This window comes from Nyctereutes procyonoides, unplaced genomic scaffold, assembly GCF_905146905.1.
Source record: "Nyctereutes procyonoides isolate TBG_1078 unplaced genomic scaffold, NYPRO_anot_genome, whole genome shotgun sequence".
NCBI lineage: Eukaryota > Metazoa > Chordata > Mammalia > Carnivora > Canidae > Nyctereutes > Nyctereutes procyonoides.
Window position 1 is genome coordinate 10,000,001 of NW_026575034.1, and position 534,118 is coordinate 10,534,118.

At 45.5% G+C, this 534,118-nt stretch overlaps 9 protein-coding genes, 1 non-coding gene and 1 pseudogene across 18 annotated transcripts in view; 7 read left to right on the top strand and 4 right to left on the bottom strand.

The window, feature by feature from the left end:
* HPS5 (HPS5 biogenesis of lysosomal organelles complex 2 subunit 2) overlaps window positions 1-33,481 on the top strand; it is a 44,338-nt gene extending 10,857 nt beyond the window's left edge. For 2 of the 3 annotated variants that reach the window (XM_055317913.1, XM_055317914.1), the window contains 21 exons: window positions 1,804-1,914; window positions 2,083-2,147; window positions 2,822-3,014; window positions 4,567-4,700; window positions 9,330-9,542; window positions 9,832-9,903; window positions 13,764-13,852; window positions 16,287-16,465; window positions 16,922-17,080; window positions 17,878-18,064; window positions 18,749-18,872; window positions 20,044-20,193; window positions 21,639-21,716; window positions 22,202-22,779; window positions 24,203-24,323; window positions 24,512-24,667; window positions 25,656-25,775; window positions 26,529-26,642; window positions 28,027-28,133; window positions 31,233-31,503; window positions 32,681-33,481. In XM_055317913.1, the coding sequence (XP_055173888.1) occupies window positions 1,804-1,914; window positions 2,083-2,147; window positions 2,822-3,014; window positions 4,567-4,700; window positions 9,330-9,542; window positions 9,832-9,903; window positions 13,764-13,852; window positions 16,287-16,465; window positions 16,922-17,080; window positions 17,878-18,064; window positions 18,749-18,872; window positions 20,044-20,193; window positions 21,639-21,716; window positions 22,202-22,779; window positions 24,203-24,323; window positions 24,512-24,667; window positions 25,656-25,775; window positions 26,529-26,642; window positions 28,027-28,133; window positions 31,233-31,503; window positions 32,681-32,741 (3,282 nt within the window). In that variant the 3' untranslated portion in view covers window positions 32,742-33,481. Of the gene's footprint in view, window positions 1-1,803; window positions 1,915-2,082; window positions 2,148-2,821; window positions 3,015-4,566; window positions 4,701-9,329; window positions 9,543-9,831; window positions 9,904-13,763; window positions 13,853-16,286; window positions 16,466-16,921; window positions 17,081-17,877; window positions 18,065-18,748; window positions 18,873-20,043; window positions 20,194-21,638; window positions 21,717-22,201; window positions 22,780-24,202; window positions 24,324-24,511; window positions 24,668-25,655; window positions 25,776-26,528; window positions 26,643-28,026; window positions 28,134-31,171; window positions 31,504-32,680 lie in introns of those variants that run through there. The other variant, XM_055317915.1, reaches the window with a different exon arrangement.
* Window positions 33,482-53,587: 20,106 nt separating this feature from the next.
* LOC129505119 (serum amyloid A protein-like) lies at window positions 53,588-57,916 on the bottom strand (annotated as a pseudogene).
* Window positions 57,917-68,882: 10,966 nt separating this feature from the next.
* Window positions 68,883-72,175, bottom strand: LOC129505120 (serum amyloid A protein). 4 transcript variants are annotated; one of them, XM_055318067.1, is made up of 4 exons: window positions 72,039-72,160; window positions 71,512-71,603; window positions 69,567-69,705; window positions 68,883-69,190 (listed from the first exon to the last, which is right to left on the bottom strand). In XM_055318067.1, exons 2-4 carry the CDS (start codon window positions 71,597-71,599, stop codon window positions 69,028-69,030), a joined length of 390 nt encoding a protein of 129 aa, XP_055174042.1. In that variant the 5' UTR covers window positions 71,600-71,603; window positions 72,039-72,160; the 3' UTR covers window positions 68,883-69,027. The 4 variants fall into 4 exon arrangements, with proteins under 4 accessions (XP_055174042.1, XP_055174043.1, XP_055174044.1 ...); XM_055318068.1 differs by having other exon boundaries at window positions 71,512-71,600; window positions 72,039-72,090; XM_055318069.1 differs by having other exon boundaries at window positions 71,957-72,073.
* A 12,753-nt stretch (window positions 72,176-84,928) lies between these two features.
* On the top strand, window positions 84,929-88,207 carry LOC129505122 (serum amyloid A protein). Of its 4 annotated transcripts, none has more exons than XM_055318072.1 (4): window positions 84,929-85,058; window positions 85,494-85,585; window positions 87,387-87,525; window positions 87,900-88,207. In XM_055318072.1, exons 2-4 carry the CDS (start codon window positions 85,498-85,500, stop codon window positions 88,060-88,062), a joined length of 390 nt encoding a protein of 129 aa, XP_055174047.1. In that variant the 5' UTR covers window positions 84,929-85,058; window positions 85,494-85,497; the 3' UTR covers window positions 88,063-88,207. The 4 variants fall into 4 exon arrangements, with proteins under 4 accessions (XP_055174047.1, XP_055174049.1, XP_055174050.1 ...); XM_055318074.1 differs by having other exon boundaries at window positions 85,001-85,058; window positions 85,497-85,585; XM_055318075.1 differs by having other exon boundaries at window positions 85,020-85,140.
* A 10,945-nt stretch (window positions 88,208-99,152) lies between these two features.
* On the top strand, window positions 99,153-103,480 carry LOC129505121 (serum amyloid A protein-like). Its single transcript, XM_055318071.1, has 4 exons — window positions 99,153-99,221; window positions 99,836-99,940; window positions 102,740-102,878; window positions 103,165-103,480. The coding sequence occupies exons 2-4, from the start codon at window positions 99,850-99,852 to the stop codon at window positions 103,325-103,327; spliced, it is 393 nt and encodes a 130-aa protein (XP_055174046.1). The 5' UTR covers window positions 99,153-99,221; window positions 99,836-99,849; the 3' UTR covers window positions 103,328-103,480.
* A 3,353-nt stretch (window positions 103,481-106,833) lies between these two features.
* Window positions 106,834-133,680, top strand: SAAL1 (serum amyloid A like 1). The gene is made up of 12 exons (XM_055317935.1): window positions 106,834-107,042; window positions 109,279-109,392; window positions 114,650-114,733; window positions 118,478-118,557; window positions 120,193-120,252; window positions 120,389-120,504; window positions 120,849-121,029; window positions 122,407-122,489; window positions 122,582-122,770; window positions 127,146-127,339; window positions 129,465-129,557; window positions 130,214-133,680. Exons 1-12 carry the CDS (start codon window positions 106,902-106,904, stop codon window positions 130,304-130,306), a joined length of 1,428 nt encoding a protein of 475 aa, XP_055173910.1. The 5' UTR covers window positions 106,834-106,901; the 3' UTR covers window positions 130,307-133,680.
* A 32,192-nt stretch (window positions 133,681-165,872) lies between these two features.
* On the top strand, window positions 165,873-184,896 carry TPH1 (tryptophan hydroxylase 1). Its single transcript, XM_055318020.1, has 10 exons — window positions 165,873-165,989; window positions 170,790-170,973; window positions 172,874-172,974; window positions 175,934-176,001; window positions 176,145-176,341; window positions 179,075-179,210; window positions 179,979-180,105; window positions 181,758-181,853; window positions 182,886-183,019; window positions 184,722-184,896. Exons 1-10 carry the CDS (start codon window positions 165,873-165,875, stop codon window positions 184,894-184,896), a joined length of 1,335 nt encoding a protein of 444 aa, XP_055173995.1.
* A 6,873-nt stretch (window positions 184,897-191,769) lies between these two features.
* On the top strand, window positions 191,770-410,351 carry SERGEF (secretion regulating guanine nucleotide exchange factor). The gene is given in 12 exon segments (XM_055317851.1): window positions 191,770-191,863; window positions 195,501-195,636; window positions 197,357-197,512; window positions 199,248-199,342; window positions 204,124-204,184; window positions 208,507-208,620; window positions 211,210-211,272; window positions 214,896-215,054; window positions 241,054-241,220; window positions 329,089-329,125; window positions 409,996-410,246; window positions 410,249-410,351. Coding segments are annotated over 12 exon segments (1,392 nt in total). The 5' UTR covers window positions 191,770-191,803; the 3' UTR covers window positions 410,342-410,351.
* Window positions 356,924-357,030, top strand: LOC129505167 (U6 spliceosomal RNA). The gene has a single exon (XR_008663476.1). It is a non-coding gene; the product is annotated as a U6 spliceosomal RNA (small nuclear RNA).
* A 5,702-nt stretch (window positions 410,352-416,053) lies between the features above and the next one.
* Window positions 416,054-458,258, bottom strand: KCNC1 (potassium voltage-gated channel subfamily C member 1). The gene is made up of 4 exons (XM_055317496.1): window positions 457,412-458,258; window positions 426,284-427,217; window positions 418,613-418,801; window positions 416,054-416,587 (listed from the first exon to the last, which is right to left on the bottom strand). Exons 1-4 carry the CDS (start codon window positions 457,979-457,981, stop codon window positions 416,523-416,525), a joined length of 1,758 nt encoding a protein of 585 aa, XP_055173471.1. The 5' UTR covers window positions 457,982-458,258; the 3' UTR covers window positions 416,054-416,522.
* Window positions 458,259-471,676: 13,418 nt separating this feature from the next.
* On the bottom strand, window positions 471,677-474,256 carry MYOD1 (myogenic differentiation 1). Its single transcript, XM_055317912.1, has 3 exons — window positions 473,434-474,256; window positions 472,876-472,954; window positions 471,677-472,621 (listed from the first exon to the last, which is right to left on the bottom strand). Exons 1-3 carry the CDS (start codon window positions 474,061-474,063, stop codon window positions 472,371-472,373), a joined length of 960 nt encoding a protein of 319 aa, XP_055173887.1. The 5' UTR covers window positions 474,064-474,256; the 3' UTR covers window positions 471,677-472,370.
* Between the last annotated feature and the right edge of the window lie 59,862 nt (window positions 474,257-534,118).

Genomic DNA, 534,118 nt, shown 5'->3' on the forward strand with positions numbered 1-534,118 from the left:
TTTGTTTGTTGGGAGTTTTGGGATTACTGATTCAGTTTCATTGCTGGTAATTGGCCTGTTCAAATTTTCTATTTCCTCCTTTAGTTTGGGAAGTTAGGCATCTCTAGGAACTTAGCCATTTCTTTTAAGTTGTCCAGTTTATTGCCATATAGGTTTTCATAATACTCTGTTATAATTGTGTTTATGTGGTGTTGGTTATTCTCTTTCATTAGTGATTTTGTTTATTTGGGTCTTCTCTCTCTCGGGGTGTTTTTTTTGTTGTTGTTGTTTTGTTTTGTTTTTGGGTTTCTTTTTTATTAAGTGAATCTGGCTGCAAGTTTATCAATTGTTTTGATCTTTTCAGAGAACCAGCTCCTGGTTTCATTGATATGTTGTATTGTTTTTTTTTAGTTTCTTTATCATTTTTTTTCTGCTCTAATCTTTATTTCCTTTTTGCTTGGTTGGGTTTTATCCTTCTTTCTCTAGCTTTTTTAGATATAAGGTTAGGTTGTTTGAGATTTTTCTTGCTTCTTGAGTTAGGCCAGTATTGCTATAAACTACCCTCTTGGAACTAGTTTTGCTGCATCCCAAGGATTTTGAGCCGTTGTTTTAGTTTTCATTTGTTTCCATGTAATTTATTTTTTCTTTGATTTCTTGGTTGATCCATTGTTTAGTAGCATGTTATTTAATCTCGTATTTGTGCTCTTCCAAATTTTTTCTTGTGGTTGATTTCTAGTTTCATAGCATTGCAGTCAGAAAAGGTGTATGGTATGACTTTGATTTTGTTTTGATTTGTTCAGACTTGTTTTGTGGACTCATTTGTGATCTATTCTGGAGACTGTTCCATGTGCACTTGAAGAGTGTATTCTGCTGTTAAGGCTGGAATGTTCTCAATATGGCTGTTAAGTTCATCTGGTGCAGTGTGTCATTCAAAGCTACTGTTTTCTGGTTTATTTTCTGATTAGATGATTTGTCCATTGATGTAAATGGGGTGTTCAAGTCCCCTACTATTATTATATTATTATCCATTGTTCCCCAAAGGCTTTCTTTTTTTCAGACTCTGCCTTTTACCTAATAAGGTAAACCTTTCTAAGAAAGCCTAGTAGCCTTATCCTTATTAGCTAGATTTTAGTTACATAGCTCCCTCTAGCTTCCAAGAGAAACTGGGTAAATGAATATTTAGGTTTTCCAGCTTCTGTGGTAGAAAGCAAGATTCAGAGGGTTGGGAGGGTCTGTTCATCAGCCAAGCAGCAAATTTTGCTGCAGGGTATTATTGGGCACAGCAAGACCACTGTTTTTTTCTGTCGGATAAAGAAAGAAATCAGCAAGCTGAGAGTTGAGGGAGAGATAACAGCACAGTGACGTGCATCTGCGTCCTCTACAGTCCTACTTGTTCTAAAAAGCTATAGGTGGTTTGTATGTTAATTATAATTATGTAGACTAAAAATGATTCAAGGGAGTAAATGGTTAAAGCAGTTGCTTTATCCCCTGGAGACTTATTTGATCTTTTGTCTTTGTGGTAAGCATTGGAATGACCTAGCCAATTTTGCAAAAGATGAATGGTCTAATTACTGGATTTTGCTAAGGGAAAATGACTCATTTGTACAATTGAGCCTATTCAGTCATTTTGAGATTCAATTAAACGTTCAGAACCAAATGTTTCATTATACTAGGATGAGAGGATGAGTGCGATTATGTGGTATCCTACAGGGCAAGGAGTGGGGTGGGGGAGGAACCTGCAACACAGATCCTAAGTATTTATTTCCAGTAGTTAATTTGGTTATGTGACTATGATCTCACGCTTGTCTGTTTACATGTTTTTAGTGCACCAGCATAGCTGTATCTCGAAAATGGTTGGCTTTGGGCAGTTCAGGAGGAGGACTCAATCTCATTCAGAAGGAAGGCTGGAAGCACAGGCTTTTTCTTTCACATAGGGTAAGATTAAGGGTAGTCCTGTCATAAGCTATTTGGAATATCTTTCATAAATTTGAATTTCCCCATTATGAATAATCATTTGGAGTAAAAGAAGAATGTAAATCTTGAGATAAAAAGTAAAAAATTAGCATTTTTCAGAAGCCCAATATTTTTCCTTTTGTGTTCTAGGAAGGTGCAATTTCTCAGGTTGCATGTTGTTTACATGATGATGATTATGTTGCTGTAGCTACCAGGTGAGAAACTGCTTTAAAATTATCTTATGTTTTCTAAATATATTTTATTTTATTTTTTTGAGAGAGTAAGTGCTCATGCCAGCAGTGGGGAGGGGCAGAAAGAGAGGAAGAGAAAGAATCCTAAGCAGGCTTTCTACTGAATGTGGGGTCTGATGCCATGCAGGACTCCATCTCATGACCCTGAGATCATGATCCGAGAAAAAATCAAGAATCAGACACTTAACTGATTGAGCCACCCAGGTGCCCCCCCTAAATACATTTTAAATTGATAGATGTAGTTGTGTGTTTGTTAGAGTAGCCAGCCATCCTGGTTTGCCTTTGACTGTCCCAATTTTAGCCCTGAAAGTCCTGTGTCCTAGGGAAATCTCTCAGTTCCCAGCAAACTGGGACAGATAGTTGTTCACGGTCACCCTATGGTTTATGGAAAATGTTTGGTGTAAGGCAACAACATTTCAGTGACCTTAAAAGAGAAAGATAACATAATGTAGAACATCTAAATTCTCATACTAGATTGGTGGACTTAAAGCAAGGAAGTTAGTACCTTGACTTTCTACTTTCTCTTTTTTGAAGAATAGGAATTATGTATATTTAATAAAATTGATACTGTGAAACAAAGAAATTGCACCGTTTTCACCATTGCCAAAAATCTGCTTCCGTGACTCATTTTCTTGCAGTCAAGGTCTTGTAGTTGTTTGGGAATTAAATCAGGAGCGTCGTGGGAAACCAGAACGAATTTATGTGTCTTCAGAGCACAAAGGCCGAAAAGTTACAGCTCTCTGTTGGGATACAGCTATTCTTAGAGTTTTTGTAGGTGATCATATGGGGAAAGTTTCTGCCATCAGACTTAATACTTCTAAACAAACAAAGGTAAGAGCTAGTCCAGTTCTTTATGTATTTAAGTGAGATATACGATATTGTCTTACAGAATCTCAATTGAAGGACACAATTTTACGTACTATATTTCTCGGGAGACTGATCTAGAGCCTGACTATTAATTTTGAGGAGACTTGTTTGTATGTAGTCCATATAGTAAGTAGCCTGGTTTAGCTTGATACTGTTGCAGGGTTGCTTTTGTGACATTGTCTATTTGTACATTGTCTGTTACAGTATTCTGTAATTCACCTGTATGAGTCACTTAAATTAAGCATTAATATTAGGCTATTAATAAAGATAAGATGCCTTGGGGCACCCAAGTGGCTTAGTCAGATATGTGTCTGTCTTTGACTCAGGTCATGATAGCAGGGTCCTGGGATTCAGTCCTGCATCCAGCTTCCTGCTCAGTGGAGAGCCTGCTTCTCCCCCTCTGCTCCCCCTTCTTGTTTGTGCGTGCACACACTCTCTCTCTGTCAAATAATAAATAAAATCTTAAAAAAAAAAAGATGCCTTTTTCCTTTTTTTATTTTTTTTGAGAGAGTGAGTGAGTGGGGGCAAGGACAGAGGGAATAAATCTTTCAAAGACTTCTCACTGAGCATAGAGCCTGATACAGGGCTTGGTCCCAGGACCCATGAGATCATGACCTGAGCTGAAACTAAGAGTTGGATGCTTAATCAACTGAACCACCCAGGCATCCTGATAAGATGCCTCTTTGTTAGTTGTGTGAACAAAATGGGAAACATACAAATAGTATCAGTTGTCCAGGCTCCTATTCTCCTGGTTCCTGCTTAGAAGAAACTTATGAGATTAGGTATATTATTTCTCAGAATGAATGTAACTTACTGTAAGTTGAACCTTAAAGATACCTCCTGGATTGTGCTTAGCTGTATAGTCCCAGGCTTCCTCCTAAGTTGGAGTAAAAGGGTTAAGTTTCACATTACCCTAACAGAATGTTCCAGGCTCTCATTAAAGAGGGCAGACCAACTTCTTACTGTCCCTCTTCTCCAAAATTGTTATAGTGGGGAGCTTGGTTTATTCCATATAGGATCTTCACAGGAAAGAAGAAATCTAACTACCATTGGCTAAATTATTTTATTTTAATTAACACACATTCTTTTGATTTGATCATGGTGACCCACATCAAAGTTACCACTTGATTTCTAACATATTTTTCATCCCAAATACAGTTGGAACCTTACAGGTGGTATAGCCCTAATTTGTGTTTTTCCAAAGGGAGAAGTTCTGTCTTCCGTGTGAAAAAAATTCTCTTTCACATGTCCCAAAACTTGCTTCATCTTTGTCATTCCAGCCTTTAAGATTAGATAACCAGAAACAGAGCCTTAAGAATTGTCTTTTGCAGTTATGTAACAAAGTATTTCACAACTTTTAAATGAGTGAAGCTTTGATATCCTAATAGGCAAATTAAATTTTGGCCCATTTAAAATTTTTATTTTGCTATCTAAGGTTATTTTCACTGAAAGGGTCAAGAGAAGATTACACATCTGTGTAATGGTGATTTTTCTTTCCTTGTCATGTCTCTTTTAGGCAGCTGCTGCCTTTGTGATGTTTCCTGTTCAGACAATAACCATAGTTGACTCCTGTGTTGTGCAGTTGGATTATTTGGATGGAAAACTACTTATATCTTCACTTACTCGATCCTTCTTGTGTGACACTGAGAGGTATATTGACCAACCATGAGTCATAGGTTATGCAGAATTCTCGAACTCTCAGAGACTTAGAAGTCATATAGCCCAAACCCCTCAGTTTATTTATTTTTATTTTTTATTTTTTTTTTTATTATTATTTTTTAAGATTTTATTTATTTATTCATAGAGACACACAGAGAGAGAGGCAGAGACACAGGCAGAGGGAGAAGCAGGCTCCATGCAGGAAGTCCGATGTGGGACTCGATCCAGGGTCTCCAGGATCACGCCCTGGGCTGCAGGCGGCGCTAAACCGCTGTACCACCGGGGCTGCCCCCAAACCCCTCAGTTTAGTAATACAGATGTTAATGAGGACCCAGCTATGTGCAAGCTGATGTTAAAGAATAGGAAAGATAGGAGACTGAGCAGTCCTGTGAGTGACTAAGACAGATGTTCAGTTACTCCATGAAGGGTGGTCACAGTGCCATGAGGGAAGGCTGGACAAAGGCCTGTTTCAATATGAGGAATCAGGAAGTCTTCCTTGATTGAATTTGTTGTTGTTTAGATTTGTTGTGTGTTTAATAGAATTTTACTAATGGGTAAAATTAGGTGAAGAATAATTATGAATTTTATGAAGCTGACAGGTATTTTACCGAAATCTCAAGGGTGGAGCCAAAGTTTCAGTGAATGGCGTATTACAGGTAACTATGAAACACTAGAACATAATAGGAAACAACTTGGTATGAATATTGTGTATCACTATACTGAAGTTACTCAGTTATTCTCACTGCAGGGAAATTTTCACAGGTTATTCTTTTTGTTCCCACTGTCATATTCTTCAGGACCAGCCACTCTTTTAAATATTTATGAAAGGGCAGCCCAGGTGGCTCAGCGGTTTGGCGCCGCCTTCAGCCCAGGGCCTGATCCTGGAAACCTGGGATCGAGTCCCATGTCTGGCTCCCTGCATGGAGCCTGCTTCTCCCTCTGCCTGTGTCTCTGCCTTTCTCGCCCCTCTCTCTCTTTCTCTCTCTCTCTCTCTCTCTCTCTCTCCCTCTGTCTCTGTCTCATGAATAAATAATTAAAATATTTAAAAAAAATAAATATGAAAGAGAATTTTGAACACACATAAAAGAAAATTGTCTATTGAACTCCAATGAACCCACCAGGCAGCTTAAATAATTTTGATGATGATTTTTGGTAGGCTAAATTTGAACTAAGAGGGGAAGGAAGGGATATTTTAGCAGGAAGGAGCAGCCTCTTGGGGGAAAAGTGAGGAAAAAGTAGGCATATTTAAAAACTTGCCAGTCTGACTTAAGTAGGCGAGTTGGGGAAGATCAAGTTGCTAAATTGGCACCACAGTGAGAGTGACAGCCTTAAATGTCACATTAATTATTTTTTTTTTAAATTTTTATTTTATTTTATTTATTTATGATAGTCACAGAGAGAGAGAGAGAGGCAGAGACATAGGCAGAGGGAGAAGCAGGCTCCATGCACCGGGAGCCCGACGTGGGATTCGATCCTGGGTCTCCAGGATCGCGCCGTGGGCCAAAGGCAGGCGCTAAACCACTGCGCCACCCAGGGATCCCAATGTCACATTAATTAAGTGGGTTCTCAGGTCGTTTTAAGAAGGTATACATATAGTATATCAAGGTTTGAAAATTGATTTCCTTAAAACTATCCAGGCTTGGAAAGTCTTTACGTACTTCCAGAGGTTCACACATCTCAATTAGAAAGTTTCTATTCTAGAAAGCAGGAGATTGTTTATTATAAAAGGTTTGGAGGAATGTGAGTCAGGGATGGTAGAAGGAAGTTTGGGGAGAAGGTATACTTTGTATTTATTTTCTTGGACTAGAAAGATACATGGAAAAGAGACCAGTTATAGTAGGATGGCAGGTGCCTGATAGCAGAGAACCTAGCCGGACAGCAGAGAGGCAAGGCTTTGAGATGCAAGTGGCCAGTTTATATGGAATTAGTGGGAAGGAGGATATACTTGGTTCTGACTTATTTCAGATCAGCGATGAAATTAGACTTGGAGAACTGGAGATCATCTAGTGTTACTCTTTCATTCTTGCAGATCAGAAAGCCTAAGCATCCTGAGTGATAGAGCATGCCTGACATTGCACAGCTCGGGAGAGACAGGCAAGACTAGAACCTTTCTGTCTTGATTCTCTGCCCTTGCTCTTACCTTGCAGTTCCCCAAAACACCTTTTGACGTTGAATCTTTGGCCATTAATTCCACACTTGAGATTTTGGTAACATTTTTATTAGCCTCACCAAGTTCCTAAGTATTCTTCACCTGTAGATTTTCACGTTTACCAATGGGCCCAATTTAGAAAGACATATGATAGACTTTTTGAAATAAAGAGCTAAAATAAGTAGAGGTTTATTTATTCTTTCGTGCAATGGAGTTGCTAATCATTTTCCTGGTTCACAGGGATGTGGCTAGAGTTGGTTATGAGAATAACATAGATTCTGCTGCTAAAATAACAACTTACAGAAATGCCCACTTTCTGTTTTTTTTTTCCTTTTTTAAAATTTAAATTCAATTTGCCAACATATAGGATAACACTCATCCCGTCAAGTGCCCTCCTTAGTGCCTGTCACCTAGTCATCCCATCCCCCCACCCTCCACCCCTTCCACAAACCTTTGTTTTCCAGAGTTAGGAGTCTCATGGTTTGTCGTCCTTTCTAATTTTTCCCCACTCAGTTCCCCTCCTTTCCCTTATAGTCCCTTTTACTATTATATTCTGCATATGAGTGAAACCATATGATGATTGTCCTTCTCCGATTGACTTATTTCATTCCGCATAATACCCTCCAGTTCCATCAAAGTCCAAGTACCCACTTTCTGTTAACTAGAATTCAGTTTGGAGGGATATGGATAGTACAATAATTTTAAAAATTCATTTATGTTTAAAATAATTTTGTTGGTTTCAACCTATATTCCCTCCCAACAAGCAGCAATTTTTTTTTTAAAGTAGGCTACATGCCTAGCATGGAGCCCAGTGAGGGACTTAAACTCACAACCTGGAGATCCAGACCTGAGCTGAGATCAAGAGTCCAATGCTTAACCGGCTGAGCCACCTAGGCACCCCAGCATTTTTTTTTTTTAAACGGGGCTTTTAGTATTTCCTTCTCCTGCCAGCCACTGACTACTTTGTCTCAGTATTGTTGATGAGCAAGGTGGGTCCCAGGAAGGAACAGAGGAAATAGAAACAAAGAACTAGGGTCTAGTGAGGAGAACATGGACTAATGGAGCCTGACAATATGATTTCAAAATCTGGCTCAGATACTCTTTAGGCCTTGGTAAATGTTGATTTCCCCATCCAGAGTGTAGAGACAGTTTTAAGGATTAACTAAGATAACATATATGAAATACTTAGCTTTGTGCCTGTAATATATTGTTTGAAAATGTAGTAAGCAAGGTTAATGAGCATAGGAGTAAGAATGAGTTGCCTGTGTGTGTTCACACGGCAAACATTCATTGCACTCATCTGAAACCTTAGCACTATGGTAAGTACCATAGAGGATATAAAGTAAGCAAGAAATATGTTTTATCTCCCAATAAGGAACATAAGTAATAAATCCATAACTTCTTAGATTGCTCTGTATACATTTCAAAGCACTTTCACATCCATGTTCTCATGGTACGCAGAGTTCTTATAGTTAGTTACATTTTACTTATCAAACAACTAAGTACAGGGATAATATTTATTGAATTATATCTAAGGTCACCTTGTAAATTCACACTGGACGGCATATTTAATCATTCTCTTTTAATCAAAGAGTTAGAGTACATGGAAGCACTACAGAGTAGTTAGGACTTTCTGTAGGCCAGATGCTGGGCTCTACATTGGGAATTCAACTAAAGTAGAATAAGAAATTACCTTTGTCCTAAATAAAGTCATATTCTATTGTTGAAATAGACACAATTGCCATATATAATGAGGTAAGTGCCCTGGGAAGCATGTAATTCAGCTTATGGGCATCAAGGAGTCTCTCAGAGGAAGAATGATTAAGTGAAGCCATGAAGAAAGAGGGAAGCAGTTTTTAGGAAGGAACATCCTCACATTATCACCTTTCATGTTCCCAGTCAGTATACTAGGCTCTTTTGTCTATTTAGCTCCTGTAGTCATAAGGAAACAGAATGTTCAAAGTTGCAGAGTTTCAGAAGGACTTGGCATTCTGAGACAGAGTGAAGAGTTTGCTGGGTGTTTGTAGAAGGGGAGTGCCTGGAAGACAGGGTTGGAGAGGTAGCTTAGTAGCTGCTATGGAGTGTCCAAAGAACCTTTTACAAGGTGATTTGGAATGGGTTTTTAAAATAACTTTACAGTAAGATTTAAGGATTATGTAATGATTTGCTAGCGCTCATTTTATAGATTTGAAAGGGGCCTTCATATTAATTGTGAGCCCCTCATTCTGTGGATGATAAACTAAGTACTAATGTGAAGTGATCTGCTTCCTGTTACAGAAATTGTTAATGGCAAATCAAAGCTAGAACCCTATTTTGGCCTTTCCAAGCTACTGTTTTTTCCAGTATACTGCTAATGTGAATAGAGAGAGGACGTTTTGGGTGCAGTTGTTATGGCCATGCTGATTTGTAGTGCCATTGTTTTTGACTTTCTTATAAGTAAACATGCTTTCTTTGCCTTTTTTGGGGATTAGAGAAAAATTTTGGAGAATTGGAAGCAAGGAAAGATATGGAGAATACGGAGCTTGTTTCTTCCCTGGAAGATGTTCTGCAGGCCAGCAACCCCTAATATATTGTGCTCGCCCTGGCTCCAGGATGTGGGAAGTGAACTTTGATGGGGAAGTTATAAGTACACATCAGTTTAAGAAACTCCTCTCATCACCACCTCTCCCTGTGATTACTCTAAGGTAAAGATTTGTATGGCTGGTAAGGACTATTTGAGGATTTTACCTGCAGGAGTTGGGTTGAAATCTCTGATATTTCAGATGTGTTAAAAATTTTATAATGCTTTCTAAGAATGAAGTTGAATTTATATTAAAGATTTAGAGAAAACAAGTCTTTAACCAGTTATCTTTGAGATGATTAAAATAGATCGAATAAAGGCAGACAAGTTAAATGCAGCAGAACTTTTCCTACATAGGGAGCAGCATACTTTTATGCTGTGATTCAATCATTAATAGACTCTTTACTTCCTAGATCAGACCCTCAGTATGACCATACCGTTGGATCCTCCCAGTCTTTGTCTTTCCCCAGACTCTTGTATTTTAGGTAAGTTTCTCCTTTTGATCTTTCAAAAAACACAACACTTTTTCTCTTTGCTTCTTATTCATAGGTGGTTAGCTTTTTAAAAGTTTTTTTGTACTAAACTGTTTTTGGAAAATTAGAAAATGCCTATGTTTCTTTTTTTTTTTTTAATTTTTATTTATTTATGATAGTCACAGAGAGAGGGAGAGAGGCAGAGACACAGGCAGAGGGAGAAGCAGGCTCCATGCACCGGGAGCCCGACGTGGGATTCGATCCCGGGTCTCCAGGATCGCGCCCTGGGCCAAAGGCAGGCGCTAAACCGCTGCACCACCCAGGGATCCCCAGAAAATGCCTATGTTTCTAAGAGAAATAAAAAAGATCATAGAAATATGCTGCTGTTTTTAGTTTTCAAATTGACTTTACTCAGTCTGTAATAATTAGAGCTAAGAATTGTCGGTACTCTTTTTTTCATAATCTCTCCTACCTGTTGGGAGGTTAGAATGAAAGCAAGTCTCAGACTGAAGTCAACTGCACATAGGGATGTTTCTTAGCAGGTAGGCACAAACCTAATTGTAGAACTTGTTCTTGTAAGCATGGTAAACTTTCAATTCTGTGTTCTTTAGGTGCTCTGTCAGGTACCTTGCATGAAAGCTTTGCTTGAGACACATTCAGAAATATTCTAATTTCTTTTGTTAAGGTTTTATTTATCTGAATAGGGGTTGGGGAGAGAGCTTAGAGGGAGACTGAGAGGGAGAAGCAGATTCCCTGCTGAGCAGAGAGGATGTGGGGCTCCATTCCAGGACACTGAGATCATGACCCAAGCCGAAGGCAGATGCATAACTGACTGAGCCACCTAGGTGCCCCATGTTCATCCATATTCTGACATGAGGGTTCAGCTAGCCATCCAGTTAGATCAGGTGCAGAAGTCCACTGTTAAGTGATAGCACAGAGTGCCACTAAAGGCTGGGTTTGTCAGTTCTTAGAACTTGTTCTGCCAGTGTGGGAGTCCAGTATACAATTTCCAGCCAATCTGGCTCTTGAACTCATTTCATCAGTGGATATTATTTGTAATATCCCTTAGGTGATGCACAAGATCTATACTGCAGATTCAGAGAATGTTATTTGGAGGTCATTTTAGGATAGTGTGATTGGGCCTTCATCATCTGCTCTTAGAAAGTGATAAAAAAAAAAAACCCAAACTCAAAATGTTAACTAATTGCCCCCCCTCCGTGTGTGTGTGTGTGTATGTGTGTGTATCGCACTGCCTACACTGATGAATTTAAAATTAAATTGTAGACAATTTAACATTTTCATAAATTCATAATTCAGCCTGAAAATTAGAGAAAAGTTGATATTTGTTCATAGTTAGATAAACCGTATTAAAAACTCTTCCTTTATTATAATTTATAATTATGTATTCATACAACATTTATGCTTGTCTTACTCTTAGTAAGTTCTGTAAGGACTTTGTGTCTGTTTTGTTCATTATATTATTCTCAGTGCTTGGCATAGTGTCTGGCACATGATAGACACTTGCTGACTGTGGTGTGATTTGTGAGGAAACCCTTTACCCAAGGGTATGTTTTCTAATGGAAAACCATGGTCCATTTGGTCCTCCTGGTAGAGTTGTTCCTTAGTTAAGCTATTTAGAGCTCCTGTTACAGTTTCTGCCATCACATAAAAAGCCCCTGATGATCTGGCCCTGCCTACTCTTCAGCTTAAGTAATAATTAATGTCAGTTTGAAGCCTGTGCTGACTCCTCCAGCAGGCTTAGATTAGACACTTATTCCCAGGCACTCTTGTCACACCTTGCTTGTTCCTCTGTCACCGCCCCTATTTCACTGTACTATGAATGTCCATCTCAGCACCAGATTGTAAACTCCTTTGCTCTGGGCTTGGTGTTAGTCACAGAGAAGGCTCTCAAGTAACAGCTCAATTAAAGAATTCAATGAAGATTAAAAAAAAAAAATGAGCAGGAGGGCTTTTTGTTTCTTTACTTTTTTCCTCCACCTATACACTTGTGTCCTATGGTAACCTTTACTGTTACACCCACAAATCCCAAAGGAAGCAGTATATACTTTGTTTTCTCTTGGGTAAACAGTACCACTTTCTCTTTCTTGACCTTTAAAGCTATTCTCTTTAGGTTGTGTCCTAGTCTGTTTATTATCAATGAAAGGACAAGGGGAGGGATACATAAGGTACAGAGTATCAGCTCTTAGGTAGGCCCCTCCTAAGATTTCCTATGGAATCTTTCCAAGCTGAGTATCAAATTTAGTGTCAAAATCATGATTGTGGGTGTGCCTGGGTGGCTCAGTTGGTTAAGGGTCTGCCTTTAGCTCAGGTCATGATCTCAGGTGGTGTAAATAAAAACGGTATATATTAGGAAAAGGCCTCTGTTTTCTAATTTATTTATTTATTTGAGAGACATATTGGAGAAGAGGGGTAGACGGAGAGAGAGAGACAATCTCAAGCAGATTCCCTTCTGACCATGGAGCCCAACACTGGGCTTGATCCCCTGACCCTGAGATCATGACCTGAGCCGAAATCAAGAGTCAGATGCCTTACCAACTGAGCCACTCAAGCACCCTAATGTCCTTGTTCTTAAGATTATAATCTGTTGGAGAGATGTGATATTTCTACAAAGCTTAACAATAATAAAAAATAAGGGTTGCCACAGTGCAATACATGACTAAGTGCCATATGAACAGGGTTGACAGGAAGTAAGGTGAGTGCAGGAGAAAGAGTGGTTGCCAAGGGCTCTCAGAGGATTCCAGAGAGAAGTAGCACTTTTGTGATCCTTGGGAGGTGGCTAGAGTGAGAGCATTATAAACGGGATGCCCTGACTGAAGGGAAGAACCAGATTACTCATTGGTACGTGAGAAATAGTAGCAGCCTTAAGAGAGTAAATGAATAAGTATAAAGAAAGGAGTATGGAAAGAGATGAGCAGAGATAGAGAGTACCAGAGGACTGGCAAAGGTGGACCAGGGAAGTGCAGTGTACCAGACTCTGGGGAGGTAAGATTCAGGAAGGAAGGAACAATCAGCAGGGTTGGCCCCTGCTTGAGGATTAAGAAGAAAGGAAATAAGGAAGGGTTACTTGGTTTGGCATTTAGGAAATCTATGATGATGAAAATGCAGCTATGTGGAATAGTCGGGATTCTGGATAATGGTGAGTGAGTCAGTGTAAATAAGAGAAGAAAGAGGTGTAGAGGAAAAGGTATAGAGGTCAGGTTTAGAGAAAAACTCCAGGTTTGGGAGCCAGACTGTCCTTGGGCATATTATTTCATCTTTTTGACTTTCAGGTTTTTTTTTGTTTGTTTGTTTTTTGTTTTTATAAAATAGGGTAAAGCACATATATCTTGAGGAGTAACCACAAGGTTAGATGATATAGGTAGAGCCTTTGATAAAGTTCCTGGCAGATAGTTGACCAGGGGTTTTCAGCCTTTTATTGCCTGCACACAACTAAGGGCATCAAAATATTACCATCCCTAAAAGTGGCTCACTAGAGCATTGATTTGTGCTGAGTGTGTAGTCTGTTTTGAATGTGCCCTTTGCATACTAGTAATAGGAAATTTAGGTGCTTTAATAAATGTTAGGTAAAATGCCAGCCTTTTCTTTTTCTAGAAGATTCTTAGTGTATCTAAATTTTTCTCAACTTGGCATCATATTGTGCTATTTTTTAAGGGGCTCTTGTTACAGACATAAAAGAGGTGTTAGGACTTGATTAACTGGATCACTGTTATGTTTGTAGTTTCAATTTACTTTAATAGCTGATGTGAGGGTCTCACTGCAGGGAATTACAGTCAATAAACTTGGGTACAGGAATAAACTTCTGTACTCAAACAAACTAGAATTCTCTTAATTTCTTCCCTTTTCTTTTATAGTGAGCACTGTGTGCTGACTTGGACAGAAGGAGGAATTTATATTTTCATTCCTCAGAATGTTCAAGTTCTTCTCTGGAGTGAGGTCAAAGGTAATTATATTTTTCTTCCATATGTGTAATGTTTAACCTCATGCTTGTAAAAGATTTAATTATCGTAGGAGAATTCTTTTGCAGCGTGAAAAGTAGAAAAATAGACTGAAGTGACTTTCTTTTAAAGATTAACATCATAGATGTTTCCCACTCTAAGGTATTTCCCTAGCATACACTTGTAAATTTGTGTTCAGTTATTCAATTTTTCATGGATAATTTTATTTATTTTTTAAGTCAGCTCCATGCATGGAGCCCAACATGGGGCTTGAATTCAGAACCCTGAGATCAAGACCTGGGCTGAAGAGTCAGCTGCTTAAGCAAGCCTCCCAGGAGCCCTTTCATGAATAATTTTAAATATAATTTTCATTTATCCTTAAGTATTAGAAACCACTGCTAAGGATCAAATGGGTTATATTTTTTCCTTCTATTTAACATGAATCTTTACCCCCTTTGGAAGTCTTGTGTAGCTTCTGTTTGTGTCCTAATAGTTTGAGGTTCAAAAAGTCTTTGGGGAACAGCATTTTATGTGGCTGACGCAGAGAAAATCAATCTCTCTCTTTAGTTTAAACCAGAAATGTCATTGCTACTCAGGGTGTGTATCTTATCTTTCTGCGTCATTTTCTACTTTGTAGAGGTATAAAAAAGAGGAACCATTGCCTACTGATCTGATTGATACTGATTTCTTGTGGATTAAGTTGCTAAGGTTCTCCCTTGAAAAGGAATGTTTTTAAAAAAATTGACATATACACTGTATGAGTTCAGGTATATGAAGTACTGATTTGATACAGTTATACAATTAACCCTTCAACAGTGGGACTTAGGGGCACAGACCCCCGGGCAGTCGAAAACTGGCATGTAACTTTTGACTCCTGCAGAGCTTAACTACTGCTACTACTAGCCTGCTGTTGACCCGAAGCCTTGCTTGATAAACAGTTAACATACTTTGTATGTTATATGTAATATTTGCTGTATTCTTACAATAAAGTGAGCTAGAGAAGAGAAAACATTAAGAAAATCATAAAGAGAAGATACATTTACTATACTGTATTAATGGAAAAAATTTCACGTATCCATACCCATGCAGTTCAAACCCATATTGTTCAAGGATCAGCTATATATTTGCAATATGATTACTGTCTTTTGTGATGAGAACATTTAAGATCTAGACTCTTAGCAACTCTGCAGTACGTGATACAGAATTGTTAACTGTAATCACAAGGCTGTGCATTAGGTCCCTGGAACTTGGGATGGCTGGGTGGCTTGGCGGTTAAGTGTCTGCCTTTGGCCCAGGGCATGATACTATAGTCCCAGGATTGAGTCCCGCATCGGGCTCCCTCCATGGAGCCTGCTTCTCGCTCTGCCTGTGTCTCTACCTCTTTCTCTGTCTCTCATGAATAAATAAATAAAATCTTAAAAAAAAAAAAAGATCCCTAGAACTTAATTTGTCTTCTAACTGCAAGTTTGCGCTCCTTAACCAGCATTCTTCATCGCTCCAGTCCCTGGTTACCATACTTATTTGGCTTTTTTAGATTCCACCTATAAATGAGATCAAAAACTAGTTTAAGTTCTTTCATGATCTTCTGCCAAGATAAGTATTTTCTCATGAATTGTTTGTCAATTTATATATGATATTAAAATCCGCATTGACATCAGTTTGTAACTCTCAGAAATGTTGTAGTCTGGTTTCTAATGTAGAGTGCTCTCTTAAATCCTCAATTTCTTTTCACAGAAAGTATCATTTATTTTATATAGTTTTTAATTCCAATATAATTAACATAGTGTAATGCAGTTTCAGGTGTACAATATAGTGATTTGACAATTCTGTACATCACCCAGTGCTCACTATGACAGACAAGTGCCCTCCTTTTTTTTTTTTTTTCCCAAAGGTTTTGTTTGTTTATTCATGAGAGAGAGAGGAGAGAGAGAGGCAGAGACACAGGCAGAGGGAGAAGCAGGCTCCATGCAGGGAACCCGATGTGGGACTCAATCCCGGGACTCTAGGATTAGGCCCTGGGCCGAAGGCGGCGCTAAACTGCTGAGCCACCCAGGCTGCCTGACAAGAACCCTCCTTAATGTGCATCACTGGATTCCCCCATTCCCCCACCAACCTCCCCACTCTGGTGACCATCAGTTTGTTCTCTGTCAAGAGTCTGTTTTGGTTTGTCTCTTTTTCCTTTGCCCTTTTGTTTAGAAAGTAGCATTGTAAACATAGCATTTTAGATAAGAGAGATGTGTTTCTCTGTTTATTTTTGATCTTATAAGAAGTGTCTAAAATATTTCTTCACTGAATTGCAAGTATTCTAATAGAGATGAAATTTAGGCAAACCAAACTCCATATAAAAAGTGAATTTATTAAAATAATTTCAGTCTTTGCCAACATGGAAATGGAATATTTGGTTAACCTTCTGTGTGTTCACCCCTGTGGGTTTTGTAGATATTCAGGATGTGGCCGTCTACAAGAATGAGCTGTTCTGTTTGCACCTAAATGGGAAAGTCTCACATCTTTCTCTATTGTCTGTGGAACGCTGTGTGGAGCGCCTGCTGAGGAGAGGCCTGTGGAACCTGGCTGCTCGCACTTGCTGTCTTTTCCAAAATTCTATTATTGCCAGCAGAGTGAGTCAGAGACTTACACGTTCATCTGGGTTGTTAAAACCACCCTAGCTTGCAGGAGTGTGCTAGAAAGTTGCTTGTCTTTATTAGACCTGTCTGTAGGACCTACAGATAAAGCAGCAATAAATCACTAAAGGAGGTATGGCAGACAATCTAGGGGTGGGTGTGGGTAGAGGGTAAGAAAAAGGGTATACTTCCCATTTTAAAAAAATTACATTCTCAGAAACCTCCTTGAATTTCAGGCCCTGTTTTAAGAGGGATGATTGTATGTACAATAACTCAATTTTTAATTCCTAAGATAATTCTCATTAAGTCTTTCACTAGCTTGTTAAATCTTTTTAAAGCACTTTTGAGATTTTATGTTCTCTGTTCTATCTCTTTCAGTATATTGACCACTGAATTTAGATTTAGTTATAAATAGTAAGCTATCTATTTGATTTCTGCTTATCCTTTCATTAGGGAAGAAAATCTTTGACTGCAGATAAATTGGAGAATCTGAAGTCTCAACTGGACCTCACAACCTATAGTGATCTAATTTCTCAACTGGAAGAATTAATTTTAAAATTTGAACCTTTAGATTCAGCTTGCAGCAGTCGGAGAAGCTCCATTTCATCACATGTAGGTATTTTTACTATCTATCTATCTATCTATCTATCTATCTATCTATCTATCTATCTATCTATCTATTTAAAGGTTTTATTTATATATTCATGAGAGAGAGAAAGAGGCAGGCAGAGACAAAGGCAGAGGGAGAAGCATGCTCCATGCAGAGAGCCCGATGTGGGACTCCAGGATCAAGCCCTGGGCTGAAGGCGGCGCTAAACCGCTGAGCCACCTGGGCTTCCCCAGTATTTTTACTTTTTAAAGGGTTTATCTGCACAGTAAAGTTTTTCTTCCTTTGAAAAGAAATACCCCTTAAGATCCCAAAACTTATCTTCCTTTCCATATAGTAGATTTAGGGGAAAGGGGGCGGAGTTGTCAAGAGGAGGCTTTATTTCAGTTGTTGGGCAGCCCTTAGGAAGCCTCTGTTTACGTGTGTCTTGGAGCTACATTTTATTTTATCATTATTTATTATATTGTTTCCAGACATAACTCATATAGCCTCTAGCACAAGTTGAGTTGCTCCTAATATGTGATTTCAGATGCTTCATACTCATTGGAGTCTTAGTGTAGCTCAAGATTGCTTCCTTACTACCCCAGTCTCATAGCCAGAATTCACGGAGGCAAGCTAGAGAAAGATGGTAGCGTTCTGTCATCCATACGAGAAAGTGATCCAGCTGCCAGGGACCTACATCTTGCTCACCAGCTTGTTCTATTAAGCTATAATTGTGGTTATTGACTTGCACTTATTCATACTGGTTTTTCTCAAAAAAAAGTTTCACTTTGATTTTTTTGGGGATTCTTTTTATTTGTAGGAAAGTTTCAGCATCTTGGACTCTGGTATATATCGTATCATTAGTAGTAGGAGAGGCAGTCAGTCGGATGAGGACTCTTGTTCCCTTCACAGCCAAACTCTCTCAGAAGACGAGAGACTCAAAGAATTTGCCTCACATCCAGAAGAGGACCAGCCAGATCCGTGCTGGGGCTCACGCGGAAATGAAGGTGATGGCAGTGTGCTTTGTTGGCTGCTGATAGGAAGCAGTTATTTTCTGTGACTTCTATTTGCCAGGGTTAACTTGTGCATCTAATTTTCTACATGGTGTTAATAATTTTTATCTTGTTGATAGACTTTCCACTCAGACCTGTAGATCTGCTTGCCCCTGGGAGAGTGGGTTTATGTTCAGTCGTGTTTTTCCCCCTCTTGCTTAGGCTAACATCGATACAGTCCCTAATTTTGGTCATGCATCATTGTGCTGGAAAAGTTAAGAAAGGAAGTCATTAACCAAAGGAGTAGAACAATTTTATCTTGACTAACCAAATTATTTTCCATCAGGAATGAAAAATTACCACAGTTTTGGGGGCCATTGCCTTCACTTTTCGATGTTCGAGTATTCCTGTGACTGAACTATTGAGAAGAAATTAATAGAGACTCTAAACTTCCTTTTTGACTTATGGGGATTCAGGGTTAGTAGGACAATGAAGGTACCTGCCTAAGTGTTTTATATGTGGACCATCCCGTGCATCTTGTAAACCTGTGTTCTGCTCATTTGTATCTGGGTCAGTTGTGATTTTGGTATGGAACCCTTCATTTCCTTTGGTTTATTCATTTCAGAATTTTTCTAAAGATTAAAAAAAAAAACCTCCTGTGTGATTAAATTTTCTTTTTCCCCTGATTCCATTCATCAGACAGTGTTTCTCATGCTCCCGTGACATTTGAGACAGATAAGAATGAAACATTTCTCCCCTTCGGCATTCCACTATCATTTCGTTCTCCGTCTCCTCTTGTGTCTCTTCAGGCTGTCAAGGAAAGGTAAACTAATCTGTCTTGCCACTGAAACCTGTTTCTGGTTTCACTTCAGTTGTCACATTAGGTACTTTTGCACTGAGAATGGAAAGACATTTATTTATATACTTTTAAAAAGATTGTATTTATTTATTTGAGAGAGGGAGTGCATTCGAGAGAAAGCATGATCCAGGGAGGTGGAGGTGGGCAAGGGAGAGGCAGGAGACTTCCCCACTGAGCAGGGATCCTGATGTGGGGCTTGGTCCCAGGACTCCAGGATCATGACCTGAGCTGGGGTGCCCTGTAGAAAGACATTTTAAATGAGAAAAAATGAAAGCCTCTTGGTTATTTCTATAAAATGTGTTATCTGAGGCTATTAGCTTCTAATTTCTGTATTGGGCAGTTTAGCTTCCTTGAGTACTTGGATATTCAAGTTGTTAAAATGTGTCCTCCACTTCAGACAGAGCAAAGTTTGAAAAATCTGTTTTTTTCTTCATCTCTGATAGAAATAGTTCCTATATATCATTAGTCATTTCTTGATACTTTGTCAGTTTGGGCTCAGAATTGGAGACTCTTAGGAAGTCTTTCTAACTACTCTGTGAGCTTAGAATTAGCATTTAAGGTTGAGAGCAGACTTTGTAAAGCTACTTAACTGCTTATCTGAGTCTTACTGTATACAGTTTTCTGTTTTGGGTTTTTTTTTTATTTTAATTCCAGTATAGTTAATATACAGTGTTATTAGTTTCAGGTGTACAGTGAATTGTGAATAGTGATTCAATTACTGGGTACAGTTTTGTTTATAAAGGAGGCTATATTGTGACTAGTTAGCCATTGAGTGTCATGAAGAAATTCTGTTATTTCTCTGGCCAGGCTGAGGCAGGTGATCTTATGGCCTCCTTTGCCTAAGTTGACAGAAACATTACAGACATAGCTGGAGTTAAAGATTTTTTCTTTAGCATTGAATCCAATGAAGTGAATCTTTATTATATTGTAAATTTTACATGGGCCTTATAGGAAATACGTAGTTGATTAGGGAAGTTGCTATAAGCATAATCTTTTTTTTTTTTTTTTTTTTTATTAAGTCCAAATTACCTTACTAGGAGTACAGGAACATAGAGAATGCAGATACAGAATTTTCCGTTCTTGGGAGTAATGAGGGTTTTTTTTTCATATTACTTTTTTGCTATTTGACTTCTAGTGTTTCTAGCTTTGTACGTAAAACTACTGAGAAGATTGGCACCCTTCATACTAGCCCTGATCTGAAAATAAAACCAGAACCCAGGGGTGATGATCATTTATGTGAAGAGGATATGAGTCCAGTCACCTGCCCAAAGGAAGAAGACACTGAGTAAGCTCTTGCATATAAATCTGGGTAAATTCTAGAGGACTCAGCTGTCATTTTGGAGAAAGCCATAGACAGTGCTATTAGGGAAGGCACATGTATGACCCTGTTCATTGTAGATTGTGTAGTTCACTAAAAAATGTGAATGCCATAAAGGTCAGTGTTGGAAAATGACATCCATCCATGGCGAGTCTTTTGAGAGAGAGTTTTAAGTTAGCTCCTGTTTCATTTTTGCTCTCCCTTCCCTCCAAATTTTTCAAACTTCTGGGTTGTTAGAGAAGAGTATTAGATTAAGAGTAGGATGATCAACAATTAAGGCCTTGTCCTTGCTGTGCTTCTGACTAGCATGTGACCTTGGCTAAGTTACTAATGCTCTCTGGCCTGTCAGATGAGAGCATTGGCATTGATGTCTTGGCACGTACTTTCTCAGAGGATCTGAGCATTGGAAGCACACAGGTTCAGCACTCACCCAGGAACTGAGAGCCCCATAGGCTCAGGGAACGTGGACAGTCAGAGGAAATAGGATAGGTCTGTGAATCCATGTACTTAACAGGGAAAAAAGCACAGGATTGCCGTGGCATTGAAAGCCACCTCAGTCTGACCTCAGCCCATCTTTCCAGCCTCACTTCCATCCACATCCTTCCAAGCACTTGAAATTCCAGTCCTGGCAGAGTACTGGGTGGATACACCTCACTCTGTTTCTTTCACCTGCATTCCTCCCACCCCCACCCTTCAACCCCCTCCCCTGCACCATTTTTCCTAACACACATACTGCCTCCAGGGGAAGGTATCCCTTGATTGCCTCATCAGAATAATTATTCCTTTTACTGTGCTTTCGTAGCACAGTTGTGTTGCTCTTTAGCATTTATTTTATTCTCATTTATGTAATAGTTATTTGCATACTTTTCTTTCTCACTTGAGTTTATTCATCTTTTTTTTTTTAAGATTTTATTTATTTGGGATCCCTGGGTGGCGCAGCGGTTTGGCGCCTGCCTTTGGCCCAGGGCGCGATCCTGGAGACCCGGGATCGAATCCCACGTCGGGCTCCCAGTGCATGGAGCCTGCTTCTCCCTCTGCCTGTGTCTCTGCCTCTCTCTCCCTCTCTCTCTGTGTGACTGTCATAAATAAATAAAAAAAAAAAAAAAGATTTTATTTATTTATTCATGACAGACAGACAGAGAGACAGAGACACAAGCAGGCTCCATGCAGGGAGCCCGATGTGGAACTCGATCCCAGGTCTCCAGGATCACACCCTGGGCCGAAGGCGGCGCTAAACCGCTGGGCCACCAGGGCTGCCCGAGTTTATTCATCTTAAAGCCATGGACCATTTTTCTATATTCCTCAGTTTGTGTCATGTAGTATTAAGTACAATACTTGCCACTTAGTGAGCACTTAGAAACATTTGTCCAAGGAAGCTCTAATCCCCTCCAACTCTTGTCACATTTTTCTAGGGACAAAAAAGAAGTAATTAGTCAACCTCCAGAAGAAGACAAGTTCCAAGAGCTCAAAGTAGCGACAGCAGAAGCAATGTGAGTATTTATTTTTTAAGATTTTATTTATTCATTTGAGGGAGAGAGAGAGCATGAGCAAGGGGATGGGGTTGGCAGAGGGAAAAGTAGGCTCCTGAGCAGGGAGCCTGATGGGGCTCGATCCCAGGACTCTGGGATCATGACCTGAGCCAAAGGCAAACATTTAACTGAGCCACCCAGGTGCCCCGAGGACGGACGAGAGAGTTTTATAGTGAATGGGAATGACTTCAAGGTCGTCAGTAGTGGTCCTCAGTGTGGGGCAGAGGTAGTCTCATTGGTAATTGAAATTCAACAATTAGTATTCAAGTTAACACTCTCTGTATTTTCATCTTGCTGAGATCATTGTCAAAGAGTTGAAAAGTTAACATTTCAGATCAGTCTTTTATTCAGTAGGTTTGTTTAGCATGAAATAATTTGTTTTTTTAAAAAAAACAAAACAAAAAAACACATGGATCCTAAATTTCACATTGGTCTGTCTTGTATAGGACCAAGCTACAAGATCCACTGGTCTTGTTTGAACCTGAGTCTCTGAGAATGGTCTTACAGGAGTGGCTTCCACAGTTAGAAAAAACATTTGCTGTGAAGGACTTTTTAGGCGTTTCAGATACTGGCCACTCATCTACGACATCAAACCAGGATGTGCTGTTGTTTGAAGAGTCAAAAGAGGGAATATTAGATGAAGATAACAAAAATGAAAAAAGAGACTCTTTAGGCAATGAAGAAATTGTTGCTCCAACAGCATGTGAATCTACAGAGTGTGTGAAGGAGCCCTCGGATGACCTTTTCCAAGTATGTGCTCCGTGCAGCATAGCTGACGGTCTTCAGAAGGACCTGGCTGAATTGACAACGTTGTGTTTGGAATTGAATGTATTGAATTTTGAGACCAAAACCACAAGCGGACACGCGGACCATTCTTTCCAACAGCACTCTCCTGAAATTCTGGCTTGTCAGTTCATAAAGAAGTACTTCTTCCTCCTGGACTTGAAAAGAGCAAAGGAGAGTGTCAAGCTTAGTTACACTAACAGTCCTGGTGTTTGGGACACTTTTATTGAAGGATTGAAAGGTAATAATCAGATTGCATTGTCACATAGAAATTAGTATAGAGCACAATAGCATCTTAGTATTTTCACATTTTAAAAAAAAGAAGGCTGGTTGCCTTCTCTGAATTTGTTCAATTACTTACTGCCTGACACAAATAGGAAATAATGAAAGTGGGAAACAATGATCTTAAAAAACCATATATCAGGGCACCTGGGTAGCTCAGTTGGTTAAGTATCTGCCTTCAGCTCAGATCATGATTCCAGAACTCCATGTCCAGTTCCATGCTCAGCAGGGAATCTGCTTCTGCCTCTTCCTCTGCTCCTCCCGTTTCTCTCTCTCCCTCTCTCTCTCTCTCAAATAAAATCTTAAAAAAAAAAACCCATATATCAGAAATTGAAGGTTGGGTTTTTAGAAATGATCTGAACAGATGCTACCCTTCTGCTAATGATGTGATTAAGGAAAACAGCTTTGGGGATCGTTCCTTAGGATTTGTCCTCAGAGCCCTTTGAAAACTACTTCAAAAAACTACTCCATTTTAGTGGTGCCTGACTGGCTCAGTCAGTGGAGCATATGATTCTTGGCCTCTGGGTGGTAAGTTTGAGCCCCACATCGGGTGTAGAGACTAAAACTAAAATATTTTAAAAATACTCACTTTAGATTCATATATGTGTGTGTGTGTGTGCAGAGATATCTTTTTAAACTACAAGTAGTTTTTTTTTTTAAACTACAAGTAGTTTTATTATTTTTTTTTATTTTTTAATTTATTTATGATAGTCACAGAGAGAGAGAGAGAGAGAGAGAGAGAGAGAGAGAGGCAGAGACACAGGCAGAGGGAGAAGCAGGCTCCATGCACTGGGAGCCCGATGTGGGATTCGATCCCGGGTCTCCAGGATCGCGCACTGGGCCAAAGGCAGGCGCCAAACCGCTGCGCCACCCAGGGATCCCCCGGCCGCATTTTTAATTACAAGTAGTTTTAACTAGATCATCACACACTTGACCTGGCTATAACAGATGTTCGTTAAAAATAGGTTAAAATTTAAGTTAATGTAATTTATTTTGTTCAAAAACATGGAGTAGAGGCACTGGCTCTAGGAAAAATGAGAAATTTGATATTGGTCGTAGATTGATTTATTCTGTTGATTTAGTATATAACAGATACGTGCTAATATGTTATACTTTTTTGAGGGTGATAGTGGATTATATCTTGGTTGTGTGTTCTTTTCTCATTTAAAAATTACAGTGTATTTTGTCTCCCAATTTGATTTTAAGGTCTTTAAAAGTAGGGATTGTGTCTTACTCTTTTTTTTTTTATCTGTCTTTCAGTATTTAAACATTGTGCCATGCACGCAGTAGATTCATGGCTAATGATTGTTGAATGAATGTGTTCATGAACTGAATATTTACAGCTATGAGATGAAAGGAAAAGGGTGTGCTTTATCTTTCAGAATTGGCAAGTTCCAATCCTACATATATAGAGATGGAACAAGGAGACCTCCCAACAAGACTAAAGTTATTAAATGACTCAGTTCCCTTTGACAATCCTTTGTTGATTGCTTATGCTGCCCGGTAAGTTGTCATATATGTTGTTTATATGAATAAAGCATATTTTTAAAATTTTTGTCTTAATCTCTAAAATTTTACTCAGTTGCATGGTGGGCAGTCTCTGTTGTTTTTATTTCTAATAAGTGCTTAGTGTAACCAAGTTACATCATGTCACTGAAGTGAAGACTAACTTCTTTTGTTTTTAAATGCAGATTGTATGAGAGATTTGGAGAATCTGCCCTTCGGTCCTTAATCGGATTTTACCCATCTGTTTTGCCTTCGGATGTCATGCAACTTTGTCATCATCATCCTGCTCAGTTTTTGGCCTATTTAGACAGTCTGGTGAAATCGAGGCCTGAAGAACAACGGTGAGAAGGCGAGAATATTTGCAGACTCCCTTTGCCTTGATAGGGCATTGTTTCCTTTGTGGAAGGCGCTGTAACATTTTTACTGCCAACTGCCACAATGCTGAGGCCCCTACTATGGAAGAGGACGCCTCCAGCCACTACCCTCTGTCACAGTCCGCAGCACACACTGTAAATGTGTGCATACCACACTTGTCTTCCCTACCATCCCCCTCATCCCCCAGGGATTCTCAGATGATCAGTGTACATTTAACCCCTGCTTCAGGTCTTAACGCTAAGACAGATAAGCTTCCTTGTTGTCTGTGCTGCTCAGTAGGTTTATTGTCAACCTCTTTACTGATAATATTCCAGCTTTCGGAGGAATCTCATCTTTTTGTGGATCTCAGTTCCAGCTTTTTGTCCCTTTTTTAGGCTGAGGCCTCATTTCCTATTTTTGCATTGCTGTTAGTTGTTGAAGCTAGCAACATCCATCCCCCACCCCTCCCACCCTGATCACCTTTTTTCCTCTGATTGATTTACATTTGCCATGCTGGTTTTTATTTCTCTCTCTCTCTCTCTCTCTCTCTCTTTTTTCTTTTTAGGCCTTTAGGCATTTACCTTATTATCTTGAGCTCACCTGTTCATTTAAAAGGCTGTAAGATTTTTTTTTTTTTAAGATTTTATTTATTTATTCATGAGAGACACACAGAGAGAGGCAGAGACATAGGCAGAGGGAGAAGCAGGCTCCATGCAGGGAGCCCGATGTGGGACTCAATCCTGGGACTCCGGGATCACACCCTGAGCTGAAGGCAGATGCTCAACTGCTGAGCCGCTCAGGCATTCCGGCTGTCAGATTTTCACCAGCATTTCTAGACATTTCATAGCAGAGCGTTTTCAAGTTATTTCACCTACTATTTTGATCCCCTGGTAACATTTTTTTTCACTTTCCCAGATTTTATGTCTCCTTTCTCGGCATGAAGATTGGTGACTTTTATCCCCACCTTTCTTTTAGGCCCTCCTTTCTTGAGTCTCTTCTGCAACCAGAGTCTTTAAGGTTGGATTGGCTGCTTTTGGCCGTGTCCCACGATGCTCCCCCAAGCACCAGCACAATGGACGATGAAGGAAACCCCAGGTACAGAAGCCCACATTCTAAGCTCTACAGTTCTTTTGGAATGGAATGCCTTTATTCACATGTAGCATTCTTGGCTTACTTGAGGAATAGTGATGGAAGAGACTGGCTCAAATCATGGTAGTAATGAGACTTAGTGGGTCTGAACATGTTTTGAGTTACGGATCTTATATAAGAATCTGATGATCCTTCTCAGGAAAAACGCACATCCCTGCACAATTTTGCACATGATTTCAGGTTAAACTGATCCCCCTGAACCTCTTTCATGGATCCACATTAAGAGTCCTTGATACAATCTATATTAGAGGGAGAAAATTGTATATTTTCTCCCTGGAAATTTCTAGACATGGCTTGGGACTAAAAAAATTTATTAAAAAATACACACTGATATGTGTTCTGTATTAGAAATGTTCCTTATGCTTCCCTCTAGGAGAGCTTTTTAAAAGCCCCCCCACGTGTCTATTTTATATGCCTATACAAAAGGTCTAGAAGGACATACAGTGGCAGTCTGTGAGTGATGGATTATAGACTTTTCTTTGCTTTTGATGACCTAAAATGTGTAATTTTTAAAAATAGGTATTTGTATAGGAAACATAGCTATTTTTAATTTTTCAAAAGCAAGTAGAAATGTTTGAAAACTACAATAATAATGGAACAAATAAAATTAAACTGTATTCTTATCTATCAGATGATTTGAAAAAACAGGTTGTAGAACGTATTTCCTATTCAATTTATTTAGAGCTTTTCATTTTGCAGGCCTCATTCACACTTGTCTTCATGGGGCTACAGTCAGCTGATGCTTCATCTCATTAAACTACCTGCAGATTTTACAACCAAAGAGAAAATGACTGACATCTGTAGGTCTCATGGGTAAGTAAGAATTTTTTAGGAGCTGAAGTTAAGATTAGAATCATCTTATTTATTAACAGCTTTGTAGTGAAGGCCCTGAATTGGTATGATTTTCATTTGGAAATTCTCTTTACTAGGGAAAAGTATCTTTTGTTTTAAGTGATAGTAAAGTAAACATCTTTTTCCATTTAAACTTTGTGAATGTTTTTACATTGTGTAGAAGAGATTGGCCCTTGCTAATTCCTCTCTCCCCCTGGTCCTTAGTAGCTAGCCCCAGTTCTCAGGCACTTAGATGGTATTTAATTAAGCTCCAGACCATGTGATAGGAGTTACAGTTGATACAGGATTCCTGAGAAGGGAGAGATCAGAATGTGCTCAAGAGAAGTGCTGGTGAAGGACTTCAGAAGGAGGTGGGACTTTGGAGGTAAAGTCCTGAAGGCTGGGCAGGATTTGTATTGATAAAGGAGCCCAAGAGGAAGGCAGGGCAGGTGAGCAAACCAGCAATAGCAGGAGCATGAGAAACTGACATTGCTTTTTATCCATACCACATAGTAGTTATTTATTGTTTGGCAATGTTATTTTAGGGCTCTACCTGGATTATAATCTTTTGGAGGTAGGGACCTGTGTCTTCCCTTTTCCTCATAATGCCTTAATTCACAGTGGTAGGTTCTTGATACGAATTTATTCATTAATAATAAGGGATGAGACTAGCCAGGTATGGTGGGTGATGAGATCATGTAGGACATTGGTGGCTTGTCAGAAGAATTTAGTTATCAGTAGAGACCTTTTAGAGTTTTTGGTACAAAACGACATAAAAATGGAGCTTTTTGGAGATCATTTTCTGGTGTCATATATGAGAAGGATTGGAGGTAGGAGTGCCAGCTAGGAAGCTGTTTTAGTAATTCAGATATGATTGAATTGGTGATTAGTAGGGCAGCAGAAGGAGCACATCCAAGGGACATTCTGAAGGAAAATGCAATGGGACTTATAGACAATGGGTATAGCAAATGAAGGAGGGGGTAGAGTCAGGGAAAACTAGTTTGCATATTTGGGGAAGAAACCTGAAAGTTTATAAAATATATTAGCTTACATGTTTCATAATTGGTGCTTATCCTCAAATGTTAGTATTTATCTCCAGCTTTTATTCTTTTTTCTTAAACACTTTAGATCAGGGCTAATATAACTGTGATAATGGAAATAGTCTTCTACATTGTCCAATATGGTAGCCACTGGCCACTTGTAGCCATTGAGAACTGGAAATATGGTTTGGTCAGCTGAAGAACTGACTTTTTATTTAATTTAAATTTAAGTAGCCATGTGTGGCTAACATTTACTCTATTGGACAGTACAGCTCCAGATAAATTTGCGGTTTTGATTCCTTTCTTTAACTTTGATCTCTTTAAAGTTTCTGGCCTGGATATCTTAGTCTTTGTTTGGAGTTAGAGAGAAGAAGAGAGGCCTTTACCAACATTGTGTGCTTGAACGATATGAGCCTGATGGAAGGGGACAATGGTATGTAAATCCCAATTGGTTACTCTTGGTTGTAGTATTTTAGAAGTCACTGCAGACATTTCAATAAAGAAATTTAGTGAATATTTTAATGATCCTGTATGTAATTCTAGCTAGCTGTCAAATCTGTGGAGGTTTGGGAGCTTTTTGGGATTTTTTTTTTAATCTATGCCACTTAGTATATATATGAAATCATAATTAGGAATAAACTACAGACAACTTTTCTATCAATGAGTGCGTACTATATGGTATGTTAGGCATCATATACTAGGTGCTTTTTCACTTGCTGTTTAAATGAGATGACAAGCTGTTGGAACTGTTACTGTTATTTCTATTTTACCAAAGTTTTAAAGAGGAAGAACAGTTTCCCCAAAGCCATGCAACTGGTGGAAGAAGTGTTCAGAGCCAGGTCTCACTATCTCTAAAGTTTGAGCTCAGATTGTTTTTATTTATTTTTATTTTTATAGATTTTATTTCTTTATTCATGAGACACACACACACACACACACAGAGGCAGAGACACAGGCAGAGGGAGAAGCAGGCTCCATGGAGGGAGCCTGATGTGGGAATCGATCCTGGAACTCCAGGATCAAGCCCTGGGCCAAAGGCAGGCACTAAGCCGCTGAGCCACCCGGGGATCCCTGAGCTCAGATTCTTTTCTCGGCACCATGCTGCCTTTTACGCAGGCAAAAGTTAAGATATCATTAAAATGAATTTAAAATGGACTGGCAGCGGGATCCCTGGGTGGCGCAGCGGTTTAGCGCCTGGCACCTGCCTTTGGCCCAGGGCGTGATCCTGGAGACCCGGGATTGAATCCCACATCGGGCTCCCAGTGCGTGGAGCCTGCTTCTCCCTCTTCCTGTGTCTCTGCCTCTCTCTCTCTCTCTCTCTCTCTCTCTCTCTCTGTGACTATCATAAAATTAAAAAATAAATAAATAAATAAAAAATAAAATGGAGTGCAGCTTTTCCTAAGCCTTCACAGATATTTAGATACTTAATTTTTTTTTTCTTTTTTAATTTTCATCCAGCACAGATAAAATGACAATTAGAAGGCCAGAACTTTGACACACTGATATCTGAGATCTGAGAGCCCATCTTGAATGTTTTGTAGTGCTACTTCATTCATCTCAATGCAAAGATGCCAACCTTGTGACATCAGCAACCTTCATTCAGTAGTGTGACTTACAGGCCAGTTCAGCCCTGTTGGTGTAGGAGAGGGAAAGTTAGAACAGAGCAAAGAAGCCAGTTGACTGGCAAGTATTAGTTTCGGATGTCCCAATTTACTGAGGTCATTTTTGTTTCAGAAATGAAGAAGAGGCCCAGTGGTTCTGTAGGACTAGAACTGTACAGTTCTGAAAAATAACCAGAATAATTAAGATATACATGGTATATATTTTTAAACTCATAATGTTTATTATAGATTAATACTGAGGATTCAGGAAACATAAAGAAAATAAATATCACTTAAAATCTTTTCTGCCTAGGGATCCCCGGGTGGCTCAGCAGTTTAGCACCTGCCTTTGGCCCAGGGTGTGATCCTGGAGTTCCAGGATCAATTCCCGCATCAGGCTGTCTTCCTTGAGCCTGCTTCTCCCTCTGCCTGTGCCTCTGCCTCTGTCTCTCTGTGTCTCTCATGACTGAATAAATAAAATCTTAAAAAGAAAAAATCTTTTCTGCCTAGATAAAAGGACTGAATATTTTGTCTAAAGCTTTTATTTATTTATTTGTGAGACAGAAGCAGAGCATGAGTGGGGAGGAGGAGGCAGAGGGAGGAGGAGAAATAAAGCCCCTGCTGAGCAAGGAGGGCACAGGCTAGGACCCTGAGATCATGACCTGAGCTGAAGGCAGACACTTCACCAACTGAGCCCTCCAGGTGTTCCTGAATATTTTGTTAAAGTAATAATAGCAGCTGTTCTTACCCTTGGTGAATTAAATGGGGGTCTTTTCTTGATAATTCTCTTTCTCCATAACTCATATTAATCATTCTTCAAGGCATGTTGGTTTTACTGCCAGAAGTAGAACTCGTATCTGTCTACTTTTGCTTCATCACCAGCTCTCTGGTCCTAGCTACTTGCCTAGATGGCTGCAGTAACCTCAGAGTTAGTCTTCTGGTTTCTATTCTCTCCCACCTTTATTTATTTATTTATTTTAATTTTTATTTATTTATTTATGATAGTCACACACACAGGGGGGGGGGGGCAGAGACACAGGCAGGGGGAGAAGCAGGTTCCATGCACCGTGAGCCTGATGTGGGATTCGATCCCAGGTCTCCAGGATCGCGCCCCGGGCCAAAGGCAGGCGCTAAACCGCTGCGCCACCCAGGGATCCCCTCTCTCCCACCTTTAATCCATTTTCCTTATAGCAGCCAGAAGGGTTTTATAAAAATTGGATGATTGTGGCTCTTCTCTCTGAAGCCTATATGGAACTCAGAATAAAATCCAGGCCTTTGTGCACTGTAGGCCTTTCTTTGAGTTCCTTGAATTCAAGTTCTGTGCTGTGTCAAGTTACCCTCTTTGTGTCCTTTGTCAGATATGCAGGCTCATTCACCCTCTGTTCCTGATGCCCTGAGACCTCAAGCTGCCCTGTGTGAGCCACAGGCACATGCTCTCTAAGTTTGCTTGGTCTTTCAGCTCTCTGCTTACCTGTCCCATCCTCATGGAGCTCTTCTCAGATCCTCCCCTAAACCTGCCATTCTCTGTGATGGTTCCCTGCACTTATCCCAGTTTATAAGTACAGATTTATTTCTGTGTTTACTTAAGTTCTGCCTCCTTTACTAGACTGTGAACTCCGCAAGAGTGTAGGGGTCATGTCCATTGGTCCCTCGCTGCACCTGTGTGCCTAGCCCAGACCATACCTGGGAAATTCCTGAGTAAGCAAGTGAATAAAGAATTACAGAACTAATTTTGTGACTTCTCTTAATGAATTATTTATTCAACAAATGTTCAGAAAACAACTTCATGGTAGGATGATGTGATTATGTTCTTATGTTTTGATATTAAATGTTTTCACAAGTGGTTTTGACTATCTACTACTGTATGCAGGCAGAGCGCTACGAGCCATGAGAGCCAACAGTTGTGTGTTTCTGTGTGCGTGTGTGTTAAGGTTGGGTCCCAGAGACTGTGGAGGAATGGAAGCTTCTCCTGCATCTTGTACAGAACAAGAACACGAAGCCCGCACCCCAGAAGTCACCAAGTGGGAACTTCAGTGATGGGCCTTCCCCCATCAACGTGGAGAATGTGGCCCTCCTATTAGCTAAGGCCATGGGCCCAGATCAGGCCTGGTCACTGCTGCAGGAATGTGGTTTGACCCTGGAGTTGTCAGAGAGGTTTACCAGAACCTGTGATATCCTAAGGATTGCTGAGAAGAGACAGAGGTAATACTTGTTACACCATTGTCCTGCCATCTGCACAGGCTCAGTAAGAGATTAACAATAACTGTAATAATAAAATAGAACAATCATAATAGCATACTGTGATAAAGGTTATGTGAATGTGGTCTTTCCTCTCTCTTTCTGTCTCTCAAAATATTTTATTGTATCATACTCACCCTTCTTGTGATGATGTGGATGATAAAATGCCTATGTGATGAGATAAACTGAGGTGAATGACATAGGCATTGTGACGTGGTGTTAGGCTATCATTCTCATATGTCAGAAGATCATTTCTTTCTGGACCACAGTTGACCGTGGGTATCTGAAACCATAGTAAGTGGAACTGTGGATAAGAGGGGACTACTGTATTATAAGTATTTTATATAAATGGAATCATATGGTGTTTGTCTTTTTGTGACTGGCTTATTTTCAACATAATGTTCATAAGGTTCATTCTGTACATGTGTCAGACTTCCCTTCCTTTGTAGGGCTGAATAATACTCCATTGTGTGGATATACCACATTTCGTTTATCCTTTCATCTGTCTGTGGATACTTGGGATGCGTCCACCTCATGGCAATTATGAGTAATGCTGCTGTGAACACGAATGTATAGATTTGAGTCCCTACCCCAGAAGTGGAATTGCTAGATCATATGGAATTCTATCTTTAATTTTTTGAGGAACTGCCATACTGTTTTCTGTAGGGGTTACACCATTTTACATTCCTACCAGTAGTGTACAAGGGTTCCATTTTCTACATATTCTCACCAACACTAGTTATTTTCTTTTTGGTAGTAACCATCCTAATGACAAGTCATCATGGTTTTTATTTGCATTTCCCTAATGATAAAGGATCATTGAATATCTTTTCATATGCTTGTTGGCTGATTGTGTATTATCTTTGGAGACCTATCAAGTCTTTTTGCCTATCTTTTTGTCATGTTTTTGTTGGATGAATTTTTTTATATATTCTAGATATTAACCCTTTATCAGATATATGATTTGCAAGTATCTTTTCCTACAGGACAGGATGCCTTTTCACTCTTATGATTGTCTTTTGATGCACAGAATCAGTCAGCTTTTTGAATCCTTTAATTCTTTGTGGGTTTTTAAATGTTCTTTTGCAAAGAAATAACAATGAAAACTAAATGCACTTGTTTCTTTTCTTTGGGATTTCAGAGCCTTGATACAAAGCATGCTGGAAAAATGTGATCGGTTTCTCTGGTCTCAGCAGGCCTAGTGGAAGAAGATTCAGCAAATGTCGCAACATTTTGAGAAAAACAGAATCATCCTCCTGAACCTCCCGAGTGCATTTGTTGTTGAAGGAAAGGTACCACCTGAAAATCCTGCCACCTGACTGGGAGTACTTTTGTCAGTATCTATAACTTCTGCATTTGTGGCTGTGGCTGTGACCTCTGTTTCTCAACCAAGGTTGAATTTTGAAAAGGACTCAGTCCTTTTTTGCTGAAATGAAGTGCTCTGGAATCAGAATGTGAAAGTTCACAGCTCTGCAGTCCTTATTCTGAACTACAGTATTATTTTCTCCTTGCTTAAGGGATTGGGGGAATTATTTTCCTATTGTGACTCTCATGGAGGGAACAGAAGTTTCTCACCCTGGTTGCAGGAAGGCAGATAAGGTAATTGACAGAAGTTGAATTCTTTATATCTTCTCTGGAATAGTTGAGAAAATTATTGAAAGAAAACCTGATGGAATGGAATTAACACATCAAATAAGTGAAACATTGAAGATTCAAGTTAGATATTTACGTGAAATGACCCCATATTTAAAATTGAGCTAACTTAAAATCTATTTTTTCCCAGTATTTGACATTTTCTAATCTGAACTTATATACAGATGACTAATTTATTACTGGAAATGTTTTATCTCTAATCTTTCCTAAACAGTGGTCCAAAGGAATCATGCACTTTTGAAAATTATTTTTTAAAAGCCATAATAAAGGAAAGCTAAGTACTCACAAACTGCAGTAGACACCTGTGTCATTTAAGCCATGGACCCAAATGCCTTTGTCAGGCCCCTGTACACTTGCATAGCATGTTACATTAATAATACATTTAAATCTGTTAAGTTTTTATTTAAGTGGAATACAGACATGAGGTTTATTGTAGCAATTTGTAGGAAAACACGGGATAAACTCAATATGGAGTAAGAAAAGTGTTGGATACATTGAATGATTTACTTCTTCCTTTCATTCAGAACATAGCCAGGAAGCTATAGACAGAAATTGCTGTCATATTTCCACACAGGTATTCAGATTTGATATAATCAGATGGGTTGAAAAATTGTCAGATGTCAGAGAGAGGAGGCTTCACAAAACTTATTAGAGTTTTGTGAAAAACCTAAAAATTCTGGTCAACAGTAGGGGTGGTAGTGGTGGGAGGTGTGTGTGTGGTGTTTCCCCTCTGACCCCAGTTGGGTGTCCTACAATTTAACCCAATTCTGACACTGTTGGCATGTCAGATCCCATAGGTAAACGGCTCAGTCCCTAAAAGATTGCCCTCCACTTTATACACTAATTGTAAGGCCAGGTTTTTACTTCTATTTTTAACCAACTTCCTGTAAATCAGAGGTCCTCATGAACCCCTCCTTGTGTTTGATGGTTTGATTAATTGCTAGAGCAGCTCTGAGAAACTATTTGTAAGATTGCCAGTTTTTTATTTAAGGATACAGTTCAGGAACAGCCAGATAGAAGAGATGTGTAGGGCAAGATTTGGGGAAAAATGTTAGGAACTTCCATGCCCTACTCCATCTCTCCCTTCTCCAAATCCACGTGTTCACCAATCCAGAAGCGCTCTGAATCAAGTTCTTCGAGGTTGGTTATGCCTCCATTACAGATTGGTTAAATCACTGGTCATGGGCAGTTGAACTCAGTGTCCAGTCCCTCTCTTTCCTGAGGTCAGGGATAGGATATAGAGGGTGATACTGAAAGTTCTAACCCTCTAAATCACATGATTGGCTCTACTAGCAACCAGTCCTCATCCTTAAGTGCTATCCAAATGTTACCTCATTAGTACTATAGGACACTTCTGTGGCAGTCATCACTTAGGAAATTCCAAAGGTTTTAGGAGATCTGCCAGAATTAGGCAGAAGACCAAATATATATTCTTACTGTAAATCATCATATCATACCTTCCCACTAGCAGCAGCTGGATTTTGGTTGTTTTGTATTATGTCGAGTATGAGTCTATACTAAGGTAAAGAGCAAGACCCCTCCCTTCACTGTCCATCAACTTTCTCATTACATAATGACTGTCCAAAAGAGGGCCCAGAAGAAATCTGAGGAGGAGATAGCCTGAACTGGCAATCATTTGTGCAATCATTTCCTGACAGATTGTTCTAGGGTGTATTACAGCAATCCTCATTTGCCAAGAGGGCACAGAGAAATTTCTAGCATTAAAAAAATAAGTATCACATCATCTGAATTTATTTTCTAAAGTAAACCAGCCAACAACAAAAATCCCCTTTGGTTAAACGTTTAGGTTTCAATAGTCTAGTTGGATATTAGGCAGTGTTTTCAAATACAACTTGTATTTTTCACTTGCCTAAAAATTCTAGACAGTGATTCATAGTTGCCTCACTTTTAACAGGGCCACAGAGTAGCATAGTGGCTAAGAGCTTGGGTTTTGAGGCAGGCTGTCTAGCTGTGCATGTTTTTCTGTCTCTTTCTAAATGACCTTGGGGCAGTTATTTTGTTTCTCTAAGTTTCAGTTTTCTCATCTGCGAAATGGGGACAGCAGTAGCGCTTACTCAGGATGGTTTGAGAATTAACTGAGGTCATGAATGTGAAGCACCCTGCCTGGCACAGAGAGTCAAGTCAGAGCCATCTCTTAGTGACACAAGAGACTAATGTGCAGGGCAGTAGTACTTGGGGCAGCACACAGGTAATACATGTTGGCTGTTGTTTTAAAGATTTGGAATATCTTTTTGTCCAGTAGTGATCAGACCCAGGTCAGCTGGTTTCTATGAATCCCAGAGAACGGGAAAATCAAAGTCGAAGTTAAGAATGTCCTTACATGGGATCCCTGGGTGGCGCAGCGGTTTAGCGCCTGCCTTTGGCCCAGGGCGTGATCCTGGAGACCCGGGATTGAATCCCACGTCGGGCTCCCGGTGCATGGAGCCTGCTTCTCCCTCTGCCTGTGTCTCTGCCTCTCTCTCTCTCTCTCTCTCTCTCTCTCTCTCTCTCTGACTATCATAAATAAATAAAAATTTTAAAAAAATGTCCTTACATGTGTTAAATTTGTCCCTGTCCTGCCCAAGGCTGAGAACCTTGTGGTCATCCTTGCCTCCCCCTTTTCAGCCCTCAGGTGCAGTCATGAGGGAGATCCTCTCAACTGTGTGTTGGTGGTGGTTTTCCGTGGTCATTTTCTTCCCAGTTTCTGTTGCCGCCACCCATGTTCTCATTCCTTCTTGTCTGCCTGAACAGTCGGAGCAATCTTAGTGTCCTTCCTTTCTTCACTTCTAAACTCTGTCTTCCCTATTGCCCCTACTCAGTCTCAGCTCATTAAAACATAGGCACCTGGGCATCACCCAAGTAGGTGACTCACAAAGCTGCTACACACATAAATCACCACAGGAGCTTGTGAAAAATACTGATGTCAGGGATCCTGCCCCAGGCTTGGGATCTATAGACCTCGAGTCTAATTTAATCCTCAGCTGGCCTCCTACCGCTGCATTGTTCCTAGATTTAGATAAGAGTTATCCGGGATTATAGATAACCCCTTATCCTTGGTCTCATGGAAAGTAATGAGAGATCCACTGGCAGAGTTCTTGTCCTCTTGAGGCATAGTCTTTTTTTTTTTTTTAAAGATTTTATTTATTTATTCATGAGAGACAGAGAGAGAGAGAAGCAGAGACACAGGCAGAGGGAAAAGCAGGCTCCATGCTGGGAGCCTGACGTGGGACTCGATCCCAGGTCTCCAGGATCACACCCCGGGCTGCAGGTGGCGCTAAACTGCTGCGCCACCAGGGCTTGAGGCACAGTCTTAATCATGCCTCTTCCCAATCACAAACTTTCAGTGGCTCCCCTCTGCTTTCTGAACAAAGCCCAAATCCTTGAGCTTGTCCTTGAAGGCCCTCTATGACTTGTTTCCAAAATCAGCTTCTCAGTTCCACAGTTTGTCTCTCATCCTGGGTTCTCTCTGTTTCTTGGATAACACTCTCCATCCACATGGACCTCTGGTTGTGCCCCTGCTTAATTAACGGATGTGTCCATTGCCCAAGTCCCCATTTGCTGAGACCCACCAGGATTCAGTGCCTTCAGGTTCTCTTTCTTTTTTTTTAAGATTTTATTTATTTGAGAGAAAGCATATGAGAGAGAGAGGGAAAGCACAAACAGGAGGGGCAGAGGGAGAAGCAGGCTGACATTGGGCTCAGTTGTAGGATCTCAGGATCATGACCCAAGCTGAAGTCAGACACTTAACCTACTGAACCACCCAGGCGCCTCTATGCCTTTAGGTTCTACATGTCAAGTTTGGTTGTTTTAAATTATGATAAAATACAGATAACATAAACTCCACTGTGTTAACCATTTTGTGGCAGAACAAGGGGCTGAATCTCGTGTCAAGAAACAGTAATGTTAGAGTGGGGTCAGAGTTTTTCCTACCCCTTCATTTATTTATTTTTTAAAGATTTTATTTATTTATTCATGAGAGACACAGAGAGGCAGAGGGAGAAGGAGGCTCCCTGTAGGGAGCCTGATGTGGGACTCAATCCCCCCACCCAGAATCACACCCTGAGCTAAAGGCACACCCTCAACTACAGAGCCATCCATGCATCCTCCTGCCTCTTCATTTAGAAGAAAACTGCATACTGCTAAACTCCCTAAGTAAACTATCAGAGTTGCAACACAGTGCTGGAGTCTGGAGTTTCCAAGTCTAATGAATCAAATACAAACCACAGAAGCAACCCAGAAAAAATGCTATTTGGTAACTTTCCAGAAGGCTCACAAAAATACTAACTGGCACCACTGTGTCCTAAATACAGAGGATGTTGTCCCAGGTTGTGGTTTTCCCATCTTGCCCAAGTAAAACATTTTTCCAGATGGGCAACTCTGAATCAATGTGAATATTCAAGATGCTGTTTCTTGAATGATGAGGGCACTATTTAGACCTGTTATTGGCAGGTAAAATCTGGCTTTAGTGACCTAGTGTTTTTAATCTCTGGTGTAGCTTTTCCTAGTAAACTGCCCACCTTCATAGCGTGAGGCCTGTGTAGTCCTGCAGGGGCCTGGGCTTGCGTGAATGCCCTGCTTCCACCATCTTGGAATTTTTAATAATTTCTGAACAAGGGTCTCCACATTTTTATTGTGCATTGGGATGCACACGATAAGTAACTGGCTCTGGCTGTCACTATAGATCTGAGGTACAGCCTGAGATTTTACATTTCCAGCAGGATCCCAGGTAATACTTCCTGGGATCACCCTTTGGGTGGCAAGCCTCAGTCTGAAGTCTAGTAGAGCAGCAAATTGGCAGGAATCTGAAAGACCGAATGGAGCCAAGGCCCCTGGCACCTGGATCACTTGCCACATTGAGGGAAGCATAAAGTGTTGTATTCAATCTTAAGCTTCTGTACTTTTGTTATAACAACTTAGCCCTACCCTAATTAATTGAAGTAGAGCCAGTCTCTTAGCTTATCCTGTTCTCAGTTTATTTAGGCTTAAGTAGTTGTGGGGGAAAGAGCCTTCTGTGAAGTGTGCCCAGAAACTTGCCTCCAGGTGTGTCAAACACAAACTCAGGCTCTCTAGTTCGCCTCCTCCAAGGCTAGTGGGTGCCCATGGGGACAGCCTTTATGATCTCGGGGGCTGGAGAGGAGAAGCAACCGAGGCACTGTTGCCCAGGCTCACCCGAGCTCAGTTTTGATGTCTGGAGTCAAGCCCTTGCCAACAGAAACTTGCTTCTCATTGCCCTTGAAACTTATCCCCACTAGGCACCTGGTGGCTTGTGTTTTCCTTGGATCCCCTAACCATAATGGTCATCATATCCCCCTCATTCTACCCCAACTTCTGACAAACTACTTTTGTTGTAAGAAAACAAAAGCATGTTATCTTAAGTAAAACACGATGGGTTGTGCAGCAGATATAGTCTTGTTGCTAAGAATGTCCCTACCAAGCCCTGTAGCCTTCCCTTGCTCTCAAAGAGCACTGTGCTCCAGACCATGTCCGCCCCCCGGGTGACATCTGTGTGGCATCACTAGGTTCATGGCCGGATCATTTCACAAGTCCATTAGTGTACATTTCTCTGTTCTTCCCAGTTGCCCCTTCCTCTTTCCTCCTCTTGGTTAACCAGTGCCTTTGCCTCTTCCCTCTTTTACCCTCAACCTGAGACCCAGTTGGTGCCTTCATTCCTGACTAAGCCTACTATCCATGCCTTGGGGATGCCTGTACTTTTCCATGAGCTTTAGAAGAGCACAAGGTTGTGGTAGTCAGGTCTGGCTCATGCAGTACTTCAGATCCTCGGGCCCCCTTCTCTTCCTGCAGCCACTGCCACAGTGATTCCATATGGGTCTTGATCCATCTCATGCAAGTGCAGCTGGGCAGCACTTTGCTTTAGGTCTGTTCCGTACACCTTCTATGTCCTATACTACGGAAACCCATAGGGTACTCCAGTGTGCACAACCATGCGATGCAGGAACGTTACATTGTAGGGGTCGCACCTGCTCAGTGGGGATGGCAGCTACTTGATAGGGGCTTTTCTTTTTTGATTCCTGGTGGATAGTGCTCAGGCATCTTTTATTACATTGCTCAGAATGTCCCAGGGTGATTGAGCTCAGCTATAAGGCTCTTACTGCGGCCTGTCCTATAATATATCCTTCTGTCGGACATGCTCTTTCCTTGGTCTCCTCCCCTGTCTCTCACTCTTGCTTCCTGGGGTTATTTCCAAGTAAAGTAGTGGAGAACTTAGGCTAAGAACTATGAGGAGATGGTGGGGATGAGGAGGGCAGGAGGTGGGAGGATTCTTCTATTTGAGGCTTTATCACCTAGACTTAATCTGTTATTCAAGTCTAGGGTCCATTAGGTAAGAAAGAGTGGATAGTCTCTCCCCTGACCATACCTGCTTCCTTATCCCTCCTCCTCTGATGTCCTCAGATCCCCACAGCTAAGCCCCTTGGCCTACCTCCCTACCTACAGAGGTAGCTCAGCTCATAGCTTGGTGTAAAAAAATACTGAAGGATCTTCAATCTCTAATCTCCAGGCAGCCCTCCAACTATAACCGGGGTACAAGGGGGAATGGCACATGCACACGTATCCACTAGTGAGAGACCCAAAGGGCCCAGGGCCCATTCAGATGGTGCCCCAAATGCCAAGTGGAGTCCAAGCTGTGATCAGTCTGGGGCTTTCTATGTACCCTTGCTGCTAACCAGCCCACAGGACTGGCTGGATCTTGCCTAGACCAAAAACATTTCCATTTCTTCCCTAAAACAATTCTATGCTTTTTTCTCACTGGCCTATTAACTCTAAGTCCCCATCAGAGAACTGGGGAATCTTATTATTTATTAATCCTGCCCAAGGAAGTAGTGGTGCAGGTTAAGGGAGGGATCTCAAGCCAGGGGTGTTCAAATCCTGGCTCTGCCACTCTTTGTATCTGTGATCTTGAGCAAGTTACTCCATTTCTCTGCCCCTGGGTGTCCTCATTTGAAAATCCACACCAGGGGCGGGGCAAGATCCCGGAGGAGTAGGGTCCCCAAGTCTACTGTCCCCACCAACTTACCTAGGTAACTTTCAAGTCATCCTGAAAACCTACGAATTCGGCCTGAGATTTAAAGAGAACAGCTAGAACGCTACAAAGAGGAGTTTGCGCTTCCATCAAGGTAGGAAGATGGAAAAAAGTAAGTAAAAAAGCTTCCAGTGGGGGAGGGGCCCCACGAGGAGCCGGGCTAAGCGGGGCGGCAGGAGCCTCTAGGACAGGAGAGCCCAGGCCCGGAGAAGCGGGAGCTTTACTAATATTCCTGGTCGGAAAGGTGCACGCAGGGAGCTCGGGCAGGATCCCAGGAGGGGCAGTGGAGCCCCCAGGTTCCCGGAGTCACTAACAGAGGAACTACACCCCGGGAGAGAGCACGCCACACCCCGCGGGCTGAGCGCAGTAAAGGGCCGGAGCGCAACCGGCAGGGCCCGGGGAGCAGCTCGGGAGGCGGCTCAGGTGGCGGCTCTGTGCAGAGGGGGCTGTGAGGCCCCGGAGCCCAGGGCACTGGGGGACACAGCCCAGCATCCTGCGCTGCCCCCAGGACAGGCGGAGGCAGGGAGGGCCCAGGACAGCGAGGACGCTCCTGCCCCCGGGCAGCCCCGAGCTGTGCAGGTCAGTGCCCTCCACCCCCGGAGCATCCAGGCCCCTGCGGACTGAGAGCTATGGTGGTTACTGCGGGAGCTGACTCTAGGGCTGGAGGGCTGGCCACAGCTGCTGTTGTTCCTCATGGTGTCACCTTGCGCCTGGGATGGAGCGGGGCTCCCAGGGAGCAGGGGCCTCACAGGATAAACGGCTCCTACTGAACCGTGCACCTGGCGGGGCTGGGCAGCTCCCCCAGTGCACACACCTGAAAATCAGCCCAGCAGGCCCCTTCCCCAGAAGACCAGCTGGAAGGACAGGGGAAGAGCAAGTTCTGGACTGAGCAGTGCTGGAAAGCTCCAGGGGAAGTTGAGGGACTTACAGTATATACAACCAGAGGATACCCCCGCCTTGGTTTTTTGTTTTGTTTTTTCCCTTTTTTCTCTTTTTTTCTTCCTTTTTCCAGTATAACTTGTTTTTAGCCACTCTGCACTGAGCAAAATGACTAGAAAGAACTCACCACAAAAGAATCAGAAACAGTACTCTCTCCCACAGAGTTACAGAATTTGGATTACAATTTGATGTCAGAAAGCCAATTCAGAAGCGTAATTATAAAGCTACTGGTGGCTCTGGAAAAAAAGCATAAAGGATTCAAGAGACTTCATGACTACAGAATTTATGTTGCGTGTGCTGCAGCAACACGATCAGGGTCCTGAGGATAAGGGGATGAGGAAAATAAAAGTAAAGAGATGGGGACAGGAGGGACACAGTGGATGATGTCCAAGCAGTGCCAGCTTTATTCAAGGTTTTACAACATTTTATAGCATGAGCAAAACAAAGCCAAGAAAGTGTTTATTTTTAGCAGGTTTGTGAAACTCTCCAAAGTTCCCTTTTCTCAGCATGCAAGACAGACTCATGGGTGCCAGAAGACCTTGGTAAATAGATAAGCTTGTTGCTCCAGATGTGCATACTTCAAAGGAATATTAGGTATGGTAAACAGACCAGCAAGGACAGACAGACCCTTATTTACATTTATGACCAGGTCAGAATAAGTTTTATCTATTGTATTATGTGGGTGATCACGTACAAGTGAGCCCTGAGAACCATTGCTCAAGCCCTTTCTCAAGTGTCTACCAACTATTCACCCTTTAGGCTCTCGAGCCTTTTGAGTGAATGAGGGATGCAAGTCCGGGCCTGGTTTGGTTCAGTTACTCCAGCTAGTTCGTGGTCGCCCACAAATTTAGATCTAAGCAGGCCGAAATTAAAAATCAATTAAATGAGATGCAATCCAAACTGGAGGTCCTAACGACGAGGGTTAATGAGATAGAAGAAAGAGTGAGTGACGTAGAAGACAAGTTGATGGCAAGGAAGGAAGCTGAGGAAAAAAAAAAAGACCATGAGGAAAGGTTAAGGGAAATAAATGACGGCCTCAGAAGGAAAAATTAACGTTTAATTGGGCTTCCAGAGGGCGCTGAAAGGGACAGAGGACCAGAAAGTGTATTTGAACAAATCATTGCTGAGAACTTCCCTAACTTGGGGAGGGAAACAGGCATTCAGATCCAGGAGATAGAGAGGTCCTCCCCTAAAAATCAATAAAAACCATTCAACACCTCGATATTTAATAGTGAAACTTGCAAATTCCAAAGATAAAGAGAAAATCCTTAAAGCAGCAAGAGACAAGAGATCCCTAGCTTATATGGGGAGAAATATTAGATTAACAGCAGACCTCTCCACAGAGACCTGGCAGGCCAGAAAGGGCTGGCAGGATATATTCAGGGTCCTAAATGAGAAGAACATGCAGCCAAGAATATTCTATCCAGCAAGGCACTCATTCAGAATAGAAGGAAAGATAAAAAGCATCCAAGATAGGCAGAAACTGAAAGAATATGTGACCACCAAACCAGCTCTGCAAGAAATATTAAGGGGGACTCTGTAAAAGAGGAAGGCCAAAGAAACAATCCACAAAAACAGGGACTGAATAGGTATTATGATGATGACACTAAATTCATATCTTTCAATAGTAACTCTGAACATGAATGGGCTTAATGATCCCATCAAAAGATGCAGGGTTTCAAACTGGATAAAAAAGCAAGACCCATCTATTTGCTGTCTAAAAGAGACTCATTTTAGACCTAAGGACACCTACAGCCTGAAAATAAAAGGTTGGAGAACCGTTTACCATTCAAATGGTCCTCAAAAGAAAGCAGGGGCAGCAATCCTCATATCAGATAAATTAAAGTTTATCCCAAAGACTGTAGTAAGAGATGAAGAGGGACACTATATCATACTTAAAGGATCTATCCAACAAGAGGACCTAATAATCATGAATATTTATGCCCCTAATATGGGAGCTGCCAAGTATATCAATCAATTAATAACCAAAGTTAAGACATACTTAGATGATAATACACTTATACTGGGAGACTTCAACACGGTGCTTTCTGTAAATGACAGATATTCTAAGCACAACATCTCCAAAGAAACAAGGGCTTTAAATGGATACACTGGGCCACATGGATTTCACAGATATTTACAGAACTTTACTTCTAAATACAACTGAATACACATTGATCTCAAGTGCACATTTCTTGAAAAGTGAACTTTCTCCAGAGTAGATCACATCCTGGGTCACAAATCAGGTCTTAACCAAATCCCAAAGATTGGGATTGTCCCCTACATATTTTCAGACCATAATGCTTTGAAATTAAAACTAAATCACAAGAAGAAATTTGGAAGAAATTCAAACACGTGGAGGTTAAAGACCATCCTGCTAAAAGATGAATGGGTCAACCAGGAAATTAGAGAAGAATTAAAAAGATTCACGGAAACTAATGAGAATGAAGATGGAGCCATTCAAAATCTCTGGGATACAGCAAAAGCAGTCCTGAGGGGGAAATACATTGCAAAACAAGCATCCCTCAAAAGCTGGAAAAAACTCAAATACACAAGCTAACCTTGCACCTAAAGGAACTGGAGAAAGAACAGCAAATAAAACCTACACCCAGCAGAAGAAGAGAGTTAATAAAGATTCGAGCAGAACTCAATGAAATAGAGACCAGAAGAACTGTGGAACAGATCAACAAAACCAGGAGTTGGTTCTTTGAAAAAATTAATCAGATAGATAAACCATTAGCCAGCCTTATTAAAAACAAAAGAGAAAAGACTCAAAATTTATAATATCATGAATGAAAAAGGAGAGATCACCACCAGTACCAAGGAAATACAAACGATTTTTAAAAATATATTATGAGCAGCTATACACCAATAAATTAGGCAATCTAGAAGAAATGGACACATTTCAGGAAAACCACAAATTACCAAAACTGGAACAGGAAGAAATAAGAAAACCTGAACAGGCCGATAACCAGGGAGAAAATTGAAGCAGTCATCAAAAACCTCCCAAGACACAGAAGTCCAGGGCCAGATGGCTTCCCAGGGGAATTCTATCAAACATTTAAAGAAGAAACCATACCTATTCTACTAAAGCTGTTTGGAAAGATAGAAAGAGATGGAGTACTTCCAAACTCATTCTATGAGGCCAGCATCACCTTAATTCCAAAACCAGACAAAGACCCCACCAAAAAGAATTATAGACCAATATCCCTGATGAATACAGATGCAAAAATTCTCAACAAGATACTAGCCAATAGGCTCCAACAGTACATTAAGAAGATTATTCACCATGACCAAGTGGGATTTATCCCCAGGATGCAAGGCTGGTTCAACACTCATAAAGCAATCAATGTGATCATATCAACAAGAGAAAAAACAAGAACTGTATGATCCTCTCAATAGATACAGAGAAAGTATTTGACAAAGTACAGCATCCATTCCTGATCAAAATTCTTCAGAGTGTAGGGATAGAGGGAACATTCCTCAGCATCTTAAAAGCCATCTACAAAAAGCCCACAGCAAATATCATTCTCAGTGGGGAAACACTGGGAGCCTTTCTCCTAAGATCAGGAACACGACAGAGATGTCCACTCTCACCACTGCTATTCAACATAGTACTAGGAGTAATAGCCTCAGCAATCAGGCAACAAAAAGAAATAAAAGGCATTCAAATTGGCAAAGAAGAAGTCAAACTCTCCCTCTTCGCAAACCATAGCTGGGGCATCACAATGCCAGATTTCAGGTTGTACTACAAAGCTGTGATCAACAAGACAGTGTCATGGCACAAAAACAGACACATAGATCAATGGAACAGAATAGAGAATCCAGAAATGGGTCCTCAGTTATATGGTCAACTAATATTCGACAAAGCAGAAATGACTATCCACTGGAAAAAAGAAAATCTCAATAAATGGTGCTGGGAAAATTGGACAGCCGCGTGCAGAAGAATGAAACTAAACCATTCTCTTGCACCATACACAAAGATAAACTCAAAATGGATGATCTATTTTTTTTTCGGATGAACGATCTAAATGTGAGACAAGAATCCATCAAAATCCTAGAGGAGAACACAGGCAACACCTTTTTGAAATTGGCCACAGCAAACTTACATCTATGAAGGGGAGAGAAACAAAAGCAAAAATGAATTATTGGGATTTAATGAAGATAAAAGGCTTCTGCACAGCAAAAGAAACAGTCAACAAAACTAAAAAACAACCTACAGAATGGGAGAAGATATTTGCAAATGACACATCAGATAAAAGGCTAGTATCCAAGATCTAAAAAGAACTTATTAAACTCAACAGCAAAGAAACAAACAATCCAACCATGAAATGGGCAGAAGACATGAATAGAAATCTCACAGAGGAAGACATGGCCAGCAAGCACATGAGAAAATGCTCTGTATCACTTGCCATCAGGGAAATACAAATCAAAACCACAATGAGACACCACCTCACACCAGTGAGAATGGGGAAAATTAACAAGGCAGGAAACCACAAATGTTGGAGAGGATGTGGAGAAAGGGGAACCCTCCTGCATTGTTGGTGGGAATGTGAACTGGTGCAGCCACTCTGGAAAACTGTGTGGAGGTTCCTCAAAGAGTTAAAAATAGACCTGCCCTATGACCCAGCAATTGCACTGCTGGGGATTTACCCCAAAGATACAGATGCAATGAAACGCCGGGACACCTGCACCCCGATGTTTATAGCAGCAATGTCCACAATAGCCAAACTGTGGAAGGAGCCTCGGTGTCCATCAAAAGATGAATGGATAAAGAAGATGTGGTCTATGTATACAATGGAATATTCCTCAGCCATTAGAAACGACAAATACCCACCATTTGGTTCGACGTGGATGGAACTGGAAGGTATTATGCTGAGTGAAGTAAGTCAATTGGAGGACAAACATTATATGGTCTCATTCATTTGGGGAATATAAAAAATAGTGAAAGGGATTAAAGGGGAAAGGAGAGAAAATGAGTGGGAAATATCAGTGATGGAGACAGAACATGAGAGACTCCTAACTCTGGAAACAAACAAGGGGTAGTGGAAGGGAGGTGGGCGGGGGGATGGGGTGACTGGGTGATGGGCACTGAGGAGGCATTTGACAAGATGAGCACTGGGTGATATGCTATATGATGGTAAATTGAACTCCAATAAAAAAAATAATTAAAATATGGGCAGCCCGGGTGGCTCAGTGGTTTAGCATCACCTGCAGCCCAGGGCCTGATCCTAGAGACCTGGGATTGAGTCCCACATCAGGCTCCCTACATGGAGCCTGCTTCTCCCTCTGCCTGTGTCTCTGCCTCTCTCTCTGTCTTTCTGTGTGTGTCTCATGAATAAATAAATAAAACCTTTAAAAAATAATTTTTTAAAAGATGGAAAAAATTCCACACCATAGAGTTGTGGCTTGCTGGCATGAGAATGAGCTCAATAAATATTCATTCTGACTAGTATTAGTATTCAAATATTCTTCTGGTCAATCCCAGTAATACTGGTTTTCATTTTTTAACCTAAGTGTAGATAATATTTCACACTAAACAAGCAAAAGTTTTGCTTTTCTTTTCATAAGGAGATGTTAATATTTTTTAAGATATTCCCTATGCATAAGATAAACAACAGTTTCTTTTGTTGTCTTATCAAGATAATACTAAACAATTTTTTAAAAAACTTTGTGATGGAACATGGATATTGTCTGAAATGACTGCATAGTACTCCATTTCGTGTGTGTTACACATTATTTGATGAGTGCTCTTTCCTCCCTCTCAATTATTTACATTTTTTTCTCATACAGTTTTTTAGTTGAGATATGAATCACATACCATTTAATTCACCCTAAGTGTTCAGTTCAACAGTTTCTAGTATATTCATAGGGTGGTTCAGTCTTCATCTCCATGCAATTCCAGAACATTTTCATCATCCCCAGAAACTTCATACTCTTTAGCAGTCACTCTCTATTCCCCCTCCTTCCAGGTCATGGCAAACACTAATATGTCTGTCTCTGGATTTGTTAGTTCTGGACATTTCATACAAATAAAATCATATAAGATACAGCCTTTTGTGCTTAGTTTTTATTTTTATTTATTTTTATTTTTAAAAGATTTTATTTATTTATTCATGAGAAACACAGAGAGAGAGGCAGAGGCATAGGCAGAAGGAGAAGCAGGCTCCATGCAGGGAGCCCGATGTGGGACTCGATCCCAGGACTCCAGGATCACGACCTGAGCCAAAGGCAGATGCTCAACCGCTGAGCCACCAGGAGTCCCTGTGCCTGGTTTTTATTAAACCTAATGTTTTTTTAAGGTTCATCCGTGTTATAGCATGCATTAGTACTTTATTCTTATTGTGGCCAAATATTGCATTGTATGAACATACCTCAATTTTATTTAAGCACTCATTAATTGATACTTGAGTTGCTTCCACTCCTTGGGTATTTTGAATAATGCCGCTACAAATACCAATATACAAATTTTTATGTGACTATATACTTTCATCTTTTGGGAGTATAAACCTAGGAGTGGAATTGCCAGCTCATATAATAACTATGTATAACTTTTTTAGGAACTGCTACTGTTTCCCAAAGTGGCTGCACCATTTTACATTCCTGCTAACAATGTATAAGGGTTCTAGTTTCTCCACCATCTTGCCAACATCTTTTCAGTTATCTCAATCCTAGTGGGTGTAAGTAGTATCTTATATAGTTTTGACTTGCATTTTGCTAATGAATAATGATGCTGAACTTTGTTTCCGTGTGCTTATTGGCCATTTCTATGTCTTTGGAGAAATGTCTGTTTAGATCTTTTCAGCAACATGGATTTCCACTCACCAAGACCAACCAAGATGTCTACAACTATCACTGAGTGCCTACTCTATCAAGAGCAGGGACCAACACTGAGCCCCTGCTACTGCACCATTGCCTGGGGTGGTCAGTCAACTCTCTAGTGACAGCTTGATACTTTGGACCACTTGCATCATGGAAGGGGCAATGCTTTTCCTAAATGGAATAGACATATTGAATATAGATTTGTCTCCCCTGCATGCAATGCTTCTGCCAAAATCTGTGGATTTACAGAATGCCTTGTCCACCATCATGGTATTTATTTCACACAGTATTACTTCTGATTAAGGAAATCACTTTGCAACAAATAAAACATGGCAGTAGGGCTATGCTCATGGAATTCACTGGCTTAACCATGCTCCTTATTATCTTGAAGTAGCCAGCTGGGTGGAATGGTGGAATAACCTTTTGAAGACTCAGATAGCAACACCTTGCAGGGATAGGACAGTGCCCCCCCTCCGCCCTGCTCCCCCCACAGATATGGTAGGTGCTGTATTATTTTTTTAAAGATTTATTTATTTATTTATTTATTTATTTATGATAGACAGAGAGAGAGAGACACAGGAGGAGGGAGAAGCAGGCTCCATGCCCAGAGCCCGACGCGGGACTCGATCCCGGGACTCCAGGAATGCACCCCAGGCCAAAGGCAGGCGCCAAACCACTGAGCCACCCAGGGATCCCCATGGTAGGTGCTTTAAGTCAGTGTCCAGTATATGGTACTGTTTCTCCATAGCCACAATTCATGAGTCCAGGAATGAAGGCAAAGAAGTGTCAGTGGCTTCTCTCACTATTACCCTACTGATCCACTAGCAAATTTTTTTGTTTTCCATCCTTGTGACTTGAAGTTCTGGTAGTCTAAAAGACTTAGATCCAGAGAGAGGAACCACTCAAGAGAGAAGACTACACCTCTGGACAACAGCTTGAGCCCATGCCTGTGGAGTTCAGCCTGCTTGTGATCTGCTTGGTTGCATGGAAAACAGGTCTTCCCTATAGACCTTGGATCTACTTAGCCAGCCCCCACCATTGCATAAGCCAATTCCTTTTGAGAAATCGAAATCTAAATCTATCTTTATGATTCTGTTCCTCTAAAACGACTTACAGTACCAAATTCTGAATCAATCAGAGTTCAACCAGAGAAGCGGAACCAGTAGGATATGTATGTATCTATTAATGGCCCTATTGTAAGGAACTGGCTTACACAGTTGTCAGGGCTGCCTAAGCAGTCAGGACAGGCAGTCAGGATGGTAAGATCCAGGGGGAAGGAGAGCAATTGTAGTAGGCCCAATGACTATTTGGAGACCAGGTCAAGGAAGGTTTAAGCCTTTTTCTAAAGGCCTTCCAACTGATGAAGCCAGTTCCACGTAGGATAATCACTCATTTGATTAATTCACAGATAATTTATTATGGACATTAATCACGGCTGCAAAAAAACCTCTCACAGCACTGTGTAAATTAGGTGTTTGAATAACTGAAGGATGATGTGTGTATACAACAAAGTGGCTCCATCTCCCCATCACCCTTTAAGAAATATCTCTATGGCCCATCCAGCTGGCCTCACTTGAGAGAACTGTGAGGGCTGTAGTTCAGCCTAGCCATGTTGACACATCCAAAGGCCATAACTGGGAGTCATAATTTTCATTTCTCATGAGAAAGCTTGCAAAGCATTGCTAGAGAGAATTATTTTTTCTATTATAAAGTGAGATTATGTCAGTTTAGATGGTACTTTAGTATAGACTTTGGTATAGATTTGGAGATTCATCTTTAAGTGAAACATTACTAGGTTATGCAGACCAAAACCTATATCAAATATCAGATACCCTCCACAAGTCCCAAACACTGCTCCCAGGTCTGTCATCCTCTGCAGAATACTTTTCTTCCTGCTTCATTCACTCAGTAAATGTTTACTGAGCATCTACTATGTGCCAGGAGCTCTGGTAGCTACTCTAGATAACAAGGATGGCATACAACAAGATAGAAGTGCTCTTTGCCCTTTGTTGATGGGTCCTGGGGACAATAATGTACAACAGTAGCAGGTACAAGTGAATTCCCTCAGGTCCCTTGGCCTCCCTCTCAAATGATTTGCGTCTCCTGACTGCATTCTCTTTACCTTCCTTCCTTTCTCAGGAGTAACTCCTTGCTCCTTTTCAGGTTAACCCATCAACTGAGAGCTTGACCTCATTCCTACCTTCTTACTAATTAGCTAAACAGTAAATTATTTCACTCATTCGTTCATTCAGTAAGTGTTGAGGTTCTATTATGTACCAGGTACTTTGCTTGGTGCCAGATATTTAAAGTTAAATAAGACAGGAATTGTTACAACAGAAGATGGAAGATGGACTAAGAAAACAAGCAAAACAAAGAAAAACAATAACAGAAAAATGAAAGGCAAGAAATGAAAAAAAATCCTATATATATATTTTTTGAAAGATTTTATTTATTCATGATAGTCACAGAGAGAGAGAGAGAGGCAGACACATAGGCAGAGGGAGAAGCAGGCTCCATGCAGGAAGCCTGACGCGGGACTCGATCCTGGGTCCCCAGGATCGCGCCCTGGACCAAAGGCAGGCGCCAAACCGCTGCGCCACCTAGGGATCCTAATCATCCTATATATTAATAATAGGTAGAAAAGAACAGCCACAGTAGGTGACTCAGAGTAGTCAGAGAAGGCCTCTCTGAAGAGACATTTCACAGGAGAGGCACAGGATGAGCAGAGGGCAGCCACGTGAGGAGCAGATGGATCGAGTGTTCTAGGCAAAGGCAAACAACATCATGTGCAAACACACTGTGGTGAATTAAAGCTTGACTTTTTGGTGGGACCGAGGGAACACTAGTGTGGTTTGGAGAGCAGTGCTCCGAGAGGGTGGGACCAGAGGGTAGTGTGATAGGATGAAAGCAATTGAGAGCATTGTTCAAGAAGGTGGGAGAAGGCAGGTGTGTTGAAGGTTGCTCAGAGGCCTACTGGTACAAGGAGGAATATGTCACTTGTTGGGGGCAACACAGAGGTCCTTGGTGGACAACAGTTGCTCTGCTGGAGTGCTGTGGACAGGACAGGCTGGAGTGGATTCAAGTGTGAGTCGGAAGGAAGGAATCAGTGTAGACGGGAGGCTCTTTCAACAGGTTGGACTGGTAGGAGGAAGAGGATAAGGTGCAAGAGTAAAGAGTGAGATGGACTGAGTCCAGGTTTCAGTGGTAATTTATCGGGGAAGCCGTTGGTGAGTGCCTGGGCCATACAAGGCGTAGCGCATCTGATGATGTGCCAGATGTGGTGCCCATCTCCCGATCATAAGTGCTCTCCTGGCCGTTTAAACCTAGCACTAGAGATCTGGGAAGGAGAGAGAGGTCCCACTGCTGAAGCTCTTGGCCTTGTACAGTACACCCAGGTTCTGGAGGCAGACACAGCAGCCTGCAGTCCTGGCTCTGCACCTGTTACGTGTGCTACCCCGGACGAGGTCCTAATTGCATACATACCTCTAAACCTGGGTTTCTCCAGCTGAGAACTGCAGAGAGCTTATGTCAAGTAAGGTGCGTACAATATATAGAGCACAGTTTGGCATTTGCAAACAGAGCAAATGGCAGCTACTTTATTTAATTGGTATTCACCAGCCTCCCACACCCTAATGGAGCTGGGGTTGCCACCAATGTGCTTCAGCAGAGGCTCTTACTAAATTATGTCGTGTCTGTGTACGTATCTGGCTTCCTCTCTAGAACATTAGACATTGTCAAAAGAAAAGTTACATAGAAAATAGAATGAAAGTGTTTTATGAGGTGTAGACTACTTTTTGGATATAAGTTATATTAGAGGCTTGGAATCTAACTGGGGAACTAACACGTTAAGGGAACAGAGGGGATGGGGTAAAGGTGAGCCAACAGGCGTGAATGAAGCTCTGTGAGAGCCCCCAAACTCTGCCCTGCAATGCAGTGCGTGGGCTGCTGGGAAGATTCCTTGAGGAAGGAGAATTTTTATCTGGATCCGAGTTCAAGGACGGTAGGAATAAAGATGAAAGAAACTAATGTGAGAGCCAGCCCTCAGGTAGGACCAAAAAGAACTGGTTAAAAATGTCATGAGAGACAGGGGTTGGCGTTAGGGAGGCCAAGACATCAGTTGCCAGAACCCCTGGGATTAGCCTTCCCAAAGCCTAATGGAAAGAGGCCACTGAGGGGCAAGACACAGAGGCAGAGAAGGGGACAAGACACAAATGACGGGACAGTGAAGAGCTGGAGACACAGACAGGTCTGGGAGTACAACAAAACACCTGGAGAGGCCTCAGCATGACAAAGGTAAGAAGCGGAGAGACATGTGAGACGTCTCATCTGTGGTGCTGTGGATGTCAAAGGGGAGAGCCCATGTAGAACCCCTGGCAGACTGGAGACCCCGTTACTGGTCAGGGGCCTCAGGAGACAGAAACCAACCAGTAATTTAAAGAGGGGGGGTTTAACATAAAGAATTACTATAGGGGCACCTGGGTGGCTCAGTTGATTAGGCATCTGCCTTTGACTCAGGTCATGATCCCAGGATCCTGGGATTGAGCCCCACATTGGGTTTCCTGCTCAGTGGGGAGTCTGCTTCTCCCTCTGTCCCTGCCCTTCCTCATGTTCTGTCTCTCAGATAAATAGTTAAATATATATAATGTTATATATATATATAGCAGAAGATTGGCTATGAAGGGATAAAAAATGAAGGATAAATCCAGGAAAGGGCCCCCACAAGGTTGATCTTAAGGTCTTGGAAGAAAGTATGTGGCCGTGGTCCTTTGCTTGGCAGGAATTTTGCTGGGTGCCACGACTGAAAATTGATGAGCAAGAAAACCCCAAAGAGTGACAACAAAATCTCGCAGATGTAGATGATACCACTATGCTAACATTTTTTTTACATTTCTTTTTTTTTAAAGATGTATTTATTTATTTACTCATGAGAGAGAGAGAGAGAGGCAGAGACACAGGCAGAGGGAGAAGCAGGCTCCATGCAGGGAGCCCAACATGGGACTCGATCCCGGGACACCAGGATCGCGTCCTGGGCTGAAGGCAGGCGCTAAACCGCTGCGCCACCCAGGGATCCTCTATGCTAACATTTCTGACATGTTATGGTCCTGGTAGCTTTTGTGTAAGGCAGTGAAATCAGGAGGAACAAAACTCTCTTGGACACATTCTTAGATGGCAAGGACCGAAACTGGTTGTAATTTGACTTGAAGGCCCTGCTCAGGAGCCCACAGAACATCAAGGTGGCCCTTGATCCCACAGTCCTGGCCTCCCTCTGCTGTGTCCCCTGTCCTCAGGGACAGAGACCACTGAGGAGCAAAGCTAAGGAACTACACGCTGAGGACAGAGACGGTGACAGGACACAACTGACACAGTGAGAGTTCTGGACACCAAGGAGCCAGAAATAGCACCAGTGTAAGCAGAGGGGCCTGGACAGAGGGGCAGGTCTGATCCGGGAAGGGTGGGTACAGGGTGTCTGTCCCGGTGCACTGAGACGGTCCCCCCTACACCAGGGCCCAGGCTCAGCCTCACGCGGGTGTCCATCCATCCCCCCCTGGGGAACCAACCAGCAGGACATACACCCAAGAAGAACACGCTTTTCAACAGTCCATCTCTTAAGCATTTATTAGACACCTCTTAGGTGCCCTCCCCAGCCTGCGTGGCCCGAGATCTCAACAAGTGGGTGTCCCTGCCCTCAGGGCAGAGCCAAGAGGAAGCTCAGTATTTGCTAGGCAGGCCAGCAGGTCGGAAGTGGTTGGGATCTTTGCCACTCCGGCCCCATTTGTTGGCAGCCTGGTCAGCCTTCGAGTCCTCCGCTCCGTGGCTGCTGTTCCCAAACTTAAAAAGGTCTGTGATTCTCTGAGAATTCTCTCTGGCATCGCTGGGATGGAGGGGGACAGGCAAGAGATGGTTAGGGCCTGATGAACGAAGCCCATGGCCCCCACCAATCTCTCCTCTCTCTAAGGGCTGGCTGACAGGAGCCAGGGCAGGAGGGGCTGAATCACCCTGCACCTGACCCTGCACCGGGCACAGCCCACCCCAGCCAGGCTGGTCCCCGGGGCCCCCAGGAGGAAGGCAGGGAATCCCCAGGCCTTGCTGTGGCCCTGGGAGCCACTCCAACCCCACACTGGGCCCAGAGGAGGAGGTGGGCAGGACCAGGAGGAGCCAGTCTCTCCCGCAAACTTCTCTAGGGCTTGGCCTGTCCTCTGACAGCCTCTCCCAGCTCACCATCCCTGCATCCCCAGGGGCCCAGGTCACCTGATCACTTTAGCAGCCCAGGCGCCCCCAGGGCCCCTTCATGCAGCGTCATAGTTCCCCCGGGCATGGAAGTATTTGTCTGAATTTTTGTAGTTGGCTTCTCTCATGTCAGAGTAGGCTCTCCACATGTCTCTAGTCCCTGGAAAGGAAAGAAACTGAAAGTGATTATCTCTTGGAAAATAGAGAAAAAGTTTTCCTCCCACTGATACTAGATTTCAGTCTTTGACAAAACGCTTGGAGATGATCTTGGCTGGGAGAAATATTCCCTAACTCTTCATTCCGATTCCTCCAGAATCGCACTGGATACATATTTTATGATCTTTGATTCCATCCTGTAGATACCTGGCTTTTGGATCTGTGTGATGTCTGTGAACAAGGGTGGGATGGTCCCTAAGGGATGCTTCCTTGTACAATGAACCTCTACCTGGAAAGACTAGGTAACCCCCTGCTGGGACGTGAGGACAAAGCCCAGGGTAAGGGTGGCTGTGCCCCAGGGAGCTCCCAGCCTAGTCAAAGGGAGAAATTCATCCCTGTGGGCAGCATGGCATGAAGACAACTCAGTCCTACCTACTTCTGAAGGTCCGGGATGTATTTTGTCTCCAGGCAACTGTCAGAATTCATTCATAGAATTGAAAAAGTGAGCTCCCCAAAACAGCTTCACAGAAATCGGGTCACGAGAAGCATAAAAAGGGCAACTGACCCGCCAGCTCTAAAGCTCAGTGTCCTCCCCATAAATGGAAGAGTATTGCCTTCCCCACAGTGGTTATGCAATGAAATGCGAAAATACACATATAACTTCTAGAAGATTGTAGGTGCTCAATAAGTTATCACCTCACTAGGTCTTAGGAAGGCTGGGACAAAACTAGCAGCGGGACTAGGCTAAGAGGAAGGCCAGAGAGTTATGGACTGAAGGAGCCTCAGTAGACTACTCAGTAACCACATGAAGACTTCTAGAAAGTAGCTGACTAGGCAAAAGAGAAAAACCTCGGTCGAGTGGTCGTCATAGTTTGCATAATATCGGCCACGCCCCTATCTTCATTTCATGTATTTCTCATTCCCAGTGCTCAGAAAGATCACTTGGTTGAGCAGCACAACCTTCTGACTATACTGATTCCCTCCGAGTTACGGATTCAATAGATGCCTGGGGCCGCTTGCTTTAGAAGTGCTTCCAAATGCCCGACATATCTGTCACTCGGGGAGCAAGACTGCAGGTAGTAGTACCCAATCTTGAGTGGGGAAAACACCCACTGGGTGCTTGCTAAAGGCCAGATTTCAGGCTCAGCCTCGGAAATTGTGATTCCGCAGAGGGGGTGTGTGTGTACCAGGCATCTGCATTTCACAAAGCACCCCAAGCCCCAGGTGATTCTCATGCAAGTGGCCTTAGAACGAAACTTTGAGAAACCTTGATCTAAAGATGAAAAAAAAAATTGTAGCTGTGCCTGTGAGTATTTAGAAAGGATTGACAGCAAAGTCTTAAAGCAATAGCCACTGGCCATCACAGAAAATTCAAAATAAATGATTTAGTGAAATAAGCAAATTTGGCCTCTTGACCCTGCCTAATAAGGGGTATATCTCTTCTCTCCGGCCCAGCCAGGACTCAGGCCAGAAGAGCCATCATCATGTAATTCCTTGTGCCTTCGACTGGGGGAGAGAGCTCTCAGAGTTGCCTTCTGCCTGCAACACAGCCTGACTATCTGGCATTTGGGCAGATGAGCAAGAGGATTTTGTGTTCACAGGCCCCTCACTCTCCCATGTGCTCTCTGGTCTGGGAGGCAGGGTAGTCCTGTCACAGGAAGCTCTGGGAGCGCCAGCACTGGGGTAAATCCTGCTCTGTGTGGAGACTTTGTTAGGACTCTTCATCTCTTTCTGCTTCAGGTCCTCTAATAAGGGATGATGGTGCCTACATCCCAGGATTAAAGATTAAAACCTGAGGATGAAAACGACTTCATCCATACATGTAAAGCTCTCAGAACAGCACCTAGGACGGCCAAGCTCAGTTACTCTTGGATGTAATTACTAGGTGCACAAGTTGGATGCACCCACTTCAGGCTGCCTGAGACCCAGCCATGAGCTGTCCCTGCCTTCCCACCAGGCGGCACTAGAGTCCACTCGGAATAGGGAGCAGGCACCAGGGACCCCAGATCTTTTTCTGCTCCTGCTGCAAGTGGAGGACAAACCCTGTATGACCTCAGGCAAGGGGATCCCCATGGAAGAGGGCGATGCTGGCCAGAAAAGCCAGGGGTGGTGGGATAGGACAGATGAGGTGTCAGGGGAAAAAGCACAAGGAGGAAGTAAGGCCTGGAGATCTGATACACAGTATAATGGACACCAAACAATGTATTATTATAACTATGAAGCTTGCTATACTCTAGAACTTAATTATTTCTTTTGTAAAAAAAAAAAAAAGATTTTATTTATTTATTTGACAGAGAGAGAGAGAGCACAAGCAGAGGGAGCAGTAGGCCGAGGGAGAGAGAGAAGCAGGGCCCCAATGAGCAGAGAGCTCAACATGGGCTGGATTCCAGGACCCTGAAGACATGACCCAAGCCCTAGACAGGCACTTAATCAACTGAGACCTGCAGGTGCCACAAACTTAATTATTTCAAATACTATAAAAAAAAGGATAATTATATAATATAGTAGAGGTGCTAATTATAGCTACAAAGGCAATCAAATATATAAATGCATCAAATTAATGTGACATATACCTTAATTATATATAACGTTATATGTCACTTGTATTGCAATAATAATAAATAAAAATGGCCGAGGAAACTGCTGACTTGCATACCATGCTTTGTGCTTCCCACTCTAGGCCCCTGCCCTGTGTGGATGTGGCCCCCGCTCAGGTGAACTCCGAAGGAGGCCAAGTGCGGTCTCCCCATGACCCCCATGCTTTGGTCCTTACCTTGACCCGCTTCCTTTAGGAATGTCAACCATCTCTGGCTGCTGACGCCCAGGACCAGGGAGCACAATAGGATGCCCACGAGAAGCTTCATCCTGCTGCAGAGTCCTGGGGACACACAAAGAGGAGATGAGTTTTGTTTTCGTTTGGTTTGGTTTTTTCATGGGGGAATGTGACCTTCATGTCTACACACACACACACACACACACACACACACACATACGTGTACCTATACACCCGTGTACATGCATCCGTGTGGGGGGGTATATGGAGAAGGAAGTGGACAGCGTGTATTAGGGTTAGCAGGTGATACATAGCTACGCAGACAGAATTCCAGGGGGTCCACGTCTCCATTTCCACTTGCCTCCCGGGAATCCCAGGATGAGAGCCTGCACGGCACTTCCAACACACACCACTTTCAATCCTGCCCTATGAGCCCTCACACCCACTGACAGGAAGCTTCCGAGGAGGCCTCTGGGCATTTGACAAGAGCGAAACGATGCCCACACACTTGCAGGTGCTTCTTGTACCCACCCCCGAAGGCCCACAGGGGACGATCACGACTAAAGCCCAGTCCCAGAAAGTATTCACATCTGCTGAATCCTCATTGTCAGGATCATGGATTCAGGAAAGGAGCAGAGAGCTGGGACCCAGCACAGGAACGCTGTGGGGAAAGAGAACCTGCCAGGAAGAACCGCTTGGAAGGTTCTGGACCTCACCTTTGGCTGTCCCTCCCCGCGGAGGCTCCTGGTGAGGCTGAGCTGCCCTGGCCTCCGGCCTGCGACGTGTGCCAGCACATATATACAGACGCTCTGCTAGGGGGACGAATGGGAAGACAGGACGAGGGAAAACACTGGGCTGGGGGAAATTCCCCGAGGCCAGAGGCAGCTGCAGATCATCAGGCTTTTTCCTCGAAGCCTCTCATTTCCCAGGTTGTGCAATCTGGCAGATTCCGGGAGTGTGGCAAACGTGGGGTTTCCAGCCTCTTTCCACTCTCACTGCTGCTCAGGAAAGGTTTTCTTCCCCACACAACTGCTGTGAAGGGGGATCAATAAGAGAAAAGAGACCCGAGTGCCTAAGGTCTGAGAGCGCACAGGGCAACTGCAGGGCGCGAAGCCTGGGGCTGGGCCCGGGGAGCGGGAGGGAGACAGGAAAGCCTCAGGACCAGGACAATATGCTTCCAGCAGCCAGCGGGGGGCCTGGACACTGGGAAGGTCCTCCAGACGCCCGAGCATCACGACCGGCCACTGTGGGGCGCCTCTGTAGGCCCGATGAGGACTGGGCCGCCCAGGGACACCGACCTGGGGCTAGATACTGGCTCCCATGTCACACAGAAATGACATCCTAAAAACCATCACGAAAGAGCACTGGCTGGGAGCTGAGCAGAATAGAAGATTCAGGAGGGAGCCGAGAAAGCGGGATGCAGCGCAAGAACAGAGGGAGCGGCTGCTTGGCCCGAAGAGCAGGACCGCGCTGTCCCGTGGGAGGTTAGTCAGGGTGTGTGGGGAAGGCCCTGCGTGCAGGGCTCCGGGGGCCGGGAGGCCCGGTGGGCGCCCCGACCCCTTCCTGCCCATTCAAGTGAAAGGAACGTGCCGAGCTCATCAGATTTCCTCAGGGAGAGAGGACGGTGCAGGTGTGATGTGGCGGCGATCATGGGGCGTCCAGAGGACAGACCTGGTCCTTCTCACAGTGAGGCCCTGGGCCACAGGCCGCAGGCAGTAGGGCAGGGAAGGCCCGGCCCAGGGGTGCTGGCTCAGGGGTGCTGCCTGGAGCGCCCCTGGCAGACGAGGAACACCAGCGGCTTGGCAGACACAAGACAAGTGCCTGCAGGGCTGATGCCAGCAAATCCTGGAGACTGGGCAGCCCAGAGGCTGGAAGATGCTCCGTAGTGGCCAGGTCGGAGGTGGGATTCATGCTCCACCAGTAACCCAGAGAAGAAGCAGGAGGCCCACTTCTGACTTGTTACAAGACTAGAAGGGATCCGAGCAGGACACTACAAAGGGGAGGCTGACCCAGGACAAGCAAATCAGGCGAGGATTACAGGAGCGTGAGGGAATCATTGGCTGAGATGGGCGCCTGCCAGGGCGGGAGTGATGCCACTTCCGGGGCTGGGTCTCATCTTAATTCCTGTAGGTATGATGAGCCGAAGCTGTAGGCAGACAACTGTCAAAGGATCTCTCTGCCCTGTGGGCCTGAGCCAAGGCAATGCTAAGCTACATTGGGATATTCCCCGCACAAATCATTCCTTGGGAAAGGGGGGTCCCTAGGTCCACTGAGTCCACGACCCTGAGCTGCTTTGGCTCCCGGGGTCGTAGAAGTAGACATGTGGGGAGACGGGCAGTTGTCAACCCTCCACAGCCACTGATGACAGGGAGCTTGGGGGCTGCTTCCCGGAGGAGGTCATTGGATGCTCACATAGGCTCCCCAGGGCAGAAATTCTGGGTCAGTGACCCCATCCTGTGACAATTCTTTTGCTCCTTTGTGGCCCTTCTATGCTGGAATGCTCCCTCCCCCACTTTCACACAGCATTCAAGTCTTTCCTTTCTTTGATAGACACATTGCAGAGACAGTGAGTGCAATTTCTAGACACCAAGAGTCGCTCCTCACAGGGACGTGAACAAGCACCGCGTAGTCTCATCCTTTGTCACATCGCGTATTCAAACTTCTTGGAAGGGACACTCAGATCTCTGCAGGGCCCTGCTTAGAACAATAGATATTAGGGACTGGCAGCTAATTCCCTGGTGTCTAATGCAGAAGGAAGATGCTGGCATGGTGGCATCAGAATGTCCAGGCCTTAGAGAGATCTCCCAGGTCTCCCCGGAATCGCTGTGTCCAGGTTTGCAGAGACAGTGCCCATAGGACGTCTTGTGTCAGCTTCATCAGTAGTGGCAACCCCTTCACTCTCAGAGTGACCTGGTTTACAAAATAAGGTAGATGCCCCCCCACCCCGTGACCAGGCTGTTAAGGGGCCTCAGAGACCCCATCTGCTCTGTTGCAATTAATGTGAGTGGATGAGAAGGGGATCAAGGCTTGAAGAATCAGAAAGCCAAAGTTAAAAAATAAGTTCCACAGGACACCGTGACCCAGGAAGGCGTGGGAGGCCTGGATCCCAGGGTCAGAGGGACAACAGAGAGCATGATGAGCATTTTCATGAATTTAAAATGAGAAGAATAACCACACTTACCTGCAAGGTTCACACGGATAAGAAATAAAAATTTGATCATTCTGAGGATGAAATATGTCCCATATTTCTTGGTCTTTCACAGTGGTGGCCTCCCAAACCCTTAGAATTGCCTAAGTGTTGACAGATACAGAGGGGTCTTTAGTGATGTTCGTGAGGTGACTTGGGACCTCACGAAGGATGGGGGCTGATTGCCAGGAGGCCCAACCATATGATTGGAGGCACTTTGTTCCGTCCTCTTACTAGAGGGACGGTTCAGGGACAGGAGCATTGAATCAATCCCCCATGCCCCAGGATTTAAGTAATCCCATATGCAACGAAGCCTCCATAAAACCCCAGAAGGCCTCGGTTCAGAGTGCTTCCAGGGTGTAAGCATATGGAGACTTGGGAGAGTGGTGACCTGCGAGGACATGGGGCCTGTGGCCTTTCCCATTCTTTGCCCTCCGGATCTCCTCATCTGGCTCTTCCTCTGTATCCTCTTCTATAGCCTTCATTACACTGGTAAATAGAAGTAAGTGTTTCCTCGAGTCCTGGGAGCTTCTAGCACATTATTCCAACCCAAGGGGGAGGTGGCTGGATCCTTCAGCCTGTCTGGGGTCTGTCAGAAGCACACAGAGCAGGGGGGTTCAGGATTGACATCTGCCTGGCTGAGGTGAAGGGGAAAGATCGTGTCCTAGGACTGACTCCTTAACAGGAGGGTTCTGTGCTCTCTCTGGGTAGAGAGTGTCAGAACTGAGTGGAATTCTAGCACACCCAGTTGGTGTCTGAGAACTGCTTGGTGATGCATGTGGGGGATCCCCGCAGACCCTGACACTGGGTCTGAGACCTAAAAGACTGCCTCATAGGGCTGTGGTCGGGGTGGGTCCATAAGGCTGAAAGGGGGCTTGGGTAGGTCTGAGCACCTCCGAGCTCTTCATACACTGAACCTTTCTGCGCTGCCAAGACAGTTCATAATACTTTATACGTAGCAGAAGACAGAAGATTCATTAATAGATTATTACGCAGCCACACATTATTAACGCTTTAAGAAGTCAGACGACCAAGCAGAGTTAGATTTTGAAAGATCCTGCTTTGACTACTCAGGACATAGCAACATTCTTTCAAGTCTGGGTGTCTCTGAAGATCTCTTTGTTAGAAACAGCTGTGCCCAGGACAGTGTTTGTGATGCACAAGACAAGGCGGAGTCCCTGCAGCTGTGCAAGGGAAGAGGGAACATTCTCTCGGCCCTGGAACTCCACAGGTAGCACCGGGAGAAACTAAAGGCTGGAGGAGCTCAAAACTTGCCACAAGGAGAAGAGAGGGCAAAGCGGGTTCAGGAACACATGCAATATTGACTGAGTCATGTTTCCATCTAAAGGCCCCCGGGTAGTTAGAGTAAAAGAAAACTTTACCTGCATTTCCCTCTGTACGACTTCCTTTTATTCTTCACATTCTTCTTTCCAATATGAAATACTTGCTTAGCATCCACGTGTGAACAACTGTGGGCATCCTTTGAGGCTACATTCATGTACTCTCTAGAGCATTGCCGGTTATAAAACTAAACACTATATCCTGCATCATAAAAATACCTTTAAAAAACTTAAATCGAGAATAGCTTAACAGAAAGAGTTTATCAGTGTGATAGACAAAATAATGGCCCCCACAAAAGATGTTCAGGTCTTGCCCTTTCTTTTTCAACTTTCATCTAGTATGCATTGATGGGCACTAATTCTTTTAAAATTGTATTAACTGGGCAGCCCAGATGGTGCAGGGGTTTAGCGCTCTCTTCAGCCCAGGGTGTGATGCTGGAGACCCGGGATCGAGTCCCACATCGGGTTTCCTGCATGGAGCCTGCTTCTCCCTCTGCCTGTGTCTCTGCCTCTCTCTCTGTGTCTCTCATGAATTATTAAATAAAATCTTTAAAAAAATTTTATTAACTTATTTTAAGTAATTTCTATACCCGAGGGGCTCAAACCCTCCACCCCAAGATCAAGAGTCCCATGCCCTATGATCTGAGCCAGCCAGGAGCCCCTGAGGAACACGAATTCTTAACTTTGTTGTACTTTCTTCCTCAATATCAAACTGTCGTTTTGAGTGATCATCGTCTCATTCATTCCCCTCATGGTCATTTGCGGAACCTATTTGAGGTATTTGCTCCGAGTTCAGAGGATATGCTTTAAGGCTTAGCTGTCTTTGCAAACATCGAGGGACTCGTACTTTCACTTTTCTCTCAAGCTGCAGCATTTTCCGTAGCCACCACTTGCGTGAAGAGAAGTTTTGTTTTGCTTCCTTTTTTTCCTTTTGTCCTGAGGAATCGTTGAAAGTCTCAGCTTAGACACATGGTGTATCTGGTCGTCTCCACCCTGTGAAGGTGGACGGTCCTGGGGGGCCAGGCCAGCTCACAGGAGCTCAGGACAACCAACTGTTAAGTCACTGGTCATACGAGTTGAGCCAAAGCGGGACGCTTTACACCATAGAAACTGATGACGCTGTGAGTCACGGATTTTTTTTTTTTTTTTTTTTTTTTTTTTTACTTTTGGCTTCTGGGGAGGCAGTTGTTAAACATCTCCCAGCACGTGGTGGGCGCCACCTTCCTCACACCCACCCTTCAATTCACCCAGGGAGATTCAAAGAAAATAGCGCCTTCGAACAACTGAAGGAAGCGTTAGATTCTCGGGCCGCTGTAGATGATATGGCTGCGTGTATTCCCAAGGAACCAAACACACGTGGCAGGGCTGGGCGGGTGCACAAAGCATCCAGCATGAGAGAACACGTGTACTCAGCCCCTTTGTGCTTCCTGAGCCAGGAGCTCCACCTCCGTGATGTCCCGTCCGGAGCAGCAGCTCCCCGATTCCAGGGCAAGGCAACCTGCTAGGCAGGCGGTGCTTTCTGCTCTGGTGGCTCCTCACTCTGCCCCTAGTCCCACACTAGTACTATCAAACCTACAAAAAAAAATCCTTTCAAAGATCAGATCTGCCATGTTTCTCCTTTCAGCTGACTGCTGGTGGTTCCCAGGTAAGGGGACACCCGCATTCCCCACATGCACCCCCAATGACCTCTGGAAGAAGCCACCAGAGGCAGCAATGAACAGCACTAACTACAGCACAACACAGCACAACACAAAGCAAAACAGCATAATCATCTGACCTTTCAATGACTGTAGCATTTCTCAGCATAAAAGCTCTTCAGAAGGATTGTTCTGAGCTGGTTAGGCCCAGTTCACAGAGGCAGACTAACTCTCCGTGTGGACCCAAAAGGTTAACCTAAGTTCCCCTTTTCTGGCTCACGTTTGGGCTTAATACAGAGCTCCTGTTCTCAGATTCAACTTAATCAACTCACGGTGACACACCATGTGTTAATTTAGATTAAACAATGCCACAAAGGTACTTCTGTAAGTAGGATATTTTTTTGTTGCAAGGAGACATAGTCATCTTTAGGAAGCCAAATAAATATTAGATACGGTGAAATGGTTGATAAAATCTCTCCTCCCCAGATTCTCCTCTGAGGCCAGATGTTCTTCAGGAGCCTGATAGAATCTTAGGGACAGTTAAATATGTGTTATAGAAGCTGTTGTAGAACACAGAAAATGAACTTGTACAGCCATTTGAAGAAGCTAGAATAATCTTGATTCCAAAACCAGACTTGGGTAGTACAAGGACATAAAACAACAGTCCATTTTGTTTTCAAAGGCACAAACATTCAAAATGGAATAGAGTGTAAACAATCTAATCGGAGTTTAAGAATGCCTCACCATTGCCTGTGGTTCACTCTTGGAATGCACAAGGAGGTCAACATTATGATATTGATCAGTATGAAAAAGACCATAACATTCTGTCAATCGATAGCCTAAAAAAGTTAAATAGTATCTCAGTTGATAAAAAAAAAACCATTTGAGAAAGCTCAAGATATATTTATGGTTTAAAAAAATTCCTTTATGAAACTGAACATCAAAGGTAACTCTCTTACATGTATCAGACTAGGTGACAGTAAACATATAATTTAATGGAAAACTTCTAATCCATTTTCTGAGGATCTAGAATGAGCGAAGACTACCAACTATCACCACTGTTTTCTATCGTAGGTCTGGCAGCCATGGAGCATACCTTGGAAAATAAAAAGAAAGAAGAAATATTAAAATTGGAAAGGTGGAGATTAAACTGTCATTATTACCAGATATTAAAACCATTAACTCCTAGAAGCCATAAATCAAAAAACTACTAAACTTGATAAGAGAATTTAATAAGATAACCCAACAGTTGATCCAGAAACCAACCACATTTCTCCATAACAGAAATAGCCAAATAGAAAATATGATTAAAAATAGGAAACCATTCCTGGTAACAACATATCTACAAAATACCTAGGGATGAAATGAATGCGGAATCACACTGGAGAAGATTTCAAACCTCTAATAAACACGTCATACGATGATGTGATTTAATTGGAGAGGAGCTGCAGGCTCTCAGATGGGATGATTTCATTTTGTAAAGATGCTAATTCAGGATCCCTGGGTGGCTCAGCGGTTTAGCGCCTGCCTTTGGCCCAGGGCGTGATCCTGGAGTCCCGAGATTGAATCCCACATGGAGCTCCCTGCATGGAGCCTGCTTCTCCTTCTGCCTGTGTCTCTACCTCTCTCTCTCTCTATGTCTCTCATGAATAAATAAATAAAATCTTAAAAAAATTAAGATGTTAATTCTATCCCAAATTAATGGACAAATGTAATGCCTTTCAAAGCAAAATTCCAGGTGAACTTTTGAGGAATCGAAGAAAATTACTCTGAAATGTATATTGAGAAGTAAAGATCATACATAGAAAAATCAATCTTCATAAATAAGAGTGTGAAGAGGTTGCACCTGGGTTGCTCAGTGGTTGAGGGTCTGCCTTTGGCTCAGGTCGTGATCCCAGAGTCCTGGGATCTAGTGCCGCATTGGGTTCCCCACAGGGAGCCTGCTTCTCCCTCTTCCTATGTCTCTGGCTCTCTCTGTGTCTCTCATAAATAAATAAATAAAATTAATTAATTAGTTAGTTAATTAAATAAAAAAAGGAGAATGCACAGAGTTGGCACGTGTCTTACTCAGACAGTAACACACAGAGCCAATGCGGTAGTAGAAACAAAGTAGTAGTATTGGCAAACAAAGGACACATTGACCAACAGGAGAGAAGAGAGTCAGAGTAGGGCCACATGTAAAGGGCAGTAATATGTGATGCAGGAGACACCTCAAATCATGGAGGAAGAGAGAGTTTCGAAGGAACTGGTCACCCTACAGAGAAAAATGAAACAGGATCCTTGCTCCATACATATACAAATATCAACACTAGAATATTAAATACAAAGGTAAAACGATAAAGTTAATAGAAAATATTTTCACAAACTAAACTTGTGGGGCGCCTGGGTGGCTCAGTGAGTTAAGCATGTGACTCTTGGTTTCAGCTCAGGTAGTGACCTCAGGGTCATGAGATTGAGTCCTGGGTTGGGCTCAGGGCTCAGGGTTCATTGTGGATCCACTTGTCCCTCTCTCTCCCCTGCTGCCCCTTCCTCAGCTCATGCTTGCATTCTCTCTCTCTCTCTCTCTCTCTCTCTCTCAAATCAATAAATAAAATCTTTTTTAAAAAGTTTTTTTCACCATATAATTTATTTATTTGAGATAAGCATGAGCAGGGTGAGGGGTAGAGGGCAATATATAAACTCTTCAACAAATAAATAAATAAATCTGTGGGGGCACCTGGGTGGCTCAGTTGGTTAAGTAAGCATCCGACTCTTGAATTCCCCTCCAGTCATGAGCTCGGGGTCTTGAGATCCAGCCGTGCTTCAGGCTCTGCACTCAGCTGGGAGTCTATCTGGGATTCTCTCCTTCTTCCTTGTCTCCTCTCCCGGACTCTTTCTGTCTCAGTGTCTCTCTATAATAAATAAGTAAATCTTTTAAAATATAAACTTGTGATGTGGACGGGGAGGAAATTCTTATAATTTCAAAGCACAAACCAAAACGCGAAATAGTGAACTTGAATACGTCAAAAATAAGAATTAATTTTTAGAGAGAAACTGGCAAATGACAGCGCCTAAACATGTCGAGCGATTAATTCTTCCGATGAATCTTGAGAAAGGGACAGCACTGCAAATAGAAAAATGGGCGAGGAGCTCAAAAACCTAGTGTGCAGGCAACTGCCACGGACCAAGAAGCTCACAAACAGATGCGCTCAGCGTTCGTCCTGGGGAAAAGGCAAATACAACACCAAGCAGTCGGGTCACGTGTATTAGAACAGAAAAAAAATGACATTGGCTTAAACCTTGTATGTCAGGAGAGCACGTGCTGGGGTGCTGTGCGACTGTCACTCTGCAGTGTGGCCCGACCTCTGGGCTCCAGCTCCTTGGCCACCAGCAGGCACTTTCCCAGCTCCGCCTCCCACCTGCAGCATCTGCATCCCACATGCACCAACCGTGTCCCACCTGTGGCATCCGCGTCCCACATGCACCAACCGTGTCGCACCTGCGGCATCCGTGTCCCACCTGCAGCATCCCGCTACCCACCAGGCAAATCATTGTGGTGTCACCGACACAGAGTCACGTCTAAATATTAAATAAAATGGGGCGGCGGCGCTCTCATGGGACGAACAGACGATCTCTGAAGTCCCCCTTGTTGTTCTGGTTTCAAAGAACTCCTTGGTCAGAGCAGCTTCTGAGAACGCGGTGCCCGGTGCGCTTCGTGTTCCTGCAGCTGCGGGGAAGAGGAACACCCTTCCTTTGGTACTGAGCAAACTTCTTTCACGGGGGTCAGTGGGGCCTGTCTTTTTCAAGGCCAAGTTCTGGGATAATGTCGGTTCGGCCTGAAAGATAACCAGGCCTAGGAGAAAATTGAATCCTATGGGAAAGGAAAGGTCAGAATAGGATTGGGACAGACGGACTACGGCGCGTGATCAGCACCATCCTTTATCTCGTAGCTTCCATCCTGTATGTTCACTGGGACCCTGACTCCTTTACCAATTAGTATCGCATGATCTTTATTAATGTGGGCGCACTATTGATGTGTGTGGATGTATTTGCACATTTAGTGCAGTTGGGTGGGGTGTGATGAGAGAGAAAGGCACACACGTGTGAATTATATGCTGAACAGACATCTGCTGCTCTTGCTCATCTCAACCCTAGCCTCCCAAGCAGGCGTGAGGTTGGCTTTCTCACCTTTGACAAGCAGCACCCAGGACAAGGCCTAGCAGACAGTGGAGCTTAACGAGCCTAGGTTGAAAGAACAAGTTAGAGAAGAAAAGTTGAAAAACATTTAATAAGTATATGGGCAGCCCGGGTGGCTGAGCGGTTTAGCGCCGCCTTCGGCCCAGGGCGTGATCCTGGAGACCCGGATCCAGTCCCACACCAGGCTCCCTGCGTGGAGCCTGCTTCTCCCTCTGCCTGTGTCTCTGCCTCTCTCTCTGTGTCTCTCATGAATAAATAATCTTTTTATAAAAACCATTTAATAAGTATAAAGAGAAAAAGAAAAAAGCAGGGCTAGCTTCCTCATCCTGGGTTGGGGGAGAGGCAAGAAGCACCTCCTGGAACCTTCATGTTTGCCTTCTGGTCTATTTCCCGAGCGTATGTACTTACCTGAATACATAAACCAAGATAGGGATATGATACTCAGATTTTCCAGGCTGCTTTTTCCCTGAACAACTTAGCAGAGCATTTGTCCTCGAGTCTCCTCTCACCTGCCACAGAGTCAGGGGCCAAGCTGAAATTCACATCTGGCCGCCTGGGATTGAGCATTTGGACTCTTGGCCACATGCTGTGCGGCTGCCACCTGAACAGTGGCCCAGGATAGTCCATCACCCACTAAATGTACAGTGTAATTTAATTCCATTGTGGTAAACATGCACAGCTAACTAATGGCTCCCCCGGAGATGCGACCTGCCCGGGACCACTGATCTCCTCGGTGCCATCGGCCGCTCTGTTCCCAGGGCCTCCCTCAGTTCCTGCCACATACTGGGGCTCATTCACGAGGGGGTGAATCCGGGAAAGGACGGATGAAGGAGTTTTGTAAGCATCTGTACCCACCAGGGGACAGCTGGGCTTTGAAAAGGCTCTTTGTTAGACTGTTGGACATTCCGAAGGGGAGGCCTACAGGGGATTAAGGGAAGATTCCAGTGAAGGGTGGCTCCCTTCCTGCTCAGGTCCCTGGGCAAGCAAGACCCTATGGGCAGCCTGGAGTTCTTGTCACTTTGCCCAGCTCTTTCAGCAAAGGGGCGAGTGAGTCATGATGGGAGCTTTGCAAAATGTTTTACACAGCATGGTTTCACAGCACTCCGTAAATCACGGATTGTGTGTAGAGCACACACATTCTTCCCAGAACAGACCTGAGACTGCTTTCCCATAGTTAGAGACTTCAGAAAACGACTTGGGAATCAGGGGTTGGTGAAAGGGCTCCCTTTGCCCCTGGGGCAGGTCTGATCGGGGAGGGGTGCTTACAGGGCGTCTGTCCGGGTGCACTGAGACGGTCCCCCCTACACCTGGGCCCAGGTTCAGCCTCACACGGGTGTCCATCCATCCCTCCAGGGGAACTAACCAGCAGGACATAAACCCAAGAAGAACACGCTTTTCAACAGTCCATCTCTTTAGCATTTATTAGACACCGCTTAGGTGCCCTCCCCAGCCTGCGTGGCCTGAGATCTCAACGAGTGGGTGTCCCTGCCCTCAGGGGGCTCACAGCCCGGCTCCCCAGGGCAGAGCCAAGAGGAAGCTCAGTACTTGTCAGGCAGGCCAGCAGGTCGGAAGTGGTTGGGGTCTTTGCCACTCCGGCCCCATTCGTTGGCAGCCTGGTCAGCCTTCGAGTCCTCCGCTCCGTGGCCGCTGTCTCCAAACTTAAGAAGGTCTGTGATTCTCTGAGAATTCTCTCTGGCATCGCTGGGATGGAGGAGGACAGGCAAGAGATGATTAGGGCCTGATGAACGAAGCCCACGGCCCCCACCAATCTCTCCTCTCTCCAAGGGCTGGCTGACAGGAGCCAGGGCAGGAGGGGCTGAATCACCCTGCACCTGACCCTGCACCGGGCACAGCCCACCCCAGCCAGGCTGGTCCCCGGGCCCCCAGGAGGAGGGCAGGGAATCCCCGCGTCCCCCGGCCTTGCTGTGGCCCTGGAAGCCAATCCAACCCCACACTAGGCCCAGAGGAGCTGGTGGGCAGGACCAGTCACTCTCCCGCAAACTTCTCTAGGGCTTGGCCTGTCCTCTGACAGCCTCTCCCAGCTCACCATCCCTGCATCCCCAGGGGCCCAGGTCACCTGATCACTTTAGCAGCCCAGGCGCCCCCAGGGCCCCTCTGTGCAGCTTCATAGTTCCCCCGGGCATGGAAGTATTTGTCTGAATTTTTGTAGTTGGCTTCTCTCATGTCAGAGTAGGCTCTCCACATGTCCCAAGCCCCTGGAGACAAAAGCACATGGCAAAAAGGATATCACGTGGATAGAAAGCCAGAGGCTCGCCGTGGGGAAGACTCAAGGAACAACAATCTACCACTGACTCTAGATTTCTGCCCGTGGTCCCAGCACCCTTGGGGACCCTAGGCCCAGGAGGACAAGTCTCCCCCCTTGTTGGTTTCTCCACGTATCTCTACTGAGGTCATGCATGGGGGCACAGCTGTGTTGCTCCTGTGTGTCTGGCTCTGTGCTACCTATGGGCTCATCCACTAGGGCCCCATGGGAGCTGCTCAGTGGGAGAAGGGAGGTGTTCTAGAACAGGATTTCTCTCTTCAGCATCATTGACACTTGGGGCCAGATTTTTCTTTGCTGCTCAGTCCTGTCTTGACTCTATAGGTTGTGTAGCAGCATCTCTGACCTCTACCCACTACATGTGGGCAACCTAATCCCCGAGAGTCACCCACCAGAAATGCTTCCAGACATTGCCAAAAGTCTCAGGACACAAAATTGCCCTTGGTCAGGAAGCACTGCTGTAGAATGAAGCTAAGATGGTAAAATCCAAGGGCCCTTGGGTAAGTGAGGAGGTGACAGGGAAGGCAGATTCTGAGAAAGGCCCAGGCTTACTGCACTTCTGCCCCAAGTCCCAGGAAACCTATTCTTGCAGAGTGAATGCCCGCGACTGTGACCCGAGTCCCTCTGAGGGTTAGGGGCAGAAATGGCATCCTGGCAACTTTCTGTATAGACTGTACCCATGATGTGGCAGCTGGAGGTAGCAAGCCCTAGGGCCGCGGCCCATCTGCCATCCTTGTCTGTACTTCTGATCACCTGGGAGCTCCTGAGAGGCGTGCGCCCAGGTCTCAGCCCGGGCCAATTTCCTGAGCTTCTCTGGGCGTGGATCTCAGGCACCAGTCCAACATGTAGCTGAGACTGAGACCCACTCAACTTTAGGAAGGGGTACTCAGACACATCTACCTGGCAAGAACTCTGACCTCACGCACAGCTGGGTTCAAACCTCCTCTCTGCCACTGCTGACTTCCAGGTAGTCCCTGGGCAAGGGACTTGGCTCCTCTAAGCCTCAGCTTCCTCCCCTCCAAGTAGGGGAAGAGGCCTGCCTCACTGAGGTGTTCTGAAGTCCTAGTAGGAGAACACCTGTCCCAGGTTGACCAGTAGGGTCCCTGTTTGCCTAGAACCCTCCCCGTTAGTGCTGACAGTGTCACAGGAAAGGCCTCAGACCCGGGCCACCCAGCAGAGTTGGTCACCCTGAATTGCATGAAGGTAATGAATTCCTAGTGTAGGCTTGATATATATTATTAGCTCCCTCGGTTTTGGGGTCATGTTTAGGGCTAGGAAAGGGTGGGAAACAGACCTCCCAGGGACACTGTCACTGACAAAAGGAAGCATTAGAGAGAGCTAAGCTGAAGGTGTCTCTTAATCATCCAATCAGGAGGTGGAAAGGAGGGAGGGAGGGAGGGAGGGAGGGAGGGAGGGAGGGAGAGAGGGAAAGGAGAAGAAAGGATGGACAGCTTTCACCATACTTTGTGCATTTTGTCTGCAGAAGATGTTATGCCATTTCCAGACTCACACTGTGTCTTCTCTTCAAACTTACACTTCAGCTGGGAATGATCATTGCTCTTTCTCTAGTAACAGATGGACTCCCATTTTGTGCTTTCCAATCTGTTTGATGAGGGGCTCCCTAACACCGGGCCCATCCTACCACATAGGGCAACACACCCAAGACAGTGTCTCCCACCCTTGAAAGTGCTCAGGGCAAGTCCTAGTGGCCCTTGGATGCCCCCCAGTCCAGTGGCCTTACCTTGAGCAGCCTCGCCAACAAATGAATACCATTGGCTGCTGACACCCAGGACCAAGGAACAGAAAAGGAGGCCCGGGAAAAGCTTCATGGTGCTGAAATGAAGAAGAGGGTTAGGGGGGCAAGGACAGGACCCGCACCCTCCTTTGGGATTTGCATGTCACAGATGCCCTGATGCTCATTCCCTCTGTTCTCAGTAGACTCTCGGGGGCCAGGTAGGAATCGTGGCTGTAGGTCCTCACTCGGAGCCACAGCCCTCAGTGCTGAGCCCATCAGGCAAGAGGTCCCCAAGGTGGCATTGATGGAGGCAGAGGGCAGCTGGGACCAAAGTGTCCCAGCCTAGGGCAGCCTTCAATCAACCCAGAACCTTACAATCAACCAAAGTCCTCCATGTGCCACTGCATCAGCAGGGCCCTCGTACAGGACAAACACACAACAGAGTAATTACTTTTCAAGGAATCCCCAGTCCTGCGGGGAAAGAGAAAAGAGCCTGTTTTCTCAGCCAATCACTGCTTGCAGCAGCCCCTCACCTGAGTTCCCAGTGGAGCGAGCTGCTGGTCACAGGTGCCTGCTGGGCACAGGTGACCCGTATTTATGCCGAGCCGTCCAGCTGGGCCCTGGGGAGAGAGGAAAGGCCAGGCCTGGTGCCTGGAAATGTCTCCCCAGGTCGTGGCCCCTGCAGCCTACAAGGGAGGACTTCCTGGACACCCGGGGTGTTCTGGATCCCAGGGCCAATTCCCGGTTGTGCAACTCCGAGGAAACAAGGTTCGCGGCTTCTCCCTGGCAGCCTGGACTTGGGGGCAGGGAAGGTTCTGCCATCAGGGCTGGGGGGGCGTGGGGAGGAGGGTGCACAGCCCCTGCTGGTGGCCCCCCGCTGCTGGGAGGTGCATGACTGAGAGGATGGCTCCTCATCCAGGACCTCGCTCCCCTGGCCACCTCCTCCGGATGGTCCCTGCAGGGCCAGGCGGCTGATGGGCCAGGACTGACCTGGAGTTCGTGCCTAATGCTCTTGAGCTTCCAAAAGGACAGGTTTGCCCAGCCCATGTCTCGGGGGCCCCGGGATGTCCGTGTACCTGTGTGGGTGTGCGTGCTCGGCTTCCAGCTGGGAGGCACAGAAAGCCCTGCTCAGAGGGCAGAGCCCAGGAGGATGTGTATTACCTCAGTATGGGGTGGGGGGTTGTGGGGTTCCCAGGCTGGGAGCGCCTACCTGGAGGGATTCCTCCTCCCTTACAACCCTGGAGCTCTTTCCGTGGCAATGAGAGTGTTGTTGAATGATTTTGTAGCCCAGCTGGGGAAGTGCTTCCATCCTGGGGAAGATGGGGGGGATCTCCTTGTATCTTCCTACCCTGGAGGGTCACTGTCTGCTCCCTGTCATTATGACCCAGAAGTTCCAGGACTGTCACCCAGCTCTGCGGGGGCCGGTGAGGGTTTGAGGGGGGTGAGGGAGGTTTCAGTGTCCTTAGGGGTGAGGCCAGGATAGAAACAGAGGCTGTTGCACATTTTAGCTGTCACATGTTCATGTTTTCCTCCCCAGTCCATCTTACCACCTTTAGGGCTCGGCATATTACAACAACCTGAGAAGGCTCAAAAAGAACAGGGCCCAGAAGGTGGAGGCAAAGAAGGGCCTGGGACGGCCTGGGTGGCTCAGTGGTTGAGCGTCTGCCTTCGGCTCAGGGTGTGATCCCGGGGTCCCGAGATCGAGTCCTGCATTGGGTTCCCCGCGGGGAGCCTGCTTCTCCCTCTGCTTCTCTCATGAATAAAGAAATAAAATAATGGCGCAGCCCCGGTGGTGCAGTGGTTGAGCGCCGCCTGCAGCCCAGGATGTAATCCTGGAGACCCTGGATTGAGTCCCACGTTGGGCTCTCTTCATGGAGCCTGATTCTCTCTCTCTCTCTCTCTCTCTCTCTCTCTCTCTCTCTCTCTCTCTCTGTGTGTGTGTGTCTCTATGAATAAATGAATAAGATTTAAAAAAAAGAAATAAAATATTTAAAATAAAATATAATAAAATAAATGTAATAAAATAAAATAGGAGTATGATCCGGGTGGGTTTAACCTTAAAAAAAAAAAAGAAAGAAAAGCAAAGCCTAATAATGGACACCAATAAAAGATTAATTTATTAAAAAAAAAAAAGAAAAGCCTAATGGTTTGCAAGCATTGAATGAGTGGCTCCATCCTGCTGGGTGGTGTTGCCAGCCCGCTGCCCTGGAGGCCACCCCCACCCTCCACTCTCTCCAGATACCACATTCCCCAATATCAAACCCACTGAGCGTCATACATGTTAGAATTTGGGCTACACACATACTCAACGTACTTTCTAGACAGGATGAATGACTTGCCCCAGGGAGAATGAGCTCACAGGGAGAAGTTACCAGATACTCAAGCAGCATAGCTGTTTTTATAAAAGAAAGACAACCAAATGAAAATATAACACTAGATCTCCCAGAAGTCATGGATTAGAGAGATGCAAAGAAAACTCATGAAATACTTAATAAATATCATCAAAATGTGAAGTAGGAACTATCAATTTTGAAGAAGAATCAAATGGAAAGACTGTAAATATAATATTAAATTAAACCTTAGTAAGAGGATAAATAATGGATCAACGCAACCAAATAGTAAAGTAGTTGGCTGGCAGAGCAGCTCCAGGAACTTTTCTAGGAAGCAACAGAAAAAGAGATGGAGATTATTAGGATTTTTAAAAAGATGTAGAATAGCAATAGAATTGTCAGTATAAGGCCCCAGGAAGAGAAAAATGAACAGAAAGGTAGAAGTCGTAGAAAACTTCATGACCCAGAAAGAAAAGAATATATGATAATAAATTTGGTAACCTAGATAAAATAAACATATTCCTGAGAAAATATAAATTCCAAAATGAGAAGAAATAGAGAAATTACATAAAACAATATATATTAATAATGGAAATGATGAAGACTGGTCCCTTCAAATTCCCAAAATGGAGTTTAGTTTTACAGATGCATTTTACCAAGTGTAGACACCTGCTGACCCTAAGTCTGCTCACCCCGCTTCACCATTCTTTCCCTCAGAAACCAGAGAAAAGGGGATCCCTGGGTGGCGCAGCGGCTTAGCGCCTGCCTTTGGCCCAGGGCGCGATCCTGGAGACCCGGGATCGAGTCCCACGTCGGGCTCCCGGTGCATGGAGCCTGCTTCTCCCTCTGCCTGTGTCTCTGCCTCTCTCTCTCTGTGTGTGACTATCATAAATAAATTAAAATTAAGAAAAAAAAAGAAACCAGAAAAAAGGCTCTCTCCGCATTTTAGCATCTCACTCCCTCTGTTGTCTGGCTGTCCCTGGGTGCTTCATCGGGTGCCTGTGGCATGGGGTGCCGCCTTCTTTTGGGATCTGTGAGTAAAAAATCATCTTATTGATGACAGTCATCTCCTGATCTGTTGGTCTTGCCATACCTGAATAATAATAAAACTTATATTTTTAAAACAGAGATCTTCTTGCTACAAGTATTTCATGCAGAAAAGAGATCCCAGACTGCTGAAAATGGAAACAAAACAAAACAACAAAAACAAAAGCCCACACACATCATCCATGGGAAATAAATCATCTTGAGTCAGCCAGGCAGAGAATACTAGTTGAGAGGTAGCACAAGGTGTTGACCCTAATGCATTAAATTAAGGAAAGCCAGGATTTGGAGATGGGAGGGGGTGGGGGTGAAGGTCTGAGGAAACATGAGGTATTTCCTTGCGTGAGCCTGGAGCTCTTGAATCAGGTTGAGGGCTTCAGAAAAGTGGGGGACACTGACCTGGACAGTATGCCCATCCACCAGGTCTGACCAGAAGATATACTATTGGAATTACAGAAAGATATAATGTGTCAAGAGGAATGTGAGTCTCCACTTAGGCAGAATCAGCTTTAATTAAAGCTGGAAGGCAAATCACTTGGGCCTGAAAATTTTTTTTAAAAGATTTTATTTATTTATTCATGAGAGACACAGAGCAAGAGAGAGAGGGGCAGAGACACAGGCAGAAGGAGAAGCAGGCTCCATGCAGGGAGCCGGACATGGGACTCGATCCCAGGCCTCCAGGACCACAACCTGGGCTGAAGGTAGCGCTAAACCACTGAGCCACCCGGGCTGCCCTGTGAGAATTGTTTTTGTTTGTTGAACCACTTTGGTGTTAATCATGTCTGTCTGACGATAAGAGAAGCCAGGGAGTTCCAGAATGTTTAGGAAACACAGACCTAAACAAGCATTCCTTATTTTGCTAACTAAGCAAGATTGAGACAGGCTCTCCCGTAAACCTGAAAAATTGACTTTGCTCAATCATAAGCAGTAAGTTTTCCCAGTTGGATGTTCCTGCCAATGGATGTAAAAGAAAAAGGAGTCTCTTTTGACATAACATTTTATTGTCCCTATCGCTCCTATAAGATTGAAAAACATGCTTAATGACCTAGATATTGAATACCCTCCCTGACAGAGGTTTAATGATGATTCATAGGAGTGCTTATTATTAACACTTGAAATTTATTTTTTTAAGTTTTAATTTAAATTCCATTAGAGTTGACATACAATTTAATATCAGTTTCAGGTGTTCAACAGAGTGATTTAACACTTCCATACATCGCCCGGCACTCATCACAAGTGCCCTCCTTAATCCTCATCAGTCAGAGAAAGACAAATACTATATGATTTCACTCATATGTGGAACTTAAGAAACAAGCGAAGGTAGTCACTTGAAATTCAAACAAAACTTATGAAAACTTACTAAGACTTAAAAAACTCCTCTTCTCCAAGTAATTTCTTAGGTTCACCAACACTATATGATTCCATAAGAGACTTTGGGTTTTGAGTTGTCTCTGATTCACTACTCCCTTTTGCAAATGTTCAAAAGGAAAGGAAATAAAATATTTTCAAGCACAATGCAGCGCCTTTTTGGATGTTGACAACACCAATTCCAGACCCTGACTTACTGCTGCTGACCATAGGCTGCTGACTGAATCCCACCATGTCATACTGTGTGTCCTTTACCTTTAGCCATTCCACCAGGCAGAGGCCAAGAAGCTTCAGAGGATCAATTAGCCCCCGACAGCCTCCGGGGAAGAGACACTTACCTAATTATAGACAGACTTGATTCAGGGTTTCCTGGTGCCTAAAGAATGTAAATTGAAAACTCCAAGCTGTGAGGAAAGTGTTCCCTTTTTAGGAGGAGGTGTGGGCTTTGTAAGAAGGGATGCACACCCAACAGAATGAGGAGTCCTTAACCTTAATTAAATGGTTAGTCCTTTTACATTCCTGATGATTAGCTTGTTAAATAGAAGCAACGAAAGGAAAGTCATTTCTCTTGTCTTCCCAGTTGCAGTAATGGGTAGCCTGGTGAATAAGTAGTAAAGGGAGAGGTGATCTTTTGACAGCTGAGCCATTTATGAATTTATTAATTTTAAGGAGGACATGATGGGAATGAGTAATGATGTTAGTACTTAGGGACTGTTGTTCTTTGGGGGAAACAAAAATCTTCGGAGGATTAGTGACACTTTCTCTTTTCTTTCAGTATACTTTCTGCACTTAATCTTTCCCCTTTATTTCTTGGAATCTTATTGATTTTACAATCAGATAACTATAAACCTTCTCTCTATATATGATCATCTTTTTTCCCAGTCACATGACTCATTTTCACCAAGGCATACCCTGGATCTGGTTATTTCTTGCTCCCACTCATAATCCCCAATGCGTGCCCAATAGCTACTTTAGTGATGGTTGCATAGAAGGCATTTAATGAATAGTTGATAAATGAATGAATGAGCACGACATTATAGGGAATTTTGAAAACCCAGAATAACACAAACAGAACCCACTACCCAGAAACATGGATCACTGTTTGATGTGCAACCTCTCATGCTGTGTTTCACTGTAGGAAAATGCCTTTGAACATTTGAAAAATGGGATCATATTCGATTGCACTCTTTTTCCCTTAAGACATTATCTTTGCTTCTCCAGGTCATCAAATGCTATATCACAATATGAGTATATGCTAGAAACCATATTAGCTCTGAAACCATGCTAGGTCTGTCTAGGGCTTGGCTCTTGACTTCCATGCCATAGTTCTTCCAAGTCCAGGTTGCTGGATTTTAGGATCTGTGATGGGAATTCAGTGTCACAATCTATCCTGGAAAGGTATTCTAGTATTTCGTAATGGGACATTCTGTTAAAAATAAGCATAGAATAATGGAATGTGGCAAAGTCCAGATTTCTACTACGAGAAGCTGAGATTGCTGTGCCTGATGGCATTCTCCCAAACCAAATCATCCAACCTGGAATTACCAGAAACCTCTTTTCATATTTTTAAGGGGTGTACAATTCCCCAGAAAATAATACTTGCTAAGTTATGGAGGCAAGAAGCTAGAGTAGAAAGAACATTGACAAAGGCATTGTGTGGTTCTGGTCCTTGAGTGATCCGTTTATATTCTCTATAGCTTCTCCATCAGAAAGGGGTTTGGAGGTAGATTGTTTCTATGAGAGTAAAGAGAGTCATTCCTAGGAGATGTGGTGTATGTATTTAAAAGAATCAATTGGCTATGACTCTATAAAGGATGAATTCATAGGTAAACAAAGCACTCCTGGCCTGGGGAGAAAACTTGGATCCCATCTTCAGTAATCAGAGATCTCAAAAAGTAGAAAGACCTGGCCTTGCAAGACCCTTGCCTCCAAGTCTGAATGCTGTGTGGAGGTCTGAATAACTAATTTCTATTTAAGATTTTTTTTTTAAGATTCATGTATTTATTTGAGAGAGAAAGAGAGCACAAGTCAGGGGAGGAGTAGAGAGGGAGTGAGAGGGTGAAGGGAAAGATTCTCAAGCAAACTCCACACTGAGCATGGAACCAGACACGGGGCTTGATCTCACTCATGAAGCTGAGATCATGACCCGAGCTGAAAGCAAGAGTTGGACACTTAACTAACTAAGCCACTCAGATGCCCCAAGATTTTTCATTTTTAAAGTAATCTCTACACCCAACATGGGCTCAAACTTACAACTCTGAGATCAAGATTCATGTGCTCTACCTACTGAGCCAGCCAGGCGCCCCGAGGAACTAATTGCTTATTTACAAATTTTTCATATTAAATATGTATTAGGAGTATATCTTATCTATTCTCATTAACGATTCTTTCCCCTACCCTTCTCCTTTGTCCCTTCATTCTCTCTAGAATTCATGTCGATAGTACACCTCAGCATCTTTGGGAGGAGATCTGAAAAGCATACCCATTGTTTCTCTCTATAGTCCATTTGGACTTTGGAGGGGTAGTTCTATTGGCTCAAAAGCATCAGCCTTCTACAGTACAGCGTCTCACACTCAGCCCCAAGGCAGTAACCCCAGCACTGCTTCCTTTACCCTTGTTCTCATGTCCCTGCTTTTGCTTGACCTAAAGTAATTTCTTTATGAGTCAGTCTCAACCCTCTCTATACTCTGTCTGCCCATTCACTATTACCATCCATTGAGTCCCAGGTGAGAAGGCTCCATGTTGAGTATTGCCCTTTATCTTTGCTTATTTCCTTACCCTGTTATAAAAACCTGCCTTTCCCACATTGGTTCCACTTTATTGTTATCTTTTCCCATGGGGTAGACCTCTTGCAATTCCTGAACAATAGAATGGGTGAGAGGGGTCTCTATCCTCTTTGCTTCCCACCACCATCTCCACATTCTTTCCCTCTGTTACAGTAAGCAGTTCGTTAAGTTTAACAGGAAACCCAGAGGCCAGCAAAAGGGGATTCATGGCCTACTATAAGGGGGAAAGTTCAAGACACGTTCCTGGTAGCACTCCAAAACTAAAATGATAAGAAGCTGGATCAAACCAGACAGGCTCAAGACCAAAAAGGCTGAAGACCCTCACCAAGTAAGGGAGAAAAGGTGAGAAACTCTGGTACCCCAAGATCCTGTCCCCATGGATAATAAATATTCCACCCCCTGGTTAACAACTGTTAAGAAAAGAGAGACCCAAACCCCAGGGTGTGTAGCTTTCCCTGAGCTCACCGGCTCTCACGTCTTGAGAGTATACTCTGGCTTTAATAAACTCTCCTTCTTGCACCACTCAACTGTTGTGTCTAGTCTGTTTTTGAATTCTTTCTTGTGACAGGACCAAGAGCCTCTGGCAACATCCCAGAACACACTGAGCAGAAGCCTTGGGGTCTCTCAAGTCCACTCAGCAACACCTCCCAATGCTCTTTGGAGTGCCTTCTCCTAAGTCCCCATTGAAGTCTTTATTACCTATCCTCCAGCTTTGCAATGTTATCTGCACAAGTGATTTCCAAAACGTGGAGGTTGTCAAACATAGGCATTCCTGAAGTCCAGTCCAAACTTGCTGAATCAGAACCTTCAAGATTCTGGCTCAGGAATTGGCATTCATAAAGTGGCCACCAGATACTCCTGATAGAGACAATCTAATTAGTCCTGTTTGGGGACAAAGCATCTCTCAATTATATTTGTTGGTACAGCTCCCCACTCCTCTCCCACCTTCATGGAAGATTTCCACTTGTCACTCCCAGCCTTCCTTCTGACTTCTTTGTTGCCAACACTTGGTGACATTAATAATATTGCTGAACCTTCCAGCATCCTGAAATCCCAGGTCTTGCTCTTCTTAGAGCCCTGATATACAAATATCTGGGCAAAGAATATTCCAGATGAAAGGCATAATTATCTAAGCCCCCTCGGATGAGATGTGCTTCGGAGTTTAAATAAGGAGGAGGCTAGTGTGGCTGCAGCAAAATGAATGAGAGGAGAGAAGCAGGAAATGAAGTGTAAAGACAGATTTTCATAAGCTGTTGAAAGAGCTTTGCCTTCAGCATGGGTAAAACTTAGATCCTCTGGAGGATTTTGAGCAGAAAGTGACATCGCTTGTCTTGTGTTTAACAATCTGGTGGGTATGTTGAGAAGAGACTAGATGGGGGCAAGTGTGGAAAACATGGAAGGAAGCCAATTAGGGATTCCTTACAATAATCCAAATGATGGTGCATAATAACAGGATGGAAATGGTAGAGGGGGTGTTGTTTGGTTTCTGAATATATTCTTTGACAATAAGTTCAACCATTCCAAGTAGGCTGGGATATTACTGAGTATAAACAATGTCCATGTTCATCTCTCTAAATGACACACCATTCTTTCAAAGCTTTTCCATTCTTCTTAACTTTCAAGCTCCACCATCACACTACCTCTACCCATCCATGCAGATTACTTCTCCTCCTTCATTCATTCATTGATATAGTCAGTCAATAAAAATTACTGAGAGCCTGTTATAGGTGGGATGCTCTACTAGGTGTAATTGATCTAGCAGATTATCAATAAACCAGACAAGATTCCTGTCCCTGAGGTTTGTGCACTGCGGGGCCAAACTCAGAAATGCAAATAGGTAGAGACTGATGAATCCTGGAGCAGGTAAAGGACAAGTGTTTCTGGTTTCCTTCAGCTATCCTTTACCACAAAATATATCTTCTCCATCCTCTTCCTTTTCTTCTTTATCAGAGAAAGACCCACTCCTACTACACTCTGGGTAACTCCACCCTCAGGGAGCCTGTGGGCCCTTGGACCTTGGAGTATATTTATGCCCTCACTCATTCTCTCCTTGTTAATTCCCTCCCTATACCCTATTACCCTCCCTCATCTTTAAATGAATCCTCCTTTGACCTTCACATGTGTTAACCCATTTGATAATTCAACAAGTATTTACTGAGTGGTGAGATCCGATTCCCCACTTTCTTCAAGCCTGTGCTTTGGCACCTGAATGTAGTCAGGGAAAGCCATGGTGATTAGTCTCCCTTTAAATTCATGATCATTATCCTCGAGCTTCCTTGCAATCCTACTACTACACTTCCTAAGTTTATTCACTTTGCCCTTCTCCTAGATGATCATATTTCACTTCTCTCCTAGAACTTCCACCATGCCTCCTCTTCCACCCTCCTCTCAGATGATGACTCTTCTATTTCTCTGAAAAATAGAAGCAATCTGAAATGAAATTCCATGGGCTCTGACCACCAAATGCACTGATGTACCTGCATTTATTCCCAGAAACTCTGCTGTCTCTCCTCTTACTAGGGGGGACCGCTCCTGTTACCGGGTGGTGACATGGTTTAAATCATGCAGACAATAGTGACACATGCTGCTAGTGAGTGACCAAGATATAAACATTAATATCCACTAAAAAATGTAACTGAAAACAGTCTCGTATTATCAGGACTTGGGTGATAGAAAGAAAAGACAACACAGACGGCCATTTTACCTGGGTGTGTTTCAGTAATAGCATCATCTATGGCTTTAGAACATTGTTCACAGCTGTCTGTATGCAGAATTTCCAGTGCCAAGTAGAAAAGATTGTCATCCAGCTCCCTGAATTTCAACACAGACAAATCTTAGATGCATAATTTTTCATTTATTCTGACACCAAAGTTCCTGTATATTTTATTATGCAAAAATTATTCACATTCATTTTTTTAAGTAGGCTTCATGCCCAACCTGGAGCCCAATTCAGGGCTTGAACTCAGAGCCCTGAGAGCAAGACCTGAGCTGAGATCAAGAGTTGGACAGATGCTTAACTGACTGAGCCTCCTACTTGCCCTTGCATTCATTAAACTTTTTCTTTTTTAAAGATTTATTTATTTATTTTAGAGAGAGAGAGCACAAGAGAGTGCAAGTTGGGGAAGGGGCTGAAGGAGAGAATCTTGAAGCAGAGTCCCTGCTGAGCATGCAGTCCAATGCGGGCCTCAGACCCACGACCCATGAGCCTAAACCAAGAGCTGGAAGTTTAACTGACTGAGCCACCCAGCAACCCCGTGCACTCATTATCTTTAATACTTCTTTATTTCTAAAGATTTGTAGCACATATTCATTGCATAAAGAAAACAGAATTTGTGTCCAACTCCTAGAGTATTATTATATATTGCAGACAAAACATGCACAAATGGACTCATTGATTATTAGTTGAGTAGTTGGCATCTTAATTGTTTTATATTGTATAGATATCCTTCATAGATTGTAAAATAGGTATTTGAATAGTTCTCATTATATTTGTGAACATCGGCTAAAAAGGGATTATTATTATTTTCTCTTGGAAAACAATTTAAAATAATTGGCATTCAAAAATTTGCTGCCTCTAACCCCCACACAAAACAATTGCTACAGTATATTTAGAGTCTAGGAAACCGAAGCTTGGCTTCAAGTATCTTAAACCATCAAGGCTGCTTCTGGAGCTCCTGACAGGGCTGTTTTGCCTTACTCCATCCTGACCTGGTCCTGACCCTACCATTACCAGTAAGACAAGTGCTGTGGACACAGTGCTGACCATGTGCCCCTGAGACAATGCGTCCTTCCCAAACTAGCCCAACTGTCTATCAAAACCGTGGCATGCACCAGCCCCACAAGGGGACACAGTACATGAAAGGCAAGGATCCTCTGTATGCCACAGAGAATGATGTTTTGACCTGAAGCACGGTGGCCGTGGAGGAGGGCAGGTGAGGCAGATTTTCCTGAAAAAGAGTAAATTAACCAAGATGATGCTGAGGTTTAGATGCACTGAGCACAACTGTAGATAAAAAGTAATTTTAAAAAAATAGCTACCCAACAGGTTGTCAGGAATGGGTTAGAATTAGATAAGGCAGGATGTCCCTATGTTATATACTTACAGATGGATCGACAAGGTACACACGTGAGATTAGAGACACTTCCACACACAGACCAGTGCTGGCATGCTGTGAGTCCTCACAGAGGAAATAAAGTATGTGATAAACACTGTATATACAAAGGTGACAAAACAGACGTAGTTTCTATTGGTAACTTGGATTTAAATTGGCCTTTGGGAAAAAAAAATTTAAATAGTCTTCTAAAGCAAATGGTTCAGGGTTGGTATGTCCTGTGCTCTGAACCTTTAAAAAAAAGAAGCCAACTTGGTGGCCTGGACTCATGATTTGTCACCCTGGTAATGACAATGTAACAGGTGTAATGGACATCCTCTGTTCCCAAATGATTCCCGAACATATAAGATATCTTCGTAAAGTTGAAAGAAAACTTAGCATGTTGCTCTTCTCCCATATGCTAGATTTCATATTCAAACTAACAGTTTGAGAATTTGAGATTCTGTATTTCATTTATATTAGCAACACCAACAAGACAACAGTTAGCTAACGAGGCAGGGTACAGGGAGTCAAAAAGAATAAATAGTACTTGCTGTCTTGCCCAAAAAATCAGGCAAAGGGAAGGAGTAATAATGAGCTATATTCTGCTTCAGGCCGAGAATCAGCCTTTCTCTTTAATCAGCGTCTAGACAGCCTGAAACAATGTCAACAGTCTATGCTGAACTAGTCTCCAGAATTCTCTTTTAATGTATGTATGTATGTATTTAAGAGAAGAGAGAGAAATGAGAGAGCATGAGCAGGGGAAGGGACACAGGGGAAGGACAAGCAGGCAACCTGCTGAGTAGGGAGCCCGACATGGGCTTGATCCTAGGCCTCTGAGATCATGACTTGAGCTGAAGTCAGATGCTTAACTGACTGAGCCACCCAACACCCCCAGAAGTGTCCTTCTAGAATGTTTCCAGTTAGCACGAGGTACAAAGGATATTTTCTATGGAGAGTGGAGTCTGTTCATATCTTCACAGGCCTCACCTTACTGGACAGACCCTGGTGATACTTCTGATTCATAGTGAGAGAAACACAGGCAGTGACCTTCTATACACTCAGGAAATGCAGCAAAGAACTTTCCCCCAACAGTCTCCTGATGGGAGCCTGCCACTTCTCCAATTCGACTGCTTTCTCCCAGACTGCATGTCCTATTAGAGGTTTCTTAGAGTTTACAATTTATTTCCCTGCACCAAACACTCTCATTGCCAGGGAGACAGCTCCAGGGTTGTAAGGGAGGAGGAATCCCTCCAGGTAGGCGCTCCCAGCCTGGGAACCCCACAACCCCCCACCCCATACTGAGATAATACACATCCTCCTGGGCTCTGCCCTCTGAGCAGGGCTTTCTGTGCCTCCCAGCTGGAAGCCGAGCACGCACACCCACACAGGTGCACGGACATCCCGGGGCCCCCAAGACATGGGCTGGGCGAGCCTGTCCTTTTGGAAGCTCAAGAGCATTAGGCACGAATTCCTGGTCAGTCCTGGCCCATCAGCCGCCTGGCCCTGCAGGGACCATCCGGAGGAGGTGGCCAGGGGAGCGAGGTCCTGGATGAGGAGCCATCCTCTCAGTCATGCACCTCCCAGCAGCGGGGGGCCACCAGCAGGGGCTGTGCACCCTCCTCCCCACGCCCCCCCAGCCCTGATGGCAGAACCTCCCCCGCCCCCAAGTCCGGGCTGCCAGGGAGAAGCCGCGAACCTTGTTTCCTCGGAGTTGCACAACCGGGAATTGGCCCTGGGATCCAGAACACCCCGGGTGTCCAGGAAGTCCTCCCTTGTAGGCTGCAGGGGCCACGACCTGGGGAGACATTTCCAGGCACCAGGCCTGGCCTTTCCTCTCTCCCCAGGGCCCAGCTGGACGGCTCGGCATAAATACGGGTCACCTGTGCCCAGCAGGCACCTGTGACCAGCAGCTCGCTCCACTGGGAACTCAGGTGAGGGGCTGCTGCAAGCAGTGATTGGCTGAGAAAACAGGCTCTTTTCTCTTTCCCCGCAGGACTGGGGATTCCTTGAAAAGTAATTACTCTGTTGTGTGTTTGTCCTGTACGAGGGCCCTGCTGATGCAGTGGCACACGGAGGACTTTGGTTGATTGTAAGGTTCTGGGTTGATTGAAGGCTGCCCTAGGCTGGGACACTTTGGTCCCAGCTGCCCTCTGCCTCCATCAATGCCACCTTGGGGACCTCTTGCCTGAGGGGCTCAGCACTGAGGGCTGTGGCTCCGAGTGAGGACCTACAGCCACGATTCCTACCTGGCCCCCGAGAGTCTACTGAGAACAGAGGGAATGAGCACCAGGCCATCTGTGACATGCAAATCCCAAAGGAGGGTGCGGGTCCTGTCCTTGCCCCCCTAACCCTCTTCTTCATTTCAGCACCATGAAGCTTTTCCCGGGCCTCCTTTTCTGTTCCTTGGTCCTGGGTGTCAGCAGCCAATGGTATTCATTTGTTGGCGAGGCTGCTCAAGGTAAGGCCGCTGGACTGGGGGGCATCCAAGGGCCACTAGGACTTGCCCTGAGCACTTTCAAGGGTGGGAGACACTGTCTTGGGTGTGTTGCCCTATGTGGTAGGATGGGCCCGGTGTTAGGGAGCCCCTCATCAAACAGATTGGAAAGCACAAAATGGGAGTCCATCTGTTACTAGAGAAAGAGCAATGATCATTCCCAGCTGAAGTGTAAGTTTGAAGAGAAGACACAGTGTGAGTCTGGAAATGGCATAACATCTTCTGCAGACAAAATGCACAAAGTATGGTGAAAGCTGTCCATCCTTTCTTCTCCTTTCCCTCTCTCCCTCCCTCCCTCCCTCCCTCCCTCCCTCCCTCCTTTCCACCTCCTGATTGGATGATTAAGAGACACCTTCAGCTTAGCTCTCTCTGATGCTTCCTTTTGTCAGTGACAGTGTCCCTGGGAGGTCTGTTTCCCACCCTTTCCTAGCCCTAAACATGACCCCAAAACCGAGGGAGCTAATAATATATATCAAGCCTACACTAGGAATTCATTACCTTCATGCAATTCAGGGTGACCAACTCTGCTGGGTGGCCTGAGTCTGAGGCCTTTCCTGTGACACTGTCAGCACTAACGGGGAGGGTTCTAGGCAAACAGGGACCCTACTGGTCAACCTGGGACAGGTGTTCTCCTACTAGGACTTCAGAACACCTCAGTGAGGCAGGCCTCTTCCCCTACTTGGAGGGGAGGAAGCTGAGGCTTAGAGGAGCCAAGTCCCTTGCCCAGGGACTACCTGGCAGTCAGCAGTGGCAGAGAGGAGGTTTGAACCCAGCTGTGCGTGAGGTCAGAGTTCTTGCCAGGTAGAAGTGTCTGAGTACCCCTTCCTAAAGTTGAGTGGGTCTCAGTCTCAGCTACATGTTGGACTGGTGCCTGAGATCCACGCCCAGAGAAGCTCAGGGAATTGGCCGGGCTGAGACCTGGGCGCACGCCTCTCAGGAGCTCCCAGGTGATCAGAAGTACAGACAAGGATGGCAGATGGGCCGCGGCCCTAGGGCTTGCTACCTCCAGCTGCCACATCATGGGTACAGTCTATACAGAAAGTTGCCAGGATGCCATTTCTGCCCCTAACCCTCAGAGGGACTCGGGTCACAGTCGCGGGCATTCACTCTGCAAGAATAGGTTTCCTGGGACTTGGGGCAGAAGTGCAGTAAGCCTGGGCCTTTCTCAGCATCTGCCTTCCCTGTCACCTCCTCACTTACCCAAGGGCCCTTGGATTTTACCATCTTAGCTTCATTCTACAGCAGTGCTTCCTGACCAAGGGCAATTTTGTGTCCTGAGACTTTTGGCAATGTCTGGAAGCATTTCTGGTGGGTGACTCTCGGGGATTAGGTTGCCCACATGTAGTGGGTAGAGGTCAGAGATGCTGCTACACAACCTATAGAGTCAAGACAGGACTGAGCAGCAAAGAAAAATCTGGCCCCAAGTGTCAATGATGCTGAAGAGAGAAATCCTGTTCTAGAACACCTCCCTTCTCCCACTGAGCAGCTCCCATGGGGCCCTAGTGGATGAGCCCATAGGTAGCACAGAGCCAGACACACAGGAGCAACACAGCTGTGCCCCCATGCATGACCTCAGTAGAGATACGTGGAGAAACCAACAAGGGGGGAGACTTGTCCTCCTGGGCCTAGGGTCCCCAAGGGTGCTGGGACCACGGGCAGAAATCTAGAGTCAGTGGTAGATTGTTGTTCCTTGAGTCTTCCCCACGGCGAGCCTCTGGCTTTCTATCCACGTGATATCCTTTTTGCCATGTGCTTTTGTCTCCAGGGGCTTGGGACATGTGGAGAGCCTACTCTGACATGAGAGAAGCCAACTACAAAAATTCAGACAAATACTTCCATGCCCGGGGGAACTATGAAGCTGCACAGAGGGGCCCTGGGGGCGCCTGGGCTGCTAAAGTGATCAGGTGACCTGGGCCCCTGGGGATGCAGGGATGGTGAGCTGGGAGAGGCTGTCAGAGGACAGGCCAAGCCCTAGAGAAGTTTGCGGGAGTGACTGGTCCTGCCCACCAGCTCCTCTGGGCCTAGTGTGGGGTTGGATTGGCTTCCAGGGCCACAGCAAGGCCGGGGGACCTGGGGATTCCCTGCCCTCCTCCTGGGGGCCCGGGGACCAGCCTGGCTGGGGTGGGCTGTGCCCGGTGCAGGGTCAGGTGCAGGGTGATTCAGCCCCTCCTGCCCTGGCTCCTGTCAGCCAGCCCTTGGAGAGAGGAGAGATTGGTGGGGGCCGTGGGCTTCGTTCATCAGGCCCTAATCATCTCTTGCCTGTCCTCCTCCATCCCAGCGATGCCAGAGAGAATTCTCAGAGAATCACAGACCTTCTTAAGTTTGGAGACAGCGGCCACGGAGCGGAGGACTCGAAGGCTGACCAGGCTGCCAACGAATGGGGCCGGAGTGGCAAAGATCCCAACCACTTCCGACCTGCTGGCCTGCCTGACAAGTACTGAGCTTCCTCTTGGCTCTGCCCTGGGGAGCCGGGCTGTGAGCCCCCTGAGGGCAGGGACACCCACTCGTTGAGATCTCAGGCCACGCAGGCTGGGGAGGGCACCTAAGCGGTGTCTAATAAATGCTAAAGAGATGGACTGTTGAAAAGCGTGTTCTTCTTGAGTTTATGTCCTGCTGGTTAGTTCCCCTGGAGGGATGGATGGACACCCGTGTGAGGCTGAACCTGGGCCCAGGTGTAGGGGGGACCGTCTCAGTGCACCCGGACAGACGCCCTGTAAGCACCCCTCCCCGATCAGACCTGCCCCAGGGGCAAAGGGAGCCCTTTCACCAACCCCTGATTCCCAAGTCGTTTTCTGAAGTCTCTAACTATGGGAAAGCAGTCTCAGGTCTGTTCTGGGAAGAATGTGTGTGCTCTACACACAATCCGTGATTTACGGAGTGCTGTGAAACCATGCTGTGTAAAACATTTTGCAAAGCTCCCATCATGACTCACTCGCCCCTTTGCTGAAAGAGCTGGGCAAAGTGACAAGAACTCCAGGCTGCCCATAGGGTCTTGCTTGCCCAGGGACCTGAGCAGGAAGGGAGCCACCCTTCACTGGAATCTTCCCTTAATCCCCTGTAGGCCTCCCCTTCGGAATGTCCAAACAGTCTAACAAAGAGCCTTTTCAAAGCCCAGCTGTCCCCTGGTGGGTACAGATGCTTACAAAACTCCTTCATCCGTCCTTTCCCGGATTCACCCCCTCGTGAATGAGCCCCAGTATGTGGCAGGAACTGAGGGAGGCCCTGGGAACAGAGCGGCCGATGGCACCGAGGAGATCAGTGGTCCCGGGCAGGTCGCATCTCCGGGGGAGCCATTAGTTAGCTGTGCATGTTTACCACAATGGAATTAAATTACACTGTACATTTAGTGGGTGATGGACTATCCTGGGCCACTGTTCAGGTGGCAGCCGCACAGCATGTGGCCAAGAGTCCAAATGCTCAATCCCAGGCGGCCAGATGTGAATTTCAGCTTGGCCCCTGACTCTGTGGCAGGTGAGAGGAGACTCGAGGACAAATGCTCTGCTAAGTTGTTCAGGGAAAAAGCAGCCTGGAAAATCTGAGTATCATATCCCTATCTTGGTTTATGTATTCAGGTAAGTACATACGCTCGGGAAATAGACCAGAAGGCAAACATGAAGGTTCCAGGAGGTGCTTCTTGCCTCTCCCCCAACCCAGGATGAGGAAGCTAGCCCTGCTTTTTTCTTTTTCTCTTTATACTTATTAAATGGTTTTTATAAAAAGATTATTTATTCATGAGAGACACACAGAGAGAGGCAGAGACACAGGCAGAGGGAGAAGCAGGCTCCACGCAGGGAGCCTGGTGTGGGACTGGATCCGGGTCTCCAGGATCACGCCCTGGGCCGAAGGCGGCGCTAAACCGCTCAGCCACCCGGGCTGCCCATATACTTATTAAATGTTTTTCAACTTTTCTTCTCTAACTTGTTCTTTCAACCTAGGCTCGTTAAGCTCCACTGTCTGCTAGGCCTTGTCCTGGGTGCTGCTTGTCAAAGGTGAGAAAGCCAACCTCACGCCTGCTTGGGAGGCTAGGGTTGAGATGAGCAAGAGCAGCAGATGTCTGTTCAGCATATAATTCACACGTGTGTGCCTTTCTCTCTCATCACACCCCACCCAACTGCACTAAATGTGCAAATACATCCACACACATCAATAGTGCGCCCACATTAATAAAGATCATGCGATACTAATTGGTAAAGGAGTCAGGGTCCCAGTGAACATACAGGATGGAAGCTACGAGATAAAGGATGGTGCTGATCACGCGCCGTAGTCCGTCTGTCCCAATCCTATTCTGACCTTTCCTTTCCCATAGGATTCAATTTTCTCCTAGGCCTGGTTATCTTTCAGGCCGAACCGACATTATCCCAGAACTTGGCCTTGAAAAAGACAGGCCCCACTGACCCCCGTGAAAGAAGTTTGCTCAGTACCAAAGGAAGGGTGTTCCTCTTCCCCGCAGCTGCAGGAACACGAAGCGCACCGGGCACCGCGTTCTCAGAAGCTGCTCTGACCAAGGAGTTCTTTGAAACCAGAACAACAAGGGGGACTTCAGAGATCGTCTGTTCGTCCCATGAGAGCGCCGCCGCCCCATTTTATTTAATATTTAGACGTGACTCTGTGTCGGTGACACCACAATGATTTGCCTGGTGGGTAGCGGGATGCTGCAGGTGGGACACGGATGCCGCAGGTGCGACACGGTTGGTGCATGTGGGACGCGGATGCCACAGGTGGGACACGGTTGGTGCATGTGGGATGCAGATGCTGCAGGTGGGAGGCGGAGCTGGGAAAGTGCCTGCTGGTGGCCAAGGAGCTGGAGCCCAGAGGTCGGGCCACACTGCAGAGTGACAGTCGCACAGCACCCCAGCACGTGCTCTCCTGACATACAAGGTTTAAGCCAATGTCATTTTTTTTCTGTTCTAATACACGTGACCCGACTGCTTGGTGTTGTATTTGCCTTTTCCGCAGGACGAACGCTGAGCGCATCTGTTTGTGAGCTTCTTGGTCAGTGGCAGTTGCCTGCACACTAGGTTTTTGAGCTCCTCGCCCATTTTTCTATTTGCAGTGCTGTCCCTTTCTCAAGATTCATCGGAAGAATTAATCGCTCGACATGTTTAGGCGCTGTCATTTGCCAGTTTCTCTCTAAAAATTAATTCTTATTTTTGACGTATTCAAGTTCACTATTTCGCGTTTTGGTTTGTGCTTTGAAATTATAAGAATTTCCTCCCCGTCCACATCACAAGTTTATATTTTAAAAGATTTACTTATTTATTATAGAGAGACACTGAGACAGAAAGAGTCCGGGAGAGGAGACAAGGAAGAAGGAGAGAATCCCAGATAGACTCCCAGCTGAGTGCAGAGCCTGAAGCACGGCTGGATCTCAAGACCCCGAGCTCATGACTGGAGGGGAATTCAAGAGTCGGATGCTTACTTAACCAACTGAGCCACCCAGGAGCCCCCACAGATTTATTTATTTATTTGTTGAAGAGTTTATATATTGCCCTCTACCCCTCACCCTGCTCATGCTTATCTCAAATAAATAAATTATATGGTGAAAAAAACTTTTTAAAAAAGATTTTATTTATTGATTTGAGAGAGAGAGAGAGAGAGAGAGAGAATGCAAGCATGAGCTGAGGAAGGGGCAGCAGGGGAGAGAGAGGGACAAGTGGATCCACAATGAACCCTGAGCCCTGAGCCCAACCCAGGACTCAATCTCATGACCCTGAGGTCACTACCTGAGCTGAAACCAAGAGTCACATGCTTAACTCACTGAGCCACCCAGGCGCCCCACAAGTTTAGTTTGTGAAAATATTTTCTATTAACTTTATCGTTTTACCTTTGTATTTAATATTCTAGTGTTGATATTTGTATATGTATGGAGCAAGGATCCTGTTTCATTTTTCTCTGTAGGGTGACCAGTTCCTTCGAAACTCTCTCTTCCTCCATGATTTGAGGTGTCTCCTGCATCACATATTACTGTCCTTTACATGTGGCCCTACTCTGACTCTCTTCTCTCCTGTTGGTCAATGTGTCCTTTGTTTGCCAATACTACTACTTTGTTTCTACTACCGCATTGGCTCTGTGTGTTACTGTCTGAGTAAGACACGTGCCAACTCTGTGCATTCTCCTTTTTTTATTTAATTAACTAACTAATTAATTAATTTTATTCATTTATTTATGAGAGACACAGAGAGAGCCAGAGACATAGGAAGAGGGAGAAGCAGGCTCCCTGTGGGGAACCCAATGCGGCACTAGATCCCAGGACTCTGGGATCACGACCTGAGCCAAAGGCAGACCCTCAACCACTGAGCAACCCAGGTGCAACCTCTTCACACTCTTATTTATGAAGATTGATTTTTCTATGTATGATCTTTACTTCTCAATATACATTTCAGAGTAATTTTCTTCGATTCCTCAAAAGTTCACCTGGAATTTTGCTTTGAAAGGCATTACATTTGTCCATTAATTTGGGATAGAATTAACATCTTAATTTTTTTAAGATTTTATTTATTTATTCATGAGAGACATAGAGAGAGAGAGAGGTAGAGACACAGGCAGAAGGAGAAGCAGGCTCCATGCAGGGAGCTCCATGTGGGACTCAATCTCAGGACTCCAGGATCACGCCCTGGGCCAAAGGCAGGCGCTAAACCGCTGAGCCACCCAGGGATCCTGAATTAGCATCTTTACAAAATGAAATCATCCCATCTGAGAGCCTGCAGCTCCTCTCCAATTAAATCACATCATCGTATGACGTGTTTATTAGAGGTTTGAAATCTTCTCCAGTGTGATTCCGCATTCATTTCATCCCTAGGTATTTTGTAGATATGTTGTTACCAGGAATGGTTTCCTATTTTTAATCATATTTTCTATTTGGCTATTTCTGTTATGGAGAAATGTGGTTGGTTTCTGGATCAACTGTTGGGTTATCTTATTAAATTCTCTTATCAAGTTTAGTAGTTTTTTGATTTATGGCTTCTAGGAGTTAATGGTTTTAATATCTGGTAATAATGACAGTTTAATCTCCACCTTTCCAATTTTAATATTTCTTCTTTCTTTTTATTTTCCAAGGTATGCTCCATGGCTGCCAGACCTACGATAGAAAACAGTGGTGATAGTTGGTAGTCTTCGCTCATTCTAGATCCTCAGAAAATGGATTAGAAGTTTTCCATTAAATTATATGTTTACTGTCACCTAGTCTGATACATGTAAGAGAGTTACCTTTGATGTTCAGTTTCATAAAGGAATTTTTTTAAACCATAAATATATCTTGAGCTTTCTCAAATGTTTTTTTTTTATCAACTGAGATACTATTTAACTTTTTTAGGCTATCGATTGACAGAATGTTATGGTCTTTTTCATACTGATCAATATCATAATGTTGACCTCCTTGTGCATTCCAAGAGTGAACCACAGGCAATGGTGAGGCATTCTTAAACTCCGATTAGATTGTTTACACTCTATTCCATTTTGAATGTTTGTGCCTTTGAAAACAAAATGGACTGTTGTTTTATGTCCTTGTACTACCCAAGTCTGGTTTTGGAATCAAGATTATTCTAGCTTCTTCAAATGGCTGTACAAGTTCATTTTCTGTGTTCTACAACAGCTTCTATAACACATATTTAACTGTCCCTAAGATTCTATCAGGCTCCTGAAGAACATCTGGCCTCAGAGGAGAATCTGGGGAGGAGAGATTTTATCAACCATTTCACCGTATCTAATATTTATTTGGCTTCCTAAAGATGACTATGTCTCCTTGCAACAAAAAAATATCCTATTTACAGAAGTACCTTGGTGGCATTGTTTAATCTAAATTAACACATGGTGTGTCACCGTGAGTTGATTAAGTTGAATCTGAGAACAGGAGCTCTGTATTAAGCCCAAACGTGAGCCAGAAAAGGGGAACTTAGGTTAACCTTTTGGGTCCACACGGAGAGTTAGTCTGCCTCTGTGAACTGGGCCTAACCAGCTCAGAACAATCCTTCTGAAGAGCTTTTATGCTGAGAAATGCTACAGTCATTGAAAGGTCAGATGATTATGCTGTTTTGCTTTGTGTTGTGCTGTGTTGTGCTGTAGTTAGTGCTGTTCATTGCTGCCTCTGGTGGCTTCTTCCAGAGGTCATTGGGGGTGCATGTGGGGAATGCGGGTGTCCCCTTACCTGGGAACCACCAGCAGTCAGCTGAAAGGAGAAACATGGCAGATCTGATCTTTGAAAGGATTTTTTTTTTGTAGGTTTGATAGTACTAGTGTGGGACTAGGGGCAGAGTGAGGAGCCACCAGAGCAGAAAGCACCGCCTGCCTAGCAGGTTGCCTTGCCCTGGAATCGGGGAGCTGCTGCTCCGGACGGGACATCACGGAGGTGGAGCTCCTGGCTCAGGAAGCACAAAGGGGCTGAGTACACGTGTTCTCTCATGCTGGATGCTTTGTGCACCCGCCCAGCCCTGCCACGTGTGTTTGGTTCCTTGGGAATACACGCAGCCATATCATCTACAGCGGCCCGAGAATCTAACGCTTCCTTCAGTTGTTCGAAGGCGCTATTTTCTTTGAATCTCCCTGGGTGAATTGAAGGGTGGGTGTGAGGAAGGTGGCGCCCACCACGTGCTGGGAGATGTTTAACAACTGCCTCCCCAGAAGCCAAAAGTAAAAAAAAAAAAAAAAAAAAAAAAAATCCGTGACTCACAGCGTCATCAGTTTCTATGGTGTAAAGCGTCCCGCTTTGGCTCAACTCGTATGACCAGTGACTTAACAGTTGGTTGTCCTGAGCTCCTGTGAGCTGGCCTGGCCCCCCCAGGACCGTCCACCTTCACAGGGTGGAGACGACCAGATACACCATGTGTCTAAGCTGAGACTTTCAACGATTCCTCAGGACAAAAGGAAAAAAAGGAAGCAAAACAAAACTTCTCTTCACGCAAGTGGTGGCTACGGAAAATGCTGCAGCTTGAGAGAAAAGTGAAAGTACGAGTCCCTCGATGTTTTCAAAGACAGCTAAGCCTTAAAGCATATCCTCTGAACTCGGAGCAAATACCTCAAATAGGTTCCGCAAATGACCATGAGGGGAATGAATGAGACGATGATCACTCAAAACGACAGTTTGATATTGAGGAAGAAAGTACAACAAAGTTAAGAATTCGTGTTCCTCAGGGGCTCCTGGCTGGCTCAGATCATAGGGCATGGGACTCTTGATCTTGGGGTGGAGGGTTTGAGCCCCTCGGGTATAGAAATTACTTAAAATAAGTTAATAAAATTTTTTTAAAGATTTTATTTAATAATTCATGAGAGACACAGAGAGAGAGGCAGAGACACAGGCAGAGGGAGAAGCAGGCTCCATGCAGGAAACCCGATGTGGGACTCGATCCCGGGTCTCCAGCATCACACCCTGGGCTGAAGAGAGCGCTAAACCCCTGCACCATCTGGGCTGCCCAGTTAATACAATTTTAAAAGAATTAGTGCCCATCAATGCATACTAGATGAAAGTTGAAAAAGAAAGGGCAAGACCTGAACATCTTTTGTGGGGGCCATTATTTTGTCTATCACACTGATAAACTCTTTCTGTTAAGCTATTCTCGATTTAAGTTTTTTAAAAGGTATTTTTATGATGCAGGATATAGTGTTTAGTTTTATAACCGGCAATGCTCTAGAGAGTACATGAATGTAGCCTCAAAGGATGCCCACAGTTGTTCACACGTGGATGCTAAGCAAGTATTTCATATTGGAAAGAAGAATGTGAAGAATAAAAGGAAGTCGTACAGAGGGAAATGCAGGTAAAGTTTTCTTTTACTCTAACTACCCGGGGGCCTTTAGATGGAAACATGACTCAGTCAATATTGCATGTGTTCCTGAACCCGCTTTGCCCTCTCTTCTCCTTGTGGCAAGTTTTGAGCTCCTCCAGCCTTTAGTTTCTCCCGGTGCTACCTGTGGAGTTCCAGGGCCGAGAGAATGTTCCCTCTTCCCTTGCACAGCTGCAGGGACTCTGCCTTGTCTTGTGCATCACAAACACTGTCCTGGGCACAGCTGTTTCTAACAAAGAGATCTTCAGAGACACCCAGACTTGAAAGAATGTTGCTATGTCCTGAGTGGTCAAAGCAGGATCTTTCAAAATCTAACTCTGCTTGGTCGTCTGACTTCTTAAAGCGTTAATAATGTGTGGCTGCGTAATAACCTATTAATGAATCTTCTGTCTTCTGCTACGTATAAAGTATTATGAACTGTCTTGGCAGCGCAGAAAGGTTCAGTGTATGAAGAGCTCGGAGGTGCTCAGACCTACCCAAGCCCCCTTTCAGCCTTAATGGACCCACCCCGACCACAGCCCTATGAGGCAGTCTTTTAGGTCTCAGACCCAGTGTCAGGGTCTGCGGGGATCTCCCACATGCATCACCAAGCAGTTCTCAGACACCAACTGGGTGTGCTAGAATTCCACTAAGTTCTGACACTCTCTACCCAGAGAGAGCACAGAACCCTCCTGTTAAGGAGTCAGTCCTAGGACACGATCTTTCCCCTTCACCTCAGCCAGGCAGATGTCAGTCCTAAACCCCCACTGCTCTGTGTGCTTCTGACAGACCCCAGACAGGCTGAAGGATCCAGCCACCTCCCCCTTGGGTTGGAATAATGTGCTAGAAGCTCCCAGGACTCGAGGAAACACTTACTTCTATTTACCAGTGTAATGAAGGCTATAGAAGAGGATACAGAGGAAGAGCCAGATGAGGTGATCCGGAGGACAAAGAATGGGAAAGGCCATAGGCCCCATGTCCTCGCAGGTCACCACTCTCCCAAGTCTCCATATGCTTACACCCTGGAAGCACTCTGAACCGAGGCCTTCTGGGGTTTTATGGAGGCTTCGTTGCATAAGGGATTACTTAAATCCTGGGGCATGGGGGATTGATTCAATGCTCCTGTCCCTGAACCGTCCCTCTAGTAAGAGGACGGAACAAAGTGCCTCCAATCATATGGTTGGGCCTCCTGGCAATCAGCCCCCATCCTTCGTGAGGTCCCAAGTCACCTCACAAACATCACTAAAGACCCCTCTGTATCTGTCAACACTTAGGCAATTCTAAGGGTTTGGGAGGCCACCACTGTGAAAGACCAAGAAATATGGGACATATTTCATCCTCAGAATGATCAAATTTTTATTTCTTATCCGTTGAACCTTGCAGGTAAGTGTGGTTATTCTTCTCATTTTAAATTCATGAAAATGCTCATCATGCTCTCTGTTGTCCCTCTGACCCTGGGATCCAGGCCTCCCACGCCTTCCTGGGTCACGGTGTCCTGTGGAACTTATTTTTTAACTTTGGCTTTCTGATTCTTCAAGCCTTGATCCCCTTCTCATCCACTCACATTAATTGCAACAGAGCAGATGGGGTCTCTGAGGCCCCTTAACAGCCTGGTCACGGGGTGGGGGGGCATCTACCTTATTTTGTAAACCAGGTCACTCTGAGAGTGAAGGGGTTGCCACTACTGATGAAGCTGACACAAGACGTCCTATGGGCATTGTCTCTGCAAACCTGGACACAGCGATTCCGGGGAGACCTGGGAGATCTCTCTAAGGCCTGGACATTCTGATGCCACCATGCCAGCATCTTCCTTCTGCATTAGACACCAGGGAATTAGCTGCCAGTCCCTAATATCTATTGTTCTAAGCAGGGCCCTGCAGAGATCTGAGTGTCCCTTCCAAGAAGTTTGAATACGCGATGTGACAAAGGATGAGACTACGCGGTGCTTGTTCACGTCCCTGTGAGGAGCGACTCTTGGTGTCTAGAAATTGCACTCACTGTCTCTGCAATGTCTCTATCAAAGAAAGGAAAGACTTGAATGCTGTGTGAAAGTGGGGGAGGGAGCATTCCAGCATAGAAGGGCCACAAAGGAGCAAAAGAATTGTCACAGGATGGGGTCACTGACCCAGAATTTCTGCCCTGGGGAGCCTATGTGAGCATCCAATGACCTCCTCCGGGAAGCAGCCCCCAAGCTCCCTGTCATCAGTGGCTGTGGAGGGTTGACAACTGCCCGTCTCCCCACATGTCTACTTCTACGACCCCGGGAGCCAAAGCAGCTCAGGGTCGTGGACTCAGTGGACCTAGGGACCCCCCTTTCCCAAGGAATGATTTGTGCGGGGAATATCCCAATGTAGCTTAGCATTGCCTTGGCTCAGGCCCACAGGGCAGAGAGATCCTTTGACAGTTGTCTGCCTACAGCTTCGGCTCATCATACCTACAGGAATTAAGATGAGACCCAGCCCCAGAAGTGGCATCACTCCCGCCCTGGCAGGCGCCCATCTCAGCCAATGATTCCCTCACGCTCCTGTAATCCTCGCCTGATTTGCTTGTCCTGGGTCAGCCTCCCCTTTGTAGTGTCCTGCTCGGATCCCTTCTAGTCTTGTAACAAGTCAGAAGTGGGCCTCCTGCTTCTTCTCTGGGTTACTGGTGGAGCATGAATCCCACCTCCGACCTGGCCACTACGGAGCATCTTCCAGCCTCTGGGCTGCCCAGTCTCCAGGATTTGCTGGCATCAGCCCTGCAGGCACTTGTCTTGTGTCTGCCAAGCCGCTGGTGTTCCTCGTCTGCCAGGGGCGCTCCAGGCAGCACCCCTGAGCCAGCACCCCTGGGCCGGGCCTTCCCTGCCCTACTGCCTGCGGCCTGTGGCCCAGGGCCTCACTGTGAGAAGGACCAGGTCTGTCCTCTGGACGCCCCATGATCGCCGCCACATCACACCTGCACCGTCCTCTCTCCCTGAGGAAATCTGATGAGCTCGGCACGTTCCTTTCACTTGAATGGGCAGGAAGGGGTCGGGGCGCCCACCGGGCCTCCCGGCCCCCGGAGCCCTGCACGCAGGGCCTTCCCCACACACCCTGACTAACCTCCCACGGGACAGCGCGGTCCTGCTCTTCGGGCCAAGCAGCCGCTCCCTCTGTTCTTGCGCTGCATCCCGCTTTCTCGGCTCCCTCCTGAATCTTCTATTCTGCTCAGCTCCCAGCCAGTGCTCTTTCGTGATGGTTTTTAGGATGTCATTTCTGTGTGACATGGGAGCCAGTATCTAGCCCCAGGTCGGTGTCCCTGGGCGGCCCAGTCCTCATCGGGCCTACAGAGGCGCCCCACAGTGGCCGGTCGTGATGCTCGGGCGTCTGGAGGACCTTCCCAGTGTCCAGGCCCCCCGCTGGCTGCTGGAAGCATATTGTCCTGGTCCTGAGGCTTTCCTGTCTCCCTCCCGCTCCCCGGGCCCAGCCCCAGGCTTCGCGCCCTGCAGTTGCCCTGTGCGCTCTCAGACCTTAGGCACTCGGGTCTCTTTTCTCTTATTGATCCCCCTTCACAGCAGTTGTGTGGGGAAGAAAACCTTTCCTGAGCAGCAGTGAGAGTGGAAAGAGGCTGGAAACCCCACGTTTGCCACACTCCCGGAATCTGCCAGATTGCACAACCTGGGAAATGAGAGGCTTCGAGGAAAAAGCCTGATGATCTGCAGCTGCCTCTGGCCTCGGGGAATTTCCCCCAGCCCAGTGTTTTCCCTCGTCCTGTCTTCCCATTCGTCCCCCTAGCAGAGCGTCTGTATATATGTGCTGGCACACGTCGCAGGCCGGAGGCCAGGGCAGCTCAGCCTCACCAGGAGCCTCCGCGGGGAGGGACAGCCAAAGGTGAGGTCCAGAACCTTCCAAGCGGTTCTTCCTGGCAGGTTCTCTTTCCCCACAGCGTTCCTGTGCTGGGTCCCAGCTCTCTGCTCCTTTCCTGAATCCATGATCCTGACAATGAGGATTCAGCAGATGTGAATACTTTCTGGGACTGGGCTTTAGTCGTGATCGTCCCCTGTGGGCCTTCGGGGGTGGGTACAAGAAGCACCTGCAAGTGTGTGGGCATCGTTTCGCTCTTGTCAAATGCCCAGAGGCCTCCTCGGAAGCTTCCTGTCAGTGGGTGTGAGGGCTCATAGGGCAGGATTGAAAGTGGTGTGTGTTGGAAGTGCCGTGCAGGCTCTCATCCTGGGATTCCCGGGAGGCAAGTGGAAATGGAGACGTGGACCCCCTGGAATTCTGTCTGCGTAGCTATGTATCACCTGCTCACCCTGCTAATACACGCTGTCCACTTCCTTCTCCATATACCCCCCCACACGGATGCATGTACACGGGTGTATAGGTACACGTATGTGTGTGTGTGTGTGTGTGTGTGTGTGTGTGTAGACATGAAGGTCACATTCCCCCATGAAAAAACCAAACCAAACGAAAACAAAACTCGTCTCCTCTTTGTGTGTCCCCAGGACTCTGCAGCAGGATGAAGCTTCTCGTGGGCATCCTATTGTGCTCCCTGGTCCTGGGCGTCAGCAGCCAGAGATGGTTGACATTCCTAAAGGAAGCGGGTCAAGGTAAGGACCAAAGCATGGGGGTCATGGGGAGACCGCACTTGGCCTCCTTCGGAGTTCACCTGAGCGGGGGCCACATCCACACAGGGCTGGGGCCTAGAGTGGGAAGCACAAAGCATGGTATGCAAGTCAGCAGTTTCCTCGGCCATTTTTATTTATTATTATTGCAATACAAGTGACATATAACGTTATATATAATTAAGGTATATGTCACATTAATTTGATGCATTTATATATTTGATTGCCTTTGTAGCTATAATTAGCACCTCTACTATATTATATAATTATCCTTTTTTTATAGTATTTGAAATAATTAAGTTTGTGGCACCTGCAGGTCTCAGTTGATTAAGTGCCTGTCTTGGGCTCAGGTCATGACTTCAGGGTCCTGGAATCTTGCCCCATGTTGAGCTCTCTGCTCATTGGGGCCCTGCTTCTCTCTTTCCCTCTGCCTGCTGCTCCCTCTGCTTGTGCTCTCTCTCTCTCTGTCAAATAAATAAATAAATCCTTTTTTTTTTTTTTTACAAAAGAAATAATTAAGTTCTAGAGTATAGCAAGCTTCATAGTTATAATAATACATTGTTTGGTGTCCATTATACTGTGTATCAGATCTCCAGGCCTTACTTCCTCCTTGTGCTTTTTCCCCTGACACCTCATCTGTCCTATCCCACCACCCCTGGCTTTTCTGGCCAGCATCGCCCTCTTCCCTGGGGATCCCCTTGCCTGAGGTCATACAGGGTTTGTCCTCCACTTGCAGCAGGAGCAGAAAAAGATCTGGGGTCCCTGGTGCCTGCTCCCTATTCCGAGTGGACTCTAGTGCCGCCTGGTGGGAAGGCAGGGACAGCTCATGGCTGGGTCTCAGGCAGCCTGAAGTGGGTGCATCCAACTTGTGCACCTAGTAATTACATCCAAGAGTAACTGAGCTTGGCCGTCCTAGGTGCTGTTCTGAGAGCTTTACATGTATGGATGAAGTCGTTTTCATCCTCAGGTTTTAATCTTTAATCCTGGGATGTAGGCACCATCATCCCTTATTAGAGGACCTGAAGCAGAAAGAGATGAAGAGTCCTAACAAAGTCCCCACACAGAGCAGGATTTACCCCAGTGCTGGCGCTCCCAGAGCTTCCTGTGACAGGACTACCCTGCCTCCCAGACCAGAGAGCACATGGGAGAGTGAGGGGCCTGTGAACACATAATCCTCTTGCTCATTTGCCCAAATGCCAGATAGTCAGGCTGTGTTGCAGGCAGAAGGCAACTCTGAGAGCTCTCTCCCCCAGTCGAAGGCACAAGGAATTACATGATGATGGCTCTTCTGGCCTGGGTCCTGGCTGGGCCGGAGAGAAGAGATATACCCCTTATTAGGCAGGGTCAAGAGGCCAAATTTGCTTATTTCACTAAATCATTTCTTTTGAGTTTTCTGTGATGGCCAGTGGCTATTGCTTTAAGACTTTGCTGTCAATCCTTTCTAAATTCTCACAGGCACAGCTACAATTTTTTTTTTTTCATCTTAGGTCAAGGTTTCTCAAAGGGTCATTCTAGGGCCACTTGCCCCTATGAGAATCACCTGGGGCTTGGGGTGCTTTGTGAAATGCAGATGCCTGGTCCACACACACCCCCTCTGCTGAATCACAGTTTCCGAGGCTGAGCCTGAAATCTGGCCTTTAGCAAGCACCCAGTGGGTGTTTTCCCACTCAAGATTGGGTACTACTACCTGCAGTCTTGCTCCCCGAGTGACAGATATGTCGGGCATTTGGAAGCACTTCTAAAGCAAGCGGCCCCAGGCATCTATTGAATCCGTAACTCGGAGGGAATCAGTATAGTCAGAAGGTTGTGCTGCTCAACCAAGTGATCTTTCTGAGCACTGGGAATGAGAAATACATGAAATGAAGATAGGGGCGTGGCCGATATTACGCAAACTATGACGACCACTCGACCGAGGTTTTTCTCTTTTGCCTAGTCCAGCTACTTTCTAGAAGTCTTCATGTGGTTACTGAGTAGTCTACTGAGGCTCCTTCAGTCCATAACTCTCTGGCCTTCCTCTTAGCCTAGTCCCGCTGCTGGTTTTGTCCCAGCCTTCCTAAGGCCTAGTGAGGTGATAACGTATTGAGCACCTACAATCTTCTAGAAGTTATATGTGTATTTTCGCATTTCATTGCATAACCACTGTGGGGAAGGCGATACTCTTCCATTTATGGGGAGGACACTGAGCTTTAGAGCTGGCGGGTCAGTTGCCCTTTTTATGCATCTGGTGACTCGATTTCTGTGAAGCCGTTTTGGGGAGCTCACTTTTTCAATTCTATGAATGATTGAATTCTGACAGTTACCTGGAGGCCAAATACACCCCGGACCTTCAGAAGTAGGTAGGACTGAGTTGTCTTCATGCTGCCCACAGGGATGAATTTCTCCCCTTGACTAGGCTGGGAGCCCCCTGGGGCAGCAGCCGCCCTCACCCTCTTGCTTTGTCCTCATGCCCCAGCGGGGAGGGGGGGGGTCCCTTGTCTTTCCAGGTAGAGGTTCATTGTACAAGGAAGCATCCCTTAGAGACCATCCCACCCTTGTTCACACACATCACACAGAGCCAAAAGCCAAGTATCTACAGTACTTAGGATGGAATCAAAGAGAATAAAACATGTATCCAGTGCGATTCTTGTAACATTAACTCAGGGGAGTGAAGAGTTAAGGAATATTTCTCCCAGCCAAGATCATCTCCAAGGGTTTTGTCAAAAACTGAAATCTTAGATTCAGTGGGAGGAAAACCTTTTCTCTATTTTCCAAGAGATAATCACCTTTAGTTTCCTTCCTTTCTAGGGACTAGAGACATGTGGAGAGCCTACTCTGACATGAGAGAAGCCAACTACAAAAATTCAGACAAATACTTCCATGCCAGGGGGAACTATGATGCCGCACAGAGGGGCCCTGGGGGCGCCTGGGCTGCTAAAGTGATCAGGTAACTGGACCCTTTGGGATGCAGGGATGGGTGAGCTGAGCATGTGTGTTGTGGACAGCTAGGAAGACCAAGGAGTGATACCCACCTTCCCCCTATGGGCCTGGGTTACCAAGCACAAGGAAATTTGCCAGGCTGAGTTGGCCTGTGCCCAGAAATGAGCAGTGTTTTAGTCCCTCTAAACTTGGCTTATTTTAGTCATTAATTTGTTAGAAAGAGGAGAGATAGGAAAGATGGAGGTGTTGCTCATCAGTCCCTGATTAAACCCATTTGCCTTTCTCTATTCCAGTGACGCCAGAGAGAAATCTCAGAGAATCACAGATCTTTTTAAGTTTGGAGACAGTGGCCATGGAATAGAGGACTCGAAGGCTGACCAGGCTGCCAACGAATGGGGCCGGAGTGGCAAAGACCCCAACCACTTCCGACCTGCTGGCCTGCCTGACAAGTACTGAGCTTCATTTCAGTTCTGTCCTCAGGAGCCAGTCTATGAGCCCCCTAAAGGCAAGAACACTTGTTGAGTTAGAGTTGCTGAATTCTGTATTCTTTCTACTCAATAGTTTAGAAGGAGCACATAAAAATGTTTAATAAATGCTTGCAAAATTCGATCTGTCGTTGTCATCTGGAAACACCAAATAACAATCCTCCTAAGTACCATTGCTACCATGGATGTGGTCAATTTACCTTATTTTTTTTTCAGAGGAGATAAATTCTAATAAAGAATAATACTAATTTGGGGTGAAAGTATATGTTCATAATAGGGACCATACTATATAGACTATATTTGGACCATACATGTCAGTCTCTGAGACCAAGATGGATTTTACCCTAGTTCTCAACAGGATAGCACTGCAGCCATATGCATCTCCAACTCCAGGTTTTGGATCTATCTTGGGGTACTTTTGGTTGACCTGGTAATTGCAGGGCATCTGGTGGGTGGAGCAGAGTTACATACAGCTTACTTTTATGAGACAGTGCTACAACCAAAGAGCCATCCTAAATCTTGCTTCACTTTTGCATTGTCCCTTCACACATGCATTTAGGTAGAATCAGATTTACTGTGAATCTGATGAAGCTTGAGCATCAAGGGTTCCCCACTTATATGGGATCATTCCAAGATCCTCGGAGTGGCTCTGGGATGGGATTCACATGGGCAATTCCTTTTGTAAAATCTGTAGAAGTAAACTATTGTAACTAAAGCAGTTAGTGCCTCTGTTCATGCCAACATCCCACCATCATTTTTCTGCTTGTGTTGAATGGTACTGTAGTGGGCACAGGCATTTTGGGGCATCTGACTAAGAAGAAGTTGAATTGGCAACATAATTGGTTTGCACTTAGTGGGACGTACTTGCATAGTTTTCAGTCATTTCTGAGTAAAATTATTTATCACTACCCTGGAGTAGGAATGGCCTCTACGTATGCTCCATCATCTACTGTGGTTACTCCTGGTGCAGGAGCAGAGGTCATATGACAAAATGAACATGTCCTGCACAGCCCTGCACAGAATACGTGGGTGGTTGGGAAGAGACAACTTTGAAATGTATAGTCAAGCATGAGTCTATGGAGAATTATAAGATCATAAATGGAAGATTTTTATTTTGATGGGATCCCAGTTAAAATGGAAGTTCTCCTCCTGAGAGAGGTTTTCCAAATTTCACAGTGCTCAAATTATATAAAATATTACCAGTAACAAATTGTGAAGCTAAAAGAAACTTTCAAATATTTTTTTTAATCAAGCAACCATGCTCAGAGTAAAGACAGAATTATTTTTTAATTTTTCATTATAGGAAATGACCTTATAAGGTCATTGTCATATGAAGAGAAGATTAACGTGAACTCAGTAAAAATATATTAAAAATTAAAATTATATTAAAACAGGATTTTTAGGGCAGTGAAAGTACTCTGCATAAAGCAATAATGGTAGATATATGTCGTTATAAATTTGCCCAAAGCCATAGAATGTGCAACACCACGAGTGAAACCTAATGCAAACTCTGGGTGAATAATGATGCACCAATGTAGGTTCGATAATTGTATCAAATATTCCACTTTGGTGTGGAATGCTAATAATGGATGTGGCTATGCATAGGGGCAGGTATAAGTTATATGGGAAATTTCTATACCTTCTGCTCAATATTGCTGTGAACCTAGAACTGATCTAAAAATAAATTCTATTAAAAGTAATATAAAGGGTTGAAGTGTGTCATGCTGTTTATTAATAATATTTTTTTATATATTTTGTGATGTCTTACATATTTTTGGCTATTTCAAAATTGATAATTTTTTCCCATTCTAAGTAAATATCTCCTATTGTTGCTAATTTAATATTTGTAATTTTGTGTTGTCTTTCCTAAAGGGAGGTGCCCAAATTGCATAATTCAGGCCTCAGAAAACCTGAGTCTGACCCTACACATACAGTGAAAAAAATCTTCCTAATTATTTGAGCCTGGAACTCTACTGTATTTCACATAGTAAAATATATATTTTACATAGTAACAGAATATTTTTTTGCCCAGTTTTAATAAAAGCTAACATTTCCTCAAAATGCAATTGCTTGGTAAATTGGAACTTTGTTTTGGTAGAAATTTTCACATGCTCCATTTATGATTTTGAGAAGCACAGCCCCCTGATGGAATCACACTGCTATTACTCTTCTGTGTAACTGTTGGGGTCACACTGACTTGATGTACATGTGCTAACAGAGACCTCTATTATGTCTTCTAGTGTTGAAAATATTAAAATACATATTATTTTATTTTATATTAGTTTTATTTCTTCTTTCTGTTAGGGAACCCCATCGATATTTTTGGAATTCAGGTTGAGGTTGATAGTAGCATCTATAAATCTCTTTCATCCAAGTAAAAGTAGGTGTGATCAAGTATCCCCTGCGGGGTGGGGGGCGCACCGGGCTGAGTACCACGCAACTCATAGAAGCAGGAGCTGAAAATACGGGGAGTTGTCATACTGACGTTCTTCCTGGTGACCTATGCCTGTCCAAGGGTTCCATCCACACCTGGGGTCTCAGAGGGAGGCGCATTGAGGTCAAAGAGGCCAAAGGTGCCTGGAGGTCCGGGCTCCGACAGCCTGGACAGCCACCTCTGCACCCGACTTGCTGTTCCTGCTCATCAGGAGGAGATGGACTATCTGGTCCAGTGGGGAATATAAAAAATAGTGAAAGCACCAAAAAAAAAAAAAATGGTGAAAGGGAATAAAGGGGAAAGGAGAAAAAATGAGTGGGAAGTGTCAGAAAGGGAGACAGAACATGAGAGACTCCTAATTCTGGGAAACGAACTAGGGGTGGTGGAAAGGGAGGTGGGCAGGGGGTGGGGGTGACTGGGTGATGGGCACTGAGGGGGGCACTTGATGGGATGAGCACTGGGTGTTATGCTCTATGTTGGCAAATTGAACTCCAATAAAAAATGTAAAAAAAAGAAAAAAGTTATAAATGTCTTTTGTTCAGTTAAAAAATAAAAAATAAATAAAAAATTAAAAAAAGGACAAAGGAGTCAACTTAAAGGAGCTCCTATTGTTCACCTGAAGATAGTTGAACCTGAGAAGAAAGGATGAGAGGAAAAGTGATAATTGGGGTTCATTGAAGTAAATTAAGGCTGTTGAATGCTGTGAGACTTTTCAATACATAAAGATAAAAGTTTTTTTTATTATTTTTTTTATAAAGGTAAAAGTCAATATAAAGTGCACAGATGGCTTGTAATAGAAAATAATGTTCTGAAAATGGATTTTAATAAAAAGGGAATTGTTTAAAAAAAAAAAAAAGGAGAGAGAGAGGGACAAATGGCAATTCTGGAGCCGGCTGGGCGTGCTCGGGTCCCAGGAAGGGCGGGGGAGGGAGGGGGGGTCAAGGCCTCTGCGCAGCCGAGCTGCGAGCCGCGAGCACCGCGGGGCTCCGGGCGGCAGGGGGCGCTGTGGCGGGAGCCGCGCGGGGCGCGCGGGGCCCTCTGGCGCCAGGAGGCCAATCGCCTCCTCCCGCCGCTTCCGGCGCGGCTCCTCCGGGCGGGCGGAGGCCGAGGCATGGACCGCAACCCTTCGCCGCCGCCGCCGCGTAGCGAGGAGGACGCGGACGCGGACGAGGACGTGGCCGGGGGGGACTGCATAGGGAGCACCGTCTACAGCAGGCACTGGCTCTTCGGCGTCCTCAGCGGGCTCATCCAGGTGCGGACGGTGGCGCCTCGCGGGGGCCGCCCCCACCCCTCCCCCTCCCCCTCCAGTCCCCCTCCCCCTCCCCCTCCAGTCCCCCTCCCCCCCCACTCCTACCCCATCCCGCCCCCCCCCGCCCAGTCCCCCCGCCCCCGCCCAGTCCCTCCTCCCCCGTCCCGCCCCCCCGCCCAGTCCCTCCTCCCCCGCCCAGTCCCCCCTCCCCCCTCCACTCCTACCCCGCGCCCTCCACCCCCCGCCCAGTCCCCCCTCCCCCCCTCCACTCCTCCCCGTCCGTCCCCCCGCCCGCCCCCTCCCCCCTCCACTCCTCCCCCGTCCCCCCTTCCCCCTTGCTCAGTCCCCCTCCCCCCTCCACTCCTCCCCCGTCCCGCCCCCCCGCCCAGTCCCCCCTCCCCCCTCCACTCCTTCCCCGCGCCCTCCAGCCCCCCGCCCCTCCCCCTGCTCAGTCCCCCTCCCCCCTCCCCTCCTCCATCCCCGCCCCCCGCCCCGCCCCTTCTCGGCCGGCGCTCAAGTGCCGGGGGACCCCACCAGCTCCCGGCAGCCCTCCACGCCCAGGGCAGTGCGGCGGCCAGGACGCGGGAGTGCTGACGGTTGACACCGTTTACTTCTGCACGTTCCCCGGAGCGTCTGGGCGCGTAAATACGTGGCTCGGCGTTTTGCTCCTTTCCCTCTGTGTCGCCTCTGAAGCTCGGGACCTAACTCATCTGGTGGACTCTTGTCGCAGCAGAATGAATGGGGCGCCCGGGTGGCGCAGCAGGTTGGCGCCGCCTTCGACCCAGGGCGTGACCCAGGGCGTGACCCGGAGACCTGGGATCGAGTCCCGCGTCGGGCTCCTGCATGGGGCCTGCTTCTCCCTCTGCCTCTCTCTCTCTCTCTCTCTCTCTCTCTGTTCTCATGAATAAATAAATTTTAAAAAAGAATGAATGGGGTGATTCTGGAGTCCTTGCAGCTCTGATGCGGAAAGCGTGGCTTCATCCCCTCACGCTCCGAGCCTCGATTTCTGTCTCCGTTTCTATAAAGTGCGACAAAAACACCTTGTGTACGGGGGTATTGTGCAGGTCATCGTAGGTAGGTAGAGTGTGCTTACCGTGGCGCTTGGCTGATGAAGTTCTCAATAAATGTGAACCTTCTTCACCTGCGTTTCGGGGACTTTTTTTTTTTTTTTTTTTAGATTTTATTTATTCATGAGAGACACAGAGAGAGAAGCAGCCGAAGGTGGGACTCGATCCCAGGACTCCAGGATCACTCCCTGGGCCGAAGGCAGGCGCTAAACCCGCAGAGCCACCCCGGGATTCCATTGGGAACTTAACCTACTTTCAGTCCGTTCTCTCCAGCGCATCTACTGCATGGCTGCAGGAATAATCAGCTCTAAGCAAACCAAAAAAAAAAAAAAAAAAAATCAGGCCGTCCATGGAAACTCATTTTGGTTCTCTTTGCCTTCGGGAGAAAAGCGCATATTTCTTAGCTTGGGATCCAGGGCTCCTTGCAACCTTCCCAGCCTCATCTGCTCATGACACACTAAGCTACTCACCATCCCCCAAACATCGCTAGGCCCCTTTCTGAACTCTTGCACTTTCTCAGGTACATTCTTCTGCCCTTCTTCCCATGACAAACTCCTATTCTCCCTCAAAAATTCAGCTTGAAGATCCCGTCCCTAGGAGAAGTTTGCCCACCTTCCCCAGGCATAGGTCACTGGTCCATCGTTTTTGCTTTCACAGCTCTGTCCACAATTCATTTGAATCACTTAGTTTTCCTGTTGTTAAAATTAGTTTACATGTGTTTTCCCCTCTAGATCCTAAACTGCTTGAAACTAAGGGTTATATTTATTCATCTCTATATTTCAAGCCCGGTGCCTAGTAACAGTATTTATTCCATGAGTGTTTTTTTTTTTTAATTTTATTTATTCATGAGAGACAGAGAGAGAGGCAGAGACACAGGCAGAGGGAGAAGCAGGCTCCATGCAGGGAACCTGACATGGGACTCATCCAGGGTCTCCAGGATCAGGCCCTGGGCTGAAGGCGGCGCTAAGCCACTGAGCCACCCAGGATCCCTACTTCATGAATGTTGTATGAATAGATCTACCCAGGGTTAATAATTTTTTAAAACAAGGTTTCTGCAAGAGAAGATACTTTGAGGACAGTGTCTTTGTGACTTATGAATGATTATGGGATGATATTACGTGATGAATGTTATGCGCCGCTTTTATCATCACTTTTTTTCCTTTCTGTTGAAGATTGTTAGCCCTGAAAACACAAAATCCAGCTCAGATGATGAGGAGCAGCAGATGGAGCTCGATGAAGAAATGGAGAATGAAATTTGCAGAGTATGGGATATGTCCATGGATGAGGTATGGGGTTGGAAATGAAACTGAGTAGACTGTTGGGTAAGAAGGTGGTAAATGGATTTTTCTTTTTAAGTTTCAGTCCTTAAGTCTCTGGGGGAAAGACTTCAGTGTCTGTAATCACTCATATGGGTCTAGGAGTGAGCTGTAAATGCTGAGCTTTTGTTTCTGAGGCTGGGGGATCTGACCTGTCATTAGAGTTGGGCTAAATACATAGTTCTTATGAACCCAAGAATACTTGTAGCCCAGGAAGGTTCTGATACTTATCTGCTTAAAGAGAATGCTGACCTTGTGTTTGAGAGCAGGTTAAGAGTTAGGAGACTGCTGAGGTACCATGATCAAACTAGAAGGGGACAGGAAGGAACCATGTGTATAGAACTGCAAAATAATATTTTAATGTTTGTATTGTACTCTGTAGCTCAACAGCATTTTCATGTTTATATTCCATTTGCTTTTCATAATAACTCTGTGATACAGGTAATTATTTATTTATTTATTTATTTATTTATTTATTTAGTAATACCCTTATTTTACAGATATGAAAAGAGATTGGCATACATAATCTCTCACCTAATTACTTGAACTTCTGCAGTGACTTCCTGGTTAAAAATCTTTGTTTTAGTCTTTCCTTTCTCTTCTGTCCTCCACGTTGCCATGAAAGTTCTCATTTTCCTGAAACACAGATTTAATTGTGTTCTGTCTTAAAAATTGTCCATGGCTGGGGATGCCTGGGTGGCTCAGTGGTTGAGCACCTGCCTCCGGCGCAGGACATGATCCTGGAGTCCCGGGATCGAGTCCCACATCGGGCTTCCCTTTTTTTTTTTTTTTTTAAATCTTTTTTTAAAATTTTTTTAATTTATTTACGATAGTCACAGAGAGACAGAGAGAGAGAGGCAGAGACACAGGCAGATGGAGAAGCAGGCTCCATGCACCGGAAGCCCGACGTGGGATTCGATCCCGGGTCTCCAGGATCGCGCCCTGGGCCAAAGGCAGGCGCTAAACCGCTGCGCCACCCAAGGATCCCCACATCGGGCTTCCTGCATGGAGCCTGCTTCTCCCTCTCCCTCTGCCTGTGTCCCTGCCCCCCCCACCCCTCTCTCTCTCTCTCTATCTCTCATGAATAAATAAATAAAATCTTAAAAAAAAATTGTCCATAGCTGTTCACCGGCATCAGTTATTTTCTGATACAGCTTTATTGATGTATAATTGGCACCAAAATCCTGTGTATTCTTGAGGTATAATTGATGTACAGAAACTGCATGTATTTAAAGTGCACAGTTTGAAAAATTTTGTGTGTGCATACCCACACATGAAGCCATCATTGTAATAAAGAAGACATCTCTCTCACCCTTAGAAGTTTCTGTATGCTTCTTTGTGATCCTTTCCTCTTACCCCCCTGCTTCCAGCCTCTTGAGGAACCATTGTCCTGTCACTTCGTCGTAGTTTGCATTTTCTAGTTTTATCTAAATGAGGGCCTATTCTTTTTTTGGAGGGGTCCAGCTCTTTCAGCATCATTGTTTTAAGATTCATGCATGCTGTGTCTGTCAGTGATTTTTTTTTTTATTGCTGAGTGATAATTCATTTTGTGATTTATTCATTTATTCTTCTGTTGGGTATTTGAGTTGTTCATGGTTTATTACAGTTAATGCTGAATTTTTGGGTCTAACTATGTAAGACATGTTTTCCTTTCTCTCAGGTGATACCTAGAATAGTATGGGTCATATGATAGGTGTATGCTTAACTTTTTAAGAAACAGTCCAAATTGTGTTTCTTACAGGTTGTGTAAAAAATTGTGTACTTTCCAAAGTGGTTTTTACATTTTACATTACCATAAGCAGTGTATGAGGTACAGTTCCAGTTTCTCCTCATTCTCACCAACACTTGGTGTGGTCAGCCTTTTAATTTTAGTCATTCTAAGAAGTGCGTAGTGATTCTCATTGTAATTTGGGTTTCCCTAATTACTAACAATGTTGACCATATATTTTTTTAATGTGCTTATTTGCAAACTGCATATCTTCTTTTGGTGCCTGTTTGAGTCTTTTGCCCACTTTTTAATTGTGTTGTTTTCTTAGTTTTTTTTCTAAGTTTTATAATTTTAGATTTTACTGGTAGGTCTGTGATCCACTTTGAGTTAATTTTTGTGTGTGATGCAACGTATGAGTTGAAGTTCACTTTTTCTGCATATGTTCAAGCTTATTTTTTAAAAGGCTGGCTTTCTCCACTGAATTGCCTTTGTACCTTTGTCAAAAATCAGTTACCTATCTGTATGTGTGAGTTCGTTTCTGGGCTCTGTTCTATTGATCTGTTCATCCATCTTTACGACTGTTTTAATTACTGTACATTTATAATCTTGAAATCAGGTAGTATTAATCTAATAGCTTTATTGTTTCTCAGAGTTGTTTTGGTTGTCCTAGATCTTTTGTATTTCCATATTAATTTTAGAATCAATTTGTTACTTTCTTGACTGGGTTGGAGTTGTGTTTATAGATCATTTAGGGGAAGAATTGATAAATTGAACAAGGTATATCTTTCCATTTATTTAGATCCTCTCTAATTTCTTTCAGCAAAGTTTTGTAGTTTTTAGTGTATAGGTACTTCACATCTTTTGTTAGATTTATTCCGAAGTATTTCATATTTTTGTAGGCTATTGTAAATGGTGTTTTAAAAAAACTTTTGTATGTTCATTGCTAGTATATAGAAATACAGTCGATTTTGTTTAACTTCCATCCTGTAGCTGTATTCCATTAGTGAAGAAAAAGTTTTACTACTTTCTCAATTTGAATTGCTTTTATTTCTTTGTCTTGCACATTTGTCCTGGCTAGAACTTCCAGTATGATGTTGATTAGAAAAGTGGTAAGAGGGGCATCCTCTTGTTCTTAACTGAAGGCCAGAACATTTCGTCTTCTGCCATTAATATCATGAAGCTGCAGATTAGGAAAGTCTTGTCTCTCTCTAGTATTCCTAGAGTCTGTATCAGGAATGGATTTTTTATTTTGTCATGCTTTTGCTAAGTCAGTTGAGATGATCATGTGGTTTTCTTTTTATTTTGTTAATATGATGAACTAAGTTGATTGGTTTTCAAGGTGCTAAAATCTTATTAAAAATTTTATCTAATTTCATGAAAGATTCTCATTTTCTTGTCATTGTCTGGTTTTGGTACCAGGATATGCTGTCCTCATGGACTGGGAACTTTTCCCTCTTGACTTTTCAGGAAGAGTTTGTGCAGAATTACTTTCTTAAGTATTTGGTGGAATTCAGCAGTGAAGCCATCAGAACTTGGAGCTTTCTTTATGGGAAGATTAATTGCTTTTTGCTCATTTACTTTTAGTTTTGTATATTTATTACTTTAAGAAATAACAGTTTTATTGAGATATAACTCCCTACCATAAAATTCACCATTTAGTGGTTTTTAGTATATTGTGCAAAATATTACAAATTCAATTCCTTTAATAGGAACAAGGCTTACCTTTGGTAGTTTATGTTCTTCAGGGAATTTATCCATTGTATTCTAAGTTGTCAAGTTTATTGGTATAAACTTGTTCATAATGTCCTTTATCTGTAGAATCTATAGTGATAGCACCTCTCTCATTCCTGGTGTTAGTAATTTGTATCTTCTTTTTACCCTCATCATTCTGGCTAGGAGTTTAATTTATTGATCTTTATAAAGAACCAAAGGCTGGCCACATCGTGGCTTCTAGCACGTTATCTTGTCTATCTTCTCTGTAGCACTTAGTTCAGTTGTGTATGTGTTGATTGTGCATTTTTCTAGATTAAAAATTCCATGAGACTGGGTCCTTATCTAGCTTGTTCACTAATGTGTCCACCAGAGCCTCAAACAGTGCCTGTTACTTGGGTTTTGCAGTTAATACTTTAATGAATGAATGCATGAATGAATGAATGAGTAGCTGAGAGGTAGCATGGTGTGTTGGTTAAGAGCATGGCCTTGAGTCAAGCTCATCTGAGTTCTGTTCTCCTGGCTTTGTTCTACTGATTGTATAATCTTGGGCAGGTTGCTTAGCCTTTTAAAACCTCTTGTTTATTAGTGGAGTGGGGCCAGTAGTAATAACCTTCATAGGGATGTTTTGAGAATTAAATGAGATAGTATGCAAACCACTTCACTGTTTGTTACTTACTACTTACTCAGTAAATGTTAATTACCATTATTATTATTATTGGTGTTGATAGTGTTAAGACTTCCTAACCCTGTACTACTCTAGGAATTATTAACTATCATTTAAGTAAATCAGTCTCTCCATACCCTAAGAGTTGCCCACGTGACAAACGGCACTCTGAACAGTTAAAGTGGAGAGCATCTGTTGCTGTGACTTTCAGTTTGGAGTATATCTTTGAAAATACTGTATTCTCTGACTGTGCTCTCTTAGTAATTACAGGATGTGTCTTCTAGTCAACAGTCATGCAGATTACCTTGGTTTCAGCTGCTAGGAAGGATTACTGCCTCTCTTGAGGTGCCTCCAGGGCCCTTTGAAGAGCATTTCCACTTAAGCCATGTAGCCTCTGGTTTTAAGTTAAGCTATTGCAAATATACACTTCAAGTTTGTTAAAAATTAGAGGCGATAGACCGTCAAAAACTTAGTTTTATTAAATATTGTACAGCACAGATCTCCACAGTGAACTGATTTTGTCTTGGAGCATGTGAGATTAGGTCACATGACCACTGCAGGTTCACTCACCTATGTGGTGCATCCCTATCGGTGCTGTGGCCTGAGCAAACTCTAGGAAGGACATATGAAGCTGTCGTGTTACACTGTGATCAGAATTAGTTTCTGTTGAGAATTTTGAAAGCACAAGTTCTGATTTGGGGCATAACCCAGTAGGTGTTTTAATTTCCCCCATTGTGTTTAAACTCTTAGAAGATAGGAATTATGAGTTTTACGCTTTTTCCTTACGCCAGTGTTTGGCAGGATACCTGGCAACCAGCAGGTGTGTTTGAATGAGTTAACATTCCTGGTGGCTAGAAAGATCATAAGGTAAATGCATTCAAGGCAGAAAAAAAAAAAAAACAGTCTCCTGGAATATCACAGTTTAAATTTGTTTATGAATTTGTTCCATTGCCTTGGGATCAGATAGCATAAAGACTCTAACATTACTTTCGTGTAATGATACAATACCTGACCTAATGGCTTTTTTTTCTTGAGCCTGATAGGAGGTATATATAGAATTTTTTTTTTTTATGGTTGTCTGAACTATGGGGTTTAAAGAGGACTATTCAGCATCCAAATTAATAGTCATTTTTTATTTTCAGGATGTGGCTTTATTTCTCCAAGAATTTAATGCGCCTGACATATTTATGGGAGTATTGGCCAAATCCAAATGTCCTCGATTAAGAGTAAGTATGTGCATTTTTACAGCTGCCTCTTTGGAGCAGTACCAGCAGATGGTGCTAGATAGTCTTTCATTTTTCTCACTTTAATTTTCTTGCTGGCCACAAATCAGTCCGTAGACTTTTATTGAATATTGCTGGGCACTAGATGAGGTGCTGTTTACAATTATTAGGGTCATAGGATTTTAGATTTGGGTTGGACCAGGGAGATCAATACTTTCATTTAACAGCAATGGGAAACAGGCATAACCAAAGTTATGTTCCTAATATGTGGCAGAACAGGAAATATTGCCCACACCTCCCATTTCTGTTGATTGCTTTTTTTTATTCATAAAATCCTCCACTGCTTAAAAACCTTCATTCTAAACTCAGCCCAACATTCAGCACTTTCCATAATCTGAATCTAATTCATCTTTTCAGCATAAAATCTGCCGTGCAGATGGTCCTTCTAATTTAGCAAGGCCTGTTTCCTCCTTGTCTCAGTAGCTTACCGTGATTATCACCATCTCCATGCCTCCCTTCCTAGCTCCATCCCTCTCAGGATTCATATTTGTTAGCCTAGGTGCTACTTTTCCTCTAAGCCTTCCCAAACAAGTAAGCTCTCAGTGGTCATTGCTGATAGTAAAAGAATTATCTGCGCTTCTCATTTAGTCTTTATGTTGTGTGTGCAGTGGATTGTGTTTTTGTGTCATTTAGGTTGCCATGTGCTATGAGTATCATGGGTGATCAGTAAATATTAAGTAATTATACTTAATAACTGAAGTTATTATACTAACTAACTGAATTATACTGAATAACTGTTTACTAAGTATGGCTATTTGGTTTTACCACTCCATGAGATAGGAATTTATCTTCACTTTATAAATAAATGAGCTAAGTCTCCAGTTAATTTGTCAAGGGTCATAAACTGGGAAAGAATGGAGCTGGGATTTGAGCCTAGCTGGCCTGACTTCAGTATAACCACTGAACTGTATCACCTCTCTTCCTCTGAAATTATGAAGTGGAGAATTATCTAGCATATTTTTACAAATTGAATGCTGAATTCAAATTTTTTTAGGACCAGTGTTCTATCTAAAATGGGGCTTGATGAACTGATGGACTACTTTTTCCTTCAGTTATTACATTGGTATAAAAATTTGACCGTTAATATAATTTTCTCCTGGATTTTTCTAACTTGAATACATTGACTCATGATTAGTTCTTAAAGAAAATAAGTTTATGTCAGTAATGGCACCTTTCAGGAATTAGTCATATCATTATATATGTCTGTGAGCCACAGCGTGTCTGTAACAGTGATCCTCTGCCTTGGGCACGTGTTAGAATGGAGCACGGGCTCTCAAACCTCAGCAGGTCCCAGAACCACTGATTTCTGGGTCCACCCCCAAGTTTCTGATCCATTAAGTTTGTGGTAGGATCGAGGCTATCTAACAAGTTCCCTGGTGATGTGTGTGTTCTGAACCAGAGCCCACATTTTGAGAAGTTTTGCCCTTGGGACCTTTGAAAAATCTTGAGTTAGGCCCTACCGAGATCAGGTGAAACAATCTCCGAATGTGAGACTCCACACGACCTTTAAAGTTCCCTCAGCTGATTGCGGCTAGCAGCCAAGATGAGAAACATGGTCTTTGTTTGGAAGTTCAGTCATTCTCCCTTTTTTTTTTTTAAAGATTTATTTATTTATTTATGATAGACATAGACAGAGAGGCAGAGACACAGGAGGAGGGAGAAGCAGGCTCCATGGCGGGAGCCCGACGCGGGACTCGATCCCGGGACTCCAGGATCGTGCCCTGGGCCAAAGGCAGGCGCTAACCGCTGAGCCACCCAGGGATCCCCAGTCATTCTCCCTTTAATCTGTAAGGAAATGTCTGTGTGTCTCTGCTGCTTCTGTTCTCCTTGAATCTTTTCCCAGCATTTGACAGCCCTTGTTTCATTGAAACTTTCCCTTCCTGTAGCTTCGATGCCACCTCACTCTCCCGGTCTCTGGCTTCTTCACTCACTTCTCTTGTCACTTTTATTGGCTTTTTTCTTTCTTCCTACACACTGAGTGTGGATTCTTTCTAAGGTGCAGACCCAGATCCCTTGTCCTCTTTAAATTCATTTCTATAGTGAGCTCATCCGCTATTTACACCTTTTAAGTTGGGAGTCTATGCCTGTGGGATCAGAGCTGCGCCCTTCCTTCTGATAGCTGGTGGCACATCTTCCTTCTGATATCTGGTGACACATGCATTCTCTACCTGCATGCTGCATTTTCCAGTCCACAGTGCTGTATGTCCAGACACAGTGATGAACACTCCTTTCTGGTCATAAAAATTATTTGCTGTGGCGGCACCTGGGTGGCTCAGTTGGTTAAGCATCTGTCTTTGGCTCAGGTTATGATCCTGGGGTCCTGGGATCGAGCCCTGCATTAGGCTCTCTGCTCAGCGGGGAATTTGCTTCTCCCTCTCCCTCTGCCTGCCACTCCCTGCTTGTGCTCTCTCTCTCTTTCTCTGTGAAGTAAATAAAACCTTTAAAAGAAAAAAAGAATTACATGCTGTATTTGGTAAGCAGTAGCCTCCCAGGCCCTATACTGGAGATTCTGATTCAGTAGCTCTGAGATGGGACCCAGAAAAATGTATTTTTAACCCCTTCTCTGCCTAAGTGATTCTTACGTTCCAGCGAGTTTGGAATAACTGAGCTCCTTGTGTCCTTTCCTGCACTTTCTTTTCCAATTTTCCTGTCAGGGGGACCATAGCTCCAACTGGAGAAATGAAGAAACTTGAAACCGAGGAATCAGGTTCAACTGCCTTCTCCCTTTGCCTCCCATCAGATGATTTTGCTTTCCCCTGAGTCCTTCTCAACTTCATCCCTTTCCATGCCTGCCATCACCACTGTCATCTTCGCACACCTTTATTCCTGAGATGTGGTATGGCATAGCTGTTAAATGCTCAGGCTCTGGAGCTCTTCTGTTGCATAGTCAGAGATCCTGGCAGGTTGCTTAATTGCTCTGTGCTTTAGTCCCCTCTCATCTGAAAAATGGGGATGACAACAGTACCTGCCTTATAAGTTATTATATGAATAATAATACATGGAAAGTGCGTGGAATAGTGCCTGGGCCTAGTACATACTAAGTAAAAATCGGCTCTTATTACTGAGGTTATTAACTTCCTGTAACATGTTTCACTATCGTGCACTATGCATTTTGCTGCTGACGTAATCTTCCTAAAATAATATTGCAGTATCCTGTTGTCCCCTTTCTTGAGGATCTTTGTAGATCCACATAACCACCTAGATTAAATTTAATCTCTTCAGCATGGCATTCATGTCCCTTAATCCTGATCCTTTTTATCTGCTGTTTTTATCTCATGCTATTCTCCAGGTGTGTGCAACAGCCAGGCTGCTTTCTTTAGGTTCAGTGTATTAGCCATGTGCATTATTCCCTTCCCATCTTTGCTGATGCTTTCCACTTGTCCAGATGTCTCTCTTCTTGTTTACATGTCTGAATCCTACTAACCATTTAACACAGTTCATCTGTAAGATTTCTCCTTCCATAACCCGTGCCTGTCTTTGATATTTCTTTTGTGTCTTTCATCCCTTGTCAAATGCTGTAAACTTGTCAAGATTAGGATGCAGGGAGTATACTTCTGTATGCTACCTCGTCTTCTCTTCTGCCTCCATACTTGACTCGGTGAAAGTTTTTTTCAGGTTGTTATTTTTGTTTGTGTCTTTTATCTTTGAGACATTGTGACCTATGACCTGTGACATTTGATTTGGCAGGAAATCTGTGTGGGAATTTTAGGTAATATGGCCTGTTTCCAGGAGATATGTGTGTCCATCAGCAATGATAATAATCTTGGGTAAGTTTTACTATATAAGAATTATGTTTTTACAAAATAAATAAATATTTCATATCTCTAAAGAAATCTGAATACATAGGTAATACAGAAACATTTTATGAAATATAGTACTTCCTTTTTCCTGTTTTATAGTCTTCAGGAACTTAATTATATATTGATGGTAGCTGGGGGCTTTCACAGGTTTTATGGGCATCATTGAGGATTTAGGCCTGTTTCTTTATTGGTAGCAAAGGATGAATCATCAGCAGGTGGTAAGCCTAGTAAGGTAAGATCAAAGGGGGGTCAAAAGCTTGGCAATGGGGCACCTGACCAGAATCCCAAATAATTTAGGCTCAGCGAATCCCAAGACTCAGAGAGCTAGAATCTGGAAAAACTAGTCTTAGTGACCAGGGTTTCCCTGAGAACTCTTGACTAAGATCTCAGGATAGAGCTTGTTGACAAATTAGAAGATACAGATTGCCTCAGTGATTCAAAGACTTTCATATTTTCGCTTGGACGCTAGTTCTTTTTACATGTGGGAAAGTTTTAGGCAGAGGGTTTTTTGGTGGAAGACCTACTGATTACTTTAAGAGATCTGAGAACACCCTGGAATTATATGCTAAGTTTCAGCAACCTGTTCATTTTCTAGTTCATGACTGTTAGTCAGAATTTCAGAGAAATTTATGCCCTCAGTAGATTAAGAAAAGTGTTCTGGGTGATTATTGTCAGCTAGGGTTGTGAGGGTTTATCACAGGATTTAAGTACCTGGGTCTCTAAAATAGAGATGATTACCTCTTCTAGGTGTGAAGTGACTTTGAGATCCTAGTTCAAGATGTTTTCAGTAATTCGACAGTCATTCATGCAATAAATGACCTAGGATTATATTTTGTCTCTAGTGGTTCCTATAAAAAATCTAAGAATGAGTCATATTAAAATTAACATGGAGCAATTCACATTGGTGATGGGATATAAGTTTGTTCAGCCATTTTAGAGCAGTTGGGCATTATTTTGTTAAGTTGGAAGATAGGCAATGCAAATGCTGTGATCAAGTGATCCCACTCATCTGTATGGTAAGATATACAGTGCACACATGTTTCAGCCAAAAAGTGTTACAGGACATTGCTTGAAATGGCCCCAGTTAGAATCAACTCACATATCTATCAGTAAGTAGTAGGCTGGAAAAATAAATTGTTTTATATTCATATGGTGGAATGTTCTGCAGCAGTGAATCAAAGAATAATCACCATGGGAAAACGTGGGTAGACCTTAAAAGCCATGGTGTTGAGCAAAAGAACTAAGACTCAAAAGAATACATACAGTATAATTTTTTCACATAAAATTCAAAGCCAAAATATATGGAATAATTATAGAGTGAAACAAGGATATAATTGCTGGAAAAGTCCAGGTAGTAGTCATTTCTAGGTGGTAAAGAGAATTGTGATTTGGAAGGGACAAAGAAAAGCTATGGAGATGTAGCATTCTTCTGTTTTTTGTAAATACATGTTTATTTGATAATTATTCATTAAGTATTAATTTCTTGTATATATACTATATTTACAATGAAAATGTTGAAAAAAATTAAATGAAAATACTGCTTAGACATTTGAAGTGAGAGAAGTGATGTATATTGAATTAACTTCTTTATTTGTCTGTAAGACAGGTATTATTGCACTGTTTGTATGATTCAGACCCTCCCACTCTTCTGGAAACAAGCCGGTATGCTTTCTTCTTTCAATGGATTCTGTATACTCACTTATACAGGAATCTGGGAGAATAAAGTTAATTCTTTATGGCATTTCCTTCTGTTTTTCAAACCTAGATACTTAGCTCATATTTATCTTCTATCTTCTAGGTTGTTGCTTACTTGTCTTTCTCAGACAGAAGTGGCCAGTGTCTGGGTTGAAAGAATCCGGGAATATCCAGCTATTTATGATAGCATTTGTTTCATTATGTCAAGTTCAACAAATGGTAAGTCACAATGTAATCTAGGAAAAATTTTTGGTTATATTTAATATTTAGGAAACCATGTAACTATTTCTGGAGGTAGCTTTAAAAAAAGCATTAAGTCTAAGGTAAAGTATTTCTATTCAAGATATAAAATTTCTTCTTAAGCTGCGAGGATACTGATAAATCCTCATTTAAAAATCAAGGAAGACAAGCAAATTTAAACAAAGGAGATGAATAAATTGCCCTCTGAATTAGTAAAGTTTTGGCAAGATTTGGCTTTTTTGGAATAGCTTTAGGAATTTTCATTAGTCTTACTGCTTTTAAAATTTTGTTTCTCATTTCAATATTTGTTTTATTATCTGCAGTTGATTTACTGGTCAAGGTAGGGGAAGTTGTGGACAAGCTTTTTGATTTGGATGAGAAGCTAATGTTAGAATGGATTAGAAATGGGGCTGTTCAGCCTCAGGACCCACCCCAGGAAGACTCAGAAGAGCAGCCGGCGTTTAGGATTGTGCCCTGTGTACTTGAAGCTGCCAAACAAATACGGTAAGTGAGCTCTTTTGTGAGATTATTCTTGGAAAATCCAATTGCGGGGATCCCTGGGTGGCGCAGTGGTTTAGCGCCTGCCTTTGGCCCAGAGCGCGATCCTGGAGACCAGGGATCGAGTCCCACGCCAGGCTCCTGGTGCATGGAGCCTGCTTCTCCCTCTGCCTATGTCTCTGCCTCTTTCTCTCTCTCTCTGTGTGTGACTATCATAAATAAATTAAAAAAAAAATCCAATTGCTAGACATATCCTTAGATACAAGTTTCGGGTTCTTTTCAACAGGATGAATAATGTTCTGTCAATCTTTGTCAGGTTGGATTCACTATTAATATTTGTGGTGACAGTGTATTTGCTCCTTTAAAAAATCATAATAGTTATAAAGTACTTATAATATTACTTAGCTATAGGCTATTTTTTAGCATATTATGGTTACAGTCTTAAAATTTTCTGCAGTTTTGTGTGATTTAAGTCAAATAGAAAAGAACTTGTTTTTTATCTTCCATTTTTCAGTTAATGTCAGACATCATTTGTTTTCTTTTATCTCCGAGCCTTTGCATAACATGTTTCTTTTACCTTGAATACTTCTGCAGGTCTATTCGTAAACATCATTTTTCTTAAGATACCTTTCCTGACTCTCCAAGCTTAATTAAGTCTGTTTGCCATGTGGTCCTCTAGCACCTGGGACTTCTCTTAGTATTACAGATTCATATCACTTTACCATAACTGTTCTTTAGTTCTCTTCTTTTCTTTAGACAATAAACTCCATGAAGATAGAAACAGTGTTTTACACCTGTTTCCCAGCCGCTAACATAGTGCCTGAAAATAGTAGGTACTTAGTATTTGCTGAACCATCTTTTTTATTGTTCGCTTTTTTTTTCTTAATCATTTGAAGAACTAAGATTGTGAATTTCTAGGAATCCAAGCTGTTGATCACAAAAATCAGTATTCTCAGCTAGGGAGGTTGGGGAGTCCTGAAGTCGTGAGAACATTGTTACTGTCGATGCTTGCGGCAATGGGGCTTCCACTCACTATATAAATGTTTTAGTCATTTTTCATTCTGATTATTCAACTATGCCAGAATGATGAAGTATCACCTAGAAGGTTTCTGTATTGTTGCTTTTGTGGAACAGGGCGAAAAAATTTTTTTACTTCTTTCTTGTGTGTGGATTATATTTCATAATTTTTTTTGTTATTGTTTTACTGTTTTCCCCATTAAAATGTAAGCTCTGGTGAGCACCAAGACTTTATCCTGTTCCCTGTTTTACCCTCAGTACCTGAGAGGAGTGACTAGTACAGAGTGGTAAGTATTTGTTGAATAAATGAATGATTTTGCAGTCTCATAGAGTTGTTGATTCAGTGCTTTTGCTTTTTGTATTTAGTTCTGAAAATCCAGAAGGGCTCGATGTTTACATGCATATCTTACAGCTGCTTACCACAGTGGATGATGGAATTCAAGCAATTGGTAAGATGTTTTATAGGAAAGCACCGGAGTTACTCATTGAGTTGTTTTCTGTTTTTATATTACCATTTTCTTTATCATTTTTATTTATTAAGTACAGTGTCCTGATACTGGAAAAGACACTTGGAATTTACTTTTTGACCTGGTCTGCCATGAATTTTGCCAGTCTGATGATCCACCCATCATACTTCAAGAACAGAAAACAGTGCTAGCCTCTGTTTATTCAGTGTTGTCTTCCATCTATGCATCACAGGCTGAACAGGAGTATCTAAAGATAGAAGAAGGCAAGTACCATTTTAGTTCACTGAAGTAAATTCTATTCTCGTCTGTCAGATTTTAAAGCCCAGGCTTGTGATTATTGTTCATGTGGTGGTTGGTTTCTTTCTTTCTTAGTGCTTTTATTCCTCTGATTACAAAAATACTATATGCTCAATACAAAAAATTTGTAAAATTTAATCCCACTATCCAGACCAGAAATAATTACTATATACTGCTTTTTAGGCAAATTTTTTCATTTAGAAATATAATGGGAATATTTTGCTATGTAAACAAATGGCGTTTCCCAGAGTGATGTGTTTTTTTTTTCGTTTGTTTTTTGTTTTTTGTTTTTTTATGACTACAGTTAAATCCAGGATCCATTTAGAATTTATTCAGGTGTTACATGTGAGGCATAGTTTCAGCTTTTTTCCCAGATGGCTACTCAGTTGTCTTAGCATCATTTAGTGAATAAACCAGCTTGTCCACACTGATTTGAAATTTTATCATTTGCTATGTTCTGAGTTTCCCTATATATTTTATTCCCTTCTATATTGCTGTATTCATGTATGGGTAACCATGGTTTTAAAATATTTTAGTGTCGAGTAAGGCTAGTCTGCTTTCATCCTAATATTTCAGAATCTTTTTGACTATTATTGTTTAATATTGAATTTGATTAACAAGTTACAAAAACTAGAATCTTCCTGATATTTTTATTGAGATCACATTAAATTTATAGTATCCAAGAACAGGTTACACTTTTCCATTTGTTCAAGTTTTATTTTATGTCTTCAGGAATGTTTTATGATTTTCTTCATATAAATCTTGCCTATTTCTTATTAGGCTTATTCCTAGTTATTTTATCTTTGGGGTTGCTATTGTCTATGACATCTTTTCTTTCCATTAATTGTTGCTGTTGGAATCTAAGAACACAACTGATTTCTGTATATTAATTTTGCATCCATGAATTCTCTTGCTATATTTAATAGTTGTTTCAGTCATAACCTTGAGCTTTATCTTATACAGCTTTGGATTTAAGTTAGATATGTTTTATCTGTTTTATCTTTTTTCTGCCTCTGATTTCTTTCTCTTATTTAATGGGTTGCCTTGTACCTCAGGTGTTAAATGCTAATGATAATAGAAAACATACTTACCTTATTCCTAATTTTATTGGAAATGATTCTAGCATTTCACCATTAGTCATGATATTGTTATTTACATTTTACCATATAAGGAAAAATTCATTTATTTCTACTTTATTAAGAGCTTTTAATAAAAAGTGCATGTTGAGGAGCACCGTTACTGGGTGTTATTCTGTATGGTGGCAAATTGAACACCAATAAAAAATAAATTTATTATTTAAAAAAAGATATATTTACATTTAAATAAACCAGTATATGGCTTGTGTATGTAGTTCTAACATTTAGGAAGGTGCGTATTTTTGGTCTAATGGTTACCTTTATAATTATGACTGCTATAAAAATAGAATCATAAATTATAACTTAAAAATCATTAAAATCTAAAAAAATAAAAAATAAAAATCATTAAAATCTAATAACTTTATATGTTCTCATTCATTTGGGGAATATAAATAATAGTGAAAGGGAATATAAGGGAAGGGAGAAGAAATGTGTGGGAATTATCAGAAAGGGAGACAGAACATAAAGACTCCTAACTCTGGGAAATGAACTAGGGGTGGTGGAAGGGGAGAAGGGTGGGGGGTGGGGGTGAATGGGTGACGGGCACTGAGGGGGGCACTTGACGGGATGAGCACTGGGTGTTATTCTGTATGTTGGTAAATTGAACACCAATAAAAAATAAATTTATTATAAAAAAATCTAATAACTTAAAAGCTATATCTTAATTTTAATAATTCCTTATCAATTTTTCCTCATACTTTCAAATTACAAATTCAAGTCTCAGGGATGGCATTCCTGAATTATATTTTAAAATATCATTTTAAGTTTTTTCTTCGAGAGCAGTAATTTTGTGTAGGACCTCCTTTCCTGTCTTCCATAATTCTTTTTTCTTCATTTAAAAAAGAAACAAACCAAACCCTCTTTATTGTTCCTTCATTTTGCTCTTTTCTTTCTGACCACCATGTCCCTTTCTGTGTGTTGAACAGTGTCCACCCTCCTTTGTGCTGCTGCTAGTTTTGCCTTCATTTCGGTGGTGGCTTGAAGTTTTCTTTTAGTTTCTTCCTTGAGTTTTGCCAGCTCAGGTTTCCTCTCCTGTTGTCATTCATTTCTCAGTCTGAGCTCTTCTGTATCTGCTTTGTACTTGATTACATGTTGTTTTAAAAATCATGGCTCAATATTAATATGTGTAAGCTTCATGTTAGCTTCTTTTAGTGAGTATTCTTCATCTTTTTTTTTTCCCCCTTGTTTTTTCTTTCTTTTCTTTGTTTTTTTAAGTGTCTTTGTGTTGCTCCTATGCTGGTTTCCTTTTGCTTACTCACCTTTGAATGACTTGAGTTTTTCCTGGACTAGCCGTTTGCAGGAAGTTCACATAGGAGAGCGGCTAAAGCTGTCTTCTAGGCTCCTAGGAGTTGGGTCTGTGAGTCTTCCAGCTCTTTTTCCAGGTGAGATATGGCTGTGGTGAAGTCTTGCCTTTCCCCTTGCCATTTGCTTCCTGCAAATGTGGCTTGTCTATGGATTTAGTCATTTACCCCCTCTTAGTCTGTTTCTTAGAATCCCCAGGGGAGCTCCAGCTGCTATCTTGCACGTTCCATTCCTGCTCTTGCAAACAAGGGATCCTGGATTTGCACCTCAGAGTATGTGCTTTACCTTAAAGAAATGGACTTTCCTGGCTCTTTCTGAGACGTACAGCCTCGGGCATCCTTTCATCACTTGCTCCTGCACCTTCTGCTTGATTGACACTATTTCCACTTACCTTGTGTTTGAGGTTTCTGCTATCTCCTAATTTGATCTATGCTGGCATTTATTTTTTGTTGCTTATGTTCTTTTTTTGTGGTGATTTCTGAAAGGAGAAGGGGAGGAAATGCTGACTTTGAGCCCTAATGCTCTTTTTAACCTCTTCGTATATATGCTTTTTCTGTTGAAAATCATTAGTTTTTATTTGCAATACTCGGAACACATCTTTCTTGATGTTATGAGTCTGGGTGTTTTTTAGCCCCACCACCACTCCCAACCCTCAACTCCCTGGGGGGAGAAAGTGTGAAGATGCTCTTTGAACTCTAAGCCTCTAAATAACCCTCACCCACTCATCCTGCCCTAAGCCTTGAATAAGGGCTTTGCAGAGTTAGGGCTAGGGGTGAGAAAGAGAAAGACGGTATAGTGTAGATTGATGTGATCTACTGGAACAAAATGGAGTAAAGAACTGAGTGTTAGAGTCGAGAGTTAGTGACAACACAAGGGAGAGAGTAGAAATAAATCCAAGGGGAATATAGTAAAACAGCCCTACAGGCTGAGTGCTTTGAAGAGGTGACATTGAGTTGAGAAATAAGAGATATGATTTCCCTAGTTTTTTGGTTTCCTTAATTAAAAAAAAAATGTCATTTTTCACATACAATAAATACCTAAATCTGGAAGTGAAGTTAGATTATCTAGATGATAGATTAAATCTGGATTCAATGCTACAGAAAATCCTGCTTCCTGAATTTGTAATTGTGATGCAGAAATGGTAGGGTTAGAATCAGTGGTTGAATCAAAGTGAGATACCTTTTAACATGATCATGCTATAGCATACATTTGAGTCTGAGCTTTATTTTTACCTTTTCTGTTCAGTTCTTTAAATAGGCCCATTAAAATGACTATTCAGTTTTTTAAGAAATCATACTGTTTCTGAAATTTAACTTAAATATGTAAAAGCTTTGTTTAAGATGTTGATGATAAAGTTTAAAATTGAAAATCTTTCTCACTATGGCCTCCAAGGTGCTGCATGATAGGACTTTTGCCCAGCTGTCTAAAAACTTGACTTGTGTCCCCTTCTTTCCCCCTTGCTTCACTTGGCTTGAGCCACAGTGGCTTTTTTGTTTCTCAGTCCATTTCCTCTCTGGGATTTTTGCACTTATTGTTCTCCTGCCTAAAACATTTTCCTGGACTCTTTGCCTTGAGGCTTCTCCTTTAGTACTGTCCTCACCTCAGAGAGCTTTCCCTGCCATCTGCTTTATTGTATTCCCCTTTAATTTCCTTCATAGGTAGAATTCACTGAAGGCTGAGATTATCTGCTTTAGTCATTAGTTTGAGAGTATGAAAATATAAGCATCTTGCAGGCTGAGTTCTCAATGATCTTGTTTGCCATCATATCTCTGATGCCTAACGTTAACTAGCAACTAGTAAGCTGTTTAGCACTTTTGAATGAATGAATGAATCAGTCAACAAAAGGAGGAATGGTCAAATTTAACTGGCTAATCCTGTGCTTTTCAATATGTTTGTACATTAGATCTTCCTCTAATTGACAGCCTGATTCGTGTCTTACAAAACATGGAACATTGTCAGAAGAAACCAGAGAACTCAGCCGACTCTAACACGGAAGAAATGAAAAAGTCTGACTTGACCCAAGATGATTTCCACTTGAAAATCTTAAAGGATATTTCATGTGAATTTCTTTCTAATATTTTTCAGGTTTTAACAAAGGTAGGAAAGAAGTATTGATGGTTTCTTCAGCAAAAGAAAGTATGGATTGCTTAATGCTCCAAGTGTTATTATCACTGTATTTTTTTAATATAAAAAATGCCTAGTATAACGAGGCACCTAGATGGCTCAGTTGGTTAAGTATCTGCCTCCGGTTTAGGTCATGATCCTGGGGTCCTGGGATCGAGTCCTGCATTGGGCTCCCTGCTCATCGAGAAGTCTGCTCCTCCCTTTGCCATTCTGGCTTGTGCTCTCTCTTTCTCTCTCTCTTAAATAAAATCTTTAAAATAAATAATAAAAAAATATTACATACATTTGGGAAAATAGAGAAAGAAAAAAGTTATAACTGTAACTTTATAATCGTAACTCAGCAACTGATAGGGTTTGGTATGTTTTTATATATGTTTTTTGCACACTTATAGTCCAGTATATAGAACTTCATAGACTGTTCTTTTCACTAAACATTATGTTATGAGCCCTTTTTCAGACTCTAAATTTACTGAAAGACCTTTCACTGTGACCAGTTTAATACCCAATTTGTCAAAAAAAAAAAAAAAAAAACAACCACCACCAGTTTTCATAATTTACTACAAACATGTTTTGGGAAATATTCTTCCTGAATATGCTCAAGATTATTCGCATATTCTTCCTTTGAGCATACTTTCTACCCATTTCATATAACTATGAAGAATATATTCATATTCATTGCATTTTTTTTTAAAGAAGGATATTTCTTAAAAGATGTTTCTGTTTTTCTGGTAATTTGGTGTTTTTGGTCAAGTATTCTGTTTTTCTAGATTTGGGTCAGTTACTTGAGTACAGATTTTCGGAAGTTAGATGACTGAACTTGGCACTATACAAGTAAAGATGGCTGAGGCCTAATGGCTGCATATTGCCTCAATTGTTTACGTGAAAATGTTGGCTTTACAGGATCCTTATTATCAGGTATTATAATTTTTATGTCAAGTAAAGTTCAGTAGGTGAGAAATTATGCCTTATTTTCATTTGCATTTTTTATTAAGTTGAATATCTTCCCATATATATGTGTGTGTGTGTGTGTGTGTGTGTGTATAGAATATATATACATAAAATACATGATAAAATATATACATATATATTTTAAATATTTTATTTATTAGAGAGAATGCACGTGATCAAGCGAACATGAGCGGGGGGGGTGGGGGGGAAGGGAGGGGGAAAGAGAGAGGGAGAAGCAGGCTCCCCGCTGAGCAGGGATTCCCTACACAGGGCTCAGTCCCAGGACCCTGGGATCATGACCTGAGTTGAAGGCAGATGTTTCATATATGGGCACTCCTCCATATATTTGTATATTATTTAAGTTTCTTACTTTATACATTTATCTATTTTGATTATTTACCTGAACTCTTGGGGCAATAATAATATCTTTTGCATATTCATTGCAAGTGTTTTTCCTGTTGTTTGCTGTCACCTTTGTGTGTCCTTTTTGTTTTTGAAGGGATGTTTATTTTTAAGTGACAGGAATATTGAAGGAATATTGAGAATAAACCAAGGATATGTCATGAAAATTCTTATGTGCCATATCTAATGGAATATGGATTTAGTCTTAAGGATTGAGGAGCTACCAAAGGCTTTTGTTTTAAGGATCAAGTGAAATGATCTCTTTTGAAAGATTACTCTAAAAGCAAGAGAGAGGATTAGAGAGAGTTGAGACTGGAGGCCTGCAGACCAACCAATGGGCTCTTGTGGGTGGTAATCTTCAGGAGTAATCTGAAAAATAATGAGACCCAAACCGTGGAAGGGTGGATGGAAAGAAGAGATGGGATAAGGGAGATTCAGTAGAGTAGAATTAAACTCTTAGGGGGAAGGGTCAGCAGCAACAGAAGAGGAGGAAAAAAATCTTGGCTGTATTTCAGGTTACTGCTTTGTGCAGCTGGATGGGTGGCTGGTGGTCCCTTCCCTATAATAAGGACTACAGTGGAACAGAGTTTGGGTTACATAAAGAGGAATGATGCTGGGCTCAGTTTGGGACATTTGAAATGCTCATAGGATCAGTAGGGAATTACTGATATAAATCTACTGATTTATATTTATTGATCAGATAAGACTTTAGAAATCTTCCTTTTTTAACACTAAATCTTTGTTTTAGGAGACTGTGGCTCGGGGACTAAAGGAAGGCCAGTTAAGCAAACAGAAATGTTCCTGTGCATTTCAAAACCTTCTTCCTTTTTATAGTCCAGTGGTGAGTATGAGTAAATGTATAGGTGGCTGAGTTGTAGAGAATTACTATATGTTTTTATGTAAGTACTTATTATCTCCTACCATTGTCAAAAAAGATTGTGTATACAATTCACATGATTTAGTGCCATTGTCAGATGATTGTTGGGTAATTCATGGGACTAGCCTAGTGATTCTAATTTTAAGAGGAAGGATCAGTACTGAATTCATTGGACCTCTTACCGTTATAAAGTAAATAGCATGTATATTAAGCAAAGATAAGATTCTTGGGTAGGAATGAAATTATGTTTTAGGGCTCTTGAAATTGTATCACATTTGCTACCATTAGAGGCAATTTGAAAGTAGGAACCTTTTTAGGAAAATGAAGTTTGGAATATGGTAGTGAGAGGAGCCTACAGGACCCTAAAGTAATGGAACCTAAAGGAAAAACAATGGAAGTATAAATAGTTCAAGAGTAAAACTAAATGAGAAGGGCTAGTTACTTCTTTGATGTTTTGAAGGACCTGGGAATGACTATTACTGTCATCTGGGGATCTGTCAACATTTCTTTTCCTTTGGACTGTTTAGAAACCACAGATAGAACATTTTTATCAACAATTGGTATCTTAAACCACCATTTCTTCTACTTATATTTATTTGGCTCTTTTGTTTGACTCACAGATAGAAGATTTTCTCAAAATTCTACATGAAGTTGATAAGACTCTTGCTGATGACCTGGAAGAAAGCTTCCCACATTTGAAGGTTCAGACTTAAAACCTGAATTGGAGTTTCTTCTGCCCAATAAATGAACTTTGTTTCTTCACTGGCAGTTGAAATTGACCAATACCTAAAGCTTATTGGACCCTGATTGTATGGTATTACACCCATGCCCTTCTCCCTGTCTTATCTCACTTTCATTCGGCTTTGGAACCTGGAGTTTTGCCTGCTGTCAAATTCACCCACCTCCACACACAATTTTTTTCATATAGTTTTGTGTTATTTGTCCTCTTTAGGTAAAGAAAACAGAAATACAAGGTTATCATTGATGTTCTTTTTTAGATTGAAGCGTTGGTAAGGATTTTCTTCATACCTCTTGATTTGATTTTTATATGAGAATTTTGTATTTGTCTCCACTGCAAGTACATTCAGCTGTGCTAACAGAAAACCCTACTCTAAGAGCCTAATCTGATAGCTTTTATGTATCTAATGCAATAAGAAATCCAGAGGTGGGCAGTCTAGCCCTGATTTGTTGACTCAGGGATCCCGATTCCTTTTACTTCTCCATGTGGTCTGCATGTAGACTTTTGTGTTCATATTTACTGTCTTGTGGTTAAGGGGGCTGTAACATCTCTGGACCTTCCATCCACATTCAGGGAGGAAAAAGGAGAAAGAGGCAAGGGGGCCTTGTCCTAGCAAGTCTTTACCTTCATATTTGTAAAAGACAGCCCTCCTCACCCAGAACCATGTTGATGGCCATCCCTAATTGCAGCTATTTGAAATCACCCCCCCCCCTTTTTTTTTCCTTCTAGGGTCAATAGGTGAGAAAGGCACGAAGAGAAGGGAGTTATGAAAGGCTTTTTGATAGGCAATCTGTGATATATGCAAACACATCTTATCTTAGCCTTTTGTGATTATTGTGTCGATCAGATGCCAGATTGTTAGTAACAACTCAGAAATAGTTTTTAGTTTAGCTTTGTTACAGTTCAATTTTTTTCAATGTTGTAAATATGAAGATAGAAATATAACATTTTCATGAAGGCACATTAGCAGAATTCTCTATTTTCAGCATAATTCCAGTGGTTGAATTTCAGGAAATGAATTGCTTGAGGGAATTCAGATTTTTTAAAAATTAAGATTGAGGGAGTTTAAGAGCTTCTGATTCTGTACCAACTGTGCTATACACGATTTCCCTCACATTGTTTTATTATTTATGGTGCTTCTGAATGAAGTCTATTCAGAGATTCAACCAGGCATTCTTTAGGGAAGCATTCAGCTTCCATTATTTAGTTACTGAAAGAGTTTTTAATAGGTTGTAAGAAAACATCAGTTATGAATAACAAACCCAGCTTTTTACCAGTCTTCAGGTCATTTTCTGGGTTATTTATGCTGATGTGACTACTATAGTTTTGTAGGATGAGTTGAGCTTAGGATCCTCACTCTATCTTCCCAGCCTCCTCCTTTGCTTACAAAAAGCAAAGCCAGGTTTTAAAACCCCTCTTCTGGTATAGCCTGTTCACAGTTTATTTTAGAATCTTTATGGCCTTAAAGTATTGGTCTTGTCTCACATTTTGTATTTTTTCCTTAAGTGAATTTTGCTGATAAAACACAGGATGTAGCATTATTGAGAGGAGGTGTACAATTTCTAGGTTGGAGATAGTTTTATTATTGAAGATGTCCCTACTGAAAAGAACTGAACTATAAAATTAAAATCTTACTTTTAGCTCTAACTGGGTAGATTTACTCTGTATGTTCTTAATGTCTTCCATGCTGACCTTATTCTAGGCTGAATGAGACCATATTTCATGTGAGGTCTCAAAGGCACTGATGAAATCACTCCTGCCTGTGTAAGTGAACTAATGTGAGTTTGCTCCTTGGTGAGTTACAGGTAGAGACTACACCAGGTGGAGCTGTCACACAAAGTAATTTTCTTTGCAGCAAATGAGGAAACCATGGGGAATAGTTTCCAAAGCTGTGATCCCCAAGCAGGGGTGAGGGAAGTTGTTTTTTTAGCATTTGAGATGAATATTCAGAAGGAGACCTTTATCATTGCAAGTAGAGGCGGGTATAAGGTCACACATGCATTCTTAGAAAATATGCCTATATATGTATCGTGTGTTATGTTATAAAGTTTGTGCTCCTTCTTGAGCAGAGTTCTTAACATGATAAGGCAGAGGTAACTGTTGGACACTTTAATGGCCGTCTACACAAGCATTGGCTTGGTGGTTGAGCCCAAACTGGTTAAGGCTGTCTGGAGCTCAGTTCTCCTCCTGTTGTTAGTTTCTAAGAGATAAAATTAATACATAGTTCCTGTAGGGTGAGCTCAGTGGATCTGCCAGTAACACCTGCTAGCCAGTACTAAGAATTCCATTTTATCTCTTGAAATTTAGGATGAAGGATACAAATAACCCTGGAGTAATACTCCCAGGTTATTAGCCGTGTTTACTTCAGTGTACATATGCACTTCACATTTTGTTTTAGAAAGAGCACATTTTAAAAGGGAAGCACAAGGCCCCTGGGTGTCTGATGGAAAGAGTGCCACGAAGTGAGTAAGTTGCTGAGGTAGAAAAAGGATATACTTGGGAAGGCTAGGGATGTTCAGGTTTTTCCCATTTCCCATTTCTGCCTGGAACCTGCTCTGTTACTTTTACTGATTGCTATTGTAACATTATGAGGTACTGTATATTTTGGTATGTTTGAAAACTTCCTAAATTTATAAATTACAAGTTTTTTAAAGAAACAAAACATGAGCAATGTTTGATCTTTTTTAATGCTATATAGTGTGAGGAATTCACCCCCCAAATTTAGGGCTTGCATTAATGATGGTGATATTTTGAAATGCTGCTTTTTCCAGAAGCCTAAATATGAAATTTGGAATTATATGTATAAATGAAATTGAAACTTTTCCTATACTTTATTGCAGAGGAGGGGAGAATGTACAAAATGAACTTGGGTCAACATTTATTAAATGTGTTGTTTTATTTCTAATCAAATTTGAGTTTGATTTTTGAAGTATCTAAACCACTTAAGATAGAACACGTAAGACATGTTCTCTTTCTATCCCTCCCCCTCCTTTAAAGATATTTTATCCCTTACAGTTCATAGGATGCAGCTAATTTTCTTGACTGATCCAACTTTCTAGATAAAAGACTTTTTCCACTCTGTCCTTAACACTTCCCATTGCTTTGGCTTTGGATTAGTTATCCTGGATAATTGAAATGTAAGTGTAGAAATGTAAGTTTAAAAGCCAGCTCTCAGCATATATTCTTTTGGTGATGAAACACATGCAGAAACCAACTATATTAAGACATTAAAAAACAACCTCTGTTTGGGATTCAGAAAATCTTAAATACATTTTGTGTTGATTACCATTTTCTGTTCTGTAGGACTGGGCTATAGGTGCTATGTCTGAAGTAACTGTGAATTTGAGTAAATTGAAGAAAAGGAATATTGGGGTTATAGATTAATTTGCCTATTTTAACTAGTATTTTAAAAAAATCAATAGCCTCTCTCTTTTTTTTTTTTTTTTTTTTTAAAAGAAATAGGCCCAAGGGCACCTGAGTAGCTCAGTTGGTTAAGTGTTCACCGCTTGATGAGGTCATGATCTCTGAGTCATGGGATTGAGCCTCACATGAGACTCCATGCTCAGCGGAGAGTCTGCTTGAGATTTTCTCTCTCTCCCCCTGGGAGGAGTTTCGCACATACTTTCTCTCTGTAAAATAAGTAAATCTTTAAGAAAAATAAAAGAAATAGATCCATATTAATTTAGGAGTGAACTGTATATTCGACTTGAGCTTATATTCTTTTACCACTTTCCAACTCCATTCTTTCTGCTATTAGCAGAGGTTTTAAGAAAGAAATAGAGAACTACCCATCTTGAATTAGATCAGACTAATAGTTTTCTTTTTATTGCTGGTATGAGATTTAATCTAAGAACTGTAATTAAAAGTCATTTATGGAGAAATGATGTCTTGGATCTGCTTCAAAATAGGCTAGTGCAAGGGAAAGAAAGTGGGCTAAGGAAGTGAATGAAATAAGATTGATCATGAATTGGAGTTGCTGAAGCTGGATGATGATTACATGGGGGAATTGCTATACTATTCTATTTTTCTCTATAGTTGAAGCTTACTATTTTTAAGTGTGGGTTTTTAAGAATGAGTTTATTTGGGAATAGCAGAGACTTGGAGTTTGGGACATGCAAGCTACATCAAGGTGATAGGTAAGTCCTGCAACCAAAGGAGAGGAAAAGAAGGCTGTTTTATGGAAAAGAAGGAGGAAGTTGGGAGGGGTTGTTTTGTTTTATTTTGTTTTGTTTAAAGATTTTATGTATTTATTCATTAGAGACATAGAGAGAGAGAGAGGCAGAGACACAGGCAAAGGAAGAAGCAGGCTCCATGCAGGGAGCCCGACGTGGGACTCGATCCTGGGTGTCCAGGATCACACCCTGGGCTGAAGGCAGCACTAAACCACTGAGCCACCCGGCTGCCCAGAGGGGTTGTTTTGAATGAGAATCCATGGAGAAAAGCAGGAATTTGGGGGTAATGATGGTTTTTCATTGGCTGACTTATCATTGATTTTTTTTTAATTTTTATTTATTTATGATAGTCACACACACACAGAGAGAGAGAGAGAGAGAGGCAGAGACACAGGCAGAGGGAGAAGCAGGCTCCATGCACCGGGAGCCCGATGTGGGATTCGATCCCGGGTCTCCAGGATCGCGCCCTGGGCCAAAGGCAGGCGCTAAACCGCTGCGCCACCCAGGGATCCCTTATCATTGATTTCTTGTAGAAGATTCAGTATGCACTTTTTTTCCTGTTGGGACCTGTAATAATCATTCTTTCCAACTGATGATTCTTCTGTAGGGATCTGTAATTGATGCTGTGATGAGGTTCCTTCTGGCCTCCCATTCCACTTTAGTGAGGTTTCCCTTTATTAATTTTCACAAAAGCAAGTAAACCACAGTTGCAAGCATGAATTTAATTATGAATGATGCTTGGTCCTTTTTTGTCTAATACTCAAACTATTGTATTACCACTGAATACTATTGAATTCAACACAGTTGAAACCAACACGAATACTTAATAAGATTACCATCATTATATAACCAATTATGTAAAAATTATTATGTTTACTTAATGGTTTTAGCTGACTCAACAAGGAGACTTGTCATAAGGTTCACGACTACTAACCAGATAGGAACTGATGTCGTGTTTTAACAGCACAGTGGGGTATGTTTACTAATACAAGTATTGTTGGTCTTTAATGGTATATTTTGTGGGTAGAGGAGACTAGGGGAGAGAAACACGATCATAGAATTTTAGAGATGAACAGATTGTTAGAGATCAATGTCGAGTGCCAAGTCATTGAGTTTGTTAAGCCTACAATAACCTGGGACAATGTAGTCCTAAAGGCCAGGCCAGATCTAAAGCAGCGACCAAAGGAAATTAGGTAAGACTGGAAGTAGGAAAACACCTTGTGGTGGATGCTTCTAGCTTTTCACTCACTCTGGTATTTCCTCATCAGCCTCACTTCCTTGTATCTCTGTATAGAATGCAAAGTTTCCATTACTAAAATATTATGATACACCTTAGGTTAATATGCATAAAGTTAAATTTGCTTAAATCCATTTTTGTGCACCCAGGAAACATCCGTAACATAAAAGCTAAAGAGCCTTCATGGGTTTCTACTTAGTTTGCAAAGACAGAGTTTGAGGTATTAGGCTACTCTTTATACCATGATTATCATGCTCATGTGACTTCCCTTTTTTTAACAGCTGTATTTTCCCTGGAGGTCCATGCCTGCAAGACAATAATTTAGAAGCAGCATGGAGTAGACCATTCTTATTTTCCATGTCACAGGGCCCTTGGCAAGGAACAAACTTCTGGAAAGGGCCATGCCACACTGAAACCAGACTTAGAAGAGAAAGGATCTGTACTTCAGGCAGTGTGGATCACTGACCAGCCTGTGGATTGGCTACTTTGGGCTAAGTGTGTACCCCTAATACAATGAGCTAAAGTTGAAATTAAAATGAACATGAGTGCACCATATCACATTCCCACCAACAGTGCATGAGGGTTCCCTTTTCTCCGCATCCTCTCCAACATTTGTGGTTTCCTGCCTTGTTAATTTTCCCCATTCTCACTGGTGTGAGGTGGTATCTCATTGTGGTTTTGATTTGTATTTCCCTGATGGCAAGTGAGGCAGAGCATTTTCTCATGTGCATGTTGGCCATGTCTATGTCTTCCTCTGTGAGATTTATGTTCATGTCTTTTGCCCATTTCATGATTGGATTGTTTGTTTCTTTGCTGTTGAGTTTAATTGGTTCTTTATAGATCTTTGATACTAGCCCTTTATCTGATACGTCATTTGCAAATATCTTCTCCCGTTCTGTAGGTTGTCTTTTAGTTTTGTTGACTGTATCCTTTGCTGTGTAAAAGCTTCTTATCTTGATGAAGTCCCAATAGTTCATTTTTGCTTTTGTTTCTTTTGCCTTCGTGGATGTATCTTGCAAGAAGTTACTGTGGCTGAGTTCAAAAAGGGTGTTGCCTGTGTTCTCTAGGATTTTGATGGAATCTTGTCTCACATTTGATCTTTCATCCACTTTGAGTTTATCTTTGTGTATGGTGAAAGAGAGTGGTCTAGTTTCATTCTTCTGCATGTGAATGTCCAATTTTCCCAGCGCCATTTATTGAAGAGACTGTCTTTCTTCCAGTGGATCGTCTTTCCTCCTTTATCGAATATTAGTTGACCATAAAGTTGAGGGTCCACTTCTGGATTCTCTATTCTGTTCCATTGATCTATGTGTCTGTTTTTGTGCCAGTACCACACTGTCTTGATGACCACAGCTTTGTAGTACAACCTGAAATCTGGTATTGTGATGCCTGCAGCTATGGTTTTCTTTCACTGTTGGTGGGAATGTAAAATGGTGCAGTCACTCTGGAAAACTGTGTGGAGGTTCCTCAAAGAGTTAAAAATAGACCTGCCCTACGACCCAGCAATTGCACTGCTGGGGATTTACCCCAAAGATACAGATGCAATGAAATGCCGGGACACCTGCATCCCGATGTTTCTAGCAGCAATGTCCACAATAACCAAACTGTGGAAGGAGCCTCGGTGTCCATCGAAAGATGAATGGATAAAGATGTGGTCTATGTATACAATGGAATATTACTCAGCCATTAGAAATGATAAATACCCACCATTTGCTTCGACGTGGATGGAACTGGAGGGTATTATGCTGAGTGAAATAAGTCAATTGGAGAAGGACAAACATTATATGGTCTCATTCATTTGGGGAATATAAATAATAGTGAAAGGGAATAGAGGGGAAGGGAGAAGAAATGGGTAAGAAATATCAGAAAGGGAGACAGAACATGGAAGACTTCTAACGCTGGGAAACGAACTAGGGGTGGTGGAAGGGGGGGAGGGCGGGGGGTGGGGGTGACTGGGTGGTGGGCACTGAGGGGGGCACTTGACAGGATGAGCACTGGGTGTTATTTTGTTTGTTGGCAAATTGAACACCAATAAAAAATAAATTTATTATTAAAAAGAAAATTCACAAAACAAAAATAAAATAAAATAAAATGAACATGAGGATGCCTGGGTGGCTCAGTGATTGAGCGTCTGCCTTTGGCTCAGGATGTGATCTTGGGGTCCTGGAATCGAGTCCCACATTGGGCTCCACAGGGAGCCTGCTTCTCCCTCTGCCTATGTCTCTGCCTCTCTCTCTCTGTGTGTGTCTCATGAATAAATAAATAAACTCTTTAAAAAATAAAATGAATGTGATACAACATTTGTCTAAAGATGCAGAATGGTATAGTAGACACCACATATCTGGGAGAAATGACTACTATAATTGAGAGTTAACTGTGTGCAGGCACTCTGTGAAGATCTTCGCATATGCTATTGAATTCTGCAATAATCTTATAAGGTAGTTGTTACCATTTTACAGATGGAGAAATGAAGATTTAGAGTGGTTAGGTAATTTTGCCAAAATTACATAGACAGTAGGTAGCTGACCCAGGGTTTGAATCCAGGCCTGCCTAACCCTAGAGCATGTCCTTTTAACTACTATATTATACTGGAATCTTCTCGGTAGACCTGGACCAGATAATGAAGGGTCTTACATACATAGGTGGAATAAACACCTGGGATAGCAGCCTATCTGTGTCCCCTTCTCTGAGAATTGTCCCTGAACTACCTGCATTCTTTCTCTGATTACAGCATATGGATTCCTGATCCAAGCTGGGCCAATCACACTGGTTCAGGAGCATTGGACTGTAAAGATCATGTAACTTGAAAGACTGAACATGCTCTTTGAGGGCAGCCAGTTAATACTTGTTGTCTACTATGAATCAGGCATTGTTTGAGACATTAGACAGCAGTGAGCAAAACAAGAATCTGCATATTAGAAATATTACACTGAACAAAGATAAAAATTTTGCCAGAGTTTGCATTCTAGGGTCCTTTGTAAGAGGTACAGGGGAAGGTCCTGGAGGGTCTGATAGAAGAAGTCATGCACCTTGTAGCAGATTCCATCGTTGTTCTCTATTCTTCCCCTCTGTGTACCCATTTTCAATCCATGGCTTCTCAGTGGATAGAGTTTACTTCCCTGTTCTTGACTTTGAGCTTGGCCAAGTCACTTTGCTTTGGCCAATAGAATAGTAATGGAACTGATGTAAGCAGAGTACTTCAATGTACCATTCTTTGTATGTATATCTCATTTTCTTCATCTGTTGTCAGTGGACATTTAGGTTTGACCCATGTCTTGGCTTTGTGAATGATGCTGCCTTGATGTTGGAGTGCAGGTCTCTCTTTGAGATCTTGATTTCAATTCCTTTGGATATATACTCAAATAAGATTGCTGGGTCAATGGTAGTTTTATTATTTTTTTAAAGATTTATTTTAGAGAGAGTTCAGGGGGGAGGGGCAGAGGGAGAGAGAGAATCTCTCAGACTCCGCGCTGAGCATGGAGCCCCTGATGCAGGGCGGAATCTCACAATCATGAAATCACAACCTCAGCCAAAACCAAGACTCAGACATTTACCTAGGCACCCCTATTTTTTTTTTGGAGGAACTTAATTATTTCCCTAGTGGCTGCAGCAGTTTACTTTGACGGTAACAGTATGCAGGTGTTCCCCTTTCTACACATCTTCACCAGAACTTGCAGATTATCTTGGTTTGTATTAATAATAGCCATCCTATAACTGCTATGAACTGATATCTCATTATCATTTTGGTTTGCATTTCCCTTATGAGGAGTGAGGTTGAGCATCTTTTCATATACCTGTTGGCTGTCTGTATGTCTTTGGAAAAGTGCTCAGTTCCGTGCCTAAATTTTTATTCAAGTTATTTGGATCTTTTGCTAATGAGTTGAAGACATTCCCCTGCATATTTGGATATTAATTCTTTGGATGTATTTTCTTACATTCTATAGGTTGCCTTTCCATTTTGTTAGTTTCCTTTGTTTTGCAGAAGCTTTTAGTTTGATGTAGTTCCACTTACAAAGTTTTGCTCCTGTTGCCTATGTTCTTGGTATCTTTTCAAGAAGTGATTGCTAAGACCAATGTCAAGAGCCTTTTCCCCTATTTTCTTCATAGGGTTTTACCATTTCAGGTCTTACATTTACATTTTTATCCATTTTGAGCTAATTTTTTTTTCATTTTGAGCTAATTTTTATGTATGATGTAAGATAAAGGACCAATTTCCCTCCTTTTTGTGGAGTGAACCCACAAGACCATTTACTGAAGAGACTGTCCTTCCCCATGGTGTATTCTTGGCACCACTGTTAAAGATCAGTTGACTCTGTATGTGTGGGTTCATTTCTGGGTGATCTATTCAGTTCCATTGGTCTATGTGTCTGTTTCAAAACAATCCCATCTATGATAGCATCAAAAAAATAAAACATTTAAGAATAAGCTTAAGGGGATGAAAGACTTGTACACTGAAAACTGAAACACACAAAAAATTGGGCAGACACAAATAAGTGGAAAGACATCCCATGCTCATGTATTGGGAGAATTAACATTGTTAAAATGTTCATACTACCCAAAGTAACCTATAGATTCAATGCAATCCCTATTAAAATCCTAGTGGCATTTTCCCCCCACAGAAAGAAAAGAAATCCTAAAATTCAGGTGGAACCGTGAAAGACTCCAAATAGCCAAAGCAATTTGAGCTAAAGGAGTAAAGCTGGAAATACCACATTTTATGATTTTGAAATATAAAGCTTTTTAGGATTTCATGAATGAGATCTGAAAAGTCTTAAGAATCTGAAAATTCTACGACTACATTCATTTTTCACTAGAGATAAGTGAAGATATACCATACTTGATACTTCATTGCAGATATGATTTGTACTAGAACATCAAGAGCTCTTTAGCTACATAGCCTACTATATAGGTTTTGTTGCCTCTAAATACCTTTTGTAATGAAATGGTTTTGAATTTACCTTGGAAATACCAGCTTCCTGTGTTCTACTGCAAAAGCATATATTTGTAAAAACTTTTCTGCTCACTAGGACACCTTGTTAATTACATATTGAGCTTGTATCAATATTGGGGTTGTTGACGTGCAGGCTATTTAGGAGTTGAAGGCTTACCCAGACCATCTGCCAAACCCTGCCCATTGGAAATGCTTTTTTCCCGGTTACTGTAATGAAATCACTAAAATCATTTCCTGTTCCTGGTCCTTGTTCAGATCTTCTATCTTTTGTCAATAAGAGGATATTAAAATACTCCGGAAAGTCCACACATCCTTTTCATCCTGGTCTACAATGTAGCACATGGCTTTGTGTTTTAGTGCTGGAAATAATATATAATGATGTCAAGCCTATTGTAATAAAAAAAAAAGGCTGCTTATTAAACTCTTTCTCCAGCTGGTTTTCCTTTGACATCATGGAATCTGTTTATAATGACTTTTGACTTTTATGGGCTTTCCCCTTTACTATTCAGGGTTTATATGATTACATGCGAAATTGAAATGTTTAGGGAACAGTCCCTTCATAGGACTGACTTTCCTGCTCAGTCAGGCCTATTGTGCATGCAGATTGTAACAATGGGACAGCGGGAAGGGAGGACAAAGAGACTTTCTTTATTCTCCTGGAGGAGTTTGACTTCCTGAAGCATGGGCTTGCTTCAAGGAAGAAGTGTACATTGAAATGGTGGGTAGGTGGGTAGGCAAATGCATATTTATTATAGCCCTCAATTCAAGAAAGTGCATGTACGTGGTTTTGTTACAAGTCACTGAGTCAACACAGTAGGATCATACAGTTTTATTTTGAGTGGTCTCTGATGACCCCATACCATTTGAGGAATTTGGCATCTCTGTAAATTCACCCTTCTTTTCAGACTGTATTTGGAAGGGTGATGGCATTTGTAAATCCATGAATGTGCTTTCTTCAAAGTGTGACTGGTGTTGGACTTTTCCTTCTTGTACCCAGGAGCAAGCATTTTCTTGGCCAATCAGCAAGTACTTCTGGAAGAAACAAATCCTTTAACTGCCCCATTACTGAGAAGTCTGTACTCTGTCACCACAGGAAAAAAAAAAAATCTGATGTTGTAGACCCTGGAACAAAGTCCCTAATTTGAATTCCCTAATTTTTTTAATGTTTTAATGTTTGTTTTAGGTTTGGACGAACCAGGTAATGCCCTATTTGTCCTAATCAGTTCTAGAAGTGACTTCAGTTTTTAAGATTTTCGTAGTCCATATTTAAAGTGATTTGGAGACTTGTTGCTCCAGATGCACCCTTTGCTTGTTGCCCACAGCAAGTGGTATCTGAATGGTTTTCAAAGATCCAGATTTTACATTTTCAGATGAACCTTGAGTAATCTGAAAATCATAGAAGATTTTATTTTTCTTTCATTCTGTTTGGACATGTTTTAAAGTGGGTTTGCTGTCTCTTTAGAGCACTTGCATGAAAACACAATTTTTCACAACAATTTGTGAAGGCCTCAAGGATTATTTTATGTTTTAGGAAGTTGTATACTGAACTCTTGTGGCCCCAAAGGAAACCAGGAGGATCATGCTGCAGAAGCCCTTTGGAGGAACGTGCCAATTGCTCCGTAACCATGATTTGGCTCTCCTTTGATGGAGAGATTAATAGTTTCCATAATCATATCATCCTGGTTGCTCTGTGCCCAGTTTCCTCAGACTTGAAAGAAATGGAAATTAATTGAAAAGGAAAGAAATGTACCTCTTGTCTCCCCTCCAAAGCCTCTCATCTGGAGAAAGGATGAGAAAGAGATTCAAGAGTCTGTTGCCCGTGGAAGCCAAGATGTTTATTCTCTTTTGCAGTTCTGGAGGTAAAGATCCAGGAGAAAGCAGCTGGACAGCAGGCATGAAAATTAGGGCACAGCTGTGCGTATATAATTCCAAACGGAAGAAAAATATTTGGTAGTGGACCCAGTATATACTTGGAAAGTCGTCCTATGAAGCTGTGAGCACCTGCTGCTGGAAGTAAGTGCTGAAGAAGCAGAAAAGGGATTTTGTAGCTCATGTGATTGTCATCAGACAAAATGGTCTGCTTCTATTTACAGAGAAGGTGCTACGAACTTACTTGTCATGTCCTGGAGTTTGAGAAATATTTTCTTTGGTTAAAATCTATTCTTTTCTGGCTCTGAAATTTGAGCTCAATTCTTTCTTGCCCCCACCATCATTCTGACCAGTTCTCTCACCTTGTATGCTAGTGCTGATTTCTGTAATGTTGCTCTTGAGCCTCAGAGGATTTCAGTGGGCAGAGGATTTGGTTGCCCATGGGAGAGCTGGGATATTAATAAACCATTGATCTCTTGTCATATCTTCAATCAGAGATGAACTTCCAACAGGTGATCACTAAGTGTTTTGTTGAAGTTTATTGAACCAGTGAAAGAGAAACTGAATTGTACACAAACACTTCTCACTCATTCACGCCACAGTATGTTGTGATTTGTTGAACTTGACATGTGTTAAGCACTGATTGGTTTGTGGGACTAAGAAGGTGACAATTCAGAATAGGAACTAATTAATAGGTGTTCATTCCATCAGTCTCTGAAAGTCAAGGACCGTGTCACTTCCCTTGAAGTGATGAACTCTTGTTACCAGACAGAGAGCAAGTTCCAAATTCAAGTTCAGCCACTCAAAAATCATTACTCAAGAGACAATGATGGCGGGAAAGGAAAGATTGCTTTATTCAGGAAGCCGGCAACTTGGGAAGGTGGTAGATGAAGGTCTCAAAGCTCATCTTCCCCATCCAGGGGACGGCAGAGGGTCTTAAAGGGGAAGGCATGGGAAATGGGAAAGGGGCTATGTGCAGGAGAACCAGGTGCCCAGGCGGTTGCTTGTATGTCATTGTGACCCTGAGCAGACTTACTGGCAGCAGCAGCAGCAGCTGTTTTTGAATGTAGTCAGGCTTTATCTTCTGGGAAAGTTTGGTCCTTTACTCCTCAAGGCCAGTGATCTGCACATATCAAGGAAAGTAGGTCAGTTCTGCTACAGATCAAGAGACATGTTAGCATTCAAGGAGTGCATAAGCTTGAAGCAAGTTAGCCCCTTAAGATGGATTGGGGTGCTGTTACACTTTCATTCCTGGAAGTTATCTGTGGAGATTTAGGACTTTTAATTCTTATATAAATACAAAAGGTAGATTGGTCCTTTTCTGGGTGGATGTCTCCCTGCAGTTTCTATGCAGACCCGACAGCAAGTACCCTTCCAGCACTGGCCACCTTCAATGACAGTTAAGGACAGAAGATAAATGCCCTCATTCCTCTTTGGGACCTTACAAGGATATCCCCTCTTAGGCTGCTCCCATTCCAGCCTAAGAGTTGGCCATATCCCACCTGCAGAGAGAAGCTCTGAGTTTTAGCTTTTCCATGCTGCCTGAATTCCCCATGCAGTGTCAGTGCTCAATTGAGAGCTAGCAGACATACCAACAGGCCTGCCATACCAAGGCGTGATGATGCCACAGCAGAGGCTGGAGAGGAGAGGTAAAGGGTTGGGGGCTGGTCCAGGAGGCTAGAGCAATGATGTGTATATAAGAGACTCCAGGGTTTGGTACAGTTCGGAGCTAAAATGAAGCCCCATCACCTAGGGACCATTGTGGAGCCTGACCCAAACTAGAAGAGAAAATCTTGAGTTTATATTAGCTGTAGGACACAGTCTCAAACAATGGTGAAGTAGCCAGCACTCTAGAAGCTGAGGTCAGAATTGGAAAGAACACAATCCTTTTCACATGTACTATGAAGTCTCATAGTTAAACTCCTCTGGATACCATCTTAGGAGGAAGCTCTTTAAGACACTAATTTTTTTTTTAAAGACTGGACAATTCTTGAAGGGCCTATCAATTTCAATTGTTGAACCAGAGTAAATTTAAACTGAATTGGTTCTTTGGTTTATTAATTTCCCTACTACTAACAGATGGAGGCTCCAGAGCAATATCAGACTTGTTATGAACAAAATGAAGCTGTACTTTTTCACATCTGGATAACAGTATGAGTTGAACCTTGAGACCCTATTACGTGGGGAAAAGAAGCAAAGGGGATGGTAGTTACCAAAGTTTTAACAGATAAATGAGACTCTTTACAGACTTCTTTTGGTATTTCTACATCTGTTTCTGACAACATTCTATATTCCTCTATGTAGATTTATTTCCATGAAAACTATTTTTTCATTACATTTTAGGAGGCTGGAGGTTTGCTGACTGACTTTGTATTTAGAATCCTCAGGGACCACCTAATATATATGTCATGAAGCATCTTTATCTTGGAGTAAACTCAGAATATCCTTTATAAGCTGGCACAACTAAAGGAAAAAAGAAATTGGAGAATTCCAAATCTAGTTTACAACCAATCTCCAATGTAAAACAGGAGAGACTGCCTAACTCATTTCATTCCTATATTCAAACAGCATCAACTGATTCCCAGATACATGTCAGACACAGTGCCAAGGGCTGGGAATCCAGGGCTTGGAACATAGCAGTTGTTCCACAAATGTTAGTTGCCTAAGTGAATGAAAACTATTTCTATCCAGAGACAGAATTACCTGAAACTAATAATAAAGCTTAACCTTGGGATCCCTGGGTGGCGCAGCGGTTTGGCGCCTGCCTTTGGCCCAGGGCACGATCCTGGAGACCCGGGATCGAGTCCCACATCGGGCTCCCGGTGCATGGAGCCTGCTTCTCCCTCTGCCTGTGTCTCTGCCTCTCTCTCTCTCTGTGTGTGACTATCATAAATAAATAAAAATTAAAAAAAAATAAATAAAGCTTAACCTTTAAACAGTGGTTCCCAAAGTTTAATGCCCATAGGAATCACCTAAGGGTCTTTAAAAAATGTTGATACCTGCCCTTCTGATACGTTCTAATTTAATTGGTACGGGGTGCAAACTGGGCATCAGGATTTTTAAACCTCCCCAAGTGGTTCTAACGTACAACAAAGTTTGAGAAGTACGTGAAGGCCCTCTAACTTGCTCAAGTCCCTTCCATAGCCCCTTGGAGGTGCCTAACAATTTCAGCTGTGAAATTTGGTATTTTTCTTGAACAGGTCTCCCAAATGGAATAAGGTTCAGGTGGCACAAAACCTGGATCCGACCTTTTGTATCCTTGAGGAAGTCTTAGTCTAGTCAGCAGGTTACTTAGCCATCATGAGCTTTTCAGAGGTATGACTTGGCAGAAAGATGCAGATTAACAGTGCTCCTATGGCTATCACCACATAAAAGCTAAACTATTATAAGCAACACATGTTACTTTTTGTAGGTTTGTCCCTCTTGTGTTTTGGTCCATGGCCTTGGCAGTGGATAGTTGCAGTACTTTTGAAAGAACTCTACTTTGGAGTAGAATTGGTTGCTACCAGTGTCAGGGTTGCCTGGGTTTTGGGGTTTTGTATTATGATTGGATTTCATGGTTAGCATGAGGTTTATAGCATTACTAGCACCAGTCCTTTGCAAGAGACACACTGGTTCTTTTCTGTGTGTCTGGAGTTCTGTACCTCACCATCTTCCTGTCTTTCCTATGGGGAGTTGCCTGGTGACGCTTATGAGGCTGATTCAAAACTCTACAAAATTTACTCAGTGATTTTATTACAGAGACAAACAATAACCTCTTCTGCTGTATATGTGGGCTAGTTGGCAAACAAAATGGTCACATGTGGAATTTCTGCTTCTTTGCCTTGGGCCAGGTGAACATCCAGGAGTGTGTGTCCCTGACTCTCAATGGGATGAGCATGCACACAGCCTGAAGAGGAAAGAATGAAGCAGCTCACTGTGCAGGAGCGTTTTGAAGTGTCTGTGAACTTGCTAAGTGGCCGTGTGAGCTGATTTACTCATATCATCTACAACGTACAGTCTACTCCTGGGTTCTTTGAGGCTTCCTTTTCTGGGCCCCTTAGGTGTATCAATGCCTACTTAGCAGGTCATATCCATGTTGTTTACACATCTGAGTATCAGTGGTTTTGCTACCTTCCAAGGAAAAAGTTACATAATACATAAGCCAGAGTCCTCAGTGATGACTAGAGGCAGATTAAAGGCATGGCTGCTTCTCTTTGTAAGGAAAGACTGGGGCTTTTAAAAATTAATTTCTGTCACAATGTGGAACCTATAAAGTCTTCTGTTATCTGACACCTAAGAAAAGGTGCCTCCAACTAACCCCAGGAGTAGCATTCCTTTTTTCTCCATATGGTGGTTTTTTTTTTCTTGATTCTTCCAGATGGTCACATGTAGATTCTTTGAGAATCTTCCTGATTGTTGTAAAAACTTGGCCACACTACCATGAGCTCAGTTAGAAATACAAAGGAGGAAGGGGTTAATCAAGTTTTCTCATTTTCCCTGGTGTAGACTCAGTGACACCCTTTCGTAAAAGCTTCAGAGATCATTAATTAGACCAATGTGACTGGCTTTGCTTTCTTTGGCCCCAACAAATGCTGTTTGACTTGTAGGAGAAATGACTAGTTGCATTGAATGAGAGGGGTGATAATGCCTCTTTGAACAGTACAAAGCAAACATCAAGATAGCAGACATTGGGGGAACCAAGTGTGCCTGGACAGCAGGGCCCATTTCTCTACGCACAGTTGTTTTCAAATGCTGTAAGATAGTCTCCTTCCTCCTTGAACATCTGAACAACAAGCACTGCCTAAGTATTTGGAATGCTCTGTATTTCCATAGTTAATGGTGTTTTCTCGCAGTTTGCTTTATTAATGTGAGGAGGAGTGCTGCATTCACCATGTCTTTTATGAAGGTCCTACCTTCTGGACTTGGAATGCCCTGACTCTTCTGGATAGCATTTGGTGCTTCATAATTATCTGTTAATAACAGACAAGGGAGGCTTCTTGTGACTTAGAATCCAAAGTCAGAGAAGGCTAAAAACGTGAAGAAACTAAAAAAAAATCATTTGGGCTCTGTAGTCCATTGCTTGAAATTTTATGGTACATTGAAGTGAAAATTACCTGGGCTAAGTGAGACCTTGGACTCTGGTCCCCCCTGTCACTCAGTGTGACTTTAGGTAAGCTATAATACATAGCAAATAGAAGGCTTTGTCATGACCAGTACTGACTGGGCTGTTTTGCTCAGTGTGTTTGAAATGACCACAGGCCAACATTTCTTGTAGTAATATGATGAGACAAAGTTGTTCAAACAAAAAGTAGTGTTTCCAATTGTAATTTTTAAAAGTGTAATTGAAAATTGAAGTAGATTTGGAATGAAACTTGCATAAAGCTGTGTGTAAACAGCTTTGAGTTGGACACAGCTCTTCCCGTAAAGCCATTCGGGTGTTATCAGAGATGAGTGCTCTCTGAAGGTGTCATGTTGTGAAGATTACTGTGCTTTTTGGAGGAAGATTTAGTAGATTTGGATCTTGAGGACTCAAAAGAGATTATGTCCTGGCCTGATCTGTCTCCTTCATCCCTTTGCCTCATTAGATTACTTTGCATTTGAACATGGGTGGAGTCCCATATGGTCTGTAACATCTGAGGTCTTATAGAAACAGTCTCTGATTCAGACTCAGACACATACATGGGGCTTTGACCTTTCTGATTAAGGATTACAGTGAGCATTTTGTTTTATCATCACATTTTTCATTTCTCTCACATTTGTATTCATTCATTCATTATTTCTCCACAAACATATATTGAATAATTACTTATTGAGTACCTTCTCTGTAACAGGCTCCTGTGTTGGTTGGATACCCGGCTCTAGGGATGAGCGCAGTCCTTGCTCTTGAGGAGTTTATGGTAAAGGAGAGAAACAAGGAAACAAATAATTATAATCCATGGACAAGAGTAATCTCAGGAAGCACCCCCTCCTCCCCTGCCCTGTGATTTTGGTTTCTGGAGGATGGTTGAAGTTTGTTTCAGAGATCCCCTTTAATTAAATGACAAAATCTAAACTAAACACATATGGGAGTTCAACCAAGTTTCATCTTAGAAGTGGTAGCATGGTGAGTAAAACAGCCCAGAGGGGACAGACCAGCTAGTTTCAGGTTCTTTTTATGCTATTTACAAGCTGTATAACTTTGGACAAGTCACTGAACTTTTTTTTTTTAGAACAAATGTATGGAAATTTTATTGACAGATTAAAGAGCATGGGTTTTATTTTATTTTTAAAAATTTTCCCCACTTATAAAAATTTTATTTAAATGCAATTGACATATAATGTATTATAGGTTCCGGAGGTAGAGGCCAGTGATTCAGTCTTACATAACTCCCAGTGCTCATTACATCACGTGTCTTCCTTAATGCCTATCACCCAGTTACTCCATTCCCCACCCACACCCCTCCAGCAACCCTCAGTTTCCTATGGTTAAGAGTCTTTTATGGTTGTCTCCCTCTCTGATTTCATCTTATTTTATTTGTCACTGAACTGTTCTGAGGCTCCATTACTTTAAGGACCAAAGTAAACAATATCAATAAAAGTACTTTGTGAAATGGGAAGCATTATATAAATTTAAGAATTTTTTAGGGAAAAAAAGCAGTTTGTCACATGCACACACACACACACACACTGAAGAATAAAAAGCACAACTTTTACTTCGGGCCTACTTTTTTTTTTTTACCCGAAAAAACATTCTTTTTTACTCTGAAAGGATTTTTTAATCATACACATAAGCCACATTGTGATATCCAAATAGTTTTTCCTTTTACCTGTCTCCAGTCACAAGACAATTAGAAAGTATGCATTTTATGGCACTAGGGTGGCTTAGTCTGCCTTCAGCTCAGGTCATGATCTCAGTGTCCTGGGATCGAGTACTGCTTCAGGCTCCCTGCTCAGTGGTGAGTCTGCTTCTCTTTCTCTCTCTCTCTCTCTTAAATAAATAAAATCTTAAAAAAGAAAAAGAAATTATGCATTTTAGATCTTCAATTTCTTTAAAGCATGGTATTAAAATCCTTATAGATGAGCCTCAGAACAACTTTGCAGAGAATGATTTTCTCTGAGGGGTGCATACTGTTTGTACTTTAGTCTTACTGCATAAAAAAGAAAAGTTCTCCATACATTTTATACAGTATACACCCACATTTAATATATTCCTCAACAACTCAACACTAAAAAGTCAACATGTCCTTTGCCATCTTAGAAGTGTAACATCTTCGAATTGCAACTTTTAAAAGATAATTGTGCAGATCGTGAATGCTAGTGTGACTTTGCAAACTTTGATGAGGCATTCATATAACGATTTGGGGTTAAAACATATTAAAATAAATTTTCTTGTCTGTGGTGATATTCTTCTGTATTGGAGAGCCACAGAAAAGGGAAAAGTAAGGAAACTTGGCAATTAGTGAGTGCTTCTATGCTAGGACCAAATCTAGGGAATTTACATACATAATCATATATGAAACAAAAGCACCTGGCTAAGTTACAATTTTTTATTTTTCATAAGAATAAAAATTAAATATATGTAGGGTTAAACATTTTACATCAATTGTGGTGTGCACTAACTTAAAATAGGATGGAGGAAAACAGGAGTTGCCCACAAGTAGGTTAACTATTATGTCCAGAAACATCACTTTAAAACAAAACTGTACATTAGCACAATATTAAAATTACACCTTTCAACTTTAACCTCTCCTGAACTGCCATGCATATAGCATAGTTGTAGGGGTGAAGATATTTATGGGATGAAAATAAAACGATGCCACAGGCTGATCTCAACTGCTTGCCAAACACCTCCCCAGAATGATCCTCATACAACTCAGAATCACAATCAGCATGTTCATGCTGAGTTAATCTTCCTCTTAAAAATTTTTTGTTCTTATTTTCACCCCTTAATTAATAGATTTCTGTCCATTAAGATGCTTAATTTAAAATTTAGGACCATCCTTTAAAATTTCCCTACCCAAATCTCCAATAAAATCTGGTTGGCACATTTTATATATTCTCTACTCCCTGTCTTATGCATTATTCTGTGTAACCCACCATCATCCTGGACATCTGCTTTCCTGGAAACCTTTCCTTTAGGTGTCATTACTTTTCTCCAGGATTATTAAGATGGCCCAGCTTGACAGCATTTTGCCTCTCTACCAGAGTTCATTCTTCATTTGCCAGCTAATTTGCCCAAACCTTAGATTGATCACAGCCTTTTTTTCCCTTAAAACCTACTGTTTACAGAGAGAAATTTATCCAGTTGACCAAAGATTTTTAAGGCTAGCACAGTACACCTCTTGCCATTCTAGCTACTTACATAATCTGAATACAACAATCCTATGAGGGAAATAATGTCTCTGTTTTCTGAACGAAGAAAGGTTCAGAGAGGTTACAAAATTTGTCTGGTCACGCAGTAAATGGATGAGTTGAAATCTGAATTGAAATATGACTATACAACCTATTTTCTTACCTAAAAATGCTTTTCCTATATTACATGAACATTGAACTGCCATCATACAAAATGCTGTATAAGCTTTGTTATTTTCCCAAGGAGACACACGAAGGGACAAAGATAGCAGTTTTCCAGAACTGGAACACTTTTGGTCATACGAGTATTCTGAAGGTATAAATATCCATGCAATCTTTTGGAAAAAAATTTTCAAGGATTTACTTCAAGAAAATAAAAAATTAATTCACAGGATAGAAGAAACTAACTTATGGGTCAGAACCCTTTCACTTCATAAAAAGGGAATCATTGCTTCAGGTGTGGCTGGTTCCAGATATTCAGACAATATCATTAGGTCCTGCTTCTTCTTTATCTTTCAGTAGCACTCTTCTCCATGTTGGTATCACTCTCAATAACTCTGGATGACTTTCATTAGTTGTCATCCTTCAAGGTTAAAGATAAAAGAATCTCTCTTCTTCTAAATTGTGAACAAGTTCTTGGGCCTGGTTCTCATTGGTCCAAATTAAGTCATGCGGGGGATCCCTGGGTGGCTCAGTGGTTTGGTGCCTGCCTTCCGCCCAGGGTGAAATCCTGGAGTCTCAGGATCCAGTCCCACATCGGGTTCCCTGCATGGAGCCTGCTTCTCCCTCTGCCTGTGTCTCTGCCTCTCTCTCTCTCTCTCTCTCTGTTTCTCATGAATAAATAAATAAAATCTTAAAAAATTAAATCATCTGACCACCATTGACTGCCCGCCTCCCTTAATCTGGCTAAACGCTAGCAATTCTCTGACAGACCAGTGTAGAGTCATGTGACTATTCTAAGAGTGGGCGAGCAGAGATAGAATGAAGTACAAGCAAAGCAAGTGGACTGAGAGTGAGAGTCCAGAGGGAGTCCTGAGAGGAAATAGGTTCTGTTAACAGAGGAAGAGGAAATGGATCCACAACGTCAGAAAGAATACTATTCTCTACAAGCAATGAACTAATAAACCAGGAAAATTGTTAGTTGAGATCAAATAATCGATGGTAATGTGGCATTTGATGCAATCATTAAACGTTAATGTACTAATAACAATTTGCAAATAAAATTCCAGGTGATTTCAATATATTTGAGGCGCAATAGAGATTTGTTGAACGAATGAGCGAGGTATTATGTTAGGAAGTTTGAGATAGAGTGGGCAGGGGAGAAAAGAAACAAGGACATTCTAAATTCCTTGTCTTGTTAAGGAGAGAGATTATAGATAATGATTAATCTTGGTATTGACAGGATCATATGCATTGTTTATTAAGCATTCAAGGAAATTACTACTGAAAAAGGAAAAAATGTGGAATTTCTAAACCACTAGATTACAAAAGGGAAAGGTGCAAAGAAAATTTGGTCAATCTAGCAAAAATCCGGTTGCAAAAGGAAAAAAAAATAATTCATGTTAAGACTAAATGTACCCATGATTCAAATCTGTTAAATCTCATTGTTAAAGGGTAAAGATTTTTCTGTTGAGACAAAATCAATTTTATGTTGTTTAAAGGAGACAAAGGGGACAACACACAATAAAGAAAATGACAAAGGAAAACTAGGTTAAGTGATAAAATAGAAGGCAGGAATAGAAAACTAAGAGTAGAATTCAAAGCAAAAGAATTTAAAGAGACACTTGGGTTATCTTCTAAGTGACACAACGAATATAATAGCATGCCTCTCTCAAAGGCTTGTTATGAGGATTCCAGTCCTTTGAAGCAGACGTGCCATTATATTTTCACTTTACAGAAAGAGAAACCAAGGCATGAACGAGTTAAGTAACTTGCCCGAGGTCACCCAGCTAAGTAAATGGCAGAAGCATTTGGCCTCACAGCCCATGGCTTAACTCCTATGCTCTAAATGCTCACCTTTATAGATTCTTTGCACCTTACAGTAAAAAATACTTGGTCTCTTAATATTTGGTTCTCATCTTCTTCCTAGGCTTATAGGAAGACTAGACTTGGCAGCTGTCTTGCAGTAAGGAGGGGCATTGTGATTCGCCTTAGCCAATGAAAGAAGCATTTAAGAGCTAATGTGCCACCTCACCATTCTCTTTCGTCTCTGGTGACAGTCATAGATTGAGATGGTCGAGGCACAAGATGGAAGTCACCTGAATCCCTGAGTAACCGTCCACCTAGAGAAGCACATGGAGGGGAGCTGCCCTGCAGCGGCTCCCAGTGGGTGTTGGACTTAGAGTAAGAGAGAAAGAACCCTTTATTGTGTCAGCATGATGCTCTCTACCCTGTTTATTACATATCCCCAAATGAAGAATTCATATTCTTTTCAAATTTAATGGAATATGCACTGCAATGAGCTACAAAGAACATTCTCATTAATTTCCCTAAGTAGAAACCAGACAGGCACATTCTCTGACTCTGGTGCTCTAGTGTAATAAAGGGGGGAAAAATTAAGGTAGAAACTAAAAGAATGGAACCACGTGGAAACCTTTAAATAATGGATAATTTTCTAGGAAAATGTTCAATACTAAAATTACCTCAGGAAGAAGCAGAAAGCCTTAAAAGGCTAATAATATTCACATTGGAAAAGTAGCAAAAGAACTACTCTTGTTTCTATCTCAAGACAACAGAAAATGGTGGGAAATTTCTGAATTATTCTGCAGAGTTAACAAAACCCTGTTAAGCAAACTGGATAAGAACAGTCATACAAAAGAAAGCTACAGGCCAGTTTTTCTATTCATGTGGATGTAAAAACTCTAGACAAAATGCCAGCAAATAAAATTTAGCGCTGTATTAAAAGATATATAATAATTATACACATTTTTTAAAAAAAACCCATCATGACCAAAGCGAGTTTATCTTACAAATATAAACACTCATCTTACAAATATTTAATGTTAGGAAATCTTTTAATAGATTAATAGATTTAAAAAAAGAGCTATGTGATCATTTCAGTAAATGCCAATAATTCATTTGATAAAATTTAATGTGTATTTCTGAGAAAAACCCCTGTACAGTCTGAAATAAAACTTAACATACCTATAGTAAATATGATTCTTAATTAAAACATTAGAAACATTGCCATTAAAGTCTGGAACAAAACAGGATACTATCACTAAACATTGTTTTCATAGCCCTACCTGATACAGTAGGATGAAAAACAGATATAAGGTATAAATATTAAAAAGAAAAGAAAGGATAAAAAATGCTATTATTTTACACAACTTGTTTGTCGTTAATCATTTTCTCGTCAAATAAAACTCAGAAACAGAAAACTGCATGAAATTAATGTGCACCTTATTGAATTATTAAAAAGCAATACTCCTATATCCTTCACCTAACTCAAGAAATAGAACTTTGCTAATCAACTAGAAGCCCGTCCATATGCCCGCTCTCAGTTGTAACTCCTGCTTTCCCCCAAATCAAACCACCATGCTGACTTTTATGATGATCACTTATTTGAAAAGCGCTATTATTTTTCTTTCAGTTGCCTTTTCAAATGATACGATTGTGTGCCTGTGAAGTCAAGAGACTCACCTGACTGACCTGTTAGAACTAATGAGATCAGTAGGATGGACTTTGCTGAGAGTTGTTCATGAGAGTTGTTCTCCCGCTTTCTAAATCAATCCATTTCCTCTCCCTTACTGGATCATTCTTTTCTTTAGTATTTCCTATTCTGGTAGGATCTTACCTCTGCTCATGTAAACTGGATTCCCTCTGTCCCACATCACTGATGATTAAATTGCTCTTATCAGGGATCCCAATGACTTCCCTGTTGCTGAATCCATGTTATATTTCTGCCCTCAACTTGAAACACTTAAAACACTTTCTCCTCTTGGCTTCTAGATACCATGTTCACCTGAGTTTTCTCCCTTCCTGGTGTCCAGCCCTTCAGCCTCCTTTTCCTCTGTTTCCTAGACTATGGATGTTGGCATGCCCCAGGGCCCAGTACTGAGCCTCTTTCTTGTCTCTTGATACATTTTCTCTGTAGGAAATTTCTCCTGGCCCTGTGATTTTATGTACTATCTTTATGTATGATCATTATACCAGTGACTTCCAAATTTATATCTCTGCTCATGATCTCTTTCTGAACTTTGGATTCCCATTGCTTAATGCCTACTTGACATTTTTGTTCGGATTGCTAGGAGGCATATCAAACCTAGCAAGTCGAAATCAAGACTTAATTTTCTCCACCTTACCAAACCTGCTCCCCTGCCACCCATCTGCATCTCAGTAAGTGCAACCACAATCTACCCAATTGCCATGTAAAGAGCCTATAAACCATCCTTGAAACTCAGTTTCCATTACCAGTCCCCCTACTCCTACCATCAGCTGATCCTATTGACTTCACCTCGGAAGAACATCCTCAGGTTGTAGGTTCTTCATTCTTTTCATCTGCACTATACCCGTATCCAGCATCATATCTCAGCTGGGCCCCTTTAGTAGCCTTTCAGCTAATCTCCCTGCTTCTACTCTTAATTTCTTGTGCCCCACACGCACAACTGATCTCTCCCTGTCCACCATAGAACTGGGAGGAGGGCAAACAGGGTAACTGGGGGGCCGTCCAGCATAAAAGGTTGATTTGACTTTATAAAAACAGTTGTAACATATAAGACATCTGAAATGAAGTTAAAGGCAAATGAAAGGCTTAGGAGATGGCGATGCATATAATAGTTACTATCCATGATATCTAGAGAGCTCCTACTTATCAATAAGAAAAAAATAGCCCATGAAAGAATGAGCAGTGATAGGAAATTCACAAGTGAGCAAATGTCTGAAAAGATGCTCAGCTCCACTAATAATTAGAAAAAATGCTAATTAAAAACTAGATACTTGTCTTTGCTACTCAGATTGTCAAAATTAAGATTAATACCATCCATCCACTGTTGGTGGGATGAGGATGTTTTATATTCTTGGAATAGGGATGTAAGTTGGTATAATTTTTTGGAAGGCAGTCTGGTAGTATTGCACAAATGGAATATGTTCTACGAAAATGCTAGACTGCATATATGCACATGTATTTGAACATAGCTTCTTATCATTCAGTTGTCATGAATTGAACAAATGCACTGAGAGACTACTACAAGCCAGGCACTGGCATAGCCAACAGAGATTTAACAATAAAACCAACAGAAACAAAAAAATTTTTCCTTGTGGGAGATAGAAGTAAATGAAGTCACACAAACAGTAATAACTGTTGTTATAAGTGCTCTAGAGTAAAAGGGCAGGGTGTGAGAAAGGGGCAAATGGGGAGCCTAATTTAGACTGGGGGACAGTTTACTTCAGGGAAAGAATTGACCCTTAAGTGGAAACCTGGGTAAAGGGTGGGAGAAGTTAATCAGGTGAAGAGACAAGGCTGTGGGTATGAGCGTGGAGATCTTCAGGGTAAGCATATGAGGACCTGAAATGGGAAGGGGCTTTGCAGAGTGAAAAGGCAGCGGATGGAATGCAGTGAAGGAAGGGAGAGTGATAGGGTAATAAGCCAGAGAGGTGCCTAAGGGCCAGATTGGAGGCCTTTGGAGATGATGAAAAAGACTTTAAGGTTCTTCCTATGGCTTTTGGCCGGTGGATGCCGCTAGTAAGTCCTGTTAAAGTCTCCTCTCCTACCACTGTCATGTCTATGTCAGAATCTCCCAAAGAGCCTGAAAAGCTGCAGAAGTTCTCCATCAGAGGTTTGAGGTTTGAAACAACAAAGGAGAGACTGAGGGGCCATTCTGAACAATGGGGGAACGCTTGCAGACTGTGTGAATATGAGAGATCCAAGCACCAAGTGCTTCAGAGGCTTTGGGTTTGTCACCTATGCCACTGTGGAGGAGGTGGAATCAGCTTTGAATGCAAGGCCACACAAGGTGGATGGAAGAGTTGTGGAACCAAAGAGGGCTGTCTTAAGATTCTCATAGACCTGTTGGCCACTTAACCGTGAAAAAGATTTTTGTTGGTGGCATTACAGAAGACACTGAAGAACATCATCTGAGGGATTATTTTGAACAGTATGGGAAAAATTGAAGTGATTGAGATCGTGACTGACCAAGGCAGGGACAGAAAGAGAGGCTTTACTGTTGTAACATTTGATGACCATGGCTCTATAGACAAGACTGTCATTCAAAACTACCATACTGTGAATGGCCACAACTGTGAAGTAAGGAGAGCCCTACCTAAGCAAGAGATGGCTAGTCCTTCATCCAGTCAAAGAGGTCAAAGTAGTTCTGGAAACTTTGGTGGTGGTCATGGAGATGGTTTTGGTGGGAATGACAACTTTGATAGAGGAAACTTCGGTGGGTGAGGTGGCTTTGGTGGCAGTTGAGGTGGTAGTGGATATGGAGGCAGTGGAGATGGCTGTAACAGATTTGGTAATGATGGAAGCAACTTTGGAGGTAGCAGAAACTGTAATGATTTTGGCAATTAAAACAGTCAGCCTTCAAATTTTAGACCCATGAAAGGAGGAGATTTTGGAGGCAGAAGCACTGGCCTCTATAGTGGTGGAGGCCAATACTTTACCAAACCACAAAACCAAGGTGGCTATGGTGGTTCCAGCAGCAGCAGTAGCTATGACAGTGGCAGGAGATTTTAATTACTGCCAGGAAACAAAGCTTAACAGGAGAAGAGAGCCAGAAAAGTGGCAGGGAAGCTATGGATTACAACAGATTTATGAACTCAGCCAAGCACAGAGATGAGCTGCTACAAAGAAGACATGTTTCAGACAATACTCATGTGTTTGGGCATAAAACTCAAGGACTGTATTTGTGACTAACTGAATAGCAGGTTATTTTAGCTTCTATTTAGCTTCTGTTCTGGAAAGTATAAAGCATTCCAACAAAATATTTTAATGTAGATTTTTCTTGTACCCATGCTGTTGATTGCTAAATGTAATAGTCTGGTCATGACACTGAATAAATGTGTCTTTTAAAAAAATAATAAATAAACTTCATCCTATGAATAATGGGGAGCCATTTTATGGTTATGGTCAGTATAGTAACATGATTGTCGTTTGCATTTGTAAAATGTGGCAAAAATTATTGTGTAGACTCAACAATAGTTTTTGGCATATTTTAATAATGAGAATGGAGGAAGAAAAGGGAAAACCAGTGAGGATATAATTGCAGTATTTCAGAGACAAGATGGTGGTGGATTGGACTGGCATAGTGGCAGAGGAGATGGAGAGGAGTGGATGAGTTCAAGTATATAGTAGAGGTAGAAGAGACCAAATTTGTTCATTTGTGGGATGAAGGAGATGAAAAAGAAGCATATGCAGGAAGGAAGGAGACTTGAGGCAGACAGGGAAATGATTTATCTTTTTTATTGAGGTGAAATTCACATAACATAAAATTAATCACTTTAAACTGAACAATTCAGTGCATTTGGTACATTGACAATGTTGTACAACCACTACCTCTAACTAGTCCAAAACATTTCCATCATCCCAAAATAAAACCTGTACCCATTAAACAGTTGCTTCTTGTCTCCCCTTCTTGCCCTTGCAGCCACCACACTGTGTTCTGTTTCTATGGATTTGCCTATTCTGGATATTTCCTATAAATGGAATCATACAATATGTGACCTTTTGTGCCTTACTTTTTTTTTCAGGTAACATAACGTTTTCCAGGTTCATTCAGGTTTAGCATGGATTAGTACTTCACTGTTTTTTATGGCTGAATATTTTTTGCTATATTATTTATATATATATATAGTTTATCAGGATCCCTGGGTGGTGCAGCAGTTTAGTGCCTGCCTTTGGCCCAGGGCGCGATCCTGGAGACCCGGAATCGAATCCCACGTCAGGCTCCCGGTGCATGGAGCCTGCTTCTCCCTCTGTCTGTGTCTCTACCTCTCTCTCTGTGTGTGTGACTATCATAAATAAATAAATAAAAATTAAAAAAAATCTGTATATATAGTTTATCCATTTATCCACCGGCAGACATTTGGATGGACTTTTGTTTTTACCTTTCAGCTATGATGATTAATGGTGCTATGAACATTTGTGTTTAGGGATTTGTTTAGAGTCTGTTTTCAGTTCTTTTGGGTGTATACCTAAATGTGGAATTATCAGGTCATATGTTAATTTTTGTTTAGCTTTTTAAGTAATCACCAAACTGCTTTTCACGATGACCGAATCATTTTATACTCCCACCAGAAGTGTGCAACTGTTCAAATCTCCCCACGTCCTCACCAACACTTGTTACTTTCTAAGGTCTTTTGGATATGCTAAAATGCCAATGTGTTATGGAAGTGGAAATATAAAATGAGCTATTGGATATAAAGGTCTGGAGTTCAGAAGGAATGCTTGGTCTTGGAATATATATTTTGGAATTGTTAGCATACCAAGGGCATTTAAAAACATGAGAGAGGATGACATGGACAAGGAAAAGGGTATATAGATGGAGTGAAGAGGGCCTAGATCCTTGCTTAGAAGGACCTTGGGTATCTGGAGGGAAGATGAGGAGGAGCTGGCAAAGATCAAGGAGGACCAATTCAAAGATACCACCAAGGCAGCTTAGCAAATGAGAAACAGGAAGTTAGGATGTGTCCCCTCTCAAATATGTTCTGCTGAAGATCCAGGGAGTGCAATGAAGTTTTCTTCATTACCATCCATGGAACCAGTACTTTTAATATCTGAAAAGGCAGATCTTAGGATCAGAAGACTCCTTGTCAAAGATTTTTCACAGATCTAGAAGATAGTACAAACAAAAGGAGAAAGACTATTTCCCATCTGGGCACCACTCGAAGCTTCTAATTTTGGTAATGAGGTGTCCATGTCTTAATCTTTGTAACCTATGAATTTATATGTTTTCCTTTCCTGGCAAATGGGACTTTGCAGATGTGATTAAATTAAGGATTTTGAGATGGAAAGATTATCCTGGATTATCTGGGTCGACGGAAAGTAATTACAAATGTCCTTACAAGAGATAGAGGGAGGAAGGCAGGTCAGAGACAGATTCAAAGATGTTACATTGCTTGTTTTGAAGATAGATGAAGGATTGAGACAAGGGAACTTTTTTTGAGGCGATGGAAATGTCTACATTTTGATTGGTGGTTACACAACTGTACATGTTTGTCAAAACACACAGAACCATACATCTCGAAAGGGTGACTTTTACTGTATGTAAATTATATATCAATAAACTTAAATTTTAAGAGAATTGAAGAAAAATATTTTACACTATAATTCATTACATCTGTAGTCCTTTGGACTACAAAGTATCTAATGGACTAAGCACTCAACCAAAAAATAACCTAGCCCAATTTGGGGGCTCCTGTGTCATGTCGTTCACATATTTTTTTCTGCTAATATAGCATGCTCATCTGCTTGCAGCTTTAAAATTCCTTTAATTGGAAGCGCATTGAGCGCTTCTCTTCTAAAAAGTTAAACAGTTGTTCTTCCTCAAGAAACAAGGGAAGGCACCAAAAGAATGGTGAAGTGGGGATGGGCTATCTATCAAATAGCCCCAAAGCACAGAAATATGTGGGAGGTTGGGGAGGAGCGGGGTGCGGGAATTTCTGCTTTGGAGCCAACCGGGAGAAGCAGAGGAGCCTAGAGAAGGTCATTATGTCAACAGATGTCAACTGAGTTTGGAGGGAATTTCCAACCCTGGATTGTTTAATATTAGACTTACGTAGTTAAGGCTGGCCTGGCATTAGCTTAATTAAAACACGAGTCAGATTACAGCTAAAAGGCGAGGCGCAGGCTGGCGGGGACCGTCAGCACCAAAGCCGAGGTCAGCGCCCGGGCCACGCTCCCGCCCGGCCCTTCTCATTGGCCCCTGCCCGGCCGCCTCGGGCGCCCATTGGTCCGCTCCGACTCCCGCGTCCTATAAAGAGGCGGGCAGCGCAGGTCGGCAGGTGGCTCCTTGCCGCCGGGACCAGGGACCAGGGACCACCGCCGCTGATTTGCGGGTGCTGGGCCAGCGTGGGGAGGGGGCAGGCTCACTCTCCCACGAAGTAACCACCCGTGGAGATCTGGATCTGGGGAGTCCCAGCTGTACCCCTGCGAGGACTCTTCTTTCCTCCTACCCTCTTTGGGAAGAAAAGACACAATCTTTGAGGGCCTGCTGTGTAAGGACAGACTCTCTACACATCATCTGATTTCACCTTCACGACAGCCCCTGTAAGGTGGGTATTTCTTGCATTTTTACATTTCCCGGGAAGTTCTGAGTTGAACTCAAGTCTGTGTGACTCCTCTGTGTTAGCAAACTATAAATGCATTCTTCTTCCTTTCCTTCCTCTTGACCAAATAGCAACATCTCTTCTTTCTTTTTCCCATTAAGGGGACCGTCCCTTGGAGATCTCCAAAGAAAAGGGCATTTCAGATGCAAAGCCTCTTAGCATCACACCTACCTTTATCACCTGCACCCTAACCCAGTGCAGGGTTGCAATTGACATATAGTGATAGTAGTTCAGATCCAACCTTGCTACCGACATTTGGTTTTCAGTGTTTAAAATTAATTCCCCATCCCCATTGATGTTCTAGTCTAGTTGGCTTGGGGGAAAAGCTGAAGATGAATTTTCTAATCTATCCAGTAAAAGTTTATGCCCATCAATTAATTCTCAAAGAAGGGTGGAATTCATTTATTTGTTTTATTTTAATTTTTTTTAAGATCTTATTTTTTTTTACTCATGAGAGACACACACACAGAGAGGCAGAGACACAGGCAGAGGAAGAAGCAGGCTCCCTGCAAGGAGCCCAGGGTGGGACTCGATCCCGAATCCTAGAACCATGCCCTGGGCCAAAGGCAGACACTCAACTGCTGAGCCACCCAGGCACCCCATTTATTGTTTTAAAAGTAGATGTGAGCACAGCTTAAAGTAACTAGAGGTGTTTCTGCAAAGCCATAACCTGTGGTTTATGAATTTCAACACTAGAGTTCATATTAGCTTATCTTCAGGTGGGATGTGTCTTCTCTTTTCATTTTCCTCACCAGTGCCTTTATTTCCTAGGAAAATGTTGTTCATGGGCACTGTTTTCTTTTCTATTTCATCTCCACTTTCATTCTCATTCCTTTCTCCCTGTCAGAAAAGAAAAACAAGATTCTATGGAAGATTCTCTCCATCCACACCAGTCCTTCTCATGGCTTTTAGTTCTGTCTTCAAACAGCATCTGTGCTTTCAAAATATTTCAATTTGATAGTGCTTTGGGCTTCTTAGATTAGATAAATTTAAATTATATTTGTTATTGACTAAACTTATGGGAGAGAAGAGTCAATGTAAACACCCTGACCTCTACTCTTTGTGTATAGTAAATATTTAATTAACGTATCCTTCACCCTTCTGTGCCCTAGCCCACTGATGAGATGTTGGTGGCAAAACTAGACCCATTCCAGAACCAGGGAAAGAGGAGAGAATTATGAAACCCAAAAGGGTGGAGTGAAACCAGTCATGACTGTTACTACCTTTTTACAATGGCTCCTAGAGGAGCTTAAGGGCCAATTTTGAAATGTGAAAGGAAATCTTTATATAGTTTTATATGAAGAGTTGCATTCTAAACTCTGAGAGATTGTTGAAGGATGAACTGTCAGGAGATCTGAAAATCTGTCAGTTTTCCCACTGACTGGCAAAAATCACCTTTCTTTACTGTTCTCTGATCTTTGTTCCCTGTTGTTGAAATTTGCTTTCATTATGAAACATGGTGGTGGGCTAAGAAGTAGCTTAGATTTGCAGAATCCCTTTTCTTCAGCACAGTATAGTGACAATATACAGGAAAATGGGGACTTAGTAAATATAGGTTGACTAGAGTCTTCATTTGTTTACAAATGAATTTCTAAATTATTCACTTGAGATTTGGAACTTAATATATTTTAGGGGTTTCATAGTAAATAAACTAATGAAACTGAAAATCACTTTAAGACGAAAGAATACTTACATTTCATGCCATAAAACAATCTTTACCATCTTGCAAAATGCTTAACAACCAGGGCAAGAAAAGTTCTTAGCCAGAGGATTTTAGAATGTCAATTTTATTACATTTAACATTTTATCTTTTTTTGAAGACAGGGAAATTTGGGATGCCTTTCCCATTTTTAGAGCTAGTATTTATTGAAGACTTCGTGTAGGTCAGCAACTGTTCTAATGGTTTTATACTTTATATATATATATATATATATATATATATTTAATCCTCCTTACAACCATGAGATTGGTGTCAGTTAGCCTCCCTCCAATTTTGCAAATAAGGACATTTACGCACATAAAACTTGTCTAGATGGGTTTGTAGATGAATTTGTTATAGCAATTTGCCATATGATTTTATACTTCTTATTGTTTGCATCTGCACTCTATAGGACAAAATCACCCATACTCTGTGTGGAAAAAAAGTCTATGGCCTTTTAATGATAGTTAGATACATTTCTCCAAAGGTTTCACATTTTAAAATATATTTTGAGAATGCATCCCTGAATTTTTAGCCCGAGAGCTACCAGTTCTGAATTTCCTGCATATACTTTGTTTACCAAAGGATCAGTTTCTTTTAGCTGAAAGTCTCTTTTAGAATCTCTTGTTTCTCATCCATAAATCCTTCCTGATCAGACTTATGGATGGGCCGGAAGCCATCTCCATTTATCTTTATTTTTTTTAAAGATTTATTTATTTATTCATGATAGAGAGAGGCAGAAACACAGTAGGAGGGAGAAGCAGGCTCCATGCCAGGAGCCGGATGCGGGACTCGATCCTGGGACTCCAGGATCATGCCCTGGGCCAAAGGCCGGTGCCAAACCACTGAGCCACCCAGGGATCCCTCCATTTATCTTTAGGATATTTGTTACAGGGTGGAAAATGGTGGTTGGGGGGGATGGTATGCTTCTCAGATATCATAGCTGGGATCTCAGCTTATTGGAAAGTCTGTTTCTCCCTCTTCCTCTCCCTCATACATAAGTCTGTGAATCCATTGGAGGCAAATTGTCTTGTTTTTAAATCTTTACTGCCTTAACGCTGTATTACTTTATTCACATGAATGTGCTTGGGTTGAAATTTCATTTATTTTACCATTATTGAAGTCAGGTCACAGAAAAATCCGGATTATTATTAAGCTTACTCAGTCTTTTGGTTTTATAGTATTTGGCATAAAGATTGTTTTAGCTACAGAGAATTAATTGACACGATTAAAAACATTTAAGCAGTTTTGATTTTAAACTCAGTGAATCAATAAGTATTGGTTAAACTTTGAATTATAGCTCTGTCTTTTCTTGATGCCCTAAATAGCTTAGTTTCTTCTGTGGTGGAAAACATCAGAATACTAAGTCAAACTAGTGTGTTTTAAAATGTGTGAGAGGGGCACCTGGGTGGCTCAGCTGGTTAAGCATCAGACTCTTGATTTCAACTTAAGTCATGATCTCAGGGTTGTGGGATTGAGCCCCTTATTGGGCTCCATGCTGGGCGTGGAGGCTGCTTAAGATTCTCTCTTGCCCTCTCTTAAACAAACAAACAAACAAACAAACAAAAAAAAACCAAAAGTGTGTGAGATAGTTTTGGATGTTGTGAGTTCCAGTGAATCGTTTCGGTAACTTTGTTATATTAGAAAGGTTAAGTAACATACCCAAGGTCATATACTAATAAACATCAGACCAATAAACAGATATGTCTGACTTCACATTCCAAATATTTCCATACACTGTTTAGTAATATAAATAGGTGCTTGAGAAGATGCCAAGGTAGATGTCTAGTTCATCTTCTGAGAAGACAGCTTTCAACTAAATGCCAGGAATTTTATTCTACCTGTGGTGTTTCTGCACATAACCAAATACTCACTGAAACAGAACTATAACTACACCAGTGACCATTGCTATGAATGGGAGGTTTATGGTTGGCAATCTTGAACACTGAGGGGAATGGACTTAGGGAGGCCTGGGAAGGCTTCTGTGAGTCAGTGAAGTTTGAGTTGTGGGGGATTGGACCCAGTTTATCTGGCTTAAAGCCCAGAGCAGCATATTATTCCTGTTCTGGGTGGTACTGCTTCAGGCTTGGAGCAGTTAGTGCAAGCAGATGAAAGACAGTGGAATTGGTTATATCAACTTAAGTTGTTAAGGATTAATTCCACTGGAACTCCAACATGAAACTAGGCAATTAGGAAAATTAATAATGAAAAGAAAACCAGTAAGAATAAATCCTCAAAATGCTGTTTTCATTTTTAAATCCAGATCTTATTTCTCAAGCGTATTTTCTCTGTTGAAAGTTATATCCCACTTTCATCCCTCACAATATCCTTACCTCCCCCAACACGCACACACCAGAGTTGGATCCATAATCATATAACTCTTGTAGGATAATGTTTAAAAGGCTTATTGGCCTTCCAGAGTCCACTGCCTGGAGGATTCCAAGTCAGAGAAGAAAGAAGATACTTATATGGAGCCAGAATTCTAGTGGCTAGCCATTATCCTTGTGGTCCCCATGTGTCCAGTGCTGCCCAGGCTCTTGAATTTATGAAAGGAATAGAAGGTCTTGTTCTGAAGCAGTTTGATGCCTTGTTGAAAGACAAGACATGCATGAATAAAACATTCAAGACCCAGTATAATAAAGTGATGAAAGTGTAGGGGGAAAGTAAGCTTTTATAGGTGAAGAGTGCTCAGTTCAGGCCACAGTAGGAAGACTGCAAGAAGCCAGTGGGCATGACTCACACCTTGCAGGAATTGAATTAGGAAAAAAAAAAAGGAAACCAGTAACATGCATTGTATGCCTATTATAGTCTAGGGTTGATAGGCAATGTTTTATCTTATGTTGATCTCATTACAGTCTTGCAAAGCATATCTACAAATCCACATCTCACAGGTGAGGAAATTAGAACTCAGAGAGTGTTATCAAATATTGTCTTAGGTTTCAAACATTATCAAATATAGTCTATATTGCACAACTTCTTTTTTAGACCTCTCTATTTTCATACTTTGTTTTAGAGAACGACACCAAATTCATCATGATTGAAGACAATAAGGAAAACAAAGATAATTCCTTAGAAAGAGGAAGAGCGACTCTCATTTTTTCCTTGAAGAATGAAATTGGTGGACTTATAAAAGCACTAAAAATCTTCCAGGTAAGCAGTCTGCATATTTTCGCATAATACTCTTCTAAAATGAGTCTCTAAAATGATATTTAAAATGTGAATTTTTGTAAATTCTTCAGAGATGCGTGGCAGAAATTTCTTAAGCACTTTAGTTTCTAAAATATTGCTTGATTCTAACAAATGGACAAGAGATACAAGCCATTTACAGAAGAGAAGATACAAATAGCTAATAAAGAAATAGGGAAAGAAAGATTCACTTCGTGGATTTCAGAAAAGCCAATTTTAATTAAATAGAATATTAAATATTTAATATTATTTAATGACATTAATGATATATTTAATCATATTTTTAAGATATCAAAATAATAAAGATTCTACAATTATACTGTTCCCTACCGTCAAAGCTTCAGTGCATTTGGGACTTAAATACACCTTTGGTGTGAGGATAAATTGGTATAATAGGGAAGGAAGCAATATGTATTAGTAGCCTTAAAATGTTCACATATTTTGACCCAGTAATTCCATTTCCATAAATCCATCTTTTAACTTTTTTTCTTGAGAGAGCGGTGCACGCATGCTGAGTGTGTGTGTGTGGGAGAGGTAGAGGGAGAGGGAGAGAGAGAATCTCAAGCAGGCTCCCCACCTAGTGTGGAACCCATTGGTGGGGGGCGGGAGGTAGGATGGGAGGAAGGTAGGGGAAGCCTCAATCTCATGACTCTGAGACCATGACCTGAGTTGAAATTAAGAAATCAGACACTGACTGGATGGAGCCACCCAGGCACCCCTTCATAGCTCCTCATTTTTTTTTTTTTTGAGGCTTTCCAATTTATTTATTTTTTTTTTATAAATTAATTTTTATTGGTGTTCAATTTACCAACATACAGAATAACACCCAGTGCTCATCCCGTCAAGTGTCCCCCTCCGTGCCCGTCACCCATTCACCCCCACCCCCCGCCCTCCTCCCCTTCCACCACCCCTAGTTCATTTCCCAGAGTTAGAAGTCTTTATGTTCTGTGTCCCTTTCTGATATCTCCCACTCATTTCTTCTCCCTTCCCTTATATTCCCCTTCACTATTATTCATATTCCCCAAATATAGCTCCTCATTTTTAAGTCTAATTTATTTTGTTAACCTTAGGACAAAGGGTTGAGTTAATCATACACATCAAATTATGTGTAAGCTTATCATCATCAATTCATACAGCCTCCTCCTGTTTTATTTCATTATTCTATTCAATCTCCATTTCTCTCTTCTGATAGACAGCTGCTCTGATATGTTTGATCTGTACATGGAATTATTTTTATGTGTACTTTAGAATATGTAGAGTTTTTGTGTGTGCATGTATTAGCAAATTATGTAATTTTTATTGTAGGATATCCTTTTTATTTTATTTTATTTTTATTATTATTTTTTACTCAGCACTATGTTTTTAAGATCTACCCATACAGCTCTGTATCCATCTTGTTTTACTTACCCTCAGCCTTCAGGAGGCAACTATTTCCAACTCTTTTAACTATATATTCTAGAATTTACTTCCATGTTTTTTTGTTTGTTTGTTTTGAAGATTTAAAGTAATGTCTACACTGAAGGTGGGGCTCAAACTGACAGCCTCGAGATCAAGAGTCCCATGCTTTCATTTACCAACTGAGCCAGTCAGGTGCCCCTACTTCTATGTTTACAAACAATATGCTTTTTGTGCTATTTCATGATTTTTTGGCTTATGGATATTAGCTATTACCTAATGATTTCCTATAATGGAAGTAAAGACTTAGCTTTTTTGACACAGCTCCCTTTCCAGTGGCCCTCTCAACTTCCCTTCCTCCCATCTTCCCAATGTAGTTAGGTCCTAGATTTTGGCTATGCCAGTCTTTAGTGTGTTCATTCTTCAGATTATATATATCTTACTCAAAGAAGATCCATGTGATCCATTATTCTGACTTCCTTTTTGGTAAATAGGATTACAATTTAGGGTTTAAAAGCATGGGCTATAGAGTAGGACAGCTTGAGTTTGAATTCCAGCTCTGATACCTTTTAGCTATGTGTCTTTGGGCAAACTGCTTAACTTCTCCGTGGCTGTTTCTGTAATTGAAATACATGATAGGAAATGTCTCACTTATTACTTCTACTTTGTGTAAATTTTCCCGGATCTTCTTGACTTTTTCTTCCAGATGGAATTTTAAATTATTTAGTTACATTTCCTCACCAAATTCCATCAAGATTTTGATTTTGATAGTATTCAACTTAGAGTAGTTGAGGAAAAATTGACATTTTACATCTTTGTCTCCAAAAATGTAATTTAGCTTTATATTTATTCAAGTCATCATTCAGAAAACATTTATGAATGCATTCTTATTGTAAATATTAACAAGAAATAGATTAAACTCTACTTTTAAAAAGTTTTAATTTTAATTCAAATATAGTTAATGCACAGTGTGATATGAGTTTCAGGTACAATATACTGATTCAACACTTTCATACATCACTCAGTGCTCATCACAACAAACACACTCCTAATCCCCTTCATGTATTTCACTCATCCCCCTGGCCCACTTTCCCTCTGTAGTTAAGAGTGTGTTTCTTGGTTTGTTTCTTTTTTTCCCCTTTGATTGCTTGTTTTATTTCTCAAATTCCACATGAGTGAGATCATATGGTATTTATCTTCCTCTGACTTATTTTGCTTAGCATTATACTCTCTAGTTCTATCCATGTCAGTGCAAATGGCAGGATTTCATTATTTTTCTATGGCTGAATAATATTCTATTATAGGTAAATACCACATTTTCTCTATCCATTCATCTATAAATGGAAACTTGGGCTACTTCCATAGTTTGGCTGTTATAAACAATGCTGCAGCAAGCATAAGGGTGTATGTAACCCTCTGAATTAGTGTTTTTATATCTTTTGTGTAAATACCTAGTAGTGCAATTGCTGGATTTTAGGGTAGTTCAATTTTTAACTTTTTGAGCAACCTCCATGCTGTTTTTCAGGGTGGCTGCACCAGTTTGCATTTTCACCAACAATGCAAGGTTTCTTTTTCCCTCCACATCCTCTCCAACACTTGTTGTTTCTTGTGTTTTTGATATTAGCCATTCTGATAACTGTCAGGTGATATCTCATTGTGGTTTTGATTTGCATTTCTCTGATGATGAGGGATGTTAAATATCTTTTCATATGTGTGTTGGCCATCTGGATGTCTTCTTTGGAGAAACGTCTGTTCATGTCTTCTGCCTATTTTAAAATTTGAATTATTTTATTTTTGGGGTGTTGAGTTCTATCAATTCTTTATATATTTTGGATACTTACTCTGTATCAGATATGTCATTTGCAAATATCTTCTTCCATTCAGTAGGTTGCCTTTTAGTTTTTTGGTTGTTTCCTTTGCTTTGCAGAAGAAGCTCTTTATTTTGATGTAGTCCCAATAGTTTATTTTTGCTTTTATTTCCCTTGCCTCAGGAGATGTAGCTAGAAAAATATATCAGAAACTCTCTTTTATTTCTGATCAACTCTAGTATATTTTGTAACTGGCTTTCTACTATTGATTCCATGATAAAATCTATGTTCCAGGATAAATCCTGCCTATTCCAATTTCCCAACATTTTAAATACTCTTTTTTTCCTGTTGGTTCATGTTCCTCATAATTCTTACTTATCTTTACCTTTGCATTTACAGCTCTGTCTGTTTGGAATCCTCCTCCTTCCCTTCTATCTGCCTACTCCAACTATTCTTTAAGACTCATCTCAGTTCCTGTCTGCTGCATGGAAATGTCTACTTTCTCTAGCCCATAATGCTTTTTCCCAGAATATCTACTACACCTAAATACTTACTACTTGTATTTTCTCTTAGCCTGACATGTGTTAGCCAACTAGATTATAAGCTCCTTGTATGTCTTGCTTTTCATTTGTATGCTTCACAGCTCTTACCTGGCTACATAGGTATTCACCAAGTTAATTCAAATTGAACTTGTTAGTGTTGAAAATCAGCTATTCTAACCTTATTTTTTTAGATATTGGGTAATTTGTTCTTATGTTTCATTATTATGCCACTGGTGCTGGTCCTCAGCTATCCAAATTGGTAAGAGAAGATATCCTCCTCCCACAGGTTTGCACATATGGCACCCAGCTTGGGCTGGCATGGGAAGAGAGCAGAAGAAGCAATCTGCTTCAGCTGGTTACTAAGTTTGTAGCTTAAGAGATTTGAGGTATTAAATACTCTGTTCAAGCTGTTCATCTAATTTTATTAAATGCATATTCGCAAAGGAAGCTTTCCTTTCTAAAGGGCTGACATTAATATCACTTTTTAAAAAAGACGTTATTTATTTATTCATGGGAGACACACAGAGAGAGAGGCAGACACATAGGCAGAGGGAGAAGCAGGCTCCCTGTGGGGAGCCGGATGTGGGACCCGATCCCAGGACCCCAGGATCATGACCCGAGCCAAAGGCAGACGCTCAACCACTGAGCCACCCAGGTGCTCCTAATATCACTTTTTGAAAACACTTTTATTTATAAGAATTTTTGAAAGGTTCTTTTTATCTAGGAAATTTGGTATATTGATTTGAGGCCGTTCATTTCTGGCAATTTGAGAGACTTCTAGTGGGTGTCATTTTATTAGTTTCTGGAGGGTGTGATAAATTTTTCAAAGTTTTTTGAGCAGTACTTAATATTTATGGGGAATTATTTTGCTGTTGATAGCATTAAAAACAGCCTTCTTCTATTTTGACTATCACCACAAGCATAGAATTGATTTTTTAGTGGTAATGAAAGGAATGAGCTCAGAGACTATTACCTTTTCTGAAGTTTTCCTATGTATTTTTACTCTCTGCTTTACACAGGAGAAGCATGTGAACCTATTACATATTGAGTCCCGAAAATCAAAGAGAAGAAGCTCAGAATTTGAGATTTTTGTTGACTGTGATATCAACAGAGAACAATTGAATGATATTTTTCATCTCTTGAAGTCCCACACTAACGTTCTCTCTGTGAATCCACCAGATAATTTTACTGCGAAGGAAGATGGTAAGTTTGAAAAGTGAAAATCCCACTCAGAAGATTAAGTACATAATGTATGTCCAATATTATATTTATCTTGAAGGCACAGAAATAAAAATAAAACACTGTCTCTTCAAATTGGTTACAGCCTGATAGTGAAGGGAGCACAAAATGTAATTCCTCAAAATACTATAGAACAATTATAAAGTAACATTTTATCAAGTGTGAGAGAAGTGAAAGGGAAACCTTGGATCTAAGAATTCAGAATAGTTAGAAATTACGTTTTCTCAGTTTCCAAATCATCAAGCATTTCTTAATTTCACAAACCTTCAATTTACAATCCCTGCGTACTTAAAAATTACCACAAGGCTTAGCATCTGGCAGATATTAAATGAATATTCAAATTTGTGGAGAATATTGACAGTTGCTGACAACTATGATGTAAATACACTCTTTACACAGTCCTCCCTGTCCCCACTCCCACTAAAAGCAAGTGAAAAGCAACAAAGCCTCCTAAGGTTTCAGATGGGTAAGATCTTCTGTTGTGAAAAAAATCCTTGTCATTTACTTGGCACAAAAGATAAAAGGGTAATTCAACCACATTTTACATATGGTATGGAACATGCACAATATTGGGGTGTAATCAGGGCTGGTACACATCTGTTATGTATTTGTGTGGCTGTGTAAGTTATTAAAATACTAATATGCTTCCATTTCTGAGTGGCAGATAGCTGCTTCCCCGAGTCCCTTGAGTGTCCCACCATGCCTGAAGCCCATTTGCTCCAGATGCTACTCTAGGAGTCCCAGGCCCACCACAATCAAAGGGTTAATATCTGGTGGAGCAGGAGCTTAGGATGCTGCTTGTATCTATTTTGAGTGATTGGTGCCTCTGTGGTATTTGTGGTTAAATCTCTTGACTATCACTTTTGGATATGTTAAAAAGAATATGAGAGCTAGAACAAGAAGGATTGAATTCTAGTCCTCTCTCTTCCAGTAGAGATGAATTGCCTTGGATAAATTACTTTACCTCTCTGAGCTTTGGTTACCCCATCTATAAAATGAAGAGTTTTTTAGGGGCTAAATGGTTCAGTTGATATTTAGGGAACACCAACTTGTGTCAGTTATTTCTACTAAGAAACAGAGATACAAATACATACATACATACATATATGTGTGTGTGTGTGTGTATATATATATATATATATATATATATATATATATATATAGTCCCTCCCTTAGAGTCCTTTCCATTCTTTCCTGTAACACAGATATAAACTGATATGTTTTAGAGAATCAGAAACACAGTGTCATAGGATCCCAGAGGACAGAGAATTAGCTCTACCTGCAGGGTCAGGGAAGGTCTTGTAGGAGGAGAAGGATATTCTCAGGAAAATTAGAAGGATGGGGTGGAGCAGGAAGTGGGAGTAGGATATAGGTATTCCAGGCAGGAGAACAACATGTGCAAAACCCCGGAGTTACAGGAGGGCTGCATGTCTGAGAGGAGGTGAGAGATCAAATTGGCAAAGACAAAATGATTTCTAAGATCATTTGCATCAACAAAAAGAAATGTTGAAAGTCCTTATTATAGTTGCACCTTGGTGTGCAAAGTTGTATACCTTACTCTGTTTTTTTAAAAGATAGTTAAATATGTAGCTTACAAATTTTTTGTACTTAAAATCTATTCCTGAAGTATAGCATTTCTCCAATACTAAGAAAATCAAGGCTCAAAAATTTTTTGAACCCAAAAATTTTGAATGAAATTTACTTATTAGAAATAGAGCAATTTATTTGTATAAATTTTGCCTCAAAGTACAAGCTAAAATTAAAAATTTCATCCAAATGTATTTATGAATTTCTTAATTTCTTTTTCCTTATTACCTTCCTTTAAGATCATCTCTTCAACTGTTAGTGGTTTTGTATTTTGCAGGTATGGAAACTGTTCCTTGGTTTCCAATGAAGATTTCTGACCTGGACCATTGTGCCAACAGAGTTCTGATGTATGGATCTGAACTGGATGCAGATCATCCTGTAAATATTTTTAATAAATCTTTTCATGAAAATTATTTAAAGCAAACTAAAAATTAAGACAAATTATTTTCTTTTTTGGAGAATGCACTTATTCTAGACTAAACAGGATCTTGTTTTAATCTGGATTTCAGGAAGTCTCCATAGTCCTGGGGAATCCAGACTAACTGCCTGAAGCGCAGCTAACTTCACTGACTCTGAAACACCTGTCCTATGTCTGTCATTCCTATTAATAAGAGCTATTCCAAGAATTATGCTAAAATAAAGACAATATCTGCAGCAATTTTTGTTAAAGTGGGTATAGATTATTAGAAAGGAGGGTAAGGATAAGAAGGAGAAACACTTACTACCCACGCTATCCAGCATGACTAGTTTATTAGGTAGTTGAAATAGGATGTTGGATCCTTGGAAAATTATATGGGACACAGTACAGGCATGAGTTGGAGAATCAGTAAACCCAGAGCATTAAGGTTGCTTGTGGAGTCTTAGGGTCCTGGGAGGGTGGAGAAAAAGAGTGCAATTTTGGAGTCATATGCACCGGGACTTTGATCTGCCACTTAGTAGCTCTGTTCATTGCCTGTGTATCTTAAACAGCCCTCAGCTGATGCATCCACATTTTTCTATAATATCTTAGTGAGCAATTTATTAATTCCAATTGCACTTGCTCTCATGGCATTTGCAGTCTAGTTGGAAAGATAAAGCACACATCTGTAAATAAACATGAGATTAAATTGTGAAAAGTGCTAAGTAGCATGAGCAAATTGCTTTGAGAGGCACACAAGAAGGCAAACACTTCTAGTTGAAGAGATCAGAGGAAGGCAACATTTTAACTAGGCCTGAAAGGAGTTTGGCAGGAAAGAGATGGTGAGGAAGGATAGTTCATTGCAACATGAGCAAAGGTTCAAAGGCAAGAAAATCTGGAGCATGGTTATGGAGAGGTAACTAAATAACTATTTCTGCTCTACTACCAAGTGCTACTGATTTTTACCTCCTAAATATTGCTTAAATTTGTTCTTTATTTATTCCTATTACCACACCTTTAATTCACCCCCCAGCCTCCAGTTTAACACCTCCAACCCATCCTCTTCATAGTCCCTAGAAGGATCTAAAACCTCAGTATGGTCATTATCCCTTTTCTGCCTAAAGCTCACCAATGATACCTAGGTACCTATCTAAGAAAATTGAAAACATATATTCATGTAAAAACTTCTATACAGATGTTCATAGCAGCTTTATTCATAATAACAAAAAGTGGACACAACCTAGACATCCATCCATTGATTAATAGATAAAGTGTGATATGTCGATAAAATGGAATATTATGATCAAAAAAAATGTGAAATATTGATACGTGCATTCTACAACGTGGATGAACCTTGAAAACTGATTGTAAGAGAAGCTGGTTACCAAAGGCCATGTGTGTTATATGATTCCTTTTATACAAAATATCCAGAATACACGAATTCATAGAAACAGAAAGTAGATTAGTGGTTATTGGGGGCCGGAGATGAAGGGAAATGGGGAGAATCCATGAATGAGTATGGTGTTTCTTTTGGGGAGAAACATTTTCTGAAATTATAGTGGAGGTCATTGCATAAGCCCATGAGTGTACTAAAAATCACTACACTGTACGCTTAAAAATTTTAGGGTGTGTGGATTATAGCTCAATAAAGCATTTTAAAAATCATCAATGGCTTCCCATTACCCAAAAACTGAAGTCCAAGCTATTTCAGACCTTTATTAGCAGACCTCAAGCCAATTTGCCCCATGCTCCTTGTTCTCTCCAAGCTCCAGCTCACATTTCCTTAGGTACAGCATGCTCTTTCTTCACCGTCATCAGTACTGTCCTTTCTGTCCTTTCCCACCCAGCTATCCCCACTCCTTTTCTGAGACTTAGCTTGGGAGTCATCATTGGGAAACCTTCCCTGACTCCCCCCCAACTGCCCTCTTTCACATACTGTGGATTAAGAGTTTCATTTTTGAGTTCCAGTGGCATCTTGGCATATCTCTAATAAGGCAGTTGTCATACTGTTCCATAATAATTGGTTGATGTAAACTCCCTGGAGACTCAGATTGTGCTTTGTTCATATTTGTTTCTCTGGATTTTAGCACAAGGCCAGGTACATGGTAGGGGTTTGTAAATCCGTGTTAGAGAGATGAGTCTCATTTTCTCTTTTCAAGTGTCTTCCCTTTCTTTCCTCTATAGCATTATTGGCTGTTTTCTCCTGGGCTTTGCTTTTTGAAGTCTATTTTATCTATTTAAAAAATTTTTTTTCTAAGTGTAAATTATTTTCTTTTTATTATCATTGTTTGCTTTTATAAATAGGAATATGTTTACAGTTTGTGATAAAATCTAAGGCTAGATTTAGTTGTCATGATTTCATGTTTTATTAATTACTATTTTATTGTTAATTACTATTACAGAGAATATAGCTGAAGATATACTCAAATGATTAAAAAAATCACTTGGAAAAGAATTGTGCATTTAAGTAGGCTTTTCTTTCTTATTCCTTAAATCATTTTACTTTTGTACCCACTATGGGACTTTTGTATCTAGAGTATCTTTATCTCAGTAGCCACAATAGTATAAAGCTTTCATATAACATTGACTTTAAAAATGATCATGAGGGATGCCTGGGTGGCTCAGTGGTTGAGCGTCTGCCTTTGGCTAAAGTCATGATTCCGGGATCCTGGGATGGAGTCCTGCACCGGGCTCCCCACAGGGAGCTTGCTTCTCTCCCTACCTATGTCTCTGCCTCCCTCTGTGTCTCTTACGAATAAATAAATAGAATCTTTAAAAAAAAAAAGATCATGAATTTCTAGACAGTACTTGCTTAAAATAGCAATGATGTAGCCCTAAAGGGGTTATATCATAGCTCGAGTAATAATGAACTGTTCCCTAAATATCATTTGTCAAGTATTTTTTAGTATGAATATTTAAAAACTTTTCTTTAATTATCAGGGCTTCAAAGACAATGTCTACCGTAAAAGACGAAAGTATTTTGCAGACTTGGCTATGAACTATAAACAGTAAGTATATTATAAAAATAACTTATTCAGCTTTGAAATAATAGAATAAAAGAATAGAGCAAATCATGTCATTTAGTAAATAAAAGGTAAGTGCTGCTGTTTATTGAATGCTAATTTAAAATAACTTCTCTTTGTCTCATTAGTGGAGACCCCATTCCCAAGGTTGAATTCACTGAAGAGGAGATTAAGACCTGGGGAACTGTGTTCCAAGAGCTCAACAAACTTTACCCAACCCATGCCTGCAGAGAGTATCTCAAAAACTTACCTTTGCTTTCTAAATATTGTGGATACCGGGAAGATAACATCCCACAATTGGAAGATGTCTCAAACTTTTTAAAAGGTAATGCACGAGTTAATCTTTTGTTAAGGGGAATGTTAACTCTGTAATCATGATAGAACTTTTAATGAAGGAATAAAGTTCAAGTGTAGGGGAGGTCAGAATTTTCCTTACTCTGTTCTGGAGTATTGGAACATTCTTTTGAAATCTAGTATTGGGCATTCCTTGGAAGAGGGGCAGTCATGATCTGGAGCAAGTGCATAGGAAAATGAGCAGGATTATAAGGGGCTTGGAAAATGTATTATATAAATAAAATTTGAAAGACTCTTAGGGTGTTTAACCTGGAGATTTAGGGGACATTATAGCTTTATTTAAATACTAGATGATCATCTTGTGGAATAGAAGCAATACTATGTGACCCTAAGTAAATGATAACTGGATAGAAACTATAAGCTTTTAGCTCAAAATGGAGAAGATCTTGCTAAAAAAAAAAAAAGCCATTTGAAGATGGAACAGGTTCATGGGATGGTTATTTCTGCATTCCTGGAGGTTTTCGTGCAAAAGCTCTACACCCACTTGTCGGGGATGTGGTAGAGGAGATTCAAGCTCTTTGGGGGAAGATTGGAATAAATGGTCTCTGAAGCTCCTTTTCACAGTAAGACTCTGTAATTTTCTCAAGGAAGAATGTGCTAGTAGAAGCATCAACAAAGAGTAAGGACAGTGTTTTTCCTTTTCATTCCTCAGGCTTATTTGGTTCAGGCTTCCTTATTTATATTCCTTATATTCCTTCTAGCTAGTATAGGAAGTAAAATGAGGAGTGATCTCCAGGGTTTATAATATGTAAGAAAAATAAATATCCCCTTTGATCTCAGCAGACTAGAACCTTAGGAACAAATAGAAGTTATGTTTCTCACTCAAAGGGAGTTTAGTTTATTTCCATCATGATCTGGAATTCCTCTCTTTGAATTTCTTATACAGACCATCATAAAAATCTACATGTCTATTCAACTCTATAATTATTAGTCAGTCATTATGCACAAAACTAATAAAAAACTAAGCAGGAAAAGGCACTATAGCTTTATAAGGGAAGAACTCATATAAATGGTTCCTATAAAAACTAGATTTGAAAAAGTGATTAAGGATGATAGAGAACCAATGCACATGACCTCACGCACGGGTCTTACAAAGATGGGCAAGCATATGCTACAGAAGTCATCAAATTAAATTTGCTTGAGATTTGGAGGAAATATTTTGTTGTGGATACAAAGCTGAAAGCTGTTCACTTGGGGGTCTGGAGCGTGAGCTGGCTGCAGAACATGTTGGTAAATGTGTTTCAAGGGAAATTGTCAAAGAGGGAAATCAAATCTGAATGACAGTTCAAACAAACACCAGTGGGAAGGAGCTCCCTGCACTGTCAAATACAGTGGCTCCTAGACACATGTGGTTGTTTAAAAAATTCACATTATCGGATCCCTGGTAGCACAGTGGTTTGGTGCTTGCTTTTGGTCCGGGGCGCGATCCTGGAGACCCGGGATCGAATCCCACGTCGGGCTCCCTGCATGGAGCCTGCTTCTCCCTCTGCCTGTGTCTTTGCCTCTCTGTGTCTCTCTGTGTGACTATAATGAATAAATAAATAAAATCTTTAAAAAAATTTCACTTTATGCTGAGTGAAATAAGTCAATCAGAGAAGGACAATCATCATATGGTTTCACTGATATGGGGAATATAAGAAATAGTGAAAGGGATTTTAAGGGAAAGGAGGGAAACTGAGTGAGAAAAATTAGAGACAAACCTTGAAACACTCCTAGCTCTGGGAAAACAAAGGGTTGCAGAAGGGGAGGTTGGTGGGGGGATGGGGTGACTAGGGTGATTGGGTGATGGGTACTAGGGAGGGCACTTGATGGGATGAGCACTAGGTGTTATGCTCTATGTTGGCAAATTGAATTTAAATAAAAAAAGAAAAAATTCACATTAATGTAAACCAAAATGTTAGTTTTCTAGCCACACTAGCCACATTTCAAGTGCTTAATGGCCACATGTGGTTAGTGGCTACCCCATTGTAGCCTAGAGAGAACATTTCCATTGTTGTGGAGAGTTCTGTTGGACGATGAAGTCTAATCTATCAAAGCAGGAGAATCCAAGTACAAAAGCAACTGAGCGGAATTGGAAGAACAGAGGGCGAGGGTTTAAAATGAACAGCAAGAGTGGAGCTTAGAGAGGCCCCCTGAGCTGCTGCTGCCCTGCCGGGACGCCTCTTTTACAGAGTGCATGTAGTCTTAGCTGTTGGGGGATAGAAGAGCATCATCCGATTTAGATAGAATAAACTTTGCAAGAGGTAGTACTGGCTTAAAGTGGCATAAATTAGGAAGTGGTTCTGATCTATATTAATAGACCTTGTTAGTTTTTTTTTTTTAAAGGAAGTAAGGTTGCCTAGGAGATATTCTAAACAGTTTGGGGAGACAGCAAGGTATAATATAAGGAGAATTTTATCATCTACTGTGTAATTTTGGGCACATTATTGAGTCTCTGAGCCTCAGTTTTACAGTTGTCACAATGAGAAGAATGAACTAGCTCAAATTGTATACATGAAAGGAGATGGGATATGTAAGGTCTAACTCAATGCCTGACCTATGGTAAGTGCTTAATAATGATTACTTCCCCTTTGTATACACATGATAAATTTAGTTTCCATGTTCTCCCTCAAACTGTTACTGGGACCCACTGGTGGTATTAAAATGTTGCAGTAAATGGTCTGTTTGGGTGAAGATTTTCTTCATTTTCTTCTTTGGTTTGCAGAGCGCACAGGTTTTTCCATCCGTCCCGTGGCTGGTTACTTATCACCAAGAGATTTCTTATCAGGTTTGGCCTTCCGAGTTTTTCACTGCACACAGTACGTGAGACACAGTTCAGACCCTCTCTATACCCCAGAGCCGTGAGTATTTCTGCTTTAGCATTCATTCATTAAATAGTTATTTGTCATAATGGTACTTCCTTCAGGCGTTTTGTGTGAAGATTAAATGAATGAACATGTGTAAAGCAATTAGAACAGTGCCTGGCACATAATACATGCTCCATGCTCTAGATATATTAGCCATTATCATTACTATTATTATTATTTTCTACTTCTTTTTTTATCATTACTATTATCAATTGACAACCTGTTACCTATTAGGTACCAGGTGCTATTCTAAGCATGAGGAGTATAAAAAAATCAGACAAAAATTTCTGCCTTCATAGAATTTTTATTCTAATGGGGGATAGAGATAATAAACAAACAAGTATATATATATGTATATATATTAAGTATTTATATACACATATATACATACACACATACATATATGTAAAGCAGAGAAAGGGGAAAGAGGTGTATGTGAGAAGTGTTTCTGTTTTGAAAAGAGTGATCAGACAAGGAGTCACTGGGAAAGTGACATTTGAGCAGAGACCTGATTTGGTGGGGGTGTGGGCACCTCCTCAAGGACATGTCTATGGATATCTTATGTGTATATGTTTGTGAGTGGCCTTGGTTTTGAACCAAAATAGTTTCTTTACTAAATTTCTAGTGTCTTTTGTGGTCCATTTCCAGAGTAATACCACCTGAATAAAAGTGCAATCAGATTTTGGTTTGATTGAATTGTTGATCATGTATTTTTATGTGACATAAGCATCACAGGGTGACAAATTTGTACCTCTTTTTCAGAGATACTTGCCATGAACTCTTAGGTCATGTCCCCCTTTTGGCTGAACCTAGTTTTGCTCAATTCTCTCAAGAAATTGGCCTGGCTTCCCTTGGAGCTTCAGAGGAGGCTGTTCAAAAACTGGCAACGGTACAGATCAGAAAATAGCTGTATAGATTAGTAATTCTGACGGGGGGCGGGGGAGATGTGAGTGTCAGTTTAAAAGTGCATATTCAAGACGATTGTTAGAAAATTTGTCTTTGCTCATATTATCTTAATTTAAATAATTTCAGTAGGATTAAATGAGGGCGTAAAATTTTAAAGTTCATCAAAAGGAGACATGGGCTTTAAGAAAAGGTTCAATAATGTTAATTGTTTGTAGATCTTTTTCCAGCAAAAACAATAGGTTCTTTGAAAACGATGCTAGAAATGTTTTTGAGCACTAGATACAAGACATCGTGCTGGAAATACAAAGATGAGTAAGGCCTGGTTCCTGCCTTCAAGGAATTTGTACACAACTTGAGGAAGCAGTCATGTTAAAATGGGGTGAACTCTACAGAGAAGTTCAGGCAGAGTGTTCAGGGAGGGTAGAGAACTGCTTGGGGAAGTTCCATGAAAGAACATCTGGCCTAGCCCAGAGAAGATGCGTCATGTTTTCATCTGCCAGAAAGGCAGCAACATCTCAGGATGAGGGCACAGAAGGAGAGACAAGGAGGTGCTTGTTGTATCTGGGGAAATGACAAAAAACAAAGTGTGTTAGGGTGGGGGAGGTAGTATGAAAAAGGCTAGATGATTAGAACAGTGCTTCTCAAATTATGATTTGGGGACCCCCTGGTGTTTCTGGAACCCTTGTACAGGGTCCTTGAGTGAAAGATCCACTCAGAGTGCAAAGTGGATTTCAATATAAGAGCTAAAGTTCATTGATATGGTTTCAGATCCCACATTGTAGCTGAACTTTAAGAAATTTTTTTTAATTTTTTTAGTTTTTATTTATTTATGATAGTCACAGAGAGAGAAAGAGAGAGAGGCAGAGACATAGGCAGAGGGAGAAGCAGGCTCCATGCACCAGGAGCCCGACGTGGGATTCGATCCCGGGTCTCCAGGATCGCCCCCTGGGCCAAAGGCAGGCGCCAAACCGCTGCGCCACCCAGGGATCCCTGAACTTTAAGAAATTGCCACTTACTGAGTTTTGATGTAGGGTCAAAAAAGAATATCCACAATTACCTGAAAAGGCTATCGCAACACATAGCCTTCTTCCAACTACTTAATCTGTGTGAGGCTGAATTTCTTCATATACTTTAACCAAAACAACATATTGCAATAGATTAAATATAGAAGCAGATACGAGAATCCATCTTGTTTTTCCAGCCAGACATTTGGGAACAACGTAAATCAATGCTTCTTTCCTGACCCTTTTTTGATTTGTATAATATAGTTACTTTGCATTAAATTGTGCTACCATAGCATAAATGGTTTTATGGTAACATAATTAGTAAACATATAAATGTTTTCACTTTTGACTTTTACTGTAGTAAATATAGTGGGGTGTAACCCATATCAACAAAAGGTCCTTCGGGTCCTGAGTAATTTTTAAAAGTATATTTTAAGAGTATATAGGAGTCTTGGGAATAGCAGTTTGAGAAGTGCTAGTTTAGAAGAGGCCAGATTGCAGAAATACTTGGGAACTGGTCTGGGGATCTTGAACTTTATGCCAGGGCACTGTAGGTCAGTGACTCAGAGTTGCACTTTGTTTTAAATTGAGTTATTCAAGATGTGAAAGTAACATTAATGTCCTTTTGCAGTGCTACTTTTTTACTGTGGAGTTTGGTCTCTGTAAGCAAGATGGGCAGCTGCGAGTCTTTGGTGCTGGATTACTTTCTTCTATCAGTGAACTTAAAGTAAGAACCATAAATCTCTCTACGTAGCCATGTTCACTTAATATAATTGATACAACCTGCAAGAATTTTTGTATTTGAACAAGTGCATGCTGTGAGAAATGCTTGGGGAGCAGTAAACATTACTCAAGACAATTTTCTCTATTTCTCAGTTTTATAGAGCTACCCTAATTTTTTTTTTTACTGTGGAATTAATTACTTTTACTGTGGAATTTACTTAATTTTTTTCTTCTTTTTTTAGTATAGTTGACACACTATAGACTATTATTTATTTATTTATTTATTTATTTATTTATTTATTTATTTATTTCTTAGAGAGCACCAGCATGGGGAGGGATAGAGGGAGAGGGAGAGAACGAGAATCCCCAAGCAGACTCCCTGCTGAGTGTGGAGCCTGATTCAGGGCTTGACCCCAGGAGCCCAAGATCAGCCGTTTAACTGACTGGAGCACTGAGGTGCCCCAATATACATATCTTTGAAACAAAAAGTATTTTAAAACTTTTGCCTACAAAATCTTGCTGTTCCCTCACCACTTTTAGTGTGCTAGCAAAAACTTCTCCTAAATTCCATGGACTTCTTTGAGAATTATTATTTATCCAATTAAGGAATGAACTTATGTTTGTTGAGTAACAGATGCATGTGAAATACTGTCCATGATACTTCTTGCTTTTAGGAGTCTAAAACTCCTGATGGAGTACCTGATGGTGGGTACAAGTCATGTACAGGAATAGCTAGTGCAGGCTAGGGAGTAGCCATCATACTGCAGGAATATACATAAATAAAGATTGTTTGGTACCTCTTATATGGAAAGTGTGTTAGAACAAAGCCATGAAGATGAATCTTAGTGAATAGCAAGCCATTTGTCTTGCTGGTATATTGTAGGTTAAATAATGCTGTAGGAAATATGTTTGGAATTATAGGTTGGGGCCATTGCATTAATACATTCAGTGGTGTGCTGATTCTGGTGGTTGTGTTTGGGATGCAATCCATGAAATTAGATGGTATTCTTTGATTCACTGACTCTTTGTCTTCTAGCATTCACTTTCTGGACATGCCAAAGTAAAGCCCTTTGATCCTAAGATTACCTGCAAACAGGAGTGTCTCATCACAACTTTTCAGGATGTCTACTTTGTATCTGAAAGCTTTGAAGATGCAAAGGAGAAGATGAGGTAAAGCATATCTTTCTCATGACTTAACTTTCCTCTGCAAAACATAGGTGCAGTAATGGTAACAAATCACAGAAGTAAGCAGCTGGATAATTAGAAGCCTATGAGGTACCTTCTGCCTATAACGTATCTCCCTTTCACAACAAATATTTAGAGTATGTTGTTTATGGTCATGTTTGGTGATTGCATATATGAATCAGATACATTGAGAAACTGGTTTCTTCCCATCAGAGTTTATAATCTATTAGGAAAAATAAGCTATATGCAAATTACTATATAATAGCATAGAAAGCCTTAGAGAGATACAGATGCAACTTTGTTCTCCATTTTATTTGGGAGCAATTTATTCCAGATGGGGGAACAGGGAAAACTTAATGGCATCTGAGAAAGCACTTCAAGGATAAATAGGATTTAGATATGTTAAGTTTTAGGTTAAGGGACAGCATAAAAAAGGTAAGGGAGGTGGACAACTTTGAGTGTAATGCAATAGAGCTCTGCTTTAACTATTTTTAAAAAATATTTTATCTACTTATTTAGAGAGCACATGCAAATGTGGGGAGGGGCAAAGGGAGAGGAAGAGAGAATCTCAGGCAAACTCCACACTGAGCATGGAGCTTGATCTCACCACCCTGAGATGAGCCAATATCAAGAGTCAAGTGCTCAACCAACTGAGCTACCATGTGCCCTGCTATGCTTTAACTATTAATCAGCTAAGTGTGGTGTTAAGAAAGGAGGACATTGGAGACAAAAACTACTCAGGAGATTTTTGTAATACTTCAGGTGAAAAGAAGAGCCTGGGCCAAGACAGAAGTAGTAAAGGAAAGGACTATAGAAGCAGAATCAACAAAACATTTGATGGAAGAGGTCTGAGGTCACATTGTGAGATCATTGTGGGATAGATGGAGGTTTAAGACATACATGCTCCTTGTCTTCCAGGGATTTTCTGTTACTTGGGGAGTTAGGCAAGGCACAGAACCAAATAATAATACCAGCAGGGTTTCCTCTGGCTCAGATGACCCCTTTGTGCAGACTTGAAGAAGAGGCTCCCTTCTGGGTAGACCAGGTGGATTGCAAGCTGCTTTTCAGTCCTTTCTCAGGTATAGTTGTCCTCAGCTGTGTTTCTAGGGGGTCCTGAACACACCTGTTCTCTAAATGGGAGTTTCAAATGTTGACTTGATAAAGAGGGCAGGGCTTGGATGCATGAATAAAGGATAGAAGTTAGGTCATTTGAGAGAAGGCTGGAGAATGACATTCTAAACGGAAAGAATGTCTATGTGCATAAGGCAGGACTGTTCTGGTCTGTTTCTGGGCATGTGTGCACAGGTGTATAGGTGTATAGGTGTATTTATGTAAATCACGGCTGAGGGGTCTGTCATTAGGTGGTCAAGTGCTGCCATTGTCTACTGATAAAGCTACTGTAGTTGGTCTCCTTACTGTAGCCAATTAAAGTCATCCACAGGATCTTTCCCTAGCAAAGCAAGGGGTGGGAGTAATGCATCTAGGACAATTTTAGGTATCCCGCCTGTGTAGGATTCCAGGGGATCTCTGCACATGCTGCATAGGGAAGTAGGTCAGATTGGTTGTGTGAACAGCTAATAAGGATTTGTCTTTCTTCTAGTGTATGAAATAAGTTTGCTGTTGCTCGCTCAGTTTTCATCCTCTGCCTCCTAGAAATTGGTTGCCTCTTATTTGTTTTCTTAAATAGAGAATTTACCAAAACAATTAAGCGTCCGTTTGGAGTGAAGTATAATCCATATACACGGAGTATTCAGATCTTGAAAGACACCAAGAGCATAACCAGCGCCATGAGTGAGCTGCAGCATGATCTTGATGTTGTCAGTGATGCTCTTGCGAAGGTCAGCAGACAGCCAAGCATTTGATCCTGAGTGACCGTCAGTTCAGAGGCCTGTGGGCCAGCTCCTGCTTTTCTTGAAAACCTGGTTGTGGAGGGACAGCAGCCAAACAATATTCTCTGCTCCCATTCTTTAATTAGTTCTTTGGAAATTTGTACTTGGATACTCTATGCCACTATCGATTATCTTTTTGGTAACATCTTTAGTGAAATATGATTTATATATTGTACAATTCACCAACCACTCATTTTTTTACAGAGAAGTTTTTCCTGACCCCATGGATAGATCTAATACCAACTTGATTCTCTTTTCCCTAATCCTTCTTGAATAAAATGACCTTTACAATCACTTAAAATTCCTTGATGGGTATTATGGAGCTGACCCATATTGTTATCTAAGATCCTTTTATTTCTAAAGTATCTTACTTATCATTGGATTCGTTTCAAGTTTGATCACATTCACAGCCCTAAATTTAATAGAGGACCAGCTGTCTCCACTGCTAGCGTGGGTGGAAATATAGAAGCCTTTGCACATGAAGCATACCTTGTAAAGAGTGAGCAGTCTAGTTTCAAGTGTGGTATCTTATAGGGAAATACAAGTAGCCAAATCTGGAAAGGTTGATTGGGGGTACGATCAAGAGCAGGCTAAGGATTTGGTACTTTATTTGGTAGGCATTAGGGAGCCCCTTCCCAAGTGACCATCCTCCTTGAGTGAGACCTTTTCTTTTCTAAGCATTGCATGATGCTGGTTTTATTTTAGATTATCTGTTCTACTCATAGGGCCAAGGGGGAACTTGGGGGACCACACACAGGGTAATGTAATGGGATTTGTCCTCGGGTTAGCCGGAGATGGTATTGTCAAATGGAGAGTTCAGACTGAGACAGATGAGAGAAGCCAAAGTTAAAGTTGGAAAAGCAAACTGAGCACTTCATTTCCAAGGTATAGGTGAGGTCATAAACAGGGAGGCAAAGTATAAGGGTAGAGGATGGGGAAACAGGTGAGGAAATGGGCTGTAAGAAAGGTTGAGAAGACCATTTTAGGTCTGACATTAATAATACAAGAGCTGCAAGGACTGGTTTTTATGTGCTGTTGGCTCTGTAGTACAGTGAATGGGCCTGATAAGAGCAGGTGAAGCTGGATTCCTGAATACATGCTGAGTCTGTTGGATTTACTTCTTTCCTCCTATCCTCTCTCCAGTTTCTGGCTTTGCTCCTCGGTCCTCTTCTCTTTCTGCCACATCTTCATGGGAAATGTCATCCACATCCATGACTTCAATTCTTTTTTTTTTTTTTTAAGATTTATTTATTTATTTATTTTAGAAAATGGGGCGAAATGGAGGAGGGGCAAAGGGAGAGAGGGTTCTAAACAGACAACACGCTGAGTGTGGAGCCTGACTCAGGACTTGATCTCGCACCCCTGAGTTCAGGACCTGAGCCAACACTGAGTTGGACTTGGTCCAATTGACTCTACCACCCAGGTATCCCCATGACTTCAATTCTTATTTTATATGACTCCCATATTTGCAGTTCTAACCTTGACATCTTTCTTGAACTTTTGCATCTTAAGTTCAGCTGCCTGCTGGATATTTTCCATCTAGATGTCTCATAAATCAGGTCCAATGTTGTACAACTTCTTGTGGTACCATTCACATAGAATGAAATGGGTTTGTAAAACATGAGAGACCTGCCAAGTATCTCAAACACAATAGATTAAAAACAACAACAACAACCCACAAACAAAACCCTCAGAATCACCTGAATATTACACACCATCAGCTTCTTCTCCCAGTGATGTCATTTCTGTTAATGAGATAGGAAGGGTCATTTTTTTCAGCCAGTTTTTCATTCTTAATCAGCTACTTAAAGAACTGTGTCTTCACTTTTTTTCACATTAATAGTCAAATTGGATACCATTTAACACATTTTATTTCAACAGACCATTAGCTCTTTTAATCCTTTTTAGACCTTAAAAGATATTATAAAAAACTTTATGTCATACAAGGAAATAGAATTGGGAATAGTAATTCATGCTATTTCAGAATTTTATATTACTTATAATTTTAGTTAAGTATAACTATCAATGTACCTTTGATAGTCATAGATCTAAGTCAGCTAATCTAAAATCATTTGAAATACCAATTAACTAGTTTATAGTTGGTGTATTTGGTTGGAAGGAAATCTATTGTAAGAAAACCATGATAGATAGTTAACAATTAATAGCAAGTTATGCATACTGTATCTGTTATTTTCATATAATTTTGATCATGGTAAAGAGTAATAGTTATTGAATTTTAAAATTATGGTATTTAAAACCACTCTATGACTAAAGCACACTAAAATGAATGTTAAAGCACAATCATTATTATTCATAACTTCTGAATAATAGAAATGTTTAATGATTGATTTCAGTTCTTCTAACCCCTGGATTTGTGATATTTGTGATAATCAGGAGTCCAGAGAGTCTGCATCCATTTTAAGTATATATCTTCAAAGCATCTAATAATGTGTTAATATTTACTCCAATATGAGGACAGAATTGAACCAAAAGTTTGATTTATAGGGCAGCCCCGGTATCTTATCAGTTTAGCGCCGCTTTCAACCCAGGGCGTGATCCTGGAGACCGGAGATTGAGTCCCACGTTGGGCTCCCCGCATGGAGCCTGCTTCTCCCTCTGCCTGTGTCTCTGTCTCTCTCTGTGTCTCTAATAAATAAATAAAATCTTTTTAAAAAAAGTTTGGTTTATAATTCTTAACTTAAGACTTAGATGGTATTTTCCTGACTTTTTTTGAAGAAAGCTCCAAAAGCTGGTTGTCAGAATGCCTATATTTCTTAATCAGCCTATTTTGTAATTCAGAGTTACATAATAGTAATGACATACAAGAATGTATACAACTGTACTTAATTTTTAAGTTGGCTTCCAAATTGAAAAAATGAAAAAATCCTGGAGTTCTTTAAAGGCATACATAATAGAGTTCATATATTAATTTCTAGGAAATGAATAAAGATGCTATAGTCCATTTCAGTCTAGTCTTTTACTATGTAATATACATTTATGATTTGTAAGTTTTTATTCAACTGGGTGATGATAAATGAACACAAAATTCATCTTTTTAACAGGCATTTATTTTTTTGGCCAAACAAGTTAAAAACTGATTTATGGAGCACCTGGGTGACTTAGTCAGTTAAGCATCTGACTCTTGATTTCGGCTCAGGTCATGATCTCAGGGTGGTGAGATCCAGCCCTGAGCGGGGCATGGAGTCTGCTTAAGATTCTCTCTGCCCCTCCGCCCACCCCCTGCTCTCACTCTTTCAAAAGACAAAACCAAACAAAAAAACACCTTATTTAAATATATGTTAGCAATTTTATAAGTTTAAGAAATCTATAACATTCTCACATTTCTTGAAAAGCCTGTGAATATGAGGTATAAGGGAAGCTGAACATACCTGGGGCCTAGTAACTACTTTTGGAATGAGCTAAATCTATTTCATTGGGTTATTGGAGGAACTATGCTGCAAAAGGACATTGTAAAAAGAAATGTGTCCATATGTAAAGAATCATTACTATAATCACTGTCCTGATCTGGGATCCCCCATAGCTTCTGGATGAAGATGGCATGGGAAGATCTTAGTCTAGTTAGGGATTAGGCCAATTTGAAGCTGAGCATCAGTGTCTGTGAGGGCTGTTCTATTTCCAGTTCACCTCTATTCTCAGGGTGCAGTGCTTTAGAGATCCCAAAGGATTCCCTATGGGTGTGTACTGGGGCTTCTTCTTGGGGACCCTGGATTCCTACCTTTGTCCCCTCTTTCTGTCATTCTCTCCACCCCTATATGATTACTGAAAGAGCTGTTCAGCTTCTCAGTTTCTCAGCTGCAGCTTTCTGCCAAGTTTCTTAGCCTCCAAGTCACTGCTTGCTAATTAGCAAATACTTTAAGTGGAAAAGCAGTGCCAAATATAATCTCTCAGCTTCTATCTCTTGGCCCTTCAGGTTCTGGCCACTTTCATAGTTCTCCAATGAATTGAAACAGATTTTTAAAATACTATCCACTGGCTTTTCTAGTTTTTGTGAGATGTTTGGTCTGCAGCTAGCTAATCTTTATCAAAGGCAGAAATCTGATTTTGGAGTAAATTATTTAACTTCTTTGAACCTCAGTTTTTCATCTATAAAATAAGATAATCTAATGGAAAACATTTCCTAACTTGTGTGGCACATAGATAGAGTTTATATGGATCCAAAGTACTTTATATTTTCTTCTTACTGGGAAACAAGGCATCTAAAAGTGATAGCATAAAATAGTTTAGCCTCATTCAAGAGCTGCAACTCAAACAGGCTGCTAATGGGAAGAGCTACATAGTGGCACGTACGTAGTTGAAGTAGTGGCAACAACTCAACACTTCCAAGAAATTGTATTAAAAGATATAATAATATAACTGTAAGTTAGCTGAAGTATAGATGTATGTGCATCCAAGGGGTAGAATTGGAGGACAACTGTACTCTTCCAGGTTCTCTCTCTATTGAGACTGACTCTGGGTATTTCCTCCTTGCCCCTTTGGCTGTAATCTCAGGTCCTGGCCTTGAATTTTCTGCTCATTCTCAGCCCTTACCTTCTAATTTTCTCTCTTGTTCCTCTGTGCCCACTCACTAGGATGCCTCTGGCTCCTCCACGGTTTGGGAACGGTGGTAGGGAGGAGAGACAATGAGTAGAAAGTTCTGTTTGGTCTGATACTGTTGTAAGTTGGCATCAGTGCTTTCTGTACTTGGTGAGTATTTAGCGCTGACTCATTCTCTGGGGGTGTTTTGGAGGAACTTCCCACCTTCTTATTTTTTGGGATCTCTTGATGTGACTGGGATGTCGAATTCCTCTCCCTCACTCTAGGAATATAATGCTCAACTCCACTGGGGTGTCACTTCACCCTTCCAGAAATTTTACTGGACAGGGTCTAAGCCATCCTCTGGCCAAATTGCTGCGTGGGAGATACTCTCGGCATGAAAGACCTCTCCAAATGGATCTCTCTTTCTTTGCTCAGCTCTCTGGCCACAAGCCATTGAATTTCTCAGGATGAATCAACAGCCCACTCAGGCCCCAGTCTGTAGAGATACATACATACCAAGCTCTCTAAGTGGTCTCCAGCAGCAAGCCTTTCCTGAGACATGAGACGGGTGGTGCTTACAGCCCACTGACAACAGTCCCCATATCCTATAAGAATTCTCTCAGCCTCTCCAACCCTTCTTTGTAGACTGGAAGTCATACCCTGGTTTCTAGACTCCTCTTCCACAAGTTTGTATTTTTCTTAACATGGCCACGGATGTCCTCAAGATGCCCCAGGCTGGAGAGGGAAAAGTGAGGTGCTGCCCCCAAGTGGTCTTACAGGCAGAAACACCAAGGAATAGTTGGAGTGAAAGAACCGGAAAGAAAATAAAAGTCAGCTGTAATCCACCACCCTGAGTATAGGTGTTTGTGTTGTGTGTGGAAAATTACTGTAATAGTCACTTTTATGTCATACACACTTCTCTTACTTAATATCTTCCAAAACATATTTTTTTAGATGGCAGCCTAGTATTCCACTGTATGGCCATGCCACAATTTAAGCAATTTATTTTTGGGCTCTCAGGGAATAAAGTTCTTTCCTATCACATACAATCCCATAAGGAATACTTTGCAGTATAAGTCTTTGTGCACGGCTCTGGTTATTTTCTTGTGACAAATGAACAGATGTGGAATCTACTGGGTAAATATCTATTTACCTATCTTCATGTTCCTAATACTCATTGCCACACTTTACTTCAGGAAAATTGTACTTACTTAGCTCTCACCAGCAGCGTTTGGGGGTGTGTGATAAAAGCCATTTTAGGGGATTCCTGGGTGGCTCAGCGGTTTAGCGCCTGCCTTGGGCCCAGGGCGTGATCCTGGAGTCAAGGGATCGAGTCCTGAGTCAGGCTCCGTGCAGGGAGCCTGTGTCTCTGCCCCCCCCCCCCAACCGTGTCTCATGAATGAATGAATGGAATCTTAAAAAAAAAAAAAAAGCCATTTTAAATGAAAACCTTTGTTGGATGAAAATTACCTGGTACTGAGGATCAGAATCAGGGCAGGACCGTGCTCTGAGCGCCGAGGGTTAGGAGGCTGGCCCTGGCAGGAATCCATGAGAACCAGCCTCCTCGGTTCAGGGTCCCGAGGAGTAAGTTCCTGCACACGCGCTTAGCCAGCTTTCTCAGATTTTGCAGAGGCGCCCCCAAAGCAGATCCAAGGGCAGCTCGGCTAAGACCCTGGGGCAGGACCCTTTCTACCCCGTCCGCTCTCAGCCTCGATTTCTCTCCCGACAACTGGTGATACAATCAATCTCCGCCCTGCCAGCCCCTCCGGGCAGTCGAGGGACTCCAAGGAGATAAAAACGCGAAGGAGCGTAGCGCACTCGTATGTTACTAAAAATAGCGCGAGCCGCGGGAGGGAGGAGCACCCGGCACTGCAAGGCGGCGGGGGCGGGGGCGGGGGCGGGGACGCTCGGAGCGCGCCCGAGCCCGGCACCGAGAGGAGGCTCCAGACACCCAGACACCCGCGCCCGCGCCCGCTGGCCCTCCCCCTGCTCCGCCCCCGCCACCTGCAGACCGCGCCCCAGCGATGGCCCCGCCCCCACAGACCCCGCCCCCACCCAGACCCCTCCCCTGCTCCGCCCCCGCCCCAGCAGCCCGCTCCCCAGAGTCGGCCCCGCCCTCACGCAGACCCCGCCCAGCGCCAGCTCCACCCCCGTCACAGACCCCGCCCCCGGCTCCCACGTCGGCCCCGCCCCCGTGCCGGCTCCAACCAATCACTAACCCCTCCCGACAGGGGCCACGCCTTCGCCGTTGGCTCCGCCCCCGGACCCGCCCCTCCGGGTCCCTAACCCCGCCCCGCGGGCCCCGGCCCGACCCCTCCCGGAAGCGCCGGCGGAGCGTCCCCACATGGAGCGCGAGCCGAGCGCCTCCGAGGCGGCCCCCGCGGCCGCCGCGCTCCTCGCCTGGGTACGTGACTCCGCCCGCGGGCCGGGCCTGGGGCTGAGGGGGCGCGGGGGGCGCTGCAGGCGGGCGGCCGCGGCGTGGGCGGCCTCGGGCTGGGCGGCGGGGCTCCCCGCGGGGCTCTGGGCTGCAGGGCCGTGGGCGGGGGCCTTCGCGGCCGAGGGTGGGAGGGGGCTCGCCCGGTGCCGGGGGGCCTGCTGGCCGGCGGGGTCCGGACCCAGGGGGCTGCGGCGCGGCGGGAGGCATCTGCCTCCTGGGCGGAGCGTCCGGTTCCGCGAGAGACCCTGAGGCCCGGAGAGCGCGGGGCGCGGCGGCGTGGGGGCATCGCCCCGTCCCGGAGCCCGGTGGGGCCACCTGTGCCGCTCCCCGCCCGGTGGCCCGGGGGATGCTGGCCCCTCCGCAGCCGCACCCCGGCCTGGCGGGAGCACCCTGGGATGCGAGGCCTGCGGTGCTGGCGGGCCGTGCACAAGGCGCAGATCCTGCATGTTTGCTGATGCGCTTCCGTGGCCGCGTCTTGCCTGTACTGGGGACGTGGGCGTCTGCGCCGGGGTTTGGCTGGCCCGAGGCCGCGAGACACGGGGTCATCTCTGTGTGTCCTGGCTAGGAGAGAACGGTCGCTGCCCACGAGTGTTCTGCAGGCGGGCGGGTGCGTGGCCCTAAGCAGACGGAGTGCCTTGTAGTTCTTCACCGCCCGTATCACAACTGCAATGAAATGCAGAATTTATTAATTGTCAGCCTCCTTGGCTAGAATGTAAGCGTCTTAAGGGGGGGTATTGTGCCTGTCTTGTTCATGGTGCCTAGCACGGATTGGTTGACGAATGAATGAATGAGACCCTTTTGGGCGCCTAGCTACGCGCTGGTCTTTTGGGGAAAACACAAAAGTGAAAGACCCGGTGTAATACCTATATTACTATGTAATAAACCGATAATACCTATATTACTAATACCTATAGCAACATGTACTGACTAGTCACAAAAGGTGATTATCAGCACCAGGCAGCACTTGTTGAATGTAAGGCTACAGAGGAGCAGGAGGGAGGTGGTGGTGTGGCCTGAGGTCGTCTGGCTGTCCGAGTACCATCTTGCAGGTGACCCTTGAGCTGGGGGTGGATTTGGGAATTGAATGTGAGCCTGGGGTGCCTGCTGGTTCTGGCTTTTCCCAGGTGGGAGACTGGGGTCCGCATGTCACATATGGCCTTGTCAACAGCTCGGAGGCCTGATGGCCTTCCTACTACACAATCTGCCTGGAGGAGGAGTGTATTCGTTTGCTAGGGCTGCCATAGAAAAATATACCGCAGACTAGGAGGTCTTAAAAAATAGAATTTTATTTCCTTACAGTTCTGGAGGCCAGAAGAACAAGGTGTCAGCAGGTTAACTTTCTTCTAAGGCCTCTTCCTTTGGCCTGCAGATGGCTGCCTTCTCGCTCTGTCCTCATGTGGCTTTTTTCTCTGTGTGAGAGCATCCCCATGTCTCTTCTTAATGTTGGATTAGAGCCCTAACTTTATGACCTCATTTAACTTTAATTATCTTTTAAGAGGCCCTGTCTCCAAATACAGACACATTCTGAGGTATAGGAGGCTGGGGCTTCAGCAAATTAATTTTAGAGGAGCACACTTCAGTCCATAACAGGGAAATTTACCTCCTTAGTGTGTGTGTGTGATATGTCTAAATGGTTTGTAAGGAAAGGAGGCAAAAATAGCTGTAATGTATTGTATTAAATTTTCCTTTGTTTTGCTTTATCCTGGATTTTGGGCCTCTGGCTGCATTACAGAAATTGAGTGCCATAACTTGAGCCCCAAGTGCCCCTATCTCTCTCACTTTGTGGTCAGCAGTCTGCAGTCCTGCTAATGGGGCAGCCGCAGAGACCTCAGGGCTGACGGAGACACACTGTGCATGTGTACCCCACAGTGTGCACATCTTTCCTTTCATCTTTCCTAGGTAGGGCCTCATCAGATCTTATATTCATTCATGAGATTCACTATAAAATATATATACACCTTCTCTGAGCCGGCACAGTTTCATATACAGGGAAGATGGCAGTGAACAAAACGAAGTTCCTGTCTCATTGAGTTTACTTTTTAGTAGGGGAGGTAGACAGTGAATAATAAGCAAATGTCATGTCAGGGAGCGCTATGAAGAAAAAGCAGAAAAAAAGGGGGATAAAGTGATGAAGATGTTACTGTAGATGCAGTTATATAGTTAGCCTCTTGCCGGGTCAGCTCTGGACTGAAGTTCGCCATATATCCTTAGAGACCCAGGATACTATAGTGACAGGAGCAGGGCATATCTGACTTATTGCCTTCCTAGCTAGGTGACTATGGGAAGTTCCTTAACCTCTCTGAGCCTTAGTTTCTTCATCTGTAAAACGAGAGCGATAATGTCCATCCCCTCTGTTGGAATGCCATGCCTTGGCGAAGCCCTCAGGAATTGGCAGCTAATACTGCCCCTGAAGGCCTCTGGGACCTGTGCCTCTGCTGTGGCTTGTTCTTCCAGCTTGGAGTCCTTGCAGCCCAGCACAGCTGTGAAATAGACCAGAGAGGCAGAAATTTGTATGTAGGGATGGATTTGGGGTAGTTGTTTTTAAATCATTTTTCCTCATTCAGGTGCCTTAAAAAACAAACACGGTTGGACGGTTTTACTACTCATTTCTAGGAAGAACCGGCCAGGAGTAGTAGATACTTGGAGGAATTATAAGGATTTCTGATATCTAAAGATTCCCTGGGGGTCTACAATTCTTTATCTTCGATTTTGAATACAGAAAACCTCTGAAAACCCAAAGCTGCCCTGACATAATGCTATTTATAGTCTTTGCCCACTTACTGTATTTGTTCTTCTTACTGCAGAAATAATAGCATTTTGCTTACGGGGATGCTGCTCCTGAACCTTGCAGCAGTGTATATGATTTATATACGGTATTACTTTTCTGAAGCCTATAAAATTCTGAATCTGAAATACATCTGGCTGCAAGGGTTTTGGATTAGAGATTCTGGACCTTTATTTCATAATAACAAAGATGGACATATTGTCCACCAAGGGGAAATCTGTTCCCTTACAGGAATCTCACCACGTGAATCTTAGCGTCAGAGAACACTGTACTTGGAAAGGCCCTCAGAGATCATTGCCAGCCTCCTTCGCTGCACAATGAAATAACAATGAGGTGCCCAGCTGGAGGCACAAGGCCCTCAGCCAACTTTGATTACAGAAGTCATTGCCAGTTTTGTCAATGAGGGCAGGAGGAGAAGGGACAAGGCCAGTGGCTTTCCCACCCACTTTCTTTCCATTTCCCCTCCTTACTTCTTTTCTTAGCCTTCCTAGAGAATAGCTTTTATCAGAAGGAACTCCCATACTGTCTCCCAAAGGTGACACAGGTGGGCTAGGGCATTGGAAAGAGAAGGTGAGGAGTATCTTTGGATAAGTAGTGGATACTAAGGGCTCTTCTCACATGGAAATTGTGATGTTCTGGGGATGGAGCCTCCATCGAAGTATGGGTTGCATATAAAAACCTCTTAAGAATGAGCTTATGAAATCTCGTCTGTTACAGGCTCTGAGAGGCATGTCAGGATGAGAAGGACAGGGACAGCTGAATGCATGGCGACAATTGTGGTTCCTGGACTCTTTCATCCTTGCCTTATTTTATCCCTAGGGTGCAAATAGCTACGGGCAACTTGGCCTTGGCCATAAGGAAGATGTACTTTTGCCCCAGCAACTGGATGACTTCTGTAAACCTGAGTGTATCAGGAGGATCACGGGAGGAGGGGGCCACTCTGCTGTTGTCACAGGTAACATCCTTCTGGTGTAGACGTTTCTTTTTTCTTTTCTTTTCTTTTCTTTTCTTTTTTTTTCTTTTCTTTTCTCTTCTCTTCTCTTCTCTTCTCTTCTCTTCTCTTCTCTTCTCTTCTCTTCTCTTCTCTTCTCTTCTCTTCTCTTTCCTTCCTTCCTTCCTTCCTTCCTTCCTTCCTTCCTTCCTTCCTTCCTTCCTTCCTTCCTTCCGGATAGTCACAGAGAGAGAGAGAGAGAGAGAGAGAGAGAGAGAGACAGAGACACAGGCAGAGGGAGAAGCAGGCTCCATGCACCGGGAGCCCGATGTGGGATTAATCCTGGGTCTCCAGGATCGCGCCCTGGGCCAAAAGCAGGCGCCAAACCGCTGTGCCACCCAGGGATCCCCCCCCCCTTTTTTTTAAAGATTTTATTTATTTATTCATGAGAGACACACAGAGAGAGAGACACAGGCAGAGGGAGAAGCAAACTCCCTGCGGGGAGCCGCATGTGGGACTTGATCCCAGGACCCTGGGGTCATGCCCTGAGCCAAAGGCAGATGCTCAAACACCGAGCCACCCAGGCGTCCCTGGACATTTCTTATTTAGACATTTCCCACTATCGTGTTATGTTGCCATTTTTCAGCCTTTTGTGTTTTTCAGAGGAAAACATATTTGTGAAAGAGCCAAGTTACCATTAGAAAATTCTAGGTTGTTGGAGTTGAAAGGCCTATCTTCTAGGCTCCCCACCCCCATTTATGCAAATGAGGCTCAGAGAAGAAAACCGGTTGCTTAAGGTTACAAGACACATTAGTGGCAGAGTTGCAACAAATATATGACATTTTATACCAATACTGCTATTTAACTTTTGAGTTTATAAGTCTTTGCAATTTGATCGAATATTCCTTGAGAATATTCTTTTGAGATCAAGAACTTTGTGTTTTCCTTAATTTCCTTCGCAGTATCTATGATAGTACTTAACACGTACTGTAGGTGCCATGATATTGCAAAGGAGGGCATATTGCATCTTGGTTAAGAACATGAGTTCTGGAATCCACTGCCTGGGTTCAAATCCTGGTTTTATTATTAGCTGCGTGGCCTTGAGCATATTAATACCTCTGTGCCAGTTTCCCCTCTGCTTTATGGGGGTAATAATGCTGGATGAAGAGAGTCAGTGAGTGGCAAGGCTGGGTTATGACTGTCATGAGTCCTTGACATTTTTGCCTTTGTTGACCCCTTCCTCCATAAGGAAATACTAAGAATTCTGTTTACAATCATGTTGATATAAAGATTAGTCTAACCCTGGCTAGATTTAGCACTGTATGTTCATTATCATCACATTTATTGCTTTTCTTATTTTAAAAGAATGTAAAATTAAAACATTTTTGTGGGCCTCTAAAAGTATTGTGGGCCGTAGGCACTGTACCTAAAGGATAAATCGGCCCCACAGATAAAGCTCTTACAGTAATACCTGGCACATTCTAAATTCTAAATAAATGTCAGCTTTTCTTGTTATAGTATATGCTCAATTTGGTGATTGGCCACTGATCTAGGACTTGGAGTCCCAGGAGGAACTAGATTTGAGCACCTTGGGCCAGTGCGCATTAACATCCATGGCTTGTTAATATGAGTGGGAAGACTTGCTGGGTTTGTGACTGCAGCTAATTAATGAAATCTTTTTTCTCGCTTTGACAGCTGTAATTTCTTCTGTGTACACTATCACCAAAGCCTTTGCTTTCTGCAGATGGAGGAAGCCTTTTTGTTTGTGGCTTGAACAAAGATGGGCAACTGGGACTTGGTCACACAGAGGATGTTCTGTGTTTTACCTCCTGCAGATCCCTCCTTGGCTGTCCTATCCAACAGGTAGCCTGTGGCTGGGATTTTACCATTATTCTCACAGGTGAGTTCACTTCTGGGTAAATCTTTATCACTGCAAAGGCATTGGGTGAGAAGAGCTTGATGGTGGTGATACTGATTAAGTGAAAGCCTCTTTATATGTAAACACACATAGAAATTTCTCTCTGGTTGTCAAGGAAGTCTATAGGTGCCTTTTGCAAGAGAGTTTGAACAGCAAAATTTTGAGCTGGAAAATTTTTGCCAGCTCAGAATTTGACTATGGTTTGAATGTGCCGAATCACAGAGACTGGGGAATAAACTAGATCACCTTTGCTAGCTACCCCTGTCCCAGAAATTCAGGATAGCTGTGTGCCTGGGCTAGCTGGTCAGTCATACTGGCGAAGGGGGTTGCTCATGGAGGAATGTGTTGGGAAAGCATGAGGAAATCAGAGGTCGTACAACAGTAGTGGCAGAATTTCCCCAGTGAAGGATTTAAAAAAAATATATGGTTGGCCAGAACTGTTTGGTCTCTGCAAAGCTAGATAGCAGAACAGAATGCAGAGGGATATGGCCAAAGGGTTAATAGGATACTGCTCTTGGGAGCAGCAGCTAGCAATAGTTTCTTTTTGTCAGCTGACTTCTCCCTGGAAGTAGTTTTGCCCTGCCTAGCTTGCCATTCTCGATGGAAAAGACCATCTATAGTTTCTGACTAGATTCCCTCTTTGACTTAGACCTCTGGCAAGGGCATCTTATGGACATATCCTTCCCCAGCACACCCTTGTGGATTCTCATGTGCAAAGCTCAGATTCCCAAGCTTTTAGCACATGGCTTCAGTTATTGTTCCCTACCTATCCCTGTTGTTACCTTGTCTTTTATTTTCCATGCTCCCCATACTTCCTAGAAATATCATGCAGAACATTGTTCTCTGGTATAGCCCCTTTTGTCTATCTGATGAACTCTTATCCCTTCTTTAGAACCCTGCTCAGGCATCACCATCTCTTCTGTTAAGGGGTTCTGTGTAATTTAGTTGCTGAATTTAGTAGTAATAACTAAATAATAGCTGTCCTTTCTGAAGTGCTTTTCGTGGACTGTGTTGGGATTTTAGGGTGTCAGTGGATAACACCCTGTTTCCTGTTCACTTTTGGAACCTATTGTGGGAAAGGTGGAGAGCCGTCAGACAGCTGGAGATCACACTATTGGCTTTTCACTGATAAAGACTAAGTTGGAAGACAGAGTTAATGGTCAGGCCTAGGTGGTTCTACAACACTCCTCTGAGCCAGACTTACGCTGCAAGCACTGGGTTATTCCTGTAGGGGAAACACTCACTATGCATCAGTCCAGAGTACCTGAGAGGAAGGTGCCAAGCCACACATGTCCTGTTCCTTCTCCAAAACTCATCAATTTATTAGGTTATCCCTTTTCCCCTGGAAAGCAGTGAGCACAGGAAGGAGCAGGAAGAGAGGCCTGAAGTGTTAAAATAATGAAAATGATGATGCATGGAAATATGAAAAGTAGGGAGTATCTTCCCATCCCAGCCCCCCGGGCAGTGGGCTCATGTTCTACACAGATAAGCTGCCATTAATTAGGTAGCGTGATGGAGAATCTGTAAAACTAGCCCAGTGCCTCGTATTGTTATTCCTCGAAGAATAATAAAAGCAGGGACTGTGGTTTGAATGTGCTGAATTACAGGCCCCACTTCCTCCTTTCATTCCCTTTGCTCTTCTCATCTGTCAGCATTTACCTACCCACTGGTCACAGATAACTTCTTAGATTATGATTTATGCATTTGAATTTTGCAGAAAGTGGTCAAGTTCTGTCATGTGGATCCAATTCCTTTGGCCAGTTAGGAGTTCCTCAAGGCCCTCGAAGATGTGTGGTTCCCCAGGCCATTGAGGTAAGGCCAGCACCTAATATGTAGCTGACCCACGTCCTATTAAAGCATTTCCCTCCCCAGACTAGGAGACTGGCTGGGTCCCCAAAAACCCATGGGCTAGTCAGAATTTAAGTTGAAAAACCAAGATTCTTCTGGGAAAAATTAAGTTGGGGGGATGGAGGTTATGAGTGAAAAACCTCTGTTAGTCCTTATACACGTTATAAATTTTTGTGAAATAAAACAATGAAGGTAATATATATTACCAAGACATTAATGACATTTTAGAATTCTAAAATTAGGGATAATGGGAACTAGGTTAGAAACAGGTCCAGATAGAAGGGACTCACCTAAAGACACTAAGCTCAGCAAACGGTAGAGCAGGAGTGCCTGATAAAAATGTGATGGGAATCACACACGTAATTTAGAATTTTTTAATAGCACCATTTAAAGAGTAAAGAGAAAAATGTGAAATTAATTTTTAAAATCACAGGTTTATTGAGAAGTAATTCACATGCCATAGAATTTACCCTTTAAAAATGTATAATTCAGTGGTTTTTCATATATCACATAGACGTGCAGCCATCAGCATTATCTAATTTTAGAACATTCTCATCACCAGGAAAGAAACTGTGTACCCAAAGGCAATTACTTCCTTTTCCGCCCTCGCCTGGCCCCTGATGACCAGTCATCTGTCTCTGGATCTGCCTGTTGTGGGCATTTCACATTAATGGAATCATACAATATGTGGCTTTTTGTGTCTGGCTTCTCTCATCTCACATGATGTTTTTAAGTTTCATTCACCTTGTGCGTAGGCAAAATTAATTTTAATGACTTTTAAGTTAATCCAATGTATTCAAACTATTATTATTTCATTTAATGTGTCACTAATGTTAACATTTCCTAATGAGATACTTTATGTTCTCTATTCCATACAAGTTGAACTCTGGTGTAGGTTTTCTACTCAGAGGGCATCTCAGTTCAGCCGAGTCATCTAGTGACATTTCGGTTGTTCAGTAGCTCATGTAGCTCGTGGCTTCGGCCCGGACAGCACAGGTGCTAGACGGGACTCCTGGCCCTAGTTCAGAGCTCTTTCCACTGCCTCAAACTGAAAATACACACATTTTCGTGAAGTTTATATGGTAAATGGTCGTGATAGGACTGTGGAATTGTAAAAGAAATATACTGGGATCTAAAAATCAGTTTCAAAAAAAAAAATCAGTTTCACCATCTCAGCTGCTCACATCCAGCTAATTTTCTTAAACTCTGACTCAGTGGGAGATCTGTTTTCATGGAGAGGGGTTGGTTTGTTCCTGTCATGTTGCTGAATTATGATTGCTGCTCTGTGGGGTATTATTTGAGGTCATGATCTCTATAGTGTTTTAGTGTGTGTGTGTTTTTAAAGATTTTATTTATTTATTCATGAGAGACACACACACCCACACAGAGAGGGAGAGGCAGAGACATAGACAGAGGGAGAAGCAGGATCCATGCAGGGAACCTGATGTGGGACTCGATCCCGGGACTCCAGGATCACACTCTGAGCCAGAGGCAGACGCTCAACTGCTGAGCCACCCAGGTGTCTCTGTTTTAGTGTGTTTAGGCTGCTTAACAAAAATACCATAGACTGGGGTGGCTTCAACAACAAACATTTATTTTTCATATTTCTGGAGGCTGGGAAGTTCAAGATCAAGGCATTGGCAGATTTGGTGTCTGGTGAGGACTTGCTTCCTTGTTCATAGACATTCATTTTGCTGGATGAAGGAGCTCTCTCAGGCCCCTTTTAAAAGGGCATTAATCCTTCATGAGGGCTCCATTCTCATGACCTAATCACCTCCAGAAGACCTCATTTCCAAATACTATCACATTGGGTAATAGGTTTCAATATATGAATTTCAGGGGAAAACAAACATTCAGTCTGTAGCACATGGTATGCCCAGAAGTCTAGACTCTATGGTCCCTGTTGTAGGAAGTGTTACAGTTGCCAAATAGATGGCTTTTTAAGAACTTACATAAGTTATAATTAATTTAGCTGAGGTCACATGATTAAAGAAGACAGAAGGGAACAATAGTTAAAATATGTTGGATGACAGAGTCAGGAGGTGAAAACATTTGTATCCTCTCCAGCAATGGGAGGAATGTGCCATAATGAAGTATAATAGAAGTTCATTCGTTTATTTAGTAACAACAACCGTTGTTTATGTGTTTAGGCTGTGGGGAAAGAGGTGAGTGCAATCCAGTCTTAGCCTTGGAGGGTCTTAGAGTTTAGTGGTACGTGTTAGATATAGAAACACCTAAATGCATTGCCGTGTTGAAACTGGTAGATACAGGGATAGCCTCAAAGGAGGGAATATTTAACTCATTCTAGAGGCAGGTGGAGTGAGATCAGGCTTATGTTGAGTGTAGAAGTTTACCTGGCTTGAGAGAAGATGCATAGAGTAGGTATAAAAAGAACATTCCAGACAGAAGGGACTAAGGAAAAGTGTAGAAGCATAAAATATCAGGGTTTTGGATATGGCGAGCAGTTTAGTATAATTGGAATAGAAGGAAATGGTAGAAGTGCCAGTGGGGAGGGAACAATCAGGGAGGTACTGTAGGGGCAGATTGTAAGAACAGCGTGTTAGGAAGGCGCCAGAAGGGGTAATGTGGTGGGTGGAGTGAACAGGGCACCCTTGCTAATAATCCAGACAAGAGGTGAATTCTCATCCAGACTAAAGCAGTGGCAGTGGGGATGGAGAGGAAGGAATGGAAGTGAGATGAAGATATTGAAGAGATTGAATTTACATGTAAAACCCTTTAGTTTTTTTTTTTTAAGAAAAACATTTAAAGGATAATATGTTCAAATTGTATTAGTAGTAAGATTTGATCTTCCCCAAAGCTAATGTGATTGTGGGTTACATTAACAGAAGTATAGTCTCCAGAAGAAGGGAAGCCAGAGTCCTGTCCTTTTTTGTGCTAACCAGACTGCATCTAGGATGTTGTGTTCTATTGGTTTAGTGCCTAGGTCTTGGGCATAAAGGAGAATCAGATCCTGCCCCTGAGGGTCCTAAAGTTTAGAAAGACACTGAGGATCTGTAAATAAACACGTGTGCTCAGGCTCCCTGGGGGCTGTGATTGATGTACACACAATCTCTTTAAAAGAGGGAGATTGAGTAACCGGAGCACACTTAGACCGAGACACCAAGAAGGGGAGGGAATTTGAAACAATGTGATCACTGGAGATGTTTGGCCTTGAGAAGAGATATGTGATAGTTATCTATTACTGTGTGTAATAAATTACCCTAAAATTTAGCAACTTTTGGGGCACCTGGGTGGTTCAGTCAGTTAAGCGTCCCAACTCTTGATTTCAGCTCAGGTCCTGATCTCAGGGTTGTGAGATTGAACCCGCATTGGCGTCTGTGCTGGGCATGGAGCCTGCTTGAGATTCTCTCTTTTCCTCTCCCTCTGTCCCTCCCTCCCCCTCACATGCATGCTCTCTTCCTCTCTCTGTCTCTAAAAAGAAAAAAAAAATTAGGAACTCTAAACAATAAGCATTTACTGTCTCAGTTTCTGAGGGTAACTGCTTATTAGCTGGCTCATGGGGTTCCAGGCAAGATGTTAGCTGGGACTGCATGCAGTCTGCTGATGGCTCTGGGCTGGGCTAGCAGATCTACTTCCATGCTCATCTGGCAGGAGGTTTCCATTCCTTGCCACATGGGCCTTTCTATGGGATTGTTCAGGCATGGCATCTGGCTTCCCCCAAGAGAGATTCGAGAGTGAGCTCAAGCTGGAAGCCTCAGTGCCTCTTATCACCTTGTCTCTAGGCCACTCATCACTTCTTTATCCTGGTCACTAGAAAGAAGTCACTTAGTCCAGCTCACATTCAGCCAGAGAGGAATTAGGCTCCACATCTTGTGGGGATGGGTGTCAAAGCATTTGAGGACTTAGTTTTAAAGCCACCACGAGACATCTTAGAGAGGAAGGACATGACAACTGCCTTCACATATTGTGAAGCATTGTGAGAAGCTACAGGCAGCTAGATTTGGCTCCACCTAAGGAGATAAATGGTGCAAAGATGGAATAGGCATCTGGGGATAGTGGGCCTATGTCAGTGGAAGTAGCTGCTTGGCAGGGGTTGGATGATGACTTACTGGGATGTTGTGGCAGGGTTCTGGCATCGGATGGGGCATGGACTAGATCAAAGGTCATCCAGTTAGAACCCTTAGTAAATAAAGTTTTGATGGAACACAGCCATGCCCATTCATTCACGTATTGTCTGTGGCTGCTTTTATGTTACAATGGCAGAACAGAGTACGATGACACAAACCAGATGGCCTGCAAAGTCTAAAATAGTTACTGTCTGGTCTTTATAGAAAACATTTGCCAACCACTGGACCCAATGACTTTGAAGGTCCCTTGCAGTCCTGAGACACATTGTGATATATTTATTTTAATTTTTTATTTTTAAAGATTTTATTTATTCATGAGAGAGAGGCAGAGACGTAGGCAGAGGGAGAAGCAGGCTCCTTCTGGGGAGCCTGATGTGGGACTTGATCCCGGAACCCCAGGATCACACAACCTGAGCCAAAGGCAGACACTCAACCACTGAGCCACCCAGGTGCCTGAATATGTTTATTTTTAAAAGATTTTTTTCCTTTTAGGGATACATATAGAGGTATTGAAGAATGGAAATGTTGGGGGTTGTGGACTCTAAACCCAGTCAGACATGCAATGAAGGCCATGCTGTATTGTGTCAGGGCATAAAGTATATACCATTTTGCAGGTGGATGATTCTAAGATCTCAGTCCTTTTCTTTGTTTTGGCAGCTCCTGAGAGAGAGGGTTGTTTGCGTTGCTGCTGGACTGAGGCATGCTTTGGCTGCGACAGGTGATCATTTTGCTTTTATTTTCACAATAGGCTCATAATAAGGAGAAACAGAGCTTTAGAGGAAATAAAAATTGAGGAGTAATTTAGAGGGTCCTGCTGTGCTGCATTTCTGATTAAAAGAGGGGATATAGGGCCAAAGTCATTTGGGAAACCTTTGGCAGGTGGGGAGGAAGGAAATGAAGGTTTCTTGCTCATATTGTAGGCATGGTGCTAGATTCTCCTGATTTAATCAATACCTTATTTAATTCTCACAATCTCACAGTGAGGTGAGTTACATTTTTACATATGAAGAAACCGAGGGCCAGGGAGACTAAAATGCTTGTCTGAGGTTGCGCAGGGGATAGGATAGTAAAAGGTAAAGCTGGGAACAGAGTCTGGGATGGTCTAGTTTCCGAGGCTCACATTCCTTGCTGTGAACTACACTGCTTTCCTAGTGGATCTTAATGTTTATTAATTTAGAAACTTCAAATGAGCTCGTCTCCTGTACCATGAGAGGGTGGTGATGGACACGGGGCTGACTGTGTGTATGAGGTTGTGGGTGGCACACGGAGAGAGGTGGTGGCTTGCAGAAGAGCAGTGAGGCCTCTTCCTCTCCCTTGGTTGTCATCTTTCTGCTCCCACTCTCGTGGGGTGAAGGGCAGCCCTAACTGGCTGCTGCAGCTCAGGCCCAAGCATTAATGAGTCCAGTCGTACAGATCCCTGGGTGGCGCAGCGGTTTAGCGCCTGCCTTTGGCCCAGGGCGCGATCCTGGAGACCCGGGATCGAATCCCACGTCGGGCTCCCGGTGCATGGAGCCTGCTTCTCCCTCTGCCTGTGTCTCTGCCTCTCTCTCTCTCTCTCTCTCTCTCTCTCTCTCTCTGTGTGTGTGTGTGACTATCATAAATAAATAAAAATTTAAAAAAAAATGAGTCCAGTCGTGGCCTGGGGAGGGTGGAAGAAACAAGGAAGAGTCTGGTGCAGCTCTGTACCTATGGTCACCTGGGGCTTAATGAACAATATTACATATTGAACAATTTTTTAAACTTTTTATTTTGAGATAATTGTAGATTCACATGCAGTTGTAAGAAATAAAATAGATCTCATGCATTCTTTTCCCAATTTCTCCCAATAGTAACGTTTTGTGAAACTGTAGTTAGTGTAGCAGCCCAGCCAGTCTTGATACGGTCAGGATTCGAACAGTTCCATCACTGCACTGTCTCACCTGTGGCTGTTTCAAAGCACCCACTTTTATACACCCTTTTATATGCCTTTTATACATTCACTTCCTAGCTATTTCCACCCCTTCTTAGCTCCTAGCAACCGCTCTTCTGTTCTCCAACAATAGTGTCATTTCAAGAACATTATATAATGGTATCATACAGTATATAGCCTTTTGGGGTTGACTATTTTTGCTCAGCATGATTCCCTGGAGAGTCATCCAAGTTGTGAGTATTAATAATTTGTACCTTTTTATTGCTGAGTAGTAGTATTCCACAGTATAGATGTACCATTGAATTAGTCATCTCAGGCTCCCATAACAAAATATTACAAACTGGGTGGCTTAAACAATTTTCTCAACAGTTACAGAGGCTAGAAGCCCAAGATTGAGATGCCAGGAGCGTTGGTCTCTGGTGAGTCCTCTCTTCCTGAAATGTAGATGGCTGCCTTCTTGCTGTGTCGATACAGGGCCTTTGCTCTGTGCACCCATGGAGACTGGGAGACATCTGGTTCTCTTCTTCTTTTTATAAAGACACCAGTTCTATCAGATTAAGGCCTCACTTTTAAGACCCATTTAACCTTTATTAGCTCCTTACAGGCTTCTTTCCAAATGCAGTCACACTGGAGGTTAGGGGTTTAACATATGAATTTTTGGGGGCACAGTCCAGCTGACAAACAACACAGCTTGTTTAACCAGTCACCCATTGAGAGACATCTGGTTGTTTCCAGGTTTTGGCTATTAAGAATAAAGCTATAAACATTTGTGGACAAGTTTTTTTTATGTGAACATAAATTTTCATTTCTCTGGGATAGACGCCCAGGAGCATGATTGCTGAGTTGTATGGTAGTGATTACATTTTTATAAGCTGCTTCTCCTTTTAGAAATTAGCAGGACTGGAGAATTGCCTATTATTGGTTTAATTCCCCCTTTCCTACCAACTTTCTGTAATTACTAGTCTTTTGTGTACATTTCTGTCCAGTTACAAAGTAGCACAGTTTCCATTATGTGTTTGATTAACTTAATTGTAAGTCTTCCTCTCTCTTAGTTAATCTGTAAATATTTCTGCAGGCATCTCTAAAAGATAAGGACTCTTACTAAAAACATTACCAAAATGCTATCATCATACCTATAAAAAACTAACAATAAATCTATAATTCGATCAAGTATCCAGTCAGTATTTAAATGTTCTCAACCGTCTCAAAAATATTTTTTTTAAACAGTTTGCTTGAGTCAGGATCTGAATTATGTCTACGCTGCAAGTGGTGGATATAAATGTCTCTCCTTTTAAAAATATTTATTAATTCCTTGTGATTTTTTTATTGTAATAAAATATGCATAACAAAATTTACCATCTAAACCACTTTTAAGTGTACAGTACACTCATGTTATCATGCAACCATTACCACCATCTATCTCTAGAAATCTTTTCCTCTTGTGGAACCACAAATAATAACTTCCCTTTCCCTACCAGCCCGTGGCAACTAACCATTCTACTTTCTGACTCTGTGATTTTACATACAGGTACCTCATATAAGCGAAATTGTCTGGTATTTGTCCTTTTGTGGCTTATTTCACTTAGCATAATGTCCTTAAGGTCTATCCATGTTGAAGCATGTGTCAGAATTTTCTCCCTTTTTAAGGCTGAATAATATTTCATTGTTTGGATATACCACATTTTGCTTATCCATTCACCTGCTGGTAGACACTCAGGTTGCTGCCAGGTGTCAGGTGTTGTGAATAATGCCGCCATGAACACGGGTGTGTACAAATATCACTTCGAGATCCTGCTTTCGGTTCTTTAGGATTTATACCCAAAAGTAGAATTGCTGGATCATAGAGTAATTCTATTTTTAATTTTTGGAGGAACTGCCGTACTGTTTTCCACAATGGCCATACCATTTTACATTTCTGCCAGTAGTGCACAAGGGTTCCAAGTAATGCCACATTCTTGCCAACATTTGTTATTTTCTTTTTTTTTTTTTTTAATAGCAGGCATCTTAATGAGTGTGAAGTGGTATCACATTGTGGTTTTGTTTGCATTTCTTTAATAATTAGTGATGTTGAGCATCTTTCACATGTGCTTTTTGGCCATCAGTATATTTTCTTTAGAGAAATGTCTCTTCGAGTCCTTTGCTCATTTTTGAATCAGGCTTTTTTGAATTGTTGAGTTTTACAAGTTCTTGTATATATTTTGAATGTTAATCCCTTGCCAGATATCACAAGATTCTTTTAATCTATAAATTTTTTTCCTCTTCTTTTTCCCCCTTTGCAATTTATTTGTGGAAGAGATGGTAAGTTTTGTTTTATTTCAGCACTGTGTTTTGCTCACATTTTGCTAGTTGTCATCACTTATATTTCACAAAACGGGCTGATCTGTTTACAGCCTAAAGGACCATTGGTTGCAGGATACTTCCAGAGGAGTGACTGTAGATTAAATATATAAAATGTCATCTATGCATTTGTATGAGGTCCAGAACATGGGCACATGAATTAGATTCAGTGGATAGGAAGATAAAAGGCCATTCCACTGAAGGAGCGGCTATTAAGCTATCTTGCAGTCATAAATATGTATTTATTTGGTAATTAGGAATCACTGCATTTATCTTGGTGTAGTAGAAAAGACATTGCATTAGACGTTAGGACTGCTCCTGAGTCCTAGTATTTTCTCTGCTAATAGTTCCCTGTATGACCTTGGCAAATTGCATCATCTCTTCAAGCCCTCAGTTTTCTCGTCTACTAAATGTGAGGAATGGACTTGATAATCTTCAGTGTTCTTTCTTGCTGGGTCTGGAGTTTGAGTTGTCCTTCTTAGGTTGTCATGAACAAGGTGTTGTTTCAGTAATTTGACTCTGAAAGAGTGTCCTGGAACTTTTTGGAGGGAGTTGTACTACGTGAGAATTTTCTTTTGTGTGTGGGAATCAGGGTCTTAGATTGTGCTGAAGATTGGACTTGCGATTGGCTTGGTGGCAGCCAAGTCATAGGGCCCCTTGAAGCACTGAGCTGCTCCCTAGCAGGCATGTTAACTGAGAATGTATTGGGAATCTCCCATAGAATGGGGCTCCAGGAGCAATCTGGCCTTAGTCCTGGTAAAACGTTTTCTTGTTTTCCTCTTCTCCATGAGAAGCAAGTGGCACTGTGTTCCAGTGGGGGACTGGTTTGGCATCATCTGGACGGCGGTTGTGCCCTGGGCAGACTCTCCCACCATTTTTGACAGCAAAGGAACCAAGCAGAGTGACAGGTAAGGCGCTTATTTCTTGAGTCCTATATTTATTCTTTGTTAAGAAATAGTGACACAGGCATGCAGAAAACGGGTAAATGGAGTTTACTCATTATACTGCTTTTGCTGTTTTCTTAATTCCTTTGTTTTAAGTCTCTGTATTGGTTGGCCTGTTAGTCTGATTAGAATTTTTGTGGACCCAGTAAAAGTATGCCTCCTTGCTGCCAGAGTGGAACCCATTGAGAGATAGATGTAAGTCAGGTTAAGTGGAGATCAGGATGGTAGCTCTAGAACTGTTAAGAGTTAGTTTGGGAGACATGACTTAAGTGTTTGGAAATAATGCGTAGCAACAGTGAGCCTCTAGATTCTGAATCCTGGGTTGGATTTACTCACCAGGCACTGTGGCAGCTGCATAGCGTTGGCCCTGCTGAGCTCACTGCATGGCTAGGAGCAGACAAGAAGGCCCTCTCTGCAGGCGGGCACATCCGAAAGGGAGAGACCTTGGAAGGACTGTGCTTTGCAGGCCCAGTTCCTTCTCCCAAACGGAGAGCAGGACTGAGTGAGGATGTAGAGTGAGGGGCTGGGAATGTTCTTATAGGGAAATCTCTACATGGGCACATGAGGAGTGGGTAGTGACTGTCCTGCTTGTGGGTCTGTTGGTCTGTCTTTGTTGGCCATTTAACCTGTAGGGCTTTCTCTTCTATTTTTCGCTCTCAGGCTCAGTCTCTTTCAGCTCCTCTCTCTGCCCGCCTCTCCCTCTGCTCTATACTCTCCCTGTGGACAGCCCCCTGTCCCCCATATAGCACCATATCTGCATCTCCTCTTCTTCCTTTCTTCCTTTCTTCCTCTCTTACTTTGTGGCCCAGCCTCCTGAAGGTTGGCTGTAGGAAATGCCTGCACAGCAAACCTCCCCTCTCCCCTAGGTGAGAACAAAGGAGGAATTTTTGAGGGTGGGATAAGAAGTGGGGAAAGAAGGGAAGGGAAAGCCACGGTGGGAGTGATGCACAAGGTATTGGGATTGTTCTGACTTTCCTAAGTCCTGGAGGCACTCCCATTCATCTGAGGGTGAGGCTAGTCACCCTGAAGCCCAGGAGTGGAGTTGGGGAGGCTACTCTGAGAGAAGGAGAAGGGGGCATTAGATGCTGGACAGGCAGTCCACTGCACCTGACCTTGAACACATTCATAAAATAAATGCATACTTCCCAAACGTTTTTTTTCCTGCCTCCTCTGGGTATTCACTGCTCCCTGGGCATTTCCTGCTCTCTCATTCCTCTGTGTCTTCGGGCAAGCTCTCACCCCTGCCTGAGATGTCTCTCTTCCTGTTCCTTCTGGTAATCTTTATTCTGTCCTGATAATTTTTGAAGGCTTAGCTCAGATCCAGTTTTCTCAGGGAAGAGTCTTCTCTCTTCTGACTCCATTGCATTTTCTTCATGTGCACAGATAGCACAATGTCCTGTATTATGCATGTTTTTTTTTTTTGTATTATGCATGTTTATATGTTTTCCCACATGCCAAAGACTGTGAGCTTTTTAAGGGCAGGAACTGTACTTGCTTTCTGTTTCAGCACAAGACCTGTAATTGAAAGGAATCAGAAATGCTTTTATTTGATTTAAATGACCTTTTGGGGGTCTGTTTGGGGCCCAGCTTAGATTCTGAGTTGATTGGGGGAGTTTTCTGATGGGACATTAGAATAGATTGTGAGCTTCCTGCCTTCAGAGTCTTTCCCCCCCCCTTTTTTTTTTTTCCCCTCCATCGTTACTTCCTCGCCACTGTTTCTGTAGCTGCAACCCTGGACGTCCTCTCCTCGCCGGCCCACAGGCCCCATGCTTCCTCTCTGGTGAATGTGTTGAAAATACCTGCTTTGTCCCTTTTCATTCCACAGGATACTAGAAGGTGTGAGAGAGCATTTTATTAAGATACTAATGAATAATTAAACAGAAGTGTCAGAGAGAGTTACAGGATAAGACTGCATTTCTCCACATGCTAGACCCAGTGACCACCGTTTCTAGCAGAGTTGGTTGAGATTATGACCTGTCAGCGAAGGCAGTGTAATTAAGGGAGGAAAAGTGCTAGATTTGGAGATGGAGGGCTGGTTCAAATTCTTAGACCTGCCTGTGTGTTCTTTGGAGTTCTGGGTTTGCCTGCACGTGATGGCAGGCAACATGGGATGTTGTCACTTCTGGGCCTGCTCATGGACAGAGCTAGGGGATAGATGTGGCACACACATATTTACACATATGTACACCCATGTCTATATGTCTGTCTCTACTAGGAACTGACTTTACAATGGCTGCTCCAATTACAATCCAGGATCACATGGTTAATTCTAGCCTTCCACCTTTTTATGTCTGTACCTTTCCTCTCCTCCCTGATAGTGAGAAATCTGGCTCCTTTCTCCTCAGTATATTTTCTTGTTTGTTCAGTCCCTTGGTATGTATTCAGTCTTCCCAGCACATCATCCATCTTCCTGGCCAGTGCCACCGATTCTATCCTGCCTGCTTTGGCTCCAAGTTTCTTTTGGGCCCTGGGGGCAGCCTGAGCCCCTTCTCTGCCCAATCTGTTCTACGTGATTGCAAAAAAAAAAAAAAATTTTTTTTTTTTTTTTGGTAGGCCTGGAGAATTCTAAAACAGTCTGTGTTCTTGCTGGCTCAGATCATTCCGCTTCATTGACAGGTAGGTACCAACAATTTGAGTCCAACATGCCATTCAGAGTTCTGCACATTTCTGCCTCATGTGGGGTGGATACTGGGACATGGAGGGAAGAGCATGGACTAGGAGTCAGAATTTTGTTGCCACCCCTGGGTCTCGTCTTAGGAATCATTTTACCTTCTGAGTCTGTTGCCTTCTCTCTCAAATACTCTATGGGTAGTTTTAAGAAGTAAATATGAAAATACATGTAAGGCATCCCCATGAAGGAAGCATAGGCTCATTTCCTTTCCTCTTACTTGTACAGTAGGGATAAAAGTATCCTCCTCCCAGGGTAGCTGTGATCACCAAGTCATACAGCCAACAGTTAGTTGGTGTAGCATATTGTGGTCTTATCCACCGGATCCATTTGACATCTAATACAGCTGTCTGTTCTCTCCAGCTGTTTGCTCTCAGACTAACCTGTTCTATCCGGCCTCTGTCTTCCAGTGCATTTATCTACTTCTCTGCTCTGGCTGTATTCATCTACTCTTTATTTATCTGTTTATCTTCATTTTTATTTACCTTTCATCTTTGTATCTTATCTATCTCTGTGTCTATATGTCTTTCTAAATCGAGTCCTGCACCTATTTTTCTCATCTATTTTGTATCTTTATGCATTTTTTCTTTATGCATTTCTACAATCTAATTCATCTCTTTGATCCCTCCATCTCTGTCTAATCTGTTTTTCTCTCTCACGCTATCTCTCTCTTTTTGGTGATGCATCCTTCTATTCATTCGACACACCCTGCCAATACCTACAAACTTTCCAATGACAGTGCAGCATTTTCTTGGAATTGAAGGTTATCTCTTCCAAAGTTTCTCTTTCAAAGCCAAGATTGACCAGATCCCTACCAGTATACTGAGACAAGAGCTCTGGGAGATTTATATTGGTAACTGGAGCTGAACGCAGGACTTTTTTTTTAAGCAGAGGGAAATGACTTTCTTACATAGAGTTTTCAGTGTTTTATGTGGAAATTAAGGTGTGTACACAGCATGTATAAATTAACGGTGACATGCATTCTGCAACATCAAATGTGTAATATAATCCAACTGAGAAGCTGCCACTGTTTCCAGAATACAAGAGCCATAATGTGAGAGTTAAAATATGTTACAAACTCTAAACTACAGATAATTCATATTTAGACAAATTCAAAACAACCAACTAACAAAAGAAATACCTACTTTTTTAGCTTGTCTCTCATCTTAGGTAGACTTACATATACGTTAAAAGGGTTGAGTTGAAGTGAATGCCAGTTGTTAAGGATGCCCCCTAGGGTGAGAGGTGACGAGTTCATGCCCCACAGCCAGGAAGGTTTGAGGAAGACACTCTTTTCTGAGAATAAGAGTATAATAAGAGATGTTTCTGTTCTGTCCTAATTAATTTGAAATGGCCAATATATGTAAATTTAGAGATTCTCTAATTGCCTGCTAATAATTTCTTCAAAAATCTTAAATTAGTGAAATTATTTATTACTTCATATGTGGAACGCTTCTATCATGCTATTTTTAAAACATAGGGGTTGAATTTTTGTTTTATTGAGAGAGAATTCATATATAAAATTAACTCCTTTAAGGGGCATAATTTAGTGATTTTTTTAGTATGTTCACAAAGGAAATTGGTTTTTGATATTTTGAAAGTGAGTTAAAAATTGTCAAGATTAATATCCCTCCTTCTCGGTCCAGTTTAGTTCAAGCTGTTACACATCGGATTTTGTTTATTGCTCTTTAGACCTTTTCTCTGGAGTTGTGGTAGATTATATAACTATTTGGCATTGCAGCAAAATGTAATTTGGCTGCTGATGTAACAGTGTAATGATCCGCATGTGGAAGACAGTTTATCTTTGCAGAAAGATGGTTTAGACTTTCTAAGACAAATGAAGGCTTATTACCGAGTCAGGCTCACTGTCAATGGCATCTTGGTGGCTAACCGGTCCATTAAATGGGTTGAGACTTTGCTGAGGGACTTCTCCGCCCTCTTAAGGGATCTTCATACTTTGTACACTGTGGTGAAGTCCCTGGAGGTTGCCCTCTCTCAGGGCATGAAGTACACCAAATTCACATCATCAAACTGCAGAATGTCCATGCTACAAGGTCATCTGAGTGATAGAATGGCTCCACTGATTTACACTTCCTCTTTTTAGATCTGATGAGACAGGCCCAGAATGTGAACTGATACACCCAGTGTCAAAGACCCAAAGTCAGCTCTCGGACTTGAACCCCGAATCTTGGTTTGATGTCCTTTAATGATACTGTTTGGCTTTATACCAGACTGCCCTATGGCAAGCAATACTGGGAAGATTTTTGGGAGGTCACAAAATGCAGTGGAAGCAGAGGACTTGGCTTCTAGTTCCACTTGACTTCTTATTAGCCATGTGATCTTGAGAGTCATTTAACATCTTCAGGCCTTAATTATCTTCTAGAAGAATGCTGTCTAATAGAAATATAATGTGAGCCACATTTCAAAAAGTAAAAAGCAGGTAAATAAATTTTAATAGTGTATTTTATTGAACCCAATATACCTGCAGTATTATTTCAACCAGTAATCCATATGAAAGTTGAGGAGCTACGTGTTTTTTTTTTTTTTTATGCTAAGTCTTTGCAGTCTGTTGTGCTTTTCTTTGTTTTACGACACATCTCAATTTGGACTGGTTACATTTCAAGTGTTCAGTAGCCACATGTGTGTGCTGTGTGATGTGCAGTACAATGTGGAAAGGTAGGATGTTAGGGTTGGTTGGAAAAGCTCTTAGAGATCATTCAGGGAGTCACAAGCTGTAGGTTCATGGGCCAAATTGTGCAGCTCATGGCTCCATTTGGTCTGGCTTCCATTCATTTGAACATGAATGCTGGTTAGAGAAGCATGTGCCCTGAGGCTTTCCACTGTGGCCCACGAAGCCTCTCTTGTGGCCAGTGTCATCAGTTACACTGTCTGCCCTTCTAGGCCATCCACCCTCCCTTCCAATTTTCAGCTGGTGAAACTAAGGCTTAGGGAGTGATTTGTCCAAGGTCAATAGCTAGTTAGCAGGTCCAGGAATAGAAGCCAGATTCATTTGACTCTGAATTTGCTCTCTTTATGTGAATTCACAATGTCAGTCATTTGCATTCGTGCATATACCTCGGGAATGCCAGGAGGTTCAAATGAACTACCGTGCTGCATGGATGGGAGGTAGCAATGTTGCATGCTTCCTTTCTGCTAGGCGGGGCATTTTGTGAAATAATCTTAGATCTGGAAGGTTTAAGCTTAAATAATATGTATTTTAACCTGTTATTTTAAAAAGTTAATATAAACTTTTCATAACCAAAGGCAATGCAAGCATATATATTTTTAAAGATGGAGAAACATGTTTTTCTCATGGTAAATGTTCAATAAATATTTGTTGAATGAGGCAGTGAAAAAATAAACTCACACGTTCCTGTTCCTTGACAAAGGAACATTTGGCCTTGTTTCCTGTTTAGACATGAATTTTGTATCCTGCTCTGCTCTAGTGAACATTATAGCATAAGAATAATACAACTTCTCTTAACCACTTTTTTTTTCAGATTTGTGTTATTTTCCATCATTTTGAACTAATGTTCCTTCACCTCTTTTGTTCCCCTTCTGTTTGTTTAAGATGCAGGAGAGCTGTATGTTTGGGGAAGCAACAAGCATGGACAACTGGCTTCCTTGGCTGCTTTCCTTCCTAAGCCCCAGAAAATAGAAGCACATTGTTTTCAGAATGAAAAGGTCACTTCTGTCTGGAGTGGGTGGACACACCTGGTTGCTCAGACAGGTGAGAGAGCAGCAGAGAATTTGTGGTTGGTAAGAGCAGTGGGGCGGGGGTGGGGGATGGGATGGGAGGACAGCTGTCTAAATAGCTATGAATGCTCAGGACTGAGTAGGTGGGTTTTTACTATGAAAAGCTCTAAGGATTGGGACGGGGAGGACTTGAGTTCTGCAGTCAGCCAGATATGGAGCTTTCCTTTCTGGATCCAAGGTTTGCACCCAAAGAGTCAGGGCTAGGTAGATGAACTCTTTTTGGCCTCGTGAATATATGATGTCTTGTGAAGGAATCCATTGTAGCAAGCATCACCCAGAAATTTGCCCAGGTTGTTGGGGCATCTTTTCCTTGTCATAGCTGAAGAGATGACTCTACTTGCATTTCCACCTGAGTCTAAAAGACTTTAGAAACTTTTTAAAAAGATTTTATTTATTTATAAGAGACACACAGAGAGGCAGAGACACAGGCAGAGAGAGAAGCAGGCTCCCTGTGGGAAGCCTGATGTGAGACTAGATCCCAGGACCCCAGGATCAGACCTGAGCCAAAGGCAGATGCTCAACCGCTGAGCCACCAAGGTGCCCCAGCCTTCAGAAACTTAAAGATTAATATTTCAAGATTGAGGCAAGAGCATTATTTTGAATCATGACTGACATGATATTTTGATTTAAATTTCCACTAACCCTAACAAACCACATACATTGATTCAGACATCCTATATTTTCCCTCAGATGTTACCTTATTGTGCTACACTATCCAGCTTTTGGCATCTTTATCTTTTCTTGAGTCTTTATATATTTCTCATCTTTCCCTTAGGGCAAGTTTTCTTTTGTGGTCTTTGTATTGCTGATTTTTTCCCCTGGGTTTGTTTTTTTATGGCCTCTTCTTGCCTGCCTTCCTAGAGCTCCTGCTGACTTATGTAGAATTTCCCAGAGAGACTATTTTATTTTATTTTTTTTAGATTTGTTTGTTAATTTGACAGAGACCACAAGCAGGGGGAGTGGCAGGCAGAGGAAGAAACAGGCTTCCCAAGGAGCTTGATCCTAGGACCCCAGGGTCATGACCTAAGGCAGATACTTAACTGACTGAGCCACCCAGGCCCCCCCCCCCCCCCCCAGACAGGCCATTTGTAATTCTTGAGATCTATTATCATGTCCCAGCCTCTTGAACATCAGGAGTTCTCAGGAGTCCCTTTGCCTGCCCTTGGCCTGCTTGTTAGCTACACAGGGATCTCCAGGCTCCCAAATACCTACTGGTGACTGTTAGTTATTCCAGCGCCTTGTGGCTTTTGTAGGTTTTCAGGTCAGCTTCAGTTATCCCTAGGAAGTCACACGCACGACACACTGGAACACAGACACTTAGGAGTATTAATGCCTGTGATGCTTTTAATTGGTTTTTAAACATTTTTTTTTATGACCATTTTGGAACAGAGGCCTGTAATAACAAAGATACAAAGTAAACTTTCCATATTGACCACTTCAGAGATTGCTGTAAAGGGCAAAAACATGCGTGACTTTCCTCAAAGAGATGGAGACTACTAGAAAATGGTGACGGTCTACAAAAACTTCTTTTTAAAGATTTTATTTATTTATTTGAGAGAGAGCATGAGCAGGGATAGGGGCAGGATAGGGCTCCCTGCTGAGCAAGGAGCCTGCTGCAGGGCTCAGTCTGAGATCATGACCTGAGCTGAAGGTAACTGAGCCACTCAGGCGCCCCTACAAAAACTTTTCTTAAGGAGACTCATTGAGCATAGTAGTTGTGTATTTGTATAATTGTTCACATTTGCCTTTTACCCTAGACAGTGAGCTCTGTGAGGGAGAGCACCGTGTTAGTCTCACTTCTCTATCTTCACTTTTTAGTGAAAAGAGAGTAAATATCTTCAAATACAGTGAGTCAGGGTGGACAGCGAGGATTTTTTTTTTTTTTAAGATTTTATTTATTCATTCATGAAAGACAGAGAGGGGGATCCCTGGGTGGCTCAGAGGTTTAGTGCCTGCTTTTGGCCCAGGGCGCGATCCTGGAGTCCCGGGATCGAGTCCTGCATTGGGCTCCCGGCATGGAGCCTGCTTCTCCCTCCTCCTGTGTCTCTGCCTCTCTCTCTCTCTCTCTCTCTCTCTCTCTCTCTCTCTCTCTCTCTCTATGTCTATTATAAATTAATAAATAAATCTTAAAAAAAAAAGATTAAAAAAAAAAAAGAAAGAGAGGGAGAGGCAGAGACTTACTTTGTATTCACGAGTCCAAGCAAATCAGTTACTGTGTATTGGGAACCTATTGAGCAGTGTGGTGAGTGTTGGAGCAGACCTGGGCTGTGCCCTCCCTGGAATGTGTAGATAGGCCTGAGTCTAAGAATATAAACATGGAAGACTTTACCATCCATTCAGCCATCTGTCCGTCCATCATACAAATGGTGAGGGTCTATTTATGTACCACGCCTTGTACTAGCTATATACATCCTACCCCCCGGAGCCCCCTGTCTCCTGGGGGAGGCTGACCTGTTACCCAACTTTGGTACATTGCCGTGGGAGATAGCAACAGTGGAGCTAAGTACAGTGTGCAGAAGTAGCACAGGAGGTGGCAGTGGTGTGAGTAACTGGGTGTTAACAGGTGGGTGTTTCGTGGCTAGTCAGTCTTCAAAGAACTACCGTGTGGTAGAGTACACTTACTACCAAATGGCAGTGAGTTTGGTTGAGTCTTCAGTAAACCCTTTAACTAGTTAGGTAGCCGAGTAACGAAAGGCAAGGTGCTGCTTCTTGGGTGCTAGCTTTGTAGCATCATAACCCACACTGCTTTCCACATCTGGGCCAAAGCCCAGCCCTCGGGGTGGGAGGTTGGAACCCACGGCCCTGACACTGAGTCACCCCAGCTGCTCGAGAGCTCCGCTTCACATCACCACCTCCACTTGACAGCAGGATTTTTTGGTAATGTTTCAGCTGTTTAATTAACTTGTTAATTGAGATCTCTTGTTTATGTACTCTGTCACTTTCCCCTTTCTCCATCGTTCCAGAATGGTTGTAAGCTGGGATGTCTGAGTGTCCTGGCTGTTGTACTGAATTTGGGTAAATGGGAGTCTCCTGCTATTTGATTCACCAATTTTGTGCTCTTTCTAGCGTCAGTGGAAGCTTTTGCCCTGGCCCAGTGTCGCTGAGAGGAAACACCCTGGGCTTCCAGTTTAATCAGACTCAGCTGCTCATATTAACAGGAATAAGATTTGCTCACAGGGTCAGGAGTAGCTCATTAGTGGAACAAGGAGTTATTTGACTCCGGTTGTTTCTATAAGCTCCAGTGGTGAATTGCTCCTGGGACTTACCTGGAGGCCACATCAGCACAGAGCCTGCCCTCAGTCTCAGTCTGGAAGGCATTAATTGTGTGATATTGATTAAGAGGAGGATTTATGAACACTGGCCATGTGTCTATCTGGTTAGATGGGACGGGATGGGGTGGGTTAGGAGAAGAGAGAGGGGGGTGGACTCTGCTTTTCCCCTTCTGCACAGTCCCTACTCTAGTGCTTCTCAACTGCAGGTGATTCTGTGCCCCCGGGATTGATGGCAAGGTCTGGAGATGAATTTGGCTGGCACAGCTGGGGGGTGCTACTGGCATCTAGGCAGTAGAGGCCACAGATGCTGTACAACATCCTGTGATGTGCAGGACAGTCCCCCATAACAAGGCAACACCTAGCCCCAGATGTTCGTCTTACCACCATTGAGATATGCTGCCCAAGACTGACATGCATCCCCCGGTGGTAGGTGCTTACTTGGGCAGTTTACGTGGTGGCAGGGTAACTTCACAGCTCATCTGTATGGGAATCTTGGGATGCAGTCTTTGCCTCCCCCTCCGGGAGTCTGGTGCCTGCCTGCCTGCAGTGTCTGCGATGGAAAAATACTTTTCTCTGTTAGTCAGAGGCACTTGGAAAGAGTCCAAGAGAACCTGTTCTAATCTGGGAAAGTTGGCAAGGATACCTGTGTCTCAGGATGGAAGAGCTGCATTCTAGAAACCTTTCTGAAGCTGCTTAATGTCCCTGATCATTGTTCTCAGGAACTTCGCGGGACTCTTGGGTGACTTTATCCAGGCTCAGTGACCTGCAGCCATCTCATCCGAGAGTCCTGATTTCCTGGCCCGAGATGCTTCTAGTGAGGTCTGGGTGGCAGATGTGGGTGCCTTCCTAGCTTGGCAACCTTGGTCAAGTCACTCTACCTGTCTAGGCCTCAACTTCCTCATCTCTCAAGTAGGATATTAAAACCTGCCTGCATTCTACGTTGGGTTGTCATGAGGGTTAAATGAGTGAATCTGTGTGAAAGATCCCAGCTAACTGTAAAATGCTGTCCACACCTAAGTGAAGGGTGCCTGCAGATGGGATATGTGCGTATGTTAAGGAGTGAGCAAGAATTTTAGAAGGACTTCTATGTCAGTAGGGTCTGTGCAGAGCTTGAGACATACCAGGTTTCCCTCCAAGGGCTTATGAGCTGGCCAGAGATGCTCAATGTCCAGCTCTGTGAGGGAAAGTTGCCTAAAGTTTTTCATTTACACACAAGCCAGGAAGTGGCTTTTTCATTTTGTCAACAGTTAGGAAGGCCTTCGTGGCCTTAAGAGTTTTCCTGTGAAAATCTCTGATCACAGTATTGCTCCTTCTCGGTACACATCCCAGTTTATAGTTGTATACATCCGTGTGTTTTCTTCTTTAATGCCTAGACTGTGAACGCAGCGTCTGTTTGGCTCGTGGCTCTGTCCCCAGCACCTGGCATAGGCCTGGCACATCATAAATGGTTAGTAACTAAAGTTGCGGAATGAATGAATAAAGGGCAAGGTAAAAAGCAAGGTGGGCTTTGAAGTCAGACAGGCCTGCGTTTCTGGATCTTAGCTCTGTCAGCCTCCTGATTCTGTGGCTGTGGTCAGCCCCAGCTCTCTCCACCTCCGTTGCCACCACCGTGGGGCAGGCCCCTGAAACCTCTTATTTGGGTCCTGCAGTGGTCTCCGACTTTCTCATCTTCCTATGCTCCTTCCCCACAACGACTTGTTCTCCATACCTCAGTTAGAAGGTCTTTACAAACCCACTGTGTCACATTCCAGTGGCTTCCCAATATTCTTATGATGAAAACATACTCCTCAGTGGTCCCCCGAGGTCCTGTGTGGTCTGCCCTCTGCCTCCCTTGCCAGCCCCATTCTGTACCATGCCAGCTCTTGCTTTTTCAGCCGATCTCCACTCTGGCCTTTATATGGTACCTTGAATGCGTTATGTAATTCCCACCCACTTTGTACTTCATGTTCCCTCTATTTGGCACACTTATCCCTGCGCTCTCTCTTCATTTTGACTTAGCGTACTTTTTTTTTTTTTTTTCACACCACAACTTAGTCACTGCCTCCCCAGGGAGCCCTTCCCTTGACGTCCCTGACTAATCACTTTTCCCTTTATCTGTCTCATAGCACTACAACTTCTCCTTTGTGCTGTTTTTTTTGTAGAATTTTTTGACTGGCTCCTCCTCCCACTAGACCGTGAGCCTTATAAGGGCCGGAGCTACATTGCTTTCACTCAGCATTATGTCCCCAGTGCTTGGCAAAGTACTTGGCACATATGAGGTTGGTACTCAGTACACGTTGGACAAATGAATAAATGAGCTTACTTTCTCATTAAGAAAATGGGTAAATATTGCTGACCTTGTGTGAGGATTAAATGAGATGATGTCTTAAAGCTTCCAGTATCCATGAGGACTGGGCTTGTGTCTTGATTCAGTACACATTAGCTTCCTCTGCTCTTGGAAATTCTTGAGCTCTCTGGAGGTCATGTGCCCCATGTCTTCCTCCGGCAGAGGTCTCCGTGGGGCTGATTTGCATGTCTCTGGACAGGTAACAGGTTGATTCAGGACTCTCCTGGAGAATGCAGAAAGATCGATGCTTACAAATGCTAAGTGCTGGTTGTTGGTAATTTATTAGAATCTCAAGGAAAATGAAATCATTATACAAGATCCTGACCCTAATGTAGGGTTGGTCAGAGTGTCCAGAATCTGGTTGCTTTTGGCATCCTGAAAGCTTTCCCCGCGCTACGCAGTATCCCAAAGTAGTCTTGTGGTCTCACAGAGGCTATGGACTGAGAAAGTGAGCCCAAATACAGAGTTCTTGACATTCTTCACTTCAGTGTCACTTAAGAAAGTTCCAGAGACTTGAATGTTGTAGAGAATCAGAGAAGAAGACACTTTCTCACCTTGCAGGTGAGAAAACTAGAAGAGGAGAGAATGTGATTTACGGTAGCACTTAAGCTGGAAATCCAGTTCTACTTTTCAGTAAATTTTTTTTCCCCTCCCATCACGGTCCTCTGGGCTCTTGGTTATATCCTTTTATAATTGAGATATGTTTTATTCTTTTGTTTCTTTAAAATGTGGAATTGTGTGACACACGTGGAAGGGACCAACTCTTAGCCACTCTCCTTTCTTCAAGTGTCACTGACCAAGAAATATTGTATTTGATGTCCAAACATAAGTGAAATCCAAGCCCAGCCATTGATTCACACTATTTTTTTTTGAGTTTATAAATATATCTAATGCTGATTTTTCTGTTTTGGGGCCAAGATCCTTTTTAGGATAGGGTGACAGTGTGTTACTCCATCTTCTTTGGGACCATATATCGTGAAACCTCAACCAAGCTCAGGGAGATTCTGACCGCATGGGCTCTATTTAAAGCAGATACTTTGGAATTCATGATGTTTGTGCTTTAGAACTCTGAAAACCCAATGGTTGAAAGTCAAAGTGAGCCCAAAGGACTATTTTGAAATGAATAGCTTTGCTTGTTATTAAAGGCATTAGTTTTTTAATCCAAGAATTTTTAGAATGTTTGGAATGGATGAGAACCTTGAGCTCATCTGTCCTGCAGTTTAGAGGTGGGGAGACTGAGGACTAAGGAGATGCCATGAGTGAGGGAGGGAGGGCAGAGCTCAGGTCTCAAGGCTCTCAGTGCAGTGCTCTTTTCACCTTGTCATATTCTCTCCCGAGATGAGGAGATGTGGATGACTTCACTAATCCAGCCTAGGGACCCGAACCAGGAATAGTAGTTTCTTCTGTACACGAAGTTCTGTTTCACTGATTCTTTATCTGAAATGTGTAGTCATAGATTCCCTTAATGGATTTGTGTGTGGAATAGAAAGTAGGAGATGGTGCCCAGGAGCAAGGGTCAGGAGGCGATTCCAGGATTCACAGAAGTAGATACATTTCTGTTTATGGTAAGACAATAGGAATCATAGCTCTTATGGACCACTTCTATCACTATAAAGTGGTTTCCTAACCATTTTCTTATGTGAAGCTGGCAAAGTGGGTGTTATCGACAAGTCCATAATTAGTTAGCTGCATCGCCCTGGCTTATTAGACGCAGAACTAAAACTTGAACCTGGTCTTTTGTCCCTAAGCCTGCTGTTCTAATTCCAAGTATGTATCTCAGAATGCTCTAGGTCATTAACTAAACTTCTTTTGCTCTTCAAAGAAGCATCTTTCTCCAATTTCTGCCAGTGATTCTTCTAAGCAATAAGGAAGAAAATTCTTAGTTATCCTTGATCCTTCGGCAGGTATTTGTGGAATGCTTACCTATATGTGTGTAGCACTGTGCTACAGAATATGGGGGAATATAAAATCCAGAATCACTTCAGGAAGCTTGTGGTTGGATGAACAAATGAAATATTTAGTAGAAGAATAAAGAAGAATGTGGAGAGTAAGAAGAGTGCCTGAGACCCTGAAGACTCTAGGGCTTCAGGGAAAGGAGGGTCCATGTGGGCGAGGGTGGTCAGGGGAGGGTACGAAATCCTTTGGGAAGGTCACATTTTAAGGGGTGGAGAGTTTGGCATTTGGTTCTGTTGCTTTCTTCTTGTCCTCTGGCAAGACACAAAACTCTCTGGTCCCTTTCTTCCCATCTGGGCAATAGGAGGTTGTGGACATATTTATCTCTAGAGACCATTCCAGCTCTGAAATTCTATCCTACATTAAAATAAAACTGGCTTAAGGAAATAATTACAGAAGTATTGGAAGATTAAATATAACACCATTCATTGCAGCCTAATTTGCAAGAATTGCATGGACACAAGAGAGAGTGTAGGGGGATTGGTTAAAATAAATTATGATACAACTGTATGTTAGCATATACAGTCATTAGAGTGTTTCAGAAGGATATTTAATGACAGGAATATGCTCATGATATAGTAAGTGAAAACAGTAGATTATAATAAATTACTACGCTATAACTTCCAACTTTTTTTTTTTAAAGGATGTTTGAGTAGGAAAGACTAGAAGGAAACATACCAGAATTTTCTCTCTGATTGGTGGGATCATGTGAGGCTTTTATTTTCTTTTATATTTTTATGCTGGATAGTTTGTAGTCTGATTATACCCCCCATAAATGTTAAGGTTAATGAATAAAATTTCTTGCCCCTCCGTCAGGGAACTAGCCTCTTCACCACCCATTCCAGGGTCTGTGTCCTTGACACGTCACTTCCACGGGCTTCACTTGGGAGGTCGCATGGAAGAGAGGCAAGAGACTGTAGAAGGAGACAGGAACTCAGAGATCTATTTTTGGCTTAGTCATGAGTCAGCTTTGTGACCTCAGACAAGTCCCTTCTGAATAACCCTGAGCCTTGGTTTCCTCATCAGAAGAGGGGGGTTGGAGGTCACAAGAGGTCCTTTGAGCTCCAAAGCGATACTTGTTCCTAAAGACAGAATTTATCCACTGTCATGGAACTGACCCAAGGCTCATTGGTTTCTGGTATCCTTGCTTTCCTTCTTGCTCCTCTGCACTGGGTGCAAGCCGGTCCTTCCTGTTTAGAGTTCAGGGTGGGATTGAATAGTTTGTTGGTAGGGCTTGGAGCGGAGAGGGTGTAGTGACAGCATTACGCCACTAGAGGGGAGCATTGCTTGCTCACTTCCCCTTTGCCACTGCCCTATGGGGTGCAGGTGAAGAATAGTCTTGATTTGCCCTGATTGGGTTTCAAATTCTAGAATTTCAGAATTAAAAGGACTTTGAGGATCATCTAGTGGAACGCCCATTATGCTGCAGATATGAGATAATAGAGGGCAGAAAAGGCAAGTGACCTATTTAAAGCCACACAGTATGTTTTCTCAGGGTCTGCACTATAGGGTTTGGGAGAAGCTGCAGACAGAGCCCAGAGTGTGGTCAGTGGAGTCCACAAAATGTGGACAGTTCCCACGATTGTGTAGGAATTTGAGAGGTCTGCCTGGATGTGCCTTGACTGAGCTGCTCTGGCCAGGCGCAGGAGATAGAGGAGAAACGACATACCTCTACCCCGAGGTGCTCGTGTCTGGTGGGAGAAGCACATGCAGACTCATGGTGCTACCCCAGCGTGCCTTCCTCATCCGCAGGTGGCATGCGTAGCCTGGGATCCGCTCTGGGTGGTGACTCGGAGGCTGGCCTACGGAAGGCCTGCAGGTGTCCTCATGACTGGTGCCCTCTGAGGTTAGGCAGTGGATACCTCGGGCACCTCCAGTTTGTTATTTCCCGTGCATTTCTTCAAGCAGCGCTCATATGTTTCCGTGTCCTGCCTTAGCATTGCTTGAAGTTTGCAAGGAATCCTGACAGTTTGTTTCCCACTGTCGAAAGGCTTTGTTTCCTTGGTCCCGGGCTGACTTTATTTTTGGTTTGCAGGGTGCCCATCAGCATTGTGGTAAAGTGGAACTGTGGGCTGGTCCGGGAGCCAGGCAGCTGTGCCATCTTGGATAGCTCCTTCCTCTCTTTGGGCAGCGAGGTCAGGCTCTCAGCTGCGGTGGTGTCATCTCTGCTGGAGAGATGAAGTGCTGGCGTTTTTTTTGGTTTTTATGTTTGGCAATGAATACCCATTGATCTGTGGTCCATGGAAGTGTGGTGTGTGTGTCCCGCTGAAGCAGAAGCAAGATTTCATGCTCTGAAGTAGGATTGTTCAAATAAGCCACTTGCAGAGGGGCCTGGGCAGAGCCAAGTGCGGCTAGGCCTGGGGGCCACCAGATGGCAGCAGTAGGCAGGCAGACAGCCTTGGGGTGCGATGAGTAGGGCCAGCATCCAGAGTCAGAATTAGCAAGGTCAGAGCTGGAAGGACCCCTAGAGGTCACCCAGGCCCTCTATTTATGGATGGGAGAACTCAGGCCCAGGGAAGGAAGAGGTTACCTAAGGTCTTGCTGTGAGTTAATACCGATTGTCTCCTTGCTCAAGAGAAGAACTGAGATCGTTTTTGGCCTCTAGCTGGCTGCCCCCCAGGAGAGCCAGGAGACAAGGGCCCGGGCCCTGGGCCAGTGAGCCAGAGGTGAGGAGGGAAGAGGACAGCATTTGAGTGTCCGCCTGGATCCTGGTTTCTTTGAGCATCTGGTCCTAATGATTGTCACCCTTGCACCTGCAGTAAGGGCACTGCCCGGTGTCTTTTCTGCTCCCGCCTGTCTGCGCAGCTCTCCTCTGGGTCAGGGCCCTCTCATGAGGCTGGGCCATCATGGGATCTTCCTCAACGGTCATCTCACAGCCACCACACCGAACGGACAGGCCGGCCCATGGCCTTATACTGCAGTAAGACACGAGTTAGTTGGTCGGACAAAAAGAGTGCTCATGCAGGGCAGGGAACCAGTCTTTGCCAAGCACCTACCCTAGATGCACTGTCAGGTGCTGCCACTTAGATACTCCTTATAGCTTCACTTCCTTTGCATCCCGAGTGAGGAAATTAAGGCTCAGAGAGGCTGAGTGGCGTATCCAAAGTAACACAGCTAGGTAAGCAGAGCAAACGCTCGGACCATGCTCTGTTTGATGTCTGAGGTCATACTCATTTTGTTTCCTCATGCTACCTCCCCTTGACGCGACTGTGCTGGAGATGTGGCAGGTGACTCTCAGGCTGCAGAGCAGGGAGGAGCAAAAACCATTCTCTCTTCCTGGGAGTGTGTGTGGGGGGTGGGCTGCTGGGGAGGAGGCCTTAGAAGCAGTGCAGGGTGGGGTGGGGACAGTCGGGGCAGGTTCGGGTGGCGGCTGGCCAGGGGACATCGCATACCTCTGTTCTTTGTGTCTGTGCTCCGGCACTTCCCTGTGCCCCACGAAGCTGTGGCCATGCTTGGGTGCTTTCTGCCCACTGTCACCTCACGTAGAGGCCCTTGCTGTCTCCCCACATGAAAATAGCCACCGCCACCCTCTCAGCACGCTCTTCTCCCTGCCCGGCTTTATTTTTCACGATAGCAGTTGTCACTGCCTGAAACCATGGTATCTCTGTTTACTTAGCTGTTGTCACTGTCTCCTCAGCAGACAGGAGCCCTACCAAGTGAGAGACTTGGTCTGTTTTATTCACCTCTGCATCTCCCTGGGCACGGAGGGGAGGCTCCGAGAGCGTGAATGGCAGGGAGTGGCTGCAGCTTTGGGACGTGGAGGCCGTGCTGTGCCCGTGGCTGTGCTCAGGAGACCCAGCCTGCAGCCCTGCTGCTCCCTGCCTTCTCGAGGGGCCCGGGGCAGGGAGCCTTGGCTCCCCGAGCCTGACGAAGCGAAGCCCAGTGCCACGTGGCTTAGGGCCGGCTTTGACCCCGTGGGTCCATGGGGCTTCACCGTGGGTCCTCGGTTTCCCCATCTGTCCTCAGTGGGTGGGGATACCAGCCACGCTGCAAGCTCACCAGATGGTCTGGGGAAGGGCCCAGTGGTCCCTGGCAGGGGGCTCGGATCCCATTCAAGGAATCCTTCTCCTCTTTCCTGGTGGGGATTGATGTGTTCCAGGAGCTCTCTAAAAGTGAGCAGTAATTTCGCCATAATTTTTAGGTTCTTGACAGATGGCACTGTGCTTGCCCTTTCTCGGGGGACCTGGCCTGTCTCACGGGAGCTCTCAATAATAGTGACAGCCAGTGCCTTAAAGTGCTTTCGGACATGTGCCAAGATGAAAGTGGCCCATTTTGAGGAACCTTGGGTCAGCTTTTTCCTAACCTGAGAGTGACTTTTCACTGTGGGAGGAAGCTGATGTGGCCAAAAAGAGCCTGAAGAGCCGGGTTCAAGCTCTGTTTGGCTGCTTGTTGACCATGTGCTCTTAGGCAAGTCATTTAACCTTTCTGGGCCTGAATTTCCTCGTCTGTTAAATGAGAATCATAATCTCTAAGTTGTCTGCCTCACAGGGACATATTATGTCATTCACTCATTCACACATTCCTTCCTTCACTCCTTTACTCTATCATTCAATGAATATTTGTTGAATAGCAGAGGTGAGGGGAGGGCATTCCAGGCAGGAGGAATAGTGGAAACAAAGGTATAGAAGTGGGAGGGGCCCCTTGGCGTATTTTGCTTAGCTAGGGCCGGAGAGAAGCAGAAGGGACTGGAATCATTCAGGTGCAGTAGGCCTGGGTCTTTATTCAGATGTTACGTGTGAGCAGTGGGGGGAGCAGCTGAAGGTTTCCTTCGGGGGTGGGGGGTGACCCATAAGAACAATGAAGGAAAGGCCGTGCCTCAGAGTGGCTCTTGCAGCTCCTTTACTGCAGCCTCACGCCTGCCTTCTGCTTCAGGCCTCACGTGTGTGGCTGGTTTGTAGGTTCTTTGGCCCTATGCCCCATGAGCTAGGTGACCCCTGGAATGCACACGATTGCTAGGGCCTGGAGTTACCTGGCTCATCGGTCTGCCTTCTGGGGAGCTGTCTCCGGCCAGGTGGAAGGTCGCTTGGGAAGCCAACATTTCTCAACGGCCCAACAATGAGCGGCTTGGGGCTTCTCCCACACTTCCCTGAGGAGATGGAGGTGTGCAGGGAAGGGCCGCTCACATTTACCAGAGACACACTGTGTGCCAGGTGTTTTGCCAGGGCGTTACAAAATCATCTATTTACAGAGTTTGCCGAGTAAGGCTCACGCCCGGTTCACGTGGGACCTCCTGGAAGGTTAAGAGATGAGGGCTCACCCTACCTAGTTACTGGGCCTTCCTCTGCTCCGTGTGCAGTGGGGGGCCAACCGCACCACCGCGTCAGCTCGAGGCCACAGTGAGGATCACAGAAGATTCTGGATGTGAAAGCACTTTGTGACCTGGAAATTGCTGTGTGCACAGGCAGGGAGGCAGAGTAGGACCACCTCCCAGTGAGAGTATTTGAGGTTTGCTTGGATCCTTCCATCCTGATGGAAGGTTCCAGCCTTTGGTTTCTCCTCTCCTTGCACTTTCCTCCAGCCAGCCCCAGAGTCAGTGCTTCTACTCACCCCTTCTCCCCTTTAAACCCACAAATAGGTTTTCTCTCTCTCCCTCTCTGTCTCTCTCTCTCTTTTTTTTAAAGAAAATTAACCCTGTGGTACAAAATTAACATCAAATTGAACTTCCTTTTTTCCATTTTGGTAAAAACAATAATAAGTCACAGAATTTCAATGCTAGAAGGGACCATCTTCTCTTTATTTGAAATGTTGGAAAACAAGCCCGGGGAGACAGTTATGCAGCTAATGGATGCAGAGCCAGGATTGGAACCCAGTGGGACCCTCGCCTGGGGCCTCTTCACTGCCCCATATCGCCCCTTTTAAGGGAGGCTTCAAGTGCTTCGTCGCCTTTATGGAGGAAGAATCCAACTTAATAAATTTCATTACACCAGCCCCTTTATGTAACAGGGCTGTTTCCGGGTCCTGGCAGATGGTCCATAGTAACAGTGCTTTGCTGATTTGGTTGGAGCTGATCCTATGAGATGAAAAATCCTGTGTAGCAGATGCCTTTCCCAGTCCCTGGCCATGGAAAAGTCAGCCTCTCCAGGGAAGGCACTGTAGCTTTGGTTACTTAACGTCTCTGGTGTGACTAGAGGGGAATGCCACCGGAGGGAGACTTAAACCATGTCAGGTTTTCACAGAAGGTCACGTTGGTGACTTAGAGTTTCTTGGCAGGTGGGGTGCTGGTAAAGGGTGTTTCTTCTGGTGCCGGAGGGACAGATGGAAGCAGGGAGCAGAGTGGGAGGGAGATGAGCAGATGTGGAAAGAAAGGACAGGCTGTCCTACCATGGATCTGGCCTGCTGGACCTTCACACATAGGAGGCCATGCGCTTCCAGATGAGCAACTTGAATATAACTGCATTGTTTGTCACACACATCAGCCTTGACAGTGGACTTTGATCTCAAGGGACAGTGGACCCTTCCACCGAATTGCTGGGCCTCCATGTCTCCCAATTATCTCGCCTTTCCTGGTGGGTGCTTGATCATAATGGGTTCTCCTCAGTGGCCTCCGATGGTGATGCTCATTACTGACACTGCTTGATGCAAGTGGCAAATCCCCAAGCCACTGTCTGTGAGGTGGGCGTCACTTCCCTGGGCCTCTCCTGACCTTGTCCTGCTGCTTAGCTATCGCCCTCAGAGGATCCTCACACATCGGGGGCGGACAGTGCTTCCCTGTTGGCGAGTGTAGCTCTGTTAGGACCCCAGCACGTCTTTTATGTTCACCTGTCATGAAGAGCCTGGGAGAGTTTCCTGGGGGTGGGGTCAGAGGGAATTTGAGAGGTACCAGCCTAAGTCATGCTCTAGACACTCTCACTGGTTGAGCATACACTGGTGTCCCTGGATGGCTCCCCCATCCCCCAATCCTTGCTGCTGCCCCTGGTGAATTTGCCCGCTGTAAGAATTGGGTGGCAGCCTTTGTCTCCCCCGTTTGAAGATGTTAATCCGGGCCTCTCATTAACCAACCACAAGCAGGTCTCTCTTGGAGTGCAGGTAGTATTTCTGAAAGGCTTGTGGGATCTCTTGGGGTTTCAGAGCTGGAGCCCTGGCTTCCTCCAATAACAGCTTTAACACCATGGTGGGCCTGGTGGGATTCACGGCCCAGGTTATGGTGTGTCCCCAGTCCTGCTCCTGCAGGGCCTCAGGGTGGTCTGCAGGGGGAGCTGTGTGCCCGCAGCCCAGTGCTGGGATTTCACTGGCCTCCAGCGTGCCTCTGTGCAGGCCGGCGTGCTTGGGAACTGCGGCTTTCCTGGGCAAACCAGCCTCTCAGGTCTCATTCCCAGCTCCAGCCTCCGGCTTGGGCATCGTGAGTCATCAGTGGCAGCAACAGAAAACGCGGCCCCGCCAACAGCTGGGTGCAGCGCCTGGCCTTTCTCCTCTTCTTTTTTGGTAACTTCATACAGATGGAAGCTGCTGCCCACCTTTTGTAATGGACAGTGACTGAAAGTGGAGCCCAGGGCTAGGGCGGCAGGTCTGGCTAAGGAGAGGAGGAGCCTGAGGAGATGGGGCAGGGCTGTGTGTCTTTCTGTCACCCAGCCCTGGGCCTCCCAGGAAGTCAACCCAGGGAGAAAGGCAGTGAGGGACTGTGTGGGCCTCACCTGTCTCTCTCCTTCTCTGCCAAGGAGCCCAGAAATCTTTAGCTCATGTAGGTAGAGGTAGGAGCTGTGAGACGTTGACTGGTACTTCTCTCAGAACCCGTGGACAGGATGTAGTCGAAGTCAGGGTGGCCCGGGTTCGAGGCTTGCTTTGCTTCTAACTCGCTTGTTTACCCTGGGGAAGTAAGTCACTTTGCTTACTGGGCCCCACTTTTCCCAGCCAGAAGCGGATGGTTGAGTTAGAGCGCTCTGAGATCCTTTCCTGCTGTGAGCCGGTCCGTAACGAATGTAAAGAATTTTGAGCCTTGTTCCCATGATCATCTTGAACATTTGAAACCTGTAGCCACTTCTCCAGATGAACAGTGCTCACTGCATGAGGACATAGGTACGATTCCTACCCGCTCAGAACTTACAGGCTGTCTTCCTCTTTCCCCACGAGGCAGTGCAGAGTCTGCTGGGAAGCAGGAAAGTGGGATTCTGGTTCTGGCTCTGCCAAAACACATCGTGTGTCCTTGGGCAAATCATTCCCCTCCTTCAGCGTCATTTTCATTTTCTGTAAAGTCGAGGGATTAGACTCGCTTCTTGGCTTCACCCCCCCCCCCCCCCCCCCCGTTCCCCTGTCCCCACCTCCACTTGAGCCTCCTACCAGCTCTTCTGCAGGGTGTGATTCTTAGCTGCAGAAGCCCTGGGGTATAGTTTCCTTTCTCACTGGGAGGGAGAGAAGCAAGATTATTTTTTTAATTACGCAGCTAAGATTAGGCTGCAATCTGCATTTTAAAATGTTATTAATAAGAGTCTAAAAGTGTGTGAAGAAGCTCGGAGTTTGAATGTGACACGAGCTGGGAAACATCTGCAGAGCCCCCAGCCTCCACTGGATTGTTTCCTCCAGGCGCCAAGCGAGTGCTAGGTGTGATCATCAGCCTGGTGTAGGCCTGGACCCCTGGCGGAGCAGCTAACCCAGGCAATCAGCCAGAGCAGCCCCCTGAGAGCAGGGGCTCACGGCCCAGCCTCTCCTGCTGGTTCTTTGCAATCTGGCTTTAGACAAAGAGTGATGGTCATAATATTACTAACACCTCTGTTAGAGCTGACAACAGTACTTTGTCTCCCTTACCTTTCATCACCGCCCTGAGAGGGAGATGGAGCAAGTTTCATTGCCCCTGTGTGAATTAGCTGAGTTCTCAAGATTCTTCCATTAAGCAAGGTGCTGTGTGACAGAGGAAAAGCCCCAGATGGGAAGTCAGGAGCCGGGTGCTGGGCCTGGGCCTCCACTGCTCTCTCTGGCTCTGCCTGGCCCACCTTTCCCTACTTATGCTCTCTGTAGCACTTAGAGTCATTTGCCAGAGCTTATGTTTTATATGATTTTTTATCAATTGCCTGTATTCCCCCTCCCTTACCCCCAATCCTGCTTGAATATAAGCTCCATGAAGGAAGAGAGTTCTGTAGCCTTTAGTACCTGGGACAGCACCTGGTATATAGAGAGGGGGCAATGATGATAGGTTGTATATTGCGAATACCTGGTTCTGCTTCTAAGTAGTCAGTGTGACTTAGAGAAGTTATTTTCTTCAGTTTTATCTTCTCTTTGGGGAGTTGGATGGGATGGTCTCTGATGTCCTTGGTGGTGTACAAAAATCTACAGTGAGAGTGATGCTTAGACCTCTTTCAGTGAACATCAAGCACCTGCTGTGGTTCAGACCCTGTGCTAGGCGCTGTGAGGAATGCAGAGGATAAGAAAGATCATTGCTTTTCACCTCTTAGTGTGTGTGAAGGTTAATTTTATATGTTGCCCTGGCCGGGCCATGAGGTGCCCAGATATTTGGTAGACATTATTTGGAGTAGTTCTGTGAGGGTGTTTTCTGGTGAGATTAACATTTACATCATAGGCAGTATAGATGGCCCTCCCTAATATGAGTGGGCCTCATCCAATCAACTGAGGGCCCCAATAGGACAAAAGAGAGACCCTTCCCCAAGTAAGAGGGAATTCTCCTGCCTCATGGCTTTCTGGGACGTCAGCTCTTTCTGCTTGACGGCCTTTGAACTGAGACATTGGCTCTACAGATTTTGGATTTGCCAGACCCCTCCATAATCATGTGAGCCAATTCCATATAAATCTTTCTCTGTATATCTTATTCGTTCTGTTTCTCTGGAGAACCTAGATTAATACAGAGGGTAACGTAAGACCTGTCATCAAATAATCTTGCAAAGAATAGTTGTTGAAACAAAGGTACAAGCATCATGACAGTGGCTTCTAAAGGAACGGATGTCAGAAGACAGTGGGATGCTTTAGGGAGACAGTGACATCTGAGTCACTGAAGGGTGAGAAGTTCTGTAGGTAGGGCCAGCATCATGGGCTCACCAGCACTGTGGGCTGGGGCCCAGAATGACCCTAAGGCATGGGAGGGGCAGGTGAGGTATGCCGTTGACAAGAGAGCAACCGACCAGCATTGAGAGAACACAGGTGCTTACAGGGAGGGACCATGCGGAAGGCCAAGGAACTACTTAAACAAACCAGGACCCAGTTTGGGAGAAGAAACCATTCCTCCCTGCTCTTGTCTGCGTGGTATAGATAGTCCTGTATCTGGTCTGGGGCCTCCTCAGGGTACAGTCTGCCTTGACTTTATTACCAGTGGTCCCCATTTGACAGCTAACAGAGTCAGTGATGAAAAAATGGAGTAGCTGTGTGGAATGCCTGGCATATTGTGGGGTTCTGATCTTTGGCATGTAGGCCAAGGATGAAGCTTGTGCAGTCACTCAGCAGCCAGGCTCTTTGTGTCCCTGTGACTCTGAACAACCTCTAGAAGTCCTTGGAAATGTTCCCTTTTGAAGAGGTAGTGTGACCCAGTGAAAAGCAGTGTGTCCTCTGCAGGGCAGTGACTGGGGGCACCAGGTCTGGTGCCAGGCCTCCGGATTCTGTCCAAGCTCCGTCCACTGACAGCTGCAGGACTCTGAGATCTAACCTCTTGAGCTTGAGACCTAACCTCTCCTTGCTTTAGTTTTCCCACCTGTAAATTGAGGCTTAAAATAACGCCTGCTCTTGAGGGGTTTCTGTGGGCTAAATGGGATAATCCTTGGAGAGTTTAGCATAAAATAAGTGCCCTCAAAATATTAGCTACTATTATTATCATCATCATCTTTATAGCTTTGCAGCATACTAGCTGTGTGATCTTGAGCAAGTCACTCAACTTCTGTGATCTGTTTATTATCTGTAAGAGGGGGTTCACACCAATCATTCAGGGCTGACTAAAGTAGGTAATTTAATGGCAGTCCCTAAAGTAGAGTTTTACACAGAGTCAGCTCTCAGTGGAATTCTCCCCCGGCCCTTGCCTTTTGTTCATTTTCTTTGCAAGCTGCTTCTCCCCTTTTCAGCTGGGCAGCCCATGTTTGAAAAAATTTTATTCCTGCATTAACTTCAAAAATTCCAAACCTTTTTATTGGAAATATTGTCTATGATACAACTTTGGAGACTAAAGAAATTTTACTAAGAAATAACAGGATGTATAATCAGTTCGAATCTTCATTTAAATTGTTAACTATTTGAGTGATCTTTTTTTATCTTTTTTTTTTTTTTTTTTTTAGAGAAAGAGAGAGTAATGCACAAGCCAGGGGGAGGGGCAAAGGTAGAGGGATAACCAGGCTCCCCACTGAGCAGGGAGCCCAGCACAGGGCTCCATCCCAGGGCCCCAGGATCATGACCTGTGCCAAAGGCAGATGCTTAACCAACTGAGCCACCCAGGTGCCCCATTAATGATCTTTGATATTAAAGTGGATGTTTTATTTTAGGATGCTGGTCAGACTAAATATTCCAAAGATGCCAATAAAATTGTATTGTGTGCCACTCATTTTGACAGTGAAGATTTTTAGACATCGTTGTTGAAGTGTAGATCAGGAATGTCTCAGAGACCATTTAACCCAGGCCTCTTATTTTATGGATAGGGAGAGTGGGCCCCTGGGGGAGAAGGGATCTGCTCAAGATCATGTAGCCTAAAAGAGAAGCCAGGAATGGGATCTAGATCTTCTGAGTATTGGGTTTAAGTTTCCTCTCCCTTCTCCACTGCTCTCTTCTTTTCCCCTAACTTCATTTGTTGGTATGGCATGGTACTTCAGAATCCTCTGATTTGTCAGATCCTAGGGTCTTACAAAACTCCAGAATTCCAAGACGGAGCCTTCAGTGCTTTTCCCCATCTTTGCTTGTCCATGGAAACATTGACCCTATGACATTGGTTGGTGGGAGTTGGCTGAGAAGATCTGACAAATTGGTAGACACTGTGGGTGGACGCTGGAAATCCTTCATGAGGCTGTGGAATTCAGCTGGGAGAATGGGAGTACCCATGGCTAACATTTACTATGAAGTATCACATACTTTTTACAAAAGTATCCTCACAACAAACTTATATGTAGATGTTATTATTCCCATTTTATAAATGTTGAGTAATTTGCTCAAGATTATGGAAGCAGTGAATGATAAAATTCAGAAGTTAATTTCATTTGTTTATTCAGGCGACAAATATTCATTGAGTACCTGCTTTGTGCTGGGCATTATTCCAGGGTTCAGAGATGAGAAAAACCAGACCATCCCCAAAGTCATAGAGCTCACTCTCTGGAAGGGAGACTTACACTAAGCAAAAGTCTTCCTAATGAGTATACATTTATACATTTGAAACAAGCGCCCTGAGATGAGGGCCGTGTTTCTCCACGATAGTTACGTGGAGGAACCTGGTCTAGGCCAAGGGCTCAGCAGAGTTGAGGATGTAGCAGGAGTTGACTAGGTTAAGGGGCCTGGGGTGGTGGAGACAGGCTGGGACAACAGGGGTGGTGCGGTGGCCCCTGGAGGAGCTGCGCAGCACATTCGTGCACATTCACAGCCTGCTGTGACTGCTTCCGGCACCTGTGCTCTGAGCTCTCTCCCCGCTCTCCTTCCATGGGAAGAGTAAGCTGGAGGATGCCAGTTAGTTCCGCATTTGCCAGTCTTTGGTTATTGTCATCAGTGCCTTTTTATAAAATCCTTGTCCGTGTGGCAGAACAAAGGATGAGTTACAGAAATCAGGTTCTTACACTTCACTGACTTAGAATTAATAACCTGCGAGTAACTGGTGTTTGTCAGCAGATGAATTAAAAATGTCACAAACTCCCAGCTAGAGGGTAGCTCACTTCTTACCTGTGTGTGCTCTAGGAGGCTTCGTAGCACCCTGGAATATGCTACGAGAGGGACTGAGGGGCTGTCTGGCCTTTTCTCTGCCTTGACCTAGGGGTGGTTTTTTTTTTTTTTTTTTTTTTAAGATTTTGCTTATTCATGAGAGACATGCAGAGACATTGGCAGAGGGAGAAGCAGCCTCCCAGCGGGGACCCGATATGGGACTTGATCCCAGGACCCCGAGATCATGACCTGAGCCAAAGGCTGATGCTCAACCACTGAGCCACCCAGGTTCCCCTAGGGGTGTTCTTTTAATGACATCTATCTCTGTTTGTGACTCCCTTTGGGACATTCACTGATACTCTGTTCCCTTTTGGGACATTCTCTTAAGAAAGAGTGAATGTTCCTTTTATTACACTGTAATCCATCTTGCTCTCATTATCAGGACCCCTTACCCTGGAATGGGGTAGAAATTCCCCTTCCCCAAAGAGCTTAGATATTGCTGGAGTGGCTTCTTACCTGCTGTTACCGCCATTCCAGACAGCCCTCAGATGGTTGCTGAAGGAAGCTGCCTCCTTGAATATTAATTAGCCTCCCAGCCTCCTGACCTCCTTCTTCTGCCCTGCCAGGGCTTTGCACAAAATTGTCTTCTCCTCATTTACTTCCTCTTTTTTTTTTTTTTAAGACTGTATTTATTTATTTGAGAGAGTATGAACATGCAGGTGAGGGTAAGGGCAGAGGGAGAGGGAGAAGCAAGCAGACTCCTTGCTGAGCAGGGAGGGCACAAGGCTTGGTCCCAGGACCCCGAGATCATGACCTGAGCGGAAGGGAGATGCTTAACTGACTGAGCCACCAAGGCGCCCCACTTACTCTTTATTTATATTTGACTCTTTGATAAGATGTTTGCAAAAGGCCTCAGAAGAGTTAAATCATTTGGTAATGAAATACTATTTCATGATTCCCATTGATGGAACCACAGATCTGACATTTTTGCACTTTTGTCTATTTCATTTAATGGTACCATCACCTTCCCACCAACCTTGAAATCCTGAGATCTCAGAGTGGGACTCATCCCCTCCTGTTCCCTTTCTCTGACATCTGATGGGGGTGCTAAGCCTTGCAAATTCTTAACTTGTTTCCCCCCTGTGACTTCAACCTTAGGTTCAGCCCCAATCTGTCTTAGACTTGTGTAATTGTAGTGGCTTCCTTCCTTCTCTTTCGCTCGCTACTGCTGTGCCTTTGGATAAGTGTCTAGTTCCTTGTGCATTAAATGGGGCTGGAAAGAGTGACACACAGGATACCACATAGAGAATGCTTAGACTAGTACATAGCACACAGTTGGTACAACACAAGTTAGCTATGAATATTCTTCCCTCCACCTTTGCCAGATGCTCTATCCCCGAACACTCCTCTGATTAGGCCCCACTCCTGCTCCCCGTCTGCAGTCTCCCCATGGTCTAGTTAGCAGCAATTCCCAAAGTGAGCATGAGTTGAATTGCCAGGGTATGGAGGGAACAAATTATGACTCCTTTTATGTGTTTTTATCTCATTTTTAAAAATTTTCTACTTTGTGAGTATATTTTACAGTGTATGCTTTTTTTTTTTTTTTTAGATTTGATTTATTCATTCATGAGAGACACACTCACACACAGAGAGAGAGAGGCAGAGGGAGAAGCAGGCTCCATGCAGGGAGCCTGACTTGGGACTCGATCCTGGTACCCCAGGATCAGGCCCTGAGCTGAAGACGGCGCTAAGCTGCTGAGCCACCTGGGCTGCCCTACAGTGTATACTTTCAAATAAGGATATATTTATAATTCGTATATAACATCTACTTTAATAAATAGATGAATATATATGTATATACAGGTGTATATGTGTGTGTGTATATATATATAGGGTGTGTGTATGTTTGTCAATTTTTTATATATACATCAATTTTTATATAAAAAATATTTTACTAATGAGAGTGCAAGCCAGCAAGTTTGGACTGGTTTGGAAGGTGAGATCCAGACCCTGAGCCTGACATTTCCCTGTGGTAACCCCAGCCTGCAGTCCTGACTCGTCTTGCAGTCCCTCTTCCTCATGACCTTCGCTGTCTTCTTGTGCCTTTTGGTTTCTGTCATCGTTCATCCCCTCTTCCCACTCCTAGAACGTTTTCCCTCATCCTTGCATTTTCTTTTCCTTTCTAGAAGTTCACCTGAAATATCCCTTGTTCCATCAAGCCTGCCGGGACAGTTCCATCTTGAAATCCTCCAGGTTCCTTAGGCATGCTCGGTCCGTGCTACTCACTTGGTGCCTGTTGTTTTCTGTGTTGTGTTGGGTTCTTTTGCCACCTATACTTACCATCTTGGCTCCATAGTGATTTGATGTCAATTTGCACATGGACGTGCCTTGAAATAATATTTCATTTGCTGACTTTATTTTGTACCGTTGGTCCTTTTTCTCATTTATCTGAAGATACCTACCTACAGTTTTTGGATGACATTAATGTATGTATCTTTTATCACTGTAATATGTAATTCTTGACTATGGAAAAAAATTCATTTGTTACATTCGTGCCCTGAATCTCCTTGGATTTGACAGCATGCTTCTGCTGGAGACGTATTTTTGTCTACAGTGCATGAGTGAACATTTTTTGTATGCGGAGTCATTGTTTTCTTTTTTACTTCAGGTGACCTAAAATCATCATCCTTGTGTTAAATGCCTTTATTTCAGCACTTATCGTCCTGTGTTTTGTAAGGCTCCCTGGGAAGTGAGCTGGTACACAGAACATACCTGTTTGATCTGGGCTTTCCCCTTCCTCAAACACTATAAAAATTGAGAGTAGCTGGGCAGTCATTGAAGCTACCAGTGATCTTGGAGTCAGAAAACGAAGGTTTTAATCTTGATTCTACCATCTACTGGTTGTTGGGTTTTGACCAAGTCCTCTAACTTCATCTGTGAAATAAGTGTAGTAATCTATGCTATGTGGAATTAGTTTGAGGATTAACTGAGATAGTGGCTCTGAATATGCTGGGCACCTAGGAAGTGGTAGAGAAGTGTTTAAAAGAAGAGGAAAAGTAAGAAGCTCCTTTGTCTTCTATGAGCCTTCTGATGCAGGGTATATTTGGGGGACAAACAGATAGCTTCGGAGAGTGCACCTACCTGATTGAGCAAACTTAGGCTGGGGAATGAAGGCTGGACATCTAGTCAGCCTGGTTTTTGGGCTTGTCTCTAATAGAATATCTGTGGCCTCCTCAGGGAACATGAGAATTAATTAGTTAATCTTTGTAAAGTGCTTTGAAGGTGAAAAGTGCTATGTAAGTAGAATGGCTGAATTGTTATTGGAGATGGAATCATGGCGGCACCATATCCTGGCAGTCTTGCCTGCCTTGGACATCAATAATCAATAGGAGAGAAGATTCTAAGATGTTTTACTTGATGAGAAAGGATTCATTGTGGGATTTATGTTAACAGTTCTTTGATAGTCTTGGAGATAGCAACTTGCCAGTTCTTTCCAGTGGAAGGATGCTAGGGTTGGTTAAGGAGTGACAGTCTCATCCTCCACCTGCTTGGGACTCTCCCTTCTAAGGCAGTCTGGTTATAAATCCTACCCAGCTCAAGTAAAAGGATAGTTTGCCAGTTTTGGATGCTTTGTGGGCCTTGGGCACGTGAGCTTTTTTGTGGGCCTACAGAAGTTAGAGAAGAGTGTTGAGTGTTGGTTATCCATTGACGCAGACCCTGTGTGAATAACCAATACAGGATGGTACCATGAGCTCATAGATGGAGATATGGCTTAGCTTTGTGACCCTGGGCTGGTCACTTCTCTGAACCTTCTCTCCCATTAAATGGGAACATAGTAGTTGATGAGTACAGTAATAAAGGTGGCCAATAGGAGGGTGGGAGTTTCCACCCTTTCTGTGAGGGATTGAGGGGTTAAGAAAGGTTTCATAGAACTGGTGGTACATGAGCTGGACTCTATAGGTGGAGTCGTAGTTTATCAAATGAATAATGTAAGCAAAAGGCATCCATGGCAGAAGGAACGAAACATGTGAGGCCATGAAATAGCACATCTAAGTGGACCCACTTTCAGTTCCTGTCGTATACCTGATACCCCACGGGCTGCACACACCTTGTTCCCTCTTTGAGGAAGCTCAAAACTTCTTGTGAACTTCTTGGTATCTAAGTCGTGTCCATGAGTAAATTGATCCTGAGAACTATATCCCTTCAATATTCTGACATTTCCCCCATGAGTCTGTGGTTGTGCTGTAGCTGACACTATAAACCATATGTTGATGGGGGGCCAGATGAAGCTTTGATACTAAACACAGTAGTATCATAGTAGTAGATTTGTCTAGAATTTAATATGCATTGCTTGGTGTTTTGTCTCTTAAGCAGAGTTTTTCTTTGTTAAAATAAATATGTATAAAGAATTTATACAGCGCACATGGTTATGCATATTTATTGCAGAGAATCTGTTAATAATCTATGTCTCATCGGATTTTGCATTTCTGTTGAAATAACAAATGTGGCACTTGGTACAACTAAACGAGTTTGGTGAATTTTTTCTTATCTGGGAGAAGAAAGGCATTTCTCTTTTTCCAAATTCCATTTTCTTCAATCATCTTCTGCACTGGCCAGCTTCCCAGGTGGTGCATCTGGGGGACTGAGGCTTTCCTGGCTGTAAACGATTTTGTCTTTTTTCCCTTCTCTCACTCCCTTCCTTCTACTACACATAGACATTGGCCTTGGGACTATGAGAATTGCTCCTTTGGGTAAGAGCATAGGCTCTGAAGGTCATCTTATGGAGAGAATACACATGAAACTGGCTAAGCGTAAGGTGCTAAGAAACTGTGACAGGAGGCAAGGCAGGGGGAGCCTAGGGGACTTCAAGGTGGCTGATGGCCTGAATATAGACACCTGGGCAAAGCTCAGGAAGTGGTGAGGAGGGGATCCCTGGGTGGCTCAGTGGTTTAGCGCCTGCCTTCGGCCCAGGGCGTGATCCTGGAGTCTTGGGATCGAGTCCCATGTCGGGCTCCCTGCGTGGACCCTGCTTCTCCCTCTGCCTGTGTCTCTGCCTCTCTCTCTCCATGTCTCTCATGAATAAATAAATAAAATCTGTAAAAAAAAAAAAAGTGGTGAGGAGGCCATAAAGTGTGGTCAGAGAGTTCCCTGTAGCCCTGTCCCTGTGTGTTAAGATGCAGACATGCAGGCTTTAGAATCTGCCTCTGTGGGGCACTTGGGTGGCTCAGTCGGTTAACCATCTGCCTTTGGCTCAGGTCATGATCCTGGGGTCCTGGGATGGAGCCCAGCATCAGGCTCCCTGTTCAATGTAGAGTCTGTTTTGCTCTCTCCCTCTACCCCTCCCCCTGCTCATGCTCTGTCTCTCTCTCTAAATAAATAAATAAAATCTTAAAAAAAAAAAAAAGAATTTGCCTCTGCTGGAATCCAGCTCTGGTGCTCACCTCTTGTTTGATCTTGTCATGCCATTTTATCCCTCCAAACATCAGTCCCCTCATCTGTGGAGTGTGGCTAGCTGTGCTCTCCCTACAGGAAGATAGGATGGCTCCTGGTACATGGTAGTTGGTACTAAAATAAGCGTTCATGCTTCCTCTTCTCATTCATTGCCTGCGCATGAGAGCATAGCTGTGCAACATAGTCTTAATTCAACTAATGTTTGTTTTTAGAAACTGGCAAGGTGTTTACCTGGGGCCGAGCAGACTATGGTCAACTAGGGCGGCAGTTGGAGTCTCATGAAGACTGGAAAGCACGAAATCAGGATTCATCCTTCCCCTGCTCAGGACCTCAGAAGAGCATGCCTTCCTCTCTGCATTGCTTAACAGGAGCAGCTGAGGTAGGAAGTGACTTTCCATAGAAGTGATGCATCTCTTTGTCTCGCTTTGCATTGAAGCGTTTATTGAGGGCCTACTGGGTGCTTCTAGTGAGGGCGTCATGGTAGGATCCACGTTGGACCCTGAAGGGGTCCTTGCCTCATGTTGCTTGGGTTTCAGTATGGTAGAAAAGGGAGGTACCTGGATAACTGTACTGCAAGGCAGACTGTGTGTAACTCCTTTAGAGACATTCCCAGTACTCCAGGTCTGCTTCAAAGAGTGAGACATGCATTCAGGCTCTGGGGATTGGGTTAGGCCAGAGTCATGGAGGACATGGTGCTGAGCTGTGCCTTGGAGGATGGGTCAGACTCAAGCAAGCAGCTATAAGAGAGAAGAGGACTTTCAGGTAGGCACAACAACAGAGTCACAGGGGCAGGAAAATGAAGAAGCTGTTTGGGGGACCGCTGGTGGTTCAGTTTGGCTAGAGCATGAGGAATCTGCAGGGGCGAATGTGAGGTATTATCAGAAAGATGGGTTAGAACCTGATCAAGGGGGCCTTTATCCTGAGCTAAGTATTCGGCACTTCTGTTTATATTTCCCAGGGTAGAAAATACTGTAGTTCAGTTCCTTATTCGAGCCCCTTTAATTCCCTGAAATGTCTTGAATTTCTACATTTAAAGCAGGAGTCTTAATTTCTCCAGGGTGTGTATTTCTGTTACTAAATTTTACTTTACTGCTATCCTTAAAAAAAGAAAAGGCTAGGTTTTTGAGAAGAATGAGGATGGCCACGTAGGAAATGTGCCTCTGAACCCAAGTTGGCTTAATGAAGGAATTCAGTTTTCATTCAGAGTTTGTCAAAAAAAATTAATAAGCTAGTGAGACTTCTGTAATTAGCATCAGACTAATTACAACCCTCTTCATACCTAGAGGGCTTCCCTTCCCCCGGGGCCTGCCTGGCCTCCTCCTTCCGGCTATGTAGGACGCTTCTCAATTTCTGCTGCACATCCCAGACCTGCTCCTCCTGGGCCTTTCCTTAGTGCTGAGGTTAAATCTGTCTGTCTTTCTCACTCTCTTTTTTTAATCAAAATGGCACTCATTAAACAAAACCACAAAGGCAATTTAGAGATGGTAATAATAATAATAATAATGATGATGATACCATCCCTAATCTTAATCACCCTAACAAGTGCATCCCTTTTTGTATACACACATGTACATACTTTACAAAGTTACAGTGATAGCATTTAGTCTTCATTTATTTAGTCTTCATGTATTTTATCACCAATGCTTTGCTTTATTTCTTCCTAATCTCTAAGGTCATTTAAAATGGACTATATAGGATCCCTGGGTGGCTCAGCGGTTTAGCGCCTGCTTTTGGCCCAGGGCGCAATCCTGGAGTCCCGGGATCGAGTCCCATGTCGGGCTCCCGGCATGGAGCCTGCTTCTCCCTCCTCCTGTGTCTCTGCCTCTCTCTCTCTCTCTCTCTCTCTGTCTATCATAAATAAATAAAATAAATAAATCTTTAAAAAAATAAAAATAAAATGGACTATATAACATATATGAGTCCAAGGTTCTGGGATTTTCCAAACCATTCTTTGATTGTTGGACATTTATATCATTTCCTCTTTTTTGTCAGTATGGTGGACTCTGCAGCGAACACCCTTTTGAACTGTTTCTTTAAGAAACAGTCTGGGGGATAAAATTGAAGGGGCAAAGGCTGTGAACATCTTTATGACTTTTGCTGTGTTTCTCAAGGTTCTGTTTGAAAGAAGTTGACTCCCCCAGCAGTGAATGGAGGAATGCACTATTTTAGCTGGTATTGTCTGCTTTGCCAGTGCAGGTGCTGAGAGCTTGGTACCAAGTGCTTTAGACCCTTTACTTTTCTTTGTCTTTCTCAGAACATTTAAGACTTTGTGGTCTGGAAGCATAGCAGAGGCCCAGAGGCTTCATGGATCTCTCTGAGTCTCTGATTTCATTGGCAAGATGAGGATCCTACTGCCTCCCACAAAAGGTCATCAGTGAGGATTACACACAGGGTTCTTGGCATGGGGCAGACACTCAGGAACTGTTGGGTCCTTTCTCTTCTTTGCCTTTTCACATCCTGTGGTGGCCGTCGTGTGTAGCACTGTGACAGATGAGGCCAATCACACATATAGCCTAAGTTGCTGACAGTAATGTGACTTTTGTTTAGCTTCTAAGAAGGGCAGTCTGGGGAGTTGGCTTGAGCTCTGAGCCTCGGGCAGCTTCATTTTATGGTGTCTCCATCTCTGCTCTCTAGTCTCTAGGGTGCTGGTATGTATACTTGCCAGTCTCACTGCAGGTTCAGACCCCAGGCTATCTCCTTTCGGTACATTTGGTCTGGGAATTATCCATGCTGTCAATGTCCAGATCTGACCTATCAGGCATCTATTTGCCTGAGGCCCAGAGCTGGGCTAGTGGGCAGCTCTAAGCTGCTAGGAGTGAATGCACCTTGGGAAAGATAAAAACCATACCAAACTAGGTGTTGCCCTGAGCGGGGCTTGGCCAGGGACATCCAGGGACACCTGTGGAGGCAGGATTAGCCTAGAAGTAAGCTAATGATTGCTGACCTTCAAGGAAGTGAGTGTGGCCTGTAGCTGAGCAGTTGCCTTCTTCTCTGTCCAAAGGATAAACGGAGTGCGGAGCAAGGTGTCTGGGCTGGGATCCAGAGTGACAGCCACATGGGAGGGGAAAGCACAGGTGGTACAACCATTCCTTTTTGTGAACAAAACAAAGCAAATTAACACAATGTTACTTGGTGGTTATTGTGGGCCAGGCAGCATACTGAAAACTTTACGTGTATTATTTCATCTTCCCAATAAAACTGGTACAAGTGTCATAATTGCTGCTTTATGAATAAGGAGACTCAGGCTCAGGATGGGTAAGTCACAGGCCCCAGATCACACAGAAGGGAAACACTGGGACTGGGACTTGACCTTGAAGTATTTGAAGCTCACATGCTTTCTGTGTAGATGAAGTTGCATCTGTCCTTATGCATATGTATCCACACCTGGATAAAAGTTCTGGGAGTCTGGAAGGCAGAGTCTCTGATTCCCAGAGAGTCTCAATTCTACCTTCTGAGCCGTGTCTCATCTCTAGCCTGAGAAAGACCTTGAGACTGTAGACCCGGCAGGCCTTTTAGGCCTTTTTTTCATGTTCTTATGGTGGTGAAGACTATGTGTTTCTTGCTCTATCAACTTGGCCTTAGATACTCGACTCACCTAGTCACTCTTGGAAAATTCCAGGTATAGCAGAGTCATCAGGACTAACCCGCCCCATGTACGCATCAGGGCAGAGTGTGTGTGAACCACAGCAGCTTCCCTGGCCCCGGCTGGTGGTGCCACCTGCACATTTCCCATGGAACCTTGGCTCTAAACTCTGCTTAAAGGTGGAAGCCCGTGTTTCACAGTTGGGCAGAAGTGCTTGTGCTCATTTAGTGAGTCCACTGGGGCTCCCCAGGATTCAGTAGCAGCTAGAGCTGGGCATCCAGTGTGTTCCTGGAATGATCGGAAGACCTGCTTGACCAAGGGCAAACAGCCTCTGAGGGGGCAAGGTCCGGACTGGGGTCAGAAGACCTGGCTTCTAGCTTTGCTTCTCCTGGGATTGAGTGAATTTGGGCAAGCCCCCTTTCCTCCTATACCCTCAGTTCTCCCATATGTGGGTGGGGGATGTTAGACCAGGTGATTCCTGAGGTTTCTTACAGATCTAAGAGTCCTTCCATATCTGATTTGTATTTTATGGAAATGATCACTACTTAAATTCATAATGACTCCTGCCCCTGGAGTCCCTCAGGGTCATAGCCAATATCACTTGACCCCTAGCTGCTGGTTCAACCGTGGCAGACCTGGGCATTTTAACTAATCCAGAGGTTCTAGGCTGTAGTACCACTTGAGCCTTGCTCTGCCTCTTTGCCTTGGCTCTGTTCTCTGCCCTTGTTCCTTGTCCCCAGGGCCTCCTGTTCCAGTTTAGGTCACTGGGATTTAGTATGATGCTGCCGTCTGGTCCCCCCAGGACTTGCAGTTCAGCTTTGATTCCTGTCCCTGTGGCTGTGACCTTATTGCCAGGGGCAGGCGGACCTCTGTGACACTACTTTCTGGGTTCCCCACCTGCCACCCCCTCTGCGGGCTTTGTGTGTGCTGTCCCACCTTTCCTGCTTTCTTGAGTTTACCTCCTCCTTGGCTTTGGGATCTTGCCTATTTCGTAGTCAACCCAGTAAACATTGGTTGACACCTGCCACATACCTGCATTGACCGCATGGTGGTGGTGGGTGGGGAGGTGGATTCAGAGATAAATACATGTCTGTGCCCTCAAAGAACTTCAGGTTTGTAAGTAAATCCTTACTGTACAGAGTAGATGTGCTATTAGTGGTGTGTACGGAAGGCCCGGGGAAGTGGGAAGATGGGGATGATTTATGCTGAAGACACCAATGAACAGAAATGTTGTTTGAACTGGGTTCTTAGAAATGAGGAGGAGTTTGGCAAAGGGAGAAGGACATTCCAGGCAGAAGGGACAACATGAACTGAAGCCATGAGTCTAGATCTGTTCCACCTCCTGGGCCGGTCAGAATGCCTGCCCATTCCAGTGGGCCAGCGTCACTTTGAGGTCTAGCTGCCTGTCTTGCCTGTCCCGTCACTGCCATCCATCTTTCTGATAGGGTTACTGTCTGAAGGAAAATAACTTCCACGTACCTTATCTCATTTGCTCCCAGCGTGATGCTGTGAAATAGGCCAGACTTGGAGTGATTATCCTCCTCTCACAGTTGAGGAAACTGAGGCCCAGAGAGTCTAGCTGGGAATTAGGAGAAGGCCCGAGACAAACAAGCCTGATTCCCAGCGTTTCTGAGGGCCTCGCTGTGGGCTCAGTCTGCAGCCAGGGTCCTGAGTCATGTTCCTGGTTTAAATTCTGCCCACGTTTGGTTGAGGAGCCCCAAATCCCAGTCAGGGAGCTCAGTGCACATGTGCACACGTGTGCACACACACACGTAGCCCTTGGAGCAGGAGAGGCATCGTGGAAATAAACAGGAGTTGAACCAAGGACTGGGTACTTGTCAGGCCCGAGTGCTGTCAGCCCTGACTTTGCCGCAGGACCGGAACTGTCTGGTGGAGGGCCTACCTGTGCGCTGGGTCTGGCTGAGATCTGTCAGAACGAGTGGGCAAGAGGCTATTTTTAGTCTGCAGAGTCACTCACTCGGCTGTGCCAGCTGAGGCTTGAGCTAGTCCCCTGTGCTTTCCACACGGTTAGTTCAGAAGGAGAAATACCACTCGAATGCTGTGTAAAACCCATTAACAGACCTGGAAGTTTCCAGGGCATCTTTGTCCTGCAGCTCCCTCGGAAGGCTGCCCTTCCTGGGCGACCTTCCTCCTTTCCTATATTTAATGCATTTCTAATTTTAAGTTTGTGTCAAGACTGTGGGACTTCGGTGCCCTAAATAACACAGAAATCTACCACCAGCAATCAGCTGAGTCCAGAGGGCTCTGACAGGATTGAGCACAGCCTGAAAAAGCCTCCCAAGTAGCTCTCTGGCAGGTAACCTCCAGCGTCACTGCCGTTGTGAGAGGAGCACGAGGTCCTTGAGAGCGTGCAGCCCCCGCAGCCCGAACCTTCCAGGCGCAGCAGGTTTCAGAGGCCTCCCCAAATGGGGCAACAGTGTCCCCCCAAAGACTGTTTCGTTGGGAGGCTGGAACGGCTAGCACGTCTGCGCTGCTGCTGCTGACCTGACGGGAGGAGTAATCACACCAGGCAAGCGTCAAAGCCGTGGACTGGGTTTGTCCATGTGAACGCTCAGAAGACAGAAGGGAGTCACCAGACAGGGCTGTTTTGTTTGAAAGGGATGGTAAAGGGTATGACACAGCAAGCACTTCTTTATCTTGTTTATTTATATTTATCGTCTCTTCTCACTAAAATACCGGGTCCAGGAGGGCAGGGGCCTTGTCTGTCTCATTCAAAACCATGTTTCTAGGATCTAGAAAAGCTCCTAGTACCTCCTGGTTGCTCAGTGGATGTTTGCTGACTGAGTAAATTAAAATAGAATGAAAGAAATGGTTTCCAAGGTGCGTGACCCTCTTCAGGCCCGCGGGGCTCCTCCGTACTGTCTGCGCTTCTCGGTCCCGGCCAGTCCAGGAATCTGCAGGTGTGAACATTTGCATGTTTACAGGCATTTGGGCATCACATGTCCTGCAGAGCAATATGCTCGACAACCTGGAAGTTTCTTACAGAACCTGTTGATGAGGCTTATAGTCCTTAGGGCTTCAGGACTTAACAAGTGCTGCCATGTGTGTGCATCTTCAGTTTTCCTCTTTTTATTGAGCAGATGCTTGTGTTTGCCTGTCTGTCCGGGCACTGCATTAGGCGAATGGGGGGAGCAGAGAAGGGTGGAACAGTTCATGTCTTAGGAGCTTGTGGCAGGGCTAAGATCAGTTCGTGACAGGACAAGCTGAATGTGACAAAGCTGTGAGAGAGAGTCTGACAATGATCCCATCCCTATCCATATCCTTGGGGACCTTTTCTTTTTTTCTTGCATTTTCAGCCCCTCTGGCTCTGTTGGATCCTACAGGGTTGGGGTGGGGGGTGGTTGGGGTGGGAGGTGGTGACTGGAAAGGCTTCCTAAATTGGAAGCTTTGACATTAAATTAATTCTCAAGGGAGCTAATGCAAAATAACAGGGGAATCTTGGCAAGAACTTGCATTAGGAGGAAAGCAGAGGAAGAGCAGCCAGATAGAGACTGTGTATTGACAGGAGAGGGAGAAAGCAAGCCAGGAACTGCAGTGTTCTCAGAAGCTAAGGAAATTTCAACAAGGAGGTCAGGGAGGTCAGAGGCTGAGAAAAGACAGCTGGGAGGTTGTGGCGACACCTCTGAGAGGCTCAAGCTGGGACGTAGGGAATGAGGGGATGGTGAGAAATGCAGGCTGCAGGTGTGAACAACCCTGCCAGAGATTCAGTGGCCAAAGGAGGATGAGAACAAGTTCAGGGATTGGGAGGAGGAGAGTTTGGTTCGAATTAGTTTTGTGAGCTTGTGGAAACTGGAGTATGCGAGAAGGCCAAAGGACAGAATGAGAGAAAGAGAGAGAGAACGAGCTGTGAGCAAAAATGCAGGAGGCAGGGGGCATAGCTGGAGCAAGGCACCCAGGGAGATGAGAGAGGCTTGGAATCTCTGTGCAGGGGTGCGTTCTAACAAGATGCAAGGACACTTTCTGGTAGCACAGGAGTGAAGAAAAAAGGGGACATGTGAAGATGGAATTTTTGAGGTGGAGAAGTGCTTTCATTGACGCGTATATACCTTTTGTCATCGTGGTATGTCTCAGTTTTCTTTACTTATTCAATAAGTATTTATTGCAAGCCATGCATAGCACAAGGTGCCAGGAATTTAGAGCAAAGACAAAGTTGCTGCCCAATAGCTGTCACATGGTATTTATTAGTGCTACAGTAATTATTAATATGTCCATCTCTAAATCAAACATTGAGTTTTTTGAGCACAGACACCATCTTATTTATCTATGTATAATGAGGGCCCAGCTTGGTCCAGAGCAAAGGATTGGTGCAAGTGTGCCAAGAAAGGGTGGGAGGTCCTGATAGGTGGCTTCAGTCGTCCTGGTTAGATTGAAAGCCAGATTATCTGTTGGCATGATGAGGTTAATGTGGGGAGACCTCCGGGCAGGGATGATTTGGCTTTTCTCTGTAGTGAGTCCATCCAGCAAAGTCTAGCAACTGCCTGGAAATGGCAGAAGAAAGACACTATTATTGGTTCTGACCCATGAATGGTGGGCAGGCAGTTGTTGCTACCCTCATTCTAGGGTCAAGGGAGCAGAAGTTCAGAGAGAAAGCTGTCACAGGTTTCAGGTTATGCAGCACCTGGTTACACAGTGCAGGGACTGGAACTCAGCTCTCAGAGCCCTTGTTCTTCTCATTGCCAGCCCTGGACAACAACAGCTTCCTCTTGGGACAGTTCTGACTCGGTGTGGCCCTGGGCTCTGGCTTGGACTCTGGGCCTCTTAGTTGGATCTGATGGAGAGCTGGTGGCCCTCTCTAAACTTGCAGTCTGGGTCTTGTTTTCTGAGAACAGCAGGAAGAAGAGGGTAGCCTCAGCCAGGCCTGGGACAGTGAAGTTAACTCACGATTGTGGTAGACCATACTGCTGGCCGGAGTGGGAGGTCTGATGGGCAGTCTTGAATGTGGAGTGAGACCTGGCTTGGAATAGAAATTCTATTACCCACCATCCATGTGACGTTGGGTCAGACAGCTCCGAAGTGGGAGTAATAATATCTGCTTTATCTTGCCCACAGGATTATTGAAATATGCAAATGAGATAGATAAGGGTTTTTGTAAACTCTAAGGTGCTGTGCAAATGTTACGGTTCATAGCATATGAGGTACTCTGTGCTTCAAATACCAGTTTTGTTCTAAGTTTGGGTCAGAGCTGCTCTTCTGTCCTAATCACTTTGAGATCTTAGAAGCTACATGGAACTGTCCTGGATCTTGTGATAAACACTTCTTAGAACCAGTGAATGTAGCAGAGGCCAGATGCTTGGTAATCCATGGCCAGCCCCCATGTAGTGCCACAGAGCGTGGATTCCTGTCGAGGTTAGCCATCAGTGTTGACAGCAAGGATGCTTCTTGCTTGCTTTCTCCCAGCTGCAGAGGAAATTCATCAGCACCGATTTAAAGTCCCAGTGACCTGATGTGTCACCACCATGCTCTGCAGCATTACAACTGCCCCAGGCTGCACCAGGGTCACCGTGGAGCTGACCAGCTGTCTTTTGTTGCATTTGACCTTGAAAACTGAGCTGTCCCAGGGTGAAAGTAAACCATGCAGAGGTTTAGAGTGAAAACAGAAGCCAGTGAAGGTTTCAAGGAGGCTGCGGTGGTTTTTTGAGAGAAGTGCGAGCTCTGTGAAGGCTGGTTGGCCAGGAGACTAAAACTGCCTCTATCTCTGCCACTGTCCCTCAAGCTTGGACCCCCATTATCTATCACCCAGTTTCAGTGGCAGTCTCTCGAGTGAGAACCCCTTGTCTCTAGTTTGATCTCATCCCAGCTGCTCCCACCCAGCTGCCAAAATGATATGCTAAAATATAAGTCTGATTTTGTTATGCCCCTACTTTTTTGTTAAGACTCCTAAAAAATATAGAAAAAAAATTTATTCCACAATACACATTTATTGGAAACCTACTATACAGAACAAACTTAGCCAAACCTTTAGGATATAGAGGACGATAAGACCTAGCCTCTGTCCTCAAAGGGAAGGAGAAGCACAGTCTATAACCACATATAAGCACAGCCAGGGTGCAAAGAATAGAGCATAAGGTCTGGGGTTGCCATCAGCCTTGTTCACCACTGAATCTCCATCACCTTGATTGGTGGCTAGCACATGGTGCTCAGCAGATAATTATTACAGGGATGGATGTGTGCCCTTCCTTTTCAATGGCTTCCCATCTAGGATGAAGTCCAGAATCTCCAGTTTGACATAACCTCTTCTTGATCCTGCCCCCATCAGAATATCCAGCCTCACCTTCTAGTAGTCTCTTTCTTGCATTCTCCATGTCATCTGTGCCAAACCAACAAAACTATCATATGTTTGAGGTGTTTGAGTCTTTGTGCATGCTAGTTCTTCTGCTTCCCTTTGCCCTTGGCAGCTTGGACAATTGCTATTCATCCCCAAGTAGATAACAAGGATGATGTCTTACATTCATCTCAGTATTCCTGCCATCCAGCCTGACAAACCTGATTCTTTTTTCTTTCTAGACTTTTTCTTTGCTTAGTGTCATTACCCACTTTCCTTGGCTTTGTTGAGTTGCAGTCCCTGAGGCTCTTTTTCACCTTCCCTCTACCTAGCTTGTCCCTGATCCCTCTTGAGGTTCCAGATCTAGAGTTTGTTGGGTGCTGGCTAATAACCTTGGCCTTCCTTTTGTCTTTCTTTAACATCTTCTCTCTCTCTCCCACACTGGCACTGCCCAGATAGGTGGATCTCTGTGCCAGTTCCACTTATACACAAACTCTACCCTGAGCAGGGCATGGATTTTGCCAGTCTCATTACCCAGGGACTGCACTCTGTGTCCTGGACCCTGGTCACTGTCTGGGGCCTTGTTCTGAATGGCTGATTCCTCAGCAAAATGCCATCTGCTCAATTCTGAGGGTTGCCACTTCTTGGAGTTTCCTGCTTGGAGGCCCAAGTCAGCTTCCTGTCCTCCAGGCCCCTTTGGGTACTTTATATTGGGTGGCTGTTTTGGAGCCAGCCCTGTAGTCATTCCTCTTTCCAAAGGTTAATTCCATCAAGTTTCAGCCTCTTCTTGGCCTGTAATGTCTTGAGTCCCTGAGGCCTTGCCTGCTAGGCACCTCCTTTTTTTTTTTTTTTTTTGGCACCTCTTAAGGTAGATAAAGAGAAAACACTGCCTTTGTCACTTCCAAAGAAGCCAAACTAGGCCATTCTGTTGGGACGTGGCCCTCAGAACCCCAGGACCCCCAATGGTGGAGGGACTACTGAATTATGACAAGAAGAGGGAAGTTAGTTTTTGTGTGATTACATAATTCCCTTTTGTGATGCAGCAGCTCTTGGTGGGGGCACCGTCAGCGGTGGTGGGGATCTCCTGCACCTTCAGATGCGTGTTTGGAAGGGAGCTCTTTTCCCTGAATGCGTGGTACCATGCAGCACTGGGGGAGACTGGCTGTAGGTAGCAGAAATAGAAGAAATCAGAGATGTCTTTGCAAAAAGAGCAGCTGCTATGAAAATCAATTGTGAAGCTTTGGCTTTTCAAAGAGTCCAGAAGTGTAAGGGGCAAGGGAAGCAAGAGGCAGAGTGGGGGCCCACTCACAGGCTCTGGGAGGCTGCTTGTAGCTCCCGGGAGGACCTTGCCATGCGCCACTTCAGGAGATCCAGCTGGCTGGGGATGGTTGCTCACGGCTGCTGAACAAAATGTAGGTCGTTGTAGCCAGCACCCCCAGGATTGTGTGAGGGAAGTTCCTCACTCCAAAAAGGTAATTTAGTCATTCTTGAGGATCTTCTTTGCGGTTTTATTTCCACGTGGTTCCTTTTGAGTGAGATTTTTTTTCTTTATTAATAGCCTGGAGCATGCATATCATTTGAAGATAGAGTATGTATCAAAGAACAACAAACAGAAGAGGGACTTGGAAGAATCAAGAGACTTAATGTTGTGGTTTCATTCTTGGCCAATCTGCTTTACTTCTCTGAGCTTCAGATTTTACATCTGTGTAATAATACTTAGTTGGCCTACCTTTCCAAGCTGATGTCAAAATGATGTTGTGAATATGAAAGCATTGTGTAAACTATGAAGCAATAAATATAAGTATGTGAGTAGATTTCTTTGTCATATCCAGTCTGCTCTGGGTTTTCAGGAAACTTCAATTTCTTATTGCTCTTTGGAAATTGTTATCTATTATCATAGAGTTGGAATTTTTAAAAGATTTTATTTATTTATTTGAGAGAGAGAGAGAGAGAGTGCACACAGAGGGAGAAGAGCCTCCCCACTGAGCAGAGACCAACCCCCACCCCCCATATGGGGCTTGATCCCAGGATTCTGGGATCATGACCTGAGCCAAAGGCAGATGCTTAACCGACTGAGCCTCTTCATAGAGCTGGAATTTGGTGTGTATCATTTCCATGATTCTTGTGTTCCTTAATTTAATCCATCAGTATGTGTTGAGTACCCAGAGTGCATTGGAGCTGTGGACTTGGAATGTGACAACAGGGAGGACACAGAGTCCTAAAGCTTTCTAAATGGGTTGCGTTGGATAGTCTAAATCTCTCCTACAGGTCAGAGGAGAAGACTTGTGAACTGAGAGATCTAGAGGCTGTGCAGGGAAGAGTTGTTGGCTAGGTCTCTTGAGTCTTTGGGAAAGCTTTATCGAGCAGATGATGTTTGAAAGCTGGGCCAAACTGAGTTTGATGGTTGAGAAGATCAAGTCTTTTTAGGTTCCTGAAGGGTTTATGGAAGAGGCTGGTTCTTTCCGAGGTGCTAAACCTGAGGATGGTGTTGGCAGGCTTGAATATCCAGTTAAAATAGATTTGATTTGGAACAATAGGATTTTTTTTTTAGAAATAATGATAACTCCTATATGTTGATCATTAACTGTGTACCATGTATTGTGCTAAGCATTGTATGAATATCACTTTCAATTCTTACCACATGCCTGTGAAGCATGTACTATTTTATCCCCGTTTTGTAGATGAGGAAGCTGAAACTTGGCCAAGTAATTTGCTTAAGGACACAGCTAGGGAATAGAACTAACGTGGTGGCAGTGTTGTGGTCTAGAAGACATACAGGTGCCTGGATGATGTTTCCTAGGCATCCTAGGCTGTTTCCTAGGATGATGTTTCCAAGGAGGTGACTGAATGATTTATTTATGAATGATAAATAAGTAAAATCTTTTTTTAAAAGATTTTATTTATTTATTTATTCATGAGAGACACACAGAGAGAGGGGCACAGGCACAGGCAGAGAGAGAAGTAGGCTCCCTGCGGGTAGCCCAATACAGGACTCAATCCCAGGATCACAACCTGAGCTGAAGGCAGATGCTCAACCACTGAGCCACCCAGGCACCCCTTGAAAAGATATTTTAATTCCTTGTGGTCCCTTCTTGGGCTTTTGTTTCCATTCAGAGAGGCTGCAATGATGAGTTTCAGAGTATCCCAACCCCAGCTCCCTTACCTGCAAATCCAAACTGTACCACTTCACGAGGCTCAGATTAGAGTTTACCTATTTGAATTTTGGGGGGACAATTCCAGTTGCCATTTCAAATATAATCTGCCTGAGGACAGATACCATGTCTTGGTTGCAGCCATATCATTAGTGCATTGCAATGGTGCCTGTCAGAAAGTACATGGTTAGGATTTGTTGTAGAACTGAATGGAAACCTCTTCTCATTTAGAGTCTGAGTCACTTATATACTCTAATAGCCGATCACCTCATGTGTGGTGGTCTTCCAGAGGAAAGCATACGGCGCTGCAGACTGGCCACTGTATTTTAGGGTTGTTTTGGATCTCATGCCCTGCTTGGCAGGGGGCAAGGGGCTAGGGCACACAGGAGGCACCTGGAGAAGCCTTGGAGAGAGCTCCACCCACTCTGAAGCCAGCTTGGAGAGGCTTGCTGTAGGATAGCTGTGTTGCTGGCTAACAGAGTTGTGATATATTACTTCTGGAGGGAGAAGAACAAGAACAGAATGCTGACTCCTCCAGTCGTCTCAGCATGAGGGTTACAGAAACATAAACATCTTCCTCCGTCTGTGGTGCTCTATCCCTCAGATGCCTTTTTAAAGGTAAGAAAATAGAGGCATGCAAATGGTACATTTCCCTTTGCACCCCTCGTGGTGCAATTTCTGCTAATGCATGGGGATTTGTGGGAGCAGTTCTGTAGATGCTGCTGTGCAATGCATTTATCATTTACTCCCCTGGCACATTTTGCCAAGCTGCATAATTTCCCTGTTCCTTCCTACACTCACCAGCTCTGTGACGATGATGCATCTGGTGGCCAAAGCCCTCCTGATCAGCTTGTGGTATAATGGAAAGAGCAGTATATTAGTTAATGATGACAGCAGGTGGCATTCACCAAGCCCCGGTGGAGTGCCAGGTTTTCTGCCAAACGTTTTCTAGACATCATCTCTTTAATCTTCATGACAACCCAGCAGAGTTGGGATTATTATTCCTCAGTTTGCAGATGATGGGAGTGAGGCTTGGGGGTGGTTGCTTGTCCAAGGCTACATGGCTAATAAGGGACAGATCCTACTGCAAAGCCTGTGCTATGAAATGCCAGGATTCCATTTTGAACTCTAATGTAAATTCACTGTGGAACCTGGGACCAGAAACTCTGACTCCCTGGGCTTCAGTTTCCTAATCTGTCTAAAGAGAACCAGTTCCGAGGGTCTTCCAAAGCACTTAAGCCCAGTACCATTCTGATACCTATCTAGATTTCTTTTAGGTTTGAGAATTTTTGTTTTCTTTTATACTGGAAGGCTAGCTGCTGTATATTCATTCCTCAGCAACAACATTAATATCAGGCAATTAAGAATATGCATAGTGTAAAATAGTGTGGGTCAGTACTGTCCAGTAAAACTTTCTATGACAATGGAAATGGTCTGTATCAGTCCAGTCCAGTGGCTGATAGCCACATGTGGCTGCTGAGCACTTGAAATGTGGCTAGTATGATAGAGGAATTGAATTTTACATTTTACTTTCATTCAAATTTGACCCCACATGTACAGTAGCCTACTATATTGGACAGTGCAGGTATAGACAGTATAATAGTATAAAACCAAATAGAGAGTATAGATTCTCCCATTCTCATCCCATCTTTAATTTGTCTCTTATATTCCAACTAAGGCTTTTGATTTCCATAGTTCATTTTTCCAGAGGTTTAATACCTGATATATTATTATGTTTGTATTATGTGTTCAACTTCTGGCAATTCAAACATAAAATATTGCATAATTTTTCTCCTGCCTATGAGAGAAATAGAAAAGATGCGTAGTGCTGTATGCATTTCTCAGATAAGGAAACTGAGGCATAGAGGGGACCCCTGGGTGGAGCAGCGGTTTGGTGCCTGCCTTTGGCCCAGGGCGCGATCCTGGAGGCCCGGGATCGAGTCCCACGTCGGGTTCCCGGTGCGTGGAGCCTGCTTCTCCCTCTGCCTGTGTCTCTGCCTCTCTCTCTCTCTCTCTGTGACTATCATAAATAAATAAAAAAAAATTAAAATGAAACTGAGGCATAGAGCAGTTAAATATAGTACTAGGAGCTGAGTAAATACTTTTTGCATAAGTGATGTACCTAAAGCCAGTTTTAGAATTTAAGACCAGGACTGGAATATAGTAGTATAAAACCGAATATAGTATATAAATTCTCCCATTCCCATCTCATCTTTAATTTGTTTCCTGTACTTCCAATTAAAGCTTTTGATTTCCAACCTAAATGTCCATTGATGGATTAATGGATAAAGAAAATGTCTCTCTTTTGATTCCTGGCCAGCGTTTCCTTTATTTTTCTTATTACTGGTATGCCAAGCAGAGAGTAGAGAAAGTCTCCTCATTAAAGGTAATTCTTTTAATGTTAGGAGGGGGATTTCTTCGTTTCATCTGATACCTTTCTGTACTATTTGATTTTTTAACTGTATATAGGCATCATTTCATTATAATAATAACAAATAGATACTTGGGAAAATTATATGAAATGCTATGAGGCTGTATAATGGAACTGTTTTGTAGCTATAAGAACTCTCATGCTAGTCAAACAAAGACAGGCATGTTTTTCATGTCAGATCTGTAGTCAGAAGAGCATTAAATTCCAACCTGATTCCATTTCTGGTAATAGTGGAGGAGTTCTTTTGGACCAACTCTCCCACAGAAAACAAGTGTAAACTCAGACAAAAATGTAAAAAAGAAATCGCTGAAGGAACTGGAGAGTGACCAAAAGCAGGCCCATTCTTCATACATATCAAGGTCCTGAAGGTCAAGGAAAGATTGAGGAATAGTTCCAGATCAAAAGGACTCAAAAGAGACAGGGCAACTAAATGAAATGTGTGAATCTTTTTCTTATAAAGGACATTATGGGAACAATTGGTGAAACCTAAATGGAGTCTGAAGTTTTGTTTTTACCAGTGTTAACTTTTTAGTTAGGTGGTTGAATTGTTGCTATGTAGAGGGTATTGACGGTTTGGTTGATAAATACACTAATGTATTTTGGAGTGGTGGGGCATCAGTTTGGCAAATTCCTCAGAGATGGTTCAGAAAAAAATGGAGAAAGAGAGGGAAGATAATATAGAGCAAAGAAGGTAAAATGGTAATATTTAGGGAACATGAGTAAAGGGTAAACAGGAGTTCTTCATATTGTTCTTGTAACTTGTCTCTGAATTTATTTCAAGATGAAAAGATTTTTAAAAACTTCATAGTGAATGATAATAAAAATAGACATCAACATTTGTGGGATATAGCTAAAGCAATGCCTTGAGGGAAATTTATGTTTTAAATGTGTATTAGAGAAGAAGAAAGGACAAGATTCAGTGACTTAATGTTCCATCTTTAGAAGCTGAAAAAAAGAAAAGTAAATGCAAAATAAGTAGAAAGGAGGAAATAATAAAGGTAAGGGCAGAAATGAATGAAAATAGAAAACAGACAAAAATAGAGAAAAATAACAAAACCAAAAGCAATTCTTTGAAAATATCAACAAAATTTATGCAGCCCTAACTGGACTAATAAGAAAAAAGAGAAAGAGATCACAAAATACCAGTATCAGTAACGAAAGCATGTATGTCACTACAGATACTACAGAAATTAAAGGATATTAAAGCAATATTCTGAACAACACTGTGCCAATAGGCTTGGCAAATTAGATACAATGGATGAATTTTCTGAAAAAGAAAAAAAATACAACTTACCAAAACTGGCACAAGATGAAATAGATAATCCTAACAACCATATATCTGTTAAAGAAATCAATTTATTACTGAAAACTTTCCCACAAAGAATTTTGAAACTACATGGTTTAACTGGTAAATTTTATCAGATATTTAAGGGAAAAACACAATTTTTACACAAACTCTTTCAGAAAATAGAGGAAGAGGAGTGAACACTTCCCAACTCATTTTGTCAAGGTTGGCATAGTTGATATCAAAACCCAACAAAGACATTACAAGAAACAAAAATTATAGACTAGAATCTTTCATAAACATAGACACAAAAATCTTTAACAAAATATTAGCATATCAAATCTGACAGTATATAATAAAGATAATTTGTCATGACCAGGCTGTATTATCCCAGGAATGAAAATTTGCTTTTACATTTGGGGAAAAAAAAAAGAATATAATTCTCCATACTAATAAAATAAAGGAGCGAAACCATATAAACATTTTAATAGATGCAGAAAAATGTGAGAAAATTGCAATGTGGTATCACTGTATATGTCTTAGGTATAAGACAAGACTGGGATGCCTGGTGGCTCAGCAGTTGAGTGTCTGCCTTTGGCTTAGGGCGTGATCCTGGAGTTCTGGGATCGAGTCCCGCATTGGGCTTCCTGCATGGAGCCTGCTTCTTCCTCTGCCTATGTCTCTGCCTCTCTCTGTCTGTGTCTCTCATGAATAAATAAGTAAAATCTTAAAAAAAAAACAATAAGACAGATAATAAATGTTGACAAGGATGTGAAGAAAAGGGAACCCTTGTACACAGTTAATGGGAATGTAAATTGGTACATATATTATGGAAAACAGTATGAAATTTCCTCAAAAACTTAAAAATTAAAATGAAATATAGAACTACCATATGGTCCAGCAATCCCACTTCTGGGTATATATCCAAAGGAAATGAAATCAGTATCTTGAAAGATATCAGCATCTCTCTGTTGATTGCAGCATTATTCACAAAAGCTAAGAATATTGAAACAACCTAAATGTCCATTAGTGGGTGAATGGATAAAGAAAATGTCTCTCTCTCTCACACACACACATACACACACACACACACAGGAATATGATCCATCCTTGAAAAAAAAGTGGAAACCCTGCCATTTGTGACAATATTGATGAACCTGGAGGACATTATGCTAAGTGAAATAAGACAAACACAAAAAGGCAAGTATTGCATGATCTCACTTAAATGTGGAATCTAGAAAAGTTGAACTCATAAAAGCAGAATAGAATGGTGGTTGCCATTGTGGGGAAATAGGGAGTTTTTGGTCAAAATGTACAAAAGATTCAGTTATATGGAATGAATAAGTTCTGGAGATTAATGTATAGTATGATGACTGTAGTTAATAATACTGTATTACATACCTGAAGTATGCTAAACGTGATCTTGAATATTCTTACCACACACATACACATAAAAATAGTAACTAGGTGAAGTGTTGTATGTGTTAATTAGCTTGATTGTGGTAATCATTTTACAATATATGTCTATATCAAATAATTTTGTATATTTTTAATATATACAATTTCTATTAATTATACCTCAATAAAGCTGGAAAAAATTGACATCCATTTGTGATTAAAAACTTTTGGCAAATTAGAAAAAGATGGGAACTAGGGCACCTCGGTGGCTCAGTCCATTAAGCATCCAACTCTTTTTTTTTTTTTTAAGATTTTATTTATTTATTTGAGACAGAGAGCATGCACACATAAACCAGGGAAGAGGAAGACAGAGAAGCAGACTTTCTCCCGAGCATGGAGCCCGATGCAACCTGGGGCTTGATCTCAGGACCCTGGAATCATGACCTGAATCAGAGATGCTTAACCAACTCAGCCACTCAGGTGTCCCTAAGTATCCGACTCTTGATCTCAGCTCAGGTTTTGATCTCAGGGTTGTAGTTTAAGCCCCATGTTGGGCTCTATGCTGGGTATGGAGCCTACTTAAAAAAAAAAAAAAGAAGTAGAAGGAAACTTTTGCAATCTAATAAAGGATATTTATAGAATATAAATGTCACAATTAATGATGAAAGATGGGAAGTGTTTCTCCTAAGATCAGAATAAAGCAGTGTGTTTTATCTTTTTTGTTCGATATTATACTGGATGGATGTTCTAATGAGTGCCATAAAGTAAGAAAAGGAAATATAAGGCTTAGCAATCAGAAAAGAATAAGCAGGGGAACTTGGTTGGCTCAGTTGGTTAAGCATATGACTTTGGCTCAAGTCATGATCTCGGGGTCCTGGGATCCAGTCCCATGTCAGACTTCTTTCTCAGCAGGGAGCCTGCTTCTCCCTCTCCCCACTCCCTGTCCGTGCTCTCTCTTGCTCTCTCTTTCAAATAAATAAATCTTCGAAAAAAGGGAAAAGAAGCAAATCTGTTTTTATTCACAGATGGCATGATCATTGGAATAGAGGATCTTAAGGAATCTATAAAATAACTATTAGAACCAAGAAGTAAATTTAACAAAATACAAAGTCAACATTCAGAAATTGATTATATTTTTTATATAGCAGTAGCAAATAATTGGAAGATCTTTAAAGAGCAATTTTTGGGGTGCCTGGGTGGCTTAGTCAGTTAAGTGTCCAACTCTTGATGTCAGCTCAGGTCTTGATGAGTTCAAGCCCTGTGTTGGGCCCCACACTGAGTGTAGAGTCTTCTTAAAAAACATAAATAAGGGGATCCCAGGGTGGCGCAGCAATTTAGCGCCTGCCTTTGGCCCAGGGTGCGATCCTGGAGACCCAGGATCGAATCCCACATCGGGCTCCCGGTGCATGGAGCCTGCTTCTCCCTCTGCCTGTGTCTCTGCCTCTCTCTCTCTCTCTGTGTGTGACTATCATAAATAAATAAAAAAATTAAAAAAACATAAATAAATTATTTATTTTAAAATTCTTTTAAAAAAGCATAAAATATTGATAATAAAATTAGCAAAAAAAATTGCAGAAGACCTGTACATAAAAACTATAAAACAGTACTATGAGAAGTTAAAAAAGACCTAAATAAATGGAGAGATATATCATGTTCATGGATCAAAAGACTCAATGTTATTGTCAGTTCTCCCCAAATAGATTTGTGGATTTAAAGCAATCCTATTCAAAATCCCAGATGGCTTTTTTAAGAGAAGAGATTGACAACCTGATTCTAACATGTACATGGAAATGTAAAGGACCTTGAATAGCCAAAGCAATCTTGAAAGGGAGTAGAATTGGAGGATTTACTTTGCCTGACTTGAAGCTTTGCTATAAAACTATAGTATGTCAACAACAAAAGTACGAATAACTTGATTAAAAAATGAGCAAAAGGCTCGAATAGATATTTCTTTAAAGATGATATACAGGAACTCCTGGGTGGCTCAGTCATTAAGTGTCCGACTCTTGGTTTACGCTTGGGTCATGACCTCAGGGTTGTGAGATTGAGCCCTGAGTTGGGGAGTCTGCTTGAGATTCTTTCCCTCTCCCTTTGCTCCTCCTGCTCCACTAGTGCTTTTCTCTTTCTCTCTCTCAAATAAATAAATCTTAAAAAAAAATAAAGATATACAAATGGCTAATAGCATATGAATAGATACTCACCACTAATCAGTAGGGAAATGCAACTCAAAACCACAATTACATGGTGACAAATGCTAACTATATTTATTGTGGTAAGCATTGTGTAACAATTAGAATTGTCAAATCACTATATTGTACATCTGAAACGAGCATAACATTATATGTCAGCCATACTTCAAAAAAAAAAAAAAACAACAACAACCCACAATGAGATACCACTTCACACTCATTAGGATGGCTGCTATAACAAAAAAGCCCAAAAAACAGAAAGTAACAAGTGTTGGCCAGGATGTAGAGAATTTGGAACTCTCATGCACTGTTGGTGGAAATGTAAAATGGTACAGCTGCTGTGGAAAACAGTCTGGTGGTTCCTCAAAGTATTAAATATAGAACTACCATATGATCCAGCAATTTTTCTTCTGGGTATGTATTCCAAAGAATTGAAAGCAGGATCTTGAAGAGTGTTCATAACAGCATTTCACAAGAGCCAACAGGTGGAAGCAGCCAGGTGTCTATCAGCAGATGAATGGATAAGCAAAATGTGGTATAGACATTCAGTGGAATGTGATTGAGCCTTAAGAAGGAAAGAAATTCTGGGGATCCCTGGGTGGCGCAGCGGTTTGGCACCTGCCTTTGGCCCAGGGCGCGATCCTGGAGACCCTGGATCGAATCCCACGTCGGGCTCCCGGTGCATGGAGCCTGCTTCTCCCTCTGCCTATGTCTCTGCCTCTCTCTCTCTCTCTCTCTCTGTGTGACTATCATAAAATAAAAAAATTAAAAAAAAAAAGAAAGAAATTCTGTTATGTACTACAACATGAACAAAGCTTAAGGAAATTATGCTAAGTGATATAAGCCAATCATAAAAGGCAAATACTCAATGATTTCACTTATTTGAGGTACCTACGGTAGTCAAAATCATAAAGACAGAAAGTAGAATATTCATAATGGTCCCAAACTGGGCACAGTTCAAGCATCCATTAACTGGAGAATTGATTAAGAAATGTAATATAGTCATGTAGTTCAAAAGGAGAAAAATGATACTTCCAACAATAATGAATGAAATCTCAAAAACATTATTCTGAGTGAAAGAACCCTTACACAAAAGAGTACACAGAGCATGATTCCATATATATGAAATTCTAACAGGCAATAATACTAGGTACTCATCATCCCTGTTTCATAGATGGAGACACTGGCAGTCAGAGATGCTAAGTACCGGGTCTAAGGCTGCACAGCAGGTCAGTGACAGAGCTGGCCTGCCACCCAGATGTCTTGACTCCCAGTGCACCATGTTTTCACTACCCTAGGCAGCCTTGTTGGCATTTTGGGATATTAGCCCATTAGCACATTGAGAAGAGTGCTGAGGATGCAGGGTGGCTTGGATTTCCTCTGACTTTCTTTGTTCTGAAAAGTGCTCTTCCAGCTTTCCTAGTGAGCCTTTTAGAATGGACCCCACTGATCTGCTAAACCCCTTGAGCTCTCTCCTTCTTTGCTAGGTTGGAAGAGGGAAGGAGCAGCCAGGCTGGAAAGTGCACTATCGTTAGAAAGGATTTAAGGAGAGTGCACTGACTGGGTTATTAGAAAGGATTTTTCTGGGGCTCTTTCCTCTGGAGTTAACACCTTTAATTACAAATAAAACAAGCAAATAACCGTGCTCCTCCTCCTTTCCAAATATTGCTGAGCATCTTTGTGGTGGTGTTCTTGGTCGCGTGTCCTGTGATGTCTGATCATTACGTGCAAGTTGAGAAAGGAACTGAACTGACACCGTTATCAAAGAGGTTTTCTCAAGGGGAATGACCAAGTCTAGAATAGAACAGGTGGACAGGGTTCCACTGACTATGAATTTGACCTGGAGGCTGGCCTTTTCTGTGTGTTTGCACTTTGGGAATACCCTTTGGGTCTTTGCTTCCTTACTGGCTCATTGGCACGCCCCCCCCACCCCCGCCCCCACTGCCTAGATCCTCAGGAGTCCCTCAGGAGTCATGCAGCCTGTGATGCCTGGGCACACCTGATGATCCAGAGGAAGCCAGCAGCACACTGTATTCATGCAGTGAGGTGGCACCTCAGCTTCTGTGCAGTGAAACCGCCAAATTAATTCACCGTTGTTAGCAGTCCTCCCAAGCTGAGAAGACTCATGGCAGTTCACAGTGTTCTGGTGCAAGACGTGGTGCTGAAGAGAGGCGGATTTTTCTGTCCACGCAAAAATGCGCTTGCCTGATGCACCTTAATGCTTCATGACCTCAGAAGCCCACAGCCTGGAGAGGGAGGCGGAGACAGGTCGGTGGGTGGATAGAAATCAGAATAATAAAGTCCATCTTCCTTTTTTTTTTTTTAAGATTTTATTTTTATTTATTCATGAGAGACAGAGAGAGAGAGAGAGAGAGAGGCAGAGACACAGGCAGAGGGAGAAGCAGGCTCCATGCAGGGAGCCCGATGTGGGACTCGATCCCGGGTCTCCAGGATCAGGCCCTGGGCCGAAGGCGGCGCTAAACCGCTGAGCCACCTGGGCTGCCCTCCATCTTCCTTTTTAAGTTAGAAAGAAAAAACTCTTGTTTCCTGCCTTGTCATCTCACTTTGTTTATCTGCTTTTCTACTCTTCCTTCTTTCCTCTGTCCTAATCTTCCTTTCCCCCTCTCCTAGCCTCCCCCCTCTATTCCTCCTATCCCTGCCCTACCGTCCACTCTTTTATCACTTGTTTTCTGGGACTAGGAAAATAAGGAGTGATAGGGAAAATACAGCACATCACTGAACTCCTGCCCCTTCCCCAGGTAACAGTCACCATTTTAGAGAGGAAGTCCAGAATGCAGCAATCGCTCCTTCAGAGCTTATCACGTAATTGTGCGCTCATCACCATGATGAGAGCAAGGCTACAACCCAGCCAGGGGGGAGGACCAAGAAACCAAGGCCGAAGTGGCTTGCTACCTTTGCCTGACTCCTTCATTTCATCAATTCCGTTTCCTCTGTGCTCCTTCCTGTCTTCTCTGGTGAGCAGCATGATGATTGCAGCTTTGCTCAAGCATCAACTTACCATTAAGGTGCCGCTTTCACTTTCTTCAATGTGGTTTGCTATCACCCATCCTGAAGAAGCAGGGGCTCTTCTGTCTCCTTGACCCCTCATTACTAGCATGTCCTGTCTTTTCCTGTTTGCCCACCGTCAATCATTCCTGAGTCCCGAATATGAACTTCTTCTTTCCCCATGTTTCGGTCACTGGTAACCTAAAGTAATAACTAAAATCTCCTGTGATCCTCAGCAAAGAGACCCACAGGAGGTAGAATTGTCTGGGGTGCCTCCTAATATAAGGGGTCCAGAACCTCTGGAGAGAGTCAAGGATTCTGTAATGTAACCCACTGAACTGGCAATCAGGACACCCAGGTTCTAGACCCAGTTTGTCAATAACTTGCTGCATGGCCTTGAATAAAGCACTGTCCTTTGAGTCCTGGGTTTCCCATCTGTCCCAGCTTTGGTGCCTGTAGGGGTGTAGGTCTAAGTTAAGCTGTTTATACTGTACTGTGACCAAGCCAAACCTTTACTCAGGTATATTATCTTTTAAAATGCTTGGTGGGCCAAAGAATATCTGAGGATTGTATTTGAGGATTGATGTTACCATGAGCACTGTATCCTAGAGCCAGTAGCAGAGGTCCCAGCAACATGTTTGCTGACCAGAAGGGCCTTTGCCACTTAGGGAGTTAGTAGCTGGTAAGGGCACAATTGCCATTGGCTGCTAGGGTTGGTTCCCTACAGGATCTTTCTTGGCCACCGACTTCTTGCTTTATCCCTGAACATTAAGGCAGTAGGCAGAAAGGGTGGGACTGACCCAGCCCAGCCCTGTCCTGCTAACAATGCAGGACACAATGCAGGGATTTCATAGAGGGCTCTAGAATTCCAGGTTACTATCAGGGGCCATGTGATCGCACAATATTACTTGGGTCCTTCCCCGACAGATTCCATTTTAGGGTCATCCTCACTGTTAGAAAGCTCCCCCCCTTATATTTGTTTTTATCCCTACTCTGGGATGTAGATAGGACAAAGATTTTTTAATTTAAAATTTCTGGCTATAAAAATAGTGCATGCTCATTGTAGAATTATAGAACATCAAAATCATCATAATTTTACAACCTAGAGAAAACTATTTATAACATTCTAATGCATTTTCCATCTTCTGCATGTGTTTTCTTTTTAAAAACTAGATACGTGTATTGTATGTTTGCTTTATATCCACATTTTCCACCTGCAGTTATATGGGGCACATTTCCTCCGTACTATTAAATATTTTATAAAATAATTACTGAACATTAAACAGTAACATTCCATTATTTGGATGTGGCACAGTTCACATCCAACTCTAAATTTGGAAATTTAGGTCCAAATTTTTGCTACTAAAAATTGTGCCATGATCAACATAATTACCTCAGAGATATTGGAGGTTTGGTTCCAGACCGTTAAAGCGAATATCACAATAAAATGAATCAAATGAATTTTTTGGTTTGCCATCCCACATAGTAGTTGTGTTTACACTCTACTGTAGTCTGTTAAGTGTGCAATAGCATCATGTCTAAAAAAACAATGAATGTGCCTTAATTAAAAAATACTGTATTGCTATACAGTGCTAACCATCGTCTGAGCTTTCAGTCAGTTCCAATCTTTTGCTGGAGCATCTTACTTCGATGTTGATGGCTACTGACTGATCAGGATGGTGGCTGCTGGAGGTGGGAGTTTGTTAATATAAGAGAACAATGAAGTTTGTGCATTGATTGGCTCTTCCCTTCACTCATGATCTCTCTGTGGCATGCGATGCTGTGTGATAGCATTTCACCCAAGTAGAACTTCTTTCAAAATTGGAGTCAATCCTCTCAAGCCCTGCTGCTGTTTTATCAACTAAGTTTATGTAACATTCTAAATCCTTTGTTGTCATTTCAACAATCTTCACAGCATCTTCACCAGGAGTAATTCCATTTCAAGAAACCACTTTCTTTGCTCAGCCCTAAGAAGCAACTCCTCATCTGCTCAAGTTTTATTATGAGATGGCAGCCATTCAGTTCTATCTTCAGGGTCTATTAATTCTCGTTCTCTTGCTATTTCTACCACTCTGGAATTGCTTCCAACACTGAAATCCTGAACCCCTCAAAATCCATGGGAATTGGAATCAGCTTCTTGTAAACTCCTGTTCATATTGATATTTTGACTTCTTTCCATGAATCACAAATGTTCTTAGTGGCATCTAGAATGGTGAATTCTTTCCAAAAGGTTTTCAATTTACTTTAACCCAGATATATCGGAGGAATCACTGTCTGTGGCAGCTGTAGCCTTAGGAATTGTATTTCTTAGGTAATGAGACCTGAAAGTCAAAATTACTCCTTGATCCATGGGCTGCAGAATGGATGTTGTGTTTACAGGCATGAAAACAGCATTCATCTTATTGTACCTCTCCATCTGAGCTCTTGGGTGACCAGGTGCATTGTCAATGAGCAGTAGCATTTTGATGGTAACCTTTTTTTCTGAGCAGTAGGTCTCAACAGTGGGCTTAAGATATTCAGTAAACCAGTTTGTAAATGGGTGTGCTATCATGTAAGCTCTGTTGTTCCATTTACAGAGCGTAGGCAGAGTAGATTTAGCGTAATTCTTAAAGGCCCTAGGATTTTTGGAATGGTAAATGAGCGTTAGCTTCAACTGCAAGTCACCAGCTACATTTGCCCTTAACAAGAGAGTCAGCCTGCCCTTTAAAGCTTTGAAGCCAGGCCTTGCTTTCTCTCTAGCTATGAGAGTCCTAGATGACACCTACTTCTAGCAGAAGCCTGTTTCACCTGCACTGAAAATCTTTTGTTGAGTGCAGCCACCTTCATTAGGATTATTTTAGCTAGATCTTTTGGGTAATTTGCTGAAGCTTCAACATTAGCACTCACTTGAACTTTGATTATGGAGATGGCTTCCTTCCTTAAACCTCATGAAGCAACCTCTGCTGGCTTCAGACTTCTGTAGCTTTTTCACCTTTCCTAGCCTTCATAGAATTGAAGAGAGTTAGGGCCTTGCTCTGGATTAGCCTTTGGCTTAAGGGAATGTTGCCTCTGGTTTGGTCTTCTATCCAGACCCCTAAAACTTCTTCCCTATCAGCAATAAGGCTTTTTCACTTTCTTACAATTTGTGTGTTCATTGGAATAGAACTCCGAATTTCCTTCAAGAACTTTTCCTTTACGTTCGCAACTTGGCTAACTAGCGCAGGAGGCTTAGCTTTCAGCCTATCTCAGCTTTCGACATGCTTCCTCAGGAAGCTTAATCATTTCTAGCTTCTGATTTAAAGTGAGAGGTGTGTGACTCTTCCTTTCACTTGAACACTTAGAGGCCACTTTAGGGTTTTTCATTGGTCTAATTTCAATATTTTTGTGTCCCGGGGAATAGGGAGACCCAAGGAGAAGAAGAGAGATGGGGGTACAGCTGGTTCGTGAAGCAGTCAGAACACACATTTATTAAGTTGAATTTATCTATCTATCTATCTATCTATCTATCTATCTATCTATGTTAAAGATTTTATTTATTCACGAGAGACACACACAGAGAGAGTCAGAGACATAAGCAGAGGGAGAAGCAGGCTCCCTGTGGGGAGCCTGATGCTGGACTTGAACCCAGGACCCTGGGATCACAACCTGAGCCAAAGGCAGATGCTCAATCACTGAGCCACCCAGGCATCCATAAGTTGACTTTATTATGTAAGTACAGTTTGTAGCATCCCCAAACAATTACAATAGCAACATCAAAGATGACTGATCACAGATCATCATGACAAATATAAGAATAATGAAAAAGTTTGAAATATTCAGAGAATTACCAAAATGTGACAAAGAAACACAAAGTGAGCAAATGCTTTTGGAAAAGTTGTGTTGATAGACTGGCTCAAAGCAGTGTTGCCACAAACCCTCAATTTGTAAAAACAAAAACAAAAACAAAAAAAACCCCAACAAAGCAAAAAAGCAATATCTGCAAAGTACAATAAAGAGGAGCACAAGAAAACAAGGTATACCTGTACCTGAATTTTTGGTCACATCTCTGATTATTTTCTCAGGAAGGATTTCTAGAAATAAGATTCCTGGATCAAGGAATAAAGACTTTTTAACAGCTCTTGACACATATTTAGTATGGCAAGAATTATTAAAGTTTACATTTTAGCCCTTACTCCCTATGCTGAGCACTAGTATAGTGACAGATGCCTATCTGTCTAAAGCATCTCATTTGAAAATTGCCTATATCCCTCAAATGGGAAAGGGGTTTTTGGGGCACTTGGCTGGCTCAGTTGGAGGAGCACGTGACTCTTGATCTTGGGGTTAGTTCAAGTTCCATGTTGGGTGTAGAGATTACTAAATAAAAATCTTTAGGGGCACCTAGATGGAGTTGGTAAAGTGTCTGACTCTTGATCTCAGCTCAGGTCTTAATCACAGTGAGTTCAAGCCCCACATTAGATCGTGAGTTCAAGCTCCCCCAACATGGAGCCTACTTAAAAATAGATAAATAGATAAATAAATAAGTAAATAAGTAAAATATTTAAAATGCTCTTGTTGGGGCATCTGGGTGGCTTAGCTGGTTAAGCGTCTGCCTTCAACGCAGGTCATGATCCCGGAGTCCTGAGAGGAACCTGCTTCTTCCTCTGTTCCTCCCCCTACTTGTGCTCTCTTTCTCTCAAATAAAAAAATAAACTATTTAAAATAATAAATAAAATGCTCTTATCATCCTTAACTCTATTAAATGGCCTTCCTAAATCTGGGGGTCTGTTTTGTGTGAGGGGTCTTGCTGGTTTCCTTGGCCAGAACCACACCAGGACCAGAATGTAGACCATAGAGGTCTGGAGGCTTCCTATTTCCTTACCTTGACTAAGGGGCTAGCCTTCTTTATTAGAACACGGGAAAAAAGCTGCCCTGTTACTTGTCAGATGAGAAATGCATGTGAAAACACATTGACAACTGTGAAGAACTCTATAAATGTAAATGTTATTATTAGGGTTACTTTGGATTGGAATAATAATGCTGATATGACTACTAAGATATTATGTAATGCTTTTGGCACATTAGAGGATGTTGATATTTGAATGATGGCATGGAGCTTCAGCGAATATTTACTCTGGCCCCCTTATTTTATAGATAAGGAAACTGAGGCTCAGAGAACTTAATTATCCTTTCCAGTGTCACACTGCAGAATAATCCTGGCAGCCAGTCTCTTCACTTCTCTCTCTCTCTCTCTTTTTGCTACATTTGTGGACTTCTTCTAGAGCTAAGTACAATTAATATCTTGCTCTTGTCTGCTTCTAAGGTACTGTTTGACACTTTTTAAAAACTGAGTTATAATTGGGGCACTTGGGTGGCTCAGTGGTTGAGCGCCTACCTTTGGCTCAGGGCGTGATCCCAGGGTCCTGGGATCAAATCCTACATCAGGCTCCCCATGGTGACCCTGCTTCTCCCTCTGCCTATGTCTCTGCCTCTCTCTGTGTCTCTCATGAATAAATAAATAAAATCTTTTAAAAAATTGAGTTATAATTGACATACATTATATTAGTTTTAGGTGTACAACATAATGTTTTGATATTTGTGTGTATTGCAAAATGATCACTATAGTAAGTCTAGGTAACATCTGTCACTGTACATGGTTACAGAATTCTTTTTCTTTTTTTTAAGATTTATTTATTTATTTATGATAGACATGAGAGAGAGAGAGAGAGAGAGAGAGAGAGGCAGAGACACAGGAGGAGGGAGCAGGCTCCATGCCAGGAGCCTGACGTGGGACTCGATCCCGGGACTCCAGGACTGCGCCCTGGGCCAAAGGCAGGCGCCAAACCACTGAGCCACCCAGGGATCCCCAGAATTCTTTTTCTTGTGATGAGAACTTTTAAAATTTACCCTCAGCAACTTTCAAATATGCAATACAATATTATTAACTAAGTCACCATGCTATACATTACATCCGTATGATTTATTTATTTTATAACTGGAAGTTTGTACCTGGCTGTACCTTCACCACTTTTGCCCACCCCTACTCCCTACTTCTGGTGATTACAATCTGATCTCTGTAGCTATGAGCTTAGATTTTTTGTTTTTTAGAGTCTACATATAAGTGAGATCGTATGGTATTTGCTTTTCTCTGTTTGACTTATTTTACCTAACATAATACCCTCAAGGTCCATCTATAATGTCACAAATGGCAAGATTTCTTTCCCTTTTTCATGACTGTATAATAGTCCATTGTGTGTATGTATGTATCTATAGTGTGCATATGTGTGTGTATGTATATGTATGTATTTATACCATATCCTTATCCATTCATCCATTGATGGACCAACCCTTAGGTTGTTTCCATGTCTTGACTATTGTAAATAATGCTGCAGTGAACATGGGAATACATTTATCTTTCTGAGTTAGTGTTGGTATATACTTCAGATAAATACACTGAAGTGGGATCACTGGATCATAGGATAATTCTTATTTTTATTTTTATTTTTTGAGGAACTGCCATACCATTTTCCATACTGCCTGCTCCAATTTACATTCTCTTTGATAGTGCACAAGGGCTCCCTTTTCTCTACATTCTCACCACGACTTGTTATTTCTTGTCTTTTTGATAATAGCCATTCTGACTGGGGTGAGATGAAACCTCATTGTGGTTTTGATTTGCATTTCTCTTATGATTAATGATGTTGACCATCTTTTCACGTACTGGTTGGCCATTTGTATGCCTTCGTTAGAAACATGGCTGTTCAGATCCTCTGCCAACTTTTATTTAATTTTTTAAAAAATTTATTCATTTTAGAGAGAGAGTGTGCATGTGCGAGTGAGGGGAGGTGCAGGAGAGAATCCTAAGCAGACACCCCACTGAGAGCAAATTCCCCACATGGAGATGATATTATGACCTGAGCCAAAACCAAGAGCCACACACTTTAACTGACTGAGCCACCCAGGTGCCCCTTCTGCCAACTTTTAAATTCGGTTGTTTTGTTCTTAAATTGTATGCTTTTAATATATTTTGGATAATAACCCCTTATCAAGTATAGGTTTGCAAATATTTTCTTCTATTTGGTAGGTTGATTTTTTATTTTGTTGATGGTTTCCTTTGCTGTGCTGAAGATTTTCAGTTTGTCATCCTGCTTTTTAATTTTTGCTTTTGTTGTTTTTGCTTTTGGAGTCAAATAAAAAAATATCAAGATTGACATGAAGGAACTTACTGCTCATGTTTTCTTCTAGGAGTTTTATGTTTTTGGTCTTATATGTACATCTTTAATCCATTTTCAGTTAATTTTTGTGTAGGGTGTATCAGATAGTGGTCCTGTTTCATTCTTTTGCTTGTGGCTTTTGCAGTTTTCAAACATAATTTATTGAAGAGACTATCTTTTCCTCGTTGCATATTCTTGGTTCCTTTCTCAGTAATTAATTAACCATATATGCATAGGTTTGTTTCTGGGCTCTCTGTCATGTTCCATTGATCTATTTGTCTGTTTTTATGACAATACCATAGTATACTGTCTTAATTACTATAGTTTGTAATATAGTTTGAAGTCAGGGAGTGAAATACCTCCAGCCTTGTTCTTTCATAAGATTGTTTGGCTATTTGGGGGACACTTGGATGGCTCAGGTGATTAAGCATCCGACTTCAGCTCAGGTCATGATCTCAGGGTCCTGGGATCTGCGCGGAGTCTGCTTGTCCCTCTCCTGCTCCTCCCTCTGTTCGTACTCTTTCTTTCTCAAATAAATAAATAAAATCTTAACAACAACAAAAAAGAAATTGCTTTGGCTATTTGGGGTCTTTTGTGGTTCCATACAAATTTTAGAATTGTTTGTTCTATTTCTGTGGAAAATGTCTTTGGAATTTTGATAAGAATTGCATTGAATCTGTAGATTGCTTTGGGTAATGTGGACGTTTTAACAATATTAATTTTTTCAGCCCACGAGCATAGAATATTTTTCCATAAGTGTTTTTTATAGTTTTTAGTGGGCAGGTCTTTCACCTTTTTTCTTAAATTTATTCCTAGGTATTTTATTCTTTTTGATAGAGTTGTAAATGGAATCGTTTTCTTAATTTCTCTTTCTGATAATTCATTATTAATATATAGAAATGCAATAGACTTCTGTATATTGATTTTGTATCCTGCAACTTTATAGCATTCATTTATTATAACAGTTTTTTGGTGTAGTCTTTAGGGTTTTCATGTCATCTGCAGATAGTTACATTTTTGCTTCTTCCTTTCCAATTTGGATGCCTTTTATTCCTTATTCTGGCCTAATTGCTCTAGCTAGGACTTCTAAGATTACGTTGAATAAAATTAGTGAAAAAAAGTCACTCTTGTCTTATTCCTTATCTTATAGGAAAGGCTTTTAGTTTTTCATTACATATGATTTTAGTTTGGGCTTGTTATGTATGGCTCTATTATGTTGAGGTTTGTTCCCTTGATACCTAACATCATAAATGCATATTGAATTTTGTCAAAAGCTTTTTTTTTACATCTATTGAAATGATTATATGATTTTTACCTTTCATTTTGTTAACGTGGTGTATCATGTCAATTGATATTCAGATGGTGAACCATCCTTTCATCCCTGGAATAAATCCCTCTTGATCGTGGTATATGGTCTTCTTAATATATTGTTGAATTCAGTTTGTTAATATTTTGTTGGGGATTTTTGCATCTATGTTCATTAAGGATAATGGCCTGTAAATTTCTTTTCTTTGCGGTATACTTGTGTGGTTTTTGTATGAGGGTAATGCTGGGCTTGTAAAGTGAGTTTAGAAGTGTTCCTCCCTCTTCTAGTTTTTTTTTTTTTAAGATTTTATTTATTTATTCATGAGAGACACACAGAGAGAGGCAGAGACATAGGCAGAGGGAGAAGCAAACTCCCTGCAGGGAGCCCGATGTGGGACTCAATCCTGGGACCCCAGGATCATGCCCTGAGCCGAAGGCAGCCGCCCAACCCCTGAGCCACCCAGGCGTCCCCCTCTTCTAGTTTTTGGAAGAGTTTAAGAAGGATTGGTATTAATTCTTATCTGAATGATTGGTAGAATTTGCTAGTGAAGCTGTCTAGTCCTATAATTTTTTATAGGTTTTTTAAAAAATTACTGATTTGGGGATCCCTGGGTGGCGCAGTGGTTTAGCGCCTGGCTTTGGCCCAGGGCGTGATCCTGGAGACCCGGGATCGAATCCCACATCGGGCTCCCGGTGCATGGAACCTGCTTCTCCCTCTGCCTATGTCTCTGCCTCTCTCTCTCTCTCTCTCTCTCTCTCTCTCTGTGTGTGACTATCATACATAAATAAAAATTTGAAAAAAAAATAAAATAAAATTACTGATTTAATCTCCTTACTAGTAATTTGTTAGTTTAGATTTTCTATTTCTTCATGATTCAGTCTTGGAAGGGTTGTATGTTTCTAGGAATTTATCCATTTCTTTGAGGCTATCGATTTGTTAGTGTGTAATTGGTCTTAGTAGTGTCTTATGACCTTTTGTATTTCTTTGTTATCAGTTGTTACCATCCCCTCTTTTATTTCTGATTTTATTTATTTGAGCTCTTGTTTTCTTGGTGAGTCTAGCTCAAGTTTTGTCAATTTTGTTTATATTTTCAAAGAACCAGCTTGATTTCATTGGTCTTTTTCTGTTATCTTTTTAGTCTGTATTTCATTTATTTCTGCTGTGACTGGCCTTTGTTATTTCATTCCTTCTACTAACTTTGGGCTTCATTTGTTCTTTTTCTAGTTCCATGTGGTATAAAATTAGGTTGAGATTTTTCTTACTTCTTTAGGTAGACATTTATCATTATGAACTTCCCTTTGAGAACTGCTTTTGCTGCATCCCGTAAGTTTTGATATGTTGTATTTTCATCTGTCTCAGGGTGTTTTAAAAAATTATTTATTTATTCATGAGAGACACACAGAGAGAGAGAGAGAGAGGCAGAGACACAGGCAGAGGGAGAAGCAGGCTTCCTGAGGGGAGCATGTGGGACTCGATCCCGGAACCCCAGGATTATGCCCTGGGCCAAAGGCAGACACTCAACCATTGAGCCACCCAGGAGTCCCTGTCTCCAGGTGTTTTTTTTTTTTTTTTCTTTTGATTTCTTTATTGACCCTTTGGTTGTTCAGTAGTGTGTTGTTTAGTTTCCATATGGTTGTGAATTTTCAGTTTTCTTCTAACAATTGATTTCTAGTTTCATATCATTTTGATTGGAAAAGATGCTTGATGTGATTTCAGTATTCTTAAATTTGCTAAGAGTTGTTTTGTGGCCTAACATGTGATCTGGTTTGAAGAATGTTCCATGTGCACTTGAGAAGAATGTGTATTTTGTTTCTTTTAGCTGAATGTTCTGTTTATATCTGTAAGTCTATCTGGTTTAACATATTGATTAAAGCTGAAGTTTCTTTATTGATTCTATGTCTGCATGATGTATCTATTGATGTAAATAGGGTAGTAAAAGTCCCCTACTATTAGTGTATTTCTATTTTTCCCTTTAGGGGAAAATTTGCTTTATATATTTATATATTTACATAAATTTGCTTTATATATTTGTTAATATTTGCTTTATATATTTAAGTGCTCCTATGTTGGGTCTACAAATATTTTTAAAATGTTGTATCTTTTTGTTAGATTGACTTCTTTATCAATATGTAATACCCTTTTTTGTGTCTTATTGCTGTCTTTGTTGAAGTCTGTTTTGTCTAATGTAAGTACAGCTACCCCAGCTTTCTTTTGATTTTCATTTGCATGGAATATTTTCTTCCATGCTTTCACTTTCAGCCTGTGTATGTTTTTATATCAGAAGTGAGTCTGTTGCAGGCAGCATATAGTTGGATCTTTTTTTTTTTTTTTCTTTAAATCTAATCAGCAACTTGTGTCTTTTGTTTGGAGAATTTAGGCCATTTGCATTTAAAACAGTTATTGATAGGTATATACCTATTGCCATTTTGTTAATTATATTTTGGCTGTTTTGTTGTTCCACATATCCTTTCTTCTTTTACTACATTTGTGGTTTAGTAACTTTCTTTAGAGGTATGCCTAGATTTCTTTCTCATTGTCTTTTGTATATATACTATACACTTTTGCTTAGTGGTTACCATGAGGCCTGCTTATAATAACATATATTTATAAAAGTCTATTTTAAGTTGATAACAATGTAAGCTTGAGTGTATTCTAAAGCTCTACCTTTTTACTCTCCCCTGTGCCAATGTTTCATGTTTTTTATGTCACATTATACATCTTTTTATCTTTTGTATACCTACCTAATTATTGTGGTTGCAGTTATTTTACTACTTTTGTTTGTTAAACTTCATATAGCTCTATAAGTGATTCATTCACTACCTTCACTATATATTTACCTTTACCGGTGAGATTTATACTTTCATATGTTTCCTCGTTACTAATTAGTACCCTTTCTTGTCAATTTAAAGATGTCTCTTTAGTGTTTCTTATAAGACTGGTTTAGTGGTGAAGAACTCCTTTAGCTTTTGCTTGTTTAGAAAATTCTTTGTCTCCTTCAATTCCAAAGGAGATAATTTTATTGGGTAGAATATTCTTGGTTGGATTTTTTTTTCTTTTAGCACTTCAAATATATTGCGTTACTGTCTTTTGGCCTGCAAAGTTTCTGCTAGAAAATCTGCTGGTAGTCTTCTGAGGGTTCCCTTATACATAATAGATTGTTATTCTCTTGCTGCTTTTAAGACTCTATCCTTGTCTTTAAGTTTTGACATTTTAATCATAATGTCTTGGTGTGAATCTCTTTGAGTTTATGGTTTTTGAAACTTTCTAGGCTTCCTGGATCTGGATGCCTATTTCTTTTCCCAATAGGGAAGTTTTCAGCCATTATTTCTTTAGATAAGTTTTCTGCTTCTTTCTTCTCCTTATGGGACTCCTGCAATGCCAATCAGTCTACTTGGTGGCGTTCCATAAGACCATTAAGCTATCTGTACTTTCATTCTTTTTTCTTCTTTTTTTTTTAAAAATTTTATTTATATACGATAGTCACAGAGAGACAGAGAGAGAGAGAGAGAGAGAGAGAGAGGCAGAGACACAGGCAGATGGAGAAGCAGGCTCCATGCACCGGGAGCCCGACGTGGGATTCGATCCTGGGTCTCCAGGATCGCGCCCCGGGCCAAAGGTAGGCGCCAAACCGCTGCACCACCCAGGGATCCCACATTCTTTTTTCTTTTCGCTGCTCTGATTGGGTGAGTTTCTCTGCCTGGTCTTCAAGTTTACTCATCCTTTCTTCTCTTTCCTGTAGTTTGAGGTTGAACCTCTGTAGTGTATTTTTTAGTTCAATTACTGTGTTCTTCAGTTCTTTGACTTCTGTTAGAAACTTTCTTACATTTTTTCTCTTTGTTGAAGCTTTCACTGTTTATCCTTTCTTCTCCCAAGTTTGGTGAGCATTTTTATGACCATGATTTTGAATGCTTTATCAGATAAAATACTTCTGTTTCATTTAGGTTTTTTAAAATGTTTTATCCTGTTTTTTTTTTTTCTTTTGGAACATGTTTTTTTGTTCCCTCATTTTGCTTCACTTTCTGTATTGGTTTCTGTCCATCAGGTGAAACAGCCACTTCTTCCATCCTTCAAGCATTGGCCTTATGTAGGAGATAAACCTTGTTGTTCAACCCTAGCTTTGTGATTTCCAAGCAGCCTATTTTATTTTTAATAGCTCCTTGTAGTTGAGAGTGTGCCAAGACCGGTTGGTATCCTAAAGGGGAGATTCTCATCCAGCACCAAGTTTCAAGCTTACTGGAAGCCAGAACCTCAGGCAATGCTTTTAAATAATGCAAATATATACAATGCTGTGGGACTGCAGGTGTAAATTCTGCTGACCCCAATGGTCAGGCAAGCTGGAGGTGTCCTCTAGGCAGCAATCACAAAATCAGGGTTCCTTTTTGGGAGGTACTGGTAAGCTGTAGTGAGGCAGAATGAGAGCACAAAGATGGCATTCATTAGTCCTGATCACACCTCTGTGGCATGTCAAAATGCGCCAAACTTGAAGCCTACCCCTAAGGTTGAAGTGCCAGGATAGCAAGTAGGCCTGTTTTACAGTGCCCTGGGATGGTAGCCTGCCAAGAATCACCTCCCTGATTGTTACAGTCCCTTGTATACAGTATACAGTATACAAATACTCCTAGTGACCAGAGCAAGGCCATCAAGGGGTATCCCCTGGGTAGTAGCCAGAAAAGGTAGGGCACCAGTTGTGAAAACTGGGGTACCAGACATGTATAAGAACTCCTGTCCAAAAGATGCTGGTTCTCTGGAGCATGGCAGAGGGAGAGCACAAGGATAATGCCTGTCTTTGGAGGACTCGGGAAAGGTTTACAGTCAGTGCTTAGATATGTGTTTAATTAGAAACCTTCCCCTCAGGCTGCAGTTATGATGATAAACTAATAGGCCGTTTTCCAGAAAGAGTGCCTGTATCTGTTGCTTCTTGCTGTGCTCCATGTAATAGCTGTTTAAGAACTGTTTCGCCATTGGTTATAGCCCCATGGGACCCATGAGAAAAAAAAAAAAAAAGCCCCACTAGCTACCAGAGCCAGGCAATATAGAGGTGTCCCCTGGCAGCAGCTACAAAAATCAGGGTACCAGAGAAGAGAATAAGCTCCTTTCTAAGATACTGGTGAGCTGGAGGGATGCAGTGGTAGAGCACAAAGATTGAACACCAGGCTCTGTTCCCTTAAAGTCCCTCTGTAGGCCCCTGTAAGCGTGCCAAACTAGAGGCCTGCCCTTCAGGCCAAAGCTCCTGGCCAAGGAAATAGGCCTCTTTCTCCAAAAGACTGGGAGTATGTTTTGGTCTGCTCTCTGTGCAGTGCCCTGGGAGTGGTAGCCCACCAAGAGCTGTTTCTCTGATTGGTATAGTCCTATGGGACCCAGGAATGCAAACCCCTAGGCTTTAGTGCCAGGTGATCAAGGGGGTATGCTCCAGGTTATAGCTGCAAAAACTGGGTCCTGAGACATAAAAAAGCAGGTATCAGATGTGTGTAGAAGCTCCCCTCTGGGAGATACTGGTGTGTGCCCTGGAGTGTGTCAGAGGGTGAGTGTGACAGTCATGCCCATTGGCTGGAGGGAGGCAGAGAGGGAGTGCAAAGATGGCACTTGGTGAAAAAAGGGGAGAAAAAGGAAAAGAAAAAGAAAAAAAGAAAAGGAAAAGAGAAAAAAGGAAGGGAAAAAAGTTAAATACAAAGGAGAAAAAAAGATGGTGCCTGCTGGCTTGAGCAAGGCAGAGGAAGGGCATGGAAGATGGCACCTACCAGCTGGAGCATAAAGATGGCGCCTGCAGAAAAGGGGGAGAAAGGAGGAAAAAAAACCCAGATGGCGTTTGGCTGGGTTAGCAAGGCGGAAAGAGAGCAGGAAGATGGTGTCCGCCAGCCTTTTTCCGTGGAGAGTATCCCATAGGTGCCTGTCCCTCAGTCCAGCACTCGAGGAATGAGCGCCATCACGTAAAGTCTGGGTGCTTTCCAAAGTGCTGCTTCTACATTGAGCCCTGGGGCAGCTCAGTCTGCCTGTGGGCCCCTCATGAGACCGTCCTCAGTTTGCCACAGCCCTGCTGGTCGTCGAAGCCAGGAGTTTTGGGGGCCTCTCATTTCCAGTCTTAAAAGTTGGGGTGCCCGATGTGGAGTGCAGACCCTTTGCTCCTCTGGGAGCAGCTTCAGGTTCTGAGTTCCCTCCTGATTCTAAGTCGCTGCACCAGGGGTGGGGTTTATTCATTGTGTCTCAGCCTTTCCTATTTTTTTTTAAAGATTTTATTTATTTATTCATGAGAGACACACACAGATTGAGAGAGAGAGAGAAGCAGAGACATAGGCAGAGGGAGAAGCAGGTCCACACAGGAGGCCCGATGCGGGACTCAATACCGGGTCCCCGGGATCAGGCCCAGGGCTGGAGGCGGTGCTAAACCGCCAAGCACCTGGGCTGCCCTCCGCCTTTCCTATTTGCTTTGAAGTGGTTTCCTTCTCCTTTGCTCAATGTGAATGGGTCTCGCTACCAGGTTTTAGGGTTTTCTTCTGAGGAAATTGTTCTGTATATAGCTGTAGATTCAGTGTGTCTGTGGGAGAGGGTGAGTTCCAGATCTTCTTACATCACCATCTTCCTGTTTAACATTTTAACCAAAAATGAGCCTGAATTAACAAGAGTTATAGCACATACACACATATTTTTATTAGGCACATAAAAAACTAATGATAATGGTCTTTGAGGAAATTCTCCAGTTGTAACCTCAAGCTCTTTCTCTCCTGGTGCCCCTATCTTTCTTCTTTATTGCCTTGTAATATATTGTATACTCATTTCCTATATTTATTATCTATGTTCCTCTACTAAATTATAAGTGCCATGAGGGCAGGATTTTTTGTCCTTTTTAATTTCCCAGTGCTTAAATCAGTGCTTGGCTCACAGTAGCATTTGATAAATATTTACTGAAGAAGTGAATGAATAGTTCCTGAATTAGGAATAGGATCTTTGAGTTGGGAATGGAGACCTGGGATCTAATTCCAGTTCTTAATTGCTGTATGAACTTGGGCAAGTCTGTCTTCTCTTTGGGTCTCCTTTTAGCATCTGTAAAATAAAAGCATTGGCTCTCTTTAGTTTCTTCCTAGCTTGAAAATTTCATAGTCCTGTGCATTTTTAGTTTTTAAATGCATAGTAGTAATAGAACTATTTTTTGTTTAATTTCAAATAAAATTTTATGCAGAATCTCAGAATGTAAAACAGAAGTGGAACAGAAATTCTGATTGAATTGGAAACAGGGAAAGGAATGTGGGAAAAAGGAGAATAAAGCTTAACCACTTGGCTACCTGCTGGCAGGTTCGCTCTTCATGGTAGCCCCTGGGGTGCATCCAGGGAACACAGGGCTCTGGAGGACACAGTTTGAAAACCCTTTCTCTAGATGAAGTGAGAAATGGGAACTGGGTCATATCTCTGAGTAAAATTTTGTTTGTTCTCAGATGTGGATTTGAAAGAGAATGTTGAATAATGAGAAAAAGTATTAGTTGGTGGACTTGTAGATGGAGTTTTCTTTTTACAGATTTCCTTTGTTATTATAAAAAATAAAACTGGGATAAAAATTTTTGATTATGTGGCTTTATTAGAAACTCATGTGGTTGAGGTTACTTAATACATGTAGGTTTCTAGTTCCTTTATTTTACAGGGCTACAAATATCATGTAGCCTGAGGCCTAGAGATCTGTTTGTTTTGTAATTGCCAGAGGATTAAGGGCCTTTGTGAAGTTTTTGCATTAAGATTTCCAGTCATGGCCCCACCGTTAGTCCCATCACATTGAAGTGGACCATTGTAGTTGATAGTAGAACTAATGTTTAAGCCCTGGGTCTTACTTGGAGGAGTGCTGTCAGAGATGTGGGTTCAATAGGACAGTGAATTAAATGACCTCGGCAATTTCTTTTCTCCTGAATCTGTAACTAGATTGAACTCTGTCTGGCCTACCAGCTGGGAAGCAAGCTAAGCTAATATTTGTCTGGCTCTGTGATCTGAATTGTTTGAAGGATGGTTTGGCTTGTTTGAATTTGAGTATCCACTAATAATCAGGAGAGATCGAAAGCTCTTGTTTTGTCGAGTACATATTTACCATGTATTATATTACCTTTTATTAATATAGCAGCTAAAGAAACATTCAGAGTAGATTGTCTATAGACTCATTTGATTGGTATTCCTGACTGGATGAAGAGGAGTGATATATATATCCAGACAATACCTTTCATTCAAGGATCTGAACACTTTAAAAAGGTGGGCTTTTTTAGTGTTTTTTATTATTCTATTTATTCTGAAAATCGCTTGGATTTTTGTTAATACCATGAGCATTTTGCAACTGTACATTTCAAAGAAGGTATAAGCATAGAGGTACTACCTTTAAGTAGAAACTTTCTTGTGGTTGTTTTCATAGGTAAAGTAGAGCCACTTGTTGATGCTCTTATTGATTGCCCCAACCAGATGTTCCCATTTGTTGCTATGGTAACTCTAGCATCATTTGGGATTATTCAAACTCAATTTTTCCAAAGACGCTTATTTTGATGATCCAAAATTTGTTGATCCAGCCACACTGAAAACAATTTTTCAGTGTTTCTACCTGCCCACCTCAATATTTGTGATCCTTAAAGGAGCATATTTTTCTTTGCCTAATTTTAAAAGCTTTTAAAAGTGGTTTGTTCTTCAGGAAAAGTTTTGTTTGCTTGTTTGATTTGAATTTATGGGACTCTAGGTAGTGTCTCATAGTACCAACTCCTTGCTTTTTCATCTGCTAATCACAATAGTTTAGTGAATTATGGCAAAGATTATGGTGTCATTTTATATATGAGGAAGCTGAAGCCTGGAGAGCTGAAATGACTTTCCCAGGGTTGGTAGGTGGTAGTGGCTGAGCAAATACTAGAACTGAGGTCTCTTGATTCCCAGATTAGTACTCTTTGCAATAGAGGTCCAACTCAAGGCTTATCATTTTTTTCCTTCTCACTTTGTCATTTGGATGTCTCAAGATGACACTAATCAATCCATAAAGACAAAATGAGGGAAAAATCAATGAGAACTAGTAGTGAATTGAAACAACATTATTAAATTTACAACCTTCCAAGCCCAGAGTGTTGTTTATGCTTCCATTTAAAATGAAAGATATTAGAAATGAACTGTCTTTAGATGGGTTTATGATTAACCATGAGTGTCTTTTCCTTTGTGACCTGGAGAACCTCAGGTCATCTCTACAGGAAATTTGCTGTTATAGTAAAGCTGCCTTTTCATTATTATTGTGTTCCTCAGTATTTAACATTTTGTGGTCTACTGGAGGAAAAATTGCATTTGGACCATAAAATTAAACCTAACTTGACATTGAGTTTCATTCCAGGAAAACAGATATTTTAAAATCAAATATATTGTCTTAAAAGTTAGTTGCAGTGAAATATTAATGCATAGCCTTTGTCATCATGGGTATCTTTTATTACATGGTTGTTCCCACATGTTAAAATATAACAATACTTCTAATTAAGGTCACTGACTGAATTAACATATATAAAAACAATCCACTGCTCAATATGCTCTCTGTCCCCAGCCCCCCAACTTGAAGTTGTTCTGCACCACCATTCCCACCATAAAACAATAACTAAACAGTAAAAAACAAATCAAAACAAAAGCTTTTGGACAGCAACTAAACTGTGCTGGGTTAGTTTCGCCACCTGGTGTCAGAGGCCAAAAAATGACTCAATATTCCTTCATTACCTCCTCTCTCCTTGGGCTGATCCCATCCTCTTCTCCTCTGGTTTGTTATTCAGAGCTCAGCAAATCCTACTTTAAACAATCTCTTACTCATTTATACTCACATATTTCTTTCTCCCTCTTACTTTTAATGCTCCCTTGTTTTTAAATTTAGTGACCTCACAACATTTATTGCTCCCTATTTATTTTCCATCCTCCTATCTATGAGTGGCCTTAATTGTGGCCTTAATTGTGGTTGCTAGGTCTGAGAGTCCTGGTAGTGAATGTGTGGGAACACCATCTGAAGTGATGAGCTGTCAGCTGGAGGGACTGAACAGGCCTATATTCGAAAATGAAGTACCGCACAGGGAAAGGCCTGGGGCCTTCTCCTCAGAGGCTTCTGAATATGTGCAGACAATCCCTTCTGCATCAGAACCAGCACTTCTGTGTCTTTCTCCTCTAATAAACCTACTTTTCCCAAATACCATTTAAGGTATTTTTAAAAACCAATTTCTACCCCAATTTTCTTGTTTTTCTATTAGGTTTAATGGACAACTTAGTTCTCTACCATTTTTACTGCAAATATGCAGCAGTTTGGATGCTCTACGGTGGTGATTCTCAAACTTAAGCATGCACCAGAATCCCCTGGAGGACTTGTTAAAACAGAGTGCCGGGAGTTTCTGATTCAGTAGGTCTGGGGTGGAGTTGAGAATTCAAGTTCTAACAGTTCCCGGGGATGCCTGGGTGGCTCAACGGTTGAGCGTCTGCCTTTGACTCAGAGTGTGATCCCAGAGTTCCTGGGATCGAGTCCCACATCAGGCTTCCTTCATGGAGCCTGCCTCTCTCTCTATGTCTCTGCCTCTCTCTCTCTCTGTGTGTCTCTCACGAATAAATAAATAAAATCTTTAAAAAAAAAAAAAGTTCTAACAGTTCCCAGGTGGTGTTTGTCCTGATGCTCTGGGGCCACACTTTGAAAACTGTTGCCCCAGGATTATGTGGCCTTTATGGGACGGATATTGGGCTGCGTTTTGCAATCTGCTCTTTGGCCTAAGTGCTTGCACTGGCCATTCCCTGGCCTATGAACTGGGTTCCAGTCTGCCACTTTTTCTTCTATAGCTGGGACCACTTGACCTATAGCCTTACACTTTAAAGACAGAAAGTGTATTTTATCACCGTTTCTCCAGTCCTGAAAAGAATGGCTAGGATATATTAAAAGAAACTTAGCAGGGGATCCCTGGGTGGCTCAGCGATTTGGCACCTGCCTTTGGCCCAGGGCACGATCCTGGAGTCCTGGGATCGAGTCCTGTGTCGGGCTCCCGGCGTGGAGCCTGCTTCTCCCTCTGCCTGTGTCTCTGCCCCCCCCCCCCCCCGTGTGTGTCTATCATGAGTAAATAAATAAATCTTTTTTTTTTTTTAAAGGAACTTAGCAAATGTTGGGTATGTGTTTGGGTGTGAAGGTAGATATTGTTGCAAGGCAGCAAGCCCGGGATATTGAAATTCATTCATAGTATTGTTCCCATATTCTCTGGGTAATGAATGGGTTACATTACTCTGAGTGGCATTATTTGTTTGCAAAATAGGCATATATATTTGCCCCCATTTTCCTTCAGGTAGTTTTTTTTTTCAATGCAGATCAGCAGTTCATTATAGGTATTGCTATTATAATGGAAACAAAGAGAGGAAAAACTTGTTTTCTGGGGAAGTTTTATTTGGCAATTTTATTGACCAGTCTTTATAATGGTCTAGTTGTCTTAGAGAGAGAGAGAGAGAGAGAGAGAGAGAGAGAGAGAGAGAGAGAGAAAGGGACAGCCTCAAATACCCAAGCAAGTGACAAATGGTAGCTGTTTCAGGGAGTGCCTATGATGATATTATCTGGTAAATTGCAAATGCAGAAGAAGCAGGTGCAGTCTGAATCAGGAAACTAAGTAGGCTCAGGAAATACTGAGCCTTCCTTCTGACCATTTTATCCACTGTGTAATTGAGAGTGCAACTGAACGTCAGATCAGTGGTGTGCATGATTGAAAAGTTCTCCTTCTGCCCACTGATTCCAGCTGGTTGGCATGCATCTAGAATCTCAGATCTTTAGTGCTATAAGGGCACTTAGGCATCATCCTAGTCCAACCTCGTCCATTGACAAATGGTGAAATGAAGCCTAGATAAGGGAAAGATTTGCCCCACAGCATGAGTCTAATAGGTGGCCGACTTTGAACTTGAGCCCTGTCCTCTGTGCCTGGGCTGAGCCCTCCCTGCTTTGCCCCTTGCTGACTTTCCCCTTGCTGGGGTCTTATGGTCTTACTCAGAGATTGCAGCCCACTTGTAGACATTTGGGTTCCCTTTCGTTTCCTAAGGACAGCATAGTTGGAGAGGAGAGTCATGTATGCTTTTGTCTGAATGCTTCAAAGACCATTTTCTGGCATGAGGAATGGCTCCGTTCCTACCATTTTCTTCCATAGCTGCAGCCATTTGATCTCTACCTACAGGCTCCGTGTAGGGCCCATCATTGATTGTACTTGGGTTGGGGAGGTTGAAAAAGCTCATGTTCAGAGCCTGGAAATCAGTAAGATTTCATCTGGGCTGTTACCCCTGTCCTGACCCGTCCCCATTCCTGTCCTGTTACTCTGAGCCTGATTCTGCCTTGATAACTATTTTTTTTTTTTTGCCTTGATAACTATTAAGTTCCTGTAGGGTTGGGGCCTTGCCTTATTGTTTTCCAGTATTTCCTAACTAGAGAAGAGTTGTTGCAGGGGATGGGAGGGTAATGGAGTAATATTTATTGAGCATCTGTTTTGTGTCCATCATGTTACCCACAGTACATTATTTAGTCCTTACTACATCTGTACGAAGTATTATCTCCATTTTACAGATGAGGAAACTGAAGCTCAGAGAGGTGATGGGACTTGGTGAAGATGACACAGCCAATGTATAGAGTCTGTTGAGCTCCAAATCCCACACTTTCCCCACTGTACCTCTCAGGCCTATAATTTGCCCAGGAACTCCAGTTCCTTCATCTGTTCAGTATTTATGGAACACTACTACATTCCAGTCACTGTGCTAGTCCCTGGAGAGGCAGTCCTTGCCCATATGGAGCTCGCCATCTATTGGGGAAGATGAGGCATGTAGAGTGTTAAAAAGGAGATACATGGGAGCATGTAACAGGCAAGCCTAACATGGTCTTGGGTACGGTGGGGGTACAAATCAGGTGAGACCTCCTGGAGGAAGAGACATTTAAGCTGAAACCTGTTTCGACCTTGGACCTGAAGGAAAGCTAGTGTGGCAGGAACATAGTGTGCCGTTGTGGACTGATGTTCTGCTACTCAAAATCCTCTTTATGCTGCCCACCTGCCTTGCATATTGCCTGGCACATATTGGGTGTCCAGTGAATGTTTGCTGACCAAATGCATGAATGGATGAAACAGTAAATGAACGGCAATGCTGAGAGCTCATTTTGCTTCTTATGTAATAACATAATAAGTTACCTTGGAATGATTCATGGTTCCAAACAGCTTTTCCCTCCAGCTTCTCTTATCTTTCTGTTGTTTTGGGTTTCCTTGCTCTATTTTGAATGTCCTCACACGTGTCCTGCCTTTCCTTCACAGCCATGGGGTGTCTTCCTGCCTCAAAGAGAGCAAAAGCTGAGCTGCCCTATTATCCTCTTAGTGGCTGCCTTGAGCATGAAGTTTGAAATAGCGTCAGTGATTTGATTTTTTCCTTTGGGGATCTGGCAATTGAAAATAAATGTAGAAAGAGCCCCAAAGGAGGTTTTTCTTGGGGGCATGAGAGATGACAGCACCAGTTATTGGTGCTCTTTGACAATGCAGAGTTATATAAGTAGATGAAAAATAGAGGCTATTCCACCAAAGTCAGCTTGCCTTACTTAAATGCTTTTATATTCACAAAAGTGGGTGGCCCAGAGTGGTTCTGTAACTCCACTATTTGCAAATTCCTAATTCCTGACATAGAGAAAGAGCATTCTATAGATTGGGGTTTAACAAATGTCAATTTAAACAATGACCAGGTGCTAGGTACTTTCACGCTGCATTTAATAGCTACGGCATAAGCAGTATCCCATTTCTAAAGAATACATTTCTGACCTAACAATTCTGGAGGAGCACAAAACATTGCAGAGCCTGAAGTAGGTGAGAACAGTGTACTTGTTAGTAGACATTGGTCCAGAAAAAATTCCAGGCCAGTTTGAATCCCGGTTTTTTCCAGAGCTAACTCTGCAGGCAGGCCTCGGAGGTCTTCTCCTTCTGTTCTAGCTTTTGGACTGAGGAGGAGGCCTGACTCACCATGAATTTAAAGGTCAGTCTTGACAGACACTGATAAAACTGAGTCAATTATCTTTGGTCCTTGTTTGTTTTCCATTGGTTGATTCATTCATTCTCTCATAAAACATTTGTTGAATGACTTCTATGTGCAGGCCATCATAGGTAGAGAGACAAGTGTTAACAGTACTGTCCTCAAAAAATCTCACAGTGCGTGGGTAAGACAGATAAGAGTCTGTGATAGGAGGTGAGGGTGGGGAGTATTGGAGCGGGCCCCTAGTGTAACACTATGGTCAGAGAGGAGGGTGTCCTAGAGGAGGTAAATCTTCGAAGTCCTCCAGGGGTCAGCTCTCTGTGATGACTCACAAAGATGAGCCACCATACCCCCCAGGTGGGGCTTGGAGCAGGCCATCATCCATTCAGTTAAGTACTCACGGTAATCCTGCCCGTGTCCCCACCATATGAAGGATAATCAGGAAGCCTGTTGCTTTTTCCTCTGGGTTCTGTGTAAGGTTTAAAAGTCTCGGAGATTGGTTTTCGTAGGTTGGATATAGCCACAGCCAAAGGCTTATAGAGAATTTTATAGTCGCATCTCCACTTGAGATTTCTGCCAGAGTTGTTTGGGGGAAATCAGGTGATCAGAAATCCTCCCAGACGCACATACAGTTATTGCGTGATCCTGCAATCATAAGGGGAGAGTGGGGCTTTCGGCAGGTGCAGTGAGGAGCTTTGGAGCTGGGCTCTGAGGGTTCTAAGCTATTGTCTCGTGGTGTGCTCAGGATGTAAAAATGGACACCGTGACCTAGAGGGTGCCTCAAGAAGGGGGCCCTTCCCAAACAGCTGGTGACCTGCAAAGTCATCGGGTCCAGGCCTGGCCTCCACTCCCCTCCCGTCCTTCCTGGTTCCTTCCTCCTGCCCCTTCCCTTCCTAGGGAAACAGGCAATGGAGATAGAGCGCTCGCCTAGTGGGTGATGTGGCCATGCAAACACAGATAAATAACTCTGCAGTGTGCAGTAGAATCCCATCTCAGAGGAGCAAGTGGTGCCTCTCATCTGGAGGGAACAGGGCAAGGCAGGGAGGTGGCCTCCCAGGGTCACATAGCACATCAGTATGGCCTCAGGACTAGAACCTAGGGCTTAGGTTGTTTTCTCTGCTTGTCCCAAAGCCTCACCGGCTGAATGAGACTTTCTCAGCTGGATGGTCACCAAGCCAGAAGCTGGTCTTTCTCCCTGGATCTTGGAAGCAAGGCAAGGTTTGTTTAGTCTCTGCTAAACCTCCAGTCTGGGCTTCTTGCCTTCTCTTTCTGCCCCATGGGACTGACTGTGTGGGTCCATGACCCCAGAGGTTGAGGCTCTCTCCCACCTCTGCCCTGCTGCATTGGCCCCGGCCAGTGTTCCTGTGAGTGAGGGATTCCCACTGAGACTGAAGTTCTGGTAGGTGAGGACCAGTCAGGAGACAGGTGGGGCAGGAAGAAGTGCTGTGGTTTCAGAGGTGACCTCTTTGCTGATTTTAGAGCTCTGTTCAGTGATGGCTGGCAGGATGCCACTACAGAAGGAGCTCTGGATTCACTAATGCTCGGTTCATGGTTAGACTTCCGTGCATAATTAGTATTTTTAAAGTCATTTTATCTAAAGACTTCAAATTTAGAGACTCTAAGTACTTGAGAGATCTTTTATGGATCACAGCTGAGTCTAAAAGGATCCTGCAGCATCTCTCCCCAGCCCTTACTACTGGCCAGCTGCTTCTAATCACTTCAGCGTGAAGTCCTGTGACTGGCTCATTCTTCTTCCAGCTTCTTGCAGAAGAGGTTGTGCTCCAGGTTGGCCTTTCTGAGGAGCTACGGAACAGTGCTTCTCAAACTTCAGTATGCATGCAAAATCACTTAGGGATCTTGTTAAAATGCGGATTCTAATTCCGTAAGACCCAATCAGTAGGTCTCTGCGTTTCTAACAAGCTTCCGGGTGAGGCCAACTCTGGTCTCAGAATGACATTTTGAGTAGCAAGGAAATTGCTGAATGTCAGGCATCCATAGGGCCAAAAAAATGGCTTGCCAGATGAAAGGCTGTGGCTGCATGAAGAGGAATACTGGAGACCCAGCAACGAGAGTGATTTACTTGCCTCAGGTCATGCAACAGAGACTGGGATTAAATCCTAGTCACCACTTTCTCCCTTCGTGTCAGATGGGCTTTCCCTCTGCCAATCTGGAAAGAAGTAGCCATAAAGAAGTAAAGAAGTAGAAATCAAGTTCCTGTTTGCATTTCAGGTTTAGAGCAACCTCACAGAGCCGAAATCTGATGTTGTAGTCCAGGCCTTCTTTCTTGCGTTTTTGTGAGACATTTTCTGTGTCACCTCAGGGTCTTAAACAGAGTTTCCTTCCTCCCATTCCTGGTGTTCAGTGGTACTTCTTGGACAGAGCTGACTCTCTTTCACGCTGGTACCAGAAGGTGCCAGATGGCCCAAAATGAATCTTTAGACTGAACTAACTCTTAGACTCCAGGAGCGAAAGATGGGCCTAGGATGCTGAGCCAGGCAGCAGACTGCAGGAGTGGCTTAGCACTTCGACTCAGCATATACTCGTTGGTAAAGGGAACTACTGGGAATGGGGTCAGTAAGTTTGACCCAGAGACCCTGCTGGGAAGGGCGCGGCAGCCAGAGGACATGGCAGTAAGCAACAGTACGATAGTTTGCAGTCATCCGGGCAAGTGGGCAAACTTTTCATCCTATAAATACTTATTGTGTGCCTGCCACATGCCAGAGGCTGAGCTGCACCCTGGGAAATGTGATGATGCATTCTGGTCCGCGGAGGTTTCTGGGTAGATTCTGCATCAAGACCATCTCTTGGAGTAATAGTAAAGTAGTACTCTGGTCTTGGTGGGACAGGTTACTAGGTGCGGATTCAGTTAGAGGAAACAACTCAGGGTCATGGTTACTGGGCCTCTGGTGCAAAGCAGGGCATGGTTGCCAGAGCAGGGCAGATGCTTAGTGATGAAAACCAATGAACAAGGTCAGAACAGGAATGGCACACACTGAATTTGCTTCTGAGTTGCTAACCTCAGATACTTTGAACCTCTCCTACCTGAGGACAGTACTGACTGGTCAGGGCTGGACTGGGGCTGAGCCTGTAGGTAAAGATCACCTGGTGAGGACATGGCACCAGGCACTCTGATACCGGAAGGACATAGCCATGCAGGCTTACCATCTGTTCTCCTGCCTTGGCCCTGGTTGTAAGAATCATCCTACTCTGTTGTTATGGAGGATAAGGTTCTGGAAGCTTCACAGAATCGGGCCCCCCTGGAGCAACAGAGGTGGCAAGAGGCCCCACTCCCCACATCATTTGCACTAACATGTCCCAGGGTCTCTCAGGGCTGAGATGTCATTAAGTATCTCCCGATGCAGTCAAGCAACGCATGCTTCAGTGGGGAAAATACTGGGTGAATGGGGGCATGGCTTGAGCCCACAGACCAGGCTGCATTTGAAAGTGATATCCGGTGACTGAGCAGAAGAGGGGCAGTGTTCTTAATGATGGAAACAGAGGTGAACAAACGCCTGGCACCTGCTGGGCCCTCAGTAAATATTTGTGGACTCAGTAGGTGTTAACGAAGTGCTTTATAGTTTGCAAAACGCTTCCAAGTGCATTCTCTCCCCCAGACTCTGTGAGATAGGTAGAGTGTTAAACCCACTCGATATTGAGGAAGCGGAGGCTCAGGATGGTCACACAGCTGGTCAGTGGCAGAGCTGACACTAGACCTCAGGTCTCCTGAGTCTCCCTCTAACGTTCTCTCCTTGAAGACACCTGCTGAAAATGCACAGAGGTGCTGCCAGCGATCTTGCCGTCATACATTTGATTTTTGGTACTTATTAAACAGATACCGTTTTTTAATGCAAAACATTTTTTTAAAGGAAATGTGCCTCTCTGTGTGCATTTTTACCAAATTGAGCCCTTGGGTGTCTTTATTTTTAATAAGGAAGAAACACTTGGGTCTGGAACAGCTGAACCAAGCACCATTGCTGCCTACTCATTAGCTCTGTCTAATTAGATTGAAACCAAGGAAGGAAGCAGCGGAGGCAACCATTTTGTGTTCAGCAGGAATGGTCATGTATGGCCTTGAACCTTCCTCCCTTTCTTCCCTCTACAGGACACCGTTAGAATGCAGCTCCTTTCATAGGACAGTAGTATGTTTCTATTGCAGAGAACGACAGAGAGAGAGACAGGGTAGGGGTGGGATGGAAAGGAGAGGAGAGAGATACAGAGGAGGTGGGGAGGGAGGAATGAGGAGAGACTGAAGGAAGAGAGAGAGAAGGACGGAGGGGGTGGGGAGAGGGTGGGCAAGAGGGAGAGAGAGTGTGTGTGTGTGAATGTGTGTGACATATGGACAGACAGACTGATTTCTGGGACCCTAGAGACTTGGTGAGTCATTGCATCTTCTCGTTGGCACCCAGGCATGTAGGGCAAAGAGGCTACTGTTTTTTCTTTAAGAACAAACTAGGTATAAGCCATTTCTCTGAAGTACTTGAAAGACCTTGGGTTCCTGTAAATAGCTTTAAAAAAAAAAAAAGTACACCTGAAAGATTTTGTTGCTAAACCTCGGACCCTAAGTTCTCATACAAGTGCAAAGTGCTGGCCCTGATCCCAGGCCTGTCGTAGGTGGTTTTGCCCAGTGGTGACTGTGACCTCTGGGCCTGCTCACCCCAGTCACAGCCCTCGGCTGGAATTTTCCGTATTCATGCTCCTGAGCGGTTGCACAAATTGTGAGGCAGGCAATATGGAGAGGAGGGGATTTATCTAATGCATTGATAGGAAGTTCTATGAAGGAGCCTTGGAGGAGCACCAAGGGCCGGTTGGCAGTTTCCCTGAGACTCAGTTTCTCCCCAGCTCCATGAGCTGGCTTGCCTCATTTCCCCCTCTCTCTATGCCCACCTCCATCCTCCTCCCTACACCCCAGACTGCACCTGCTCCCCTCTTTGCCCTGTGTTTCCCCCAGGCTTGCCCCCTCCTCCACATTCCACGCAGCCCCCAGAGCAGAGTGCCTGTGCCCTCCCTCCCTGCTCGGAAGGCTGCAGTGGCTCTTCGGTCATGGCCGGAGAAGCCACCTCCGTGGCAGAGCATGCAGGGACTTGCCGGCTGTTACTGATGGCCTCAGCCTGTGGCACCGCTGCTCCCACCTACAAAGCCTGCTTGCGCCCAGACTTGTGGTTCCCAAGCACACCGGACTCCGACCTGCCGTGTGCCATTGCAAGTGCCGTTCCTTTGCCTGGAGTTTAGCTCCTCACATTTTAAGTCGAGTGGTATCTGCGTCCTCTGTGAAATTCTCTGTACGTACCCAGGTGGAAGTAGGTGCATGTCTTCTTTCCTGCTCTTAGAGTGATCCAAATGTGTTCCTGCTGGCTGGTTGGTCAGAAGTTTGTCGCGGTGTGGTGACCATGTATCCCCCCCTTTACCCCTGATTCATCAAGCATTTGCTCATAGTCTGCTCCGTAATACCACTACCACCTGACGTTGTTGCGTGCTGAATCAGCCTTTGGCTAAGTGAGGGCTTTCCGTACACTGCTCATTTCCTCCTCCTTGAGCGTAGAGATGATCATTGTCTCTACCCTACAGACTAGAAATTGAGGCTTAGAGAGCTTATGTGACTTGGCAAGGCCACAGAGTTAGAAACTGGTAGACCTGGGCCTTGGGCAGGGGGGCGGGGGGGACGCTGTGCTGGATGCTGCAGATACAATGCAGAGACGTAATCTCTACCCCCAAGGAGCTTGTGGTCTGGCAGGTGAGACAGGTAAGTTGGAGTGCCAGTCCATGATGCTGACCCAGTGATGAGGAGGATCAGGGTGCTCTGAGGGCGCGGGTTGCTGGGCCTGTGTGCGTACCCACTTGGCACCCCCAGCACCCAGCACTGTGTTACTGTCTCCTGTGACCAGGACTCCATCTCTCTGTCAACTTCCATCCCGCTCTCTACACTCTCCTCTGTTCTGCCACAGTACCTTCCTTTATGTGGAGTCTAGCATCTGTCTTGCCTATGCCCTGGGCCACCCCGTCCACATGAACTGCCCCAGTATGGGAGGAATGTGCGTGAGAGCGTGGAGGTTTCTGGAGTACCAGGAGTCTCTGGAGATTGCCTCTCTGCTCAGCTCATTTGTCATTGCCTAGGCTTCCTGGAGTGTTTCCATCTGAGGAAATTTTTTTTTGGCCTCAAGACAGAACTTCTAAGAACATGTCCCAGGATTGGGCCCTCTGGCATCGTGTCCCTCTCACCCCACCAGCGCTGGCCAGCCTCTGCTATGTGCTGGATTGCGTGCCACTCTCGGAGTGGAGGGTGCTGAGATGTAGCTCCTGCTTTCTGGGGGCTCGGGATCCAGTGGCTGGAACCAGGTGAGGGACAGAGGGCTGGCTAGCCTTGTGGGGGACCCTGGGCCTGTGGCAGGCCTGGACCAGTAGACAGGAATCAGCTGTGAGGGGAGAGGAAGGTTGCACGGGTAGGGCAACATGCCAGCCTCATAGATGAGTCAGCTAGGGAGGAGGAGCACAAGCAGAGGTGTGACCAGGTGGGCTAGACTGAGGTCTGACTGAGGAGAGGTGTGAAAGGGCCGGAGTCCTTACCTGAGTGTCTTCCCATTAGGGTAGCTCACAAACAGAAGTTAGTGTCGAACCAGGTTGAGGCCCCGAAGTACCTGTTTTGATCTGAAATCAGAAGAGCTGAACCCAGTGCCAGCCAGGAAAACATTCTAATTTTTCAGAGGCACAAAGGAGAGGAGTAAAGGGAACGGGAAGCAAAAGATAAGAAGCCCCTCCCGTGTACGTTGTGCCAGGTTATTATTTAATAATGTGTGTGTTATTTAATTTTCCCAACCACTCCACAGATCGACATTGACGGATGAGGAAGCTGGGACTGGGAGCGACACAGCTAGTAAACAGGAGAGCGGTCTTTGAGGCCAGGTGAGGCTCCAGAGCTTCACCTCAGCGGGCCGCCTGTTCCCAGGGGATGGACAGATACACCCCGGGAGACAACCGGGTCAACCCTTAGTATCTCACAGAAAGCCCCAAACATGCCAGTGTGAAAATGTCAACCAAGGAGCAAAAAGTTGTTAATGAGCTCTTTGCTAGCATGGGGCGTTGCACCTTGAAAAAACCCTCGTTTTCCATAGTCAGGTTCTTTCTACTTTCTCTTCCCTGCTCTGGCCACGACAGCCACTTCCTAGGGTTCTTCAAAAGCTCTGGGTCACCACAGGACCCCGCCACCTCTGAGAGAGCCCTGTGTCTCGCCCCGTCTGTTGGTGCGTTGACGAATAACCCCAGGACGATTTAGGCTGGCCTGCCAGGGTCCTCTTGGTGAGCGTGTGCGATCCGTCTTAGCTGCCAGAGCTCATTTGGTCTCGTTTAATAATTGAAGGCCAGCGTTAAACGTTTCATGGTTTGTCCTTCGTGGATAGGAGTGGTTTTCTGGGTGTAAGTGATAGGCCCTGTCTCCCAAGGATGCTGTTTCCTGAAGTGCAGCTGATTCAGCGTGTTCAGATGTTGCCACTGGGTAGCTGGGATTTCGTCAGATCCTCTTTTCTTTTTTTTTTTTTAGATCCTCTTTTCAAGAGAGATCTCTCCTGTCTCATCCGGGGGAATGAGCATGGGGGGCTGGGGCCCTGGGGCCCCACCATCACTTTACTGGGAATTTCCAGGAGACATGCTCAGCCACTTCCCATTATGCTGAGGAACGGGTGCATTTTGTTGCTTTAACACGAAAGAGGGGCCATTGCAGGTCTAAATACCTGCAACATTTGCCTCGCATTGGTCATCCTAGGCCAGTTCCAATTGCAGTTTCTCCAAGTCATGTGCTGTTTTCTTGCTTTGAGGCCTCCCTGCCCTCCTCACCTTTCCCCACACTCTGCTCACTTCTTTTCCCCTTTCTGACTCAGCTCTGGCCTTTGCTCTCCGTGAGAAAAGGCTTTTTTTCTGTACTCCCCTCAGCCCCGTGTGTCTCCCCATCTTCCTGGGTGAGAGTTACCTGTGTGGTTACCTTTCCCCAGTGGACCAAGAGCTCTTTGGGAATGATGGAATCATGACTAAATGAACAAATTGAGGTAGTTTGGAAATTTTGTGGCTGGGAAAATAGCAATAATAATTAAGTAAGACAATTGACATTAATTGAGGACCTGTTGTGACCCAGGCACTGGGCTAGATGTGCTGATTCAACTTTCACAATGGCCTTGGATTGTGGACATTAGAGGTTATACAAAGAGGTCAAGATTCCTGCAGTCTTTCATTGTTATCCTTGTTTTTGGACTGACTCATCGCAAATGACCTGCTTTATAATTTAATAATGAGTACTTTCAAAACTTAAAAAAAATGCTTTCTTTTAATTTTGCAGTTTCACAGTTTAGCATTGAGTACAATAATATATCAGATGACTGTCAAAATGCAGAACCAACTCTTTTGCTGGAAATAATTACACTCTGCCAACCCTGTTTATTTTGAGCAGCTCCAGTGGTTAATGTGCTGCGCTGTAAATTGAGCCTGTGATATAAGGATTATGTGGTGGTGGGGGGGAGGGGGTTGGGGGTGTGTGGATCCGAGTGGCAGTGAAACCAAATGCGGACCCACTGGATGGGTGGTATAAAGGGAAATTGAATATGTCCCTTTGTTAAGTACATTCCCCTGAAGCTAAGTTTGTGATTTGACAGTTTAGACAGCTGGAAAAATTAAGAGCTGCTTTGCTGGAGAAGCTGGCCTGATTCTTCATACTTGCGCTCAGGAAATGAAGTTATTGGTTCTCTTGGTGGTTCTCTGGTCAGAGTGCCTGTGTCTCAGGCTGTAGACAGTCAGGACCCACACACGTGGACCTGCCCCCAGCCAGGCCGGGTCTCCTGTCTTGCAGGTGTGGTTGCTGTTGACTTGAATCACATTTCTCACTGCTTGCTGCTTATGTCCTCCCAGATAGGTCTCTGTCCCCTCAGAGGTGGCCTGTCTCAAGAAAGACTCAGCCTGGCAGAGAGGAAGTTTGAGTTGGGCAAATTTGAATTCAGGCTCCCACTCCTGACCAACAGCTGTGTTATTTAGGCAAAGTTGCATTGCCTTTCCGAACCTCCCATTTTCTTATCTGTAAGATGGAGATAATACACTGAGCAGTTATTTATTGAATGTCTGTTATGTGCTAGCTACTGTTCAAGGTATTTGTGAAATAGAAATCCTTGTCCTTGTGGAATTTACATTTTAGTGAGAGATAAACATTAAACTGTAGACATAGTAAGTAAGAAAATTATATGTTAGAAGATAGTACAATAAAAAAGAACAGGGTATGGGACTTTGGGAATTGTGGAGTGGAGCTGGGATGCGTGGGTTGCAGTTTTCGATGGGCCTCATTGAGGTGGTAAACATTGGAGCAAAGATGTAGAGCTGGTGAGGGACTTGACTCTGCAGGTGTCCGGTGAAGAGTGTCCCAGCATAGAGGCACTAAAGTGAGAGCAGGCCTAGCACACTCAAGAACCTGCAAGGAAGCTAGTGCGGCTCAAGCAGAGGGAGCATGGGCAAGGATAAGAGAAGCTGCGGTCAGAGGGCTATCCACAGGGTGGTGAGGACTCAGTGAAGTGGTGTCTGTAAAGCACCTTGCTCTTCCATCCGATGGCCCAATTTTCCATTGGTGCTGTTCTCTCCCAGCCACCCAGGCTGCTGACTTTAGCGAGACCCTGATGGCTCCCTTCTCTTTGCCCCATTGCCGGTCACTTGCTAGGCCCTATAGCTGGGTATCTCTCTTCTGTCCCAGTAGGTGGCCTCTCATCTATCCAGTCACAGTAGCCTCCTGTCAGATCCACTGTCTCTAGTCTCTCCATCACCACCCCTGTGCGCCCCCTTCCTTTCCATGCCATGATGCCCTATTGAGCCACCCTCTCTCGCTCACTGGTATATTTGTGTATTCATTTCTTTGTTCATACATCAGCATCTACTAATGCTCAAGCTCATTCAAATTGAGTCTAATGGAGGAAGCAGACTTGAAAATAATTATAATACCATTTCAGAAATGTTTGTTTTTACCCTAGCTTGTTTCAAAAAGGATTTGGAGTTCAATAGATTTATTATATAATGTGATGAGTAATGTGAAGCAGCTCTATATATGTACAGAGCAAAATTCCGATCTCTCAACCTAACATTTAAGTCCCCCTGTTTAGGCACAGAGCTGCCTTTCTAGTTTCATCTCCCACATCTGAGTTAAGTGGACCTTTTGCTTCAACCAAGGAGACATCTTGCAGTTCTACAACATGACCTTCTCTTTCACAGCTCCATGCCTTGGTTCAGACTCTTCCATTTGCTTGGAGCACCAGTTTTGGCTGATCCATGTTCTAACTGGCTTCCCACACCCATTTCCTTAGGAAGTCTTACCTGATCCTAGATGCTAAGTGATCTCTTCCTTCTCTCAACTTCCATAGCAGCACTATCTTTTGTCGCTCACCATATCCCACCTTGGATGTTAGGTAGTGGTGTGTGTGTGTGTGTGTGTGTGTGTGTGTTTCTGCTTTTTTTCCTTACTGGACTATGAATTCCTTGAGGAATGGATCACTTTCATCTTTTATCATCTATAGCACCGACAAAGCACCTTTTCCATAGGAGGCACTCAGTAAATGGTTTAGTGAGGAAATGAATGGATGTTTCTGAGCCATAACATCTGTGGATTTGCTTTGGAGGTGCGTTCTTCTCTTATGGTGATATGAATGAAGTACTAACAAGTTTCTGGAGCCCAGGAGTAATGACCCTGCAGGGAGCTGCTGTCATCTGGTGTTCTAACTCAGAATGCATTTTCTTGTAGAAGTCATGATGTAAATAGTTTCTGCAAGTAGTGCCGTCAGAAGTTCCAAATATCTGACTCAGAAACACACACTTTTGGAGGTTTACTCTTTCATAAATTGAGGACTGCTTCCTTTTTGGAATTGCTCCATTGGTATCAGCGGGCTGGTGGTGTCTGCTTAGCCATACGGTCAACCACCGTACACGGGCATCATGGGGTGGAGAGACACACAGACTTGGGTCCCACAGAGTGGACCAGCTCTACTACTACTTAGTTGTGTGGCCTTCAGCAAATTACTTTACTGATTTGAGCCTCAGTTTTCTAATCTGTAAAACTATCTACTACTAGGTGTAGTGAGGATGAACAAAGTAACCTAGGTAAAGGGCCTGGTAAGTATTTACAATGCCATTGAACAATCAAAATACCATATTCAGCTCCCTTTTTTCTTGTGCATCTGTGAAATTCCTGTGTCCTAGGACTGTACTGCTCAGATGGTCTTGAGTGAGTCACCCAGGGACTTCATTAAAATATGGAACCTTCCAGCTCCCTGCATGGAGCCTGCTTCTCCTCCCTCTGCCTATGTCTCTGCCTCTCTCTGTGTGTCTCTTGTGAATAAATAAATAAAGTCTTTTTAAAAAAATGTGGAACCTGATTTAATAGAATCTGATTTAGTAGGTCTGGGATGGGGACCTGAGATTCTACATTTCTAATATGCTGTGTTGCTGACCATACTTGGAGTAGATGTTAGGTCAGTGCTTCTCAAACTGTAGCCTGCCTCTGAATCCCCTGGAAAGCTTGTTAAAACAGGTTTCTGGGCCCCACCTCCAATGATGCACTCATTCAGTAGGTCTGTGGTAGGGCCTGATAATTTTCATTTTTAATAATTTCCTGGGTTGTGGTGACGCTGCTGGTTCTGGGACCACACTTTGAGTACTACTGTGCTAGGGGGATGACAGGGATGAAATTAATAAGAAAAAAAGAGGTAAATAATGGTAGTTCTTCACTGTAGGATACTTGTGCTTTCTGCTCTTTTAACTGTGGATCTCCATATAGTAACTATTATCTGACCAGGTTCTGGAATGTCTTATTAATAATTAAATAGCAGCCACAACTAACACTTACTGAGCACTTATTATGTGCCAGGCACTGTGCCAACAGTTTTATATAGTTCCACTTACTTCTGATAATAATCCTATGCAGTGGACGCTGTGATTTTCTAGCTTGATGTTTCCCACACTAATCAATGCATAAGAATCACTGACATGCTTGCTAAAAATACAGATTTCTAGGTCTCTACTCTGGTGATTCTAATTTGGTGAGGTCCAGTGCCCCATAGGAGATTTTTATGATCATGTAAGGCTAGGAATCTTTGCTATCGTTAATCAGCTCTCTGCTTCTTCACCTATGCCCAATAGAAAATTGCCACTTTTGAAGAAGTACCATATTAATGTTAATATATTTGACATTAAAAGTTACACTAATTTACATTTTTCTTTGAGAATGCAGAAAACCTTTTGTAATCTCCAGATGCTTTACGGTCCTCATTTTGACCATCCCTATACTGTAGAGGTGCAGAAAGGCCAGGTGATAGGGCATTTTATTCACTAGAAGGCCAAGGAAGCCCATGCCAGCAGTATAATACTTGGCTCTCTTGAGGAAGAGCATTTTGTTTGGAATGTTATTCTAGGAAATTGGTCTTCATTGCATCCAGATGGATTCTATGTTTCTACAGGGTTTTAAGAAAAATGAAAAGAAAATGTTGTACTTGCTTCTTGTCAGGCCAGAGCTTGTTTGCCCACATCAAGGCCAGCTGGCCAACCACTTGCTTAGAGCACACCCCATCACTACACCAGCAATCCCAGTACCTGCTGGTCTCCTTCCCCTGGCCAGGGTCTTCAGCTCCTCTCTAGTTTCCCAGCCACTGGCTTCTTTACATAGGCTTTTCCATTTAGCCTATGGTGGTATATTCCATATTTTGTTGGAACTATGGTTGAGGTTGGAAAAGAGGAAACATTCAGAGTTGTAGATACAGTTGGAGATTCACCAACCCCTTCCCTGTTCTGGGAGGCCCTCTCTGCCTCCCCTGATAAAGGTAGTATAATGGGGCAGTAAGGTACAGTGAGAGTGAGGTTGTTGTCTGTTAAATGCACTATATTTTAGCCATCATGGAAGACAGTTCTGAAGCCAAAGAAAATTGAGGGTTTTGTTTTTATTTAAGTTTTACTGATGCTAATCTTTCTTTCCTAGGTCAGGTAATAGCCCTCAGAATAATTTTCTGATGCTAATGAGAAAAGCGTTTCAGTTTGATGGAATGAGCACTATACCAGGAGTCAGAAGAGCTGAGGACTCAGGTCAGCTCTCCCTCTGATTTCTTCTGTGATCTTGGCCCAGTAATCAAGAATCAAAACTGACTCTGGATGTCAGTTTTATCTTTAAAATGAAAAGATTGGTCCCAGTAATCTCAGGATCAGCTTGCTATTCTGTGATCTTGTGATGATCTGTTCTCAGGAACATATGCCATTCACCCATTCAGTCAATATCTGTTGAATATCTAGTGTATTTCAAGTACTTCCCTGGGCACTGGGGTGGGGGGGTATATACCCACAGATAAGGCCCATTGACCCATTCACTCACGCATGCTTTCATTCATTCATACAAAAAGCACTCATTTTTGTGCCAAGCACTATGCAGAAAGCTATGAGAGATACAAAGGTGAGTGAGAGAGACAAAGACACAGGTTTTGTTGTCAGGCAATATCTTGAAGGGGTTCCTAACCACTCTCTCTGAAGGAGGGCCTCTTTTATTCTCCATCCCCTTACCCTACTTATAAAAGTACTTACCATCTGACCTTACTGTATATTTTTTGTTTGGTATCTGTCTCCTTATCAGAATGTAAGCTCCATGAGAACAGGGGCTTTATTTTGATCATTGCTGTATTCCAGTACCTAGAATAATGCCTGACAAACACTTAAAAGGCTTTTCACAATAAAATAGCTATATAAGAAGCTAGAAGTTATGTGTCATAAAACAAGTTTAGATAAAGTGCTGTGAGAGCTCAGTGGAGAGAGATCACTTGTAACTTAGGATAATGGTTTTTAAATCTGGTTGCATATTAGAAACACCTTGGGAAGTAAAAAAAAAAAATCAATTACCTAATGTCCTATTCCAGACTGATTAAATCAGAATATCTGGGTGAAGATTGGACATTAGTATTTTGTAAGAGCTCCCCGGGTAATGATAATGGGTAGCCAAAATAATGTGAACCAGAATAATCAGGCAAAGCTTCATGGAAGGGGTGTGATTTGAGCTGGCTTCAAAATCAGGTAGCATTTGGCTAAGAAGGGGGCATTTCAGATAGAGCACACAGCACAAAGTACAGAGGCAGGTATCCTAGGCTGAGCTCAGGGATAAGAGGTAGTTCATTTCGTCTAGAGCCTATAGGACACAAAAGGGAATAATTGAAGCAAAGTTAGAAAGGTTGACTGGGGCCAGTTTGAGAAGGTGTTCAGATGCTAGGCTAGGGGATTTGGGCTTCATTTGGTTTCGTAATCAGTGAGAATTGTGAATGATTTTTAAACAGAAGTGATGTAATCAGAGCTCTCCCTGGCTGTTTTGGAGGATGGCTTGGAAGCAGACAGGGAGACCAGTTTAGGAGGCCACGTAGCAAGGGCTCAGCTTTGGGCTGCATCATTGTCATTGAAGAGGAGGGTTGAGGTGGAGCCAGGTTGCAAGGCCTGCCCATCTTCCAGCCATGGTCCTCCTTTGAGAGGAGTGACTGCCATTGCAGTGACCAGTGCCTTCTGGTCAAGCCAGGGCATCAGGCTGCACTGGTATCCCTAGCCTAGTTTTTTCCTATGCATGACTGGTGAACCAGTAGTATAGCCCGGCTTCTTTCCTGAAATGATCGGCCATTTTATCTGGAGAAGCATTTCTACAGGCAAAATTCTGTACCATGCCAACTTACCTTTGAGACAGAGGTTTCTGTTGTTTTAATACAGCAGTGTGTGTTTATGCTTCATCTCTGGCTAATTCCAGCACCATAGACACCATGGGGTATGGCTGGTAGAGGTCAGCTCTATCAGAATCTGGAGCTGCTGATTTCTCAAGTTCTGGTTGTACCGAGGACATCCTGCCTTCAGCATGTCAGACAGCTTTGAACAAGGGCTGGGGGCCATGGGCCGTGGGCCAGGGGGTGTATTTCCAGTAGCCCCATAGCAGAATGCCTCTCTACAAAGAGATGAAACTTTTGGGGGCATAGGACATCTGCATAGGCAAGGGCACCATATGTGTGTGGGACTGAGGGAAAGAGGGGTTGATGGAGGGAGGATGGTGATTGGGTCCAGTTTGCTGACACAGGCTCGTGCAGAGAGGACTGCCTGCCCTTGGCCAGATGCTGCTGGTAGCTGGTATATCCCCAGGGTCATACACTACCCAAAGGACAGGCAAGCAGGAGTTGCTGGTGTAGATACTTTTCCTTCCCTCTGTCTGTTTTGCCAGGACTGACCTTATTCACAGTCAGTTTCAGAATGTCAGTCCCTCAGACATACACAGACTAGAGCAGTTTGCCAGAAGCTTTCACACTCTGTCTCACTGGCATCTCACAAAAATCTCCCGAACTAATTGTGACAGTTGTTGTTGATCCATTTGACTGATGAGAAAACTGGGGCCTAGAGTGGGGTTAGGTAGCCTGTTCTAAAGTCATGCAGATATAAAGCACAAGGGCTGGGACTTGTTCACACTCGAGCCAAGAGGCGACTCATCAGGGCTGCTTTAGATGGAATTTATGCACGTTGCATTAGGAGAAGTTAACAGTTTAGCTTCTTCCTTAACTAGATGGGTGACTTTGGCAAGTCCTTTCTTGTGTGTCTCACTGTTGTCCACTATAAAATGAGAGTAGTTATACTTAATAGGATTATTTGAGGGTTAAATGATCATTTATTAAGAAACGTGTCCAGTACAATGCCTAGCATAAATTAGATGTTTAGTTAGTTCAGTTAGTTCCTTTAAAAATAAACAGAAAAACTTTTTTTCTTGAAATAGTTATGGACTTGCAGGAAGTTATAAAAATAGTACAGAGAATCCTGGGTGTCCTTCACCCAGCTTTCCCCAATGGTAGGATCTTAGGTAGTTATAATATAGTATCAAAACTAGGGAATTGAGACGCCTGGGTGGCTCTGCTGGTTGAGTGGCCGACTCTTGATTTCAGCTTGGTCATGATATCAGGGTTGTGAAATCAAGCCCTACGTTGGGCTCCACGCTCAGCTCAGAGGCTGCATGAGATTCTTTCTCTTCTTCTCCATCTCCCCCTCCCCTGCTTGCACACACCCATGTCTCTCAATCAGTCAATCAATCATATCTTAAAATGGGTATAATACTTATTATTAACTATACCACACACTTTATTCAGATTCCCTTTATCTTTTCAGATAAAAATTATATTACTTCTGAGTTTTTCTTTTCTAGCTCCGAAATGCTATGTACAGTGTCTTCATTGTCCTTGACTTTTCTGTAGCATCTGACTTTCTAGACACTTTCTCCTCCCTTGGTTTTTATAGCACCATGCATCTCCTGCTACCTCCTCACATCTTCTCGGTCTTCTTCACTGTTTTCCTGTCTTCTATACAGTACATATACTTAGTTCTTAGCTCCTGCTCTTCCCTGCTGGGGTTTTTCCTTAGGTGGAATCTTACTTCCATCTTTACTTGAGGATTCTGAAGTCAGTATTCCCACCTCAAAGTGCCACACCTCTCTGCAGTTCCCTGTGTCTGCTTATGTGCTGAATGTGAGCTCTCATTCGTCATATCCAAAACAAAACCTGTCATTTTTTTAAACCCTGAAACTAATGCCCTCCTACTGCTCTGCTGGACTTCCTCTTTCTCTTGGTGAATTATCATTAAAACTGCCCAGATAATGAGGAAACTTTTGGGTGATGGATAACGCTCCCTGTCTTGATTGTAGTGAGTGTTTTGCTAGCTCTATACATAAGTCAAAACTTATCATATTGTACATGTTAAATACAACTCTATCAGTTATGCCTCAATAAATTTTTTTTTCAAAAGTTAAAGAACTGTCCAGACCCAGACAGCATAGTTCTAAATCCTGGCTTTGCCACTCGGATAAGTCACATAACTTTCTGTGCCTTATTTTCTTCATCTGTGAAAGGAGGATATTAACCATGACTATATAGGATTTTGGGGAGGATGAAGTGAGTTAATTAAGGTAAAGTGCATAGAACCTTACCTGCTGCAGGTGAAGCTCAGTGGCGTGTTACTCATTTCAGGCTCACAGCGTCTGGCACAGGGTAGGTGTGCAGTAAGCGTTTATGAATGAATGAACTGGCGAATGAATGCTGCCATGATCTTGAAGCGCTATTTTTTGTCTCCTGCTTTCATCCAAATATTTCTGCCTTTTTAAGATGCAGCTCTGGTTCTGCACTTTTTCTCCACTCCCTTGAGTCCACAAAGCCCTGCTGGCCTCCCTCCTTGCTCCCCTCCCTGATGTTTTGTTCTAGTGTTTTCGGCACTGACTCACAGCCAGGTTTGTTTTTTCAAGCAACCTCATGTATATATATATTATCATTCCATCTACTTCTGTGTCTTCTGAGGGCATGTGTCCTTTCTGATTGTTTTTTTTTTTTTCTCTATTTCGCCTTTTCCTAGGCTGGGCATATAGTAGGTGCCCTGTAAATGTGGAATGAATGAATGAATGGTATATGATTTGCAAGGTATTATGAAGGCTTTGTGCAATGAGACAAATTTCTATCAGCTGATTATTAAAACAAGCACAAAACTTACAAAATTCATCCTAAAGGGAAAATTGCTAAGTGTGCATAGGTGGTAAGTGGTCCCACTTCTGACTCTCGGATCTCACCTTCCCTTTTGGGTCTTGCGGGAGCTTAGACCTCCTTTTATACCTTGGCCCAAGCTTAGACACCTTTCTCTGAGTCCCCTGAGTCCAACTGAGGGAGGCTGCTGGCACTGTTCTGAAGGCTTGTCTGAACCACAGTGAGGGAACCAAAGGGAGCTCGGCAAAGGGGAGGAGAAAAGTTGAAGCAGATCGGCTCACTCAGGCCAAGACACAGTGTCTCTTGTCCCAGAGGTTGGGAACAGCTCCTCGAACTCCAGCCTGATCCTCTGTTTTCTAGCTTCAGCCTCTTGCTTATGTGGAGGGTCCAATTTAAAAACTAATTTGTTAGGACCTCCTCCTTGGACATCTTGGCATTTTTGTGTCTACAACCAGAGAACCTGGTTTCTGTTTTTCCAACTTAAAGGACATACTCAGGATGATCACTATTTAGGTGATACTCTTGACATTACATTTCTTACAGCTGTACTTCTGGCTTGTCCTCTGCGAATCTAATAATATAATGATACCTTAGTGATATCATCAATAAGACATCCATACTGTGGCGGTACTCACACAAAATAACACAATATTCTATGCCATCCCTGCTGGGCCCTGATCTAGCTTACAAGTTGATCATTTCTCATGCCATTCCTGTGGATTAAGCATTGCCTTTTCCAACAGCATCTCTTGCTGGGAAGATAACAGATCAGGCCCCTTATATCTTAGAGTGTGTTCATTTACCAACATACATTACTCCCCTTCACAAGAAATCTGGAACAGCTTATAAGCACTAGATGCCTTGGGACAGAAGACACACAGCTTCTGGTCAACATTCATAATAATAGGCTCCCATTACATTAATCTTTTCATTTACAAAGTATAGCATGCCTCATATGTTTCTTTAAAGAGTTCTATGAAATGAGTGTTGTGTTCCAGTTTTGACCAATGAAGAATCTAAGAATCCTAGAGAAAAGGCTTGGCTTGTCCAAGGTCATGGAGCTGAAAGTGCTAGAGTGCCTGGCTCCAAACTTTGTTCTTTCCATTGTACCTCCTGGCCCCACCTACCAGTATCTTCTCTTTGATCTGCCTAGGCTTGTTCTGGCTTTAACCTCAGGTTTTTTTCTGTGATTCCAGGCTAAACTATTTATTACTTTCTCTGCTGCTTCTATACCTTTTTAGTCTTGGGAGAGTTCCATAGATTCCAGCAGGAAGTTTATTCCCCCTCAGACCCTGAGATTCTTTTGTGACTTCCCATGCTGACCGTGGAACTCCGTCTGTCTCCCCTAGCTTGAGCTCCCACTGGTCTCTGCCTTTATTTTTCCCACTGTCAAGTTTATCTTTGGTCTGAACCCTAGACCCTGCTTTGTCCCTTGTCTTTTTTCTCTTGATCTGTCCCATGGTTCTTATGGTTCTTCCTGTGAGTCTTGCTCCTTTGATAAACTAAGGTCACCCCCCTCCTATGAGGTAGGCTCAGTTTCCCACACTTATTTATTTACTCATTTATTTTTTCATCAGCTGCTTTCAGATGACTGTGTCAAGCACTGTATTTAGGTGTGGGCAGGGATGAGGGCTATGTTTCCAAGATGCTAAAGCATGGTTGAGGAGACTAAAGAATCAGGAGCCCTTTACAATTCACCATGGTAATGGTTATGAAGACATAAACAAAAGATGTCTGTGGGAACATAAGAAGAGGGACATGTCGTCCAGATTTGGGGGTGTCAGAGAAATCTTCCTGGGAGAGATCATGTCTGAACTGAGCCCTAAGGGGTAAATTCAGGTTGGCTTAGAGAGAGCAGAGGTGATGGTGAGTGGTACAGAGGGCAGAGTGCCATGTAGAATGGGCCATATGAAGCTGAATGTTTAGGGGCCTGCCAGCACTTTAGCCTAACTGGAACAGAGATTGTAGGGATGGTGAGGGATGAGGCAGGAGAGGTAATCTGGAACTAGACTGTGCATGGGCTCTTATTTTGCTCTGAAGGTGATGAAGGATCATGGAAAGATTTTAAGTAGAGGGGTGACTTGTTTAGAATAGTATTTTAGAAAGATCACTATGGTGCCAGGGTTAAGGATGGACTGGAGAGAGACATAGATAAGAGGTGAGTCAGAAGACTAGAGCAGTGATTGAGGCCTGAATTGAGAACTTGAGCTAAGGTGTGGCAGTGATAAAGGAGAGAAGTAAATGGTTGCAGAAAATAAGGAAGGTGGAATTTCTAGGGCTGGTCGCGGATCTGCTGTCCATACAGTTAAGAAGATACGTGTTCTTTTGCTTTACCTTTATATTTGTCTGCCTTGACTTCTCTTACATGCAGTCCTTTTCTGCTGTCAGAAGAGAAATCTGATATTTGATTCCAGTTGGCTGTGTTTATCCAGCCCTCTTCCCAGACCCCATTCTCCCTGGAAGGTCCTTTTCCTTTTTGGCTAGCCCTTCCCATATCATTGTCTTATGAACGCCTGGCCATTCTTTCAGTGTGCATCTGGAAACCTGAGTGGCATCACAGGTCAACCAAGAGATGTCACTCAAGTTTCCTCCTACGGACCTCTCATTCCCCCTCTGCTTGGGTAGTGCCATTCTCCTTTCAGAGTGGTTCCTGGGGAGTAGTGAGATAAAAGGTGACATTATGTGCTGAATTACCTCTAAAGGAGGAAGAGGCAAGTATCTCTCTTGCAGTTTTAGAACAGAACATCTTTACATACAGTAGGAAAGAACATGTAACTAACTCCCATCAAGAGAAGAGGAAACCTGGTGTAGGTCTATTGAAATGCCCCAGGTTGGTGACACTTGGAACTGTCCTCTCTATGGTAGCGCTGACCAATTTATTCTTTTACGGGGTGGAATAGAGCACTAGCATTGGGAGGGACCTTAGAGTTCATCTGATTCATCTTCCTCATTTTGCAGATAAGGACTTTGAAGTCTCTAAGGATGGGATGGTTTGCCCAAGGTCACAATTAGCTAGTAGCAGAACTGGGACCAAATTCAGGCCTTCTAGTTCACTTCTTGTTTCTCTAGTCCCATGAAAGTACAGGGTTGATTTTTTGTTTTTTTCTTAATTGGTCATAAGTTTGACAGTTTGACAGTCTGGAGAATAAAGAACAGGCTGTTTTAATGACAGTCTAGTTTGATAGTATCCCTTTTCCCAGGAGAATGGAAGTAGCTGGTCCAAGGTCACAGGGTGAATGAGGGGTAGAAGGGCCACCAGACTTGTAGTCTCCTGCTCTTGCCAGCATCATCCAAGGTCTCAGCCAGGGCCCAGGACTTGGACAGCTGGGCTCCAGTGACACTGAGCAGCATCATTCTTCAAATGCATCACAACCACAATTTCTTAAGTTCTGAAAGACACAATTTCTTTCCTTTTTCTTTTTCCCCTGAGTGTTTTTTTTTTTTTTCTTATTTGATAAAAGTGTATGGCTGTGGAAATTACGTCAGTTTAATTAGGCTGCTTGACACAGTACTTTTCCACTGAATTTACTAGGAACTGTGAATTTGTTGTAGCAAACTGCACTGCAGGCTGCAGTATCTGATTGGCATGCCAGGAGCATCACTAGCGAACAGCTAAATAGAGATTGGGGAGAAAACTGGGTCAGGAAACAGCCTCCTGTACCTGCAGCGGCTGCGGAAGGCGGCGCAGAGGCGGCAGGTGGCCACAGCATGGCACTGTCTCCCAGAGCCTGAGCCACTGGGCGCCTCCCCCCCCCCCCCAGCCCTACACTGCAGCCTCCCCTTACCCCACCCCCCAGCCTTTTTAGGTGATCATTCTTGTGGCCATATTGCCTTCTATTTCTCTCCAGACTGCAAAGCTTTTATACCTACAAAGTTCAGGAATGGCGTTTTCCTCAATTAAAAAGCCAAAGATTGGTTGAGGTGGAATCTAGCTACTGGTATTCCAAATCATGTAGCCAGTCTCTTGGCTTTTCAGAGCTGGGTTTGTGAGGCAATGGGTAGAACTGGGTTGGGGGGCGGGGTTCTACACGGTGAAGAGGAAAGGGTTGTAGTATTTCCATTTGTTTCTCTCCAATTCTTACCCCCCCTGCTGCCCAATTGTGTGGCATTAATCTCTGAAAGTCTCAGTGGCAAGCATCAAGACAAATCAGGGACTCCTAGAGGGAGGAGTGGATGATTATGTCAGAAAGGTCAGGGGGAGCTTCTTGAAGGCAGTGGCCTTCGAGCTAGGCTTTGAGCGATTAATTGAGTCAAGATATGAATTAATGAGGGGAACTAATGAATGGCCTAACCACACTGGTCTCGGGACTGCCCTGTGGAGGCTGAGACCTCTCCAGGCATCTGGGGCTAGAATCTATTTCCCCACATTGGAGCTGACTGGGCCCTAAGGAACTTTTTATCTAAGCTCCTTGTTTTTTAGTTGGACAGATGAAAGCACAGAGAGGAAGAGACTGGAACAGAGGCCAGCCCAATGTTGTTCTACCCACACTATGCCCAGTTATGCCCTTGTCCTCATTGCAGATGGGGCTCTCAGAACATCCACTTCCTCCTTCAAAATTCCACTTCTGTCATCTCCTTTCTGACTCCTCTCATGTCAACTCAGAGATACCCAATGGTCTCTACCTATCAGTTACCATTAAGGGGAGAACCTGGTTGCTGGCATCAGATTCCCAGGTCACTCAGATCTCTGCTAGACAGTCATATCCCTTCCTTCCTAAGCCAGGCCAGATCAGGCCAGAACTGGTTTTTCAGTAGGGCTGATGCCTCCCCATGAATGCTTAGTGGGAATGGGTCTCGCCTCAGAGTGAGGGCTCAAATTCTCACCGACAGAAAAGCTGAGTGTAGCAGAAATCCAGGCCATTGTACTTTTATGTTATTTTGTGAGAAAATTGGGCTTATTTTGACTGAAAATTGTTTTCAATGAAGTATACTTAAATTTACTGAAATTTGCTTTAAAGACAACTTTTGTTAGACCATTTAAATTCTGTACAGCATCTCTTTCCTTTTTGAGGAGAAATCAGAGGGTGGGAATAAAACAGTCTCCCTAGTAATTTTCCCTGAATCTTTTGGATGGTCTCAATTCAGTATGAGGAATTCTGTCTTCAGACCAAGTACTGATGTTACAATTGAAATGCAGAAATGTATACCCATTTTCTGATAGACATACCAAAATTTGCTAATCAAGTGAACCATTTGCTCAGGATCTTTCAAAGCCAACTTTAGAGCCAACATACTTTGGAAGAGAGTTGACAATTCAAATGTCAAGTAGTCTGTAGCTTGGGCTAAGTGGAGTGAGCAGAGGAACATGCTCAGAGACATCAGGCATTTGGGCTGTGAAATCAAGCTTTGATGGCCCTGGAATTCAGGTGGCCAGATCAGATCCAGACCTCTTCAAAGCAGAGGTTCCCTTATTTTATATTACTTATTTTATCTTATTTTAATTTGGATCAGAGCATGTGGTTTTAGATGCCTTTAAATAATTTCCCTGGTCTTGGAAGGTATTCATTTGTAAGTTAGTAGACCTTACATCTAGTTGGCATTTGCAGAAGGAAAGAAAGGGGAGAAGGGAAGGGAGGGAAGGAAAGATGAAATGCTTCTTGATGCTGAGGCAGGTTTCTACCCAGAGGCTGACACATTCATAGAAATTTCCATATATTCTCATTTTGGGGTCATACTAGGACTTGTCACCAGAGTGAGCATCACCTGAACAATTCATAGAAGTGGTTGGAATAGACAGAGAAAAGCTGGAGAGAGATTATAATTTGAAGTTTGTCAGGAGTCTCCTATCTTCCTTGCAGGGTTACATAAAGGGAGATGAAAGGCAGGGCTACAGTTACAGTGGATGCCCTGCCGTGATGGAGGCTCTCTGGATAGTCTTCCCTAAACTTGTCCACCCCTGCCCCCTCCTTGGTCAACGATATTTAAGAATAGTCCTCAATCTTCAGTCATTCGTACAGGCTGTTGCCAAGGGCAGCTTGGAGAACCTGGGCTCCTTTCCCTGAGGACCAGCCCCTTCCCTGCTCCACTGGTTCAGGCCATGGTCCATGCTCCCATTTCCAGCATCGGAAATGTTTTTCTGTTCCTTGGAGCCCTCATCAGCCCTCTCTAAGGAAGAAGGTATATGAGACACAAAACCAGTAAAGAGCCTAAAGCAGGGACTTTACATTTTCTCCTCTTCCCTCTACTCTACTGGTCTCAGCCCCTGAACACTCCCCTGAATGTGCTTTCCTGATCCTAGACACCCATCCCCCTGTTTTGAGCATAGAGCAGATGTGGGCTGACTGCTCTGGTGCTTTGTGGTCATTCCTCCAAAGGCCATAAGGCAGAAGGGATTGTAGTTGCACACTCCTGACGGCTGTTGTCTGGTCCTTTAAGATTGTCCACAAACTCTAAAGACACCCCTTTCCTTCTCTCTCTCCATTTCTGTCCTCTTGCTTACTTTGATGGCTTCCTGGTTCTGATGCTGGGTAGGAAGCTCAGGCAGCTTCAGTGTGCCTCTTGCTTCCTTTCATGTCCATCCATCCAGTTATCAAATCCTAGGATTCTACTTCTGCAATTTCCCGCATATCCATCCCTATCTACTCACGTCTGTTGTCACCTGAACTACTGCAGATAAACTTCTCTTCCCAAAGCTCTGCTCTGGAACTGTCTGCCCTGGTTGTAGCTTCCACAGTGTCAGCTTCCACTGCTAGCCGCCCAGGCCCCATCATCATTTACTTGTTTGCATCCCAGGCTCTTCTATTAAATGTTCATTAAACGTTCTACGATCCATCCAGAGCAACCTTGTCAGAACAGAGAGCGAAAAAGCAAATATCTATCTTCTCTCTTGTCATTTCTCTCAGATGAATGAATTAAATATTTTTATTGCCTTGAAGATTAATTATCTTCTGTCCCTGGGCCAGCTTTAATATTCTAGCTGTATCTTCTTATGACAGGGACCTGGCAGTTGGAATCTCTGCCCCTACACTAAATCTCTTTGGCCAGGTTTCTTCACATTTCCATACTATGTAGGCTTCTGCAGTGAGTCACTGTCCACGGGTTCTGAGAAATTGGAGTCTGACCTGCAGGATTTAGTCTAAGTACTGAATCAAAGATCTCAGAACTGTGAGACCTCCTGAAATCTGGTTCTTTCTGACGTGTGAGATACTGTTATTGCACCTAAGAAATAAAACACCCAAGACCCAGAGAGTTTAAGTGACTAACCCAAGGTTACCCAGATCATAAATTTTGGACCTTAACACCACACTAGGTTTTAGGCTATAAATGCACTTTATCTTGTCCACATAAGCCTTTATTTGAAGAAGACACCAATTCTCCGAATTTCTCTTTGCACATAGAACAACTCAGACCTGTTTTTTCGGTACTATGCCTTGTCAGTGTAAGGAAAGGCAGCCCAGAAGAGGTGACCTCCTCCCAGGCAGGTGATGTCTGATGGGTAGGTGGACAGCCTGGTTTTTTTTGCTCCTCAGAGAGCTCCTGGAGTCAGCATGTGGGACACTTGGTCCGACACGATTCTTGTTCAGTGAACCTTGTAAGCCCTTGTGTACAAAAGGAGGTTTTTGTTTGTTCCTAAAGTGGTTTCTCAGGCCCTCAGGACTACCAGGTACTAAGTCCTCATCTCTGCCTGTGTTCCACCTCAGACTCCATTAATTTGTGTCTTTCGCACATGTGCTGCTCCCTGCATGTCCTCCCCACCTCCCAGCAGTCCCTTGGTTCTCCAGTTCTTCTGTCCTCCTGATTCCTGACTTGGGGCTCTCGGAGACTCAGCTGGTCAGAATTCTCCACTCATGTAGCCTGTCAACACTCATCAACCCTGTCATTTTTTAACTTGGGCCTGTCTTGCAAATCCACCCATTCCTGGCTGCTCCCTTGTGGTTGTCACCAGTCACAGCCAGGCATTGGTGTCCTCTTCCTCCAACCACTGTGGCAGCCTCTTAGTGATCTCCTGGTCTATAGTCCTTCATCCAGCATGCAGACTCATAGAGTCTAAGCACTGACCCACTTTTGAGTCTTAGACTCCCTGAAACTACCAGGCCAAAACATTCCAGCTCCTTCATAATCTACTGTTCCATCCCCAGTATGAGTTGTTTATACCAGTCAGACTGGGTCACTCACCTCTCCTACATATGTGGTGATTCTTTGCTCATTCCTTCCTTCCTTCTCTCCCTCCTTCAGTGAAAAACTATAATAATCTTTCCTTGCAAACCATAAAGCATGCAAGCTTTTATTTGTTTAACAAGTACTCTGCTGTGTGGAAAGTAAGAAAGGGGTTTGGGATTTGGTGACTCCCTACAGTGTGCCGATAATTTGCGTATTTTATCTTAAACCTTTTGATTTTCCTGTGAGTTGAGTTGTGTTCATATTACAGATGTTGAAATGGAGGCCCTGAGCAAAAACCATGTGCTCTTCTGCTACACTGTTTACCTGGTGCTAGAGATAGAGTGGTAGACAGGAGCTAAAAGTCTCTAGGCTGGCGGGAGGGATAGAGCAAGCACATAAACAGCTGTCATGAAAGAAAATGCTATTGTCCTAAGAGCTATAGATATAGCGCTCTAGAAATTCTGAGGATGGTGAGATTTCTTCTAGCTAGGAGATAGGGAAGACTTCATGGAGAAGGTAGGTTTTCACTGAGTGTGAAGGATGGGCAGTAATTTGGCCAAAGGACCTGGGAGGCAGGATACGAAAGGGGGACTAGCATAGAGGCCCAGAGAGGGAAATGCCCTTGGTATCACAAGAGATCATCAGTGAATGGTACACTTTGGTCAGAATACACAGTTCTCTTTGGGGGAGACGTAGCAGGCTATAAGGCTGCAAAGGAGAGCTGTAGCCTGTTCACAGATGGACTTAAATGTCTGGTGAGGAGACTCATGGTTTGCTCTCTAGGCACAGGGGAGCCATTGGCAGGTTTTGAGTAGGAGAGTTACTAGTTGAAGCTGAGATTTAGGAATATTACCTTGGGCACCCAATGAATTGGAGAGAAAGGAAACAACAGAAAAAGGAAATAATTAGAAGCTATTGCAATTGTCCAGTACAGATGTTCTGAGGGTCTGAAATAGCACATTGACAATGGGGGTGGATAAGAGAGGCAGCGTAAGAGCAGTACCAGGGAGACAGAATTCTAGAATTTGGTGGTTGGCAGGGCTGATAAGTGAGAGGAGGATTCCTGGGTGCTTCTGAGGTGACTGTGAAGATGGTGGCGAGAGCACCCAACAGAAAAAGGAGGGTCAGGAGGGAAAAGGGATTTGGGGGTGCGTGGGGTGGGGGATGGTATGTGGTTCGTTCTGTTTTGTTCAGGTGGAATTTTAGGTGCTAGCGAATTGCTTATTTCACATTAGTGCTCAGTGCTCTTCACCAGTCTTGGCTGTCATTCCTGATCGCCTCTGTCCTTCCTCTTTACTAAGAGAACTCCCGGCCGCTTTTTATGATCCGGTTGAATGAAACCTCAAAAGGATTATCTTTGAATTTCTGATGCATCGTCCGGGCCACTCAGTATTTCCCAAGTCCAGTCTCCTGAGCATACACACAGTTATGTGTATGCCTCATACACATAACTATACCTGGTATATGTGGGATGAGCACCTGATGGTTACAACTGACTTAATCACAACAATAGTTCATGTTTGTTCGAATGTTTATAGTTGGTAAAGCACTGGGAATGGTCAGAAGCACATTGCATTTCCCTTCCAGCCCACCCCATGTAGGGCCACTGAACTACTGACTTAGTAAGTGAAAAGATTATTGGGGAATAAATGGTAGATTTAACTTTACTAACAAATGCAGTTGAAGACATTAGTACGTACCGGATGGGAAAGCTAGGATGATTTGTAGCCACTATAATGAGGTAGACTCTGTTAGAAAGAATGGTCAAGTTTTAAAATATATTCTAAATGATACCAGTGCTAAGATTGATATTTTCTGGTATTCAGAATAAAGACTCTAAGTATTATACTTGGCATATAGCACTCAACAAATGTTGAATTATATTATTACTGATGGAAAATTTGAAAATGTAAAAGGGAAAAAAAGCCATTGTTTAGGACCATTGTGATTAATATGGAAATTAATGCTTTTAAAATGCCATGTAGGAGTCTAAAATTATTGCTAGTTGATGAATATAAAAATATTTGTTTGCTCATAAGGTTATCAGAGCTGACACAGAGAGAATCAAGTTCAGAAAATTTCGGAAGAGTTGGTTTTCCCTTCTAATTTTTTTTTTCTTTGATGGAGGATAATAGAGGTCTGGGGGAAAAAAAGATTGCTTCCCTATCCCTACTTCAACAATTTTCCACTTCCCCTCTTGTTTCTCTGGGCCATCGGATCTCCAAATGAATAAACAGGCAAGTGAACTAGCATGTAAGTGTCTACTTTGTCCAAGGCACTAAATATAGGTAATTGAATTCAATCCTCAGGATAGTCATGTGAGGTTATTGCTATAATTCCAGCTATGCAGATGAGGAAATTGAGGCTCACACAGTCTTAGTAATTTGGCCAAGTTCACAGAATGAATAGGCGATGGGATCAGAGGTGAAGCTTGCTTTTATCCGGACTTCTGCAGCAGCCTCCTGACAGCCTGTGATTGAGAGCCTTGCTGCTGCTTGTGGCAGAGGGTGGCAGCTTATGTTTACAGCTTCACACTAGAGCTGCTGGAACAAGTAGCTCATTCAAAAATATTTGACCTCTGCTTTGCTTGAAGGCAGGGCCAGAATCCCGAGTTCCTCTGTCACCATTGCTCTCTGCTATTTATTGTAAATCTTTTTATAAGTGTTAAATTATTGGGAATACTCAACTCTCCCAGTATGGCCTTTCTGTAAATGGGACACACTGTTAAAAAGAACTCGACAAGAGAAATCTGTGGCATAGCTATTTATTTATTTATTTATTTATTTATTTATTTATTTATTTATTTATGAAAGCATAAGCAAGGGGGAAGAGGCAAAAAGAGTGAGGGGAAACAGACTCCCCACTGAGCAGGGAGCCCGATGCAGGGCTCAACCCCATGACCCCAAGATCATGACCTGAGCTGAAGGCAGGCACTTCATCAACTGAGCCACTCAGGTGCCTCTATGTCATCATGGCTTTTTGAAAACTTGATTACTCCCCTTTGGAATGAGAGTTTTAAGGTTTCAAATTGTGCTTTAGATAGAACATTTACCCACATTAGGGGCTAATGGGGCCTTCTGTCTTGTTAGAGTGTCAGAGAAAGAAGTGAATGGGCCTCCTTGATTCCAGTTCTGGACTGAGGATGCGGAGGGAGGCAGAGAAGTCAGATGGTAAGGAGGTGGGACCAGTCAGCCTCCACCCCCGCCCCAATCCTGGCCTTTTTATACTATAAATTACATTTGTCTATCTGCTTTCTATCACTATAAATCAGATTCATTTTTCCTAGAGTTGCATATTAATGGAATAATATAGTATGTACTTTTTTTGTGTCTGGTTTCTTTCATTCAGCCCACTGTGTTTGAGATTCATCCATGTTATGTGAACCAGTGGATGGCTCCTTCTTATTGAGTAATATTCCATCATATGATACACCACAGTTTGTTTAATTCACTTACCTATTTTCTTAGTTTTCTCTTGCTGCATAACAGATTGTCACAAACAGTTTTATAGGTCAGAAGTCTGGGTAGGTTCAGCCAGGTTTTCTGCTCAGGATTTTACAAAGCCAAAATCAACACATCAACTGAGCTGGATTCTTATCTGAAGATGCTGAGAAGAGTCTGCTTCTAAACTCCTTCAGCTCATTGGCTGTAGGACTGAGGGCCCTGTCCTTGCTGGTTGTTGGCCTGAGGTTGTTCTCAGCAACTAGGTGCGGCTCTCCAGTCCTTGCATACAGCACCTCTATCTTCAAGGCCAGCTACTGTGCCTCCAATTCTTGTGCTTCAAATCTTGCTGGATTCTTTTGCCATCAGCTGGGGAAAACTCCGTTTCTAAAGGGTCTGTATGATTACATTTGGCCCACCTGGAAACAACTCTTCCATTCTTGGTAGACTTTCATTTTTAAAATGCCCTTTCTGATATTAAGGTATATTTTGACATTTTAAGCACTTCTGTCCATTGATCCTCACTCTGTCATCTCATCCTGCAATCTGATTCCCCTTCTCCGTGTGTTGTGGCCCTTGTAACATCCAAGTTTTCTCTTCTGCCTGAAAACACTCATTTCCCCCTTTACTTTTTACATTACATGTTGCAGCAGAACAGAAAGTGTACTCTCTTAGAATCACATGCATAATTGGATTGAAATTCAGCTATGCCACCTACTAACTGTGATGTTGGACCAGTTAACGTCTCTGAACCTTGATTTCCTTATCTGTGCATACTTTATAGGATTAATTCACAGATTACATGAGTTAATGCATGCAAAGCTTTTAAGCACCTTCCCTGTCACATAGACACTCAATATACATTAGCCAATATTATTACTTCCATATTGTTACCCTTTTCGCATTTTGTTCTTTTTCTGCTGGATGTGATCTATTTTGTCAGTGACCCTAATAAAATGTACTGCCTGAATCGTGTAAGTGCCTTAAAGAGGTTTACCGTCATTTATTCAATAATTCTACTTTAGAAAATTTATGCCAAGGAAATAATCAGAATGTAGGCAAAGATTTTTGTTCCAGAATGTTCATCAAAACACAGTTTATAATGGCAAAATATTGAAAGCAATCTGAGTATCCAACAGTAGGGAAATAATGAAATTAGGGTTAAGGGTACATTTCTATGATTCAATAAAGCTGTAAAATCACAATTTCAATGAAAGTAATGACATAGGAAACAACATGATGTTAAGTGCAAAAGTCATGATATAAAACTGAATATATAGCAGGACCCCAACTATGTTTCTGAAATTACATCAATTTTGTTAATGCACAAATAATGATAGGGAAAAGATTGGAAGGAAATATACCACGTGTTAATAGTAGGTGGTGGGATTATAGGTGTTTTAAAGTTTTCCTCATCTTTTTTTTTTTTTTTGCCATACTTGTATATTACTTCTGTAATCTGAAAAAAATGAGTGAGCTTTATTTAAAAATTATTTTGTGTGTGTAGCCCAGCACAGAACCTAATAATCTACAACTTTGCCTTGAACCAGAAGAGTGGCAGAGTCACATTGTAGATCAAGGAGGTACCTCTGAGGGTCACTCAGCCGGGAATTGGAACGAAACAGTGGGATGCTAGCAAGCTGCCCCTTGGGGACAGGCCAGCAGCACTCATCAGCCTGCTGACTTGTGGGGCTGCACTTGGGAAGGAAGGCTGGCGGCTGGGTCACGTGGCCCCCGTTGCAGCAGATACAGTCCTCATTGGTAGTGCCTTGCTCATCGTTCAAGTGTACACACTTGTTGTGATAAGCTTTGGTCTCTGTCATCATCTTATCTGCATTCTTGACTTTTTAATCCCAGAAAGAATAACACTTTAGAATGTGGGCCTCTAGATTTTGTTTTGTTTTAGTCTAATCAAAAAAGCAAAAGTGATCCATTATGTGAGGAGCTCCACCTGGCCGCTTGGTCCAGGGCCACTTTCAGGTACTCCTGCCCCATGCCTGGCAATGGCCCAGCAAGCTCTGCTGTGTAGCTGCAGCAAAGGGAAAGATTTCTTGGGCCTTGTGTATAAATGGCTCAGGGTCAGCCTGGCAGCTTGTTTCTTACAGTTACTATTATGGGGGATAGAATCAAGGTAGGAGGGTCTGTGCCATCTCCCTCCACACACTAGGGGGTTCACTTTCTTACTGTTTCCACCCTGGGGAGTCTCCCAGGGCTTTTCCTCAAAGCCTTGTGGGGTCTACCTGTCTTGTCCTGGGAAGCCATTCTGTTTATCCATTGACTCAAATTCTGAATATCTGAAGGATAATCTAGTTTCTGAATTCAACTGTTATTTACAGAGCCCCAAGCATTTAGGAAACCCCAGTAAAGAGCTGAGGAAATTCAAGGATGAATCCAGTGTCCTTCCTCTCGCATTTCCTGGGTACCTACTCTGTGTAGACTCTGAGCCAAAGAGCTGTGGGGGTTAGGCATGCAGACGAGTGACTTCAAATATGTGTTTGGGACGTACTATGTGCAGGGCACGTGTGAGCCATTGAGGAAAGAGATTACTAATACCCAGTCCTCATGTTTAAGAACGTTATAATCTATGTAATCTGGGGAGAGACAAACATGTGAACCACTTAATAATAGGAGGAGTAAGTGCTATTCCTATAGCAGAGCCCAGAGGAAGGAGTGATTACTTCTGATGTGCCCTGGCCACTTACAGCTATGTTTTTAGTCAAGGCATTTAACCAATCTGTGCCTCACTTGATCTATCAAATGAAGGCATAATGAGTTAATTCACCTAGTGCCTAGAATGGGATTTAGTAGTCTCAGTAAGTGCCTTTTGTTCTCCTTTTCTCCCCTCTCCCTCCTTCCCAAGGAGTGGTGAAGGTTCCCTTCCCCAAGGGGGCAGCATGAGCCACGCATGGTGAGGAGTGGGATGTAGGATATTGTGCTTGGGGTCCAAAGAAATGCTGACATGTAAGTATTTGTGGATGATTCTACTGGGGAAAGAGGCTGGGGGACCACACTAGCGCCAGACCATGGAGGATCTTCAGTACTAGACAGAGGAATTTGGGCAATGGGGAGCACAATGGTCCGCGTGTACTTGAGGAAGAACAGGGAGAGATTGGAGAGGAAGAGGAGCACCCGGGAAGCTGCTTCACATTCCAAGTCAGAGCCATGGCCAGAGCTAGGACCCAGATCATTTCTCTGACTCCCTCAGTGTGACAGAGGCTGAGGATGAGATTTGCTTCTCTTCCGTGTTGGTTTCCACTTTGGGAACATTGGCTCGAGTGACAGTTTATCCCATGTGTGTATTTGTGTCCTCTCTTTTCTGAAGATTTAACAGTGATAGAACGTATTATCTAATGCACAGAGCATCTTCATGTTTCTCCAGTTGTCTCAATGGTATCTTTGACGGCAATTTTTCACTTTGATCCAGGACCCAGGATCATAAACTGCGTTTTGTTGTCATGTCTTTTTGCTTCCTTTAATCTGGAATAGCTTGTCTTTATCTTCTATGACATTGATATTTTTTAAGAGTACAGGACAGTTGTTTTGCATAATAGTGCTCAATTTGGTTTCATCTGATTTTCCTTCATGAGTGGATTTCACATAGGCACTTCGGGCAGGAATGCTAAATAAGTGATATTGTGTCTTTAATGCATTGCACAGAAGAGGCACCTGAATGTCAGTTTATCCCATTATTAGGGATACTGACTTAGATCCCTTGCCTGGGCAAGGTGGTGTTGGCCTCCTTTCTCTGCTACAGAGTTACCATTTCTCCTTTGTAACTAAGAAATGATCTGTGAAGAGATACCTTGAAACTATGTAAATATTCCATTCCACTTCAGACTTCTGCCCAGTAATTTCAACATGCATTCATGATTCTTGCCTGAATTTATTATTATTGCAAAATCATTTTCTTTCCCAAGTATTCCTTTACGTTTATTACTATTGACATCATACACTAAGGAAGAGCTGTCCCTTTTCCCCTATTTGTTTATTATTCAGGAAGTACTTATGAATTTTTATTTTATTCAATGAGTTATAATCTAATACTGTCATTATTCATTCTGATATTCAAATTCTCCCTGATTGAGTCAGTGGAAAACCCTTCTGGAAAACCTGGTATCCTTTTGACATTTCCCTGTCATGTTTTGATCACTTCCTTACTTCCTGGCACAAATAGATGTTCCAGGCTCAAATTGTTCTTTTCCTGTCCCAATCCTGAAATCAGCCATTTCTCCAAGGAGCTCTGATTCCTCTTAGTCAGATAGTATTTAAAAGCCAAGATTGGTGTACCAAGTGAACTCATTGCTATTAGGGTGTCATTGCTTCTAGGAAATTTCATATTGATTGAACTTCGTGTGTGTGTATAAAACTGTAAGTTCACACTGATACCTCTCATTCAAATCCCATGTCCACAGTGTTCCTCTTTGCCATCCCTTATTCCATATTTGTGCTTTCTTTGTCTACAGTGGAAACTCTGGCTTCCAGAGACATTAACATATTTCCTTAGTTGCACAGTCCTACAATAATACAAAATACTTTCAGAATTGATACATATGTACTACTATGGAAAAAAAGAATCCACTAATTAAAATTCTTTTTAAAGCTCTTTTTGTTTCTAGATGGAAATTATTTAGTCAAAGAACTTTGTTTAAAAGTTTTGAAGGGAGGGACACCTGAGTGGCTCAGTCAGTTAAGTGTCTGCCTTCAGCTCAGTCATGGTCCCAGGGTTCTGGGATCAAGCCCCACATCAGGCTCCCTGCTCAGTGGGGAGTTTGCTTCTCCCTCTTTCCCTTGACCCCTGCTCATGATCTCTCTCTCTCTCCCAAATAAATAAAATCTTCAAAAAAAAGTTACTAGGGGTACATCTGGGTGGCTCAGTCAGTTAAGCATCCAGGTCTTGATTTTGGCTGAGGTCATGATCTCAGGGTCCTGGGATGAAGGCACCTCCCCTTTCCGTGGGGCTCCATGCTCAATGGAGAATCTGCTTGGGATTCTCTCCTTCTCCCTCTGCCCCTCACCTGCTCACTCATGCTCACACACTCTCTTTCTCTCTCTAAAATAAAACAAATCATTTAAAAAAGTTACTAGGGTTAGTTACTTTTTTCCCCTTTATAACAGTTATATGACTCATTTGAAATAAGTTTTGCCTATTTTTAAGCTTCGTGTAAATAGAGTCACACACTCTTTACCCTTCTGTATCTGATTTCTTTTGTTTACCAAAGTTCTTGAAGATTTATCCATGTTGTGAATAGCAGTTTATTATAAAATATTCTTTTTATTATAAAATATTCTGAATATACCACACTTTATCCATTCTGCTGCTGATGAATATTTGGTTAATTTTATGTTTGTATTTATTATGAATAAAACTGCTATGAACATTCTTACACATGTCTTTGGATGGAATAAAATAATCATTCATTTTGGGCACCTGGTTCTCCTGGCATCTATGTATCTATCTATGTTTACCTTTGGTAGATAATGCCAAATAGTTTTTCAAAGCAGTTGTTGAATTTATATTCCTGCCAGCAGTGTAAGAGTTTTCCAGTTATTCCACATCCTTGCCAGCATTTGGTAATGGCAGTCTTTCTAATTCCAGCCCATCTTGGCTATTAGGGCAAGAATTCAATTGTTTTTGAGAAAGATGCTGTAGGATGTTTAATTGTCCTGATTCTATTAATTACCTGTATTTGAAGTTGGTTGTTCAGTGCACATGGTTCTATGCTGTTCTCAAGAGTGTAAATAACTTAATGGTGTGCCTTTCCTGAAATCTAGATGCATTGTTGCATTAGGTGCATTTGGTAAAGATCAGAGGTAGTCTTGAGTTACTTTGGTATTGTAAGAATGGGTATAAGTTGGCAAAATAGGTAAAGCGAATGCTGGAAGGTCATTTAGAACACAAGCTACCTCAGCAGCCCAGACCCTTTTATGCCCTCAGCAGTAGGATCAAGAAATCTCATATTCTAGTGACTTAGCTACTCTTCTCTACTTTGACTATTCCTGTTGTCCTGGCCCCTCTGCCTGTTGCTGCTCCTTTCATTAACCTTTCTTGTGTCTGTTTCTTCCAGCTACCATCTAAAGGACTCACTCCCTACAATCACTTACAGGCAGAATTTTCACATCAGGCCACTTCACAGGCTATAGCTAATCTATGCGTTAACCTCCTTAGAGACAGGTATCTGCCCATAGTCCATCCATGCCAGTTAGGTGTGGGCACAAGAAACAGGAGTACCTGGTATCAACATGGCAACTTAGGAGAAAGGAATTCCCTTGAAGTGAGGAAAGCAAGCATTCTGAGTGTCTGCTAGTTTAACTGTATATTATATTCTAATTCAGCAGACATTTCTTTAGCTCTCTCCTTTTTTTTTTGCCAATAGGGTAACTCTGTTGGAAAGGGAAATGAACCTATGCCAGTTCCTTTTATATGTTTCTAAATTGTATATTTTTATATATCGTGGACACATATCTGTAGAACAGTGTTCAAGCTCAAAGTAAATTTTATTCTGTAGATTGGGGGGAGTGGGGGCATGAACAGGTTTTAGTATGTATGAGATCTATTTGGTTGTTATTATTCTGTTTTAAAGATGAGGGAACTGAAATCCAGAGAGGCAAAGAGATTTGCCCAAGGCTACGTGACAAGGAAGTGGCAGGGCCAAGACTCAACATCCAGGTCTTCTGGGTCTGTAACTCCTACCCCACACTGACTGAGGAGACATGCCCTACCCCAGTACCCAAATTATTAATCGTACAAAGGAGAGCTGACAAGAGTAAACTCCAGCCAAGGCAAGTGGTAGGATTTGAGAAATCTGGGAGGCTTCCTCAAGGCAGTGGGTTTGGAACTGAGTCTTGTAGGCTTCGGGTTCATAGTATATGAAGAGAGAATGGTGCAAAAGTGGGGAAACAGATTTCCCAGGGACAGAGAAGCTACATAGGTTTCTATGTAGCAAAGGAGAGAGAGAGAGAGAGAGAGAGAGAGAGAGAGAGAGAGAGATACACCAGGTGTGGTAGGAAGTTAGGAGGCTTTGAGACTATGACAGCTTCCAAATAAAAAATCAGATTATGACCTGACAGAAGAAAGCTTGAAGTCATTTAAGTGGCTTTTTAAAAAGTCCAGCATGGGGGCATCTAGGTCCCATCTCAGCCATTTTAGTGTCTGACTCTTGGTTTCAGTTCAAGTCAGGATCTCAGGGTCCTGGGACTGAGCTTCCCCACTGGCGCTCAGTGGGGAGTCTGCTGGAGAATTCCTTCCTCTTCCTCCTGTACATGAGCATGCTCTCGCGCTCTCTCTCTCTCTTGCTCAAATAAATAAATCTTTTTTTTTTTAAAGAAGAGTCTAGGCTGGAGTGAAAAGGACTGAAGATGGAGCAGCTAGAGATTAAGACATAGATTTGAGAATCTTTGGGAAGGCAGAACTAACAGGGTGGAGATGGACTAGGAGGAGGTAGAGAGCTGCCACTAGAGAATTTGGGCTTCAGTGATGGGGGTGGTCTGGTGCCGGGATCAGAAGAGGAGGGACAGTATGTATAGTGGGGAAGCCCACAGGCTTTGGATCAAGGCTGACTTGGGTGCATAGCCCCTTGTGACTTGGGACCAGTGAGTTTGCTGACCTGTTGAGTAAGGGACACAGATTCCCACTTCCCAGAGTAGCTGCGAGGATGCGAGGCTGTGCAGGGAGAGTGAAATTCTATGATGCCACATGCCTGGCATCCAGGCATTTACCAAATCTTAGCTCCCTTCCTCCCCAACCCAATCTCTCAGAGGAAGTAGTAGAATATACTTTTAAGCCTCATCTTCTTATTTGAAATATACTTTGGGAAAAAAAAAGGAATTGTCTTTACAGGGAAAATGGGTTCTTTGGGAACCCAATCAATGGGACTTTGAATTGGAGGACAGATGGAGCCTCTTATTTTTTAGCCTCCTTTGACATCTAGGCTTCAGTTAAAAATTGAAGCCCTCACAAAGGAGTTAGAAGTATCTTTGCAAGGCTAAGTACTTCCAAAAGCAAGCACCTGTGCTGCCTCTCTGCTGCCTCGATGACCTCCATTTGGGGCTATTTCTGAGCCTAGGGGTAAAACTCCATTGGCTGACAGGACTGCAGCTTTCTGTAAAACATGCCCAGCGTCCCAGCCTGCTTTTATAACAGGTTTGGAAATTCTAGTTGTCTCCTCAGACTTGTACACACAGCAACTGGGTTTGGGCAGGGTTCTAGCAAAGGCTGCACTGAGGCACCCATTCCCTTCCCTGTTAACCCCCGCCGTCGGGAGGCTGCCTCTCTGGAGCTGCTCCCAACACGCTTCTCCTGCGGGCGGTGGTGCCTGCCAAAGACTCTCCGAGGCGCGGAGCCCAGGCTTCAAATCCCTCCTCCGAGTCCCCGGGAATGGCCCGCCTCCGCCAGGCTCCTGGTTGCCATAGCATCCGCGGGCACACGGGCCCATTGGCACAGGGCGGGAACCAATCAGAAGGCCCGCTGTGCTCCTGGGTGGTCCCAGGGCTGCCAGGGGGGCTGCTCCCTGGAAGATGACGGTGGCTCCAGGCCAGTGACACAGGACCGGCCCAGGCCCCTCATCCTCTCCTTGGGATCTCAGTGCTACTTCCCCTGAGTCCTGGTGACACCTTCCCTGCTCACCCCGCCCCCCAAGAGTTGAGCAATCTGGTGGAGTTACCCGCTAGGGAGGGCAGGGGAGAAGCTTTGTTGCCACTTTACAGCCTTTCCCCCTGGAAAAAGCTCTAGAGCAGCTTCTTGATTGGTCCAGAAGTGGGCGCTCCTAGCCCCAGGAAGATGTTTGGGCCTTTGTGAGTCTAAGGCCGCCCCAGCCTTAGGATCCCTTGCTAATAGGCACATGGTTTCCAGATCTAAGGAACTGGAACTAGGTGGGCGGTTTATTTCTATCCTGTTTGCCAACAGGAAGGTTAAAACGATTGGGAGGATAGGAAAGTTGAATCTGAAAGATCATAGAATCCTGCACCTCCACTGGCTGTAAGAGACTGAGCAAGTTACTGTACTCTCTGAACCCCAGTCGCCCAATTTGTATAAACAGTTATAACAAAAGAACCTCTCTGCTAGGGTTGGGGTAAGTTTAAATGAAATAATACAGGCAAAGCAGTTAGTCAGGTGGCTGGCCATAAGCACTCAGTAAGGGGCAGTCACCTGTTTTTAGAAGCGGTACAACAGTACTGCCCAGAGCTAGAGAAATTACATAATAGCATTTGACGGATGTTTTCACCTTCATCTAATTTTTGTTTATTCATCTAATTTAGTTATTCATTCATTTAACCCATTAGTGCATTCAGCATATAGTCTCTAGGCATCTACTCTCTGTAATACTCCAATTTCCGTCTACGTGCTACCGAAGTGAGCACATACTGCCTGGGCATCTACTGCCACTCAGTTCATCCCTGTCCAGGCATACCTAGTGGGATCCAGCCCCCAGGCCGGTTGCCACTTTCTTCACAAGAACTGATGGAGTCTAGCCTGGCAGAAGGCTCTCCAGGAGATCTTGGCCCCATGGCAGTTGGGGGTTTGGAAATTGTTTTCTGCAGCTCTGCCTCCTGTGGCTGAGGGGCCTGAACAGAGCAGTCAGTACATGTTTCCACAGCCGCTTTTGTTCCCCTCACTTGTGGGGAGGAGTGCCCCCTTCTCCTGAAGGCCCCAATTGGAAAGCTGGAACCTACTTTCTCCGTAGTGGGACTCCCGTCTCCTGGGACTGACCTCCACACTGTGTTCTTGTAGCGCTGTTCCCTTCCTGGCCTCCCTGTGCATCTCAGCACCCGGCTCCAATTTGGCTGGAGTGATCACACCACTACTCATGCTTGTTTGGGATCATCTAACTTCTCTGGGCCCCTCATCTTTGTACCCCTCACCCCTCCAACTTCATGCCCCCATATACTTGGGCTGTGTGACAGAGACAGGGGGAGGGGAGGCACTCTCCAGGCACGTCTGAGTGACAGAGGTGCTTCACACATGCACACTTCATAAATAGACTTCTCATGTGTGATGAGGCCATGCTGTTGGGAGCAGGTCAGGTGGAGCAGCTGGCTCTGCTGCGAGCATCACCAGGAGGTGATGTTTGGGCAATCTTAAAGGATTTAGCTAGGTAGACAATGGGAGAAAGGGAATTCCAGTCAAGGAAAATAGCATTCACAAAAGCCTGAAATTGCCTCATGTTCTTAGATAAAATATAATGTGTGAATGGGAAAAAAAAAGGGACTATGTTATTTGGGGTTGAGTGTTCATGAGTAGCAGAGGGAAGAAGTGAGGCCAGAAAGCTGAACAAGGGACCTTCTCATGCGCACCTTGAAAGCCACCACTGGGAGCCTGGGAACGGCTTTACACAGGGGCCTCACATTCAGATTTATATGTTAGGCAGGTGAGACAAATGACTGTGAGGGGATGGATGGTCTCATTTGTTCGCTAGCAAACTCTGTGAGGCAGACGGGTCGACACTATTATCTACTTGTTACACTTGAGAACACTGAGGCCCGAGCAGTTAAATATCTTGCCAAAGGTCTCAGAGCCAAGAGCCAGAGAGCCGAGCACCTCGGACGCACCTGGCTTCCTGGCTCTGAATCTCTTCCTCCTGGGCATGCTGCCATTGTGAACAGAGTCTTCTAGAAAGCTGCCTGCAGCTTCATAGCGGGTAGATGCTGACAGGAGCAATATGAAGCTCATGGTCATTGATACGATCTTGCTGAAGGAGTGTAGCACTGGGATTTTGCGGCCTGTGGTCTTCAGTCTCCTGACCCATACGCCAGGGCACAGGCAGCAAGGTGCAGCGGGGAGCTGTGAGCCTCAGGCCCTGCAGTGCTCGGCAAACTCCATTCATCAGTGCCTCGCTCATTAATTCAGAGCAGCATCTGCTGCCTGGTGCTGGCATTTGTCAGTGGCTTGTTTCTGCAAGCCCCCGGTCTTCCAGGTTGGTCAGCTTTGTAGTCCGCACCCCCAGGCTGAACCCTGGCAGTCAGAGGCTGGCCCCTTCTCTGTCTGCGGTTTGTAAAATGAAATAACTTTATTTTTTTAAAAAGTAACATCTAGCAACACAGAACACAAACTTAGAGATCAGACAGGCGTAGCTCTTGAGTTCTGCTGCTGCCACATAGCTAGCTATGGGCCTCAGTTTTCTTATCTCTAAGGTGGGCGCAAACCTCCCTGGAAGGATTATTGGGATGATTAAGATGAGATGATGTTTACCGAGTGCCTTCACATGCTGCTTGGCTTTTATACATCCTCAATATTTAGTGACTTTAATTCCTGCTGTTATTGCTGCACGACTACTGCTGCCATCACAGTTAAAGACTCTTTGAAAAACAGAGAACAGAAGAAAAAATATCTTATAATCCTACCATCATGATGCAGCTACCATCATAATTTATATTTCCTTCAACTCTTTTTCCCCCCACAACTCCAGAACATATCAGATTTTATAGCATATTTATTTTATAGCCATGTTTATTCATTATTTTTCTTCTGTAGTGGGTACATTTATTTTTCCTATTTTGAGTAATTTGTTTCTGACTATAAGATTACTGTATAAAATTTAGAGAACATAGAAAAAGCAAAAGGACAAACCATACTTTTAATGCATACCTCATTCCTAGCCCTGAGGCTATCACTATAGACTTTTTTTTTTTTTAGATTTTATTTATTTATTTGAGAGACAGAGAGTGAGCGAGAGAAAGCATGAGCAGGGTGAAGGGGCAGGGGGAGAAGCAGACTCCCCGCTGAGCAGGGAGTCTAATGCCAGGCTCGATTCCAGGACCCCAGGATCATGACCTGGTGCAAAGGCAGATGCTTAACTGACTGAGCCACTCAGGTGCCCCTACTATAAACTTTTAATGTATCTTCTCCAGTCTTTTGTTTGTATTTTATTACAGAGTCAAGATCACATTACATATGCAGTTTTTAAATGATTTTTCAGTTCATAGGATATCATGAGCATTTTTCTTTGTTGTAAGCATTATTTTTCAAAGCTACGTAAGAGTCCATCAGATGGCTCCACCATAATTTACATAAGCATTCCTCTGTTGCTAGACATCTAAGTTCTTTCCAATTCCTCAATCTAAGCAGCTTCTTATGAGGGAACCTAGGGACCCAGCCTCGGTGTAACCAGGAAGCATAAAGTGAACTTGTGCTGTGTGTATGGTCCTGGGCGAAAGAAGGTGGAACCCCTCAGGCAAATTAGACGCTGAGCCTGCCTCAAGAGAGTTCAGAGGGAAATATTTATTGGTATGAAATATGCAGGTGTTTCTTTGCCCGACACTGTCAGGGAGTTCACCTAAGTGCAGGTATCTCTATTCCTGTGGAAGCTGGGATCTGGAACACGCAGCTTTTACAAAGACAAAAGTCTCAGAAGCTTTACTGACCCTTCTCACCTACCAGTGTGCTATTAGGCCTCCAATACTCAAATGTCTTTTGAGCCTGTTACCTTGACTGCCAGGGGCCTGTGCTAATGACCTTTGAATATCACTTCCAAGTGGTTTTCACTGGGAAGGGGTGAGAAGCTACAGCATCAAGAAAGGAACTTGCATGAGCCTCAGGAGAATCAGAGATCTCCCAAGCCTCAGGAGAATCAGTCTTTGTTTTGATGCACACTTGCTCCGGCACCCGAGGCCAGTTATTTCCTCTTACCGAGCCTCTGTTTTCTCCTCACAACGTAGAAAGATTGGACTAGGTGATCTCCAGGGCCATTCCAGCATTGATGTTCCGTGGGGACCTGAAGTCTTCCTTTTGCTAGGAGCTGAAGTGAGCATCCTGATAAAGGTCACAGGATGCTTCTCCAGAGTCCAGAGTTTCTTTTAATTAGTGCCTGGGGAAGCACTGATGCTTTTATATTCCCACTTCCTCCTGGTAGCGGCTGGGCTGAGTAGAGACTGAAAGGCAGGAAGTGCTGCTCGCTGGGTGAAAACACTAGAACCCCAAAGGATTGTCTCTTATGTAGTAGGTATTTTTTCTTTCATGTACTTGGTTTTTTCATTCGTTCTCTTACTTAGCAGATGTTAACTGAGCCCCAGACCTTATACAATCCAGAGGTGAATGAGACTCAGGCCTGTTCTCAAGACATATGCAGTCTAGTGAGAGACAGGAACAGGTGTAAAGGTAATAAATGAATTGCTTTGATGGGGGTACAGATAAGTTGCATAATAAAGGGAGCACTTGAGTCTACCTAGAAGCAGAGGAGTCTCAGTGGACACAATGAGGCTTTAAAGGATGAGTGGAAGTTTTCTAGGCAGACAGTCGAGGAGAGGGCATTCCAAATAGAGGAGCCACATGTGCAAAGGCCCGGAGGTATGAGAGTACATGTCGTGTTCTTGGTGTGACTGGAGGTGAAAGGGACAGTGAAGCAGATGAGAAAAAGTCAAGTACTTTTCCTTGGACAAGGAATTTTCTTTCTTTAATATAACTTACTATTTTTTTCTTTTTGTAGGTCTCTTGTGGCTCTGAGCATAATCTGGCAGTGATTGGTAAGTAATTAGTATAGTGATAACTGTGTGTGTTCTGAAACTCCTGTGGTAGAGTTAGAGAAGACTTTTGGTTAACCAAAGGCCGAGGTGCATGTGTGTGTGTGTACATGTTGGGGGAGACTCTAGGAAATGGAAGGCTTTGATTGCCCAAGGCTTTACTAGAAGCCCCTTCTCTAAAACTTTCTATCCACATCATTGAGCATCTTTTTAAGGTACCTAAGCTGGCCTCCCTGCCCCAGGCAGTGGCATTTGAGGATATTAAAGATTTCATAGGCCAGGGATATCATGTGTAGAAAGCCAGACATAAAAGGGGAGAAGGATTGGGCTGCTCCTATTTCTCTGAATAAATCCCTTGCTCCACCTCTTTCCTCTTTCTTTGGAAACATGGGGCTCTGCTCGCTGCCTCCGCTGCCTTGTAAGCACCATGGCACTTAGGAACCCCCAGATGAAACCAACCTTCTGATTAGTTGAGGTTTCCTCCTAACTGATTCTGGATAATCAGGGTTCACTGTTTTTACACTTAGGCCTATGAGTAATTTCTTCAAGAAGCTTCCTCATTACTTCTCCGGGTAGACCAGTCTCCATATCACAGTGCATTAAAGAGACACGAGTATAGGGCCCAACTGCCTGAATTTAGTACAGGCTTCCCCTTGCTAGTTGTGTGAAGTTGGGCGAGGTACTTAACCCTTCCATGGGAGGGCAGTAGTGCCTACCTTCTAGGATTGTTCTGAGGGTTCCAGGAGTTTATTTATATATATATATATATATATATATATATATATATATATATATATACACAAATAAATATATATAAATACACACACACACATATGGCACATAGAACAGTGCTTAGGTCCTAGTAAGGGTTTTAGAAATATTCCTTGTTACTATCTTTTTAAAAAATATTTTATTTATTTATTCATGAGAGACACACAAAGAGAGAGAGAGGCAGAGACACAGGCTGAGGGAGAAGCAGGCTCCCTGCAGGGAGCCCGATGTGGGACTTGATCCTGGATCTCGGGATCATGCCCTGGGCTGAAGGCAGACACTCAGCCGTTGAGCCACTCAGACGTCCCTCATTGTTATTATCCAATATGTGTTCTAATTGCCCTCCTTGGGGCTTTAAAATGGAGGGATTAAAAATCAAGGTTCCCTCCTGCTCTGATATTTTAGGATCCTGTTACAAACCCATCACTGCCTGCATTCTGTTGGTGATTTCTGTTCCTAGCTACTTCTCTCCCAGCCTTTGACTCAGCTTCTGAAGGCCAAGACCCCTGCATTCTCCTTTTGTTTTCTGCTTATTTGCAGCACCCAGAGCAGTGCCTGGTACTCAGCAGAGACTCGGGTACTGTTTTCTGAATTGAGCTCAGACTGCCTCAGCCGCCTGCGGTGGCAGCAGTTTGAAGCACTACTCTGTAGGCCTGAACGTGATGTGCAACGAGGCAGAACCAAGGACAGCTGAGGAGGTAGGCTGCCAGCCAGCAGAGGGGGTGGGGAGTAAACTGGGCTAGAGTCAGAGAAGGAGCGAGAAAATATAACAGCAAACCTGCATGCTTTGCAGCAGCACCAGATACTTTATACCGGAACTGCTTCAGCCTGGGTGTAATTAAGACAAGCTAATCAGAGAATCAGAGGTGGTGCCTAGGATGCTGCTGCTGCTGCTGCTTTCACTGGTCTAGGAGAGAGGTTGGCTCCCTCTGTGAGCCGCACAAACAAGAAGATTGCAGGGAATCTAAATACATGAAAGAGCACAATCCAGATGAAGGAGGGGCCGGAGCCAGCAGGGCGCAGGCTGAGTGACAGAGGCAGCCTAGGGCTGCAGAAAGAGCATAGACTCTGCAGGCAGGCAACCTTGGTTCACACCAGCTTCGTCTCTGTGTGAGCTTCCGTTTCCCCCCCTCATCTACGTAATGAGGAGAATTCCACTTTGCAGGATTGCTGTGAAGATTAAGTATGTGAGATACCTGGTATATAAGGGGTGTGAGAGAAATGTGTGTGTGTGTGTGTATTTTTATAATTCTATTTGCTTCTCATTTCTCTTGGTCGGGGTGGGGGCGGGGGGGAGAATGGCTTGCTTGTGTAACTGTGCTAGTGAAGTGATTGTCACTGGGGAGAGAGAACTGATACCATGCTGCAAAGGTGTCCAGTGTTATACCCAAGTGAGGAGGACGTCAGAAGCAGCGGAGAGCAAGGTGTGCCCGTGAGCTCCTGGAGGGCAGACGTGTTCTTTCTGTTTTGTCCTCAGTGCCCTGGTCTTGGCTCACAGGCTGTTGCGTGCATGGTTGCAGAGTCGGGAAAGGGCCCAGGCACATGGCCTCGAGCATTTCTACCTGCCTGCACCTGAGTTGGCAGCAGAGGCGCCCACCACTGGCATGATAGGGCCCCCGGGTGCCCGGCCCAGCGCGGGCTGTGCTGGAAGCCGCGAGAAGCACGGTTGGCTCTGGCAGAAGGCCAGAAGCGGGAGACAGCCCGAGGAGGAGAGCCCTGCGGCCTCGGGTCTCGCAGCCAGCTCCTCCCCACAGCCCTCCTACGGTGCCTGCCGATGGATTCCTCTGGTTTATGTCTCATTCCCCGAGACCTGGGCCCTCTGTGCCTGGTGCCGGGTCTCACGTGTGATAGGCGCCAACGGTTTCAGAATAGACTAGAACAGAGGATGAGGAGGCCAAACTTTCCTCAAGTGTAGAAACGGTTTAGTGCCTAATGAAGGTGCCACAGACAAACCAGGAAGGGACGTGGAATAGAGGTGGGTGGAAGGACAGAGCTGAGGACCTGCTCTGTCTTAGAATGGACAAAGCATATTTGTTGCGCCCATTTTATAGAGAAGAAACCTGAGACTCAGAGGTTCGACAGGTTGTCCGGGGGAAGTAGCGATAAATAGTAGAGCTGTCTACCTGACTTCCAACACTGCTCTTTCTACCCTGTCACATCCTAGGACCTGAGGCAGTATGGGGGGTGGTTAGGAAGAGCACAGGCACTAGGTCAGATTGCTTGATTCAAATCCTGACTCCTACACTTAAGGGCTGTGTAACCTTATAGCAGTGGCTTAACCCCCCTGTGTCTTGATCACCTCATCTGAAATATCATATTATTGACCTCATGAGGTTGTTATGTAAAGTGCTAACAGTGCTTGGCACAAAAGTAGAGGCTCAATGAATGTTAGCTGGTATTATTATTATCACTATCATCATCATCATCATCATCAATCATATATTAAGACTTCAAGGAAGGAATTGTAGGATGAGCATAAGAAGGCTTGAGGCTCAGGGTGGGAACCTCAGAAGAGGGAAGTGTCTTCCCCAGAATGCCGGGGACCAGTGCAGGATCTCAGCCTAGCTGCAGAAGGGATTTGTAAAACTTGGAGTCTAGAGACCCCAGTCTGTGGGGATCTGGAAATCCCGACTGCCCTGGAAACAATGCCAGACCAAATTTGTTTCAGATCAGGCTTCTGCTATCCCCTGCCCCAGACAGGGATTCAGAACGTGCATGTTCCAGCTGAAGCAGACCCCACAGCAGCCTTACTTAGGTTTCTTAGTAAGCAGAATAATTCTACTCTGCTACTTCATTTGCTTCCAGGTTTCTTTTTCCCCTTATTTTGCAATTTGGTTTGGTTCTTTGCTTAGTTTTCCAGTGAGGCTTCTTTTGACATATTCTGTGTCTGCCACCAGGCATTGCCATGGCTAGACAGGATGGTGAGGTGGTACAAGTTCCCACTTTGGACAAAGGAGGAGCTGCTGGAGCTCGGCATAGAGAGAAACTCAAGTGACCATCAGGAAGGAGGCCAGAGGCCACAGCTGGCTTGGCCACTTCTAACTGTGTGCCTTATTACATAGTCGTTCCACCTCAAGGAGCCTGATCCCTCATCTGTACAGTCAACCTACCCCTGAAAGTTGTTCTTCCAAATGGCATAGGTAAGTCAGGTGCCTGCTCAGCGCCTGCCACATAACAGGTGCTCAGCAGGTGCTCGTTCACTTGGCAGGTTCCTGGGCCATTTCTTTCTTTCTGCCTTCCCACCTAGGATTTCCCTCTACCTCTCACAGAGCTGGCTGACTGGCTCCCATTCGTGGGCATAGCCTGAGGTCAGCAGAGGTGACATGAGGGCATGTGACCACACTTACTCAGAAGATTCCTGCCTACCAGAGGCTGCTCCCAGGCCCAGCTCTGTCTTCGGGGCCCTCACCTCCATGTCTGGCTGAATTGGCTCCAGCTGTTCTGCTTCCCCTAGGAGCAGCTTATTTTGGCTTGAATGGGCAATTTGTTTGCCTTCTCTCCTGATGTGCAGTTGTTCAGCCTTCCCTTCCTGCAGAGAAAAAAGAGCTGACTGCATTTCCTCTCTCCCAGCTCCACGCAGACCTTTGGAAAGGATTTTATTGGTGGCCTTTTCCTGGAGCATTCAGGCTTGCCAGACAGGCATTGTTAAAGGGTTAGATATTTGGCAGGAAAGTGTCATGCCTCCCCCTCCTCCTCCTCCAAGCAAAGCCAGCTTTTACCAAATTGGAGCTATAATCTATGTAAAGATCTTTTTCCCCCTTCGTTTTGTGATGATTTCCAATTACTGAACCTTTATACCTTTATAATACGTGTGGCATAGCATCTGACCTTGGCTTGAAACCCATCAAACAGGGTCATATAAGAATTTAATAGTGAAAACTAAATCTTTTTTTGACACTGGCTGTTCCTCTGAGAGGTAATACCTCCAAACCCCAGGGCCTTGCAGAGAGCTTAGGGGCAAGTATAAACTTGTATGGTCCTATACACAGTGTGATTGGCAAAGCGTAAATGCTTTATATTATCTCATTTAATCCTCAGAGCAAATCGCTGATTGGTGCTGTTGTTAACTCCATTTTCTAGATGAGGGAAGCTGAAGCGTCGGCTGAGGAGTTTGTTAGGAGGAATCAGTGTGTCAGGTCTTTAACCCAGGCCTCTAACTTCAGAGCCTGTGGTCCACTACCTCACGCTGCCTTCCACGCTGTCACTTCCAGTGACAGTCCAACCTGTTCTTAAGGCCACCAGATAAGATGATCTCATCTCTTCATTTCAATACTTCGTTCCCCTTCATGTTAGCAACTTCTTCTGTCTTCTAGCCTAAATGTTTCTGCTTCAGATTCAGCAGTTCTCTGTATAATTACCAGATAGAATTGTGAAGTTGATGACATCATTTTGTAAAACCACCCCTTTGAGGTGGTTTCCCCTCTCATTGTCCTTTACCTCTTGAAATAATTAATTTACTTATTTAATTTTTGAACAATTTATATATGCACGTGATTCAAACTTAAAAGGCATAAGATTTAAAATGAAAAACTTCTACCCTGTCCCCCATTTGTCCAACATCCAAAAACCCTTGTACCACATGTGCAGCTAATGTCTGTTGTTCTGTGTGTCTCTAGTTTCTTTTTGCATATATTAAGTAAACGCTAAGATATATTTTTATCCCTCCTTTCACATAAATGGCACTATATTATGCACACTTTGTAGTGTCTTACTTTTTCTTTCAGCAATTTATCTGGGAAATCTTTACATATCAGTATAAAAGCCTTCCTAGTTAGTTATTATAGGTACATAATATTCCAATATACCTATGTTCCATGATTTATTTAACCCATGTCCTTGTGATGGACATGTAGATCATCTCTGGTATTTTGCTATTAAAGGTAATGATGTAGTGAATAACCTTGTGTATATATGTCATTTCATTTGTGAGATGTTGAAGAACAAATCCCTAGAAGTGAAATTACTGTATCAAAGAGTAAGTATGTCAGTTTTGCAAGAGGAATTGCCTTCATAGACAATTTTGCCTTCATAGGAATTATACCATTTTTCACTCCCACTAGCAATATATGAGTGCCTGTTTCTGCAGCTTCCTTAAGAATTTGTTAAGAAACTTCTAGATTTTCAGTGATCTAATAGGTGAAAAACTAAGGGTGGTTTTTGTCTTATTTTTTAAAATTGAAGTACAATATATATACAGTAAAGTGTACAGATCTTAAAGGTTCAGTTTGATGAATATTTATATATGTATATACCTAGGAAACCACCACCCAGTACAAGATACAGGACGTTTCAAGCACCCCAGAAGATTATCTCCTCTCAGTCAATACCCTAGCCCTAGAGTTAACTGCTCTTCTAACTTCTGTCTCCAGAAATGAGTTTTGCATGTGGTTGAACTTCATGTAAAGGATGTTATGCACTTTGTACTCTTTTGTGTTCAGCTTCTTTATTGGACACATTGTGTCTCTAAGAATCATGTATTTCATATGCAGTGGAAGTTCTTTTTTATTGGTCAGTAATAGCCCGCTGGATGAATGTACCACAACTTAAATGTCCATTTCACTGTTGAAGATTTGGATTGCTTCTAGTTGGAGGATTATGAGTAAAGGCTGCTCTCAAAATTCTTATACCTGCCTTTTGGTGAAAATACACATTTATTTCTCTTCTGTGTGTAACTGAGAGTATGATTTCTGGATCATATCCTTAGCATGAGCAGATAAAGAGTTTTCCGAAGTAGTAGGGCCAGTTATATATATTGCCCATCAGCAATATACGGGAGTTCCAACTGTGCCATATCCTTGCCAGGTATTTTCAGTCTTGCTGATTGAGGCTATCCTGTGGGGTAAGTAGTGTGGAACCTCACTGTCATTTTAGTTTACATTTTTCTTATAACCAATAATACAGAGCACCATTTCATATACTTACAAGGCCACTCGGGTAGCTTCTTCTGTCAAGTGCAAAGACTTAATTAGGCGCAAACACTCTCAAGTGGGTTTTGTCTATGTTTTTCTTAATGGTTTACATGCATCCTTTATCTTATGGATCCAAGACCTTTGTTATGTGTTTGTGTGTTTATGTGTGTGTGTGTGTGTGTGTGTGTGTGTATACACACACAGTGTGATTGGCAAAGCATAAATGCTTTATATTATCTCATTTAATCCTCAGAGCAAATCGCTGATTGGTGCTGTTGTTAACTCCATTTTCTAGATGAGGGAAGCTGAAGCGTATATACACACACACATATAAACAGCATGAACTGACATATATATATATATATATATATATATATATATATATAAATAAACTGGACTTCATTAAAGTTAAGGATATCTGTGCATCAAAAGACACCATTAAGAGAGCAAAAGAGCAGGCCACTGACTGGGAAAAGATGCTCACACTATATATATATATATAGTTTTATAAAACTGTCATGTAATACTCACAGGCTCCAGGAATTAGGACTTTGGGACGATATTGTGTGGCCTGCCTCAATATCCTTTGCCCTTTCTTCTAGTTAGATTGTTGGTCTTTTTCTAATAAATTTCTAGGAGCAGGATGCCTGGGTGGCTCAGTTGGTTAAGCATCTGCCTTCAATTCATGTCATGATCTCAGGGTCCTGGGATTGAGCCCCACTTCAGGCTCCCTGCTCAGTGGGGAATCTGCTTCTCCCTCTCTCTCTGCCCCTTCCCCCCACTCACTTTTTTTTCCTCTCTCTCTCTCTCTCTTTCTCAAATAAATAAAATCTCTAAAAAAAAATTCTAGGAGCTTTTTATGGATTGGGAAAGTTAGGCCTTTGTGGTATAGACCACAAATGTATTTTCTCAAATTTTTTTGTTTCTGCTTTTGGTGTTTTTGTTTGGTCCTGATTTTGCTATGCAACTTCCTCTTTCTCTATAGATGAAACGTATCAGTGTTTTCCTGTATGGCTTCTGGATTTTGAGTTAGAGAAGCCCTCCCTATTTCGGAGTATAAAAGAAGACTTTCCTCATATTTTACTCTGGTACTTTTTATGTTTGTTTGTTTAACATGTAAGTCTCTGGTCCATTTGGAACTTATGCTGGCATAGAGTGTCCAGTGTGGATTCAACTTCATTTTTTTCCGATGGCTACCCGATATGCTTTGAACACTATTTATTGAATTCCCTTTCTTTGGCTGCCCTTCTGGATCCCATTGCTCCCAGAGCAGCCCTAAGGCATAAAGAGAGGCAGTGACTGACCCAAGATTTCCAGCTATCAGTGGCAGAGCTGGGACTAGACCTTAGGTCCACCTCATGCTGTTCAGTCTGAAGCTGGTGGCTGATTCTCAAGGCACTTTCCCGGGTGGCTATGACCTCCTGGGCTGTTTGTTGAGGCAGAGCAGCCCTTTGGGTTCTCAGTGTACTATCCCAGATCATGCTTTGCTCATCTCTGGAGTGAGATATATTCGTTGCCACTGCCTAGGGCACCTGGCTGCCTGGGGCACCGCACTTTCTTCTCTATCAGGCCAGAAACGTGATAAGATCTTTGGCATTCGGGAGAGATGTTTCGCAATTAATACAGAGATGTTTTTACAGACCACTGGTTATTGTTTAAATCACATTTCTGTTGAGTCATTTGTTTTCAAGGCATGGCCTCACATCACAAGGTATGCCTTTTTAGCTTTTAATAAAGGTGGATTTTTTTTGCTATTATTCCCAAAGAAGCAATGGTAGTATCACTCCACAGGCATCATTCTATATGAGACCACAGGTGAGCATTTCAGGCTGTCAAGGAGGCTCACATACTTGCTAATTACTCTCTCATGCCAGCCTTTTTGGGCACAAAATTTGTTTACCACATTTTAGCACAGTGCTCTGATCCTCTTAGGGTTGCTTCTAGTAGCAGAAACCACAGTCGTGACCCACTGTACTTGTTTATAAATATGAGGCTTGGGGCCTTGCAAAGGTAAATATAACAAAGGTGAACTCAAGGTAAAAACTACAGAGAGGTAGAGTGAGCTAGAAGCCACCTTCCCCAGTGGAAGGGCTGGGGTCTGGTCCCAGCTTTGTCTGGCATCTGCTCTCTATATGATCCTAGGCAGTCACTTTCCCTCTCTGGGCCTGAGGATCCCCATATGAGAAATGTTTCTAAAGTTCTGCTGCAACACTCAAGTCTGACTTCATGTCCACAAACTGCTTTGCACTTTAAAAAAAAATTAATTTATTAATGGTGGTGTCATTTAATGAGGTTTCTTCTCATAAAGATTTTTAAGTGTACGAAATGGTGTTGTTATCTGTAGGCACAATATTGTACCACAGACCTCTAGAACCTACTCATCTTCCTTCTTGGAAGGAAGTTTTCTTGGTGTTCATGACACCCTGCTCTCCTGGTTACTTCCGTTTCATTGGCTGCTTCTCCTTAGTCTCCTTCATGGGCTCCATGTCTCTGCCCAAAAGTTCAAGGTCTGAGCACTCTGGGGCTCTGTGTTAGGTCTCCCCTCTTTTCTCTCTCTGCTGGTTTTCCAGTCAACCACATTTAGTCCCATGATTTAAAAAACTTTGTATGCTGATTATTTCCCAATTTTTGTGTTCATCTCTGACCTCTCCTCTGAACAGATTATATATCCAGGTCCCCATTTGACATCTCCACATTAATTTTAAATAGGTATCTCCAATGTAATGTGCCCAGAATAGAACTTTTATTTGTCTTTTTCAAGACCATCTCTACTGGGTCTTTTAATTGGTATATAGGCATCACCATCGACCCAGTCATTGAAGCCAAAAATCTAGGAGTCCACATTGATTCCTCTCCTTTCCTCATTCATCTTCTCATAGAATCCCTAAGTCTTGCTGACTTTACCTCTAAACGTATCCTGAGAACATCCACTCTTCTCTGTTTCTACTACTACTGCTTAGTCCAAGCCAGCAGAATCTTTCCTTGGGACTGTTTCTATGATCTTAACTATACCAAGGTTCCCTTCTCTTCCCCACCACCAGTATGGATGGAATTCCTATGGGATGGTATATGGTACCCAGAGTACTTTTTATGTGTTGTGCCTCTTAGTCTGAATTGTCTCTGCCTGCCTTGCATGCAGGGGTGCTGCACATTTGTTAAATACTGACTGTCACATACAGTATTATCCTCATTCCTTCCCTTCAGGACTTATTAGTGGCTGACAGTATGCCATGTGGCATTCTGGGTGCTGCAGAGGAATATAGCCAGTGCTTGTTGCCTTGTGTCAAGGAGCTCATATTTAGTGGGAAAGAGACCTATGAATTAAGTCTGGCACATAATATGTACTTAATAAACACTGGGGCACTCAGGTGACTCTGCCTTTGGCTTGGGTGGTGATCCCAGGCTCCTGGGATCAACCCCCACATCTGGCTCCCTGCTCAGTAGATCATCTGCTTCTCTGCCCCTCCCCCCGCTGTGCTCGCATGCTCTCTCTCTCAAATAAATAAAATCTTTAAAAAAAAGTACTCCATAAACTCTGTATGAATCCCAAGCAGAGAGTGATAGGAATTAGAAGAAAAGGTTGAAAAGGAGAAATGATTAATTTTGGAAATCCTCATAGAAGAGGTAGCTTTTGAGCGGAAGAAGCGTGAAGAGCCTTGTGTGCTGAGGGACCAACCTGAGCAAAGGGAAGGAAGGCTTTAAAGAATGAATCATGGTTGAAGGACAGTGGCCAACCATCAGGACAGCTGCGGGTCAGCTAGGGCCAGGTCTCCAACGGCATGCTGAGGGGCATTGACTTTATTGTATAGACAGTGTGGAGCCATTATGGGTTATTTAGGAAGACACTCCAGAAGTTGACAATTACAGCAGAAGATAAAAGGCTTTGAAAGAAAATAGATAATGCCTTTTTGCAGAGAAAAGAGAATGGATAGTAGTTGGGTGCCTACTGTGTGCTGGCACCATTCTGAGCACTTGGCGTATATCGTTTCATTTCATGCACCATCAGCGTGGACAGATGAGAATTATCCCTGATTGTCAGACGGGAAACTGGGAACTCAAAGAGGTGGAGCCCAGGATTCAGACTAACACCCCTTGACTCTGAGGTCTGCACTTTCCCCTCATCCTGCTACCTCCCTGAAGGGGTTGAGCTTTGGCTTAATTAGCATAGCAGGCAGCACCAGATAATCTTATAGCGTGCATGTGACTTTGGAAGCCAGGAAGAAGCAACAGCAGAGCTACTGCCGATAGCATCTGCCCCTGCCTCGTTGTCTCTCCTCAGAGCATAATACCTAGGGGACCATGGGCAGCATGGAGCAGCTTTACAATGACCAAGAAGTCTGGCCTGTGGGCCCACTCTGTCCTTCCTTAGGAGCAAGCTTCCAGAGCCTGGGTGGCACTAAGAGGTGGCACTTCACAGTGTTGCCCCTTAGCACCCTCCTACCCTGTGGCTGTTGTCCCTGCTGCCTCTTCTCTCTCTGGAATCCCTCTTCCTCCTGGGTGCACCAAAAGCCCTTAACACAGAACAGCTGTGACTACTCATTCCAAAGTGCTCTCTCTGGGCAGGCCTTTGGCAGTGCTCTGTTTGCCCATTTGGCTATTCATGGATTTGTTGATTCATTAAGAGGTTCTCTGGACCTCCGTTTCTTTATGGATAAAAGAAGAGACTTGTGTAAGATAATCTTCAGGGTGTCTTCCAGCTGTGACACTTTTTGCGTTTTATTCTTCCATAAAGTCACGCCTTGCTCCTAACATGGCATTAAGGGAATGCTTCTCAGAGGAGATCATGTATAAGTGGGTCTTAAATAAGGAGAAAGGCATTCCAGCAAATGGGATCAGCATGAGCAAGAGCATGGAAAAGGTATGGCAAATTGGGGGAAAAGAAGGGATCAGATGGGGAACAGAGCAAAGGGAGATAAGACTGCTGGGTGTCTGCAGCCAGCTCACAAAGGCCTTGAGTGACGAGCTATGGGGCTGGGACTTCATCTTGACAGTATCATGATACAGCTGCTGTGCTATACTTTCTCTTTTCCTGGGGTTAAAGTTGCATGTTTCCCCCCCACTCCCCTTCCTTTGATTGATTTTCTATATATTTCAACAGAAGAATCACAGAGGAACTGGGTTTGATCTTGTGGCTTTGTAAGATATTAATTCAGTAAGCTTGTGCTTTTCTGCTTGAGACAAGAAAGATGCTGCAGACCTGGCCCTTAGCACAATGATACCAGGCATCAGGCTCCAGAATCCCCGTCAGATTCCTTGGCCAGGACTCCGCCCTCTCCTAGGTGCAACTCCAGGCCCAGCTCGAGGCTAGTCCTTTCCTCTTCCCATGGGAGCCAAGAGACTAACAGGAATGGGAAGCTCGCCGCATAGCCTTCATGTGGCGTGTGTGCGGACAGGAGTGCCTCTTACCTGTGCTCATGGCTCACAGTGCCCAAGGCTCTCTGATTCACCTGCCTGTTCTCACTGTCCCTGCTGCTTGGAGGTTCTCAGGGGAGGCTCAGTCCCTATGTGCAGGTGACGAGGAGTCTTAGGAAAGTTGCCAAATTTGCCCCAGGCGATGTAAGATAGTGTAAGGAGCCTGAGGCCTTAGGAGGAGTTAGGAGGAGTTAGGAGGCCATGACTTCCAATTCCAGCTCTGCTGCTTAATATCTGTGTGACCATGTGCAAGTTGCCACTCTGAACTGTGGGTTCCACTTCTTTGAAGATTGAGATAATAACCGCTTCTATAAATGCTTGTCCCTGGAGTGAATTGTGTGGTTTATGGAAAAGCTCTTGGCACAGAGTAGGTGCTCAGTATGTCTAGTTCTGACTCACTTGAGGGCTCTTTCTGGTGTTTCGCCTTGCTTCCCATATGGCCCTCTTCGTCATCTTGCTCCTCTCCTCTTAAGTCAATGCCACAGACATAGACTAGTGAAAATACTCTTCCTGTGTGTCCAGTGTGAAGCTAGGTCCTGTGGATGGGCTGTGAGGACACAGGTAATGGGCCATGCCCTCACTTTGCTTATTGCCTGGTTGAGTTGTGTTGGAGCAGAGAGTCTAGTCTTCACTCTTGAAATGGAGCCAAGGTGATGTGACCGTCACATGTGCCAGTGATCTCCCTCCTCCCCCGGGAACTTACCGTGTGGCACGAGCCAGACTAAGCTCTTACATCCACTGTCTCACTAAGCTCTGGCATATACTCCTACATATTCGTGTGCCTGTAGCTTACTTACACTGTAACACGCAATCCTGTTGTGCAGATGAAAAAAATGAGACTCAGAAAAGGTAAGCATCTTAAGATCTTACGAGTGGTGCTGGGTGGCACTGTTTGAACCAGATTATCTGACTCTAGAGTGTGTGCTTTTTTGTTAGATTACTTTTTGTTTAATACAGAATAGTGTGTGCATGTGTGTGTGTGTGTGTATACATATATACACACACACACATAGTTAAAAAGTTAAAAAAAAAGTATTGAAAGGTTTAAGAATGGCACTTTCTGCCTCACCTTTTCTCATCCCAAGACCCATTCCCAGAACCAGCCATTTTGAATTCTTTTCAGATATTTACCTCTGTATTTCTTTTTTTTTTTTTAAGGATTTTATTTATTTATTCATGAGAGACACAGAGAGAGAGGCAGAGACACAGGCAGAGGGAGAAGCAGGCTCCACGCAGGGAACCCAATGTGGGACTTGATCCCGGGACTCCAGAATCACGCCCTGGGCCGAAGGCAGACGCTCAACCGCTGAGCCACCCAGGCGCCCTACCTCTGTATTTCTAAATCAAATGCTCATTTAAGATATCAATTTTAAATAAAACAAATTATGTCTATTGATTTCTAAATATACATTAAAATTTAGGAGCACCTGGGTGGCTCTGTTGGTTGAACGTCCAACTCTTGATTTTGGCTCAGGTCATGATCTCAGGGTGGTAAGATCGAGCCCCAGGTTGGGCTCAGCATGGAGTCTGCTTAAGATTCTCCCTCTTTCCCTCCTCAATCTCTCTCCCCTTCTCTAAAAATAAATAAATACATACATACATACATACATATATACATACATACAATTCATATTTATTGATTTCTTAATATAAATAAAAATTATCTTACCTCATCACTTCCATTTCTTCTTCCTCCATCCTCCACTGTACTGAAATCATTAGTCTGTTATTAAGACGAGTGTAAATACTATTCTCACTGCTGAACCAAGTAACATATCGTGATAGAGCTTCTGTGCTATACTTTCTCTTTTTCTTGGAGAAAATTACTTGTTTCCCGCCCCCCCTCCTTTGTTTGATTTTTCTGTATACTAACCACTAATTCTTCCCAAATGCCCCCAAATATCTGTAAAACACCTCTTCACCTCTTTTTAAAAGATTTATTTATTTATTTTAGAGAGAGAGAGAGTGTGTGGGAGTAATGTGAACAGAGGGAGGAGCAGAGGATGGAAAGCTCAAACAGAGTCCGTGCTAAGTGCGGAGCCCGATGTGGGCCTTGATCTCATGACCTGAACCACAAATTAAGACCCATATTCAACCAACTGAGCCTCCCAGGTGCCCCCCTTCTTTGCCTCTTGATACTCTTTTTATATGGTTAAATACTTCAAGTCTGTTTGCAGTGTCCCCACCCCCACTGTACCCCAGAGCCCTGGTTCTGTCTGAAATGCTTACACCAGGCCTGCACAGCCATTACCCTGTTAGTGACCTTTACTGCTCTCCTGTGTTAAACCCTGATTCATCTGCTGTTCCCTGTCTTCCTCCTTCTTGAGATTGGTCTCTTTGGTGGAATGCATGTTCCAGTAGCTCCCTGAGAAAGAGTAGTTGGAGATAAATTTTTTGATTCCTGGAATTTCTGAAAATACATGTCACTCTGTTTTCACACTTGATTGACAGTTGAGCTGTGTGTAGGATTCGAGGTTGGAAATCCTTTTCCTTCTGATTTTTGGAGGTTTTTCCATTGTCCTCTAGCTTCTAGTGTTACTAGTGAGCAGTCTATTTTTTTTTTTTCTAATTTCAGTTCCTTTGTATGTGACCAGGTTTTTTTTCTCTTTGAAATTTTTAGGAGTTTCTCTTTCTCTTCATTGTTTTGAAATTTTACGATGATGTGCCTTGGTGTGGATGTTATTTTATTCCTTGTCCTGGTACTCATTGAACCTGCTTATGCCCTTGAACTCTGGGAAATTTTTCTTGAAATCATTTTTGATAATTTTTTCCTTATTTGTCTCAGTTCTCACTTTCTGGAACTTCTTAGATGTGTATTGAATTTCCTGGACTTACCTTCTAATTTTCTTAGGTTTTCTTTCCTCTTGGAAATCTTTTGACTTTTTGCATCACCTTCTGGGAATTTCGCTGACTTGATTTTCCAGCCTTTATAATGGAATTTTTATTTTGGCTCTCTTTTTTAATTGTCAAGGACTCTTTATTCTTCTGAAATCCTTTTTTTTAAAAAATAATTTTCTAGGGGGGGCACTTCGTGGGGTGAGCACTGGGTGTTATGCTATATGTTGGCAAATTGAATTCCAATAAAATTTTTTTAATAAATAAAATAAAAAGTAAAAAATAATTTTCTGTCCTTGATCATATTGTAGCTTTGTCATCTATTATTTTTCAGTAGGTACTATTATAAATGAGTTTTTAAAATGTTTTCTTTTGCTCTTGGCTTTGTCTCCGTTTCTTCTACTTTTTTCTTTTCTTTGTTTGGGGTTTTGTCCTACCTATTGGAGACTATGCTGGATGTTGTTTGTTTGCCCCCCAGATGTGCTCTTTACACCCTGTCATGTGCCTCCCAGGAGACTGAGCTCCATGGCCTGTATCAGCAGGCTCCCTTGCCTTCTGACTTCTAGTAGGATTCGGCTAATGAGAGGGACAGCAGGAGATCTGAGGACTGGAGAAAGGTGAGGTCAGCATATTTATTCTCCCAGCTTCTCCCCTCTCCAAAACTTCACCCTCTGGTTCCACTAGCCACAGCCTTCCCTTGCCTCTGCTGGCTTAGAGGTGGTGAAGCTCTAGCTTTACCTAGTGGTCCTGGGGTGTGAAACTATCCCTGTTGGTTTCCCTAAATATTGTCCCTGCCTCTGTGAATGATTCCTTTACAAAACTCTGCCCTGCTGCGCCTGTGAGGTGTAGTCTGTCTTGTGCTGAGGCCCAGACTGTTGCAAAGGTTTTCCTCTCTAGAAACATGGTCATCTTTAGCTGTCTGTTCATATTGGGAGTGAGATACAAAGTGAGGCTATGTTTGCATGGAGAAGCCTCCCTGCCTGGTAGGTAGACCTCGTGTAAGATGTGGGGCGGAGGAGTGAGGGAAGCTTTTTCATTCATGGACCTCCCGAGATGAGTATTTATGGGCTTTTTTTATAATTTCTTGCCTTGGCATATCTATGCCTGGCTGTTGACTTTCTGGAACAGGATGGAGGATGGAGGCTTGGGGTCCCATCACTCATAACACAGATTGTCACTGAAACTATTTGTTTCATCCTTATTGTCACTCCAGACCTGCAGTGTGTCTGTTTTTTCTTGAGTTCAGGGCCTCCCTGGTTTAGTTTCTCCAGAGAATGAATATCTAGTGTTCCCTTAGGAAGTAGCTTGCCTGGTTCTGTGTGCTGGGAAAAATCTGAGAACCTAACTGTCCCATACATAGGCTTTCAGCCAATCTCTCTGATTTCAGCTCTGTCTTTACCCCACTTTCTTTTTTTTTTCTGTTTACCCCACTTTCAAAGGCACTTGGTGCCTCTCAGTCCTGAGGCTTTCCAGAGTTGTGCAAGAAAAGTGGATTCTAGTTTTACTATCCCCTCCAGCCTGCACTGGACTGCAGCCTGCTTCACTCTGAGTAGTTACCTCTTCTATCCCTTCATCTGGAATATGTTATGCTATCTTGTCTGCTGTTGTCTCTCCTATTCTCCTTTCCTAAGTAGATTTATACTTTCTTTAGTTCTTTCCAGTCCTTTTAATGTGGCTTTAGAAGGGAGTAGAGATGAAAGTAGAGGTGAAAGACTCGGTCTGCCCTAGTTAGTGGGAAGTTCCTAGCTCTCCTTGGTAGCCCACAGCTGCAAAGAGCAGAGGAAGTGGCCCCAGAGTAGCCCAGAGACTACAAGGGAGGCTGTGAGTTGATGGAAGGTAAGCCATCCAGAGCTGAAGCTTCTGCATCTTGGCCTTTGTGATGGTGGATTTTGAGTTTTGTGAGCCTGTTCGTTTTATTCAGGAAGCACCTCTTAGATAAATTCTGCATATGAAGAGAATTTATTTCAATCGGTTGGGAACTGACTTGCAAAAAAAATTCAACAAATGGCAATACACAGCAGAAGGCATACAACGACAACAAAAACCAAAAAACAACAAGTAAAATAATAGAGACTCTTGGACAAACGCATTTTAAAAACTTAACTTTGCCAAATGGAGTGGGTAGCCAAATATTTATGGGCTTCTACTGTGGGAGGGGCCTGCCTTCTTGAGAGAGGGAAGCAGAAGTTTAGCTGCTCTAATCCCCCCAAAAGAGGAAATGATAGCCTAAGTGGGGAAATGATTTGCCCAAAATCACACAGCAAGTCAGAGGCTAAGCCCAGGATGACAGCCCCCAAGTGTTGACTCCAGTTGGCATCACCACACCTCTTTGGAGACAGGGCATTAGCAACACTTGAGGTGAGCTCCAAAGGTCTCACTCTTGTCACTGTGACCTGGCAGCCATGGCATGGAAGCCCTTGACTCGGTTCACTTCTGGGTAATTTCTGCTGCTCATCCCCACTAGACACATCATGTCCTCCATTTCCCTCCCTGACAATAGCTCACAGGTTGTTAGCATGTGTGGCCCACTACAATATAGAAATTAGACCTATTTCCTTTCATTCCCCAAGTTTTGAGGCTTTTTCAGGGGTTGCTATATGAATTGCACTGCAGTTTGAAAAAGAAGGCAAAGACCTCAGTAATTCAGGTTTGGGGGAAGGTAAGGGAAAAATAAGCCAACACAGTAAATTACCAACTCTTGAGTATTTATTGACCATAATAACGGTAATAGCTGACATTGTTGGTCCTTTCCATGGACCATGTATGGTTTTATACGTTTTATATGCATTATTAATTGGTTCTTTACATTAAACATAAGGTAGGTACTATTATGCTTGGTTCACAGGTGGGGAAACTAAAGCAAAGAGAGGTTAAATAACTTGCTCAAGAAAAGGAGCATTGTCCTGAGTGTATTCTACATTGTAAAGGGCTAGATATCCAATGTGGAAGATTCATAATTATTGATATTCTCCCAAATTATTCATTAGATTGATAAGAGCTGCAAAGGGATCTCTTATGGCTGCCAAGGTTTCCAGCCTCAGACTGTCCCAAGAAGACAAAGAAGAATGAGTGTGTTCCACTTTCTGAGATATGAGAAAACTGGGAGGGTTTATATATGCAAAGAATGACAAAATCAGAAACAAAGCAAGGATGGAGATATGAGCTGAAGCCAACAAAGTAACATTTAACTGGGTATAAATGTAAGAGCAGGCCTAATAGAAGTTCTGAGTCTTGGGTGTTGACTGCTTAGATGATTCCTGGTCAGCTGCAATGAGGTCTCCAGCCATGGCAGTGGAGATGTGGGCAGAGGGTAAAAGACAAACTTGATGGCTCTGTTGCCTTTAAGCTGTCAGTGGTACAAGCAATGGAGCTGTCCTGAAGACAGACTGTAAAAGGGGTCTCAAGGCCTTTCAGCTGATTGGATCAGGGCCACCCATGTTATCCAGAATAATTTCTCCATAAAGTCAATTCATTATAGATGTTAATCACATCTACAGAATATCTTTACGGCAACACCTTAGATTAGTGTTTGATTGAATAATTGGGTACACATGCCACATAAAACTGACCATCGCTTGATCCAAATTGTATTTTAAATCATTCTGGAACTGGAGGATGGCTGAATTGAAGGAAGGAGGGTCTGGGAGAGAGAGATGAGTGGAGAAGCCAAAGCATTCATTACCTTAAGGGACAGGCGATGAGGATCTGAAATAAGTCACGGCAACTGAGATAGAAAGTAAGAAGAGATTTGAAAGACCAAGCTCACCTTATTGGGATTTCAATGACATGGCATGAACAGGGTTGAGAAGGGAAGGAGAAGAACGGACAGGATCACAGATGGTGTCCGGTGATCTGCTTGGTAGCCTGGGTGGATGAGCCATCATTGACTAAGAAGGCAAATACATGGAGAGAGGAAAGAGTAGGCTATAGGCAAGGTGATGAATTTATTTTTGAACATAACCGAGTGTGAGATGCCTGTGGAACATCCAAATAGAACTACCTGGTAGGAGATTGGGATGAAGACTTTTAACTCTTCAGAGAGGTCAGGGAGTTTCTGTAGAGAAAGATTAGTAAAGCAGGACTACCTAAGTAGTTTTTTCTTCTTTGTGTCTATATGGATAGTGTTTTTGCTAAGTGGCCCTGCTCTAGGGTATAGTTTTGCCATGCCTTTGATAATGTTACACCAATGTGACCATTCTGTGATTATTCCTGCTGCTGTAGTAGTTTGACCCTGGGCAGAGACTGCTTTCCTGGCCATGTTTTGCAGGGTTGTACCCTACCTTCAAGACTTTCTCCTTAGACGTCAAGAAGCCATTGTGAGGGTTTGGTCCTGGGTAGGAGCCCATACATGTGAGGGGTGTGTCTCCTTGAGGAAAATCCACGATGTGATCGCTAATTTCTGGGGAGTGACCTGAAAGCACATAGCACGAAGTATGATTAATGATTTCATGTAGCAGCTCACTGCCCCAGAAAACAAGGCCAGCCCAGTCAGGCTGCCTGGGAAGAAGCACCGTCTGTTCTCCCGATTTCCAACCCTAGACCTCCTCTCAGGTAATGGAGGTAATGGTCTAGGTAATGGATCTGCAGGTAATGGATGGAGAGTTTCTGCCCTGGGAGGTGTGGGGGCATGGGGAAGAAGAGGAGACAGGATTTACTGAGCATCTCCTGGTGCCAAGCAGTGTGCTGAGCACCCTCCTTAAGCATGATGATAAAAACAGTGACAATCACCTCTTGGTGCCAGGTACTGGGCATATATTGTTTGATTTTCTTTTCAATTTAATTGATACTATAACTATGTAAGGTAGATACTATTATCAGCTACGTTGTACAAGTGAGGAGGTTAAGGGGCACCTGGGTGGCTCAGTTGGTTGAGCATCCAGCTCTTGGTTTTTGGCTCAGGTTGTGATCTCAAGGTCATGAGATTGAGCCCTGCATCAGGCTCTGTGTTCAGCAGGGAATCTGCTTGAATAATCTTTGCCTGTCCCCTGACACACACACACACTCTCTCTCTCTCTCTGTGTGTGTGTGTCTCTCTCTCAAATAAATCTTAAAAAACACAAGTGAGGAAGTCAAGCAGAGAGATCAAGTGACTTGCCCAGGGCCACACAATTAGTAGATATCTAAGGTGGGATTTGAAAAAAAAAAAAAAAAAGGTTCTGATTCCAAAGCCTAGACATTATGCTGCTTCTCTCTGGTCCTGACCCTTGCTGGTCCTGTCATTCGGAGGAGCAAGTCTACAGGCCTTTTCTTTTATAGGCCTCACAAATTTCTGTCTTCACAGCTTTAAGGAGTGGGTGGGTTGGGGGAAGCCCTGGATGGGAATTAGGAGTCATAGGTTCTTGTCTCAGCCTCTGTCTGACCTTGAACTTTTGACCTTAACATTTTGGAACCACATTTTCATCACCTATAAAATGGAGAGTCTAAAATTTACCTCCTAGGATGTTATGAGAGCATTGGATGGAGAAATTGCTAAGAAAGTGTTTTCGTAAACTTTGGAAGTTATTCTATAGTGTTTGTACCAATGGCTCTGCTTTTTAGAAAATCCTCTCCTGTTATTTTCCCCCGACCCTGACTCCCCTTGTCCTTTATTGTGACTTCTGGCATTCTTATCACTTAAAAGTCTCTGATAATCATGCTTTGAGGCAGGAGGCCACTGAAATTCTTATATAAATAATTCCACCTCCCCGAGCCAGCTGGAGGGGGTGGGGTGGCCACACAGATTTAGCAGCTGCCAAAGCTATAACTAAGAAGAGTCTTCTTGTCAGTCACAGGAGTGAATCATTTAAATGGCTGCTTTGCTGCATCCTTCCCAGGGTCCTAAGGTAAATTGGATAGCACTGTTGCTTCTATCAGTCAACAGGCCTTACGTGAAGCTCGCCTTCTTTCTTTGAAATGTAGCAGGCATGTGTATTTGAAAGAACATGAGTTCTGGATCCAGACTCACCTGGGTTCTATTCCCAACATCACCACTTACAAGCTGAGTGACCCTGAGCAAGTCCTCTTGCCAGCCTGGGTCTCAGTATCTTCACCTATAAAATGGGAGTGCTAAGACCTGCCTCACACAGTCGTCACACAGCTCAGAGGAGATCGCAAAGGGCCCAGCACGATAGCAGGTGCGCATTAGACTCTCAGTAATGCTACTTCCCCGCATCTCCAAGCTGTGGCAACGAGTGCCTTGGAATGGTGGGGTTGATGAAGAGTGAAACGGTCTGGTTTCCAGAGTGCAGAGGCAGAGGACTCAGTAATAGACACTTGACTCACGGCTCTATTTTTAGCTTGATGCTGCCTAAGGTTTAAAAATGTGGTGTCTGCCTCAAGTGTCCCTTTATCCTTTCAGCTTAAGAGTGGGGGGTCAGAGTGAGGGTGGGGAGGAGACTGTCCAGCTTCTCTGGAGGTGCCTGTCCCACCTTCACAGTCACACCTTCCTCCTCCGTGTCCGGCAGAGTCACCTTAGACGTCATTAGCTTCGAGGAAGCCGTGCCGATGCTCAGGCACGAGTGCTTTGCCCTGGTCTTCAGCAGGGCCCTCTCACTGCCAAACCGGCCTTCAGCTGCTTGTTACAGCTTGGGAGGATTTCATCCATCACCCCTGCCCATGTTCACTGCGCAGCTGACTTCATGAATTTGGGGAGCACAGCAGTAAATCTTTTTCAGGCAGTTCCTGTCTTTCCCCTCTGTTCTCAAGATCCATACATTACAGTAATAAATGTTATTTCATGTCATCTTGCAACAGCTTCCTGTTAGGCAGGAATTTGATTTGGTGGTGAAGAGCACAGGGTCTCAAAGAGACGAGAGTTTGAATCCTAACTCTGCAGCTGAACACTGTGACCTGGGACAGATGACTGAATAACTGAGTGTAGGCTTCTGCATCGGTCAAATGGAGATAATAGCACTCATCTCCTAGGATGGTGAGGGTGAGTGAAACAATGTTTGAGGAGCCTCAGCACAGGGCCAGGCACACAGTGAGCACTTGACACATCGTAACTGGGGCATCAGTCTCAGAGCAGGGGAAACAGCAGTCCAGGACATTAACTCATTTGCCTAGGATGAGGCATTTTCCCTATTTTCTATGAAAGAGAAGGCCAAGAGGTCTTGCCCAAGGTTATACAACTAGTAAGCTGCAAAATCTGAATTATAAGCCAGTTTTCCCAACACCTCAGCCAGGTCCCCTGACATTGTACCAGAAGCCTCTGCAAAACTGGAATGAATGCCCCAAACCCATTTGTAACTGGCCCCCTGGTGGTGGAGTCTGAGCCCAGCCAGCCTTCTCCTGAATCCTGCTTTTTAGAAATGGGCCGCTGGTAAAAGACGTGTATGTGTGCACATCTATTTATATAGGAGCAGGAAAATGTACTGGGAAACCATAATTCCCTAGAGGCTCCAGGAATGCAGTATATTGGCTAATGGATCTTCTGAGTTTTAACTTCTTGATTTCAGGTCTTACTGCAGGTCATTAAGAAATGCATTGCAGCCAGCCACTTTCTGGTGTTAGAAAGGGCTGTCTAGAGAACATCATTAAATCCTTTTTAAATGACAGAGGATCTTGGCAGGGTCTCCAGTCATTGTCATAATGACCCGTAATGTTCATGACTCTAATTGTATGTCTGTCTGAATCTCTGACACTCATTCAGTCATGACAACTGCTGTGTGTGTGTGTGTGTGTGTGTGTGTGTGTGTGTGTGTGTGTGTTGGGAGTGAGGGCAGGATAGGGAGATAATTATCCCCATCTCATAGGTGAGAAAGCTAGGACTCAGCATGAATCCTCACGGGGGACCATAGAGCTTGATCACAGGCAGAGCCAGAACTGAAGAGACATTTGCTGAGACACTGTAATAAAGCGGGGGGGGGGGGGGGGGGGAGGTCCTTTGAGTCAGACATACTTGGATTTAAATCCCAGTTTTGACACTTTCTAATGGTGTTGACCTTTGAGCAAGTTACCCAGTGTTGCAGGTCTCCCATTCCTCATCTGTAAAATGGCAAGAATAATTATTTCCCTTGCTGGGATTATTTTAAGGTCATTCTGGGTAATGTATGTGAAGCACCTGGCATTGTGGCTACTCAGAGTAGGTCCTCAGCACATGGACACCATGATTCTCCCGATCCTTTCCAATCTACCGAGATGTCTGTCTGCTGTAGTGACATGGGAGGCACAGGGTATGAGACTGACCTTTCTTGAGCCCATCAAACTCTATAAGTGCTTTTTTGAAGTAAATCTACCCTCATTAACTTTAGGAAGGCGTAGGTGTTTTTGATTTACCTCTAATAATGGAGGCCCGAGACAAACTTTTATTTTGTAGATACACTTAAATAGTTTTACATCAATGCTAGAGGTGCTGCAAAACAATAAAATAAGTATCATATATGAGTGTTATGGTGGCAAATGCCCACAGTCTGGAAATGTTTTTTGGATCGTATAGGTCTATCTTTTTAAATCATGAGTAGAATTTGAAGAGGTGAACAGGAGATATTTCACGTAGGATCAAAGGTGCAGAGGTAAGATAGTGTAAAATATTCTTGGCTTGGTTAGAACAGAAACTGTAATTGTGTGGAAGAGCATATATGATAAGGTTAGAAACAGACTTTCATATAGTTTCACATGTGTTCATGTGCCTAAGCATACGCATATTACTCTAATATCCCATCCATGTATAAACTAACCTAAGATCCTTAGTTAGAAGTGATCACAGGCATTGGCTATATATATCTTATTGCTTTCAGCCCAAGTCTGTAGGTAGGCAACGTGTTGTAGAAGACAGAACACTGGACCAGGAGTTAGGAGACTCAGGTTTTGCTCTTGGATCCACCCCCATTCAGCATCTGGGATAAGACCTATAACTTCTTTGGACCCTCCCTCCTCATTTACAAAAACAAGTCACTTTTGGAAAGTCCTTTGGAACTATTTATCAAGAGCCTTGAAGATGTCCATTCAATTTCATCTATTAATTCATGTCCTGGAATTGTCTCCTAAGGAAAGACCTTAAATATGGAAACAGCTTTATGGTGAAAGATGTCCATCTTAGTGTTTGTATGATTTAGTAAAACTAGAAGTTGCGTAAATGTCTGATAATTGGGATTGGATCAATTATGACTTGATTAATTTGCAGTATTTACTAAAGAGTAACAGCATTGGGGGCGCCTGGGTGGCTCAATCGGTTAAGCATCTATCTTTGGCTCAGGTCATGATCTCAGGGTCCTGGGATAGAGGCCTACATCAGGTTCCCTGCTCAGGGAAACCCTGCTTCTCCCTCTCCTGCTCCCTCTGCTTGTGCTTTCTCTCTCTCTAAGAAATAAAGTCTTAAAAATAAAAAAAGTAACATCATTGGTCATGTAAAAATGAAACCAAAAAGGCATCTATAAAAAAAGCATATTGGAAAAACCATACTTCCTAATGTAGGCAACACTGTTGATATCATCCAGGATCCGTCATGATCTGGTCCCAGTCGTTCACACCAGCTACCCCTGTGCCACCATTTGCCATATATGGTGACCTAGGACATTTTCCCAACTGTGTGTGCTTTTGTATGTTCTGTTCATTCCTTCTGAAATGCTCTTCCCTCCCTTGGCCAGAAGGTGAATACTTAATCTCCTTCCAGGCAGCTTAAGATTTCCCTGACTTCGTAGGAAAAGTAAATTGTGCCTTCATCTCTGTTTCTGCACATTTTGTAAGAGGGATCTAACATGTCTATAATCGTGTTAGTTTTCTGTATCTGTTTCTGTCTCTAAACATAGAGTGGATCCCCCTCGAGGGTCAGAACTGTGTTATTGCCAAATCCCCAGGGCTTAGTAGAGGGCCCGGCACTTAATGGGTACTCGATACATGTTGTTTAAATTGTTTTTCACTCTTTACTTTTCCATATTTTCTGCATATTTTATAATGACTATACATTACCCTTATAATGGAGGTCAAATAACAGTAATTCATTTACCCATTTATTTTTAAGGAGGTGACTGGCCTAACTCAAAGGTTCTCGAACCTGGCAGTGCAGATACCACAGATACTTGGAAAGTTTAGTAAAATGCAAATTCCCATGTTCCAAGACAGGTGTCCTGAATCCCAAAATCCAGGGCAAAGATCTGGAATCAGTATTGTTTTGTTTGCTTAAATATTTATTTATTTATTTTAGAGAGAGAGAGTGCGCATGTGGTGGGGAGGGGTATAGGGAGTGGGAGAGAGAGAATCCCATGTAGACTCCAGGCTGATCATGGAGCCTGTTGTGGGGCTCTATCTCATGACCCTGAGATTATGACCTGAGCCCAAATCAAGAGTCAGACACTTAAGCAACTCAGCCACCCAGGCGCCCTGGGAATCAGTGTTGTTAATAAGCTGCTTTAGTTACTGTGATGCTTAGCCATGTGTGGGAACCCTTGACCTAACTACCTCTAAGGTGCTTTCAGCCTAAAGTCTACCTGGTTCTCGGAGTGGTCTGCTAGCCCTTTGCCCCTGCTGCCATAAGAGGCTTCAGCATGAGGGCGCTGTGGACCAGCAGGCCAGACAGTGGAGAGAGTAACTATTACCGCTTCATTATTGAGCACCTGTTCTTTGTCAACGACTCCTTTACATACAGCATTTCTTATCTGTATAGTACCTTGAGGTCAGTTTTATTATCTCCGTTTTACAGATGAGGAGACTGAGGCAAAGAAAATTTAAGTGTCTTGCCCAAGGTTAAGTAATAAGTACACAGTGGAGCTCATATTTGAATGCAGTTCTATCAAACTTCAAATCCCAGGAACTGCCCACCCCTTCTCTCCCTCCCCACCCCCTACAGAGCATCCCGGTGGGCGGGGGGGGGGCAGCCAGGTGTAGCCCTGCTGTGTGCAGACGTCGCGGATTGGGCAGGGTGGACACTGGAGCCCTCTGCCCTGTGGGCAGATGTGTGGGCTTAGCATGCCTAGTGGGCAGCCAGATGCCACAGAAGCGGAGGTTCCTGCTCACCAAATATGCTCTGACGCCCACCCACCTGCTTCCAGGGTGCAGTGAAGCAGTGGAATTCAATTTGCGGCAGTGACCTAAGAGGGGCTATTTTTAGTAAGAAAGTAGGTCAGGGGCTGCAGCGGTGCTGCCTGAGAAATGAGCAGCCTCCCCTCTCACCAGGACGCTTCTTCACTTCTCACGCAGCCAGTGTGGAGTTGAGGAAGGCACATCCGACATCCTCACATGCCTGCAGTTGTAATCGTCACCGTGGAGCCACTGGGGGGTGGGGAGTGGCGGGACGCGCACATACACATCTGAAACACAAAGCTTCTTGTCTGGGATTGCGTAGGGTCCTGGCCCTAATCCTCCTCCAGAGGTTAGAATCCCTTCAGAAAGCATCTCGAACGGGATAGGAGGCTCATAAACCGTACGCCCCCTCCATGCCAGCTACTCTTCTGGGTTTGATATGCATTATCTCATTTAGTACTTGCAAATACCTCTGCAAAGTAGATATCTTATCCCCATTTATCAGATGTGGGAACTAAGAGAAATGAAGAGACTTACTCGAGGTCACACAGCTTGTATGTAGTAGACTTGGGTTTTGAATCCTGTTCGAGACTTCAGAGCTGATAATAGATGATCAGGCCATCCGACCATGCTACGGGTGATTTTTTTTTTTTTTAATTCCCACTCTCTCTCTGCCCCATCTTGTTTGGTACTTCAGACAAAGTAGTATAGAGATGGCTTCCTCTAGGTGGACTTACCTGAGTCAGACATCCTTTTACCTCCAGGACACAAAAGGGTACCCAGAACACAGACCTGGTCCCCAACGAGGAGAATGTACATCCCTACCTACTGCTGCCCAATCACTGAGGCCAGTAGTTGCCCAAAACAATCCAACCACCTGATTTCCCTGGGCCTGGAGTATCTCAAAATCCTCTGCCCCCCTTGCTCTGCCACATATTAACTGCAGATCTGTGGCAAATTGCAGGGCACTCATTGGCGAAGCACAGGCGGACACGAGCTTGTTAACAGAATGTAGTAATTGACATATCGTGATTCATTATGCACAGCACGGAGGACTCTAGCAGAAGCCCACTTTGTGGCCAACCGCCGCTGGCACCACCAGCCTTGAGAATTTGTTCCTGGCTCTGTTCTGGCTCTCCAGCTGGAGAGCACCATACCTTCAAGGGCCAGAAGCAGCCCGAGGCTTCTGTTTTATCCTGCTCCCTCCCTCCAGGCAAGGAGAGAGGATATTTCCCCTGCCCCTGGGCTGCCTGACCTTGGAGGGACCTTATTGTTCATTCATTCATTCATTCATTCAACAAACATTTTGAAAATGTTCCAGGCAGGCAGTGGGGAAGGAGACAGATAGTCCCAGCCCTCAGCCCACAGAGAATTTGTAGTCCTCTGGGCCTTAATTTCCTTATCATCAAATGGGCAGGAAAGAAAAAACTGCATCGGTCAATCTCTTCTAGCTCTAAGATTTCAGACTCTGTAGTTCTGGATTATAAACATTTATTATTGAGTCATAGTGTCAATCTTAGTCATTTGTACCCAATGCCAAAAAAGAAAAAAATAGAATTTCAGAATCTGGATGGGAACCATGGACACAAGCTAATTCAATTTCCTCACTTACAGATGAGAAAAATGAGGCTAAAAGAAGGGTATGACTTGCCTGGCATATCAGTGACAGACCCAGGGTGGGGAGGCCAGTGAGCTGAGCTCGCCTCTGCTCTAATCCTTCTGAGGCCACCTCCCCACTCGGCAATGCTCTTGTACCCCTCCTTGGAACCCTTTCTGCATTTAGCTTCTCTAACACTGAGCTCTGCTGAGTCTTTCCTATCTACCCCTCTAACCACTGCTTCTGGGCTCCCTTACCAGCCTCAGAACCTGGGGCCTGCACGTGGAAGAGGAAGGAATAGCCCTGGTAGCTGGGCCTCAAAAAAGTAAATGGAATTGGGTGCTCGCTTCGGCAGCACATATCCTAAAATTGGAATGATATAGAGAAGATTAACAAGGCCCCTACACAAGGATGACATGCCAATTGGTAAATGGTACTAGATTTGGGCAAGACTGCCAAAAAGCAGGACATGAGGAAATTGAGCCAGACCATGTAGTTTGCTGTCAGAGTTCTCAAACAGCAGTATGGGCAAACTTCAGTGAAACTGAAAAAGGAGACCCAGTGGAGATAGCTGGTGAGCAGCTCAGTGAGCTCACAGAACGCCTGCAGAAAGGCCTGCTTCCCCTCAAGCCTCAGAACCTCTGTACCTCTGACCTTTGCCTGTCACCTACCTGTATCCAGTAGAAGGAATCTAAAGCTGGAAGGACAGAGGATCTTTCTGATATTCTAGCAAGGCAAGGGAATTGAGCTGCCTGTGGAGAAGTCAGGAGCAGGAGGCTCAGCACTTTTTCAGTGGCCAGAGTGTCCCCTCCTGGGTGGAGAAAGATGCTATGGGTATAGCAAGCCCTGCGCCAACCCGAAGTGCTTGTTTGTCTGTTGCTTTTCCCTTGCCTTCATCACAGTCTGAGAACCCAGACCTTGAAGTACTGTCCTTGATTAATTAATAAAGTTTATTGCCAAAAAAAAAAAGTTTATTGCCCTATCGCGGTCCCCTAGGATGGCGGTGGTCAGAGGTTAGGATAGGGCGGAGAATATGGTTGTTGATTATGAAAACCTGTATCCATCCTGTATATCCATTTTAGTCTTCTAAATAGATCTGTGTTATTTTCCACACTGTGCTTTTGTAAAAAATAATTTTCCGATAGGCACATAACATTATCCTGAAAGAACTAGCTAGTACGTGTACATAAAATATGTCTTATGTACATTTACAAATGCAGATACAATGCCTAAAAGTAAATCATTCTGAATTTTTGAAAAATGACTTCAAGTTGTTTGGCTGGAAGCTGGCAACTTGAGTCTGAAGCATGGACTCTTGTATGTCCTTGGGTTAGTCATGTTCCCTTTCTGCGCCTCTGCTTTCATACCTGCCAAGGGAAAGGGATGGATCCGTGGTTTTATTCACCTGGACTGTGAATCAGTTCTACTGAACCACTTAGGATAATTGTTAACTGTACTGATTCCTGGGCCCACTTGCACATCCGTAGAATTGGAGATTGAATGCTTGGAAATTTTTGGTTCTAATAATCTTCCAGATTGATTCCAAGTGATGCAGCCAGGTTTTGAGTAGTTGTCTTCCAAGAATCCGTCTGGTTCTGATGTTTTATAATCCTCTGCCCTTCTCGCTCTTACTCAGTTTCCCGATTTTGTCTTAGCTTTTCTTTCCCTGGAGAGCCTCCCTCACTATTCTGTGACCCCTCTCAGGAGCAGGGGCCATAGTTTGTTCACCCCTAGATCTCTGGCACCCAGCATAGTGTCAGGCACAGAGGAGGTGCTCAGTAAGCAGAGGAGGGGACAGATGGGCTTTCATGGCTTTCCCATCACTCTGCACATCCAGCTAATTTCCAGAATTCTTCCTGTAGACTCGGACATTATAAATCTTTTGATACGGTAAATAGAAATACAGGTTTCAGAACCTAACAAAACTGGATTTGAATCTATTTCACCTCTTAATGTATAGTGATTTGCCCCAAGTCATTTAATCTCTTTAAGATACAGTTTCCTTCATTATAAAATGAGAATAATAGCTCTTGTTGCTCATATTTATGAGGATTAACTTACTGCATGAAAATATGCATATAAAAGTTCTTGATATATAGTAGGAACTCATTTACTCTGGCTGCTTTCTTCCTTTACATGGCCACTGGTGAGTGACGGGAAAAGGGGGGACTCAGAAGAATGGATCATCCCCAAACAGACTGAGAGAATGACATATGGCCCTTGTTGTCTCCTGGCTTCCTGGGACCCTGAGGCTCCGACAAGTCACCTTGATGGATCCCTACTTGCTTAGCTCTGGTCACATCAGAATTCAGACTTAGAATCTGACTCCAGATGCAGTGTGTTCTCTCTCTTACTCTGCTACAGGGACATAGAAAAAGAAGTAGCAAAAGAAATTCAAGGAACTATTGTAGATTTGGGTTCCCCAGGCAGACCCAATGTCTGGGCTTAACCGTGAGAAACCCAAGTTCATTCAGAATGGTTAGTTCCCGGGGCCAGAGATCTTAGGGTTGGTTTTGTTAGCACATCAGCTTCCCTCTCCACATACTCTGTGTTGGAACTGTCACAGCATGCTGCTTTTCATAAAAGTCTCTTTTTCAAACCAAGTCCAACTGTTTCAGCCCCAGAAAGGCAATCAGATTAGCTCTCTTCTGGGCAAAATGGTAAATGATCACCCCACAATGCCTCCAGCACCACAGTAATCATAACAGCCACCCCTTACCTAGTGCCTACTGTGCTGGAATTTTCATGACACCATGAGTAGGTATGAGTAGGTATGAATAACTCCATTTTGCAGGGCAGCAGGCAGTAATTAAGACTGTAGACTTTAGAGTCAGACTAAGGTGCCGACCCTGGCCCCATCATGTTTTAGCCAGCCCCCTCCAAGTCTCAGTTTCTTTATCAGCAGAATGGGATTAATGTACACCCCATAGTATTAGGAGGACTACATTAATACCACAGACATGGTACTATTGAAATAGTTGCACCAGTCATGTAAAATTATAAACTAGAATAAATGCTATGTGAGAAAGGGACAAGCTGCCATGAGAGCATATAATAGGGATCCTGACCTCTTTGCTGAGGAATTGACATCTGAGCTGAGATCTGAAGGGTCATTAGGAGTTTATTAGGTGAAAGGAGTGGGTAGGGTGGGGGGGAAAGCTTTCTAGGCATATGTACTGATACGGCCACAAAGGTGAAGAGGGAACTTAGTGCTTTTAGAGAACTGGGAGGCTCAGTATGACTTGGGTGTAGAGAGTAGGGAAGAGTAGAAGAGAAGAGGCTGGACAGGGAAATCAGGGCCTTATTAAGGATTGTTTTTCCTTTATTCTAAGAGCATAAGGACCATTGAAGTATTTGGAGCAAAATATATGTGTGTTGTACATGTGGAGAGTGATATGACCAATTTGATATTTACAAGAGATCTTTTTGACAGTGGTCTTAAGAATGGGTTGGAGGGTGCAAGAGTGACTGTGAGGAAACCAGTTCAGAGGAGGCTTTGTATTTGTCCCAGAGAGAAATAACGTTGGGCAGAGCTGGAGTAGTGATGGCAGAGATGAAGGGATAGGGGGTTTGAGATATTTAGGGGGTAAAATTGCGGGACTTGTTGATGGCTTAGATACAGCTATGAGGAAAGAGTATAAAGAACAACTTACCAAACTCAACACTCCAAAAAATAAAAAATCCAGTCAAGAAATGGGCAGAAGACATGAACAGACATTTCTCCAAAGATCTACAAGTGGCTAACAGACATATGAAAAAAAATGCTCGATATCACTCAGCATCAAGGAAATACAAATCAAAACCACAATGGAATACCACCTCACACCAGTCAGAATGGCTAAAATTAACAAGTCAGGAAACAACCAATGTTGGTGAGGATGTGGAGAAAGAGGAGCCCTCTTACACTGTTGATGGGAGTGCAAGCTGGTGCAGCCCCTCTGGAAAACAGTATGAAGGTTCCTCAAAAGTTAAAAATAGAATTACCCTACAACCTAGCAATTGTACTTCTAGGTATTTATCCAAAGGATACAAAAATAGTGATTCAAAGGGGAATCTGCACCTCAGGGTTTATAGCAGCATTGTCCACAATAGTCAAATTATGGAAAGAGCCCAAATTCTATCAACAGATGAATGGAAAAAGAAGTTTTGGTGTGTGTGTGTGTGTGTGTGTGTGTGTACACGCGTGCGCCATCACACAGTGGAATATTATTCAGTGGAATATTATTTAGCCATCAAAAATAGTGAAATCTTGGGCAGCCCCGGTGGCACAGCAGTTTAGCGCCGCCTGCAGCCTGGGGTGTGATCCTGGAGACCCGGGATTGAGTCCCACATCGGGCTTACTGCTTAGAGCCTACTTCTCCCTCCGCCTGTGTCTCTGCCTCTCTTTTCGCTCCCTCTGAATGAATGAATAAATAAATCTTTAAAAAAAATGAAATCTTGCCATTTGCAATGATGTGGATGGAACTAGAGGGCATTATGATCAGCGAAATCAGGCAGAGACAAGCACGATATGATTTCACTCATACATGGAATTTAAGAAACAAAAAAAATGAACATAGGAGAAGGGAAGGAAAAATAAAATAAGGTAAAGACAAAGGAAGACAAACTGTAAGAGACTCTTAAATATAGGAAACTAAGGGCTGCTGGAGGGGAGGTGTGTGAGGAGATAGGGTAACTGGGTGATAAGCATTAAGGAGGGCATGTGATGGAATGAGCACTGGGTGTTATATGCAACTGATGAATCACTAACTTCTACCCCTAAAATTAATAATACACTATAGGCTAACTAAATTGAATTTAAACAAAAATTTTTTTAAAAAGAATAGCTACCAGCTTTCTTGCCAAGCTTAAAAAAAAAAAGCTTAAAAAAAAACAAAAAAAAAAGTGGAAGAAGACTCAGTTTGGGTAGAAATATCTTGATCTGAGAATCTGAACACACTGCACTCAAGGTGCCTTTTAGATATCCACATGTGGATGTTCCATGCCCAAGGCTATCCACGGTAGACCACAGTGGCCTTGGAATGCCTTTGGGCAGTCTGACCCAGATCCAGCCCCTGTTGGGGTATGGCTTGTTTTAGACTGGTTAGTCTGAGGCCTCCTGGTTTGCCCCCCAACCCCTCATGGTTCTGTTTCTTTACCAGAATATCAGAATACCAGGATATCCTAAAAAAGGACATGTGAGAAAATTCAGCCTACGAAGTCTGACCCATGAACGGTCTGAGGGGAATCTGCTTCTTCAGGGAAAGCAGTTCAGATATTGATGCATGTCGTTCGAGGTGCTTTTTTCCCCAAATCTGTGGGTGAGATAGTTGTTTTGATGTGTGTCCTTGTATTCATTTCTTCATTTACTATTAAAATATTTGCTATTAATATATATCTACGATGTGGCAGGCACAATGCCAAGTCAGAAAGGACCCCTGGTTCTTTGGGAAGTGACATCCCCAGGACCCATTTGGCGCAGCTGTTCTTGTGATCATAAAGACGCCAGCAGGATGCTGCCCTTTTCTGAATACTAAATCTCCAGGATGTTGAGCTGCTGACTTTTATCAAGGGGGCACGTCCTTGAGTTCAGAGAGTTGGTTTGTCAAGGGCTCCCTCTGCAGCTGCGACTCCCAGGTCTATATCTGGGCCTCCTGTCTTTTTGCAGAGTCTCCCTAGACAGTAACTACATCAATGCCAGTTTTTCACTTTGAATGGAGCTCAGCTGGGCAGTCTGAGCCCCACCGCCCACCGCACACCTGTGCCATGTGTTCTGGTTTTTTGTCTGAGAGCATTGCTTGTCCCTGTGAGGGGAGAGAAGTAGCAGAGCAGGCTTCGTGTCCTCCTGTGGAATGGTCAAGGAAGTTCAACCAGCAAGCAGGGCAGGTGTGGGGAGAGGGGAGCAGCAGAGTGACTCACCCAGCCTTGGCACCGCGTGATAGGATTTATGAATCCCAAGTGGAACAGATACGTGCTCTAAGAACATGTTGGCCTGGTGAAAATCTAAACTCATGAGCTACATGAGTGATTACCATCGTGAAAGGGAGCATAGGCGTCCTTTTAAAAATCCTCTCGTATATTTAACACACAGTGAGGGAGGGGGACAAACTATGCCAAGTCAGGGACTCCGGGAAAGCTGACATTCTCTGTGTCAGTGGAACAAAGAACTTCTTACAACTGGAGTAGATGGTGAGCCCCTGTTAGGGGAGATGTTCCTGCAGAGGGTTGACCATGTGTCCAGTGGGACAGAGAATCTGCTTCCTAGGGTAGGATGGTGACCTGAGAATTGCATCTCTTAAGATCCTCTGATTCCTATCTTTGCCTTTCATCTTGATCTTCAGGGACTTGAAGGATCCTTGAAGTCAGAAGCACCTCAGCTAAATCCCAGCTCCACCTCTTCTAGCTGTGTGATTATGGCGCGTTGCTCTCTGCACCTCCTTCTTACAGTCTTCCAAGCTAGGTTCATAATACCCTGCAGAGTTGTGTATGTACCAGGGTCAGATTAATTAAGCTTAGCAGCCAGCACCCCAGGATGTAAGAATGGGAGGATTCTGGGGTGCCTCCAGTCAGCTGTCAACTCTGTGGTGTGTGTGTGGCCTGGATCTGCATGGCTCCCCAGAGCATGTATGCAGGCCATGTGTCAGCTCGCTGCAGCCATGGGTGGGCAGGGACACACTGAGCTGGTTCTGCCTGAGGAGACACAGCTCAGCAAGCAGCCCACCCAGCTTCAGTTTCCCCAAAGAACTCAGTCTTCCTTACAGAAGATCCTTCCAGGTGCCAAAGGTAGCACATTGCTTGCAATTCGACCCCCTTAAGAATTCTGGTTATGCCCCTTTTTCATGCCATCTGTCTCCTTAAGCTGATTTTTTGAGGAGTTATTTTCCTAATGTATTGGATAAAATTCTGGTGGTGTCTTGGGAAGCTCACACTGTTTTCGTTTTCCAGGAGAACATTAACGATCTATAGACTAGCCTTTGAATGATGCTAGCACAGTCACTGTAAACTCAAGGCCATTTGCTGCCTGCAAAATCCTTGGTACCCAGGTATGGCTCTGGCTTCATATGTCACTGTGTAACACACTTGAGTCATGCCAACCTGAAGATACTTGTCCCCATTTGGGGTGCTTTCACAGATATCATGGTTCCCAACTGCACACACAAGGCAGAGTTACAGTCATTGGTTATTTATTCCTCTGGCCTCCCTGTAGGCTCTATAGGGTGAAGCTCTTGGGCCCCTTATTCAGATAAAGAGAGCATGGCTCTTGCTGGGTGCAATAGTTTGTCTGAGGTCACACAGCTAATTATTGGCAAAGCTGTGTTTCAAATCCTGGTCTTCTATAGAGCAGCCTGATGGTGAAAACACCATTCAGCATTCACATCTCACCTAGGATGTTCGTGAGCCCTGTGACCTTGCACAAGCTAGGTTATTAATAAGTGATTAATATTATAAGTGGTTATTAATAGTAACAGTAAAATTTACAAAGCACCTGGCTCAGGTGTGCAGGAGACCATGTTTCCCTGCTTTCTCATACCCATTTTTCCAAGAAGCATCCTGAAATTCAGAGAGCTAAAGCAACTTGTGTGGGCCTCAGTTTCTTTATAATGAGAATATTGCTACCTCCCTGGGAGGGTGATTACAAGGCCTGGATGAGGTCATGTGGGTGCACTGCCTAGCACAGAGCCTGCAGTGGAGGGGGTGCTCATGCAGTGCTTCTTTGCCTTCTCTAGTTCCCCCTCTGAGTCCTAATCCTGTGGTCTTTCCGCTGCATCCCATATAATACATTTAGAAGCTGAGGTCATGCTGAAGTCTTCTCCCTAGCTTTCTTCATCACACCCCGCCAATTCCCCAGAGGCCACTTCCAGCCTCTGATCTGAGTTCCCTGTCAGATACCGCCTGTTTAGTCTTTTGCCAGCTCAGGAAACACCATCCTTCCCTGGCATGCTGCACTGCACCCCTGACATTTATTCCAGGACTGTGTTCTGGAACGCTAAAGCCTATTCTGGCCTCTCCCGCTGCAGGGCTCTCCCCTTTCCTGACTTTCTCTAAGGCAAATACAAGTTGTTTTCCTTATTTTGGCATCCTGCCTGGATCTTTCAGGTTGTGATGCTGTGTTTCACGAGGGGCCACACATGGAAGTGACCTAGAATCCAGGTCTCCTGACTTCTAGCATCATGATCTGCAGCTTATCATAATTTAGGGTTTAAGAAGAGTATGCAGTAGTCAGGGGAAAAAGTAGGAGCCCTGTCTTTGGGGATCCTCAGAAGTATATTTATTTGGCTTTCAGTAAAAATTTATTTATGCAGCACCTTCTCCTTTTTTTTTTAAGATTTTACTTATTTATTTATATGAGAGAGAGAGAGAGAGAGAGCAGGTGGGGAGAGGAACAGAAAGAGGGTCAAACAGACTCTGCGCTAGCACAGAGCCTGATGTAGGGCTCTATCTCACCACCCTGAGATCATGACCTGAGCTGAAATCAAGAGTCAGATGCTTAACTGACCGAGCCACTCCAGGCTCCAGCCCCTCGGCACCTGCTTTCTGCCAGACCCTGTGTTAGTAGCTATGGCAGTGAAGGAGGTAGGTCTGTCTTTCATGGAGCTCATATTGTAGTGTGAGAGGTCAATGACAAAAGCATAAAGAAGTAAGTTAGTAAGATGATTTTAGATTTTAAGTATCATAAAAGAAATAAATAGAGCTCTGGGATGGAGAGTAACTGGAAGATAATTTTATGCGTTTTGGATAGAATGGTCAAGGAAGGACCCTTTGAGGAAGTGACTTTTGAACTAAGCTCTCAAATGAAAAGCCAGGGCAAGAGCATTCCAGGCTAAGGGAGCCATGAAAGCAAAGACCCAATGTTGGAAAGGGCTTGGCCATTCGAGGAGTAAAATGGAGATCAGGATGGCTGGGAGGAGTGCACCAGAGGGAGGAGCCATAAGATCAGAGAGCATGACCTAGATCTTGGAGGCCACAGAAGAGTTTGGATTTTTTTTTTTTCTCCCAGAATTAGTGGGAAGCCACTGAAAGGCTTTAAGCAGGGAGTGGTGTGACCTTAAGTAAAACTGAGGTGCTAAGTGGAGAGTGGGTTATAAAATGTAAACAGGGAAGCAGAGACACCGATTAAGAGGCTGTTATAATAGCCCAGGAGAGTGACAGTGGCCTAGACGGGGTTATGATGGGAGAGACCGTCAGGTAAATATGTGATTATGTTGAAGTGAGGGTAACAGGGTTTGACAAAGGATTAGACGAAATAATCCATTCTGCTCAATCTACTTAGTACCCAATTAGTGTAGATCAGAGTGATACCTAGTTTCAGTTCCTAAACCTGGAGCAGCATTCATTTGGGGAATATGAATAATAGTGAAAGGGAATACAAGGGAAGGGAGAAGAAAGGTGTGGGAAATATCAGAAAGGGAGAACATAAAGACTTCTAACTCTGGGAAATGAACTAGGGGTGGTGGAGAGGGAGGAGGGCGGGGGGTGGGGGTGAATGGGTGATGGGCACTGAGGGGGGGCACTTGACGGGATGAGCACTGGGTGTTATTCTGTATGTTGGTAAATTGAACACCAATAAAAATTAATTTATTAAAAATAATAATAATAAAAATAAATAAATAAACCTGGAGCAGGGGGAGGACGTCTTGACAGGTGACAGACCTGACTGTCAGGGTGCACCTCTACAAGTTTGACTGTATGTAGGGGCTAGTTCTTGCATCTCAGAAAGAAGCCTTGGAGAAGTGAAAAAGAGAGATATTTTCAAAGAACTCATTCATTCATGAGTCCTGTAGGAAGTGCCTTATCTGTGGGGTTGGTGTTCTACTTTTGACAAACAAAATAGGGCTCTGTTCTTTAGGGCCTCCCCTAAAGAAGTAGACATATAAATAAATAAATCTCAGTCTGTATAGTGGCAAAAGGACAAACAAGGAGGTGTAGGAACACGAAGGAGAGAGCTAGCTTTTCATGTGATATGTAAAGGAGGGCTTCACAAAGCCTATACTTTATATTTCAGTAAAAATTTGTAGTTAAAATAATACAACTAATGGCCAGGAACAACTCAGTTTATGAACATTAATATCTATTTGTTCTCTACTGAAAAAAGGGGGTAGGGGTGGCAAGAGAGAGGACATTCCAGAAAAAAGGAATAGCATTTGGAAAGGCCCAGAATCCTGAAGGAGTGAGGTGTATTCAAGAAATAGAAAATACCTCAGGAGCGCCTGGGTAGCTCAGTGACTGAGCATCGAGTCGTGATCTCGGAGTCCTGGGATTGAGTCCTGCATCAGGCTCCTCGCAGGGAACGTCCTTCTCCCTCTGCCTAGGTCTCTGCCTCTCCCTGTGTACCTCTCATGCATAAATAAAATAAAATCTTTAAAAAGAAAAAACACTTCAGCATGGCTGGGGTATAGGGTGTGTGGGGTGGAGGTACAGGCTGGTTTGTAAGGTTGTTGACTACACTGTGAAGCACTTTATGTGCCACATTGACAGTGTTGGACTTAATCCTTTAGGCTCCTGGAGACCAACAGAGATTTTAAAGCCAGGGTCTAGTTGGTAGAAAGCAAATAGCTCCCCCATAGACCGACAATCAATCAAATCCCCATTTCCTACTGCGTCTGGATGCAGCCTCAGAAACGTTCTCAACATAGCACACCAGGCAGTCACTTCCAGTCAGCCAGAACTGGCAGAGGATGGGGCCTTTTCTCCATTCCCCAAAGAAGACGAGTTTGTGTATGAGTATAAAGAGGGAAGTGTTGAGGACCCAAAACTACCTTGTACGGTTGTCTCATCAGCACGAGCATAAGTTGCCTACATTGTGTAAGGCATGGTGGAGAACAGTGAAGTGAGAAATAACAATCTAGTCTGAAGGAAGATTTGTCTGAGTGTGGCCATGGTTGTATGAATTCCAAGGAGATAGTGCTAAGGCAGAAAGTACTAGACTTTCAAGGAATTCCAGTCCACTAGCCCTTGAATGGGTGCCCTTGACTTGTAGGGGAGTGCAGTGCTCCAGTAAATGCAAGACTTTCTTGTCCAGTAGACATTGGTCCTTTCCCTGGAAGCTCTCTCAAAGAGGCCATGTTGTTCCTTTGAAGAAAGTTAAATGTCCTGGGCCAGGGAACCAAGACGTGACCATCAGCCTGAGAACCCAGTCATGGCTTTGATTGTCTATGCCAGTTCCACATCCCTGGCACCTAGCATAAGACCTGAGTAAATGAGCAGGGCAAAAAAACCGACAAACCAGGCAACCAAACGTGGGTTCTAAGCCCCGCTCTTGTACCTCACTTCTCTCAGCCTTGTCATGACTTGGTTGGTCTCCACAGCCCTTCATTGTGCTGTCCTAGGATTCTAGGATGATGCATAGAATGGTTCAGAGCAAGCCAAGTCATCACTCATATTTCTGGTATGCCTCAAGTATAATCAGAATAAAATATCAAAATTAAGCAATACTTTACAACATCTCAGATATGCCTTCTAAAAACAGAACCTGTGTCTGTCTCTGAGTTGTGAAGAAAATGTATTAGGTTATATTAAACAGCAAGATTGTCCCTTTTGTAGGAAAAAAAAATGAATTAAATCTTGTCTTCCTGACTGGGGATTTTAATTGGGATTTGAGTCAACTTGATCTAAATTTGAGCATCCATCCAGAGAACATTTATTGACATCTGCTATGAGCAGGGCTTTGTGCTATGCATGGGGGAGATAGAATGAACAAGATACAAGATGAACAAGATCCTTCCAGGCAGGAACTGACGGTCTAGATGGGGAGATAAAACATATACATACTTGACTGTGACCTCAGGGGGGCAGAGAATAAGCTGGGACAGGCCAGATCCAGGGCGGAGGGAGGTCAGAAGAAGAAATCCCTTCAAGTACATCATTTAAGCGAGAAGTCTTGCCACACTGCCTGAGTAGGGCTTAGAATTCCCGGAGGCACCATGGTCTTGAGGACATGCTCTGTAGTTGCCTGGAGCTCCTAGTCAGCCTGCCACCACCAAACTGAGCACCTTGGCTTTTTTTTTTTTTTTTTAAGAAAGATTTTATGTATTTATTCATGAGAGACACAGAGAGAGAGAGGCAGAGACCTAGGCAGAGGGAGAAGCAGGCTCCCTTTGGGGAGCCCGATGTGGGACTCGATCCCAGGACCCTGGAATCATGCCCTGAGCCGAAGGCAGATGCTCAACCACTGAGCCACGCAGGTGCTGCACAGCCTTTGGCTTTTATGAGCAATGACTACACTGCCTCGCCACGCTCTGAGGCCCCTTTTTATGGCTCACCTCTTGGAGTTGATTTCAAGAAAAAGTTGTTGACTTTAATAGGAATTCATAATCTTTTGTAAGACTAGCACCTATCTGCCCATGTGACCCTCTCTGCCTTGGCTGCCACTGGAATTAAGGATCCAGCTGCAATGGGAGCATCTGCTGACATTTACTCAGCAGTTGCTTGTCAAAGTATTCACTGTGCAGGGCCCTGTGCTAAGTGGGGTGGCGACTCACAGGCGCTGCCGTCCCGTGCGAGCCAGGCCTGGGAAGAGCTGTAATGTCAGCTGTAACACCGCTCAGGTTGTGATCCAGAAGGCCCAGTGCAGTACCAGCAGCTACAGGAGAGAGTTTGCTTTTAGGCCAGGACATAGAGGGAAAACCTAAAAGACATCTGTGTGATTTGGACCTTGAGAAATGTAGGGTTCTTCCACATTGAAAGATGTAGTAGGTTTCCAAAATAATGACAAAAGCATTAAGGAAGCAGAAAACTCCAGGCATGTTTGAGAAACTAGGAATACATCACTTTGACTCTAACAAAGGGAGCATAAAGGGGAATAATGCTTTAAAAAAGAGTTGGAAAAAAAAATAAAAAAAATAAAAAAGAGTTGGGGCCTGAGTCAGGTCAGGCTGCTATAATAAGATACCATAGACGTACGGGTGGCTTAACCAAACCTCTATTTCCTATGGTTCTGGAGACTTGAGGTTCAGGATCAGGGTGCCAGCATGGCCAGGTTCTTGTTGAGAGCCTTCCTTCTGGTTCACAGATGGCTATCTTCCTGCCATGTCCTCTCATGGTGGAGAGCAGAAAGAGAGAAAGCAATTTTCTTTTGTGTCTCTTCTTAGAAGGGCACTTAGCCCATCACGGGAGCTCCACTGTCATGACCTAGCCACCTCCCACAGGCCCTACCTGCAAACACCATCACACTGGGGATTAGAGTTTCAACATATGAATTCTGAGAGGACACAAACATTCAGTTCATGGTAGAGCAGATCACAGAGGGCTTCCTTAAATGTTCCAGGGTGAGGCAGTTGTATATTTAATTCTTAGGCAATAAGATGTCATTAATAGTTTTTAATCAGGAATAAAACCCTAGGATTGAAAAGGACTTTGGAGATAAGCCATTATAGCCCTCTGTCTCACACGTAAAGACCAAATCCCAAAAAGGGAAATAAGTAACTGAAGGTCAGACAGCTAGTTAATGATGAAGCTGGAGCTAGGGCCAGAACCAGATCTTCTGGGTGCAGTTACGGTGGTCTTTTACACTCCAGGATGAGATCTGTGCTCAGGAAATCAATGAGTCTTTCTGGTGGAGATTGAGGGAAAAGGAAGGGTGTCAGGGAGACCCTGGGGAGGCCTTTCTATAGAGTTAAGAAGAAAGATGGCACTTGAGTTCTCTAATCAGGGCCATGGCAGTGGGTGATGAGAAGGGGCTGATGGAAGAGACAAGGCAGTGGCCCAGTCAGCAGGGTGTGAATGTGGAAGGGAGACAGTGACTTGTCCTTTCTTTGGTCGCTGCTCTTTACTGGATTGTCCCATTGGGTAAGCTGCCTTGAAGTAAGAGAAGAGGAGTACAAATCCAAAATAAATATATCCAACACATTCAGTATTTCCCAAGTTGAGCCTTTTTGTAATTTTTCCTTCCTTTCCTCCTTCCCTCCCTCCCTCTTTCTTTCTCTCCCTTCCTTCCTTTCTCTCTCCCTTTCTTTCTCTCTCTCTCTCTCCTTTTCTTTCTCTTTCTTTTCTCTTCTTTTTCTTTCTTTCTTTCTTTCCCTCCCTCTCTTCCTTCCTTCCTTCCTTCCTTCCTTCCTTCCTTCCTTCCTTCCTTCCTTCCTTCCTTCCTTCCTTCTCTGTTACCTAGAGGGTCTGGTTGTTTTCCAGAACCTAGCCTTCTAGGTCTTACGTCCTCAGAAATGTGATCTATTTCCCAGCCACCACTCTACCTTCACAGTTTTTCACATGGAACATGGGAACTGCCATCATCATCTGAGCGTCTCTGGTTTTAGGTTTCCTGCCTGGCCCTGTGAAGGTGCAATCTGTATGACTTGCCTCCTATCCCATGACTCTAGGTTTGGATCCAAAGCCCTGAAACAACCTCCAACAGAGACTGAGCTCCGTAATAACCAGGTACCTGGCCTGAGGAAGGCGCTGGGGTGAGCTCTAGTCATCTGGGGGCCTGGCCCCACGTCTGTAGACCCCCTACCTCAGAAACTGGGGAGCATGAAGATGCAGATTCTTAGGCTCTATCTTTTTTTTTTTTTTTCTAATACCCACTGAATCAGAACCTCTGGGTGCAGGAGGCCAGGACTCTATTTTTGACAAGTGCCCCAAGTGGTTCTTATGAACCTAAAGTTTGAGACTCTGCCTTAGATCACTTAATTTTTTTTTTCTGGCCTTCAGTTTCCTTGTTTGAAAATGGGGAAATGACATATTTGATTACTATGAAAATAGAAAAGCACTTTGAAAAAAATGATAAAAGCTTTATATGTGCATGTACATGCATATATAAACATCTGTATATGTATATAAAACTAGTGTGTGTGTGTGTATATATATATAATTACTATATATATTACTAAGCTGACAATCTTGGAATCAAGAAAGTTTGAGACATATCTTAAATAAAAATACACTGAAAACTGATAAAAAAAAGGTCTGAGTGTTCACACTTGGAGTATATACATTCACCAAGAGAATGAATATATGAATGAATACCTCCAGGAAAGATAAACCCTGTTGCAAGGTCATTAAGCTTTCTCTTTCATATTCTCCACCTCATGTATTCAATCAGCATCATTCATATGTGCCTAATATGGGTCAGTGCACTGTGCCAGGCTGAGTATATGGAAATAAATAAGACATGGTCTCTCACCTCAGAGGGTTGGAGATCAATATAGAAATGAGTATTCAATTACAGTTCAAGACCAACTCTGGAGGTAGGGTGGGTGGGGTAGAGAGGTAGTCTTTGGCAACAAGAGCAGGAACCAGCTGTCAGGGTAGGTGTCACCAAGGAAGTATCACCAAGGAGGTGACCCTGGAGCTGTGTCTTGAACATAAGTGTGATTGTTCCAAGAAGGAAAGCCTCTTTCACAGCCCTTTCCACTGGCTTCCCTTTTCCATTCCATCAGATTCTCTCGTCAGTTTCCTCCCCACCTCCCCCATCAAACTAAGCTCAGGGACCTGGTGGTCTTGGCAGCTTCCTCCCTTACCTCCCAAAATCTGCCCTTGGTGGTCAAAGCTTTCAATGCCTCTTTTTGTGTGGAGGGGTGCCATTTACTATTGTTACCCCCAGAAGTATTCATCTGAGGTGCTTTAAGTTCTATTGGAGATTTGCTTGTTTGTAAGTTTGCATTTTACATCAGCCAGCTGATGTATAGTGGGTTATTTTTTTTTCAAGGAAGAAAATTGATGAGAAGTGGTTTTTGCCAACCCTTATTATTTTACTAGATAAATAATCAGTATTTAGCTTCCCTGTGAAGAATCAAGGATTAATACATAGTCTGAGTTATAGAGTGACCTTCTTTGCATTTTAAGGTAGAACAACACCGGATAAAGAATCAGAACTCAAACTGACATAGCTTGTCACATGCCCTGACCATGTATGTCCTTTCTATTAAAACAGTGATCCACAAACTCTCAGCCTTGGCCTTGGTCAGCACTAATTAGAAATGCAGAACCTCAGGCCCTAGTTGAGATCTGCTGGATCAGAATCTGTATTTTTACAAGATTCCCTGCAATTTATCTGCTCATTAAAGTTTAAAAGAGACTATGAAATTAGTGATTTATCCCCATTGATTAAGACACTGAAGTCTAGAGAAGAACTTACTCAAGATCACATAACAAGTAAGAACCAGAATTCAAGCCCTGGTCCATCCAATTCCAAGCTTAGTGCTCTGTCTGGTGTGCAGGTGAGCTACTTTGTGTCATATTAAAGAGCACTTCTTTAGTGGTTACTGGTCATTGAAGAGGGGGGACAATGACACTTTTTCAGGGTACAAATAAAATAGATCTTTTTGAAAGTTGCAGGGGATAAGGGGAATCTAAGGGGAGCTCACACACTGAGCTTTGACTTTATACCATGCACTTGGACAACTCTGCATGACAGGTAGCCTTGTCTCCATTTTACAGATGGCAAGAACTCTTCACATTTCCCTGAGGGTATCCAACCTCTAGGGACTCTTAGCAAGTTGAAGATAATATTTAAAGATCTGATACTGGGACTTCCTGGGTCAGAGGTCAAGAAATCAGAAATGTTGTGAGCATTTATTTTCATCCTTGAAGATCCCCCTCCTGTGTGAAGCCAGCTTCTTCCTTGACTAGTCAGGTTTGGTGGCTTCCCACTCTTTCCAAAGTCAGGAATTCAGGCTTCGGTCACTTGGAACTCCTCTTGATTTATGAACAACTCTGTCTCATAGAGTAAAAGAGGTTTTCCCAAAGAGGAAAAAATAGCTTTAAAGAAGGCCTTGAAGAATCAAGATGACAAAATGTATTATTTATAAGGGCCTAAAATAAATGCCGGATCCTCCACTCAAAGTGAGCAGGCGACAGCCAAGCGCTGTTGTGGAGTGGAGCCCAGTCGACTCCAGCTAGATCCACGTGGTAGGGCCGGTCAACCACGGCTCCACTCAGTATTCCAGGGGTCCTTCTTGGGACATGAATGAGACCCAATTACAAATGAATACAACAAATCAGCTAAATGAGGAGGTTCTTGAAGGAAAAGGGGAGAAAGGCAGTGAGAGTCTGGATTGGCAGGAATGAGCACACACTACACACGTACATGCACACCATTTATAAGATTACATTGAGTTCCTGATTTTATAACCCAAGGATGCAGCTATGTACTGGGAGTAAGGAGGCTGAGCAAGACCTAAGTAGATGCAGAATGTTGACCTTGCCTCCAGCCCCTGGTTCCAAAATGCGGCATGCAGCTGCTGGTGATGCTGTCCGTGCAGAGTAGGCCCCAGCACATCCAAGAAACAGCTTCTTTGTGCTGCAGCACAGATCTTTTATACACAAGACCTGGCTCATCATTCCTGAAGAACTTAACAATTTCTCTGTTTTTTTTTTTTTTAAGAGAATGTTTACAAGCACCTCTCTTACAAAGAGCTTTCCTACTTTGGGAAACAAACTCAGGGCTAGCAAGTCTATATTTTGGCCAGTGGGGAAGAAACGCAGTCAGTGTCAAGGAGTCTCTGATCAACTGTCAGTTTTATGGAAAACCCATTTCCCTGTCTCTGATCCCTTGACTCTGCCATAATACCTTTGCTATATGGGTGCTTTTGATACTGACTTAGACCTGAGGATCATTTCCCAAACTCATTTGTCTATAGAGGGCAAGATTCAGTGGCTGGAGGGAGGTCACTGAAAAACAGAAGGTGATGCCAGGGGACTTCTGAGGATACCCAAGGCAATCATGAGATGATGTGCTGGCTTCAGAGTGATTACGAGTTTGCTTTTACTGACAGAACAGTAGGCTGGGATTTGAACAGAAGCCGTAGCCTTCAGAACCTCTCACCTGTCTCTACTCCTTCCTCTGCTTCATCTTCTTCCTTTCTCTTCTGAATTTCTCTTCTAGGATGTGGTGACTACCCTAAAGGGACTGGAGGGAAATGCTTTCAGTAGTTTTGGATATATCTGGAGCTTGCCTTGTGTTCTCTGTTGGCTGGTGGCCCCCCTCCCAGTCATGGGAGCTAGGGTGGTCCTTGGGTCCTGATACAGTCTTCTGGTTAACATCAAGCTGGTATTTCTGCTGCTTCTAATATCAAAGGTCTTCCAGTGTCCTCTTACTAGAATGGTTACCATTGGCATACAGGGCACCTATGGAATAGGGTTGGGTTCACCTACATGCCCTGGAGCCTTCTAAAAGACATCTGACCTTCTTATACCCCACACCCCAATTCAGAATAATAAGATTAAAAGAAATCATAGACATTTTAAAATCCAGGTATCTACTCAGTATTTGAGTGTGAAGCAGCATGGTCTAGAAGGACATGGTAGTTTTGAACCATTTGTTTCACATCCCATCTCTGCTACATTCTAGTTGTATGATCCTGGGATGTTCACCTGATCTCTCTAAGCAAGAAATGCCTTGAAGAGCCCTACTGGAGAATAAAGACAATGTGAATAAAGTGCCTAACATATATGATGTGCCTGGTAGGAGTGGGTAATATCATTAGGTAATATCATTATTCTGAAAACCAGCGTTTCCAAACCTGTGCCTGAAGAATACCTGAGTTCTTTCATGTGTTTTCCATCGTATGTGGGTTTTCGACTACTCACTACTGTGGTTACTTTATTTGTTATTATTACTATTATTACTATTTCTACTATTACTTCACTGTGGTAAAATCACATAAACTTTACATTTTGGGCAGCCCCAGTGGCCCAGCGGTTTAGCACCGCCTTCAGCCCGGGGTGTGATCCTGGAGACCCAGGATCGAGTCCCATGTCAGGCTTCCTGCATGGAGCCTGCTTCTCCCTCTGCCTGTGTCTCTGCCTCTCTTTCTCTCTGTGTCTGTCATGAATAAATAAATAAAGTCTTTAAAAAAAAAACTTAACATTTTAATCATTTTCAGTATACAATTCAGTGGCCTTAAGTACATTGACATTGTAGTGCAGCATCACCACCACCCAGCTCCCGAACTCCGTCATCTTCCCATACTGAAACTCTACCCATTAAACGATGACTCCCCATTCCTCCCTTTGCCCAGCCTGGTCACTCTCTTTTTCAGTAGCGTGCTCCAAAGTCTTCACTGTTGGCGATCGAAAGGGGGTTGTAAAGGTAGGATCCTTGGTAGGATTTCCTTTGAGTTCTCTGAACTCCTGCTGGGGAGCCGGGGAGTTAAAGGTTTTTGCCATTTGCAGCAAACTTTGAGGATTGCAGATGGTTACAAAATAGATGTCAATACAGCTGCTTTGCATGGGATGGATCTGCGAAGAGCCTTCCAAGGACTGGTGCATTTCTCCTAAAAATACCCAAGGATGTGGCTTGGCATAGCTTTGGGGAGAAACCAACAGTTTTTAAATTCTTCAATAGCATCTACCTCCTGGTGAAGACTAAATGAAAGAACTCATGTCGTGTGTATGATACAGTGCCTGGCACAGATAAGACCTGTACATGTAGGCTGTTGTTACTGTTCCTGCACTCTGGCAGAGACATTATGTATTATGTTTTGGTATTTAATCCCCACAATAGATAGATACCATCTTCATTTTACTTGAGGAAGCTAAGGCTCTGAGCTGTTAACGTCCTCAAAATTACCGAGCTTATAAGTGCCAGAGTAGCAGAAGGGGGATTCAAACCCGTAATCCTCCTCTCATTAGATGCCACTTGTTGTAGTATACAAAGAATGGAACTCCATGGGTGAGTCCTATTGACTTTATTCTTGATATTTCATCTTTCCACCTACCCTGGCCTTTCACTGGACTACTCTTCTTGCTACTTCTTCGTAAAGTCAGGCAGCTAATGTCCAAGCTTCAGAGCTTTCTGGATTTACCAGTCCTCAGTCTCTGCACCATTTCAAAGTGATCACTCACAGTCCTAATAAGCTCTCTGCTCTAGAAAAAGAAACTGAAACCATGCTGCTTCCAGAAGAGTAAAAGACACCAGAGATCACTTTCCCTTTGGGCACATGGAAAGGCCATCTGCAGGCCAGGAAGAGAGGGTTCAGCAGAAACCACCCCTGAAAGCATGTTGAGTTTGGATTTCTAGCTTCCAGAAATGTGAGAAAATACATTTCTGTTCTTTAAGCCACCCAATCTGTGGTATTTTGTCATGGCAGCATGAAGCGACTGATACACTTCTGTATGAGAAGTCTGATATTCAGTCCAGGGCTGGTAGCCGTAGGAAGAGCTGTCTCTCTATTTCACTTTCCTTAGTGCAGGCTTGCTTTTTCGAGGTTTTGCTCATGGTCTAATATAGCTGCTGGAGTTCTAGCTGTCACGTCCATATTCCGGCAGGAGGCAGGTAGAGGAAAAGCAGACAAAAAGTGGCTCTATTAAGGTACTTTCCCTGAGGTGGTACCCAGCAGTGTCCACCTACAGCCTATTGGCCAGAACCTAGTTACATGGCCACACCTAACCATAATGAAAGCTTGAAATTAGGGTTTTCGCTGGGGCACGTGGCTTCCCTCAATGAAATGTGGGGAGAATGGATCTTGAGTAGATAACCACTAGTTTCTCCCTCAAGAAGCACAAGCACTCTGGGGAATAAGGAATCTAGAAATGAGCTTCTCAGTCACAAGAACAGTCCTACTTCTCAGAGCCTGTGAACCGCCCCCGGTATCCTGAGCAAGATACAATAGGAGATGGCTCTTGTTGTCTGCAGGGTAGCCCATGCCCCTGCTTGGCTGGAGGAAGCTGTGCAGTTTGCTCTCAGCAGCCCTCCCAACCTTTTCTTCCCTGTTCACCAACACCTTGTCCCAAGCCCCGTTCCCTGAATATGCCTGCACTCACCTGCCTTCCAGTTCCCTCTACCTGAACTATGCCCTCTGCCCTTTGGCACCCTAATATCTTATCCATCCATTCAGGTCCACCCAAACGCTTCCTCCTGGAAGCACCTGAGGTGATGTAGAATGTTCCCTTTCCTATATTCCTGTGCACTTTGCCTACATGTGTATCCTAATATTCATCATGAGCTGCTTGCAGTTAAGAATTATGTAGAATAGGGCAGCCCGGGTGGCTCAGCGGTTTAGCGCTGCCTTCAGCTCAGGGCGTGATCCTGGAGACCCGGGATCGAGTCCCACATCGGGCTCCCTGCATGGAGCCTGCCTCTCCCTCTGCCTGTGTCTCTGCCCCTCTCTCTCTCTGTGTCTCTCATGAATAAATAAATAAAATCTTTAAAAAAAAAAAGAGTTATGTAGAATATTGTCTCTACTGTTGTGTATGTTTGAAAGTTTGTGTAATAGGCTGTTCACATGTGCCTACCAAAGGCAGGGATGACATCATTTCGTTGCCATACTACCAGGGTTTTACAAGTATTTATTTGGCACCTACTAAGCATCAGGCATTCTTCTTGACCCTAGGATATAGCAATGAGCAAAACTATCCCTGACCTCATAATGCCTGCTAACCTGGAGACATGGGGAGCAGCAGATGTTATAATAAATACATGAAACATTAATAAATATGTAATTGCAAATTGTGAGAAATACTGTTAAGGAAAAAGCAGGATGCAAAAACAGAGAGGAGTGGTATGTATTTTAGGTGGTATGTCCCATAGACCAGAATTTAAATCCCTTCTCTCCCATATGGAATAATTCCACACAATTTATGTAGATACTCTCCTGTTAAGGAGCTGGAACTTAACTTCCCATTCGCTGAGCCTGGTCTCTACTTAGTGACTTGCTTCCAAAGAGTAGAGCCTGGAAGCGCAGGGGACAGGTAGGGGGTTGGAGGGTGGTGGAAGGAAGCAGAACTTTACAGTGAAGAAACCCAGCAAACGTTACCGAGGCCAGATGATCAAGGTTAACAGCATCAGTGATAAACTGTGTGGATATTATGTACCTTGGATAGGACACAAGGAGAAGGGCACTTCACCTCTGTGAATCCAGCCTAACCAGGAATAAAATGTCAGAAAAAAACAAAACAGAACAAAACAAAAAACAACTGGATGTAGGAGCATCCTACAAAATACCTGGCTAGTACTTCTAACACCATCAAGGCCAGGAAGCACAGGGAAAGTTGGAAGAACTGTAACAGACCTGAGAAGCCTAAGGAGACACAACTAAACCTTATGTGCTGTCCCAGATGGCATCCTGGAGCAGAAGGACGGGCGAGGGAAACCTCAAGAAATCTAAACGGAGTGTAGCATTTAGTGAGCAATAGTGGTCCCTTCGTTGTGACAGATCCGCCACAGTAATGTGTTAATAAAAAGGACCCCCCGCCCCCGTTTGGGGAGAGGCATTTGGGAGCTGTACTATCTTTTCAACTCCTCTCTAAAGCTAACGCTGTTCCACAGTTAAAACTTGATGAAGCTACATCCCTGCCCTCCTGCTCCCTGACCATAGGAGTTGGGCGAGTGACTTCACCCCTCTGGGCTCAGTCCAGCTGCATAATGGGGGTGACTGCACCTTCACTGCAGGATTGAGAAGAGGCTTCAGTGCAACAGCGTGTGGCAGCTTTGGCGACAGGTGCTCAGCGTGCAGGTTCCCCTCCTGCTCCTTCGGCTGCTGGCAGAGGGGCTCTCCAGAGGCTTTCCAGGGGCTGCTGCCCCTGCCACGCCTTGGTATCAGACTTCCGTGCGGAAAACTTCTCCCTCACCTTTCCTGACAGCTTGCTCGGAGGGACTAAGACTGCATTTTTATTTTCATATTTCACTTGATTTTTTTTTCCCCCTTGAATTTGGTGTTTCTCTTCAGGAATCAGCATATGATTCAAACTGCCAGTTCTAAATTTAGTACTGCCTGCGATACGGAGAATGCATTTAGTGCTGCCTGGGATATGTATTTGGAAATAATGGTTTTATTTATCCACATCCAGTAATTCTGACTGCCTGCTGGGTTCTTTCAGGAAAGAGTTTGTCATCTCCTTTCCTCCTAATGATGAAATGTTGCCTGGTCAGGTCCCAGAGGCCTAGGCCGAGCCAGAGGCTGGTGACTCGAGTCTCTGTTTAATTAAACAATATCATCCCCAGGATTCTGCAGTCATGGGTTCTCTCCAAGGCTTCTGCTTAGAAGGAATTTGGAAGCAAGGTCTAGAAAGGGCTTAAGGGCTCTTTGGAGCCTGGAGGCTTATTTCTGGGTACCAGCATGATAAGATTTGCCTCCTTTTCAGAGAATTGCCCCTTCAGGGCTGGACTGTATGAAAGGAGGAGGCAGTCGCACGGGTATGGAGCATGGTACCGGGCTTCGGATGCTGAGGCTGTAGAGGCAAATCACATACAGCCCCTGCCCCCTGAGAACTAGAGTTCATTCAGTGATTCAAACAAATGTATTGAGTCTCTACCAGGTAGAGACACCACGCCAATCAGTAGGGTTACAGTAGTGACTGTCACCAAAGTTTCACTCCCCAGAAGCTGGAGTTCTTATACATGTGGTTTGTGTGGCTCCGACATAAAGCGGGAAATAAGGGGTGATGTGTAATAAGTTAGGGAGAGGCTGTGTGTGTTCATTTCCTAGGATGCAGTAATAAAGTACCACAATCCGAGGGGCTTACAACAGAAATACATTCTCACAGTTGTCTGAAAAGGCGTCAGCAGGGCCATGCTCCCTCTGGAGGCTCTAGGAGAGAATCCATCCTTGCTCCTCTGTCTTTGGGCGGCCACAGGTATTCACTCATTGACTTGTGGCTGCAGGACTCCATTGTCTGCTTCCATCTTCCCACTGCCTTCTCCTGTGTCTGTGTCTCCCATCTTACAAGGACTCTTGTCATTGGATTTAGGGCCCACCTGGATAATCCCAGATGATCTCATCTCAAGGCCCTTAACTTAGTTACACAGTTCTATCTGCCAAGACTCTAGAGGAGAGAGCATCCTTCCTTCTACCAGCTTCTGATAGCTGCTAACCTTTCCTTGACTTGTGGCCACATCACCCTACTCTTTGCCTCCAAGGTCACATTGCCTCCTCGTCTTTTCTCTGTGTCAGGAGTCCCTCTGCCTTTCTCTTAAGAGGACATTTGTGATGGCGCCTAGGTTCATGCAGATAATCCAGGACAATTTTCTCATCTCAAGATCCTTAACTAATTCACATCTGTAAAGACCCTTTTTCCAAACAGGGTCACATTCACAGGTTCTAGGGGGTTAAGATACGAATATATCTTTTGGAGGGCTACTGTGTCACCTCCTACACAGTGCAAAAGTATATAGCCTTTGAATGTTCACCCATTGAGGTTGGTTGAATTCCCCTTTTCCACTCGAGGACATTAAGGTTCAGAGAAATTAAGTGCTTTACCCAAAGACATTCAAAAAGGAAGTAGCAGAATCAGGGATAATACCAGGAGTTGTCTGCCTTTGAAGCCCATTCTTTTCCTCCTGTGGCTCCTGACCAGCTAGATTTTGAGGTATCTGTCCTTTGGTTTAAGACACAAGTGGCCATGGGAAACCACACTTAGCTTTACCAGCATTAAGATCTGGTGGGAGCTAGTCTGAGGCCCCTGGTAGCTGAGAGCAGGCTGCGGTGGAGATGGACGGGAAGTTTGGGGGAGGGATGGGGTGGGGGCTGAGGGCTGCAGGCTGCTAATGAAGGAAGGGGGTCTAGAACCAGGTGTGGGGCCAGGGTACCTTCTAAATAAGGGAAATAGCCCCTAGAGGAGAGGTGGGCACTGCTTTGCCATCTCCGAGTTTTGCACCATGCCTTCTCCGGTTCTTTGATGCGTGAGGGACTTCTGTGCTCGCCTGCAGCTGAGAATGTGTAGGGAAGGGCTCTGTGGTTTGGGTTGGCCATGCCCCCAGCATTCCCTGAGACCTCTCTGAGTGAGGCCCTGGGAACTCCGAGATGAATACCTTGTGGTCCTTTCACTGGTGGTAGAGTGACAAAGGAGAAAAACATGGAGAGTCAAATCCCGCTCTGCCTCTCTCACTGTGTGACCTCGGTTGGACGAGATATACTTTACCTTTCCAAGCCTGTGTTTCCTTATCTGGAAAAAAATAAATATTTTTTTTGTTTTTGAGATTTAAAGGAGATAAAAATGAGAAATGTACTGGCACAGCCCAGAATATAGTAGAGTCCATAAATGTTACTTCCATTGCATCAAAAAAGCTCACTTCTGGGCCAGAGCAGTGGTTCACAAACTGTAAGCTCTGGCACTTAGAATCTAGAGAATAATAACATCCCCAAATAGCTATATATACCTATAAGCAGCATTGTTTCATATATATATATATTTTTTTTGTGTGTGTGGTATTGTGCTGGGGTTTTTTTATTGTGTTTTCAATGGAGAAATACATCATCTGTTTACAAAATAGCTCTTGAAAAATACAAGGAGTACAGATACTATAAAACAAAGCAGACTCCAGTCATGAGACACTACATACATCATGCGAAAGAGATCATCATATATATATATATATATATATATATATATATATATATATATATAGAGAGAGAGAGAGAGAGAGAGAGATGCTATCATATGCATTATCAAGGTTTTCTCATATTGACTCAGATACAGTTACATTTAAAAGCTTTACTGAATTCATAGTAACTTTTTATTATTACATGTTGCTTTGATCAGTGTGCATGGAAAGGTTCTGAAGTTCTCTGATAATGGAAAAGGAGTCTTCATACTCAAATATGTTGGCCAGCACTGCAGTAGCATGGGAGACAGAGGTATAAACTGACCAATCAGATCACGCATGAGCATTGCTCTTACAGAGCGAAGTCTGGGTTCTACAGAAGCACAGAGGAAAGCTAGACAAGCTGCCTGGAGAGATCTGGGGAGGAGGAGGGGATATTTAGGCTAGGCCTTCGAAGATGAGTCGGAGTTTGCCTCATTTGGGGAGCAAGCTCTGCAGGCAGGGAGAAGAGCAGGTTAAAAGGCACAAAGTCCGGGTGCTGAGGACTGAGCTTTGGGGGAGAGAAGGGGAAAGGCCAGACAAGGAGGTGGGAGCTGGGTCAGGGCCAGGCCTGAACGCTCTGCTAGGGGAAGATCACCATTGGCAGGGAAACCACAGGAGGGTTTGCACAGTGTTAGATTGGCCTTCTAGAAAGATCACTGCCCTGATGGGGAGTGAAGCTCAGGATGCCTGTGAGTAGGAGGGATGTTGGGGAGAAGGCGCGGAGCTCACGGCAGAGTGGGAAAGCACAAGGTTTCAGAGCGCGCAGCCTGGGCCTAAATCTTCGCCCTGCCCCCTGTCAGCTGAGTGATCCAAGTACTTGTCTCCCTGTGCCTCAGTCTCCTTTCCATACGGTGGACATAATGTGTCTGCCTCAGAGGACTCTTGGGAGGATTAAATGAGCAAATGCACTTCATGGGGTAGTCAGTCTTAAAAAGGAAGGCCACTCTGACGCACGCCACAACATGGATGTACCTCGAGGGCATCATGCTTAGTGACAGAAGCCAGTCACCAAGGGCAAACACTGTGTGACTCCACTCACAGCAGCTACTGAGAGTAGTCACACTCAGAGAGATAGAAAGTAGAAGAGCGGGTGGCAAGGGCTCAGGAGGGGGAGAAATAGGAAGCTACTATCTCACGGGTACAGAGTTTCATTATGTGAAGACGCAAAGATGCGGTGACAGTTGCACACAGTGTGAGTGTAGCTCACACCACTGAGCTGTGTGCACTTAAACATGGTTAAAAGCGCAAACTTTATGTCAGGTATGTCTTAGTACAATTTTTTTTAAAAAGAATAAGTTAAAAATGCATTTCAAATGCATGTTAGTGTTATTGTGTTAGGTAAGTGATGATGAGGGTCAGCAAAAATGAGGATGGAGAAGAGGAAACATCATCTCCATCTTTTCAGGCAGATCCCACAGGGCTGGGTGACCGGGAGCTATGGGCATAAGGCTGAAGCGCAGCAGCTACCCGGACTCCACAGAGCCAGGGCCAGGCCACACACCTCCATCAGAGCTGCTCTGAGGACCCATGAATTTCTGCAGCTTGTCCTGCAGGGGCAGAGGGCCAGAGCCAGCTGGTGCTGAGTCACCCCCTGAGCCTGGTGCTGCCAAAGGCCCATCCCTGTACCCATCTCCCAGACGACAGCAGCTGCCACGTCCCAGACTTGGGTGCTCAAGGCTCTGCGAAGGAATAGCCTCTGTCCCCCAGAATCATACCATAGCAATCTCACCACGATGGCCTTCCTCCCTCCCGTGGGATCTGAAAGCCTAGGGAACCATCCCACCAGAAACCCGAGAGAAGAGGCTGAAGGGCGCCTCCCATTGATCATTCCAGTTCAAGCATGGCATTTCCATTCCTATGTTTTATGGAAACCTCACAGAAACCAAGACGGGGAGGTTTGTGCCGCCTCAGCCCAGCCCCGTAGGAGAGGGCAAGCTGACAGTGAAAGGCCTGAGGTGTCCCCACAGTGGAATTGGGGAGCCTGTTGGGCCTTTTTAGAAGAGGCGGTTGGTGTGGCCGTGAAGCTTCCAGGCTTCAGCCATGCCACTAACTGCTTATGTGACAGTGAACAAACTAACCTTTCTGAGTTTCGGTTTCCTTGATGGGAAAGGGGAGATAGCTATCTCATGGGATTTCTGTGAAATATAATTGAGATACCTACATAGAGCATGGTACATTATAAGTGCTTAATAAACATGTTTTCTTTCTGTGCTATAAAATTTCATACTTTTTTTTTTCTCATAACCACCCTGAAAGGAAGAATTTCTTTGTTTGCTTTTTTTTGTTGTTTTATAGGTAAGGAAATTAGAACTCTTAGAGATTAAGAAACTTGGCCTAAATCCCCACAGGTAGTGGATGATAGCTCTGGATCCCTCTAAGCCTTTGTCCTTCCACTGGGAGGCTGTGCTTCCTGTGTCTCACTGAGTCCTGGACACAGATTTCACACATGAGACCACTTCTAGAGCAGTACTTGGGTAGAGTGGACACCCAGAAAGCTATAACCATACAGTGTTGAGATACAATAATGGGAAAGTGTGTGCCTGGTCACAGGAGTATGGCTCTCCTAGGCCTTCTTTCCATCTAAAAGAAGGAGAAAAATAAATACACACACACCCCTAATTTGCTTTTACCTGGAGTACTGGCTGATGGTGATCATAAGCTGTAGCAGCTACTATAAACATGCAGGTAACTCTTTTTTGGTGGGGAGGAAGAGGTGCACAGCAACACCAGCAGCAGGAGGGAGGGACCCCTGGTCTTTCAGTAGACACAGAAGACAATGCACCTGTCCTGACAGGCTTCTTGAGGAAAAGGAGTACTTTTCCTGGTCCTCGAAGGACCACCTTTTGGTGTATAATGGGTAAGGCCATTTCTCTATTTGAGATTTCATCTGAGTGATGATATCATTTGCTTGTCACCACATTCCAGGCCATTATCGGAGGAGGAAGTAGAACCCCCACCCAGACCCGAGCTCAGAAATGAAAGGATTGGCCTAGGCAGAAAGCGGGGTTGATGTTGGATCTCCTGACTTGGGTCACAAGTGCAGCAAGCCTCTGTAGGACAGATTTCCCAACCAGGGGATGAAGACCATGAGCCGCCGACGGTGGCTAGCCAGGCTTGGGCTGCTGGCAGGCGCCAGTCTTTGGACCACCCAGTCACCTCCCCCTTCAGCCAGTGTGTCAAGCATTGTCATATCTCACATGTGCCTTAACATGTCAGGAAGTACTGCTCTGGGAGGCTGTGCCTTTGAGAGAATAAGCAAGACAGTGACCAAGGGGATACTGCTGCTGGAAATTCAAAGGACAGGAAGCAAAAGCTGCTACAGATGTATGTCCCAGCCCCTTGGAGAGAGAGAGGAGATGTTAGAGTCAGAAAGCTCATCTTGGCAGCCCTGCCTGCCTGCCTGGAGATATGTTTTGGATGCTGGGATTCTTACTTTTTAGCGCCCCTAGCATTTAGTAAACTTCCATGTGCAAATCCTGCCCTACCTCTGCTGCATTAATGGGAAAGAGGTTCCTCCATCCTTGGGCTAAGGTTGTTCAGAGGAAGAATTCTCCTGCTTCCTGGAGACCGTGGTGAGAGGCTAAGGCAGCCTGAGGAAGCAGAAGAAAGGCTGCTTGAGAACACAGTCTACCTGCTTCCCACCAGGAGCCAAATGGAAATAGTCTCCAGCCTGGACTTGCCTTCGGGAGGAAGTCCACTCGCGGATTAACAAAAATCCGTGTCTTCCCCTGACACTCAGAGCTCAGGCTGAGAAGCCGTAAGACACTCAGGTATTTGTGCAGATCCAAATCCCAAATCAGATACAGATCCCAGGGAAGAATGGAGATCCTAAAAACCATGTTTTGCAAAAGCAGGTTGTCTTGCTTGAATGAGCAAACCTATTCATACCCCCAGTCCTGTTGGCACTAACTGCATCCCCGTGGAGAAGGAGAGCTCAGCAATCAGCAAGACTGTTGGCGAGGAATTCCTGTCCCAGCATTCTTCAGAGAAATTCTACTTCCTCCAACCCTGTGATGAAATTGGTAAAGCATAAGCTTTGGGGTCTCCGTTACCAAGTGACTCAACTCTCTGAACCTCAGTTCCTTATCTGTAGGCAAACATCAAAATAGCAAAACCTACCTCTCAGGTCTTTTGGAAGATTACGTGAAGTAAGCTAGATGAAAACACCCGGTCTCATGTGTCATCATGTATTAGTTAAGGTTCTCCAAAAAAACCCAGAACCAACAGGATCGATCAGTCGACCGATCTATCTAGATTTATTTTAAAGAATTGTCTCATATGGTCGTGGGGGCTGCCAAGTCTGAAATCCTTGGGATAAGCCAGCAGGCTGGAGATTAAGTGAGAGTTGATGTTGCAGTGCTGAATCCAAAGGCTAGAAACTCAGGCAGGATTTCTCTGTTGCAACCTTGAGGCAAGATTCCTTCTTCAGTTAACAGCCTTTGCTCTTAAGGCCTTCAGCTGATTGGATGAGGCCCACCACAATTGATTGTAAATGTTAATCACATCTCAAAAAAAAAAAAAAAAAACAACCTTTACAGCAACATCTAGACTGGTGTTCAGAAACAACTGGTCACACCAAAAGCTGGCCAGGGTGGCACAGAGTTAACCATTAGACCACAAAAAGGCTAGGGTTCTCAACAGACATTCCCTTGCCTCTCTTTCTTCTTTTCAAAGTCACTGCTAAGATCTGAAGAGGCTTCACTCAGTGACATCTTCACTCTGTCATCCCACTGTGTGGGCCTGGAAACTATTAGAATCTGGGCAGTGAGACCTGTGTGTCCCTCCTGTCGCTCTGAGATCTGTTTCTGCTGACTTCACACCCTAGGGAATCAGTGTCCCTATTCCTGAGTCAAGCCCTGGAGGAGGCTTCGTGGTTTTCCGTTGAAGTCTGCATTCGGAGCCATACCAGTTTCCCTCTGTGTTCTGTCCAGGTTGTTTCTGATCCACTTCTCCAGTACCTGCAGTGTGGCGTTCATTATTTTTGTTTCTGGGGTTGGATCAGAAGACCAGGGCAAGACGGTTTGACCCGCCTGGGCAGCCTTTCTGGGGCAGGGCTAGCTAGCAGTGACTAGGAGACTGCAAGGAAACACTTGGTGGGCGAGTAAGAGTTAACTCCCTGCCTAGAATGTTTCAGGTGGCATCATGCCTGGAAGGAGAGAGCTGGACTCTGTTCCATCACAGAGATTTATACTCCGCAGGTGATCCAAAGTGCCTCTCCGTTTAATGGAATGTGGAATTGCTTTTGCCAAAGAATCCCTGGATGGGAGGACCTCTATGGCAGCATAAGGTTAGGGAAAAGGCGCTGGACCCGGACTTAGACCTGGACCCGGCTTTGCCCCTACCTCCCCTTGTGATTGTGGACAAGTCACTTCCTGAATTTAGGCCTCAGCTTCCACTTTCACAAAATTCTGGAAACAACACTCCATTTCTACCTTAGCTTTGCACAGGTACCACCTTACAGCTTTTATTTTATTTAAGATTTTATGTATTTGTTTTAGAGAGTGTGTGTGAGAGCAGGGACAGAGGGAGAGGGATAAAATTTTAAGCAGACTGCACTGAGTGTGGGGTCTGATGTGGGGCTCAACCTCAGGACCCTGAGATCATGACCTGAGCCTAAACCAAGAGTCGGACACTTAAAGCCACTGAGCCACCCAGGTGCCCCTACCTTATAGCTTTATAGTGCACCTCCACAATTAGTCATCTCTGTTCCTCACACCACCCTTATGAGGTGGGCAGGATATAGGTATGGAAATGGACTGTTCCCATCCTCCAGACAAGGTCCAAAGAGATTAAATGACTTGCCTAGGCCCACACAGAAGGGAGCTGGTCTAGGGAGAATTGAACCCAGCTTGTTTGGGGGCATCCTTCTGAATATGGCCATGTCTATAAAACTGTAAAGAAGGGCACACACGGAGCAGACAGCCAGTGAGGGGGACCCAGTGGGAAGGGCAGCAGCACCGGAGCGGGGTGATACTGCTCCCAAAGCACCCAAGGCTTTGGAGGCACAAGGTAGTCTCCGCGGACTCCCATAGACTGAAGGAGGGAGGGTTAGTCTCCTGCTACTCAAATTAAAATGTTTTCTTGTGCTATCGATTCAATTCCGAAAACATTTATTGAGGCTTTATCACAGACCAGGCGCTCTGCTGGGAGGGGGGCGCAGAATAAGTAAGCAGAAGTATAATGCAAAGTCGACCGTCGACTTCTGCAAGCAGAAGTATAATGAAAAGTTTTATATTTGAAATGCAAACAGAGGGCTTTGGATCCGCACTGGAAGGTGTGTGCGATTGAGTCATCCCGGGGAGATGAAGGCAAATACAGCTGAGCCCGGAAGGATGAAGCCGGATTTGGCCATCAGGAGACAGAAGTAGGAAAGGGGTCGGTGCCCTGCCCTTCCTTGGTCGGTGGTGCCCGCTGCAGCCACCCCTGTGGCCGTGCGACAGGAAGACGGCTGCCACAGCCTGCTCGCCCTAGGACCTGGCCAGCCCCAGCCTGGCCCCTGAGGAGCCTCTGCCCTTGCTCAGGTTTGATGCAGTGCCTGAAGCAGACAGTGCAGAGCAAGAGGGATGGCAGAGCTCTCAGCAGAGTGCACAGTGGGAGAGGAGGCAGGGCCCCCCCGGCAGGGGGATGGGCGGCTGGGAAGGAGGTGCCTTTTTTAGTGATTGGGCCTACCCCTTCCAAGGGCCTGGGAAGCTGAGCTGTTGCTGTGCATGTGTGATGTTAGACTCAGAGTGTTTTGTGTCTTTATTTTAAAACTGGCTTCTCAGTCTCCTGTGCAATTTTCTGTCATCTCGTTGCCATGGAGAAGTCGGCTGGGGCTGGAAGCTCCTGTCCCTCTCTGTGTCAGCATTTTGGGACCTGCCAGCTGCCTCCCGCCCTCTACAGATGGAGGGGGGCGCAGGACCCCACTTGGGGGTTGGACCCTCTCTCTGCGGGGACTGGAGCTGCATCTCGATTCCCCTTGGGGTAGGAGTTTCATTCATCTGCGTCCTGACTCAGCAGCTCTGTAGTGACTGTTCCTGCGGGCCAGGCCCAAAGGTGACTGTGGTGGGGGGGGGGGGGGCACACGCATATTCAGGCACCACCCTGCCAAACAGTTCTTTCGCATCATCCTTTTCTTGTCCTGACCCTCAACCTCATTCTTCTGTAGAATTAAAGGGCTGTGTTTGCTTCTCCTCCAACCTTTATAACTGCTCATTTAGAATCTCCCTGGAAGTTTCTTATGAGTCTCTGTGCTTCTGGATCCCATTTCCTCTCCGTGGCTCCAGCAACTGGCTCAGGATCTCCGGCAAAAGAGGGGCTCCCCCAGGAAGTATCTGTCCAATGGAATCCTTTCTCAGGCTCTCAGGGTGTCTGTCTGTCTTGCCTTTCTTCCTCTCTTCCGAGCCCAGAGGCAGCGTGGGTGGCAGCCTGAGCCAGTGGGAAAGGATGGACTTTGGAACCAGAGAAATCTGCATTTGAGTTTTGGCACCACCAAAACTAGCTATATGATTTCAAGCTGTGGCTTTTTCACTTGGAGCCGTAGGCAAGCCTAATACTTTCCTTTAAACCTGCATCGCCTGTCAATTGGTAATTGAGTTTGGACATTTTAAAAAATGGCGTAGGAAGTTCTGGTGGCCCTTTACCCCTACTGGATGCTCTCCTTGCACACCCATGGGGGACCCAGTGAGTAAAGGGTCCCTGCAGGAGGCCTCAGAGCTGTGTTCTGGCTGTGACCCTGAGGTATGACTTGACTGTTCAAATCTCTTTCCTTCCCAAGGCCTGTTTTCCTATTTGAAAAATTAGGGCATTAGATTACATGATCTCGAAGAGTTCTTTTCACCCTAAAAACCTGAAGATTCAACTTTAAAAGAAAAACCTTGCCACAGCTGGTATGACCATCAGTACCAGTGCCCCTCGGGTGCAGGCTGGCCTCAGCATGACCCCTTCAGCCAGCCTCTCCAGCTACTCTCCCAGGAAGCCCTGGCGTTGGATGCGGAAATCTCTTTTGGATATAAAAGCCCTCTCGAATGCATCATCTCTATCCCACCCCAATCTAGAGGCTAGGCTTGGCTCGCGTCCCAGAACAGTGGAGAACTGCTGAAAGGAGGGTTTTTTTTCCTTCTTCCCCAGTGTTGCTTTTTCCTCAGGACCTGTTGCCTTTCTGAGGCTCTAGCTAGTGAGGATTGTATTTCCTGAGCTACCTGCAAGCCAGGGCTCTGTGCCAGAGGAGTAGAGACACAGGAGGCATCCCTCCACACCCCACCCCGCCCCCGCAGTGTTATGCACAGGCGAAACAAAGCAGGGCCTTCCAGTTCCTGAGAGGCTTGTCCAGCAAGTTTACATGGTCCTGGCCCCTCTGCCTTGGGCAGACTCTTCCCTTCCAGTGCCCAGTGTCCTTTTCCATAGCATTCAGAGGGTTGGACCAGGGATCTCAAAGTTCCCTTCCTGCTCTGGCACTTCTGTTCTAAGTGCTGTAGCTCAGTGAAGGGGCACTTGTTGTAGGCCTTCTAGTAGAGGGACTTGAGCCAAGCCTTGAAGGCCAGACAAGGATTTGGACTGGCCCAAAAGAAACGGATGAGGGCCTTCATGACTAGAAGAAATGGAAGGAACATGTATGAGCACGGTCAGAGGCTGTAGAGCACAGGTGAGGGTGGAGCGGGTGGGAAGCCCTTTGATCAAAGCAGAGGGTTCATGCAGGTCATGAGGAGCAAGAGCGATCTTGGACGAGCTAGCTCTTGCCATCCCTCTGAGGGCCGTCATCCCCAGGGGCACAGGGTAGCAGTGGTACCTAAGGACAGAGAAGCAAACAAGGTGGGATACCTCCCTATCTGAAGGCCCCAGTCTGATGCTTCTCATGACAGAATGGCCTGCACCCAGAAGACACAAGGGTCAGAGCTAGGAGAGGACACCCCCTCCAGGTCCTTTCCTTCTCACTTCAGCCAGCAGGTTCTTGGTTGGTAGGATCAGGGCAGAGTGTGGAAGAGTAAGTCTTCCCAGGATAGCTGCCCTTCTGCATGGTTTGTTCCTACCCATATGTTTTCTTGAAGTCCAGGTGACAAGAGGGGTATTGTGACTATGTCCTTGGGACTGGATTCTAGATCCATCTACGAGGCTTATGAATCAGAGAGTCTCACATCCTAGACCTAGCCATGACGTCCATCCCCCCAGTCCTCTGGCTTAGGCTGACTCCTGTCACCCCTCTGTACCCGCAGCTTCACAGATGCCAGGTCCTCTCAGTGCTGCATCCTTGCTTTCTCTCCTGCCATCTGCCTTCTGCATCCCACCGCTTCTGAGACTGTGGGGTTCTCTCATCCTCTTTCTCGTGGACTTTACCTCTTTCTCCGAGCAGATCTTCCTGTAGCCCCTCCTCCACGTTCAGCCAAAGTGCTCCCTAAATGTAATCCGCCGTGACGACAACGACAATGATGATGACTGTTATTATCCAGATTTTGCTTCTGAAGCACAGCTCTGATTCTGCTCCTCCCTTGCTCAAGTCTTAGTGGCTTCCAATGGCTGCTGGATAAAGTCCAAAATCTTTAGTCAGGCGTTTTGAGGATTATATTTCCTGAGCCATCTGCAGTGATATGCCCCCTACCTGTCATTCCAAATTTATTTCTTTCTACTGCCTTTTGCACTGCCTCTCCTTCCACCAAACCGAGCTACCACCATTAGCTCTATAAGCTCCATCTACCTTCCCAGCAAAGCCTTTGTTCACACTGTTCTTCCTGTTTGGAAGGCCCTTCCTCCTCCTCCTCCCTTAACTTTTATTTTTTCTGTTGGGAAGTCTCCTCTGGTCACCTAGACTATATATTCCTTAATGGTTCATTCTGTGTCCCTGATGGCATCTACCAAGATAAACTCAATAATTTGTGGGGGGGTGGGGGGGAGTGACTAGAAGGATCCTGTTTTTGACCAAACTTGAAATTAGGGTCATTGGAATTAGGGGAAGCTTAGTCATCAAAGCCTGTCCAGCAAGGCCTCAATGTCTATGAAATTCGTTGAAGGGATCTGGAAGTTACCTAGTGTCCGTGGGCACATATGCAGTCAACGAGCTCCACATGCTCGTGTCTTTTCTATGCTGCGTACAAGCAAATTGGCAGGAAAGGGTAGAAACCTAGGGGAGCCATACTAACTATGGAGTTGGCTCTTGCTGTAGGTCAGGATAGGGATCAACCTTCCAAGGTGTAGGGGCCTATATGATCCTAAGAATATATCCTGGAGGCTGTGTATCCTGAAGGGACTGTTGGGGGTCCTTCAGCAGGAAGGTGAGGGATCTGAGAGCAGGAATCTTAAGGTAATTATTGTGGGACATTCAGATCAGACATCAACAGGGGTTCAGGCCCTTAGGTAGTGAGATGGCAACAGAGTGTAGGCAGAGTGTCAGGGTCTTGCCCATCCAGCCAGAATTAACTCAGACCCTCTAGCGTCAGAAACTCTCAATTTAGGGGACATTAGTCCTTTGGCTGGGCATTCCCAATGGGGATCCTCAGGAAGGCTGTCAGAGGGAAATGGGCTCCCTTTCTGGTCAGGGTTGACCTGGAAATAGGCATGCCTTTAATTTGGAGACACATTCTTCTGGTCTTCAGCTCCTGTAGGCAGACAGAACTGGGGGAGGCAATGGCTGACATTTTGCCAGGCCTGAAGGTGAGTCCTGTCTCTCCACCTGGTTCACAGTCAAGCTCACCAGGCCCTTTCCTCCATTTCAAGCTCAGGCCATGATCTAGCCACCTCTGGGCCACTGGTGGGAAAAGTCAATCTCAGGCTGATACTCACTGCCTGTAAATGGCGTGGAATTAGGCTAATCAGTGACTCTTAATTCCCCAACAAATGCAAGTGCTGTGCTAATTGCCAGGGTCCACGCAGGCAGATCCCTGGCTGGCAGCATCAAACAAGAGAAGTGGTAATTTGGGGGCTGGAGTGGGGGAGGGCCTGCTTTGTTGGCTGAGCCAGTTAAAAAACCGTATTACCCGGAGTGAGCCATAGTGTAGAGAGCCGGGGTCTGGCCTCCTTATCAGCCAACAGCCACTTGAGTGGCCCACAAGTATGTTTGCAAAAGCTGAATCTCAACACCAGTGAAGCAGTTGCTTGTCCATTAATGGGATTTTTTTTTCCTTTGGTTCATCAAGGAAGATTCCACCAGCAGCCTGGCATGGCACTGCCAGGGCAGCTCATGGGGGATAAAGCATCCCGAACCTTGGTGTGCTGTTACTATGGCAACATGGCATTCCAGACTCTCCAGGCAACCTTACTGGCATCTGCTGCTGTGAAATTTTCAGATGGAGAAGGGCCACTGCTCTTTCTCCAGTAGAGACAGAGCAAATTGTGAAGACAGGGAGCCTTGCACCAAGGACCAGGTCTTAAAGGAAAATGCTGTTCCATCGGTATGGAGGCTTCTTGATGAAATGGTATTTAAGCAGTTAAAGCTCTCTGTCCTAGTCTATCAGGGAGAGCCGCAGGGTCAGGAGAGACCTCCTGGAGGAAAAAAGTAAGAGGAGATGGGGAAGAGTAAAGGGGAACAGTATGAACAAAAGCCCAGCTGGGAAAGCAGATGGAGTGAGTAGATGGGATGGGCCGTTTGGTTTGGTGGGAGAAAAGACATTGGTGGAGGTGGACACGTGTCAGCCTTGCCTCCCTGAACTTGCTGCTCTGAGCCTGAAGCAAAAGCCTGACCGTGGCCTCACTCCACCTATTCAGTGGGTGGAGGACACTCTGCCTTCCTTTCCCAAGATGTCTGCACCTCACACCTCACTCCGGGTGGGCATTTCTTATTCTCTGTCTTGGCTCACAAGTATTGCCTTATCTCTTGTACCCACTAGAATCATTGAGCCTCTCCAGAAAAGAAGATGCTTGCCTAAGGTATCCAAAATACGGAGGTCACAGAACACAGGGGTTAAGAACTTAGGATCTGGAGGTCGACTGACCTGGGTTTGAGTCCTGGCTCCACCATTCAGTTTTCAGGTGAGCCTGACCCTCACCTTCAGGGCTGAATAGGAATCCCGAACATTCCTGCCCACCGGGGTGTGAAGTGAGAGAGTGGAAGTAGTACCACAGAACTCCCAGAATGTAGGGAGAGCTCAGGAAATGCTAGTTGTTAAGAGATTGGGAATCCCTTAAAAGAAGGGGACTATTTTATTCATCTTTGCTCATTCCTCCTTCTCTTTCCTTATATACACGAACACCCAGGTAGTACTTTACCTGGAATTGGTAGTAGAAGGATGTCTGTTGATTGGATGAATGCTCGGAACAAATAACTGTCCACGTTGATGGGCTGTACACTCCCATCAAGCGTGTTGAGCTTTGGCGCTGTTTGGTCTCATAGGACTGGGGTCAGACAGGCCCAGCATCCTGTGCAGCTCAGCCTGCAGAATAAAGTGACTTGCCCATTCACGTCCCATATCCAGCTCCCTGTGGCCTGAAACTTTTACTTCCCAGGATTGTTGGTTTCTTGAAGGACAGGAATAGAGTCCTTCAACCTTTGGGCACAATATATGTGCTTTTGGTAACTAATATATAGCTTTATAATATGCAAATGTCTGCATTCCCCCTCACACGAACCTCACTGTAGCATGGAACTGTCAGGAGTACCACACCCCCATTCGGGAGGAAGCTGCTGAGGCTCAGTACCGGGGAGTGGGTAGTCCAGAGGCGCACAGCAGGAAGAGCTGGAGCGGAAGCCTGGTCCCGTCCTCTGACTTTAACTCTGTGATCCACCAATGAAAGCTCTTTGGGCCCATATTTCTTCTATGCCACTGAGAGTACTGGGGCGTGATCCCAGTGAAGTAAGGAGCTCTGAGCTTGGAGTCAAAACGCCATGATTTAGGTCATGACCCATCACTTAGAAGGGTGCAGTTCCTAAGTGAGCCGCCTCTCTTCTAGACATGCTTGCTCTCTGATCTTCCTGCCTTGGGTTTATAGTGGTGCTTTGAAAAGTCTGAAACTCTCTAGGGAGAGGGGCATTGTTTTCAGCAAATGGCATCTCCATGAGCCACTTCGAGCCCAGCAAGGCAGCAGCCTTATTAGCACATCTAAATGTGTCTGAAATGACAGCCAGGGCATGTTGGGAGGTACGCTCCATTGTCCTGAAACATTAGCCATCAGAGCTGGAGATTAGTGAACCTAGTGCCTTGGGTTTATAGGTATGGAAACAGAGGACCTGGGAGGGGCAGTGGCTCACCCAAGCCCACATGCTGAGTTAGTGGCAGAGCTGGCCCTGCAGTCCTCCAGTAGGCCCATGCTGCCCCCTCCCAGCAGAGCCTGACAGTTGCCCTTGCTCTGAGTGCCTCGTGTGAACTCATTTTAAAACATCAGATGGGGCAGCCCGGGTGGCTCAGTGGTTTAGCGCTGCCTTCAGTCCAGGGCGTGATCCTGGAGACCCGGGATCGAATCCCATATCGGGCTCCCTGCATGGAGCCTGCTTCTCTTTCTGTCTTTCTGTCTCTCGTGAATAAATAAAATCTTTTAAAAAATTATAAAGCACCAGGTGAAGACATAAGAGTTTTTGAAAGAACTTTGGATATCAGACAGTATTTTCAACATTTAAAAAAACCCTTTTATTATGAAAGTAATATATGACCAACGAAGAAAGTTTGGATAGTAGAGAAATATTCCACTTAGAAGATCACAAACTGAGTAATGCTCTTAAACCTCAGGAACACCCCTGTTGGGCAACGTGCTGTCTTTTAGATGAAGCTTTCAGGCCAGTGGCACCCCCCAGCCCTGTTACACTCTCCAGAAGTTTAACTGCAGAGAGTAGTAGACTAACATTTACAGAGGCCTCTAAGGACCTTAGTTCTGCGACCTGAGGTGGTTATATATTATACTAAAACCAATAGTAGTAGCAGTGGTGGTTAGTGTCTGAAGAGTCTCCTCCAGGTAACACACCACTTGTTTGTTTGTTTGTTTGTTTGTTTGTTTGTTTTTTTAAGGTGTTTATAAGAGAGAAAAAGAGCACACGAGTAGGAGGAGGGGCACAGGGAGAGGGAAAAACAGACACCCCAACGTGGGTCTTGATCCCCACAACCCCAAGATCATGACCTGAGCCAAAACCAAGAGTTGTACACTCAACCGACTGAGCCACCCAGGCGCCCCACGCCACTTCTTTACAGGTGCTCTCACTTGATTATTTGACCATTATAAGAATCCTGTAAGGTAGGGGAAAAGGTATTCCTTTCCCATTTTGCAAATGAGAAATTTGAGTCCCAGAGACATTAACTGGCCCAAGATTACGCATCTAGTAAGTAATAGAGCTACTGACTTCAGACGAATACCTGCGTAAAGAAAGCAGAAGGCACCTAGTAAATATCTATGAATGAATGTTTGACTTCCCTTCTAGGGAAGATGCTAGAAATCACTGAGTCTAGGAGTTTTCAGACTGTGCTCTGGGAAGCTCTAGGATGCTGTGAAGCCTGTGGTGGATGGTGGGGGGCTGAGCACAAGGGGGCTCTGAGCCCATCACCCCTGCTGCAACCACAACAGCTTCAAGTGTTACCTGTTCTAGCCCCTGGGAAGTTGAAAACAGTTTAGCTAGTCTAACTCCTACATCAGTGGCTCTCAAACTCTGGCGTTTATCATAACCTTCCAAGGCAGACCATGACGGCTGGTCTGACAGGGCACCAGAACTCTGGCTTTAACAAGTGCAGATCGTCACCGTCAGGCCATGGCTTGAGGAACAGTGGCCTACTACCTAGCACTGGGGAAGGTAAGACCCAGGAAGAAGCAGAGGTAGGCTTGGCCATGCAGCCCATAGGCACATAGGCCCCGCTAGGAGTCTAATCTTCCTGGACCTCAATCCACTGCCCTCCCCCTGTGCCACCAAGGCAGCAGAGCCAGGAAACAAGTGACACCGTGGAGAATAGCAGAGTGGTTTCCATAGCAATGCTCAGTGGCTTGGGCCTGTCGGGACACCTCAATCACTGATCTGAGCTCTCAGCCGCAACTTGTGTGAAGTGTTACCTACTTGTTCCATGCAAGGGGTTTTAGGGGATGGGAGCAGAGTAGGGATGGCATGCTTTTATCATGTGCCCTGTGCTGGGGATAGTCCCAAATGTATGTACTAACAGCTGGAGCAAGAGAGACCAGACCAAGGAGGACTGGGAACTGGATCCTGGGCAGCAGCTGGGGAGATGGGGGAGGAAACAAGTGTCGACCATGCGTGCATCACAGTGTGGACTCTATGCTAAGCACGCTGCACATCATTCGGGGGGAAATATGGTAAAGGAAGGATGATTGTCCTTATTTACAGATGAAGAAACCAAAGCTCGGAAATACACAGCCGCTAACAGGCAAGGTCAACTCCAAGCCCGTCTGGCTCCATAGCTACTGAGGAACAACAGTTGTTTCCAAATTCCCTGGCCCATGGAATGAGAACTTGAGATGCATGCTGTCCAGCGGACTCTTCCTGCTTAGGGCAGGGGAGCGTCTGCCTGCAGGGGACTGGCTGGGTGCTTGTTCAAAGAGCAAGGACAGGCTTGGCCAGGCTGAGAGAGCCAAAGGCTGCGTCTGACCAGCCGCTAGCTGTAACGTGTCTCTTCCGCACAACTGAGGCTACAGGCACTCTACAAACCACACGTGCCTTGGACACAGGCTGCCCTGACTGCCCCCTGCAGACACCCCTCAGCGTTCTGGTGCCCCCTGGGGTGGCCTAACCAGCTCTTTGACTGGGTTTCCCTCTCAAGGGAATGAGCTCCTCCTGGGGCAAGTGACACCTATTCATTCCTAAAACAAATATTTATTGAGCACCTTTCATATACCCATAACTATTCTCAGGGCTGGGGAAGTAGCACTTGAACAAAATGAAATTTTTGCTCTCATGAAGTTTTCCGTTCTAGTGGAGAGACAAGTAAATATGTGATGGGGCGGTGTGTGCTAGGAAGGAAAATAAAGCAGTGTCAGGGGACAGCAGGACGGGGTTGAGTGGTCAGGGAAAGTTCTCTGAGAACATGGCATTTAAACTGAGCCCCGAATGCAGGGGGTAGGCCTCCATGTGGATTCCTGGAGAGGAGTGTCCCAGGCAGAGGGAGCAGCCAGTGTGAAGGCTGAAGCTGGAAGCCAGACTGGCCAGTTGGGAACAGCAAGGAGGCCACCGTGGCTCTCAGGAGGAATGAATGGGACCGATGCCACGTGGCAGCAGTAGGCATCAGAGAGGTAGCTGGGGCCCAGCTGGTACGGAACCGTATAGACCAAGGTCCAAACTTTGGATTTCCTTCTGAGCTGAGATGCCACTGGAAGATTCGCACTCTGGGGACACATGCTGGCCTCCACCCTAGAGCTTCTAGCCCCCTGGGGGAACAGGGGAAGCTGTTCCTTGGGACCGAGCCCACGGGAGGCAGAGTAGTCCCAGCGAGGGAACAGTCACGTAGGCAGGGAGCCCGGCGGGCCTCCCCAGGCCTCCCCAGCTGCAGTGTGTGGTCTTCTCGGGCCCAGGGCCAGAGGGCCTCTCCGAGCCGCCTCCCTCACAGGCCCTCAGCCTGGGCGGCCTCACATTCCCTGGGAACACGTTTGTTGGGGAGAGTCTGGCGGCAGGGCTGCAGCATTTCTCGCGCGGTGCAGCCCCCCCACCAGGCTCTGGGATTGCCGCTCCGCTCCTCCCGCTGACACCTGCCCCAGGGGAGGTGTCCCCGGCCCCACAGCCCTGGCCGCCACTCACCAGGCTGAGGGGAGGGTGCTGCTTCCCTCCGGACCACGGGGAGAACTTGGGTTGGTGGGTTATAATTACCCAAAAGGGTAGTTTTGCTTTCAAGCATTTTATGTTTTTTTATAAAGTAGGGACCTTTACAGAGGACGGTTGTATTCATCAGCCTGTGTAGTATGCACGCGTCCCCGTCATGCACTTCCGCTCAAGAAAATGCAAAAACAAGCTGGACTTCAGCGCAAGGAAGGCACCGAATCAGGCGCCTTGGAGTCCTAAGCACGCCGATGCCTCCTGAGCTGCCCACGGCTCACCTGGGAGCTCCTACGGTGTCATTCCCGCACTTGCCCTCTTCTCACTCAGTTCACAGTCCCCCAGGCTCACCAGAAGGGTCTTTGGGACGGATGTTCATTCATTCATTCATTCATTCGTTCGTTCATTCATGTCCAGAACAGAACTCTCGGGTTTTCTCGCCCAGCCCAGCCTCCCCCCAGGCTCCTCAGCCTCATAAATGTTAGTGCTGCTGCAGTGAACCCCCCTTCCACTCCACCCTGGGTCAGACCATCGGCAGGTCCCGGATGCCGTGCTATGAGGGTAGAGGGAATCTGTGGGAACCACGGCCCCCGGCCCCCAGCCCCCAGCCCGCCCCTCGGCACGCGGGAGCCTCCTGAATGCCTCCCTGGTCTGCCTTTCCCCGCGGCCTTTTCAGGTTAAGTCAGATCTTTCAGTCCCGGCTTAAACCTTCCAGTGGCTTCTCAGCATTCTCCGAATCAACCCCCAGCTCCTCCGCAGACCTCCCTTGCCTCCTGCCAGCCTCACACCCACTCCTGGACCCCACCCAGGGATCCTACCCAGGCGCAGCAGCCTCCTCCCTGTGCCCACTTGGGGACTTGGTGCTTGTCGTTGCCTCCGCCCGGAGAGCACGTCCTCCAGGTGCCCCTGATGGGGCCGGATGTGCCTGTGGCCGGCTCCTTTCACCTTTCAGGTCACAGCTCAGAGGCCACCCTACTGGAGAGGACTTCCCCACCCCGTCCTTCTCATCCTGTCATTCCACTCTGTTTCTTTATAGCTCTCATCACCAGCTGCATCCCGTCAGCTTGTGCGTCTGCTTGCTTGTTGCTCCCCCTGCAGAACGTGCGGCCCTGGAGGACGCGGCCTGCGTCTTATCCCCGCTCTACTCCTCCCGCTAGAGCGCGCATGAGCCTTCGGGCGCTCTGTAACTGCTCCTCCGCTCGTGTGTTCACTCTGCCGGATAAAACCATAAATAAATAGATGGGGCACGGAGCACTTAGGACAGTGAACTATTCGTCTGATGCTGTAACGGTGGATGCATGTCATCGGGTATTTGTCAAAACCCAGAGAGGAAGGTACAACATTGCCAAGAGGGGCCTCTAATGTAAACTGTGGGCTTTGGGCCGCAATGATGGGTCAAGCTGGGGTCCTCACCTGTAACAAATGTGCCGCTCAGGTGCGGGATGTTGGTCGTGGGGAAGCTGTGCATGTGTGGGGACAGGGAACTTTCTGTACTCTATGCTCCATTTTTCTGTGAACGTGAAACTGCTCTAAAAAAATCAAGTTTTCTTAAAAGGAAAATAATACATTAATGTAAATTAAAAGGATTAATCCCTTAGGTGTTTTTCCTATTATATTTCCTTTCTTTTTTTCTTTTTTTTTTTTTTTTCTTGACTGTCTTGAAGTTCAATAAAAATTTACTATCTGGGGGCAGCCCGGGTGGCTCAGCGCCTTCGACCTGGAGATCGAAGGATCCAGGATCCAGGATCGAGTCCCACATCGGGCTCCCTGCATGGAGCCTGCTTCTCCCTCTGCCTGTGTTTCTGCCTCTCTCTCTCTCTCTCTCATGAATAAATAAATAAAATCTTAAAAAAAAATTTACTATCTGAAAAAAATAGAGACTATTCCCAAAAGGCTTTGATCCTTCTGAAGAACTGGCCACCGCTCTCCCAGGTGCCTCGATCTAGCACATGTGCTGCCTGAGGGCTGCTTGCCGTGTGCCCCGTGCACCAAGCTGAGTGGGCTGCGGCCCCACACGCAGGGTGGATGCTCGGCAGGCATCGAGTGAGTGATGGAAAAGCAAGGGCGATTTCCTTCTCAGGCCTGTTATATCTAGTGGCTTCTCCCTAGAGCCCGATGTTCCGGTCTGCATGTGGATTCTTCTGGCCCCGACTCTGGGTTCCAAACAGACCTTCTCACCCGCACCCTCACTGCTGCTCTAACTCCCAGCCTCCTCTCCTGCACACGGGTGGTTCCCAGACAGGCACAGAGAGAACAGCGTCGAGACGCTCAGTCGGTGACCAGGTTCTAGAAATGGCAGGAGTCCCGCTGCCCCTGGTCCCGGAGCTGCATCTGTGCTGGTGCCCCCCAGGATTACTGTGTTCATTTAATAAGATGATAATTAATGGAGACAACCTGAAAGTTCTGGCCAGGCCCAGAACAGCCGCACACAGGCCAAGCCAGGCCAGGGGAGACAGCACAGATCCTCATGCACAGTTTAGGAGTATACGCAGGCTGTGGGCTCAGCAAGAGTCAGCAGACTTGGACTCCAGCATAGCTAAGGTGACCCCAGGCTTAACTGATAGAATCAGCCTCCGGGACAGGGTGTTCATCTTGCAGGGCGCATGGTCCCTAGAGCCCTTGGCCAGGTCTGGGAATGACCAAGAGAGAGATGATGGCAACCTGGGACCCCCTGAGACCAGGGTCCCTGGTTGGCTGTGAGGACAGACCACCAGGTTGTACAGGGGATGATACGTCACCTCCAGGGAAGAAATCTCAGAGGATAGGAGAGCTGCTTGCCACACTTGAAGGAACCGAACTCCAGAGGTGCCAGCCTGTGCCCTTAACGCTCCACCCACCAGGGGCAAACCCCAGCTGGCAGGACCAGGCCGCACGCCAGGCCTGCTCATGTCAGCATCTCTCCTAGCCTGTTTCTTCGTCCACAGAGCGTGATCACAATGCCGTCTTCCCAGGGCTGCCCTGTGAAATGGGCTGGGTCATGCAAAAGCTCTGGCACCATACGTGGTCCTAGTAGGGCCTCGACAGGGCACATTGCCTTTTCTGTTCCCTCTCCCGGTGCAGCCAGCAAGCCCAGAAAGCCAGCAGTTCCACAGGGAGCACGGAATTCAGAAAGACAGTCTGTGGGGAGGATTTCAGTTGTTTATAAAACAGGCCAACACGTTTCCACCTCGTAAGTTCTAAATCCATCATTTCTAGCTCCCCAGATCTAAGAATAGTCACCCAGTGGAGCCAACGTGCCGCGTGCCACAGCACGCTCTCCGCGCAGGTGACTGGGGAAATGTAGCCACAGCAGCCCCAGCACCTCCTACTCCCGGGGGGGGGGTGGGGGTGGGGGGGTGGCGGGAAGGCTGGCCTCTGCCTCTCCCGGCTTAGCTGTTTCCACACCTCGCCCAGACTCAATTTTCTTTTCCATGCAGTGTTGATCCTCACCGGGCCGCCCTGACCATCCCATGCGGTGCCGGCAGCGGTGCAGAGGGGCTGCGGAGAGCAGCGGGGAGGTGTGGAGGTGCAGACCTCAGGCCAGTACTGCCCCACTCTGGGCCTCAGTTTCCTCTTATGTAATGGGACAGAAATCGACAAAGAACTGGACAACTTTCTGAGATACGGGGTTTTAAAAGAGGTTCTCAAGCAGCCCCAGCCTGGCAGCCTCAAAATGAGACCTGTGGGGGCAAATCCAGGAATTCAGCACATTTGTCTTTATCATCTGAACCAAGGCTGTTGGTCTCTCTGGTCTGAGGGAGCCTGCGTGGAGGCCTGGGGCCTGAGTGGGGATGCCCCGACTCTGCTCTTCGGCCTCCACATTCCTCCGTCTCTCATACACGTCCACGCCTACTCACACCACCACACAAGCTCTCTTCCCAGACTCTGCCCACTGTGGGAGGGCCCGCACCAGCTGGGGGCTTGGAGCCTCCAGCGGCAGGCCACCTGCTGCTCTTCCAGGCAGGCTCCCAGCCATTCCAGCCTTCTCCCTGTTAGTGAGCGGAGACCGCTCTGCCCGTGGCACCTCCCCACTACATCCACAGGCTTGCTGTTGGCCCTCCAGGAGAGAACAAGGCAGCTCCACTCTCTTGCTTAGCCATTCGTTCATTCGTTCACTCGTTCATTGGGTTATTCCCACAACAGGTATTAAGTACTAATATATGCTAAGCAAGGTTTAGGCGCTGGGGCACAACAGCATACAAAACAATGCCTGCTTTCAAAGAGCTGTGTTCTAGTCAGGAGAGAGGGAGAGATAATGATCAGTAAAAATATATTTATAAAGGAAAATAAAGCAGATGAGAAGACAGAGGTGGAGGGGGTGTAGATAGCCATTTCACACAGAGCTGTCAGATAAGGTGAGGTTTGAACGTGAGGGAGGGAACCTGTAGTTATCAGGGGCGAGAGCATTCCAGACAGCAGGAACAGCAAGTGCAAAGGCCCTGAGGCAAGTACTGTTTGAGGAACAGGAAGTCAGTGCAGGATAGAACACATGGGCCTCAGGTCAGAGAGGAGCTGCTGTTTATGTGAGTAAACGGAGAAGCCACTGGAGGATTCTGACCAGAGCAGTGCCGTGTCTGACTTAGGTTTTAACAGGATCACTGGGGCTCTGTGTGGAGGACAGACAACGGAGCGGCGAGAAAGGCACGCAGAGGCCCGTACGAAGCCCTCCCAGAGTTGCAGCGCGAGGGGACGGGGCTGGCAGGAAGCGGCGGGGTTCTGGCTGTGTTCTGAACGTTACCTCCTGAATCCCTTCCTCCCCCGCCCTCCTCCTTTCTTCCGCGTGGACACGCAGGGCTCCTCGTCGCCCTCAGCCTTCACCCCCAGTGCCTTCCCGGTGCTGCCGTGCACCCGGTGCGGAGGGCCCGTAGGCCAGCCTGCCTCCTCTCCCAGCCCTCGCTGAGGCCACGTGGGCCACAAGCCCAGGACACCTCCAGAGTGATTCTGTGGGCGAACAGCCCCACTTTCTGACTGTGCAGTGGCTTCTTCCCGCTGCCTCAGCTCGTGCCTGAGGGCGTCATTGGCCTCTTGCCCCAGCGGCCCGGGGGGGGGGGCCACTGTCCTCGGGGCCGCTCTCTGTAGCAGCTGCCCCTGTCCTGGGAGTGACGGGGAGAGAGACTTGCAGCTCCCTGCTCTTGACGCCTGTGGCCGGGGCGGCTCTGTACAGGCCAGCAGCCAGGCACAGGACCCGGGTTGATGGCACCCGGTTTCAGCATCGTGTGTACATGTGTGCCCCTCCCGGCTGCTCTCCAGACAGAAGAGCGGCTCAGAAAGGCCGTGAGCAGGGCCCAGGTCCACATGTGCTACGTCCCCTCGCCTGTCCCGTGTGCCCTGTTCTCAGCACCCCACCCCATCGGGCTCACAGCCTGGTGAGACAAGTGCAAATGTAAATTTGTGAGGTCTTTGGAGACGAGGTGAACTGTTAGTTACCGGACTTCTTTGCCCGCATTCCTCCCGCCGTCCTCCGCCTACCAGAGGCAGGAGGGGCAGGGCCTTCCTGACCTCCTGAGGCCTGGGCTAGAGAGGACCATATATGAACAGGAGAGGCCCGGGGTCACACTGCCCAGGTTGGACTCCAGTTGGGTCTGAACTCAACTAGCTCTGTTACCTTGAGTGGTTCATGCCATCCCTCTGGAAAGTGGGGATGACGTTAGATTGTACCTCACAGGCTTGTTGGGGGGGATTCAGTGAATTCAGTATTCAACACGGGGCCCGGCATACACTAAGCATTTGGTGATTTTATGCCATTTCACGTGGTTTGGCAGTAGGGAATGAGCCTGAGACTCGGGAGTCATGGATTCGAGTCCTGCTCAGAGTGGCTGTGTGACTGTGAACAAGTTATTTCACCCCGTTGAGCCTAGTTACTGCATCTGTAAAACGGAGTTTGTAACACCGTCAAGGTTGCTGTGGGGATTAAGTGCCATTTGTGTGAAATTGGGAAGCACCATCCTGAGGGGGCAGCCATCATCCTTGTGGCTTGAGATGGCAGCTAGGGCTCCAGCCACCACACAGATTCCCAGTGGCAAAGGGTGCATGCCATCCGTCTTTGAAGGCAGGGTGCTGTAAGCTATTACAGAACATTCTGGCTTCCATCCTATTGGCCATACCCAGCTGCAAGAGAGGTTGGGAAATGTAGTCTTCACTGTGTGGTTCCAAATGAAGCTTTACTACACGTGCTTTGTCACATGCTCAGGTGTTTGCCCCTCTTCAGCATGGCCCTCCAGCAGAAATGCGGCCTCCTCCCTAGCACTGGGCTATAATCCCGGCACCATAAGGCCCTGTAAGGACCCAGGTTGCCAAGAAGCTCAGGCAGGTGCCACAAGGCCTGAACAGATTTGAGTATTGTGTCCAGCCTGTGCCAGGACCCTGCCAGTCCCTAGGTTCCGCTGCCTGCAGGGCTCCTAGGCTGACGCAAGTGTGGTGGGCCACCAGCCCATCACTTGTCACAGCGTAGATGGATCAGGCCAACTCCATTGAGCCCCATGAGGCTAGGGAGTCCCCCAGGAACTGTGGTCTTTCCACCCAAGGCCCAGCCATGTGCCTCGGGGCCAGTATCGCAGATCTGGATCAATCAGGTGGGTTTTACTTCCCCAAGGACCTGGTGAGCGCCAGGCGTGCTGCAGAGAGCCCTCCGTAAGGCCAGGAATCATCTGCAACCTACCTGTTTTGAAAACTGGGCATTCCATATTCCGGTTAGCCTAGGGAGAGGCCTACTGTAGGCTACCCCCCTTCTTCTCACCTCTTCGTGAGAATAGCCTGCACAGCAGCAGCGTGCGGAATCCAGAGGGTCTTCCCATCCTCACGGTGCCTCTGAAAAGGCGGCCCTAAGTGAGGCTGGAGGGGGATAAAGGGAACCCATTCTAAACTGCTGGAGGGGCTCAGTACTTCAAGGTGTCGTCCGTTCAGGGGCCAGTCCTTCATTTTCAAAGTTCAGCAGCCTGGTTTCTTCCTATAGGAAGTGTGTTTAAAGTGTTCAAAACCCTCAGCTTCTTGTCATTCCAGCCTGGGCCTTCCCATCTGCTTTGACACTGGCCTGGCCTTCCTCGCCGTTCCCCCCTCTCTCCGTGGTGTGCCTCATACGTGGGCAGGAGCTGTCACCAAGTGTCAGGCACTGTGCTGGGTCTTTGTATATGTCAACTCATGTCGTGCTCCCCCCAGCAACCCAGCGATGCAGACGGGGACAGGAGTGCCATTGTCACACAGATGTTTGGGAGTGTGGGACCCAGGACAGCACTGCCCAGTCCGCGGTGAACAGCGTATGTTGACACATGTCCGCCAGGGGCCAGCAAGGTCCGACCCGCAGGCCAAAGCCGGCCTGCGGCCTGTTGTGCTTGGCCTCGCGAGCTAGGAATGGTTTCGAAAGGGTTATGATAGAGAAGAAGAATATGCAACGGAAACCAAATGAGGCTCTCAAACCTCAAATATTTACTATCTGCCTTTTTAGAATAAATTTGGCAAGCCCTGGTATGTAATATGCAGAGCTGGTACGGATTCTGGAGCCACACCGCCTGCCTCCTGGCACCTCTGCGTCATCATCTATGAAATGAGGATCATCTATGTAGCATGGCCTCACAGGGCTGCTGGAGTTAAACGAGATAACCTAAAACGCCCAACTTCCAGTAGGCTTCTTGGGAAGTATTGGGGGAGGACATCTCCGGCCCCTTGCCAGGCTTCTCGACCCAGTGGGCATGAGAGGCCTGGCTCGAGGCCTCTGGCTCCCCGGCCCCTCGGAGCGCGCTTCCTTGGGCGGAGGAGAGGGCCCTGCCAGCTGCCCGTCGTGCCGCGTCCTGCCGGCCGCCCAGCGCTGCCTTCCTCCCACCGCCGCTCCCGCTGACCGTCAGCTGGTGCTGCTCACCAGGGCTGGGCACCAAGCCCACGCCAGGTGCCGGGCCGGGCCCGCAGGTCCCGAGCCGCGTCCGCCCCCCGCACCGGGCCTCGCACCCACCTGGCCGACGGGGCCTGTGACTGTCGGAGCCGCAGCCTGGGGCCTGTCCTCTCTGCGTGCACTTCCTCGCTCATGGGCCAAACAGGGGGACATCTGTGTTTCCCCAAACCCAAGCTTTTGGCCGGTGACTGCCTTCCTACTAGGGACAAGGAAAAGGAAGGGTAATCCCGGGCCAGCCAGCCTCTCCCTGTGAAAAAGTGGTCTGTGAAACAGATTTTCAGTGGATAAAGAATGAAATGGAGAGATTTTAAAAAATAAATAAAACCATCGAAAAATCGAAAAAGAGTATTTCCTGATCCGGATAAGGATGGGTTTTCAATTCTCAGAAGCAGTGGAAGAAAGTATAAAAGATCAATGTATTTTACTACAAAGAACCATAAGGCTTATGTTTTCTATCAGAAGACCCAAAACAAAATTTTAAGTCAGACCGAGAAAAAAACACTTATGCCAGCTATGGCAGAGAAAGAATTTAATATTTTAGGAATTAATATTCCTAAAATAAAAATCTTTAAAACAAGAAGGCTCTTAACAGAGAATAAGAACAAGTATTTATATAATACTACGTGCCGGGCACCATTCTAAGTATTTTATACATACTTACTCATTTAATGGCTGTAAACAACTTTATGGTGTCAGTGCTGTTGTCCCCAATTAACAGATGAAGGACATGAGGCACAGAAATGCTAAGTAACTTGCCCAGCGTGACTCAGCTAATAAATAAAGGAGCTGGGATTTGAACCCCGACCACCTGTCTCTTGGGTCTGACACTTAAAGCCTTCTTTCTGTACTAAACAGGAAAAAGATGTGAAGCAGACGGTATACAAAAGAGGAAATACAAATATTTGAGAAACATAAGAATTATTTTTCAGTTTTGATGGCAGTGAAAGACCAATAAAAACAGTGATATATCTTTCCTGTCTTCAAACTAGAGAAGATTTCTAAACGGTAGCATAAGCAATAAATACCAGCAATCCTGGAGTAAAAAGGAGACTTCCACAGGTTGCTGTAGTTGTATTCAGGTGGCCTTTCTGAGAAAATACTGTGGAAGCACTCAGAGCAGTACTCAGGAATCTCAAAAACGTCCATGCCCATTGACGAGGAATTCCCGTTCTAAGAATCTAGTTTGAGAAAGCAATTAGATGGCCAAAGATTGACGTGCAACGATGTTCTCAGGGATATTATTCCAAATAATGAAAAATTAGAAACAACCTATGTATCTGATAATAGGATACAGGTTAAGGAAACTGTTGAGTCTCCGCAATGGACAATTTAGACAATCATCTGAAAGAAATGTGTTTAACAAAAGATACCATAAGCAAAGCGGAGAGACATAACCATGGACTTTTGGGAAAAGACACTTAAAAGGCAGAGCACAGTGAAGAATTGTGTAAATAAAAGAATACACAAAGAAAACGTACAGATCGGCGAGAAAAAGGCAACCAACCAAAGAGGAAAACAGGCAAAGAACGTACAGAGGCAGTTCATAAGAGGTGACTCGGGACAGTCCCTCTCACTAGCAGTCAGGGAAACGCAGATTCATTCATCGTACGGATCAGCTGTTGGGGCTGGAGGGGAGGACAGTAATTAGGCCATACCGAAAATCCCAACAGGAGACTCCACAGCCTCACACTTGTAGGGACCCACCCTTCACAAGCACCGCTTTGTACAAGGAGACGTGCTCAAGAGTGTTCATGGTAGTGCTGCTTACAATAGCAGCAATATTACTATCATTGTATAATATTCTTACACATCATATATTGCGTAATCATATATTATATTGCATAATAAAATAGCGGCAGTTATTACCACGAGAGAGCTGTCCATCGGGAGGGAGGCGGATAAGTAAAAATCTGATTTCTCCATCCCAGGATACTACGCGCCGTTAAAATAAACGAACTAGACCTGTAACTCTCAGCTCAGATAAATTTCCAAAAGCAAAGCTGAGTGTAAAGAACAAGTATAAAAAAAGATATCTCAGTGATGCTATTTATGTAAATCTTTAAAACAAACTAAAAACATTACACAGTATTTAAGGACACATAGGTAGAAAGTATAAAACCAGCCTGGCAGTAATGAACACCAGCTTCAAAACAGTGGCTCTTTCCCGGGAGAAGAAGTGGCTGGAGGGCAAGAATGGGAGGCAGGGCTTAGTCTGTATTTTTATGATCGATCTTTTTTTTTTTTCTTTTCTTTTTAAGGGAAGGGTTGAAGCAGATACAGTAAAATGATGACTAATGTTCTGGATCTGGCTGGGGTAATGTGTCTTGTCTGTTAAATTATTTTTTGTACCTTTCTGCGGGTTGAACTACTTCAAGATTTCAAACAAGTTATTTTTAACTTACTTTTTGAATAATTTACAGTTCTGTGGATAAATATTTGTGTTACAATAGTAAGGGACAAAAGCAGGACAAAACATACACAAGTATTTACAAATTTCACCAATTAAAGATCTCTAAAGAGATTATCTAAAATATTCATCCTAATGGCAAGACTCAAAGTCTGCTTTTTCTTTACACCCATCCATATTTTCCATTTTTTGTCATGAAGATTAGCATTCGTTTAATAAACTGGACAGGAAAATTTTTCAATGACTGCAGAAAAACATGAGTGAATTTGGCCCTAGGAAAGGGTCTAAAAGCTAGAAAGAGGGTGCTGTGATGGGGCGTGGGCATCACAGGCTGTCAGAGAAATCTGCGCTCAAATGCTGGCCTGGAGACTCCCTGGCTCTGTGACTGAGTCCATTCTATCTTTCCCCCATTAGTGAGCCTTTATTGAGCACCAGCTGTGTACTGGGCTAGGGATACAGCAGTGAACGGAACATACACGGTCCTTCCCACCCCTGTAGAGCAGATAGTCTAGTGAGAGGGAACAGTACGCCCACCACGACATTCCCGTGAGAGAAAAGTCCAAGGGTGATAAGAAGCACCTGAGCTGGATTGGGAGGCCCAGTACAGAGAGGGCCTGGAGAGAAGAGAAGGCCCTGCAAGGCGTATGTAAGGAAGCCAAAGAAGGCAGGGGTTCTGGAATGCAGTGGGGTGGAGAGGAGTTGGGTAAGGGGAGGCCAGGAAGGCAGTCAGGAGCCAGAGCTCACTCAGGGCCTCTCAGGCTGCGGAAAGGCCTTTATGAGGATGTGGGAAGCACTGAAGGCTTTTGAGCGGGGGAGCCATGCGACAGACCTGGGTTGTCAGAGGTGACCGGGACGTTCCTCGATCCTTGAAGGTTGGGGTGGGTGGTGAGCAGCCCGTTGGCCCGTTGGCTATCGGCATGGCTCACCGAGTAGGAGAGTGGTGCTGGGATCAGGGGATGGCGGAGATGGAGAGACCGGGAGGGATTTGAAGTATTTCGAGGCAGAGTTGGCGGGCCTTGGACGATGGTGGGTGGGGGCTGCTGGTAGAGGAGGTTAGAGTGAGGGAGGGGCCGAGGAGGAAGGTCAGGGGGGTTGGCGGGAGAGGGAGACCCTGAAAAGGCTGTGGGGGGCAGGGTGGCAGCAGGGGTAGTGAGCTCGCCACCAAGCATGGTTGAGCTTCGGTGTCTTCACCCGTAAACGGGGTTTATGGTCCCCCGGGCTCCCAGGGTGAGTGTTGCAGCGCTGTTCTCAAAACCTCTTCTAGAACAGTCTTCTTTCTCTTGCACAGGAGGGACGTGTTACTCTTGGGGCTGGAACGAGCACGGCATGTGTGGGGATGGCTCCAAGGCCAACGTCTGGGCCCCGAAGCCCGTAGAGGCTCTGCGGTCGTCACGGGGACTCCTCGTGGGCTGTGGGGCTGGCCACTCCCTGGCCCTCTGCCAGCCGCCAGCCCGCCCTGAGTTGGACCAGCGCCCCACGGCCACCAGCTCTTCCCCAGATGCCACTGAGGACACTGAATCTCAGGAAGCCGTGGACAAAGAGAGAGAAAGTGGAAGGAAAGACAACCAGAAACTTCTACCCAAAGCCAATCTGGCAGGTCCAGAAATGGGGGGCTTGTAACAGAGGCCGTTTAATAAAGTGACTTTTCCCACCCAAAGTGTTCCCAGAGAATTGCTTGGTCAGCTGGTGGGGCTGGCCTGAGAAGGGCTCCGGAGGTACTGTGGTTGGGCTGACCACGGGCCAGAATGATGGGAGGCTGTCTGGCCAGTGTCTGGGGCTCAAGGACACAGACATCCCTTCCACCCAGCAGATGGGAACAAGTCTCCCCACGAGGGCAATAGCAAGAACCCAAGTTGGTTGCATGGCTGGGGAATCTGGTCTCTGAGCAACATTCAAACTGCCATCGCCAAGGACATGGAAACCAGCAGGTTCCAGCCTGTCTTTCCCTGTGGGGACAGAGAACCCAGCCCAGCGCCCATGGAGTCACGGTCTGGCAGCCTTCGAGTCTCAGCGCATTAGTTTGCTGGTTTGAGGAGGTCGGGGTGCCCCGGTCAGGCAAGCGGGCACTTGGACAGGAAGGAGTTCTTATCTTGGTGACTAGGTGAGGGGAGAAGGTTCTGGATGGAGGGTTGGAAGGAAATGGAGATGAGTGAGGGGGAAAGAGACAAGACTTCTGGGAAGACCTAGCGGAGGGGACGCTGGGGACAGACCAGGGAATCTAGAACCAGAAGACTGGTGTCTTCATGCAAGCCAGGCAGGACCCTGGATCCGCCAAGCTGTATAGCTTCAGGTGAGGGGCAAGGGGAGTCTGACCCTAATTAACCCCTGACATCTGCCCTTGCCTCTGCAGGAAGGGGCTTCAGGTAAAATGGGGACAGGCCAGACCACTGGCCCCAAGCTTCCCTAGGTGGTGGCTGTGGCTCTGGGGGACAGAGCGCCTGTCTCTCTGCTATGACTGGTAGCAGGCCTTTGGCCAGAGGGCCTCAGAAAATGGCTTTCCCCTGGAGACTGTGTGGCAGTGTCCCCAGCTAGCTGGCCCAGTCTGTGGCCCACTCCACACCACCTTCCCTCGGCGACTCAGGAGAGGACTGGGTCCCTGAGGGCCAGACTTCAGGAAGTTACAAAACCCCAGGACCTCAGAGCAGAGGACCTGTCATGACCTCCTAGCCTAGTGACCTTCGAAGTGCATTTGTTAGAGCCCTGGAAGTCTCCCGAGAATTCAGGGGCCACCGTGGGCTATGGGCGAAGGAAAGCCACCTGGACAGAAGTCCGGGTCCCCAACCCTCCACCTTATTCACAGCAGCTTTATTTTCATCTACATTATATACTGGGCTTCACAGAAGCTTTCACTTGACAAGGGGTCCTTGAGAAAGTTTGGAAACCACTGGTCTTACCCAACATTTCCATTGTTCATTTGGGAAAACAGAGGCCTAACAAAAGGGGAAAGGACCACACACCTCACTCCCGGCCCTGGGTCCTGATCGAGAGGTGACCCATCCAGAGCCTCGAACCAGACCAGGGGGGCCAGACAAGAGGCAACCCTGGGACCAGGAGTGGGTTCAGCTCCGTGGAGTAGGGCCGAGGACCACCCTGAGCTCCCCGGGCCTGAGCCTGGGCACCACCCGCAGCCACTGGCTGACCGTGAACCAGTGCGTGGAGGCCTGTTCCCAATGCTGTATCCTGTGAACGGCACCACCAGCCAGAGAGGCCCGGGTCGCCCACGTCCCAGAACCAGCGAGAGCCTAGAACAGTCTGTAAGCGCTTCTGCAACGGGAACGCTTCTGCAACGGCTCTGTGCACCTTGAGCTGGTCTTGCTGAGGTTCCCACACCCTCAGATGGAGCAGCTGGGTGGCCCGGGATGACCCCCACCCCGCCCGGCCTACAGGCTGGACGATCCGCGTCACAGGCCAGAGCCGTCCCGCACCGAGAGCCCTCAGGCCCGGACTTCTGGACAGGCTTCCGCCTCACGAGGAGCCAACACGGCCTGGGGGTCCTGGGTCCCCTCCCGCCTCCCTCAGCACCTGCTGGCAGACACCCCAGTTCTGAGTCTTCTGCTGAGCCCTAGGGCCCCTCCAGAGGCCTTGTGGGCCTAAGAAAGAAGCCTCTCAGGCCTCCTTCTCTGCTGAAACGGGGGGGGGGGGGGGACGCATCTCAGGCCTCAGACTCGCTCGGGACTCGCCCACAGGGCACAGAAAACCCACACGTGGGGAGTGAGCAGCTCCCGGCACTAGACAACACGGCTGACAGTCCTGTCACCTCGAGGGCCTCCCTCGTGCCTTTCCCGCGGCAGCAGGAAGTCCTTTCACCGGGTCTGACGGGGGCCTGGAAACTCCAGGGCTGTCCACAGCAGTGTCGCCCACGTGTTTTTCTGGACCCTTCGAGTCCTGTGGTCATTCTCTGACTTAGAGATGTCCAGGCCCCTCATTCCTAACAGACCCTGGGCTCTTCGAGAGCAAGGGGCCTGGTCTTGGTCGATTCCGGAACCCCTTCACCAAGGATGGGCTCTGATACAGCGGAAGGGCCCAACAAATGCTAACAAATGAGCTGGTGAGAACACTCCTAGGGCGCCCACGGGGTGGGGGGGCTTCAGGGGGTCAGGATCCCCTCACACCACCCGTCCTCTGTTTGCCTCTGACAAGCGTGTGAGGACGACGCAGTGCGGGTTATAACCACTGGCAGTCGGTGTCCGTGTCCTCCGCCTGGGTAGCTACTGAGCCATAGGAGCCCGTTTGGGTAAATACTCGCTCATTTTAAAAAATTACTTTCTTTCTGATAGACCAAGCAGAGTGGCCTTCGAATTCCTCCCATGTGAGAAGAAGGAAGGGAACAGGAGAGGGGAGTGAGCCCAACGTGTGCCCGCAGGCCTCGGGCCAGACATCTGCAGTGACAGTATAGGGTCACCACGTACCAGGCGCGAGTGGCATGTGTACCTCCTCGCCTGCCTGCCACACGCCCTCCCCTCCTGGTCACAAGCACCCCCCTCTCCCCCATCAGGCCCACCACCTTCCGACTCGCCATCAGATCCAAACTGGATGAGACTGTGCTTGCCAAGGTGAATGCGGGCCTGGGGCTCAGAGGAAAGTGCTCTCCCCTGCCCCCCAGGCGCCTGGAAGGACACCCAGTGACATGGGAATTGGGAGCTACCTGGTGAGGTGGGAAGTGGTGGGACTGTCCGAGGGAGGGAGTTGCACGTCCTGGGTGCACAGGGTCGGAGCCCCGGAGCCACAAGAGTCCACGGGGCGGCGGGGGGCACTGTGCTGGCCAACTGAAGGAGCTTCCCTTCCCTTCTCAGGGCACCAGGTGTTCAGGCAGGTGAGCGAGGTGGCCAGATGTGTGTGTGGAAGGTTCTGAGCTTCTATTGCACCCATGGCACTGCATGAAGGAGGGCAGGAGGCCAAGTCCTGGGGGCCCTGGGATCCGGGACCAGCCACGCTAGTGTCCCTGTCAGTTCTGGGCTCTAGCCCCGGGAAGGCCCCAGTCAGCTTGAGACGGCTTCACCTGAGCCCTGAAGTCAGCCCGCCTGGGTTAAAATCTTCCTCTTCCATCCGCTGTGTGGCTTCAGGCCAGTTACTTCCCCTCTCTGCACCTGGCCTCTAGCCTCTAAAACAGGCAGGTTGAATTACGTGGGCTGTCATTAGACAATGTTTCCCAGATGCTCCCCCACGCAGCAGACGCTCAGAGTATGCTCATCTCTTTTCCCCATTAGCTACTATGTCCCAGAAAACCCACACCGTAAGTGGCTTTGTGCTATGTCCCCTCAAGTCCACCAGAGGTGCTCCCTCCAGCCTGGGTCCCAAGTAGACTGAACACGACGTTCCCTGCAGCAGCTGAGGCTGCTTGGCTTCCACCTCCCGAGACTTGGGAATGGCTGTGGCGCACATAGTGTGACCTTGCTGCTCTTCGGCTGCATGACCCCTTGGGTGGAGGCCTTACCGTACTCGTCGCTCCACTGACCCCCCGGCCCTTGGTTTCCGGGCCACACGGGGTGGAAGTTCAGGCAAAGGCTCCCAGGGGACAAGGAAATGTTAGATGAGAATTCACACCTACCTTCAGCCTCCTACCCACCCACCTGACGGCCGACTCAGTCCATGCTGGAGGCATCGAGAGAACTGACATCTGGTGAAACTCACACCCACTTTTCTGTGGCCCTGGGAAGAGCATTCTCCTCTGTGGGCCTCAGTTCCTCATCTACAAAATGCTCAGAGGCTGACCACCATGACCATTAGGGACCTCCCCACCTGAACATTCCTGGATCCTCCAATGAATAAGAAACGCAGTGGAGGCCCAGTCCCCACTCCATCCCCCATGAGAAACCAAGTGAACAACCAGTGCAAATCAAGATCCCCGAGAGAGGGCTCCTCCCCTTCAAGAGGCCTCCAGGCTGGGGGAGATGCATGCAGTAAGGAGGTCCACCAGACTGGGCCCAGCAGGGCGTAGCTGGGTAGGGCACCCAGACCTGTCAGTCAGCCCCTTGCCTCTGCCAACATCAGATTCACAGGTCTGGAAGGAGGGGGTGATTAAGGTCCGCACAGGGGCTGGGAGCTCTGACATGGCCAGATTCAAGGAGTCATCAAGATGGCATGACTCACAGAGAAGTTTCCGTGTCAGTGAACCCCCTAGAGGATGTCTCGTTATAGGGTCAAGTCCTTGTATGCTCCATCTCTTCTTGAGAGTTGTCTCCTTCCCCAGACCAAACAGGATCTGCCGAGAGGGTTCCAGAGGGCAATTTCTTTCTTAGGACCTGGTTTTGTTTTGTTTTTTGTTGTTCTTGTTGTTTTTTCCCAGCAGGAGGACAGCCAGCATCTTGGCTGGGTCCTCGAGACCAGAGGAGCGAGGGTTCAGGTTTACCCCAGCCCAGCCCAGCACAGCAGGCGGGATCACAGGCAGAACCAAATCACGACACTGCCCAAGGCAATAAAAACCCAAATCCGTGCTTCATCTCAAAAGTCAGCTTTTTATTATTGAGGGCCAGGGCCCAAGGAGGGGAGGGTGTTGAGCTAAAGCAGCATTGCTCTCTTTCCAGGAAATGTTGCGAGCTGCAGTGAAAGCTCGAGATGTTGCATTTTTTTTTCAACTCAAGCATGTGTTTTTCAAAAATATCATCCTTCCCCACCCCCCACCCCACCACTAATTTTAGAGTCAGATCAAAGCCAAGCTACTGTCCTCTGTTTCTGTTGGGAAAATACTATATTTATTCAAGATGCAGAAGTGGGTCTCTGCAAACCTCCAATTGCTTCAGGAAAACAAATCTGCTTTAGACTATACAGAAACCATGATACAAAATTTATTTCATGCTAGAATCGCTTTGCATAACATTGGGCATGCAGTTTTTTTTTTGTTGTTTTTTTGTTTTGTTTTTTTTGTTTTTTGTTTTTTACTCTGAAGTACTAAATTGCATACAATGCCAGGTTGTGCCTTGATAAAAGTGGAGGAGGGCCGCCCCTCCCGTGGTCCTGATCTTTTGGAGCTCTAAAGTAACACTTGGAAAATCCGTACGGTGTTGCTTAGTTACTATGAACAATTTGTTATGAGAGCTGGTCACACTGGATCTACACACCAAGAAGATGATAGAATCGACCTAGACTAGCCGCTGTCGGGGGTCTTGGGGAGACGTCCGCTGGGGTCACAAGCATGCCAGACAGGGAAGAAAGCCGCGGTGCGCGTTTCCACAATTCTATTTGGAGCAAAGTTCTCAGTTTCCGCGTGAGAGATGAGCTATGAAGGTGAGGTCAATATGACCGATGACTGACCGACTGCCCTTTATGGAACCTTGACTCTCGATCTCGTGTACAAAAAAGGGAAGCAATCCGTTCCCCGCCCTCGGCCCTCCCCCCGCCCCCAGAAATGCACAGGTTTCTACCGACCGCCGTGACAGTCTGGCTCCAGCAACGTTTGTGTAAAAGTAAAGAGCTTTGAAAGAAAATAGAGGACTTTTGCTTTTTTTTCTTTTTTTCTCGTTGTTGTGGTTGTTTGGGGTGATCATTACAGTTGCAGGGGGGTTGGTGGGTTTGGTTTGCTGGGTTTTCTCTTTAACTTCATGCAAGTCATGCTAAGGAACCCCTCCACCCCCCTCCCCGAATAAAATAAAATTAAAAAAAAAAAAGAAAAAGAAAAGGAAAGGAAAAGAAATCCTCTACGGTCGGTTACCATTTGGCCGTAGAAAAAGCTACGTCCGTCCTAGTACAAGACCTGGGCCACTCGGACTCGTCCGGCAAACCTGCATGGCGTGAATTTACTCTGTCCGAGGGTGAGGAGGGGCTGCTGGTCCACCCAGATGCTTAATAGCCACCAGTGTCCTCGGCCAAGCCGCCTGGTCAAGTCACTCTCACAGCCTCTGTCGGCATATACTTAGCAATGACAGGGCTTTCTTTGCAAAGATCTGTATGTAAAGAATACAATTAACACTTGAGCTTCTCTTCTTGGCTCTCCCATCCCGCTTGGTACTTAGTTTTTAAGGAAGGAGGAGGAAAGACAGAACAGCCGCATGCAGAGGCAGGCAGATTCTTCTCCAGCTGGCTTGGTTTTCCCATGCAGTGAGCCGGCCCAGCACTCCTCTCTTTCTCCCTCCTGGGGATCCAGTGAGTCCCTAACTCTCCTACCCTGCACGTGGCTTTATGCACTGCAATTATCCCAAGTAAGGCAAGTCCTCGGCGCTGTCATGACTCCATGAGAATAGGGCCGGGTGGATGGGGGTGGGGACACTTCAACCTTGGCGCCTCCCAAAGACCCTGGCACCCACGCCTCTGTGGGATCGGGGAGCGGGGTACCACCTGTGGACAGTGGTTGCCGCTGGGCTCCCTTGGCCACTACAGGGAGATGGGGCTTCTTCTGTCCCACACTCCCGGGGCTTCTGGAAGCACAGTCAAGACACTCTCCTGTCTGCTCTTTTAGGCCACACAGATTGATCCAACATTCAAGATGAAGGAGATAGGCAGCCCGTGAGACCTTCCCGGGCAGAGCACAGCCACAAAGTCTCTCTGCTTTCCTCCCCCCTCTCTCCCCTGGGCTGCTCCTGCTCCTGTATTCTAGAGCCTCCACCCAGGAAAAAGCCAGTTGCGAAGGGGAGAGCATCAGGCCTATCCGTGGAAGGTGCCAAGGATGGGCCCGCCCCAGGCCCGCAGCCCTCCACCATGCAGCACCATGCGGGCAGCAGTACGCCGCACTGGGGTCCGAGGGACCTCCAGGCAGGGCAAGGAAGCAGGGACCAGCCTGGGTCAGGTGGGCACGCACTAAGTACCAGCGACCAGAAGGACTTCCCCAACTCAGTGGAGGCTGCCTCTCCTCCTTCTGGGTTTGGGATTGCCTTTTATTCTCAATTCTGTGTTTTCTCCTGGTGTGCTGTTGAACCACTTCAAATACTGGAGCAGTTGTGAATAGCTACAGGCCACACCAACTATTGCTCTGAAAAACCAACTATTCCCTCCGGCCCAACCTGCTCACTCCGGTCAGCATGCATCCCGGGTGAGCACGTGAGGCCCCTCCCAGACATGCACGAGTTGCCCAGCCAGTCTGATAGGCCAAGGATGGCTTCCTCTACCTTCCAGGCCCATGCTGGAAGCCTGGAGCTAGGGTGCTCTGGGCCCCTGCCTCAAGCTTCTCTCCAGCCCATGCTCAAGCTCTAGTAGAAGTTTTTTCCCCAGGGGGGTCAGCCTGAGATAAGGGTCTGATGCAAGGAGACCTTGAACAGAGGTCACCATGGGGCTCAGCCTTCACCAACCACAGGGAGCCGCTGACCACACCCAGGGCGGTGACCAGGGATGGAAGGCGCTGCACAGAGTTCTCTTGGCGAGTCCTCCAACTGCCACTAGCACACCTCTTACTTCTGCAAGGACACTGGCCTCACGCCCCCCAAGGCCTGAGGCCACCTCTCTCTTCATGCCTCCCCTCTCACTGGCCTACAGATTCTCTTTAAAGGGTGCTCTTCCCGAACATGGATCTTGGGTGGCTAAGCCCACAGGGTGCTGGGCAGGCCAGGCCCATGCCATTGGGTCTCCTCAACTAAGGGACGGGGGCGATCACCTTGCCTTCTTGGTCTCACCAGCCACCTGCCAGAGCAGCCTGGAGGAGTCACGTCTCCTCTCACATCCCTGGGTAGCCCCCTGCCTGAGGGTCACCACCCTGTAGTCATCCGGCCTGTCCCGGGGCCCTTCCTGCCCCTCAGCTCAGTTCCAACCCACCGCTGCCGGGACCTCCAGTTCTCTCTGCCAGCCTGACATCCCACTTGGGAGAAAGGGACTCAGACCTCTGGAGGCCAAGCCTGGGGGGGTGGGGGGCTCCTTCCGCTCCTCGCCCCCCCAGCGTGCCTGCCTGCCCCTCAGCACCCCTCCCTGCCACCCCGCCCGCCCACCTGCAGGAGCGCGAGGCGGCCCAGCTGATGCAGAGTGCCCCCGCCTCCCCTACATACCCTTTCTCATTCCTCCACCAGGCGGGCACGCGTACTCCCCGGTTGATAAGAGGAAGCAGGGTCCGTATCTCTCGCGGGTGCCCGAGCGAGTAAAGGGCAGGCCCTCATCAGGAGTGAGGGCCTGGTCTATGTGGGGGCAGTCTTCGTTCGCCAGCGCGGCCTTCGCCACCTCCCCATTCAGTTTGGAATCTTCAAACATATAAGCAGAAGCTATTGAGACACTGAAAACCGTTTAGTGGGGGAGGGGGACAAGCCAGAGGCGGGGCATTGGCAGAGGGCGGCCTGTCCCTGAGGACAGAAGAGCGAGCAGGCCGAGGGGGAGGCCCGAGGCTGCGGTCCCCGGCTCACTGGGGCAGCCTGCGGGCTGCCCACCGTGCGGGACAGAGGGGCTCCTGGGTTTGCTCAAAGTTTGCAAAAAGATGAGTTGGTGATGGGGCCAGCAAGCGTGGTGCTGGGGGCTGGGCCCAGGGCCCAGGGCCCAGGCGGGGCCGATGAGACAGGATGGTGTGGATGCGGTCATGGGTAGGGGGGCAGACACAGAGCTCGGGGAGAGGACAGACAGACACGCGGGAAGACTCCAGTCCACAGAGGGGGCCTTTTCAGACGGCTCTCTGCTGCTGACCAGAGCCTGGCTGCTGCCGATCGCACCTAGCTAGCTCCTCAAGGCGCCCCAGCCCACTGACACCCCATCTGTCACCTCCCCTCCCCCACTGCCATCCGCCTCACCACCCGCATCGCGCTGCTGTCCACACATACCCTATGTCATCGCTCATCCTGCCCCCACTGTTTGGATTCAACCTGGTTCCTCGGCATGCCTTACCCCCGTACACACCAGGCCTGGCCACACGGCCTCCTCTGTCCCCAGATTCACCTTGGTCGCTCTCTGCCCCAACCCCCATACAGACTAGGGCTGGCCATGCTGTCTCTTCTATCCCCATAGATAGTTCACTCCGCATACCCACCCCCCATCCAGACTACTCCTGGCCACACGGTCTCCTCTGTCCCCACAGGCTCGCCCAGGCCACTCCGTACGCCCACAGGCCCACATGCAGACCAGGCCTGGCCACATGGCCTCCTCTATCCCCAGATTCACCTGGGTCGCTCTCTGCCCCAACCCCCATACAGACTAGGGCTGGCCATGCAGTCTCTTCTGTCTCCATAGGCTCACCCAGGTCACTCCGCATACCCACCCCCCATCCAGACTACTCCTGGCCACATGGCCTCCTCTGTCCCCACAGGCTCGCCTGGGTTACTCTGTACGCCCACAGGCCCACATGCAGACCAAGCCTTGCCACACGGCCTCCTCTGTCCCCAGATTCACCTTGGTCGCTCTCTGCCCCAACCCCCATACAGACTAGGGCTGGCCATGCAGTCTCTTCTATCCCCATAGGCTCATCCAGGTCACTCTGCATACCCACCCCCCATCCAGACTACTCCTGGCCACACGGCCTCCTCTGTCCCCACAGGCTTGCCCAGGCCACTCAGTATGCCCACAGGCCCACATGCAGACCAGGCCTGGCCACACGGCCTCCTCTGTCTCCACAGACTCAGGTCAACCGCCCTACCCTCTCCACCCCCCACGCAGCCTTAAGCTAGTCCCTCAGTTGGCCCTGACCCCACTCAGATCACGCCGGCGTCTGCCACCCCTCTCCGCCCGCAGCGGGCCTGGTCAGCTGGCACAGGCACAGGAGGGATGTATGCATGAGCGGTGAGAGCGGGCCGTGACGTGGGAGGGCCTCCCTTCCTCCGCTCCTCATAGCAGCGTCCCGGCAAAGCAGAGAGAGCAAATGGACGTGTAAAGACAACAGTGGCGGATGGACTCGGGCAGGGAAAGAGGAATCTTGGCCTCTGTGACAGCCTGAGAAGGAGCCTGGGGGGAGGTTTGAGGACACACGTGGTGGGGGGCAAGGCCTGGCCAGAGCAAGGAGTGCTCCCTCTCCCAAGTCCAGGGGCAGAGCCGTGGAAGCCTCTGGAGCTGGCACAGGTAGCCCTGTCTGGCCTCGGCTCCCGCCCATCACTCTTGGGGACTGAGCCTGCCCCCTGCTCTCTGCCCTCAAAGCAGAATCTTCCAGGCCAGGGCAGAGCAACTCAGTCCCCACGGTGGGCACCGGGGCTTCCTCAAAGCTTTCATCTGGGGTGAGAGCCTCCTGGGAAGGCGACACCAACGTGGGTGTGAACACGAGGGGAGGCTCTCTGAAAGGCTAAAGAGCGGACCCTCCTCCATGACCTTGTTCACATCATGTAACTACACGCACAAGTGATCCTCCTCCACGTGCACACACTCAACGTGCCCATGGGTGGGATCACGGCCCGTGTACACATCATGTCACTACAAAGAGGCAGTCAGTCAAAAGAGAAATGGACCAATCAGGTTTATTCGTAAAGCAAATCCAAAAAAAAAAAAAAAAAAGAAAGAAAAAGAAAAAGAAAAGAAAAAGAAAAAGAAAAAAAATCCCATCATAATTTTGGAACTTAAAAAAAAAAAGTCTGTCGTACAAGATGGCAAAGCATTTCACGTACAGTGCGTTTCTTGACAAATCCCAGGGGCTTGGCTCCCCGATTTATTCTGAACCAGAAAGGCCAGTTACCAAGGTAACTCTGACACCACGTGACTGGGGCCTCTCTGGGGTCTGGGAGCTGCCTGGCGCTTGGGGCGTGTCTGTGGGCACACACGTGTGCGCACGGACACGCCCCGGCCTGCCTCCCACTCTGGCTGGCCCCTGTGTCCCCTCCCGGGGCAGGGCGGGCGCAGGGGGACAGAAGGGAAGGGGCACCAGGGAGGGGAGAGTGAGTGAGGTGCGGGCGTGCTGCCTCCCTGTAGGCCACCGTCTGTCTGTCTGTCTGGGGAGGTACCTCTAGCCGGTAGCCCGGCCGGGGTGGGTCAGAGGTGGGTGGCGACCCGGCCTCCGGCTCTGAGCCCCCGCCCCTCCGCGCGTGCCCCCCGGAGAGTCCGGCTCCCTCGGCCTTCCAGGGCCCCAAGTTGGGCTGGTCTGCCCGCGGGGGCCGGGGGCAGGGGCAGCCGTCGGGCCTCCCGGGTGCATGTGAGCTGTGCACCCGCGTCTCTCTGGAAAGCCTCCAGGACCCCCCTGGGGCCTGCTGCTTCTCTCAATGGTGGTGGCCTTCGCGGGAAGCTAGGGCTGGGTGCTGGTCTGGGTCCCGCTCTGCGAAGGAGCCAGCCTCCCCGGGCAGCGGGTTTATCTGCGGGTTGGGTTCGTCTGGGTTCTCCCTCCCCAACTCCAGAGGGGCGGCTGGAAAGGAGAGAAACCAACGAGGGCCCGACTCTCTGAACCCGGGGAACCCGTGAAAGAGGCCGGAAGTGCCAGCGCACCCAAGCCTCCCCCCACCCACCCCCGCCCTGTCCTTCGGAGGAGAAGGCCACCGGGAGCCCTGGTTCCCACCTGCTCCCCCGAAGGCCGGGAGCCCTGCCTGCCCTGGCCCGGGCCCTCGGCCCCCCAGCCCCGCCGGCCTGCAATGATGAAATGACAGCATGGGCAGCGTCTCACGGAGATGGTTTCCAGGCTTTGAAATGGGCTGAGAGAGATGAGCATCTGCAAGAGGGTCATTTTTTTTTAAACTTTGGAGCAAGGAGAACCCGGTGTGTGGGCCCTCGGCCAGCACGGCTGGCGTCTCTGCCCTGCTCTCCGGGCACCGCCGAGGTACTTACTGTTCACACCAGCAGCGGGCGCCGGGGGGGGGCGCATGCCAGGCTGGGGCAGGGTGGGGGGGTGCTGGGCATTGCCTTAGGTTTAGCCCCCAGGGGTCTGCCCAGCTGGGGGCCCAGGGAAAAAGTCCCAGGCTAACTGGGGACAGTCTGTGAGAGACATGAGTAGAGTATAATCACGAGAACTGGCACAAGTCATGCAACAAAACGAGGAGAGAGAGAGAAAGAGAGAGAGAGAGAGAGAAACATGATTAGTGGAGAGAGAGAGAAAGAGAGAAAATGTGAACACAGAAAAGAACACCCATGCCTGGCCCCCAGAGTGGGCTCATTTCTCTACTATTTCCCCCTTGGCCCGCTTGGGGGCCACGAGGACCCCACTCCGAACCCCAGCTGCCCACCCTGGCCCTCGAACCCAAGCAAAAACTCGGTCGGCCCCATGTGCAGGGCCCCTGCCCGCACCCTGTCTGGTCACCCCTCCCGGATCGTGTCACCCTCCCGCCCCATGGACTACTGCCACTCCCAGCACCCCCTGCAGCCCAGCGGGGGACACCCCCTGCCGACGCAGCTGCCCAGGGGAGAAGCCCCCTTCCAAGAGGACCAGAGGCTGCAGTGGTAGCTCCTGGGGAGCCCAGGTGGGAGTTTCTCTGGGGCTTCATGCTGTCCTACCTGCCAGTGGGCAAAAAGTAGGTGTGGCCACCAACCCACCCCTGTGCCAGCACCCCGCTCACCTACAGTGGGAGCCCCGTACGCAGCGCCACAGAGGACCAACCCATGTCACAGGAGCGGAGATGGACAAGACACACACGTGAATGGACATGGCAGGACAGAGGGAGCGCTCCGAGCTGTCCAGGGCAGGTGGTTTAGGAGCCCGACTACAGAGGGGGAGGAGACCCTTCCGGGGAGATGAGCAGCTTCTCCTGAGCCATCGGCCCCAGGCAGTCCCTATGTGGGGTGCCCTCCTGGCATCCCCCCATGAGGCTCTATGACCCCCCACAGGACAAATCCCCAAAACCCTGAGGCCATGCCAGCCATGGTACAGAGGAAGAGACCAGATCGTCCCTCACAGACACACAGACCTGAAGCTTCAGGACAGACCAAGAGGTGGAGGTGAGGGAAGGTGCTGTTGATGTGCCTGGGAGGCCTTGCTTGAGTCCTAGGAGTCTGGCCCTTGGTGGGGGAGGTGAGGGGTAGGGGGTGTCCCAGAGCCCAGCAGGCTCCATGTGGCCTTAAACCAGATTCTAAATGTGGAATTAGGAAACCCAGATTTCACCGAGGCCACCTGACTGTCCTTGGGGGGTGGAGCGAGGCTGGAAAGGCCTTGTGGGGTCGTGTCTTACCTCTCTCAATTCTTGTAGGGTCAGGTCTCCATCCACATTTGCCTTCCTCACCTCTGGCCTCCCCACCCCACTCACTCATAGACACCCCCACTCCCATCTAGGTATGTAGCTGCAAGCAGAGGAGGGAACAAATGGGAAGGGACTCAGTGATGCAGAGACGGAGGTCCCTTTAGGACCACGCACCTTGGTGATAGATCATCTGGGTTTCACATACCAGCTTTTGGAAGCAGGAGTGTTTGGGTTAGGGATGAGGCTCAGAGGGGTCTGGGAGCCAAGGTCTGGACAGCACGACAGCACCTCCAGGGCAAGTGAGTATTTGGGGAGGGAGGGAGGGCAGACTGTAGTTGGGGGAGAGAAAGGCAGGAAGGTCTGGGCATCTGGGCTCCTGAGGGCCAGCTTGGGAGGCCCCAAATCCCTCCTCAGCCAGAGACTGCGCGAGCCAGAGCTCTCTGGGTCCGTGAGGTCTGGGGCCAGGGCGGCCAGGGCTGGGGGGCTCAGGGGATCCACAAGGAGTGGAAGGGCTTCACAGGTCTGCTGCAGCATGGGAAGAGGGCTTTGTCTCTGGGACTAGCTGGCGTGCATGTCCAAACACACACGCCTGCACTTGGCACACATGTGCGTGCATGTGTGCGTGTTTGAGCTTGCATGTGTGTGTGCATGCCCTCAGCACATGGAGAATACTGGCATTTTCTAGGAGTACAGAGGAGTCTGTGCCTGACTGGAGTGAACTGGGGATCCTTGGTAGGCTGGCCTGGGCACCCAAGCTTGGGGCACTGACAGATCGAGTGTTGCAGGGCATGTGACAGGAGGGCCAAGTAGTGTCACGGTGATGTCACCCAACTCTGAGCTCTTCCTGCTGGGGCCTGGAGTGGAAGTGGGGGCTGAGCCAGCCCAGACCCTCCCCAGAGCCCCAGGAACTCCTCTTGCTGTGATGGTGCCTCCTGAGGTCACACGTCCACCTAATCCAAAGCAGAGAGGTGGGGTAGGAGCTCTCCACTAGCCCGTGCCTCACCTGCTGACGGGAGCCATGCCTCAGCCCGGGGCCCGGCCCTATCTCAGGCCCCCTGTTTTAGCCTCGGAGACCCTCACCCACCCCCTGTTCCAGCCCAGGACCCTGACCACATTCCTCTTGAGTGCCTACAGGAATCCAGGAAGCAGGGAGGGGCATGGGACCAGATGAACGGGCAGGAGAACCCCCACGGGCAGAGAGGCGGGTCTTGGGGGTACTGCGCTGGGCAGCACAGGTGTGGAATGAAGCCAGATCGGGGGCAGGACAGGGTGGTGGGCGCATTAGCGGGGAAGAATCAATCATCCGCTGGGTGAGGCCACCCAAACCGGGGGAAACTTGCTCATCCAGGGCTGAGCTAGCCTCCTGCCAGACCTGGGCACGGGGACGTCCTTCATAGACTAAATGCTACCTACCACTCACTCAGCCTCCCTCACCCCGGCACTTCTTAGCTCAGTGTTGTCATTCTTCTCTGGGTCATTCACTTCCTTGAAATCCCTGTGTCCACAGAATAGGTCGATGGTATTCCATGGGTAGAGGTAGACTATGGGCTTTATATCTTCGGACCAGAGCCCCGTGATCAACTTTATGTGCTATGTGCAGGTTCTCATAAAACTGAGATAGTCCCATAACAAACCACTAGCCATGGAATATGAGAATATATCCCACGGTGACTAGTATTGTTTCGTGGCCCCCCTCCCCCCTGGCCCCCCACTGAATTCACGGGAATGTGGCTGTACACTGGTCTGGATGTCACGTATTGCTGCTGCAGTACCTACTGCCGGAAATGGGGAGAACCCTCGGTGGGAGGTGGTTGCTGGTCTGTAGTGCTTTCATCTAAGCTGCCCGGGGTGGTGGCCCCCCTCTAGTCCTTTGCTCACCAGCCGCTTCCATCAGAAGAAGGCCACCGGAAACTCCCACTCGACCGTCAACCCAAACAGACAACGTGAAAGCTAGAGTCGCTCCAACAGGTTCCTAAAGATAAATGCTAAACTCTAGAGTGGTGGTAGATGAGTTGGTTCGGCATGCTATGGGGTAAGTAAGCTTGTTACGGAGGGCTACAGGCGTCTCCTAGGACGCACCTGGAGCTAGGCAGCCGGAATCAGAGCAGGAGTTCTACTCAGCTATGGAGACAGGCTCTGTTGGGGGTGAGAATCCTTGCTACTGCCTTCGCAGGGACCCTCCTGCCAGATCCCGTGCACCAACTGTGCTGCCCGCACAGCCTGAAGGGAGCCGAGTAAAGACCACATCAGAAGCTGTCTGGCATTTCCGAATCACACCCACCCCTGCCCTGCCCCGACACTGGGACAGTGGCCTGAGTCAGAGACTCACGCTTGCCTCCTGCCCACCGAGCAGCAGCCCCCTGGGCTCCTGCTAAGAGAGTCCTCAGCAACCTCGCGGGCCATGTCGTCTCTTCAGAACCTCACGAGACCAGCGCGCCAACCTCCTTACCCAGGGCCACCAGTGAGGTTCCTCCAGCAGGCTCTCGCCTTGTGAATTTGGCTGCCCAGCATCTCCCTGGGCCCCCAGGCTCCACACCTCAAGACTGAGTGCGGGGTCCGGGGTTGCCCACGGAACTAAGGAAGCAGTCTGACTGAATCAGGAATCATCGCTACAGGGGGCGGAGGTGAAAGGTCAGATCGACATGCCTCTAAGAGGTTTCCTACCTGCTCTGTTAATTTCTAAAATTTCTTCCTGGGCCAGCGGGCATGTGTCACTCTGAGTACTGTGGTGTGGAGAGTTTACGACAGATTTACAATAATTGGGAGATCCCAGCTGCGGTGGCCGTGGAATATGCTTCTTTTTTTTCTTTGGTAGTTTCTGCTTAGCCATGGCTAAGGAGTAATACATCCCAAAATTGTTCACGATGACGGGCACAGGCATGGCGATGGTCAGCACGCCCGCCAGCGCACACAGTGCTCCCACCAGCATGCCGGACCACGTCTGCGGGTACATGTCTCCGTAGCCCAGCGTTGTCATGGTGACCACGGCCCACCAGAAGCCAATGGGGATGTTCTTAAAGTGGGTGTGCTCACTGGCGCTGGGGTCATTGGGCTGGGCCCCTATCCTCTCGGCATAGTAGATCATGGTGGCAAAGATCAGGACGCCCAGGGCCAGGAAGATGATAAGCAGCAAGAACTCATTGGTGCTGGCACGGAGAGTGTGGCCCAGAACCCGCAGGCCCACGAAGTGGCGGGTCAGCTTGAAGATGCGCAGGATGCGCACAAAGCGGACGACGCGCAGGAAGCCCAGGACGTCCTTGGCAGCCTTAGAGGACAGCCCGCTTAGGCCCACCTCCAGGTAGAAGGGGAGGATGGCCACAAAGTCAATGATGTTGAGCGAGTTCTTGATGAACTCTACCTTGTTGGGGCAGAAGACGACACGCATGAGAAACTCGAAGGTAAACCAGACCACGCAGACGCCCTCGATGTAGGTGAGGAAGGCCTCCGTCTCCGCTTCCCGGTAGTAGCGCACTTGCGTGCCATTCCGAACGTTCTCGATCTCGGTCTTGTTCACAATAGGGTTGAAGCGCTCGTGGGTCTCCAGGCAGAAGGTGGTGATGGAGACCAGGATGAAGAAGAGGGAGGCAAAGGCCACATACTGCGGAGGAGAAACACAGTGTCAGAGGGAGGCCCTCCCACCCAGCGCAAAGAAACCCGGGGTACCTTTGCGTTGGGTCTGGTCAGAGGCCAGGCCAGGGGAAGATGCCTGCTCAGCGTCCCCTCCAACCTGGGCCAAACGGACAGGCCACCTTTCCATCCTCAGAGCACCGACTAAGAGGCTCAGGGAGGTGAGAAGTTGTGGCAGAGATTGCTTTATTTTCACAAATGCCTCTCCTTTCCTACTGAACGTGCCGCCCGACTCCATTTGCAGGCTTCCTTGGGGTTAGCTGGGGTCCCGTGACTGAGTTCACGGCCAGTGGACAGGGCATGAAAGGGACAACCCACTAGGTTATGCGCTGGTGACAGGCCTGGCTCTTAGAACCGCTCTACTCAGTCTTCCAGGCCCTTTCCTCCCCCAGCTGCCAGTTACATGCTGATGCCCTAGGGCCCAGGGCGTCCACCAGGACGTAGCCTCGGTCCCTGAAAAGGAAGATATCCACTAAATACCTGAGTGGAAAACCAACTACTACTGTGTTAAGCCGCTGTGGTTTGGTGGGCGTGTGGGGGGAGGATTTTGCAAAGCACGTAGCCCACCCTGAGCATAAAACTGCGCTAGCCTGTTGGGGTTGAAGGTGGCAAAGGAATGAGAAGGGGCAGTGATGGTGGAATCTGGCCCCTCCCAGGCCACATGGCCCAGGCCTCCTCCTTCCTACCGCAGTCCCTTAGCCTTCCTTTTCAGGAATGTATACCTCATTGATGGGGGCTCTTTCGGGTGCTCTTGAATCTAGAACTGCAAAAGATAGACATCTGCCCCACGGCCTTAGACGGCTTTTACACTCCATCTCTCCGTCCTCCTAGGAACTTCCACCACCAGCTTGGACGTGAGTTCCCCGTGCCTGGAAGTGCTGAGATAGAGGCTACGTGGTCATTCGGCAGCAAAACTGTGCTGCAGGTTCAAGCAGCAGGAGAGTTGGACCAGGGGTCCTCAAAGGCAGCATACACCACAGGGTCTGCTTCTCTCCTGCTGCCTGCCAGCCCCAGGGGAGGGGAGTGGGTGGGACGGAGGAGGGAGTTGCTGGGCGCTAGGGCTTTCCAAACATATATGGGCGCCTCCTCCTCTCAGACCCTACCAGTGAGAAAGAAATGGCTGGGATGACCCAGCCTGTCCAGAACCACCTGTTCTGGCCCTGAGCCCCTGGAGAAAGGTTCAGGAGCTCCTTTGCTTTGGTTTGGTGGCCTCATCTGATGACCCTGGGCTTCTCTGGCCCCCAGCAGACATGGATACCTGAGCAAAGAGAATCCAGCGCTGTCTATCAGCTCAGACTGAATTCCAGGCAAGGCCTCTCCTTACAGCCTCCAGCTGGGTCCCCCAGAGCTCTGGAGGAAGCCCCGCCAGTTGGTCCTCCTCCAGGAGCCCGGCTGGTCATCCCCGCCTGCATGTTCCCACAGTTCCCTTCCCCTCTGGGGCCCTTTCTCCCAGCCTGCACAAGACAATGTCCGGAGCAAGGACACCTTCTGGAAGCAGCCCCGGGCTACAGTCTGGAGTGGGGGGCACCTGTGTTCTCCAGAGTTGCCCTCACAGATCTTCAAGAAGTGCCAAGGCCCCGCCCTGTGTCCACGACAAGAGGCAGCCACGCTGCTTCTAGCAACGCTATAGTCTGCACAGATGCACCTCCCCACCTTGTGGTCATAGTAGGTGGTGGGGGTGGGGGGGCAGCACGGGAAGTCCAGGAACAGCCCTGTCTGGGTTGACCACAGCCACGGGACCTGGCACCTAACCCGGCATGGATCTAGAAACCAAGAACTATGTGGACCTTTCAAGGAACACTCTGGGTTGGAGGAAGGGGCGAAGGAAGGGGTGAAGGAAGGGGAAGGGACAAAGACTGCATTTCAGAATGTCAGAGTAAGAGAAGTCTGTAGACATTCTCTGGTCCAAGATGGGAAGCCTCAGGCCCCCAAACAGGAAGCCGTTTCCCTGAGCCACGCATCATGGTATACTCTGAGTCCTGCTGGTTTTAGAGCATTGCACAATTTTTTAAAATGTTATCCTAGACTACTATCAAGTATGATCCTTGTGCATCCTTCCTTCCATCCACTGATGGATCTCTCCTGTCACTCATCTATCCTTCCTCCTTTCCCTCCTCCCTCCCTCCTTTCCTTCCCTTCCTTCCTTCCACCTGCCTGCTCATCCAGCCATCCAGCCATCCAGCCACCCATCCAATCATCCAGCCATCCAGCCCCCCTCCAACCATCCAGCCATCCAGCCATTCATCCTTCCATCCACCCTTTCTTCCTTCCACTCTTTACCAGGCGCTAGGTTATGACCAGCAGAGTGGAATAGAGCCTCAGCCTTGGGGAGCTCCCTGCCCAGCTGAGGGTAAAGGACACACATGAAGACAAGTACAATGCAATGAACTGAAAAGATAAGCTCCCTCAGCCCTGTCTTGAAGTAGGTGGGGTTTGGACAAGCTCGGGCAGGGTAGGGACTAAGCCAGGGCTTCCCACTCCAGAAACAGCTCTCTAAGGGTCCAGAGAGTGCACAGCTGGGCCACCATGGAAGTGGACCGGGAAAGCAAAGTGGAAGCAACTCCAGGAGGCCACTACCTCTGACCACAGTTCATCTAGCTCCAGAGCTCCTTTCATCACCAGAGTTGCCGAAGCCCCTGGAGCTAAAGACACATTCCCAAACGCTGGGTATTTGCCTGCAGATTTCCTCTGGGGGCCCCCACGTCTTAGAGTTTGACATTCACCAGATCCCAAAGGGCAGGTCATGCCCCTGCCGTGGACTTTGTGAGAGAGGAGAAGAACATGTACCCCATGCGTGTCTGAGAAACGCTGAGAGGCAGGGCCCACTGCATCGCTGGGCCCCCCCATTCCTGGCCAGGGGCAGAAGCATGAGGCACTTCCCCTCCTCACTGCCCCACCAGCCATGGCATCCCTTTCCTAAGGCCTCTCCCATCTATCCTCCTCTGTCCCCTCTGCTTACATGTGACCCCGTCTCAATAGCACCACTGCCATCAAAGCTAAGCAGGTTTAGGCTCAGTGTCTCAGCTGCTGTCCCACAGCTACCAGAGGGAGCAACCCGGTGGCACCTCTGAGCATGCTGCGCACAGAGAAAAGCCCTGACACAGGAGACTCTCTGCACCTGGCCTCACTGACCTCCCAGGGCTCTCTCCCTACACACACCCAACGTTCTTGCCACCCGCAACCCTCTGCTACTTCTGACCTCCTTCTCCATGTCTCCCCCACCTCCATGTCTTTGTATCTCTGGAAAAATCCATTCATCCTTGAGTGCCCCACTAAGTAGCTCTACTCCTGGGGCCCCTTCTCCAGGTGAGGCTCCTCTTGGAGCTGAGGCCCTAACGAGGCAGCAAATGAAGGGACCCTCCCCAAGGAGTCTCTAAATTCACCCCCAGGGAAGCAGCACACCTGTCTCCAACCCTGGCTCATTAGTGCGTGGGGAGGCTCACAGAAACAGCCCCGACAAGGCACTCACGTCCCAGGTGCCCCCACAGGCCCGCAGAGCTCTCATCCCGCTTGACCCTCTCACAGGAATAGTCCCGATGGGAAAACTGAGGCCCTGGAAGAGGAAGCGGCTGATAAAATTAGGGTAGAAAAAATATTGCTTCTCAGCAATCAATGGACATCCTGTGTGGATGCCTACTGCTCCGGGCCCTGGCACCCAGGGAGGTGGCGGGGTTGGGGTGGTGGCAGCCCAGCCCAGAGCCAGGTGCCAGGACTCCTTTCCCAGGAGGAAGCAAGGGAGGTAGGAACCAGGCCTGCTGCCCTGCCCAGGCTTCCTGGGCGCCTGCCTTCATGGCCCCTGCTGCGGGCAGGCACAGGCAGGGCCCCGGCAACACCCAGGCCCAAGTGGGCCCTAGGAGGGCTGAGGAGGGCTGAGGAGGGCTGCGGAGGCAGGTGCCCCTGGGGTGCTCAGACTGCCACACTCTCCTATGCCCAGGGACCAGCAGGCCAGCCAGAGCACGCCCCCAAAGCAAGAGCTCACATCCAGCCGAACCCCAGCTCCCTCCTGTCCACCATCACAGAAGCTGACACAGGAATGACAGAGGAGGAAGCTACCAGAGCTAAGGTCCCACTCTGGGCCTTCAGTCCTCTCACTGACCTCGTGAGACAGGTGGTCCTACCCCGTTGTGCCAAAAAGGACACCCAGGGACAGGGAGGTCAGGGACTGCACCAAGGCTTCAGAGCTCGTGAGGACGCTGCGGCTGGGACTCCAAGTGCATCTAGCTCTAGAACCTAAACTCCTTCCGCCTGCAGACTTGCCAAAGACACTGGGTAGATAGCTGGCCCCGACTGTCTGGATGCCTCCGTCTCGGAGCTTGGCACCCACAGCTCAGACTCCCTGAGGGCCGGGTATGCCCACCCCACCCCTGGGAGGGAGAGAACTGGGGTGCCTGACCCCACAGGCTGGAGCCCAGCCCCGCCTGAACTGTTCCTGGGCTGCAGCCCTGGATGGAGGGGCTGCAGCCCACGTGAGCTGCCGCCTGCTGATGCCCGGCCCCCCGGAGACCACAGACCCACGACTACCCGGGTACACACCTCAGCCCTTACCTCACGCGCACGCTGTCCGTGTAGCCACACAGACCACAGCCTGGTGTCCTGACCACCGTGCACAGATGACACAGGGGCTGTGGCCCCCGGTGCACACCCCCGCAGCCCCACGGCACTCGGGCACTCACACTCGGAGCCCGCAGGTGATGCGGCGGCCGTCACCACACAGCACGCTCACTACCCGCACCACGGCACCCAGGCACTGGCACCCAGCTGGCCCCTCTTCTGCCCATCTCCCCCCCCAAGGTGGGGCTGACTCAGAGTCTGTCGCTCCCACAGGACAGCAGCTCCAGCCCCTCGCCTCCGCCTCTTCAGCCTTCCCCGAGGCCCTCAGCTGCCTCCCGTGCCAGCGCCTGGACCTCCAGCCCCTCCACCTGCCCCTCAGCCACCCTCTTCCTGACTTCGGGCCTCCACGCCAGCCCTGCCCCACTGGGCCTTGTCTCCTTCCCCAGCCCACCCGCAGCAGCCTCGCCCCCCACACCCAGGATCTAGGCTGCAGGAAGGCCAGTGTAAGGCCTGGGCTGTCTCCTGGGCCGCTGGTTTGCTTGTTGAGGGGAAAAGGGGGGCACAAAGGGAGTTTTGCTTGGTGGCTCAGAGACAGCTGTCACCTAGCCTGGTCACCTCAGAGGCCACGCAGGGAAATTTCGAGACAACACAGGCAAGATCGCCTGATAATGCAGCATAAACCCAAGCTGGTAGTCCTGGCTCCCCCCGCCCCCCCCTGCCCAGAACCAAATCACAAACTGTGAAAGACCCACCAATGGTGTTCTAGAAAGTGGTAGTCATGGCAACAGAACGAGGCATCCCATTTCTATGGTAACCAGGGTGGTGAGGCTGTTGGCTGTAAAGTCAGACAAACCTACTAAAGATCTGTTGACTTAAGAAGATGTTTTATAAATCACCAAGTTATTTTTATTGTAACCCCACCCCTGAAACCATAAATCAGGAGAGCAATTTACTATCTATTAAAATGACCAATATGCGCTGTGACTTTCACTTATAAATTATGTATGCCACAGTCATCTGTCGAAAATCGTGCTCGCCTTTCAGAATTGTTCAGGGGTTCGCGGCGGGGGATCCGCGTTCCTGCAGGCAGTCTGGCGTTCCAGGAAGCAGGCGATGGTTGTAACGTGGGGCGGGGACCTCCATTCTGGCCTGGCGCTCTCGCGCTGTGTGACCTTGGCAGGTCACCTGCTCTGGGCCTCACATTCATCACTGGGACACCGCGGGGTGGACCTGGTCCTTCCCGAGGATTCCAAGACCAGCAGGGCTGCAGGCGGTGGGGCTGATCACAGGAGCCCTGGCTGCTGTCCAGGCCCCGAGCCCCCGGAGGCTTCAGGTCGGGTTTTTCACCTAATTAAATCCGCCCAGCGGGGTATACAGCGTTTGAGTTAATCCATGCGGAGTCAGTGATGCAGAGCAGGCGGGATGGCCAATTGGCCTAAATAAATTGTCAGTCAAGTGGAGTTTGGAAACTGAATTACCCTCGTCTGGACTTCCCCGGGCTGGGCCGGCCGAGGGCTGCAAGGGGGCGACTGGGGAGGGCGCTCTTTGGAGTCCAGTCCCTTTGTGATCCATCAGTAAATGGGGGGGCCCTGAGCAGTCCGTCCTGGCATCCGGGTCCTCCTCCCTCGGCACCCAGCTCAGGGAGCAGGGGGTGGGAGAGCTCCCCGTGATGCAACATGGAGGGTGTGAGTGGAAGTGTGTGAGAGTTTGTGCAGGGAACATAACGGGGGCGAGTGGGCACCTGTTTGCGGGAGAATTCTCGGCGGGGGGGAGAGGCTGTGTAAATGCGAGTAGATGTATACACGGTGAAGATGTGTCACCGGTTTATGCGACCTGATTCCACACGTGTGCGAAAGGCTCGTGTAAATGACCATCGTGTATAGCGTATGTGGTTCGTACAGGTGATAGAAGTGTGTGCGCGTGCACAAGTGGGTGTGTGTGCATCAGGACACACATGAGGTGTGGTGTGTGCTTGTACGTGCATATGGACACATATGGGGTGTGATGTGTATGTGTTTGTGGGTAAGGACACATACGAGACAGTGTGCAACAGGGCATGTATGACAGAATCAGGGTCTGGCGAGGTGCTCCGGACATGAGACCCAGCCCAGGGCCATGATCCTTTCCCAATGCAGAGACGGTCATTCACACACTAGCCTGGGGGGTGTGCTCCTTTCTCTGGAACTGTCTCTGACTGAGACAGAGAGGAGAGAAAGCGCAAGCATAGGGAAGAGGCCACTGAGCCAGCCCAGGAGGGCCACAGGGGGCCAGGGCTGTGTTCAGATCAGAACCCCCTCATCCTGCCGCACCGACCCTCTCAGCCCTAACCCAGCCTGGCAGTGACCAGGCCTCCAGACTTCCGGAGCCACCCTTCACTGAATTCACTCATGACCCTAGACCTAGGCCATATCTAGAAAGGGCTGCCCCGACAGCTAGGCTGGCAACCTGAGGTGACAGAGGTTCCTGTGGTGCTTTCATTCCAGGATGCACATTTTTTCACATTTTGGAAATGAAAATATGTCATAAAATGTACACATCCTTAAAATAGTATGCGTTAGCACATCCCCAAGTGTGCTATTATTTAACTCATGTCATGTCTTAGATCGAGGGTACCTTGGACGTGTGGAATGTTCCCCGGAACACCAGGGAAGAGGAGGCCCTCAAGGGGGCCTGGGCTAAAAGGGAAAGGATCTGCCCAAGGTCACAGAGCTCTCAAGGTAGAGCGGAAATGAGAGTGTCAGTGCTGGGCTGCAGCCTGGAGCTTTCATCATCACGGCCTCCAAGCCTTTGCCTGAAACGCCCTGCCCAGGCCTCTCTGCTCTCCAGCCCTGCCTGCCTCCCAGACCCCAGCTTGAAAAGAGGCAGTGGCCGGAGCAGAAAGGACAGGATCTTGAAGTCAGGATCAACCTGAGTTTGAGGCCTGGCTTGGCTGGTGACCTTGGACAAGACACTGCCCCTTTCTGAGCCTTCATTCTTGGATAGGAGGGGGTAGGAGGACATTCCCTGCCCCCCAAGGAGAGTGTTGTGATGAAGAAATAAAATTATACAGAAAGCAAGAAGGAGGTGTTCAAAGACATCGCTATGGTCTCCACATACATCCTCCACCTCTGGCCCTTGTGGGCCCTCCTGCCCTGGACCCATCACAACCGAGTGCTAAGGATCAGAGTATCTCAGACGTAGAAAAATGAAGAACCTTTCAGTCATGACACAGGAACCACTGAGTTGGGAAACTGAGGTGGACACACCCCCACATCTCAGAACAGCACCACAGGCCTCAGAGAGCCACCCGTGTGGCAAGCGTGAGGCTGGGTGCACGCTCCTATGCAGGCCTGGCTGAGCACCACCGTGACCAGTCCTCCCAACTAGGGCCAGCCCTGGCCCTGTGCTTCCTGAGAGCCCCCGGGAGAAGTTTCTGGATTTAGCACCAAGGAGCACTTATTTGGTGGTGGCCAAACCCAGACCCTTGGAAGGGCAGATGGGAAGGCAGGAAGTACGAAGCCCTCCCTGGAGGAGTTCGGTGGGGCACGAAGGGGGCAGGAGTGGCCTGAGGCCCGCCTGATGGAGGGATGGCGGTGGAGCATGCTGCGGGGGAGAGTGACTCAGTGGAGACACGAATGCAGAGTCCTTGGCCCCAGGCCCAGAGACGGGTTCAGTAGTTGTAGGTGGGAACAGAAATCGACTTGTAACTTGTGTCCTCCGTGGCCCTCGTGCCGCCAGCCCCATCCTCGCATCTGGGGTCCGTGAGGCCAGATGAGACCCAAGCGCCAGGCAGCTCGATGCACAATGAAGCCCGTGAGCCCGAGACCACGCCGGACACTGGGAAGCAGGTCACATGGCAGAAAGAGAATAGCCCCGTGCTTGGCTTCACGGACCTGAGTTCGAGTCCCAGCTCTCCCGTGAGCTCTATGACTGCAGCAGGCAAGTGACCTCTGGGAAAGGCAGTCCCATCATTTTTAAAGCGAGAGCGATCACAATAATAACAGCACATCCCGGGCAGATGCTACGGGGGTTCTGGAGGAAAAGCCCAGGTGACTAGGGGTTCCCCAAATCCAAGGCAGACTTCTGGGGTAGGGAGAAACCTCAAGACTGCCAGTTCCCTTGCACGCTGGTATTCCAGGAGTTGGGCCAAGGCTTCCTTCCACAAAAATCTAAACACAGCATTTTCCCCCCGAATTACTGGGGGCTGGTAGTTGCGAAGAACAGCAGCAACAGCTAAAGGGAGAAATGTGTTTAATTTCGGGGATTTTTTTCCCTAATTTTTTTCTGCTCCTGCTACCACTTGCCTGCTAACAGACCAGGAGCAAATGACAGCCTCATGAGAGCCAAGGGCATGGCCTTGGAGCCCACTTCCCAGTGCCGCAGACCAAGGCAAAGCCGTGTCCAAGACCCCACACTACGGCCTCCCGCCAGTGAGGGACGTTCCTCGGGGTAATGGTGACTTAGCATGCCCACTTCCACGTGGTTATCCACGTGAGCCCCCGCCGGGGCTGAGAGCCAGTGAGGCTGGGTGGGAAAGGGCACCCAAGGGCACACCGTGAGTGGGTGGGAGCCAGAGCTCCTGGCTTTCCGGCCTGACTCTGGTAATAAGGTGGAGGCCGACGATGGCAGCCTCCAGGTCTTGAGGAGGCCCTGCCTCTTGCGCTCTCCATGCATCGGGTCATTTAAACCTCACGCCAATCTAGAAGTAAGTTCTATCATTATCACTTTTCAGACAAGGAGTCTAAGGTTTGCAGAGTCCTCAGTGGCACCATCAGCCCTACCCGGCTTCGAAGCCCCACACTGCAGGCCTCCCGGAGGCCCCCCATAAGTAGCCAGGCAGGGTATCCACAGTGCCAGTCGGCCTAGCTGTGTGCCCTGAGAGCCAGACCTGGCTGTTCCGGCTTGGTTTTGCCCTTAGTCAGCGCCAGGGAGGCACACAGGCCTGCGTGCCGAGGGGAGTGGAGCCGTGCTGTCCCCGAGTGCCCCGAGAGTCCCCCACGCTAGGAAGGCTGACCGTCAGGGCCCCAGAAGGTCCCATCAGGAGCTGACACCCCACCTATTCCTGTGACCCTCCAGGGGACCACCCATTAGCATGTTCAAGCTGGGGAAATACCAGTAGGCCACATAGGAAATGGTTCTATTTCAGGACTTAGAACTGTGTTTCACCGTGTGTCCCTGCCGCACGTGCCCCTCAGAGATAGCTCCTCTTGGCTCTGACTGCCAGGGAGCTCACCCACATTGGGTGCTCAGTTCGGAACCAAATCTTTCACCTGGGTGTGGGGTGTGGCTCTTTCTTCAATTTATGATACTATTTCCGTGTTTTCCTTTCTTCTTTATTTCTAAGGATTCTGTTGTAGGTGCGTCTCATGTGCCTCAAACCTTTTGGTGCCACAGACTGGAATAAGAAATATGTGACCAAGGCTCCCAGATAAGGAAGGGAGTAGGAAGGCACCCAATATAGGATAGAGAGGCCTCCCATGGGGGCAGCTCAGTAACCCCTCTGCAGTGACTGCCAGTGATGGGGGCCTCCCAAGGCCACTCACTCATCCTGTCTTTGGGCAGCTCTAGAGACATGCATTGATTCTGTGTTTAAGTCAGCCTCCCTGCCTTTCTCCCAGTAATCCCAGTTCTGCCCTCTGTGGTCATCAGGACACACCTGCTCCTCTTCCCAGTGACAGCCTTGCCCGCACTTGCAGATGGGCCTCAAAACCCACCTCTGAGCCATCCCTCCTGGAGGCCGGGCTTTCCCTGGCCCTCACCACATCCCCTCTCCTGGGCCAGCTCTGCTGTTTCAGAGCCTGATTTGGTTAAGCACTCACCGTGTGTGGCTAAATGGATCATACACGCTTTACCCTTTTGGGTTCCCACAACCACCTCAGTGGAGGGCGGGAGTGTTTGGTTTTGTTGAGGCCCACTGTGCTCTGCTATCAAGTAATAATGATCACCGTTACAAACATGATCTCGGTCATCCTTAAAAACTTCTCCTGAGGGAGATGTCATTACCTCCATTTTGCAGAGAAGAAAATTGAGGTTCAGAGTGGTTAAGACATGTCCCCAAAACCCCAAACCCACAGTTTGTAAGGGATAGTCAGAATTTGAAACCAGGTCTTTCTGACCCTAAAACCATCATGCTCCAGGGCTTCCATCTATAAATCTCTTTCACATCCATCCCAGTAGCCTCGGAGGAGGACAATAGTCTTCTGTTAGGATGACATTGGGTATTGCTGTCTACACTTTACAACACATCTGCACATTTTCAATCACATATGAATATTACACACACACACACACACACACACACACACACACACACTCTCCAATAGCTGGGCCATCAGCAGGACAGTCTTGATTGCCCCCAGTAGACAGATGAGAAAACTGAGTCCCCAGCTCCATGGTATACCCACTAGGAATCTAATGGGAAATTGCCCCCTGGGATCCACCTGTGTTTTTGCATCGACTTAGTGGTCCCGATTCCCAACAGGGTATGCATGTGTGTATCCATACATATGTGTTGGGGGGAGGGGAATTAAAAGATGGCCCCAAGAGGGACAGCTCAGGGAGGGCGGTAGATGCAATGCAGGTGGGACCACAGGTCACTGCCCACCTGCTCTCTCTCCAATGGAATATGTATGCCTTATCCCAGGTCTGTGCAGGGCACTGAGCACAGAGTGAGCAAAAACAGTCATAACCTCTGGCAGGGGAGGCTGACATTTATCCTATAACCATACAAGCAAATATGTAGCTATCTGAGGTGACAAGGGCTTTGAGGGGGAAGCACAAGGCATTTAATGGGCCTTTAACAACAAGTCTTGGGGTTATAGTGGTTTCCAGGAGGAAGTGACAAGTGTGCAGAGGTTAGAAGGATGGGTAAGAATCGACTAGGGGAATACAGGTCGTAAGGAAGAGCATTTTAGGCAGAAAGAACAGAAACATTTCCCAGTCCTCATGTCCCTTGACCATCAGCAGCATCTGAGACAGCTGGTCACCCCCTCCTTTTTGTCACACTCCCAGGTTCCCACAGTCTCTTGATTTTCTTCCTACTTCACTGGCTGCTCCTTCTTGATGTCCTTTGCCAACCTCTTCTCCCTGCCTCGAACTATTGGGGTGCCCTAGAACCTTAGTCTTCTCCATCTGCGTTCATCCCCTTAGCGATTCACCTAGTTTCCAGGCTTAAGTACCAGGGCCTATTCAAATATCACTGGACGTGATAAATGTCTACCTGCAGCTCAGCCCTCCTCCTGAACTCAGGACTTCAGCGTCCGACTCCTCAGCATCTCCAGGTGGAGGTCTGGTAGCGCCATCTCCAACTCAACGCGCCACCTGAGCTCCTGCGCCACCCCCACTGCCCACTGCCTCTCCATCGCACGAGACGGCAGCTCCATCCTTCTGGATGCTCTTGCCCCAGACCGTGACACCTCACATTTCATCTGTAAGGAAAGCCCGCTGGCTAAGCTTGAAACAAATCCAGAGTGAGCACTTGCCCAGCACCACCCTTCCTACCTCTGTCCCAGCCACGGTCAGTCGTTTCCCCTGGGTTATGGTAAGAGCCCCTTAACCGGTCTCCCAGCTGCCACTATTCCTGGGGCTCGAGAACTATTTTCAACTGAGCAGCGTGATGATCCTTTTAGCATCTAAATCTGCTTGTGTCATTTCTCTGCTCAAAACCCCTGCACAGGCTCCCCGTCTCTCTCAGAGGAGAAGCCAAGGTCCTCACGTTCCACGCAGCCCCTACGTGATATGTCCTGCCCCTCCTAGCTCCTCTCCTGCTGCTGTCCCCTTCGCTCGTTTCAGCCACACCCGCCTCCTCAAACATGTTCCTCCAACATGCCAGACATACGCCTGCCTTCGGGCCCCCGCACTGGCTGTTCCCCCCCGTCCAGACGCCCTTCCCCAGGTATCCTCAGAGCTCATTCCCTCGGGATCTCCTGGGGCTTACTCAAAGCCAGCACCCCCGCTGATCTGAGCTTCCTCCCTCTACCTCCCCTCACAGCACAGACCATGTTGGAGCACTAACTTCCCCAGCTTTACTGAGGTATAATTTACATCCAGTCACATTCGGCCAGTCCAAGCGTCCAGCCGGATGAGCGTTGGTACTTCACGCTACCTGATTTACTTCCTTCTGGTCTTTATTGTTGGTCTCTCTTCTGCCTTAGAATGCAAGTTCGATGAAGTGGCTGGATCTGGGGATCGGGGTTGGCCCTGCCATCAGGCCCAGCCACATGCCACACACTAGTAGGGAAAGAGGGGCCGCTTTTTCGGGGACCAGGAGCACAGTTTCCCTTCTATGGGGAGGTCATGGATATAGATCCTATATCTGCTGGTCTCCATCCTTCTATCTATGCAATGGGCACAGCAAAGTTGGCCCCTTCCACCTCCTTAGGAAGTGACCCCTCCTGTGGTGCCTGCCTCCCCTCATCTGCATGGGCAGTGTGCACAGTCACTGATGTGCCCATGCAACGTCTGCATCTACCCCGGCAATGTACACAGACACTGATTTCAGAGTCGTGTTTACACCGGCATGGACCACACTTCCAGCAGATCTATGTGTATGCTGGTAAAAGGATAATGTTTGTCTATGCATCTGTGACTCATCTGGTCACTAATCATCCACCTCCATCCTCAGCAGCTTAATCTCCACAGAGATTATTTGTCGTGCTGGCAATGGGCACCGTGATTGAGAACAGATTCAGGTCTACACTGGCAATACTCACTGACAGCAGATACGTGCCTATCCTGGCTGCAGGCACAACCATGTCCGTCTTTTGACAATGGGCAAGATCAGTAAAGACCCAAGTCCCCACTGGCCTCGAACATGTGTGACTGAAGGAGAGTGGACATGAGGGCAAGAAGGTTCCTGTTCGGGGGGGCTGGTCTGGCTGAAGGCACTCACGGTGGAGCGCAACAGCCTGAGGCCTGCCCAGGGGGCATGACTGGCGAGGGGGTGCGGAATTCAAAACCTGCGTGCCAGCACTGGAGTGTGGCAGCTGGAATCCGGGACGCATGGCAAGGAGATGAGACCTTGTCTATTCCCAGCGCCTTGAGATCACTCAAGGTGAGGAGAGACTCAGGCTGTGTGACTCCCGGTGCCACCCGCCCCCTCCCCACCCCACGCCTGGGGCCAGGCCCAGCCAGCCTGGGCTTAAAAAAAGCACCAGGAAATGTCACTTTCTTTTTGAGGAGGTGCGATGGGAGGAGATGGCCCAGGCGGTTTAGCTGCCGGCCTATTCAAGGGCTGGGAATGGCGACAGCACCCTTAAAGCCTGAAGCTTGCTTCCTACCTCCTTCCCAGGCTGGACAGAATTGCGGCCCCTTCCCTGCAAACAGAGCCCCGCCTACTGCCAGTCCAGGGCCCAGCCTGCCTGATGGCCCGATGGCCCAGCCGGGCCCTGGCTGGTGCTGCAGGACAACTGTCCAAGCGGGACCAGGCACTGCCCCCCGTGGGGCCACTTCCCCATCTGCAAAACGGGCAGGGGGTGCGCCCAGACAGCCTGGAAGTCCTCCTCTACCTCTAGGATCCCCCTGTTACCCACAGGAGTATCTAGATCCTACTGGAGACACAGCCTGGCCGAGAGACAAGTGAGGGTGGATGCCTTCGCAGAGGAGAAAGCTCCAAGGACATCCAACCATCCATTGATGCAGCTTTCAGTGGTTTGTTCATTCATTCAATCATCAAATATTTACTGAGAGCCGGTTATATACCAGGCACCGCTTTTCACAACAACTTCCAGAAACGACAGCTTTAAACAAAGCTCCCAGCACAGAGCTAGGCACAGAGTAGGTACTCAGGAGGGAGGATACAGACATCTACCATGTACGGTCACTTATCCCCAGCCAGACCCATCCTAAGCACTCATATGCACCCCATCTCACTGACCCCAACCCCAACTCTAGATCTGTACTGTGGTTGCCAACCCAATTTTATGGAGAGGGAAACTGAGGCATGGAGAGGCTAAGTTACCCATGATCATGAACCTGGGAGGTGATGGGGTTAGAATTGGAAACCCGGCTTTGTCTGACTGCAGAACACATGCTCTCAACCCCTTTCCTGGCTCTTCAACAAGCATTTGCTGAATGAAAGCCTGAGTGAGTGAGTGAGACTCTGTGTTGGTGCAAGTACAGGTCCATGAGTGTCCAGGGCCACCAGTATGCATGAGTGTGGGGAGCATGTGCATGCAGATGTTTGTGTGTTTGCATGTGGAGCTTTTTTATGGAAAGCCTTTCCCTTGTTGTCTTGGTCTTGTGTGTGCTGGAGCTATACTTAGCTGCAGCCGTGACTGTAATGAGCGGTTAGCGGCGCACCAGGCACTCTCATTGGGACCTGGTTTCCCAGGGAGATCGCTGGGGCCAGTGTATGTGTGGGGGGTGCAGCCTGGTGCTGGGGAATGCTCTGGGCTTTGGGAGGGAGCCTGGAGCTCACAGCTCTGTGCCTTGTGCAAATGAAGGTCCTTAGCTCCAGCTGGAGGAATCCGCTCTAGGCTAGCACCATCCAAGCCTGCCAGGGTCCACTACTGGCCACCCATGTCTGTGGTCCCTCTGCTGCCCCTTGATAGGTAGTTAAAATGAAAGCCTTGGAGCTCATGTCTAGAGCCTGGGACTGATGACAAAAAGCAGTGGAGAGGCAGTGCATCTTGGTATGCCTGAGCCAGGTGACTCAACAGGGCCCGCTCCTCAGCCAGGAGAGGGGCACTGTCCCCTCGTGCACAACCTGTCAGAGCTATCAGAGGGCTTGCTCATGGAGGCTGGGGACCTAGGGCAGACGAGTGGCCTCCCTACCCCAGGACAGATGGAAATCACAGGTATGCTCCATGCAGCCCTGGGTTCTGAGGCCAACCCCCCACTTGCTGTCTGCCCTCCAGTGGCTACAGGGAGTCTGGAAAACCCTGGACCTTGAGGCTTCCCCTTCACCTGGCTCTGACTGCAACTTCTTTCCAACCTGTCTTGGGGCTGCTCCATCAGAGCCTCTCACCTTTGAGAGTGGGCTAGTCTCCCAGGCCAGTCCCTGTGCCCAGGCCCAGGCTCCCTCACTCAGCAAACCACCCACCCCTACATCTGCAAACCTACTTTCTCCACTCATGAGCTAGGTTGGTCCACCCTGCCTTCCACATTGATGTCTTCGGCTTCCCAGTCCTCTCCTCTAGGGTGTTTCCATTCAGTGAGAGGTGAGACTTCCTTTCCTGCCTTGAAGCCAAGCAGCTAGAAATGTGTCCATCCATCCTTACAACTGTCCATTTGTTCACTCATACACCAAGGTACCCACCTAGATGGGTGTCCATTCATACATCCTTCCTTCCATCCATTCATCCACATCCAGCCATGGACTCATCTTTTCATCCATTCTTTCATCCACTTGTCCATCACCCATCTGTCCATCCAACCACCTCATTCTTGACCACAGAATCTTAGTATAATAGAGCAGAAAGGAACATGGCACTGCTGTAGTTGGACTGTTCAATTGCTGGAAGAAGACCTGGGGATCTAGTCCTTCCACTACTTGCTAACTGGATGGTCTATATAAACAAATTAATCTCTCTCGGCCAGTTGTTCCTTCCTCAATAAAATGGGGATGCTATCTCATCCTTCTACCTCACAGGGCTGTGGTGAACTATGCCACTTTAGCAAAGATTTATTGATTCCATATTATGTAACCAGAACTATCATTCTTTGGCTGGTCCTTATCCTCAAAGAGGCTGCAGCTGAGTTGGGGAGATGTGTAACCTCAACAGGGCAGCTGGGTCAAGGGCAGGCAAAGCTCTCTGGGAGAGGAGACTGTTCGGGAAGGAACAGAACAGGCAAAGCCAGGAGGCAGGGGAGCTACACAGCTAGGTGAATGGCTCACGTACCTGGAGGCCAGGGGTGGGTGGTCTGGAAAGACAGGTTGGGTGGGATTTTCCAAGGGTAGCACAATAGTTTTTGGGAAAGACCATGGACATGGAAAGACTCGGCCAGTGGGTACAGACCATGGCGATTCCTTACTCTGAGGCTTTTCCTCAGGTCCCCAGACTGCCAGACAGGAAAAAAATATCTGCTTGGTGACAGCCGGGCCTTGGGAGACACGTTTCCTGCCACCTAGAAGAGAAGCCAGTGCCTGGCATTTCTGACCTTTGTGCCGCTAAATATATCATTGGTGACAGTGGTTCATGCCCCTGAGGCTTTGGGGCCACGGGACAAAGCTTCCACAGCTTGCTTCCTTGTCGCTGTGGCTCGGCCAGGGCCTCATGATGCCAGCTCCCCCCAGGGCATCCGAACCAAGTAGCCACATACAACCCCTGGTCGGCGTGTCTCGTGTGCTGGGCATGATGCTTCAGGCTTTGCCCTCTGAGAGGCATCCCCATTTCGCACAGGAGGGCCCCCTGCCCAAGCCCACACAGGCCCAGCCAGGTCCAAGGCCTGTACTCTCGCCTCCTCCTGTCCCCTCCTCACACTTCCCCTGCCCTTGAGACAGCGGTCTCCTCTGGCACACATGGCCCTGCTTTGAACCATATCTTCTCCCTCACGCATTATCTTTCTGTCCCTGTCTTAGTGGATCCTGCAGCCCCCCTGAGAAGTAAGTGGCACCACTATGCACAATTCATAGATGAGGAAACTAAGGCCCCCAAAGACAAGCACCATCCTCCAGGGGTGTGCGCTGGTCAGGCGCCAAGGTGGGAGCTCCCATGGCGATACGGGGAGGAGCACACGGCCCAGGACCGGCCCTGAGCAGGTGCCAGCCACGTAGGCTGCCAAGAGCCCAGCCCTCATCCCAGGGCTCTGGTGGCTCCAGGTGGCCCAGTGGGTGACCGTGTTCCTCACAGCTGCTAAGAGAGCCCCTGAGGCTGAGCATAAAACATTAATCTCTAAGTGGTAAGATGATGTTGGCCCTGGCGGGAGGCCGTGATCTAAAATCTGTTCACAGTCCTGCCCTGGTGATAAGACACAAGGGAGTCACACTTCCCTGCGCTACCACCCTCATGGGCAGAGAAGATCCCTGGGGAACCACCGAAGCCTCCTGGTGACAGCAATCCCTTCTAGACATTAGTTTCATATTCTCAGAACTCCCCAGGTGGGAAGGCCAGTGTCTGCAGAGCATCCTAGAAAGATGCCTCATGTGCCAAGTGGTGGGAATGACAAAGCATGACTCGAACCCCTGTGTTGTGCCACGTACTGTGCTGAAGAGCTTTCTGCACCTTATCTCATCAGGTTCTCATGGGGGGACTTGAAGTGGGGACTCCTGGTATTCCCCCCTCCCCTTTACAGCTGAGTTGGCTGAGGCTTACAGAGGTCACACAGCTAATCATCAGTAGAACCAAGTTTGGACCCATAAACACTAAACTAACCATCTTTCTCAGCCCAACTGGGGTGAGAAGTGGGTAAGCCACCCTGGGGGGCTATGTGGATGGAAATTGCTCCCAGAACCTTTATCTGTAAGGGTCCTTTTCCTCTGGCTCCCGTACCATCTTCTCCCTCAGAGAACAGCTTCCCCCACAGCCTGGTGGCTGCCCTGTGTGGCCCCACCGACTCCCCCCAGGCACAGCTGGCCTTTAGGGAAAAGACAGAGGCCTCTCATTATGGTGAGGCAAGAGCCTCTTCCCTGAGGCCCCTGAGGCCATGGATGGGGAGTAGAGGGGAGGAAAGAGGACAGCAGGGGAGATAGAAACGCGGCCAAGAGCCAGGCTAGCACACCCAGAGAGCCCATGGGGCAAGACCCTACTGCCAAGAGCCCAGTGGGGCTGTGGGGAGCTCTGCTCCTCTCCTTCTGTCCTGCCCGTTTCTTGGCTCTCTGAGCCCAGCCCTGGACATTGGCCCCTCGCTGTGTCTTGACCCCCAGGCACACATGCCTACTCAGGGTTTTTGCGTATCTCGTTGCCTCTGTTCCCTAGACGTCACAGGTCTCCCTTCCTCCCCTCCTTCAAGTCTTTGTTGAAACATACCTGTTCGGAGGGGCCTTTCCTGCCCCACTAGTCGAAGTCCTCACCCCCAGCACTCCTCCATCACCTACCTCACCACACTCCTCACCACCTGACACACTATATATTCATGTACCCGTTTGTTTCTTTCTATTCTCACTGCACTAGAATGTAGGTTCTTGAGGGCAGGAATGTTTGACTGATTTGTTCTTTGCTCTATTCCCAGCTTCTAAAACAGTGCCTGCCACCTAGTAAGCGGACACTCAATAAATATTTGTTGAATGAACAGATGCACAAGTGAAAGCTCACGAGCAGCCCCTGGCCAGAACCCCACAGACCGTCTTCAGGTGCAGAGTAGGGCTGTAGGGAAAGAAGTCCCTTCCTGCTCGATGAATGGAGAAGGGAAGAGGTAAGGGGGGGGCACATCATGAGCAGGCAGCCAGGGGCTTGTGGGCAGGAGCAGAGCCAGAGAGAGGCAGGAACAGGGCTGCCAGGCTAGTAAGGGGAAGGTCTGGACCCGGTCAGGGTAGAAGGGGCATCCAAGGCCGTGCCCAGGCTCGAGAAAGCTCCCTTTGGCTGCTGTGGCCCAGACCGAAGCCACATGTGAGTCTAGGCCCAGTGAAGCTCCTGAGGCCCCCTGAGCTCAGCTGTCTGGGGCTGCCCCGGCTAATATTAGATCGTCCCCACCCGGCCTGGCGTCGGCCTGGCGGGGCAGACCAGCCCCGGACTGGGCACCGCCCATTGGCACCGGCAGGAGCCCCAGGCCCCAGCAGCATCTAGGGTCGGCCTGGCCCTTGCTGCTCATGCTCGCTGTGCCTGCAAAGTAAAGCATTTGGAGGCCCCTGGCCACCAGCCCCCTCCACACTGTACTCTTGCCAGCATCTCAGGTCCCCGTGCTTGGTTCCCCATCACAGACGCCAACGGCTCCCCTTGCCTCTCTACCCTGCCAGCAGAACTTTCCATCCTCCATCTCCCTCATTCCCCACTACACCTGGAGAGGGGGCCAGAGCAGGGACCAGTGCCACATGACAAACTATGGGGAGACCGAGGTCCCCAGGAGGCCATGATCTGCCCGGGACGTGCAGCAGGCTTGCAGCACAAAGCAAGATAGAAGCCAGGCCCGTCAGGATGACACCCCTGAAGTCTGGCCCCTGGGTGACAGACTGTGCTAGCCGGGGCCCCCAGGGCCAAGGTAGGCATGGTGACCCCTGGAGAGTTATTTGAAAGGAGAGTCAGTTGCTGAAAGAAGGAAGCAGCCAGTGAACAGCTGATGGATCTTCTAGAGCCAAGCGCCGGTAAAAAGACAATAATGGAACCTACGATAATTAAGCACTTATTATGTTTCGGGTTCTGGACTAAGTGCTTAACACATTCAAGCCTCTCGACTTCCCTATGAGTCAGGTGCTATTAATATCCCTCTCGAGGTACAGACAGGTTAGGGCATTTGTCCAAGGTCACACAGCTGGGAAGTGGTGGGGCCGGGACTCGAATGCAGGCCTCCTGGCTCAAGAGGCCACGCTCCGAGGAGAGAACTGGACTCCGGGTCACATTGCCGAGTGGGGCCTCGAGGCCCACCCACTTCCAGCTGAACACATGACTGGGGCTCCCAGCAGGGGAACCGGGGACAGAAAACATCCTAGGCTTGCCGGGGGAAGAGTCTGTGTTGACAGCCAGTAACTAACAGAGGGAAGGGGATGATGGAAGGGACAGGGAAGAGAAGGAGGTGGATGGGGAAGTAGATGCGGAGGGAGAGAGAGGGAGAGAAAGCCGGGCTGGCTTACAGGAGGACGAGAAGTGAGATTTGGGCATGTGGCCCGACCACCTGGACCTGCAAACACTGTCCCTGCCACATCTCCATCGTTGTGTGACAGCTCGTGTGTCCTGGTTTGGGAAAATAGTTCTTTAGCCTCTGAGCTCCAGTCGGGGGGAGTGGGCCAGGGGCTCACTGGGCCGAGGCAGAGTGAAGGAGGACTTCGGACCCAGGATGGGAAGAGCCTTGTCTGGCCCTGAGTGGTGACAGTGGCAGGTGGGACCTGCCCTGACTGGTGTTGGCCTCCCCCCACCGCCAGCCCTGACCAGGACACTCCAACACTCTTAGCCTGGCCTCAGCCCCTGCCTCTCCACCACTGCTCGGGGCTCAGGGATGGGGGGACGTGTTCCTGGGTGAGGCAAGGAAGAAGGGGGTCAGCCAGTAACAGGCTCAAAGGGGCGGTGCCAAAGTCTGACCTAGTCTTAAACTCTGGCCTCCGTATCCAATCTTCTAGAGAAATATTTATTCAGCACCCACTACGTGCCAGGTCCTGTTCTAGCGTCTTCTAGTGAAAGACACTGACAAACAAGGTAAATAAGTAAAACACAGTTAGATGGTGTTAATGCAAAGGGGGAAACGGGAGAGCATGAAATGAGCTGAATGACCTCTGGGTCCAGACCTGAAGCAGGTGAGGGAGAGAGTATGTGGAGGGGAAAGTGCTCCAGGTGGAGGGAACAGCAAGAGGAAGGGTCCTGAGGCAGAAGCACGAGCACTGCGCTGGTGGAAAACCAAGGAGGCCAGAATGGGGGGGGGGGGGAAGGAGAGCAGAAGGGGAGATGGTAGGCGCAAGGCGCTCGTGTGGAGCCCTAGAACCCTCAGAAGGACGTGGGCTTCTCCCTGGGTGAGACGGGAAGCCAGAGATCGCAGAGCATAGAGGTGCCTTGGTCTGACCAGCATTTCACCCTGGATGGCCCTGGCTGCGTGCGGAGAAGGAGCTGGAGGGGAGGACAGCTGACGGTAGGCCGGGGGAGAGAAGACGGCGGCTTCACCTAGGGGCCTAGTGGTGGAGGTGATATGACGCAGTTGGGTTCCCGGGCGCCTTCAACATGGAGAGAGCAGGATTTGCTGATGCCTGAGAGAAAGGAAGGAATCAAGGATGGTGCCGAGGGTTTGGGTCTGAGGATTGACGGATGCAGTTGCCACTTACTGACCTGGGGCCTCATCCCCAGGCCCATCACCCTGTGCCAACGTCTTGGGCACAAGGAAAGATCAGAATCACCCCCCTTGAAGCTCTGCCAACCTGCACACACCCATTCAGGCTTCTCTGTGCCCTGATGCTTCCCCTCAACTGGGAATGGCTGCCCGCCTCAGCACTTCTCAGAATCGACTGTGCATATGATTCATCTGGGGATCTTGTTAAAATGAAGGTTCTGAATCAGCAGGTCTCTCCGGTGGGGCCTGAACCTCTTCACGTCTACCAAGTGCCCAGGTGATGTTGCTGCTGTTGGTCAGAGGACCGCGCCAAGCAGCCAGAGCCCCTGTGTCCCGGCCCCCAGTGCGGATTCTCCCTTGCTGAGCATTCGCACCCCCTGAGAGTGGAGCGAGCACCCTGAGCACCCCTGCTCCCAGATCTAGGAATCAAATTCTCAAGGGACAGAGCCCAGGGGCCTGACCTTTTGGAAGCAGCCCAGGTAATGTGAGAGTCAGCCGTGGGTGGGAATCCTCCTGCAGCCCCCAGAGTGAGCACTGGATACCCCAGCCCCACCCTGCCCCGCCCCATCCAGTACTGAGGGAGCTCGCTGCAACCACCTCCACAGCACCCCTTCACCATCGAAGTTAGCCTCCCTGCCCTGCCCCAGCCCCTACAGGCTGGCTTAGCTTCTCCTCTCTGGGTGCACCTCTCTGCAACTCCCAGAGGGCAGACAGCCAAGAAAATGACCTGGAGAAGAGGGCAAACAGGTGCCACCTGCTGGGCCTGAGCAAGCAAACTCTGAAGAGGTGGTACCCACAGGTTTATGCCCGAGAGTGGCCTAGTGAGCCAACGATGGTTCACAGTGGTCACAGTGGCAACTCCAGGCAGGGCATGATTACTATGCCTTGAATGAATGAATGAATCAATGAATGAATCAATGAATGAATGAATCAATGAACGAACAAACGAACGAACGAACGAGAGCAGGTTGAGAAAGTCTGAATGAATGTAGGAAGAAGCCCTTCAGCACCCTGCCCCTGGGCTCCTGTCTGCTTGGTGTCAGGGGCCTTGGCAGGAGAGCTCAAATGCAACCTAGAGAGGGGCTGGCCTGGTGACGTGGGAGGAGAGCTAGGGAAGGACTAGCTTCGCCCCCGCGGTGACTCTGGGAAGCCAAAGTCCAGAATTCTTCACTCCTGGAATGTCAGACCTGGGAAGGGACTTGATGGTCATTTGGAATGACCTCTGTATTTTATGGAGGCAAAATCTGCAGCCTGAGGGGATGGTGGGATTTGCCCGAGGGAGCCCGGGTTGTCTTCATGGCCCGGCTACAGATCTTGCTCTGGCTCAGTTGCCTGATGCCCACAACTGGGGTCTTGTCTGTGGCCTCATCTCTCCATGCACCTGGGCTGGTCCTTGATCCAGAGGGCCTGCCTGTCCCCAGCCACAGGCCTCCAAAAGCAACCTGCTGATCTCCAGCTCAAATCGTGCAAGCCTGGTGACTCCATGCTCCGCCCAGACCCTTCACTCCCAAAAGTGGTCAGCTAGGGCAGGAGCAGCCAGGGTAAGCCTTAGGGGCCTTTGGGGTGGGTTTTCACATTCAGCAAATCTAGAAGGGATACTGCGAGAGGGAAATAGATGAGCAAAAAACCCAGAGGTTGGAATGAGGGCTGAAGATGAGGAGGCCGGGGAGGAGCCTGGCAGAAAGGAACAGCTCATGGCCAGGTTCCAGAGCAGAAGGCCTCGAATGCCGAGCTGAGGAGGAGCCAGCCTCACCCCTAGCCTCCCCCATGTATCACCTCCTGCAGGACAGCTTCCGATCCTCCCAGAGCCCTCTGCCATTTCCCTGTAGGCCCTATGGAGCCCAGGGCCTGCATGGCTAGTGGGGGGCAGTGAGGCACCTTCTGAGGCCCCTCGTCCTGGTGCTGCTCATGAGGCTGGACCCCTACCTGCCTAAGCTCAGGGGTCAGAACATGATGAGCAGGATTCCGGGACAGGTTGTGGGGAAAGGGTTTTAACTGGGGGAGGGAAGGAACCAGATGGAAACGGAAGCCTGAGCCAGAGTGTCCAGGATCCCGCGACGGCAACGGGAGGCAGCACCGAGCAGTGGTTACGGACAGAGGTCCGGTGTCTCGGGCAGCCTCGGCCGCTCCTGAGCTAAGTGACCCCGGATAAGTTACTAACCTCTTTGGGCCTCAGCAGCCTCATCTGTGACACTGGCGTGATGATCATGCTACAGTTCCATGGCAGTTTTGTGAGAATTAAATGAGAATATGTAAATGAGGCGCTTAAGACGGATACATAGTAAATGCTTTCGTAAATAGCAGCCGTTAGTATTATGATTCAAGAAAGGAAAGGGGTTCTAGAAACTCCTGCTAGGAGGATGATAAGAACAGAATTTGGGCCAACTTTGGGTTGGATGACCTGCAGACTTCTCAACCAGCTGTGCTGGGCCCCGGAGGAGGGTGCGGGGGGCGGCGGGCAGGAGGTGGAGGGCAGCTAACTGCTTTGTCTCCCTCCCCCCGGGGAGGAAATAATGGGGGTAAGAGAGCAGCATGCCCAGGTGGCATCTGGTGTCCTGTTCAAACTGAGAGCCAAAAGAAACGCAAATGGCCAGGCCCTGGGCCGAGAAGGCTGAGCCTCACGGATTCACCGTGTGGTCTTGGGCAAGTGTCTTCCCGTCTCTGAGTCTGGCTCTCCTCCACGGGATGAGGGTAGCGGCTAGAGGTGGCCCAGGAGCACCCATCTTCTGTGACAGCCCCATGCGTGTGGAAGGCCGTCCCTCCCACCCCAGTGGTCCCCAAGAATAAGACCTGGGCAGCCAACAGTCCCAGGAGCCTCTGGGGCCCCTTCTCCTCTGGCCCTGCCCCTAGGGCAGGGAAGCTCAGGCCGGCGGCTGGCCTTGGGGCTGACGGGAGGCAGAGGCTTGAGGCCCTGACCTTTTGGTCCAGAGTGAGCACACTGGTCATGGGATCGCTCAGAATAGCCATAGCACTATATTCAGCTGTCTTAGGAGGCCCCGAGATCCCTGGCCTAGGCAGCAGGCCCTGACATGAGCCCCCTCCACTCTCCCTCCCCCACCTCTAAGACAACCCGCCTGCCGCTCTCAGAAGCTCAAGCCAATCTTCCCAAAGCTTCTGGCAGATGCCAGGCCTCCTGCCCAGAGTTAAGGAGCACAGATACCTGCCTCTAGGGCATGGGACTCTAAGCACTCCCTGAGGCATGGGGAAGGTACATGAGGGTGATGGGCCACTGAGCCTAGAGTTAGAGATCTGGGTTTCGGAACCGCCCCCCACCTGCTCACATCTGGCCTTGGGAAAACACTCCTCTCTGGGCCTCAACTGCCTCATCTGTCATTACCAGCAGCTCCTAATATACTGAGTATGTAAGAAGCTTAGAGTCTAGAGCAAGAGACAAACCAAATCAAGCGAGGCTGCTAATGAACATGTTATTACCTACCAGATAGCTTCTCTGAAGGGAAAAGCTCTCAACCCTGACCCAGGGTGTGGGGTCTGGGAAGGCATCACCGAGGAACAATGTTTCAAGCAGGGTGTGAAGGATGAAGACGTGCAGACCAGGAGGAAAGAGTGCTTCCCCGGGGCGGGGACAGCATGTGCAAAGGTCCTGAAGCAGGGGTGCATGGCACATGTAAGAAACTGAAATGAGGCCAGGGTAGCTGTTGCTCAGTGAGGAATGGGGAGGGCCAGGCCAGAGGAGACTGAGGAGGCAGGCAGGGCTGGAGGGGCCACGATAAGGTCCAGGGAAGCACTGAAGGGTTTTAAACAGGTAGGGGAATAGACTGACAGATTCGTGAGTTGAGGAGACTTCTCTCCGTGGTTGCCAAGGAGAGGGTGACCTAGAGGGGCCAGGGGCTGAAGGCAGGGGAGCAGCTGAGAGCAGGTGGGAGCCGCTGGAGGGGTGGGTCTGAGGGGAACACTGGCGGCTTGAACCAGGATGGTGGATGTGGAGACGGAGGGCCAAGGACGGAATCTAGAGAGCATGAAGTAGAATGATAATACAACCAATCGAGTGATGATAACAACCAACATTCATTGAGTACTTGCTGCATGCCAGCCCCTGTGACTTGGGGCTCTCTACATATCACCTCAGTTAATCTTTCATTAACTCTCTGAGGTAAGTTCTATTATTATGCCCAATTTAGAGGTGAAGGGGCTGAGAGACTGCGGCGGGGTGTCTGGGGAAGGTGCCATTTGGAGACACGAGGACTCCTGTAAAAGCATCACAGGAGGGAGAAAAGCGCCACGCGGGGGACACAGCATGTCAGGGAGCACACGGGATGGCAGCAGGGAGGGTAATGCACCAGCCTCTTCTCCCCCACTCATGGGGCTCCTTCGCCTGTTACCATGTCTAGAGGTGGGGCCCCGGTGGGCTCTGGGGTGGGGGGCTAGAAAGGGTCTAGAAAGGGTCTAGAAAGTCCCTGAGAGCAGCTCTCTCCCTCCACATCTCAGCAAGACTCCAAGCCCCGTGTCAGCTGAGGCCCAAGGGAGGAACAGAAGTCCCTTGCCGGGCTCCTCATTCCAGCCACCAAGTGCATTTCCTTCTCGGGGAGCCGAGGAGGAGCTGGGGCTGCTCCAGGCCCCAAAGAGCCAGAGAGCCAGCGAGCCAGCATCAGAGGAGAGGTGGGCAGGGGGGTGGAGGGGGCCTCCTCGGCTTGGGAACCACTGGCACCTCCTTGTCATTTGGAAGGTCAAGTGACTGTCATTTGAAAGGGGGACAGATGTCATCACACACACAGGATACTCTCTGGCCTACAGAGCAAGGACCGCCATCAGCCCTGACCTGACCCAGAACAATGTTCCTGATGAACACAGGCAAATCCTAGATCAAAGCCAAGGCCTGCACCGGCCCCCAAGGCAGACAGAAGGGCAGTTTCAGGGCAGGGCCGCCCCAGGCTCTGCCAACAGCCCTGGCAGCTCCCCAGCCTCACGGCCTTGCCTGCCGGGACTGCCGTCCCCCCCCCCCCCCGCCATCTGCCTGGCTAGTTCCCACCTGCCCCCCAAAGCTTACCCTAGCATTGCCCCCTCTGGGACTCCGCCTCCTCTCGTGGCCCTCTCCACACAGCGTCACCAGCATCCTCTGCTCGCGTGTGTCCACCCCTCACCTTATCCCGCCCCAGCTCACCTCCCCGCCCCTCACCCCCTCAGCCCGGACACCCGGGGAAGCACAGGAGACAGGGCCCAGGGAACCGGCTGCCCTAGCTCGCACCGTCACCCCTCAAGGGGTCAGACGGGGCCTCCCCCTGCGGCCAAACAGCCCTTCGCTCCGGGGCCAGCGGCCAGCGAGGAGGCCTGGGTGTGGGGGGGAGGGTGGCCTCCCTGTCTGAGCCACGCATCAACACCTGGCCTGCACCAGAGCAGGACTTCCCTTGAGGACAGGAATGAGGAGCAAAACCACTCACTAGGGCAGCTCGGGAGGACCAGGAGATCAAGGGAGCAAGCAGGAAGCTGGTCTGGAGTTTCATCTTCCTCAAGGTCCACCCACACCTGGGCAACACAGGGTCTCTGTCACCAACAGGCACCCAGAGCCGCATGACACACAGAGGCTCACGCACACACAGTGTGAGCCACAGGCAGGGTCCCCCACCCCTCGTCCGGCCTCATGCACAGATGGTCTCGTGCGCACAGCCTTACACACACACACACACACACACACACACACACACACACACGAGCAGAGCTTCCCATGAACGATGCCACACTCGCCACACGCAGCAATACACTCACACAGTGACACACTCGCCTCAAGTTTCTCTCTCACACACACATTTCTCTTACACATACAGTCTCCCTCTCTTTCTTATATACGCACTCTCTCCCACGCTGTCTCGTTCTCACGCACAAAGTCCATCTCAAAACACACAGAGTCTGTCTCACATTCACACAGAATTTCTGATACGGAGACTCACGGACTCTCTCTCACACAGGCTCACCACAAACACACATACACGCGCACACACGTGCACACACATGCACACTCTACTCCCAGAGTCTCACTCACCCATATTTTCATTCTTATCCAGCGTTTCTCACACATATGAAGAGTCTCTCACACCCACAGTGATTCCCTCTTACACAGATTCTCTCTCACACACACACACAGCTTTTCTCTCACGCATACATACGATGTCACACACACCCAGGATTCTGGTCTAGAATCTAGAATCAAAATTTAAATCCCGACCCACCAGTTTGAGGAGGGGGGAGGGGTGCACAAAGGTGACAGCGGCAGCAGAGCGAAGATGGAGGGGGAGGAAGGGCAGGCAGCCGCTGGTCCCTGCGCAGACGAGCCGCAGAGAGGCAGCGCAATGCAGCTAGGCCAGCCTGGCGTGCAGCAGGAAGCCTGGGTTCTAATCCAGGCCCTGCCCTCACTCAGTTCCTGAGTGCCCTTGGGCAGGTCCCTCCTCTGTGGGCCTCAGTGCCCTCCTATGTCACCCAAAGGAGTTGGAATGAGCCTATGACCCTATGAGGCTACTGGGAAAAGAAGGTGGTGGCACAGATGTGGGGAGTGCTTCCATCTCCACCTCTCCACTGCACCCCAGCTTTTCCCTTAGAGTCTGCTCTTCAGTGAACACTTGAGACTATCAGGACTTTTCTGTAAGGTTTCGAACACCAACAAGACCCCAAACCACACTAACTAGCCCATTTATCTGCATTGGGTGAAGGCCACCCCCATGGCCTAGGAATGCCCAGTGGAAGAAGATGGACAGTGATGGGGGTGGAACGGGTCCCACACGTCCCCTGCCTATCCTGAAAGTCAGGAACACAGGCCAGAGCCTTAAGGCTGAGCCCAAGTGGTGGGGTGGGGGTGTGTAGCCTCTTATTAGGGAGCCAGGTAGATGAAAAGACAAGGAGGAAGTTGGGCCTTCTCCTCCTTCCTTCCTGGGCTGAGAAAGGTGATGGTGGTGGTGGTGGTGGTGGTGGTGGTGGAGGTGGTGAGATGCTGTCCAAGGTCAAATGCAGGCTGAATGGGCAGCTGCTCTAACCCAGGCCCTCCCCCGCATGCCCCCAACCCCAACATGAGCTGGTTCAACCTCTCAGTCCCCCTGCTCCTGCCCCTCCCCACAGCTCAGCCACAGCTCCCAGTTACATAATCCCCTGGCTACGGTGGCCTCTGTCAGGAGAGGAGAGGGGAGCATGGACCTCTGAGGGTCCCAGTCCATTCTGGGAATGGCCGGGAGCTGGCAGCCAGCTCAGGGGAGGAGGGGGTCCCAGGAGACCTGGGTTCTAGTCCTGCTTGGCCTCTAGCTCCCTGAGTGACCTTGTGTAGGGTCCTCAGTGGCAAAATGAGGGGCTTGGCTCTCTCCCTAGCCACCCCCCCCACCCAACACACATCTATTCCAGGATTTAATGTATAAGACTCTGACCTGCACCCCCTCCCCCACGGGCTAAAACACTCAGTGTTTCATCTAAGTCACAAATCTGCCAGGACTGTGGCTAAACACAGCCCTTTTCTCCTCAGTGCCCGCCAAGTCCCCTCCCCCACTGATCCTCAGCCTTGACCTGCCTCCTCCCCTGCCCCGTCCTCCCCACCTTGGCTCCAGAGGGTGGAGGTAAGGGATGTGGAGCAGTAACAAAGGGCAGTGATTTGCCTGCTGGGGGCTGCGGGGGGGGGGGGGGGGGGAGGGGTGGCTCTGTTTTAAATTCCCAATTCTGACTCTCCCCGTCATGCTTAAGGTTCCATTCAGATCTCACAGAGCCCAGTGAATGCAAGGAGGATCTCCTCCAGGGTGGGTGGCTGCTACCAGCGCCTCCCATTTGGACTCAGTTAAGCAGCAAAGACCCTTAGATTTCACCAGATCCCCCCTCTCCCATTTTACAGATGAAGAAAGGAATCCAAAGAAGCCTCCTTGCAGAAGCCAAGGTCAGCAGCAGGGTGCCCTTCTACTCGGCAACAAGCTGCTCTCTCTAAAGGGGAGTGGCAGGTGGAGACACACCCACCTCTCACACACCTTCTTTCAGGTTCCCCCTTAAGACCCCCCCACTCTGCCCCTGACAGGTCCCAGAAGAAGCATAGGCATAAGCCCAGTGGTCCCCTCCAAAACCCTCTCCCTTTTGACAGGAAGGACAGGCTGTGTTCCCGGGAGCAGGTCTCAGAGGGGCCGCATCACCCTCCCCACAGCCTGGGGCCCACACCAACTACCAAGCTATTAATTAGCCATAAAGATTCCCCCTTGACCATCCCTTCACAACAGCCTGAGGATGCTCCCTGGGGAGGGCTGGTGTGTCCCAAGCAGCAGACCAGGCCTCAAGCCCTCCTCTGCAGGCCCTGGCTGACTCCAGATACCTTTTCACCCCGGAGGGAGGAAGAGCTCCCAGCTTGCCTCCCCACACCAGAATCTAAAGGCCAGTTCACACCTTCGCAGTGTGCATCTGCGAAGGCACAAATATGCAGGCATGCAGGCACTCCCGCACACTCCAACATACACACACGCGTTCACTCATCCCCACTGATACTTCAGCCACCCAAACACACGCCGGCTTACTTACATAAATGTGCACGCGCTTCTCATACACACAAACACCCATGTGTACTCACTCATATGTGTTACATTTGGAAAATACAGACGCAGACCTTAGGTGCCTACAAAACCAGTCACCCTGGAAGAGCAACCGCTCTCTAGCCCTCCCTCCTATTCAGGTTCTCCTGTGCGCGCGCGCGCGCACACACCCCTTTCAGTTCTGACTCCCTAGGCGCCAGTTCTCGAGTCCACCCCCGCCCCGGGGAGGCAGAGGCCCCTGGCTTCCCCGCCCCGCTCCTCTGGTGGACGGGGTGGGGGGCGGGGGGGCACTTACCCGCGCGTAGCGGGATGAGTAGGGGTCCTCGAAGAGCGCCCAGATGCGCGGCTGCCAGCGGCGCCAGAAGCCGCCGGGCCGGCCGTCCGGGGAGTCGCTGAGCGCCAGGCGCTTGGTCATCTCCAGCTCGTCCTCTCCGTCGCCCGAGTCCCCGGGGCCGTCGGCGTCCGCGTCGTCGGCGCTGTTGTCTAGGGGCGCGCCCCCGAAGCTATCGAGCGCCTCCTCGGCGTCGCGGTGCTGGCGGTAGGTCATCCAGCAGCAGGGCTCCACGTCGGTCTCGTCGATGCCCCAGAAGGCCAGCTCCTCCTCGTAGAGCGGCCCGCACACGTCGGCGGGGCAGTGCAGCTTGCCGGTGCGGTAGTAGTTCAGGATGTGCGCGAAGACGCCGGGGTGGCGGTCGAAGAAGAACTCGTCGGCGCGCGGGTCATAGTCGAAGTGGCTGTGGGCGTCGGGCTCCGCCAGCCAGGCGAGCCGCGTGCCGGGCAGCGTGCGCAGCGTCGAGCGGTAGGTCTGGTGGCGCGTGCCGCCCACGTTGATCACGATGCGCTCGCTCTCGTCCCCTTGGCCCATCGCGGCGCCCCCTTAGGCATGGCGCGGCCCAGCGACACCCATGGGAGCGGCCGCCAGGGGGAGTTGGCGCCGGGGAGGGGGGCGCGGGGCCTCCTCCCCCCTCCCCCCAGCCGTCGGGGGGCACAGAGGATGGTGGCTCTGGCCGCCCCGGGAGCGACCCGAGCCCCTCGGGGCGCTTTCGGTCGGGTGCCGGCCCAGGGCAGTGTGCGCGGGATCCCGGGGGTCTCTGGGCGCCGGGCGTGGGGAGGGAGCCGGTCCGGCTGCGGAGGAGGCAGAGGAGGAGGAAGGAAGGGAGGAGGAGAGGGAGGGAGGGAGGAAGGGAGGAAGGGAGGGAGGGAGGGAGAGGGCCGGCGCTCAGCGGCGAGCCCCGGGAGGAGGGAAAAGAGGGTTGGGGGGCCGGGCCCCCGTCCCCATCTCAGCGGGGAAATGGAGCAATGGACACAAAGCTTGCTTTTTCTTTTCTTTTCTTTTTTTTTTTTGGCGGGTGTTGGGGGGGAGGTCAGCTGCTCCAAAGGCCGGACCGAGAGCTCAGCCCCCGGAAGGGGGAGGGGAGGGGAGGGGGCCGGGGAATTCGCGCTCCGCCGTGCGGTGGTCGCCGCAGCGCGCTCTGGGCGCCGGGGAGATGGACGACCGCTGCCTTCCTCCCTGCGTGGCCGGGCTGCGGCTCCGGGCTCCGGCCCCCTCCCTCTCTCCTTGCCTGGCTGCCTGCTCCCCCCGGCGGCGGGCGCGCCCGCCCGCCCGCCCGCCCGCCCTCCTCGCTCCTTCTCCCCGCCTCCTGGAGGAGATGGCGGGCCCCCCGGGCAGGGGCGCGGGGCGCTGCTCGCTGCGGCGGCCGCGGAGCGCTGCGCTCGGTGCGCTCCGCCCAGAGCTGGGGTTCGGCGGCGCTGCGCTCGGGCTCCGGCGGCGGTGCTGAAGGGACAGCTCCCGGGCTGCGGCGGGGCTGCCGGGCTGCGGCGGGGCTGCCGGGCTGCGGCGGGGCTGCCGGGCGGCGCGGGCTCTCCGGCTGGGTTCGGTCCGCGAGGCCGCTGGGCACTGGCTCCGGGGCCTCTGCGCCCCGCGCTCCGCGCCCCGCTTCGGACAGGCGGCGGAGGGCGCCGGGGCCAGCGAGGGGCTGCGGCGGCGGCGGCGCCGGGAGGCGGGGGTGGCGGGTCCAGGCGCGGCGCGGCGAGGCCGGCGAGGCCGGCGAGGCCGGGAGGGAGGCGCGGAGCGGCCGCCGCCGCCGCGACGCTGCTGCCGCCCGGGCTGCTGCTGGGCTCGCTGGCTCCCCGCTCGCTCGCGCGGTCCGCGTCCAGCCCGCCGCTCTCCGGACACAGGCACTCGGCGCGCGCAGCCGCACTCGCCCCCGGAGGGAGGCGCCGCGCTGGGTCCTAAAACGCCCCGATTCCGCGCCCCCCTCCCCGCCCCGCGCGGAGCCGGCCTCCCTCAACCCCCGCGCCGGGGGCGCCCGCCCGGCGTGGCTCCTGCGGCTGGGGGGACCCGCCGACGCCCCGCCCCGGGGGAGCGCCTCTCGATGGGCGGGGGGGGGGCTCCGGGCGACGTCCAGGCCTGCGCCCCCCCACCCCCGGGTCAGCCTGAGGTGAGAAGGGCGTGGGCACCCGTCCCCCTCCTTCCAAACCCGGGACTGTGGGACCCTCTAGTGCAGTGAGACGCCCCCGGCCGCCCTCGGGGACACCCCGACCTGGACCTGGACCGGTACTGGCGGCTCCAAGCAACCTTTGATGCCGACCTTTCCCGCAGAACCTGGAGCCCCCATGGTCCCGTCACAGGTCCCTCTAAGAATGGGCTCCAAAATCGCATCCTCCAAACACACAACACACACGCTGTCCCCTAAGCCCTCCCAACAAGCCAATAATCCTGGACCCCTGGGAACGCCTTTCGACCCTTTACTCACCTTGGGCCCCCCATAACTCCAGGCTGACCTAGTCTCCCCGGAGGGCCACACGCCCTGCCATACGGATCCTCCTACACTAGCTCTGGATCCCCCCCACGTGGGGGATCCCTTATGCAAAGGGTATCCTGCCCTTAGAGGTCAGAGAAGCGATTGCCCCTGCTGGTCCTGACCACTGACATCCTCCCACCGCCCCATGGGACTTCAGCTGCCCTGAGCTGCAAGCTGATGCTGAGCCTGGGAGCTGGATTCCCACAGCTTTTCAGTTTGGTCTCGGGGGTGAGGGTTACAGTTTGGGCCTGCCTCCAAGCCTTCCTGGCCCATGTTTGCTGCCAGTGCCTCAGTTTACCAAATCACTCTTTTGTTCCTTCCTTGTCCCACACTCTGTCCCAGGCACAAGTGCACAAGAGACCTTGCCCTCAAAGGCCTTCTAGGCTTTTGGGGAAGTGGGCAGGTGGGCCTGAGCAGGGCTGGGGAGGTCAGGCCCAGCTCCAGTGTTGGCTGCACCAGGAAAGAGGCTTATTGATCCCGGCCCAGCCCAATCGAACACAAGGCTGCCTGGGCAAAGGGCGATTTAATTAAGAAGACAGGAGGCTCTTATTTACCTGTCGGCACTTGCTCACTGTGCAGACAGCTGTCCCTCTACGCTGACCTGCAGACGCAGCCATGAGCCTGGGGACAAAGCTGTGCCTCAGACATCTCTCTCCTCACTCGGCCAGGGAAATCCCAGCTGGGGGAAATCTATGTGTAGTAGGGAAAGCTTTGGAGGAGTGCAGAAGGCTGGAGAGGGCAAAGGGCAGAGCAAGACATGAGCGATGGGAGGAGGACAAGGGCAGAAACAGAGAGAGGCAGCGTTAGGGGAGAAAGAGGGACAGAGAAACAGAGGCAAAGAGAGGGCTGGCGTTTGGGGCCCGGATGGCACCTCCTCCCTCCAGAGACTGATCTAAACAGAAAGTGTTTCCTCTTCAATATCAGAGTCATGCAGGCACGAGAGTCCTTGGAGTGTCTCACCATGACCAGTGTGATCCCCATCCCCTAACCATGAGACCTGACCTGGTACAGTTCAGCCTCACCAAAATTCAGACTCCCCAGGACGCAGGCTCTCAGAGAGCTCTGCTCCAATCCAAGGAGGTGACCAAACAGAGAAATGGGGACCTCCAGAAGGAAGAGAAAAAGATGGGCACAGAGAGATGAACACATGTGCACGTGCGTGCACACATGCGCACCCGCGCGCGCGCGCGCGCACACACACACACACACACACACACACACACACTTGGCTGGGATAGATCGAGTTGGGGAGAGACCAGAAAGGGGCTTCTCCAGATGTTCTCTTCCTTCCCAACCCCTCTTCTCCCTCAGAAAGCCTTCTGTGTTTCCACTAGCCATAGTCATGGGGGCCCAGCACTCCCCCTCTTCCTTCTCCCGCAGGAAGGACCACATTGGATCAGAGTATCACTCCCCCACCTTCACTCTTTCTTCACTCATCTCATTCCCCAGAATGGATTATCAGCTCCTCCAGGGCGGCTTCTTGATTGCTTTCTTCCACAGTGCCCAGAACACAGTGGCTCCTCAGTAAGGGCTAGATGATCTGAGAAAGGCCCTAAGAGAGGGCCTAGGATCCTAGCAATCCCAGTGTCAGAGGCCATGAGAGATTGGAGCCCTGAACCAAGTCAGAGGGAGGGCCATACCCAGGATCGCTCAGGGAGTCCGTGCAGAGCCCACTCGGGCCACTACCCCATGATGAGCCACAATGGGAAGCTGAAAGGTGCCCCATGTGGTGAATAGGTGGAGAGGTGGAGAGATAGAGAGAGGCTGCTAGCAGGGGGGAAGGTTAGTGATTAGGAGCCCTGGTCAGACCTCGTCCTAAAGGATGTACTAGAAAAAAAAAAGAGGAAGGCGAGGGTTGGAGTGAGGGGATATGTGAAAGAGTATCCACCACACCCTAAAGTCCCTGACATGGCAAGTGGAGAAGGCTCAGAGAAAGGAGCTGCCCAGGTGACAGGGGAACTGTCTCTGAGGTCCCCACATTGTCCCACTTTAGGATCCTCACCTTGATCCTTGATGGCAACTCCCAGCCCAGGCCCCGAAGAATGTGCCCCCACCAAGCAGGAACATAAAAGTCCCTTCTCTCACTTCCTTTTCACACTGTAAAAGGCTGGCATTTGCAGAAAACCCAGAAAAACTGAGAGGGCAACACAGAAAGAAAGAAAAAAAGCCCCAGAGAAATGGGAGTGGGAGGAGGAATTGCTGCCTGAGCCTTAGAGTCTCACCCACGACCATACCCTCAGCTCAACCAAGACCCTCACCCCTTTCCACTTGAGCAGCACCACCCCTTATTTGTAGCCATCTGTCTCCTCCCTTTCAGAGGAGGGCTTTTGGTCCCGGGCCAGAGGGTCATTGGGATCCACGGCTGGTGAGAAGAGGAGGCAATGAACTACCAGTGGGCTGCTGTTGTTCAGAGGTCAAGGGTATAGACTCAAGGGCCAGGCTGTCTGTGTTCAAATCCCAGCTCCATCATTGACTTAGCGATGACCTTGGGCAAGTTATTCAACTTCTCTATGCCTCAGCTTCTTTATTGTTGGATATGAATAATAACAAGCCCTAGATCCTTAACGCCTCAGCTCTGGGATTTCTCTTGTTCTGGCTGGACGGGAGGGTATGTGCCAGGCTCCAGGAAGCTCCGGTGAGAATGGCTCCAGGAGGAGCTGGGGCTAAGAGTGGACTAGAAAAAGGTGAAGGGAGTCCTGAAGCCAAGTTTGGCCTATGTTCTCACACTTGGCACTTGTAAACATTAGATCTGGTCCTGCTAGGCTCTGGAACTGGCCCAAGTCCAGCCCCTGGGCCTTTGTCCAGCTTGGCACATCCTCTATGCTGCTCTCCCAGGCCCAGAGCCTTCCCATTCCCAGTGGGTTGGGGTGCCATCTTGTGGCCACATCCGGAAGCTAACCTACCCTGGGCCCAAACTGAGCAGGTTTTGGGGGTGACCCACCACAAGCAATGACACCAATTGGGATCCTCTGCCCTGACCAGAACTCCTCCTTCTGATGGACAGGGGAGACTGAAATTAGAAGTGCCATAGTGGGAAATTGGTGGCCATTGCTCTTGGGTCTGTAGCTTGAGCACTGACTCTGGTACCGCTGGGGATGGGGTAGGGTGTACTGCTCTTCCTTCCGGAGACCCCCCCCTACCCCCAGGGAGTGGAGCCAGATCTATTAGGCCAGAAATCCAGAAAGGAGCCAAGGTAAAGAGTGCCCAGGGGAAGTGCTAGACCAGGGTTTCTCAACCTTGACACTGCTGACCTTTTGGACCAGATAATCCTTTGTTGTGGGGGCTCTGGCTGTGCATTGCAGAGTATTTAGCAGCATCCTTGGCCTCTACCAACTAGATGTCGCTAGAGCCCCTTCCCCAGTCGTGACAATCAAGAAGGTCTACAGACACTGCCAAAAGTCCTTTGAGGGGTAAAATTTCCCCTGGTTGCATACATCTAGACATATTTGGTTACAAATCTCATTTGCTGCTTATTGGCGACTGTGAGCTATTCACTTTTCCTCACTAGGCTTCTGCTTCCTCATCTGTATGAAGGAAATAACATTTTGCGAAGATTAAATGAGATAACGCCTCTCATTTAACTTTTTCTCCTTCCCTTCCCCCCTTCCCTCAGACTACCCATCCTCCCCAAGCCCTCTGTGACCTACTCTGACTCTGTATCTCTCTCACAGGCTCCTGCCAGTCCTCAGCAATGTCCGTCAGTCCCTCGGTGTCACTGTGGTCCCAGGGGGCAGAGTGTCAGTCCTCCCGAGGCTTGGCTTTGGGGAAGATGGGGCCTCGACACCTCTCCTGCTGGTTAAGTGAGGTGGGGAGGTGGGAAATGCTGAACGCTGTGGTGAAGGATGCACGTGGACGTCAGAGATGCTGACTTGTAGGGAGGGCAGGTGGGGGCAGGCACTTCTGTAGGAGTGTTCCCGGCAGGACTGGGCAGAAACCACTGAATTCTGCTTCTGGAAGCAGCTTGGAGGTGTGTGACTATCCCAAGGGCCTGCGATGCCTATGCTAGGAGCCTTGTGGGTTCTTCCGGTGGACACCTGTGTGTGTGTCAGGCTGCAGGTAAGCTTGGTTGGCACGTGTAGTGGTGGCTCCCGGTTTTGTGAGGTCTGATGTTTAGATATTTTGGGGTTACACTTTTGAAAAAACAGAAAGTTGGGCACAAAAGTGGATATATATTCAGACTTAGAAATCAGGACCAAATGTAAATTTTAGAAAGCTGACAAATACTACAAACCTTTAAAAATCCAGGAAAAAATTGCTTAGTATTTTTATTAACTGCCTCACACACCAACATAAAACTTTTTTTTTAAAGATTTTATTTATTTATGAGAGAGAGAGAGAGAGAGAGAGAGAGAGAGAGAGAGAGAGAGAGAGAAGCGGAGGGAGAAGCAGGCTCTATGCAAGGAGCCTGATCTGGGACCCGATCCCAGGACTCCAGGATCATGCCCTGGGCTGAAGGCAGGCACTAAACCCTTGAGCCACCCAGGGATCCCCCCAACATAAGACTTTTAAATAAGTTATATTTACTTGGAAGCCAACAAAAACAGCTGCAACTTTTTTCTGCAATTACAGAAGGATGTTCAGTTAACAACACCACATTTGTTTTATTAAAACCGCAGGGGTGCCTGAGTGGCTCAGCTGGTTAAGTGTCTGCCTTCGGCTCAGGTCATGATCCCAGGGTCTGGGATCGAGCCCCTACATTGGGCTCTCTGCTCAGCAGGGAGCCTGCTTCTCCCTCTGCCTGTGGCTCCCCCCATTTGTCAAATAAATCAGTAAAATCTTTATTTAAAAACTGCATCAAAGATGACTTAAAGTGAAAATATAACCATCGTCCCATATAACTATTTTTTCTGTGCACCAATACTCAAGAACCTGCTTTAAATTTCCTTGACAACTTACAGCTCCCATATTATACCAGACAAGATTTGTGGCTACTTAAAATACCACCGAGACAGGGCTACTTAAAGATACATTCGTGAAATGCAGGGGACCCAGAATAGCCATAACAATCTTGAAGAAGAACAAGGTTGGAGGACTCAGCCTTCCTCATTTCAAAACTTACTACAAAGCTGCAGTCATCAGCACTGAGTAGTAATTGGCATAAGGATAGACATGTAGATCAGTGGAGTAGAACTGAGAGTCCAGAAATAAATCCATACATTTATAGTTACTTAATTTGTGACAAGGATGCCAAGAAAATTCAGTGGGGGAATGGGAGAAAGAATAGCCCTTTCAATAAAAGGTGCTGGTACAACTGGATATATACATGGAAGAGCATGAAGTTGGACCACTTCTTTACACCAAATAGAAAAATCAACTAAAAATGGATGAAATATCTAAATGTAGGAGCTAAAACTATCATATTCTTACTTGGGTTAGGTTATGGTTTTTAGATATAATTCCCAAAACACAAGCCACAAAAGAAAAATATAAATAAATTGGACTCCATAAAAAAAAATTGTGCTTTAAAGGACACTATCAGGAATGTGTAAAGACAACCTGTAGAATGAGAGAAGATATCTGCAAATCACATATCTGATAAGAGTCTAGTATCTAGAATATTTAGAGAACTCTCAAAACTCAACAATAAAAAGACAAATAACCTAATTTTAGGATGGACAGAGGAGGGCAGTCCCCGTGGCTCAGCGGTTTAGCACCACCTTCAGCCCAGGGCGTGATCTTGGAGACCCGGGATCGAGTCCCACTTCAGGCTCCCTGCGTGGAGCCTGCTTCTCTCTCTCTCTCTCTCTCTGACTCTCATGAATAAATAAATAAAATCTTTTTTAAAAAAGATAGAGGATTTGAATAGACATTTCCCCCCAAAGAAGAAATACAAATGGCCAATAGGCACATGAAAAGATACTCAACATCATTAGTCATCAGGGAAATGCAAATCAAAACCACAATGAGATACCACTTCACACCCACTAGGATGGCTAGAATAAAAAGACAAACAGTAATAGCGTTGTCGATGATGTAGAGAGATTGGAATCCTGATACACTGCTGATGGGAATGTAAAATGGTGCAGCTGCTTTAGGGAAGACGTTGGCAGTTCCTCAAAAATTTAAACATAGAGTTATGATATACCCAGCAATTTCATTTTTAGGTATATATACCCAAGAGAATTAAAAGCATATGTTTACACAAAAATGTGTACTTGAATGTTCATAACAGCATTATCCATAATAACTAAAAATGGAAACAATCCAGATATCTATCAACTGATGAATGGGCAAACAAAATAAGATATATCCATACAATGCAATATTATTCAGCTCTACTAAGGAATGAAGTCTTGGTATATGCTACAACATGGATGAATCTTGAAAATATCAGGGAAAGAAGTCATACACAAAAGGCCACACGGTGTGTGACTCCACTCATGAAATGTTCAGAGTAGACACATCCGGAGAGATAGAAAATAATTCGTGGTTGCCAGGGGGTTGGGAGAGGAGGGGAGCAGTGACTGCAATTGGATAAGAGATTCTCTGGGGAGTAATGGAAATGTTCTGGATCAGATAGTAACGGTAATGTTGCACAACATTGTGAATATAGTACAAACCACCGAATTCAACACTTTCAAAGGCTGAATATCATGGTGCGTGAATTATATCTCAATAAAAAGTTGGGAAAAGTAAAGTAGGATCTGTAAACCAGGTTACAAATAATTTGCTTACACTGAGAAAAATCTCAGTTTGGCACGGTCTCAGTTTTCTTATCTGTAAAAGTTCTACTTCGTTGTCTTTTTCTTTCTCTGAAATGCTTTAAGTAAAATACTAAAGAATTTCAGAATTGATACATACCTTTTAAATTCACTAATCCAATGACACAGAGAGAAAGCCCGGATCCAGATGGGTTAAGTCACATTCCCAAGGTGTCAGAGCTGGTCAGTGGCACAGTCAGGCTTGGATCCCGGGAATTATGTAGTCATTGGCACCCTCCAGGACTCAGTTAACCTGCTACTGGGAAGGTTCTGCCTGAGTTAAAACTTGCTGTTAAATGTCTAAAAAAAAGGTTAACTCTATGAAAATGACCCTGTATAATAGAAACATTAATATTATATAGCCTCACATTTTCATGTGTTTCCTTTGATTAGCAGTGAGTTTTATAGATTAGAAAACACTGAGCTAGAACCAACTTGTTCTTCATCATTAGCACCATCCTCATTTTTAAAAGAGATTTTGTTGATTTATTCATGAGAGAGAGAGAGAGAGAGAGAGAGAGAGAGAGAGAGGCAGGGACGCAGGCAGAGGGAGAAGCAGGCTCCATGCAGGGAGCCCGATGTGGGACTCCATCCTGGGTCTCCAGGATCATGCTCTGGGCCGAAGGCAGGCGCTAAACCGCTGAGCCACCTAGGGATCCCCAGCACCATCCTCATTTTTTTTTAAGATTTTGTTGATTTATTCATGAGAGACACACACAGAGAGAGATCTGGCAGAGACAGAAGCAGGCCCCATGCAGGGAGCCTGACGTGGGACTCGATCCCGGGACCCAAGGATCATGCCCTGGGCCGAAGGCAGGCGCTAAACCACTGAGCCATTCAGGGATCCCCAGGACCATCCTCATTTTTATCTTCATCTTCCTCCTCATCTCTTCAGCCTTCTGCCTCCCTCCTCACTCTATTTTTTTCTTACCTTTGTTCTGTCTTGCCCGCTCCTTTCTACCAACATCAAGCTGCATATTCTTTCATTGCTTCCTTCTTCATGTAACAATAGTTTTATATCATTTTCTATACAGAGAATTGAGAGACCATTCAAATAGTTTAGTCTTCCCTTCAACGTGGTGATCAAGACTTGTTTGGTATCATTTGTAATTTAGGGAAGCGGGGTGCCTGGCTGGCTCAGGTCATGATCCCGGGGTCCTGGGATCAAGTCCTGCATCAGGCTCCCCGCAGGGAACCTGTTTCTCCTTCTGCCTGTGTCTCTGCCTCTCCCTCTGTGTCTCTCATGAATAAATAAATAAATAATCTAAAAAAATAATTTAGGGAAGCTTTTTTCAGGCTCACCACTGTACTGGAAATGTCATGCCCAATTTTAAGGTTAGTGTCAAATTTGGGGAAAACCCCATCAAGTTTCTTTTGTTTGTGGACTGTAAGAGTTCAAGGTATTTTGAGTTTTCTTCTGTGGTGACTACTTTTAAATTTTTTTTCTTAATTTTTTTATTTATTTATGATAGTCACAGAGAGAGAGAGAGAGAGAGAGAGAGAGAGAGAGAGAGAGAGAGGCAGAGACACAGGCAGAGGGAGAAGCAGGCTCCATGCACCGGGAGCCCGACGTGGGACTCGATCCCGGGTCTCCAGGATCGCGCCCTGGGCCAAAGGCAGGCACTAAACCGCTGCGCCACCCAGGGATCCCTATTTTTAAATTTTTTAAAGTTGATGACATTCATTCAAGGATCAGTTGATGTCTAGGTCTTGTGATAGTGGCATATTATGAATTTTACTCTGTTGATGTTAGTGTTTTGTGTTAGGTCAGCATAAGATTTAAAATCTCTTTCCAATGTGTTCATATAATTTACTTTTTACTGATTGGATTCTCAAATAATACAAGAGTCTAACAATTCCATACAAAAGTTACCTCTTTCTTTTATTAAACTGCTTTTTGGCATGATCTAAAAATATTTTGGATATAATTGTGTTCTCTCTTTTTTTTTTCTTCAATTGTGTTCTCAATGTCAGATCATTTGGATTTATTTCAGTGTTCATTATTATTGCTTCTGTTTTCTGTTTGTCTAAAACATATTCCACCAAATCCAAACAGAATGTGTACCTTTAGATTGGACCCCACCATGCCACCCACCAGAAGGGAGAAGTCAGAGTAGAGAGGGACAATGGTCATAACTAATTAGCTAAAATAATTTTCCTTGGCAAATTAAGGAGATTGGACTAGGGCCTTACAAGGGGCTCACGCAAGGGACCTAAGCTTAAACCCTGTTGCCTTCAAGGTCCATCAGCCTCTGGTGGTATGCTCTGGGTCCATGAGTGCTGTCGTATGAGCACACATGTGTGGGTATGGGCCCAGTGTTCCCTCAGATCCAGCCCAGGTAAAAATGGCCCCCCAAACAAGTGCCGTTTCGTCTACACTGCAAATGGAGTTAGCCTCAGCTAGATGCTCCTCCCACCCCCAAATCCAGAGGACTGAAGTGAGAGATGGGTAAGAGGGGATCTCAATCCCCATTATCCATGGAGTGATCCAAATTCCAGCTGCTCCCCTCCCTCCTGACTTCCTCTCAGTCCTCTCTCCCTCCTTCCTGTGAAGAGATACAGGGTGAGGCAGCTAAGGGTGCAGTCTCTGCTGCCTCTCTGCCTGGGTTCAAGTCCTGGCTCATGACTTAAGCTAGTCCAATGAGGGTTCTTCTCTGGGAATTCATTCTGAACCAAACAAGAGCCTGAGTCAGTCTTGGCTCCCCCTTTCCCCTCACACTCTTAGGGCGTCTGTACACAAGGCTCTATAAACAGTTATGCATGTTGCTCACTGAACAAATGCACCTGGCTAAGAAAGGCCGTGGGTGCTTAAGTCCAGCCTGCTCTCTGCTTGCCTAACTATGAACCCCGGCGCAGAGCAGTGTCCTCAGGGAAGGAGAGACACATTTTTCCAATTGCACACTAGCTCCTGGGCCTTCTTCATACATGCAGTTGGTTCCCTCAGTGCAGGAACTCTACATCTTCCTTTCTGCACCTTCTTATACCCCTTTATCATACTTCCTTGCACCCTTTGCCTTGCCTTGTAGTATTTCTCACCATTTATTCACTTGTTTCTTTGTCTAATGGCTATTTCCCCAGGGGATTTTAAGCTGTGTGAGGGGAAGGACTGTGCCCTGGAGGTTCTCCACTATACTGTCAACACCTACACTTTATCTGGCACAAATGTCTCCACTTGTGTGCTTTCTCTCGCATCCCAGTCACAGCCCCAGTTCAGGCCATGTCATGTCTCCCCCGGGGAAGCCCTCATGGCCTCCTGACAAGTCTTCCTGTCTCAAATCTTGTTCCCTCCTATCCATTTTTCCAGGCTAGACTGGCTTTTCTAAATACAGATTTGCACCCTTCCATTGATTAGACTCCTCTATGGCTTCCTATTGCCCTCAGGATAAAATTCAAATGAGGTCCATTGGGGTCCTGCCTCGGCCTTTTCCCCATCTCACCTCTGGCCTCTCTGGTTCCATGAAAGCACAGTTTACTTGCTGTCACTTCAGGGGTTTTGCACTTGCTGTTTCCTTAGCTTGGAGTACTCTTCGTTGGCTTCGTTTTGTGTCCAACTCCTTCAAGATTCCTACTAGAGATTACCTACCTGTCTATACCTTCTGTTCCTACTGTGCTCGTCTACCACATACACCCCCTTTAGAGCACTTAATTGTGATGTAATCAGCTGCTAAGAGATTCAATCTCCCCAAACATCTGAGTTTCCCAAGGTCAGGAACTGTCCCCTGTGTCTGTTTTCAGCCAGCATAGGACCTGGAAACTGTTGAATCAGTGAATTCATACATGTGTCAAAGGGTCTCAAAGGAGTGCAAAGAACCCCAAGGTGCATCTGGGGAAGCAGCCAGAAAAAAAGCTGAGGATTATTAGTAACAGTATCTTCAGCACCCCGTGTTGGGGACAGCAGAGGCTCTCCTCAGAGCAGAGAGCAGAGGTCCTTCTTGTTGCCAGCACATCTTGCCTGCAATCCTCAGGGTCACCCCATCTGGTGAGCAGAGCATTTGAAAGTGGGCCTGAAGGTTTTCAGGGGGGGAAAGAGGGTCTGTAAGGGTGAGATGTAGGAGTCATTGAGGTCCTGGACACAAACATATGTATGTTTGGGGGTGGGCTTGCGGTGGCATATCAATGGGGAAGAATTTTTACCAGACAATCCTTCCAGGGGTCCCCTCCCAGCCACACATGTGTGTGCACATGAGCATGGGTCTGTGGGCATTGTCTATTGTCTTTGCTTATTTCTCAAGACACAGGTCAAATGGCACCTCTTCCAGGAAGCCCTCTCCAGCACCCTGGCTAAATCAATGGCCCCTCCTTTGTTCACAGATGCAAGTCTGCACTGCCCTGTCAGGGCCAGGATGCTCTAACAGCTGGGTTACTGGCTGAGCAGAGACATCTGTGCCTGTCTGGCCTTCTATCCTGTCCCCTTAAGATTACTCCTATTACTTGGAGCCTGTAAGTGCCACGCAGCTTACTTCGCCCCTTCACACTCACTTAGTTTTTCCTTATAATGCTATGAGCACCTTATCGCATTCTCTGTACCCATGAGGCTTCCAAGTGGCACCTTGAACTACGAATATCCAGTGAACCTTCTGGACACCACACCTGGCTTCACTCAGTATGTAGGGGCATGATTCTCAACCTTGCACGCATTTTAGAATCGCTGGAGGAGCTCTCGAAAAATACCAATACCTGGCCCGGATATCAGGGGCAGATAGATTAAATCAGAATCTCTGGCGAGTGGGGCAGGCATGGATCTTTTTTTCTCCCTACTACTGAAATCACTCTTAAATACACCCTGACTGCCCTGCGTGTGGGGACGGGTCAGAGGAACCTCCCCCACGCTTCGGAGCCAAACTCACCCCTCCCTTCCTAGCCCCGCCCCAGGCTCCTCTCTTGCAATCCGCCTTCCGCCTACAGGGGTCGCTGCGGCACAGCTGGCTCAAATTTGCGGGGTTTCCTCCCAGTCAAAATCTTGCCCCCCCGCCCCCAGGGAGAGTCGGAGCCACCGCGGTATAAATTAGCGTCTTTATTTCGAACACCTGAGCGAGCGCCTGCGGCTCGCCCACCTGCCGTATAAACGTACAAAGTCCCTGTCGCACCGCACACCATGCCTCAGAGATAAATACAGCCCTAGGGGCTCCTGCTCTGGCAAAGCAACTCTTATTTACAGGAATAGATTACAAAAGTATTACAAAAAGTGGTCCTGAACTGGGGGAGAGGGTGGAGTGGGTACTGTTACACGAGCGCACCCCGCGCAGCGCCGGGGCCGAGCCAAGTCGCCCGGGCTGGGGAGCGAGAGGCCACGCCCCCTTAGGCTACAAAGTAGCGGGGCTCGGGGAGAAGAGGCCACGCCCCCTTAGACTACAAAGTAGCGGGGCTCGAGGAGCGAGAGGCCACGCCCCTTTAGGCTCCCCCGGCGCCCGGAGGCGGGGCTTAGGTCTGCGCGGGTCCCACCCCGCCGCAAGAAGGGGAAGGGTCTGGCCCCTCAAGAGTCAGCTCTGGCCCAAGGAGGGACCCCTAAAGGCCATCGCAGCGAGTCTCAGGGAAGGGTGTTGCGTGGAAAAAAAGGACCGTGTCCTTACTGTGGAGCGCAGGAGTGGAAACACACAAACAGTTCTCCCTCCGCTCCCAACTCGGGAGGGGTCGCTTTTAAAGCGCGGTTGGGAGTGGGGCTGGCGTTTAAGCTCAATCTTTGGGGCGCGGGGGGCGCCGTCCCTCGGGCGCGTGGGCAGCGGAGGCCTCCCATGCGGCCGCCCACCCCTCAGAGCACCTGGTAGATGGGGTTGGGGTTTGCGCCCGCTGGGCACTGCGGGGCGGTGTCCGGGGAAGGGGTGGGGGCGCCGCGCTCCGCGTCGCTCTGGGCGGCGGCCTCCTGCGGTCCGGGAGACGACTCCGGCGGCGCCTCGGCCAGCAGGAGCGCGGGCGCCGTGGGGCTCTCGGTGGAGATGCGCTCCACGATGCTGGACAGGCAGTCGAGGCTCGACACCGCAGCACTCTTCCCGGGCCTGGGTTCTGCGCGGGGAGGGGTGGGTTAGTCGGCAGCTGAGCCGCGGACAGGCCTCCCGCCTACGGGCTCAGTGCTTGGGGGCAGACGGGAACCTGAGGACCCAGGGAGAGCACGGAGCGAAAAGGGAGTGGGCTGCACGCTTAGTATTTCATTCCCCGTACCGTCTCCCGGGATTAGGGGCGGGGGGGGGGCGGTCCAGATAGAGGGAAGCCGTGGCAGCTCAAAGCGGGTAACGTGGGAAGGAGGCGCAAATACGCACCGCTGGGCGCCTCGCTGTAGTAGGTGCCATCGTAGCAGTTCCGCCGCCGGGCACCGCTCGGGGGGCCGCTGTAGTCCATCTGCAAATGGCAAGGGCAAGGGCGATCGAGTCAGGCTCGGGGACCGCGGGGGGCCAGAACATCACTCTCTGTAACCAACCTGCCCCAACTCCCCATGTCTCCGCCACGAGATCTGGGCCCTGGCTGGGGGACAGGGGCGGACGGAGATTGTCTGCCATCTCCCGGGCCAACCAGCGCGTGGACAGTCGCCTAGGAGCATAAGTCTATTTTGTAAATAGGGATGAGTGGAGAAAAGCACAACTCCATGTCGCTGCGGCAGAGATCTAACAGCGCCCCCAGTCGGGTGGATCGCATTTGTCCCGTGCGCCCCCAGAGCATCAGGCCACCCCGGTGACGGCTGCTCAGGACACCGGGGTCCACTCCCCAGAAGGTTCCCGGCCCAAACCTCCCTCTGGAGGGCCAACTCCCCGCCTTCTGCAACACGTCCCAGATATAGCAAGAGCTGCCCTCACTTCTCTAGCTCGGGGTCCTGGCCTTACCATGCCGTCGGAGCAGTTGGAGCGCGGGCTGGACGCGTCGGAGTCGCCGCTGTAGTGTTCGCCGCCGCGGCCTGGGGGCAGCGGGCCAGGCGCGTAGAAGGCAGCGGCGGCACCAGGGGGCGCGGCGTCCTGGTCGCGCAGCAGCGCCTGCAGACCTTCGATGTAGCGAATCGCGTTGCGCAGGATCTCCACCTTGGGCAGCCGCTGGTTCGGGTTGCTGGACGTGCAGCGCTTGAGCGTCTCGAAAGCCTCGTTGACTTTGCTCAGGCGGCGCCGCTCGCGCATGGTGGCGGCCTTGCGGCGGTCGGCGTTGGTGGTCTTGCGCTTGCACGCTTTGCAGGCCCACAGCAGACAGCGGCCGGCCTGGTGGTGCCCGCTGGGAGCGCGCACATGCTCGTCCTCGCGCGCGCCTGGCGCAGGGTGCACCGCCGCAGGGAAGTGCGAGTGCTCCTCGGGCTTCAGGAGCGCGCCCACGTGCACGAGGCGCGGGTCCAGGTCCTCGAAGAAACGCAGGTCGGGGGAGTCGAAACACGGGTCATCGTAGAAATCATCCGCCGAGGCGAAGTTGCAGAGGGAGCCGTCGGGGCCGCTCAAGTCTACGTCGCGGAGCGGCGGCGACAGCAGCTCCATATCCCGGCAGGGGGTGGCGCAGTCCCGGCTTCGCCAGGGGTTGCCCCAAACTTTCTGCCTCTCCGCAGCCCTGGCCGTGCGATGGTAAAGTACGTGGGGGTCTGAATGGACACCCGACTTTCCCCCCTCCGCCGGGTCCTGTCGGGCCTGATGCGCGGTGAGGAAAGCGGCTGCAGCGCCCCGGGGCTTCCCCACCCCTATCCTCACGCCAGGCGCCCGGGGCTATTTATCCCGTAGTAGCTAAAGGGCCCCAGAGCGGGAGCGGGCGGCTGGGGGCGGGGGCGCCCGAGGCCAATAGAAACGGGGTGGGGAGGAGCTTGGGATCCCCAGGGTGGCCGCTGGGGCAGGAGACTGGCCAGCCCCCTAGCCCTCGACCCCCGCGCGCGCGCTCCCGCCCCTCCCCGGGCTGGGAGGGAGGCAGAGGCTGGCAGCCCCACGCGGCTGCACTCGGCTCGCGGGCACGCTCGCTCCAAACCTCCCCGCGCCGTACGCGTCCGGCGCCCTCGGAAAATGTTGGCCGCGCGCGCCCAGCTCCAAGCTGACTTTGGGCTTCCCTCTGTCCTAGGATTTGTGGGGGACCCAGGTGCAGGGTATGAGTAGAACAGATCGCGAGGGATTTGGAGAGAGACCCGTGGCAGCGGGGCAGAGACACACTCAGAGCGGAGATAGTGAGACAGTGAGAGATACGGCCAAGAGATAGAGACAGAGCAGAAAGCTAGAGGCAGGGGCAGAGAAACCTGCAGAGAGACAGAGTTTAAGGAGGCGAACCGGGATCCCTGGGTGGCGCAGCGGTTTGGCGCCTGCCTTTGGCCCAGGGCGGGATCCTGGAGACCCAGGATCGAATCCCACGTCGGGCTCCCTGCATGGAGCCTGCTTCTCTGCCTGTGTCTCTGCCTCTCTCTCTCTCTCTCTCTCTCTCTCTCTCTCTGACTATCATAAATAAAAAAGGGGGGGGGCGAACCTGAGATAAACTGGATGCGGCGGCCTGTCCTCGGCCAGTTCCCACCCGGGGAGTCGCTCAGAGGGCCGAGGGCCCAGCCCACCTTCCCCGCCCGCCCGCCTAGGAACAGAGCCGCATGGTGCAGAAGAGGAGGATGGCTGCTGACGCGTGGCGCCAATCTCGCCAAGCCCAGGTCCTGCCCCAGGCTGGAGGCAGGGAAGTGCACTCCTGCCCAGCTCGACCTGTGTGTTTCCGCAGCGGAGTGTCCAGTGCGGGGCTGGGTGGAGATGTGTCTTCAACTGGGAAGAAAACTGTCTGCTCCGGTTTTGCCTCCTTGTTGCGTGCAGCGCTGCACCAGTGAAGTTCACTGCGCAAAGGCCTGGAGCGTCGGGACTCAGCCTGGGAACCCCACATCAGAGTGGAATCTTTGAGAGTAGAGCTTGCAGACCAATGACCTAGGTCCGAATCTGGATCCCACAGTTTTCCTGTGTGGTTTTTGCGGAAGTCACATCGCCTTCCAAGCCTCCCGTTTCCCCAGTTTGTAAATTTGGAGATAATAAGAGCGATTTCTTGGAGCGATTGTGGTGGTGGTGAGAATCTAAAGACACCAAAAGATGGGGAGGTCCTCAGTCGGAGGTGCAAGGCTGTATTTTGGAGAAGGCTTGCTTCTGTCGCTGGCACAGACAGGAGTGTGTGCTCCCTGTGGGCTTCCCAGCTGTTGGCTGGGGCGCTGAGCCCTGACAATGGCCCACGTAGTGTCCAGAAGTGTTAGCTCCATTTCTTCCCAGTGAGCCCATTGGAAAGACTGGGAATAGAAGGAGGAGGCAACCACCTCTTGGAATCTCTGGCTTCTTGCCACACCCTGGGGTACCCCACCCCCAGAACGCCCCTTAGCCTCTTCTTGAATCTCTAGTCCATGTCTTCCTATCAGCACTCTGGCTAGAGGTCTCCCTTGGACAGATACCCCTACATGGGTCTCTCCTCCCAGCACCTACAGATATGAGCAAGAATAATCGTTATGCCTTTCCCACTAACTTCTGGAACCTGTCCTAACTGGCTCCCTGGACCCTGAGAAGCCCTCCCTTCCTACCAAACCTAGCAGACTCTTCTGGAGTCCTGCCTTCACTTCCCTGCCACTTACAGTAGTGCTGAAGGTCCCCTTCCTGAAGTGCTCACCTCCCTTCACTCTATAACACCACTTTCTTTCATATATTCATTCAGTACATTTTACAGAGCATCCATTGTGTGCCAGGTATTGGTCTAGGTGTTGGGGGATACAACAATGAATAAAACAAAGACTCTGCTCTTGTGATGTTTACCTTGTAGGGAGACAGATGATAAACAAATAAGCCAGAAATATGTAATGTCAGGAAGTTTTAAGTTTTTTGAAGAAAAATAAAACAAGGGAAAAGAGTGATGAAGATTATTTCTCTATAGGGAGTGGTCTGGAAGGTCTCTCTGAGCTGATTGCATTTGAGCAGAGAGCAGAATGAAGGGAGAGGAGAAGCAGATATCTAGAGTCAGAAGGAAAGGCATGTGCAAAGGTCCTGAGGCAGCACTGTATTTAAAGCACAGTAGGGAGGCTGGTGCATCTGCACCAGGATGAGTAAGTGGGAGAGTGGTAGGAGATGGGGTCAGAGTGGGATGAAGGATTTGAATTCTGAGATGGGAAGTCACTGGAGGGCTGAGTGGAAGAGAAGAATGTTATCATTTGACTTACATTTTAACAGGAGCCTACTGGTCATGGAGGGCAAAGGTAGATGCAGGAAGGCCATTAGGAGGCTATTGTAGTTATCCAAGTGACCGGTGACGGTGGTTTAGGTCTGGGTCCCAGCAGTGGACGTGGTGAAAAGTAGTTAAATTCCAAATATATTTTGAAGATGGAGCAAGCAAGATTTATTCATGAGGCAGGGAGACAAGAGAGGAACTGAGGGTGACTCTGGGGAAGAATGGAGTTGGGGAACAGCAGGTTTGCAGGTGGAAGATCAAGAGTCCAAGTCGGGGCAAAATTTGAGATGAGTGTTCAACATCCAGCAGGAGATGTCAGGTAGGTGGGGGCTTTATGAGGCTGGGGTCCCAGAGGAGAGGTCCGGGCAGCGGGGAGCCCTGTCCACTGAGACATTGGAGTCTCCCCGTCCCCAGTGTCTTCATCCTGGACTAAGCTGCCACTCTGCCGGCCTGGATGGCCAGGATGACCACCATGGCTCCCTGGCTGCTCTTCTCACTTCCACTCTTGCCACAGCATAACCTGTCCTCTGTGCAGCGGCCTGAGTAATCCTTTAACATGTGGATGAGATGATCTCCCTTTTCTGCTTTAAACTCCCTAAAACATGATGTGGTGAGCACTGGGTGTTACACACAACTGATAAATCGTTGAACGCTACATCTGAGACTAATAATGTACTGTATGTTGGCTAATTAAATTTAAATTAAAAAATAAAAAATAAATACAAAGAAAAGAGAAAAAATAACTCTCTAAGAGTTTCTTGGTTGCATTTAGAATGAAATCTCTAGGTCTGCAAGGTCCCGCACAAGCCATCTCTGATTTCATCTGGAGCCACCACCTTTTTTGATCACTCCATCCTAGTCTGAGCTCCTTTGCTGTCTTTCCACACTGAGAGCAGGATCTGGCCTCAGAGCCTTGGCACTTGCTGCTTAGAGCACCTCCCCGGCTCCTCCCATGATTGCTGCTTTTCTTATATCGGGTCTCAGCTCAAACGTGGCTTCCTGGGGATGTCTCTGACCATCTTCTCTAAGGTAGCTTCCCTCTTCACACGACCACTGTGTGATTATCTTCTTAATTCACTCATTGATGGACGTAGCCCCAGGAAGGCAAAAACATTTTGTTCACCGTGGCATCTCCAGAAACCATCCCAGTGGCTGTCACACAGTAGGAACTTGATAAATGTGAAGTGAATGACAGGGTGGCCTCCTACCCTTTAAATCTCTATGCATATATTTGAATTTCTTGAAATATGTCATTAATGAGGATTGTTGTATTTCTTCTAAGCTAGACAGTCATGTACATGAATAAATATACAGGCTGGGTCACACTTGTTCTTCCCGGGCAAGACTCAGGCCCTATCTATTGAACAATTACACATGGCCTGGGACATTATCTTCTATCTATAGTGTACTATAGATCTGGCACTTAACTGGAAGCTTGAGTCTTTCCATTTGTCTTATACACTCATGATGAGAAATGCAAATAATATATTAGTGATTAGATTGAAACACATATTTCTTCCTACATGTGCCAGCGTCAGAAGCAGAATGCCTGGCACACAGTAAGTTCCCAATAAACATTTGTTGGATGAATCAATTGGTGAGTCAAACCATCTGATTATAGAGTACCCTAAGATTTCCAGGTGAGCTCCTCAGATTGCTTATCTATGCAAATCTAAATTTTTCCCCAAGCCTACGCAGGCAAGCGAACAAACAAACAAACAACCATAGAGACAAATTTAATACTAAGACTTAAAAGATTACAACTTTGCTTTTTGTGTTTTGCATTCACAAAAACCACTGTGGCGTCACCATCAAGGTGCCTTTATGATAGGTACATATTGTATGTTCAAACTTACCAAACACTTAATGTAGTATCACTTGTGGCTTGAAATCTAAACTGTCTGGACGCCTGGGTGGCTCAGCGGTTGAGCGCCTGCCTTCGGCCCAGGGCGTGATCCTGGAGTCCCTGGATGGAGTCCCACATCGGGCTCCCTGCATGGAGCCTGCTTCTCCCTTTGCCTGTGTCTCTGCCTCTCTCTCTGTGTCTCTCATGAATAAATAAACAAAAATCTTTAAAAATAAAAAAAGAAATCCAAACTGCTCTGACAGTTTTAAACTTGATTTGTTGCTTCACCTTCTGCAGTAATTAGGAAGCGCACACAGCCTGGTGGCACACTGCCCCTTTTCTATTAGACTTCCAGGGAGGATTGAGTTTGTCACTAGGCTCCTGCTGCTTGAAGAGTTTGGGAATCACCGGACTCAGTGGCTGTTACAGACCTTCCAGGCTGGGACCCAAGCCTGACTGGGGTCACTGTCCTTGTGACACCACATCTTTGGGGAGCAGTTTGCCAACACCACCATTCCATCTGCTGTTGAAAGAGCAGAGAGCAATGGATCTGCCCTGGGAACTGGTGCCCTTTTTCAGCCCTAGCGCTGGGTTGGGGCCAGGGAGGGGGAAAGGACAAATTTGGAAGCGGAAAGAGTCCAAACTCTTATAGGTGTCGAGTCTAGTGAAGGGTGCCCTTGGGGACACACGTGCTGGACTTGTTCTGGGAGAAGCCAGTGGTGATGGGCCAAGGGCCCTATGGCAGGGGGCATCCCCCAGCACCCCTCTCTCCAACTCAGGGCTGAGCAGACCCGTGGGCAAGTGCACACCTCACCCTGGCCCTTGGTTCTCTGGTCTCCACAAAGAGGAGCTCCTTTGGCAGCAGGTGGGAAGGGAGAGATCCCTAGGCTTTTCTCCCTCTACCCTTTCCATTCCACCCCCCTCAGCTCCCTTGCCTGCCTGCCTGGGGCTATAAATGGAGAGCTGGCCGTGGGCAGGAATGCAGGCCTGGCTGGGCCCCTCGGCGCTGCACCCACAGGGAGCGGCCGGCCCCAGGGCTCCCGGCAGCCCCTTTCTCTATATATATAGCCTCTGGAAACCCAATCCAGCCTGCACCTGCCCTGGTCTTCAAGCACCCTGCCCCTGCCCAGGCTGGACCTGTGGCCTCTCCCTCTCACTGGCATAGGCTGCATAGCTGGCTGGGAGTTGGGGGTGCCACAGGGCCACAGGGTGAAAACATGTGCAGGCCAGGTGGGGCAGAGCCAGCCCCAGGTCCCCTCACTGGCCCCAATCTTTCCCCTCCTGTCCCTGGATCCACCCTGAACGTTCCTACTCTGTCCTCTGCCAACCTTGCTCCCTGGCAAAGCCTGAATCTGCCTACCACTTGGGTATGAATCCTGCCCTGGGGCTGGTTTGGTTGGTCAGATGTGGCCCTGGAATCAGGGCCAGGGTCCCAGAGATTCTTCACAGAGGGCCACATATCCCACTCTGGGGGACTCCTCAGCCTTCCATTTGTAAGCAGGACTGGGAGCCCAGAAGATAAAGTGGAGTTTTTGAAAAGGACCCCCCAGGGATGGGGAGGAAACAGGGAGGCAACAGATGGCATGTATACCACCCCCAGGCCCAGCATGCAGGCTGTGTCTATGTGGGCTCGCGTGTGCCCTGGGGCGGGCAGGGGGCCTATGTCCGCTGTCGTGGTCCACTCTGACTCCATCACTTATTCAACAAATATTCACGCTGTTCATGGTCTATGTCGGGTGCTGGGAATATAGCAGAGAACAAAATGGACAAAGCCCCCTGGGCTTGTGGAGCAGACGTTCTAAGAGGCAAGACCCACAGTAAATGATAGACACGCTAAGACGTAAATTATGAAGGTGAGACATGCAGAGGAAAAATCTTAAGCTTAAAGACACAGGTGCCAGGACAGGCCTGGTTGCAGAATTAGGGTGGTCAGGTTGACAAGGTGACAGGTGAGCAAAGGGGTAGAGGAAACCTGGGATTGAGGCATGTGCCCATTTGGGACAGAAGGTTCCAGGCCGAGAGAACAAATCATCATTGAGCACCTTCTATGGGATCATTGCCTCTGTCAGAGCAGGAAATTCTGCAGTGGACAAGACAGGTTTGGCTCCTGTTCTAGAACCTGTGGCTGTTGTCTGGGGCTGCAGGGGCTGAGTGCCTGGCAGGGAGGGGGGGCATGCGATGGGGTTGGAGGATGGCTTGGATGGGTGACTTGAGACTGCGGGGTGAGGTGAGGATGAGATGAGGTGCTTCATGCCTATGATGCTCTGTGCACCCACAGAGCGGGGTGCAGGGCATGGGATGCGCCTGACCTGAGCTTGGCACTGCAGGAGGACCCCCGAGCCCTGCGGCCTACACAGCTTCCCCCGTCCCACGGGGCCCCACATGCCACACGCACCTCACCCGCACACTTCCCTCTCCGTGTCCACCTCTCACCCGGTCCTTCCCCAGGGATTGAGAAGCCAGGTGAGGGACGTTATCAGGAGCCCAGACTGTTTGACAGAAGCAGGGAAAGCAGAGGCCAAATTAAGAATCACCCAATGGGGGATCCCTGGGTTGCTCAGCAGTTTAGTGCCTGCCTTTGGTCCAGGGCATGATCCTGGAGTCCAGGGATTGAGTCCCGCATCAGGCTCCCTGCATGGAGCCCGCTTTTCCCTCTGCCTGTGTCTCTGCGCCCCCCCCCCATATATATGTCTATCATGAATAAATAAATAAAATCTTAAAAAAATCACCCAATGCCTGACTTCTGGAAAGAACCAAGGAGTCCATTCCCCCAGAGTCTCTCTCCCTCAAGCATATTCTTCCCATAATTAAAGAAAGCCTTTCTCTGGTCTTTGAGATCCCTGGGGTCTGAAATACAAACTTACTGTGGTTTGATTAAACAATACAAATAAGGTGATAATAGCTTAATGACCAGAAGTGTTCAGGGAGGTGGGGTTCATTGAAGGTGCTCATTCCTCTCCCAGACTAAGGGCATTAGAATCTTGGGGTGAGAGAGCTGGCTACTGGAGAGCTCACCACCTCCCCTGAATAAACACTAAAAAACTTTATTTATTTATTTATTTATTTATTTATTTATTTATTTATTTATTTATTTAAACTTTTTTGTTTGTTTGTTTGTTTAATGTGAGTTTAACTTGCAGTGTGAGGAATTTAGGCAAGGTGCAAGAGATGCTATTGCCAAAGTACCAGATCTCCTCAGAGAGCGCGTTGTCTTTTTTTTTTTTTTAAATCAATTTGCCAACATACAGTATAACACCCAGTGATGAGCTCTTTGTCTTTAAGCTAAGATGGCTTGGGCGTAGGAAGAAGAATGGGAAGGCCTCTTAAAGTCACCTACTTTACCCACCTGAGGATTTGTGAAAGGCCAGAGGATGCCCCCTCCCAGCCCCCCGTCTCCTCTGGCTGTGACACTCCCCAGGAGGTTGTGCCAAGTTCCAGCACCCAGGCCTGCCATGGGACGGAAGAGTACCTTTCCTCGGAAGGCCTGCTTGCCCCCACTCCCACACCTCCGTGCCCTCCTGTAGCAGGTCACAGGCACGTGTGCCTCCTAACCCAAGGCTATTCCTCACACCACGTACACCTCCCAGCCTGTGTCCACCCCCGGCCCCGTGTCCACCTCATACTCCGTGCGCACCTAGTACTATACGTCCACCTCTCACGCCATGTGCACCTCCCACTCCGTGTAACCCCACGTTCTGTTTGTTTCTCCCACACCCCACACACCCCACACACGAGTATATCTCACGTGTGGACACATCTTCTGTGCTCTGCGGACCCCTCACACCATGTGCTCCTCACACACGTTACACGTCGTATACCTCATACTCCGTGTGTGCCTCACACATGTGCGTACTTCCCCGTGTACACCCCCTAAGGAACAACATGCCTCACACCTGTGTCCATACCACACCTGTGTCCCACACTACTCAGATTCTGTGTCAGGCGTATCCACACCTTGGTCCCAGTGTGACCAGTTGCCTCCACCCCGTCCAGAGGAAGACCCTGGGGGCATATTGGCCGAGGCAACCACCTGCGCAGTTGCCAGTCTGAACTTTCTACGCGCAATCTTCCTGCTTAGGGAGGGTCTGGCCTCCATGTCAGGGCTGCGGGAGGAGCAGCTCCCGGGTGACGGGGATGGCGCATGTGGCAGGATCCAGTGGGCAGCTGTGGGGGTCTGGGGAGGGGCCTCAGCTCCCCACCCCTTTCCCATTGCCTCCTTGCTGTCTAATCAGCCCACCTGCCAGCCTGGGGGGCTCCAAGGAGCTGGGATTAAGGCACACGCAGCCGTTGGGCTCCAGGGACAGACACCAGCTGCTGCCCCCAGCAGCTGCCCCAGCCACACGCCTCTGGGGGGAGGTTGGGAGCCTTGGGGAGGCCAGATTCTCTCTCCCAAATCTGCCCATCCCTGACCAGTAGCAGCCAGGATAGGAGTTTTCTGGCAGAGAGACGGAGGGCGGGGGCCTCATTACTGATACCCGGGCTGCCTGGGACATCTGCCTCTGTCCTACGTCTTGTCCTGCCACCTCCACGAAGTCCTCCTGGATTGCTGCTTCCACTCTGGTTTGGGAAAGTGATTTATGGCCCATGCACCTCAACAGGTCTACCCTCTCACTATTCCTCAAGTTTCCTTAGTACCCGCTCTGTTCTCGGGGTTCAAGCTAGGTGCTGTGGACAGGACCCTTAGCCTCTGGGAGCTCCGCCGAGTGGGGAGTGGGAGACCCATGAGTGGGTCATCTCAGCACCTTGTGCGAATACCCAGAGCAGGCAACTACTCTCCTGTGGATCCCTGAGAGGCCCTCCCCAGGAGGGACCTGCTGATAACCTCCTTCTTGGGTACCGAAGGGTGAGCAGGGGCGCGCGGGGAACTGGGGGGAGGCACTCCAGGCTGGAGAAGCCATGACGAAGGCCGGAAGGCACAGCTACGTGCCGTTGGATACTCCCGTGTGGCTGACACTGTGTCCGGGCTTCCTTTGGTCATCTGGGACCTGCTCAGACCCCGGGGGGTACATGGGCTCTGTCTGAAGGGGAGCTCACCAGCTTTCCAGGCAAGACCAGTTAAGTCGAGGGTAGAGGGTGGTGTGGGGAGGGATTGCAGGGGGAGGGCGGAAACCTTATAGGGTGGAGAGAGCCTGGACTGAGCCCAAAGACCAGTTCGGCAGCCCTGGCTGGGTGCGGTCCCGCCTCCCCCAGCCCGTCTGAGCCTCGCCTGGGTCCCGCTTTCTCCACGTGTCGGATGGAGGCCTCAGACCGGCTCCACTCCCACTCAGGTAGGGGCCTGCTTCTCCCTGACCTCCCAGGTCCCTGCTTCTCCCTGACCTCCCAGACCTCCCAGGTCCTTGCTTCTCCCTGTCCTCGCAGGTCCCTGCTTCTCCCTGACCTCCCAGGTCCCTGCTTCTCCCTGTCCTCGCAGGTCCCTGCTTCTCCCTGACCTCCCAGACCTCCCAGGTCCCTGCTTCTCCCTGACCTCCCAGGTCCCTGCTTCTCCCTGACCTCCCAGGTCCCTGCTTCTCCCTGTCCTCGCAGGTCCCTGCTTCTCCCTGACCTCCCAGCTCTCCCGTGGGTCCCCGTTCTTGGTGTGGAGGGAGAGGCCTGTCCCTTCACCTGGGGCCACCTGGCCCGCCCAGAAGCAGAAGCCTGGGTGAGCCCGGGGCCCAGCAGAGACGCAGAAGCCTGTTCCTCAGACGGGAAAGGCAGCTGAGCCGAGGGCCCGGCCCCGAGGAGCACCCCAGCACCAGGCATGCCGATGTCTTTGTCCTCTCCTGATGATGCAGCCTAATCTCTCCCAGGCCCCGTCTAAACCTGCCCTCAGAGCCCTTGGAGCCCTTGGAGCTGATCTTGCCTGACACCGAGAGTGCATCACAGTTCCTCAGGCTGTTTCCAGAGGTCTCTATTGGCCCTTTGGGGCCTGAGCGACCTGGACTCGGATGCTGGCCCTGCTTGGTAGCTTGGGTAAGTTACTTTCCCTCGCTGAGTGTCACTTCTCCCAGTTGTAAAATGGGACTGGTCCCAGCACCTATTCTGGAGGATCATAAGGATTCAATATGCCAAGGCATGCGGCGTACTTGTGCGGAGCCTGTCTCATGGTGCACGGTAGGAGCTTGGAGATTATTCTTGCCTTGTTTGTTCTCCTTCTGGATAGAAGCTAGGAGCAAGCAAGCTGTGGGTGGGGTGGGGCTGGGACACTGGGGGGCCCGGCCTGGCTATTCTGGGCTCTGGACCTCTTGGAAGTGGGGGCCCTGGTGAGGTGACTGGAAGGGTGGGTAACCTTGAAGCCTGTGCAGTATTTGCAGCAGCAGTGCCACTGCCTCCACTGTGCACACAGGCAGCCTGCCAGTCGCCCCCAAACAAAGCTTGGCCCAAGGGGAGCAGAGCTGGCTGATGACAGATGCAGAGAGGCTGGTGCCGGCAGGGCCAGGGAGGGGGGGCTGGGAGAGGCCAGAGAAGGCAGCTTTGTGGAAGGCATCCCCAGAGAAGGCTGAGGCCCAGCAGCGCCCACAGCTCAGTGGCCAGTGTCTCCTCCCTGCTCCAACACTAGGGACAATATGGATCTTCTTTGTATAGTGTAGAAATATGAGGCCCAGGCTTCTAAGCAAAGCCCAGGACTCACCTAAGCTTAGCTATGGAGGTGCTAGGATGGGAATGTTGGTCTCTTGGCTCTACACACCAGCCAATTCTAGGAAGCCCAGCCTTGGAGACAGGGGAATGGACTTGATGGGTTCTTGAGGTCCCTTTATATCCAGGATGAACCTGCCCTACCTCATACCCTTGAAGCAAGGACATCCCCAACTGTGGCAGGTGAAGGCAAATGGCAGGTCACCAGGGGCTGGGCTGATCTGGTTTATCTATGGTTAGGAGGTAGCCACCTCTACCTTGACAGAAGTCCTCCAACTCATCTGGCTCAGGGGTTGTGGGTCTCACAGTCCCTCCTTTGCTATATTGGGATGGGAGCTCAGCGTAGGCTTGGCCAGGAACTAGGGATAAGAAGGGAAAGTGGGGAGAACATGGAGAGGAAGAGCCATCTGGTCTTGGGGCCTTGCTGGGCCCATCAAATTTGTTCTTGTCCATGCAGCCCTCCCTTGCACCTTCTTCCCTTCCCAGTCAAACTTCCTTTTTCACTCTTTATTGTAAAGAATTCCAAACATTAGGAACAGACACAATAGTATAAGAAGCCCATTACCAGCTCTGACAGCCACTAACTGGTGTCTAAACCTGACCTGACCTGTTAACGTACTTCTTCCCCTCCTGTTATTTTGAAACAAATTTCAGACATTATATCATTTCATGTGTGTATATTTGATTGTGTATTTCTAAAACACACAACTTTTTTTAAAAAAAGATTTTATTTATTTATTCATGAGAGACGCAGAGAGAGAGGCAGAGACACAGGCAGAGGGAGAAGCAGGCTCCATGCATGGGGTCCGATGTGGGACTCGATCCAGGGACTCCAGGATCACGCCCTGGGCCGAAAACAGGCGCCAAACCGCTGAGCCACCCAGGGATCCCCAAACACACAACTTTTCTTAACATAAGTACAATACCATTAGAATACTAATAAAATTTATATGTAATTCCTCATACAATCAAATATTCAATCAGTCATCAAATTTCCCATCATCTCATAAATATTCTTGTTTTTTTGAATCAGGATCCAAATAGGGCCCACACTTTGTGATCATTAATCCGTCTTTTAAGTTCCTTTGCATATAAAAGTTCCTCTTCCATATTTTTCTCCTTTGCAATTTATTTATTGAAAAAAAAATGAGTTGTTCGTCCTTCAGAGTTCTTACACTCTGGAGGTGTTTTGTTTTTTTTAAATTGCATCTCAATGATGTAGTTGTGGGTTTTTCTCACTTTGTTTTTCAACATACTGATATAATTTTTAGCTGGCAATAAGATCACCTAGCAGAAAGCTACATTTTCCGGATTCCCTTGTAGCTAGCTGTAGCCATATGAGTAAGTTCTAGGCAATGTGGTACGAGTGGAAATGATTTGCACGTAACTTCTTGGTTATAACTTTTCTTCTTTCTTCCTGCTCATTAGTTGGAATGTGGATGAATGGCAGGGCCTGGAGTGGCCATCAGTGGAGAATGATGGGTCACCAAAGATGTCCATGTCCTAAACTCTAGAACCTATGGCTATCTTACCTTGGTGTGGCATAAAGGACTTTGTAGATGTGATTGATTAAGTTAAGGCTCTTGATGGAGAGATTATCCTGGATTATGTAGGTGAGCCCAATGTAATCAAAAGAGTCCTTAAAGGCAAAGAGGGAGGCCAGAGAGTCAGAGTCAGAGAAGAAAATGTGATTACAGAAATAGTGGTCAGAGCCATGGGGCCATGAGCCAAGGAATGAGGTAGCTTCTAGAATTGGGAAAAAGTAAGGAAAGAATTCTCCTCTAGAGCCCTTAGAAGGAGCAGTGGTCTGCTAGTCCCTTGATCTTAGCTGTGTAAGACCCACTTCAGACTTCTGATCACCATAATTGTAAGATAATATGTATATGTTTTCTTTATTCATCTTTTTAAATTTAAGTATGAGGAACATACAGTGTTATATTGATTCCAGGTGTGAAATATAATGATTCAATAATTCATACATTATCATTACTCAGTACTCAAGATTAATGTATGTTGTTTTATTTTTTATTTTATTTTATTTGTGTGTGTGTGTGTGTGTGTATGCTGTTTTAAACCACAGTTTGGGTAATTTGTTTCAGCAGCAAGAGGAAACTAATATTTCATCTTAGATCGTGTGATGGTGGTTGCTTATTGACGATTACAGAGCAAGAAGACAGAATGAACCTGGGTTCTGGTACTGTTAAGCTGCCATACAATAGTCAATACTTTGACTATCACCCGCTCCTGGAATGTCATGTAAGAAAGGAATGAAGTGCATTTTTAGGTGTCTTTGTTGTTACAGCAGCCTAACCGGAATTCTAATTAATATGTATACTATTATGTGTCTGGTAATGCCATATGCACTGGGAAATGCCAGGCATCAGGCATGTGGTTGAGTGTGGAAATTATGTGAAGGAAGCAAGAAGCATTTGTTGGGCTCAGATGACTTCTAGAAGGTTAAGTAAGGATTGTTCTCCTCATTTTGCCAAAGGGCCCAGAGGTTGGCAGATCTCCCTCAGGCAAACACATAGGGACCCTGAGACGGAAGTCGAGATAGTGGGGTAACCTTTAGGGAAGATGAGAAGTGAGAGGCACAGGGAAGGAAGCAGTGTAAGGGATGTGGGTAAGCCTGTGGACTCTGGGAGTCACGTTGCCCCCTGTCATACTCTTGACTCTACCACTATCTGTGTGACTTTGGCAAGTCACAAAGTCTCTCTCTAAGTCTCAGCTCTGAGTCTCTCAATCTCTCTGAGTCTCAGCTTCCACCTCTAACAAGTGAAGATATTAGCTTACAAAATTGAAGTACTGGATGTGAAGTAGGAGAATGCATGAAAAGTGGAGCCAAAGCACAGAGCTGGGAGCACAGCAAGGACTCAATAAACAGCACTATTTGAGGGTCTCACCTGTCCCAAACTCAATGGTCAGGCCCACCTATCGAATGTTAGACAAGTCCAACACCCTTCAGTCTCTGCATTGCCAACCTTTAAGCCTGTCTCTCTCACACACTGGCATCTAGATTAGTTACAGCTGCCATTTAACAGGGCCAGCCTGAGAAAGGGAAGAACAAGGGGAAGGGTCTGCTTGGCCTTCCTCTCTGTTGTCCTACCTGAAGATGGAGACCGAGTTTGGCCTAATGGGGAGCAACTATCAGCAAAAGCATAGGATGCAGGCATAATCCTATTAAAGATGTTTCCTAAGGGCAGCTCTTTAATGGTTTACCCCTAATGGCTCTCAGGAGAAGGCGCCAGAAGGAATCACAGTTTTACGACTGGTTGCAAATAGTTCCCATTTGCTTAACTCACTCACGCACCCTTTCAACAAACCATGAGCTTTTGCTCTGAGCCCAGTTCTGGAAGATGTAGAAATGAACAAGCCTTGGTCTTTTCCTTCAAATCCTTAAAGTTCAAGAGGGGAAGGCAAATGGTGAGACATTTTGTGATCCCAGAAGGCAGATAGAATTAATGCTAACTTGAGAGGGGTGATGCCATGACAACGCTTGCACTGAACAAGAATGAGTGGTGGGAGGTTGCCATGAAACAATTTTTCTTGTTGGGAAGGGGGTCTCTCACAATCCTTTTAAACCTGCTCTTTAGCATAATAGCTCTTATCCTGATCCTAGATGAAATGTTAGGCCATCTCATGACTTCTCTGGTCTCTTTAAGATAATGAAAAGTTCTATTATTTTGGGTTGCAAACTGTGGAAGAATCTAAAATGTCCCCCAAGATTTCTTCCCCCCGCCCCCCAAGATTTCTTTCCCCCTCCCCCATCTGTCATGTACTACATTCTTAATAATCACCAGGACTACGGATTTGGTGGTTTTACTCCAATGAATAGGTTATGTTACATGACACAGTTGACCTTAAGATTTGGGGATTATTTGGGTGGTCCTGACCTAATCACACAAGCTGTTTAAAAGCAGAGCGTTTTCTCCAGTTTGTCACAAAGAAGGAAGTCAGAGATTCAAAGCATGAAAAGGATTTGACATGCTGTTGTTGCCTTGATGATAAGTTGGCCACATAGACAGGACCTGAGAGAGAATTCTAGGAGCTGAGGGTGACCTCCAGGCAGAAGCCACCAAGAAAATTCAGAACTGAGTCATAAGACCATAAGGAACTGGATTCTCCCCAAAATTTGAGTGAGCATGAATGCTGATTTTTCTCCAGGGCCTCCAGATGAGAACTCAGCCCACTGACTTCTTAACTTCAGCCTCGTGAGGCTCTGAACAGAGAGCCCAGCAATGCCACTCCACACTTCTGACCTGAAGAACGAATGGAGAGCTACTTCATAGGTGTTGCTTCAAACCTCTATCTACGATCATCATGCTACGGGGCAATAGAAAACAAACACAAATACAATCTCAGTTCAGATTACAATGATCAAAACTCTTGTTCTGAAATGTGACTAAAGTAGAGACTTCTCCCCCTTGCTCTCCAGCTTGCATCTGCTCTGGGTAGGGCATCTGCAGTCAATGAAACTTGCTACACATTGTAGGGACAGCAGCCAGAGGTGAAGGGCAGGCAGGGCAGGAATGTACTTAGTTACAATATTCTAGTTAGCAGTACTTTCCAGGCTTGAAAGCATTTTAAACCTTACTCTTCCCATCCTGGTGCTTTCTTCGGTGATTCTTCCTACCTTTGTTGCCTGGGACCCCTCCCTGCAACTCTGTTTCACTGATCTCTTCCAATTCTAGGTGTTCAATGGTCTACCTCTGGTTTCCTCCTACTGAGGCCTGCTGTTCTCTAGAAGGTCTCTAGGGCAATCTCTAAGTCACCCCATACTGGCTCCTTCTTATATGGCCCACCTATAATCCACAAAAGTACTCATGAATCCTTGCCCAGATATCAATGGGAAAGCAGCCTCCTACTCTGCAACTCCAGGGCATTTGGATCATCTTCTCACTCTTCAGGTTTGGTATTCATGACTCAGAGGTCAACTAGCTATGTCTCCCAAACTGTAGGAGAGATGTGATAGGATCCCCATATGATGTCCTTAAATCCTCTCTCTCTTGACTTGAGGTACAGGGGAAAACATTTTCCACCCCAAGGGGGAGTCTTCATAGCTCCAATAGTTCCCCCACAAAAAACATCCTCCCTCAAATCCCTAAGACAATATGCTCTAAGATAATTAGTTCTTAGCTACCTGGTTAGAAATGTTCACATCTTAGTTTGGGATCTTACTTTAGAATGGTCCTCAGTAAGAATTTCCATAAGATCTTCAATGCAAGGAACTTAAAGTGGAGACAGAGGGAAAGGACCTTGGCTGGAGTGAGGAGGAGAGGAGTGGGGAAGGTCTCACAGAGACAGACTTTGAGTTAAACACAGATGAACAGAGAGGGAAGGAAGAGCATTCTGAGCCTCAGGACCAGAACAGGCCAAAGCTGTGAGCTCTGAAAGGACATAGTTTTATAGGGATCCTCCAACAGAAGAATAGAAAGTTCATAACTTCTGGAATAAGACTTATGTTTGAGTCCCAGACCTGCCACTTATGGCTTTGTGATTTTGGACAGACTAGTTAACCACTCTGCACTTTTATTTCCGCATCTAAAAAGTGGTTTAGCACAACTAGGAAGCAACCAAGATGTCCTTTAGTCAATGAATGGATAAATAAACTGCAGCATATCCAGGCAATGGAATATTATTAAACTATCAAGCTATGAAAAGACCCAAGGAACTCTAAATGCATATTACTAAGTGAAAGAAGACAATCTGAAAATGCCATATACCGCATGATTCCAAATATAAGACATTTAGAAAAGGCAAAACTACAGAGACAGTAAAAAGATAAGTGGATACCAGGAGTTATGGGGGGGGGGTGGAGGAATCAATAGGCAGAGTACAGGACTTTTTAAAAGCAGTGGAACTATTCTATATACTTTAATGGTGGATATATTTCATCACACATGTGTCTAAACTCATAGAATGTGCATCATCAATAGTGAACCCTAAGGTACACTATGGGCTTTGGGTGATTGTGATATTTCAATGTAGGTTCATAGATTGTAACAAACGTACCAGTCTAGCACAGGATGTCAACAGTGGAGGAGATTGTGTGTATATGGGGACAGGAGATATACAGGAAATACTTGTACATTCTGCTCAGTTTTGCTGTGAATCTGAAACTGTTCTAAAAAATAGTCTATTTGAGGGGTGCCTGGGGTGGCTCAGTCAGTTAAGTATCTGACTCTTGATTTTGGTCAGGTCATGATCTCGGAGTCATGATCTCAGGGTTGTGAAGATGAGCCCCCGGGGTCTGCTCAAGGTTTTTTCTGTCTCCCGCTGCCCTTCCTGCCCCCCTTGTGTTCATGCTCTAAATAAATAAATAAATAAATAAATAAATAAATAAATAAATAAATATTTTAAAAATAGTCTTGTTGTTTTTAAAAGGTGTGTGCCTATTTTGTATCATGCTACGATAATGCTATGTAATGGTCCATCCCCACACTCAGTGGACCCAAACAATAAGCATTTATTTAGTTTATGACTCTGTTATATGAGGTTGGCTATTGAGATTGGCTATTGAGGCTGGCTGTTCTCCTGGGCTCATGTGGGCAGCTGTTCTGGGCTCAGCTGGACTCACTCACATATTGTGGATGACTGGTTCTTGGCTGCTCCAGGCTAGCCTTGAGTGGGGCAACTGGGACAACTCAGCTCTTCTCCATGGGTCTCTCATTATCCAGCAGGCTAGCCTGGGCATGTTTTCACGGTGACAGCAGTGCTACAAAAATGCAAGCAGAAGCACACAAGCACTTTTTCAAACCTCTGCTTGAGTCACGTATATCACCCCTTGGGCCGCAACAAGTTACATGACTGAATTCAAAATTGAGGGGCAGAGAAATATGCCACTTGATGTGAAGAGTTGCAAAGTCATGTGGCAAAGGGCATGGACACAAGGAGGAGTAAAGAATTGGGTCCATTAGTATAATTAGTCTACCACAGAGGGCTAATAGTGCATTTACCGCATAGGCTTGTTGCAAAGATTAGATGTGTTTTATATAGGCTCTTAATAGGAACTTATAAAAGTGCTTGGTCCCTCCTCACACAGGAATCTGGGACTTTTCAGATAGAGTAGAAGATACTAAGAATTGCTGGAGATATAACAGCGAAGGCCAACGCTTGATTTATGCTTTGCTCACTAGAGCTACCAGTCGGACCCTCCATCATGTATCCGCTCTCACTGTTTCTTGGGTTTGTCTTCAGCCATAGAAGCACAATGTGACTGTTGGCAGATACTTGCTCATCATTTACAGAGTTATGTTCATCTGAATAGATTCCTACCGAATGCGAGGAGTCGCTGAAAGCCCTTCAAACTGTTAGCTTCCTTCCTGCTGCGCAGACACACTCCCTGACGAGTGACAATGGGTTCTCTTCCAGGAAACAGTTCATGTACTGTCAGCAGGAATGTAAATTGGGGCAACCATTGTGGAAAAAGATGGAGATTCCTCAAAAAGTTAACAGTAGAAACGTCACACAATCCAGTCATTCCACCACCAGGCATTTAACCAAAGAAAATGAAAACACTAATTTGAAAAGATACCTGCTATCCTATGTTCATTGCAGCATTATTTCCAATAGCCAAGACATGGAGGCAACCTAAGGATCCACTGATAGATGAAGGGGTAAGGAAGATGTGGCACATACACAATGGACTCAGCCATAAAAAAATGAAATAAATGAACAAACAAAAACCAGACCCATAAATACGGAGAACAAACTGGTGGTTGCAGAGGGGAGAGGGCTGAGGGGGATGGGCAAAACGGGTGAAGAGGAGTGGGAAATACAGGCTTCTAGTTATGGAGTGAGTGAGTCATGGGAATAGAAGGCACAGCATGAGGACTATAGTCAATGATATTGTAATAGTGCCGTATGGTGACAAACTGTAGGTACACTTGCAATGAGGGTAACATAAGGTATAGAATCATTGAATCATTGTGTTGTACACTTGCAACTAATGTAACCTTGTGTACCTACTTCAACAAAAAAATGAAAATGGGTTCTTCTGTCTTTTGAGTGATAATGACAATGACAACAGTCATAACAATAATAGCTCCCACCTACTAAGGAGGCAAAATCTCATCTGATTCCCACGGTAACTCACCAAGGTCAGTACTACAGATGTTTTACAGCTGAGGTCGCTGAGGCTCAGAGAAGCCATGCAGCCAGCAAGTGGAAGAATTGGAACTTGAACCCAAGTCTCTCCAACTCCAAGGACACTACTCTGAATTGCTTCACTTTTCTTCCCTTAAAGTTCTTGTGTTTGTTCGGCTTGTCTCAGGTCAGGGGTCACTTGACATTTGTGTCACTTTTTGCTAGCCCGCGTCAGCCATTCTTCATGTGCTTCAAGGCACACACTGTCAGGCGGCAGCAATTCTGCAGTGAGGGGATCATGATTAACAGAAGATTTTTCCAGATCTATCGGGGCAATGGACCCCCCCCCCCCAGTTGCAGGACTGCCCTCTCCCTCCACCCAAAGTTATACTTAAAACCTCATTCTTTCCTTGAGGGCCAATGCCAGTTGGTCATTCCCAGGGACATCCTGAGATCTTGGCCAAAGCCAAGGTGCTGGAAGGGCCCTTCTCCCCGGACCCCAAGCTCCCATGGCTCATATCAAGGGGTCAATGAGGAGTAAGACTCCAGGAGGGAAGGGAAGGCCCCAAACCTCAGGCCTGAGTTTGGAGAAACCCGAGAAGGCCCCCGGAACAGCTGACTCTGGGCGCCACGTTTTGGAGGCAGCTGCCCCCTCCCCCACACTGGCTGTGCTGTGAGTCACGGGTTTTAAGCTGAGCACTCTGGGAGATTAACCAGCTTTGTGACCAGCTGCTGGAGGAGGATACTTGGCCGAAAGAAGCAGGATAAAGTTACCCTCTCAGAAGTTTATAGGAAGGCCCATAAATGCCCCCAACTGCTGGGGGCCCGCGATGTGGGGCACTCCTGGATGCTTCCCCTGACCAGGTCCTCAATGGCTAGTCTCATCCCCCCCACCCCACTTCTCACCTACCCAACAGGTTCTGCTAATTTGGCACCCTTTGAGAATGGACTCCATTTGGTTCCAAGAAGGGTCTTGGGCAATGGTCCTTCCTTCCCCGGATGACACACATTAGGAACAGAGCCTGGCCCTGAGTGAGTGGGAAGGGCCTGGCTCCTGCCTGGCTCAGGCCCAGGACAGAGGCTGGCGGGAAGTGCCTGGAGCAGAGTGGTGGGCTGCTGGCAAATGGGCTGTCCCAGGCAGGGTGAAATGACAGGAAGAGTCCACCCTAGGGCCCCAGAATGCATCATGTTGAGAGGCTGAGAGGGAGCCCTGGGATGGGGAGTCAGGAGGCCTGGGTTCTAGCCTGCTTTTCCCACTGACCCTCTGGCCTTAGCTAGGGTCCTTACTCATTAAAAGGACTGGTGTAGACCCGTCATTTTCAAATGGTGTTCTGTGGAGTCCTGGGCCATTCAGAAATGCTGCAGGGATTCCACAAATGCTGGATGAGAATTTCAGGCTAGTAGGATTCTCCAACTCTCATATGCAACCCTCATCCCCCCATTTCACATGTCTGTATTTATCACTATCACTTTTTTTTTCACAGATTAACTATCCATTCAGTCAATAATTATTCATTGAGTGTATACCATGTGCCAGGCTCTGTTATAGTGGTGGAGGACAGTAGTAATCTTTATAAGCAATAAGAGCTACATATTTAAACTAATGAAATTAATTTATAATAGCAAAATGGCACCTCTTTCTGCTTTATATATCAAGGTTCACACAAGAACTTATCAGAGTAGGGTTTCACTCCTAAAGAGGTTTTGCCTTGGGATGATCTCCTGGGTACTTCCTGTCTACCTGACTCTATTCCCAAAGCCCTAACTGCCAGTTTCTTGGGGGGAAGACCCAGGAAGGGACGAGGAGAAGCATCATGGCTCCAGGGTAGCTGCTGAAAGGGGGGTTTCTCCACATGGTGGAGGGGGCACAGTCTGTGTGTCCTCTGTACTGGGATCTAAAGGGTATGTGGGCAGGATGATGTGCTCTTGCAGCCTCTGCCCTAGATTTGAAGATGGGATGTCCAGGAAAGCCTGCCCTGTGGAAACTCACAGCCTCACGAGTGCCACGACCAATGCCAGCCTCTGCCCTGTGCCAGGCATTTTACATACAACCCCTTAATCCTGGAGGCCAGATAGTATTAGCCACATTTTACAGATGAGGAAATGTAAGGACCCACTAGAGGTCAAGCCTGGGCTAAGTGCTGGGGATCCAGAAGAGTGGGACAGGGCACCCGTCTAGCTGAGGTAGTGTCATTCCATTCGCATTCCTCAATGCCTTCTCTGGGGCAACCGAGAAGACAGGACGGTCGTGGATTCCACAGCTCCTGCTCAATGTGGGGGGCAGGTGTATAACGTAGTCACCACCCAGGGTGAACAGAGCAACATCTGGGGTGGCCCTGGGAGACATGGACAGGGAAAGAATCCTGGTCCTGCGTCTAACCTGGCTTTGCGAGGTGACCTTGGACAAGAAACAAACGTCTCTGAATGTCTACTGCCTCATCGGAGAGATGGGGAGAATAACACCCACCTTTCAGGACTGATTTAGGATGAAGCAGATAATGCAAACACATCATCCAACGCTGTGTAAGGCGGACGACAAGCAGTCAGTAAATGGAAAATGTTATTATTAGCAATACTAAGCAGTGGGTGAGGAGAAGGAGGAAGAGGAAGATTTTGGAACGTTGTCTGTCTCTGAGTCCTATTCGTGGCCAGAGCCTGGCCTGCTGTGGCCAGCCCCTCTCTCCAGCCCTGAGTCTGTCCAGGCACCTGCTGTGTGCCCTGGCATCTCCAGGCAAGGCCAGGGTGAGGCCAGGAGGGCGGGTAAGGACAGCTCAGCCATCAGCCCAGCTCCTCACTGCTAGGGATCCTGGGGGCGGCGGGGGGGGGGGGGGGGCGAGCAGGGCTACTCCTGGCAGCGTGGTTTCTCCCTGGTTTGTGGACACAGAGGAGTGAGTGGAGGCAGCGCCGGTCAGACCCTCCCACCTCTTCGAACTGCAGCCCCTAGCAGGCTTTTGCTAGTTGTTGGTGGACAAGGGCGGGGTCCCTGGCTCTGCTGGCCGGTGCCTGGACTCAGTGAGCGTTGCCTGCCTGCCACTTGCCCTGTGTCCAGACCTGCCTCTGTTCTCAGGGAGCTTCTAGCTCCCCGAGATGCAAATGACATTGGAGTAGCCCAAGCCAGGTGTGATCCAAGTTTCTGCAAGGAGAGGGAAGTGCAGGGTGGGGTGGGAGTGGGGAAGGCTGGCGCAGTGGCTCCGGTGCTCTAGGAAAGGGAGAAGCCTCTTTCCAGGCAGAAGGAACGGCAGGTAGGAGGGCCCAGAGGCTTACCTACGGCATTAGGTGAGAACTCCCAATTCCAACACAAGCTTCGTCCAGATCCAATTATTTTGGAGAAAACATGCCTCTTAAAGCAAGTCTGGGGGCCCTGAGCTAGGCTTGGGTTGGGGAGGTTCTTGAGGGGACAGGCCCAAGGTTACGGAGGGAAGGAAGCAGGGACCTGAACTCCCCTCCCACTGTCTCCACTCAGCGCCAGAGATTTGGGGTCCTGCAGGGTACGTGGCTGAGACACTGTCACTGGGAAGCAGGCAGCCTGTTGGGGGGGCTTGTGCCCCCAAGGCTCCACCTACAGAGGGATACCCCCTAAGCAGTACTCAAAGTGTGCGGGTGTCCCATACAGTCTTGTCCAGAGACGCTCGGTCTTACAAGTACGCGTTCCGGTGACCGGCCACACAGCCAACGTCAGGTGATAACGGGGACTGTCCTACTGGAGGTGTCCCCAGCCACCCAACGACTCAGACCCCCAGCGACACCATCCCAAGGTGACACAACCAAGTGGCCCTCCCCTCCCCCGCCCCCCAGAGCCCTGACACGGGCCGGGGCGCCCTGCGGCCGCAGCAGCCCCCCTGGGGACCCTCCGGGGCGGGGCACGTGCGCACGCGGCCGCCGCACACCCGCGCACACGCCGGCGCGGCCCACGAGCCCACAGCCCCGGCGGCGGGAGCCAGTTGTCGGGCGGGGCCGCGCGGTCACACAGCATTAGCCCTGCGGCCGCCCCACCAGGTGCGGCCACTGCCCCTAATCCCCGGGCCTGGCCCGCTAAGCCCGGGCACCGCGACGCCACAGCTGGGGGCGGCCGGCCACGCGCCGCGCATCGCCGAGCCCCGGCCCCGCCCCGCCCCGCCTCCCCGGCCCCGCCCCGGCCCGGCCCCCCGCGCTCCCACCCCCCGAGCGCCCCTTAGCTCCCCTCCGCGCCGTCCGCGGGCTCGGCCCCGCACCCCGACCCGCCCCCGGCCCCCGGCCCCCCGCGCTCGCACCCCCAAACCCCCCTTAGCACCCCTCCGCGCCGTCCGCGGGCTCGGCCCCGCACCCCGACCCCCCCCGGCCCCCGGCCCCCCGCGCTCGCACCCCCAAACCCCCCTTAGCACCCCTCCGCGCCATCCGCGGGCTCGGCCCCCGGCCCCCCGCGCTCGCACCCCCAAACCCCCCTTAGCACCCCTCCGCGCCGTCCGCGGGCTCGGCCCCGCGCCCCGACCCCCCCCGGCCCCCGGCCCCCCGCGCTCGCACCCCCAAACCCCCCTTAACACCCCTCCGCGCCGTCCGCGGGCTCGGCCCCGCACCCCGACCCCCCCCGGCCCCCGGCCCCCCGCGCTCGCACCCCCAAACCCCCCTTAGCACCCCTCCGCGCCATCCGCGGGCTCGGCCCCCGGCCCCCCGCGCTCGCACCCCCAAACCCCCCTTAGCACCCCTCCGCGCCGTCCGCGGGCTCGGCCCCGCGCCCCGACCCCCCCCGGCCCCGGCCCCCCGCGCTCGCACCCCCAAACCCCCCTTAGCACCCCTCCGCGCCGTCCGCGGGCTCGGCCCCGCACCCCGACCCCCCCCGGCCCCCGGCCCCCCGCGCTCGCACCCCCAAACCCCCCTTAGCACCCCTCCGCGCCATCCGCGGGCTCGGCCCCCGGCCCCCGCGCTCGCACCCCCAAACCCCCCTTAGCACCCCTCCGCGCCGTCCGCGGGCTCGGCCCCGCGCCCCGACCCCCCCCGGCCCCCGGCCCCCCGCGCTTGCACCCCCAAACCCCCCTTAGCACCCCTCCGCGCCGTCCGTGGGCTCGGCCCCCCCAGCCCCCCGCTGTCTCCGTCGGGGACTCCGCCCCCAGACCCGCCCCGGGGCCACCCACCTGCCACCTCGGCGCCCCCGCGCCCGCGCTCGACGGGCCCCGCCTCCTCACCCCGCGGGCCGCGGCGGCCCTCACCTGCGCTGCCCTCTCCGCGGCGCAGGGCTCGGCTCCTCCCCTCCCGGGTTTGTAAAGGTCCCGTCCGCCCCCCACGTCCAGTATTTACGGCCTCCCCCTGCTCAGGCTGCTCCCGGGGCCTCCCTCCCTCCCGAGGGGCCCGACTTCAGTCCCGATCCTCTGACTGTCCTAGGGTCTTGGGAGAGGGGCATCCTGCGGCCTCTTTGAACCTCGGTTTTACTTGTCGGAAAAAGCAAGCCGCGTGATTTAGATGACCTCTGAGCCCTTTTGCCTTTCCTTATCCGCGACATCAGCAAGGTCATGTAGCTCCAGCCATCTGTATGCTGCCGACAGATGAGTGCGGGAGGCCACCCGCTGGCCACGTGTCCCCACTCCATCTCATCCCATCACTTAGCTCTCAGGGTCTGCGCAGCGGGGAAGCCTTTTAGCCTCTGGTGTGGGGGTGGGTAGGAGAGGCCGGGGTGGAATCGGGTGTTTAGGTCTGGGTCAGAGCTGGGGGCTGCCTGTGGGGGGTCTCTGGCACCCTGGGATGTTCCCTGGAAGAGCGCCCTGGGACTAGCCTGCTGGGGGTCCTGGCCTCAGGCACCGCCAGCGTTGGTGCTGACGGACAGCCCCAGCAGGTGGGAGCCCGCTCGTCACCCCCGACAGCCCTGCCCACCTGTCACCCTCCTGCTCGGGTGACTGGCTGCCTGACCCACTGACCAACTTCCTGCTGCTCCCCTGTATGATCCGGGCTGCAGCGCCCTGCCCCCTTCCCTTCAGCTCTTCCCAACCACTTCCTAGCTCAGAGCACTCAGGCACACAGTCACGCTGCTCACACGGGCACACGCACTAATACAGGGCGGCATGTACGGGTCCCCCACATCAGGGCCTGCTTCAAACTCCTACAAACTGAGCCAAGTTGCTTCTCCCCCGGTAGGAGAACACTGAACGGCCTTCTCTGTGGCAATGAGACCACATAGAAAAGGCGAAGGCTTTGAGTCTGGGCGGACCTGACACCGGTCCCCGCTTTGTGATACCCTAACTGTGATTTTGTCAGCCTCCCTACCCCCCAGGCTCTTCATCTGTTAAATGGAATGGATGAAGTTGATAAGTATCTATCTCATAGGACTGTTTGAAGAATCAAATGCAAACAATCCGCAGAAAGTTCCTAGGAAAATGTAAATCCAGGATACAAGTTAACTGATAATATTATTATCCAGCTGGACGGGGTGGGGGCTGGGAGGCCCCTGGGCATCCTGTAGTTGATAATGTTCCTTTAATCAATGATTTCTGGCCATAATTGTTCAAACGGTTATAAGTCATCCTCATAGTATTTTTATTCCACTTTCTACAGGAATTAGGCTGTCAATTAGGAGATGAAATCAAGATACACCATTTCTACAGCATTACTTGGCTCCTGGCGATGATTGCTCCCTCTCTGCTATTTAAAAACCAAGAAAGCAGGGCAGCCCTGTGGCCCAGGGGTTTAGTGCCGCCTTCAGCTCAGGGCGTGATCCTGGAGGCCCAGGATCAAGTCCCATGTCGGGCTCCCTGCAGGGATCCTGCTTCTCCCTCTGCCTGTGTCTCTGCCTCTCTCTCTCTCTGTCTCTCTCATAAAATCTTAAAAACAAAACAAACAACAACAACAACAAAAAATAACAGAACAAAACAAGAAAGCACATGAGCCTAGACTTGAGTTGTTTAGTGAACTCTGGACTGAGCTGGAGTCACACATCATCCCTTCAGAATCTGTTCTAGGCCCTCTCCCCGGATCAGGATCCCTCAGAGTCTCAGGATCCACCTCCTTCTTTCTGGAAATAAGGACAATGTCTGCCTCCTACAACAACTTGACCCCTCCTATTCCCCAGACTCCTCCAGGGACCACTGATAGCACTTCACCAGTCTTACTTCACATGTTCTTGGGCCTGAAGTGTGGGATTTCTTGGGGCCTGAGAAGAAGCAGAGCTCTGAGCTCTGGGAAGAAGATGCTCTCCTTCAGCATCTTCTCCAGTCGGCTGCAACCACACCTGATTCTGATGACATTCTTTGACAACATCTGAGAAATGAGTGAAGCAGCCTGAGGTTCATTGCTCCTCACTGGAGACAGTAGATGAAGAATGAAATTGGAGAGTTCTGTTCTCTGCCACCCGCAGCCCTGACAGACAGGAAGCCTTTGTTCTTTCTACTTCTTGCCCTAAACAAAACTCAAGAAATCCCATATTCTGCCTTTAGCATTGCCCAAGTCTCACTCCACATGGGTCCCTTCCCATTCTGACTCCCTTCTCTCAAACTGTCTCTGTGGTTTGTTCTCAGGTGTGTGTGTGCTAGGTATATTTGGATATATTCTTTTTTTTCTGAGATTTTCTTTATTTATTCATGAGAAACACAGAGAGTGGCAAAAACATAAGCAGAGGGAGAAGCAGGCTTCCTGCAGGGAACCTGATGTGGGACTCGATCCTAGGATCCCAGGATCACGACCCGAGCCAAAGGCAGAAGCTCAACCATTGAGCCACCCAAGTGCCCTTGGGTATGTTCTTCATTATAACTATTATAAAATATTGTCATCACTATTATAAACCTTCCTGTATTAGGTGGTTTTTTTTTGCTGTATAACAAATTACCCCAAAACTTAGCACCTTAAAACAACAAATTTTTATGATCCCACCATTTCTCTGAGTCAGGAATCCAGGAGCAGCTTGGCTATGACTCTGGCTCAGGGTCCCTTATAGGCTGTCATCAAGGTCTTGGCTGGGGCTGCAGTTATCTTGCTGTGTGACTAGGGGAGGATCCAGGTCCAGCTCACTTATGTGGCTGTTGGCAGGTCTCAGGTCCCCGCTGGCTGTTGGCTGGAGACATTAGTTCTTTGCCATGTGGGCCTCCCCATGGGGCAACCCACAACATGGCAGCTGGCTTCTCTCAGAGCAAGTGAGCTAAGGGAGAGAGTGAGAGAGAAAGAGAGAGAGAGAGAGAGAGAATGTACCCCAAACAAAGGCACATCTTTTAAAAACCTAATGTTGGAAGTGGCATCCCATTACTGCTAATATTCACATTCAAAGGGAAGGGATTACATTATGCCAGGAGGCAGGGATTATAGGGAGCTGTTCTGGAGGCTGCATACTGCATTTTCCCTTGAGTTTCATCCTGTGCTATAGCACCCAGCACAGTGCCCTCAGTAGATATTTGTTGGAAGAATGAAAGCAGTTATTAGAAGAAACTCTGCAGAGGTCCTATTTTTCTGTATTGTTCTTGGATACTACCCTCCCCCTACTTCACCCCTCAACTTTTCTTCTTCATAGGGATTATTTCAATTAAAATTTTTAAAAAATATATTACCTTTGAATAATAGATCTCCTTGTGGGAGACTTTCTTCCCTCCCACTTTTTGAAATTTGCCTTCCAAAAAACGGGGACAGGCTTGGGCTTTATCTCTATGACTATCACAAGCTCTAAAATGACTTGGCTATTTCTCTCTTCATTAAACAGGTCAGGAGTAGTTTCAAAGAAACCATTCCCTATGTTACAACCTGCATGTGCTCCTCCTAGCACTTGTATTTACTTCCCACAGCTAAAGCTCCTGGAACTTTCCTGTCTTCCCAACTGAACAGGGACCTACCACAGGGCAGGGACAGTAAGCAAACACTCAAGTATTCACTGTGTGCCATGACTGGGCTAAGAACCAGGGAGACAAGAGGGTAATAACTCATGGAATTCCTCAGCATCTGAATGGAACAGATGCTCCTTCTGGGAGGTAAAATTGTTAGTAAGTCCACCCAAAAATAATTATCAGATGCGGGAGGGGCCAAATTTCTAGGAATGGCTCCCACGATTCTATACCTAAATCCATAGAAACTGTAAATGTGATAAGACACCACTTCCCTGATTATGTTATATGGGACAGTTGACCCTAAAGAGAAGTGATTATCTGAGGGGGTCTAATGTAATCCCAGCAAAGAACTCTTTCATGATGGTGGCAGAAAAGGAAGTCAGAGAGATTGAAGCTTAGGAAGGACTCAATGCACCGAGTTGATTTGCTAGTTTAAAGATAGAGGATTGTATGAGAAGAAATGCAGGTAGCTTTAAGCTGTTGGGAGATAGCCAGCAAGGAACAGGGACCTCAGCCCTATAATCAAAAGAACTAGATCCTGCCAACAAATTGTTGATTTGAGAAGCAGATTCTTGGAATGTCTCATGCCACCCTCCTATTGACAGCTTGATTTTGGTCTTAGAAAACCTTGAGATTAGAACCCAGCCAAGCCTACACAGACTCCTGATCTATAGAACAGTGAACTGATTAGTGAGTATTTTAAACTGTGGAATTCAATGTTTTTTGTTTTTTGTTTTTTGTTTTTACTATATTCACAAGGCTGTGGAGTCATCGTATTCTAATTCCGGGACATTTTGATCAACCACTCCCCCACACCTATATTCGGTAAGTAGTCACTCCCCATCCCCCACTTCTTTCTGACCCTGGCAATCATTAACCTACTTTTTGTATGTATGGGTTTGCGTATTCCGGACATTTCATATAAATGGGATCATACAGCTTGTGGCCTTTTATGTCAGGCCTTAGCATGTTTTCAAAGTTCATTAAAATTATAATATATATTCATACTTGGGTTCCTTTTTATGGCTAAATAATATCCCATTCTATGGATCTGACACATTATCTGTATCTGTCCATCTATCAATGGACATTTGAATTGTTTCTACTTTTTTGGCTATTATGAATAGAGTTGTGATGAATATTTGCAAACAGATTTCTGTATGGACATTTTTTAAAATTTTTATTTACTTATTTGAGAGAGAGAGAGAGCACATGTGAGTAGGAGGAGGGACAGAAGGAGAGGGAGAGAGAATCTCAAGCAGGCTCCTCACTGAGCATGAAGCCCAACTCAGGGCTCGATCCCATGACCCTGAGATCATGACATGAGCTGAAATCAAAAGTCAGATGCTTAACCAACTGAGCCACCCAGGAACCCCTGTCTGGACATATGTTTTAAATTCTCTTGCATAAATACATAAGATTAGAATTTCTGGGTCACATGGTAACTCCATGTTTAACTTTTTGAGGAATGGCCAGATTATTTCCCAAAGTGAATGTACCCATTTACAATCCCCCTGGCAATGTATGGTGATTTCAATTTCTCCACATCCATGCCAACAATTCTTACATCTGTTTTTAAATTTTTTAAGTTAAAACCATTGTAGTGTGTATCTCATTGTGGATTTAATTTGCATTTCTCTAATGGCAATTGATGTTAAGTGGGTATTGTCTTAAGTCATAAGTTTGGGATAATTTGTTACGCACTATAAGAAAGCTAATACAGGTGATTTCTCATGCCCAGGTAGCAAAATGTGAGTGGGGCAAAAGTTGGTGACAAAATAAGCCATTTAAGTTGAGTGGCCAAAGAGGTCTCTAAATGGCACTCTTATAGGACTGGCTGTCATAGGTGGGATGACAGATATCGAAAGTTAAGGGATTGGACTAAATCAAGAACCAGGACAGTTACCCAGTTATGAAGGCAAGGACAGAGTAGCAGGCATGAAGTGAACCTGAAGAATATCAGAAGTGAACTGCTTCCAGTTTTGGCTCATTTTGATTGGATCAGCCATAAGTTTGGCACCTCAGTGTGTGCAACAAAGCCCTTGCAGCAGGACATCCAGATGAATGGGGACCCCATCATTGCCTAAATGGATCTCTGGACCAGTATTAGGACATGTTTCAATAGACCATCCTTCACTTCCATAATAGAGCCAGAGAGCTTCAAGGGACATTTATTTCTCCTTTACCACCTCTACTCATTTATTCACTTATGTGTAGGCCATAGTCCATTCCAGGCATTTGGGATATAGATGAACAAAATACCAATTAACTTTTGGGTGGGAGAGATGGCCAACAACCATAAAGATAATAAGAAAGTGAATTATGTACCCCAAGAGTATTAGTGTTACTTATACAAAATGAAAAAGATTTGAGTAAAGGTGGTCAGGATGCTGGAGGACAGAAGTTTCTATTGCAGTCCAATGACCAGGGCAGATCTCGCTGAAAAGATGAGATTGAAGCAAAGACTTGAAGGTGATGTGGGATGAGGATGCCAGATAGCAGGAGAACACTCCAAGCAGAAGGAACAATTACAACAAAAGTTCTAAGCAGAAGCACATCCATCAGATTCAAGAAACAGCAAATGGTCAGTGTACCTGGAGCAGAGCAAAGGAAAGAGTAGCAGGAGATGAGGGTCAAGGGTTGATGGAACAAGATCACTTAAAGCCTTGTGGGCATTGCCAGGGCTTTGGCTTTTAGTCTGAGTGAAATGGGAGCCTTGAAGAGTTGAGCAGAAGAGTAATGAGACTTAACTTGCATTTTTTTAAAAAAGATTTTATTTATTTATTTTAGAGAGAATGCACATGTAAGCAGGGGGAGGGGCAGAAGGAGAGGGAGAGAGAAATTCAAGCAGATTCCACGCTGAGCACAGAGACCATCATGGGGCTCAATCCCATGACCCTGAGATCAGACCTGAGCTGAAATCAAGAGAAGCCTAACCAACTGAACCAACCAGGCACCCCTTAACTTGCATTTTTAAAAGGATTCCTCTAGTGGCCATGCTGAGAACAGATGAGGTGGGGAGGTGCAATGAGGCAAAGGGTAGAGGCAAGGGGACTCATACAAAGGCTTTGGCAGGAATCAGGTGGAAGACAACTGTAGTTGGGTTCACAGTGCTAACAGTGGAGGGACTAAGTAGTAGTCAGTTTTTTGATATAGTATTTGAAAGTAGAGCCCCTGGGATCTCATGACAGATTGGATATGGGAGTGGAGAGGGCAAACAAAGAGAAGACTCAAAGACAGTGTCGCAGTTTTGCCCTGAGCCATGTGAATGATGGAGTAGCCATAAGCTTAGGTGGGACAGGCTGTATGTAGAGCAAGTTTGTGGGAGATCGGGAATTCAGGTTTGGATAGGTTACATTTGAGGACTCAGTTGGATATCCAAGTGATGACATCAAGCAGACTGATAGATTTAAGAATTTGGAGTTTATTTGCAAGATATTGGCTGAAGATAGAAAGTTGATAGCCAAATAAATAAATAAATAAATAAATAAATAACCCAGTTTAGCTTTTCAAAGTAAAAAAAAAAAGAAAGAAAGAAAGCTGATAGTCATCTGCATATAATGGTACTTAAAGCAAGACTGAAATACAAACATGGATGTTTTTGACATATAGGATTGTTTGTCTTCCCTCTGAACAGACCCATTTTCCTCATGCACATGAACCATTTCCATCCTGTTTCTGAGGGATAAGTCTCATCCTACTATGTCCCCGGGAAGTCTAAAAGGTAGTGTTGACTTCGCTGACTTAAAATCTCAAGTTTATCACTCTACTCTGATCACTGTGTCAGAAGCCACTGCATTATTCACCAGCCCCTCCTCCCAGGGGCCATCTCTGAAAAGCAGGGCAGCACCCCTACATTGCTCTTCTTTCTACATCATAGAGTAGATGCCATACCACTTTTGTCTGTCCATCATTCTCCCTTTTTTTCTTTTTTCCATTTTCAGTTTGTTGGTAGATTGGTGTCAGATTTGGAAGCTCTTAGTGTAGACTTCCAGACATTAACTGCGTAGGGAGTACTGGATTGTGTTTTTAAGTCAGAGAGTAATAGAATTTTTAAGGTCAATCCTGTAGATTATGCTCTTGGGGTAGGACAGCTGCCAAAGATGTCGGATAGCCCCTCGACACAGCGACTTGGGCTGTGTCCTGGAGTGAGGTGTTCCCTTGAGGTCTTGTTAGCTATCTACTCTCTGCCCTTCTTAGGGATGGACACACGCTGGTCAGAGTGGGTGTGGCATGTGAAAGGGATGGGATAAAGGGGTCAGGACATGATAAAGAAGCTGATGCCTAGGCTCCACGTGCTGCATGATGCTGGTGTCCCCTCCTCTGGATTCTTACTTCCTTCTTCCCTCAGGCCTGGTTCTCCCTGCCTCCTCTTCCCTCTCCCCAGGCAGAGAGGGGGCCAATTCAGGGCCCTATGACTCAGGCACAGGGTGGGGGAGGATGTTTTGGATGCCGCTCTGCTGACGCTGGTGCCCTCTGTTCTTACATCCTCCTTAATTTACTGCCTGAGGAGGGGGCCAGGGCTCTGGAGAGAGGATTAGATGGTCCACACTGATCTGAGGCAACAGCTGCTGGGCTGGCGGCCGAGGAGCGAGGAGTGAACAGGAGGTGGGGGAGGCTCATGCCTCCACCAAGGCCGGAAGGGAACAAGGCAAGCATCTGGATGTGGCCCTTAGGTGAGGTTTGCTCTGGGGAAAGCCACCCTTGGTCTGAGGGGTAGGGCTGCAAACCTTGACCAACCAATAAAGTCAAATATGGGAGTCACACAGGAAAGCCCGGGAGCCATCTGGTCAACCACCTTGCCAGTTTCCTAGAGAAAACTAGGAAGTATTTTTCTTTAGCTTCCTGTAACCCAGGGAGGGGAAGACTAGCTCTGAGGCCTGGGGCCTAAAGGACCATCTTATCAAGCCTGAAGTAGCCACACAGTTGTGCATGAGGCTCTCTAAAGTCAAGGCTGCCCCCACATCAGATGGAGCAATTGGAGCAATACCTTACATCATTACAGCACTTTCTTCTCTCACTTGTCCATTCACTTGTTCCTTCTAAAGCAGAGGCAAATCAAATTGCTGCTTTCCCATTTGGCAGATGGGGAAACTGAGACCCACAGAAGTTCAGTGCCTTGTCCCAGATCACACTTGGGGTCAGTGGTGTGGCTGTGATTAGAGCCCAGTGCTTGTAACTAAATCGCTCTGGCTCTTGAATGCCAGGACAACCATGTTGACATTTAGCACTGGAGGCCCCTCTCCCTCCCTCTAGTCTGTAACTGGCTAATGGAAAATATCCCAGGCATGGAAACCATAAACCTGGACTCTGAATCAGTTAATGCCTTCTTCTGGGGACTTGGTTTTCCCATGTGTATAATGGGCAATATCTTGCATAGCACTATGACTATCCCTAAAAGCCCAAGGTATTGTCTTAATCAATGAAAGGAGAGGAGAGGTTTCCAGGATCATTAAAAAAGTTGCGGTGAACATTTGAGCTCTGGAATCAGAATATCGGGGATCAAATATAATCTCTGCTACCTACTATTATTCTAGTAAGATTTTTTTCCCCTTTGAATTCAATTACTTCATCTTCTGTAGATAAGGGACAATAACACCTACCAAAAATAGCTGTTATGAAGATTAAAAGCCAAGCATTATTCTTGGTGCACAGTAAATGCTAAATAAATTACAGAAAGAGTAATGGTGGTAGTAGATGTTGGGTGTTATTTCTTGCTTGCTGATACATGTAGCCACTGAGGTTGGGCCATGAGATCCTGTGCTAGCAGACTGTTTAGGGCAGCAGTTCTCACCCCTGACCAATCAATCAGGATCACTGCATTGGGAACTGATGCTTAACAAGGTTCCTAGGTGACCTTGAGGATCACCCGAGGTTGGTAATCGCTATCTTAGGGGACCTGCTTTGATGGCGAGATAATTGACATATCAGTTGTTTGTAGGTAAACAGGTGCTCAGTCATTTAATAGTTTGAACACTCCCCGATTGGCACTTTCACTACTAATTAACTCCTAACTGGCCCTTCCTTCTCTGGGTCATGAGCAGGAATTCCCCACTGGGGGTTCCCAATTAATGAGGTTTAGTCAGTTTGGGGGCCTCTGGGAAGCAGGCAGGACTAATTATGCTCTACCCCCCAGCCCAGCCCCTGGCCAAATCCTCTCCCTGTCCTTCATCAATCTTGTCCTAGCCTCCAGCTGGCTTGCATTAGCTCTGGTTTTCCAGCCCCCATGGCTGCGACTGTAGCTGAGAGGTTGAGCCGGTCCAGGCTGGATGGATCTGTCACCCGATCCTGGGTCTGTGCTGCAGCCAGTCCTGGAATCTGGGGCAATGTGATCCTGCCCTGCGGGAGCTCCTAGCCAGGCCAGGGACGCCATGGCGGGGCTCAGAAAATCCCAGCTATCCAGGGACCTCTGCCTAAGCCCCTAAGGATCACAACCACTGATTCTCAGAGCACCTCTGGTCTCAGCCCCTCACCTTAAAGAACAGGAAACTGGGGCCCAGAGAGGTGAGGGACCTTCCCTAGGTCACATAGCCTGTTCATTGCAGAGCCTTCAACAGAACTCTGATCTCTCTACTCCTAGCTTTTCCCCAACTTCTTCTGGAGAAGTTCTGTAGAACTATAGTATGGGTGATGGGGTGTGATTTGGGGGTTCCTATCCAGTCCTAGATTCCCAAGGCAGAGAATATCAGGGGAAGGAAGTTTTTGAACTAAAGCACATGATCCTTTTAACTCAGATAAAATAAGACAAATTTTAGATCATTTGAAGTTGGAAATTTGAGGAATAGCAGGAATGAAAGTTTGGGAGCAATTGAAATAAGGGCAATAAATAAGTTTAAAATATCTTTTATAGACATCATACCACTTGTTAGCACAACAGAGGAACAGAAATGGTTGGATTTGACACATAGGAACACTCGCTTCTGGGTTCTGAGTTTGCTTACTGTAATGTCCACCTAAAGGTATTGCTTTGCCTAAACGTATGGAAACCCAGACTATGAAATGGGAAATTTTGTAGAAGAAAGCTTGCATTTTTGTCTTCATTGGTCAAGGGAAAAATCAATATGTTTCTTCAAGGATGGATCTTTCTCACGTTATTCCATTTTTTAAAGAATACCTGGATTTTACCAATCTTACTCAGGCCTGCTTCTCTTGTATTTCCTAAATGGTTTAGACCAAGTATTTAGGACAAGAAGAGGCTCTGTTAAGGGTCTGAGGGTGAGGACACCAGGGGCCATATGGCTATCTAGTCTTGGCTTTCAAAGTGTCAGGATGTCAGGCAGCTCTTGTCTAGAGAAGGTAAATGGCTCCCTTCCCTCAGCGACAGCTCAGAGTCTGGAGCTGAGGAAAAATGTCCCAGTCCTTTAATAAGAGGTACCATATGCTGAGAAAACGCTTACTATGTTCCAAGGGCCCTGCACACCACTGCTTTACAAAGTAAGTATTTTAAACCTTATTATATACTTGAGAAAACTGAGCCTAAGATCAGCCAGGTGGCATACCTAAGGTTAATAACTTACCTAGTGACAGAGCCAGGATTTGAACCCAACTTGTAGGATTCAGAAGCCAGTACATTTTTCTCCAATACCTTTTGGGTGGAAGTATGCAACATTATATCCTTCAGTTTGGGTGAGGTACTCTGGTTCACATTTCTTGCTCCTTTTGAGTTTATTTCCTTGTTACTCTCTCTCAGAGTTCATAAAATTGTTTAGGAAGGTTGCAGTGAGCATGTGTAGCCTGTGGTGTCTGCACCACAAGCCCCTGGCCCACATCTGATTTTAGTCCCAGCCCCAGGGGACAGTCCTACATGAGCTCAGACTCACACTCAATGTCCTACCTCAAGCAGGGCCAGTCTCTGAATTTTGATTCAGGTTTCTCCTCCATGCCGTAGGAGCTTGATCAGAGCTTGCAAACGCTGCCTTGAAGCACAGGGGAGTCAACTTCCCCAGAAACAATTTTCAACCAGTGAGGGAGGCAAACAATGGAAGACTAGTTCAGCTATCATCTGTCAAGTGGCTATTTCTGGGAGGCATCTGTACACTTCTCAGAGGTTCCAGGAGAATCGAGCCCCCTATGCCTGTAGACCTCAAGGAAGCATGCCCTCATCTTGGTGTTTCCTATTCCCCTGGTTCACTCTTCCTACCTGCACATGTCTGTGTCCTCAAGGCCACCTCCTGAGTAGACCACTTCTGTTAAATTCTTGCTGAGGGCTCTGCTTTCAGGGTGACCCAAACCAAGACAGTGTGCCTGTGCCCGGAAGGGCTGTGTGAATTGGAAGTAGCTCTGCAGGTGTGTATGTGGGGGGGGGGTACCCAGTATGGCAGAGTAGCAAGCAACTTTGAACAGAGAAGAAACTCCAAGGGACACAGCAGCCAGGACCTCCTTTCCTTCCCTGGAGATTCTCTACCTATAGAATTTTTGGAGCTCCTGAAGTCTCTGACCCATGGGGAGGCATCACATGGCTTATGGGACCCAGGAGAGATACGTGACCTTTTGAATTTGTGGGGTCATCACTCAATGGGGTATTTCTGGATGGGGCTGTCCCTGTCTCTAGTTCGGGCCATCCCTCAGCCTTGGTGGTGGCTTTCCCAGGCTGTTACCAGTGGGGCTGTCTCAGGTTGGTCACTACCTGACCACGGTGTCAATGAGCCAGTTTCATTAGTCACAGAGCGCGGGTCTCACATGGGTGGTGGTGGGGTAGGGGGTTGTTTTACCTGGTAATATCTTTGGAGCTGATATCCAGCCACATCCTAAGCCTCTGTATAAAAACAAAGGGGGAGCACTTAACCAGCTGGAAAAATCAATTTAAATGCTTACAGAGAAACAGTAAGGCCTGACACTGCCGCCTCATTTTCACGAGGTGAGTCACAAAAACGGTTGACCTCATGGCTCATCTATGAGTGAGGGAGCGCTGGCAGTCCTGGCGGGGAAGGCCTCCGACCTGTTTCCTGGAACTCTGATGCTGGGCAGAGGCCACAGAAGCCATCTGACATCAGGAAGTCAGACTACCCCTCCAAGGAGCAAGGACTGCCCCCCTCCCCAACCCAGAGGCTCAGGTCTAGCTGCGACTTCTTATCGGCCAGTTCAACGGAATAATCCCCTTTTCACAGTTACTGATTGGCCCCTTCTAGTACCCATGCCTCACAACATGCAGCTTTCACTGGTCAAGCCCGCTGTACTCTCCAAAATCTTGTTCTTTGTATTATTTGGGGACTCCCACCAGCCAGTCTGCTGAAAGGAGGCTGCTCTTGCACACCTCACATCCAATTTACATTTGAAGGCTAGTTCCATCTCTTGATCATCTGATTTTATGCTGTTCTCATAGCACAAATTAAATATACGTGCTTAAATATACATGCTTCATGCCTCTTCCCTGTCGTGTAGGGTGAAGAACAAAGGCTTGGTCATGGGTAAGATTGAGATTTAAATCCCAGCCCAGCCACTCATTAGCTTTATAACTGCAGACAGGGCTCTTTAGCTTCTGTACGTCTAACTGTGATAATGAAGAGCACTTGGAGTTAGATTGTTTGCTAGCTGTGTGATTTCGATTGGATTCCTTAACTTCTCCGAGCCTCATTTTCTTCAGCTATAAAACAGGGATAGTAGTACGTACCTCAAAGACTTGTCGAGGGGATGAAATGAGATCCTGGATGTAAAGCATGTGGCACGTAAGTTCCCAATAAATGTTAGCTATTTCTGTTGCGTGTTTAGAGGGAACGGAACTTGCAGAACCACAAAGACCCAGCCCTGGTGGCTGAGGATTCAGTCCAGAGATCAGCAGCGTGCAGTGCATCATGGATGCAGTTTTTCTCTTCCTGGGTGAAGGAAACCCCCAGTGTCTGGTCCTCCTGGGGCCTGTCCCTCAAGAGATGTGCCTCAGAGGTTTCCAGTGTGAGTTAGACACCCAGGAGGGGCAGGAGGAGGATGAAGAATGTTACATTAAGACCAGTGACTCTGAGAGACCTACGTGAGTCAGAGGTGGCAAGAGTATGGTTGTGGCTATTAAATATGCGATAGCCGTTAAAAATGAGCATAAAATCATTAGCAAAGAGGGATCCCTGGGTGGCGCAGCGGTTTGGTGCCTGCCTTTGGCCCAGGGCGCGATTCTGGAGACCCCGGATCGAATCCCACGTCGGGCTCCCGGTGCATGGAGCCTGCTTCTCCCTCTGCCTATGTCTCTGCCTCTTTCTCTCTCTCTCTCTCTGTGTGACTATCATAAAAAATAAATAAAAAAATAAAAAAAAATAAAAAAAATCATTAGCAAAGAAAGAAGTGCACACTTCTAGGATTCAAATATTGTATAAAGGATCTGGATTTGAACACACGACTACAGTAGCACGAGGTGCAACATTTATGACAGAAGAAGGAAATCTCAGGTGTATTACTGAGCATCTTTGTGCTACTGCATCACTACAATTCCCTGTGGTTGCTCAGTAACACTCAGTGGTCATTCTCCTAGTCTTTAGTTGGTTAAACAGTTACAAGAACAAGATACGTTGTATTGATAAAAATTAAAACATCAGTGGGTTAAACAGAGGACACAAGAAATTGCTGTATTGGTCAAATTCAGCTTTTGGAATTTAGACTTTATTTTGTCAAAGAACGTTTCACCTGCATTTATTACTCTAAAATCTTAGGATTAAGCTCTACTATGCCTGGATTATTTTCCTATGCAAAAATAATATACATATATCTGGCAGCCTGTCGGAAAGCCCTATGAAAACTGGTCATTGCCTGCCCTTTGCCAGAAGAATCTGGAAGTTTGTGTCAACACTGGCAAGGATAAACAGCTGTGTCAGTGCTCGCTGCCTTTGAGACTTGGCTGCTTATTATTGAAAGTATATAGAAATCTTTGTCAGAATTGTGTGTCAGGGATCAAAAAAATTGTTTTTTATACCTGCTAATATATATTTTCTGTTCTAAGTGGTTTGGGTTTGTGCTCTACAGCGTTTTTGCCTCAACCTTTGGGCCGTGGGGCTGGAGTGGAAAAAAGAGGAGATGATCAAAGAGAAAGCCCAATCAGACAGGAAAGGAACGGATGAGATAAGATCAGGGTGCTGCCTTAGCCCAGGGATACAGGGGCCAGGTAAGATACCCCAATAGGAACACTCATCCCCGACAAGTTTTGGAAAATACTGCAAGCAGTCAAGCTATTGTTGCGTTTTCTTCCAGTCCCACCTTAATGCTGCAAGAGGTGTCTAGACTGGTAGCCTGAAGCAGTCTTTGGGTGCTATGGGAGAGATCCAGAAGCATCTGCTCCACTATGGTAAATGGAGAAGGTGGCTGAGAATTGAGAATTGGGAGGTTTGCCGAATGTTTCCCTGCAGTGGAGGTGCAGGGACCCTGCCCCATTGCACAGAGGTGGGAGGATTCTCATGACAAGAGGGAACAAGTAGGCAGCTCAAAGCTGAGGGCCCAGGTGGGAGTTGTATCTGAGTTTCCAGGGGTGGCAGCTGGAGCAAGAGGCCAGCAGCAGGGTGGGAGGACCATCTCCCAGAAGGCAATGGCCAAGTGGTCCGCCTGTCCCGAGCACACTGCAAGATACCCAGCCGCAGATCCCCCCACAGGGTAAGGGAGGACAGAGGCTCCTGCCCAAAGGGGTTGAGCTCCCCTTCCCCCAGAGGAGCAGAAGCCATATGGCTCAGACTTGAGGTCCCCATCCTCCTCCTGTAATACTCAGGGAGCAGAGAGGGAGGGGTGCACAGAGAGCCCCTGGAAGGGCTGAGAAGCTACAGCAGAGTGAGTTCACTCAGAGAGTGAGAGGTGATCTTACAAGAAGAGCTGGAGTGTAATTTCCCCCCACCTTTCTTTTAGAGACTTTGAAACAGGAAAAAAAAATATTTAGGGAACAATAAAGAAAAGCATATTTCTTTGCACATCTGAATTGTAATGCATATAATGTAATCCACTTACAAAAGTATACAGTGGCCAGTGGCATTGTGTCCTAAACGGCAATGTGAAACCAACTGCTTTAAATCACATTTCCTGCGTTGTAAAACTCTCTCGGATGAAAGGATAATAGTTTAAACATTTTTGTGTCATCTGCTCTGGAGCGTATGATGGTTTTCTGATCTGCAGATTCTTTACGGGAAAGGATTATAGTTCATCATTTTTCATCCTGTAATTGATACACTAACTGCCTATCGAGACCCAGGTTTCAGAGGCAAAGTACAACTACTGGCTTTGTCTGCATATCTTACTCTAAAAAATTAAAATGGGTGAAAAATCCGGTGTGGCAGACACACCAAAAGTGTAAAAGCAATTCTCAAGTGACCCTTCAGAAGCATTATTGGTGCTGCTTTATGTAAAATCATTAAATGCCAACCTGGTGGAAAATTAAGACTGAATTTTCTGGGGTGCTTCCTATGAAGTATTACAACTTAAGTGCCTGCTTTCCTGTAGCATGTGCTATGGTTTGAACAATTTCTATCATTTCTGACTTTGGCAAAATGTTCTTCCTCCAAATCAAAACTAACTCAGTTACTTTCAGTAACTAAGTGTAGCATGGTTTTTTTTTTAAATTTAATTATTCATGATAGTCACACAGAGAGGCAGAGACACAGGCAGAGGGAGAAGCAGGCTCCATGCACCGGGAGCCCGACATGGGACTCGATCCCGGGTCTCCAGGATCGCGCCCTGGGCCAAAGGCAGGCGCCAAACCGCTGCGCCACCCAGGGCTCCCTAGCACGGTTTATCAATAAGTCTCAAATAGCTGGAACACTGCCCAGGCATTGCAAACTCAGTGTACCTTTTGTGATTTGCATAAAATTCTTCATAAGAACAGAGTATTTTTGATTGTTATATTGTCAAGAATTGTTTAATATTTTCAGGATTTTTTTCAGTGAAGTGTACTTTTGTTTTAACTAATAAACCATTAAAATTATTGATTATTAGTAAAGTTTTGTGCCTAGAAATTACAATCAGCCTTTTTAATTTTTTTTATGCTCAGTGCTGAGAGTAACCATGTTAGATTTCACACTGGGGTCTATTTTTCCTGCCAGAACGTCTTGTTATTACCAAAATATCTGCCGGGAAAGCCTACCCTTATGGTTGGCTAAGGCTCCTCCTTTAGGAAATGTGCTCACCCGGGCAGTGAAGACAACATGTGAAGAGAACCTCACAGGAGGGTAAGGTAGGAGAGAGCCACAGATAAAGAAATGCTCTTCCTAAGCCCTTAAAATATGCTGGACACTGAGCCAAGCTCTTATGAACAAATCACGGTCTTAAAAAAAAAACAACCATTTTTTGTTGTTGTTGTTGAAGAATAATGTACAAAGAGACAAATACACATAAGTGTGCAGCTTGATTTTCATAAAATTTTTTCTAAGATGAGCATACCTGTGATTTAGCCCCCAACCTGAGAAACAGTCCATGACAGCACCCCAGAGGCCTCCAATGTCCTCTTCTAATTACTTCTGACCCTCCCAAGGATAACTGCTATTCTGACTTCTAGCAACATGAATTTAGTCTGCCTTTAAAGAGTTTTTTATTTTGAAATAATCTTAGACTCACAACAAGTTGCTAAAATTGTACAGAGAGTGCTTGCATACCTTTTACCTAACTTCCCCTGGTGATGCAGAACCATAGTACAGTATTGAAACCAGGAAATTGATGTAGGTACAATAATAGTAACATAGTTATAGGTATTATTCAGCTCTTGCTAGTTGTTACATGCACTTGTTTTTTTGGGGGGGAGGGGAATATCATTCTATGAAGTTTTATCACATATATAGATTCATGTAATCACTGCTATAATCAGGATACAGAAATGTTCCATCAGTACGAAGAGTTTTAGCTGGTCTTGAACTTTATCTAAATGGTATCATATGATGTAGTTTTATTCCTGGCTTCTTTCATTGAGCAGTATGTTTGCAAGATTTATTATTGTTGCTGTGTGTAGTTGTAATTTGTTTATTCTCGTTGTTGTATTCCATTGTGTTGGTATCCTACAACTATTTTCTCTTCTACTATTGGTGGATATTTTGGTAGTTTCAATGCTTGTCTGTTATGAATGGTGCTGTTATGAACATTCTAGTAAATAATATATAAGCATTTCTGCAGGATATAGGCTGAGGGGGGGATTGCTGGGTCTTCCGTGCATGCTTATCTTTGATACGTACAGCAAGTCAATTTTCTAAAGCAGTTCTTTTTTTTTTTTTTTTCTAAAGCAGTTCTACCAATTTACTTTCCCATTATCAGTTCTGAGTCCTGGTTTCCACATCCTTACCAAATCTTGGTAATTTCTGTCTTCTTCCTTTTATTTTATTTATTTATTTATTTATTTATTTATTTATTTATTTGTCTTCTTCCTTTTAGCTATGCAGTGGTATGCATGTGGTACTGTGTGGTGACTTTACTTTGCATTTCCCTGTTGATTGGCGAGGTTAAGCACCACTTTATACATTTATTTACCACTTGGATGTTATTTTTGAGAAGTGCCTATTCAAGTCTTTTGCCCTTTTTAAAAATTGCATGGTCTTTTTTTCCCTTCTTGTTGTTTTGTAAGAGTGTGGATATAGGTGCTTTGTTGGATATATGCATTGCATTCTCATCACTCACTCTGTTGTTGTTGTTTTTTTACTTTTGAGAGGAGTTTTAGGTTCTCAGAAAACCTGAATGGAAAGAACAGAGAGTTGCTATATACCTAGTGCCCCCACACCTACTCAGTCTCCCCCCGTTATCAACATCCTGTAGCAGAGTGCTACATTCGTTACAATCGATGAACTTCTACTGACACATTGCTATCCTCCAAAGCCCATAGCTCCCATTAGGGTTTGCTCTTGATGTGTTTTCTGTGGATTTGGAAAAAAATGTATATTGACACGTTCACCAGGATAGTATAGGCAATAGTTTCACTGCCCTAAAAATCCATGTACTCTATTCATTCCTCCCTTCCCCCGACCGCTTGATCACTACTAATCTTTCTATTGTCTCCATAGTTTTGCCTTTTCCAGAAGGTCCATACAGTATGTGGCCTTTAAAAATTGGCTTCTTTTGCATAGTAATATACATTTAAGGTTTTCCCGTGTCTTGTCATGGCTGGACAGCACATATATTTTTTTTAGTGCTGAGTAATATTCCACTATCTGGATGTCCCACAGTTTATTTATCCATTCAGCTACTGATGGGCATCTTGGTTGCTTCCAACATTTTTTGGTGAATGAATAGGCTTCTATAAATACCCATGTGTAGTTTTTTGGTGTAGACATATGTTTTCAACTCATTGAAGTAAATACCAAGAAGTGTCATTGCCGGATTGTATGGTAAGAATATGTTTAGTTTTGGGGCTCCTGGGTGGCTCAGTTGGTTAAGTGTCCAACTCTTGATTTCGGCTCAGGTCAGGATCTCAGGGTGATGAGCCTCCCGTGTCAGGCTCTGTGCTCATGGGGAATCTGCTTGAAATTCTCTCTCTCCCTCTGCACCTCCCCCTTCTCATGGGCATGTGGTCTCTCTCTCTCTCTAAATAAACAAATAAAACCTTTATATATATATATATATATATATATATATATATATATATGTTTAGTTTTGTAAGAAACCACCAAACTGTCTTCCAAAGTGGCTGTACCATCGTGCATTCCTATTACAAGGACTGAGAGTCCTTGTTGTGCCACACCCTTCCCAGCATTTGGTGTTTTCAGTGTTTGGGGTTTTGAGCATTCTAATGGTAGGTAGTAGCATCTTACTATTGTTTTAATTTGTAATCCCCTAATGGCATATGATATACTGAGCATCCTTTCATATGCTTACTTGCTCTCTCTTTATCTTTGGTGAGGTTTCCATTCAGATCTGAATATTTGAATTGTTCATTTTCATGTTGTTGAGTTTTAAGAGTTCTTTGTATATTTTGGTAACAGTCCTTTATCAGATATGTCTTTTTTGCAAATATTTCCTCCCGGTCTGTAGCTTGCCTTCTCATTGTTTTCATGTGTTGCTTTTCTAGTCTCTTAATTGCACTTCTGATGAATAGACATTCTTAATCCTAATATGGTCTAACTTATTTAAAAACTCCCCTTTTGATTAGTGCTTTTTATGTTCTATTTAAAAAACTTACACCTATTTCAAAGTCATGTTTCTATATTTTGCTTTAAAAGCTTTGGTGTCTTACTTTTCACATTTAGATTTGTCATCCAAATGGAATTGATTTTTATGTATAAAGTGAGATGGGGGCCAACACAGTTATTTTTTTCTCTGTGGATATGCAATTGACCCATTTATTGGAAAGACCATTATTTCTCTGTTGCACTGCAGTGATATCTTTGTTCCAAACCAGGTATCCATGGATATGTGTCTATGTGTCTGTTCATAAAGATCTATTTTATTCTTCATAACAACTCTTTGTGAGAGATGGGAGCTCTGGACTCAGGACTTGCTCAGGAATGGCTTTATGAAGGTGACATAGACACTCTTTCTGCCCCCAAGGAGCTCACAAGGAAGCTTATCCAAGGAAGAAGAAGCGTAAGGAATGAAATTTAAGACCAGAGTTGCTCAACAGAGACCTGGCCTGAGAGACCTGGCTCACAGTGGGGAAACTTCTGTCATTGAGCTAATCCTATGGGTTTTGTAATCTGGCAGATTTGCATTTGAGTCTTTATTGTGTGGCTTTGAATGAGTTGATTGACTTCTCTGAGCCTGTTTCCAAATGTGTGAGATGCAGATAATAATACCATTGTGACCTGGAACTTGAGTGCCTCAGTTCCTGCTTCCTCTCTGCTTTTCCAATATCCTTTGGGAAGCTCCTAAACTAATGTCCTTGTGAGGCCAGGGGAATGGAGCATGTTTGGAAGGTCGCCTCCTAGGGGAGCTGGTTGCTTCTCATTCTTAAGTCTTCTTTTGTCAGACTCTCTGCTCTCTTCTGAGACCATCTCCAGCATCCCCCACCACCCCCGGGGAACATGTTAAGTGCATGTGTTTCCAAAGCAGGCATGGGACGCAGGCAGAGAAAGGTGTGGCAATCAGGGAACCCTCATATTTGGGCTTGACTCAGTAGTTCATCTACGTAGACAATCTTAGATGAGCTGCTCCTCTTCTCTGAGCCTTAGAGTCTTAACCACAGTGTCCCCAAGTCTTGGTGTTCATATTCTGTAACTTATTAATGAAATGTGACACCAATAACCCCTAGTTTGTGGTTAAGTTCCAGGGTAGATTCCCAGAGATGCTGCAGAAAAGGTTCGCCACATTCTCAGGGCTCATCCTTTTTGAGAGAGGAACCAGGTAGTGTGATCGCTGCTTTTCCTTATTTGTCTCAAGGGCAGACTCCAAAATACAGAAATAGCTTTATGCCCAAAGATGTTTACCACAGTATTGCTTATGCCAGTGAAAACACCCAGTTTGGAAATAATTGCTCCACTTTATGCTCCATCTGGAGGCAGCCACACGGGTCCTCAGGATCCTAGATTTAGCACAGAGAAATGTAGTGTTGACTTGGTTTCAGGAAGCAGCCACAGTACTTGATATAGGATCATTTAGTCAAACATTAAATATTTCGATCACACATTATGTCCTGGCCTAAGGAATGGCTTTGTGAAGGTCACATAGACACTCTTTCTGCCCCCAAGGAGCTCACACTTTATCCAAGGAAGAAGAAGCCTAAGGAATGAAGTAGAAGCTGATGTACATGCTGCATTAGAGTCACTAGAAGGATGCCAGGAGAGCCCAGAGAAGAGAGAGTCATTTTTTATGATCATGTCAGATGATCAGATGTCCTACATCCCTGGGACAGAGAATATCTCCTGGCACTTCTACTCCTCCCCTGCAATCTTCCAGAAGAGAGAGGAAGAGGCATGGAAGCCATGGAGGTTACTGAGATCGGAGAGAAGCCTTGTCCCAGGGCTATTTAGGAGGTAGAATCAGCACTCTGTGAGCTGAGTGGATGCGGGTGGGGTGGGTTGTGAGTCTCAGGTTCCTGACTGGCAACCGTGTAGATGTGACACTTCTCCTGAGATGGGAAGCTCAGGAGGGGAAGAAGTTTTGGGAAGGTAAGGGCTGTGTTGGGTTTTAGCTGTCTAGGATGGGCAGTCAGGAGGCAGATGGGGGATAAATCAGGGGCTCAGGAAGAGTGAGGCTGGCAACATTGCTTTGGACCTCGTCAGCCTAGAGTTGCTGTTTAAAGACTTGGGAGGAGAAGACATATGTCAGGAACGCGTGCTGAGAGAAGACGGAGGAGTCTACCTTTAAGGAAGGGACAGGAAGTCATGGAAAGGCAAAAGAAGAAAAGCCAGTGAATGAAGAAAGCAAAGTGCAGTCAGAGGAGACCAGGAGAGCTCCTCTGGATGGAGCGAGAGGCTTGAAAAGGACTCTCTTAACCTATCATGCTAATCTGTCTTGAAATTCTGGGAGGTCTGGACAGTCGAGGAATGGGATGTGACGGGTCTGTTAAATTTAGCATGGAAGTGGTGGGAACAGGATAGTGTCTCTGGGGTGAGGAGACCGGACTCCACCACGCAAGGAGTTGGGGAGTTAAGTGGGCAAGCAGAGGACAGTGAAGGGAGTCAACTCTTTTGAGGAACATGGCTGGAAAGAGAAGGAAAGAAATAGGGCAGTGACTGGATATGGGGGGAGGTTGAGGGAGGGTTTGAAGCTGTGATGGTGGGCACAGCACTGTTTCCACCAACTTCCAGCTACTGAACAAGGTCACAGTCTGCACTGGGATCTTTCTTCCATGGGAAAGGGCCAGGGTCATCTGTCTGTTCTCTCTCCCTTTCTCTCTCTCTCTCTGTGTCCGTAGGCATGTGCACTCTTCTTACTTGGAGTAAGAAGCCACTGGGTTAGAGCTCTGGCTTCCCACCTGGTCTGGAGGCAGCCCTGGGGCAGCCCCAAGTTTCCCAAGGGATTGGGCCTGCATCCTTTTCTCCCAGATGAGGATGAGAAGTGGAAGGCAGGCTGTGGACCATCAGGATCTGTCAGCAGCCTCTGCAAGTCTGCCCACCATCTGGGTCCCATCACACAAGTGGGGCTTTTCCTACATTAATCTCTGATGAGCTTGGCCCGGCTTTCATTTCAAAAGGCTCTACTTCTTTTCTGTCTTCCACCAGCCCTTTCTTTACACCCCCTCCCCAAAACAGGACTAAAAATCATGCCTTCTCCCTTCCTTGGTTTCCCAACCCAGCTGGGGCCAGAGAAAGCTTTGAAATTGGAGCAAGGCTTGGGATGGGGAGCGAGGGGATACTGGTGTAGCTGGTGGGAAGGGGCTGGAGGAGGAAATGGTCAACAGAGTTCCCAAGCAAGGGGGAGAGAACAGAGATCTCTTGAGTGAGCAACTCTGGCTCCTTGGGGTCTCTCCTTTCTCACCCATTTCCCACCAGGTGTCTGTCCTTTACCCCAATCTTTTCTCTTCTTGTCCTGCCTCCCTAGGACAGGGACCATCTCCTGGCACTTCTACTTCTCCCCTGGGTGTCTCTGTAGATGAGGGACAACTCTCTTAACCTATCAGGAAATGAGTTCCAACAAAGACTCGCCTATTATCACCTGCCTGAAAATGGACCATGATCCAGGACTTTTGGGAACTCGATTTTCTATCTTCTTCCCTTCATGTTTGCCATACAGTATACAGTACAAGAGATCAGTGTGGAATGGATGTGTGCCAGATGCAAAATGGGACATTGGACTAACCAGGATAGAGTTCAATGTATCTCAGAGTCTAGAAATCCTGGAATGTCAGAGCTAGGAGAGGTCTTGAGACATATAGTCCAGCTCAGTTGTTGTATGTGGATGGATGCTTCAGGCCCAAGAAGAGAAGAGTGATCACACAGGGCCAGGATGAGAACCTGGCAGTGAGGCTCTCACTTATGGGTCTGCCTAGCATGGGATCCTGCAACTTCACTGATCATATGTCAAGGGCTAACTTGGAGTCATAGCCACTGGGGACCAGGATTGTCCTGAAAGTGTTTTGTGACAGATCCGGGCTCCCGAGATTGGCAATGAGGAGTGGCTGGGCGACAAAGTCAAGGACCAGTTTGTAAGAGGGTATGAGGGGAGGATAGGTGGCTAAGGATAAAAAGATAAGGTTAATGAGAGCCAATTCTTATTAGATTCTTGCCTGTGTTAGGCTCTTTCTGTTTGCATGAAGGGGGGATTCATTTAATAAGGAAGACATTATATGGGTAAAGGCTGGATTTGGTGACATGTAACAGAAAACCCAGCTCAAACTGGATCCAACAATAAAAGCATTTATTAACTCATATAACAAGAAGGCCAGAGATAAAGTGGGTCTCAGGACTGGTTGATTCAGCGTGTCATCAAGGATTCAGGGTCTTCTGTTTCTCAGCTTTGCCTTACTTTGTGTTATAAGGTGGCTGCTTTCTAGTTGTAAGATAGCTGCCAGTAGAAAGGGAGATTTTTCCTGCTTTATTCAGTTTAATGGGAAAGAGGAAAATAGTCTCTCCCAGCCATGGAATAGAAGTCTTGAGTTTTTTCGGGCAACTTTGGGTCATCCCTGGACCAACAGCAGTTACCAAAAGCATGCATTCTATATACTGTACTAAAACAGTTTTTTTTTTTAAAAAAAAACAACTCCTTAATTTTTCTCAGGAATAAAAACCAGATTGTTAGGGAAAAAAAGAATGGAAAGCTTCAATGAACATGCTGAAGACAGAATCAGTGAACTAAACAATAGTGCCAAGGAATTCTCTCAAAATACAATGCAATTAGACAAAGAGGTGAAAAGCGTAAGATGGAAGTTAAAGTATAGGGAGCCTTAAGACTTCTAACATGTCTGGGATATAGGAAGCTGGAAAGAGCTTTGCTCATTGTTCCTACGGTAACAAAAAGAACAAGCTGGATAAATGGCAAAACCATATCATTTCTTGAACTGTCCGCTGTAGCCAAGGTTCCAAGAGGGCTCCCCGTGATCCCTACTTCCTGGTACAACTAATAACTAATAACCTATCAGATGGCAGAGGTATCAGGGTAACCAAGCAGTGAAATCTAAGGAGATACAGGGCCCTCCAAGCAGAGACAGGGTGTGAGCATTTGCTTACCTACAGCAGAGTGTGAAAAGAGATCTAAGGGCCATAGAAAGAGGTAGCAAGAATAGAGACAAATTTTTATTCATTTTTGTTACATCAGCTGATTTTATGTTTTCTATTGAGGTGCAATTGACATGTAACATTATATTAGTTTCAGGTGTAGGACATAATGATTTGATATTTGTGTGTACTTGTAAATAATCACTACAGTAAGTCTAGTTAACATCCATCAAAAAAAAAATCCATCACCCTACAGTTACAGATTCTTTTTTCTTATAATGAGAACTTTTAGGATCTACCCTCTTAGCCACTTTCAGATATGCAATACAATATTATTAAGTATAGTCACTACGCTGTACTTTAGAGCAGCCCAACTGAAATGGTACCTGTTTGAAAGTGTAACTTCAAGTTCTTTGTTGGTGTTGTATTGATCTTGTATCCTACAAACATGCTAAATTCACTTATCAGTTTCCTGATTCTTTGTTGATTGGGATTTTCTTTTTTTTTTTTTTTTTTGATTGGGATTTTCTAACTAGACAATTATGTCATCTGGGAATGAGATGGTTTTATTTTTTTCTTTTCCAATCTGTATACCTTTTGTTTCTTTTTCTTGCCTTACTTCGTTGGATAGAACTTACAGAACAATGTTGAGTAGAAGTGATGAGAAAAGGGGGCGCCTGGGTGGCTCAGTCAGTGAAGCGTGTGCCTTTGGCTCAGGTCATGATCCAGGAGTTCTAGGAGGAGTCCCATATGAGGCTCCCTGCTCAGTGGGGAGTCTGCTTCTCCCTGTGTCCCTCACCCAGGTTGTGCTGTCTCTCTTACTTGTTCACTCTCTCCCTCAAATAAATAAATAAATAAATAAATAAATAAATAAATAAATAATTTTAAAAAAAAGAAGTGATGAGAAAAGATATCCTATCTTTGTTCTCAAATTTAGGGGGACAGTATTTAATCTTTCATCACTGAGTTGGATACCACCTTGAGAATTTTTCTCAGATGCCCTTTATTGGATTGAGGAAATTTCCTTCTAATCTTAGTTTTCTGAAAGTTTTTCTCATGAATAAATATTGAATTTTGCCTAAAGTTTTTTCTGCATTTATTGAGATCATATTATGTCTGTTCCTATTCATTTGTTGATAGTGATTTCCTCTGTTAGGTTGGTTTTCAGATGTTGAACTTTGCATACCTTGTATAAGCCCCACTTGGTCATGCTATACTATTTTTTTCTATATTGCTAGATTTTTATTTTCTTAAAAATTTGGTATCTATATTCATGAGGAATGTTGGTCTGTAGTTTGTTTTTCTCATAATGTTTTTTTCTGATTTCAGTATCAGGGTAATACTAGCCATATAAAATGAATTGGGAAGTATTCCTTCCTCTTTAATTATCTGGAAGAGCTTACATATAATTGGTATTTTTTCTTCCTTAATATTTGGTAATATTTTCCAGTGAAGCCATCTGATCCTGGAGCTTTCCTTGTTGGAAAGTTTTTAATTACTAATTGCATTTCTTTAATAGTATGGTGTTATTCAGATTGTCTAATTCTTCTTAATATTTGGTAGTTGATATGTTCAAAATTTTTTCCATTTTTTAAAGTCATTAAAATTTATCAGAATTATGTTTTCACAATAATATCTTATTCTTCTTTAGTGTCTGTAAGGTCTGTAGTAATCTCCTTTTATTCATTCCTGATATTGATAATTTGTATAATCTCTCCTTTTTCTTAATCTGACTGGCTAGAAGTTTGTCAATTTTATTGATCTTGGCAAAGAACCACTTTGGATTTATTGATTTTTCTCTGTAACATTTTTCTTTTAAATTCCATTGATCTGGGATCCCTGGGTGGCACAGTGGTTAGGCGCCTGCCTTTGGCCCGGGGCGCGATCCTGGAGACCCGGGATCGAATCCCACGTCAGGCTCCCGGTGCATGGAGCCTGCTTCTCCCTCTGCCTATGTCTCTGCATCTCTCTCTCTCTGTAACTATCATAAATAATAAAAATAAATAATTCCATTGATCTTTGCTCTTATCTTTATTATCTTCCTCCTTCTACTTGGTTTGGATTTAATTTACTCTTCCTTTGTTGTTGTTTTTTTTAGGTGAAAACTTAGATAATTGATTCAGAGTCTTCCTTCTATTCAACCACAAGCATTTAATGCTATAAATATTTGTCTGCATTGTACTTATATGCACCCCACTAATTGTAATATGTTGCATTTTAATTTTCATTCGATTCAAAATATTTTCTAATTTCTCTTGCAACTCCCTCTTTGACCAGTGAGTTATTAATAAATACATCATTTAAATTACAAATACTTGTGCTTTTCCCAGACATCTTTGTTATTAATTTATAATTTAATTCTGTTTGGCATGGGAACATACTTCATATAATTTTAATTTTTAAAACAATTTCTTGAGGTTTGATTAATGACCCAGAATATATTCTTTTTTGATGAATGCTTCATGTACACTTGAGAAGAATGCGTACTCTGCTGTTGGTGGGTGGAGTTTTCTTTAAATGCCAGTTGGTCAGTTCGATTAGTAGTATTATTCAGATTCTATATCTTTTTACTGATTTGCTGTCTACTTATTGTATCTATTACTGAGGGAAGAGTTCTGGTGTCTCCAACTGTAATTGTGAGTTTATTTTTCTTTTTAGTTTCATTTTTATATTTCATCTACATTGTTAAATTTATGGGAATTAAGTTGTTCATAATGGTATTTCATTATTCTTTGGTGTCCATAGGATCTGTATTGATGCCTCTTTATTAAATACTGATATTGATAATTTATTCCTCTGTCTTTTCTGGATTAATTAGGCTAGAGGTATATCAATTTTATTAAGCTTCTCTAAAAAACAAGACTTTCATTTTAACGCCTTTCCGCTATTATTTATTCTCTATTGTTTTCTATTTTATCCAATCCAACTTTATTATTTTTCCATTCTTACATTTATTTTGTCCCCCTCCCCACAAAGCTTCCTGATAAGGATGATACAAAGATGTGTTTTTTTCTTACATTTAGTTTGAATTTAATTTTTCTTTTCTTTTTCTAGTTTCTTAGGAGAATTAAGATTGATTTGAGGTGTTTCTTTTTTATTTTTTTTTTTGTTTCTTCTTTTTTAATGTAGGCAATTAATGCTACAATTTTCCCTCTACATAGTGCTTTAGATATGTCCCATAAATTTTGATGTTTTAAGTTTCAACTTCCAATCACTGTTAATTTAAAAAAAATGTTTTCTTTGACCCATGGATAATTTAGAAGTGTTTTGTTTCTGGATATTTGGAGATTTTTCAGAAAACTCTTTCTGTTAATGATTTCTAACAATTCCATTGTGTTAAGAGAAAATGCTTTTTATGATAGTTTTAATTTAAATTTTAAATTTACTTAGTCTTGGTTTAAGGCTCAGAATATGGTTTGTCTTTGCAAATATTCCATGTCCACTTGAAAAGAATGAGTATTCTGCTCTTTTTGGGTGGAGTGCTTTATAAATATAAATTAAGTCCAGTTGTTGATACTATTGTTCAAATCTATATAAAGCCTTACTGATTTTCTGTCTACTTGCTCTTTGTATCATTAATAGAAGGTGTTGAAATCTTCAACTATAATTATATATATTTTTTGCTTTATATATTTTGGAGCTCTGTTATTAGGTGCATACAAATTATCAATTATTAGGTTTTCTTGATGAATTGACTCATCATTAAATGTTCTTTTAAAAAACTTCTAGCGGGCAGCCCCGGTGGATCAGCGGTTTAGCGCTGCCTTCAGCCCAGGGTGGGATCCTAGGATCAAGTCCCATGTCAGCCTCCCTGCATGGAGCCTACTGCTCCCTCTACCTGTGTCTCTGCCTCTCTGTCTCTCTGTCTCTCTCTCTGTCTCTCTCTCTCTCTATGTCTTTCATGAATGAATAAATAAAATCTTAAAAAAATAAATAAAAAATAAAAACTTCCAGTGATATTCCTGGGGCACCTGGGTGGCTTGGTTGATTAAGCATCTGCTTTAGGCTCAGATCATGATCTCAGGGTCCTGGGATGCTCCTCTGCTCAGCTGGCAGTCTGCTTCTCCCTCTCTCTCTGCCTCTCCTCCCCACTAGTGCTGTTTCTCTCTCTGTCTCAAATAAATAAATAAAATCTTTTAAAAACTTCTAATGAGGGGATCCCTGGGTGGCGCAGCAGTTTAGTGCCTGCCTTTGGCCCAGGGCGCGATCCTGGAGACCCGGGATGGAGTCCCACGTCGGGCTCCTGGTGCATGGAGCCTGCTTCTCCCTCTGCCTGTGTCTCTGCCTCTCTCTCTCTCTCTGACTATCATAAAAAAAAATTTAAAAACTTCTAATGATATTCCTTGCTCCAAAGTCCACTTGTCTGAAATTAATATATTTGCTTTAGCTCTCTTATGACTAATGTTTATATAAAGTTTCTTTTTCTATCCTCTTCCTTTTTAACCTACAAGTCTCTGTATATTTGAATTGTTTCTGGGGTGCCTGGCTGGCTCGGTTGATTAAGCATCTGCTTTAGGCTCAGGTCATGATCTCAGGGTCCTAGGATGCTCCCCTGCTCAGCTGGCAGTCTGCTTCTCCCTCACCCTCTACCCCTCCCCCTGCTCATGTTCTCTTACCTGGGCTGTCTCTGTCTCTCTCTCTGACATAAATAGATAAAATCTTTTTTTAAAAAGTATTTCTTGTAGGCATTATAATTGAGTAATTTAAAAAAAGTCTCTTCATTCTTTTTTATTAGATTGTTGAGACCATTTTTAATATTATGTAATAATTTGATGTAATAATATAACAGTTCTAATCTGTTATCTGCTTATTTGTTTTGTATTTATTCTATTATCCTTCCTCTTTTTTCTTATTTTTATTGTCTCCTGTCTTTTTTTATTAATTATATTTTTTGTTTCAGTTTATCTCTACCACTATTATATTAGCTACAACTTTTGTTTGACTTATTTTAAAATGATTTAGAATAAGCATACTTAATTTATCTTTATCACATGACATTCTGACTTCAAATAATGTTATACCATTTTATATATAATAGACAGCAGTATATTATGCAAAATTACAACAGTTAAATTCCATTCTATTGTGTTATTTATCATATTACACTTTTATTTATATAATTTACCATTAGAAATATTGTTATTTTTTGTTTTAAACAGTGAGTTTAAAAATAAATCTTCACTGGGGATCCCTGGGTGGCGCAGCGGTTTGGCGCCTGCCTTTGGCCCAGGGCGCGATCCTGGAGACCCAGGATCGAATCCCACATCGGGCTCCCGGTGCATGGAGCCTGCTTCTCCCTCTGCCTGTGTCTCTGTGCCTCTCTCTCTCTCTCTCTCTCTGTGACTATCATAAATAAGTAAAAAAAAAAAATAAATCTTCACTGAGATATAATTTACACAATATAAAATTTGCCCATTGTAAGTTTCCATGAATTTTAGTAAATTTACACAGTTTGCGAATCATTAATACAATCGGTTTTTAAATACTTTCACGACCTTAAAGGTCTCTCTTGTGCATTTACAGTCAACTCCACTCCCATTCCAAGCATGGTTAACCACTGATCTGATTTCTGTCTCTACATTTTTGACTTTTCTAGAAATTTCATATAAATGGAATCATACAATATATAGTTTTATGGATTTGGCATTTCCTACTTTGCACGTTTTTTTCAGGCTCATCCATATTTTTGTATGTATCAATAGTTCATTTCTTTCTTTTATTCTTGGGTAACAGTCCATTATATGTGCATATCATATTTAGTTTATTAATTCATCTGTTGATGAACATTTGTGTTACTGGTTTGGAGCCACTGAAATGGTTTGGAGCCATTATGTATAATGCTATTATGAACTTTTATATACAGTCTTTAGGGGCATAAGTTTTCATTTCCCTTGCATATCTAAGGATAGACTTTCTGGGTCCTACGGAAGTGTATATTTAACTTTTTAAGTAACTCACACTGATTTCTAAAGTGACCGTACTGTTTTACATTCTCACCATCAATGTATGAGGATCCCATTTATCTACATTCTCAAAACTTGATGGGTCAGTCTTTTAGGATGTAGACAGTCTAGAGGATATAATAGTGTTATCTTATTATGGTTTTAAATTAGATTTCTCTAATAACTAATGATATTGGGAAACTTTTTATATACTTATTTACCATCATATATCTTATTTGGTGAAGCGTCAGCTCAAATTTTGCTTATGTTCTAGTTGGGTTTTTTGACTTCTTACTATTGTGTGGTTATATATCTGGACTCCCTATTGTAATCCATTCATCTGTCTGTATATCCTTAGGTTCATACCACATAGTCTTGTCTGTAGCTTTACAGTAAGTTATGAATAAAGGTAGTGTAAGTTCTCTAGCTTTGTGCTTTTCCAGATTGTTTTGGATATTCTAGGTCCTTTATATTTCTATATACATTTTAGCACCAGCTTGTTACTTTCTACAAAACAAGCTTCCTGGGATTTTGATGAGGATTTCAATGAATATATAGATTAACTTAGGGGAAATTGCCATCTTAACGATTTCTTTTGTGGGATGAATTTTAATTATAAATTCAGTTTTTTACTTGATACATGCCTTTATATATTTTCTATTCTTAAGTCAGTTTTGATAGTTTATATCTTATTCAGAATTTTTTCACTTTATTTGCTTAAATTTTTGGCATAAATTTATTCATAATATTCCCCTATAATTCTGTAGGATTTTTGTGATATCCTCTCTTTCATTCATTCCTGATTTGGGTAATTTGTGTGTTCTCCCCTATTCTTGGTCAGTCTGGCTAAAAGTTTGTCAATTTTGCTGATCTCTTCAAAGAATTAATTTCTGGATTTATCTTTGCTATTGTTTTTCTTTTTCCTATTTAATCGGTTTCTGTTCTGATTTTTATTATTAACATCCTTCTGCTTGCTTGGAATTTGATTCAGGCTTTATTTTTTGGCCTTCTGAGGTGAAAACTTAAAATTATTGATTTTGAATCTTCCTTTTAACTTTATATTATTGTATTTTTTTTAAAGATTCTATTTATTTATTCATCAGAGACACAAAAAGAGGCAGAGACATAGGCAGAAGGAAAAGCAGGCTCCCTATGGGAGCCCGATATGGAACTCGATCCCAGGACCCTGGGATCATGCCTTAAGCTGAAGACAAATGCTCAATTGCTGAGCAACCCAGGCGTCTGTCTTTCTTCCTTTTTAATATGTATTTAAAGCTATACTTTTCTTTTAAGGACTTTAGCTGCATCCTACATTTTTAATATGTTTTCATTTTCATTTAGTTCAACGTATTTTCAATTTCACTTGAGATTTTTCTGTATTTTATGTAGAAATATGTTGTTTAATTTCCAAATATTTGGAGATTTTCTAGATTTCTTCCTTTGGTTGATTTCTGACTTAATTCCATGGTGATTGGGGAACATATTTTGTATGACTGCATTTCTTTTAAATTTAGTGAGACTCATTTAATAATATAACATATTGTCTATTCTGGGGAATGGCCCATTTGAGTTTGAAAAGTTTATTTTGTTGTTGAGTGGAATATTCTATGTGTCATTTAGGTCTGGTTGGTTAAGAATGTTTTTCAAGTGATCTATATCATTGCTGACTTTCTGGTATACATTTTTTTGTATGACATATATTTTTGTCCTCTTGTGTTTATACCTAGGAGTAAAATTGCTGAATCATATGGAAACCCTATGATTAATATTTTGAGAAACTACCAGGCTGTTTTCCAAAAGTTGTATCATTTTATATTCCCATCAGCAATGCATGAGGGTTTCAATTTTTCCACATCCTCTCCAACACTTGTTATTATGTGGCTTTTTGATTATAGCCATTCTAGTGGATATATAAGTGATATCTCCTGTGTATTTTATGTGCATATCCTGATGGCTAATGATGTTGATCATGTTTTGATGTGCTTATTGAACATTTGCACATCTTCTTTGGAGATTCAGATTCTTCTATTCAGATCCTGTGCCCATTTTATTTTTTTTCTTTGCCCATTTTAAAAACTGGATTATTTGGGTTTATTTGTTACTGTTGTTTACTATTGATTTATGAATTCTTTATATATTATGGACACAAGTCTCTTATTAGACATTAGACTTGCAAATATTCTTCCCATCTGTGAGTTGTCTTTTTACTTTTTCCATATTGACTTTTGAACCCTAACATAAAAGTTTTCATTTTGGTGAAGTTCAAAGAATCTATTTTTTTCCCCATCACTTGAGCTTTTGGCTTTATTTAACCCAAGGTTTTATTTAACTCAAGGTCATGCAAATTTATCCTATATTTTCTTCTGAGAGTCTTATTGTTTTACCTCTTATGTTTAGGTCTGTAATCATTCGAGATTAATTTTTGTGTATGGTATAAGGCACAGGTCCAGTTTCACTGTTTTTCATTTAGATATTCAGTTATCCCGGTACCACTTGTTTAAAACTATTTTATTCCCATTGATTTGTCTTGGCACCCTTGACAAAAATTAATTGACCACTAATGTATGGGTTTATTTCTGAGATTTCAATTCTATTTCTTTGATTTTATATGTTATCCTATGTCAGTATCATGACTGCAAATTTGAGTGCATCATTAACCAACATACAGATTGAGAGGCAGAGTATGGAGACTTGTGGGTTTTGACATGTTTAAGCATAACCTCTGTGCAATTCATTGGCTGACCATGAGGCTAAGTTACTCTACGCATCTCATATAAGTGGAATCATACAGTATTTGTCCTTTTATTGGATTATTTCACTTAGCCTAATGTCTTTAAGGTTCATTCATGAGGTAGCCTGTATTAGAATTTTCTTCCTTTTTAAGGCTGAATAACATTCCATTGTATATAAAACATTGTTTATCCATTCATCCATCAGTGGACACTTGGGTTGCTCCTGCATTTTGGTTAATGTAAATAATGCTCCTATAAACATGAGTATGCAAATATCTGTTTATGACCTTGCTTTCAAGTCTTTTGAATATATATCCAGGAGTAGAATTTCTAAATCATATGGCAATTCTATTTTTAATTTTTTGAGAAATTTCCGTATTTTTTCCATGGTAGTTGTACCATTTTACATGCCCACCAGCAGTACACGAGGGTTCAGGCTTCTCTACATCCTCACCAATACTTGTTACTTTTTTTTTTTAATAATACCCATCCTAATGACTATGGAGTATGTCTCAATGTGTTTTGATTTTCTTTTCCCTAATGGTTAATGATTCATGCATCTTTTCTTGTGCCTATTGGCCATTTGTGTATGTTCTTTGGAGAAATGCCTGGATTATTTGCCCTTTGAAAAAGTTTTTTTGTTGTTGAGTTGAGGAATTCTCTATATATTCTGAATTCAGCCATTATTTCTTAAAGTGCTTTCTTCTTTTCCTTCTCTCCTTCTGGTCCTTAAATTACATGGATTTTGGATCTCTTCATATTATGCTACAGCTCACTGGGGCCCTATTTTTTTTTTAGTCTTTTTTTTTCCACTCTGTAATTCCTTCTGGATAGTTTCTCTTATGTCTTCAAATTCATTGATCTTTTTTTCTGAAGTCTCTAATCTGTTGTTACTCCTACTTTCATTTAAAACTTTGTGTTTTCATCTCTAGAAGTTCCATTTTCTTTTTCAAAATATCTTTCATTTCTTTCTACGTTATTATTTTTCTCTACACTCTTGAGCATATTTGTAATAGCTATTTTAAAGTCCTTGTCTGCTAATATCACCTTTATCATTTCTATGTCTGTTTCTATTGACTGATTTTTCTCCTTGTTATAAGTCACATTTGCCAGGTTCCTTGCATGTCTAGTAATTTTTTAATTGACTCTGAACATTATAATTCCATTGTTGAGCATCTGGATTTTTTTCATCTGAAGAATATTTAGAGTTATATCTTACAGTTAAGTTACTTGAATATCAGCGTGGTCAATTTCAAACTTATTTCAAACTTAATTAGAGCAGGCTTAGGGTAGGATTTACTCTAGGGCTAGTTTAGTCCTATTTCTAAGGTGTGACCCTTTCTGGAGGCTCAATTAAATGCCTTGGATGTTCAGTGAGGTCTTTCCTCCCTGGGTGGTAAGAACTTGAATGTCTCTTATGCTTGTATAAGCTCCAGGAATTACTCAGTTTACAACTGGCCAATAGTTCCTTGCCCACCCTTATGGATTTCTACCCTACACATGTGTACTTTAGCATTCAGCAACAGATAATCTATCCAGATTTCTGGAGCTCTTTCTCTACATAGCTCTCTCTACTCTGATACTCTGCCACACACAAATCCCATTTGTCTCAGACTTCCTGCTTTGATCTATGTCTCTTCAACTCAATGAGACCACCATCCTCTCCTGTGGCTACCCCATCTCTGTGTCTTATTCCAGAAAATGCCTATAAGCAAAAAGTTGGGAGTTTTCTAGTAAGACTCATTGCACTTATTTTCTTTCCTCTTAGGAATCCTAGCCCTACGTTGCCTGTTGTTCAATGTCTGAAAACAGAAATCTCATGTATTTTGTTCAATTTTCTAATTGTTTATAGCTGCATGGTAGGTCTGCAATTGTAGGATACTCTATTATAAGGTCAAAACAAAACTCTTCTGTTTTCTAATTTTGTTTTTATATAAAAGCCTCCTATTTTACTTTTTATTTTTAAAAAATATTGTATTTACTCATGAGAGACACACATAGAGAGGCAAAGACACAGGCAGAGGGAGAAGCAGGTTCCATGCGGAGAGCCTGATGTGGGACTCAATCCCAGGATCCCAGGATCCCAGGATCACGACCTGAGCCAAAGGCAGACGCTCAACCACTGAACCACCTAGGTGCCCCACAAGCCTCTTATTTTATAGATACTTAAAAATCCTCACAAATCATCCTGGGAATGTTAATTAGAATGCTCTTCATGTCCTTCCTGTTTCTTGAATTGATGGTATTTCATTGAGAGATATTCCCTCTACCATCTCAACTTGGATATCATTTTGAGGTTGCCCATCATTTTCAAATAGCTAGTAAGTTTTAATTGATAATATTTATAATAAAAGTAGACATTAATATGAATTGCTACTGTGTGGGGTTCCTCAGCAGCTGTGTAGGTGAGTGATGGGGGAGACAACCATAGCCATTCAT

Excerpts from the sequence above, each read along its gene's own strand:
- LOC129505120 (XM_055318067.1), bottom strand. The coding sequence starts at position 71,599 with ATGAAGCTTTTCCCGGGCCTCCTTTTCTGTTCCTTGGTCCTGGGTGTC. Across the intron at positions 69,706-71,511 it reads TGTTGGCGAGGCTGCTCAAG|GGGCTTGGGACATGTGGAGA; the intron begins GTAAGGCCACTG and ends TTTTGTCTCCAG. Across the intron at positions 69,191-69,566 it reads TGGGCTGCTAAAGTGATCAG|CGATGCCAGAGAGAATTCTC; the intron begins GTGACCTGGGCC and ends CCTCCATCCCAG.
- LOC129505122 (XM_055318072.1), top strand. The coding sequence starts at position 85,498 with ATGAAGCTTTTCCCGGGCCTCCTTTTCTGTTCCTTGGTCCTGGGTGTC. Across the intron at positions 85,586-87,386 it reads TGTTGGCGAGGCTGCTCAAG|GGGCTTGGGACATGTGGAGA; the intron begins GTAAGGCCGCTG and ends TTTTGTCTCCAG. Across the intron at positions 87,526-87,899 it reads TGGGCTGCTAAAGTGATCAG|CGATGCCAGAGAGAATTCTC; the intron begins GTGACCTGGGCC and ends CCTCCATCCCAG.
- LOC129505121 (XM_055318071.1), top strand. The coding sequence starts at position 99,850 with ATGAAGCTTCTCGTGGGCATCCTATTGTGCTCCCTGGTCCTGGGCGTC. Across the intron at positions 99,941-102,739 it reads CCTAAAGGAAGCGGGTCAAG|GGACTAGAGACATGTGGAGA; the intron begins GTAAGGACCAAA and ends CTTCCTTTCTAG. Across the intron at positions 102,879-103,164 it reads TGGGCTGCTAAAGTGATCAG|TGACGCCAGAGAGAAATCTC; the intron begins GTAACTGGACCC and ends TCTCTATTCCAG.
- SAAL1 (XM_055317935.1), top strand. The coding sequence starts at position 106,902 with ATGGACCGCAACCCTTCGCCGCCGCCGCCGCGTAGCGAGGAGGACGCG. Across the intron at positions 122,490-122,581 it reads TGATGGAATTCAAGCAATTG|TACAGTGTCCTGATACTGGA; the intron begins GTAAGATGTTTT and ends TTATTTATTAAG. Across the intron at positions 129,558-130,213 it reads TTCCTTTTTATAGTCCAGTG|ATAGAAGATTTTCTCAAAAT; the intron begins GTGAGTATGAGT and ends TTTGACTCACAG.
- TPH1 (XM_055318020.1), top strand. The coding sequence starts at position 165,873 with ATGATTGAAGACAATAAGGAAAACAAAGATAATTCCTTAGAAAGAGGA. Across the intron at positions 165,990-170,789 it reads AAGCACTAAAAATCTTCCAG|GAGAAGCATGTGAACCTATT; the intron begins GTAAGCAGTCTG and ends TGCTTTACACAG. Across the intron at positions 176,002-176,144 it reads TTGGCTATGAACTATAAACA|TGGAGACCCCATTCCCAAGG; the intron begins GTAAGTATATTA and ends TTGTCTCATTAG.
- KCNC1 (XM_055317496.1), bottom strand. The coding sequence starts at position 457,981 with ATGGGCCAAGGGGACGAGAGCGAGCGCATCGTGATCAACGTGGGCGGC. Across the intron at positions 427,218-457,411 it reads ACTCATCCCGCTACGCGCGG|TATGTGGCCTTTGCCTCCCT; the intron begins GTAAGTGCCCCC and ends TCTCCTCCGCAG. Across the intron at positions 418,802-426,283 it reads TTTAGAAATTAACAGAGCAG|ATTCCAAACTGAATGGGGAG; the intron begins GTAGGAAACCTC and ends ATATGTTTGAAG.
- MYOD1 (XM_055317912.1), bottom strand. The coding sequence starts at position 474,063 with ATGGAGCTGCTGTCGCCGCCGCTCCGCGACGTAGACTTGAGCGGCCCC. Across the intron at positions 472,955-473,433 it reads CCAACTGCTCCGACGGCATG|ATGGACTACAGCGGCCCCCC; the intron begins GTAAGGCCAGGA and ends TGCCATTTGCAG. Across the intron at positions 472,622-472,875 it reads CTACAGCGAGGCGCCCAGCG|AACCCAGGCCCGGGAAGAGT; the intron begins GTGCGTATTTGC and ends CTCCCCGCGCAG.